This window comes from Ovis aries, chromosome 1, assembly GCF_016772045.2.
Source record: "Ovis aries strain OAR_USU_Benz2616 breed Rambouillet chromosome 1, ARS-UI_Ramb_v3.0, whole genome shotgun sequence".
NCBI classification, from domain to species: Eukaryota; Metazoa; Chordata; class Mammalia; order Artiodactyla; family Bovidae; genus Ovis; species Ovis aries.
This window is the reverse complement of record NC_056054.1, coordinates 272,377,248-272,854,349: the sequence shown is the minus strand read 5'-3', so window position 1 is coordinate 272,854,349 and position 477,102 is coordinate 272,377,248. Positions and strand designations below refer to the sequence as shown.

General features: G+C 44.1%; 2 protein-coding genes across 3 annotated transcripts; one reads left to right on the top strand and one right to left on the bottom strand.

The window, feature by feature from the left end:
- Positions 1–42,028: 42,028 nt before the first annotated feature.
- Positions 42,029–221,266, top strand: COL6A6 (collagen type VI alpha 6 chain). 2 transcript variants are annotated; one of them, XM_042238535.2, is made up of 37 exons: positions 42,029–42,233; positions 89,190–89,290; positions 92,745–92,842; positions 95,375–95,962; positions 97,261–97,881; positions 98,984–99,544; positions 100,689–101,246; positions 104,202–104,777; positions 108,117–108,686; positions 117,563–117,906; positions 117,991–118,069; positions 123,262–123,416; positions 126,821–126,913; positions 128,255–128,308; positions 130,611–130,682; positions 130,768–130,794; positions 131,118–131,162; positions 131,253–131,306; positions 132,086–132,148; positions 143,037–143,102; positions 144,311–144,364; positions 150,926–150,961; positions 152,885–152,947; positions 154,529–154,591; positions 174,184–174,246; positions 178,550–178,612; positions 179,467–179,517; positions 181,463–181,498; positions 182,200–182,262; positions 186,679–186,741; positions 187,863–187,898; positions 188,016–188,052; positions 194,489–194,982; positions 201,619–201,715; positions 204,659–205,330; positions 208,684–208,780; positions 219,505–221,266. In XM_042238535.2, the coding sequence occupies exons 3-37, from the start codon at positions 92,776–92,778 to the stop codon at positions 219,719–219,721; spliced, it is 6,798 nt and encodes a 2,265-aa protein (XP_042094469.1). In that variant the 5' UTR covers positions 42,029–42,233; positions 89,190–89,290; positions 92,745–92,775; the 3' UTR covers positions 219,722–221,266. The 2 variants fall into 2 exon arrangements, with proteins under 2 accessions (XP_042094469.1, XP_060252512.1); XM_060396529.1 differs by having other exon boundaries at positions 42,029–42,362.
- Positions 221,267–222,518: 1,252 nt separating this feature from the next.
- On the bottom strand, positions 222,519–295,970 carry PIK3R4 (phosphoinositide-3-kinase regulatory subunit 4). The gene is given in 21 exon segments (XM_027961833.2): positions 222,519–223,090; positions 223,797–223,905; positions 224,200–224,288; positions 224,883–224,983; positions 228,348–228,479; positions 230,063–230,274; positions 232,651–232,815; positions 248,542–248,707; positions 254,355–254,565; positions 255,304–255,491; positions 257,379–257,580; positions 265,454–265,657; positions 267,893–268,038; positions 270,796–270,969; positions 278,530–278,751; positions 281,162–281,296; positions 286,908–287,490; positions 288,640–288,773; positions 293,759–293,935; positions 293,938–294,539; positions 295,496–295,970. Coding segments are annotated over 20 exon segments (4,074 nt in total). The 5' UTR covers positions 294,491–294,539; positions 295,496–295,970; the 3' UTR covers positions 222,519–222,919.
- Positions 295,971–477,102: the final 181,132 nt, after the last annotated feature.

The following is a 477,102-nucleotide window of genomic DNA, read 5'->3' as shown; positions in this document are numbered from 1 at the left end:
ATTCATGCCGATATATGGCAAAAATCATCACGATAGTTTAAATAAATGTCCTCCAATTAAAATTAATTAATTCGAACTTGAAAAAAATGTGAGGCCAACTATGGTGAACCTTATCAAGGTTCCCTAAAAAACTAAAAATAGAGCTATCATATAATCCAGCTATTCCACTCTGAGACATATATCTGGAGAAAACCGTAATTCGAGAGGATACATGACCCCAGGGTCCATTCCAGCACTATTTACAATAGCCAGGACATGGAAGCAATCTAAATGTCCATCAACAGATAAATAAATAAAGGAGCTGTGGTACATGTATAAAATGGAATACTACTCCCTTGCACGTAGAATCTTAAAAAAATGATACACATGAACTTATATACAAAACAGAAACAGACCCATAGACATGGAAAACAAAGGCATGGTTACCAAAGGGGAAAGGGAGTGGAAGGGATAAGGAATCAAATACAAATACGTTCACTGCAGCACGGTGTGTTTTAGTGAAGACGTGAACCAACCAAAATGTCCTAAATGTGGGATATGCATAGAATGAATACAATACAGCCATTAAGTTGATAAGCTAGAGCTGCATTTATGGACAAATCTTGGCAAGAGGTGCAGAAGGATACATTATGACATCATTCATGCGGCTGCTGCTGCTGCTGCATCGCTTCAGTCGTGTCCGACTCTGTGTGACCCCATAGACGGCAGCCCCCCAGGCTCCCCTGTCCCTGGGACTCTCCAGGCTAGAACACTGGAGGGGGTTCATCCTAAAACCTGAGAAGCAATATCATGCATTGTTTATGAGTACCCACAAATGGAGATAGAGCATATGTGGAGATGATAAACACTAAATTCAAGATAGCAGTTATCTTTCAGTGTGGAGGGGTAAAGCTAAGGTCCTACCATGATTATAATGCTTTATTTCTTTACCTGGGTGGTGGAGAGTGAGTTTTCCTTGTATAATTTTTTGTATATTTTTGGATGCCTGACATATTTCATGATGTAAAAAGTGTAAGCCAAGTCATGGAAATAAATGTAAAATTCAAGTAAAGCCTTATGCTATACCTAGAATCATGTTAAGATTGTGAGGAAATAATACATATATATACAAATATATATATATATATATATATATATATATATATATATATATCAGTTCAGTTCAGTTGCTCAGTCATGTCCGACTCTGCGACCCCATGGACTGCAGCACACCAGGCCTCCTTGTCCATCACTAACTCCTGGAGCTTACTCAAATTCATGTCCATTGAGTCAGTGATGCCATCCAACCATCTCATCCTCTGTCGTCTGCTTCAATCTTTCTCAGCATCCAATGAGTTAGTTCTTTGCATCAGGTGGCCAAAGTACTGGAGTTTCAGCTTCAGCATCAGTCCTTCCAATGAATATTCAGGACTGATTTCTTTTGGGATGGACTAGCTGGATCTCCTTTCAGTCCAAGGAACTTTCAAGAGTCTTCTCCAATACCAGAGTTCAAAAGAATCAGTTCTTCAGTGCTCAGCTTACTTTATAACCCAACTCTCACATCCATATTCTCTCTATATATATGTATATATAGAATATATACATATATTCATATATGTGTATGTACTTATATACGTATATATGTGTATGTGTGTATACACAGATACATATATGTATATATGTATATCTATATATGCATGCTGCTGCTGCTGCTAAGTCGCTTCAGTCATGTCCGACTCTGTGCGACCCCAGAGATGGCAGCCCACCAGGCTCCCCTGTCCCTGGGATTCTCCAGGCAAGAACATTGGAGTGGGTTGCCATTTCCCTCTCCAATGCATGAAAGTGAAAAGTGAAAGTGAAGTCACTCAGTCGTGTCCGACTCCTAGCGACCCCATGGACTGCAGCCCACCAGGCTCCTCTGCCCATGGGATTTGCCAGGCAACAGTACTGGAGTGGGGTGCCATATGCATATATATTATATATAGAATATATACTTATATATATTCCAGAAACCTTGACTTAATGAAAACTCCTCAGGGCAAGGATCATTTTAATATAAAACATAAAACACCTTTAACACCAAGCATCAGGGAAACTTTTGTCCTTCATTGGTATATAACAAAATTTGAATCAATGTATAAAATTAGTTTCAATTTTGATGTGAATTTTGTATCTGAGTGGTCACAATTTGATGTATACAAGAGGTAAAAATGGTGAAATTAAGTGACATTGACTGGAGGAACAATTGCACTGTAAATATAGGGAACTTTTAAATAGGTGTATTGTGTATTTTGAACATTCAAGCCAAAAGTAGAATACTGGAATTTGTGCTGTTGAGAACCAACAACAGAGAATGATCACAGGATGATAAAAATACATGAATACAGGGTAAGGCTACTAAGCAGAGCCAGTAATTGCTTTGGAAATCAAAGAAGGAATAAAAAACACTTGGGATTTGAATAACTGGGAGAAACTTCAAAGAAGAAATAGAATTCACATCAGGTCTCTCCCTCCATTTCCTTTAAGAAAACAGTACAAACTCCTTCCATGTCTTAAACGATTCTGCAAAGTCTGCCATTTTTCAGCCTAATCTCTCTCCCCTGCAAGGAACCTCTTCCTCTCCCTATCTCTCATTCATCCTCTGGTTGGGTCTCACCTGCTTGAAACACCTTCCATAAATTCTTGAAGCTAAGCAGGGTAACCACCCTCCCCTCTGAAGTCCCACTATATATTCTCCCATTCCTGGATTGTTCCCTCTGGGTCCTCATCAGTTCAGTTCAGTTAATCTCAGTCGCTCAGTCATGTCCGACTCTTTGCGACCCCATGGACTGCAGCACGCCAGACCTCCCTGTTCATCACCAACTCCCGGAGTTTACCCAAACTCATGTCCATTGAGTCAATGATGCCATCCAATCATCTTATCCTCTGTCTTCCCCTTCTCCTCCTGCCCTCAATCCTTCCCAGCATCAGGGTCTTTTAAAATGAGTCAGCTCTTCACATCAGGTGGCCAAAGTATTGGAATTTCAGCTTCAACATCAGTCATTCCAATGAATACTCAGGACTGAGCTCCTTTAGGATGGACTGGTTGGATCTCCTTGCAGTCCAAGGGACTCTGGGAAGCTTATAGTGGTATACTGGCTTGCCCATCCACTTCTCTATGTCCCCAAGGGGCACTGAAGTGAGCATCCCTGTTAGTTCATCACTGTATCCCCAACATCCCAGATGGTCCCTGGCACTTAAAAGGCACCCAATAAAGACTGAATGAATGAGCAAACTCATCTTGAAAGAGAAATGTAGTTTAGTTTGATGGGGAAGTTGGAACTGGCATGAGAAATGACAAGGAAAAGCTGAGAAAACGGAAGAGAAATATGTATGCTCATGCACTGGAGTGGGGAGATTGGGAGTGTGTGAGCGGAGCTTGGAAGGGACCCAGAGTGGCTGGGTTGGAAATTTAGGGACTACTGGAAGCTGAGGCCACAGCAAGTATTGTTAGTTGCTGAAAAGTTTTATTTTTTAAGCTTAAAAGAACCTTAACAAACTTAAAAAAAAAAAATCTTGAACCACTTCCCAGTAGCCAACCTGTTTGAATTCAGAGTGTTCTATAAACAAAATTGCATGCTCTCAGAAAGGAACCAAACACATGCATCAAGCACACATTTCCCCAGGGATTCTGTGAAGAAAAGACCCCTAACTGAGTCTTGACATGGATGATACATTGCAGAACAGCTGGTCAGAATAACAGATGACTAATAATCCTGTGATACTTCTGGAAGACTTCATGTGACATTTAAAATCTGATTCCTAACTCTTTTATCTGAGTGTGAGCAGTGGGGGTGAGAATTTGAATAGTCATAGTTGAAAATTTGTGCAGCCTCTATGGGACTCCCTCAGCTAGAAACTCTTTCCATCTCTGACCCAGAACTCTGGAATGTCCTTCTGACTAAATTTCTCCTTCAGCCCCTCTTTGACCATACTTGCACCTCTCCTTTCATGATATGCTAGGATCTTAACAGAAACTCAGTAATTATTTTTCTTTGCTCAGAAAGGGGTGAATGAATAAGCCCTGTCTTGCTGAGCCTGGCTAATTTTCTACTTGGCTCCCTCTATTTTCCCTGGCTTTCACTTCCCAAGCTGAATTTGGATTCTGTATTAAGAAGAAGTCTGATAAGAGCTAGAAGTTGTCCTCTACACAAATGCTGCTGAGAGGAAGCTCTCATCCCCTGTGATGAGGATAGCTGTGTGGGAGCCTGGTTCACAAGACAACTCTTTGAAGTCTCTTCTGAAGCATGCTGCTGCTGCTGCTGCTGCTGCTGCTAAGTCGCTCAGTCGTGTCCGACCCTGTGCGACCCCATAGACAGCAGGCCACCAGGCTCTGCCATCCCTGAGATTCTCCAGGCAAGAACACTGGAGAGAAAAAAAAAAAAGGTTGCCATTTCCTTCTCCAATGCATGAAAGTGAAAAGTGAAAGTGAAGTCGCTCAGTTGTGTCTGACTCCCAGCGACCCCATGGACTATACCCTCTGTCCATGGGATTTCCCAAGAGAGAGCACTGGAGTGGGGTGCCATTTCCTTCTCCCTTCTGAAGCATATCTAAATAGAAAGCCCAGAGATAAGTCCACGCACCTGTGGACACCTTAACTTTGACAAAGGAGGCAAGACTATAAATGGAGAAAAGACAGTCTCTTTAACAAATGGTGCTGGGAAAACTGGTCAACCATCTGTAAAAGAATGAAACTAGAACACTTTCTAACAGCATACACAAAGATAAACTCAAAATGGGTTAAAGATCTAAATGTAAGACCAGAAATTGTAAAACTCCTAGAGGAAAACATAGGCAAAACTCTCTCTGACATAAATCACAGCAGGATCCTCTGTGACCCACTTCCCAGAGTAATGGAAATAAAAGCAAAAATAAACAAATAGAACCTAATTAAGCTTTTGCACAACAAAGGAAACTATAAGCAAGGTGAAAAGACAGCCTTCAGAATGGGAGAAAATAATAGCAAACAAAGCAACTGACAAAGAATTAATCTCAAAAATATACAAGCAGCTCATGCAGCTCAATCCCAGAAAAACGAATAACCCAATCAAAAAATGGGCCATGGGACTAAACAGACATTTCTCCAAGGAAGATATACAGATGGCTAACAAACACAGGAAAAGATGCTCAACAGCACTCATTATCAGAGAAATGCAAATCAAAACCACAATAAGGTACCATCTCATGCTGTTCAGAATGGCTGCTATCAAAAAGTCTACAAACAATAAATGCTGGAGAAGGTATGAAGAAAAGGCAACCTTCTTACACCGTTGGAGGGAATGCAAACTAGTACCACCACTATGGAGAACAGTGTGGAGATTCCTTAAAAAGTGGAAATAGAACTGCAACAGGACCCAACAATCCCACTGCTGGGCATACACACCAAGGAAACCAGAATTGAAAGAGACATGTGTACCCCAATGTTCATCTCAGCACTGTTTACAATAACCAGGACATGGAAGCAACCTAAAAGTCCATCAGCAGATGAATGGATAAGAAAGCTGTGGTACATATATACAATGGAGTATTACTCAGCTATTAAAAAGAACGGTGGATGAAACTGGAGCCTATTATACAGAGTGAAATAAGTCAGAGAAGAGAGCACCAATGCTGTATCAGTTCAGTTCAGTTCAGTTCAGTTGCTCAGTCGTGTCCGACTCTTTGCGACCCCATGAATCGCAGCACACCAGGCCTCCCTGTCCATCACCAACTCCCAGAGCTCACTCAGACTCGTGTCCTATGAGTCAGTGATGCCATCCAGCCATCTCATCCTTGGTCATCCCCTTCTCCTCCTGCCCCCAATCCCTCCCAGCATCAGAGTCTTTTCCAATGAGTCAACTCTTCGCATGAGGTGCCCAAAGTACTGGAACTTCATCTTCAGCATCATTCCCTTCAAAGAAATCCAAAGGTTAATCTCCTTTAGAATGGACTGGTTGGATCTCCTTGCAGTCCAAGGGACTCTCAAGAGTCTTCTCCAACACCACAGTTCAAATGCATCAATTCTTTGGTGCTCAGCTTTCTTCACAGTCCAACTCTCACATCCATACATGACCACAGGAAAAACCATGGCCTTGACTAGACGGATCTTAGTCAGCAAAGTAATGTCTCTGCTTTTGAATATGGTATCTAGGTTGGTCATAACTTTTCTTCCAAGGGTAGGCATCTTTTAATTTCATGGCTGCAATCACCATCTGCAATGATTTTGGAGCCCAGAAAAATAAAGTCTGACACTGTTTCCACTGTTTCCCCATCTATTTGCCATGAAGTGATGGGACCAGATGCCATGATCTTCGTTTTCTGAATGTTGAGCTTGAAGCCAACTTTTTCACTCTCCACTTTTGCTTTCATCAAGAGGCCTTTTAGCTCCTCTTCACTTTCTGCCATAAGGGTGGTGTCATCTGCATATCTGAGGTGATTGATATTTCTCCTGGCAGTCTTGATTCCAGCTTGTGCTTCTTCCAGCCCAGCGTTTCTCATGAGGTACTCTGCATAGAAGTTAAATAAGCAGGGTGACAATATACAGCCTTGACATACTCCTTTTCCTATTTGGAACCAGTCTGTTGTTCCATGTCCAGTTCTAACTGTTGCTTCCTGACCCACATATAGGTTTCTCAAGAGGCAGGTCAGGTGGTCTGGTATTCCCATCTCTTTCAGAATTTTCCACAGTTTATTGTGATCCACACAGTCAAAGGCTTTGGCATAGTCAATAAAGCAGAAATAGACGTTTTTCTGGAACTCTCTTGCTTTTTCGATGATCCAGCAGATGTTGACAATTTGATCTCTGGTTCCTCTGCCTTTTCTAAAACCAGCTTGAACATCTGGAGGTTCAAGGTTCATGTATTGTTGAAGCCTGGCTTGGAGAATTTTGAGCATTACTTTACTAGCATGTGAGATGAGTGCAATTGTGCAGTAGTTTGATCATTCTTTGGCATTGCCTTTCTTTGGGATTGGAATGAAAACTGACCTTTTCCAGTCATGTGGCCACAGCTGAGTTTTCTAAATTTGCCTGCATATTGAGTGCAGCACCTTCACAGCATCATCTTTCAGGATTTGAAATAGCTCCACTGGAATTCCATCACCTCCACTAGCTTTGTTCGTAGTGATGCTTTCTAAGGCCCACTTGACTTCACATTCCAAGATGTCTGGCTCTAGATGAGTGATCACATCATCATGATTATCTGGGTTGTAAAGATCTTTTTGTACAGTTCTTCTGTGTATTCTTGCCACCTCTTCTTAATATCTTCTGCTTCTGTTAGGTCCATACCATTTCTGTCCTTTATCAAGCCCATCTTTGCATGAAATGTTCCCTTGGTATCTCTAATTTTCTTGAAGAGATCTCTAGTCTTTCCCATTCTGTTGTTTTCCTCTATTTCTTTGCATTGATCACTGAAGAAGGCTTTCTTATCTCTTCTTGCTACTCTACATTCAGATGCTTGTATCTTTCTTCTTCTCCTTTGCTTTTCGCTTCTCTTCTTTTCACAGCTATTTGTAAGGCCTCCCCAGACAGCTATTTTTCTTTTTTGCATTTCTTTTCCATGGGGATGGTCTTGATCCCTGTCTCCTGTACAATGTCATGAACCTCATTCCATAGTTCATCAGGCACTCTGTCTATCAGATCTAGGCCCTTAAACTTATTTCTCACTTCCACTGTATAATCATAAGGGATTTGATTTAGGTTATACATGAATGGTCTAGTGGTTTTCTCTACTTTCTTCAATTTAAGTCTGAATTTGGCAATAAGGAGTTCATGATCTGAGCCACAGTCAGCTCCTGGTCTTGTTTTTGTTGACTGTATAGAGCTTCTCCATCTTTGGCTGCAAAGAATATAATCAATCTGATTTTGGTGTTGACCATCTGGTGATGTCCATGTGTAGAGTCTTCTCTTGTGTTGTTGGAAGAGCAACCCCACATCCAAGGAGCGGTGGCTGTGTGGGCACTGGAGGGCCTAGAGGAGCTATTCCACGTTCAAGGTTAGGAGGTGTGGCAGTGAGGAGATACACCTATTCCAAGGTAAGGAGCAGCAGCTGAGCTTTGCTGGATCAGCCGTGAAGAGATACCCCACGCCCAAGATAAGAGAAACCCGAGTAAGACGGTAGATGTTACAAGAGGCAGACACATTGAAACCAGAATCATAGAAAACTAGTCAATCTAATCACACTAGGGCCACAGCCTTATCTAACTCAATGAAACTAAGCCATGCCCTGTGGGGCCACCCAAGATGGGCAGGCATGGTGGAGAGGGCTGGCATGGTGGAGAGGTATGACACAATGTGGTCCGTTGGAGAAGGGAATGGCAAACCACTTCAGTATTCTTGCCTTGAGAACCCAATGAACAGTATGAAAAGGCAAAATGATAGGCTACTCAAAGAAAAACTCCCCAGGTCAGTAGGGGCCCAATATGCTACTGGAGATCAGTGGAGAAATAACTCCAGAAAGAATGAAGGGATGGAGCCAAAGCAAAAACAATACCCAGTTGTGGATGTGACTGGTGATAGAAGCAAGATCTGATGCTGTAAACAGCAGTATTGCATAGGAACCTGGAATGTCAGGTCCATGAATTAAGGCAAATTGGAAGTGGTCAAACAAGAGATGGCAAGAGTGAACATTGACATTCTAGGAATCAGCGAACTAAAATGGACTGGAATGGGTGAATTTAATTCAGATGACCATTATATCTACTACTGTGGGCAGGAATCCCTCAGAAGAAATGGAGTAGCCATCATGGTCAACAAAAGAGTCCAAAATGCAATACTTGGATGCAATCTCAAAAACGACAGAATGATCTCTGTTCGTTTCCAAGGCAAACCATTCAATATCATGGTAATCCAAGTCTATGCCCCAACCAGCAATGCTGAAGAAGCTGAAGTTGAATGGTTCTTTGAAGACTCTTGCCTGGAAAATCCCACAGATGGAGGAGCCAGGAAGGCTGCAGTCCATGGGGTTGTGAAGAGTCGGACATGACTGAGCAACTTCACTTTCACTTTTCACTTTTATACATTGGAGAAGGAGATGGCAACCCACTCCAGTGTTCTTGCCTGGAGAACCCAGGGATGGGGGAGCCTGGTGGGCTGCCATCTCTGGGGTCTAACAGAGTCGGATACGACTGAAGCAACTTAGCAGCAGCAGCAGCATGAAGACCTACAAGATCTTTTAGAGCTAACACCCCAAAAAGATGTCCTTTTCATTATAGGGGACTGGAATGCAAAAGTAGGAAGTCAAAAAATACCTGGAGTAACAGGCAAATTTGGCCTTGGAATATGGAATGAAGCAGGGCAAAGACTAATAGAGTTTTGCCAAGAAAATGCACTGGTCAAAAACACCCTCTTCCAACAACACAAGAGAAGACTCTACACATGGACATCATCAGATGGTCAACACCAAAATCAGATTGATTATATTCTTTGCAGCTAAAGATGGAGAAGCTCTATACAGTCAACAAAAACAAGACCAGGAGCTGACTGTGGCTCAGATCATGAACTCCTTATTGCCAAATTCAGACTTAAATTGAAGAAAGTAGGGAAAACCACTAGACCATTCATGTATGACCTAAATCAAATCCCTTATGATTATACAGTGGAAGTGAGAGATAAGTTTAAGGGCCTAGATCTGATAGACAGAGTGCCTGATGAACTATGGAATGAGGTTCATGACATTGTACAGGAGACAGGGATCAAGACCATCCCCATGGAAAAGAAATGCAAAAAAGAAAAATAGCTGTCTGGGGAGGTCTTACAAATAGCTGTGAAAAGAAGAGAGGTGAAAAGCAAAGGAGAAAAGGAAAGATACAAGCATCTGAATGTAGAGTTCCAAAGAATAGCAAGAAGAGATAAGAAAGCCTTCTTCAGTGATCAATGCAAAGAAATAGAGGAAAACAACAGAATGGGAAAGACTAGAGATCTCTTCAAGAAAATTAGAGATACCAAGGGAACATTTCATGCCAAGATGGGCTTGATAAAGGACAGAAATGGTATGGACCTAACAGAAGCAGAAGATATTAAGAAGAGGTGGCAAGAATACACAGAAGAACTGTACAAAAAAGATCTTTACAACCCAGATAATCATGATGATGTGATCACTCATCTAGAGCCAGACATCTTGGAAAGTGAAGTGAAGTGGGCCTTAGAAAGCATCACTACGAACAAAGCTAGTGGAGGTGTTGGAATTCCAGTTGAGGTCCTTCAAATCCTGAAAGATGATGCTGTGAAAGTGCTGCACTCAATATGCAGGCAAATTTAGAAAACTCAGCAGTGGCCGCAGGACTGGAAAAGGTCAGTTTTCATTCCAATCCCAGAGAAAGGCAATGCCAAAGAATGATCAAACTACTGCACAATTGCACTCATCTCACATGCTAGTAAAGTAATGCTCAAAATTCTCCAAGCCAGGTTTCAGCAATACATGAACTGTGAACTCCCTGATGTTCAAGCTGGTTTTAGAAAAGGCAGAGGAACCAGAGATCAAATTGTCAACATCTGCTGGATCATCGAAAAAGCAAGAGAGTTCCAGAAAAACGTCTATTTCTGCTTTATTGACTATGCCAAAGCCTTTGACTGTGTGGATCACAATAAACTGTGGAAAATTCTGAAAGAGATGGGAATACCAGACCACCTGACCTGCCTCTTGAGAAACCTATATGTGGGTCAGGAAGCAACAGTTAGAACTGGACATGGAACAACAGACTGGTTCCAAATAGGAAAAGGAGTATGTCAAGGCTGTATATTGTCACCCTGCTTATTTAACTTCTATGCAGAGTACCTCATGAGAAACGCTGGGCTGGAAGAAGCACAAGCTGGAATCAAGACTGCCAGGAGAAATATCAATCACCTCAGATATGCAGATGACACCACCCTTATGGCAGAAAGTGAAGAGGAGCTAAAAGGCCTCTTGATGAAAGCAAAAGTGGAGAGTGAAAAAGTTGGCTTCAAGCTCAACATTCAGAAAACGAAGATCATGGCATCTGGTCCCATCACTTCATGGCAAATAGATGGGGAAACAGTGGAAACAGTGTCAGACTTTATTTTTCTGGGCTCCAAAATCATTGCAGATGGTGATTGCAGCCATGAAATTAAAAGATGCCTACCCTTGGAAGAAAAGTTATGACCAACCTAGATAGCATATTCAAAAGCAGAGACATTACTTTGCTGACTAAGATCCATCTAGTCAAGGCTATGGTTTTTCCTGTGGTCATGTATGGATGTGGGAGTTGGACTGTGAAGAAGGCTGAGTGCCGAAGAATTGATGCTTTTGAACTGTGGTGTTGGAGAAGACTCTTGAGAGTCCCTTGGACTGCAAGGAGATCCAACCAGTCCATTCTGAAGGAGATCAACCCTGGGATTTCTTTGGAAGGAATGATGCTAAAGCTGAAGCTCCAGTACTTTGGGCACCTCATGCGAAGAGTTGACTCATTGGAAAAGACTCTGATGCTGGGAGGGATTGGGGGCAGGAGGAGAAGGGGACGACTGAGGATGAGATTGCTGGATGGCATCATGGACTCGATGGACGTGAGTCTGAGTGAACTCCGGGAGATGGTGATGGACAGGGAGGCCTGGCGTACTGCGATTCATGTGGTTCCAAATAGTCGGACATGACTGAGCGACTGAACTGAGCTAGCAAATACCAATACAGTATATTAACACATATATATGGAATTTAGAAAGATGGTAGCAAGGACTCTATATTTGAGACAGCAAAAGAGACACAGATGTGAAGAACAGACTTTTGGACTCTGTGTGAAAAAGTGATGGCGGGATGATTTGAGAGAATAGCATTGAAACTTGTATATTACCAAGTGTGAAATAGATGACCAGTCCACTCAAAGCCGGCACACTGGGACAACCCTGAGAAATGGGATGGAGAGGGAGGTGGTTTAGGATTGAGGACACATGTACACCCATGGCTGATTCATGTCAGTGTATGGTGAAAACCACCACGATATTGTAAAGCAATTAGCCTTCAATTAAAATAAATAAATAAAATTTAAAAAGAAGCGTATCTAAGACTCTAGGTTGATGGATATTGTGAGAACAGATTAATAAACAGCCTGTCATCTCTTTTTAATATGACACACTTAGATTCACAATGTTGGGTCAGTATCAGGGGCACAGCACAGTTACTCAGTTTATACATATACATATATTCTTTTTCATAATGTTTTCCCATATTTGCCTCTGTGTGCTCAATTGTGCCCATATAGGTTATTATAGAATATTGAGCATAGTTCCCTGTACAATACAGTAGGCCCCTGTTGTTTATATATTTTATATATAGCAGTGTGTATCTGTTAATTCTAGACTCCTAGTTTATCCCTCCCCCCAGGATTTCTTTTATCATCTCAGTAACTTAGCACTTCTTCAAGGTAAAAGAATTGTTCCTAGTATGACATAAATTGATCTACAAGTATGCTGTGTTTCATGGTGTTGGAGGGCCACAGTCCAGGTGGTTGATAGCCTGTGAACCAGCCTCATCAGCATCACCTGGGAGCTTGTTAGAAATGCAGAATTTCTGGGCATCAACCTGAGGCAACTGGATCAGAATCTACACTTTGAACAACATCTTCAGATGATTCCTGGGCATATCTATGTTTAAGTGCTGGCCTAGAATTCACTTGCTCGAAGTTCTGCCAGTGAGTAGGTGCATTTTGCTAATTTTCATTTCAGCTTGGCATCAATATTGGTGATCAACCATGTAGCACGCATTTTGCTACAATTAGGGGATATAAAAGTAAATAAGGGCTTCCCTTATTTATGGTGGCTCAGTGGTACAGAATCTGCCTGTGATGCGGAGACACAGGTTTGATCCTTGGATTGGGAAGATCCTCTGGAGGAGTGCATGGCAATCCACTCCAGTATATTCTTGCCTGGAGAACTTCATGAACAGAGGTACAGTCCATGGGATCGCAAAAAGTTGAACTTGACTGAGCAACTAACAAGGGTAAATAAAGGTGACCTATACCTTGAACTAATGATTTAGCCAGGGAGATTGAGTCAAAAAGAGTGATCACTTTGATTTCATGTAGTTGTGCTAAGAGGAAGTGAGCAGAGAGCATGGCAGAAATATGTAGGCCTCCTTACCCCAGCCTAGAGAAAGCTTCATAAAAAATAGGTTCATTGATCTGGAAGGAAAAAAAAAACAATGGCCAGGCAAAAATAAAGTAAGTAATCCAACCATAAAATAAATTGTCTTTCCCAGCTCTTTGTCCTTAAAATAATAGGTTTTTGTCTAAATCATGAACTTTATTGTGTTCCTGGGGAAGGAGGATTGACTATATGAGCTCAGTGTTGCCAGCTGGGCTTAGTGGTGATGGAGATGAGGATGGAGAGGTGAATACAGGCCAGCCATAGAGAACCACGTGGACCACATTCAGCTTCTGTTCTGGGGGCACCAGAGGAAGGAGGTGGCTGAACTTTTATCATGACTGGTCTTGGCTGCTGAGGGAAGAGGGAATTGAAGGGGAGAAGAACTAGGCACAGCATAATCAGGTAGTTATCCAGGCAAGAGGGGACCGTGCTGCTCAGGTTGGGGGTGAGTGGACATGGAAGGGAAATATCTAAAAGGTAAGACGAGCAGGACATGATGATTGTCTGACTGTGACAGAGAATGAGGGAGAGAGAGCTGGGTATCAAGAACAGCAGTTCTCAGACTTGACTGTACAGAAGAATCCCCTGGAAAGCTCCACCCCCTCCCAGAGTTTTTGATTCAGTGAGTCTGGGGTGAGGCCTGAGAATTGCATTTCTAACAAGTTCCCAGCTCAGGCTGACACTCTTTGTCCCAGACACACACTTTGAGAACAACTGGTCAAGTGTAGCCCAGTGATTATTGCCTTTGATTGCTCCTAGGGAACCCCTCAGAGCTTTTTAAACTGCTGATGCCTAAACTTTACGCCCAGGGTTGGTACAGGGTGCAGTGTAGACACTGGGCATTCTTAGCACCAGGTGATTTCGAAAAGCTGGTTTAAAGCTCAACATTCAAAAAACTAAGATCATGGCATCCTGCCCCATCACTTCATGGCAAACAGATGGACAAACAGTGGAAACAGTGAAAGACTTTATTTTCTTGGGCTCCAAAATCACTGCAGATGGTGACTGCAGCCATGAAATTAAGACGCTTGCTCCTTGGAAGAAAAGCTATGACCAGGCTAATATTAAAATATTAGTCGCTCAGTCGTGTCCAGCTCTCTGCGACCCCATGGACTGTACCCCCCTGCCAGGCTCCTCTGTCCATGGGATTCTCCAGGCAAAAACACTGGAGTGGGTAGCCATTTCTTCTCCAATGACCAACCTAGACAGCTATTAAAAAGCAGAGACATTACTTTGCTGATGAAGATCTGTCTAGTCAAAGCTATGATTTTTCTAGCAGTCATGTATGGATGTGAGAGTTGGACCATAAAGATGGCTGAGCACCAAAGAATCGATGCTTTTGAACTGTGGTGTTGGAGAAGACTCTTGAGAGTCCCTTGGACTGCAAGGAGATCAAACCAGTTCATCCTAAAGGAAACTAATCCTGAATATTCATTGGAAAGACATTCTGAAGCTGAAGCTCAAATACTTTGGCCACCTGATGTGAAGAGCCTGCTCATTAGAAAAGACCCTGATTCTGGGAAAGATTGAGGGCAGGAGAAGGGAACAATAGAGGACCAGATGGTTAGATGGCATCACTGACTCAATGGACATGAGTTTGAGCAAGTTCCAGGAAATGATGAAGGACAGGGAAGCCTGGTGTGCTGCAGTTCATGGGGTCACAAAGAGTTAGATATGACTGAGAGACTGAACAAAAACAAAAGTGATTTGATCGTGCAGCTGAATGCCAGCTAAGTACCATTTATCATATTTGGAACACGGGCACGGGAGTAATTTTGGTATTTATTAAAATTATTTCCTAATATTTTCATTTTCTTGATTAGTTAAGTAACACAGCAAAAAGTTACTGCCTTTCCTGGATCTTTGTCCTTAGAAAAGGTTTTTTGTTTAAACCATATATCCCATTGTGTTCACAGAGAAGGGGGACTGACCATATGAAATTTTATTGAAATGCTTCATAGTATGTGTCCTCACATGTGTAGAAATATCCATTTGGAAGATCAATATGATGTTTGGTGATTACTATCTAAAAGATTTTTTAAATAAATTTATTTATTTTAATTGGAGGTTGATTACTTTACAATATTGTATTGGTTTTGCCATACATCAATATGAATCCACCACAGGTATACACGTGTTCCCCATCCTGAACCTCCCTCCCCCCTCCCTCCTTGTACCACCCCTCTGGATCATCCCAGTGCACCAGCCCCAAGCATCCAGTATCATGCATCAAAGCTGGACTGGCTTATTCATTTCATATATGATATTATACATGTTTCAGTGCCATTCTCCCAAATCATCCCACCCTCGCCCTCTCCCACAGAGTCCAAAAGACTGTTCTATACATCTGTGTCTCTTTTGCTGTCTCGCATACAGGGTTATCGTTACCATCTTTCTAAATTCCATATATATGCGTTACTATACTGTATCGGTGTTTTTCTTTCACTCTGTATAATAGGCTCCAGTTTCATCCACTTCATTAGAACTGATTCAAATGTATTCTTTTTAATGGCTGAGTAATACTCCATTGTGTATACGTACCACAGCTTTCTTAGCCAATCATCTGCTGATGGACATCTAGGTTGCTTCCATGTCCTGGCTATTATAAACAGTGCTGCGATGAACATTGGGGTACACGTGCCTCTTGAATAAACAAAATAGATACTATTTCCAACCTAAGACAAGAGGAAGAAGGAAAAAAAAATCACAAATTTGTTGAGTTCTTACTGTATACCAGATGCTATAATTGGTGATTTATATACATTATTTCATTTAATGCTGACACACACAAAAAAGGAAAAGTAAGCCATCGTTATCTCCATTGTAAAAGTGAGGAATCCAGGACTCAGAAAGAAAATGTCACACAGTTCAAGGTAAAGAGGGATATAGATCTGGGTTTTCCTGCTTTCCCAAAGACGGTATTCTTCTTATGCATTTTCATGAGAAGAGAAATTGGCTGTAAAGTAAGGAAAACAATACTCGCCATGAGACATCAGGTGCTTGAATTCTAGCCCTAACTCTACCCCTCACTAGCTGTGCCACCGTTAGTGAATTGCTACATCCTTTGGCCTTGATTTCCTCATCAGCAGAGTGAGAATAAAGACTGTACCTAGCTCCACTGATAAATAAATGAGTAAAGATGTCACACACACACACACACACACACACACACACACACACACACACACACACACACTGGAATATTACTCAGCCATAAAAAAGAATACAGTAAAGCCATTTCCAGCAACATGATGAACCTACACAGCTCTGGACAGCTCTGCAACCTGGACTCACTCTGAACAGCTATTTTTGTTGGGTGTAAAATTCTGTGTTCACAGTTCCTGAAGTAAATCTGACAGAAAAAGACAAATACATGATACCACTGTTTGTGAAATCTAAAAGGAAAAAAAAAACTATACAAATGAACTTATTTATAAAACATAAATAAACTTACAGTATAAATTTATGGTTGCCAAAGGGGAGAGATATATTAGGAGTGTGGGATTAATGGAATATAAGTAAAACAGCAAAAGCCTATTATACAACCCAAAGAACTATACTCAAAATCTTGTAGCATCTGGAAAATAATCTGAAAAAGCATATGTATATATGAATTGTTGTTGTTAAGTCACCAAGCCATGTCTGACTCTTGCAACGTCATGGACTGTAGCCCACCAGGCTCTTCTGTCCATGGAATTTTCCAGGCAAGAGTACTGGAGTGAGTTGCCATTTCCTTCTCCAGGGGATCTTCCTGACCCAGGGATTGAACCCAAATCTCCTGCATGGCAGGCAGATTTCCTTACCACTTATCCACCTGGGAAGCCTACACACACACACACACACACACACACACACACACACACACACACACACACACACACACATATTTATAACTGATCACTTTGCTGTACACTTGAAACAAATACAACATTGTAAATTAACTATACCTCAATAAAAGTAAAACTTCTAAGTAGCAGTGACATGCAAAACATGCTTAAATTTTTAAAAATCACACTTTCAAAAAAAAAAAAGTGCCCAGTTCATTGGACTAAGTGAAATTATTTTTAGCACAATGCCTGGCATATGGAAAATAGTAACGTTACCTCTTATTCTCTTCCTCCACTTTATCATTGTTACTAGCAAAATAGTGATACTGAACCCATATTCCCTAAAGTTCCCTCGTTTTATATAAATGTCATGATTAAGGATTTGCTGGTTCTTTGGTATCTACAGCTTCTTTCTGAAGCCCTTCAACCAGTGACCTCATCTTAAGAATTGGTCTTTGTTAAAATCAGCCAAACTCTCCTGTTACCCTCCTGCAGCATCTGTGTCCCCAGGATGTCCTGGGTGTTCCATTCATAGCTGTGAAAAAGTTGGGTCAGTGTTATGGTGGCCCTCACCGCAGAGGCTACACTGTGCTGAGTTGGCTGTGTTCAGCTCCCTCTACAGCACCTGTGTGAGCTCCCTCACGCCAGACCAGCAGGATTTCTGACCAGTGGACGTAAATGCAGTAGTAAATGGACCACATTTCACAGCTTGGATGCTGAAGACCCTGTTCTGTTATCTGATATCCTGTAGGCTTGAAGATGGTCCAGGATGAAATCTGGAATCATGAAACATGTAAGACTTGTTCTACCACTTACTGGTTAGGTGATGCTGGGTTTGTGGCTTAATTTCTTAGGACGCCCAGTTTTCTAATCTCTGAGACTGGTTTTGTGAGATGTGGTGTGTGTAACAGTGCATTAGTGTTAAGCTTTGTAGCAGCTGCTCAGAAGCAGTTAGGAGCCATCCTAAAGACTCCATTTGGGAAGCTGGTGATAAATTTCAGGGTAGACCAGGGGACAGGGTTGTATAGAAATTTGGAGAGTGCTAATCATGGCTTTCTAAGCCTTTTACTGCAGACGTGGCTTGCCATCACTGTAACAATTCAGTCACTCTTCAGATAGCATAGTGCAACAGCGGTTTTCACTTCGCCATTCCCACTGGCTACATTCCTAAGAATTCTCCTGTGCACAATGTGGGATAGAACCTCAGACACCTTCACACGCATCACTGTTCCACAGGAATGGGCTGACTGCACGGTGAGGCAGTCGATGGCATTCCTTCTCACGTATGCCTCCTAGTAGCCAGGAGGCTTGTTTACCCTCCTGCGAGCATGGGAGAGAATGTCTGCAGGGCTCATGCCAATGTTTGCAAACTGCCAAGTCGGGAGACTTCTTCCAACTGCCTGCAAAAACGTTCTAACCTTGATATCTGGATCCCTTGTTTCATCACTTATCCCTGCAGTTGGAGTAGCTTTTAATTGAACAGGGTTTTACCACACAACACAGTTTTACCGCAATGCCGATAAGGAAAGGACACAACTAACAAAGGATCATATTTGCTTGGTTTTGAGCAGAAACCATCTGGAGCTGATCTCCCAGCAATACTGTGGCTGTTTTTGAGAAGAGTTTCTGAAAGTGGGGTCCAGGGACCACTCTCATCAGAATTTCATAGGTCATGTTAAAATGGAGAGTTCCAGGCTCCCCTAGTTCTACTAACTTGTCATCTCTGGGTGTAAACACATAAGCTGCATTTTGATACTCTTCTAAGGTGAGTCCTATGTTGTATTATACTTTCCTCTTTTAATTTGAGTTGCTAAAAAATATTGCTGCTAAGTAGCTCCACTTGCATCCAACTCCTTGCAGCCTTACGGACTGTAGCCCTCAAGGCTCCTCTGTCCAAGGCATTTTCCAGGCAAGAATACTAGCTGGGCTTGCCATTTTCTTCTCCGGGGGATCTTCCTGATAAAAATACTACTAGCTCTATATTTAAAAAATCAAACAACACTCTGTGGGAGAAGGCAAGGGTGGGATGATTTGAGAGAATAGCATTGAAACATGTATATTATCATATGTGAAACAGATCGCCAGTCCAGGTTCGATGCATGAGATGAGGTGCTCAGGACTGGTGCACTGGGATGACCCTGAGGGATGGGATGGGGAGGGAGGTGGGAGGGGGGTTCAGGATGGGGAACACATGTACACCCATGGCTGATTCATGTCAATGTATGGCAAAAACCATCACAATATTGTAATTAGCCTGCAATTAAAATTAAAAAAAAAAAAAAACTTAAAGATTCAATGTGCTAATACTGCAATTGTGTGTCATATTGATTTTAGACTTCCTATAATGATTGGTGAATATTTAGCAATTTATCCAACATAATCATCCATCCTTACCACTTTCATATGGTCCCTTAAGTTTTCATTAAATAAGAAGTTACAATTGTTAGTTTATAACTTTATCGCTGATCGTGTTCACAGTGCCAACTGTCTCGCTGTGTCTCATTTCGTGCACTGTGTGCTGAACCCACGGTAGGCAAGACACACGCTAACAGGCTGGAAGGAAATATGGGGAGCCACAGGACCTGCAGACACATTATTCTCTTCTGGCTGGCACGGCAGCTGTAGCAGGAGACGTACCGTAGCACAGCCTAACTGCACACAGCCTGTGGCCAAGCGAGTATACTGTGACGGGCAGGCGCAGTGCCATCAGCTGTGTCAGCTGTTACATAATCCTCATTTACAAAACGCGGGGTGAGAGGCTGACCACAGCATCTTGGCTGATTTGCTGTCTCCCCACAATGACTACGTAAAGGCCACTTAGTACTGAACCAAGAAGGAACTATGAATATCTTTCTTTTTCAGCTTCTGTTCTATCTTAGACTTTCAACTCTATCAAACAACTGCTAATTTAATTTGATAAATACTCAGATATATCAAATACTTCGCATTTTCTTTCTATTGCCCCAGGACGTGTCACCCCTAGAGTACCCCATTCTTCTGCTATGTGTAGACTCTTAATTCTGCTTTCTTTGTAGATTTCCTTTTATCTGGTTCCATACCTTCTACTTTCTTAATCTACTTACTTTTGAAAAAAGCACAACTTCTATTAACTTCCCTAAAAACCAGTGCACTGGAGATAGAATTTTTCAGTCCTTGCTGCTGCTGCTAAGTCGCTTCAGTCGTGTCCGACTCTGTGTGACCCCACAGACGGCAGCCCAACAGTCTCCCCCGTCCCTGGGATTCTCCAGGCAAGATCACTGGAGTGAGTTGTCATTTCCTTCTCCAATGCACAAAAGTGAAAAGTGAAAGTGAAGTAGCTCAATCGTGTCCAACCCTCAGTGACCCCATAGACTGCAGCCTTCCAGGCTCCTCCATCCATGGAATTTTCCAGGCAAGAGTACTGGAGTGGGGTGCCATTGCCTTCTCTGTTTCAGTCCTTACATGACCACAAATGTCTTTATTCTTACTTCATACTTGGGTTGATGGTGTACATGGGGTTGAAAAGTGTCTTAAATTCATGTTCACCTGGAATCTCAAAATGTGACTTTATTTGGAAAGAGGGTCTTTACAGATGTAATTAGTTAAGATGAGGTCATACTTAGAGTGGGCCCTAAACCTAAAGAGTGATCTCCTTATAAGAATGCTGTGGGAAGACACAGAAGCACACACAGAGGAAAGAAGTTCATGTGAAGGCAAAGGCAGAGATTGGGGTGATGCGTCAGTAAGCCAAGGAATACTCAGAGTTGCTGACAGCAAACGAGGCCAGGAAAGAAACACGGAACAGGCTTCTTTCTCAGAGCCTCCAGAAGGAATCAACCTGCCAACACCTTGATTTTGGGCTTCTGGTCTCCATAACTGCGAGAGAATAAGGTTTTGTTATTTTAAGGTACCCAGTTTGTAGTACTTCGTTGTGGAAGTACTAGGACACTAATCCATGCTTTTTCTGGGTATAAAGTTTTTTGTTGAGCATAGTCCTTAACACAATTTGCCTCCCAATTATGACAGCACTGCTCCGTGACGCTGTAGCTTCCAGTATTGGTGAGGAATTGAGTGCTGCTTTAGTTCCCATTTCTTTGTATGTGACGTGTTCTCTGACCATAAGCTTTTAGGAAGTTTCTTTATCTTTGATGTCCTAAAATTCATAAAAATCTTTCTTAGGTATTTCTTTTTTTAATTAATTGAGGTGAGTTCGTGAAGAAATTGGAAATCTGGCAAGTCAAATACTTCACTTCTGGAGAGTTTTCTTGTGTGACTTCTTTACAAGTTTTGTCTTCTCTATGTGTTGAAGATTAAAATCTCCCAGATTGACTCCAAATTTCTCATCCCATTTCCTACTCTATTTATCTTGGAGGTTTCCTTGGCTTTATGTGTCTATATGCCAAGAAATACTTGGCATTGCTCTACTTTCTTAGACAGTGTTCTATGTTCTACTTTCTTAGAGATTTCATTTGGCCTATGTTCTCTATTTCCTCGATGTTGCTTTATCTGATTATTTGGGTCTTTGTCATATTGGGAACTTTCCTCAGATGCCCAGTGATCTTTGGCTGTCTGTTTGTATTTAAGAGTGCAGCAGCAACTCAGTTCAGTTCAATTCAGTTGCTCAGTCTGTCTGACTCTTTGCGACCCCATGGACTGCAGCACACCAAGCTTCCCTGTCCATCACCAACTCCTGGAGTTTACTCAAACTCATGTCCATCAAATTGTTGATGCCATCCAATCATCTAGTACTCTGTTGTCCCCTTCTCTTCCCGCCTTCAATCTTTCTCAGCATCAGGGTCTTTTCCAGTGAGTCAGTTCTTCGCATCAAGTGGCCAAATTATTGGAACTTCAGCTTTAGCATCAGTCCTTCCAATGAATACTCAGGATGATTTCCTTTAGGATTAACTGGCTGGATCTCCTTGCAGTCCAAGGGACTCTCAAGAGTCTTTTCTAACACGACAGTTTAAAAACATCAATTCTTCTGAGCTCAGCTTTCTTTACAGTCCAACTCTCACATCCATATATGACTACTGGAAAAATCATAGCTTTGACTAGATGGACCTTTGTCAGCAAAGTAGCAACTAGATGATTGGAAACTCACTGTAAGGGAGGGTTATCAACCAATTCTGGAGAGAAGAAGCAAACTAAGGTCCCAATGACTTTGCATGCAAAGTTCTAGTCATTCTCCCTGTGGCCTCACACCTCGTCTTTTGCTGCACTTGCTGCTTTAAATCCTGAGCTTTTCTAAATTTCTGAGGGAAAAATCAGATGGCTTCTTCTAAGTCTCTAGCTCCCAAACACTCAGGGTTTTCCGTTTCCCCCACACTGCTAAGAGACTCATTGCTCTCTTTGAAAGATTGCTCTCTTTCAAAAATTTGCATTAGTTCTCACTTGGGCTGAATGTCCTCTAATTCTCTTTGCCCTTGTTCATTAATTCTCCTCTCTCCCCCTCCTCTGTCATTTAAAGTGTTTACAAGAAGGGATGTGTGTAGTGTCTTTCACGCTGAACCAGAACTTTTCTTTATATGCTATTGGACAATACACAGCAAGTATTTCTACTATAATGCTGTATTTAGTGAGAAACCTCTAGTTAAATTAGAACACTGTCATTGTAATTAGAGAGATATAAGTTGACTTCAATTCTGATATTTATTGTACACTTAAATTTCCTGAAACTCAGATTCCTTGTCTTTGAGAGAGATGGACAATCCCACCTATGGGTAGTCAGTATTAGTTCACTGTGTTCATGATTTCCATTTTAGAGATTACTTAGAGTCAATAGGAGCACAAGTAGGAAGAAATTCACAAAGAGTTTAGGCTAATTCCTGCAATCTCTGCAGACACTCAGCATTCCCTACCCCTAGTGTGGAATAAAATAATAATGATGGTGAGTGATAACTTATCTTAACAAAATCAACTGGACTCAGAAAATCTCATGATGGAGAACTATCCTCAGAAATAGCTCACAAGCTGTTACAGTACAAAGGAAAGGACGAAAAATGCCAGAGAAAATTGCAATCTCTCTTTTCTTTTGGTCCAAATGTGACAAGAATGGGGCTGATTGAAAAATTATTCTCTTATGTGGTTTCCAGAGACAGTTTATCTTTTTCAAAATCTAACTATAAAATCCCTCAGGATTTAGAAAACATTAACTCAGAGCCAAAATTCAGAAAGATAGTAACAAATTATTCATGGCTCAAGAAAAGACTTTAATAACAAAATGTGTTGAGTAGCTGTATTTGAAATATTAATAAATGTTCACAAATTCCCACATGTACAACCAGACTGAATGATCTCCTCAAATTTTAGGAACTTCCTGAAGATATATTATTTCTGTAGAAATCTAGAGATTCTTCCTCCTGAAAAGAAGAAAATTTGTGCAGTGAATGTCTTGAAGGGCATATTAAAAATATTTTCATTATTCCTTGCTGCTGAAGATCACCTTATTTTTCCTCTTTGAACTAACATTTTGCTAATTATAAAAATAATGTATTCATTATAGAAAATTTCAAAAACACATCACACTAAAATCTGCCATTACAGATAAAGATGATCTCAACTTGGATGCTGATTTTCATCAAAAAGTAGTTAATATATTTTTAAATTTCATAAAATTCAAAGTTAAAAAAGTCAGGAATTGAATCAGGGATGGATGACTAGATGGACACAGAGACATTTTAGGGCAGAAAAAAATTATGTATGATAACATATGATTGATACATATTATATACTTCTCCAAACCTATGGAATGTACAACCTCAAGAATGAACCATAATGCAAATTATGGATTTTAGGTGATTATGATGTGTCAATGTAAGTTAATTGCTAAAACAAATCCCTAGTCTAGTTCAGTTCAGTTCAGTTCAGTTCAGTCACTCAGTCATGTCCGACTCTTTATGACCCCGTGAATCACAGCACGCCAGGCCTCCCTGTCCATCACCATCTCCCGGAGTTCACTCAGACTCACGTTCATCAAGTCTGTGATGCCACCCAGCCATCTCATCCTGGGTCGTCCCTTTCTCCTCCTGCCCCCAATCCCTCCCAGCATCAGAGTCTTTTCCAATGAGTCAACTCTTCGCATGAGGTGGCCAAAGTACTGGAGCTTCAGCTTTAGCATCATTCCTTCCAAAGAAATCCCAAGGGCTGATCTCCTTTAGAATGGACTGGTTGGATCTCCTTGCAGTCCAAGGGACTCTCAAGAGTCTTCTCCAACACCACAACTCAAAAGCATCAATTCTTTGGCGCTCTGCCTTCTTCACAGTCCAACTCTCACATCCATACATGACCGCAGGAAAAACCATAGCCTTGACTAGACGGACCTTAGTCGGCAAAGTAATGTCTCTGCTTTTGAATATACTCTCTAGGTTGGTCATAACTTTTCTTCCAAGGAGTAAGTGTCTTTTAATTTCATGGCTGCAGTCACCATCTGCAGTGATTTTGGAGCCCAAGAAAATAAAGTCTGACACTGTGTCTACTGTTTCCCCATCTATTTCCCATGAAGTGATGGGACCAGATGCCATGATCTTCATTTCCTGAATGTTGAGCTTTAAGCCAACTTTTTCACTCTCCTCTTTCACTTTCATCAAGAGGCTCTTTAGTTCTTCTTCACTTTGTGCCATAAGGGTGGTGTCATCTGCATATCTGAGGTGATTGATATTTCTCCCGGCAATCTTGATTTCAGCTTGTGTTTCTTCCAGTCCAGAGTTTCTCATGATGTACTCTGCATAGAAGTTAAAGAAGCAGGGTGACAATAGACAGCCTTGACATACTCCTTTTCCTATCTGGAACCAGTCTGTTGTTCCAGGTCCAGTTCTAACTGTTGCTTCCTGACCTGCATACAGATTTCTCAAGAGGCAGGTCAGGTGGTCTGTATTCCCATCTCTTTCAGAATTTTCCACAGTTTATTGTGATCCACACAGTCAAAGGCTTCGTCATGGTCAATCAAGCAGAAATAGATGTTTTTCTGGAACTCTCTTGCTTTTCCATGACCCAGCAGATGTTGGAAATTTGATCTTTGGTTCCTCTGCCTTTTCTAAAACCAGCTTGAACATCAGGGAGTTCATGATTCACGTATTGCTGAAGCCTGGCTTGGAGAATTCTGAGAATTACTTTACTAGCATGTGAGATGAGTGCAATTGTGCAGTAGTTTGAGCATTCTTTGACATTGCTTTTCTTTGGAATTGAAAAGAAAACTGACCTTTTCCAGTCCTGTTGCCACTGCTGAGTTTTCCAAACTTACTGGCATATTGAGTGCAGCACTTTCACAGCATCATCTTTCAGGATTTGAAGGAGCTCAACTGGAATTCCATCACCTCCACTACCTTTGTTTGTCGTGATACTTTCTAATGCCCACTTGACTTCACATTCCAAGATGTCTGGCTCTAGATTAGTGATCACATCATCATGATTATCTGGGCTGTGAAGATCTTTTTTGTACAGTTCTTCCGTGTATTCTTGCCACTTCTTCTTAATATCTTCTGCTTCTGTTAGGTCCATTTCTGTCCTTTATCGAGCTCATCTTTGCATGAAATGTTCCCTTGGTATCTCTAATTTTCTTGAAGAGATCTCTAGTCTTTCCCATTCTGTTGTTTTCCTCTATTTCTTTGCATTGATCACTGAAGAAGGCTTTCTTGTCTCATCTTGCTATTCTTTGGAACTCTGCATTCAGATGCTTATATCTTTCCTTTTCTCCTTTGCTTTTCACCTCTCTTCTTTTCACAGCTATTTGTAAGGCCTCCCTAGACAGCCATTTTGCTTTTTCACATTTCTTTTCTGTGCAGAAAAGTCTAGTTAGGGTTGCTGATATTGGGCAAGGCTATGCATGTATGGGACAGGGCAAATGGGAAATCTCTGTATCTTCCTGCTAATTATACCATGAACTTAAAACTACTCTAAAAGGTAGTCTTAATTTTTTAAAGGAAGATAGAAATACCAAAGGTATTTCAAACACATAAAAGATTTCCAATACTTGAATATTAAAAAAAATTTAAATCTAAGGTAATTTAAGTTAAATCAAATAAAAATTTTAGTTCTCATTCTGACTAACCAAATACCAAAAGTTTCACAGCCACATGCAGTTGGTGGTGACTGTAATGGGCAGCACAGATATGGAAGGGGAGGCCCATAGACATGCAGATATAGGGTAAGGATAGGGATGGGGATATGTTGCAGATGAGCATTTCCCCACATCAGTATCATGTCAGCTCTTCCTAACTTGATCTATAGGTTCAACACAGCCTCAGTGAAAATCCCAGCAAGTTATTTTATGGATATTAACAAACTGATTCTAAAGTTTATATGGAGAAACAAAAGTTGCAAAATAACCAACACAGGATTGAATGAGAAAAGCAAAGTCAGATGACTGACACTATCCAACTTAAGACTATACTCACTACAGCAAACATTATTCTCAACTGTGAAGACCTGAAAGCATTTCCTCTAATATCAGGAACTAGTCAATGGTACCTACTCTTGCCACTGTTATTCAATAGAGTTTTGGAGATTCTAGCCACAGCAATGAGAGAAGAGAAAGAAAAGGAATCCAGATTAGAAAATAAGTAAAACTCACTATTTGTAGATGACCTACTCTATACATAGAAAACCCTAAAGATGTAACCAGAACATTACTAGAGCTAATCAACAGATTCAGCAAAGTCACAGGATGTAAAATTAATACACAGAAATCTCTTGTATTCCTCAACACTAACAATGAAAAATCAGAAAGAAATTAAGGAAGCAATCTCATTCACCATTGCAACAAAAAGAATAAAATACCTAAGAATAAACCTACCTAAAAGGACATAAGACATGTACGCAGAAAACTAGAGGACACTGATGAAAGAAACCAAAGATAACACATTCAGATGGAGAGATATGCCATGTTCTTGGACTGGAAGAATCAATATCATGAAAATGACAATACTACCCAATGCAATCTATAGATTCAGTGAAATCTCTATCAAATTGCCAACAGCATTTTTCACATAAGTAGAATAAAAGATTTTATAATTTGTACGGACACACAGAAGACCCTGAATAGCCAATGCAATCTTGAGAAAGAAAACAGAACTGGAGGAATAAATCTTCCTGACTTCAGACTATCCTACAAAACCACAGTCATCAAGATAATATGGTACTGGCAGAAATATAGACCAATGGAACAAGATAGAAACCCCAGAGATAAACCCACACACCTATGGGTACCTTATACTTGACAAAAGAAGCAAGAATATACAGTGTAGAAAAGACAGCCTCTTCAAAAAATGGTTCTGGGAAAACTGGACAGCTACATGTTAAAGAATGAAACTAGAACACTTCCTAACACTATACACATAAAGAAACTAAAAATGGATTAAAGACTTAAATGAAAGGTGAGAAAACTGTTAAGTTCTTAGAGGAAAACACAGGCAATACAGTCTTTACCATAAATTGCAGCAAGATCCTCTATTGCCGGGAGCCAGCATGGCGAATCCTGCCCGTGGCAAAGGTCATGAGGAAAGGGGCCTGACAAAACGCAAAGGCGAGATCAGGCCTCGAGGAAACCCCCCTGGGCTTTCTCGAGCATCTGCCCTCAAAACCAGAGTCTGCCTGCCTTACTGCATTATGCTTTCCACCTATTCTGACATTACAGGGGGGCTATCCCTGACTGTCTTTCTCCGGAAAAGGTTAACTTAGAGCTCCAGTTAATAATCTCCTGCATATAAAAGGAGTGTCTCAGCTCAGACCTCTCTGACGCTCTCTAGCTTGCCTGACAGGCTTACCTGGACTTTTATGACTACACGTGTGATTGTTTACAGCCTCCCAACTGTGAGAGGCATGGGAAGCCTAAAACATAGAGCCTTTCAAAGAGTTAAAAGCTGTTAGAATAGTGCTGGTGTAAGATTTCACTGTTGAGCCAATGCTTGCTGCCAAGTTCCCATATCCCTTATCCACTGTGCACCTGGGAGTGCATTTGTTAACATAGTTAGAATGTAAGAAAAACAAATTAGCCTTGAAACTAACCACATCAGACCTTTGAGCTAATTGGTTCTTTCTTTGTTGTAACTCGCTGCACCTTTGCTTTGTGAAAATGTAGCTCTGTTTGATAATTTCTGAGGCTCTAGTGTAGATTAGAAATATAAAGAAAAAACACTTCAAGGGAAAATAAGTTTTCTGGTTGAGCAGCCTTCATCGAAAGAGGGTCATAAAATGTTTCACAGCCCTCCAAGGCCAAAAGATAATGTACACATCATTTGTGGGAAAGGTATACAAGTCCTTTTTGAAAATAAAAGTAACGGGCCTCACTCGAAGAAGCTTGGTTACCTCGTGTCTTTTTTTTTTTCCTCTCTCTCTCTTACTCTCTTTTTCAGGCTGATCTCTTGGAGCATAGAGGCTCCCTGTGTTCACTTATCTGCCCGGGTTTCTAAGACCTGAATGGTAAGATGTTCTGTGTCTTCACTCCCTCAGGAGACTGGGAAGGCACCTGTGGCCTCCGTGAACAGGGCAAACTCCTTGTCTCGGAGTTTTATTGGCTTTCTATGTAAACCAAGGAATATAGCCTCTTTCTCTCCTCTATTTTCTTATCTACAACATTCTTTCCTTATATCTCTCTAAATCAATCGCCAACTCCATCCCCACTCTGAATTACCCTGGATCCACCGGGGCTGGACCCTGGCACTCTATGACCCACCTCCTAAAGTAATGGGAATAAAAACAAAAATAAACAAATGGGACCTAATTAAACTTAAAACCTATTGCACAGCAAAGGAAACTATAAACAAGATTAAAAGACCACCCTCAGAATGGGATAAAATAATTGCAAGTGGATAACTGGCAGATAATTAATCTGCAAAATATATAAGCAACTCATACAGTTCAACATCAGGAAGACAAACAATCTGATCAAAAAGTGAGCAGACCTAAACAGACATTTCTCCAAAGAAGACACACAGATGGCCAATAAACATATGTACCCCAACGTTCATTACACAGTTATTTACAATAGCCAGTACATGGAAGCAGTCTAGATGTTCATCGACAAATGAATGGATAAAAAAAAGATGTGGTACATATGTACAACAACCTCAGATACGCAGGTGATGTCATTCGAATGGCAGAAAGCAAAGAGGAACTAAAGAGCCTCTTGATAAAGGTGAAAGAGGAGAGTGAAAAAGATGGCTTAAAGCTCAACATTCAAAAAACTAAGATTATGGCATCCAGTCCCATCACTTCATGGCTAAATTAGATGGGGGAAAAATGGAAACAGTGACAGATTTTATTTTCTTGGGCTCCAAAGTCACTGTGAATGGTGACTGCAGTCATGAAATTTAAAGATGCTTGCTCCTTTAAGCATGGTGAAAGAAAGCTATGACATAACTGGACAGCGTATTAAAAGGCAAAGACATCACTTTGTGGACAGAGGTCCATAGTCAGGGCTATAGTTTTTCCGGTAGTCATGTATGGATATGAGAATTGGACCATAAAGAAGGCTGACCACTGAAGAATTGATGCTTTTGAATTGTGGTGCTGAAAAAGACCCTTGAAAGTCCTTTGGACTGCAAGATCAACCCAGTCAATCCTAAAGGAAATCAACCCTGAATATTCATTGAAAGGACTGCTGCTGAAGGTCCAGTACTTTGGCCACTTTGATAGGAAGTGCTGACCTACTAGAAAAGACCCTGATGCTAGGAAAGGTTGAAGGCAAAAGGAGAAGAGGGCAGCAGAGGATGATAGTTAGATAGCATCACCAACTCAGTAAATAATGAATCTGAGCAAACTCTGGGAAATAGCGATGGACAGGGAAGTCTGGTATGCTACAGTCCATGTGATAGCAAAGAGTTGGACATGACTTAGTGATTGAACAACAACACCAATATATATATACACACATACACACCACAATTTTAAAATGTTTTATTGCTAAACCATGCTAATCATCATCTGAGACTAGTAATCATAATCTTTTTGCTGGTGGAGCATCTTTGTCCCAGTGTTGACAAGTGCTGACTGATCAGGGTGGTGGTAGCAATTTCTTAAAATAAGCCAGTAAAGAAGTTTGCCATATCAATTGACTCATCTTTTCACGAACAATTTGCCTGTTGCATGCAGTGATGTCTGATACCATTTTACCTTCAGTAGAACTTCTTTCAAAATTGAATCAGTGTTCTCAAACTCTTCTGTTGCTTTTTCAACTAAGGTTACTATTTTAACCCTTTGTTGTCACTGCAACAAGCTTCAGTGCATCTTCACCAGGATAGATTGCATCTTAAGAAATCGCTCTCTTTGCTCATCCGTAAGAATCAGTTTCTCATCCATTCAAGTTTTATCATGAGATGGCAGCAATGAAGTCACATCTTCAGGCTCCACTTTTAATTCTAGCTCTCTTGCTAGTTCCACCACATATGCAGTTAGTTAGCTGAATTCTTGAAACTCCTCAAGGTCATACATGAAGTTTGAAATTCAAGCTCCTGTTAATGTTGATGGTTTTAGTTCTTCTGAATCATGATGGAATCTAGAATGGTGAGTCCTTTTCAGGTTATCCATTTACTTTGCACAGATTCATTAAAAAAAAATCACTATCTATGGCAGCTTCAGCCTTACAAAATGTACTTCTTAAAGAATAAGACTTAAAAGTCAAAATTACTCCTCGGTCTATGGGCTGCAGAATGGATGTTGTGTTCTTAGGCATAAAAGCAACATGAATCTTGCTGCACATCTCTGCCAGAGCTCTTGGGTGACAAGATGCATTATCAAGGAACAGCCATACTTTAAAAGGATACTTTCCTTCTGAGCAGCAGGTCTCAGGGATAAAACTTTTCAGTAAACCATGTTGTAAATATATGTGCTGTCATCCAAGCTTTGTTCTTCCATTCATAGAACACAGCCAGAGTCGATTTAGCATAATTCATAGGGCTCCAGGGATTTTAGGAATGGTAAATGAGTACTGGCTTCAACTTCAAATCACCAGATGCACGTATATTAGCATATGTGGAATAGGTTGCCAGTCCAGGTTCAATGCATGAGACAAGGTGCTCAGAGCTGGTGTACTGGGACAACCTTGAGGGATGGGATGGGGAGGGAGGTGGGAGGGAAGCTCAGGATGAGAGACACACGTGTACCCATGGCTGATTCATGTCAATGTATGGCAAAAACCACTACAATATTGTCAAGTAGTTTACCTCCAATTAAAATAAATAAATTAATTTACAGAAAAGAAAAATAAATCACCAGATGCATTAGCCCTTGACGAGAGAGTCTGCTTGTCCTTTGAAACTTGAACCTGGGTGTTGGCTTCTCCTCTGTAGCTATGAAAGTCATAGGTGGCATCTTCTTTCAATACAAAGCTGCTTTGTATACACTAAAAATCTGTTGTTTAGTATAGCTAGCTTTATTAATGATCTTATTTAGATTTTCTAGACAATGTGCATCAGCTTCTCCATCAGCACTCCTGCTCCACTTTGCACTTCTATATATGAAGACAGCTTCTGTCTTTAAATCCCATGAAGCAATCTCTGATATCTTCAAAATTTTCTTCTCCAGTTTCCTTATTTCTCTCAACTTTCAGAGAGTTGAAGAGAGTTAGGGCCTTGCTCTGGATTAAGCTTTGGCTTAGGGAATGTGGTGGCTGGTTTGATCTGCTATTCAGACCACTCAGACTTTCTCCATATCAGCAATAAAGCTATTTTACTTTCTTGCCATTGGTGTCTTCACTGGAGCAGCACTTCTCATTTATTTCAAGAACTTTTCCTTTGCATTCACAACTTGATTCACTGTTTGCCACGAGGGACATAGACTTCAGCCAATTTTCAGCTTTCATCATGCCTTTCTCAGTGAGTTTTATCTTTTCCAGTTTTTTATTTAAAGTGAGAGATGTGTGACTCTTCCTTTCACTTGAACATTTAGAAGTCATTACAGGATTATTAATAAGCCTAAATTCAATATGATTGTGTCTCAGAGAATTGGGGGAGAGGAAGAGATGAAGGAACAGTCAGTTGGTGGAGCAGTCAGAACACACACAACACAAAAGATCAGCATGTCAGAGAGGAAGATGCTGGGCTCATTTCCCCCCATAAATACATCAAAACTGCAGCTATGTAGAGAGAGACTTTCCCTGAAAGTGGTCTGGACACAGCAGGTTGGCTTCCCTACAACTAAGGCTGTGAAGAAGAATCCACCTGGAGTCTTATAGGAAGTGAGAAAAGGCAATCTGGTCAGTACCTGCTTTACTAGCAGAGGACACAGAAGAGGAGGGGATATCACAGGCTTAGGGATCCTCCTTGGGGGGTGAGAGGTATAAGACACATATTAGACACCCCAGACCTGGAATCTGACATCAGAAACACAAGCTCCCTTGGCTGGTCTGAAAATCAGTGGGCCTAGCTGGAGAAGAGAAGCAGAAAATATGAAGAAAAGGTGGCAAGAATACATGGAAAAACTGTTCAAAAAAGATCTTAATGATCCAGATAACCACGATGGTGTGATTACTCACCTAGAGCCAGATATCCTGGAATGTGAAGTCAAGAGGGCCTTAGGAAGCATCACTACGAACAAAGTTAGTGGAGGTGATGGAATTCCAGCTGAGCTATTTCAGATTCTAAAAGATGATGCTGTGAAAGTGCTGCACTTGATATGCCAGCAAATTTAGAAAGCTCAGCAGTGGCTACAGGACTGGAAAAGATCAGTTTTCATTCCAATCCCAAAGAAGGGCAATGGCAAAGAATGTTAAACCTACCACACTCACAATTGCACTCATCTCACACGCTAGCAAAGTAATGCTCAAAATTCTCCAAGGGAGGCTTCAACAGTATGTGAACCAAGAACTTCCAGATGTTCAAGCTGTATTTAGAAAAGGCAGAGGAACCAGAGATCAAATTGTCAACATCCATCAGATCACTGACAAAGCAAGAGAGTTCCAGTAAAACATCTACTTCTGCTTTATGGATTGGGCCAAAGACTTTGACTCTGTGAATCACAGGAAACTGTGGAAAATTCTTAAAGAGATGGGAATACCAGAGCACCTAAGGTGGTCTGTATGCAGATCAGGAAGCAACAGAGCCAGACATGGAAAAACAGGCTGATTCCAAATTGGGATAGGAGTCCATCAAGGCTGTATATTGTCACCCTGCCTATTAAACTTACATGCAGAGTACATCACGTGAAATGCCAGGTTAAATGAACCACAAGCTTGAATCAAAATTGCCAGGAGAAAAATCAATAACCTCAAATATGCAGATGACATCACCCTTATTGTGGGAAAAGAAGAGGAACTAAAGAGCCTCTTGATGAAAGTGAAAGAGGAGAGTGTAAAAGCTGGCTTAAAACTCAACATTCAAAAAACTAAGATCATGGCATCTGGTCCCATCACTCCATAGCAAATAGATAGGGAAGCAATGGAAACAGTGAGAGACTTTATTTTCCTGGGTTCCAAAATCACTGCAGATGGTGACCGCAGCCATGAAATTAAAAGATGCTTGCTCCTTGGAAGAAAAGTCATGACCCACCTAGTCAGCGTATTAAAAAGCAGAGACATTACTTTGCTGACAAAGTTCTGTCTAGTCAAAGCTATGGTTTTTCCAGTAGTCATGTATGGATGTGAGAGTTGGACTATAAAGAAGGCTTGAGTGCTGAAGATTGATGCTTTTGAACTGTGGTGGTGGAGAAGACTCTTGAGAGTCCCTTGGACTGCAAAGAGATCCAACCAGTCCATTCTGAAGGAGATCAGTCCTGAATATTCATGGGAAGGAATGATGCTAAAGCTGCAGTACTTTGGCCACGTAATTTGAAGAACTGACTCACTGGAAACAACCCTGATGCTGGGAAAGATTGAAGGCAGGAGGAGAAGGGGCCGACAGAGGACGAGATGGTTGGATGGCATCACCTACTCCATGGACATGAGTTTGAGTAAACTCTGGGAGTTGATGATGGGCAGGGAAGCCTGGTGTGTTGCAGTCCATGGGGTTGCAAAAAGTCAGACCTGCCTAAGCACCTGAACTGAACTGTTAGTACCATATGCCATGATCATAATTTCTTGAATGTTGAGTTTTAATCCAGCTTTTCACTCTCCTCTTTCACCCTCATCAAGAGGTTCTTTAGTTCCTCTTCACTTTCTGCCATTTGAGTGGTATCATCTGCACATATGAGGTTGTTAGCATCTTCCCCCACCCCACAATCTTGATTCCAGCTTGTGATTCATCCAACCTGGTATTTTGCGTGATGTACTCTGCATAAAAGTTAAATAAACATGGTGATAATATGCAACCTTGAGGTACTCCTCTCCCAATTTTGAGCCAGTCCATTGTTTCATGTCTGAGCCTAACTGTTGTTTCTTGATCTGCATATAGCTTTCTCAGGAGGCAGGTAAGGTGGTCTGGTATTCCCATCTCTTTAAGAACTTTCCAGTTTGTTGTGATCCACACAGTGAAAGGCTTTCTCCTAGTCAATCCTTTATGATCCAACAAATGTTAGCAGTCTGAGCTCTTGTTCCTCTGGTTTTTCTAAAACCAGTTTGTGCACTGGAAGCATTTTGCTCACCTACTGCTGAAGTCTAGCATGAAGGATTTGGGGCATAGCCTTGCTAGCATGCAGGAATCTTGTTTGTTTTGATCCCTTGTATATCCTTAGTTTATAGAATGATGCCTCCCACTCAGTACGTGCTCAGTGGATCTTTCTGCAGTGAGTGATGAATGACTGAACAGCCCGTATATCACCTCATACACTCCTGCGGCTTCAACTACCAACTTTATGATGAACTCAAATCTCGTTTCCAATCGAGGTCTCCCTTGTAGGATCCAGACCTATGTGTTTCCATCTGGCCACTGAATATTACCTCTTGAACAGCTCCCAGACATCTCAAACTCAAAAATACAAAAAAAAAAAAAAAAGAAGAAGAAAGAAAGAAAGAAATATTTCCTTCCTCCCTCCCCTGTTCAAGCCCCCTCTCCCTCCTGGGTTCACTATCTCAGTAAACGGCCTCACATTTAAAGTCAGAAACCTGGGAATTACTCCAGAGTCATCATGCACTCACCCACATCCTGACATTTACCTGCTCTAGCTTCTCCATCTTCACTTCATACCAGGCCCCTATATTGTCCAGCCATCAGCTTTCATGCTTTCATGGACATCGATCCCTCAAACCTCCTAATTCAACCCCGGGTTCAACTTTTATCCCAAGTGTCATCTCCCTCCAGGATTCCTCTTGTGGTACGCAGAGCATACAGACCACTATCATGTTAATAATTGGCCTAGTTACTCCTCTACAATACAAGGCTCTGAGGTCCTAAATGTGGAGACCATAGCTAAGCACATCCCAGTACCTAAGGCTGTATCTACCACATACTAGGTATTTAAAATGTGTTTATCAAATAGATCTCAGTAAAACAAGTAAGATGCCTGCATTCCATATATTAGCTTAATGTATGATGAAAAATACAGATTATCATTATAAGAATGATTCCAGTCTTTCAGTGTGCCTGACCCATGGAAGTATTCAATACATATTTTATTGAATCAATGAGTAAATAAATGAAGAGGAAGCATCCTTGTCTATGGCAAGGAAACACAAAAGCAACATGAGACCAAGCAATAGTGACCAATTCTAGGACACCAGACTTCATAAATGTGTGGAAGGAGGGCAGAAGGGCAATACAGAGCCAGAAAGAAGAATAGAAATAGACATAAGGGGCCCTGAGTTTGGGTTCTGATCTACAGGCAGTGAGGAGCCCTTTAAGATATTAAGTCAGAGAAATGCAAATCAAAACCACAATGAGGTACCATTTTACGCCAGTAAGAATGGCTGCGATCCAAAAGTCTACAAGCAATAACTTCTGGAGAGGGTGTGGAGAAAAGCGAACCCTCTTACACTGTTGGAGGGAATGCAAACTAGTACAGCCACTATGGAGAACAGTGTGGAGATTCCTTAAAAAACTGGAAATAGAACTGCCATACAACCCAGCAATCCCACTGCTGGGCATACACACCAAGGAAACCAGAATTGAAAGAGACACGTGTACCCCAATGTTCATCGCAGCACTGTTTATAATAGCCAGGACATGGAAGTAACCTAGATGTCCATCAGTAGATGAATGTTGAAGAAAACTGTGGTACATATACACAATGGAGTATTACTCAGCCATTAAAAAGAATACATTTGAATCCATTCTAATGAGGTGGATGAAACTGGAGCCTATTATACAGAGTGAAGTAAGCCAGAAAGAAAAACACCAATACAGCATACTAACACGTATATATGGAATTTAGAAAGATGGTAACAATAACCCTGTATGTGAGACAGCAAAAGAGACACAGATGTATAGAACAGTCTTTTGAACTCTGTGGGAGAGGACGAGGGTGGGATGATTTGGGAGAATGGCATTGAAATATGTATATTACCATATGTGAAACAGATTGCCAGTCCAGGTTTAATACATGAGGCAGGGTGCTCAGGGCTGGTGCACTGGGATGACCCAGAGGGATGGGATAGGGAGGGAGATGGGATGGGGAGGGAGGTGTGGGAGGGGTTCAGGATGGGACACATGTGTACACCTGTGGCAGATTCATGTTGATGTATGGCAAAACCAATACAATACTGTAAAGTAATTAGCCTCTAATTAAAATAAATTTATATTTTAAAAAATTTTTTAAGATATTAAGTCAGCAGAGTGATTGAGCAGATGTGTGGTTTAGAAAGATCCCTCTGTCAGAAGAATGAAAGATAAATTGGCATGAATCAGGTGGGGTGGAGTGGGTAAGGAGATGGCCTGACTTTGGAAGGTCCAATAGCAGATAACTTTAGTAGCTTGAGGGTTTAAGCTGTGAGAGTCTACCTGGATTGAGTCCTGGATTTATGAGAGAAGTAAACCTGGATATTCCCAAGCTGGTGAAAAAGACATTGATTTTCTCCCAAAGGCTGAACTATGAATGTACAAGGCTCCCAGAATCCCATCACTGTTATGGTAGACCACCTAAAAGTATGGATTAGGTTAAGAGCCATCCATGTTTTCAAAGGGATTTGATTTAGGTCATACTTGAAAGCTCTAGCAGTTTTCCCTACTTTCTTCAATTTGAGTCTGAATTTGGCAATAAGGAGTTCATGATCTGAGCCACAGTCAGCTCCTGGTCTGGTTTTTGTTGACTGCATAGAGCTTCTCCATCTTTGGCTGCAAAGAATATAATCAATCTGATTTCGGTGTTGACCATCTGGCGATGTCCATGTGTAGAGTGTAGAGTCTTCTCTTGTGTTGTTGGAAGAGTATGTTTGCTATGACCAGTGCATTTTCTTGGCAAAACTCTATTAGCCTTTGCCCTGCTTCATTCCGCATTCCAAGGCCAAATTTGCCTGTTACTCCAGGTGTTTCTTGACTTCCTACTTTTGCATTCCAGTCCCCTATAATGAAAAGGACATCTTTTTTGGGTGTTAGTTTTAAAGGTCTTGTAGGTCTTCATAAAACCATTCAACTTCAGCTTCTTCAGCATTACTGGTTGGGGCATAGACTTAGATAACTGTGATATTGAATGGTTTCCTTGGAGACGAACAGAGATCATTCAGTCGTTTTTGAGATTGCATCCAAGTACTGCATTTCGGACTCTTTTGTTGACCATGATGGCTACTCCATTTCTTCTGAGGGATTCCTGCCTGCAGTAGTAGATATAATGGTCATCTGAGTTAAATTCACCCATTCCAGTCCATTGTAGTTCGCTGATTCCTAGAATGTCGACGTTCACCCTTGCCATCTCTTGTTTGACCACTTCCAATTTGCCTTGATTCATGGACCTGATATTCCAGGTTCCTATGCAATGTTGCTCTTTACAGCATCGGATCTTGCTTCTATCACCAGTCACATCCACAACTGGGTATTGTTTTTGCTTTGGCTCCATCCCTTCATTCTTTCTGGAGTTATTTCTCCACTTATCTCCAGTAGCATATTGGGCACCTAATGACCTGGAGAGTTCCTCTTTTGAAGAAATAGAGGAAAACAACAGAATGGGAAAGGCTTGAGATCTATTCAAGAAAATTAGAGATACCAAGGGAACATTTCATGCAAAGATGGGCTCAATAAAGGACAGAAATGGTATGGACCTAACAGAAGCAGAAGATATTAAGAAGAGGTGGCAAGAATACACGGAAGAACTGTACAAAAAAGATCTTCACGACCCAGATAATCATGATGATGTGATCACTAATCTAGAGCCAGACATCTTGGAAAGTGAAGTTAGGTGGGCCTTAGAAAGCATCACTACAAACAAAGCTAGTGGAGGTGATGGAATTCCAGTTGAGCTGTTTCAAATCCTGAAAAACGATGCTGTGAAAGTGCTACACTCAACAAGTCAGCAAATTTGGAAAACTCAGCAGTGGCCACAGGACTGGAAAAGGTCAGTTTTCATTCCAATCCCAAAGAAAGGCAATGCCAAAGAATGCTCAAGCTACCGCACAATTGCACTCATCTCACATGCTAGTAAAGTAATGCTCAGAATTCTCCAAGCCAGGCTTCAGCAATACGTGAACCGTGAACTCCCTGATGTTCAAGCTGGTTTTACAAAAGGCAGAGGAACCAGAGATCAAATTGTCAACATCCGCTAGATCCTGGAAAAAGCAAGAGAGTTCCAGAAAAACATCTATTTCTGCTTTATTGACTATGTCAAAGCCTTTGACTGTGTGGATCACAATAAACTGCAGAAAATTCTGAAAGAGATGGGAATACCAGACCACCTGAACTGCCTCTTGAGAAATCTGTATGCAGGTCAGGAAGCAACAGTTAGAACTGGACATGGAACAACAGACTGGTTTCAAGTAGGAAAAGGAATACGTCAAGGCTGTATATTGTCACCCTGCTTATTTAACTTCTATGCAGAGTACATCATGAGAAACGCTGGACTGGAAGAAACACAAGCTGGAGTCAAGATTGGCGGGAGAAATATCAAACACCTCAGATATGCAGATGACACCACCCTTATGGCAGAAAGTGAAGAGGAGCTAAAAAGCCTTTTGATGAAAGTGAAAGAGGAGAGCAAAAATGTTGGCTTCAAGCTCAACATTCAGAAAACGAAGATCATGGCATCCGGTCCCATCACTTCATGGAAAATAGATGGGGAAACAGTAGAAACAGTGTCAGGATTTATTTTGGGGGGCTCCAAAATCACTGCAGATGGTGATTGCAGCCATGAAATTAAAAGACGCTTACTCCTTGGAAGAAAAGTTATGACCAACCTAGAGAGTATATTCAAAAGCAGAGACATTAGTTTGCTGACTAACATCCATCTAGTCAAGGCTATGGTTTTTCCTGTGGTCATATAAGGATGTGAGAGTTGGACTGTGAAGAAGGCTGAGTGCCAAAGAATTGATGCTTTTAAACTGTGGTGTTGGAGAAGACTCTTGAGAGTCCCTTGGACTGCAAGGAGATCAAACCAGTCCATTCTGAAGGAGATCAGCCCTGGGATTTCTTTGGAAGGAATGATGCTAAAGCTGAAGCTCCAGTACTTTGGCCACCTCACGCAAAGAGTTGACTCATTGGAAAAGACTCTGATGCTGGGAGGGATTGGGGGCAGGAGGAGAAGGGGACGACCCAGGACGAGATGGCTGGATGACATCACGGACTCGATGGATGTGAGTCTGAGTGAACTCCGGAGATGGTGATGGACAGGGAGGCCTGGCGTGCTGCGATTCATGGGGTCACAAATAGTCAGACACAACTGAGCGACTGAACTGAACTGAACTGAATGTTTTCTAATGAAATTCATGTCCAGTTTGATGAGGCTGTCATAGGGGCCAAAAACCCATTCGAGCACATATGCTACCCATACTTCACGGAAGTTACAGATGTTCCTCAAAAAGCTCTGGAAATACAGCAAACAGAACTGGCCAATTGCTCAGAAATTAAGCGTTGCACAATGGGAAAACTGGGGTCATTTTAGGCAACCACCTGCATTTACAAGATCCTTCTTCCTTCTCTGCATTTTTGCTTTAGTTTAAGTGTAAAGAAGCATTATTCTTTGAGTGTTGGTAAAAGTTTGTTCCAGTTGTAAAATTGCTTTGTACATCAAAAGATCCATAAAACAGAGTGTTTTGAGAGATCCCAAAACAATATGTTGAGGGGACTTGACTTGTTGTCAAGGCAATGCTATTGAGTCTTCACATTACTGATCTGACATGATCATTGGTTCTGACTAGATCATAAGTCAGAGGTTTCTGAACTGCAGAAGCCATTCTATCAGATCGGTATTTCCTATAGTGCTATAATAAAATGGGCATGATTTGTATGTGTGGTACACTTGTACAACTTTGGTGAGTTGGCTATTGGCTAGAAACCCTGCTAGCAGGAATTACATCTGCCTCTTTCAATAATGATCCTCAAATGAGGAATGTCTACTTGAATTTTGAAGTGTATTTTAATAATATTAATGCTCTAGGAGAATATGAAAAGTTGAATTAATTTTAGTCACTTTAGGTAAAAACAACAATGACTTGAATGTTCCAATGTTTATGTGTGTGTGTGTGTGTTCCAATGTTATCTCAGTCTCCTTTGCGCCAAAGCCATGGACCCGCAGAAGAGTCTCCATTCTGTAGTCACCTATCCTGGCTCTGCCAAGCCTTTGAACCAGAACATGAACATTCAGTGAGGGGCATGAGTAAGTGCCTTTATTTACATTTCATGGGGGAACAAACTAAAATTAATGACTTGGCCAATATTACAGTTGGTGATAGTCTGAGTCTTGAAGTTATACTCCAGACTCTAGAGGAATCCTTGTTCTATGGGAACCATCTCTGCTTTGAACTCATCAACTTGTCAAGCTGACACGCCATGCTACACAAGCACCCCCTAGGCTGGACGGCCTGTGTTCAATTCCAATTCTACCACTTCCAAATTTGTCTTTCTTTAGATTTAAATTTTTTATTTACTTAGTATAATATTAAATAGTCAAGTTTTAAAAACAGTCTTAGTTACCATGTAGAGGGACAGTGGAAACAGAACTCTGTCTTCCTGGTCTTTGCTGCTGTTGTTTCATTTGTCTGGGACTCTCTTTTCCCTGCTGTATCACTGATCCTGCTCACAATGCCAGTTCTCTCATTGCATCTCACTGTGCGCACTGTTCATTGAACCCATGGTAGGCAAGGTGCGAGCTAAGAGGCTGGAAGAAAAAGCAAGGAGCCCTAGAAACTGCAGATGCATTTATTCTCTCCTGGCTGGGGCAGCAGCCAGTAGCTGCAGATATAATACAACATAACCACACACAACCCTCCAGGGCTTTTCCAGGCGAAGGTTATATATACTTACAGAACAGAAGTAGCCTGTGGCCAAGCAAGTACCTTCTGAGGTGCATGCACAGTGCTATATGTGACCTCAGCTGTTGCATAATCATTACTCACAAAACGTGGGGCAAGAGCAGAGAGGCCAATGGGCAAAGAGAGCCTGACCAGGATATCTAAGCTAATCTCTTTGCCTACACCTGCTTTCATGCCTATCTCACTCTTTAGATTTCAGTTTGAGCTTCATTTCCTTTGGGAAGAGTCTTTTGGCCCTGCAAGACTTGAATTAGGACCCCTTCTTCTGTGTTCTCCTGGCCTCACTTACCCCACCAGCAATTACCACCCCGGTTCCTGTTTCCGCTTGTCCCCCAGTGAGACTGAGAGCGGAGAGCCCGACTTGGTTTTGCATCCCAAGCACCTAATAGTAGCAATTACTAGAAGCTCAGATATTTGTACAATGAATGCATGGATAGACGAATGAATGGACAGTCAGTGGATGAGAGAGTCAGAAACACCCTGCTTTGGACCCTAAATTCCAAGTGGGGACCTCCGAGGGCGCTTGACCTCCATCATGGGGTACGCGGGGTCTAGCCTCCGTTCACAGGCAAGTTGGAGCAGTTCCCACGGCTCTACGCATCTGGCAGGCCCAAAGAAGGCGCGCACCTCCAACACCCCAACTTCTCCGACCTCAGCTTCCTCCCGGGTCTGCAGCCGAGGGTAGAAGTTCCACGTAGGGAAGGGGTCGGCTGGGCAGTAACAGCCCCAGGAACCCCTTAACGGCTTCCATCCCCTCCCTGCCTGCGGCTGCGTCCCCTTCCTTGGGGACGCGCGCTGGGCCGGGGCCGCCGGGGCGGGGAAGGGTCGGCTCGGGGCGGGGAGAAGCGTTTATATAGCAGCGAAGAGGGGTTGGGAGCTAACGCCCGCCTGTGGGACACCGGGAGGCCAGAGGCTGCCCGCGCCGCCGCCTCCCTGCCAGGGTCTCCCGGGTCACCGCGGGTCTACCCGGCGGGGGGCACTGGGCACTGCGCTCCCGCGGGTGCCTTGCGCTCTGCTCCGCGCGCTGCGAGGCGATCTGCCCAGACTCGGGAAGGGCCGGGGACCGCGAGGACGTTTCCCCTAGGTAAGTGCTGGAGCCGCCGATAGCTGGACCGACCAGAGTCAAAACTAGGTTGGCAAGTGGTCAGTGGTTGCTAGGAAGGGACGCACCGGATGGAGGGGGCTACGTGAGGACCCCGGTAAAGGAACGAAGGTAAGAAGCTCAAACTCGCCTCTTCTGTTTCCACCTTCCCCAGGCAGCGTTCGCTGCCCTTATTGCGACTTTCTCTCGCATCCTCCCCTTGGAGAGCGCACAGCACACTCGGGTCGCTCTCTGCACCCGGCTCCCTGTCCCCCACCGCACGACTGCCCCGCTAACAGTGTCCCCACGCCCAGCACAGGGTCTGGAGTGTGGCAGGCACCCGGGACGGCACGGGGAGTTGATGAATGAGTTATAACCAGCCGGGGTCAAGAAAAGTCCCTTCCAAGCCCGTCCAGAGCCAGCCTGTACATTTGCTCCTGCAATCACCCACATTCATTAAAGTTGGTTGAAGTTTTATTGTTGACTGAAGGGAGGAGAGAAGACGGGGAAAAAATCCGCCCTTTTATGAATACCCAGTAACATTCTACAATGAGTGGAACCCCAGCTAAATGGCTCAGCGTCAGCTGTGCAAATGATGTCAACGGGGTGGGGGGGTGGGTAGGGGCAGGCAGGCGGGAAGAGGAAAAATATTGGCCCTAGGAAGTGATTTATTTTCTTCTGTGTCCTTTTGTGATAAAGATTTCTCATTTCTCTTTTTAGAAGTCTACTCTATGGAGATATTAGAGGTGGTCTTTGTCAGTTGGAGGAAAGGTTTCCATAGAGGACTAGGGTGGTAATGCTGATTAGCAATAGCTGAGGTGTCTGTAAAAATCATGAAGCTTAAGACAGGAAGGCTATTACAAGTCTTTCATTAAGAATTTGTGCAGTTACCAAATCTGCAGTCACACTGCCTTTTTAAAAGAAAGATCTATTTGATGAGTACTCTTTTAAAACTTTCCAGTATGGCATTGTGTAATACATAGGTGGCCTTAAAAGTTTTCCTTTATAAAGGAAGTTATCAGCTTTCTCCCTGCTCCACATTTTATTCCAAAATATTAGACGTGCAAAGGAAACCTGAAAGGGAAGCTTATCTTCTACTCAAAAGGCTGGGTTAGAAAACTGTCCAAAAGGACGCTGTGCCATGTGAAATCAAATTTTATGGTGTACATAAAAGACTTTATGGGAAGCACTCCTTGAAGAATCATCTTTAACTTTTTCTGTAGCAAGAAAAGCCATCTACTTTTACTAAATTTCTTGTGAAACAATTCTCAGAAAAGACCGTTGTTAAATACACTTGCAACTTGCACTTTTCACATCCGTTCAGATAGTCCAAATTGCAAGAAAAGTGGATATTTGGAATGTTTACCAAGAATGAATTTTTTTTTGGTCTATTTACATGGACAGTGCCAAGAGCAACTAATTAAGACACTAAACAAAAGTCAGATTATAAGCACTGCAGATAAAAGTTGGTACATTATGCATCTATATACATGGTATTCTATGTAGTCCTGCTAATACAATAGTATTAAAAATGACTGAAAATATCTTCCTTGATAGTAAATATCTACTGTCCCTGGAATTTCCCAAGAATATACCATTGCCAAGTATACAATCTACAAATAAATAAAAGTGATCCCAACTAATGAGAGTGTATTTGTAACCAAAAATCACTCATTCTTACAGTCCCAAGAAATAAGTATGAAGATCAGATTTTTCTATGCTTATTTTATAAATGTCATGAATATGAGACTTCTTCAGGGTAATCAAAAGTTGGACAAAACCTTTTTTTCTCCTGTCCTGACCTTTTTGTTGTTTCTTTTTTTTTTTAATTTTTATTTTTACTTTACTTTACAATAGTGTATTGGTTTTGCCATACATCAACATGAATCCACCACGGGTGTACATGGGTTCCCAAACATGAACCCCCCCTCCACCTTCCTCCCCATAACATCTCTCTGGGTCATCCCTGTGCACCAGCCCCAGCATGCTGTATCCTGCATCAGACATAGACTGGCGATTCGATCCTTACATGATAGTATACATGTTTCAATGCCATTCTCCCAAATCATCCCACCCTCTCCCTCTCCCTCTCCCTCTGAGTCCAAAAGTTTGCTATACACATCTGTGTCTTTTTTGCCATCTTGCATACAGGGTCATCATTGCCATCTTTCTAAATTCCATATATATGTGTTAGTATACTGTATTGGTGTTTTTCTTTCTGGCTTACTTCACTCTGTATAATCAGCTCCAGTTTCATCCATCTCATCAGAACTGATTCAAATATATTCTTTTTAACTGCTGAGTAATACTCCATTGTGTATATGGACCACAGCTTTCCTATCCATTCATCTGCTGATGGACATCTAGGTTGTTTCCATGTCCTGGCTATTATAAACAGTGCTGCGATGAACATTGGGGTACATGTGTCTCTTTCAATTCTGGTTTCCTTGGTGTGTATGCCCAGCAGTGGGATTGCTGGGTCATAAGGTAGTTCTATTTGCAATTCTTGTCTTTGCTATTTAAAGTAGGAAGTGGATTAGCTTTGCTCTGAAAAGAATCTAGATTCAAATACAGAAGAGCTTGAAGTGAAGTGAAGTGAAAGTCGTTCAGTCGTGCGTCTAACTCTTTGTGACCCCATGGACTATACAGTCCATGGAATTTTCCAGGCCAAAATACTGGAGTGGGTAGCCTTTCCCTTCTCCAGGGAATCTTCCCAACCAGGGATGGAACCCAGGTCTCCTGCATTGCAGGTGGATTCTTTACCAGCTGAGCCACCAGGGAAGTCCATAGAAGAGCTTGGACAGCTGCTTAATCTCTCTGAGTCTTTTCTCACTTGTCACAGGGAGCATGATACCTATGTACCTCACAGGGATGTGTGAGGAAAGAAAAAAAGATCCTTATAAAATGCCAGGCACACATGATCAATAAACGAGGGTGATGGTGATGGTAGTGGTAATTCTTAAGGGTCAAGGCCCCTAGGAGTGTTCCCAATAATTCATTTATCATTGAGCCCAGTTTTAGTCCATATTTTGATCTCCCTGAAATACCTTGTTGCCATGGAGTGTAAGATGATTGTAACATGATTCATAGCCATGCATAACTCACCCAACGCTGCAATCTCCCTTTTCCACCTGGAAATGTTCCCGTTGGTGGAGATCATTTAAGGAAAGACCAGTCACTCGGGCATGCTGCCATCCCGAAAGAGCTGTTTGGGAGTTGGGGCTGTTCTGATTCTTTCTGTGTCTCTTTGCCTCTTCTGCTTTACAAGTTAGAGGAAATTTTCTAGAAAAGTCCAGTGGTGCCTGCAGGTCGAAGACTTTGAAAAATGCACCCACTGTTTTAGTGTCTTTGTGGTAACAAAATATCTTTCTACTTTCAGCAGAAAGGCATTAGGTTTACATTTTCAGAATTTTAAATTGAAGGCCTATAAAGCAACCTTCAGTTCTTCAAGGGAGAGGAAAATTTAGAAAGTGTACAGGATGCTTTACAGAACAGTCAAGGCCAAACTTTTTCAATCAAGAAATAGTAGTTAGAAAGATTTGGTCCCGCTCCTTTTCCAGATTCCTCGCTCTCCTTCCAAACTTGTCTTTTCTCAGGGTGACCCCAGGGTGCTGACAGGGAAATTTGGATGAAGACACCATGAATAAAAATGGATACTGTTTGGCTAACATAAGCAATGCACAGAAGCAAAGGTCTCCTGTGGCCCTTATAACCCTTATGTTTCCCACGGTACCTGGCACTTAGTCGGTACTCAAGAAATATTTGATAGATAAATGACTAATTTTAAGTCACTTTGCAATTTTAGTGAAAGAGTCTGGCTGAAGTACCCTTTTCATGTAAGTCTGGAGCAGTTGCACTTAGAAAAACCAGACATAAGAAGCGGGATCACCTCTTGCTTATGTCTTTTGCTAAAGAAGAAAGCTTCTAAATCTTACCTTTATGAGTCATTTGACTGACTGAGATAACCCTAAAAGCTAACACTTTTTATGACTCCAAATAGCAAACCTCAGGAAATTTGCTGATTTAATTTTGCCATGACAAGAAAATTTCCCCCAAATGCTAAAAAGGTGGAGAGGAGGCAAGAAAAAGAAAGCATCCAAACCAACTCTGTCTCAAGCCTTATCATTCCCCTCAAGTCACAAAGAGATAATAAATATACATTTAACCATTCTTTTAGCCATTTATAGTTAAGGATGAGGTATTGATTTGACTGAAACATGTTTTTGCAATGCTTTAAGTACTGTATCCTAAACTTTAGAAGGGAAAGATTTTGCCAGAGTTAGTTGGCAAAGGCATTTGTGTTGGCTTGAAAACCCATAAGCTAATCACTTATTGAGTCTTTTAAAAACAACTTGATGAATGTCTGGCAAGATATTATGACTGAAATTCTCCATTGCATGAGTCCAAATACAATAGAACTTTGAAGATTCTGGGCGAGTCAGAGTCATATTTGGCGATTTTTGTTTGGTGGGAAAAAAAAAAAATACCACAGTGTATCAAATGGCCCATGTACCCCACCTCACCATTAGTCAGTAGGTGTGGATAACACTATGATCAATCCCATTTATGCATGCAAGTCTCTGGGCAGATGGCGTTTTGTGCTGTAGTAGATTCCCCTAATGCCCAGGCTTTCCTCTTCTCCGCTGGCGGGCAGAGGATGTCAGAACCTTGTGCATGCCCCTTCTGCATTTGATGTTTCACTTCAGGCTTCTTTTTTTTTTTTTTTTTAATTTTTACTTTATTTTACTTTACAATACTGTATTGGTTTTGCCAGACATTGACGTGAATCCACCACGGGTGTCAAACCCCTGTGGAGGCCTTGAGGGTTTTCTCTGGCCTTGGGAGCATGGTTGACTCATGCAGAGCAGGCTAGAGGGGCCTGGAAGGTTAATACTCTGGGAGCAACCCCTTATGCAGTACCTGATGAAAGCTGGTGAATAAGTATCCTCAGGCTTCTCACACCTTGGGGGAGGCCACTCTTGGGGTCTGATCTTTATGTTCTTCCCGAGGTACCCAAGGGGATGAGCTCCAGCTGCCTAGAACACTAACCCATTCACAGTTCTACCTGGCTCCCTGTCTCACCTCCCTGCCCCTCTACTAGTGATTGAAGGGATCCTCTCCTCAATAAGCTTATTGCACAAATTCTTGTCTAGACTCTGCCTTGAGGGAACCCAACCTACCATGTGCTTGTTCATGTTTTCAGAAAAGGCAGTGTTTTAGCCCTAAGTATCCTGTAGATTGTATCCTAGCCAAAAAGCGAATTGTATTGCCCTTCATCCTGCTTGTGATGCTAGTTGCCTTGCTGCATCTCACCAGGTACCCATGGTAGGCAAGATGCGAGCTGAGAGGCTGGAAGAAAATGCCAGGAGCCGTGGGAACTGCAGATGCGTTTATTTTCTTCTGGCTGGTGCGGCACCACAGCAGCGTAGGTGACACAGCATCACCACGCACAAGCTGTGTCCAAGCGAGTACCTTGTGGCATGCGTGAAGTGGAGTGAAAGTCGCTCAGTCGTGTCCGACTCTGCAACCCCGTGGACTGCAGCCCGCCAGGTTCCTCTGTCCATGGAATTCTCCAGGGGATATTCCCAACCCAGGGATCAAACTGGGTCTCCTGCATTGCAGGCGGATTCTTTATTCACAGGTAAAGAATCTGCCTGTGACATGTAGGCATGGTGCTATAAATGATCTCAGCTGTTACACAGTCATTATTTATAAGGCATGGGATGAGAGCCTGAACATGCCATCTCGGCTAATTTTCTCTATCCCCACACGATGCACCTTCAGGGTCTCTTGTCCCACAGATTATGTAGGTTCTGCCCTCTGTAGCATCCCCCTAGCACACAATGCCGCCAGTTGAGCACACATTCCGCAAAAGCAGTAAACAGTTATATCCCCAACACAGCAAAACTCAATGCCAGGCATCACAAGGAACGCATGTTGCCCTCATGGGCTTAGAAGAGCCACCCACTGCATGCGGAGCGCCTTTGTCTGCCGCGGCCAAGTCCAGTCCACTGGCTGTCCTTGGGAGAGTGCAGGAAGGCCTCTGCAGAGGCAGTTGCACTCCTGCGGAATTTTATTACTATGGAACCACATGTGCCAGGCCCACCCCTTCAAGTGGGGATTTTTCTTTTTACGGCATTCACAGCTCATCCATATGATCAGTTTTCTAAATCTGAGGACACAGCCTTCAGAGTTCATTGTCTCCCTCATAGGACACAGCCTTCATGGTACACTGTTCTACAGAGGATACAGCCTTTGCAGTACATTGTTCTACATAGGGCACAGCCTTCATTCACAGTACACTGTCTACATAGCACGCAGCCTTCACGGTACACTGTTCTACATTGGACATAGCCTTTACGGTGTACTGTTCTACATAGGATACAGCCTTCAAGGTACACCATTCTACATAGGGCACAGCCTTCATTCACAGTACGCTGTCTACATAGCACGCAGCCTTCCCGGTACACTGTTCTACATAGACACAGCCTTCTCAGTACATTGCTCTCAATCTCCACCATAGGACACAGCCTCTACAGTACAATGTTCTGCAAAAGACATAGCCTTTATAGTATACCTTCGCACAAATCTGTCCATATTTTCATCTGCATAACCCAGATGGGGCCGCCACCAGCCTGGGCCCCCTTTGGGGTCTTCACACTTTTCAAATGGCATCTCGCATGCTGTTCCTTCTCAGTAAGGACCCACAAAATGCCCACGGGTGCTGGGCCTACCGCTGTGTCCCAGAGGCACAAAAGCCAAGCGGCCGCGGCTCCCCTTGCTTTCGCCAAAATTGCTTACCCCAGTCAACCAACTCCGCCCGAGTATATGGTCGACATGTCATGAACTCAGTCACACTGGGGGCCCCTTGGGGATGCCCCCCTTGAACCACTGGCTGCTCACGCTTCACTTCGTGCTGTGTGACAGTCCTCACTGTCAAGTGGGGGTCGGCAGTCTCACAGTGCTCCCTGTCATCACCCCTCATTACCCCGTAGTCCAAGGCACTGGGTTCCTCAGGGCCACACGCCTCTTGCTCTGGCATGCATGTGCAACGCTCTAGCCTTCCTCCTGTCTCTGCAACGTGCGCACTTGTGCAGCGTCACGGGGCTCACTGTCCATATTCACCGTCAAGGCAATCAGGAACGCCCACCCCCTGGTGCCAGTGGCAGTATGTGCCGCTCTGTCCAGCAAATGGGAATTTGCCCCCTGTAACGCCTTCTCAAGGTTTTCTGGTGACCAGTCCACCACCTCCCAGTCTTCCACCAGGGCCCACACCAAGAGGACCCTGGCCACCGGGTACCACATGCTGTATGGCGGCCACTGGCTTCCACCATCCAGCACAGTCTCAGACTCTTCTACTTCCTGCATGTCTTGCTGACTGTGCCCATTGTATCGCTGACCCTGCTCAATGTGCCAATTGTTCTCCCTGTTCCTCACGGTGTGTGCTATTCGCTAAACGCATGGTAGGCAAGGTGCAAGCCAAGAGGCTGGAAGGAAATGCGAGGAGGACCTGCAGACACGTTTGTTCTCCTCTGGCTGGTAGAGCAGCCATAGCAGCAGCCATCACAAAGCATATCGCCACACACAACCCGTGACCAAGCAGGTACCTCGTGATGCTCATGTGCAGCCCTACAAAGGCTCTCAGCCATTACATGGCCATCGTTTGCAAAAATGTGGGGCCAGAGGCCCTGAACACATCATCTTGGCTAATCTTCCCTCTCCCCACATGAATCAAGAATGGAATTCGTGCTTTCCACAGGATTTTGAACAGAATTTTGTCCCCAGCTAGTGCTATTTCAATTGTGTCTGGGTCAGTTGGCTTGTTGGTTGTGACCTGATCCTAAATTCCCATGAGCTGTCTGAGAACAGTGTCAGGAGCCCATGGAGGGAGATATCAGCAAGGGCTCAGTGTGACCCCGTCTTTAGAGAAATAACATCTTCCAGGGGTTATGAGAAGTGGCTCAAACCCATGCCTCACAGAATGGGACCAGTGTCTCAATATTTCTGGTGGATGTTCCTACCCGCTCGCAGCTTTGATCACCATTTCTTCCCTGTGGTAGTGTTCTCTAATAGGAGATATGGAGACAGGTAGAAGTGGATATTGATAGGAATGGGCTCACGTGATTATGGCGGCTGAAAAGTCCTGTGATCTGCCATTTACAAGCTGAGGCCCAGGAAAGTCAGTGGTGTCATCAGTCTGAGTCTGAAGGCCTGAGAATCAAGAGCTCTGGTATCCAGCAGCAGAAGTAAATGGACTTTCTAGCTCAAGAAGGAGAGCAGATTCACCCTTCCTCTGACTTTGTGTTCTAATCAGGCCATCAATGGATTGGATGATGCCCGCTTGCCTTGGTGAAGGTTATCTTCTTTATTCATTCTGTCAATTCAAGTACTAATCTCTACAGGAAACACCCTCACAGGCAAACCAGAAGTAGTGTTTCACCATCTCTTGCACACATAGTCGCTTCAGTTGTGTCCAGCTTTTTGCAACCCTATGGACAGTAGCCAAGCTCCTCTACCCGTGGGATTCTCCAGGCAAGACTACTGGAGTGAGTTGCCATGCCCTCCTCCAGGTGATTTTCCTGACCCAGGGATTGAACCCGCGTCACTTATGTCTCCTGCATTGGCGGGTGTACTCTTAACCACTAGGGGCAACTGGGAAGCCCTTACCATCTCTTAGCTCAGTCAAACTGACACATGAAACTTGCCATCACATTTCTCAGTTACTTACTAATCCACCTCCAACCCCAAGCCAGACCTCTCCATGGAACTCAGACCCAGACATCGAACTGTCCGAACATCTTCTACCAAAACAGCCTAAAAGCCCCGTTCTTCCTCAGTCCTATCTAATCAGTCTCTACATCCTACCATTTGTTTCCTACTGATTTCTGCAAACCCCTCTCCGTCCTCCCTGTCATCTCTGCTCTTGGTCCCCAAACACCATTCTCTTTTTCACCCAGACCACAATTGCCTCCTTGACCACCTTCCTGCTCTGATCTTTCTCCTCTTCTAGCATTTTCCATATTTCAGCTTCAAGTGAGTTCCTTAAAACTGCCCGCTCTTACTTTTTTTCTGCCTAAAATCCTCCATTGCCTTTGGATTAAATTCAAAATCCTTGTCATGGTTGAAAATCCCCCACTATCCAACCTTTATTCACCTCTTCCTGCCTCCTGCCTATTTCTTTGCCACCACGGCCAATCCCTCAGGAGACATTGCTCTCTCTCACCTCATGCCATTAACATTTGGAATTTCCTCTACTTAGAACAGTACTCTCTGGACTTACTCTGGCTTACTCCTTCTCTCCCTTTAGGCTCAGCTAACATGCCCATTCCTTGGGAAAGTGTTACTGAGTCTTGCCTACTAGGTACCCTTCCCTGAGTCCCTACTGGACCCTGAGTTCCCACCATTCCCACTGAACTGTGATTGCTGTGTTCACCAGGTTATCTTCAGTACTAACCACTTCTTAGATAATAAATATCCACTGTAGAATAAATGAACTGAAATCGGGGCTTCCTTACTAGCTGATGACCAAGAGCAAGTCACAGAAACTCTCTGAATTTTCATTTTCACATCTAAAGTATCAGGATTGGGAACACGTGTACAGCCGTGGCGGATCCATGTTGATGTATGGCAAAACCAATACAGTATTGTTAAGTAACATAAAGTAAAAAAAAAAAAAATGATAAATAAATAAAATAAAATTTAAAACAAAAAAAAATAATAAAAGGCAAATAAATAAACAAAGTATAAATCCTATCCAAACACAGAGGTTGAGAGGATTTTGTTAGTTGGTACTGAACAGAAGACTTTTCTTGTAGATTCATCCAGATAAGCATTATGCTTGACCTGAGCCTGTGATATTATGAGATGGTAAAGTCCATGTTCCAGGATGCCTAAGTTTAAAGGGCACTCTGATAGACAGGCTTTGGGTGGGAGCCAGAAGGAAGAAAGTACCATGTAGCTAAAATTATCCTGCTTTCAAACCCTAGGTAGAGTGCGTGCTTGGAAATGAAAGTGATAAAATAACATATAAGGTGCCTAATTCCCTCACACACAGTTTCTTCCAAATAATCTTTCTCCTCCAGCTTCAACATCTGCATTTCCTGGGTTAATGCCACGAATCCAGTTTCTAAACTGAGGAGCTTTTCCCAAGAGTTTTGCCTTAAAAAAAATTATTCTCCACTGCAATTCCTCCTCAGTTTCCCCCTTCTCCAGGACTGCTGTCATTGTTCTTGAAACACACCATTAAACCTCTCATTCTTGGGCTTCCAGGAACTTCTGAAAATCCTTACAAACCCAGTTGCACATTTGTAGATGTAACTCAGTGGAGGCAAGCACTAAATTAATTAACAGATTTGCACTGGGCAATGATTAAGGCAAAAACCTTCTCCGTTTAGTAATGGGAAACTGGTTAAATACATAATTTGGGTAAAAATTAGGATAATAAAGCACCTTCGAGAGCTATGTAGCTGCACATGTTCAAGACTTTTATCTTTAATTTTAATTATTTAAAACTTTCTTGATATAGAGTTGATTTATAATGCTGTGTTAGTTTCAGGTATACAGCAAAGTGATTCAGTCATACATACATACAGATAGATTTTTTAGGTCTTTTCCATTATAAATTAGTTAGTTCCCTGTGCGATACAGTAGGTCCTTGCTGTTCATTTATTTAATTTAGTAGTTTGTGTATATTAACCCCAACTCTTACTTTATCCCTCCCCTCCTTTCCCCTTTGTTAACCATACGTTTACTCTCTACATCTGTGAACTTACTTTTGTTTCACAGATATGTTCATTTGTGTTGTGTTTTAAATTCCACATATCAAGTGATAGCATATGATAACTATCTCTCTTCCTGACTTACTCCACTTAGTATCATTATCTCCAGGTTCATCCATGTTGCTACAAATGACATTATTTCATTCTTTTTATTGCTGAATAATATTCCATTGTGTATATGTGTGTGTGTGTGTGAAAGTGAAAGTTGTTCAGTTGTGTCTGACTCTTTGCAACCCGATGGACTGTCCATGGAATTCTCCAGGCCAGAATACTGGAGTGGGTAGCCTTTCCCTTCTCCAGAGGTTCTCCAGGGGATCTTCCTGACCCAGGAATTGAACCAGGGTCTCCAGCATTGCAGGTAGATTCTTTACCAATTGCGCTATCAGGGACATCTATCACATCTTCATCCATTTGCCTGTCAACAGACACTTAGGTTTCTTCCATGTCTTGGTTATTGTAAATTGTGCTGCAAAGACATTGGGGAGCATGTATCTTTTCAAATTATAGTTTTCTCCAGATATACACCCAGGAGTTGGATTACAGGACAGAAACTGTCATTGAAATTGACTTTGGTTAATATTTTCAAAATTCCATTGTCAGTTTGTTGTTTGACTTTTCATTAGATTACAGGATCCCACTCCTGGGATACATTTGGAGAAAACTATCATTTGAAAACTATAAATATTATAGTAGCTTTGTATGTAGTTTTTTAAGAAAGACTTTTAAGTATTATTTGGTAAGTTACTGCTTTGGCACACCTACCTAAGTCTATGGCAATCCAGTTTTTTAATATAAATTTGTTTATTTTAATTGGAGGCTAATTACTTTATAATATTGTATTGGTTTTGCCATACATTGACATGAATCCGTCACGTATGTACATGTGTTCCCCATCCTGAACCGCCCCCCACCTCCCTCCCCATCCCATCCCTCTGGGTCATCCCAGTGCACCAGCCCTGAGCACCCTGCCTCATGCATTGAACCTGGACTGGCAATTCGTTTCTTATATGATATTATACATATAATGCCGTTCTCTCAAATCATACAACTATGGAGTCACAGTCTCTTCTTGTTCCTTGGATGGCTGCTGATTGAGACAACAGGACATCCATGCCTAATTGCAACTTTCTTCATGAAGAAATGGAAAGAACTAATGGAACAAGAAATAAATAAAAGAAGAAAAGAGATACATAAAACCCTCAGGCTTTTTTCTCCCTCAGGGGAGAAAAAAAATCATCTATCTAAAGTATTTTGCATCTAAGGATTACATAAATATGGATTTATGAAGTGAGTCTCAAATGTAGACAGTGCTGTCAACCATTAATTTACCCATTTTTCTTAGTATAGTGATTGTTAATTACAAATGGCTGAAGTGAAGTGAAGTAAGTCGCTCAGTCATGTCCGACTCTTTGCAACCCCATGGATTATACAGTCCATGGAATTCTCCAGGCAAGAATACTAGAGTGGGTAGCAAGAGTACATTGGGAAGAGTACAAGTTTGGGAACGCATGTACACCCGTGGTGGATTCATGTCAATGTATGGCAAAACCAATACAGTATTGTAAAGTAAAATAAAGTAAAAATAAAAATTAAAAGAAAAAAAAAAAGAGTACATTGCTCTCTCAGGGGACTGGAAGATCCATAAGGACGAAGACTAAATCTGGCTTTACACCCCTGCCCACCTGCTGCCTACACAGGGCCTCATGTTTAAAAATGAATGAATAAATAAGTATGTTGAAGTGAAGTGAAGTGGCTCAGTCATGTCCGACTCTTTCCGAACCCATGGACTGTAGCTTACCAGGCTCCTCCATCCATGGACTTTTCTAGGCAAGAATACTGGAATGGGTTTCCATTTCCTTCTCCAGGGGATCTTCCCTACCCAGGGATCAAACCCGGGTCTCCCACATTGCAGGCAGACAGACACTCTACCGTCTGAGCCACCAGGGAAGCCAAATAAGTATATTAAAACGACCCAGTTTACAGATGAGGGAAATAAATCTCTGAGAGCTGAAGCTAAAAGATCGGTCTAAAAGGTCTCTCAGGCTGGACTAGGACCCACTTTTTCACCTTCTTCATACAAGCTACTTTCCCTTGTGCAGCAGAGCCCCTTCCAAACTCTGTATTCTTTCACTTGAGGGAGGAAGAGATTACCAAATGTACTTCAAATATTCCTCATGGGAGATTCCACACAAATGCAGCAGCATTGTTCTAATAACTCTAGTGAGGCTCTATTGAGGCAACTTGAGTCTATGACATTCTTTCTTTCTTTGAGCTTGTTTTCTTCTCCAGGAAAAAATAACTGAGCTTATCTCACTATTTTTTGTTTTTTTTTTCCTATTGAATTTCATTGTATTTTATTGGAGTATAGTTGATTTACAGTGTTGCATTAGTTTCAAATGTACAGCAAAGTGACTCAGTTCGGCTTCCTTTTCAGATTATTTTCCCTTAAAGGTTATTACAAAAGATCGAGTACAGTTCCCTGAGCTGTACGGTAGGTCTTTGTTGTTTATTTTATATACAGTCATGTGTATATGTTAATTCCAACCTCCTAATTTATCCCCGTTTCATAACTATACGTTTGTTTTCTATGTCTGTGGGTCTGTTTCTGTTTGGGAAATAAGACTTTCTTTTTGTCTCATTATCGGTGAGTGTTATGCCTCAGACCAGAAGGAGGTCAGCCTAAGCCATCTGACTTGAGCTGTTTTTAAAAAAAAAAAAAAAAATGCTACAGCTTCAGACAAGAGCAACTGGCGTGCTTAATCTTCATACAAGAAGTTAGCCATTCAAAACTGTTCACTCCCTAAGGGCATTTTGGAAAAAAAGTCAGTTGAGGCAAGCTGTGATTAAGAGCGAAAAAAAGAACAGAATGCAATTAAGAGTTTCTTTGGTTCAGTTGGAAGGGAAAAGCTGCCTGAAATGTAACTTTCTCAAGCAGTGATCACATCCTTGGACCTCTGCCTTTCTAATCAAATTCCTGAGATTACAGAAATGTACATATGTACATGTATACGTACATATATATATATTTCATTTAATGAACAGCTGGTAAAATTGGATCCTTCCTCTCTGCTTTGTGGGGCTTTACCAAAGCACTTCAATGTTGCCATGCGATTGAATACTAATATTTAACCCTGGAATACAAAGAGAAGAGATTAGATCTAATGTAGCTGTGCCTCACCCAGGAGCTTCTACACGGCACCCTTCCTGATCTGCACAGTTCTGTTATTTTCCATGTTGACTGGGAAAACACACACATGACCTAAAAACTCTGAATTGAGTTTTATTCAGTATCTGACTGAGGACTATAGCCTGCAAGATAGCTTTTTAGTAGCTCTGAGGAACTGCTTAGAAGATATGAGGCTTAGGAGATACAGGCCAATGTAGTGTGATTTTGGTTAAAGAATACATGCAACTCAAAATACACCTCAATAGAAGGTCACTGCTAATTACAAGGAACAGATTTTTCAGCTAAAGATTTTTCAGTTAGTGCTTTTGTAGGTATGGGAAGATGTAAGGATGTGGGTTCATAAAAATTCCTCCTGAAATATATCTAATTTTCTAAAGTCTTGTTTGGCCTGTTTCCCCAAAGCACAGAATATCTGTTCCTATTCTTCGTCCTTGAACTTCTTTCAGAGTCTTCTATAGATTAGCAACTACGGTGGCTAATGACTTAATCTTGTAGAACCAGATGGTGAGTGACATTCCTTTGGTTTACATCCGCCAGGTCACCTCCAACATTGCCCACATTCCTCTTTCTATTGCCACTTCTTGGAAGAACCACCCAGAGTGATTTGTACCTTTCTGAGTTCTTTCTCATGCCTTGATTCCTAGCCTCCAGCCCTGTGAAGCTTCCATTCTAGCAGGGGGACAGACATGAATGAGATAAACACTCAAATGAAGGTTTAAACACAGATTTGTGATGTGTTGTGAAGAAAAGTGATAACGTGCCATGGGAGAAAAGTCACAAAGGAGATCTAATTTATGAGGACAGGAGAGGACCTCCCCAAGGAAAGAGGACTGCAACAAAGACCTGGAGGATGAGGACTGAGCAGGCAGAAAAGTGGCCAGACAGATTTTCCTGGTGGTCCACTGGCTGAGACTCTGCCCACCAAAGGAGGGGACACAGGTTCAGCCCCTGCTCCAGGAAGATCCCACGTGCTGCAGGGCAACTGAGCAATGAGCTGCAATTACTGAGCCCATGCTCTGCAACAGGAGAAGCCGCCACAGTGAGAAGCCTGCTCGCTGCAATCAGAGTAGCCCCCGCTCGCCGCTACTAGGGAAAGCCTGAGTGCCACAACGAAGACCCAGCACAGCCAAAAATTAAATAAATAAATGTTTAAGTGGTCAGAGAAACTACAGTGAGGTATCACCTCACACCAGTCAGAATGGCCAGCATCAAAAAACCTACAAACAATAAATGCTGCAAAGAGTATGAAGAAAAGGGAACCCTTTTGCACTGTTGCTCCAACTCTTTTGCGACCCAGTAGACTGTAGCCCATCAAGCTCCTCTGTCCATGGGATTTCCCAGGTAAGAATACTGGAGTGGGTTTCCATTTCCTTCTCTAGAGGATCTTCTTGATCCAGGGATCCAACCTGCATCTCCTGCTTGGCAGGTAGACTTTTTACCACTGAGTCAGCAGGGAACCCTCTTGCATTTTTGGTGGGAATATAAATTGATACAGTGTCTATGGAGAAGTCAGGACAATTGCTTCTTGGAGGGAAAGCTATGACAAACTTAGACAGTACGTTGAAAAGCAGAGACATTACTCTGCTGACAAACGTCCGTATAGTTAAGGCTATGGTTGTCCCAGTGGTCATGTACGGTTGTGAGAGCTAGACAGTAAAGAAGGCAGAATGCCAAAGAACTGATGCCTTCAAGCTATGGTGCTGAAAATTCCTGAAAGTCCCTTGGACAACAAACCAGTCAATCTTAAGGGAAATCAATATTTCCTTTATTATATTATATTCCCTGAATATTCATTGGAAGGATTGGTGCTGAATCTGAAGCTCCAGTATTTTGGTCATCTGACTGGGACTCACTGGAGTCCAGTCCCTAATGCTGGGAAAAATTGAGGGCAGAAGGAGAAGAGGGCATTAGCGGATGAGATGGCTGGATGGCATCACCGACGCAATGGACCTGAACTTGGACAAACTTCGGGAGATGCTGAGGGACAGGAGACCTGGCCTGCTGCAGTCCATGGGGTCACAGAGTCAGACACGACCGGGAGGCTGGACAACAGCAACAATTGTGGGAAACAGTCTGGAGACTCCTTAAAAAACCAGGAATGAAACCACCATATGACCCAACAATCCCACTACTGGGCACATACCCTGAGAAAACCATAATTGAAAAAGACACGTACCCCCCAGTGGCAGCACTATTTACAAATGGCCAGGCAGCAACCTCGACGTCAGTCAACAGATGAATGGATAAAGAAGTTGTGGTCATATATGTACAATGGAATATTGCTCCTCCATTTGAGTCAGTTGTAGTGAGGTGGACGAACATAGAGCTTAATATAAAGAGTGAAGTAAGTCAGAAAGGCAAAAACAAACATTATATAATAATGCATATATATGGACTCTAGAAGAATGTTACTGATGAGTCTTTTCGCAGAGCGGAAGTAGAGACACGGACACAGAGAACAGCCTTGTGGAAACACTAGGGGAAGGAAAAGGCGGGATGAATGGAGAGACGAGCATGGAACGGACAGACTACCATATGTAAACTAGATAGCTAGCGGGAAGTCGTTATATGACACAAGGGGCTCTACCTGGTACTCTGCGACAAGCTAGATGGGTGGGATGGGGTGGGGGGCATAGGCAGGAAGTTCAAGAGGGAAAGGACATATGTATACTATGGCTGATTCGTGTTATTGGACAGCAGAAACCAACACGACATTGTAAAGCAATTATCCTCCATTAAATACGCGCACACACACACACACACACACACACACGGAGATGCTCAAAAACAAAAGGTGACCAGAGAGAATGGCAGTGGTCAGAGGGCACTGGGCAGGGCTTCTCAAACCTTGCTGCACATACACATTGCCTGGAGACCTTGTTACACTGCAGGCTGATTCACTACAGCTGGGGATTCTGCGTTTCCAGCAGCCTTCGAGGGTATTCTGCAGGGATTGAGCTGAGAACCACACTCTGAGTAGCAGAGGTGTGTGGTAAAGGTTGGTGAAGTTCTTCTGTAGAGAGTCAGACAGTAAACATGTTAGACTTTGTGAATCCTATGATCTCTGCTTCAACTACTCCCCAATGTCATTGTGATGAGCAGTAACTAGCATTCAGATCAGCAGACGATGGGTAAAGCAGATTATCCTCCATTATGTGGGGACCTCATCTAAGCACTTAAAGGCTCTAAGATAGGACAGAACAATCTTGTAAGATGTTTAGAAGTATCCCCACCCACTGCCCACTAGATGCTAAACACACAGACCCCTCCTCCAGTAGTAAAAATCAAAAATTCTCTCTAGACATGATTAAATGCCCTCAGGGACAAAAAATCTCCTCCAGTTGGAAAACACTGGTATAAATAACTTTGATATGCAGGCACCATCGCTCCAATTAAACCAGTGTTGCCCTGCCGCCCATGTAGGTCCCTTTGAAACAAGTTTATCACTTTCCACAAAATCAGGCTCAAAACCCACTTCCAGCAAAGGTGACCCTCCCTCCTCCAGACACCACTTCTGGCTATCTTTCCCTTATGCACATTGTACTCCATCACACTGTTTTCCAGTGGGTCTTTTTGTAGTCTCACACGTGTGTATACATTGTCCTCTTGCACTGAACCAGGGGCAGCCTTGATAAGAGGAGTAGATAATTGAACTCAAGCCCAAATGCTGCAGTTTGCCACCTTGGGTCTTGGGAGAATCACTCATTCTTCCTGAGTTTCAGTATTAATACAATAAAATAGGAAGAGTTGAGTCTCTTTCACAGAGTTGTCATAAACTTTTGAACTATGAAAACACAGTATCTCAGTCGTGTCCAACTTTTTGTGATCCCAAGGACTGCAGAACACCAGGCATTCCTGTCCTTCACCATCTCCTGAGCTTGGTCAAATTTATGTCCGTTGAATGGTGATGCCATCCAACCATCTCATCCTGTTATCCCCTTCTTCTCCTGCTCTCAATCTTTCCCAGCATCAGAGTCTTTTCTAATGAATCAGCTCTATGCATCAGGTGGCCAAAGTATTGGAGTTTCAGCTTCAACATCAGTCCTTCCAATGGATATTCAGGGTTGATTTCCTTTAAGATGGACTGGTTGGATCTCCTTGCAGTCTAAGGGGCTCTCAAGAGTCTTCTCCAACACCACAGTTCAAAAGCATCAATTCTTCAGTGCTCAGCCTTCTTTATGGTCCAACTCTCACATCCATACATGACTGCTGGAAAAACCGTAGCTTTGACTAGAAGGATCTTTGTTGGCAAAGTGATGTCTCTGCTTTTTAATACTCTGTTTAGGTTTGCTATAGCTTTTCTTCCAAGGAGCAAGTGTCTTTTCATTACATGGCTGCAGTCACCATCTGCAGTGATTTTGGAGCCTAAGAAAATAAAGTCTGTCTCTGTTTCCATTGTTTTCCCATCTATTTGCCACGAAGTGATGGGAATGAATGCCATGATCTTAGCTTTTTGAATGTTGACTTTAAAGCCAGCTTTTTCACTCCTCTTTCACTTTCGCCAAGAGGCTCTTTAGTTCCTCTTCACTCTCTGCCATGAGGGTGGTATCATCTGCATATCTGAGGTTATTGATGTTTCTCCCAGCAATCTTGATTCCAGCTTGTGCTTCATTCAGTCCAGCATTTCGCATGATGTACCTGCATATAAGTTAAATAAGCAGGGTGACTATATACAGCCTTGACGTACTCCTTTCCCTATTTGGAACCAGTTTCTTGTTCTGTGTCCAGTTCTAACTGTTGCTTCTTGACCTGCATACAGGTTTTGCAGGAGACAGGTAAGGTGCTCTGGTATTCCCATGTCACGAAGAATTTTCCACAGTTTGTTGTGACTCACACAGTCAAAAGCTCTGACATAATCAATGAAGCAGAAGTAGATGTTTTTCTGCAATTCTACTTTTTCTATGATCCAACAGATGTTGGCAATTTATCTCTTATTCTTCTGCCATTTCTAGATCCAGCTTGAACATCTGGAAGTTCTCGTTTAATGTACCATTGAAGCCTAGCTTGGAGAATTTTGAGCATTATGTTGCTAGCATATGACATGAGCACAATTTTGCAATACTTTGAACATTCTTTGGCATTGCCCTTTTTGGGGATTGGAATGAAAACTGACCTTTTCCAATTCTGTAGCCACTGTTGAATTTTCCAAATTTGCTGGCATATTGAGTGCAACACTTTAACAGCATCATCTTTTAGGATTTGAAATAGCTCAGCTGGAATTTCTTCACCTCCACTAGCTTTATTCGTAATGATGCTTCCTAAGGCCTGATTGACTTTGCACCCCAAGATGTCTGGCTGTAGGTGAGTGATCACATCACTGTGGTTATCTGGGTCATTAAGGGTTTTTTTTGTATAGTTCTTCTGTGTATTCTTGCCACCTCTTCTTAATATCTTCTACTTCTGTTATGTCCATACTATTTCTGACCTTTATTGTACTCATCTTGGCATAAAATATTCCCTTGGTATCTTTAATTTTCTTGAAGAGACCGCTAACTTTCCCATTCTATTGTTTTCCTTTATCTCTTTGCACTGTTCACTTAAGAAGCCTTTCTTATCTCTCCTTGCTGTTCTTCAGAACATAAGATTTTTCCCTCTAAAAGCAGAACCATTGTTTTCACATTTTTGGTGAAAGAATAACCAGTACAGTGAGTGAAATATTACCTTGAAAAATATTAAACAAACAATAAATACATGAATTTGCATGTCCTAGTTTGCATTTTGTTTTAATTTATTTTCTTCTCCGATACCTTTTAAAGTAATGTAGACAGAGTCCTTTCTGTGTCCTTTTGATATTAATATATAAATTACTTATTGGAACAGTTGCCCAGGCAATGTAATTTACCTCATTATTGACTTCAAGTCCCGGAAATGATGGTGCTCATTTATAATTCTACCTATCCCCGTTGTCCATGCCTTTATTTCCTTACTGAGCACCCATGAGTGGGTGAGTGAGTACTAAGTGACTTCAGTCGTGTCTGACTCTCTGAGACTCTGTGGACTGTAGCCCACCAGGCTCCTCTGTCCACGGGATTCTCCAGGCAAGAATACTGTAGTGGGTTGCCATTCTCTCCTCCAAGGGGGATCTTCCCAACCTAGGGATCGAACCCACCTCTCTTATGTCTCCTGCACAGGCAGGCAAGTTCTTTACAACTAGCACCACCTGGGAAACCCTGAGGGCACCCATGCTTGAGACCAAATTGCCCTTCAGAATTGGCTGAGGCAGCCTTCTTCCAGAAAAATCACCTCTTCAATCCTCAGCCCTCTCTCCTGCCAAGGCATCCAGATGATGCTTTTCTGATTTCCCACAGCCCTCAGGACTGACCACCTGCATCATAGCACAGATATGGCTCTCTGCCTCCCGTCAGACTGCGAGTACCCATGGGGAGGGCTGTGCTTGCTGGATTGGGTGTTCCCAGGGGCTGGCGCACTGTCTGGCTAAAGCAAGTGTCTGTGCTCATGAGTATGGTGATGACTCACTAGGCTTCGATCCCACTCGCCCACTGCCTCCATTTTCACAAGGCATGGCACCAGAGATTCAGCACCTCAGAAAAGCTAAGCCTACATCTTTCTCCCGTGCCAGTTATATAACATTGCAAAACAAATCATTCCAAAACACTGTTATCTAAAAAATGGCAGTTTATCTCTTGTGGTTTTGTGGGCTCTCCTGGGGAGTTCTTGCTGAGGGGCTTGATTCAATGGCAGTTGGGACTGGAGGTATCAGAAAGCTTTTTAGTCACACATGTCTGACAAATGGGTTGAGGTGGCTCAATCATCTGAGGGCTGGCCAATTGTCTCTCCTTTGTCACTTAACTCTTGTATGAGTCTAGCTTCCTCATAACTTGGTGGCTTCAGAATCAGTTCAATTCAGTCACTCATGTATGTCTGACTCTTTGCGACCCCATGAACAGCAGCACGCCAAGCCTCCCTGTCCATCACCAACTCCTGGAGTTCTCCCAAACCTATGTCCATTGAGTTGGTGATGCCATCCAACCATCTCATCCTTTGTCATCCCCTTCTCCTCCTGCCCTCAATCTTTCCCAGCGTCAGGGTCTCTTCAAATGAGTCAGTTCTTCGCATCAGGTGGCCAAACTATTGGAGCTTCAGCTTCAACATCAGTCCATCCAATGAACACCCAGGACTTATCTCCTTTAGGATGGACTGGTTGGACCTCCTTGCAGTCAAAGGGGCTCTCAAGAGTCTCTCTAAAATCACAGCTCAAAGCATCAATTCTTTGGCACTCAGCTTTCTTTATAGTCCAACTCTCACATCCATAAATGACCACTGGAAAAACTATAGCCTTGATGAGACGGACCTTTGTTGACAAAGTGATGTCTCTGCTTTTTAATATGCTGTCTAGGTTGGTCATAACTTTCCTTCCAAGGAGTAAGCATCTTTTAATTTCATGGCTGCAGTCACTATCCACATGATTTTGGAGCCCAGAAAAATAAAGTCAGCCACTGTTTCCACTGTTTCCCATCTATTTCCCATGAAGTGATGGGGCCAGATGCCATGATCTTCATTTTCTGAATGTTGAGCTTGAAACCAACTTTTTCACTCTCCTCTTTCACTTTCTACAGGAGGCCCTTTAGTTCTTCTTCACTTTCTGCCATAAGGGTGGTATCATCTGCATATCTAAGGTTATTGATATTTCTCCTGGCAATCTTGATTCCGCCTGTGCTTCTTCCAGCCCAGCATTTCTCATGATGTACTCTGCATATAAGTTAAATAAGCAGGGTGACAATATACAGCCTTGGTGTATTCCTTTTCCTATTTGGAACCAATCTGTTGTTCCATGTCCAGTTCTAACTGTTGCTTCCTGACCTGCATACAGGTTTCTCAAGAGGCCTGTCAGGTGCTCTGGTATTCCCATCTCTTTCAGAATTTTCCACAGTTTATTGTGATCCACACAGTCAAAGGCTTTGGCATAGTCAATAAAGCAGAAATGGATGTTTTTCTGGAACTCTCTCGCTTTTTCCATGATCCAGGAGATGTTGGCAGTTTGATCTCTGGTTCCTCTGCCTTTGGACTTTTTACATGGTGATTGGTGGCTGCTTCTCCAAGAACCCCATGAACAAGGATGGAAGCTGCAGGCTTCTTAGACATGGTGTTGAAAGTCTCAAGCTATCACTTCGGCCGCATTCTACTGATCAAATAAGTCATAAGGATAACCAGGGTTCAAGGAGAGGGAAATCAGATCTCCCTCTCAATGGGAGCGGCAGCAAAGAATTCCACCACTTTCCTAATGAGTGTAGTTTCTTGTCCCTGGCAATTTCTTTCATTTTTTTCCTTCTCAGTAATTTTTTAAGGGAATGTATAGTGGAATGAAATAGAAATTCATTTATTCTCTACCTGGGATACCAAGTTTCCTTACCAGCCTGGCTTTCATAAGACATGAATAGTCCCTTTTCACGAGCCCCTGTTTCCTTCTTAACTCTTACATTCTATTGCTGAGAATTCTTTTTTCCTTTCTTCTTAATGATTAAAAAAATACAAAAGCAATGTAATAAATATTCCTGACCCTAGTTTAACACTAACATTGTGCAATGGTTGTTTCAGCTGGAGTGGTGTGGAGTCAGGGAGCAGGGAGAATAGATAAGAAGGAGATGGGCTCAAAGGATTTATAAGACTCGGATGCTACAGTGCCTTAATGGACATAAGGAACTTTGAGTAGATGTATGATATCATCTTATTTTCTAGTTTAAAATAAATCACTCTAGAAGAATTTGTAGTTGGGTAAGACTGGAAGAGAGAAACCAATTAGGAGGCTTTTGCTATAACCCAGGTGAAATGATGGCATCTTAGATTAGGTTAGAAGTAAAAATGGCGTTGAGACATTGCTGGATCTGAGATCTACTTTTTAAAATAAAAACACACTGGTTTCTGGGTGTGAAAAAAGAAATCAGCAATAACTTCCATAGTTCTAGCTGGGCAACCTTGTAGAGGTCATGCATTTTATAGACAGCAGATGCAGTTAACACGCATCATTTAACAGTTAATTGTTCTTTAATTATTGTATTTGATACAGGGCAATAGTCAAATTGTAGGTCTTTGTCCCTCAACACAGGCAAGCACTGTGTTCACACTTGATAGATGAGTTGACTCCACTTCTATCAGTTAATAGCTGTGTGACTTTTGGCAACTTGACTCAAGCTTTTCTGTAAAACAAGTATAGTATTTATTGATACTCATTCAGTTACTGAGAGAGTTAAGTGTTGCCCTTAGAAAAATTCGTGGCATATAATAAATGCTCAGTAGATATTAACTGTTCTTATTCATTCTGTGAATCCTCCCTCCAACCAGCGATCCGATTGTCCCTGATTGTCCCCTAAGTTACTCTTTGCTGTATTTGCTCAATGTAAGGTCAGAATAGGTTCCCTGGTGGCTCAGAGGTTAAAGCATCTGCCCCCAATGCGGGAGACCCGGGTTTGATCCCTGGGTCGGGAAGATCCCCTGGAGAAGGAAATGGTAACCCACTCCAGTATTCTTGCCTGGAGAATCCCATGGACGAAAAAGCCTGGTAGGCTACAGTCCATGTGTTCGCAAAGAGTCGGACACGACTGAGCGACTTCACTTTCACTTTCAAGGTCAGAATACTGTTCATACTGTTCATGGGGTTCTCAAGGCAAGAATACTGAAGTGGTTTGCCATTCCCTTCTCCAGCGGACCACATTTTGTCAGACCTCTCCACCATGATCTGCCCATCTTGGGTGGCCCCAAATGGCATGGCTTAGTTTCATGGATTTAGACAAGGCTGTGGTCTGTGTGATTAGATTGACTAGTTTTCTGTGATTATGGTTTGTGTGTCTGCTTTCTGATGCCTCTCGCAACACCTACCGTCTTACTTGGGTTTCTCCTACCTTGGATGAGGGGTGTCTCTTCACAACCGCCCCTCCTGACCTTGAACGTGGAGTAGTATGAAAAGGCAAAATGATAGGATACTGAAAGAGAGACTCCCCAAGTCATAGGTGCCTAATTTTACTGGAGATCAGTGGAGAAATAACTCCAGAAAGAATGAAGAGATGGAGCCAAATCAAAAACAATACCCAGTTGTGGATGTGACTGGTGATAGAAGCAAGATCCAATGCTGTAAAGAGTAATATTGCATAGGAACCTGGAATGTCAGGTCCATGAATCAAGGCAAATTGTAAGTGGTCAAACAGGAGGTGGTAAGAGTAAATGTCTTCTAGGAATCGACAAACTAAAACGGACTGGAATGGGTGAATTTAACTCAGATGACCATTATATCTACTACTGCAGACAGGAATCCCTTAGAAGAAATGGAGTGGCCATCATAGTCAACAAAAGAGTCCAAAATGCAGTACTTGGATGCAATCTCAAAAACGACAGAATGATCTCTGTTCATCTCCAAGGCAAACCATTCAATATCACAGTAATCCAAGTCTATGCCCCAACCCCAATGCTGAAGAAGCTGAAGTTGAATGGTTCTATAAAGACCTACATGACCTTTTAGAATTAACACCCCAAAAAGATGTCCCTTTCATTATAGGGGACTGGAATGCAAAAGTAGGAAGTCAAGAAACACCTGGAGTAACAGGCAAATTTGGCCTTGGAATGCGGAATGAAGCAGGGCAAAGACTAATAGAGTTTTGCCAAGAGAATGCACTGGTCATAGCAAACACACTCTTCCAACAATACAAGAGAAGACTCTACACATGGACATCACCAGATGGTCAACACTGAAATCAGATTGATTATATTCTTTGCAGCCAAAGATGGAGAAGCTCTATATAGTCAGCAAAAACAAGACCAGGAGCTGACTGTGGCTCAGATCATGAACTTCTTATTGCCAAATTCAGACTCAAATTAAAGAAAGTAGGGAAAACCACTAGACCATTCAGGTACGACCTAAATCAAATTCCTTATAATTATACAGTGGAAGGGAGAAATAGATTTAAGGGACTAGATCTGATAGATACAGTGCCTAATGAACTATGGACGGAGTTTCATGACATTGTACAAGGGACAGGGGTCAAGACCATCCCCATGGAAAAGAAATGCAAAAAAGCAAAATGGCTGCCTGGGGAGGCCTTACAAATAGCTGTGAAAAGAAGAGAAGTGAAAAGCAAAGGAGAAAAGGAAAGATATAAGCATCTGAATGCAGAGTTCCAAAGAATAGCAAGGAGAGATAAGAAAGCCTTCCTCAGCAAACAATGCAAGGAAATAGAGGAAAACAACAGAATGGGAAAGACTAGGGATCTCTTCAAGAAAATCAGTGATACCAAGGGAACATTTCATGCAAAGATGGGCTCAATAAAGGACAGAAATGGTATGGGCCTAACAGAAGCAGAAGATATTAAGAAGAGGTGGCAAGAATACACAGAAGAACTGTTCAAAAAAGATCTTCATGACCCAGATAATCACAATGGTGTGATCACTCACCTAGAGCCAGACATCCTGGAATGTGAAGTCAAGTGGGCCTTAGAAAGCATCACTACAAACAAAGCTAGTGGAAGTTATGGAATTCCAGTTGAGTTATTTCAAATCCTGAAAGATGATGCTGTGAAAGTGCTGCACTCAATACGCTAGCAAATGTGGAAAACTCAGCAGTGGCCACAGGACTGGAAAACGTCAGTTTTCATTCCAATGCCAAAGAAAGGCAATGCAAAAGAATGCTCAAACTACCTCACAATTGCACTCATCTCACACACTAGTAAAGTAATGCTCAAAATTCCCCAAGTCAGGCTTCAGTAATACGTGAACTGTGAACTTCCGAATGTTCAAGCTGGTTTTAGAAAAGGCAGAGGAACCAGAGGTCAAATTGCCAACATCCACTGGATCCTGGAAAAAGCAAGAGAGTTCCAGAAAATCATCTGTTTCTGCTTTATTGACTATGCCAAAGCCTTGACTGTGTGGATCACAATAAACTGCAGAAAATTCTGAAAGAGATGGGAATACCAGACCGCCTGACCTGCCTCTTGAGGAACCTATATGCAGGTCAGGAAGCAACTGGACATGGAACTGGACATGGAACAACAGACTGGTCCCAAATAGGAAAAGAAGTACGTCAAGGCTGTATATTGTCACTCTGCTTATTAACTCATGAGAAACACTGGGCTGGAAGAAGCACAAGCTGGAATCAAGATTGCCAGGAGAAATATCAATCACCTCAGATATGCAGATGACACCACCCTTATGGCAGAAAGTGAAGAGGAACTAAAAAGCCTGTTGATGAAAGTGAAAGAGGAGAGTGAAAAAGTTGGCTTACAGCTTAACATTCAGAAAACGAAGGTCATGGCATGTGGTCCCATCACTTCATGGGAAATAGATGGGGAAACAGCGGAAATGGTGTCATACTTTATTTTGGGGGGCTGCAAAATCACTGCAGATGGTGATTGCAGCCGTGAAATTTTCCTTACTCCTTGGAAGGAAAGTTATACCAACCTAGACAGCATGTTAAAAAACAGAGACATTGCTTTGCCAACAAATGTCTGTCTAGCCAAGGCTATGGTTTTTCCTGTGGTCATGTATGGATGTGAGAGTTGGACTGTGAAGAAAGTTGAGCACTGAAGAATTGATGCTTTTGAACTGTGGTGTTGGAGAAGACTCTTGAGAGTCCCTTGGACTGCAAGGAGATCCAACCAGTCCATTTGAAAGGAGATTAGTCCTGGGTGTTCTTTGGAAGGACTGATGCTAAAGCTGAAACTCCAATACTTTGGCCACCTCATGCAAAGTGTTGACTCATTGGAAAATACCCTGATGCTGGGATGGATTGGGGGCAGGAAGAATAGGGGATGACAGAGGATGAGATGGCTGGACGTCATCACCGACTCGATGGACGTGAGTTTGAGTGAACTCCGGGAGTTGGTGATGGACAGGGAGGCCTAGCATGCTGGTGTCACAAAGAGTCAGACATGGCAGAGCAACTGAACTGAACTGAAGGCCAGAATATTTTTCAAACACTTTGCAGTTATTGTTCAGTCTCTAAGTCATGTCTGACTCTTTGTGATCCTGGGAACCATAGCATGCCAGGCTTCCCTATCCTTCACTATCTCCTGCAGTTTGCTCAAACTCATGTCTATTAAGTCAGTGATGCTATCTAACCACCTCATCTTCTGCCATACCCTCTCCTCTTGCCCTCAGTCTTTCCTAGCATCAAGGTCTTTTCCAATGAGTCAGCTCTGCATCAGATGACCGATGTATTGGAGCTTCAGCTTCAGCATCCATCCTTCCAGTGAATAGTCAAGGTTGATTTCCTTTAGGATTGACGGATCGTATCTTTTTGCTGTCCAGTGGATTCTCAAGAGTCTTCTCCAGCACTCCAATTCAAAAGCATTAGTTCTTTGGCACTCAGCCTTCTTTGTGGTCCAACTCTCACATCCATATATAACTACTGGAGCTGGTAGAGAAAATTCATGCCAACTTAAGCATGTTACCGTGTCTGAATCTCTTTGGTTATCTCTTGATTTTCTTAACCTCCAACTTAGGAGGTCAACAATTAAAGAGGATCAGTTAAGCCTAATTCCTACTTCCTGCCATCCTAAGCCATGTATGCTTTTAATTTAGCTGCAACAAATAAAAAATACTTTATCAATGACCCAATATATTTCATTACTTCTCTGGTCCTTCAGGGTATTGCTGGACAGCTCTCCAACTAGCTGATGTCATTGTTGGCTTTTGTGAATTGTGTCAATATGGCTGCCCTTCTGTAGATTCAGCCAAATAGAGAAAAAGAGAAACCTGGAGATAAAGAGCCTTTATCCAGAGTTAATGGGATCAACTGCAAAGAGCAGGAATTCACAGTTGACATTCATTGAGAAAGAAGATAATTTAAAGAAATAATTTTCAGTAAAAAATAATTACAGCCAGATGACCGGGTACATTCTAACATACAAGATAAAATTCCTCCTTCCTCAGAACTCGATAGCATGCAAAGCTTTGCCCCAAGGGAAGCTCTGTGATGTAGTGAAAAAAGTCCTGGACTCAGAATTCGGGGACTGGCTGGGATCTGGGCAAAGTTTAGCTTCTTTAACCCTCAGATATTTCCTCTGTAAAGTGGGAATAATAATTCCTGTCAGCCTCACAAGGCTGCTGTCAGGATTCAGGGAGGCAATGGCTGTGACAGGTCTTGGAAAGGTGCAGAATATATAATTCCTCAGCAAAGCTTACACCTATAAAAGCCTGTACAAGTATTGAGTCAAAATGTGTTGGGGCGGGGGGGAAGGAGAGGAAGTAAATACTTAGCCCTTCTAAGTCATTCTTGCTGGTGTTTAGTTGTTAATCGTATCTGACTCTTTTGCAACCCCATGGACTGTAGCCTGTCAGCCTCCTAGATCCATGGGATTTCCCAGGCAAGAATACTGGAGTGGGTTGCCCTTTCCTCCTCCAGGGATAAAACGTGCATCTCCTGTGTCTCCTGCCTGGGCAGGTGGATTATTTTTTACCATTGAACGGCCAGAGAAACCCAGGTTATTCCTTAGCCAGTGTGTTTTCTAGGTTGCTTTACTTACAAGCTGTCCCACTGTGAAGATGGCAATTACAAGAATGAAAATAATGCTGATAGCTAAAATGTATTTAATGTCAAAGGCACAGCAATGCAACACCAACTCCTTTACAACAGTTCCTTGAAGTGGCTGTGGCTACAAGCACCATTTTATAGTTGAGAAATGGGCTCCTGCAGTTAGTGGGTCACATGAGTAGGATTTTAATCGTGCAGTCTGATGACAGAGTCTGTGGGTCTCACTACGAGGCGACACAGCCCAGAGCTGAGTTGTAGTGTACCTGGACTGCAACGTCAGTGTTTGTGTTGCCGAGTCGTCTTCAGCGTAGTGAATCCCTCTGGGCCTCAGGAATTTTGTTCTCACTCCCTTGTGCCCTGGTCATACCCTCTCCTGTTCCTCCTATTTTCTGCTACTCGACTAACACAGATGTTGGGGTCTATGTTGGTTTGGGTGAAACTTGCTGCTGTAGAAAATACACCTCAAAAATGTACACTGGAAAGCCAACGCTACTGCTAAGTCGCTTCAGTCGTGTCCGACTCTGTGCGACCCCGTAGACGGCAGCCCAACAGGCTCCCCCGTTCCTGGGATTCTCCAGGCGAGAACACTGGAGTGGGTTGCCATTTCCTTCTCCAATGCATGAAAGTGAAAAGTGAAAGTGAAGTCGCTCAGTCCTGTCCAACTTGTAGCAACCCCATGGACTGCAGCCTACCAGGCTCCTCTGTCCATGGGATTTTCTAGGCAAGTGTACTGCAGTGGCTTGCCATTGTCTTCTCCGCACAATAAGTTACTCTATTATTGATGGGTCAGAAGTGGGTTAATACACATGAATACACACGTTCATGGGGAACCCCTCTCTACAGTCATTCCAACCCCAGATGGAAGTAGCTCCCCTCTTCAACATTTGGCTTTGAGATTGTCTCTGTTCAAGCAGACTAGAAGGGGAAAGGCAGGGAGGGCCACCCTGCAAGAGGCATCGAGCTAATTGAAAGCAGGTGATGTCACTTCTGCTCACATTCCACTGGCCAGGACTCCATGGTTCACCTCTGGAAGTGGGTCTGGGACATGCAGACCCCAGCTGGCAGCCACAGCTCCGTGACATCTCTACAAAGTGGAGGAAAGCAGTGCAGATTTTTGGTGAACACCTAGAGGGGTCTGCTACCAGACTCATGATGCTAGGTGGTTTATCAGGGTGAAAATTTGTTGATTTGAGTTCCTTTATTTGGATCCCATAAGATGCCATGGCGAGTTATGTATTTGGGAAAAGTTTTTTTGATCAAAAGATGTTCATGTTTCCTTGCTTCCTATGCCACTAAAATGAAACTTTTCACAGATGACCATCACAGGGGAAGAAATTTCTCCCTGTAACAGTTCCATATCTGCCCACAGCAGATCACTAGGCTCTTGGCTGGACTGCCTTATTTTCTCTCTCTCTCTTTCCTCTATCTGTATTTAATTTTAAAAATTGGTTACTCTTTTATAAACATCTATTGACTCTCAGGTACACATATAGGATTAATTCTAAACATTAGTTCATTATACACATTCATCCATAAGTCCTTTCTGTTTATTTGCTGCTGTGTATTAATATAACAAACCCATGAAACTCTACCCATGTGAAAACTGGAATATTAACAATAACATATATCTGTAATAAGTTCCCTGTCAATTCCTTTCCCCTGCCTCCCACATCCTGTGCATCCTAGGTCATGTGTTTATTATTCTTTTGCTTTTTTGCCCAGTAGATTTTATTTTTAAAAGTAGTTTTAGATTCACAACAAAACTGAACAGAGGTACAAAAAAGGCACAGAAGTTTCTCATGTACCCTAACCCCGCAATATGGACATACATACCACATCAACAACCCCCACCAGAGTGGTACATTGGTTACAACTGATAAATCTACATTTACACATTCTAAAGGAGATCAGCCCTGGGTGTTCTTTGGAAGGACTGATGCTAAAGCTGAAACTCCAGTACTTTGGCCACCTCATGCGAAGAGTTGACTCATTGGAAAAGACTCTGATGTTGGGAGGGATTGGGGGCAGGAGGAGAAGGGGACGACAGAGGATGAGATGGCTGGATGGCATCACCAACTCAATGGACGTGAGTTTGGGTGAATTCCGGGAGTTGATGATGGACAGGGAGGCCTGGCATGCTGCGATTCATGGGGTCTCAAAGAGTCAGACATGACTGAGCGACTGAACTGAACGGAACACATTATTACCACCCAGAGTCTGTATATTACCGTTCACTCTCAGTGCTGCACGTTTTATAGTGAAGTCGCTCAGTCATGTCTGATTGTTCTATGTTTAAGATTTTGAGGTTTAAGTTTCTGTGTGTAAGGTTTTGAGAGATCTCAATACTGTTTTTCATAATGACTGCACCAATTTATATCACCACCAACAGTGTACAAATGTTCCCTTTCTCGACATCAGCAATTTCTTATATCTTGTCTTTTTGATAACAGCCATTCTAACAGGTGTGAGCTGATCTCATTGTGGTTTTGATTTGCATTTCCCTGATGATTAATAATACTGACCATCTTTTCACTTGTGAGTATGTCTTCTTTGGAAAAATGTCTATTCAGATCTTATGACCATCTCTAAATAGAGTTGTTTGGTTTTTTGGTATTGCCTGAGTTCTTTATGGGCTTCCCTAGTGAGTTCTTTATATATTTTGGATATTAACCCCTTATCAGATATATGATTTGCAAATATTTTCTACCATTGAACAGGTTGCCTTTTCATTTTATTGATGATTCCTGAACACCTCACCTCACATATGTATGCAAGAGCTTTCCCAGGAGTAGAGTTGTCAGGGCACAGGGCTTGAGAATGTTCGCTTTTATAAGATAATGCCAAACTGTTTTCCAAAGTGGTTGTACCAATTTGCACTTGCACCAAAAATGTATGAGGTCTCGATCTATTTATTTTGTGAGACTTTAAAATTTTTGCTGATTATAAGATGACATCTCCATGTGACCCTGATTCACGTTTCCCTGAGCATTAATAAATTTGAATATTTCTTCATATGGTTAGAGCCTATACGTTTTTCAGGCAGGTCTATGCTTTCAGTTTATGTTTTTTGCCCAATTCATAGAAATTCTAGGAGTATTATATATTTTTGATACCAATTATTTTTTTCCCCAAACTTTAAACTATTTATTTTGTATTGGGGATATAGTTGATTAACAATGCTGTGGTAGTTTTAGGTGAACAGCAAGAAGATTCAGCCACACATATACATGTATCCGTTCTTCCCCAGACCCCCCTCCCATCCAGGCTGCCACATAACACTGAGCAGAGTTCCTTGTGCTATACTGTAAGTCCTTGTTGGTTGTCCATTTTAAATATTGCCATATGTATATGATCTTCCCAAAGTCCCTAAGTATCCTTGCCCTCTGGAAACTGTAAGTTTGTTTTCTATGTGTCTCTTTCTTTTTGCAAATAAATTCTTTTGTGTCATTGCTTTTTTAAATTTCACCTGTAAGGAATGTCATATGATATTTCTCCTTCTCTATCTGACTTCAGTTAGTATGGCACTCTCTAGGTCTATCCATGTTGCTGCAAATGGAATTATTTCACTCTTTTTAATGGTTAAGTAACATTCCACTGTACATATGTACCAGATCTTCCTTATCCATTCCTCTGTCTCTGGACATTTAGGTTGCTTCCATGTCTTGGCTATTGTAAGCAGTGCTGCAATGAACACTGGGGTGCATGTATTCTTTTGGATCATGTTTTTCTCCAGATATATGCCCAAGAGTTGGACTGCAGGCTCATACAGTAGCTCTATTTTTATTTTTCTAAGGAACTTCTATATTGTTCTCCAGAGTACCGATTTACATTCCCACCAGGTGTTAGGAGGGCTCCCTTCTCTCCACATTCTCTCTAGCATTTCTTGTTTGTGGATTTTTTATGATAGCCATTCTGACCAGTGTGAGGTGATATCTCACTGTAGTTTTGATTTGCATATCTCTAATAACTAGAGATATTGAACATCTTTTTATGTGCCTATTGACCGTCTGCATGTCCTCTTTGGAGAAACTTCTATTCCGGTCTTCTGCCCATTTTAAAGTGGGTTATTTGTTTTGATGCTGTTAAGCATCATAAGCTGTTTGTAAATTTTGGAGACTAATCCCTTATCGGTCACTTTATTTGCAAACATTTTCTCCCTATCTGAGGGTTGTTTTTTGCTTTGTTTATATTTTCCTTTGCCAAGAAAAACCTTTTGAGTTTAAGCAGTTCCCATTTATTTTTGTTTTTCCCCCCCATTATTCTAGGAGATGGATCAAAAAAAAAAATGTGGCTGTGATTTGTGTCATAAAGTGTTCTACCTATGTTTTCCTCTAGGAGTTTTATAGTGTCCAGTCTCACATGTAGGTCTTTGATCCATTTTGAGCTTATTATTGTGTATGGAGTTAAAGAATAATCTAAGTTCATTTTTTCACATGTGGCTGTCCAGTTTACTCAACACTGTTTGTTGAAGAGACTGTCTTTCCAACATTGTGTAGTCTTGCTTCTTTGTCATTGATTAATTGACCATGGGTGCATGGGCTTAATTCTGAGTTTTCTATCCTGTTCCATTCATCTATATTTCTATTTTTATGCCAGTACCATACTGTTTCGATGACTGAAGCTTTGTAGTATACTCTGAAGTCAAGAAGCCTGATTTATCCAGCTCCATTTTTCTTTTTTAAGATTTCTTTGGCTATTTGGGATCCTTTGTGTCTCCATACAAATTTTGAAATTTTTTTCATTAGTTCTGTGAAAAATGCCATTGGCAATTTGATATAAATTGCATCAAATCTGTAGGTTGTCTTCAGTAGTATAATCATTTTGACAATATTGATTCATCCAATCCATAAACATAGTACATATTTCCTTCTGTTTATGTCTAATAAAATAGAAAAGCTGGAAGAAATGGACAAATTCTTAGAAAGGTACAGTCTCCTTAGACAGAGGCAGAAAAAAATAGAAAATATTAACAGACCAGTCACAAGCACTGAAATTGAAACTGTGATTAAAATCGTCCTAGCAAACAAAAGTTCAGGACTTTACAGCTTCACACATTTAGAGAAGAGCTAACACTGATCCTTCTTAAACTGTTCTAAAAAGTTGCAGAGGAAGGAAAACTTCCAAACTCATTTAATGAGGCCACCATAACCCTGATACCAAAACCAGACAAAGACAGCACAAAAAAGAAAATTATAGATCAATATCACTGATGAACATAGATGCAGAAATCCTCAGCAAAATACTGGGCAATCTGAGTCCATATTAAAAAGATTTTACACCATGATCAAGTGGAATCATTCCAGGAATGCAAGGATTTTTCAACATCTGCAAATCAATCAATGTGATACACCACATCAACAAATTGAAAAATAAAAAACATGCAATCATCTCAATAGATGCAGAAAAAGCTTTTGACAAAATTCAGCACCTATTTACAATAAAAACTCTTCAGAAAGTGGGCATAGAGGTTACATAACTCAACATTATAAAGGCCATATATGATAAATCTAGAATTAGAATCATACTCAATAGTGAAAAGCTGAAAGCATTCTTTCTAAAATCAAGAATAAGACAAAGATGTTCACTCTCACCACTTTTATTCAACATGGCTTTGGAAGTCATAGATACAGCAATCAGAGAAGAAAAAGAAGTCAAGAGAATCCAAACTGGAAAAGAAGTTAAACTGTCTCTGTATGCAGATGACATGATACTATACATAGAAGATCCTAAGGATGGTACCAGAAAACTACTTGAACTCACCAGTGGACTTGGTACAGTTGCAGGTTACAAAATTAATTCATAGTAACCTGTTGCATTTCTGTACACTAATGTTGAAAGATCAGAAAAAGAAATTCAAGAAGCAATTCCATTTACCATCACATCAAAAACTGAAATAAAATACTTAGGAATAAACCTGCCTAAGGAGACAAAAGACTTGTACTCCAAAAACTATAAGATGCTGGTGAAAGAAATCAAAGAAGACATAAACAGATCAAAGGATACAAATTCTTTATCAGTATTGTGAATATCTTTTCCCAATATGTACACATTTCAAATGCTAGCAAGGTTATGCTTAAAATCCTTCAAGGTAGGCTTCAATAGCATATGAACCGAGAACTTCCATATGTACAAGGTGGATTTAGAAAGGGCAGAGGAACCAGAGATCAAATTGCCGACATCAGTTGAATCATAGAAAAAGCAAGGGAATTCCAGAAAAACATCTACTTCTGCCTCATTGACTATGCTAAAGTCTTTGACCATGTGGGTCACAAAAATAGGAACACCAAACCACCTTACCTACCTCCTGAGAAACTTGTATGCAGGTCAAAAGCAGCAGTTAAAACCAGACATGGAACAATGGACTGGTTCAAAATCTGGGAAGGAGTACATCAAGGCTATATATTGTCACCCTGCTTATTTAACTTACATGCAGAGTACATCATGCAAAATGCCAAGCTGGATGAATCACAAGCTGGAATCAAGATTTCTGGGAGAAAAAATCAACAACCTCAGATATGCAGATGATACCACCCTTATGGCAGAAAGTGAAGAGGAACTAAAGAGCTTCTTAATGAAAGTAAAAGAGTAGAGTGAAAAAGCTGGCTTAAAACTCAACATTTAAAAAACTAAGACCATGGCATATGTTCCCATCACTTCATGGCAAGTAGATGGGGAAACAGTGACAGATTTTATTTACTTGGGCTCCAAAATCACTGCAGACAGTGACTGCAGCCATGAAATTAAAAGATGCTAGCTCCTTGGAAGAAAAGCTATGACAAACCTAGACAGTTAAAAAGTAGAAACAACACTAATCAAAGCTATGGTTTTTCCAGTAGTCATGTATGGATATGAGAGTTGGACGATAAAGAAGGCTGAGCACCAAAGAATTGATGCTTTTGAACTGTGGTGTTGGAGAAGACTCTTGAGAGTCCCTTGGACAGCAAGGAGACCAAATCAGTCAATCCTATAGGAAATCAACCCTGAATACTCATTGGAAGGACTGATGCTGAAGCTGAAGCTCCAGTACTTTGGCCACCTGGTGTGAAGAACTGATGGAAAAGACCATCTTTCCAACTGATTGGAAAAGACCCTGATGCTGGGAAAGATTGAAGGCAGGAGGAAAAAGGGATGACAGAGGATGAGACAGAGAATGGCATCACAGATTCAATGGACATGAGTTTGAGCAAACTCACAGTGAAGGACAAGGAAGCCTGGTGTGCTGCCATTAATGGGGTCACAAAGAGTTGGATATGACATAGTGCCTGAACAATCACAAAGCAAGTTTGAAAATGTATCCACTTAAATTTGCCAGGAGACAGCGTGAGGAACTCCGCCCATGGCAAAGGTCATGAGGAAGGAGGCTCGGCATAACGCAAAGGCGGGATCGAGCCTCAGGAGACCCCCTGTTCACAAGCATCTACCCCCAAAACCAGAGTCTGCCTACTTTACTGTTTTATGCTCTCACCTACACCTCTGACTTTACAGGGGGCTGACCCCCACCACCTCTTTCAGAGAAGGAGTTAACTTACAGCTCCAAGTTAATAAAAATTCCTGGGTGTGACAAGAGTGTTTTAACTTACAAACTCCTCTGAAGGTTCTCTAGCCTGCCTGAGCAGGTTCATCCGGCCACATGTGATTGTTTACAGCCTCCCAACTGTGAGAGGCACGAGATGCTTTAAAACTTTCTAAATACAGACTCTTTTGAGAAGTTAGAAAATTATTAATACAGTATAGTGGGTTGATTAGAAATTATATTGGTGAAGGGTTTTTCATTTGTTGAGCCAATATTTGCTGCTAAATCCCCATATTCCTTGCCCTTATAATGAATATAACTAGCATATGGGAGAAATAAGTATTAACCATTGATATTAATCATGTTAAACCTTAGGCTAAGTAAATTCATTTTCTTGATTATAACCCCCTGCACCCTCACCCTACAGGAATGCAACTTTATCTGGTACCTTTGGAGGGTGGCACCTAGTTTAAGAAAAAATCACCGCTGGAAAAAAGAAGTTTTCTGGTTGACTGACCATTATCAGAAAGGGCCATAAATGAAGCAGGCCTCATGGCCAGAAGATGATGTAAAACCCCTAAAACCTTTGTATACTTTTATATGAAGCACCTGATTTTGACAAGGGTCATGTCTGCTGACCCCACGTGACTCTGTATTCATCCCTATGTATAACAAAAAGTATATAAGCAAACCTGAAAATAAAGAAAATGGATCAGTTTCTGGAAAGACTGATTCCCCCGTGTCGTTCTTTCTTTCCCCTTCTGGCTGAATTCCCATCTGGAGCGTGGATGCTCACCATGTCTACTTACTTGCCCTGGCTTCTAAGACCCACGTGAAAGGGAGCCCAAGGCGGGACACCCTCTGCTATTCAAGTGGGCGCCGGTGGCCTACGTAGATGGTGCAAATTCCTTGTCTTGGAGTTTTATTGGTATTCCACATAAACCAAGTTATTCAGCATTTTTCTCCATTAATTTTTCTACTACACTATTCTTCTCTAATCTCTCTTTAAATTTCTAATTAAATAGCTTTTTCCTAGGACGCCAACTCTGTCTCCCCTTCGAATTACCCTGGATCCACTGGGGCTGGACCCTGGCATAAATTAATACAAAATACTAGTTTTTACCTAATATTTTAAAGTTTTGCTTTTAACATTTAAGAACTTTATCCCTCTGTAGTTGACTTTTGTATACAGTGTGAAAGACAGATCTAGTTTCACTTCTTTCCATGTAAATAACCACTTCCCGCCCACCCCACTGGTTTACCAAGGCTATTATGCATGTCATCTCTGGACTGTCTATTCCATTCCCTTGGTATATTGTTGTTCAGTAAAATTGTATAAACTTTGCTTTCAACCTTTTCAGTTCAGTTCAGTTCAGTCGCTCAGTTGTGTCCGACTCTTTGCAAGCCCATGAATCGCAGCACACCAGGCCTCCTCCCCGTCCATCACCAACTCCCAGAGTTCACTCAGACTCATGTCCATCGAGTCAGTGATGCCATCCAGCCATCTCATCCTGGGTCGTCCCCTTCTCCTCCTGCCCCCAATCCCTCCCAGCATCAGAGTCTTTTCCAATGAGTCAACTCTTGGCATGAGGTGGCCAAAGTACTGGAGTTTCAGCCTCAGCATCATTCCTTCCAAAGAAATCCCAGGGCTGATCTCCTTTAGAAAGGACTGGTTGGATCTCCTTACAGTCCAAGGGACTCTCAAGAGTCTTCTCCAACACCACAGTTCAAAAGCATCAATTCCTCGGCACTCAGCTTTCTTCACAGTCCAACTCTCACATCCATACATGACCACTGGAAAAACCATAGCCTTGGCTAGACGGACCTTTACATATTACATATTTTAATGTTTTCTGGGGAGGAGGGTGTTTGACGTTGATGCTATGTTAACATGACTATTTTAAAAGAATTATTAAGTTTTCTGGTTCCTTATTGTATATACATGAAAATGCAATTGACTTTTATATCTCGATGTTATGTGAAGACATCTTGAATACTTGTTATTTTTAATAACTTGTCTAGAGATGTAGACAGTCATATCACTTGTAAACAGTGACAATTTTATTCATTCTTATTCTTTTTTTCATCCTTCAGGCTTTAATTTCACCAGAACCTTAGAGTAAAGGAGGACCACTTTATGCTTCTTCATTTTAGAGAGAGTATTTCTAATATTTTCCCATTAGGTTGGTTATCTGTTGCAGATTTTAAATATATATCCTTTATCCAGTTAAGTTTCCTTCTACTCCTAGTTTACTGAGTTTTTGTAAAATTATGAATTAAGTGGTTTTCCTTTCATATTTACAGTTTATCTCCTTTAGTATGTTGATGTGGTAATTAGGTATTTTCTAATTTTTTAGACTATATTTGGTCTTTTAAAAACTTTTTAATATACTTTTCCTCAATATTGTATGTTTATACAGGACTTCCCTGGTGGCTCAGATGGTACAATTATAAATGTACTTTCATTTGCAGTTATTACAAAATATTGGCTATATTCCCTTTGAGCCTGTCTTACATTTGTGCCTCCTATTTCCCCCAGCATGTTGCACCCCCTCCAAGTGGTAACCAGTGGTTTGTTCTTGGAGTCTGCATCTTTTTTGTTATACTCACTAGTTTGTTGCATTTCTTAGATTTTACACACAAATGATATCCTACAGTATTTGTCTTTCTCTGTCTGACTTACATTACTTAGTCTAATGCCCCGCAAGTCCATTCATGTTACTGCGAATGGCAATATCTCAATCTTTTTATGGCTGAATGGCACCCCACTCCAGTACTCTTGCCTGGAAAATCCCATGAGCAGAGGAGCCTGGTAGGCTGTAGTCCATGGGATCGCTGGGTGTCCGACATGACTGAGCGACTTCACTTTCACTTTCCACTTTCATGCATTGGAGAAGGAAATGGCAACCCACTGTGGTGTTCTTGCCTGGAGAATCCCGGGGACTGGGGAGCCTGGTGGGCTGCTGTCTATGGGGTCTCACACAGAGTTGGACACGACTGAAGCGACTTACCAGCAGCAGCAGCAGCATTCCATTGTATATATGTATATATATATATGTGCATCCTCTTTATCTGTTCATCTGTTGATGGGCATTTCGATTGCTTCCATGTCTTGGCTTGTAAATAATGCTGCTGTGAACACTGGGGTGCATGTATCTTTTTGAATTAGTGTTTTGTTGTTTTGAATATATATCCAAGAATGGAATTGCTGGGTTATATGATAGTTTCATCTTTATTGTTTGGGAAACTTCCATAGTATTTTCAACAGTGGCTGAATCAATTTATATTCCTACCAACAGTGTACAAATGTTCCCTTTTCTCCACATCCTCACCAACATTTGTTATTTGTGTTCTCTTTGATGATGGCCTTTCTAAACAAGTGTGAAGCTCTAATCTTGTTGTAGTTTTGATTTGCATTCGCTGATGACTAGCAGCATTGTACGTCTTTTCATGTGTTTGTTAGCCATCTTCATTTCTTATTTGGAAAAATATATTTTCTTTTTTTTAAATTTTAAAATCTTTAATTCTTACGTGCTATATTTTCTAATTTTAAAAATCCTTGCATACCGGACATAAACCCAACTTGATAATGGTGTATTGTCTTTTTTATACACTAAAGGAGTTGAATTGCTAGTGTCTTACTTAGGATTTTTTGTATTTATACTAATGAATAAAATGGATTTTTAATTTTCCTTTCTCTTACAGTACTTAACTGGTTTGCATATTGAGATTTTACTGGTTCCATGTAACTGAAAGGATGAATATTCATCTTTTTCTAACCTCTGAAATAATTTATAAAAGTTTCAGATGATCTGTTTCTTAAAAGTTTGGTGGAACTTACCAATAAATCCATCTGGGCCTGGGATTTTCTTCCTGTGAATATTTTAAAATACTGTTTCAATTTTTTACAAGTCTTTGCCTTATTTATTACAGTTATGTCTTCTTTTTCATTTATACAATTACCAATTTATGCCTTCTCTCTTTATTTTCATTTTGATCAGTCTATTGTGAGGTTGATGTTTTCAAAGCCTAATTTTCTTTATATATTTTTAATTGAATTTTAAAACTTAAAATTAATCAGTAAATTAAAATCAATTAATTTCAATTAATTTTCTTTTACTTTTCAATTAATTTCAACTTAATTTTCTTTACAAATTCAGTTTATATTTTAAATTGAATTTTAAACATGATAATTAATTGCTTAATTAATTACAATTAAAAACTATACAGGCAATCCTTGAAAGTATTTTATGTTTGTTTTATAATTTGCTGATTTCTGCTCTAAGTTTTAGCACTTTAGTCTTTCTGGAGGACTTCTGGATTTATTCTGTAACTTTTCTAAGTCGGGCACTTCATTCCTAGTGGATCTGCCTCCTTGAAATTTGAGTCCCTTCGAGTTTATGTCCTGGGATCTAGGAGGATTCCAGCATCTTTAGACCTGGAAAGGATCAGTAGTCAAGGCAGGCTCCTCCTCTGGCTGGAGTGAGCCCCTCACACACAGAACCTACAGGGGTTCTGGGGCAGCTTCCTCCTCAGGATTGTTTCAGAAGGTGGGCTCAGTATTTCCATGTGTTCTTAGCTTAATTATCTGTGGGTTTTTTTCCCCCTGCCAGTACTATCTATTATATCACAGAATGGTTCCCTGTGTGGAGCTGCTAGAATTTAGAGAGAATGTAGCTCTTGTGCCTCAGATGAGAAGCGTACAGAAGTGAAGTGTATCTGAAGTCACACAACAAAGACTGCATGGACCCAGGCCATGAGACTGTATAGCCAGAGCTCTTTCTGATGAGCCGAGCACCCCTCATCAGAGAAGAGTGTGCATTTTATAGTGTTGAGGGCATCTGCATGACCTTGTTCAAGTATGACCTCCGTGCATAGCCTCTTTCTGTGTTTCTAGAAAATGCACTTGGGGGAAGTGTGACATGAACAGTAAAACCGTGAAACTGAGTTGGCCCGCAAGCACTCACTTGTCTGCTCTGTTTTGCTCACCATCGTTGATTCAATGTTTATTTGTTGCTGCTGTCTGCCAAGGGTTTATCCCACAGCATTTCAACATGAACTTAACTCTCACTTTGAATATTTTTCTTTTAGTTTTTGACTTATAAGAAGGGAGGAAGGGAAACAGTGAGGAGATGGGGCATTTACTAAGCAAACAATCATTTGTCTTGAGCTTTATGACACAGACTCAGCGTTGCTTCTTATAATACAGAAGCCGACAGTATTCTTGTTTCCGAAGAAAAGTAAAATTGGTACTTAAAAACGATGTTTCCTGTATGCTCATTTAAAAGGAAAGAAATGGCATTTATCTTTATTCTGCTCAAGTCTGTTTTGTATCCCTTACTGACTTTTAACATTGTTTCAAAGACATATCTTATTAAACAGATTATGAATTGGCTCATGGGGCAGAGATCTCCCTGAAGCCCCTGGTTCTTAGTAGCCTCAGGAGAAGTGTTGCACAAGTTCTAAATATTCTGGGTGTGGAGCCAAAGATTGGATAACTGTATTGCTTTTGCAGCTGTAGTTTAAATTAGTAACATTCTACCTTCTCAACAGAAAGTTTACAGAGACCCAGATTTTTTCACTCTATTTTTATAAAATGAGTTATTATTAATATACATTATGTTAGTTTAAGGCATACCACATAGTGATTTTTTAACTTTTATACATTAGGAATGATCATCACTGCAAGACCAGTTACCATCTGTCACCAGATAAAATAGTTATAATGTTATTGACTATTGTGTATACATTATGCCCTGTGACATTTATTTTATAGCTAGAAGTTTACATCTCTTACTCTCCTTCCTCGATTGCATCTGTTCCCCAACTCCAGCTTCCCTCTGGCAGTAACGAGTTTGCTCTCTGTACTATGAGTCTGTTTCCATTTTGTTTGTTCATGTATGCTTTAGATGCCACATAAAAGTGAAATCAGACAGTATTTGTTTTTCTCCATCTTAATCTAAACACAGAATAATGGATAAACAAGACGCACATATACAATGAAATGTTACTCAGCCATAAAAAAGAGTGGAATCTTGCCATTTGCAACTACACGGCTGGACCTTGAGGGTATTAGGCTCAAGGTTTTGAGATCCAAAAATTTTAAGGTTTCTCTTAAAGTATTTAACTTTGGAAAAGGTGTACTAGCCCAGTTTGCCCAAATCAGAATGAATAGAGTACTAAAAATTCTAATTAAAGAGATTTTCACTTTTGAGAGTGTTTGTAAAATAAGTGATCAATCAGACTATTGCTATATTAACATGGGGTGCACCATGAATTTAAGCTTTATGTTATTACTCTAAATACTGTCTCTTTCATTCTCCCCTCATTTTTTGAGTATTTACAATTTTGATTTTAAATAATTAGATATGTTAAAAATTTAAGGATGCAAATCCTGACCATGTCTGGTAAAAGAACAACATACAGATTACAGGCAGACCATCATGTGGTAAAATGAACCCATGCTAACCCTGCATTAACTCAGGGATTTAGTCTGCCTGCTCTCCCTACTGGCCCTTTGTGTGCCTGTCACACTCCCGAAGTAGTGCACATAAACCTCAAGAGCCCCTTCCGCTGGTCTCCACCTTGTATATATAGCCTTACAGGACACTAGATTTGGCATTCCACTTAAAGGTTCAAAAAATTGTTTGACAAGATTCTATCTGAAAGAACTCAACTTTCCAGGAGATGGCAAGATGGAACATTGACATCTTAGGAATCAGTGAACTAAAGTGGACAGGAATGGGCGAGTTTAATTCATATGGCCATCATGTTGACTACTGTGGGCAAGTGTCCCTTAGAAGAAATGTAGTAGCCCTCATAGTCAACAAAAAGACCGAAATGCAGTACTTCAGTGCAATCTCAAAAATAGCAGAATGATCTCAATTCATTTCCAAGGCAAACCACCCAGCGTCACAGTAATCCAAGTCTGTGCCTTAACCACTGATGTGGAAGAAGCTGAAGTTGAATGGTTCTATGAAGAGCTACCTTCTAGAACTAACACCAAAGAGAGAGAGATGTCGTTTTCATAGTAGGGGATTATAATGAAAAAATAGGAAGTCAACAAGTTAGGCCTTGGAGTACATAATGAAGCAGGGCAAAGGCTAACAGAGTTTTGCCAAGAGAATGTACTGGTCATAGCAAACACCCTCTTCCAACAATACAAGGACAGTCTACACATGGACATCACCAGATGGTCAATACCAAAATCAGATTGATCATATTCTTTGCAGTTGAAGATGGAGAAGCTCTATACATTGCAAAAACAAGACCTGGAGCTGAGGGTGGCTCAGATCATAAGCTCCTTTTTACAAAATCTGGCCTTAATTTGAAGAAAGGAAGGAAAAACCATTAGGCCATTCAGGTATGACCTAAATCAAATCCTTAGGATTATACAGTGGAGGAGACAAATAGATTCAAGGGATTAGATATGATAGACAAGAGTGCCTGAAGGACTAGGGACGGAGGTTCGTAACATTGTACAGGAGGTGGTAACCAAAACCATCCCCAAGAAAAAGAAATGCAAGAAAACAAAGTAGCTGTCTGATGAGGCCTTACGAAAACTAAAAAAGGAGAGAAGCAAAAGGCAAAGGAGGAAGGGAAAGAAAGATAAACCCACTGAATGCAGAGTTGCAGAGGATATCAAGGCGAGATAAGAGAGCTCTCTTAAGAGAATAGTGCAAAGAAATAGAGGAAAACAATAGAATAGGAAAGACTATAGATCTCTTCAAGAAAATTAGAGATACCAAGAAAACATTTCATGCAAAGATGGACACAATAAAGGACAGGACCGAGAAGGACCTAACAGAAGCAGAAGATATTAAGAAGAGGTGGCAAGAATACACAGAAAAACTATGCAAAAAAAGGTCTTAATGACCTGGATAACCATGTTGGTGTGATCACTCATCTAGAGCCAGATATCCTGGAATGTGAAGTCAAGTGGGCCTTAGGAAGCATCACTACGAACAAAGCTGCTGGAGGTGCTAGAATTCCAGCTGAGCTATTTCAAATCCTTAAAGATGATGCTGTTAAAGTGTTGCACTCAATATGCCAGCAAATTTGGAAAACTCAGCAATGGCCACAGGACTGGAAAAGGTCAGTTTTCATTCCAATCCCAAAGAAAGGCAATGCCAAAGTATGTTCAAACTACCATTCAGATGTGCTCATTTCATATGCTAGCAAGCTAATGCTCAAAATACTCCAAGCTAGGCTTCAACAGTACAAGAACTCAGAACTTCCAGATGTATAAACTGAATTTTAAAAAGGCAGAGGAACAAGAGATCAAATTGCCAACATCTGTCGATGTTGTAGAGAAAGCACTAGAGTTCCAGAAAAAACATACTGCTTCATTGACTATGCTAAAGTCTTTGACTGTGTGGATCACAACAAACTGTGGAAAATTCTTAAAGAAATGGGAATATCAGTCTTCTGAGAAACCTGTATGCAGGTCAAGAAGCAACAGTTAGAATCAGATATGGAACAATCAATGGACTTGTTCCAAATTGGGAAAGGAGTACATCAAGGCTATAAATTATAATCCTGTTTATTTAACTTACATGCAGAGTACATCATGTGAAATGCCAGGCTGGTTGAATCAAACTAGTCAATCCTAAAGGAAATCTACCCTGACTATTCATTTGGGAAGACTACTGCTGAAGCTGAAGTTGCAATATTTTGGCCACTTGATGTGAAGAGTTGACTCATTGGAAAAGACTCTGATGCTGGGAGATTGAAGGCAGGAGGAGAAGGGGCTGACAGAGGATGAGATGGTTGGATGGCATCACTGAGTCAATGGACATGAGTTTGAGCAAACTCTGGGAGACAGTGAAGGACAGGGAAGCCTGGTGCGCTATAGGCCATGGGGTCGCAAAGAGTCAGACACAACTTAGTGCCTGAATGACATCAACAGTATTGACCACCTGCATGGAGAAACCTCCAGATGCTGCCTGCTGTTTGTGTCCTCACCTAACCCTCATTTTTCTATCCAGGTTTTAACTTGCATTCAGTGCTATTTTCTTCCATCTTTGTTATTTATCCTATTGAGCAACCTAACGCTTCTTCTCTTATCTCTCATAACTCCTAAAGACAGCACTCATTTATAGAGTTCATAATGTAAACAGATGAGAAGTGAACAACATAAAGCTCTGATTTGAAAAGCAAAAATAAAAAGGCATGAAATCAAATACCAGTATCCCTTAATACTTAGGGAGAAAAAAGACATAGAACCAAAAACTTGGAGACACTTTTTGTGTTAATAATATTTTTTGGTATTGTATATAGAATGAATAAGCAACAAGGCCCTACTGTATAGCATTATGGTTCAATAAACCATAATGGAAAAAGGATAAGAATATATATATATATAACTGAATCATTTTGGTATATGACAGAAATTGACACAATATTGTAAATCAGCTATCCTTCAATAAAATAAATTTTAGGAAAACAATACTAGTTTAGAATGCAGAGGAACTGAGTGCTACTGTGCAGATTTTGAATCAGAGTGATTTGGGTTTTAGTCTTAACTAAGGCAATGGCACCCCACTCCAGTGTTCTTGCCTGGCAAATCCCATGGATGGCGGAGCCTGGTGGGCTGCAGTCCATGGGGTCGCTAGGAGTCAGACATGACTGAGCGCCTTCACTTTCACCTTTTCACTTTTATGCACTGGAGAAGGAGCTGAGTGCTACTGTCCAGATTTTGAATCAGAGTGATTTGGGTTTTAATCTTAACTAAGGCAATGGCAACCCACTCCAGTGTTCTTGCCTGGAGAATCCCAGGGACAGGGGAGCCTGGTGGGCTGCCATTTTTGGCGTTTCACAGAGTCGGACATGACTAAAGAGACTTAACAGCAGCAGCAGCAAGGCCCATTTTATCCATGTCATCTTTATGAATCTGCTTCCTTATCTGCAAAATAGGGACAATAAGATGACCTGCTTATTGGTTTGCTATCAACATCAAACAGGAGAACGCATGTAAAGCTGCTGGGACAGGGAATGGCACATGGTCAAGGCCGACCAGAGGATTTGTACAAAGAGTATGACTTAATTTTCACTTTGGGCAATCCACGTTTGGGCTAAACTTTCTCTTAATGAGAGGATGGACTGAATATAACCTCTTAAGGGCCCCTTCCAGCTTTCTGATTTCCTCTGAAACAGAATGGATAAACTGACTCACAGCCTGAAAAGTTTATATCGTCCAAAGTTCCTATGAAGGAAAGAACAGAATCCCAAATTCCAGAATGTCAGAGGGACGATGGAGTAGGTGAGGAAATGGTGATGGAATTTTTTGTGGCAAAGGTCCATTTTCTGAAAGGGTGAAATATTACACAACAGGAGACTGCCTGACAAAGGAATGAGATAGCCACATGTATCAAACACATGTTTGGGTAAGAATTGAGCAGGAAAGAGAAGTGCTAGTTTATTATCCTGGATCAATTCATTTTTCATTCAGTGGATGAATGAGTGAAAGAATGAGCCCAACCTGCTTAATGATCAGATTTATTGTCAATATCTTCAATAGCCTATTTTATCCCATGAAATGAACACTCAAGGTGGCTGAAAATGTTTTAGGCCAAATTAGAATCAGAAAGCCCTTGATTCATATGGTTATAAGTAGTTGGAAGCAACATGGTACGAACTGTGTCGTTCTGAGGAGCAAGCCATCACGTGGGATATGGAGGATCACTACGTATTTCTTTATGTCTTCTCTCAAATCTAAGGATAAAGGGAAATGGTTACTTGCTAATTATGTAGGAAAAGGAGTAAATAGAATTTTGACCACATCTATAAATACTTCTCAAAAATGAAATATACCTACATGTTCATAATGGAAAAATTACAAGTCAGGTCTTAGACTGTGTCCTAACTGTGAACTCTAAATTGCCTGTGCAATGAGTGGACAGAGGGTGAGACTGGAGAAAATAATTACTAGGAACACATAATATTGGTGGAACTAGAATGCATCTGGCTACTTCCATTGACTATCCAAAATCTCATGTTTCTACAGGGTCTGGGGGCCAGAAGAAACTTTTTTATGGTTCTGTAAGAGGGGCTAATCCACATTCAAGGTCAGGAGGGGCGGCCGTGAAGAGATACCCCTCGTCCAAGGTAAGAGAAACCTAAGTAAGATGGTAGGTGTTGTGAGAGAGCAGACACACTGAAACCATAATCACAGAAAATTAGCCAATCTGATCACACAGACCACAGCCTTGTCTAATTCAATGTAACTAAGCCATGCCATGTGGGGCCACCCAAGACGGGAGGGTCATGGTGGAGAGATCTGATACAATGTGGTCCACTGGAGAAGGGAATGGCAAACCACTTCAGTATTCTTGCCTTGAGAACCCCATGAACAGTATGAAAAGGCAAAATGATAGGATACCGAAAGAGGAACTCCCCAGGTCAGTAAGTGCCCAATATGCTACTGGAGATCAGTGGAGAAATAACTCCAGAAGAAATGAAGGGATGGAGCCGAAGCAAAAACAATACTCAGCTGTGGATGTGACTGGTGATAGAAGCAAGGTCTGATGCTGTAAAGAGCAATATTGCATAGGAACCTGGAATGTCAGGTCCATGAATCAAGGCAAATTGGAAGTGGTCAAATAAGAGATGGCAAGAGTGAATGTTGACATTCTGGGAATCAGCGAACTAAAATGGACTGGAATGGGTGAATTTAACTCAGATGACCATTATATCTACTACTGTGGGCAGGAATCTCTCAGAAGAAATGGAGTAGCCATCATGGTCAATAAGAGTCCAAAATGCAGTACTTGGATGCAATCTCAAAAATGACAGAATGATCTCTGTTCATTTCCAAGGCAAACCATTCAATATCATGGTGATCCAAGCCTATCCCCCAACCAGTAATGCTGAAGAAGCTGAAGTTGAACAGTTCTGTGAAGACCTACAAGACCTTTTAGAACTAACACCCAAAAAGATGTCCTTTTCATTATAGGGGACTAGAATGCAAAAGTAGGAAATCAAGAAACACCTGGGGTAACAGGCAAATTTGGCCTTGGGGTACGGAATGAAGCAGGACAAAGGCTAATAGAGTTTTGCCAAGAGAATGCACTTGTCATAGCAAACACCCTTTTCCAACAACACAAGAGAAGACTCTACACATGGACATCGCCAGATGGTCAACACTGAAATCAGATTGATTATATTCTTTGCAGCCAAAGATGGAGAAGCTCTATACAGTCAGCAAAAACAAGACCAGGAGCTGGCTGTGGCTCAGATCATGAACTCCTTATTGCCAAATTCAGACTTAAACTGAAAAAAGTAGGGAAAACCACTAGACCATTCAGGTATGACCTAAATCAAATTCCTTATAATTATACAGTAGAAGTGAGAAATAGATTTAAGGGACTAGATCTGATAGACAAGAATGCCTGATGAACTATGGATGGAGGTTCATGACATTGTACAAGGGACGGGGATCAAGACCATCCCCATGGAAAAGAAATGCAAGAAAACAAAATGGCCTCTGAGGAGGCCTTACAAATAGCTATGAAAAGAAGAGAAGTGAAAAGCAAAGGAGAAAAGGAAAGATATAAGAGTCTGAATGCAGAGTTCCAAAGAATAGCAAGAAGCAATAAGAAAGCCTTCCTCAGCTATCAGTGCAAAGAAATAGAGGAAAAGAACAGAATGAGAAAGACTAGCGATCTCTTCAAGAAAATTAGAGATACCAAGGGAACATTTCATGCAAAGATGGGCTCAATAAAGGACAGAAATGGTATGGACCTAACAGAAGCAGAAGATATTAAGAAGAGGTGGCAAGAATATGCAGAAGAACTGTACAAAAGAGATCTTCATGACCCAGATAATCATGATGATGTGATCACTAATCTAGAGCCAGACATCTTGGAAAGTGAAGTCAAGCGGGCCTTAGAAGCATCACTACAAACAAAGCTAGTGGAGGTGATGGAATCCCAGTTCAGCTATTTCAAATCCTAACAAATGATGCTGTGAACGTGCTGCACTCAATATGCCAGCAAATTTGGAAAACTCAGCAGTGGCCACAGGACCGGAAAATGTCAGTTTTCATTCCAATCCCAAAGAAAGGCAATGCCTCAAACTACCACACAATTGCACTCATCTCACACGCTAGTAAAGTAATGCTCAAAATTCTCCAAGCCAGGCTTCAGCAACATGTGAACCGTGAACTTCCAGATGTTCAAGCTGGTTTTAGAAAAGACAGAGGAACCAGAGATCAAATTGCCAACATCCGCTGGATCATGGAAAAAGCAAGAGAGTTCCAAAATAACATCTATTTCTGCTTCATTGACTACACGAAAGCCTTTGACTGTGTGGATCACAATAAACTGTGGAAAATTCTGAAAGATATGGGAATACCAGACCACCTGACCTTCCTCTTGAGAAACCTATATGCAGGTATGCAGGTCAGGAAGCAACAGTTAGAATGGGACATGGAACAACAGACTGGTTCCAAATAGGAAAAGAAGTACGACAAGGCTGTATATTGTCACCCTGCTTATGTAACTTATATGCAGAGTACATCATGAGAAATGCCGGGTTGGAAGAAGCACAAGCTGGAATCAAGATTGCTGGGAGAAATATCAATACCTCAGATATGCAGATGACACCACCCTTATGGCAGAAAGAGAAGAGGAACTAATAAGCCTCTTGTTGAAAGTGAAAGAGGAGAGTGAAAAAGTTGGCTTAAAGCTCAACATTCAGAAAACGAAGATCATGGCATCTGGTCCCATCAGTTCATGGGAAATAGATGGACAAACAGTGGAAACAGTGTCAGACTTTAGTTTTTGGGCTCCAAAATCACTGCTGATGGTGATTGCAGCCATGAAATTAAAAGATGCTTACTCCTTGAAAGGAAAGTTATGGCCAACCTAGATAGTATATTCAAAAGCAGAGACATTACTTTGCCAACAAAGATCCATCTAGTCAAGGCTATGGTTTTTCCAGTGGTCATGTATGGATGTGAGAGTTGAACTGTGAAGAAGGCAGAGCACCAAAGAATTGATGCTTTTGAACTGGGGTGTTGGAGAAGACTCTTGAGAGTCCCTTGGACTGCAAGGAGATCCAACCAGTCCATTTGAAAGGAGATCAGTCCTGGGTGTTCTTTGGAAGGACTGATGCTAAAGCTGAAACTCCAATACTTTGGCCATCTCATGGGAAGAGTTGACTCATTGGAAAAGACCCTGATGCTGGGAGGGATTGGGGGCAGGAGGAGAAGGGGACGACATAGGATGAGATGGCTGGATGGCATCACTGACTTAATGGCCATGAGTTTGAGTAAACTTCGGGAGATGGTGATGAACAGGGAGGCCTGGCATGCTGCGATTCATGGGGTCACAAAGAGTCAGACATGACTGAGTGATTGAAATGAAATGAAATGAAATGTTGTAAATGTTGGTGGTTCATTTTTCCCCAAAGCACAGATCAAATAGTCAGGGAACCTCAGAAACTCCCTGTCTTCTGTTGCACCGAATTTATTATGTAATTTTGTGTGCTCATATGTGTGTGAGTCTTGATTTCTAAGTAATATACACAATTTTAGATGTTTATGTTTTTGCCTTTTCAGATTTCCAGTTGGCGATTCTTCAGGTTAAAATATGAAAATGCTGCTTATTTTGTTCCTTATAATAATTTGTTCCCATGTTTCTGTCAACCAACATTCTGGTAAGGAAAATAATGAAAGGAATTCGTTTCTTTAATTCTCATTATGGAAAATAGATAATATGTGAGTCTGACTTGCTTAAAATTTAAGAATTTTGTCTTGTTTTGACTGTGATAATAGTGGGCGGGGTGGGGAGTGGCAGCTCAGTTTCTTTGATGTCACCCCATGTTCTTTGGAAAATCATTTGTTTCTGAGGTTCATTCCCTTTTCATGATAGAAAGATATGAGAGCTGTTTTCTTGTCCTCAGTTTCAACTTCTTCTAGGTCTTCTGGGAGGTTGCATTTTCATGCAACCTTCTCTTTTCACATTAAGTTCAGGCCTGGAAAATTTGAAATGTCTCTTCCTAGTTTGTTTGTTCCAAAATATTTGTCTTGGTCAAACATCCAGATTTGGCTCCAGTTTAAATTTTCTGTCTGCTTATTGTAAAGCAGGTGCTTTTACCCTGAAAAGGGAACTCCAGAGCTGTCCACTGTCTGTCAGCAGTCTATGTCCAATGGCGTTGAAGTCAAAATACTGGTCAAGCCTTCATGGCCCTTCAGTTCAGTTCAGTTCAGTTCAGTCGCTCAGTTGTGTCCGACTCTTTTTGAGACCCCATGAATCGCAGCACGCCAGGGCTCCCCGTCCATCACCAACTCCCGGAGTTCACTCAGACTCATGTCCATCGAGTCGGTGATGCCATCCAGCCATCTCATCCTCTGTCGTCCCCTTCTCCTCCTGCCCCCAATCCCTCCCAGCATCAAAGTCTTTTCCAATGAGTCCTACCTCCTAAATAATCAGTCACTTCCTGTCCAGGGCCACCTAGATTGGTTTTACCGTTTTGTTTTTTGTTTTTTTTTTTTTCAAGGACTCTGACCTTGGTAGCAAGTTTTCTGGAGAGATAAATTCTTCTTTGCCCTGAAAACATATTCCTTTGTGTCTCACTGGGCCTGATATTAAGCTTTTCAAAGAGAGGCGATGCTTTTTCTCCAGTTGTTCTATGGTTCAGATACAGTGATGGGCCTGTCCTGTGCCAGTGGCTACATTTTTTTTCTCCACACAAGATGTGGGGATTTGTCTATGAATAGAAAGGTCACTTTTGGTCCCAAGTTGAGCCACCCTGGGCAGTCCTCACCTGACAGTTCTTGGAGGGGCCCCAGCCTTCTCTCGTTGGTTCCCCCTCACTTAGTATTTTCCCAGAGATGCTGCTGGATATATGATCATCAAAGGAATCTCAAACTGGCTGAAATCAGGTTGCTTAGAAGAAAAGAAAGGACGGTGGAATCCACTATGTCCTGATTAGACTGCTCGAAAGAGAAGAAAGTAACATGCAGGGGTACTAAGGCTGTTTTCCTAGCAGCTGTTGACAGGAAAAGACTGAAGTTCCTTTAATTTGATCAGAATTTATATAGTAACTATTTCAGATAATCAGAATATCAGAGTAAAGAGAGACCTTAGGTGTTTTCTAGTCGAATCTACCCATTTTAATTATGAGGAAACTGAGGCCCAAGTATGTCAAATGGCTTGACAGAGCTGGGAGAATTAGCTGATAACAAAGTTAGGACTCACACTGCCTGTTCAGTTACACTGTGTTTTCTTAAACATACAACATTGAGACACACACAGGTATGTCCCCTCCCTTCCCTGGACAAGAAATGGATCTTATAGTACAGTCATGAGAGCTCTGAATTAAAGCCAGCAGACAAACCGCCAGCAAATTATATTTTGTGCTTGAACCAAATGCTTCTCTACCACATACAAATATAATTTCACATACCTAACATTCAATCTGGCATTGAATGAAACCTTAAAAGCTCAGCAAAGCATTGCATTCCTACGTAAAAATTACATTATCAATAGAAACGTAAACTATAATCTCTTTGCTAGCTTAAGGTATACTGGTTTCTGTCACATTTTTCATATGTAAGAATAAATTTACCAATTATAATGCCCACTCATGACTCATCAAAAGATATCATAAATAATTTTAAGATAGATAAATACAGCTCATATTTATGATTTTTAGGATTTTTAAAAACTCATCAATTTGACACTTTGAATGTAAAACTAATATGTTTATAAGTTTAATATGTTTATAAGTTAATTAGGTCTTGTATTGTTTAAAAAGAAGTCAAAATGAAAGGCTATTTTTCAGATTTCTCCCTTCAACAAATTTGATTCATTCTCAATGAAACTGTTTATCTTGTTTCTATAAACTGAGGTCAAATTCTGAAAGAAGAAAAGGACACAAAGGGAAATTATCCACTAAACATGTAAAAACCCATATTTTACTTCTTTATATTTAGCTATTTCTACTTAATTCCTTGCAAAAGTGATGCTTAATTTCATGATCAGTTCAAATGAGAAGGTGTATAAAATAATTAGCCTAAGAAACAAATACTTTTCTTGAGAGAATATGTATTATTTTTCAGTGCATTGGAAAGATATTACAAATACAAGTAAAAGAGGGAAGTAAGTTTTTCCCATACGGTTGGCATTAAACTTGGTAGTAAGTGTTTGAAGTTTGGTCTCATTGTGTCTGTCTGTGGGTTTGTAGGTCCGGAGTATGCTGATGTGGTGTTTCTGGTGGACAGCTCCGACCACCTGGGAATTAAGTCCTTCCCGTTTGTGAAGGCCTTCATCAACAAGATGATCAGCAGCCTCCCCATAGAGGCTGACAAGTACCATGTGGGCCTGGCCCAGTACAGCGATGGGCTCCACAGAGAGTTCCAGCTCAGCACCTTCAAGAGCAGAGGCCCCATGCTGAACCACCTCAAGAAGAACTTCGGGTTCCTGGGGGGCTCCCTGCGGATTGGGAAGGCTCTCCAGGAGGTGCACAGGGCCTACTTCTCAAGCGGGAGGGACAGGAAACAGTTTCCCCCGATCCTGGTGGTCCTGGCTTCCGCCGAGTCCGAAGATGCTGTGGAAGAGGCCGCCGCAGCGCTCCGCAAAGATGGGGTGAGGATCATCTCGGTGGGGATGCAGGGGGCATCTGAGAAGACCCTGAAGGCCATGGCCACGGGCCAGTTCCACTACAGCCTCCGGACGGTCAGGGACCTCAGCACGTTCTCCCAAAACATGACGCAGATTCTCAAGGCTGCAGCTCAGTACAAGGACGGGGCAGTCAATGACGTCCTTGTGGAAGGTGGGTCAGGGTACATGTGTAGGGATGGTGATGAGAAAATACTTTCAGAAAATCAGCATGAGGAAAGGATGCAGACTCTGTGAGCATCTCTTTCCGCAAAAGCTGACCTGCATTTTCAGGTGTTAATTTCTGCATGCCCCACGATTGTGGCCTTTTTAATCCAATAAACTTGGGAAGCCTTGGTTTTCCATGTCTCACTTATCTCATTGCCTGTTGTTTATAGGCTGCCTCCTCCCTGCCACCCAGCTGTCTGAGCTTTCTCCTTGGGCTTCAGCTGCTATGTAGTTTCATTTAAAAGGACAATTTGCTCCTAAAAAAATCCTTAATTCCTAAAGCCATAAAAAATCCTTAATTCCTAAAGCCATATAAAGTCACCACAGACTGTTACAGCTTGAAACAACTTCTGGGAGTCCAAAACCTCTGTTCCACAGAGAGGAAGCTGCAGGCGCTCTTGGAAGCGATATGACCTGGCCCTGGGCCAGACTGTGGTCTGGGATTAGAGCTACACCTGTGTGGGATCAGCCCCGCACTTGCGCCTTCCAGCAGCTCTGTTCTAAATTAGCTTTTCCATGCTCTGCTCCAGCTCCAACCTGCTCTCTTGGTCTGTCCCCTTGTACTATTCTATTAGCAAGGATGGCCAAGCATTTATGAACATCTCTCATGACAGGGACAGGGGAGAGCTAGTAAAAACAACAGCAAAAAAAATTTGCTCTAAGTGTACAAGTCCAGACAAGTGACATAATAAACTCACATTATGTCTGGTTGTCAGAGTGAAGTGACATATACTGACAATAGAGAATGCTTTCTTGTAGTAATCTAGGAAAATATGGGATCTTATTACGAGCATTTTCCCCAGATAAAATATTAGAATATTAACTGCTATTACATTTCCATCCCTTAAGAATGTTTGGACTGTAACTGCTGATGTTAGTGGTGGATTTTAACATGTTAGCCGCAGCTTCTGTTAACTGAGTGACTGTTTGTGTGCCAGACCCCATGCTAAACTTGACATGATCTCATTTAATCCCTACAACAACTCTATGAGATCAATATTCTTGTTGCCTGTATTTTACAGATGTAGAAACTGGAGCCTGGAGGTGAGCTTAAGGTCCAGTTTTTGTGCCCAGAAAACTTTGATCTCAGCTTCATCATCAGTTTGGATACCTCCTTCCTTCTTGTGCAAAATTGCTTGGTTATTCTATGTGAATTCTATTTATAATTGCTCATAATTCTACGTGTCTTTAGTGCTGAGCAGAGATGCTGAATTAAAACTCTGCCTGTTTGTTCCTTGCCGGCAGTTTGCCAAGGCCCTTCCGTGGCTGACGTTGTGTTTCTGCTGGATATGTCCACCAACAGCAGCTGGGAGGACTTTGACTATCTTAAAGAATTCCTGGAAGAAAGCATATCTGCTCTGGACATCAAAGAGCATTGCATGAGGGTTGGCCTCGTGGCCTATAGCAACGAGACGAAGGTGGTTAGCACGCTGAGCAGGGGCGGAAACAAGTTGGAGGTTCTGCAGGACATCCAGAGCCTTGCTCCCCTGGCTGGCAAGGCCTACACTGGAGCCGCCTTGAGGAAGATCAGGAAAGAAGTCTTCAGCGCGCAGCACGGCAGTCGGAAGAACCAGGGGGTGCCGCAGATCGCCGTGCTCGTGACCCACAGCCCGTCCCAGGACAACGTGACCAAGGCTGCTGTGAACCTCCGGCGCCAGGGGGTGACTGTCTTCACCATTGGCGTAGAGGGGGCCAACAACACCCAGCTGGAGAAGATCGCGTCTCACCCTGCTGAGCAGTACGTGTCCCAGCTGAAGTCCTTCTCTGACCTGGCTGCCCACAACCAGACGTTTCTGAAGAAGCTGCGGAATCAGATCACACACACGGTCTCTGTCATTTCCGAGAGGACCGAGACCCTCAAAGCCGGTAAAGCCTCCTGTGGAGAGCAGGATTAGCCTCATCCTTTTGCCTTTTTTCCTGTCTTGCAGGCATTCTGTCTGCACAAGGACTTGGTGGGTGTGATGCAGGGAGAGAGAGCTGAGTTCCTGGTTTTTTAATTTAACCCAATAATTTAATTTAATTTAACCAATAATAGGAAATGTAAATTGGGAGAGAATAAAAGCTATTGAGGTGCTGGAATGGGAAGAAGGGATTTTTTTAAAATTTCCTCTTTCGTGCAGCTTTTCTTCTATTCTTCATTATTTCTTGACACCCCAGAACACCTTCCTTAGCTATTTCTCCCCCTGCCCTGCTTCATTTCTTGCCTTTGCCTCTCGTGTTTCTCTGCTCTTTCCTTAGTTTCTTTTTGTGTGTGGACTTTTCTCTCCCTTCTCTCTTTCCCTCAGCCTCAAATTCCAATTTAGAGAATATACAGGAAGCATGATCTGGACTGAGGACAGGCTAATGAATTTACTGGGAAGTACCATTCTAGTATCAGCGAGTTTAGAAGGAGACAGAGAGCAAGGTGCTTGTATAGTTCCTGCATAGACATGTATGCTACATAAATTCTGTGTGCATACACAGAGTGTACATATGTCTGCATCCTTCAACATGTATTTATAGCACATTGACCACAAAAGTGTCATTGCCCGGTGTAAACTAGGCCCCTGACACTACCCCTGTTGTGCTAATTGAGCAGCTGTGGACGAGCAAGTGACTCCTAGGTCCACCATGTCCAGTTAAATAGCTTCTTTAGTTAACAGAACTCCACCTGACCTTTTGCTAAGCAGTTGCTCCCAGGTAAGAGAAGCGACTAATAGAAAGCGTCTTCAAGTTTTCTTTCTGATCTTTTCCTATATTCAAATGGACTCCGATTCTCGATGCAAATCGTCTTAAACTGTCACACACAACTGACCCACCCGATGCTAAGATTCCCCTGAGTCACGGCACCAGAACAGATCTTTCACGCCAAGAAGCTGTTTCCGTGTTTTCTGTCTGATGAGGCCGCCGCTGGCCCTCCCTCTCTCCTGCCTCCGGGTGTCTGTCCCACTTGCCCAGATGCCACACTCAGTTTTGGGTTGCATTTTAGGTTGTGTGGACACGGAGGAAGCAGACATCTACCTGCTCATCGATGGCTCCGGGAGCACCCAGGCCACAGACTTCCAGGAGATGAAGACCTTCCTGTCAGAGGTCGCAGGGATGTTCAACATCGCTCCCCAGAAGGTGCGGGTTGGGGCTGTCCAGTACGCCGACCGCTGGGACTTGGAATTTGAGATCAGTAAATACACGAACAAGCACGACGTGGGAAAGGCCATCGAGAACGTCAGGCAGATGGGCGGGAACAGGAACACGGGCGCCGCCTTGAACTTCACCCTGGGGCTGCTGCAGAAGGCAAAGCGGCAGCGGGGAGGCAGGGTGCCCTCCCACCTCGTTGTGCTGACCAGCGGTGCGTCCCGGGACAGCGTCTTGGGGCCTGCAAGCAGACTGAGAGAGGAGCTCGTCCACGTCTACGCCATCGGGGTCAGGGAGGCTAACCAGACTCAGCTGCATGAAATCGCCGGCGAGGAGAAGCGGGTCTACTACCTGCATGACTTTGATGCCTTGAAAGACATAAGAAACCAGGTTGTTCAAGAAATCTGTGCTGAAGAAGGTAGGACCTCTTACCTCTGGACCTCAGCTCCCAAACTGCCTCCCTGCAGTGTTTTCTTAAATGTTCTGTTGTTGTTGAAGGAGAGTTGATTTCCAATGTTCTGTTGACTTCTGCTCTACGGTGCCACATATATAAACATTCTTTTTCATATTGTTTCCCATTTGTGGTATAGTTCCCTGTGCTATGCAGTAGGACCTTGTCGTTTCTCCCTTCTATACGGTCGGCTTCTGCACCCTTCAGTATCTGACACTGCAGGTGTGGAGAAAGGGCATAAATATCCCAGCTGAAATTTCTTCACTGTGTGGAGCTGTTTATTCTCCAGAACAAGATGGAGGACCTATTAGAGTGTTGCTCTAACTATTATCTGATGCATAAAAAGAGTGTTTTATGTTTATTTAAATTGCTTTTTCACGAAGCTTGTATAAAAATCTTCTAGAGCTAGGTAAGTAATTTTCAACCAGGGGTGACTTCCCCCCCCCAGGGGATAGTTAGCAATGTCTAAAGACATGGTTGCTGGTCATAACTAGGGGGAGTGCTAGTTAATTGGCTTCTAAGAAGTATTATTTAGTATATCGCCACAAATTCTGATGAGGATAGATCTATCATTAGACCATTGCATGTAATGTGATCGAATGATTTCTGACTTTAAGGAGTATTTGGGGTTTATTTAATCACTTTTTAATAAAACTTGTATGAAATCTTCTAGAGTTAGGTCAGTAGTTTTCAACCAGGGGTGATTTTGTCCCTTAGGGGATGGTTAGAAATGTCTAGAGACATTTACCTTTGGTGGTCATCACTGGGGGGATGCTAACGGCATCTAACAGGTAGAGTACAGCGATCCTGCTGAACATCCTTCAGCATCCTACAGTGCCTGGATTGCCTTCCACAGTACAAACTCTCCAACCACAATGTTAGTTGTGCTGAGGTTAAGAAGCCCTGGGCTATATGTTAAAGCAGATTTCTAAATAATAAAGAGAATAGGCTCCCCTTCATCATCTTCAACGCTTTATTTACCTGCTAACAAGCCTTAGCAAGCACATGCTTAACATCGTATAGAACTGTTTGTGTTTTTTATTTTCCTGTTCACTCTTCATCTTTTCACATGAAGCCAACTTGAATAGCCCATCTCCTTTGTCCCATGCAGCCTGCAAAGAGATGAAGGCCGACATCATGTTCCTGGTGGACAGTTCTGGCAGTATAGGACTAGAGAACTTCATCAAAATGAAAACATTTATGAAAAACCTGGTGAGCAAATCTCAGATCAGAGCAGATCGAGTGCAAATCGGTGTGGTCCAGTTCAGTGACGTCAATAAGGAAGAGTTTCAGCTCAACAGATACACATCCCAGGGGGAGATTTCAGATGCCATAGACCGAATGGCTCACATTGGAGAAACCACCTTGACGGGTAGCGCCCTGACGTTTGTGTCTCAGTACTTCAGCCCTGCCAAGGGAGCCCGGCCCAATGTCAGGAAATTCCTCATCCTCATCACGGATGGCGAGGCTCAGGACATAGTCAAGGACCCAGCGGTGGCACTTCGGGAAGAAGGCATCATCATCTACTCTGTAGGGGTGTTTGGCTCCAACGTCACCCAGCTGGAGGAGATCAGCGGGAGGCCAGAGATGGTTTTTTATGTTGAGAATTTTGACATTCTGCAGCACATTGAGGATGACCTTGTTTTTGGAATATGCAGCCCCCGTGAAGGTAAGCATGGGCATATTCACCAGGGGGATCATTGAAACACCACACATCCATGTGGGTCCTTGCTTCTTGAACTAAGCAATCTACTATTTGAACACTATAAACCGGTTTTGCTCAATTGAACTATTTATCCCAGTGGCTTTTGGCTCACATATAGAAATGCAAGTTTCCTCAACAGAACTGTTAAAATCAGACAGTAAGGAGCAATTCAGATCTACCTAGGTTCTTTCCCATTTGTAGACAAAGCAGAAGGGGGATGAATCCTCCATTTAAGGAAAATAGTACCATACAGGATTTTAGGTCTGGTTCCCTAGAAGTAGAATCTGAATCAGGAGTTCTTATGGAAGCAATTTATTTACTTATGGCTTAAAAAAAATTATTGAAGTCTAGTTGATTTACAATGTCCTGCAGCAAAGTGATTCAGTTACACCTACATACAGTGCGTGTGTTCTTTTTCATATTCTTTTCCCTTCTAGGTTATTATGAAATATTGAGTATAGCTCCCTGTGCTATATAATAGATCCTTGTTGGTTGTCTATTTTATGTATAGTATTAATCCCAGCCTCATAACTTGTCCCTTCCCCCACTTTCCCCTTTAGTAACTATAAGTTCGTTTTCTATGTCTGTGAGTTTATTTTGTGAATAAGTCTATTTGTATCTTTTTTTAAGATTCTGTAAATAAGTGATAGGTAATATTTGTCTCTTTCTGTCTGACTTAATTTAGTATGATAATCTCTAGGTCCATCCATGTTGCTGGAAATGACATTATTTCATTCTTTTTATGACTGACTAATATTCAGTTGTGTGAGTATATATATATACACACACATATATATGTATATATATACACCATATCTTTATCCATTCATCTGTTGATAACACTTAGGTTATTTCATGTCTTGGCTAGTATAAGTGCTGCTATGAACACTGAGGTGCATGCATCTTTTGAATTATATGGTTTTCTCTGGATTTATGCCCAGGAGTGGAATTGCTGGATCATATGGCAGTTCTATTTTTTTTTTTTTTAAGGAACCTCCATGCAGTTCTCCATGGTGTCTGCCCCAATTTACATTCCCACCAACCATGTAGGAGGGTTCCCTTTTCTCTGCACCCTCTCCAGGACTTATTACTTGTAGAATTTTTGATTTATTGAAGTGTCTTCAGAAGAGAAGTAGGGAAAGCAGGACAGGGCATGGGTAGGAGTTAAGCAAGGAGGTTTTCTCAGCCAGAGTCTGGCTTCAGCCTGATCTAGCAGTGAGCACAGGCGCATGAATTACAGTACAGAGTCGGTTCCACCTTGAGGCAGGGTCCCAGCCTTATATAATCTGAGTTTAGGGGCAACATGTGGTCTGTTGAAGACAGGTAGTAGAGGGACGTAACCCCTGGATAAGGTGGCTCCCCTTTGACCTAACATCCACTATTTATGTTTGTTCATTTTACAATTTCTTAAAACTTTTAAAATACTTATATGAAATGAGATAATTTTTGTAAAAACATGTTGATATTTATAAAATCTTATAAAGGAGGGATAAGATATAGGAACTTGAGCAATGGATGCTTCAAAGGAAATAAATGGGTAGTCATCATTGTGTTCCCAGGGTACTGCAGAATAAAAGTAATAAAGGTTCAGCAGAAATAAGGGACCCATGGGGCCTGACAACAGAGGCATTCTGAAAAACTTCTATGAAGGAGATGAATCTTAATGGAATTTTGAAGGAAAAAAAGGGACACCATTTTGTTGTTCAAATAACAGTTCTGGCCAAACTGCACTCAAAGTATTGGTGACTGAGATCTATATTTTGTGGCTAGAGGGGTACACCTGGATTGTGCATCCTGGTAACTCCAACCAAAACAAATACGACCTCTTTGAAGGGTGCTTTGACTGAACAGGCTACCCTGCAGCCTCCCGGGTAATCCAAGCAGGCTCCACTGAGCAGCTGAAGGCCCAGGGGACATTTCTGTTTGTGTGGAACCAGGCTTTCTGGGTGATGTAGTCGTGGCTCTATACATGTGTCCTCTAGTTGGGTGGGTAAGTGTATTGGCTTAAGGGTGTGCAACAGCCCTACCACAAAGAAGGGAATGTGGTGAGCCTTGGGGAAGAGTTAGGGAAACCTTTTCACAATTCCATTTCTCCAAAATGGATGAGGTAGCAGTTGAAACATACCTTCCTCGGGCCTGTAGACAGATGGTGCTACATAAGGACTAAATCATTCACCATCCTACAGTCCACTTCTCTAGAATGAATGAGTTGGGGTTTGGAACTCTGCACCTTGAGAATACAATGTGATACACACATGGATTACTTTACTTTTCCATGGCATTGACCCCACATTTAAAAAGTTAATGAGAGGTCATGCTAGGATCACTTGGTTGGGCCAAGTGTGAAATGGGCTCATTTCTATAACAAAGCCCAGCCATGAATACAGATTATGTTTTAAGAAAGTCAAAAAAGGAGAAAATACAACCTTGGAAAGTTAGCAATGAAGAAAATATAGTGTTGCCAAATTTATTTTCATCTGGTCATTTCCCCCAAGGTTTATCTTAAGAATAAAACCTCATGATCCCTGTGGCTTTAAAAAAAAACAGATAAATTTGTATAAATGAAAGCACATGTTGAAGGTACCATTTATACAGGAAAACTTCCCCAGAATTATGAATTGGGTTTCTTTGGTCCAAAAGCACTTGTCATGTTTATCTCTGAGGCCCTGTGACTATCACCCCACCCACATCCCACCCACTGCAGCAGGCTTCATGTCACATCTGCCTTGTCCTAAAAGACACGCAAATGAGTATGTGTATCGTGTCTGTTATCCAGAGAGCGGACATTCAGATGCACAGCTTGATCCCAAGGAGGGGACACCCTGGCATTTAAAATGCGGGGGGACAGGGTCAGGGGTGTGAGTCCCCCATGACGGGCAAGGCTAAGCTCATCAGTTTTCCTTTGCCTTCCTCTCTCAGAATGCAAGCGCATTGAAGTTTTAGACGTCGTGTTTGTAATTGACAGCTCTGGCAGCATTGACCATGATGAATACAACATCATGAAGGACTTTATGATCGACTTGGTGAAAAAGGCTGATGTGGGCAAGAATCACGTCCGGTTTGGGGCTCTGAAGTACGCGGATGACCCAGAGGTGCTATTTTATCTGGATAACCTTGACACCAAATGGGAGGTGATCTCGGTGCTCCAGAACGACCAGCCCATGGGGGGCAACACTTACACCGCTGAGGCCCTGGGCTTCTCAGACCACATGTTCACCGAATCCCGGGGCAGCCGTCTGCACAAAGGGGTCCCCCAGGTCCTCATCGTGATCACCGATGGGGAATCCCACGATGCCGATAAGCTCAATGCTACAGCCAAGGCCTTGAGGGACAAGGGCATCCTTGTCCTAGCCGTGGGCATCGCCGGTGCCAACCCTGTGGAGCTGCTGGCCATGGCAGGATCGAGTGACAAGTACTTCTTCGTGGAAACTTTTGGAGGTCTGAAGGGGATATTTTCAGATGTGTCTGCCAGCGTATGTAACACTTCAAAAGTAGGTAAGATTCATCCATTACATTTTCTTAATTATCAGATAATACTTAATTATCAGTATTATTCATCCATTACATTTTCTTAATTATTAATTAATTTCTTAATTAAGAAATTAATATAATTTCTTAATTATTATTCATTCATTACATTTTCTTAATTATATTTCTTAATTATTTAATTATCAAAATTATCATTTTCTTAATTATTTCCAAATAAGCAGGAAACCAAATGGGGCACTGAAGGTTCTGTAGAATTTCCCACCTTGTGGAATCTTCAACCTTCTACAGCATTCCTATTCACCTCTACCTAAATTCTTCCAGTGATGGAAAATTCGCCATTTTTTTTTTTTTTCTGTTGATGAAGAGGGGCTATACTTCCTTTTCTAATTAAAATTTTTTTTTAATTTTTATTGACACCAGAAACATTTTTCATTGGGGTATAGCCGATGAACAATGGGGTGGTAGTTTCAGGTGAACAGTGAAGGGACTCAGCCCTTCGTACACATGTCTCCATTCTCCCCCAAACCCCCTCCCACCCAGGCTGGCACAGAACACTGAGCAGAGCTCCATGTGCTGCACAGTAGGTCCCGCTATATTTCAAATGAATAACCAACAAAATTCACCATGTTTTGAACAGGCGATATTTATTGGAACACAAATGGGTTTTTGCATGCCACTTTCACCCACAGAAAGTTCTTCTTTCTGTTCTTTACACAAGAAATCAAGTCCCTCTCTTGCTCAGAACCACTGGTTGAAGGCCTGTCTCCTCCAGTCCAGAAGTTCCCTGTGCCTTCACATGCTTCTGTTATGGCACAGGCTCGTTTGAAACACGGAACCCAGTGCTAAACACCCAATTTTAGCCTCAGATGTTTCCAGAGCAGAGAGCATGCAGGACTTCTTCTGCCCTAGATGCCATGTTTCTGTTCTGGCAGCTCGAAATTGTGTTGCCACATCCATGCATGGGTGTATTCATTCACTCATTTGTTCAGCTGCCAATTTACAATTTCATATCAAAGGGAGATTATGGCCTTCTAAAACTCCTTAGTATTTTTATTAGGATGTGTTTTACTAAAAATACCAAGTATCTTTGTTAGGAGAGTTAATATTAATCTAGGATTTCAATATCTTGGTGCAGTTCCTTTTAAAAATTATTTGTTTCCTGTTTTTCATATGCTGTGCCTCCTGAGACTACAGCTACTATCTTTTTCGTTCACAAAACTAACAAAATCCATCTGGATCTCAACAAAAGCTGGGATGAGTCTCTTACCTTCTATTGGACAATGTCTTAAATTCAGACTGACCTTTTCAAGTCCACTGTAGAAGTCGAAACTGAATTTTTTATACTGAATGTTCTCCCTTGGGCACAAAGAAAGTTTATTTCCTTTATTTGAATCTGAAACAAAGGAATTTAATGAACTAATCAGTTCCTGAAGGATCTATTCACCCGATAGTTTATCTCTACCTTGCTTATCTCAGCTACAGAAATCTCAAGATATCTTTCATCTTTTTTGAGACTAAAATGAGAATTAATAAAGTTAGGTCAGTGAGGAGCTCTATGGGGAATTCAAGGAAATTTTAATGCTTTCCAGAAGGCTGAAGAACACATATGAGCATGTGCCAAGCATAACTCATTCACTGGCAATGGCCTTTCACATTCTTTTTGTTAATTTGCTGTGATAAGACAAGGGCAACATCTCCAAACCATAGTGCATTGTTCAAAATCATTTCTCTCAAGTGGACATTTTTGCCTGTATGCACCAGAAAGTGGGCTGGTTAAGAGGCAAAGAGACTAGATATAGGCTGGAAGTCTTGAGTCTTAAAACTCAATTTGCCAGAAACGAGAAAAGGGCTTATTGACTCAACTGGCCAGCAAGGCCAAGTCAATAATAAAGACCATCTGTCTGTCTGTTCGCATCCCTGGGTGGGTGTGTCATTAATTTTTCTTGTTATGCTACTACTGGCAATGGGCTTTCTGGAAGTTAAGCCTAGATTGCAGGTGAGAGCTCATTTTCTGTCACAGCACCTCCAGTTCTCCGGCATCTCAGAAAAGAAAATGGTGTGAAGCCAAACAGAAAAGAGAAGCCCCAAAGGATGTGGGACTATCCTCACACTGACTTTGTGACACGGTTGTGTGTCTCTGATTTTTCTCCAGTTAATGGGTCCACAGGGTGGCATAAGCTAAAACACCACCTTCAAAAATAGCATTTCCCTATCAGTTCGGTTCAGCCGCTGAGTCATGTCCAACTCTTTGCGACCCCATGGACTGCAGCACACCAGGCTTCCCAGTCCATCACCAACTCCCAGAGTCTACTCAAACTCATGTCCATCAAGTTGGGGCTGCCATCGAACTCTCTCATCCTCTGTCGTCCCCTTCTCCTCCTGCCCTCAATCTTTCCCAACATCAGGGTCTTTTCAAATGAGTTAGCTCTTGGCATCAGGTGGCCAAAATATTGGAGTTTCATCCATAACATCAGTCCTTCCAATGAATATTCAGGACTGATTTCATTTAGGATTGACTGGTCTGACCATCTTTCAGTTCAAGGGACTCTCAAGAGTCTTCTCTAGCACCACAGTTCAAAAGCATCAATTCTTCAGTGCTCAGCTTTCTTTATGGTCCAACTCTCACATCCATACATGACTACTGGAAAAACCACAGCCTTAACTAGATGGACCTTTGTCAACAAAGTAGTGTTTCTGCTTTTTAATATGCTGTCTAGGTTGGTCATGACTTTACTTCCAAGGAGCAAGCGTCTTTTAATTTCATGGCTGCAGTCACCATCTGCAGGGATTTTGGAGCCCAAGAAAATAAAGCCTGTCACATTTTCCATTGTTTCCCCATCTATTTACCATGAAGTGATAGGAGCAGATGCTGTGATCTTCGTATTTTGAGTGTTGAGTTTTAAGTCAACTCTTTCACTCTCCTTTTCCACTTTCATCAAAAGGCTGTTTAGTTCCTCTTTGCTTTCTGTTATGAGTGTGGTGTCATCTGCATGTCTGAAGTTATGATATTTCTCCTGGCAATCTTGATTCCAGCTTGTGCTTCAACCATTTTTTCTTCTTGAGGATGGTTTTGACCATGGCCACCTGTACAGTGGTACAAACCTCCATCCATGGTTCTTCAGGCACTCTGTGTATCAGATGTAATCTAATCTAATCATAAGGGATTTGATTAGGTCATACCTGAATGGTCTAGTGGTTTTCCCTATTTTCTTCAGTTTAAGTTGAATTTTGCAATAACGCGTTCATGATCTGAGCCACAGTCAGCTTCCAGTCTTGTTCATTTGACTTCCCCTGCTCAGTTAGAGAAATAATAACGATCTGATTTTGTTGCTGCGTTCTTTGCAGACTGTGAAATTGAAAAAGTCGATCTCGTGTTCCTCATGGATGGTTCAAACAGCATTCATCCGGATGACTTTAGGAAGATGAAGGAATTCTTGGCATCTGTCATTCAAGACTTTGATATCAGTAACAACAGAGTGCGTATAGGAGCTGCCCAGTTCAGCCACACTTACCGGCCAGAGTTCCCCCTGGGAATGTTCATCAGCAAAAAGGAGATCTCATTTCAGATTGAAAACATCAAGCAGATCTTTGGATACACCCACATTGGCGCTGCCCTGCGGCAGGTGGGGCACTACTTCCGGCCGGACATGGGCAGCCGGATCCACACAGGTACCCCCCAGGTGCTGCTGGTACTCACGGATGGCCAGTCCCAAGACGAGGTGGCTCAGGCCGCCGAAGAGCTGAGACACAAAGGCATTGACATTTACTCCGTGGGCATCGGGGATGTGGATGACCAGCAGCTCGTTCAGATCACCGGGACCGCCGATAAGAAGCTGACAGTTCACAACTTTGACGAACTGAAGAAGGTCAAGAAGAGGATTGTTCGTAACATCTGTACCTCCGGGGGTGACAGCAGTGAGTATCCAACAGGTCCCTATGGTCTATGCCTTCTCTGGGGCTGTGGGGAGAATGCAGATTCATGCCTGTTGATTTCAAATGGAACCTTTCACAGTTATCAAGTGTTTTCTGTCCCTTGTAGATTGAGACACAGGATATGAGACTCTTGTCAGTTTTCCTCTCCTGGGAGCATATGCCCTCTTTGTGATGGGAATGCCTCACCTTCTGAAGGTGTGAGGACAAGGCCTGTTTACACTCTGGTTGGTTTCAGAGGCTGAAGAATGTGTTCCCCCCAAACAAGCTATTTGACAGATTTGGGTTTCCTGGCAGTGGGGCTGCCAACTGCTGCCACAGGTAGCGAGGGAATATCTTAGAGTTTAGAGCCTTAATGTGAAACTTCAATGCAGAAGTTGGTAAATATTTTCTTAAAAATTAGCACATTTTGACATTTTTTTCTAACAGATGGAAGAAAAGGTCTTGAAGGAGAAATAACTTTTTCTATTGTTATAAAAGTCCCCACTGGGTTGGCTGTGGTTCTGTATGACTACCTATGGTAAAGAGTAAGCCTAGATTTCCACCAGGAAGAGGAAAGCTACACGGTTGTTAAGAGGCAGCTCTGGAGATGAGTGGTTAGTGGACTATAAATGCCCGTTTAATAGCCACTTTTTCTTGCACAAGTGGCTTAACTTTCCTAAGTTTAATTTTCTCATCTGTAAAAATGAACCACAAAGCATCTAGTTCAAAAGATCATTGTGAAGATGAAATGAGGAAACACATATTTAACATGACTTTGAATAAACATGACACCTGGGACGTCATCATCAAGTCACTTCACTTTTGTCTACCATCGACCCATTTGATTTATTCATGGGGTCAGCTCTTACCTTGCCCCCAGTCACTTTAAAGAAGTAAGTGGACCGCTTCTTGGTGATGAATATGTCCATCCTTGGATAACTCTTCAGACTTTACACTCAGTCAAGTTCACTGTGCTTTCCCTGCTGCAGGCCAGTCACCATGACCATTTTAGCTGGTTGGCATTTTAGCGCTCATCCCCCACCTCCCACCTTGCCCCCTCCTCCCAGGCCTTGCCATCTCCTTACTGATCGTGGTGTCCAACCTCTCCAGCATGGACTGGACAAGGGAGATGGGCCAGAGGATCAGGAAAGTTCTTCACTTGATGGCACTTTTCAGAACTCCATTTTCTCAGCAACGCTTGTCTAAACTGGGCCCACTCATGACTGCTTCAAAGACTTCCCCTTCTGCACATTCATCAGGTGCATCTGTCCCTGGAGGAAAGTGGGCATCTCTCAATTCCAGCTGTTCCCTTATGCCTTCCTCAGCTTCGGGGCACCCAGGGATGCCTCCCGCTTTATCTTGGAGAAGGCAATGGCAACCCACTCCAGTACTCTTGCCTGGAAAATCCCATGGGCGGAGGAGCCTGGTAGGCTGCAGTCCATGGGGTCATGATGAGTCGGACATGACTGAATGACCTCACTTTCACTTTTCCCTTTCATGCATTGGAGAAAGAACTGGCAACCCACTCCAGTATTCTTGCCTGGAGAATCCCAGGGACAGAGGAGCCTGGTGGACTGCCATCTATGGGGTTGCACGGAGTTGGACATGACTGAAGAGACTTAGCAGCAGCAGCCCACTTTATCTGCTGCTATCTCTTTGCCCCTCCAGGCAGCCTTCTTGGATGGGAGACCAGAGAAGCTGAACACAGCTCTTTCTTATGTGCAGCTGTATCAACTCCATGGGAAACAGTTATGGGTCAGTTTCCCCAAGTGCCGGGGTCCAGCCCCGGTGGGTCCAGGGTTATTCAAAGGTGGGGATGGAGTCGGCGTCCTTGGAAATAACTTATTTAATTACAGATAGCGAGGGATTAGAAAATTAGAGAAAAAGAGGCTGAATAACTTGGTTCACATGGAATACCAATCACCACCTACGTAGGCCGCAGGCGTCTTCCCGTTCTCCTGAAGGAGAGGAGGAACTGAGGCACCGAGGCACCCTGGTCCGATCTTAGAAGCCCAGGCAAAATTAGTAGGCTTGGTGGGTACCCATGCACCAGATGGGAATTTGGCCAGAAAATAGTAGGAGAGAAAAAGAGGCTGAATAACTTGGTTTACGTGGGATACCAATAAAGTTCCAAGAGAAGGAATTTGCACCATCTACGTTGGGCCACCGGAACCACTTGAATATCGGAAGGTGCCCGTCATTGGGCTCCTTCTCACGTGGGCTTGAAAGCCGGGACAAGTAAGTAGACATGGCGAGCACCCATGCTCCAGATGGGAATTCAGCCAGAAAGATGGGGAGCAAGAAAGAACAACATGGGGGAATCAGTCTTACCGGAAACTGATCCGATTTCTTTATTTGGGGGTTTGCTTATATACCTTTTGTAATGCATAGGGATGAATACAGAGTCACGCAGGGGTCAGCAGTCCTGACCTTTATCAAAATCAGGTGCCTTACATAAAAAAAGATCTTAGGGGTTTTACATCATCTTCTGGCCATGAGGCCTGCTGACATTTTACGACCCTTTCTTTCTGATAACCAAAAAACTTATTTTTTCCAAGAGTGTTTTTTCTTAAACCAGGCACCACCCTCCAAATAAAGTTGCATTCCTATAGGGTGAGGGTATAGTGAGTTACAATCAAGAAAGGAATTTATTTAACCCAAGGTTAACATGATTAATCTTAAAGGTTAATACTTATTTCTCCTATATGCTTAAAAGTTAATACTTATTTCTCCTATATGCTAGTTATATTCATTATAAGGGCAGGGAATATGGAGATTTAGCAGCAAACATCAGCCCAACAAATGAAAATCCTTTCACCAATGCTCCCCTTAAGATCTATTTAGTCTTAAGATAATGATAAGATAGTGATACATTTTTACATAGCAAGGACACAGTGATTTATAACAAAGTACAGTGATCTATTACAAAAGAGAAAATTCATTAACTCAAAAAGTCTAGTACTGTTAACCTTAAAAACTACTATATTTCCTTTTCTATATTCCAAATACATTGATTAATATACTCCCAGGATATGGAGGCCTGGCAGCAATCATTGATTCAACAATAACAAAAGCCCTATGCTAATTAAGACTCTCAAAATACTCCAAAACTCTCTGTGCTGTTTATGGTTAAGAGGTAGTAAACAATCATGTGCATAGTGGCAGGAGTATGGATAATCCTATCACACAAGCTAGTCTGTCAGCAGAGAAGTTTGACCTGAGACACCCCTGTCCCACCCAGGGCAGGGAATTAGCAGCAATTATTGGCACAACAAATGAAAAACCCTTCATCAGTATACTTCCTAACCAACCCACTATACTAATAATTTCCAACTTCCCAAAGGAATTTGCCTTTAGTAAGTCTAAAACATCTCATGCCTCTCAGGTTGGGAGGCTTGTAAACAATCACATGTGGCCGGATGAACCTATACAGGAGGGCTAGATAACCTTCAGAGGAGTTTGTAAGCTGAAACACTCTTGTCACGCCCAGGAATTTTTATTGACTTGGAGCTGCACGTTTACTCCTTCTCTGAGGGAACCGATGGGGAACAGCCCCCCATAAAGTCAGAGGTGTAGGCAAGAGCATGAAACACTATAGTAGACAGACTCTGGTTTTGGGGGTAGATGCTCTGGAACGGGGTTTCCTGAGGCTTGATCACGCCTTTGCGTATGCCAAGCCTCCTTCTTCATGACCTTTGCCATGGGCAGAGTTCCTCACACTGGCTCCCGGCACCCAGGAAACCCTGGAAGTTCCAGCCCCCCTGAGTTGGTGTTCCAGTGTGGGTGCCTCTCCTTTGCAGAAAGCAGCATGACATCATATCTTACTGTTCATAATTTCTTGGCTGTATCATCTCCAGGTTGCCTCTCAAAGTGCCTCTCTCTTCAATTAAAGAGAACATTATGTCCTCGTGTGTGTGTGTGTGTGTGTGTGTGTGTGTGTGTGTGTGTGTGTACTTGTGGGCAGAGACTCATGGCACACCAACTGTCCCCTCTGTAAATCTTCTGGGCTCTAAGCATAAATCTTCCATAAGGCCCAGTGTGTGAGCCAAAGTGTAAGAGTCCTGCCGTCGGTCAGGATTGTCTATGTAGATTGCACTCCACTTTCTTCCCACACTTTGTAATGTGCCTGGTGACTTCAGCCAAACCTTCCACATGAATTTCCTGTTTCACATGAAATACCCATTTCCATGTATTCATATTAGGCTGAAAATTATCTTGGAACTATTTAATCTGTCCTTGATAGGGTGAAAGAAAGCCAAGCAGAAAGTCAAAACAGAAGTCATGAATGTATAAATAAATAAGAAAAGTACACTTTAAAGATAATTCAAGTGATTACTGTAACAAACAAGCATGTGTGAGGCCTTTGTGGCTAAGCTGTGGTCTGAGCACTAATGAGGCTGGAATGATACAGCTGATAAAGCCTGTACAAACATAGTGGAGGATACCAGCTCCTCTTGAGCAATAAACTCCCAAATCAAGGGATATCAGACAGTAGCTTGATGTGTCTCAAAAGAAACCAGATTCAGTTTGCCTGAACATCCAGTTTGCTTCTTATTAAAACATGCACCACTTTGGAGCGGTCACTAGCCTTTCTTAGTTTTCTCATTTGTGCAGTTAAATCACTTCTGTTTCTCTGATTGTACTTAGGATTTAGTTTATGGGAAAGGATGGTTAGCTGCATGGAGATATGAGGGAAACATCAGTATTTCTTGTGCCTCTATGGAGGGTCAAGCATTTTCAAATATTATAAATGCATTATCTCATTAAACTCCCAAACTCTCTGTGGTTTGTATTTTCATTCCCATTTACAAATGAGGAAAAGGGAGCTCTAAAGAATATTGGAAGCCTGCCCCAGAGTTTACTGGAGGCTATAAACTAAGCAACTTTAAAATCTGCATCTGTCTGATTCCAACCTATTTGTGGGTTGCTAAATTTTTTTATACAGTGGCTATCTAGGTTTTCTTGACATAGTTGCTGTCTAGGTTATCTGGTGTTCATGTTATAAGTATTGTGCTTCAACTATGAATCGCTGGAACTTGTTAAGACATCACAAAAGCTTTATATCTCAAAAGCTTCTGCTATGTAAAGAAGCCACTCACTGCTAGGCTGTCCCTTCCAGCAGCATAATATAGCACTTGAAACCTGCATGACCTAGCATCACTGGCCACCCAGGAGGTGGTGAAAATAAGGTCGTTCAGTGTAGGGACTCCAGACAGGCCTGGATCTGATTCCTACATGCGAGGTCCACAATGATAACTGTGAGACCTCGGGCAAGCCTCTCTAAGCCACAGCATCTTGTTCTGCAAAATGAGTATTAGAAGCATTTCTGTTTGTTCTGTGTGTCATAGGGACACATGAGGAATGCATGAGAACAAGCGTGAGTAAATATTCAGTGAGTCTTAGTAACTCTCACAGCGTATTGCCAAAGGTATCTTGAAGTGATTTTATAAGTCCTGGTGCATGGAGTGATAGAGCAGTTTAGTTCACAAAAGGACAGTTGGCCAAGAGTTCCTTGGTTCAGCAACTTTAATCGTTTAGCAGTTCAGAGCTATATTTCAATTTACTGCTTCAATATACACCAAATTCCCCTAAGCAACTAAACTGAGCCGTTTCCTTATCTTCATCCATGCTAGTCTCCTGATTTTTCTTGGAGTCTGCCTGTTCTAACCACCCAGAGGAGGCCCCCAGCAGTTTTCAGGATATGGACGTGCTGCCTTTTTTGGCATGGAGCCATGACCAGGTAGCAAAAGAATCGAGAGTACCTCTCGTCTTTCACATCATCAAGGAAGATGAGTCCAAAAGGACATTCAACCGAAGGCCAGTCTGATAAGGACGAAGTAGACACACGTTCAGGAACTGACTCAAGGAATATGGGAAATATTAAAAAAAAAAAGATTGATGGTCATTTCCAACTTTTCTTGACGAGGATCTCTTTATGTCCCTGTCTTAATGGGGTTCTCTAGAAAGCAGAGCTTGAAGCACAGTTTATGTGGCAGTACTCCAGTGCGAGTACAGTCCCAGGGAAGCAAGAATGAGTGATACAAGAAAAAAGAAAGTAAATATGAGATGTGTGTTACCAAGCTTGCTATAGCTTCTGAGAAGGCATCAGTGGTATGCTGGTCCTGCAGAAGGTCACATGGGAAGTCCCAGAAACACTGCACAGACCAGTCAATCAGAGGAAGAAGAGCCACTTATCTGCTGGTTCCTTCCCACCTTCTGCCTTTCACTGCTCACAGTTCACCCCATGGAGAACTGTGCTCCCACACCACAGAACTGTGTTATCCAGCTCTTTGGAAAGTCAGACATGGGAGCAGCAGTGTGTTGAATCTGTGGCTGAAGTGGTGGAAGGGGCCAGAGCTGCCGTGAGTTCAGTTGGGTTGGACATGGGTTGGACCAGAGTCATTGAAGACCTACTGCAGGGAGAGGATGGAAGCTGTGTGAAACCCTGCCCAGAACACACTGTGTGGGAGAGCCAGCAGTGGTGCTGCCGAGGCTCTCCAGGGGACAGGCGTCCAGCTCCTGGGTGTGTGTGTGGACAGCGGATCTCGGACGTATACAAACTAGGTCTTTACCTAACTGTGGGCATCCCTAGTGGCTCAGCTGGTAAAGAATCTGCCTGCAATGCAGGAGACCTGGGTTCGATCCCTGGGTTGGGAAGATCCCCTGGAGAAGGGAAAGGCTACCCACTCCAGTATTCTGGCCTGGAGAGTTCCATGGACTGTATAGCCCATGGGGTCGCAAAGAGTCGGACAGGACTGAGCAGCTTTCACTTTCACTTCACTTACCTAATTATATTTTCTAGATCTTTCTATTTCTTTTTTCATCTAAGATATCCCCTTCTTTTAAATCTCCAGCAAAATTTTTCTCTTATCCCAGCTAATAACCACCAACAGCCCAACTTTGCACTTAAAATAAGTGTTTTCTCCAGAATCTGTCTTCTAATCTTATTAATATACCCTACTATCTTGACCGTATTTCTTTCTTTTTAAAAAAAATGTTATTGAAGTATAGTTAATTTACAATGTTGTGTTAATTTCTGTTGTACATCAAAGTGATTCAATTGTACATATATATTATTTTTCATATTATTCTTCATTATGGTTTATGATAAAAGATTGAATATAATTCCCTCTGCTACACAGTAGGGCCTTGTTGCTTTTCTATTTATGTATATGGTAGTTTGTATCTACTAACCCAATTTGTCTCTCCACCATCCCCATCCCTCTTTGGCAATCATAAGTTTTTTCTCTACGTCTGTGAGTCTGTTTCTTAAATAAGTTCATTTGTTGGACAGTGTTTCTTAATACTAAAACTCTGCCATCATTAACTCCAATTAAGGACTTTCTTTATAAGTCAGATAATTAAAATTAGCTTTGGAGTTTGGCAGGGAACCAGGAGACTGTTACTGTCTTGCCCAATCCTTTCTTTTCCCTGTTCTTTTGTGCTTTTATCTTGAAATATATAATCTTCTTACTTTTATAAACAAGAAAATTAATGCTCAGAGAGGTAAAGAGATTTGGCAGAAGTGGTTTAGTAGTAACACAGTAGTGACCTGTACGGTACTGAAACTAAAGTCTGCCTCCCCACTCCGGGCTTCCTTACCGCTAGTTGTCAGATTCTCAGAGCACTAGTTTATTTGTTTTTACCACCCTTGGTAGCCAGTCCTAACCCGCTTTTGATCCCCACTCCTGCTATTCTTGGAAAAGACTCTGATGCTGGGAGGGATTGGAGGCAGGAGGAGAAGGGGACGGCAGAGGATGAGATGGTTGGATGGCATCACTGATTCAATGGATGTGAGTCTGAGTGAACTCTGGGAGTTTGGTGATGGACAGGGAGGCCTGGCATACTGCAGTTCATGGGGTCGCAAAGAGTCAGACACTACTGAGCAACTGAACTGAACTGAACTGAACCTGCTATTCTACTACCATCCTTCATTATTTCTCCTTGGAAATCCATTTTTAGCCTTCTTCCTAGCCCACTTCCGAAACCATCTCTGCCTCCTCTTGCTAGCTCTGAAGGGCTCTTGATTTGAGGGCAGACATCTCTGTAGAGTCTGCAAGGCCATTCCATGAGAGCCCACTTGACTTATATGACCCACTCTCTCTGACTGTATTTAGACATATGACTGCCACCTCTGGACTGTTCCCCAAATTCCATTTCTCTGATCACATAATCATGGACTCATTCATCAATCTGAATTAGTTAAATAAACACCAGGAACTTAGTTACTAGAGTTTGTAATTTTAGTAATCTAGGTAAAAAGTTAAAATACTCCATTTTTAAAGAGGATAGTTCCTAGGAACACTCAGTGATGACATTTTGGCATCTTTGTGTTTTCACAAGAGAGTGTTTTCCTTGAAGATAGTAATGTGTTCTAGTAATTCAGTGGTTTTCTGTTCAGGGATTAAATCATCAAAATCATTCCAGTAGGAGTTTTTCTTTTTTTAATTTATTTTTCTAAACAACTTTCTGTTTTCAAATGTTTTTCCCTTGTAATTATAATTTAATATTTGTTGAATGACCTCAGTTGACACGTAGCATGAAATGAATTTTCTCTTTTGGACTATTAACGTTTCCACAACATGTTTCAGCTATTTAAGTGACTCTTCATAGCTTCTTCAGTGGACACAATGGAATCTTTCAGAACTTTGTTATAGAATCATCTAGATTTTATAGATGCTGGGGGAAAAAAAAACCCACTTTAACAGGTTGTGAAAGAGGGATTCTGAGCCTTTCCATTATTCACATTTTTCCTTGTTTTCCAACTTTATAACTGGGATGGAAACAAGAATTCCAAGTCTCATGATTCAACCGTGACACATAAGTCAAATAAAGTTCCTTATTGGTCTGATACAATATGCTTTTCTCTTGAATCCTAGATTGCTTTGTGGATGTTGTGGTGGGATTTGACATCTCAACTCAGCAGAATGGGCAGACTTTGCTCGAAGGCCAGTCCTGGATGGAAACCTATCTTCAAGACATCTTGCGCGTCATCAGCTCCCTCAATGGGGTAAGCTGTGAGGTGGGCACGGAGACTCAGGTTAGTGTGGCTTTTCAAGTGACCAATGCTGCAGAAAAATATTCCCCCAAGTTTGAGATCTACAGTGAAAATATCCTGAACAGCTTGAAGGATTTAACAGTTAAAGGACCATCTCTTCTCAACGCAAACCACTTGAGTTCTCTGTGGGATGCTTTTCAGAATAAGTCAGCTGCTCGGGGAAAGGTAACTTAGTTTTATTTTATTTATTGGTTTTTAGTTGCAATGACTTCCTTTTTACTCATTTTTCTTTTTTGAATACTCTCCTAGGTGGCCCTCTTATTTTCAGATGGATTGGATGATGATATTGAAAAGCTTGAACAAAAATCTGATGAACTTAGAAAAGAAGGTACCACTTATGGGGGGGAGGGGCTGGGAAAGGAGTGTTGGCGAACTTTGTAATCTCAAAACCGAGTCCTGGCTCTTACATTTGCAGACTCGCAGACAGCACTGAATTTGCAGCCTCTCCACTCTGAACGTACTTGGGAAGGCAAGCAAGCTCTCACAACATTTCAGCATCTACTTTTTTCCTCCTGCCCATATGAAATAGCACTGAATGCAGTGTCTTATCCTTTCTCTCGTATTACTCTATTTCTTCTTCCTTAGCTTTCCTGGAGTATGTTCCTGCCTCCCTTGACCCAAGCTATCTAACATTTCTATGTCTTAAGTGCCAGCAGAAGTGAGCCATGTATACTTCTGCTTGACTAAAGAATGGGAGGGTTGGACAATTTTCTTCTAACGCTCTTAAAGTTTTCAGAGTTCCAAGCATTGGTGGACAAGTTTACTCATGTCTTGGGAGTTCATAATCAGTTCCTGCTCTCAGATGACAAATGGGCCAACTATGGTGTTAATGAGTTTTTCAAGCTCTGGCACCAGGCTTTTGGCTTTAGGAACCAATGCTCTTTCTGATTTATTGTCCATTTGTACTAAAATATGGATCAGTGGTAGGAAAATGTATTCACATGTTTTGGTTTGACTAAGAATAGAAACAGATTTTTGTAAGTGGATGTTACTGGTACCCCACCCAGACCCCCTTACAGACGGGCTCCCTCATCGTCCAGCTGCTATGAGTATTGGCTGCTCACATGTTACCCGCAGGTTCCCTCTCTCTCTGAGGAACTGCCCTTCACCAGCCTTGCCTGGAAGGTTACTCCCTGTCCCCGTCTTTGGGCAGCAGGTGGAGTGCAGAGCCTTGGATGCCAATTGTATGGTGTAACTCAGACTCCAGAGTTCCCCACGGAATCAGGCTGAAGCTAGACTTTCGCTGAAACACTGTCTTGCTTAGTGCCTTCCCCAGCCTGACCCTGCTTACCTTTGTTCCCTTCGTTAGAGAGGGCTTCCTCAATAAATCATGAGCATCTAAATGGCTATCTCAGGCTCTGCTTTGAGGGCATCTGACCTGTCTCTCTGGTTAACTACTAGCGGTGGATTGAAAGTGAAAGTGTTAATCACTCAGTTGTGTCTGACTCTTTGCAACCCCATGGACTATAGCCCGCCAGGCTCCTCTGTCCGCGGGATTCTCCAGGCAAGAATACTGGAGTGCATTGCCATTACCTTCTCCAGGGGATCTTCCCGACTCGGGGACTGAACCTGTGTCTCTCATGTCTCCTGCATTGCAGGCAGGTTCTTTACCACTGAGCCACCATTAGATTTTGTCTTTTCACTGGTTCTTATTCCTCCATCTTAAACAGATTGCAAAATTCACTGAAGTCACAGCTGAAGGGTAAGGGTTTTATTTTTATTGTATTTACTAAAGCTGTTTCTCTTTATTCTACCGTCTTGGCCTTTATTCTTGATCTGAAGAGGAAATATCAATGAAGACTGAGAATAGGACCCTCAGGTGGATAGGAAGGCCTTTTTCAATTTCAGCTTTTCTTTTGTTGGGGAAGATGTACCTTTGCAGACATGATCAGAGTTTTCTCCAGAAAGTTTCTCTTGGAACACCCCAGATTTCTAAGACCAATCTTCTTTCTTCCAACTCCTGAGGAAAACTGGTAAATGAGTTTTGACTTCAGAAGCTAGATTTTGAATATCCTCAGAAATTTAGAATTTTTTTTCCAGTATTCAAAATCAATTGTATTTCTAAATGCTGACAGTGAAAAAGTGGAAAACAAAATTTAAAAAGCCATTTGCAACAGGAAGTGCCAAGTTATATATTTAACAAAATATAGTTGTCTGTTTGCTGAAAATTACTAAAACAATGATAAAGAAGACTGAATATGGTTAAATGTCAATCTCTCCAAACAGATCTATAGATTCAGTTAAGTCACAATCAAAATCAAAGCAAGATATTTGTTAGTGTACAAAAAAAAAAAAGGTTCAAAATATATGTAGACATGTAAAGGACCCAAAATAGCCCAAACAACTTTGAAAAAGAGGTAGAGGTTGGAGGGCTCATACCAGCTACAGCCTTTCAGTGGGAAAGATAAAAGGGTGTGGGCCACAATGTTCTTTGAAAGGTGTTGAATGTCTCCCAGTTGGAACAGAGAGCACCTCTGGCTGTGATCTCCCACATTTCACATAGATGCTGAGTTGATGCTGAGCCCTTGATCTGTTAAGGCTCAAGAGAGCCTCTCTAACCTGAGACCCGGACTCTGTACATGTAAACTGAGCCATCACCATGGAACAAGAGGAGACCAGGAGAAAAGGATCCTCAGGGATGGATATCGCTTTATAACCAATCCATGGAGACTGGGGTTTGAATCCGTTTTTTCACTTAAAAAAAATCCATACTCTAGAATCTATTCAGTGATTCTTTATTCTCCCAATTTTTGAAAGCTTCTTTTTCTTAATTCATTTTTTAAGAATTGAAAACACTTTGTTTAAGATCATATGAACCAGATGAGTCCAGAAAGATCAGGATTGAAGTCCTCTGTGCTGAGAAAAGTAAAAGTGAAAGTGAATGAAAGTGAAGTCGCTCAGTCGTGTCCAACTCTTTGCAACACCATGGACTATAACCTACTGGGCTCCTCTGTTCATGGGATTTTCCAGGCAAGAGTACTGGAGTAGGTTGCCACTTCTTTCTCCAAGGGATCTTCCCTACCCAGGGATCAAACCCAGGTCTCCAGCATTGCAGGCAGATGCTTTACCATTTGAGCCACCAGGGAAACCTGAGTTACAAATTATAGTTACATGCATATTTCCTGCAAATCAACAACCCCATGGTTCTCATAACTCTTAAACTTCTACCTTTCTTGGAACTTACAAGAAATATCAGATGTGAGATCTTTTCCCCTTAGAGGTAGACCCACTGGCATGCCTCCTTTGGATCATTAGACACCAGTTGATGAACCTGGCGCTCTTTGTGGCCTCTCCCAGCCCGGATCCCGCTTCTCCCCATCATTCTCACCCTTGGAAGTGACCTGTCTTTGTTTGCTTGAGACAAACCAGAGACTGTCAGCACTCAAACCAGGAAAGTTCCAGCAAACTAGGACAAGTTAGGCACCCTATCCGTTGGTATTTCTTCCTTTATTTCATGTCAGCAACCACATTGTTTGCTGCCTGCAGAACTTGAGCCTCTCCACTGTATCCCTGAAACGTTCTCTTCACTCTCCTTTCCCTCTCAAAGTCATATGGAACCTTCCATAAGAAAGCACTCTTGACTCTGCCACGTCCTTGGATATTCTTTATCTATTCTGATCCATTGGTTTTCAAGTCCCATCCAAAGAATTCTTCACCTATCCCATATACTAATATGCCAAATAGTTATGTTTTCATAAACTAAATTTATCCAACTTTAGGACTGGCCTTTATTATTATGTCTTTAGTACATTTTTGTTATTAAAATGTCCTTTGAGTGTAAGCTTTGGAGTCAGGCTGTCTGGTGAAAACCTTTGCCCATCTGTAAAATAGAGCTGTAATCATACTTACCTGTAATGTTGTATTTATATCTTAAAAATAAGGCAATGCACGTAAAGCACTTAGCCAACGTCTAGGCACATAGTAATTACCAATAAATGAGAGCACAGTTGTTGCATGCTTACCTCCACCCTAATGATTGCCCAGCTTATTACTATCGCCATTTAATGTCCTTACTTTATAAAATAAGTCAACTCTTTCTTAGTCTCTAAAAGTTTTCTTTGAAATGTGTTACTCTATAAACTTCCAGAGTCTATGAGTCACAGCTCTGGTTGGTTATATGACATTTACTCCTAATTGCCTTACAAGAGATCTTTAACTGTCTCTTGTACATGTAATTCCAACCGGATTGTCATTTAGAGTTATGCCTCTCAAGCTTTAATGTGCATGTGAATCACCTGGAGATTTTATTAAAATATAGATTCTGATTCTGCGGTTCTGAATGGGGCCTGGAATTCTGCCTTTCTGATAAGCTTCCAGATGAAGACCCCACTGCTGCTCAAAGGACCTCCCTTTCAAGTGGCAAAAATTTAGAATACTTACTTTCTTGACTTTCTGTGCTTTAGTGTGCTCTGTGGATTCCTTATTGCTGTTATTAAATATAGTTGATTTACAATGTGTTGGTTTGTGGTATAGTGTAAAGTGATTCAGATATATACAGATGCAATCCTTTTCAAATTCTTTCCCACTATGGTCTGTTACAGAGTATTGGATACAGTTCCTTGTGCTGTATAGTAGGACTTTGCTGTCTATTTTATGTATAGTAGTTTTTGTCTGCTAATCCCAAAGTCCTAATTTATCCCTCCCACCTCCTCTCCCCTTTGGTAACCATAAATTTGTTTTCTACGTTTGTGAAGACTCAAGCATGGCGTCTGTTTCTGTTTTGTGAATAAGCTGATTTGTGTTGAATTTTAGATTCCACACATAAGTGACACCATATGGTATTTGTCTTTCCCTTTCTGACTTCTCTTAGTACAGCAATCTCTAGGTCCATTCATGTAGCTGCAAATGGCCTTATTTCATTCTTATTTTTATGACTGAGTAATATATATACGATATGTATCCCACCTTTATCCATTCATCTCTTGATGGATATGTAGTTTGCTCCCATGTCTTGGCTATGGTGAAGAGTGCTGCTATGAACATGGGGGTGCATATATCTTTTCGAATTATAGTTTTGTCTGGATATATTCCCAGGAATGGGGTTGCTGGGTCATGTGATAGCTCTGTTTATAGTTTTTGAAGAACCCCTGTAATGTTTCTACAGTGGCTGCACCCATTTACTTTCCAACCACCAGTGCAGGAGGCTTCCCTTTTCTCTGTGGAGTCTTTTCAACTCACTATAGTTCATGGGGTCGCAAACAGTCGGAGACGACTGAGCGACTTCACATCACATCATCACATTTTACTTTAAGTCATCAGAAACCTCAAGGATCTGTTATAATTTGTTGTATAAATTATTCTCCAATCTAATTAGTTTTGAAAAATGGAAATTCTTCTGTTCGCTAGTGATGACTTTGTCACTTGTCAGTCTTACAGTGTGTGGTTGGGGAGCAGGAATGAGGGTAAGATGAGTGTTCCTCTTGCAACTGGCTTCCTGGAATAGCAACTTTCATACATATGCGAAGGGGTTAAAGGAGCCCTACTCTGCTTAATGGGAGAATTGTTGACTGTGTTGGCTAGGCCTGAATGCCCTCATCACTATTGCTCTGGACGGACCCACCAGTTCCGGCGACCTGGCTGATCTTCTGTACATTGAATTTGGGAAAGGATTTGAGTACAGGACACAGCTTACTCTTGGGATGCAGGATCTTGGGAGCCAATTGTCAAAGCACCTGGTGAGTTACTCAGAAAAGGCTCATGAGTTTAAATTTTCTATTTGTTTTGTATATAGGGTTCATATTTAGGCTTATTAAGGTGAACTAATTTTGCTCATTTGGGAGTAGAACCAGACTTTTCTGATTTTGTGAAAAGCCAAAATGAGGGAGTGTTTTGAATGAAACATCATATCATAGAGCAATGTCAAAGCATGTTTCTTTTTGTTATTGTTCTCTATTTATTTATCAAAGTGTAGTTTATTTACATGGTATTAATTTCAGGTTACAACAAAGTGATTCAGTTATACATATATATATATGGATATATATATATACACACATATTCTTTTTCAGATTCTTTTCCCTTATAGGTTATTACAAACTATTGGCTCTAGTTCCCTGTGCTACACAGTAGGTCCTTGTTGATTATCTATTTTATATATAGTAGTATGTTTATGTTAATGCCAAACTCCTTATTATCCTTCCCCCTCAACTCTCCCCTTTGGTAACCATAAGTTTGTTGTCTATGTCTGAAAGCATGTTTAATTGATATGCTTGGCCAAGAGAAAACGAAGAAGGAAGAAGAAACTTAATAGCACCTATAATCCTGCCCAAATTGCAGTCAATAAATACGCCACCACAGGGTGTCTGAGCTGTAAGAGTGACTTGGCTGATCCTCCAGTCAGCCGATTTTCACATTCCTTGCAGATACTAGATGCCAAAATTCACCACACTGAATATGATTCTGCTGTTTAAGATATGTGTTCTTTCTGCAAATGGCCTGTGAATAGAGCTGATTCCATAGAGTTCAGTTGAAAAAATAACATCTGTTCCAATCTTGGAAGAAAAATGAGTGATGTGATGATGGACCTCCCATGTTGTACTTTATGATGAAAAGATGTTTAAATGTTGTCTTGACTGATGGAAATTTTTGCCTTATGATCTATTTTTAGAACCTAATCCCTAAATAAGATGCATCACTATCCTTTTTCTTGTAGAAACATACAAGAATTCAAACTAGCTTGGTGAAGGTTTTCAAGTTATCTGTGACTACTTTCACCTTTAATGAGAGAGTGAAAATTTGCAATTTGCTTATAATTTTTAAAATCTGTAATCAGTATATCAAGACACTTCCCAATAAGGTGCTGGCTCCTGATACTTTCCTCTTTATAATTAAATTTATTTATTTTTGGTGGTGGTTTAGTGGCTAAGTCGTGTCCAGCTCTTGAGACACCAGGGACAGTATGTAGCCTGCCAGGTTCCTCTGTCCTTGGGATTCTCCAGGCAAGAATACTGGAGTATGTTGCCATTTCCTTCTCCACGGGATCTTCCCAACCCAGGGATCAAACCCAGTCTCCCACATTGCAGGTGGATTCTTTGCCATTTGAGCCACCAGGGAAGCTCTATTTATTTTTAATTGAAGGATAACTGCTTTACACTCCTGTGTTGGTTTCTGCCAAAGGTCAATGTAAATCAGCTATGGGCATATCTAGTCCTCTCCCTCTTAAACCTCCCTCCCCACCCCGCCCTTCTAGGTTGTTACAGAGCCCTGATTTGAGTTCCCCGAGTCATAGAGCAAATGCCCATTGGCTATCTAGCTTGCATATGATAATGTATATGTCTCCATGTTAACTCTCTCCATATATCCCACTGTCTCCTTTCTTGCCTTCCGCCCATGTCCGTGAGTCTGCTCTGTATATCTGTGTCTTTATTGCTGCTCTGCAAATAGGTTCATCGGTATCATCTTTCTAGATTCTGTATGTATATGTTAATAAATGATATTAGTTTTTCTCTTTCTGACTTAGTTCACTCTGTATAATAGGCTCTAGGTTTATCCACCTCACTAGAACTGACTCAAATGTATTCCTTTTTATGACTGAGTAATATTCCATTGTATATACGTACCACAGCTTCTTTATCCATTCTCCTGCTACCTTCTGACAATAGATCTTGCATATAGATATTTGAACAGTGTGTTCAGTGTAGTAATTATGTAAAAATAATTGCTTAGAGAATATAGACGTTTTCTTGTAACTTAATGTGGAAGTTTTGCTGTAATTCCTTTCTACATGGGAAAATGGTGTCTATTTTACAAAATTTTTTCTGTCTCTGAAATTTGTAATTTAAAACTGGTAATTCATAGAGGGAGGAAGTTATTCTTCAGACAAGGTTATCAATTTTTAGATGTCACATAAATGCAATACTGTATAAGAAATGTTTAGTTTTAGAAATAGCCCATTTTAACGTTAATAGTAAAATATGCTGTAGGATATTAGTGATCCAAAGAAAGTTGATTTCATCTGATATTAAATCACAGAATCCATTGTGTCGTCATTGTTGTTTGGTTTAATACATTTCAAGTTTTATTGGGTTTTCTGAGGTTTACGGGGGAAAAACAGAATTTTCTAGTATCAGAAAAGAAACAGTACATAAAAAGAAACAATTTAGAGGAGAAATTGTGAAATGGTTATAATAAAATATTTTCATTTTTCATCACACTAGGATTTTGATGGGAAACTTCTCAACACAAAGATTGATTCTACCCCACTGAGGCAAATCACAGTATTTATCACAGACAGAGTTTCCTTAAAATAAATATTATGGGTTAATTGTTCTCCAGGCAAAAATACTGGAGTGGGTTGTCATTCCCTTCTTCAGGGGACCTTCCTGACCCAGGAAGTGAACCAGAGGGGATCTTCCTGACCCAGGAAGTGAACCTGGGTCGCCTGCATTGCAGGCGGATTCTTTACCAACTGACTCACCAGAGGAGCCCCCAAATGTGATGGACTAGGTCAGTTTTTCAGGGGATGACTAACTAGGTCCAGGATGAAATTTACTCAGATTTTTAAAATATATAACATGCTTCTTGGCCAGAGTAAAAAATGTAACCAGAGTATAAAATCTCTTCATATGCCCACCCTCTACAGCAATTGCTTCTGAATGTTGAACACATAATTGGTGTCTTTGACATCCTGTCTTACACAAACTGTTCTAGAAGCGTGGACCATTGAACTCCATGCCAAGCAATGTGACAATGGACAGAGTCTAAATTCTCCAGCATACAAATATTTCACAAAGCAGGAAAAGGAAAAATGACAGCATGTATTCTTTTTATTGAACAAACAGTTAGGGGCAGAATTATATGGGGTAATTAACAATACCATGGTCAATGTGGGCACAGGAGATCCCATTAATAAATTAGTGTGCACTGAGTTGGCTGTGGCAAAACTGATGCTTTTTTGAGAACACAAAAGCATCTTTGAGTTTATTCTGAACTCCTCGTATGGTGGAGAACGCAGACCACAGAAGGAAGGATGAAAGGTGAAGCCTGTCTCCCTCACCCTCTCTAGGGCACCTCGAGCTTGGGTGTGAGTGTGGCTGGGCAGTGATTCCACCAAGTGTAACGTATCCCTACCCTCCTCAAGGTCAATGTTGCGGAGAGGACGTGCTGCTGTCTATTCTGCAAGTGCATCGGAGGAGATGGCACAAGGGGAGACCCTGGACCAGCAGGGAAAACGGTGATTTTAGTTGCAATAGTGGCTCATTTTATTTGAATATAGTATGTTTTCCAGAAACGAGTTTAGGTAGAAATAAGGGCTCCCAGGTACAGCCTTTGAGGTAACCATTTATCACACTGCTTCTATGTCAAGTTACATAGGCTTCTTGGTTTTCTAAATTGGAGTCTTTTTTTAAAAAAAAAACCTTTTTATACAAGCATCAAGAGAAACGCTGCTGATGGGACGTCCCTGGCAGTCCAGTGGTTATGAGTCCATGCTTCCACTGAGGGAGTGTAGTTTCGACCTACGTGCCAGGCGGAACAGCCAAAAGAAAAAAAAGAGAGAGAGAGAGAGAAACTGCCTAGATTGTTGATTATCCAGTGTCCTGGCAGTGATGACAAGATGCAGAAAAACCAACTGGGATCCCTTATGTTGAATAATGAAAGCCTCCTAAATAAGGAGTCATTTTAATTTCCATTTTTTAATGGCTGCAGAGTCATTTAAATCAGATAGGGAATAAGTTGTATAGTCTGCTGAAAAGCTAGATCAGATCACCCTGTCACAGCAAGAGATGCCAAGATGTTTCATTCAGCTCTACCCAGACCAAAATACTGCCAGAAATATATAAGTAAAAACAGACCAAGTCTAAAAACAGTTAACTAGCAACAGATTCATGTATTTCCTAACCCAAAGAAGTTAATGTACCCTTATGTGAAAATATGATTTGGGCTTTGAAGAAATGTTCAAATATGCATAAACATACTATAGATGTGTTTAACAGTTTCAGTACTACTCATTTACACATGTGTTTGATTTTGGATAATTTATGGATAGCACTGTAACTCCCAAATCACCATGGCTGTCTCTCTGAAGAAAGTTTTTGCACTAATTATTTCCTGAATGCTTTGATTTCATGTACAGAGAATGGTAGAATTGTTTTAAACAGGTATCAGGAAAAATGGAAAGAAATATGTGTGGTCTATTTTACATGTAGCATAAATCTTCAAAAAGAATTTTTAATGAAAAGAGGAGAATTCTAGCCTGGGACAAATATAGCTGTATTCATTGAATGTTTGTCTAGGAAAAAAAACTCCAGCTCTATAAACCCCAGCTCTAAACCCCAGAGAGAGCTATAGAAAATATGTTTCTCACACACCCACCCTTGAGTTATCTGGATACTTGTCTCAAAATTCCATTTATTTTTATGCATGTAAATGCAGCTTAGGTTCAGAGGGGGGCGCTGTATTTTGCAAACTCATACTATTCTACATAAAGTAAAACTGTGAAGTTGAATTCTTGCTTGATTACCTCTGAGTTTTGGTCTATGGAGTGCTAATGTATTCTTCCTTTCCTTATTCCCAGGGACTTCCAGGTTTTAAAGGCAGTGAAGGCTACCTGGGAGAGGAGGGCACTGCTGTAAGTCAAGGTGTAACCAGCTCCATTTATTCCTAAGAACATATCTACACTATGAAAGCATTTGTATCAATTCAGAAGGAAGCGAGAAAAGTCAGGTTCTAAGGATTCATTCGCAAAGTCTGAGGTTTTTCCAGGTCACCAGTGTTTTATTAACCTACTGTCCCCTCTTGGACTATCCACCAACACTGTATAATCAACTCAGTGAAAAACTTCTCTTTTTCACTGGGAGAGTCAAATCACTGCCATTTCCCCCTTCCACTCTGCACGAGTAAACCCACTCGCCACACTGTTTATCTAGGACCTTGCCCTTTCTTGTATCTATTCATCCATTTACTTTCCTTCCTTCTTTCCCTCCTTCCTTCCATCCATCCATTTAATAAGTGGATATCAAGCATCTCACAGTTTATCACATTATTTATCAAAGACCTCATCGTAAATACACTCATCATTCATTTAACAGGTACATCTTAAGGTATCTCTCCATGTGCCAGGCACAGTGCTAGACCACAGAAATAAAAATAAAGAAAAAAAAAAAAAGATTTCTTCTATCTCAGGCAAATTCCAGACTGGTGGAAAGACAAATGAGAAGCAGTAGGTCTAGTTGTTACACACGAGAACTCTGCTCGAGGTATATGAGGTGCAATGTGATAGGGTGGGGAAGTGCAAATGCTGGACCGCCTCCGGTGACAGCCTGAGAGGAAGGCTGCAGATAGGGGGTAATGCTTGGGTGGCATCTGAGGACAGATAGAGCTTTCTCCAGGCTAAGGGGGGAAGAATATTCTACCACAGGGAGAACAGTGTGATCAAGGGTGTGTAACTGAGTCAGAGAATTGTGTGTTCACAGAATAACATATGGTCAACATGGCCAGAATCCAGGACACAGTGAGAGGAGATTAAGTTGCAAGACCCGGAGTTCTGGGAGTCTCGAGTACTCTGAGAAAGACTTGGAGGTGTCTTCTAGTTGATGGGCATCACTTAATGATGTTTAGTTGGTTAGTTCAGTCGCTCAGTCGTGTCCAACTCTGCAACCCCATGGACTGCAGCACACCAGGCTTCCCTATCCATCACCAACTCCCAGAGTCTACCCAAACCCATGTCCATTGAGTCAGTGATGCCTTCCAACCATCTCATCCTCTGTAGTCCCCTTCTCCTCCCGCCTTCAATCTTTACCAGCATCAGGGTCTTTTCAAATGAGTCAGTTCTTCACATCAGGTGGCCAAAGCAGGGAATTTCAGCTTCAACATCAGTCCTTCCAATGAATATTCAGGACTGATTTCCTTTAGGATGGACTGGTTGGATCTCCTTGCAGACCAAGGGAGTCTCAAGAGTCTTCTCCAACACCACAGCTCAAAAGCATCAATTTTTTGTCACTCAGCTTTCTTTATAGTCCAACTCTCACATCCATACATGACAACTAGAAAAACCATAGCCTTGACTAGATGGACCTTTGTTGGCAAAGTAACATCTCTACTTTTTAATATGCTGTCTAGGTTGGTCATAGCTTTTCTTCCAAGGAGCAAGCATCTTTTAATTTCATGGCTGCAGTCACCATCTGCAGTGATTTTGGAGCCCCCAGAAATAAAGTCTGTCACTGTTTCCACTGTCTCCATGATGTTCAAGCACAGGATTAAAAACGGCTAGGGCATGGGTTTAGAAAGCGTGCTCAGGCAACATCATGGAGGATGGCAAGGTAGGGATTGCAAGTAGAAGTCTTGCAGCAGCAGGTACAGGACAAAACTTAGGGCAGCGTGAATAGATATGTTAAGGAGGTTGAATGGATGTACCTTGGTGACCACTTGGGGAGAGAGTGGCTGAGGATGACATCTTTGTTTCAGCTCTCAAGACTGCACCGGCTGGTGGGATTACCAAGACAAGGATCACAGGAGTGGTTTTAGGTTAAAGATAGAAAGAGAGAAAGGGAAGGAATTTGGTCAAGAAATCTGCCCCTTGCTTAGGTCATACCTAGAGCATCATGCTCCGATGTCTCGTCAATTCTTCACTGTCTATTCCCAGAATGTCTTCTGAAATCTTGAGAATGCATTTCAGCTGCCAGTTGCTGTATGTCTGTTTTACTTAGATACTACCCCACCCTGGAGAGTATCCAGGTGGGATCCAACACAGAGGGTTGTCATCAGAGGAGCTCTGATTTGCTTCCACTGTCAGTTTTGATAAGCATGAATTCTGGGTTATAAACCCATGAGCAGTTGCGCTTTTTTTTTATCCAACACGAAGGTTGTCAGATTTCCAGGACAGATTCCAGATGACAATAGGAAAGCTCGTCTGAGTCTGTGTTCTTCCTTAGGGAGAAAGAGGAGCCGGTGGACCTGTGGGGGAACAAGGTACTAAAGGATGCTATGGTGTCAAAGGCCCTAAGGTAAGGGTTGCACGAAGCACTGTGAAGGCTTCCCAATGTTAGTTCCTTTTCCCACACTAACCCCTGCTGTCCTTTCTATTTCCAGGGAACCAGGGGACTAAATGGACAGGAGGTATGGTGTCAAACATCATTTATCTGCCCATCTGTTACCTAGAATTATTTTTGAGGCGATTGACCAGTAGATTGTACAAATGAGGCTTTGTTGACCTTCCTTTTTATTGCTAATCATTTCATTTTGTTTACTAATGCCTTTTGTTGCAAACAATGTTTGTTTTTAGTTGACAATTTCTATGACTCAGTAATGTTCAATATGACCCAGGGCCAGCCTAGCAAAGACCGTGTATAAAGAACACAAAATCTGACTTTTTATTTGGTGTCTGGCTTCTTTCCACGTAAATGCAGTACTCTGTTTTCTGATCACATCTGTCTTTTCAGGGAGAAGCTGGGGAAAGTGGAATTGATGGCTTAAATGGAGAACAGGTAGAGCCTTCTTTTTGTATCATGAAAACCCTCTGAGCTAGTTTTCATTAAGAAAATGAGAATTTGAGTTTATTGTTCTCTGTGTTTTAGGGTGACAGTGGTCTTCCTGGAGCAAAAGGAGAGAAAGGCAATGAAGGAGCCCAGGTAGGCATTCAATAAAGGGACAACGTAGAAACGGTACTGGGAATTCAAGGCGTGACTAAACAGTAAGACAGTTACACCAGGTATAGCTGTCAGCTAGGATCATGAAAGTGTTTTAGGATAACCAGAAGACCTCAGCTGCACGCAACAAGAAATATTAATTTCTGATGTGTCTGGGAAGTTCAGCTGATCTAGGCAGTGCATGGCTGACCTTGGCTCATGTGTCTGTAGGTTGGCTGGGGGCTTTGTTTCACTTGTCTCTTATTATCCTTCTGGGAGTAGAGAGCTCCCAGCCTTTTATGGCCGTGGCTGAAGCTCAAGGGAGCAAATAGAAACACACAAGCTCTCTCGAGGCCCCTTGGGGCCTAGGCTTGGAACTCTCACGGCGACACTGTAGATCTTACAACTAAATCTTATTCTGTTGACCAGAATGAGCCACGACCAAACTCAGGGGTAGGGAGTCAAATATGGATAATCTCTCTGAATCTCAGTCGCCTCATCAAAAGAAGGATAAAACCAATACCTGGTGCACACAGTAGTTACAAAATAATGGACAAGATAATGAATCTGTCTGGAACACAGAATTTACCACTGTGGCGAATAATTGTGGCCACTGTTAAATTACTCACATGGTGCCTGAAACTATTGGTTGTTCCTCTGCTTTACAAAATAACTTTGGTAAGAAAACACTTGATAATTTAAATCGGGGAGAAGATAAGCTCCTTGTTTTTATTAACGTCACTTAAAATTCTTGTCCTTCTTCTCCTTTGTGTTGACTTTAGGGGATACCGGGAGAAAGAGGAATTTCTGGAGACCGTGGAGCAAAGGGCTTGCGTGGAGACCCAGTAAGTGTGCTGGACCGAGGGGCTGCAAACTAACGTCACATCAGGGCTAGTTTCCCATCAGCACTTCTGGTGGGGAGAGGGAGCACTACCTTAAAGCATTACCGTGGCAGTTCTGAGTTGAAATCGTCATGGGCACAACTGTTTAGAGTTTTAAAAACAAGGCCTTGTGCCTGATACTCTTCATATACAAGATGAGTATGGATAGTGAGACAGTCTTGCCACTGTTTGCGTATGTACTTTTTGAGAAAACATTTCCAGAACTTCTTGTGCTTCAGAGCTATGAAGGCATTCCACTTCATTCCATTATTTTCCTCAGTTCAGTTCAGTTCAGTCGCTCAGTCATTTCCAACTCCTTGCGACCCCATGAATCGCAGCACGCCTCCCTGTTCATCACCATCTCCCGGAGTTCACTCAGACTCACATCCATTGAGTCCGTGATGCCATCCAGCCATCTCATCCTGGGTCTCCCCTTCTCCTCCTGCCCCCAATCCCTCCCAGCATCAGAGTCTTTTCCAATGAGTCAACTCTTCACATGAGGTGGCCAAAGTACTAGAGCTTCAGCTTTAGCATCATTCCTTCCAAAGAAATCCCAGGGTTGATCTCCTTCAGAGTGGACTGGTTGGATCTCCATGCAGTCCAAGGGACTCTCAAGAGTCTTCTCCAACACCACAGTTCAAAAGCATCAATTCTTTGGCACTCAGCCTTCTTCAGAGTCCAACTCTCACATCCATATGTGACCACAGGAAAAACCATAGCGTTGACTAGATGGACCTTAGTCAGCAAAGTAATGTCTCTGCTTTTGAATATACTATCTAGGTTGGTCATAACTTTTCTTCCAAGGAGTAAGTGTCTTTTAATTTCATGGCTGCAGTCACCATCTGCAGTGATTTTGGAACCCAAAGAAATTAAGTCTGACACTGTTTCCACTGTTTCCCCATCTATTTCCCATGAAGTGATGGGACCGGATGCCATGATCTTTGTTTTCTGAATGTTGAGCTTTAAGCCAACTTTTTCACTTTCCTCTTTCACTTTCATCAAGAGGCTGTTTAGCTCCTCTTTACTTTCTGCCATAAGGGTGGTGTCATCTGCATATCTGAGGTTATTGATATTTCTCCTGGCAATCTTGATTCCAGCTTGTGCTTCTTCCAGCCCAGCGTTTCTCATGATGTACTCTGCATATAAGTTAAATAAGCAGAGTGACAATATACAGCCTTGACGTACTCCTTTTCCTATTTGGAACCAGTCTGTTGTTCCATGTCCAGTTCTAACTGTTGCTTCCTGACCTGCATACAGATTTCTCAAGAGGCAGGTTAGGTGGTCTGGTATTCCCATCTCTTTCAGAATTTTCCACAGTTTATTGTGATCCACACAGTCAAAGGCTTTGGCATAGTCAATCAAGCAGAAATAGATGTTTCTCTGGAAGTCTCTTGCTTTTTCCATGATCCAGAAGATGTTGGCAATTTGATCTCTGGTTCCTCTGCCTTTTCTAAAACCAGCTTGAACATCAGGGAGTTCACGGTTCACGTATTGCTGAAGCCTGGCTTGGAGAATTTTGAGCGTTACTTTACTAGTGTGTGAGATGAATGCAATTGTGCGGTAGCTTGAGCATTCTTTTGCACTGCGTTTCTTTTGAATTGGAATGAAAACTGACCTTTTCCAGTCCTGTGGCCACAGCTGAGTTTTCCAAACTTGCTGGCATATTGAGTGCAGCACTTTCATAGCATCATCTTTCAGGATTTGAAACAGTTCAACTGGAATTTCATTACCTCCACTAGCTTTGTTCATAGTGATGCTTCCTAAGGCCCACTTGACTTCACATTCCAAGATGTCTGGCTCTAGATTAGTGATCACATCATCATGATTATCTGGGTCATGAAGATCTTTTTTGTACAGTTCTTCCGTGAATTCTTGCCACCTCTTCTTAATATCTTCTGCTTCTGTTAGGTCCATACCCTTTCTGTCCTTTACCAAGCCCATCTTTGCATGAAATGTTCCCTTGGTATCTCTAATTTTCTTGAAGAGATCTCTAGTCTTTCCCATTCTGTTGTTTTCCTCTATTTCTTTGCATTGATCACTGAAGAAGGCTTTCTTATCTCTTCTTGCTATTCTTTGAAACTCTGCATTCAGATGCTTTTATCTTTCCTTTCTCCTTTGCTTTTCACCTCTCTTCTTTTCACAGCTATTTGTAAGGCCTCCCCAGACAGCCATTTTGATTTTTTGCATTTCTTTTCCATGGGGATGGTCTTGATCCCTGTCTCCTGTACAATGTCATGAACCTCCATCCATAGTTCATCAGGTACTCTATCTATCAGTTCTAGGCCCTTAAATCTATTTCTCACTTCCACTGTATAATCATAAGGGATTTGATTTAGGTCATACCTGAATGGTCTACCGGTTTTCTCTACTTTCTTCAATTTCAGTCTGAATTTGGTAATAAGGAGTTCATGATCTGAGCCACAGTCAGCTCCTGGTCTTGTTTTTGTTGACTGTATAGAGCTTCTCCATCTTTGGCTGCAAAGAATATAATCAATCTGATTTCGGTGTTGACCATCTGGCGATGTCCATGTGTAGAGTCTTCTCTTGTGTTGTTGGAAAAGGGTGTTTGCTATGACCAGTGCATTTTCTTGGCAAAACTCTATTAGTCTTTGCCCTGCTTCATTCCGCATTCCAAGGCCAAATTTGCCTGTTACTCCAGGTGTTTCTTGACTTCCTACTTTTGCATTCCAGTCCCCTATAATGAAAAGGACATCTTTTTTGGGTGTTAGTTCTAAAAGGTCTTGTAGGTCTTCATAGAACCGTTCAACTTCAGCTTCTTCAGCGTTACTGGTTGGGGCATAGACTTGGATAACTGTGATAATGAATGGTTTGCCTTGGAGATGAACAGAGATCATTCTGTCGTTTTTGAGATTGCATCCAAGTACTGCATTTCAGACTCTTTTGTTGACCATGATGGCTACTCCATTTCTTCTGAGGGATTCCTGCCCGCAGTAGTAGATATAATGGTCATCTGAATTAAATTCACCCATTCCAGTCCATTTTAGTTCGCTGATTCCTAGAATGTCAACGTTCACCCTTACCATCTCTTGTTTGACCACTTCCAATTTGCCTTGATTCATGGACCTGACATTCCAGGTTCCTATGCAATATTGCTCTTTACAGCATCGGATCTTGCTTCTATCACCAGTTACATCCATAACTGGGTATTGTTTTTGCTTTGGCTCCATCCCTTCATTCTTTCTGGAGTTATTTCTCCGCTGATCTCCAGTAGCATATTGGGCACCTAATGACCTGGGGGGTTCCTCTTTCGGTATCCTATCATTTTGCCTTTTCATACTGTTCATGGGGTTCTCAAGGCAAGAATGCTGCAGGGCACCTCAAAATATGGACAGGGTGAAAGAATTGGAGCCGTCTCTTTTTTCTCTTCTCCAAGAGTCTTTCTCCACTGAGAATATTTGCTTAATTTCCTTGAGTCCAAGTCAGCTAAAAGCACATTAGCCAAAATATATTACCCACAAATACCTGCTTTAATGGGGATGCAACCCTGTTGAGCAGGCATAACCCACACCAAATCAAACAGGACGCGTGCCAGCCTAGGGGATATGCCAAGTCCACTGGACATCAGTAGTCTAGGACTTTGATCACCCACATGTCAATCTTCAAAACCTTAATGAATTAGGATTTTGTAGGTTTTTTTAAACATTCATTAAAACTTTAAAAGTTGAGATAAAATTGTGTGTACAATGTAATATCTATATAACGTTGCATAAGTTTAAGATGTACGACAGGTTGGTTTGATATATTTACATATTAGGATGACCACCTTAGTGTTAGCTAAGTCCTTTAACAGATACATAATTATCACTTTTTTGTGTGTGGTAAGAATATTTAACACCTGGTCCTTTAGCAACTTTGGAGTGTATAGTACAGTATCACAGCCTATCATCACCATGCTATTCATTAGATCTCTTGAATTTACTGTTAAGCTGTAACAGGCATCAGAAAGTACACATATTATGAGTGCAGAGCTTGATGACTATGAATACCCTGTGCACTCACCACTCAGGTAAAGAAACAGAACATCAGACAAGAGGAGAATAATGCCCAACCCCCCTCAGGTGTACTTCAGTCACAACCGGCCCTCCCTAAGGTAATCACACTGTCTCAGGACCATGAATTAGTTTTACCCATTACTGAACTTTTCACTGGTATTATACAGGAGGCACTTTTCATTCCCAGCTTCTTATATACTTGTGAGATGAATCAGCGTGGTGAATATCAGCAGTTCATTCAATCCTACTCAGCTGAGTTAGGTTCAGTTCAGTCACTCAGTCGTGTCTGACTCTTTGCCCCAGGGACTGCAGTACACCACACTTCCCTGTCCACCACCAACTCCCGGAGCTTGCTCAAACTCACGTCCATCGAGTCAGTGATGCCATCCAGCCGCCTCATCCTCTGTCGCCCCCTTCTCCTCCTGCCTTCAGTCTTTCCCAGCAACAGGGTCTTTTCTAATGAGTCAGTTCTTTGCATCAGGAGGCCAAAGTATTGGAATTTCAGCTTCAGCATCAGTCCTTCCAATGAATATTCAGGACTGATTTCCTTTAGGATGGACTGGTTTGATCTTGCTGTCCAAGGGAGTCTCAAGAGTCTTCTTCAACACCACAGTTCAAAAGCATCAATTCTTTGGCACTCAGCTTTCTTTATAGTCCAACTCTCACATCCATACATGACTACTGGAAAAACCATAGCTTTGACTAGATGGACCTTTGTTGGCAAAGTAACGTCTCTGCTTTTTAACATGCTGTCTAGGTGGATCATAGCTTTTCTCCCAAGGAGCAAGTGTCTTTTAAAATTTCATGCTTGCAGTCACCATCTGCAGTGATTTTGGAGCCCGAGAAAATAAAGTCTGTCACTGTTTCCATTGTTTCCACATCTATTTGCCATGAAGTGATGGGACCGAATGCCAGAATCTTAGTTTTTTGAATGAATTAATGTTTTACTGTGTGAATATTCCTTGATCTGTTTCTCCATTCTGTTATTGATAGATATTTCAGTTGTTCCAGATTTTGCTTTTATAAATATTACTGATATATACATTCTTGAATGTGTCTTTCATACACATTTCTACTGGGTCTATACTTTGGGAGTAGACTGGATGATATTTACTTACATCTTTACAGCCAAACAGTTTTCCAAAAAGTTTGCACTGATTTATACTCCCACTATCAATGTACCAAAGCAGTGTACCACAACCATCAGAAACCCTAAAATGTATAAAACTAACAATACTAAGTGCTGATAAGGGTGTGGGGCAACTGGGAATGTCACAGGACTTCGTCTTTAATAACTCCTCCTCCAGTACACAGTGGTTGTTCAGAGAAAGAATTTTGTACAATACATACTGACAAATATCAATGTTATGTATGCATTGCAGATAACTCTATTTATTTTTTTTATTTTTTTTTAAAATTTATTTATTTTTAGTTTTTTATTTTTTAAATTTTAATATCTAAGCAGAGGAATTTGCACTTGAAGATAACATTGACATATGATGATACTCTGATAACGCAAGAGTTTCAAACCACTTCAAAGTGTCTAATTAGAAATAAAAATCTATCCACAAATAAGGGTAATGAAGAAATAGTAGTTCAAATGCAAAGACGTTCCAGTCATCGGTATACGATGGCCAAAAATTTACTTGGCGTGTTGCTATAAAATCATAATTCAATTTAATCAGAATCCCCCCTAATTGTCTGCATGATTGTGTAACACTTTTAAAAGAATCTGAATAATGTAAAAATACTTTTATTTCAAGAGAAATGTTCTATGACTTTGAGATGGCTGAAAATTCAACCCATGGGAGCTTCCCTGTGGTGTATTGTCACTATACTGACTTCCAATGGTTTTTCAATAAATAATAACTCTTCCCAGACACTTGGGAATGTACACCTCAAATTGATGAAAGCTCTCTCTACTTCTTCCGTGTATTTTTTGATGGGTTTACCATATGGGGAAATAGGGGGAGAGCAAGATTGAGAGAATAAATAGGACACAAGTATAATCTACATGCAAATGGCACAAATTCCTGAAAATATACGCTTTATTCAGAGAGAGTTTTTGATCACATAAAAGCTCATTTGCTTGAAATTTACCATTTTGACATACTTTCTTAATTTATTTTATTGAAATATAGTTGATTTACAATGTTGTGCTAATTTCTGCTATATAGAAAAATGATTATGAGATATATATATATATATTCTTGAAGCTCCAGTACTTTGGCCACCTCATGCAGAGAGTTGACTCATTGGAAAAGACTCTGATGCTGGGAGGGATTGGGGGCAGGAGGAGAAGGGGATGATAGAGGATGAGATGGCTGGATGGCATCATGGACTCGATGGACGTGAGCCTGAGTGAACTCCGGGAGATGGTGATGGACAGGGAGGCCTGGCGTGCTGCGGTTCATGGGGTCTCAAGGAGTCAGACACGACTGAGTGACTGAACTGAACTGAACTGATTCTTTTCCATTGTGGTTTATCACAGGACATTGAATATAGTCCTGTGATAAGCCATTGAATATAGTCCAGGATTTCCCTGGTGGCTCAGATGGTAAAGTGTCTGCCTACAATGCAGGAGACCCAGGTTCGATCTCTGGGTCAGGAAGATCCTCTGGAGAAGGAAATGGCACCCCACTCCAGTACTCTTGCCTGGAAAATCCCATGGGCAGAGGAGCCTGGTAGGCTACAGACCATGGGGTCGCAAAGAGTCAGACACAACTGAGTGACTTCACTTCGCTTGTTGAATATAGTTCCCTGTACTTGTTGCTTACGCATTCTGGACATAATAGTTTGCATTAGGTAGTCTCAAACTTCTAATCCTTCCCTCCCCGACTCCTACCCTGGGCAAGCACAAGCTTTTTCCCTACGCCTGTGCCTCTGTTTCTGTTTCAAGGTAAGTTCATTTGCGTCATATTGTAGACTCCACATATAAGTGATATCCTATGATATTTATCTTTCTCTGTCTGACTTACTTCACTTAGTATGATAATCACTAGGTCCATCATGTTGCTGCAAATGGCATTTCTTTCTTTCTTTTTATGGCTGAGTAGTATTCCGTTGTGTATATCTATTATCTTCCCTATCCGTTCATCTCTTGATAGGCATTTAGGTTGCTTCTATGTCTTAGCTATTATAAATACTGCTACAGTGAACACTGGCAACATGTAACTGTTTTTATAGTTTTCTCCTGATATACACCCAGGAGTGGGATTGCTAATCATACGGCAATTGTTTAGTTTTTTGAGGAGCCTCCACACAGTTCTCCATAATGACTGCACCAATGTGCACTCCTACCAACAGTGTTGGAGAGTTCCATTTTCTCCACAGCCTCATTGGTATTTGTTACTTGTGGACTTTTTAACGATGGCCGTTTTGACCTGTGTAAGGTAGTAGTACCTCAGTATAGTTTTGATTTACATTTTTCTATTAGCGATGTTGAGCGTCTTTTCACGCACCTGTTGGCCATCTGTATTTATTCTTCGGAGAAATGTCTGTTTAGATCCTCTGCCCATTTTTTGATTGGGTTGTTTGTTTCTTTATTATTGAGTTGTATGAACTGTTTATAGATTTTGGAAATTAAGGCCTCACTGGTCGCATCCCTTGCAAATGTTTTCTCCCAGTCTGTATGTTTTCTTTCCATTTTGTCAGTGGTTTCCTTTGCTGTGCAAAAGCTTATATGTTTGATTAGGTCCCATTTGTTTATTTTTTGTTTTATTTCTATTGTCTTGGTAGATTGATCTAAATATACTTGTAGGATAAAATTTCTTGTAATTTGAGGGAAGGCTGACGTAGAACATTTGTCTGAGTGACACTTTAGTAAGGTTCATCATTCTAAAACATATCATTATTAGAAGCCCATGTTTAATCATCAGTTCAGTTCAGTTGCTCAGTCGTGTCCAGCTCTTTACAACCCCATGGATTGTAGCACAGCAGGCCTCCCTGTCCATCATCAACTCCTGGAGTTCAATCATAAATTTGTATTAAATGATACCATTTTGTCTAATTTCATAAAAATTTAAAGAGTGGGCCAGATCATATTCAGCCTGACCACACAGCTGGTCTGCATGGAAAGTAGTTCTGTTCTGTAGAATGTGCTGGCATATGATTGTTTATGTCATCTCTTCAATCAAATAGTGCAGAGTTGGACTATAGTAAGCAGTGTATATACCCAGTAGAAGAAAATTTGGGACTTTACCTTCCTTTTTCTTCCTTGCTGTTCTAATGAACATACAACTCTTTAATTTTGTAATTCATCAGATAAATATTAAACAAGAATAAAACAGAAGAGGTAAGGAAATAACCTTTGGCTTTGGTATGTGGGGAAGAGAAATAATTATTCATGTAAATTTTAGTGCTATCAGTTGTAAAATAAATTCTAAGCCCATGTTTTGTTTTGTTTTTTTTCCACTCTGTCAGCCTTAAGCCCTGTGAGTATAGAAACTGCATGTTTAAAAAGGTTCCAAAGTATCTGGAATGATGCTATGGTCCTGTTGGTGATCTCAAATTACTTACTGGTTGATGAAGGTCATCTATCAGCCAAGTCTGCTATCAGCCAAGCAGCCAGGCAGCTGGCTCTCAGCAGGAGTGGGTAGTTGCCCTCCCCTCTTCATTTACTGATGAATTGGCTGGTTCAATTGATCATCCGGGCATCATGGCTGCTGTTTGTGGTCTGAACCACCCAAGAGAGAAAGCTTTCAGTTTGGCCTGCCTAGGATAACATCCCATAATGTGGGCCTGTTTTCAGTGCTCCTGCTAGAACATCTGTATAAATATTGAGAAAAACTCAAGATTCCAAGACTTTCTGAAAACCAGAAAAGTAGGAATAAACCAATGGTGTTAGAAGGTATTCAGGGACCCAGGAGGAGAAAGAGAGTGTGTGGCACATAAAGCCCTCAACGCTGTTCAGAGTCCTCGCATTCTTGGGGCGGAGCCCATCACAAACCTTTGCCTTTGATATTACTCAGCCATTAAAAAAAAAAAAAAGCCATTTGCAACAACATGATTGGAGAAGGCAATGGCACCCCACTCCAGTACTCTTGCCTGGAGGATCCCATGGGCGGGGGAGCCTGGTGGGCTGCAGTCCATGGGGTCGCTGGGAGTCGGACGTGACTGAGTGACTTCACTTTCACTTTTCACTTTCATGCATTGGAGAAGGAGATGGCAACCCACTCCAGTGTTCTTGCCTGGAGAATCCCAGGGACGGGGAAGCCTGGTGGGCTGCCATCTCTGGGGTCGCACAGAGTCGGACACGACTGAAGCGACTTAGCAGCAGCAGCAACAATATGGATGGACCTAGAGTTTATCATATTAAGTGAGGTAAGCCAGAGAGAGAAAGATAAATATCATATGATACACTTATATGGGTGATCTAAAAAAAATGATACAAATGAACTTATTTACAACTGACCCACAACCATCGAAAACAAATGTATAGTTACCAAAGGCGAAGGCAGAGTAGGGATAAATTAGGAGTTTGGGATTAACATACACACACTATGTACTGTTCACTTGCTAAGTCATGTCCGACTCTTTGTGACCCCATGGACAGCAACACGCCAGGCTTCCCTGTTCTTCACTATCTCGCAGAGTTTGCTTAAACTCGTGTCCACTAAGTCGGTGATGCCATCCAACCATCTCATCCTCTGTTGCCCTCTTTTCCTTCTGCCTTCAATCTTTCCCAGCATCAGGGTCTTTTCCAGTGAGTCAGCCCTTTGCATCAGGTGGCCAAAGTATTGGAGCTTCAGCATCAGTCCTTCCAATGAATATTCAGAATTGATTTCCTTTAGGATTGACTGGTTTGATCTCCTTGCTGTCCAATGGTCTCTCCAAAGTCTTCTCCAGCAGTACAGTTTGAAAGTATCAATCTTCAGCACTCACATATACACACTGCTGCTGCTGCTAAGTCGCATCAGTCGTGTCTGACTCTGTGCGACCCCATAGATGGAAGCCCACTAGGCTTCTCTGTCCCTGGGATTCTCCAGGCAAGAACACCAGAGTGGGTTGCCATTTCCTTTTCCAATGCATGAAAGTGAAAAGTGAAAATGAAGTCGCCCAGTCATGTCTGACTCTCAGCGACCCCATGGACTGCAGCCTACGAGGCTCCTCCATCCATGGGATTTCCCAGGCAAGAGTACTGGAGTGGGGTGCCATTGCCTTCTCTGGATATACACACTACTATATATAAAATAGATAAACAACAGGGACCTGCTGTATAGCACAGAGAACTCTACTCAATATCTTGTAATAATCTATAAGGGAAAAAAATCTGAAAAAGAATATACATATATATATGTATATATAACTAAATCACTCTGCTGTACACCTGAAACTAACACACTGTCGGAAATCAACTAGGCTTCAATAAAAACAAACAAATGACAAAAAAAAAAAAACAAAAAAAAAACTTTGCCTTCCGCAAGGGCAGGGGATGGGGGGTAAAATCTACCAACCCTCAAATATAAACTTGCCGAGGCCCCAAGAAAGAAGACCAGAAGCTAAGAGAAAGAGGGTAGTAGCAAGAAGGAAACACCTCCAGACTCAGGATAGGAGTTGCCCTCAATGCAACTCATGTTGCCCTGCCTCCTCGGCTGTGTATTCCATCACGAGCTCTCATCTGGGCCCTACACACTTGCCTTAGGTCTCCATGTTCTCCTGCTAATGCAGAGCTTGGGAGGAAAGGAAGATATTTATAAGCCATTTATAATTTAGCCTACTTCTGCTTTCAAATGGGTTAACCTTCTCTTGTCACTTTTTTGGGGGGTGACCAGGTATGTTACAACCATATTACATTTTTAAGGAGAAATGTTCAAAGCCTATTATTTTCTATTTTTCAGGGAGTTCCTGGATTTGACAACAGCATAGAGGGACCCAAGGGCTTGAAAGGAGAACTTGGAAGACAGGTAACTGTGGGCTTTTGGAAGTAAGTTTGTAAATATGTGACAATGGTGGGCTCGGGGTTTTAGTGATAGAATATGAAGTATGTATAAAGAATTTGGGATCAGAGTGAATATACCTGATACAGAAAATCTATTTTTAGAAGCAGAAAGATTCATTTATCCCTTCTTATTTGCTATGCTGGAACTTAAGACACATTCTCTCTTCTGAATCTGATGCAAAGATCTAACCTCTGATTTAAAATGTAGGGCTAGCTGGTAGAAAGCACTAGCAAAAGAACGCCTGGCCTTCCCAGGATCCAGAGGACACGTGTCCTAAAAAGATATCATATTATACTTGGTACCTAAAAGAAGCAGAGAGAGAATAAGATCTGGTAGATATCTACAGGCCACACTCTCAAGGCACGTCTCTTGAGATTAGTCTTATGGGATAGCATACATCTAAATCTGACCACGTACGCTTGTTTTTCAGAACTTTAGGAAAACAATTGTCTGGAAAATGTGTGTCACTGGATTCATGGTGGGGAAGTTCTTTGGTGATTCCACCTGTGAGAAAGCCCTTTGGGAAAAGGCTTAGCCTCCATTTCAGGCTCTGTTCCTTAGCCGCCCTGTGGCCTCATCTACTTTCTACAAGCCTCTGCTTTCTCATCTTCAAAACTGGACAAGTAGCCTGCTTTGGAAAGGGATGTGGGAATTCAGTGACAGAGCCTGCCACATCATAAACTTCCAGAGAACGTTACCTGTCATTTTTTATTAAGTGGCCAGTGTGTGTCTTGTATTAGACTCTATCTCCCCTTCTCCTACCTTGGGAGGATGTGTATTGGGAGAGTTTATTCAGATGAGGGTGCTAATTAGGCTGTTACACAGGTTAGCCAGACAGAACAGGAAGTTCCAAGAGAGAAATTCACACAGGTTGTAGGCATCCCATCACACGGATGATTCTATGGCAACACAGCGGGGACAGTTCGGTTGAAATACTCTTAACTAACAGCCCAAACACAAGTTAGATGGTGGTGATGAGCAGATGGAGCCACATCCTGCACGCAGAGAGGTGTGATCTGTGGCTGGTGGGTTAGGGCCTCATCTCTCAGGGAGGATAAGTCTAACCTGTGTGTCCCCATCCACCCTCCTGGGAGCGCAACGAACCAGCATTGAGGAGCACACATGTCCGAGCCGTGTCGTTACTGTCAAACCTCTGTCTGTTCCTTTGACAGGGAAGAAGAGGCTGGCCAGGGCCCCCTGGAACTCCCGGCTCCAGAAGGAAGACAGTAAGGACCCACATAGACAAAGTGGCCCGCTCTGGAGGAGCCTGAGCTGGGGTGATGCAATGGCTGGTGGTGGGGCGGTTCCCCGGGACTTACTACCCTGGGGACAACTGACTCAGGGCAGAGCTGGCAAAGGACGCAGGAAGGGCCCTGAAGCCAAGGCCAGACAGTGCTGGCTGTAGGGGAGATTACCACATCGGAGGAAAGCGCTGCCCAAGGAGAACGCAAGAGTAGCCAACTAGGGGAAGAGTAGTCAAAGTCTGGCCTGCTCACTAGCCCACGGAGGTTTGAAGTCCAAGGCTCCATTCCTCTGCCAAGTTTTATGACTGCTTAGAAAAGTCAGTCCTGATGCGAGTCCTCTGGTCTCCTTTCCGTTTTCTCTGACTCGCAAAGAGGAATGTGTTCCAAGATATAAAAATATTTTCTTGGATGAACTGTAATATATGGTTCTGTGAACTTCTCCTCAGAAAACAGAATGCATAATGAATGCAATATATTAAACTAGTTTTTATTTGTGCTAAATTTTTAAATGTTATAAATACATATTTTACTGAGATATACTTGATAGACAATATTAGTTTCAGATGTACAACATAATGATTCCATGTATGTATATATTACAAGATGATCACCACTCAGCTAGTAAGTCTAGTTAACATCCATCACCACACATAGTTATGATTCTTTTTTTTTCTTGTGATGAAAACTTTTTAAGATCTACTCGGTTGTTGGGTAGTTGCTTTGTTGTGTCCCATTCTTTTATGATCCCATGGACTGTAGCCCACCAGACTCCTCTGTCCATGGGATTTCCCAGGCAAGAATACTGAAGGAAAAAAAAAATACTGAAGAGGGTTACCATTTCCCTCTCCAGGGGATATTCCTAACCCAGGGATTAAACCCGTGTCTCCTGCACCGACAGGCAGATTCTTTACCACTTAGCCACCAGGGAAGCCCTTCTACTCTCTTAGCAACTTTTAAATATATAATATAATATTATTGGGCTTCCCTAGTGGCTCAGCAATAAAGAGTCTGCCTGCCAATGCAGGAGACACAGTTTCAATTCCTGCATCTGGAAGATCCCCTGGAGAAGGAAACAGCAACTCACTCCAGTATCCTTGCCTGCGAAATCCCATAGAGAGAGGAGCCTGGTGGGCTATAGTCCATGGGGTTGCAAAAGTATCGGACACAACTCAGCAACTACACAACGACATACTATCGTTGACGACAGTTATCATGTGAAGTGAAGTGAAAGTCGTTCAATCATGTCCAATCTTTGTGACCCCATGGACTAACCCGTGGAATTTTCCAGGCCAGAATACTGCAGTGGGTAGCCTTTCCCTTCTCCAGGGGATCTTCTCAACCAGGGGTTGAACCCAGGTCTCCCACATTGCAGGCAGATTCTTTACCAGCTCAGCCACCAGGGAAGCCCAAGAATACTGGAGTGGGTAGCCTATCCCTTCTCCAGGGGATCTTCCTGACTCAGGAATAGAACTGGGGTCTCCTGCATTGCAGACAAATTCTTTACCAGCTAAGCTATCGTGCTATACATTAAATCCCATGACATTTATTTTCTAATTGGAAGTTTATGCCTTTTGATTTCCTCTACCCATTACACACCATCCCCCCCCTCCAACTCCTCATTTCTGTTCTCTGTATCTATGAGTTTAGCTGGTTGGTTTATTCATTTTGTTAAGATTCCACATATAAGTGAGATCATAGGGTATTGGTCTTTTTCTGATTTATTTCACTTAGTGTCATTTCTTCAGGACTCCCCTGTAGCTCAGATGGTAAAGAATCCTCCTGCAATGCAGGAGACCTGGGTTTGATCCCTGGGTTGGGAAGATCCCCTGGAGAAGGGAATGGCTATGCACTCCAGCATTCTTGCCTGGAGAATCCCATGGAGAGAAGAGCCTGGTGGGCTACAGTCCACGGGGTTGCAAAGAGTCAGTCACGACTGAGCAAGTAACACTAATGCCTTCAAGGTCCATCCATGTTGTCACAAGTGGCAAGATTTCCTTCTTTTTCATGACTGAATAATATTCCACTGTGTGTGTGTGTGTGTGTGTGTGTGTGTGTGTGTGAGTGTGTGTGTGTGTGTGTGTGTGTGTGTGTGTGTGTGTGTATAACACACGTGGTGGGTATATCTTTTTGAGTTTGTGTTTTTGTTTCCTTTTGATAAATACCCAGAAGTGGGATTTCTGGATGATATGATATTTCTATATTTAAGTTTTTTGAGGATACTCTGTACTGCTAAAGAGATTATATATAATATATGCCTATAAAAACATATCTGAGTGCAAAATTAGGTCACTTGCTTATGAAACCTTTTGGGATCTTTGTTGTTATTTTTTTCAATAAGTACTTTTTAAAAGAGTTTCTATGCTTGACTTCTTGGAAAAGAATTGACATTATAAAATAAAATCTTTATCCATTAAGAAAATATAACTTTAATAAAATATACTTAAATGCCTGCATTGGGTTCTGAACCCAGTGTCTCTTCTTATGGTGCAACGTTTTCTTTCCATTCTTTATTTAGTTATCCAGCCTTTTCCAACTTCCTTCATCCCGCCCTACTCACTACACATAGTGATAGATGTTAACTAGATTTATTAGCTGAATGATGGTCTTCTTGCAATATATACATGTATGGAATCATTATGTTGTACATCTGAAACTAATACAATTTTAACGTTTTAAATTTGAGGACAAATAAAACCTAGTTTAACACATTGCATTATTATGCATTGTATTTTCTGAGCAGAAGCTCATAAAACCAGCTACTATATTCCAACAGGAAAATATTTTTATATGTTGGAACATACTTTTCTTTGTAGGACAGAGAAAAATAAGAACAGGGATTATGTTTAAAACGTGCAGAATTTAATTGTTGGGAAAGCCCTTTCTAATGCATCTAAAGTTTTTAAAAAGTACATTTGCTATTTATTTGACTTTCTAAAAGGGTGGAGCCAGTTTACATACCCCAGGAAAGTATTTTGAACTTAAAGAATATCATCCAAAAAATCCTGGCATGGGAGATGAACTTTTCTTACTTTATAGAGGCGATAATCTCTCTGGAGGATAAGGCAATATCACCACCTATTAGCTAAACCACACAACTCCTGAAAAATATGTCCCCTTCTTGAGTTATGGATTCAGCAGCATCATTCAGGAGTAAAAGCAGAATTCCACCTCAAGATGGTAAAGTCAAGGGATTTTTTTATACTACTGCACTTCTATGCAACTCACCAAAAACAATTAAAAAAAACTTAAAATGAATTAACAAAAAATGACCACAACTTCAAGCCACACATGATGACAAATACTGGCCAACTATTTTATTTTTTAGAGGCTTTACTTTATTTTGTGGAAATATAGTCGATTGTGGTATTAATTTCTGCTGTACAGCAAAGTGATTCAGTTATATGTCTATGTATATATATGTGTATTTCTTCTCATATTCCTTTCCATTATGTTTTCTTACAGGATATTGAACATAGTTCCCTGTGCTATAAAATAGGATCTTGTTTTCTACCCATTCTATATATAATAGTTTGCATCTGCTAATCCCAAACTCCCAGCCCATCCCTCCCCCCAAGTGCCCTCCCCCTTGGCAATCACGAGTCTGTTCTCTATGTCTGTGAGTCTGTTTCATAGATAGATTCATTTGTCTCCAAGTTTAGGTTCCCACATAAATGATATCATATGGTATTTGCCTTTCTCTTTCTGACTTACCTCACTTAGTGTGATAATCTCTGGTCCGTGCATGTTGCTGCAAATGGCATTGTTTAATTCTTTTCTACGGCTAATATTCCACTGTATGTATGAACCACATCTTCTTCTGTGCATCTGTCAACAGACATTCAGGTCCCTTCCATGTCCTGGCTATTATCAGTAGTGCTACGATGAACATTGGGGTACATGTGCTTTTGAATTTGTAGTTTTGTCTAAATATATGCCCAGGAATGGGATTGCTGGATCATCTGGCAACTCGATTTTTAGTTTTTTGAGGAACCTCCGCGTTGTTCTCCATAGTAGCTGCATCAATTTACATTCTCACTAACAGTGTAGGAGGGTTTCCTATTCTCCACAGCCTTTCTCCACAGCATTTGTTATTTGTAGACTTTTCAATCAGGGCCATTCTGACTGGTGTGAAGTGGTTGTTGTTGAGTCACTCAGTCGTGTCTGACTCTGCAGCCACATGGACTGCAGCACGCCAGGCTTCCCTGTCCCTCACCATCTCCCAGAGCTTACTCAAACTCATGTCCATTGAGTCAGTGATGCCATCCAACCATCTCATCCTCTGTCGTCCCCGTCTCCTCCGCCTTCATTCTTTCCCAGCATCAGGGACTTTTCCAATGAGTCAGTTCTTCGCATCAGGTGGCCAAAGCTTCAGCATCAGTCCTTCTAATGAATATTCAGGATTGATTTCCGTCAAGGTTGACTGGTTTGATCTCCTTGCAGTCCAAGGGACTCTGAAGAGTCTTCTCAACACCATAGTTCAGAAGCATCAATTCTTTGGCATTTAGCCTTCTTTGTGGTCCAACTCTCACATCCATACATGACTACTGGAAAAACCATAGCTTTGACTATGTGGACCTTTGTCAACAAAGTAATGTCTCTACTTTTTAATACACTGCCTTGTGGTCATAACTTTTCTTCCAAGGAACAATCATCTTTTAATCTCATGGCTGCAGTCACCATCTGCAGTGATTCTGGAGCCCAAGAAAATAGAGTCTGTCATTGTTTTCATTGTTTCCCCATCTATTTGCCAAGAAGTGATGTGACCGGATGCCATGATCTTAGCTTTTTGAATGTTGAGTTTTAAGCCAGCTTTTTCACTCTCCCCTTTCACCTTCCTCAAGACACTCTTTAGTTCCTCTTCACTTTCTGCCATAAGGGTGGTGTCATCTGCGTATCTCAGGTTATTGATATTTCTCCCAGCATTCTTGATTCCCGCTTGTGCTTCATCCAGCCCAGCATTTCACATGATGTACTCTGCATGTAAGTTAAATAAGCAGGGTGACAATATGCAGCCTTGACATATTCCTTCTCCGATTTGGAACCAGTGCATTGTTCCATGTCCAGTCCTTAGTGTTGCTTCTTGACCTGCATACAGATTTCTCAAGAGGCAGGTAAGATGCTCTGGTATGTCCATCCACACAGTCAAAAACTTCAGCGCAGTCAGTGAAGCAAAAGTAGACGTTTTTCTGGAACTCCCTTGCTTTTTCTATGATCCAGCAATGTGAAGTGTACCTCCTTATCATTTCGATTTGCATTTCTGTAGTAATTAGTGCCTGTTGGCCATCTGTTTTTCTTCTTTGGAGAAATGTCTATTAGGTCATTTTTCAATTGGGAGAAACCCATATTTCTGTCTTCCCCTTTCTTATGGCGTCTGATATAGTCTGCCTTGTAAATATTTGTAGTATTTATCTCCTCCCCACTAACCCAAGTGGTGAGGACCTTCTGAGGTCAAGAACTCTATGTCACCTTTATGATCCTATGGTTCCCATCCTATATACTTTGTGGATAGTAGATGTTGGATAGATATTTTTCTAAATGAAACTGCTGTGAATTGAACCAGAAAAGATAAAACCCTTGTGTGAAAGGAGTAGAGAAAACTGCTCTTCATCCCTCTGATACGGACATTTCGACAGTCATCATTTGGTGTTAAAGAAATAAGCCTCTAATCATATCCCAGACACATAGTCTCTTTCCTAAATAACAAGAGATTTTCACTGAAACATAATTAGAAGAATTTAAAAATTTCAAGACCAGCCTCACGTAGAAATTTGACTTGACTATCTCAAATAAGTTTCCATTACAACAATGTCTGATATGTATTGAATTTTACAAATCCTGGATATCAGTCATGCTATAATCTGAGTTAGACAATAAAATGTCTTTGTCTCTTGAAATATTGATCTAGAAATACTCAGATTTTCACATTATATTTGACAGTAGCAGGAAAAATCCATGTAGTCTAGCCATTTTTTTTATCAAGTATTTTGTTAACATACTAAATTGAGTAATCTTGAGTGCTTAAGTTGATCTTTCATTTTTGACAGGTAAGCATATCTGACTTCTTGAAGGGAATGAGGGATAAAATTAGCTCTGCTATCATTCACTTCTGAAGTCAATCTATAATAATATTGATGAATTATCCTAGTGTTTCCTCTGGCTTCCTGCCTTTTGGCCATTGCTACACTTAGTTTCTGGCTTACTTGGTAGCACTCTGGAAAAGTGAAAAATACAGTTTGAGTCAGCCAATTTTGGTGCTTATGCTAAGTTCTAGTAGTAATTTAGTAGAGGATGCATTACTGACCAAATCTGTTCCAACAAGTATGTATAGATTTACATTGCCTATGGTTTTATTCATCTATTGCCCTAGGATAGAAATTCAGAGTTGGCAATATTTTGCTTCCATGGTGCAGTCAGTAATTTAAAGCAATATGTGGTGACTTTTTGTTTTAGTGTCAATGCCCCAAGGGGTCTGTTATTAATTTAAGTTAAACTTTAAAAATAATTTTTCAGGGTTAATGATATCTTCTTTTTTCCCTATTGTAGGCAGCTCATGGCCAGAGGGGACATACAGGCCCACAGGTACAGAGTCCTTTTTTTATTTTTATTTATTTATTTTTTTTTTCTAAGCTTCCAATGATAAACAATGTGTGTCCAGTCAAGGAGCCTGAATAAAGCCTTTGGAAAGTCTAAATTTATTCTGCTTTTTGATAATATTGGTTGTGGAATCAAATTTGGGAAAACGTTTAGGCTATAACTTAAAGAACTCAAATCTTTAGAGACATTAAATATGATTTTAAAAATTTAAATTGATTGAAATTGATTTTAAAAATTAAATTTAAATTGATTTAAAAAAACTCTAAATATTAAAGATAAGAAACAATACTTGGCCCAAATAGTATTAAATTTAACTTTGTTTGGATTTCAAATACAAACTCTAGTAATTCCAGTTGTTTTCAGAAAAATAACCTACAAGTTTATGCCTAGCTGTACTGTGATTATAAGACATTCCAGATAGACAAAGACCAAGAATTTACTATCCATAGATGCTACACACACACACACACCTTTCTTTCAAATTTTTGTTCAGTTAACTCTGAAACCGTATTCATAATTTGCATAAATGCCTTTTTAACCAAGAGAGTACAATAAAACCTTAATACAAATTGGATAATCCGAATGTTTTGTTCAAAAGTTGACCATGCCAGCTGTCATATCACATCCCCTTTGTACATGCTGGTGATACATTATACATGAACTTACAATATTTATAAAAGAGCAGTGATTTAGAGTTTTACAAAATTGAAGAAGCACACATCCTCAGACTGAAAATATAATAAGGATAAATAATAAATCCATTCACAATCACATCATCGTAAAACTCCAGCATGTGAAGGAAACATCGCAAACACTACCAGAGAGAAAAAACATTTTTACCCATGAAAGGAATAACCAATTAGAATTGCAGCAGGCTTCTGCTCAACAATAACACTTGCCAAAAACAACAAAGTAGGATTTTGCAAGTGCAGAAGAAAAATAACCTACAATTTTATACCTAGCTATACTATGAGTGATTATAAAACATTTCCAGGTAGACAAAGACTAAGAATTTACTATCCACAGATGCTACACACACACACATACACACATACTTTTCAAGGTTAGATTGCGACAAAATGGATAGCAAATCCAAAAAAAAACAAATAGCATGAAGTGAATCAGATAAGATTGGGGAAAGAAAGTGTTGAGAAATTTCCTCTTTATTATTTCTAGGAAAAGGCACCAGTGAGGGACGATTAATCTCATTTAAGTGTGTAACAACTGAGACATAAATGAAGGCTATCCAGTTGTCTAAATTAAATATTTTAATCTTATTTGAAATTCTTATCTGTGACACAGTTCAAAGGCAATGTGAAGGGAATGCTCAACTTTTGATCCCTAGCTATTTAAGTATTTAAATATAAATATAATATAGTATTTGAATATAAATAATAATGTAAGATAGATGCATGGAGATCTTTTAAGAAAATGTGAAGTAAATTGTGAGTTTTTTTAGTTCAACACCCAAGTTTGGTACAGTATATAACCAGTGTTACAGGCAAGTTCGGTACAGTATATAACCAGTGTTACAGGCAAGTTTGGTACAGTATATAACCGGTGTTACAGGCAAGTTTGGTACAGTATATAACCAGTGTTACAGGCAAGTTTGGTACAGTATATAACCAGTGTTACAGGCAAAGAAGGGAGTGTGTGTTTGTGTGTGCATATATGCACACACGCATGAGGTGTTTGAGGAATGAAAGTAACTACACCAACATATTAAGCTGCGGTTATCTCCCCTTGATGAGATTATAGAAGATTTTTGTTTCCCTTCTTGTATTTACATTTAGTTTTCAAAGATCCTGCATTGCCATTATGATTGAAAAGGTATTTAGAAACTTGCACATAAAGAAGACAAAGTTTCTCAGAAAATAATGTTAACAGTTTGATTCTCCCTCCCCACAGGGGAAACCAGGCATCCCAGGTCCAGATGGACTTGCAGGGTCACTGGGGCTTAAGGGCCCTCAGGTATGTAACAAGACTAATCAGCCTACGAGAACAGAAGGAAGAATCTGAACCCTTATAGAATACAACCTCCTTGCAAAAGTACAGATGTTTCAAGTTTTCAGAGTAATGAAGTAAGGAAGCAATACAGTCTTGACTTGTATAGCGTTTGTACATGTTGCTGATATATATGAACTTACAATATTTATAAAGAGTTTTTCCCGGTCAGGAGGTGAAAAGGAAATGAACTCTGGGCAGCAGTCTCTGTACAATGGTCCAGGCTGACTAGTGAATCCTAGGGAGACCTTGAGCCAAAGAAAATGCTGGGCCTCAAAACTGGGAATTTTGGTCAATTTAGCTATGTATCTGGATGCCTGTAATGTAGAAAAGTTGGCTCTACCCAGCAAAGAATAGAACTGAGGTCTTCAGTGGGGGTGATGTATAGTCATCTTTCTAGCTCACTTCTCTAGGGAGCTGCCTCAAGCACTTTTTCCTTTGCAAAGAACAAGCCATGGTTGGCTCTTAACACTGGTTACATGAGGGGTAAGGAAACATGCCAGAAAGAGCAAAATGTTGCCTAAAGCAATCATGAGAAGGGAAGGGAAGTCCTCAGAAATGCTGAACAAAGGTCAGGAATAAGAAAGTTAAAATATTTTTTTTCTCTCTAAACTTTTACTTTTGAAATCTTGAGAAGTAAATTTAATCTTTGGCAAATACAGGACAGCAATGATCCTGCAGCTTTTCAAGGTTGTAATCTATGTAGCTAAAAAAATTTAAAAAGGAAGTAACTTTTATATGTTGTCAGCTTACTGCATGGAAGTTGGGCAATATATCCTTAAACATCAGAGGAGAAAGTTAATCCACATTTCACAGCAGTAAACAGTCTACCCCTTAGACCTCTTATTGCTTTCTAGCTTTTGTTTGTCTTACTTGGCAACTTAGAAATGTTCACTTTTCTTACCTTCAAGTGAGAAATATTTGCCACTGGGATTGAAGGGAATCATTTCAATAGATTGGCTGGCTTTATTTCATGCTAAACAAGTAACACTACATCTCCTCATCCATTTTAGAGGCAGTTGCTTTTTTATGACATAATTTAAAATGGGATGCAAAAGCCAAACACGGTATGAAGATTTCTCTGCATAACATATGGAATCCAAAATTAATAGAAAACATAATACTCCAGATGTACAATTATCTAAATCTTGTCTTACAGTGTGCTAAGTCTTATTTATGACAAATCTTTAGTGTGGTTATTAAATAGAAAATCCACTTAAATATTCCAGTTTCAGATTTACATAAGTAAAAATTACTTCTAAAGTAACAGATACATGAATTTTGGTACAAAGATCCTTCAGAATAATTATAAGGCAATACTGGAAAATTGAGCTGTTCAGTGTTTCTTCACTTTGACTGAAAATGCCAAGCCATTTAGACACTAGATTGGATCCTTATGCCTTGGAGACCGATCAAGACAGAACCAAAGGCATGAACGGAGTTTTCTTTTCAATTTCTGTCCACATTACTGACTTAGCATTTCCATTTTTAATACTTAAGTTAATGTTCTCTTTTTGGGAGAAAATAATGCTAATTCTCTATATGTAGGGCCCAAGAGGAGAAGCCGGAATGAAAGGAGAAAAAGGGAATCTGGGAAGTAAAGGCCCCCAGGTATGTAATGAGAGACAGTGACTGCACCTGGCTCTGATGTGGGCTTGCGTGTGGATGTCCTTGTGGTTGCCTCTCCTCAGATGGAGTTATCTACTGCCTGTGAACCAGCAAAGTGTATGAGGTTTGACCTTGGCACTCAATATGGTGGCCACATCATGTTCTGGTCACTGCCTTGCAGAGAGGGTGTCATTACGTCAGACACAGAGGCGAAAGATAACAGCTCAGCCATTACTGTGACCTTAAGAATTCCTTCTTTATGTAAATCAGGTCACATGACTCACTAATCCCAGTTCTCAGGGGCTTACCCTTGCACTCAGAATACAAGCTACTTCAGTGGTCCTCAGCTAACCACACATAAGAATCTCCTGGGAGATTCTCCTGTAAAACACCCTCTCCAGACCACTTAAATCCAAATTCTCCTCGGGTGGTTCTAACATATACACCCAGTATTGGAAGTGACTGTCCAACATCAACACTTCTTCACCTTCAAGACAGTGAACAAACATAAAGAACTTAAATTGCAGATTCTGGTTGAGCAGGTGTGAGATGGGGCTTGAGATGCTACATTTCCAATAAGCTCCTAGGTGATGCCAATGCTGCTGGTCCCTAGACCACACTTTGAGTAGTAAGTCTCCTACCTGCTATCATAGACTATATTTTCTTAGCTTAGCCATTTCTGAAATGGGCAAATTTAATCCATTTTATCCCACTGTGGGCAAGAATCCCTTAGAAGAAATGGAGTAGCCATCATAGTCAACAATGGAGTCTGAAATGCAGTTCAGTTCAGTTCAGTTCAGTTCAATCGCTCAGTCGTGTCCGACTCTTTGCAACCCCATGAATCGCAGCATGCCAGGCCTCCCTGTCCATCACCAACTCTCAGAGTTCACTCAGACTCGCATCCATCGAGTCAGTGATGCCATCCAGCCATCTCATCCTCTGTCATCCCCTTCTCCTCCTGCCCCCAATCCCTCCCAACATCAAAGTCTTTTCCAATGAGTCAACTCTTCACATGAGGTGGCCAAAGTACTGGAGTTTCAGCTTCAGCATCATTCCTTCCAAAGAAATCCCAGGGCTGATCTCCTTCAGAATGCAGTGCTTGAATGCAATCTCAAAAATGACAGAATGATCTCTGTTCCTTTCCAAAGCAAAACATTCAACATCACAGTGATCCAAGTCTATTTCCCAACCACCAATGCCCAAGAAGCTGAAGCTGAATGGTTGTGTGGAGATCTGCAAGACCTTCCAGAACTAACCTCCCAAAAGATGTTCTTTTCATCACAGAGGGCTGGAATGCAAAAGTAGGAAGTCAAGAGATACCTGGAGTAACAGGCAAGCTTGGCCTTGGAGTACAGAATGAAGCAGAGCAAAGACTAACAGAGTTTTGCCAAGAAAATGCACCGGTCATAGCAAACACCCTCTTCCAACAACACAAGAGACAACTCTACACATCAACATCACCAAATGCTAAGTACCAAAATCAGACGAATTATATTCTTTCCAGCCAAAGATGGAGAAGCTCTATACAGTCAGCAAAAACAAGACCAGGAACTGACTGTGGCTCAGATCATGAATTCCATGTTGCAAATTCACACTTAAATTGAAGGAAGTAGGGAAAACCACTAGTCCATTCAGTATGACCTAAGTCAAACCCCTTAGGATTATACAGTGGAAGTGATGAGTAGATTCAAGGGATTAGATCTGATAGCCAGTGTGCCTGAAGAACTATGGAAGGAGGTTCATAACATAGTTTAGGAGGCAGTGATCAAAACCATCCCCAAGAAGAAGAAATGCAAAAAGTCAAAATGGTTGTCTGAGGAGGGCTTACAAATAGCTGAGAAAAGAAGACAAGCAAAAGGCAAAGGCGAAAAGGAAAGATACATCTATTTGAATGCAGAGTTCCAAAGAATAGCAAGGAGAGATAAGAAAGCCTTCCTGTGATCAATGCAAAGAAATAGAGGAAAACAACAGAATGGGAAAGACTAGAGATGGCTTCAAGAAAATTAGAGATACCAAGGGAACATTTCATGCAAAGATGGGCTCAATAAAGGACAGAAACAGAATGGACCTAACAGAAGCAAAAGATATTAAGAAGAGGTGGCAAGAACACACAAGAAAATTATACAAAAAAGATCTTCGTGACCCAGATAACCATGATGGTGTGATCACTCACCTAAAGCCAGACATCCTGCAATGTGAAGTCAAGTGGGCCTTAGAAAGCATCACTACAGACAAAGCTAGTGGAGGTGATGGAATTCCAGTTGAGCTGTTTCAAATCCTGAAAGATGATGCTGTTAAAGTGCTGCACTCAATATGCCAGCAAATTTGGAAAACTCAGCAGTGGCCACAGGACTGGAAAAGGTCAGTTTTCATTCCAATCCCAAAGAAAGACATTGTCAAAGAATGTTCAAACTACCACACAATTGTGCTGATCTCACATACTAGCAAAGTAATCTTCAAAATTCTCCAAGTGAGACTTCAACAGTGTGTGAACCGAGAATTTCCAGATGTTCAAGCTGGATTTAGAAAAGGCAGCAGAACCAGAGATCAAATTGCTAGCATCCATTGGATCATAGATAAAGCAAGAGAGTTCCAGAAAAACATCTACTTCTGCTTCATTGACTACATTAATGCCTTTGACTGTGTGTATCACAAAAAACTGGAAAATTCTTCAAGAGATGGGAATACCAGACCACCTTACCTGCCTCCTGAGAAATCTGTAGGTCAAGAAGCAACAGTTAGAACCAGACATGGAAATATAGACTGGTTCCAAGTTGGGGAAGGAGTACATCAAGGCTATATATTGTCACTCTGCTTATTTAACTTATATACAGAATACATCATGTGAAATTCTGGGCTGGATGAAGCACAAGCTGGAATCAAGATTGCCAGAAGAAATATCAATAACCTCAGATATGCAGATGACACCACCCTTATGGCAGAAAGTGAAAAGGAAGTAAAGAGCGACTTGATGAACATGAAAGAGGAGAGTGAAAAAGTTGACTTAAAATTCAGCATTCAGAAAACTGAGATCATGGCATCCGGTTCCATCACTTCATGGCAGATAAATGGGGAAACAATGGAAACAGTGACAGACTTTATTTTCTTGGGCTCCAAAATCACTGCAGATGGTGACTGCAGCCATGAAATTAAAAGACACTTACTCCTTGGAAGAAAAGTTATGACCAACCTAGATAGCATATTAAAAAGCAGAGACATTACTTTGCTGACAAAGGTCCATATAGTCAAAACTATGGTTTTTCCAGTATTCATGTATGGATGTGAGAGTTGGACTATAAAGAAGGCTGAGCATAGAAGAATTGATGCTTTTGAACTGTGGTGTTGGAGAAGACTCTTGAGAGTCCCTTGGGCTGCAAGGAGATCCAACCAGTCCATCCTAAAGGAAATCAACCCTGAATATTCATTGGAAGCACTGAAGCTGAAGCTGAAACTCCAACACCTTGGCCACCTGATGGGAAGAACTGATTCATTGGAAAAGACCCTGATTCTGGGAAAGACTGAAGCCAGGAGGAGAAGGGGATGACAGAGGATGAGATGTTTGGCTGGCATCACCGACTTGATGGACATGAGTTTGAGCAAGCTTCAGGAGTTGGTGATGGACAGGGAAGCCTGGCGTGCTGCAGTCCATGGGGCTGCAAAAAGCTGGACATGACTGAGCGACTGAACTGAACCGGACTAGCTCTTTGTCTTTCCTTCTAAACTGTAAGCTCCGGGAGAGCTAGGACTTTGTCCCAGAGCCCAGGATAACAGTGCTGCCACACAACAGAATCAATGCATATTTGTATAATGAATCAATTATTAAATGAATGAATGATTCTCAGTGGGGACTTGTGCTCAGGGCTCACATGAGGATAAAGCAAATCCATTACTTCGTGTCCATTAGTTAAACTGGGCAGTGGCCCAACATTTAAGCGGATATGTTCATCTTCAAAAATTTTAAGAACCTCTTTGCATGAATGTGTATCTAATGACACAATATTTAAAAGCATATTAATTACTGTTCATAATGATATTGTTCCTAATTTTGATGAATGTGCCCCTTCAAAAAGCATGGAAACCTTAAAATTACATGTAGAACGAAACTAATGAAAAGTAACTGCTTTGCATTCACATCCTTGAATCTAAAAAAGCTTGCTGGCACCACAAATTGGGATTTTAAAATAACAGTACGTGCCAAAGGAAATATATATGTGTGACAATTATATCATCTGTTTGCGTGAAATATTGAGATGTAGATTGGTTGAAATCCAGAGCTTGATAATTCCCTTGCTCTAGAATCCAGAATTTTATCCAAGTGGCTATTACTCAAATAAGGTATTTCTTTTTTTTTAAATTTTTTTTATTTTTTTAATTTTAAAATCTTTAATTCTTACATGCGTTCCCAAACATGACCCCCCCTCCCACCTCCCTCCCCACAACATCTCTCTGGGTCATCCCCATGCACCAGCCCCAAGCATGCTGCACCCTACGTCAGACATGGACTGGCGATTCAATTCTTACATGATAGTATACATGTTAGAATTCCCATTCTCCCAAATCATCCCACCCTCTCCCTCTCCCTCTGAGTCCAAAAGTCCATTATACACATCTGTGTCTTTTTTCCTGTCTTGCATACAGGGTCGTCATTGCCATCTTCCTAAATTCCATATATATGTGTTAGTATACTGTATTGGTGTTTTTCTTTCTGGCTTACTTCACTCTGTATAATTGGCTCCAGTTTCATCCATCTCATCAGAACTGATTCAAATGAATTCTTTTTTACGGCTGAGTAATACTCCATTGTGTATATGGACCACAGCTTTCTTATCCATTCATCTGCTGATGGACATCTAGGTTGTTTCCATGTCCTGGCTATTATAAACAGTGCTGCGATGAACATTGGGGTACATGTGTCTCTTTCAATTCTGGTTTCCTCGGTGTGTATGCCCAGCAGTGGGATTGCTGGGTCATAAGGTAGTTCTATTTGCAATTTTTCAAGGAATCTCCACACTGTTCTCCATAGTGGCTGTACTAGTTTGCATTCCCACCAACAGTGTAGGAGGGTTCCCTTTTCTCCACACCCTCTCCAGCATTTATTGCTTGCAGATTTTTGGATCGCAGCCATTCTGACTGGTGTGAAGTGGTACCTCATTGTGGTTTTGATTTGCATTTCTCTAATAATGAGTGATGTTGAGCATCTTTTCATGTGTTTGTTAGCCATCCGTATGTCTTCTTTGGAGAAATGTCTATTTAGTTCTTTGGCCCATTTTTTGATTGGGTCGTTTATTTTTCTGGAGTTGAGCTGCATAAGTTGCTTGTATATTTTTGAGATTAGTTGTTTGTCAGTTGCTTCATTTGCTATTATTTTCTCCCATTCAGAAGGCTGTCTTTCCACCTTGCTTATAGTTTCCTTTGTTGTGCAGAAGCTTTTAATTTTAATTAGATCCCATTTGTTTATTCCTGCTTTTATTTCCAGAATTCTGGGAGGTGGATCATAGAGGATCCTGCTGTGATTTATTTCTGAGAGTGTTTTGCCTATATTCTCCTCTAGGAGTTTTAGAGTTTCTGATCTTACATTTAGATCTTTAATCCATTTTGAGTTTATTTTTGTGTACGGTGTTAGAAAGTGATCTAGTTTCATTCTTTTCCAAGTGGTTGACCAGTTTTCCCAGCACCACTTGTTAAAGAGATTGTCTTTACTCCATTGTATATTCTTGCCTCCTTTGTCAAAGATAAGGTGTCCATATGTGTGTGGATTTATCTCTGGGCTTTCTATTTTGTTCCATTGATCTATATGTCTGTCTTTGTGCCAGTACCATACTGTCTTGATGACTGTGGCTTTGTAGTAGAGCCTGAAGTCAGGCAAGTTGATTCCTCCCGTTCCATTCTTCTTTCTCAAGATTGCTTTGGCTATTCGAGGTTTTTGTATTTCCATACAAATCTTGAAATTATTTGTTCTAGTTCTGTGAAAAATGTGGCTGGTAGCTTGACAGGGATTGCATTGAATTTGTAAATTGCTTTGGGTAGTATACTCATTTTCACTATATTGATTCTTCCGATCCATGAACATGGTATATTTCTCCATCTATTAGTGTCCTCTTTGATTTCTTTCATCAGTGTTTTATAGTTTTCTATATATAAGTCTTTAGTTTCTTTAGGTAGATATATTCCTAAGTATTTTATTCTTTTCGTTGCAATGGTAAATGGAATTGTTTCCTTAATTTCTTTTTCTACTTTCTCATTATTCGTGTATAGGAATGCAAGGGATTTCTGTGTGTTGATTTTATATCCTGCAACTTTACTATATTCATTGATGATCTCTAGTAATTTTCTGGTGGAGTCTTTAGGGTTTTCCATGTAGAGGATCATGTCATCTGCAAACAGTGAGAGTTTTACTTCTTCTTTTCCAATTTGGATTTCTTTTATTTCTTTTTCTGCTCTGATTGCTGTGGCCAAAACTTCCAGAACTATGTTGAATAGTAGTGGTGAAAGTGGACACCCTTGTCTTGTTCCTGACTTTAGGGGAAATGCTTTCAATTTTTCACCATTGAGGATAATGTTTGCTGTGGGTTTGTCATAGATAGCTTTTATTATGTTGAGGTATGTTCCTTCTATTCCTGCTTTCTGGAGAGTTTTTATCATAAATGGATGTTGAATTTTGTCAAAGGCCTTCTCTGCATCTATTGAGATAATCATATGGTTTTTATTTTTCAATTTGTTAATGTGGTGAATTACATTGATTGATTTGCGGATATTGAAGAATCCTTGCATCCCTGGGATAAAGCCCACTTGGTCATGGTGTATGATCTTTTTAATGTGTTGTTGGATTCTGATTGCTAGAATTTGGTTGAGGATTTTTGCATCTATGTTCATCAGTGATATTGGCCTGTAGTTTTCTTTTTCTGTGACATCTTTGTCAGGTTTTGGTATTAGGGTGATGGTGGCCTCATAGAATGAGTTTGGAAGTTTACCTTCCTCTGCAATTTCTGGAAGAGTTTGAGGAGGATAGGTGTTAGCTCTTCTCGAAATTTTTGGTAGAATTCAGCTGTGAAGCCGTCTGGACCTGGGCTTTTGTTTGCTGGAAGATTTCTGATTACAGTTTCAATTTCCGTGCTTGTGATGGGTCTGTTAAGATTTTCTATTTCTTCCTGGTTCAGTTTTGGAAAGTTGTACTTTTCTAAGAATTTGTCCATTTCTTCCACGTTGTCCATTTTATTGGCATACAACTGCTGGTAGTAGTCTCTTATGATCCTTTGTATTTCTGTGTTGTCTGTTGTGATCTCTCCATTTTCGTTTCTAATTTTATTGATTTGATTTTTCTCTCTTTGTTTCTTGATGAGTCTGGCTAATGGTTTGTCAATTTTATTTATCCTTTCAAAGAACCAGCTTTTGGCTTTGTTGATTTTTGCTATGGTCTCTTTTGTTTCTTTTGCATTTATTTCTGCCCTAATTTTTAAGATTTCTTTCCTTCTACTAACTCTGGGGTTCTCCAACTCTTCCTTTTCTAGTTGCTTTAGTTGTAGAGTTAGGTTGTTTATTTGACTTTTTTCTTGTTTCTTGAGATATGCCTGTATTGCTATGAACTTTCCTCTTAGCACTGCTTTTATAGTGTCCCACAGGTTTTGGGTTGTTGTGTTTTCATTTTCATTAGTTTCTATGCATATTTTGATTTCTTTTCTGATTTCTTCTGTGATTTGTTGGTTATTCAGAAGTGTGTTGTTCAACCTCCATATGTTGGAATTTTTAATAGTTTTTCTCCTGTAATTGAGATCTAATCTTAATGCATTATGGTCAGAAAAGATGCTTGGAATGATTTCGATTTTTTGAATTTATCAAGTTTAGATTTATGGCCCAGGATGTGATCTATCCTGGAGAAGGTTCCATGAGCACTTGAAAAAAAGGTGAAATTCATTGTTTTGGGGTGAAATGTCCTGTAGATATCAATTAGGTCTAACTGATCTAATGTATCGTTTAAAGTTTGTGTTTCTTTGTTAATTTTCTGTTTAGTTGATCTGTCCATAGGTGTGAGTGGGGTATTAAAGTCTCCCACTATTATTGTGTTATTGTTGATTTCCCCTTTCATACTTGTTAGCATTTGTCTTACATATTGCGGTGCTCCTATATTGGGTGCATATATATTTATAATTGTTATATCTTCTTCTTGGATTGTTCCTTTGATCATTATGTAGTGGCCTTCTTTGTCTCTTTTCACAGCCTTTGTTTTAAAGTCTATTTTATTGGATATGAGTATTGCCACTCCTGCTTTCTTTTGGTCTCTATTTGCGTGGTATATCTTTTTCCAGCCCTTCACTTTCAGTCTGTATGTGTCCCTTGTTTTGAGGTGGGTCTCTTGTCAGCAGCATATAGAGGGGTCTTGTTTTTTTATCCATTCGGCCAGTCTTTGCCTTTTGGTTGGGGCGTTCAACCCATTTACGTTTAAGGTGATTATTGATAAGTATGATCCCGTTACCATTTACTTTGTTGTTTTGGGTTCGGGTTTATACACCCTTTTCGTGTTTCCTTTCTAGAGAATATCCTTTAGAATTTGTTGGAGAGCTGGTTTGGTGGTGCTGAATTCTCTCAGCTTTTGCTTGTCTGTAAAGCTTTTGATTTCTCCTTCGTATTTGAATGAGATCCTTGCTGGGTACAGTAATCTGGGCTGTAGGTTATTGTCTTTCATCACTTTAAGTATGTCTTGCCATTCCCTCCTGGCCTGAAGAGTTTCTATTGAAAGATCAGCTGTTATCCTTATGGGAATCCCCTTGTGTGTTATTTGTTGTTTTTCCCTTGCTGCTTTTAATATTTGTTCTTTGTGTTTGATCTTTGTTAATTTGATTAATATGTGTCTTGGGGTGTTTCGCCTTGGGTTAATCCTGTTTGGAACTCTCTGTGTTTCTTGGACTTGGGTGATTATTTCCTTCCCCATTTTAGGGAAGTTTTCAACTATTATCTCCTCAAGGATTTTCTCATGATCTTTCTTTCTGTCTTCTTCTTCTGGGACTCCTATAATTCGAATGTTGGAGCGTTTCATAGTGTCCTGGAGGTCTCTGAGATTGTCCTCATTTCTTTTAATTCGTTTTTCTTGTTTCCTCTCTGATTCATTTATTTCTACCATTCTATCTTCTATTTCACTAATCCTATCTTCTGCCTCCGTTATTCTACTATTTGTTGCCTCCAGAGTGTTTCTGATCTCATTTATTGCATTATTCATTATATTTTGACTCTTTTTTATTTCTTCTAGGTCCTTGTTAAACCTTTCTTGCATCTTCTCAATCTTTGTCTCTAGCCTATTTATCTGTGATTCCATTTTGATTTCAAGATTTTGGATCATTTTCACTATCAATATTCGGAATTCCTTCTCCGGTAGATTCCCTACTTCTTCCTCTTTTGTTTGGTTTGGTGGGCAACTCTCCTGTTCCTTTACCTGCTGTGTATTCCTCTGTCTCTTCATCTTGGTTATATTGCTGCGTTTGGGGTGGCCTTTTTATATTCTGGTAATTTGTGGAGTTCTCTTTATTATGGAGCTTCCTCACTTTGGGTGGGGTTCTATCAGTGGCTTGTCAAGGTTTCCTGGTTAGGGAGGCTTGTGTTGGAGTTTTGGTGGGTGGAGCTGGGTTTCTTCTCCCTGGAGTGCAGTGGAGTGACCCGTAATGGGTTACAAGACATCAAAGGTTTTGGGATAATTTTGAGCTGCCTGTATATTGAAGCTCAGGGGATTGTTTCTGTGTTGCTGGAGAATTTGCATGGTATGTCTTGTTTTGGAACTTGTTGGCCCTTGGGTGGAGCTTGGTTTCAGTGTAGGTATGAAGGCATTAGATGGGCTCCTATTGCTTAATGTTCCCTGAATTCAAAAGTTCTCTAATGTTTTCAGGCTTTGGATTTAAGCCTCCTGCTTCTGGTTTTCAGTTTTATTTTTACAGTAGCCTCTAGACTTCTCCATCTATACAGCACCGATGATAAAACATCTAGGTTAAAGATGAAAAGTTTCTCCACATTGAGGGACACTTAGAGAGGTTCACTGGGTTATAAGGAGAAGAGAAGATGGAGGAGGTAGTTAGAGGTAACTGGAATGAGATGCGGTGAGATCAAAAGAGAAGAGAGCAAACTAGCCAGTAGTCACTTCCTTATGTGCGCTCTATAGTCTGGACCGCTCAGGGGGTATTTACAGAGTTATACGGGAAGAGGAGAGGGAGGAAGTGGACAGAGGTGACCAGGAGGATCAGAGAGAGGAATGAGTAGGAGAGAGACAAATCCTGCCAGTAACCTGTTCCTTAGGTGTTCCCCACCATCTGGAACACACAGAGATTCACAGAGTTGGATAGAGGAGAGATGGGGGGGGAAAAGAGACAGAGGCCACCTGGTGGAGAAAAAGGAGAGTCCAGAGGGGGAGAGAGTGGTCAAGCCAGTAATCTCGCTCTCAGGTAAACTGGGGTAGTGAAGTTTGGGTTTTTAAATGTACAAAATTGGCAATAAGCACCTAAGAGCAAAGATTAAAAATCTAGAGTAGAGGTTGGATTTTCAAAGATACAATATTAAAGCGAAGCAGAAGGAAAAAGGAAGAAAGAAAAAAAAAAAGAAAGAAAAAGAATTATTAAAAAACAAACAAACAAACAGACAAACAATCAAAAAAAAAAATCAACAACCATCCAAAGACTATATATGGTGTTTGCCTTAAAAAAAAAAGGTCTTTAAAAAAAATAGTAATAATAGGTTATAGAAATAAAAATTAGAGGAGAAATAGAAGACTTAACAATTAAAAAAAGTTAGAAAAAAAAAGAAAAAAAAAAGGAATGCTTTTAAAAATATTAAAAATATATATATATAGCCCTTTCTGGTGTTATGGGCCATGTGGGATCACTTCCAAGGTGGTTCCCTCTGATTAACTTCTTCTGTTTGCTGGTTTTTTAGGCTCACTAGTTCAGTCGTGCTGTGGGGAGGGGGGATGCTGCAAACAAATAACACTGTCGTGTGTACACAGTATCTCTGCCCCGCTTGACCTGTCCTTTCTCGCTGCGCACAAACCGCTCCGGCTCTACGATGCTCAGCCGGGAACCGTCTGGGGCCGGCCCTAGGCTGCGTGCACTTCCCCGGTCCAAGCCGCTCAGGTTCGGCGCTCAGGCAGCCCTCAGAGGCACAGATTCGGCTGGAACTGCGCCTTGTGCCCTTCCCAGGTCCGAGTAGCTCAGGAGTTTGGCGAGCGCGGTCGCCGCGGCTTGTCACCTTTTCCGCCGCTGCCGCTCAGCTCTCTGGGTGGACCGCTGGCACACCCCGTGAGGCAGACTGTGACTGTCCAGCACCCCCAGAAGTCTTAGCAAAGGAGCCTGCTTGCAGTTAGGTACGTAAAGTCTCTCCGGGTCTGCAATCGCCCCTTTCCAGACCTTACGGCTCTGGCTGCCTGTCCCCGGCGGGCGATGGTCTGCAGCCTGCTTTTTCCGTTCCGTCCTTTGTTCTGTGCTCGGTCCTGGCGGTGTCTTATGTTCGAGCTTTTCGCGTGGTAGCTATCCCACAGTCTGGTTTGCTAGCCCAAGTTAGATCGTTCTGGTTGCGCATGGGGCGTTCCTGCCCGATTCTTACAAAGCTCTGCAGCCCGCGCCTTCCGCGCGTCCCTGCCCTGCCCCCACTTCCCAGTGGCGGATGCAGGCGTCTGTGCTGCTTTTCCGCTGGGGGAGTTACTGGTGGGCTTGTAATCTGTTGGTTTTAATTATTTATCTATTTTTCCTTCCTGTTATGTTGCCCTCTGTGTTTCCAAGGCTCGCCACAGACTCGGCAGGGAGGGTGTTTCCTGGTGTTTGGAAAGCTCTCTTCTTAAAATTCCCTTCCCAGGACGGGCTTCCCTTCCCGGGACGGAGCTCCCTCCCCACCTCCCTTGTCTCCCCTTTTGTCTATTATATTTTATCCTACCTGTCTTTGAAGACAAAGGTCTGCCTTTCTGGTTGCCTGATGTCCTCTGCCAGCCTACAGAATTTGTCTTGTGAAGTTTGCTCAGCTTTGAAATGTTCCTTTGAGGAATTTGTGAGGGAGAAAGTGGTCTTCCCGTCCTATTCCTCCGCCGTCTTTCCCTCCCTCCCCAAATAAGGTATTTCATTTGCCGTGTAGCATACTTCTACTGGGTGCCCCTTAATCTCACCTTGGCAGGTTTGGTCATATCATAAATCATCCAGCCTCTTGGCATTGCCAGTTAGTCAAAAGGCACCACCTCCCTCTAGCTGAGCTCTTCTGTTTATCTGCCTGGAAAGTATGGTTCCTTTCTTTCTTTGCTTTTCTTAAAACACCCTTGTCAACATGGTGAAAATACCATTTCAAAATGTATAGAATTTTCTATGCTTAGGATGTGATGAACTGGATCTCAAAATTATTGCTTTCAGAGGGAAACCATAGGAGACAAACAATCCAAGAACAAGAGAAAGTTATTCTTTATTGGCTTTATAAATCCACCGACACAGGCTTCACAATGTTTCACAGCACAAGGACCAGTGTTTCAAATGGAAGTAGATGAGTGTTTCCTAACTGCAGTCTTTTGAAGTTTTTCTTAGGATGTACAGTTAGAAAAAGGGATGTGATTTTTGTTGATGGTGTCCTGCAGACTTAATTGATGCACTGTTGAAGCATTCTGCATAAATCAAACGTGCTAATGCAGACAGGAATATGTGATAAAAGAAATACAGTCCATAGCATAACGAAAAAGAAGAAAGAACTTGGAAAGAAAGGCATATTCTTTTGTACCTTCCTTTGTTCCCTTCTTGTTTGGTTTACTTTAAGCCCTTTGCTAATGTAACCAATGCCTAGAAAAGAAATGGAAAATAGATGCAAAATACTAATTCCAGTTAGAACTGGCACTATTCCTTGAATACTTAGACTTATTAGCGAGATAATCACTAGCATCATGTGAAATATCAAGGAAGGTTGAGGTTATCCAGTGCCAATTTGGAATACAAAACATAATTTCTACTGTAGCTTTTACAAAGCCTAGCATAGTAGTCAAGGTCACAGAGTCCGGAGCCAAGCTGCCTGGGTTAGATTGCCAGATTCGTACCTTCTTAGCTGTGTGGCCTTGGGTAATTTATTTAACCTCTCTGTGCCTCAACTTTCCCAGATGCAAAATGAGAATAGTAATAATATCTATTATAATTATATACTGATAATCGTTATAATACCACATTGGATTATTGTGAAAGTTAAATGGTTTAATATATATAGGAATTTAGAATGATGCCTGCATTACAATAAGCATCATATAAACATTTATTACTACCATATTGTATCAACATTACCTAACAGGTACATTCTATACCCAAGGCACGCTAATGCCCATCCAAGGAAGGCCATAATAGTAGTATCTCTATGGCAATACATAATCTGTCTCACAATGGTTAAATTTCATCAGTCTGTGTAATCTAGGTCGGATCATCGACCATTTCGTTCACTCACTTGACGAACAAGCACTGATACACTCTTCCCGTGGGTCAGGCCCGATAGTGAAATAAAGGCTGAGATAGACACAGACCCTAGCCCCAGATGCTCCCAATCTCATAGAGGAAACTCGTGCAAACACATCATTGAGAGGTGATATGCTGAACATTAAAATAGAATTATACCCAGGGGATAGAGCAGTGGGAGAGAAGGTGGAGTTTAAGGAGGAGGACAATGGCTTAGCTTTTATAGGATAAGGAGGTGTTTTCCAGGTGAGTAAGGGAGAAACAGGCATGGGAAAGGAACCGTGTTGTACAAAGAGAGATCAAGGTGAATCTGGGAAGCCATAAATAGTTCGATGTGGATGGAGTGTGGGGTATACCAAGAAGGATCAGAATACCAAGAGTGTAGGGTATACCAAGAAAGATCGGCAGTTGAGCGCAGGGGCCGTCTCCTAGACTAGAACTGTCCAGGTCAGCACCTTCTTAGGTGTCTCAGCGCGTGTTCTTGCATTAACCCTCCCCTTGCTGCTCTCTTGATTTTCATTTTCTCAGACTTAGCTCATATCTGGCTCTTCCAGAAGCTGAGAATTTTACCTCCTTGAGGTATTCCATCCCGGCCTGATATCTGCTGGTTGTGAGTGTAGAAAGAATTTTACCCCCATAAAAATAGTGAGACGGATTTCTTTTCAGTGTGGAAAGGACCCACGTCTTCTGCCCCTGCCCTGTCATAGCCTATCCAAAGTCAACATGTTCTTGGCAGTGTCCCAGCCATTTATCCCAAACTCCTAGTGCAACCCTTTCTGACAAGATGCTACCTAAGACATTAAAAAAAGAAAAAACAACATTTAAGCTCTAAGCATCTCCTTTCTATCCTCACTTAAGCAGTTGTGATTGCCAAGGACTCTGTGTCAGAGTTGGAGGTTAGATCTCTCTAACCTGTTAGATCGCCCATGCTGGAGGTTAGATCTGCCCCAGCCTCCTGCATCAAGTTTGGAGATTCACATTTTTAAAACTCCAATCTCAGATGGTACATGTACGGTCAGAGTTGTGAAATCCTATCTGAAACATGGGCCTCAGAGTGGCTGGGAGTTCAGTCTCTACAGACAGAATTGAGTTCAGTTCCCATCTCATCCTCTTATTAACTGAGTGATTTGGGGTTAAATGCTTTGAGAATCTGTTTTTAACTGGCAAAATGGTGTTAGAAACATGTATCTCATTGTACTGTTATAAGGATTGAATACGTCCATATATAAATATCCTGAAGGGAATGGCTACCCACTCCAGTATTCTTGCCTAGAGAATTCCATGGACAGAAGAGCCTGGAGGGGTACAGTCCATGGAGCCGCAAAGAATATATACATCTCAGTACAATGCCTTGCCCAAAATAAATGCTCAATAAAAGTCCAACATTACAACAAAGCCGATGGAGATCTGACCTCTAACCAATGTCCTTTCCTTTTCAGTTCAGTTTAGTTCGCTCAGTCATGTCCAACTCTTTGCGACCCCGTGGACTTCAACACACCAAACTTCGCTGTCCATCACCAACTCTCAGAGCTTGCTCCAACTCATGTCCAGTAGGGCTGATGCTCTGGGCGCCTCTTTATTCTCCACAGCTGCTCTTCATCTCAGATCAAGTCAGTTTTTTGACTCGATATCTTGGGAGTCACAGGGAATTTTCCTTCTCTCCTTTAGAAACATGTCCCTTTTACAATCAGCAGTATTTGAGTGGGTGATATATCTGGGTAGCAATCCACTGAAGCTTGAGCGCCACTCAAGCAGTCACAGACCCCAGTTTGTGTGATCCGGCCCAGGAAATAGAATCAGGTTTTCTGATGTTCTGATTACAAATCTGTCCATTTCTACCCATCCAAGAAATCTTTTACTTTGGATGACTTTCAAACAGGATAATCTCCCATTGTGCTTGTGTGTGCTTGTAGGGACTATACATGAGTAGCTCTGAGAAGTCTGCTTTGTCTCAAAGAGCTCTTTATGTCTAGGGGAAACACAAAAAAATGAGCTCTTAAATAAGACTTCCAATATATCCCTCTTGCCAAGGAAAAATAAAAACTCTACTTTAGAAGTATGTTTCATGTACATGTGAAATACATACAAATTTCACATGGAAAACCAACAAGTTAAACACACTATTTCATCCCTCTTGGGGACCATTCTTGGATAAGTGGATGGATAGATAGAGGCATGGATGGGTGGACCGATTGGTTCTACATACAATACTAAGTTCCAGAAATGCAAAGTCAATAAGACATGTCCCTTCCTTCAAGGAGTGTCCAGGCTGGCATCTAGTGGATGAGTGAAATAAATGAACAGCTACATACAGAGCAGAGGAATCTGTGGGACAATTATGAGATCCAATTCATCCAGGGGATTCAGATCTTCCTGAAAAAGTAATGCTGAAAGTAAGATTTTTCAGGAAAGGGAGATTGTACCTCTCTCTAGACAGAAAATGGAACAGCTAAAGTAGCAACTTGCCCAAGTGTGGAGCCGTAAGACAACAGGAAGAAGTTGAGAACTTCACGTGGTTTGAGGAGCATGACCCTAGAGTGACTGATGAAAGCACAGGCGTGCAATAGCCACATTTGGAGGAATTTCACGTGTCAATAAAGACCTTCAGCATTACTGTGAAACCTGCTTAGAATTCAGAATTTCAGACAAAGCGAGAGCGTCGTCAGCCTGACATTTTAAGTCAAAAGGGAGAAAGAGAGGAGAATGGATTAAAGCAAGGCCAGGCTACATTTAGGGAAGCTGGGAATTGGGGCGAGCATTCAAGAAGAACCTGAAAGTAGGTGATAGCCTTGGGAACGGAAGCGAGATGGGCAGAGAGGAAATGGAATCTGTAGCACTTGTGGCTGAATGGCTTTGAAAGATGGTCTGGGGGGAGGCGTCTAGGATGGTACTTAGGTTTCTGACCTGGGTTTCAAGGGAAGTCAGGGTGGCACCGTCCCTTATGAAAAGGACTGAGCGTGACTGGTGGTGAATATAACTATCTCTGGTGATCAATTTTTATGAAATACCCAATTGTTTAGTTGCTGAGTTGTTCCCAACTCTTTGCAACCCCATGGACTGCAGCCCGCCAGGGAACACCCATCCATGGGATTTTCCAGGCAAGAATACTGGATTGCCATTTCCTTCTTCAGAAATACCCAATAGGCGTCTTGCTAGATGGATCTGCTGGCCAGCTGAGTGGTTTGGACCAGAATCATATATTTAGGATCATTTTTGTGGAAGTGGTATGTGAATCTATGGGGCTGTCACTCAGGAATAGCAGATGAAGTAAAAAAAATAAGGTCAGAGGAGCCCTGGGTACATGGAGGTTTATGAGGCCAATAGAAAGGAAGTCTTCAGTGGTTACTGAGAAGGAACCAGAGAGGAGACAGGAAAACCATGGTAACTGGGTGTTACAAAAGTTAATGTTAAAGCTTCAAAGAACACAGTATTAAATTCAAGTAAGATAACATTATAAAGTCAGCTGGATTGAACACACAGGTCATGGGAACTCCATGCAGCGATGGAAGTAAAAGTTAGGAGGGAAAGGAAAAAGAGCCACGGAGGGTGAGGAAACTGAGACTCTCCCTGTTTGGGGTTGTAGGAAAATTATTACTGTCTTCCCTAGAAACGAATTTGTTGTCCAGCAGTCTTTCCTATTAGGAAATTTTTTATGTCCATCTTATCAAATCTTTAATTTTTTTAAAAGATGAAAAGTTAATGTTAGTTTTTTCATCTTGAACAAAATTAACTTAGTATGCTTATTATACAGATTTGGTTTATTTTTAAATTATAGTAGCCATGGCCAAAAAAAAATGGGAAAATGACTTCAATTCACTGGTGTTTGGATTATTTACAAGTAAATAGTAACTGTAAACAGTTTAACCAAAAGAGATTTCTGTTGCCATATGTTTGGAAATCCCCAAGGAAAAGTTCAATCCCAAGTGTCAATAACATAGGAAGGCAGTTGGGCTGCTCTGAGTTGGAGTCTTTGAATGTTTTGCTCTAAAGCTCTTCCGACAAAGTGGGCTTTTCTCCACACCCTCTCCAGCCTTTATTGTTTGAGGACTTTTTGATGGCAGTCATTCTGACCGGCATGAGGTGATACCCCATTATGGTTTTGATTTGCATTTCTCTAATAATGAGTGATGTTGAACATCTTTTCGTGTGTGTGCTAGCCATCTGTACATCTTCTTTGGAGAATGTCTGTTCAGTTCTTTGGCCCACTCTGATTGGGTTGTTCATTTTTCTGGTATTGAGCTGCATGAGCTGCTTGTATATTTTGGAGATTAGTCCTTTGTCGGTTGCTGCACTTGCCATCACTTTCTCTCATTCTGAAGGCTGCGTTTTCACCTTAACAACTAGATGTTGTTCACCTAGTTTCCTTCATTGTGCAAAAGTTTCTAAGTTTAACTAGATCCTATTTGTTTTTTTTTTCCATTACACTGGGAGGTGGATCGTAAAGGATCTTGCTGTAATTTATGTCAGAGAGTGTTGTGCCTATGTTTTCCTCTAAGAGTTTTATAGTTTCTGGTCTTACATTTAGATATTTAATCCATTTGGAGTTTATTTTTTGTATAAGATGTTAGAAAGTGTTCTAGCTTCATCCTTTTACACATGGTTGACCAGTTTTCCCACCACCATTTGTTAAAGAGATTTTCTTTTTCTCCATTATATATTTCTCTTACACTGTTGGTGGGAATGCAAACTAGTACAGCCACTATGGAGAACAGTGTGGAGCTTCCTTAAAAAACTGGAAAGAGAAATGCCATATGACCCAACAATTCCTCTGCTGGGCATATAGACTGAGGAAACCAGAATTGAAAGAGAAACGTGTACCCCAATGCTCATTGTTTACGATAGCTAGGACATGGAAGCAACCTAGACGTCCATCAGCAGACGAATGGGTAAGCAAGTTGTGGTACATATACACAATGGAGTATCACTCACCGATAAAAAAGAACACATTTGAGTCAGTTCTAATGAGGTGGATGAAACTGGAGCCTATTATACAGAGTGAGGTAATTCAGAAAGAGAAAACCCAATACAGTATATTAATGCCTATATATGGAATTTAGAGCGACAGTAATGATGATCCTATATGCAAGGCAGCAAAAGAGACACAGATGCAAAGAAGAGACTTTTGGACTCAGTGGGAGAAGGCGAGGGTGGGATGCTTTGAGAGAATAGCACTGGAGCATGTATATTACCATATGTGAAACAGATGAGCAGGGCAAATTCAATGCATGAAGCAGGGCACCCAAAGCCGGTGCACTGGGACAACCCTGAGGGATGGGGTGGGGAGGGAGGGGGGAGGGGGGTTCAGGACGGGGCACACGTGCACCCACGGGTGATTCACGCCGATGCATGGCAAAACCTACCGCAATATTGTAATTATCCTCCAAGTAAAATAAATTAATTTTAAAAAAGGAAAGCATGCATGCTTTCTAGAATACTGGAGAGACTTCTATCACATCAAATAGATTCTCCATATTGACACATAATATGCTTACTTGTTTGTCTTGCTATCATGTTTGTCAATAAAATCTTAAAACTTTATTTATGTAGATCTTCTATCTTTCTTGTTAAATTTATCCTGAGTATTTTGCAGTTTTTTTTCTCTTATTGGTAAATGGAAATTTATTTAGGCTTACTCTTCTGATTTATCTAAGAGAAAAAAATGTCAGAACGTTTATCTTGTACCACCTGAACATGTCTTATGAGTGTTAATTATTTTTAGTAAAGTTTCTTGAGTTTTCTATCATACTAATCATATTCTTTGCAAACAAAGATAAGTTTACCTTATACTTTTTCAAAACCAGGAACGAGGAAGAATACAGTTCTAGGCAAATGTCATCTGAAATGCCTACTTCAAATGTTAGACATTTTGACAACATCTGCTCTAACAGCAAAACACTGAGAACCCAAAATCTCTCTGGAAGAGAAGACTCCCGGGAATCACAGTCATTTAGGCAACATCTGGTCTGAATCACTTTATTAATTTTCTTTTATTTACTAGTCTTCATTTGACAGTTGTGGTACTTTTTTCCAGAGCGGGAGTCAATAAAGCTGTAACTCTTTCTCCGTCTGTGGTTCATTTTCCTCCTAGAAGAGATACCGAGAGTTTCAAGGAAAGTTGATTTATCTTCTGCTATATTTGCAATCCTTCTTTCATTTCAGGGGCTTCCAGGACCAGCAGGAGAGGCAGGGAGTCAAGGCCGTTTGGGAAGCCAAGGAAATAAAGTAGGTCACATTCTTTATACCCATGAAAGCTGAGGTTTTCTTCTCAAGGGAAATGTGTCTGGTTATATTAGCCAAAGCCCTTTCAACACAGAAGAGACCATATCTCATTGCCCCTATAACCCTGGCTTGATTCTTAGAGAGCCAGCAACATCTAAGGACGTGGGTGTGGACCCAGATGAGGTCAGGGAATCCAGCTCAGCCGCAGCTCATGAGGGGCTCCACCCAATCTGAGAATCTCGGGGAAGGGGGACTCTTCTGGGACAGCCCTTCCTCCTTTCTCCACCTCCACCCCGTCCTTCTCGTCTTTCCTTTCTATCCTCCATTCATACGAACATTCGCTGAGTACCTTTGAAGACAAAATCACTATGCTGGCCCTCAGCTGGCCTGACGTCAGCTCCACAAAGGCAGAGGTCTTTGTTTTGCTCACTGATGCATCCCTAGAGCTCTGAATAGTACCTGGCATGTCATAAGTGCTTCAAAAATATCGGTTTAATGAAAGAATTTCTGGGTTGTGAGGTGATAAGTTTGACATAGAATCAACCCCACAAAACTGAGAGAATGTTCAAGACAAGAATCTATGATGGGGCTTCTCTGGTGGTTCAGAGGTAAAGAATCCACCTGCCAATGCGGGAAACACGGGTTCCACCCCTGACCCAGGGAAAGCCTACACACCACGGAGCAACCAAGCCCGAGCACCGTGACTACTGAGCCTGCGCTCTAGAGCCGCAGTACTGAGCCCCCGCGCCCTGGGCCCGTGCTCCGCAGGAAGAGGAGCCGCTGCAGTGAGAAGCCTGTGCGCTATAGCCAAGAAGACCCAGCGCAGCCAAAAGTAGAGAAGACAGAATTGTAAGAGCAAGAACCTATCACGTAGGGATAGGGGGCTGAACTAGACGTTTAAACACAGTGTTCATAGAAGTATTTCCAGACTGGAAAAGGAGGCATCATAAGGATGCAGGTTTTGAGCAGACTTTGGAAGATAAGTAGTGTTTGGCAAGGAGTGAGAAAGGGCAGGGGAAATTGACTGACGAAATATTGAAGAAATAAATGTTGGAGAAGTAAATATTGAAGAAATAACATTTCTTCAACAAATATTGAAGAACTAAATAAAGGAAAACACAGGACTGGAAAAACGCCACGAGCAAGTGTTTGGGGGTGAAAATTATCCTGCTAGGGGATCACAGAGGGCAGGAACATCTTGTGGTTACTGACTTGACGAGGCAGCCAGGACCGTGTTGTTTACAGGTTGTGATCAGCACGTGTGAACACAGTCAGGTTTGGAAGCTTCTAAATAAGCAACTCAGTGTGGGAATATTTTGAAGACAGAGAGATTGCAAGCTAGGAGGAGTGCTGGCCCCTCACAGGCTCCAAGACAAGCGTGAGTGGGTGACCTAACAGGGTGGGGCCAGGAAGGACTCACAAGGGGCCTATGGAGCTCTCCCAGGAGCTGGCTGAGACACAGAGGAGAGGGCTGGACGACTCTGGGCCCCTAACTTGAGTGGGAACCCCATCCCAGAAGTGGGAAAGGCAGAGTGGGCAAAAGGGTGAGGGAAACCCCTTGGTCTGTGAGTGGAGCAGAGTCTAAGACTGATTGAAGATGCAGGTTTCAGAATCATTGGAATTTTAAAAAGGCTCTTGGTGATGACTCTGTAAGAAGGGTAAGAGGAGGCAGAAAAGGAATCATTGGAAAGGAGGGGAAAGAAGCACATTGGATGCTGAGAAGGAGAGTCTTGGAGAAGCTGAGAGCCTCAGCTGGCATCAAGTAGGGAAGGAGGAAAGGACTAGAGAAGCCACCACTTCTGGCGGCCAAGATGCACCCAAGAATAGATTCCAAAATGCAGCAGTTGGCCAGCTGCACAGGGCTAAACAGTGTGTATGGGATGGAGACCTCAGTAAGGCAGACATGATGGAGCCAGCAGCTGAGGGTCCCAAAGACAGCCGCTCGCAGGATGAAATGAGATCCATCGGTGACAGCAATGATCAGCTCCGAAAGGGATTGCTAGCGACGTGGCATAGCAGTTACGGTCTGGAAAGGAAAGTTTGGGACAGATACAATGGTGCGTTCTCACCCTGGTGAGGGCTGCAGGGGACGTGGTGTCTCTGGAAGAACTCAGGTTGTCCTACAGTGAGGATGCATGTGCGCAGACATCATGCGCGTATAGAGAAGGTTTGCGTGCGAAATGAAGGCACTCCTAGGGTGCGACAGAAGAGACCAAGACAGAGGTGGACAGAGACGGAGTGGCCTAGAGTGGATGTAGGTAGGAGTGTAGGGATGTGCAAGGAGGTAGATAGCAGCAGGGTAGTTGTGCCAAAGGATATCACTGTTAGTAAGAGAGATTTCTGAAAGGGAGGGGCAAGAATTTGGGAGGCAATTGCCCTCAGTGCCAACCCAAACCCTTTGGGAACCTCAAGATGGATCGAGTTCTCCAAGTCTGAGATGAGCCCCAGACACTTACTCCTGTCTTATCCCATTAAGCTCAGGTTCCCAGGGGAGCAACCAACCCGGCAGTTTATCCCAGGCTCGGTGTCTGGCTGTAGCCAGTAACAAAGTGATCTTGAACAAGCCTTATGGCTTCCTTTATCTCCCTATCTTCAAGCAGATGGCCTCACTTCAGCGTGAGTGAGAATCAGCAGAGAAGCTTATTTATAAAGGCATATCCCTGGGCTCCACCACCAGAGACCGACACCAGTGGAACCCAGGAATTTCCTTTGGCATGTGGACACTAGGTATATGGGAGGCAGGTGGCTTCCAGAGTGCACTTTGGGGGCCACTGCCCTGGAAGAAAGTCTGCAAGGCAGGAGGTCTTCTGCCACCCTTCCATGGAGCCCAGGTCTCTGCGCTCCTCCAGGGATCAGTGTTGGTGGACATTTGGCCATTTGGCCCCCTCACATGTACTGTGTGGTCTTTCTAATCTTAACAATGAGTTAACCACTCCTTCAGTGTGGGCTGCGCACACTTCCACTCTCTTGGAAAAGGAAAGGACAATAACGAGACAGTGGAGAAACTTAGCCAAGCTTTCCTCAGCCAGATGGCCAACGTCAATAGTGTTAACCATGTTGATAGGATAGACTGTTGATATGAGAAGAAGGACCCTTCACTTTCTCTCACTATGGGTCTTTTCCCCCCAAACTCATAAAACATAGCATAATCATGACAAAAACATCAAACTCCAATTGAGGGACATTCTGCAAAATACGTGATCAGTACTCCTCAAAACTGTCAAGATCATCAGAAACCAGAAAATCAGATAAACCGTCCCCATCTAGAGGAACCTGCAGAGACATGGGATCCTGGGACTGGAAAAGGAGATTTGGTGGTAAAAACTAAGGGAATATGAATAAAGTATGGACTTGGGGCTTCCCTAGTAGCTCAGTTGGTAAAGAATCTGCCTGCAAGGCAGGAGACCCAGGTTCAGTCCCTGGGTCAGGAAGATCCCCTGGAGAAGGGAATGGCAACCCACTCCAGACTTCTTGACTGGAGAATCCCATGGACAGAGGAGCCTGGCGGGCTACAGTCCATGGAATGGCAGAGTCAGACATGACTGTGCAATGAAATTTCCTTTCCTTTTAGTTAATAAGAATGATTTAATAGCCATGGGTTTGTTGTGATAAATATTCCCTTGAATGTAACTAATGTGAAGTTAACAATAGGGGAGGCTAGATGTGGTATGTATAGGAACTCTTTATACTGCCTTCACAACATTTCTGTAAATTTAAAATTGAGATTTTAAAAGCTTTTTTTTTTTTTTTAACAAAAAGGAGTTAAGCTTCTTTTGTAAACCTATGTTAACTTTCCCAAGTAGCTGTATGTCCTCAGTATGAGGCTGAGACTGATTCATAACCCACAGTCGACGTGCTACTAGTCAGAAGTCAGAAACTCTTGCCAGTCATGTCGTGCTATCTTGGTTATCTTGATTAAAACTCGATTAATAAGTCAGTTGTTTCTGCAGCATCCAGACCATTTGTATGGCTCCTCACAGAGAACAGCTTTGTTAATTTTTAAAACCATCCAAAGCCTCCTGTTTGACTCATGGTAAGACATTTCCAAGGGTGCGGCTCATGGCCCCAAGATGCTAAGATGGCAACTTGTACCAAACAATATCTCACACTTGCCAGGGCTTCATTTATCAATGGAAGAGACTTAACTCACCACCAGCAGCGCCTCTTGAATTGCTTACAAACTCAGTCCCAGCCACAAACCCATGGTCATGGATGCAATTGAAAATTCTTATCTTAGTTCCATCATTTCTAATGTCCTTTACAAAAGCAACCTAATAAAGACACATGTCATTTTTCTGTTTGACAGGGAGAACCTGGCGATCTGGGGATGAAGGGAGCCATTGGCCTTCGGGGTCCTCGGGGCTTGCCGGTTTGCATTTCATTCTTACTTTTGATCTGGCTCTTGAACTCTTTTTAGCTCAATAGGTATCTCTTGATGTGAGAAGAAGGGCCCTTCACTTTCTCTCACTATGAGTCTCTAAAGGCTTTAGAGTGGTTCTCTAAAGTCTTTAGAGAGGTTCTCTAAGGAGTGTGATGACGATAACAGCCCAATGTAGCTGTAGAACTTTCTAGAAATTGAGATTTCATCTTTGTCTTGGCCAGCTTTTCCGAAGTGACAACTTCCCAGGTACCAAGCATCCTGGGCAAGGGTGCTCTTAAAGCCAAGTGACAAAAGGGACAAAGCCTGTGGTTGACATTCTCCAATCTGCTTCCATTCTTTTGTCTCATCCAAACCCCTTCATGGGAAACCCAGTCCGCCCTTCCACCCATGCTAGGAGCTTCTCACTAAGGCCTGTGCAAGGATCCAGCAGCAGCCAATACCCAGACACTTAGGAGATCTTTCTTTTATCCAGCAAACTGAAATGCTTCAGATATAAGGTATATCTCTATATAAATACAAATGTTATCCAGGAGAGATGACACTCCTACCTTCTTTCATTAAGATTATTATACACCTGAAATTTTCTCATTTCATTCTCAGGACACGATGAGCAGGTGTAATTATTATTTTTCCCTTTTGATGAGACAAGTGAGACTAAGTGACTGCATTGCTATTGAGAGTTCCGTTTAGTACTACTGTGTCAGTGGTCTGTCCCCGAGGGAGAATCCTGCTGCTTAATTTTTCCTAAGCAAAACAAAAAACTGGCTGTCTAGTTCTCTTGTGAAGAAGCTTGTCTCCATCTGCAGCTGGGGATGTTTGTAAATATTTGCTTCTTCTTACAGGGTGATGATGGCAACCCAGGTTACGGGAGTGTTGGAAGTAAAGGAGCAAAGGTAAGACACGTTGACTGAAAGTGGTCACTTTCAATTTTGTTGTTGCTTTTTTTGGCCACATTTAAGAGAAAAAAAGGAGTGAATAAGGTAGTCTTAGATCTTTGGAGACAGATTTTGATCATTTATTTGATGATATCTTATGGAGAATACGGTAGGAAAATTCTGATAGTTTAAGGGGCATGCAACAATTGAAACTCGAAATTAATTTTCAGTTCTTTGCAGAGATGCGCATTCAGGGGCTGACTGGTTCCAGCCTGAACACTTCATCTAATCTAGAGCCTGAGGGAGACTATAGACATATTCCAAAATATGTCCTCTGAATATGTTTACTCTAACCATTTGTAAGGAGTTCTACAGGGCCTTTCCAAATGCAATGGGCCAAGCAGTAATTTTAAAATTAAAGCTCATAACTTTATATCAGAATTATAACTTAACATTGTCACTGAATACTTGAGTGCTGGAAGTAAGACAGATAACTTTACCAAAAGCAGTGATTGCTATATACCAACAATAACCACTTAGAAATCATAGTAACATCCATAAAAACATAATATAGTTTAAAATATCCTTTCTACAAAAATATTCAAGACCTATTACAAAAATTACTGGGACATAAAGTTTCAATAATTGGAGACATACCAAATACTTGTTGAAAAGTCTAAAATATTATAAGGATCCATGTAATTTCAAGTGAAATCCCAATGAGAAGGATGTAAGAGGCTGTCTAGAAGGATAAACAAACCCCCCAAAGCTAAAAATTTCTTTTTAAAAAACCCTAATGAATGAAGGATTTCCAGTGAAATTTTTATTGAAAGTAGCCTTAGTATTTGGTAAAGGTGGAACTATTAAGTAGCTAATCTTGCCTGGAGAATCCCAGGGGTGGGGGAGCCTGGGGGGCTGCCGTCTCTGGGGTCGCACAGAGTCGGACGCAACTGAAGCGACTCAGCAGCAGCAGCAGCAGCAGCAGCAGCAGCAGCAGCATCAGCCCTGGAATAGTGAAAGTGCTGGTTGCTCAGTTGTGACTAAGCTCAGCTGCAACCCCATGAACTGTGACCCTCCAGGCTCCTCTGTCCATGGAATTCTCCAGGCAAGAATACTGGAGTGAGTAGCCATTCCCTTCACTAGGGGATCTTCCTGATCCAGAGATCGAACCTGAGTCTCCTGCATTGCACGCAGATTCTTTACCATCTGAGCCACTAGCAAAGCCACTGAAATATTAGCCACTCTTTAAAATGAATGTGAATGTTTTTGTACATAATAGATAGAACTTAGGTAACAATGTCAAGTAAAAATCAAAAGGTAATTTAAAAAAAACATGTATCCTAACTGCGCTAAAATGCATTTTAAAAAGATTAAATAAAATATGGCAAAATATTTATAGTAATGGTTCTGGGAAGTGAAATTTGGGTGAATTTTCTTCTTTCTGTCTTTTTATTATTTTAAATATATTTGAGGAGATATTACTTTTAATGATCAGAAAACAAACATTATCTTAAATAAAATATTTTTTTCATCAAGTTAGGATTATCCTACATTTCAACTGTAGCCTGTGGCCAAAGTAAGGCAAACAGAGTACCAGAAAACAAATGATCAAATTTAGTCTGCAGGCGTCCCCAATTTTTCCCTCAAAGCTGAAATCCAGTTTAAGAAGACTGTTTCAGAAATACACGGTCAGATCACCAGCTCTCCTGCTGAATGTCTACATTTGAAGGAGAGCGAAGGTGTGTGTTTTACCCATTGATCTTAGGTTGTCAGGATGCTTTGGTGAGACCAGTCAATAGTTTAATTTAGAGACTGGAGTCAGTGTCTCAGACCATGCAGTGCAGTTTATTTTGGCCCTTTATTGGTTCAGAGGCATTTAAAATAAATAAGGCAGCAGGCAAAATTAAAGACAATATAAACCTACGCCAGTGATATGTGCATGTATTAATTTTCTCAATTTTAGGGGCAAGAAGGATTCCCTGGAGAAATCGGACCTAAGGTACTGTGTACTTCATGCTAACTAGAGATCAGAGATGCTCCTGGGTTTGTGAAATGTGTTATAGGACAACAGAAGAAAAATTAATTATAAATGAATAAAAAGAAACCTTTTCAGAGCAAGGGGAAAAGAAAGAAGCAGGCTTTTAAAAATAATCTTTTATTTCTCGCTTTTTAATTCACAAGGAAGAAAGCATCCATATTTTTCTCCTCACATGTCCTCCTCCCCCTCTACCATATGTATTTTCTTCTTTGCCCAAAGGGAAGTAAAATGTGAGAAAAACCAAAATTACCTGATCTCACTTGCCTCCGTTCTCCTAACGTGTTTTTAAGTCACCTTCAGGTAATAAGCTTAGCCATGCCGTCCACTTCATTAAGGCTTCCACTCCGACTGGAAACACTGACTGAGCTCAGTAAATGCCAGCTCCTGTGATAGGATCAGGAGACAAAGTAAAAAGCACAGTCTGTATCTCCAAGGAGGCTGTGTTCCATCTGGAGAGACAGAGAAATAAAACAGTGAGGCTCCAGGGGGGTGTGCTGAGAATCAGAAAATGGGGTTATCAGGGCAAAGACACTTCACAGAAGGCTATGAAAGATAAAAATATATGTGAAAAAGTCTTCATATTGGAACAGTATAAAAACACACTGAGATATACCTCTTTGGTTTTACTAGCCATTTTGTTTTATTTTTCTGAACTTATTTAGGGTGAGGTCGGAGACCCTGGTGGCCCAGGACAAACTGGACCCAAGGGCGCTAGAGGCAAGACGGTGAGTTTCGTTGGTCGTAAAAGCCTTACAACCTCAACTACCATGGGAAGTCCTTTCTCAGCCTCTTAGAGTCGTTTGAGTTGTCACTTGGTCCCAAAAGCTTGTAAAACGTGTAGTTTTGTTCAGGCAAACTTGGGGCAGGAAAATGGATATTTGGCTCCTTCTTTGCCAGCAATAAGGCAATGAATTATTGGCTCTCAGTGACCAGGTTCACCTGATCTGACCGATAAGGTACCATTCTTAAAACTGGAAATAAGTTGTGCATTTTTTTTTTCTTAAGGAATCCTTGTGGTCCAAAACAGTGTTTGCACCACCAAATATGATCCATTTAACCCTAGCCCCTCGGCAGACCTCATGTAACATACTGCCCACTGGCGTCTTGTCTCCCTTGTTAAGATCTTGTCTAACTACTCTAAGGAGGTGATCCTCTCCCAGTTTAGCTCAGGAAAGTGCCTCTTGAGCTCTCTGAGAAAGTTTTCATTTATCATGTAAGACGGGGCCTAAAGCTTTGGACCGCTCAGAATAACCACCCGTCTCCCGTACCCTCAGAAGCATCTGCAACTCGAGCTTGCCTCGGGTTCTCGTGGGCTAACAGTGGCTTTTGCCTTTGCTGACTCTATTTACCATACGTTGCAAAAGTGAGATGGTCGCTTTATAAAAGACACAATCTTATGACAGTCATCTCCTGAGACTTTATCTCTTTTCATCAGAACAACTCCGATCAGGTAAATAGATCTTGATACCATGTCAATTTCTGGATAAGAAAAACACAAAGTCTGATGAAAAAAAAAAGCTGTTACTTGAGGCAGCTTTTCAGTTTTGTCACCATAGTTTGACCCTGATCTGTTTTCTCCTACAAAGTACAGCAAAACCTGTATGCGAAGAGACTATTCATGAGGGCTTTAGGGGTAGGAAGTAAAGAAACTTCTTTCCCTCCATCCTGCTTTTCCCAAGAGGCCTGTTTCCTGGCTGGAATTCTTTTCCTTATGTATGTTTTTGGTTGACTGTCCCTTAACATTTTTGCTCTCAAAAGAAACAAAAAAAAAGACTGATAAAAGAAGGATAATTGGAAAAGACCTTCAAGTTAATCTAGATGTCATCTGCATTGAAATACATCTGCATCTTTTCCCTCGACGTGTTAATGAGGTAGTTTCCCCTTGAACACTGGAGGCGCGCAAATACGGCCAGCAGTTTCTTGGGTTCTCTTACTGCCCAGCGACATGTTCATCACTAAAAAAAAAAAAAAAAAAAGCTGATGAGGAATATATAATCTTTTTCTCTTGGCCTTTGGTTACTTCATTTTTTTCCCCACATTAGACAATTTATCACTATCTTCAACTTGTTTATTTCACCTGCCAAGCTGCCTTTTTGTACAGCTTGTATTTTTGAGTTTAAAGTTTAGACACGGAAAAACTTCCAAGTTTTCGTTGGAGGGTTTTGGTAATAAAGCTCTGAGTATCTCTTTAGTTCTCTCGGAATGATTACATTCCTAGTTTAAGTTTTCTAAATCTTTACCTTTTTTCACCCCAACTGAAGCATTTGCTTTTTTGAATCTGCCATAACTTTTAACCTGCCTTGTTTGGAGGATAAAGGTATGTTTGTATTTATACTTTTTATCAACTTCACACGTGCACAGCCTTCAAGGCAGGGTTCCTTAGTCACAGCACCACCGACATTTTCGGCTGGATAATCGTTGTGGGGGTTGTTCCTTGCATTGCAGGATGTTTAGCAGGGCCCCTGGCCTCGACCCTCGAGAGTCAGCATTACCCACCCCCGTCCCCTCTCAATCATGGCAGCCAAAAGTATCTCCAGACATTGTTAAATGTCCCCACAGGAGTCAGAGCTGAGGGACACAGACTTCCCCCCAGTTAAGGACCACGGGTTTAGAGAGTCAACTAATTTCACAAGGCTTAGTATGAAAAACTGGCACTTATCTGCCATGTAGCTCCTATTTCTCTAAAAGCTGTCTTGTTGCTCTATTTTCTGGGAGATTTCTTTGACTTTATCTTACAACGCTTCTCTCACAGTTTAATTTTCAAGCACTCATTTTTTGTTGTTGTTGTTGCCTGAATATTCTTTTTTAAACTACCCTATTTTTGTTTCATGGTTGAAACATCCCATCTCTCTGAGGATATGAATTAGTACTTTTGAAGTCTCCTTTGCCCAACATAGCCTGTTCCCGGCAGTGTTTTTTCCTGCCCTACTCTCTGTGGCTCACGTGTCTCTCTATTGAAGAGCTGAGGATGCAAAATCTACCTGGAAGCCCCAAGGAAATGAATGGGGCTCGTCAACTACAAGTTTCCCTGAAGAGTGATCTGACTGAGTTGCTACTTAGCAAACATCTGAGATTAGCATCTTGGGGTCTTTCTTCTCTGTCTAGTCAGATTCCCCTGAAAAGATTCTTTCAATCTTCCACCTAAGGGTGAAGGTCTGGCTGCCAGCTTTCTGGGAGCCCCAGCTTTCTTGGGGTCTCACATCTATTCCACAGCTTCACTTGATTGCCTTGTTTTCTGGACCGTACCACCAACCTTCAATTCTGCCTGGGTTTCCTGGTGTGTAGCCATCTCAGTTTTACCTTTGTCATTAAGGAGAAAGAAGGGACATTCGATTCAACTATTGAGAACGGGGAGGAAGCTCAGAGATTCCCCGACCAAGCTGCCTTATTTGCCCTCTCTCCTTCACCCCCACTTCTAGAGGTACTTTCTGAGAACGCATCATAGAACACTCAGCCCCTTAGCTTTCCCTGCTGCTAGCCTAGGCTTCAGCTTTTTCAGCTCTAAGTCATTTAATGCTTCTCAGTTTGAAAGCTATTGTCTCATTTCTCATTCTCCCCGTGTTTGTTATTTTTTGTCTTAAAAAAAAAAAAAGTTTGTTTAGTATTATTTTGGTAAAACACTGGAGGGAACAAAAGTAAACGCTTATGTCCAATATACCTTTTTTTCCCCTGGAGATTAATCTATATCTTCTAAATAAAATAGTAAGGTTGCATTTTGTTTTGCTTTTTCACTCAACCCAGCATGCTGTGCAGATCATTGGAAGACACAAAGGCCATTTAGTGATTATTTGCTATTTCATAGGCAATGCTTTTACAGATTAAGTTGATTTTAAACAACCTTGTTTTTCACTCTCATAAAGCTTGTACATCTCATGACATTATGAATGAACAAAGAAATACTGTCCTAATTTTTAAACTAAATTCTAGCTTTCTTTATGATAAATTATACTGTTGAATGCACACACAGAAAGTAAGTAGTCAACAACTGTTGTTTTTATTTGCTGCTGCTATTCCCCATTTTACTACAAATATTTCCAGCCAGGTGTTCTATGCTATCTGGTGGTTCTTTCAAGGGGTTTTATATCTAAATTTTTGCTTTTCTGAGTTTTTTTGGTTGCTGTTGTTTTCACGTGTTTGTTAGTTTAGTCACCTACTAAATTTGAGATAAAAATTCATTTAGATAAAAGTTTCTCCCTTGACCCAGCAAGTCTAGTTCTAGCAATCTTTCTTAAGGAAATAATCAGAATTGCATATATGACTTTATAGTGGCATGCTTATTGCAACAACAGCAAACTTAAATGCCAACAGTAAGGGACTGATTAAATAAATCATAGTATAGTCATTAAATAGAATACTATGGCAGCCGTGATGGAGAAGGCAATGGCAAGCCACTCCAGTGTTCTTGCCTGGAGAATCCCAGGGACAGAGGAGCCTGGTGGGCTGCCCTCCACGGGGTTGCACAGTCAGACACGACTGAAGCGACTTAGCAGCAGCAGCAGCATGGCAGCCGTGAAGGGCGATTTTTGTGAAAGAATGTTTAGTTATATGAAAACGTCCAGAAATACATGTTTAGTATAAAAGGCAGCAATAGAAAAGTATATAAATATATTAAGATGGGATGGAAAATACCAGATATGAACTCTAATGTAAACTGTGAACTTTGGGCGATTATGATGTCAATGTAGGTTCATCCATTGTAACAAATGTACCACTCCGGTGGGGGATGCTAGTAATGGGGGCATCTAGGAGTGTGAAGGATCAGGATATATAGAGGAAATGTCTGTAACTTCTTAATTTGTTTTCTGAACCTAAAATTGCTTTTAAAAAATACTCTTCAGAATTAAAAATAAAGACCATGATTTTAATCTAAATATATATATATATATATATATATATATATATAAAGATATATATAGATTAACACCAAAAGGATAAATAAGTAAAAGACTAGAATAAGAAACAACAAAATGTCAGCGAGTATTATCTGGGGGAGAAAAAGTTTCTGAGGATGTTTTTCCTTCTGTGTACTTTTTGGGAATCTGTTTTCTAAAGTCAAAGTGTATTGCTTTTGAAATGTTAAACCTCCACATAGCACACAAACATATATGTATAATTTTAAGGTAAATAAATTCTGCTTTAAGGTATCTGCTGGGCTTCCCGGAGAACCAGGATCCCCTGGGGAGCTGGGACCTCCTGGACGCAAGGTAAATAAAAAACCCGTCAATCACATCAACTCCTTTTCCAGATAATAAGTCAGTGCCTGAAGTCTTCATTGTCCAAATGTGTATGCTTTCTGTGTTTGCAGCTTGGCAATGATTTCCACCACATTTCCACCTTCAATGTCCTCAGGGAGACGAGAGAAAAAAATGCTAATTAAATAGCAGTTGCCATTTCTCGGGTGGTGGGGGAAACCGAGGAAGGAAGCAAAAAGAGATTTCTTATTTCATCTAGAATGAGGTTTCTCAATGATCAGTGAATTTTATATATCTGACCAATCCTTGCCTTTTTTCTCACAGTCAGTGACAGTGAATGAAAGAAAGGGAGAGGAAATTAACAAATAGTGAATAAGTTACCAACAGCGCATTCACATGGAACTTATTTTCTTGAGTTTGGGTGGGGCGCAGTCACATTTTTCCCTGTCTCTTTGAGCTCAGCCAGACTCTTCCTGTTCCAACTTGAGACTGAACAGATGAAATACAAGATAATTCCACTTTGTTCTTTCTATCCCCTGCCCAGATAGACAGATATGTACATATATATGTGTATATATATGATCATATACATATATATGGCCATATACATATATATATACAAATATATATATATATATATTCATTTTGGGGAGACAGTGCGGATTACCTTTCCAGGCATTTGGCCTGTCTAGTCTGTCTGTCATCCAGCCGATGATCTGCTCAGCGGCTGCCCAGTGGCCAAGGCAAAACGTTTGGGGAACTTGATGCCTTTGCGTTAAGGCACCGGCACAGGAGATGGCTCAGCCTTACCTAGTTCTAGCCCCAGGATCTGCTCCAAACTCTGGGGCCAGTGCCTCATTGCCAGCTCCATCTTCATCTTCTGGACGACCCTTATCGTCCAGAGACACAGCAGAGGACAGTGGCCCCTGGACGTTCACTTCGTACAGTTTCCTCCCCTTAGAATGTTATCATTAATCTGGTGATGAGTATCCTATGGGGAGTTTTTTCCTCCCTCTTAGTGAGAAATAAAAAGGTTAAGAAGCTATCTTTTTCTTAGAGTAATGTTGATGCATTTTCTGGCTCCTGCGATGTGCTTCCAAAACCCTGAAACCACACTCTTTCTGTTTCCCCAGGGTGTGAAAGGGGCCAAGGGATTGGCTTCATTCTCTGTACGTATCTGCTGACTCCAACAGAGCCTGAGCATCCCGTGACATTTACTTATTTCTCAACTTGCAGGACCTGGAGTCTGTTGGTTAATCCATTCTGTTTTATTTTTTGAACTACAGACATGTGAGCTCATCCAGTACGTGCGGGACCATAGTCGTAAGTACCACGATTAAGATGATCACCTGGGGTGTCAGCATTCGTAGAAGAAAAGCGGCAAATTCTGCACTCAAAATTGAGACTGATTACCAGACAGTTTCTTAAAATTAGCAATGTCACTGTGTGTATTTGGAGGCGGCATAGACTGATGTCTATTAACTCCCTCTCCGGCGGCCAGCATGCCTACTGAAACGCGTCCCAACACTAAGGAAGGGTATAGCTAGTGCTTTTGATCAGGGAAAAATGAAGATATGAGCTCAGACCTCTCCTGATGGTGAAATCAACCAGTGAGGAGTCACATTAAACTTTATAAAATTATTAACCCCTGACAACAGCTAAGGATCAAACTCAGCTGCTGTGAAAGAGCCAGCCGTGGCAAGGAGGTATCCTGGCAGGTGGGAACTCTGACGTTTGTTTATCATTCCCTGAGAAGGCGTGCTTGACTACCTTGAATCAGACTCATTTGCTTCTAAAATTACCCAGTCTGCCTGTATTTTCTTTACTTTCAAAGTTTTAGCAGCGAGAAATGGGTTTTGATTTGGCAAAGGCACTTTTGAATTTGCTTTGAGACCCTTAGAGCAGCCTCTTCTATCAGAACACGTGTTAGCAGCATCAAAGGAATGCCATGGACAAGATGAGACTTGGTTGCTTAATGTTCACCTACAAATGACTTCCTAGATAAACATTAGGACTGAAAAAAATGTCACAGTTCCCTCAAGGTACCTGGGGGGAGAAAACAGACAAATTAAGATCCCATTTCTGGAGAGAGTATGGGTCTCAAAGACAGACTTTCCAAAGCTTTGAATGCAGTGCTGATCTTAACTCTGCCTTGTAGCGGAATGGAACCATCCATTCTGGGCATCACATCTATGCATTGGCTCATGAAGATTGCTTGCTTTGAGGCTGGATTAACAGAGTGGGCTTTCTGACGTTGGAGCCATGTGACCTATATTGACTCAGGGGTAGACCCAAGTGTGATGAGATCTGAGCTTTCAAAATGTGAGCGATTTAATACAGAATTATGAATCCAAAACGAGGTACAAAACTGCTTCAGAAGTATCATTTAGAACAAGAAGGGAAATGACAGCCAATGACTTCTGCCTGTTATAAAAGTATGTGGTCGTGTGAACACATGGCTGGGCCCTTCTCAAGGCCTTGCCGGGGGCCCCTTGGATGAGAGGTTGGCAACAGCACTGCCCAGAACTTTCTGCAATGATGGGAAGTGTCCACTGCACTGTCAAACATGCAGCCACTAGCCACAGGGGAATTTGAGCCTTGATGGATGGTTAGTGCAAGTGAAAAGCTAACTAATTATCTCATTTAATTTAAATTAATTCAAATGTCGATAGTCAGGTGAGACTAGCGGCTTTCTTATTGGACAGTGTGGCCCTAAAGTTTAAGCTTCATTTGTGTGTGTTAGTCACTCAGTCCCACCCGACTCTTTTTTGACCCCCACGGACTGTAGCCCCCCAGGCTCCTCTGTCCATGGGATTCTCCAGGCAAGAACATTGGAGTGGGTAGCCATTCCCTTCTCAAGGGATCTTCCCGACCCAGGGATCAAACCTGGGTCTCCTGCCTTGCAGGCGGATTCTTTACCAACTGACCCACCAGGGAAACCCACATCAGAGAGTAATTTGGGAACACCTATTGAAGTTGAAGATGTATGATAGTCTGTGTCCCAGAAATTCTGTTTTCAACACAAATCCCTAGAGAAAGCTTCATTTACTTATGAGTAAATCTATCGAGGGTGTTTACATATACATATGTGTACCTATATGTAATCAATAGCTACAGATACCTACATGGGGAAATTTAGAGTGAAAAGGGGTTAAGACCTTTTAACTTTCCAAATCCGGTGCCTCTCTCTGCAATGTGCTGTCCCCTCCCAGGCAGAGAACCTTTTCGTCTGACAGCTGGCTGCCTGCTGCTGACTTATGGCTCTCCAGAGCCTCCAGCCCTGTTTCTTTGTGGAAGGACCTGTGCTTTGACCAAGATGCTTGATCTGTCTGCATATCTTCAAACACTATTTGTGGCCTTGATTTGTTAAGTCGTCTACAAAAAGCTCATAAAGTAGAGTCTCAGTTGCCATGATTTCTTACACAATACAGAACGCTGTTCTCCTACCAAATAATAACCCAACTTCTTTTGTTCTTCTTCCCCAGCTGGCAGACAGGGTGAGTAATTTTATTTATAGCATATTATAATCAAGCTCCAAAATGTCGCACATCTGGAAAGATGAGTTAGAACATTGTGTTGCCTGCCAAATTATAAAAAGTTTATCTAAGCCCTCTTGGTAGTACAGCCGTAGCCCCGCCTCCAATAAATCACTAACGTTTAAGCTGAGTCTCACAACTCTTTGTCAACCAAGTGTTTGATCTTTTAATTATTAACATTTTAATGACTACCAGCCCCGTTTACCTTACCAATAGACTTTTTGTAATAGTATTTTTCCCTCCCTCCCTTTTCTCTATTTATGTCTGTAGTCTAGTTTTTAAGGATTAAGGGCAAAGGGCAAAAGTGCACGGAATAAAGTTGGGATGATAGGATAGCAAGTAAGCTACATGTGTAGCTCAGATAGTGCTAAAGCCTATGGAGATCATGGCTGATGTTAATTATCAAATTGGCTTAATATCTTTCTGGGCCAGTTTTCAGGAATATTATAAAAACTGGATACATGATGTTTCTGTTATAACCCAGAGGGCGACAGCCCTCCATACCTTTATATCTTTATCCTTTTTATATAAATGCTTCAGTCTGTGCCCTCTGGTTGCTTGTTCACTCATTCAACAAATATTCATTGGAAGCCCATTAGGTTGCAGTCTCTGTCCCAGACAGTGCTGACTAAGAGGGACATAATTCCTGTCTTTGGAAGCTTCCATTCTTGTGGAGGATCCAGATAAGTGAACAAGCAAAAGAATTACAGAATCCTTTAGTTACTATGAAAGAGATAAAGAATGGAATATTCTGTCACAGAATAACATTAGAGGAGGGGAGAAATGCCTTTGAAGGGCGGGTTCGTCAATGAGGCAATGATACTGAAGTTTGGATGAAGAATGAAAAAGAAGCTGGCTTTGCAAGATCCAGGCAGGGAATCCTGCTAGCGCAAAGGCCACAACTCAAGAGAGACCCATGTGTTTTCTAGTTCCTGGTGGAAGCCCACGGCCACTGAGAGAAGATGACAAGGGGGACATGGCATGTGAGGAAGTGGAGAAGGAAGCAGGGACCCCACTGGGCTTTGTAGGTTACATTTAGGAGGCCAGGTTTTATTCAAAATGGAATGGGAGGGCATTAAAAGTATTGAAGGTGTAAACGTGAACTGATGAACAACTTTTTAAAGTTTATTTTGGCCGCCGTGGGAGAGTGCATTGTAGGGAAAGTGAAAGTCGCTCAGTTGTGTCCGACTCTTTACCACCCCATGGCCTATACAGTCCATGGAATTCTCCAGACCAAAATACTGGAGTGGGTAGCCTTTCCTTCTCCAGGGGATCTTCCCAATCCAGGGATCGAACCCAGATCTCCCACACTGCAGGCAGATTCTGTACCAGCTGAGCCACAAGGGAAGCCCAAGAACACTGGAGTAGGTAGCCTATTCCCTCTCCAGGGGATCTTCCAGACCCAGGAATTGAACCAGGGTCTCCTGCGTTGCAGGCAGATTCTTGACCAACTGAGCCACCAGAGAAACCTTGTAGGGAGGGGTTGTGTAAAAGCCAGAGGACTCGCGTTAGAGGGAGGGGCCGTGTGGGGCTCTTCTAGGCCAGCGTGGCAGTGGCCTGGACAGGCCTCCGTTGCTGGGCGGTGGTCCCCTGGCGGGGACTGGGTTCGCCTCCCTCCGTCCTCACTGTCACTTGCTCTGGGCTGTGCAGTGACCATCAGCACGTCGGTCCTCCATGTGGGGCCTCACGTCTGAATGGGTCCTCCCCAGGGCCTCCACAGTCCAGCCCAGCGTTCCTCAGGATCCTTGGGGTCCTGGCAGCACGCTGGTGAGCCTTGAGGGATTTTTCTTGAAGAACTTGAAATTTTTGTTATCATCAGCCAGTGTGCTCGTATCTTTTTTCCCCTTTATGGAGCTGAGGCCGCAATGTTGTTATTGCTGCTGATACTCCCATGTGAGACAGCCCCCCAAACAAAATACGAGTGGAAACTTTGTCGTGTTTGGTCACAATTTTACTCGGTTTTTATTGTAAAATTGACGTGACCTTGATTTTTTGAAATTTCTGAAATTTTTAAGTTTCTGCTCAGCCCACTAAATTAGACTCAGAAGCTAGTAGATTCTGCCCTTCTCCGTTGATACACACAATTCGGGGGTTGAACATTTATTCTTACTAGTCCTTTTGCCTATGAAGGTCCTAGCATCTAGGACCAGAAGGAGATGATAGCCTAAGGTGATGGGGCTTCCCTTGTAGCTCAGTTGGTAAAGAATCTGCCTGCAATGCAGGAGACCTGGGTTCAATCCCTGGGTTGGGAAGATCCCCTGGAGAAGGAAATGGCAACCCCCTCCAGTATTCTTGCCTGGAAAATCCCATGGACAGTGGAGCTGGCAGGCTACAGCCCATGGGGTCACAGAGTCGGACACGACTTAGAGACTAAACCACCACCAAGGTGATGAGGTCCAGGTGGACCAGCTGAGAAGGTGACCCCCTCCTGGGCCCGCTTGGCCAGCCCCTGTGGGTCAGAGTCCTGAGCTCTCCTGGGAGGAGCTGACTTGCTAGCCTCTGACTTGCCCCCCTCCAAGGGAAGGACATCCCCCAACTGTCCTCTTTACCAACATGCTTCTCAGCACCAGGCATCTCATCCATCCTGAAAGTTCTGTTCTTCCTGTCCCTGTCGCAAAGAACTGTCCCTCATTTGCTTTTTCATTCAACGTTTATGAGACCCCAGATAGATGGCAGGGACTAGTAATCTGGCAGATCAAGAGAGACCGTCTCTGTCTCCAGACTTCATGAAGTGGCGGGAGAGGCAAACGTTCTTCAGATAATTAGATATAAATCTCTGACTGTGATAAGTGCAGGATACTGGGATTAGAATGACTGAATTACAATCAGCGAATAAATCTTGATACATTCGAATGTAACAGCCTTAAAGTTTCTCTAAGTAAGAAGGCATACTTATTGGTTAAGTTTGTTTTTCTAACATAAATAAAAATTCATCAGTTAACACTCTCCTCTTTCTTTTAAGTAATGTAGCTCTTCTCTCTCACAATGGCTAAGTCAGTAACAGTAATAGTAATGGCAGGCATTAATTGAGCGCCTGGTGTGTGCCAGGCACTATAATCCTAAGTACTGTCTTTAGCTGTGCTGATTCCCTTAATCGCCTAGACAGTGGGCGCTGGGAGGACTGTCATTTTATAGATGAGCAAACTGAGGCACAGAGAGGGTGAGTCCAAATCTGAAATTATCAACAGAACTTTCAACATTCATCCCTTTTTAACCTCTCTTAAATTTCCTCATTAAGTAAAAAAAAAAAAAAAAAAAAAAAGTTTTTGTTTATTTAACAAAGTTCCAGCGACAAACACATTATACCATTGAGCCAGTCTCCATAGGTAAAATGGCATATCTGTGAGCTCTTTATTATTTAGGTGTTTTAGTAATGAATGTACAAATTTCATTAAAACTCGAATTATAGATTTCTTATTATACTTTATTTGTTTTTAATTAAAGTTTCAGTTCAGTTCAGTTCAGTCACTCAGTCATGTCCGACTCTGCAACCCCATGGACTGCAGCATGCCAGGCCTCCTTGTTCATCATCAGCTCCCAGAGTTTACCCAAACTCATGCTCATTGAGTTGGGGATGCCATCCAACCATCTCATCCTCTGTCGTCCCCTTCTCCTCCCGCCCTCAATCTTTCCCAGCACCAGGGCCTTTTCCAATGAGCCAGGCGCATCAGGCGGCCAAAGTATATTTGATTACAATGTTGTATGAGTGTCTGCTGTGCGTAAAGGTGATTCAGTTATAGACATACATACATGTGTATGTATATATATATTCTTTTTCAGATTCTTTCCCGTTGTGGTCGATTACAGGATATTGAATATAGTTCCCTGTACTATACAGTAGGACCTTGTTGTTTATCTACTGTATATATAATATTGTGTATCTGCTAATCCCAAACTCCTAATTTATCCCCAACCCCTTTCCCCTTTGGTAGGCATAGGTTTGCTTTCTATGTCAGTGAGTCAGTTTCTGTCTCATAAATGAGTTCATCTTTTGCTTTATTTAAGAGAGCAAAGTCAGTTTTTAGAATATAATCTTAATTATTCAAGATTTAAATATTTAAGTATGTGTTTTACTACTTGAGTTATTAACATTTAATGATTTAGTTGTTTCCATATTTTAATGTTTAACATTTAAAATTACTTAGCCTTCTATGTACGCATCATATTTTTTTTCCATTTTAAGTGCGTGGTCTCATGGTAAGGCGCCTGTTCTGGCCTTTTAGGAGTGCCTCAGTGCCCCGTGTACCCCACGGAGCTGGTGTTCGCGCTGGACCAGTCCCGGAGCGTCACAGAGCCGGAGTTTGTGCGGATGAAGGCGATGCTGTCCTCCCTGCTGAGCGGCCTGCGGGTCCGGGAGGACCACTGCCCCGCAGGCGCGCGCGTGGCCGTGCTGGCCTATGACTCCCACGCTAGGCTCCTCATCCGCTTCTCCGACACCTACAGGAAGGACCGACTCCTCCGAGAGATCGAGGCCCTCCCTTACGAGCGCTCCACGGCCAGCAGGGACATCGGCAAGGCCATGAGGTTTGTCTCCAGGCACGTCTTCAAGAGGATGCTCCCGGGGTCCCACTCCAGGAGAATCGCCACCTTCTTCAGTGGCGGCCCGTCCGTGGACCCCCAGACCATCACCACTGCTGGCCTGGAGTTCAGCGCCCTGGACATCATCCCGGTGGTGATTGCCTTCAATCAGGTGCCTGCCGTCCGGCGATCATTTGCGGTAAGAAGGACCACCTGCCTCAGAAGTCTTCCCTGTCTTTCTTTCTGCCCGTGTTCAGGGGCACTTACAGGAAAGCATGGAGCTGCGCGAAGTGTTTGTTACTATGTGCCAGGAGCATGCCAAGCCCTTGATACGCACCTTCCTGTTTAGTTCACAAAAGCAGTGTGTGTGAGATGGGAACCACTGTTATTCCCACTGTGTAGATGAGAACACTGAGTCTGCAGAGTGAGTGAGTGAAAGTCGCTCAGTTGTGTCCGACTCTTTGCGACCCCATTGACTATACAGTCCATGGAATTCTCCGGGCCAGACACTGGAGTGGGTAGCCTTTCCCTTCTCCAGGGGATCTTTGCAACCCAGGAATCGAACCCAGGTCTCCCACGTTGCAGGCAGATTCTTTACCGGCTGAGCAATGGGGGGAGCCCAAGAATACTGGAGTGGATAGCCTATCGCTTCTCCAGCGGGTCTTCCCGACCCAGGATTTGAACCGGGGTCTCCTGAATTGCGGGCGGGCTCTTTACCTGCTGAGCAACTGGGGAAGCCCAGGAATACTGGAGTGGGTAGCTTATCGCTTCTCCAGCGGATCTTCCTGACCCAGGGTTTGAACCGGGGTCTCCTGCATTGCGGGCGGGCTCTTTACCCGCTGAGCAACTGGGGAAGCCCGAGTCTGCAGAAGCGGGCCCGTACGCCCAGGTTCACACAGCTGCCTCGTGGCGGAGTCAGGGCTTGGATCCAGGCCTCTATTCTCCAAGACTCCCTGAGTTGGCTCTGGTGTATAGATACCAAGTTGGATGGCCAATAGACATTCAAGAATGTCACCGCGGTGGCCAGCGTGCTGGTCTCTGCTGTGTGATGGGACCCCACGGACTGAGTTTATAATGTTACTGATCGTATAAATATCCTCCCTTTATGAAGGAAGAGTCATTCCTGTTACAGCCTCTTAGGCTGAAGTTTAAAAATCTTACCGTGTGATATTTCTATTGACACTTTATTTAGTTTTCATTCCTGAGCGCCCAGCAGCCTGTGGGATCTTACTTCCCTGACCAGGGATTGAACCCTCATCCTCAGCAGTGACAAAGTCCTGAGCTCTGCAACACCAGGAAATTCGCTGTGTAGCATTTCTAGATAAGCCACCCGGTATCACAGCGATGTCCAAAACTCCCTGTGAGTGGAGCCGCTACGGCAGAGGTTCCTTAGAAAAAAAAACCACACCCACTGGACCCCGCACAGTGTCCTTCTGGTCATCGGTGTCCACCTGGCAAGCTGGTTTGTTCTCCATTCATGGGAGAGCCGCGAGGAGAGACTGCAGTGCAGCCGCAAAGAGTGTTGGGAAATACAACCTGAGCCAGGAAGACACGTGTTTGAAAATTATTTCATGGAGAGAAAGGGAAGTGAGAAGCAGCTGAGCCCCTGCCTTCAGGTGTGTGGAGAGTTATTACTGCAGAGAACTAACCAGCCGACTCCAAGAGAGCAAGCTCTCCCATCAGAGAATCTGGAAGCCACAGCAGTGGCAAACCCCGGTTTAGACTCGAGTAGGAACTTTCTGAAGGTGAGATTGGTGGATGTTGTCACCAGCCGGGTGACTAAATGTAAGTGGGCAAGACGCCGCCTTTCTCTGAGGCCTTTTCTAGGGGTGGTCACTCACCTGGCAAGGGTGACCTCCATCTGTCCTGGAGAATCAGGATTAAGAGGCCTTTTAGAGACCCTCTCCAGCTCCCTAATATTTTCCGTGAAAGTGCTAAGCTAAGCAGATCGGAACTGAAATATAGTACTCCTCCATAAAATGGAGAAAGCGGTGCTTGTTTCCAGAAGTTGTTGCAAAGATAAAATGATGTCGCTCCATGCACCAGTGCCTGGGATAGAGCAACAACTCAGGAATGGTAGTTTTACTTAGGACTGTTATCAGTTTCTTGATAGTGAACTGAACTCCATTTAATAATATTAAAGTCTGCATTGTTAAGGAGCTGAAACTGCTGTTAGCATCCTTGAACAAACTCAGAATTACAAAAAGAAACAGGTTGGTGTATGAGACTCCCAAAATAAAATGCTTGCACATTAGAAGCTGGAACCAGCCTACGCTAATGAAGTTGCTGTGAGAGGTAGTGGCTCAAAAGCTCTGTGAGTGGATACACAAAAGAAAAGTGAAAGTGAAAGTCACTCAGTCCTGCCTGACTCTTTGCAACCCCATGGACTATATATGTATAGTCCATGGAATTCTCCAGGCCAGAATACTGGAGTGGGTAGCCTTTCCCTTCTCCAGGGGATCTTCCCAACCCAGGGATGGAACCCAGGTCTGCCGCATTGCAGGTGGGTTCTTTACCAGCTGAGCCACCAGGGAAGCCCAAGAATACTGGAGTGGGTGGCCTATCCCTTCTCCAGGGGATCTTCCCGACCCAGGAACTGAACTGGGGTCTCCTGCATTGCAGGCGGATTCTTTGCCAACTGAGTTGTGAAGAAAGCCCAGAGTCCTCCTAATTCCCTGTCTTTCTTGGGAGCCCCCATTGTCCTTTGACTTTATTTAGTCACAGAAAAGGCAACTGAATATCCTGACTCAAATAATCAATGGTACCTGTGATACAAATTTAAACAGACACAATTCCACCCTCCCACTCAAAGGTATGTATGTCACATACAACTTAAGCAAGATGTATTTTGTTGAGTTTTTCTTTTAAGCTTTGGAGGACTGACAATCCCACTTAGAGTTTCTACCCAAATCACCTAGAGACTCCTTGCTCCTTTGTTGAAGGAGTTTATCTCAAAAGAACACCAGTGGAGGTTCAAATTCTTGACAATCACCCTCATAAACCAGAGCAGTATTGGCTTCAACATCCCTTGGGTAGAAAAAGAGTTAAGACATTCAGACAGAAGTCAGGCTTGGTTCCAAGGTTCATTCATCCTACATATGTTGAGTGAGCAACTGAAATATACCAGGTGCCATCCAAGACCCTGGGGACACAAGAGTAAGTAGAAAACCAAAAGACCTCACCCACTAGAGGATGGAGCTATGCAGGGTTGTCCAGATGGCTCAGAACAAATGGATGGGAACCGAATACTGGACATCACACAAGAGAGATGATGTTACTACTTTCCCCGCAGCTTCTTTTTGAATTTATTTTTAATTGGAGAATAATTACACCATTGTGATGCTTTCCACCATATAGCCACATGAATCAGCCATAAATATGTCATTTGTTAGCATTTTAGGAGCAGAGCTCAAAATTTAAATGACATGATACATTTTTATTTGGAGGCCATATTACAAAGCCATCATCTGTTTCATAACCATTGTGACTCTTCTACATCTCCATTTGAGAGTTCAGTAGAGTCCAACTGAAATTCAAAACCGATGTAGACGTGTATGGCAGGTCTCAGACACAGCTGCTCTGACAACACGGGCTCATTTCCCTGTGTTTCTGAGTGAACAGATTGTGTGATCCCCATCTTGGACATTTTTCACGATAGTGTGAAGCTGAGTGATGAGCCATTCATTCTTCTGGAACGCAAGGCTATTTTGATTGAAAAAACTTTAACCTCAGCTTTGTTTTGTCCCAAAGGTTTTTTCTTATAATTTGTTGGGCAATTACCTCTTAATTCTGGTGAACTTTTATTCGCTGCTAAGCTAAGTCACTTCGGTCGTGTCTGACTCTGCGTGACCCCATAGACGGCAGCCCACTAGGCTCCCCCGTCCCTGGTATTCTCCAGGCAAGAACACTGGAGTGGGTTGCCATTTCCTTCCCCAATGCATGAAAGTGAAAAGTGAAAGCGAAGTCGCTCAGTCGTGTCCAACCCTCAGCGACTCTGTGGACTGCAGCCTTCCAGGTTCCTCCATCCATGGGATTTTCCAGGCAAGAACACTGGAGTGGGGTGCCATTGCCTTCTCCGCTGCATGTGAAGAATTCTAGTGTAGAATGGGCCTCCCTTTACAATATACTTACAAGGAATGTATCCTTTTTGGCTAGCCTTATTTTCTTTCCTTTACTCTGCTGTTTAGCATTTCCAGTGAAAGAAACATTAGATGTAATAGCTGACATCACAGATTTTTCTAGTGATGAGACAGAGGTGAAATTGGGGGGGGGGGTTGTGGGAAGTGGGGAACTTCAGCACTCTGAGCACCCAGGCTTTTTATTTTCTAAAGAATTTCCTTTGTTGATAGAGAATTGTCTAAAGAAAGAAGAGTACTCAGAGTATTAATTGCATCTTCTCGAATGCACACATTTTTGGAGCCCCATGATGTTGAGAAAGGAAAGAGCAAGGTATCACCCAGAACCATAGACTAAAGATCACGTTCCCACCTATGGACCACCCAAGCTGGTGCAGCTTTGAATCCACAGGATACTGAGCAATCGAAAAAATGAACCTCATGCAGGGCACCCAGCCTGGCGCTCTGTGATAACCTAGGGTGGGGTGTTCAAGAGGGACGTGATTTATGTAGGAAATAGCTCAGCTGGAAATTCCATGACCTCCAGTTGAGCTGTTTCCTAGAGGAAATCCTAAAGGAAATCAGTCCTAAATATTCATTGGAAGGACTGATGCTGAAACTGAAGCTCCAATACTTTGGCCACCTGATGCAAAGAACTGACTCATTGGGAAAGACCCTGATGCTGGGAAAGATTGAAGGCAGGAGGAGAAGGGGACGACAGAGGATGAGATGGTTGGAAGGCATCACTGACTCGATGGTGATGAGTTTGAGCAAGCTCCAGGAGTTGGTGATGGACAGGGAGGCCTGGCATGCTGCAGTCCATGGGGTCACAAAGAGTCAGACATGACTGAGCGGCTGAACTGAACTGATACATGCATGATCATGGCTGAGTTGTGTTGTTGTATGGCAGAAATGAACACAACATTTTAAAACAATTTCCCCCCAATTAAAAATGAAAAGTGAACCGTAGGATACCTTTATTTAAAATCCCTGACTCAGCTTGGGTAATACGCTAACAGTAGCTGCTCAATGCTGTGTGGTAGGATGAGTGATCTCTAAGACCACATCTGCCGAACTTTATTGACTAGGCGATTACTTGGGGGAGGGGGAGGGGAGAGCACAGACCCCCTGGGGTCCCCCATGTTTAAAAAAAACATGTACTAGCATCGGTGAGTAGAAAGTATGGCTTTAGGTTGACACCACCATGTTGCCCCAGGATTGAACGTGAAGCCTAAGGTATCATCTAGCTGCCACGTTTTATACACACAGAACGCACACTCGAGCACCAAGGGCGGCAGTCGCTGGGTGACATGGTGACAGCTGTGTTCTAAGGTAGGTTTGAACCCTTGATACAGAACCGCAGTCATCCAGGTAGCTCAGGCAGAGAGTGGAAGGCAGGTCTTATGTGGGGAAAGTGAAGTTTAAGCTGGAAGCGTCTTTGTTCCACCCTCTCCTGGGCTCACTCTCCTCATCGCTGAAACGGTGGAACTGGCTTCTGAGATTCCTTCTGGCTCAAGCGTTCTGTGACTTGCTTCCCTGCACCCTGACAGTTGGCAGGAAGAGGTGACTTTGCCCCTGTCACGTGGTCTGATACACATTCTCTGGATGTGGTTTCCTTGTCCTTGATCACAGCACAGACGAGGTCATGAAACGATTCCCCCCAGATACCTATTAAAAGCCACTAGTAATTAAAAGCCATTAATGAGTTGCTAATAATTAATAAAGACTAATTGTGTCTGCTGGTGAGTTAGGCACGAGTCAAGACCCTGTGCACACAGGCCCCTGTTGACAGAGCATCCCCATTTGGTCCCCACTGCCCACCCCTTTTCTGCCGCCCGACCATCACAGGCTCTTCTTTAAATTGGAGAGTAGTTGACTTAGAGTCTTGTGTCAGTTACTGCCATACAGCAAAGTGAATCAATTACACATTCACATATAACCCCTCTCTTTTAGGATCTTTTACCACACAGGCCATTACAGAGTATTGGATAGCGTCCCCTGTGCTATACGGTCAGTCTGTTCAGTCACTCAGTCATGTCCAACTCTTTGTGACCCCCATGAATTGCAGCACGCCAGGCCTCCCTGTCCATCACCAACTCCCGGAGTCCACCCAAACCCATGACCATTGTGTCAGTGATGCCATCCAACCATCTCATCCTCTGTCGTCCCCTTCTCCTGCCCTCAATCTTTCCCAGCATCAGGGTCTTTTCACATGAGTCAGTTCTTTGCATCAGGTGGCCAAAGTACTGGAGTTTCAGCTTCAGCGTCAGTCCTTCCAGTGAATAGCCAAGACTGACCTCCTTTTGGATGGACTGTTGGGTCTCCTTGCAGTCCAAGGACTCTCAAGAGTCTCCTCCAACACCATAGTTCAAAAGCATCAATTCTTGGGCGCAAAGGTAGACTTCAGTGGTATCTACCTGAAACCAGTAACATGCTTTTCAGTTATGAACTCATTTTGTGTGCACACTTGCCATTTTAAAGAGTAACGTGACCGTTCTGTTTCTCAGATGAGGAAACAGAGGCATAGCTGCTTGTCCTCCAGCTAAAGGGAGAGTCACTGATTTAAACCCAGGCCAGTGTTCTTAGCTGCACTGGCGTTCTGCCTCCCCAGGGCCCCTCTGAGAGGAAGGGGGCGCTTTTGCTCTCTGTAGCCCTCTGAACCATCCTGGGAGGTTCCGCAGCCCCACCCATGAAGCTCTTCTCGCTTTGGCTTCTTGCAGATTGACGACACAGGCAGATTCCAAGTCATCATTATCCCATCCGGAGCTGACTCTGCACCAGCACTCGAGGAACTCCAGCGGTGTACTTTCTGCTACGGTGAGACCCCCGGGGAGTGCGTAACTTGCTCAGTCATTCAGCAGCACAGTGAGTCACTATCGAAAGGAGGGGCTGGCAGCGACGTGAGTGGTCTTGGGAGGGTCTCCCCGAGGCTCACCCTGCCACACAGCCTCGTCCACAGATGGAGCCTCTCAGCTCATGCACCTTCTGGGAAACAGGAATCATCTTTAGAAACCTCAGCCTGTCTCATGGCCAACTTCCTTGTGTGGTGAAATACATTTATGAGCTTTCTAAACCTCAGATGTCCACAGTCCCAAAGAAATGCTTTACGGTGGCAGTGGAAGTCAGCAGAAATGGATTTCTCACTGGAAAGAGGCTTTCTCAAAGCCCCAAATGTTAGGGATCTGAAAGATTTGTGATGCCGATTTGCCTGTGACTGCTTTACACACAGTATGTAGTTCTAGCTAGAGAACTGGCCAAAACCTGCATTTGAGTGTCCTAATAATTTGAACATGCTAATAATTACAAGAGTGGGAGCCGCTGAGGTTTCTGGTGGGTGTGATAGCTAACAGCTATCAGACATTCACTATTAGCCATGCACTGTTCTGATTGCTTTATGTGAAAGTGATGGGGGTGATGACAGTTTTTAATGCTCAGGCTACTGGCTTTAATGCATTCCAAGTGCACTGCAGTACAAGTCACTCAGTCGTGTCCGACTCTTTGTGACCCCATGGACTTCACAGTCCATGGAATTCTCCAGGCCGTAATACTGGAGTGGGTAGCCTTTCCCTTCTCCAGGGGATCTTCCCACCCCAGGGATCAAACCCAGGTCTCCCGCATTGCAGGTGGATTCTTTACCAGCTGAACCACAAAGAATGCATTCCAGACACCCTTCTAATGGTTTCATTTGATCGTTATAATGGCCCTAGAATTTTTGGATGATTATTAGATCCATTTTACAGATGAGGTGAAATAATTTTCTCACAGCCAAATCAAAATCAAAAAAAGCTGGTTTTAAGACACCTGCAGGTTATGAGAAACGCAGATTGCATTATGCGTTCCCTGGGACTCTGTACTTGGTTAAATCCTCTCCTCCACGTATGTCAATGAGATGGTCTTTCTGGCCATATGAGTGACTCTGAGAGAGAAGCAGGATTCTCTCTTAACAACCCTCTCTTCCTGCTGTCTTGCCCTCGGCTGCCCTCTGATCAGTCATCTCCTCTAGTCCTGAGGAGCTCACCACACTGCGGGCAGATTCTTCCCCCTCGAGTTCTCAGCTGCGGGTTCAGACTCCTCACTGACACGTGCGCCTGTGTGATTTGTGGTCAGAAGTAATCCGCGTGTGTCTGGAGATAGATCTGGGCTCCATTTCTTGGCTTAAGCCTTGTTTTGTCTCTGAGGCACATAAGGGAAGGTATTTTGGCTGTTGTTTCCCACAATTAAGAAACCCCACAAAACTGAGCAAATGGGCAGGCTGCTGTCCCTGGTTTTAAATGTGTATTTATTTGTTTGGCTCTGCTGGGTCTCAGTTGCAACACACGGATCTTTAGTTGTGACATGCGAACTCTTCGCTGCAGCATGTGGGGCATAGTCCCCTGACCAGGGGCTGAACCTGGGCCCCCCTGCGTTGGGAGCTCGTAAGTCTTAGCCACTGGACCATCAGGGGCGTTCCCAGAGTTTATATCTTTATTGAGTCCGTGAGCAAGACTGGAATTCTGAAGTTTGCTCCGTCCATTAAGGATCTGCACCCTGGTTATTAACCTTTCATCTAATCGCTTTTATTCATGGCTGGGCCCTTGTCTAAGTACTGGCTGTCCACATGCGTGGCTTGTCATTTCTCTTTGGTTTTTAAAGAGAAAAGTCTCTTTAATGCTCATCCTTAACCATCAGCTGTTATTGAAAATGTAGGACTGCACAGTGTTGGCTCTATAAGAGCTCTCTAGCTGCATCTAACCCGACCATCTCATTCTATGGAACTGGGGCCCCATGGAGGCTTGGACAGGAGCACACAGCATGTTTGTTACTGTGGACAGCCAGACCAGAGCCCAAATATCCTGACTTTCAGGCCAAGGGGCCTCCCCACCCTGCTGTACCATGTGGCCTTGCCTCAAACAGTACAACACTGACTTCATATGCAGATACTTCTAGAAATGCTGGTGTGTCCTTTGGCAAAATGATTTTATTCTCCTGCCCTCAGGCTCTTTGGTAAGATTAGAAGATTAGATGACGTCTAAGGTCCTTTAATTTCCAAGTTTTTCTGGTTCCTCTGAGTATTGTGGTCAGATTCAGTAAAATGCACTCTCTGTTTTATCACTACACCTTCTTTTAAAAAATGAGATATGCACACACTAAAATGACCTCATATTTTATGAAAGCCCATTAACATGTAGTATTTATATTTATTTATTTAATAAATACATACTGAACTTTCAACTGATAGGTATAAAATATAAGTGGTGGCTCTGTCCTTAATGTCTCTACAAAAAAAAAAAAAAAGACATTGAGTTATAAACCTGTAATTAAATTGAAATAAAAGATGCATTGCTTCTTTGCACTCTTGCATTTTAAGCAGATTTCTTTTCATAATAAGGTAGTGTGTGTAGAATGACAGGGGCCCTTGGTTTAACCTGTATATTATCAATTAGAGAGGTCATTACTTTTTATGTCATGATACAGTAAACACACATACAAGTGTGAGATCAACTGTCCAGGTCAATCTTTATAAACTTAAAATGCAGCCAAGATGAAACTTGCGTCAGTGAATGGAACTCAAAACATGGGCTGAGTATAAACTCTGTACTTTGGGGATCAGGGTGCAAACCACATACTAGGAAATCTTCTGTTGCTGACCTCAAAGTCATCTAGTTACTATATTAACATCAAAGATCATGCAGCCTCCAAATGTCAAAATGTTTGAGATGCTATCTTCCCTTTTTCTGTCTGTTTCTGTTTAGTAACCCTAAATGACTTTTTGGTCCACAGATGTATGCAAGCCGGATGCTTCTTGCGATCAAGCCAGACCACCCCCTGTGCAATCTTACGTGGATGCTGCTTTCCTTCTGGACAGCTCCCGGCATGTGGGAAGCACGGAATTTGAAGACATTCGAGGATTCTTGGGAGCACTGCTAGATCACTTCGAAGTCACCCCAGAGCCTGAGACCTCTGTCACCGGAGACCGGGTGGCCCTGTTAAGCCTCAGTCCCCCTCACTTCCTACCCAACACTCAGAGGAGCCCTGTTAGAAGTGAATTCAACCTGACCACCTACAGGAGTAAACGCCTCATGAAGAGACACGTGGAAGAATCCGTTCAGCAGCTAAATGGAGATGCTTTTATTGGTCACGCCCTACAGTGGGCTCTGGACAATGTCTTCTCAAGGACACCTAATCTGAGAAGAAATAAAGTCATTTTTGTGATATCTGCTGGGGAAACCAGTCACTTGGACAGGGAAACCTTAAAGAAAGAATCCTTGAGGGCCAAGTGTCAAGGTTATACCCTGTTCGTGTTTTCCCTGGGGCCTTCTTGGAATGACCAGGAACTGGAAGATCTAGCCAGCTACCCTTTGGATCACCACTTGGTCCAGCTTGGCCGCATTCATAAACCTGACCACAGATACGGTGTGAAGTTTGTGAAGGCTTTTATAAGCTCAGTCAGGCGTAAGTCATAAAATCATATTCTTTCTTGCACATTTCAGCATATTTGGTATTCCCCAAAGAAGGGCTGATGAACTGACATGGATTCTTGGAAGCCTCTGTCTTCAAGGGCGCTGCAGGGTCAGAAAGGGAAATAGGGAATGAAGGATGGTGGAGGGAGGAAGCCTGTGATTTCTAAGCACTGAGTTCTCTGGCTCCTCTTTTTTATGCCTCTGGTTCCTATGGAGAAGCAGTCATAACAAACAGCTACTCACACATCTGTCTGCAGGGAGCAGCATAGTCCGGGAGTGTGAAGTCACAGCCGGGATACTAGTTACAACGTAGAAACCCTTGCCATGTAACATTATCACGCTGCCCTTTGATGGCAAGTTTGACCAGTTAACACTCCGAGAGAGAGCGAGAGAAAAATTCAACAATCCTTGGCTTTGCTTTTACAAGTTCTAAAGGCAGAGTTCGAAGTTTTAGGAGGCACCACTTTACATGTCAGAATGAAAGATGCATCCTTGCAAAACTTTCTTAGCTTTGTCAATGATTCTTTATGATGCCAGTAATTAGTGTAACTGTTGCCCATAAAAAAAGAAACGTGGGTTATATTTCTTGGCAGGAGCTTGTCTCGAAAGTACGCAATTCATTTTGAATGCAGCAGGATGGATTCAGAGAAGCCTGACATGGTCCTGATATGGCTATGGAGGTCAAAAAGCACTGTCAGACTCCTGATCATTTTACTTTTGGAGTTCAGATAAGGGAAAGTGAACACGCAGGCTAGAGGACACCCAGTGCTGCATCCTACGTTTCAAACTTGTCACTGACATTCACCGTGAGACCAGCTAAGGCTGCAAAGACCCTGACTGGTCAGGGCCAGTGAGGTCTGAGGGGCCTGAGGGAATGGTCGGTGGGGCTGATGTCATGTCCTCGAGCTCTCTGCGACTCTAGGTGTGAGTCTAGGACCAATGTCCCAGCATCTCCTGGGAGCCTGTGAAAAATGCGGACTCTCCCACCCCACCCCAGACGTTTTGTTCCAGAATCTGCATTTTATCAAGATTCCCAGTGATTCCTATATACATTATATGGTTTGAGAAACACTGATGCACGAGCCATATGCTCCTAGAGTAAAATTTCTGTGGATGGGTCCTGGAAAAGAAACCAGAAAGAAGAGCTGGGAAATGAGGGGGAAAAAATAAGTGAAGGCCAGGGGTCATTTGGAAAGAAGAGCTCATGAGGGATTTGTAAGGGTAAAACAAAAAAAGCATTTTGAAACTCAGCCCCTGAAAAGCCACGCCTCTGTATATTAGCACTCCCCCAGCCCCCTTCCTTCTCTCTGCAAACGTGTTCTGTGCTTTCTATGCGGCAACTTGCTTGTGGCTTGCAATGGTTCCAGACCCTGAATTACAAGTGTCTACGGATCCCCAAAAAACCCATTTTCATGGAAAAGCAGAACAGAAAACACCTTGAACGACTGAGAAATTTGTCAAGAAACACTCCTGATAAGGCAAAAAGTTGAAAGGAGGTTAAGGTGGAATTTACTTCCCTGGCCCCACAAAATTCCTAGTGGTGTTTCACGGTAACTAGTCAAACTGGATGATTAGATAAACGACACCCTCACCACCACCCAGGGAAAGGGGAGGAGATGCTTTAAGAAGAATTACTCGGGGTGGGTGAGAAATATATAAAGTGCTTGTGAAGAACTATAGTCATGACCCCACTTTTCTGAAAGTATCTAGAAATGTCCAACATTTAAACTATAGCTTTCAAAGTACTAAAAGTTGAGAAGACTTTGACGTTCAGTTCAGCCGGTCAGTCGTGTCCGACTCTTAGTGACCCGATGGACTGCAGCAGGCCAGGCCTCCCTGTCCATCATCAACTCCCGGAGCTTGCTCAGACTCATGTCCATTGAGTCGGTGATCCCATCCAACCATCTCATCCTCTATCGTCTCCTTCTCCTCCTGCCCTCAATCTTTCCCCAGAATCAGGGTCTTTTCCAATGAGTCAGTTCTTAGCATTAGATGGCCAAAGTATGACTTCAACATAATCATCTTCAATCCCACATCCTCCATTCAGAGCAGGCCCCCAGACCCACACACACCTCTTCAATATTAACACGTATGTAGGGGCCTCTCAGGTGGCTCAGGGGTAAAGAATCTGCCTGCCAGTGCAGGAGATGCAGAATATGTGGGTTCGCTCCCTGGGTTGGCAAGATCCCCCGGAGGCAGAAATGGCAACCCACTCCAGTATTCTTGCCTGAAAACTCCCATGGACAGAGGACAGGCTCCAGTTCACGGGATCACAAAGAGTCAGACATGACTGACCAAATAGGCACACGGCACATTAGGTACCTACTTTGAGCCACTGACTGTTGAGGGATGGGGTATCAAGCAGGGACCCACAATCCTGTTTGTTTGGGACCAAACCAGATCTGGTCCCAGCCCTCCCAGGCATGCGCATCCAGCTCCCTCTCTAAGTAACTCCTGTTTATCACGCTACTGTGACAGAATTGGATACCAGACACAGTTCACCTCAGAATAGACATATTTTCTAAGGAAAACTACTACTGACCAAAACTATTGCTGATACTTGGAGTGAAGACAGATAACTAAACATCAGATGCACGTAGAGGAAGCAGCCCAGGCTTGGCCGTCCAGTCTAGAAGCACACAGCCCAGTCTGCAACAGCAGCTCAGGAGATGGTGCTGGGTCACAGCCCAGGACCAGCTTGCAACTTAGGGTGACCCAGGATCACCAGGAAGAGGTTTAATCATGTTTAACATACAATTAAATCAAAGGCATCAAGGAAATAAATCGTGCATTTTTAAAAGTTTCTCATCAAAAAAGGCTTTTTCGTGTTTTAAATGGTATTGGAAGAAGCATGCTTTAATATTATGAAAAAATAATATATTTCAGATGAAATGAATCATGATGAATTAAACCCCAAATGGACCATGGTTACTGTTGTTGTTAATGATACAGAGGACATAAAGGGAATATTCTTTTCCCTTTGCAATTTGGGATTTCAAAGGAGCAAATAAAAAATAACTATTCTGATTAGTTCAGGTCAGTTAGAGGCCAGACTCTTAGGATGGGCTCATGATTTCTCCTCTAATGTTTAATGGACTTCGGGAGCTAAGAGCATCTTATTGAAAAGTAAGTTGAATTCTCTACTTACACATTTGGCAGTCGTGAATTTTCTCAGCCTAGTTTTAGAGAGTCCAGTGAGAAATTGGCTTCATCTCATGTGGCCACATGTGTCTTTCTTTCATGGATGTGGAGTACAGTGATGTGACGCTTTGCACGCAAAGCAGATTGCTGTCATGTTAATTGCTGTGAATAAGAGTCTCCTCACAGATTTCTTTTTCTTCCTAGGTGCAATCAACAAATATCCACCAATAAATATCAAAGCAAAGTGCAACAGACTCAGCTCTACGGAGCCACAGCAGCCCCCACTCCAGTTTGTGCGAAGGTATTCACCTGCTTGGTATTTACTTGAACAATGAATGTGCCACGCTCTTCCCCCTCCTTTTCTCCTTCTTCCTCTATGCTATTTGGACAAAATATATCACTATGTGATAATAAGATAGAAGTTGAGGGAACAAGAGATAATAAAAAATGCCAGGTCGATCTGAAAACAGAGTTTTTTAAAATAGAAAATCTAATTGTTGAACTAAAACAACCAATGGGACACCCCAGTGGCAATGAGCACACTGAATAACCAGATCTTGGTTTCTAAGTATCATTCCCATTGAAAGGAATCAGGGTTTCTTCCAGAAACAACTAATCCTAGGTTGCAACAGGGAAAGTACAAGGTGAGCCTGGAACATTCATTATGCCTGAAAGCAAGAAAGTAGCAAAAAAAGTTAAAAAGATAAATAACAGTCATGTCGAAAGGGCAAATAAGTTGTCTTGAAAGGGTTTACCACTGGCAGGATTTTGGACTATTTGGACATCAGAAAGAATAATGATGATCATGGGTTACAGCACTGAATTTTAAAAATCTGCAGCTCTATGTAGAGACCCAAAAAGAGAGGAGGGGAGGAAATGTTCTTTTCTTACACAAGTATGCTAGCTAATCAATGCAGAAGTGGTAGAATGAGAAAACCACGAGTTTGTAATCCCTGCTGTGATAACTGAGTCAGGCAAGAACCAAGGAATGCTAAACCCAGCCCCAGAGAAGCCTTCCCACACTTACTAATCACAGACAAGGAAGGTACCCTTTCCTGCTGAGGTCTGGCCACACCCACTGTAACCAGGATCTGAAACTATGTATCTCCTGAGGGGAGGCAGGGGAGACACAATATCAAATGTGGGATTCTGGCTGGAGAGCTTTAACCCAAGTCAAATAATCAGGAAACCGTGGGACAATTCCAGAATGTGGACCGTCCTTCAAAATAGCCGACCTGTGTTCTTTCTAGGTGTCAGCGTCATGAACAGCAGAGGGATGTGGGGTAATGTCCTAGAATGGGAGAGACTGCAGACAAAATGGCCAAGTGGGGTGGTTGGATCCTAGAGCAGGAAAAAAAAGAAAAAAAAAAAACACGCCTATATTAATGACATTTGGAGAAATGGCAACCCATTCCAGTATTCTTGCCAGGAAAAACCTGTGGACAGAGAAGCCTGTCGGGCTACAGTCCATGGGGTCACTTAAGAGTTGGACACAACTGAGTGGCTGAGCACACACAACAACATTTAGGGGATAACTGGGGAACTTTAGTATGAAAATATATTGGGTGATTTAATTCATGTGAATTTACTTATGCATGGTGATAATTATGTTTGTATAAGAGAATGTCTTTGTTCTTGAGAGAGGTATGTTGGAAAGTATTTAAGAGTAACATGCATGATGGCTACAACCTACTTTTCGATGGTTTCATAAAAAGAAGCAAAGTGTGTGTGTATGCATATATAAGCATATATGCATATATATATATATATATGTACGTATGTGTGTAAGGAGTATGACAAGGCTGTATATTGTCACCCTGCTTATTTAACTTCTGCACAGAGTACATCATGCAAAATACCAGACGATGATCACAAGCTAGAATCAAGATTGCTGGGAAAATTATCAACAACCTCAGACAGAAAGTTAATAGTGTTTTTCATGGCAGAAAGTGAAGAGGAACTAAAAGCCTCTTGATAAAAGTGAAAGAGGAGAGTGAAAAAATTGGCTTAAAGCTCAACATTCAGAAAACTAAGATCATGGCATCTGGTCCCATCACTTCATGGCAAACAGATGGGGAAACAGTGTAAGACTTTATTTTTTTGGGCCCCAAAGTCACTGCAGATGGTGATTGCAGCCATGAAATTAAAAGACGCTTACTCCTTGGAAGAAAAGTTATGACCAACCTAGACAGCATATTCAAAAGCAGAGACATTACTTTGCTGACTAAGGTCCGTCTAGTCAAGGCTATGGTTTTTCCAGTGGTCATGTATGGATGTGAGAGTTGGACTGTGAAGAAGGCTGAGCGCTGAAGAATTGATGCTTTTGAACTATGGTGTTGGAGAAGACTCTTGAGAGTCCCTTGGACTGCAAGGAGATCCAACCAGTCCATCCTAAGGGAGATCAGTCCTGGGTGTTCATTGAAAGGACTGATGCTGAAGCTGAAACTCCAGTACTTTGGCCACCTCATGCGAAGTGTTGACTCATTGGAAAAGACCCTGATGCTAGGAGAGATTGGGGGCAGAAGGAGAAGGGGACGACAGAGGATGAGATGGCTGGATGGCATCGCCGACTCAATGGACATGAGTTTGAGTGAACTCCAGGCGTTGGTGATGGGTAGGGAGGCCTGGTGTGCTGCAATTCATGGGGTCACAAAGAGTCGGACACAACTGAGCGACTGAACTGAACTGAACTGATGTTTGTTCCAGTAGTTGTGTGCAGATGTGAGAGTTGGACCATAAAGAAGGCTGAGCACCAAAGAATCAATGCTTTTAAACTATGGTGCTGAAAAGATTGTTGAGAGTCCCGTGGACAGCAGGGAGATCAGTCAATCCTAAAGGAAATCAACCCTGAATATTCTTTGGAAGGTCTGTTGCTGAAGCTCCAATACTTTGGCCACTTGATGTGAAAGCTGACTCATTGGAAAAGACTCTGATGCTGGGAAAGATTGAGGGCAGGAGGAGAAGGGGGCGATAGAGGATGAGACTGTTAGATAGCATCACCAAATCGATGGTCATGACTGTGAGCAAACTCTAGGAGATAGTGGAGGACATGGTATAGTCCATGGGGTCACAAAGAGTCAGACACAACTTAGCAAGTGAATAACAACCAAATGTGTATGTGTGTACACACACAAGGTCACAAGGTGATAATAGGTAGGAAAACCATTTAGATGAAAGATATATTGGTATTTACCCATGGTTCTCTATTCTTTACAACATTCTACAAATTTGACCATTTTCAAAATAAAAAGATAACTTATAAAATTCAATGGCTGGATTAAACAGAGCAATAGACACGTCTGAAGAGAAACATAAAGAACTGGAAAATAAAGCTAAAGAAATTGTTCAAAATGCAGCAGGTGAAATCATCACAGCGAGAAGCCTCCAGTGACGAGCAGCCCCTGCTTGCCGCAGCCAGGGAAAGCCTACTCAACAAAGACCCAGCATAGCCAAAAAAAGAAAATCATATAAAAAAGAACTTATGACAGACATGAATTAAAAGATTTTTTTAAAAGATGCAAGGTATAACAGGCAGGATAAATAGAAAAAGAAATATCAGTTAGAATGGTGCAGGGGAATGTAGAACTCCAGGAAGAAGAAAAGTTAAAAGCAGCCAGAAAGAGCAGACTCACAGAGAAACTAGAAGTAGGCTGACAGCTGAATAATCAGTAGCAGCGGTGGAAGCCACAAAACAATTGAGAAGCTTCTACATAATGGAAGGAAATTTTTGCCAGCTTAGAAAAACTGCCTTTCTGTATTTTTAACAGAAAGAAAACAAGTTGTACTATGACTGTAAATGTGTGTTGCTAAATATTTATTGTTTATCAACAGACATGACAAAAGATACTGAACAATGCAATTATCTTTCAGTTATTAAAAAATGAAGCCTTGAGCTTCAGTGCAGTGAGGGAAAATGGAATGAAAACAAACAATATAATATTTTTAAAATAAAAACGCAAGAAAGGAAAAAACAGAAGTAGTAAGCACAAAGTAAGACAGCAGAATCCAATCCATTTCTACATGTCAGCAATCATAATAAAAATATACGGACTAAGCATGCCAGTTGCAGTTAGTAGATTTAAGAAAACAAAATAAAATCCAGCTATACCCGTTTTTAAGATAAGGACAAGCTACAAGATAAGGGCATGGGAAATTTGAAAGTAAACTTATGGAGAAAAGTATAGTAGGCAAATATTTTAAAAAGAAAACTGGAATAGCCTTATATCCAATAAAATATACTTAATTTTTAAAATTGAAGTATAGTTGATTTACAATGCAGTGTTAGTTTCTAAGTGAAGTAAGTCAGATAAAATATACTTCGAAACAAAACCATTTTGTATGGATAGAGCACATGATCACTACATGATGATAAAGTTTAATTCGTGATGAAGATATAACAAGTCTAAATTTATATGAGGGGTTTTCCCTGGTGGTCCAGACGGTAAAGAGTCTGCCTGCAATGCAAGAGGACCTGGGTTCAATCCCTGTGTCTGGGAGATCCCCTGGAGAAGGAAATGGCAACCCACTCCAGTATTCATGCCTGGAAAATCCCACGGATGGAGGAGCCTGGCAGGCTACAGTCCATGGGGTCACATGTGAGACACAACTAAGTGATTATAACACTTTCATCAAGTAATACTGAAATATACAAAGTGGAAATTGAAAAAGGAGTAGTTGCCATGAAAATATCATCAGAGTTGGAGATTTTAGTACATCAGTTTGAATAGTTAGGTCAAGCAGACAAAAATTAAAGTGATTTAATCATAAGTAACAAGCTTGAATAGACTCATATAGAATTCTGCACAGAAAAATGAGACATTCTTCTGAACAAATGGAATGTTAATGACTCTCCATCAAGGTAGAGAGTGTACAGATGTCTACTGTGCAGTTTTATTTATAAAGCAACTATCAACAAATCTCTAAGAACTGGCTTCATACAGTCCAAATTGATTGCAATCAAATTAGAAATTCATACATGCAATATTTTCACAGTCCATATGTTTTTAAATTAAAATCACATTTCTAAATAACTAATGAAAAAATTCATAATAAAACTTAGAAATATTGTTAGAACTACATAATAATCAAAAATACTACATGCCAAAATTTGTGGGATGCTTGCTTCAGAATTCATACCTCAGCAAAGTTCATAGTTTTAGTTCTTGTGTTAGGGAAATGTCTTTACATACAATGTTATATTAGTTTCACTGTACCACACAGTGATTCAACATTTATGTACATTACTAGACGATCACCATGGTAAGTCTAGCTATTCTCCGTCACCACTTACAATTATAACAATATTACTGACTATATCCCGTATTCTGTATGTTGCATCCCCATGACTTCTCTTTTATTTTATAACTAGAGGGGTTTGTGCCTCTTAATCCCCTTCACCTGTTTGGCCCATCTTCCCACACACCCTCCTGTCTAGCAAGGATTCATCAACTTCGTGTTGATGAATCTGTTTCTGGGTTTTTTGTTCATTTGCTTTGCTTTTTAGCTTCCACATGTAAGTGAAATCATATGGTCTTTGCCTTTCTCTGTCTGACATATTACGCTTAGCATAATACTCTCTAGGTCCACCCACATTACAAATGGCAAGATTCCTCTTTTTTCATGGCTGAGTAATATTCCATTGTGTATAAATTCCACATCTTTATCCATTCATCTGTCGATGGACACTTAGGTTGCTTCCGTATCTTAGGTATCGTAAATAGTGCTTCAGTGAGCAAACATACATCTTTTCAAATTAGTGTTTTCATCTTCTTCAGGAAAATACCCAAAAGTACAATTGCTGGATCCCGTGAGGGTTCTATTTTTAATTTTTTGAGGAACCTCCATATACTTTTCCATGGTATGTTAGGGAATCTTTTAAACTCTAAAAGCTAATGAGCCAGACATTGCTCTTAAGATGTAATAGAAAATATATACTAAAAAAATTTAATGACAAGATTCCACTATATAGCACAAAGAACTATATTCAGTGAAAGTTGCTCAGTCGTGTCTGACTCTTTGCGACCCCATGGACTATATAGTCCATGGAATTCTCTAGGCCAGAATACTGGAGTGGGTATCCTTTCCCTTCTCTAGGGATCTTCCCAACCCAGGGACCGAACCCAGGTCTCCCACATTGCAGGTGGATTCTTTACCAGTGAGCCACAGGGAAGCCCATTCAATACCCTATGATATTCATAATGGAAAGGAATATTATTTAAATATTATGTTGAATATTTAAAAAAGAATGTGTATACATATATATGTGTGTGTGCAACTAAATCACTTTGCTCTATGCCAGAAATTAACACAACATTGTAAATCAACTATATTTCAATTAAAAACTTTTAAAATACTTCAGTAAAAAAACCACTTCAATGAAAAAACAGAAACTAACACAACATTGTAAATTAACTATACTTCAATTTTTTTAAAGAGTTAAAATGTAATTAAAAACAATTTAAAAACATTTTTTAAGTGTTATAGGATAAAAACAGAAATACTCAAAGAATGGAATGAGAGTAGAACATACTTTTAAAAATATCTTAATTTAAAAAACTGTCAGCAACAAAGGCAAAAGTTAGTTATTTTAAAACAATAATGTATATATATAGATCATATCATTTGCATATATGAATATTACTTTTTTTAAAATTAGAAATAATTGAAATCAAGCAGTTAGAGAGTGTCTCTTTTGTTTCAGTGTAAACCACACTGTACTAACACACACATCCCCCACGTACAGCTGAAGTCAGAGTGCCCCAGGGTGAGGCTGAGACAGGCGCCTCAGCATGTGGCTTCTCGATGTGCAGAGGGCGTGTCCCTGTGCGGTGATGGGCCAGAGAGCCCTCCTGATCCAGCTCCAGAAGCTGCCAGAAGCCTCTGCCTGGAGGCGCCTCACCTTGCTGGGAGGCAGGGGAACTGTCCAGCAGCAAACGCTTCTGAAGTAGGTTCAGTAAGCCGGCACGGCCAGTCTGGGAGGGGCAGGGCTCCCCCTGCTGCGGCGTCTGTCAGTGCGTCTGTCAGTGCGGAAAGGGCCCTCGAGTTTGCATGTGCACCAGGCTTCATATATTACAGATAACTGCAAGGCACACGCGGGAGCCAGCCTATCAAAATTAAAGACGTTCTTGGAAAACCCTCCCACCCTGCATTTCCTCCCGCTTCTGCACTTTGCCCTAAGATATACTCAGTTCAGTTCAGCCACTCAGTCATGTCCAACTCTCTGCAACCCCATGGACTGCGGCACGCCAGGCCTCCCTGTCCATCACCAACTCCCGGAGCTTGCTCAGACTCATGTCCATTGAGTCGGTGATGCCATCCAACCATCTCATCCTCTGTCATCCCCTGCTCGGATTCTCCTGCATACCTGGAAGGGTGAGATGTCAGGAAATGCTGGGGTGTATGGAGGAGACGAATCCACACTGCCGTCAGTGATTCTCTGACAGCGTATTCAACCAAGACTCCTGGGTGTTTCCTAAGTCATCAAAGGCCGTAATAAAAGGTAACAAGCCTCGTGGCTGCTTCCGAAACTTCCTGCCTGAGCCTTTCATGAACTGGGCACACGCTACTGCGAGAGACAAGAATGCCTGGCAGCAAGAGGCCTGGCCACCAGGATGACTTCCTTCATCCTCAGAATGACTTACATGAGAAGTAGGTCATTCCACTGTCAGATTCTGAGAAATACAGACAGAAGCTGGTTCTTCTCCAAAGGTTGTGGGGTGGGGTGGGGGGGGCGGGGGGAGACATTGAACCAAATCACAAGCAACCAAGGAAACATGCCCATGAGGGAGAGATTGCAAGGCAGCCTCTACATAAGCACCTACATCCACTCAGACAATAAAAGACCGGAAGCCATCTGCCTATTCATCTAGGCAGACAAGCACTCCTGCCAGACTTGGAAGCGATGGCAGGCCAGAGCCGGAACAATTGAACTGTCGAAATGGGCACGGTTACCAGTGCCATGTCAATACACATCTGTTGTAATTCTAATTTCCAACATGTGTTTTCTAGATGCACAAAATGTGTAAGATGAAAAGAATTCTTGAAATAAGAGCCATCTCGTCTGCATTTTCCACGCCACTGCATCCAGTCAACTAATAAATGCAGCTGGACTGATTCCTGGTTATCTGCATAGCTGACGGAATCTGTGGTCACAGGGGAATGAAATCTGCAATTAGCCCCACCCATTTTTCTTTCCCAAGTTTTCCTGGAGCTGGGCACAACTGCAGAATGAATGGACAGTATTTCATTCTTGATTCTTCCTCTTGACTATATGCTGTTGAAATTACCCATCAACAAAGAAGTATCTGGACAACATAGAAATGAGAGAAAGAAAATCAGAAAGTCTCTATGATTCCTGGAATAATAAAATGATTCTTATCAAGTGCTTAGCCAATTACAAACTGCACGTATGATACAGTGGAAAAGATGGAAGATTCAGAGATACAGCATTTATTATGTTCAACCCTATTAAGAATAAAAATATTTGAGGGGGGAAAGTGGCATCACAATGCTATAGAAGGAATTTAACTTTTTCTTAACAAAGAGGGAGGAGGAAGACAGAGACAACTAAATTTGCTGTAAAAAGGAGAGAGCAGGAGGCTGGAGGGGAGAAAGCGGTACAGGCAAGGTAAACTCAGCTGTGGACAGTGTGTCCCAGGCCTGAGAGAATGTCCCCTCACTATCGCGGGGCCATGGTTTGTGCATATAGACAGTCACCACTTTGGAGGATTTGAGTTCATAACATTTAGTCTGGAAGTTAACGAGAAAATGGGGCTTCTCTGATAAGTTGGTAAAGAATCCGCCTGCAGTGCAGGAGACCCTGGTTCGATTCCTGGGTCAGGAAGATCCCCTGGAGAAGGGATAGGCCACCCACTCCAGTATTCTTGGGCTTCCCTGGTGGCTCAGCCGGTAAAGAATCCGCCTGCAATGCAGGAGACCTGGGTTCGATCCCGGTGTTGGGAAGATATGAAGGCTACCCACTCCAGTGTCTGGCCTGGAAAATGCCATGGACCTTATAGTCGGTCCATGGGGTTGCAAAGAGTGGGACGCGACTGTCACTTTCACTTTTCACTTTAATGAGAAAATACAGAGAAAAGCACAACAGGGGAAGGTGTGCGGAAATGGCATTTGCCCTGGGATTGTGCCAGGGCTGCCATTCTTGGTGACTGAAGGAGCTTGTTAATCAACACAGCACATTCGTGAGAGCAGGACAGAAGCCCAGACACGCTGTGCACGAGGTGCGGCGGCCTCGGGGCCTGTGTTACAGGGCTTCTCTGTTGGTCTGATGTCTCCCTTACCCCCAGCACTCACTACAGATGAAAGAAGAAAACGTGAGTGTGTGTGAGAGAGAAAGGGGACAGCAAGATAACTTTCACTTCTTTTTTCGTCCTTTACTTACTCATTTTCTAAATCACGATGCTTTTGTGAGAGAGATCGGATTGACAGCTGGACAAAGCAGAAAAATCCAAACGCAGAGGAAGGGCCCGTGGTGACTGTGGTGAGACTATCCTCCTGGTCCCAATGTTTTGCGGTTCTTATATACGACTCTTCCGCAGTCAAAACACAGCTAGCCTCTCTCATGCCACCAGGCCCCTCTCATTTTTAATTTAACAGTTTTCATGAAGAGTTCATAGCTTCCTACCTTCTGCCCCTGGCAACCTGACCTCCTGCGGCCCTGCAGCCGTGTATCCAGGTCTTCTGACAGCATGACGTTCATCCTTTCACTTTCTTATTCCAAGTATCGTGAGAGTCCTCCGTAATTTCCTGGGTAAAAAGCTAGTTTCACGGAAGTAACACAGGACTCTTCCTCTCAGAAGAATCTGGTTGTAGCCTCAGCTCTGCCTCCCATGAGCTCCATACTCATGTCTGAGCAGCTGACACCTTGAGCCTTTGTCACTCAGCATTGGTGGTTTGCATTCTGACTTTCTACCTGAAGAAACAAGGATCCCTCTAGCTAAGTGGGCTGCTCAGCTAATACCTAGAGGACCTAGAATAAAAGTGTTTCAGAGCCCACGGCTCTTTCCACGCCTACCTGTAAGGTAAGGTCTGAAACAGCTCCCTCTCCCCGCTGTCCACTTCCGTTGCCACCAGCTTTCAACTAAAAAAAACTAAAAATTCACTTCCCCTTCACACTACCCACATTTCAAGTGTTCAGCTGCATGTGGGGCAGCGGCTGCCCAGCAAGTGCAGCCCACGGGACCTCTCCACCAGCAGAGAGCTCAACGGGACAGGCTAGGACTTGTGGTCAGCAGCACTCGGCGTCTGACTTGCCTGACTCACCGGCCTGGCATTCAAGGCCTCTCCGAGTCTGACCCTAGCTCCATGTTTTTGTTGGGTTACTCTTGACTCCCAACCAAACACTGGGTGCCTGCCAGACTGGGCACGAGGTCTGTATCCCCCACTGTACCTAACACAGTGCTGTCGTTAGAGCGTGAACCTTTGGAGGGATGGATGATGGAGGGGTGGGAGGGAAACAGGAGGAAAGAAGGGGGAAGGAAGAGGAATTCACCCATGCTTTCACTGGATCAATACTGACAGCTAACGTGTGCTAAGCACTCCTCTGGTTTCCTGGGGTAACTATAGTGACCAGATATGGCTTCACGACACTTTCCATCTGGGGTGGTGGGAGGGTGGGGAAATCATAAAGAAGTTTGCAAGTAAAAATTCAGATGGTGGTTAAGTGTTAGGAAAAAAGTCCGAGCATATAGTGCTGAGTGTCTGGGATGGGGACAACTATACATATGGTGGTCTCTAACGAGGCACCAATCGAACCACAATCCGAGTGAACAGGAGCCGAAAGTTCTGGGTAGAACCTGCTCCATGAAAAAGAAACGTTGCTGTTAAAGTTATACTTTTGGGCACTTTGACAAGGTGTCTTATTCCCCCCCCACTGAACCATCTTTAACGCACTTACCCTGAAGGATAAAGTGGAGGACGGGTCCACGGCCATCTAGGAAGACAGGTTAATGCCCCAGCTGCTGTGGTAACAGTTATCTCCTATGTTGTCTCTCTCCCTTCACTCTGTAGCTTTGTTCCTGGGCCACACAGAGCTACCCTCAAAGAAGATGCACTGCAGAAGGCGAAGTTCTTCCAATACAAAAATTACTTCTCAAGAATAGCAAGAGGCGGCAGAGATGGTACTGTTCAAAATTTCACCAGAAACATATTCCATGCCTTTGGAAATGGGAAAAGGGTGATGAGAGCAGCCCCCAAACACGATAAAGGAAGCGCTCAGGGAGTGTAACCTCAGGGAGCATGGTGAGGCTCTGGGCTCAAACAACTCCATTCAGTCACGACGTCGGGCAACGTTACTTGTGTTTCTCCCTGCAGCTGGGGCCCAGTCTGAGCATGCCACAGGTGGTGGGTCACAGTGCAACTTGACCCCTTGCACTCACTGGTAGTAAGCTATATCTTGTGCATTTATTTGACCATTCCTGATAATTCTAGCACTCAGAGACTGGTATGTTCAAGAACTGTTATCAAAAGACAGAAGAATAAGAGTGAAGTCCCATGGAGATACAATTTGAAGATAAATGTTATATTGGGTATACGTGTGTGTGCGCGGGCCAGCGCTCATGCTTTTAAAATTGCAGGTCTGCATCTTGTCCACCTTTTGCAGGCTGAGCCCTTGCTTCTCAGCTTAGGACTGATTAATCCTCATCTATTTAGCCAAAGGTTGATGTTTTGGAAGATCTCAGCATCAACCCTAGAAACCAATGCTATTTGTATGCCTAACTTTGAAAATCTGACTTTCCACAACGATTCCATTTCAACCCACCTCTGTCTGCCGGGACTGACTGGATCTCGGATGGGCTTGTGCTGGAAGCTTTCTTCCACCTTGTGTAGTTGTTGGCTTGGACAGAAAGAGAGGTGAACTTCCCCAGCTCCAAATCCTGTTTAAACTCGCTGAAAATCAACTCATGTTTGCTCAGAACATAAATTAAGTAGTGTTTTGATAGTACTTTTCTTCTTTCCCATTAGCATCATCATTCTTATTTTTTTAACTAACCTACGTATGCTTAGGCAAGAACAGTGAAGACAGAGCGCGTTGTGGGTGAAGCTCTGCATTACCTGCCAGGCAGCTCCTTTGTTAATCGTGAGCAGCACCAAAGAGGACAGGCAGAGACCTAAGCAGGGCTTACCTGAGCACTGAGTTTGGAAAAGACAAAGGGGTTCTTGTCCTCATCTACAAATTCTTATGGGCTGGGGTGGGTGAAGCACACGGCTACCGACACCAAGACCGGCAGGGATCCCGACTCTCCTCCCTACACCTCTGCTCATAAAACCTGGGGCAGAGCATCTGCAGTGTTGGCTCCAGATCACGTCTGCCATCCTTCCCCAGGCAACTCCATAGAAACGGCTCCCAATGTCTCCGAAGAGCAAGGAGTTAAACCGTTGTATCCACACTCAGGTAACAGAGAAGAATACAGCACATTGGCCTTCTTTGTGTATCCTAAATGGTGCTTAGGGGTTCAGGAAAAATTCAAGTACTGGAAACTGATGAGCGATATGTAAGAGGTATTTGAATAAAAGGGATTTTCCTGGTTAGCTTTGGATTAAGCAAAACTTTCTTTTCTTGTTGTTTATTGCTGGAAATACTATTAAAATATTATTTGTCTAGCCTCTCTGTATTGGTAAGTACACCAAACAAGTATCCTGTTGGTGATTTTATTTTAGCATTTTGTGGCATATTTTCATTTTTCTGTGATTTATCTCTTTCTCTTAAAAGGGCAAGTACCACAAACTATAAATTAAATAAAACCCTATTTAAACCAAGAATCACAAAAAATAAGCAGTGATGTTCTTGATATAGAAAATCAAATTAACTGACTATAAAGGACAATTTCTTCTATTATCTCTGCACTGAATATGAGTCACGTGTTAAAAAACAAACCTATGGACATCCAAAAGAGATGCAAACTTACTGTGGCAGCAGACGGTAACGCTCAGAAACGATTTAACCAAATGGCCTTTTTTAAAGCGGTGGAGGGTGGAGTGTTCTTTAAGTGGGGAGAGTGAGCGGGGGAAGACCGGGAGAAACGGGCGGTGGCCCCATCTCTCCCCTTGGGATCTCCAAGTCTGTCCCTCTGTGGCTTAGCTGACGGCTCCAGGCTTGAGGCCCCTTTTCAGCCTAAGCTGATGTCTCAAAACCTTCCCCCAACCTCTTCAGACTCTAAACCTGACTTAGTAGCTGGAAACTCTGCCCATGTGGTCTCAGCAGAGCTGAGGGGAAACAGGCTCTGCAACGTGACAGCGCCCACATGAAGCTGCATGTTTTGGATATTCGCTGGCGCCCGGCCCAGTCCTGGCCTGACGGGGCTGCCCGACCGCTTCACTGCTCACGTGTAAACACCAAGAGCACTGAACCCCGTGCCCACAACTGTCACGTGCCATACTAAGTTAGGTCGTAATTACACAAAGTTAAAGTTTTAGCTTGTTTCGTAAACAAGCATCTTCCCTGGACACAGGTTATCTGTTCAACTTCTTGGTTTTACAGACTCATGCTAACTAATTTCAAATCAAAATATTTGTGAGCACCATAAACCCTTTGGCAAGTGGATGGACAGTGACATGTGGATGGAGAAGTTCCTGTGCTAACAATGATCGATAAATCTGAAGGGTTCATTTTAGCGGGGAAGACCACATTTTGGTCTCCTGAAAATATAAATTTTGGCATGTTTTTGACAGCTTAATCTTTTTACTTTTCTCTCTTCGTGCATTTAATAAATAATGCACACTGGATAAAAGCAAGTTGATGGGACAAGTTTCAGAATTTATAGTGGAAACTATAAAAAAACAGTCATGATGACCAAGAAGAGACACATTTCTCTGGAGCTGACGCACAGGAGACCAAGTCTCCAGGGTTAAACATCTAAGAAGGCCAGCTCTCAAACACAAGCGAGGAAAGGTGGGCTGGAGCAGGACGCACGCCACAGGCCTGGCAGTGCCACTGGGCGCCTGTGCCACCAGTCCACACACCGCTGAAGGTAATTCTGCCATGTTTACCGTTAAAAACACCAACAAAAGCAGACAAAACCCCCTTAAGAGGCTTGAATACAGTTTATTGGCTGGTTTGAATAGCATTTTTAATAGCAAAAGAAAAATGCGTTAACTTTGTAATAGCTTACAACCAACTTTCAACTGTCGTTTTTTAATACAAAGTAAACTGAGATCGTGTAAGTCATTTTAAATTCCTTATCTCTGTGATATATACAATAAGAAAAGCGCCAGATACTGCTGTCTGGCTAATTCCAGCTGAGACACACACAAGGATGCCAGCAAGTTCCTTAGCCACCTTGCATGGGATCTGTTTAATCACTAAATAGACATGATTCCAAAAACTAAGCAAAGGAATCTGCACTCACTCTGTTCTCTAAAAGCACTTTTTCTCGAGTCACAGGGTATTGCTGTGATTTCGCAAATTACATGCATCTCCCAGGCTTCACTTCCACACCTTAACAATGCCGTCCCTAGAGGCGGTCACGATGAAGCCCTGTGTGGTCTGGAAGGTGGCGATGTCCGTGATGATGTCGTGGTGGCCCACGGGCAGGGACTCCGGGCCCCTCCGCGGGCCGTCATCACTCGGCCCCACTTTCTGCTTGTTCTGAATCTCCTGTGTGGTGGTTAAAAGCAAGGAGAAGGCCAGTCAGGGGCAGGAGCACATCCTGCCGCCTGTCCGCACCCCTGCTTCTAAGGAGCGCTGCTCTTTGTTTAGGCTGACCCTGGTTCGAAGCAGTCACACTTTCACAGAGGCACCGCTGGGGAGTCCAAAGTGAGGGTCTAGGTGTCCAGTCCCTGGACTCCACGAGCACCACTTACAGACATGGAAACTTATAGACAGGCGGGTAACCTGTGCATGTTACCCCTGTCAGCGTCAAAGAACAAAGGGGAAGAACCAAGAGGCAGCGACGACCCGGGCCTGGACACACGTCTGTGTCAGACGCTCCAGCCCTCCCGAAGCTCGCTGCCACTTGTGAGTCCCCGCACTGCCACTTACGAGCCAGCCGGCCTGAGACGAGTGACTCAGCCTGGACGTGCTTGACTTTCCCATTTGTGGGAGGAAGACAATAAAGGCACCAAGCTCTATGAAAGGCCCGGCCAGTGTTCACAGCGCTCTTACTCTGACTGATGTGATCACACATGCACTTTGTTTATCCTACCTTAGTGAACTCGATTCTAAAAATACCGAAAAGTCAAGAGAAAATAAAATTTCTAAATTCAAAGAAATACTGCCACTCTCAGCCAAAGCCATTCCTGATATTCATGTCCGCCGTTTTTGTTCCTACAAGAGGTGGCGGGAAAGCAAGGACCACTGATACCTGGACGACTTCGGTGCCTTCAATGACCTTCCTGTAGTAGGACACGGACGGGGAGCCCGTGCTCCCCGCGACCACGTAGGACCTCTCTGGGTAGGCCAGGTCCCAAAACCTGCGGAGGAGAGACGGGGTCATTAGGTGGCAGCAGACAGGGACGACTGATCACTGACTGACACCCGTCAATGCTGGCGTGTCCTCTTCTGTGTTTGGAATACAGCTTTTCTAGAAGAGCCTAAAATCAGTTCCAAGTGAAGTATTAACAGCTGTCCCTGCAGGATGTGGATGACCGCAGGCATCACACCACTGCTGGTGTCTGTAACAAACCACCTGTGGTAACCACAGTATTCATACACATTTAACTACCCTTCTCCTTTCAAGTGCTGAATATGAAGTGTCTTTACTGTACCTTATTTTCATGTCTGAGCCCGCCGTTAGCAGGATGGGGTTGCCATCTGCAGGACTACAGTAGAGCCCGTGGACACTGTGAGAAGAAGGCTTAAAGGAAGTAAAGAAACAGAGGGTCAAATGTCGCCCACAAAGGATGCAGCCATTTCTAGAGATAAGTCAGCTGTCAGCAGTTAACTGAAGAGACCAGAGACAGATCACTTATGTCCTAAATCTTTCTTTGGGAATTTAAAATACATTTGTTCTGTATCACCCTGAATGAAGAAGCAAAGCCTCCTCAGCTTCTTAAAACTCTCCGTTTGGAATGAGAAGGATCCCAACTAAAGGAAAGAAAAAACTTTCCTACCCTCTACCCCAACAAAGCAGCTTTAAAAAGTTATGTATGACAGGGTCACGTTCCATTTTTCTAACGATCTAAGCTTTAACCTTTCCTTTTCTAATTAACCCAGATTCTACTGGGGTTCCAAGGAAACATCACAAACCTTATGGAGCTGGCAACCAGAACACCCACAGAAGCAGACACCGGTAAACTTGGGGAACTGGAAAGCAGAGGGCAGCAATACCCGCTTAATACTTACTTAGTAAAAACCCAAGCTTAAAGCACAACCCCAAAGCCCAGCAAGGATCACGGCTGGCAAAGACGCCTGACCGAGCTGGGGACGTGGGAGATGACACTGGCCTTACCTGTAACTCGGACAGGGGGGGCGCACTGCTGGCCCAGAGGGTAAACCTTCGGTCGCCCGTCTCCATGTCCCACATGGACACCTCGTTGTTGCCCTGGACAGCTGAGGGAGACAGGCCAGCGTTACTTGGACGAGGGCTCCGCTAGGCGAGTCCACGTCCTGGCAGAGGAAGTTAACCTGCACACGTTTCCATTTGCTCCCCATCCTGTAGGAGATGCTCACGGACACTTTAAGTCATGCTGTGACCCTGCCTCCACACTAAAGTGTGAAAAAGAAATGTTTCTGCTAACCTACTGGTCAGTACTTTACTGCTGTCGAGCTGAGTGCAGAGGAATGTCGGGTGGAAAGCAGAGCACAAACAGATTCTGCCCTCAAGAAACCTGCAGTCTAGCAGGAGAAAGAAAAATACAAAGCATTGAGACAACGAGCACAGAAGAGAGAACGCAGAAGTCCACGTACACTCGAGAAGGAAAGGCCACATCCGGAGGGCGAGGTGGATGTCGCTTCGGGGAGTGTGTCACTGGGACAGATATGGGGGACACGCGGATCACGGGGGGCAGACAGGATGGAAGGAGCGAAGCACACACCCACGTCCGAGTGTCGCGGTCTGACTGGGGCACGTCTGTGATGGGGAGAGCACAAGGAAGGGCAGAGGGGGACGCTGGGGAACGGTTCCTGCATGCCTAAGAGGGGCTTTCTCAAAAGTACTTTTCAGCAGTGTTTTGAGGAGTGACAATACCCCAGCCTTCACTTCCTCATTAATGTTTACTGAACCCACTAGGTTTACTGTGAGCCAGTCTCTGTCCTAGGTCCTGAGGAAGAGAGGACAAATAATGCAAAAAGAAAAAGAAAAGAAAATTCCTTTTCACAGAACTCACACCCTAGTGGTGACAATAATCCCACCAAAACGCAGAGGCTGTAAGCAGGAATCTGCCCTAGCTCAAGGAAAAGTTCAGAAAGCCCCTGTGGCCGGAACCGTTTCCTTGCACCTTTGGAAACAGGCCCTCTGACAGTACGCCCTCCTCAAATGACCCTACTCTGGGCGTGCCATCTGATTCCTGCTGGAACCCTGACTGGCCGAGAGGGTTGTGAGGAAGCAGAAATAGGCCCCATAGAGCCTCCAGGCTGCGGGGATGAGCTGGGCTATTTCGTGGAAGGCACTGGCAGGTATGGAGCAGAAGAAAGAACAGGCTAGGAGGAGGGATTCGTTAATAGGAACAAGACATGCTGTCATCTGGGTGAGGGGACAGTGGTGGGAACAGTGAAAGGGGGGCAATTCTGGACACATTTTAAGACAGGACACGGGGAACTGGCTGATGAACTGGAAGTGGGAAGTGGGATAAGAAAGAGAAAAAAAAAAAAAAACCAAGGACAATGTCAGGGTTCCTCGGGAGCTTCAAGCTGAAATGGCTGCCATTTCCTGGGATGATACTGCAGGCGGAGCGAGCCTGTCCCGGGGGGAGGCGGTGGTGGGTGGACAGGAGACCAAGGGTCTGGCTTGGGCAGGTCAAGTTTCAGCTGGCTGTCAGACATCTTGGGGAAGATTTTATTTTCTAATTATTAGACTTTTATTATTAAAAATGATGTTGAGATTTAACAGGAATGATATAATCTTAGGTGATAATGTTGAACAATCTTTGTTGACTAAGTTGTTACCCTTCAAAAAATAATGAGCCAAGCTGAACTTACAAAATGAGCAGATATCCAGATAAGTTCACTAACCGCTTTCCTTTGCATCAGTTTCCATGTCTTTAAAAACCTATGCCCTTCTCAATACACAGGGAGGCTGAGGTTCTGAACCAAATCTTCACAGATCAGTATTACAGAGTAATTTTCTCTTTGTGAATGAGAAAGCACTTCTGCTCTTAATTGGAGGATAACTACACCACAATACTGTGACGGCCTCTGCCAAACAGCGTATGTGTCCCCCGTCCCGAGCGGCAGCCCCCTCCCTCCCCACCCCATCCCTCTGGGTTGTCCCAGAGCGCCGGCTCTGCTGCTTCGCTCATGCCTAGAAACTTGCGCTGCCGTCCGTTTCACATGCACTGATGTACATGTTTCAAAGCCATTCTCCCGAATCATCCCCCCGAATCATCCCCCCTCGCCTTCTCCCAGAGTCCAGAGGTCTGTCCTCTGCTGCCCTGCATGTGGGATGCTCATCACCGTGTTTCTAATTCCATATCCATGGGTTAATAGACAGTACTTGCCTTTGTCTTTCTCACTTACTTCACTCTGTATACTAGGCTCCAGGTTCACCCACCTCATTAGAACTGACAAATGTGTTCCTTTTTATATGAGTAGTATTCCATTGTGTGTACCACAGCTTTTAGGGAAGATTTTAAATAGGCAGATATAAAAACATGAATAAGTTTGGTACTGCTTCGCCTGGGGCTGGATGTGCTCACATAGGGAGCCAGCGCAGAAATACCAAGACTGAGCCCTTGGGCGGGCCAGAGATTAAATGTAGGAAGAGAAGAAAAAATAGCAAATCAATCGACGAAAGAACCAAGAGAGTGACGTCCTCAATATCAGACGAGGAAAGTGTTTCAGAGAGAGGAAGTGATCAACCAAGCAAGCGCCAACTCCTGTAAGACGCAGGATGCGTCACGGCCATGGGAGGCGGCAGCGTGAGTCACCGTGACAGCGGGCGTGCAAGAGACAGACGCATGGAGAGGAGGGGGCGGGGGCCTGGAGGGGTCTCGGGAGAGGAGGGGGTGGGGAGCCTGGAGGGGGCTCGGGAGAGGAGGGGGTGGGGAGCCTGGAGGGGTCTCGGGAGAGGAGGGGGTGGGGAGCCTGGAGGGGGTGCAGGGAGAGGAGGGGCGGGGGGGGTCTGGAGGGGGCGCGGGGAGAAGAGGGGGCGGGGGCGGGGGTGGTGGGGCCTGGAGACAGGAGAACACGAGGAAACACAGCAGTCAGAGCCACAGTCTGTCAGGCGCTCACTGTGTACAAGGCCATATGCATCACAGGTGTTATCTCACATTCTTACAACTCTGCTAGACAAGTTTTTTAACCACATTTTACAGTTGAGAAAAATGAGTTTCAAAGAGTTGCCCAAGTGTCCTGCCTAAGAATCTATACAAGGAAACCTGAACACCCCATAAGAGAAGGAGAGGGAGGCTTGCAAGAAAGGCAACAGAAATCGCAGCTGAGAGGGAGACCTCAGGTTCCAGCTCAGATTTCCAGGAAGATGACGGCAACTTTAGCAAAAAACAGGGAACACAGGAGAAAGAAGACAATGGGAAGGCAAAGGTGGTGGACAGGAAGGGATGGCGGTGGCGTGACTAATGGGACTCCGTGAAACACAATAAATGAGAAATGACAATGAGATATCCGTGGCAGGAACTTCCACAGAATCAGAACTGACCACAAAAGCCAGCATTTGGCTCACAAGGTAAAAACTCTTAAGGTCATGAACCTGGGCAGCAGGGTCCTCTGCCCCAGCCCCACCAGCCCGCCTGCCTCCTACCTGCGATCACCCAGGACTGGTAGAGCGGGTGCATGGAGAGGCGCCGGACGCGAGCCCGCGACGGGTGGCAGTGGCTGGAGATGGGCAGCTGGAAGCGCATGTCCCAGCAGGCCATGGTGCCGCTGCTCGTGCCTGTGAGGGGAGAGGCGCAGGCGTGACCACAGGAGGCTCGGTTTCAGTGCCGATTCCCGCCAACGGTACGTTCAATCTGGCTGGCCACTTAGGAAAGAGCTACTTTGCTTCCGGGAAGCTGCCCGTCCCACCCCTCGGTTCCAAACAGCACCTCAGCCCAAAGGTACAGAGTACTAGCACAGTGCTACCACAAACCTAGCAAGTGTGAGGCAAGAATGAACAGCTCATTAATGACTGACACTTACTAACTGCCAAAGGCACCCGTGAAAAAAACCCAGAAGGCCTAGAGAAGACATAAAGCGAATCTGATAAAGTAAAACATTCAGACTGCCCTACGTGAGCAGAGGTAGTTCACCGGCGCGGTAATCTCAGTCAGCCCTCAAGCAGCAGCAGCCCTGCGGCAGTCCTCAGAGCTCAATCTCTGCCATGTGCCCTTTTCTCTGGAACCTTCTGGAGACAGGCATGGCTGTCTGAGCACAGCAGACACTGGGTGACTGCCTGCATGTGTGCCCATGACATCTGAAACCCCACAGAGAGAATGCCAGCCATCCCAAAGAATAACATGCACTCTAATGCCAAGGCTGGTCTCCAGGTCCAGTGGAGACCGGGGTGGGAAAAGACCAAAGGGGCATCGGGCCCCTCTGTCTCCTGGCCCCTCTGCAGGCCCCTCAGAGCTGGTGGGGCTGCGTGAGAGCCACCGGGGTAACTCGCTAACCTGTGGCGTGTGTGACAGCTACTTTTCCAAGCCTGGCACAACATCTTCCTGTGCCAGGGCAGCTTAGTCTCGCAGAAGGCAAAAGATAATGCACTTCACACAAACCATATAAAATAAAGGGCTGATAATTAATGTCACAAATGCAAGACAGGGAATCTATTGAACAGAAACTAACATGCAAGCGTAGCAGAGTCCAATTCTTCTGAAAGAGTGTGCCAAGTGACAATGAATAAGCTCCAGTACCTTCTAAAGGGGCAGGTCCAAAGCCTGGCCGGGCGGTGGGGGGTGGGGGCGGGGGACGGTTAGTGAAACTGAAACAGGAGAGAAGCAAGGGCACAGGTGCTCTTCAGCAAGGACAGGCACTGGGAAGGGGTCACAAGGCCAGCGGCCACTGTGGCTCTCCTCCTGCTCGGGACGCTTTCACCTCATTAAGTCCTCAAAGCCACCCTTGGAGGGAATGGGCCCATCTGAAGGAGAGGACAGTATGACCAGAAGGGTGAAGCAGCTTGCCTGTGGCTACCGGGATTTAAAAGCAAGCGTGCTCAAATTCAAACGCTCTCATCCCATAAACCCAGCCTGTTGCTTCCCTGGCAGAGTAAGAAAACGCTGGCAAATCTGACCACTGTAGGGGCTCGTTTAAAAACAAAGAGAGAGAGTAAATTGTTACATGCGCTGAATACTGACCTCACTCTTTCAAATTTGTTTAATGAAAAAATTGAAATGCAAGTATTATAATAATGGGGGGGGGGGGCGGGTAAAGGACATGGGGGAAAATCAGCAATGAAGACAAAGGAAAAGAGCTTTCTTAAGAGGCACGCTTGACGGCAGCATCCAGACCCAGTCAAGGACCTGAAAGGCAGCTCCCTACCGATGCAGAGCCAGCACTGGTGGATGTCCACAGCAAAGGAGGTGATGAGGCCTGCCTTGAGATCGTGCCTCAGCGTCCAGGCATTGCTGGAGGAGCGGAGGTCCCAGCCCACCAGAGCGCCGTTCACGGTGGCATAGGCCAGCACAGACTGCGCCCCGGAGCTGAAGTGATGCAGGTCCACCACGCAGCCGTCCTCCTTCTGGTCTAGGACTCTAGGAGACACACGTCAAGAGGCAAAGGCTCGTCCATCACGGAAGACACAGCACCCGCCTCCACTGCAGATCAGTCTACCTTCTAACCATGGTCAAGAAGTAAAAACTCTGTGGCCCATCTAAGACAAGGATAGCTGAGCATTTTTTAAAAAAATTACTTCAGAACTACAGAAGAGCTGCGAATGTAGCGCACAGACTTCCATGTATCCTTCACTCACCTTCCCCTCATGCTGACTTCTTTTATTAGAAAGAAGGATTTAAGATTCACTGCTGTTACTGCATGAATCAATCATTCGCTCCCTTTTATTACTGATAATAAAGTGAAGTAAATAAAATTAGTGATTCCTTTGTAAGTACTATTCCATTCTTTGATATACCTGTTTGTTTGTTTTTTTCCAAGCTGAGATATTTTTAAACTAAAAATAATGCCATAAACATGCTGGCCAGCTTTCTTGGTCAGTGCGTATCAGGCCTCTGCACACTGCTGTTTCGGCTTTGTCGAGGGTCAGCAGCACTGTCTGTGAGAGCTGGGCAGCGAATCTGTCAGGATCCACAGCCACATGTGTTTCTGCTGCATGTTCTTTTCTTTTTTAAAACAACCCTTTGAAAATGCAAAAATCATTCTTAATATGGGCCATACTGCTGGCTGTAGCTGGCTAACTCCTGTCTTAGGCAAAAAATTATATTTATAAACATTCTAACACTGACAATATCCCCTAAAGTGATGATGAAAAGTCCAGATGCCAAATAAACAGTGGAAAGGATCCACAGATCCTAAGTATTCAGAGCCAAGGGAACACAGGCAGACTGAATGCGCGGCCCGTGCGGGGTTTCCTGGGAGTGCCTGCCGCCAGGCAAAGCTGAGCCTCCTGGAGCAACCTGCTGATCCAGAGAGTCGGTGTTGCTCGGTTGCGTCTGACTCTTTATAGACTCCTTGGACTATACAGCCCATGGGATTCTCCAGGCCAGAACACTGGAGTGGGTAGCCTCTCCTTCTCCAGGGAATCTTCCCAACCCAGGTTTCCCACATGGCGGACGGATTCTTTACCAGCTGAGCCACAAGGGAAGCCAAGAATACTGGAGCAGGTAACCTATCCATTCTCCAGTGGATCTTCCTGACCCAGGAATCGAACTGGGGTCTCCTGCATTGCAGGCAGATTCTTTATCAGCTGAGTTAAGACTAACATTCGCAATGAAAAGTGCTGTCAGCCTAGAGGCTCTCCTGCACGAAACGTATACTCTGCTGTGGGGTCCTCACGCCATGCACTCTGCCAAGAGCTCTCTGGTGATTTACGCCATGCAGAGGCTGCTTTGTAGCCACTCTCTGCTGAAAGGACTTCTTAGTTCAAGGTTATTATAACGGGTCCTGGACAGAAGCTGCGCAAGTCTCTTTCGTGAACGTGTTAAAAAAAAAATAACATCTCTTAATTGGTAAAAGCAAAACAAAGAATAAACAAAATGATACAAACAAATAATAAAGTCCCAGGTGACCCAATCATCACCCCCTTCTTCCTGCCCAATGGAGGTGAGCTATAATCCACTGAAACTGTGATGAGGCGTCTGGTGGCTCTGCTTCCTCCCTGAGGGGCCCCACTGTGCCTGCCCCGCCCTACGCCTACACACCGGGTGGCACGCCCTGCAGGCCATCTCCCCAATCCACCCGTAAGCTGGTCCCCAGTCCTCATCACAGGGCATGCGGTCATACTGCACCAGAGTCATCTGTTCACTGGTCTGTCTCTTCCACCAGACTCGTTTCTCAGAGAGTATAACAAACACATCTTACTCATTTCTGCAATTTCCCTTGTGCAGCACACACTAGTCAGCTGAAAAACTGTTCTGTTTGACCTTTAAATATCTTACCTTGCATGGGTTTAATCTATAAGCAACCACAATCTGTAAGAAGTGGAAGAAATTCTTAGATAAAGCCAGCCAGGATCTTCTTTTTAAAACGATAAACAAACAATCTGACTGAACATTCTGCTCCATTCCCAGCAACTTCAGAGGCTTTACTGCCAAGTGACAAAATGCTGACAACACTTTTGAGCTTCCTTTAATGAAGAACACTCACATTTTCGAAACCAGCAGCCAGAGCTGAGACAGAAGATGTAACTGATAATTAGGTTATTCAGATTCCAGACTGGGATGAGCCACATGTTCAAAGCTGCCCTTCTGACCTTTGGACAAACTGGCAGAAATAGTTTCCTCAAACTGTGTGTGATAGATTTGAGTTGGAAACTCAATTTTATTCATTTCATGTGCTTAAAAACAGAAGTACATTGTCACAGGCCCTCAGCTGATCCAAACTGTATTACAGGAGGGTTCCATTATCCCAGGACACCAAATGCAGTTTAAAAAACACAAATGACAGACAGATACCTGCTCTGCAGAGGATGAATCTTGGGAGACTTGGGCAGCTTAGAGGCCTCAATCGCAAGAAGCTGGACGGCACCGTTATCGGACGCTATGGCTAAGTAGTGGGAACCCTGGCAGAATGTGAGCGTCTTGACACGGCCCCCAATTCGGCTATACGTGAGGATAGACCTGCAAAAGAAAATCAGAACTGCGTTTCTGAAGAGCCACAGAGCATCATTACTGCTGACATTAAGCAGGCACATTACTATTGACAAATAAACAATGATACCCTGAGGCCTGTTTCCCTCCCTGATTGTCTAACAAAAATAACTCCCCTCAGAAGCACTGGTATAAAACCACCTTTCCTTCTGATACTTCCAAGTGGCCATCTTCACACGCTTCTCTCTGATCACGGGAAGACTGTCCACCCTCCTTTCCAGCTGGACTTCCCACACTGTGGCCTGACCCAGCTTGCCTCCTTTCTGCAAGTCCTGAAGCCCTCCTCTTACCCCTACAGCTATTCTATAATCCCGCAGACGCAGCTGCCACAGCAGGACGGCACTGGCTTTGGAATCATAGGGCCGAGTTCCACTAACTGACCACCAGTGTGATTTGAGTCAAGCCGCTTAACCTGCACTGCATCTCAGTTTACCCATTTACAGCCCAACATGCCTAAGCAGGACACAGCATAGCTCAATTAACATGCAAATCATGAAACATTTATTAACACACAGTTTTACTATAATATTCAGTCTCTCCCACACACACATTGACCTCTCAAGCTGTTTGTCCCCCTCCTTTAAATTTACCACCAAACTTCCTGAATATGACAAGCAGTGCCTGCCTGCCTCCACTACAGAGTTCCTCCTTTATCACCCTCCACAAGCGTCACACACTCAGCCTTCCAAGGGCCCACTCCTTAAAGGTCACAAGCCCCAAAACACCAAATTTATTCACCTCTATCTTCTAAAATTTATTATACAAGTTAATACATCTTAAATATACAAAAACTATTTTTTCTTAAAAAGAAGTAAAAACATAATTCTAACACCCAGAGAGAAACACTTTTGTTGTCTAGTTGCTAAGCTGCATCTGTAGCCCAGCAGGCCCCTCTGCCCATGGGGTTTCCCAGACAAGAATTCTGGAGTAGACTGCCATTTCGTTCTCTACCAGGGTCCTGCCCCGGTGGATCCAGGGTAATTCGAAGGGGAGATGGAGTAGGCAAGGAAAAACTTACTTATTTAGAAATATAAAAAGAGATTAGGAAGAAATAGTATAGTAGGAAAATTAGTAGAGAAAAGAGGCTGAATAACTTGGTTTACGTGGAGAACTAATAAAACCTCAGGACAAGAGGTTTGCACCATCTACGTTAGGCCACCGGCGCCCGTTTGAATAGCAGAGGGTACTCCGCCTTGGGCTCCCTCTCATGGGTCTTAGAAGCCGGGGCAAGTAAGTAGACATGGCAAGCCTCCACGCCCCAGATGGGAATTCAGCCTGAAAACAGAGTAAGAAAAGAAGACAGGGGGGGAACCAGTCTTTCCAGTGACTTGCCCATCCTCTATTGTCCAGAAAGGCCTTTTATACTTTTGATTCTACATAGAGAGCAATGGATAATACAAAATTATGCAGTGTTAACAGCCCTGACTCATCGAGACCAGGCTTTCTCTCTGCATACCTAGTTGTATACACAAGTCTTAGGTGATTAACATCATCTTCTGGCCAGAAGGAAAATTAGCATTTTACAGCCCTTTTCTGATAAGGGTAATAGTGCTGTTCTTCCCAAAGTCTGGTGCCACTCTCAGAAAGCACTAAATAAAAGTTACATTCTTACATAGCAAGGACACAATAATTTATAACAAGAAAGTGGAGTACAGTGGTTTATAACAAAGAGAAAATTAATTAACTCAAAAGTCTAGTGTTGCTAACATCAAAACTACTATATTCCTATTTCTGGATCCTGATTACATTGACTAATATCCTCCTAGGTGCCTAAAAGATAAAGGATATGGAGGCCTGGCAGCAAACATTAACTCAACAAACTCTTCACCAAACTAATTCTTAACTCTATAAGGCTCTATATCTTTAAGATGCTTTAAGCTTCGTGCCTCTCATGGTTGGGGGCTGTAAACCAATCCGCAAGTTGTAAAAGTCCAGGCAGACCGGTCAGATAAGTTAGAAAGCCATCAAAGGGGTTTAAACCGAGACATTCTTTTTATATGCAGGAGACTGTTAACTGGAGCTCTGAGTTAACTTTTTCCAGAGAAAGATGGTAATGTCAGAAGAGTATAGTATAGCAGACAGTAAACAGACAGATTTTGGTTTCGGGGTAGAGGCTCAGACAGAGGACCCCTTGAGACCTGACTCGCCTTGCTCATCAGGCCTCTCCGATGACCTTGTCATGGGTGGGATCTCCCGTGCTGGCTCCTGGCATCTCCAGGAGATCTTCCCGACCCAGGGACTGGACCCAGGGATTGAACCCCAGTCTCCTGAATTGTTAGGCGGATTCTTTAGCACTGAGGTATCTGGGAAACCCACAGAGGAACACTACAGACATTATTATAGAGCTTCCCAAAGAGTTTTCTATGCATATTACAATATATTTATATTTGATTTATAAATAAACATGGAACATTTTACATATTAATTAATCATGCCTCTCTAGTTCACTTTTTAATAGCAGCCTTGATGAAATACAATTTATATGTCATCAAGGATAACATTTTAAAGTGTACAACTCAGTGACCTGAAGCATGCATGGGCATTTTATCCCTTCTATGGCTAAATAATATTCCACTATATGGATATACTATATTTGCTTATCCATTCAATAGCTGATAGACATTATGGTTTCCACTTTTTGGCTATTATGAATAATGCTACTGTGAACACTCATTTATAGATTTTCATGTGAACAAATGTTTTCAACTCTCCTGGTTTATACCTAGGAGTAAAACCGCAGGGTGACAGGTAATCCTATGATTAGCATTTGAGAAACTGTCAACCCTTTTTCCAAACGTGCTGCAACATTCTACACTCATACCAGCAAAGTACAAAGGTGCTAATTTCTCCACATCGTCTCCAGCACTTGTTCTTGTCTTCTTGATTACAGTCATTCTAGTGGATGTCATGTGTATCCCACTGTGGTTTTGATCTGTATTCCCCTAAAGATGCAGAGTACCTTTTTTCCATGCCTCCCGGTTGCCCTTTCATGTTCTTGGGGGACTGGCTCCAGGACCCCCAGCAGATTCCAGAATCAGTCAATGCACTAGTTCCTCTAGGCCCTCTGTATCCAAGGGGTGTATATCAACAGAAAATATTCTATCCCTGGTTGACTGAATCCACAGAACCCACAGGTATGAAGGGCCAACTCTATCGGAATCCTCTGCTTTTTAATTACTTGTTTTCTCACTGTTGAGTTAAAACATTTCTTTATATATTCAGAGTATTTAAACATATGATTTAAAATTATTTATCTCATTCTGTGGGTTGTCCTTTCACTTTCCTTTGAAGCACAAATGTTTATAATTTTGATGAAATCACATCTATTTTTTGTCACTGGGTTTTTTGGTGGCATATTTCAGAAGAGAAACTTGCTCAGTTGAATCTGACTCTTAGAGACCCCATGGACTATACAGTCCATGGAATTCTCCAGGCCAGAATACTGGAATGGGTAGCCTTTTCTGTCTCCAAGGGATCTTCCTAACCCAGGGATCAAACCCATGTCTCCCTCATTACAGCCAGCTGAGCCAGCAGGGAAGCCCAAGAATACTGGAGTGGGTAGCCTATCCCTTCTCTAGCAGATCTTCCCGACCCAGGAATCGAACTAGGGTCCCCTGCATTGCATCTGAGCTGCCTAAATCCAAGGTCATGAAGAATAACATGCCTATGTTTTCTTCTACAAGTTTTACGGTTTAGCTCTTACATTCAGGTCTATGATCCATTTTGAAAAATTCTCTGCAAACCATTCTTTAGCATGCAATTGCCCAGTAATCTCTACACCATCTGTTCAGGCTATTCTTCCCCACACTCAGCTGTCCTGGCACCTGTGTCGGAAAGCAGCGACCATAAACGTGCCTCTGCATGTCAGTTCTAGCCCACTGACTAATGCATTTATCCCTATGCCAGTAACACAGTGTCTTGACTGCTGTAGCTTTGTGGCCAATCTGGAAGTGTGATTTCTCCAACTCAGTTCTTTCCTTAAGACTGTCTTGCTATTTAAGTCCTTCGCATTTCTTCATGAATTTTAGGATCAGAATGTCAATTTCTGTAGAAAGGAGTAGATGGAAATTTCATAGGGAAAACCTGAGGATCACTTTGGGGATGTCAGCTATATTAACAAAGAGCAAAAGTTTTCCACTGAATGAACATGGGATGTGTTTCTACTTAGGTCTTCTATAAATATTTTAAAATATTTCTTTCAGTGATGTTTGTAGCTTTCAGTATTCAAGTCTTGTATTTTTCTGTTGAATTGATTCTTCGGTACTTCATTGTTTCTGATGCTCTTGTTTCTGTAGTTCATCTTTGGATTGTTCACTGTTGGTGGTGGTGGTTTAGCAGCTAAGTTGTGTCAGACTCTCGGGATTCTGTGGACTGTAGCCCGCCAGACTCCTCTGTCCATAAGATTCTCCAGGCAAGAATACTGGAGTAGGTAGCCATTTCCTTCTCCAGGGGATTTTTCCGACCCAGGAAATGAAACCCAGATCTCCTACATTACATTGCAGGCAGGTGATTTACCATCTGAGCTATTGGGAAGCCCACAGCTCATTGTTAGCATGCAGAAATCCAATTGACTTTTATAATATATAAACACTGTATGATCTTATGTTCTACAACTTTTTGTTGAAATCATTTGATAGTTCTAATAGGTTTTCTTTTTTATTGCTTCAGTTCAGTTCAGTTACTCAGTCATGTCCAACTCTTTGCCACCCCATGAATCACAGCATGCCAGGCCTCCCTGTCCATCACCATCTCCCGGAGTTCACTCAGACTCACGTCCATCGAGTCAGTGATGCCATCCAGCCACCTCATCCTCTGTCATCCCCTTCTCCTCCTGCCCCCAATCCCTCCCAGCATCAGGGTCTTTTCCAATGAGTCAACTCTTCTCATGAGGTGGCCAAAGTATTGGAGTTTCAGCTTCAGCATCATTCCTTCCAAAGAAATCCCAGGGTTGATCTCCTTCAGAGTGGACTGGTTGGATCTCCTTGCAGTCCAAGGGACTCTCAAGAGTCTCCTCCAACACCACAGTTCAAAAGCATCCATTCTTCAGCGCTCAGCCTTCTTCACAGTCCAACTCTCACATCCATACATGACCACAGGAAAACCATAGCCTTGACTAGACGGACCTTAGTCAGCAAAGTAATGTCTCTGCTTTTGAATATACTATCTGGGTTGATCATAACTTTTCTTCCAAGGAGTAAGCATCTTTTAATTTCATGGCGGCAGTCATCATCTGCAGTGATTTGGGAGCCCCAAAAAATAGTCTGACACTGTGTCCACTGTTTCCCCATCTATTTCCCATGAAGTGATGGGACCGGATGCCATGATCTTTGTTTTCTGAATGTTGAGCTTTAAGCCAACTTTTTCACTCTCCTCTTTCACTTTCATCAAGAGGCTTTTTAGTTACTCCTCACTTTCTGCCATAAGGGTGGTGTCATCTGCATATCTGAGGTGATTGATATTTCTCCCAGCAATCTTGATTCCAGCTTGTGCTTCTTCCAGACCAGCGTTTCTTCTGCACAGAAGTTAAATAAGCAGGGTGACAATATACAGCCTTGACGTACTCCTTTTCCTATTTGGAACCAGTCTGTTGTTCCATGTCCAGTTCTAACTGTTGCTTCCTGACCTGCATACAGGTTTCTCAAGAGGCAGGTCAGGTGGTCTGGTATTCCCATCTCTTTCAGAATCTTCCACAGTTTATTGTGATCCACACAGTCAAAGGCTTTGGCATAGTCAATGAAGCAGAAATAGATGTTATTTTGGAACTCTCTTGCTTTTCCATGATCCAGCGGATGTTGGCAATTTGGTCTCTGGTTCCTCTGCCTTTTCTAAAACCAGCCTGAACATCAGGAAGTTCACGGTTCACGTATTGATGAAGCCTGACTTGGACAATTTTGAGCATTACTTTACTAGCGTGTGAGATGAGTGCAATTGTGCAGTAGTTTGAGCATTTTTTGGCATTGCCTTTCTTTGGGATTGGAATGAAAACTGTCCTTTTCGCGTCCTGTGGCCACTGCTGAGTTTTCCAAATTTGCTGGCATACTGAGTGCAGCACTTTCACAGCATCGTCTTTCAGGATCTGAAACAGCTCAACTGGAATTTGATCATCCCCACTAGCTTTGTTCGTAGTGATGCTTCCTAAGGCCCACTTGACTTCACATTCCAGGATGTCTGGCTCTAGGTGAGTGATCACACCATCGTGATTATCTGGGTCCTGAAGATCTTTTTTGTACAGTCCTTCTGCATATCCTTGCCACCTCTTCTTAATATCTCCTGCTTCTGTTAGGTCCAGACCATTTCTGTCCTTTATTGAGCCCATCTTTGCATGAAATGTTCCCTTGGAATCTCTAATTTTCTTATAGAAATCTCTGGTCTTTCCCATTCTGTTGTTTCCCTCTATTCCTTTGCATTGATTGCTGAGGAAGGCTTTCTTATCTCTCCTTGCTATTCTTTGGAACTCTGCACTCACATGCTTATATCTTTCCTTTTCTCCTTTGCTTTTCGTGGCCCAGACAGTAAAGTCTCTGTCTGCAATGCAGGAGACCCGGGTTTGATCCCTGGGTTGGGAAGATACCCTGGAGAAGGGAATGGCAGCCCAGGCCAGTATTCTTGCCTGGAAAATCCCATGGACCGCAGAGCCTGGCAGGCTACCATCCATGGGGTTGCAAAGAGTCGGACATGACTGAGTGACTTCATTTTCACTTTTCTCTTCTTTTCACAGCTATTTGTAAGGCCTCTCAGACATCCATTTTGCTGTCTAGATTTTATCAAATTCTTTCTAAGAATCTTTTGAGATCATCTGTGGTCTTCATCCTTTATTCTATTAATGTGATATATTCACTGACTGATTGTTTCAAATGTTGAAAACGGTTTGCATTCTTGGGATAAACTGTACTTGGTCATGGTATATTATCCTTTTAACATGCTAAATTCAGTTTACTAGTATTTTGTTGAGGATTTTAATGCTCATATTACCTATGCGTCTTGGTCTGCTGTTTCCTGGTGATATATTTTGCCTGGTTGTAGTATCAGGGTAACATTGCCCTTACAGAATGAGTCAGGAAATGTTTCCTCATCTATTTTTTTGAAAAAGGTTTTGAAGGATGGGCGTTAATTCATTAAGTATTTGGTAGCATTCACAATGAACCCATCTCGGCCTGGGCTCTTCTTTGTGGGAAGTTCTTCTTTTAATTACTAATTTAATCTTACTGTTATAGGTCTGAATATTCAGGTTTTCTATTTCTTCTTGATTACCTCTGATAGGTTGTATCTCTCTAGGAATCTGATCTGTCCATTTCATCTAGATTATTTCATTTGTCAGCATACAATTGTTCACAGTATTCCTCTGTGCTCCGTAGTGATGTACTCAGCAGTAACGTCCCCTCTCTCCTTCCTAGTTTTAACTTTAGTAATTCTCCCTTTTTAAACTGGTTATTGTAGAAAAGGTTTGCCAATTCTGACCTTCCCAAAGAACCAACTTCTGCTTTTGCTGGTTTTTCTCCTTTACTTTCTATTCCCTATTTCATGCGTTTCTTCTTTGGTCTTTTATGATTTCCTTCCTTCTACTTGATTTGGGTTTACTTTGCTCTTCTTTTTCTAGATTTAAGGTTAAAGCTAAGTTACTGATTCATGATTTTTCTTCTTTTTAAATACAGCTGCATGCAGCTATGAACTTCTCCTTGAATACTCCTTTAACTGCACCCTTAAGTTTTGGTTTGTTGTATCTTCATTTTCAATCATCTTAAAGTATTTCTCTAATTTCTCTTTGAACCACTGGTCATTTTGCATGCACTGCTTAACCTCTACAAACCTGTGAATCCCCCAAATCTAGTTTCATTTCACCGTGGTTAAAGAACATGTGTGTTGATGCAGCTTAGTGCCTTTACATTTACTGAAGCTTGGTGTCTGTCCTAGACAATCTGCTGCAGTTGGGTAGAGTGTTCTATAGATGTTGGACCTGGTAGGTCTGCAGTGTGCTCAACTCTTATTACAGGAAGAGCATTAAAGTCTCCAACTATTACTGTTCAACTGTCTTCCCCTCCAATGTTGTCCATTCTTCCTCCATGCAGGGGCTCTGCTGTTAGCAGCCTGCTTGTAATTGCTATGTTTTCCCCATGGGCTGACCCTGTTATCATTATAAAGTATCCTTGTCTATCTGTAGAATTGATTTTTGTGTTAAAATGTTGTCTGAGGTAAGCTTAGCCACTCCAGCTCCTTTAGAAACTGTCTGCATGGTGTACCATTTTCAGCCCCTTTACTCTCACACTGCATCTCTTGAATTTAAACTATTATCTCTCGTGGGCAACAGTCATATCATATTTTGTCTTACTTCCTGCCAATTCTGCTTTCTGACTACATTTAATGGGATTAGCAATAAGGTAGGGCTTACGTTTGACATTTTGCTGTTCATTTTCTCTATGTCTTACATGGGTTGGTTTGTTTTTTTTTTTTTTTTGTCGGGGGCAGGGGGGGGTGTTGTTCTAGTCCACCACTGCTGCCTTGTGTTATAAACATATTTTCTAGCACATGATTTTAATCCCTAATTTCCTTTGTCACACATTTTTGAGTCTCACTAAATGTTTTAAGGGTTTCTTTTTTCCCTGGAAAATACAATCAACATCTAAAAACAATCAGATGAGCACCAACTTTGCTCCAAAATATCTGCACCCCCCCTCGTCTGTGCTATTATTGTCATACAAATTACACCTTTATGCATTATAAGCCTGTCAACGCAGTTTTATAAGTATTTCTTTACATAGTCTTCTTTTAAAGGAGATAGCCGGTAAAAAAGAGTTACAGAAAAAAACTTAATTTGTGCCATCTTATGTTCACTCCTGTGTCTACTGATACCTTTACTCAATGCTCTTTATTTCCTCATGTGGTTCAAGTTAGTCTCATGTCCTTTCCTGTTGGCACGATAGACTCCTTTCAGTATTTCCTTCAGGGAAAATCTGCTGGCAATAAATTCCCTGTTTTTATTTACCTTGGAATATCTTAATTTCTCCTTTGTTTCTGAAAGACAATTCTGCTGGATATAGAATTACTGACCATCAGCCTTTTTCTTCTAAGACTCTGAATATATCACCTCAGTGACTTCCAGGCTCCAGCATTTCTGATTAAATGTCAGCTATTAACCTTACTGAAGGTCCCTTGTACAAGATGAGTCTCCTTTCTCTTTTGCTTCAAGATTTTCTGTCAACAATTTGCTTATCGTGTCTCTCGCATGGCTCTCTTTGACCTCTGTCCTGTTTGGAGTTAGCTGAGCTGCTCAAGTGTGCAGCTTAATGTTTCTCACCAAATCTGGGGCGGGGGTGGGTTCAAGCCGCACTTCTTCCAGCATCTTCCTGCTCCTTTCTCTCTCCTCGCCTTCCGGGACTATCGTGTATGCTGGTGCCCCTGACGGCAGTCCACAAGCCTCGGAGGCTCTGTTCGGTGTTCTTTATTCTCTTTTAGTTTTCATACCTCTGAATGGATGTCAACTGATCTATTTTCAAGACCCTGGTTTTTCCTCTCGCCAGTTGAAATCCACTGTTCAGCCCTGAACTCTTCATTTCTGTTATTATACTTCTGAATGCCAGGATTTCTGTTTGTCATTTCTATCCCTTTATTGACATTGTCTATCTGTTGAGACATTTTTCTCATAATTTCCTTTTAATCCTTCAGACAAGATTTCTTCTAATTCTTTGAACATATTTTTAATCACTAATTTAGAGTCATTGTCTAGAAAGTCCAATTTCTGGGATTAGTGAGGTACTTTTCTACTGCCTGCATTTCTTCCTGTATGTAGGACATATTTCCCTATTTCTTTGCCTGACTTTTAACTTTTGTCCAAAACTAGACATTTTAACTGGTATGTATTGACTTCAGAAATAAGACACCAATGTCACTGCTTATTTAGTGACTTGCCTAGAGACCAGTTCTACAAAGTCTTTATTTCTCATGTGCGGCCACTGAACTCTCTCTTTAGTTAAATTAGTTATCCGCTAATGACATTTCCTGGGGTCATTAAAGAATCCGCCTGCCAATGCAGGAGAAATGGGTTTGGTCTCTGGGTTGGGAAGATGCCCTGGAGAAGGAAATGGCAACCCACTCCAATATTCTTGCTTGGGAAATTCCATGGACAGAGGAGCCTGGCAGGCTACAGTCCATCGGGTTGCAAAAGTCAGACATGACTTACTGACTAAACAACAATGACATTCCCTTGCATCTCATGAACTGATGCAGGTCCAGCCTTTGTGAGGCTCTCTGTGCTAGCTGTGGCACACCTTCAACAAAGCAGTTTACAGCTCGGCCTCATCCTTCATCTCCTGCTCACACAGAGGCTCAAGATCGGCCACAGGTGAGAACCTGCAGCCTCCGGAGTTTCCTTGGGCTTACACACAACCCTGCAAGTGCATGCAGTCTTACAGATAACCATGCATACATCCAAACTTCAAAAAATCCTACTGATACCGCACACTTGCTTTAAAGTTTCTCGTCAGCCTCTTCTTAGCTACATACAACTGGGACTGCCACCTCAGGCAGATGCAATGTTAAACAAATCCCAAATAATTGCAACAAATGTTCGATGGGTAGTCTTTCCTCAAAGAACAAAGTAACAGGTCAAATAAAGTCAGGACAGGCCCTGATCATGGAGGTTTACAGCAAGCTGGTCAAACAGTGATAATTCTCTGGAAATGGGGCTTTGGAGGAGTTCCAAAGCCATTATGACCCCTCCAGTGGCTACTGCTGCTGCTAAGCTGCTAAGTCGCTTCAGTCGTGTCTGACTCTGTGCAACCCCATAGACGGCAGCCCACCAGGCTCCCCCGTCCCTGGCTACTAAGCTGTTGGTTTTCATGGTTACTGTAGTTGTGGGACTGTAAGTTTTCCAAGCCACTGTACAGCATGGAAGTAGTAGGGGGTGAAATCAGGGCTCACATACATGGCTCACTGTTCTGAGAGTCAGCCATTATTCTCAAACAACAATTTTCAGATTGATGAAGGACTTGAATTTCTAGAATTCTGAAAAAGTTGATTTTGACAGTTTTTGCCAGCGTTCTCATTGTTTTTAAGGAGGAAAAGATTTTTGAAAATTCATATTCTGTCATTCTAAAGACAGAAATCCTACATAAGTTCTTAAACCGACTCCTCAAACCTGTATTTTCACATGCTGTATCAATATATTCTATATCAAAAAAATGTATTTCTACAGCAATCACTTTATTTCCACAATAATCACTTATTTATCCAGTTTCATTCCTACTGCTGAATCTTTAGTTTGCTCCCAGTTTTTTACAGTTAAAAATTAAAAAGAAAGCAAGAAAAGACAACCCTTAGAATGGGAGAAAACAATAAGCAAATGAAACAACAAAGGATTAATTTCCAAAATATACAAGCCACTCATGGAGAAGGCAATGGCGCCCCACTCCAGTACTCCTGGCTGGAAAATCCCATGGATGGAGGAGCCTGGTGGGCTGCAGTCCATGGGGTCGCTAAGAATCCAACAGGACTGAGCGACTTCCCTTCCACTTTTCACTTTCATGCACTGGAAAAGGAAATGGCAACCCACTCCAGTGTTCTTGCCTGGAGAATCCCAGGGACGGGGGAGCATGGTGGGCTGCTGTCTATGGGGTCGCACAGAGTCGGACACGACTGAAGCGACTTAGCAGCAGCAGCAGCATGCAACTCAATACTATAAAAACAAACAACCCAATCAAAAAGTGGGGAAAAGACCTAAACAAACATTTCTCCAAAGAAGACAAACAGATGGCCAATAAACACATAAAAAGATGATCAGCACTGCTCATTATTAGAGAAACGCAAATGAAAACTACAGTGAGACACCACTTCACATGGGTCACAATGGCCATCATTAAAAAATCTACAAACAGTAGATGCTGGAAAGGGTGTGGAGGAAAGGGGCCCTCTTGCTTTGTTGGTGGGAATGTGAACTGATACAGCCACTATGGAGAACAATATGCAGATTCCTTAAAATACCAGGAATAAAACTACTGTAGGACCCGACAAGCCAACTACTGGACATATACCCTGAGAAAATCATAACTGAGAAAGACACGTGTACCCGAATGTTCACTGCAGCACTATGTACAACAGCTGGGACATGGAAGCAACCTAGATGTCCACCAACAGATGAATGGATAAAGCTAGCTTTGGTATATATATACTCAATGGAATATCACTCAGCCATAAAAAGGAACCCATTTGAGTCAGTTCTAATGAGGTGGATGAACACAGAGCCTATTATTCAGAGTGAAGTAATACGTAAGAAAGAAAACCAAGTATCATATACTGACACATATCTGGAATCTGGAGAGATGTACTGATGAGCCTATGTGCGTGGCAGCAGTGGAGATGGAGATTAGAGACGTGTGGACACAGCGGGGGAGGGGTGGGTGGGACGAATAGAGAGAGTAACATGGAAACACATGCACGACCATGTGTAAACAGAGAGCCAGAGGGAGTCTGCTGTCTGATGGGGATTCTGCGAGTCCCAGACTGGGGCTCTGTGACAACCTATAGGAGTGGGACGGGGTGAGGGGTGAGAGGGAGATTCAAGAGGGAGCCATATATGTACCTATGGCTGATTCATGTGGATGTTTGGCAGAAATCAAAACAATACTGTAATGCACTTATCCTGTGATTAAAAATCAATAAAAATGTTAGAGCTGCTGATAAATCTCTTTCTTAAATGCTCTCTTGTGTTGCAGTATGACAGAACTTAAATGGTTTCTTCTCTCTTCTTTTCTGACTGCTCTATTCCTGTCCCCAAAATTCAATTCTGTAAAGTTCAGGCCTCAGGTTAACCCTTTACTTCAGGGCAGCCATATCACTCAAAAACTTCAACTTCTAATACTATCTCGGACTCTAAACTATGTAATCCTAACACTGATAACTTTCTTGCACAACTCTTCACTGGAATAACACTCTACTTAGATGTTTCACCATCAAATTTGGCAAGTACCAAATACATCAGTGTTTCCTAAAATCAAGAAGCTAAATGAGCCAAAAATGGGGGAGCACAAATAGCATATATGGAAAATACAGTTTAGAATACTACAAAGGATTAAATTTTTAAAATCTATGTAAAAGTTAAAAAAAAAAAAAAAAAAAAAACAGCAATTTTTCAAGAATTAGTCCCCAAGGGAAAAACTAAAAGTTTAACTGAAATAAGAAAGAAGCAAATGCCAGAGCTAAGATCCAGATGGCCTAAATCACCGATGCAATTCAAGGAGAAAGTAAGAGCTGCAACGGGGTGGTCAGCCAACACACTGCGTGGGGGGAATGCCCAGGCACTCAGAATGTACTAGTGAGATTGCCTAAGAAAACACAGCACCGCTATGAAGGCCTCCTTCTCCTCCATCAGCTCACAAAGGCATGTGATGAGGGCAACACTCCCTATTCCCTCGCCCTCTTTCTCTCCCTGCACCTGGAATGAAGCCTCTCCAAGCTAAGGCCTACAGTCTGCTCTTACAGACAAGAGAGCAGCTGTGTCCAGAGGACACCCATTCTCCTAAACATCATACAAACGTTCCAAAGACTACAGTTACTGTCAGCTGAACTGCCACATATTCTGGTAGACCACTGCCTAAAATATGACACTGGGACAAAGGCATGGCTCTGTGATAAAAAATCATCTGGAATTAACAAGAGAGGTTTTTGCAAAGCTAATGGATGATTCCAAGTTTTTACTTGAGAGGTTTACTCCAATCAATTAAACTTATCCTCCTAATAAAAGCAATAATGAATACAACTAATGATGATAATAACAAAGAACCATTTGGAAAATAGTTATCAGAGGAGGTTGTTAAAACATTAATCAAAATGCTAATAATGGTGGGGGGAAATCAAAAGAATGGCTGTAGGCAGGGAGGAGGCAGGCATTTTATGCAAAGGAACATGATGGAACATTCTAGTTATGTTCTGTATCTTGAGAGTGGTTTTTAAGTTGCACAAGTATGTGTATTTGCTGGATCTTTTGAAATGGTTAAGATCTGTGTGCTTCTCGGCATACAAACTTTATGCCCAAGAAGAAAAGGAGAACTATAAACAAATATTAGCAATATACATGCTGAAATTTTTAGGAGAAATGTTCTGATATCTGTGACTCACTCTGAAATACATTTTAAAAAGATGAATTGATAGGAAGATGGATAATTATACGACACACCAAATAAAGTAAAACTATTAACTATTTAGAGTCTTGCTGCAAGCATGTGTGTTCACTGGAAAACCTCTTGCAAGGTTTGAAAATTTCATTTAAATATTGACAAAAAAAATTGCCTCATGGAGCCAAGATTCTTTTACTGGTTTTCAATTTACGTTCTGACCAACACAGTGCCAAGAGTGAATGAACATGAAAAATAACTAAGTGTGCTGCAAAAATTAGAGCTCTTTAAAAAAAATTAACAGAACAAAATCATATCAGGTGGGTAAGGAGTAAACTTATTAATTATTTTAGTTTATCAAAGATATTTTGTTGACCATTTTGTGGTTACTGGGCAAATGGTCAGTGGTCAATGATTAGACATCAATGACTCAATGGTCATAAACTTGAGCAAACACCAGGAGAGTGGGGACAGAAGAGCCTGGTGTGGTGCAGTCCGTGGGGTTGCAAAGAGCTGGACACTACTTAAACTGTCAGAGCATGGTCAATGAACTGATAATGAGAAAAGCACCAAAGGTTCCCCACATCTTTTCATGTACACAGATTCAATTTTGATTTCTAATAGCTTTCTTTTTGGATCCAGACCAAATTAGACACACAATAAACATGAATATCAAGTAGGGACACAACTATAAAGTTGTACAAATCTAAAATACTCCCCCACTTATCACAACGTCATCATGCATATTTGAAGTCTTCAAGATTTCAAGTAATAATTACGTCTCTTGACTGGGCACTCTTATCGTTTCCTACTTTCCCTGTTGCTCACACTCCATCTAACCCATTCAGCAAATCTTGTTGACTCCAGCATTAAAACATACCCAGAATCTGATCATTTCCCACTACATCCCCCATCTCGCTCAGTTACAGAAAAAGCCTCCTAATCCTTCTACCCTGCACCTCCTCAGTCTATTCTCAACACAAAAGCCAGAGTAATTCTGTTGAAGTTTGACTCAGATCATGTCTCTCCACCATGCAGGATCGTCCAAAGGCCCCCACACCTCACTCAGAGTCTAAGCCCCTCATGACAGCCTGCAAGGCCCTGTGAACTCGGGCCCTCTGACTTCCTTATCCCTCACACAGACCTTCCTGTTCGTCCACGAACATGCCAAACATTCTTCTGTCTTAGGACCTCTGAGGCCCATGTTTCCTCTGCCGCGAAGGCTCTTTCCTAGCATATCCATGTGGCATTTTCTCTCATGGGGCTTCCTTAAATGATACCTTCTCCGTGAAGGAGTCTCTAGCCAATTTCTTTAAACTCCAGTCTACCTCACCTACTCACCCTCCATCCCTCCTTTTTGCTATCATTTTTTCCCATAACATTTCTTACCATCCAAAAATACAGCCTGTTTACTTACACAGTTTATTGTCTGTCACCTCCCACTGACGTAAAGTCTCCCAGAACATGTATTTGTGTCTATTTATCACTACTGTTTTCCTGGTACCTAAAACAGTACCCGTCACAGAGTGAGCACTCAGTGAATACAGTGACTGGGTGGGTGGGTGGGTGGACGCTCCGCCGAGGTGCAGGTTACCTGGTGGTGGTGGTCTTCCCCTCCATCTTCTGACTGTTCCAGATTTTCACTGTGCCATCGTTTGAACAGGTGGCAAACAGTGAATGTTCATCAGAGACTCTAATCCGATTCACAGCAGACTTATGTTCGTGAAGATGTGCCACGAGTAGCCCCTTAGGCCGCCACCCTGAGGAAAACCAAGAGTGTGTCTTAAGTTTCAGTTTACAAATACAATCTTCCTTTTACGTCCAGCTACAACCATCAACAGCCAACAGGAGAACAGTTCATAAGCATCTGGGAGGGCACACTAGTCCCCTGCTACCAGGAAAAACCCTGACTACTTGCTCAACAGCAAGAGGTAATGACTACCTTGATGTAGAGAAATGGGGCACTAGGGAGAGAGCCCACTTCAAAAGCCTCAAAGACCCAGATCTACCACACCACAGTGTGACCTTGGGGTACTTATTTAAACTCTGTGGGTTTCAATTTCCACAAACGTAAAATGAGGGGGAAATTACTCAACCCACACAATGACTGTATGGGTAAATGAGACATAAAGAGTCTAACACTGCCCCAGGTCCACAGTTAAACCCAAATGTAGACTTCTTCTCTACCTGCAATCATATATTCTATGACATCAAAGATTGGTATAAACAGGATTATAAATTAGGCTCAGAATATTCAAGGACTTTCTAGTACCTTATGACATCTATACACTCTGTTTATATATAATCTTTTCATGAGTAATTAACGTCCTCTAATAAATAACAAAAGTCCCTGAGGCCAGAGACTATGTTTTATCCATCCTGTATCATTCACAATATCCAGCATAGGTCTTTGCATATAACAATCTTCAATGTTTGATTTTTAAAAACCCTTTATATTTAGGCATAACGTTTAATAATATTTAATATTAATCAATTTTTTAAAAAAACCTAGAGGGTGGGATGGGGTGGAAGGTGGGAGGGAGGTTCAGAAGAGACAGGACATACACATATTGTTCATGTGCTCAATCATGTTCAACTCTGTGACATCATGGACTGCAGCACGCCAGGCCTCCCTGTCCATCACCATCTCCCAGAGCTTGCAAAAACTCACGTCCATCAAGTCAGTAATACCATCCAACCATCTCATCCTCTGTTGTCCCCTTCTCCTCCTGCCTTCAATCTTTCCCAGCATCAAGGTCTTTTCTAATGAGTCAGCTCTTTGCATCAGGTGGCCAAAGTATTGGAGTTTCAGCTTTAGCATCAGCATCAGTTCTTCCAATAAATATTCAGGATTGGACTCCTTTAGGATGGACTGGTTGGATCTCCTTGCAGTCCAAGGGACTCTCAAGAGTCTTCTCCAACACCACAGCTCAAAAGCATCAATTTTTCAGCGCTCAGCCTTCTTTATGGTCCCACTCTCACATCCATACATGACCACTGGAAAAACCAAAGCTTTACTAGATGGACCTCTGTTGGCAAGGTAATATCCCTACTTTTTAATACACTATCTGCATTTAGCATAGCTTTCCTTTTAAGTAGCAAGCATCTTTTAATTTCATGGCTGCAGTCACCATCTGCAGTGATTTTGGAACCCAAGAAAATAAAGTATATCATTGTTTCCCCATCTGTTTGCCATGGAGTGATGGGACCGGATTCCATGATGTTAGTTTTCTGAATGCTGAGTTTTAAGACAGCTCTTCACTCACCTCTTTCACCTACCTCAAGCAGCTCTTTAGTTTCTCTTTGCTTTCTGCCATAACAGTGGTATCATCTGCTTATCTGAGGTTATTGATATTTCTCCTGGCAACTGTGATTTCAGCTTCTGCTTCATCCAGTCTGGCATTTCGTATGATGTACTCTGCATATAAGCTAAATAGGCAGGGTGACAATAGACAGGCTTAACATATTCCTTTCCCAATTTGGAACTGGTCTGTTGTTTCACATCTGGTTCTATTACTCCTTGACCTGCACACAGATTTCTCAGAAGGCAGGTAAGGTCATCTGGTATTCTGATCTCTTTAAGAATTTTCCAGTTTGTTGTGATCCACATAGTCAAAGGCTTTAGCATAGTCAATGAAGCAAAAGTAGATGTTTTCTGGAACTCTTGCTTTTTCGATGATCCAACGGATGTTGGTAATATGACCTCTGGTTCCTCTGCCTTTTCTAAATCAAATTTGAACATCTGGAAGTTCTCAGTTCACATACTGTTGAAGCCTAGCTTGGAGGATTTTGAGCATTACTTTGCTCAAAGTATGTGAGATGAGTGCAATTGCGCAGTAGTTTGAACATTCTTTGGCAATGCTTTTCTTTGGGATTGGAATGAAAACTGACCTTTTCCAGTCCTGTGGCCACTGCTGAGTTTTCCAAACTTGCTGGCATATTGAGTGCAGCACTTTTACAGCATCATCTTTCAGGATCTGAAACATCTCACCTGGAATTCCACCATCTCTGTTAGCTTTGTTCATAGTGATGCTTTGTAAGGCCCACTTGACTTCACATTCCAAAATCTCTGGCTCTAGGTGAGTGATCACACCATCGTGGTCATCTGGGTCATTAAGATCTTTTCTGTATAGTTCTTCTGTGTATTCTTGCCACCTCTTAATATCTTCTGCTTCCGCTAGGTTCATACTGTTTCAGTCCTTATATCTGCCCACCTTTGCATGAAATGTTCCCTTGGTATCTCTAAATTTCTTGAAGAGAGCTCTCATCTTTCCCAGTCTATGGTTTTCCTGTATTTCTTTGCATTGATCACTGAGGAAGGCTTTCCTACCTTTCCGTGCTATTTGCTGGAACTCTGCATTTAGGTGGACATATCTTTCCTTTGCTCCTTTGCCTTTTGCTTCTCTTTGTTTCTCAGCTATTTGTAAGGCCTCCCCAGACAGGCATTTTGTTTTTTTGCCTTTCTTTTTTTGGGGATAGTTTTCTTCACTGCCTCCTGTACAATGTCACAAACCTCTGTTCACAGTTCTTAAGGCACTCTGTCTATCAGATCTAATCCCTTGAATCAATTGGTCACTTCCACTGTATAACCATAAGGGGTTTGATTTAGGTCATTCATGAATGCCCTAGGGTTTTCCCTATTTTATTCAATTTAAGTTGAATTTGGCAATTAAGGAGTTCATGATCTGAGCCACGGTCAGCTCCTGGTCATTTCTGTTGACTGTACAGAGCTTCTCCATCATCAGCTGTGAAGAACATAATCACTCTGGTTTTGGTATTGACCATCCGGTGATATCCATGTGCAGAGTCAGCTCTTGTGTTGTTGCAAGTGGCTGTTTGCTATGACCAAGGCGTTCTCTTGGCAAAACTGTTAAGTCTTTGCCCTGCTTCATTTTGTACTCCAAGGCCAAAACTGCCTGTTACTCCAGGTATCTCTTGACTTCCTACTTTTGCATTTCAGTCCCCTATAATGAAAAGGATATCTTTTTTGGGTGTTAGTTCTAGAAGGTCTTGTAGATCTTCATAGAACCATTGAACCTCAGCTTCTTTGGCGTTAGTGTTGGGGGCAGACTTGAATTTTTTTTTTTTTTTTTCCAGACTTGGATTATCATGATATTGAATGGTTTGCTGTGGAAAACGAATAGAGACCATTCTGTCGTTTTTGAGACTGCACTCAAGTACTGCATTTAGGATTCTTCTGTTGACCATGATGGCCACTCCATTTCTTCTAAGGGATTCTTGCTCACAGTAGTAGATATAAAGGTCATCTGAGTTAAATTCACCCATTCCAGTCCATCTTAGTTCACTGATTCCTAGAATATCGATGTTTACTCTTGCCATCTCCTGTTTGACCACTTGCAATTTACCCTGATTCATGGACCTAACATTCCAGGTTCCTATGCAATGTTGTTCTTTACAGCACCAGACTTTAGTTTCACCACCAGTCATATCCACAACTGGGAGCTGTTTCTGCTTTGGCGTAGCCTCTTAATTCCTTCTGGAGTTATTTCTCCGCTCTTCTACAGTAGCATATTGGGTACCTACCAACCTGGGGAGTTCATATTTCAGTGTCAATTCTTTCTGCACCTAGAATTCAATACAGTAATGTAAAGCAAACATCCTCCAGTTAAAAATAAATAATTTTTTTAAAAAGCTATACTGAAGGATCTATGCCTGCTAAGTAACAACGTCATCTTAAAATCAACTGATTTCTTTTACCAAGTAACAAACCTGAAACCAAGACCATTGCCAAACCTGTCACATTCAACAGAAAAATACCATTCCCCCTGCATCTCTAGCTCACATGTGTGGAAAGAACAGTTGAATGTGATTTCCAGGGAGGATATGCTAGATTTGAGAATACTCAAAAACACTCTGCCATGAAGTCTAGATAATAGACCAGGCTAGGTTGAACATTTCCCCCAAGAGAAAATCAATTTCACAAAACTACTCAAGTGTGGAAAGAAAAAACATCAAAAATCCAACAGTCATGGCACATTTCATGAACCACAAAATCTGATACCTTTTCTAGGATTACTGAATAAAATGTATACCTTCACTTAAGCAAAAAATGCCACTTACAAAGACAGATTCTAAAGTAAAATACACAGTGTGTGATCGACAGTTTTTGTTTTTAAAGCCGGGCTGATAAACCATATTGAACTGTACTATAGAAACAAACATTCCAGGGTATTTATTTTCTTAAAAGGAAAAAAAAAAATTATGTGACTAAAAAGACCACTTAATAATATTTCTGAAATCTTTAAATCATTGGTCTCCACTGGCATTTTTCCTGCACTCACAATGGAAGTCTGTGGGAACTCATGTGGTTTTTGAATCTCTACCCAATACTTTGGACACCTGATGCAAAGAACTAACTCATCTGAAAAGACCCTGATGCTGGGAAAGATTGAAGGCAGGAGGAAAAGGGGATGACAGAGGATGAGATGGTTGGATGGCATCACCAACTCAATGGACATGAGTTTGAGCAAGCTCCAGGAGTAGGTGATGGACAGGGAGGCCTGGCGTGCTGTGGTCCATGGCGTCGCAAAGAGTCGGAAACGACTGAGTGACTGAACTGAACCCATAAGCATATATTTCATCTCAGTTTTCAAGATACATTTTTATCATTAAAATCTTTACAGAAACTCATTTAAAATGTTTTAGATGAGCTCCATCACATAACACTGGGCATGTCTGTTAACACAGCTGAGCCACAGTTTCCATCTGAAATATTTCTTAAGTTTCTTTAAATTTTATCAGAATACAGAAGTGTTTTTCCAAAAACCTTAATCTTGATGATTGCTGAGTGATGGTTACAGGTGATCTTGGTTTATTTTTAAAAGCACTCATTATTTTCAAAATGTTTCTACATGTTTTTTAAAGAAAATTCATAGTTATTAAACCCTTCAAAAGTTGAAAGCCAGAGTTTACTCGAGGAAGTCTGACATTTAGTGGGAAAGTGGCATGACACTAAGCAGGCAGGTAAAACCCAGCACTACCAATGGGGAACATGGGCCACCGGCAAGTGAGAACAGTAGATGACAGGCCTACAGGCACTGCCAGAGCCGAGAAGACCCGAACTCCACAGGCACTGAGCTGGGATTTCTCACTTCTCTTCCTGTGGGCTTTCTTTTATATATATATGTATATTTAGGTTGCACCGGGTCTCAGGTGCAGTATGCAGGATCTAGTTCCAGGACCAGGGAGCAAACCTGGCTCCCCTGCACTGGAAGCATGGGGTCTCAGCCCCTGGACCACCTGGGAAGAACATTAGGGATCGTGGGCTTTCAAAGTGACAGCTTTGTGATCACTTCCTCTGCCAGTAACTGTCACCAGTTTCTTCTACTTTATTCCAGGCCCAGGCACCCGGGCTGGAATACCACTGCCCGTCAATGGCACACGCACCAGGTGGTGGGGGTTTACTCTCCCACTCGGCGTTTTCCATCATCTGCTTAGCTATCCTCTCGGCATTGCACTGCTCCCGTTTCTGCTGTATGAGCTGCTGAAGCTCAGTTTTACACGTTGTGATCCGGATCTGGTAAGTGGACGGTAAAATTGTACTACTTAAAACCTGTATTGTTGGTTTTCTATTTTGGACATTTGTCACTTCTGGAACCTGCAAAACCAAAAGAATAAGTATCTGTGTCATAAGTAAAGTCTGTTTGATAATTAAAATGTACCCATGTTCTCTCTATTCATGACACCAGACTTTTGTCCTTATTAATGTACCAATTTTTAAATCCATCTAAATACAGGGACATATTTTCTCAGTGAAAATCTAATTAAAATAAAGTTTAACCACTAATTCCAAATCTCCATATTATAAAAATTTATCAGTTTAGCAATAACATTAAACAAAAATACTCATTAATTTAACTGAAAAAAGAAAGAGAATCTTAATTTATCAGTTGATTCAATTAAAATAGAATTGCCCAGGGAAGAATTAACGCAAATTTAAAAACTTACTTCAAATATATCCAAATCATGACATTTCTCACACAGAGTAAACTTGGGACTTTTCTTCCCAGAAGTATTTTTGCTATCTTGTTATAGATATAACTATGCTATATTAAATGAAGAATAAAAGAAGATTTGAAAGGTTCACTGCAGCCTAGGAGTAGAATCCTAGTTCATAATGACGTCTTCACCCCAGTTTCAGATCACCTTATTTGGTGCTTTCAATACTAGACTTCCCTTTGACTATGAAGATAAACCTCTCTTGCAAAGAAAACGTCCTTCCTAAAAGACAAGTCACTGTACTGATTTTTCCAGTACAGTACACAGCCTTTAAACATCCAAAACAATAGAATGAGATCCACAGACAAAAAGCGCGCTACTGCCGGGATGACAATACCTGTGGAGAAGTTGACAAAGGGACACAGATAGCAGCGGAGGACTCCGAACGAGGCGGCTTCCCAGCCGGCGTCACCTCCTGATCACTCCCTTTAGGCAGGGCCTGCTGCATGCTCGGTGGCTCCAGAGAGCCAAACATGCTTTTCCACTCTTCATTGACATTTGAGTCTTGTTTCACATGCTTTCTAGCTATGAAAAGAGATCAGAATAATCTGAAGGAGCCTCTATGACAAACCCGTGCTTGTATTACTCTCTGCGTGTGTGGGGCGGAGGAAGGGGGACAGCACGGACTCTTGAGCTATTTGTTCTTCATGAGGGCCGATTTATTCATACTCACAGAGAAACATGTTAGTTCTCATTCCATCCCTAGGGCAGATGGACAGATGCACTTTCAGTAGTGTTAGGGATTAGACCTAACTGCTGCCTAGTTGTCCAAGGCTGGCTCAGTTTCAAGGAACCACCTCATCTGAAGAACCAACAAAAATATAACTTTTTCAAATGTCCTGACTACACTGATAAATACGACCTCTCTCTATCCAGAGTCAGTTACATGGGGTGAAGAAAAGAAATGAAAAGTCATCTGCATTCTTATGCATATTCCTTCACAGGTCTGTCAGCGTTTCTGTGAGGAATTTCCAAACTGAAAACGTAAGTCAAATAGTAAAAAAATAATAATAATATTAATAATATGTTCCACTTATAAGCTCAAAAGTAGTGAATTTAGTGAGAATGCCCATTCCCTGCCGCTTGCTGACACAAGCATCATCAGCCTTCACTAGTCACAAAGGCAGAGAATGGCATCTCGTTTCTATTTGCATTCATTTCACTGTTTACCTTTTAAATGTGAATTTCTATTCTATCACTTGTATGTTCAAATCCTTCACTATTTTTCTTTCGGGAGCTTGTGGTTTTCCTTATCAACTATATAAATGCTTTACATTTTATGGCTATAAATCAGGGGTCCCCACCCCCAAGTCGTGGCCGGTTAGGAACCAGGCTGCATAGCAAAAGGTGAATAGCCAGTGAAACAGAAACCAACCTCATCTCTCACCTGTGGAAAAAGTGTCAGTCACTTGGTGCCAAAAAGGTTGGGGATCACTGCTATAAACTGTTAATAGTTAAGTTGCAAATACTTTATTCCAAGTTCAACAGTTAGAGATCTTTTCTTTTTTGAAAGTAATTCATCAGCTGCACTCAAAATCTGATACTAGAATGTTGTTGTTATGGACTGTAGCTCACCAGGCTCCTCTGTCCATGGGATTTTTCAGGCAAGAACACTGAAGTGGGTTGCCATTTCCTTCTCCAGGGGATCTTCCCAACCCAGGGATCAAACCTGTGTCTCCCGCATAGCAGCTGGATTCTTTACCACCCAGCCAGAGAAAGCCTGATGCTGGAATATAAGGATTTTAAAAGGCATGTACTTGGAAGTGAGTATATCTCCAAAAAAGGTGCAAGGGAAGAATGCATGAGATTTTAAAACCCTTACACAATCAATGTCAATGTCACAAGAGCCAACAGGTTTAAATCTCAAGACTGAAAATCATGAAAATTCCATGTACAGAGGAGCCTGGTGGGCTACATACAGTCCATGGGATCACAGAGTCAGGCATGACGGGACGACTAACACTTTCATTTTCAAATCATGAATGCATCTCTCCTTTGCAAGACTATTCAATTCACTGGCCATTACCCACTAATAACAAGCTAGGAAACTTCACCCTCATTCTACATAGACTATTGACCTTGGGTTGGTGCTTAAAGGATTAAAAAATAGAATGTTGCCTTCAATCATATACTTCCACAGAGGCAGCTAGGCTTTGGAGTCAGACTTTGGATTGAATTCTGACTCCACACATACAAATCCACGAATTTGGAAAGTTACTTAATTTCTTAACTGTACGTCCACTTCACCTTTCCTCTTCCAAGTCTTCTTGCTATTAAATATAAATGGAGTCATTCACTCACTGTATTTGAAAGTTCTATATGTGAGAAATGTGACTTCTTAGTTCCACTACTAAAAACTTATGCAACAACTAATAATAACAAGCTAACACGCACACACAGAAATGTACTAACCTCGCTTGTCATCTGGTTCCTGTTTGGTTTTAACAAGATCAACTTGTCTCCCAGTTATACCTAAGGCTGCCAAATCAATTACACCTTTCTGACTACTGTCATGGAGATGACTCTGATCCACTATATTGGCCTTTGCTTTGTTAGATTTCATCATGAAGTCTTTCAGGGCCAAAAGCTTGTCTTCCTCTTCCTCTGTCATTCCCTAAAAACAAATAAAACCATATGTCCTACGTTATTTTGCAAGTCATAAGAGGCCTCAAAATGACTAACAACTTAGGGTCAAACCACTCATTTTAAAATTTAAGAGTCAGAACAGTAAAATGAAGCAAGCAAAGGCAAGAGAAAAAGAAATGATCAATACAGAACATTACTCTGATCTCCGAGGACACTCGCCCTCTATTGGGCATTTTCTACTTTGTATCATGATTTATATCTTCACATTCTTTCTAAAAGGTAACATTCAAATATAATTCACCTTTGAAATCTCCAAAGAACTTAATACAGTGCCTGGTAGATCTTTAATATATAACTTTGAATAAGCAAACCTTTAGTATCTAAACAAAAATTCTGCAAGTACAGTATGAAGCCGAAGAAAGCGTGTGTACTGGGACTTTGTCCCTAGATGTGCTGGAACATGTGGTGGGACACTGCTGTGAAGGCACTCTGTGATACATAAAGCACTCTGAGCATTCTGAACACACGCCTCATGGACTGACAGGCAAATGGAAGCAACACACTTGCATTCTTCAGGTAACAGGAAGACTAGAGCCAGGCCGCTTCGGTTCAAATTCCAGCCGCACTACTTACAATCTGTATGGCCGTGAGCAAGACACCCACTGTCTCTGGACCTCTATTTACCTATGAGGATAATTACCAGCACCCATCTTTTAAGACTATTATAAAATTTCAGTAAGTTAATCCACATAAGACAAACCACTTCAAAATGACAGCTAATGAATACTAATTAATTTAAATAATGAATTCGAAGTACAAAGTAAACATTCTGGTACTTGGGGCAGTTCTGCATTTTCTTGACTTTCCAACCTCCACGAACTCCTGTAGAATGTTTTGATTATGCAAATGAAAAAATTATAAAATGGCAATTCCCTAAGGCCTCAATCTAAAATCCCTCTAAAACTGGAGCTTAAAGTAATAGTCACAATCCACTGGCACAAGAGGAAAATCAACTCGAGAAAGCCAAAAAGCTAAGAAATAGTGAAATAAAATAACATGAAAGTATAATACTTGTACAACATCCTTGACAAATCTTTTCCAATATTAACCTGAAATTCATTTATTGACATTTCTCCTAAAATCTGCTTAGACAATGACACAGTTAATAGTTCTACTCTTTTATTAGCCTACGTTTCAGCTCACAGGAAAGGATAGCTCTGCTTCAGTTCACACAAAGGAAGGCCAGAAAGAAGGCTGAGTGGAGAGACTCCCCAACCATGGAGTTCTAAACATAGTCTGCTGAGCAAAAGCAGCCAGTCACAAAAGTTACATACTGTGTCATCCCATCTACACGAAATGCCCAAGACAGGCACACTCCCAGAAACACCGAGCCGACTGAGTGGCTGCTGGGGGAGCAGCAAAGTGGGAGTGACTGTGTTCTTGCTGGAGAATCCCAGGGATGGGGGAACCTGGTGGGCTGCCATCCATGGGGTCGCACAGAGTCAGACATGACTGAATTGACTTAGCAGCAGCAGCAGCTAATGGAAAAGGACGCTCTCTGCAGGCTGATGGAAATGTTCCGGGGAGTCCCTGGTGGCTCAGACGGTAAAGTGTCAGCCTGCAATGCGGGAGACCTGTGTTCGATCCCTGGGTCAGGAAGACTCCCTGGAGAAGGGAATGGCTACCCACTCCAGTATTCTTGCCTGGAGATTCCCAGGGACGGGGGAGACTGGCAGGCTACATACTGTCTGTGTGGTCCCAAAGAGTCAGACACGACTAAGCAACTTCACATATTATAGAAAATGTTATAGAATTAGACAGTGGTGATGATTTCACAACTTTGTGAATACACTAAAAACCACTGATGTGTATGCTTTAAACACTAAATGTCTCTGAACTATATCTCAATCAAAAAAATGTTAGGAATGCATTATCAAAAAAACAAAGAAAAAACCCTGACAAGGACAATCAGCTCAGCTCAGTTGCTCAGTCATGTCCGACTCTTTGCAAACCCATGAATATCAGGCTTCCCTGTCCATCACAAACTCCCGAAGCCTACTCAAACTCATCTCCATCGCATCAGTGATGCCATCCAACCTTCTCATCCTCTGTCGTCCCCATCTCTCATCTTCCATCTTTCCCAGCATCGGGGTCTTTTCCAATGAGTCAGTTCTTCACATCAGGTGGCCAAACTATTGGAATTTCAGCCTCAGCATCAGTCCTTCCAATGAATATTCAGTACTGACTTCCTTAAGATGGACTGGTTGGATCTCCTTGCAGTCCAAGGGACTCTCAAGAGTCTTCTCCAACACCACAGTTCAAAAGCACCAATTCTTCAGCACTCAGCTTTCCTTATAGTCCCAACTCTCACATCAACACATAACTACTAGAAAAACCATAGCTTTGACAAGACAGACTTTTGTTGGCAAAGTAATGTCTCTGCTTTTTAACAGGCTGTCTAGGTTGGGCATAGCTTTTCTTCCAAGGAGCAAGCGTCCTTTAATTTCATGGCTGCAGTCACCATCTGCAGTGATTCTGGAGCCCAAGAAAATACAGTCTCTCACTGTTTCCATTGCTTCCCCTTCTATTTGCCATGAAGTGATGGGACTGGATGCCATGATCTTAGTTTTCTGAATGTTAAGCTTTAAGCCAGCTTTTTCACTCACCTCTTTCACTTTCATCAAGAGGCTCTTTAGTTCTTCTTCACTTTCTGCCATAAGGGTGGTCTCATCTGCATATCTGAAGTTATTGATATTTCTCCTGGCAATCTTGATTCTAGCTTGTGCTTCATCCAGCCTAGCATTTCTCATGATGTACTCTGCATAGAAGTTAAATAAGCAGGATGACAGTACACAGCCTTGACATACTTCTTTCCCCATTTGGAACCAGTCTGTTGTTCCATGTCCAGTTCTAACTGCTGCTTCCTGACCTGAATACAGATTTCTCAGGAGACATGGAAGGTGGTCTGATATTCCCATCTCTTTCAGAATTTTCCACAGTTTGTTGTGATCCACACAGTCCAAGGCTTTGGCATAATCAATAAAGCAGAAGTAGATGTTTTTCTGGGATTCTCTTGCTTTTTCAATGACCCATCAGAGGTTGGTAATTTGATCCCTGGTTCTTCTGCTTTTTCTAAATCCAACTTGAACATCTGTAAGTTCACAGTTCATGTACTATTAAAGCATGACTTGGATAATTTCGAGCATTATTTTGCTAGTGTGTGAGCTGAGTGCATTTGTGCGGTAATTTGAGCATTCTTTGGCAATGCCTTTCTTTGGGACTGGAATGAAAACTGACCCTTTTCAGTCCTGAGGCCCCTGCTGAGTTTTCCAAATCTGCTGGCATATTGAGTGCATTTGTTTGTAGTGATGCATCCTAAGGCCCACTTAACATTGCACTCCAGGACGTATGGCTGCAGGTTAGTGATCTCACCATCGTGACTATCTGGGTCTGAAGATCTTTTTTGTATTATTCTTCTGTATATTCTTACCACCTCTTCTTAATATCATCTGCTTCTGTTAGATCCACACTGTTTCTGTCCTTTATTGAGTCCATCTTTGCATGAACGGTTCCCTTGGTATCTCTAATTTTCTTGAAGAGATCTCGTCTTTCACATTCTATCGTTTACAGCAAAAGTGTAGTCCCTTAATATCCGTCAGACTTCTGCTTCCAGCCATGATGTATAACAGGGACAAGATTTACCCTCCCACTTAAAACAACTCTGAAACCAGACAAAAAATATGAGATGACACTTTTCAGACACTGGAAAACAGGAAGCACAGGGCTCTGATTCCCCCAGATAAAGGTGAGTCCGATGACTGTCCCAGCTTACTGTTTGGAGAGTTTCCAGACCATGGCATGAGGAGGGTGATGGTCGGGGGGACTCAGAGTTCATCAGAGCCATGTTCAAGAGACCAATCAGAGTTCCAGGAAGCCAAATGGCCAAGCGTGGGGCAGAGCCCTGAAAAAGAGAGAACCCCTGCCAAGCCAGAGCTGTGGTCAGGGCGCCGCCAGTCTCCCACCGAGCGCTGAGCTACGTGCGTATGAACCAACACCTGGGACCAGGAAAAGGCAACAGAAAGCAGCAAGCCAAACAACCCCAGAGCTGACAAGGCCGGGGATCACTCACTCTGCTCCTACCAGCCGGAAGTGGGAGACCTCTTACCACACAGAGCATCACGTCCTCACGAGTCCCTAGGAATCGAGCTAAGCTGGCCACTGACCACAGGCTGATCTGGATCTCCCCTAACAAAGCTCAAAACCAAGGCTTAACACCATCAAACCAACTCCAAATAACTTTCACTGTAGAACAAATCCAACACTATACAGTCATCCTCAGGGCCCCCAATGAAATCCAGATGCTTGATCCCCTCAATAAAATGGCAGCACAGTATTTGCAAGGAACCTACAAACGCCTTCCTATATACTTTAAATTACCTCTAGATTACTTATAATACCTAAAACAATGTCAATATTATGTAAACAAGTTGTAAATACAATGTAAATAATATGTAAATAGTTACCAGTATGAGGCAAATTCAAGTTTTGCTCTTTGGAACTTTCTGGAATTTTTTTTTAAAATATTTTTGACCCACGGTGGTTGAATTCATGGATGTGGAATGTGTGGATACAGAGGGCCAATTGTGTAGTGTAAAGGGATTCAGCACCCAACAGTATAAAACTCACAATCAAGAGAGAAAGAAAAATGGATGGCCAGGAGTCAGAGATTAGACGAAAACTTACATTTTATTGTATATCTTCTTATATAGCTTTTCAATTTTACACCATGCATCTATACTATCAAGTCAAAATCTTTTTAGTTAAAAATATGTGAAGGTTTAAAATGTTAATTAAAGTATCTGTTCTAGCATCTGATTAAATGAATATTAAAAAAACAGGGAGCTCTTATAGATGAGATCAATCTAAATAATCCTGACATGTGTTACCTCCAGATGGGAAATCCTATTGTAAATCTGGAGTACAGGCAGATTTCAACTCCCACAGAGGTAACGTTCCAGAAGTGTTCAGTTTAGTTCAGTCGCTCAGTCATGTCTGACTTTTTGCAACCCCATGAATCGCAGCACATCAGGCCTCACTGTCCATCACCAACTCCCGGAGTTCACTCAGACTCACATCATTTGATTCATCTGCCATCCAGCCATCTCATCCTCTGTTGTCCCCTTCTCCTCCTGCTCCCAATCCCTCCCAGCATCAGAGTCTCTTCCAATGAGTCAACTCTTCACATGAGGTGGCCAAAGTACTGGAGCTTCAGCTTCAGCATCATTCCTTTGAAAGAAATCCCAGGGCTGATCTCCTTCAGAATGGACTGGTTGGATCTCCTTGCAGTCCAAGGGACTCTCAAGAGTCTTCTCCAACACCACAGTTCAAAAGCATCAATTCTTCGGTGCTCAGCCTTCTTCACAGTCCAACTCTTACTTTAAGTCTATTATCTGGTACTCTGAATATATCAGGGAAGCAACACTAGGCTGCTCTGGAGAGGCCTCTGTTAGTCACACCGTATCTCAAGTGTCCCCATGTGGTCCTACAGAAAAGAGCCCTGAAGAATCCCAAGCAAAAAAAAAAAAAATTCTGCAGGAGGGTAAATTCCGCAGAGGCTAATTTCTCCCCTCTGTATTCCTGACATTAGGACAAGCACTCAGTTCCCACCTCCAAAGCCTCCTCTGGCTCCAGGCCTCTTCCAGGAATCCCAACAAACTCAGAAGCACAGGGACCAAAAAGACAGACTCACAAAGGGCTGGAAGAGATGAGCTGCCCAGGGGCCTCTTCCTAAATCCACATAAAACCCCAGCAAACCTCTCAGCTTTAGTTCCTTATCCTCTGGGCACTCTGAGAGGCAAGATGGCACTTTGCAGGGGTGGGGCTGGGGTTGGGGGAGGCATGTAGAGTGAAGACAGGTTTAGGTTCCGACATTAGCTTTGAAATGTAATTCACTAACTCTGCGTGCATGGGAGCTTAACTACCCTCACTGAGCCTCAGTTTCCTTATCTAACAAAATGATGCCAATATCTACTCATCAAACCTATTTCAAGGACAGGCACACAACACAGAAAGTAGACTCACTGTGTGTTCTCAAACCGGGGAAGCTGGTGCTGTGCTGCACAGCCAAGAGCCTCAGAGACTCTAGCCTGCTGTCCCTTCCAGCAGCAGCACCTAGCCCTTGAAGCAGAGCATCCCTGCCCCTGAGAAGTCTCCTGAGACCATCCGTGACTAGTCCCCTAAGATTATTCACAGAAACGGCATACGACAGGGGATTCCGTGTTCCCCGTTTCCACTCACAGAAAGGAGATGAGTCAAGCACTGAGGCTCAGGAGCACAAGTCAGCGAGAGTGCAGCGCTTCCATCGGGACCCCAGGGGTGCGGGCTGGCGCCGGGGAGCAGCAGGGCACCGGGGCTGGGAAGAGGAGCAGCAGGACGCAGAAGGGCTATGGACGCCGCCCCTCCCCTCGCCCTCCCTTTACCCGGGGCAGCGGGAAACTGACACCCACGGCACGGGGACAAGCAACAATCAGGAGCTAAGGCGGCTCCACAAAATAACTAACGACTTACACAGAAGAGAAGACTTCCGTATAGAAGATTTCAACTTAATATACAGGATTTGCATGGAAGAGAGGGATACAAAAGAATCACACTATTCATGCTCCAAGAAACATCTAAACTGGGGTGGTTTTTATTGCATGAGGAAATCTTTTTGATAGGATAAGAATTACTTGCTCAGGAGAAAGAATTAGAAAATGTGATTCCATACCCAATTGAATACATCTAATGTACAAGCCAAGGTTAAAAGAAAACTCCAAGAAACAAGCTCTCTGGCTATTCAAGTCATATCGAACTGAAGTTCTCTCAAACACAGGAAACAGAACCACTGGTTTGCAAGGGACTTTCAGAGGCAGCTCAAGTCTCCAGATGAATTTAGACCTCAAAGAACCAAGGTGGTTATTCACCAGCATCCCACAGAAGCCTATTGCAGCGTTCAATCACCCAAACCAACATGTGGGCATCAGACAGCACCAGTCAGTGACAGGCATCCATGTGAGAAAGGATTTATCTCCCGAAGCAGACCGATTCTCTCCCCACAGCAGAGGTGTTTTCTCCTCTTCGTTTCTCTTAGACAAGACAGTGACCAATACTCATGCTCTTAACCATCATGTCCCACAGACTTAAAAGTCACTCATTCATGGTGACCCCAAGCATTCACTTTAAGGCCCACGAACATCTTTTCAGGAACCGTACCCTTTCTTTCTAACCAGTTACACTCCTACTTCGTCTTCCCTAGGATCCACACGTCCCCTCTAGAACAGGATGCTGAGTCTAGATGTGAATAATGCCAAGCATAACAACAAGGATTCCTACTTCTAATGCGATTTGTTACCAAGGGTTCAAACCCACAGATTTCCAAGACACAGCAGTAAACTGCGGGTTTATTCAATCTAAGGCACATGATAAGTCCCAGCATTTTAGCTGCTTGCGTGCAGTGAAGACTCTCTAAATTTGAGCTGAATTAAACCAAGAGTTTTCTTTACTGCATTTGTGTTCTGTAATTTTTTTTTCTAACTGAACTTCTTTATATTTTTAACGAAATATGAAATACAATCAAGAATATACTTAAATCTAAGGTTGTATCTACTTTTTCCCTCATTTACATAGCCAGTAACCACAAGCAAACTTACTAGGTCTCCCATGATTCCTTATTTAACTCAACCCGGTGCCTTATCATCATCACAGCATGCCTTAGATCCCAAAGCAAATGCCTATCTGCCAGATTTATTGACTCATTTGCTATGCTACAACTTAATCAAAAATATGCTTACACACCAGATGTATGCCTCCATGTTTTTATAACATCTGCATTTAAATGTAAGATTCCGGAAAAGTGATACTACCTGTGACAGCAACTTCTTCAGCAGCTGTGCTATGGCAGGATCCTCAGGTGGAGGGCAGTCAGGAAGAGACCCGTTTCGCTTCTTCTGACGCATGTGAAGATGTCTGAACAAGCTAGTGATATCTTTTGACCTCAAAGCATAATCAAATATAGACCGACTTACTGGCTCTTTTAAAACACTGAGTAGAACAAGTTTTCTTTCAATCTATATTAGAAAAATAAAAAGAATTAGCCAAAGATATAACATACAGTACAGCTGTTTTCAAATTCAATAAATATAACCTGTGTAAAGTTAACATAGGCGTTCATTTTCTAAGAAAACGGGAGATATCAACATCTGCAACTTTTGCTTAGAAGAAAAAAGAACACCAGTGACCTTTAGAGAGTGAAGGTATTTCTTCATTCATTGTTAGCCTCTGAGTACACATTTGTGTCTGTCATACTTGAATTCTACCAATGTCCAGACTAGAAAAGTTTAGACCCCAAGTTTTCTAGATCTCAAAATGTCAGATGACTTTCCAGATCTACGAAGTATCTGAAGTTCGCAGGTCTAACAGCCAAAAGGTACTAATCCAGAGAAGATGCCCAACAGCCACAAGGCCACCCTCAGTCAGCAGGTTTTCCCAATAGCTTCAACCACTTCTAAAAAACATTACTCTCTCCATAGAGTTCTTAAAATCTCTTCTTTTTTCATCCCCAAGAATATTCTCCTTGTCAATGTGTTTATAATAAAAGGTGTTAAACAGTAACCAAGAGGAATTTTATAGATAGATTTAACTACCTGGTGATTTGGCCAATAAAAACCAGCCTACAAAGGTTATGTTTTGTCTAATCCAAACTGCAGAAAAGTAAGAACTGTGAAGCATATAGATAAGCAGTCTCTCAACTCCTAAACCTGGCCTTTCAAAATATACAACAATGATAAAAGCAAACGAATAACACGTTTGATAAAAGTAACACGAATAACAATTTCTGAGAAACAAGGAGAATGGTGCAGATTTCTAACAAACCACATAAATATCAGGTTTACTTCAGTGAAACACAACTAAAAGTTATTACAAATGAACGCAATTTTTCAATCCCAGAAACACTTCTTTCTTTCATTAATAGTTTAAGAGCCAAACTTGCTTGCTTGTTCAGTCCCTTCAGTCGTGTCTGACTCTCTGCAACCCCATGGACCACGGCCCGCCAGGCTCCCCTGTCCATGGGATTCTCCAGGCAAGCATACTGGAGTGAATGGCCATTTCCTTCTCCAGCAATAAAGTATGAAGTGAATGAAGTGAAGTTGCTCAGTCGTGTCTGACTCTTTGTGACCCCATGGACTGTGGCTTACCAGGCTCCTCTGTCCATGGGATTTTCCAGGCAAGAGTACTGGAGTGGGCTGCCACTGCCTTCTCCAAAGAGCCAAACTTCTATGGCTCAAAACAGAATTAGCAGTCAAAGCGGTAGGAATCTCTAGACCTGGCGTCTAAGAAAGCCTTAACAAACTTCAGAAAAGGAGGTCATATTTTTAGCAATATTATCCATCTTTCACAGATAGATAAATTGTTCTCAGGATGAAATTTTTAATTTACAAACTCTAAGAAAGAAAGATGATTCCCCACACTGGATTAATGTATTATGAAAAGTAAAGACTGAAGGGAGTCATAGCCACTTATTGGCAAAGGATATCCAAGGTCATTTTCCCAACCACAGGGAAAGCACACTGGGCTTATAAAAGTAGGAGAAAGCTAGGGAGGAATACAAACTTGCAAAAGAAAAATGAGTATTTTAGGATGCTTTAGCAACTAGAATCACCTCTCAAAAGTCCATTCAATTTAAATATCTATCAATATTTTGATAGCTGGCTGTCCAGCAAAATGAAGGGTATATACACTGACAAGCTGGAAAAATAATTGCCTTGTATAAACCAAAGACTCAAAGTTTATTAACAAGAGCTACACTGCTTGGGAAGGGGTGGGGGAGGGGCGGGGAGCAACAGGGGTCAGTTGTCTTTAGATTAAAATAAAAGAAAAAAAGAAACCAGAACCAGTGAGTGCTCTAAAAACCAATTTTGGAAAAAGCCTGATTCCAATTTATTATCAATGTGGACTTGGGCTGAAATCAGCTATACACTTACAACAAAAGCAGGCCCATCAATATATATTCCTGCTACACTTCCCTTAATAGAAGATGCTTCAGACACTGCACAAGAGGAGAAAGGGTGAGCCACTGAGTGCTGCGTTACACTCAACATGCTGGACAGCATAGCGGCTCCCTGGACTCCTCTCACCTTCCAGAGCGTTTGTTCATTAACATTAACTACCTTGAAAGAAATGGGAGAAGTCTGTAGTCCAATTTAAATCTTTAAAAGCTGAAATAAAAACAGGACTCTCCAAACCTCTTTCTTAAAGGGGCACAGTTGGAAGGGAGGATTGACTCCAAGCTGGAACATGCATACCTGTATTATTGGTTGAGTAATATATGGATCAAGGTAAGGCATCAGTTTGCAGTAAACATCAGCTGTGCTTAGTTGGTGAGCTACCACGGTGATAAATCCCACAGCACCATAGCGTATCCATAGGTTGGGATGACATAGAAAGGGGGCTAAGAGGGGGAAAAAAAGGCATGGATTCAACCACGTTCATAAAGAGTTCTACACTATCAAGATACCATGTTCATAAAGAGTTTCCCACTATTAACATCAACAAATGTTTCCCTTACAACACTACTGATACAGGGATTATACCAAATGTTGCTATCAGGTTGCCTCTGACTGTCCTGGGACATAAACTGAGCCAGGCGAACACTCTGATGTCATACTATTCCCGCCCATAACTATGAACAATACCATAAGGGGGCAAAAACAGGTCCCTCTTTCCTTGGGATTCAAACTGTTATGTTTTCAGTCAGGGCTGACGATGGGGGACACATCCTCACTCACGAGACTGACTTAAAAACCACAGGACAGAGACTCTAGTCCCAGCAGCACACGGCAGACTGTGACTCCATGTCATCCACCTGACGGAGGTCCAGGGATGCACAGCCACCACACAGGGCAAGGAACGGCGAAGGCGTTTCTCCGCCAAGTCGCGGCTTGGATGAAGGGAATGATCTCACCTGACTGACACTCATTTACATGCAAAGATCTGATCCTATCAAATACGAATACTCATGAATTCATTCACAAGGCAATATGAATTGAGACTGAAAGGCAGAAAACATATGCTGCCCACTGTTAAAGAGTTAAGATGGAAGATTAAACCACAAAATTGAGTGAGTATCTTTTCAGATCTTTTAACTATTTTCTGTATGACACTTAACATCAATGATTTCAACTAACTGAAGATTTAGGATAAAATTCAAACAGCTAAACTAACTGGATTTAGAATAAAATTCAAACTTCTGAAAGCAAAACAACAACAAAAAGCAAAAACCTATTAGTCTGAGCATATGAAGACATCATCATTTAAAAAACACTGACGTCATAGGAGATTCAGGCTAACAGGGAACTAAGACTTCTGCCACCACAGTGCCGATCCTACGGTGGAGTGAGACGCTCCCTTTTTCTTTCCCCTATACAATCAGCACAACACCGAAAACTCAACAAAGGTGCCTCTGCCCAACACAACGAGGTGCAGAATTCCACTTACCTAGACGCCTAGAGGTGGGGGGACCGGAGCAAACAGGGAAGGTGGGCCCAGGGAATACACAGTGGAGACTGCAGTCTGCCCTCCACCCACGGCAGCTGAGCCACGGCCCCAGAGGCTCTGGCCTCCCGTGTAGCAGCACCGACAGCCTCCGGTGACTGGGCGGCAGCGGCAGTGGGCCAGGACCCAGTCGCCCCAGTCACAGAGGCGCCCACAACTCCAGCCCCCACACCACCCGCCACAGCAGCAAAGCCCTCACAGCTTGCAACACGAGGCCCGACAGAGGCGGGCCCGCGTCCCCAGCTCTTGTCCACCCTCCCCTCGTCCTGTGAGAGCAGCGCCGGGGGCTCGGGAGACCCTGCACGTGACCAAGGGCCCACTGCCCTGGTGCCTGGGCAACGATGCTAGCAACAGCGGCAGCGCAAGGCACACCACCACCAGCGGCTTGGGGAGCAGCCGGGAGACAGCCCTAACCCAGGCAGCAGAGGGTGGGCGCCTCAGGCTCCTCAAGACAACCAGAGGCAGCACACACAAATGAACTTTAAAAGTTAGGCTATAGTGCCACCTAACGGACAACAGAGAAAGACTGCTAACTTCCAGCCTGCTGAACCAGAATCAAGAAGCCTTCACTATTTCCAAGGCACAGGAAGAGAAACACCCTCATCAAGCACCTTGAAGAACAGCAGGAAGATTGTGCCACAAAAAGGAAAGGAAAATTCTCCAGAAACTAAAGCCACTGAGTACAGGGATCTGACAGAGAATTCCAGACAGCTGTCATGAGGACACTCAAAGAGCCACAGGAAAACTCAGAGGCAGTCCAGTGAGCTCAGGAATGAAATTAATGAACAGAAGGGACACTTAACTAAAGAGACTAAAATGCAAAAAAGAAAGCTTGCGCTCATCACTCTGTCAGCGAACAAGGACACTTCTTAGAAAGCAGAATGGCACCGGCACCCGAGAAGGACCACCCCCTTCAGTGACCATCCCACCCAAAGGGTCAGAAGGCATCTTCTGAAGTCTTCCGGAGCCCCACGTGGGGCTCAGCTCTTGTGACTGCGAGGAGCCCACCGAGGTGGTGAGGTGCGGGCAGGCTTCCCCGCAGGAAAACATAGGCTAACTATTATAAAGGTCAAGGAATTAATCCTTTCATTGGTTAATAAAATTACTAACAGTAGTAATGGCGATACTACAAGTGTTTAACCGGCGATCTGTGTAATGACAGAAGTCATAGACAGTCTCGCACATACAGTCTCTAATAATCAAGTGTCCAAAAACATAAGCTAACTCTTCAGAGCAGTTAAAGACTTTACCTACACTGTCTTAAAAAAAAAAATCTCCATCTTTCAAGGATCACGAAGACTTAACTACAGATTAAAACAAAGATGTACTTCCCAGCCTGGGCTGGAGAACCAATGCTCCTGTGAGTGGCCTGCGTGTCACTCACATACAACACGCATGTAGGCATAAGCATGCATGAGGGTGTGCACGCTTGTGCACACACACACAAAAGAGACGAAAGAGCTGAAAATCCGACTCTAGATGGTCTAGAAATTTCACAATGCTATCAATCAGTTGCAGTCATTCCCTTTCCCAGGGGATCTTCCCAACCCAGTGATGGGACTCAGGCCTCCTGCACTGCAGGCAGACTCTTTATCATGTGAGCCCCCAGGGAAGCCCAGGTTTCCCATCCTAATTTTAAGAAGCAAAAACTTACCAATATCACTGGCAAACTCGTAGACATGGGGTTTTTGCAGCAGCCCTAATTGACACATACAGGTAAGGGCATTAAGAGCTTTCACAATAACAAATTCCTCAGCATCACTAAGACCTTGTTGCAGCAGGGGTTTGAGAATTGAGGAGCTCTGCCAGCCAACATAGGCAGCGACACCTGAAAAAGAGAAGCAACCATTATTTTTTTAATACCTGAAAGTACAAATGTCATCAGTCAAAGTGTTAGTTGCCCAGTCGTGTCCTCAACTCTTTGTGACCCCATGGACTGTAGCCTGTCAGGCTCCCCTATCCAGGGAATTCTCCAGGCAAGAATACTGGAGTGGGTTACCATTCCCTTCTCCAGGGGATCTTCCCGACCAGGGACCGAACCTGGGTCTCCTGCACTGCAGGCAGATTCTTTACCACTGAGCCACCAGGGAATAAAACGAATCAAAAGCCAAATATATTAAGCAATAACCCATGGAGAGACACTGCATTTCCTACTCAGCACAATAAATAAAAAAGACCCACACCAATGCCAATCATCAAGAATTCTGTGACACCAAGGGGAAAAAGATCCTGTAAGCTTACAGAAGGGAAAACACAGATCCCCTAAAAAGGAAGTAGAATCAGACGGGCATCTGACAATCATCTCAGCACCCATGCAGGCCAGAACACGACAGGGCAAGATCGTCGAGATTATGGAAGGAACTGCAAACCCAGACTGTCCATAAAATGAGGATACAAAAGTGAGTCAGCGTGAGACATGCAAGAACTACACGTGGTTACCTCCCATGCAAACATTCTAAGAGAGTTTCTTGAGGATGTTTGCCAACAAAATGAGGAAAATGTAGAAACATAAAATGGTAAATATAAAGCAAGAATTCAAGGGGGGAAAAGGATAAAACCTAGTAGACCTAGAAATCAACCAGCCCAAATTAAAACTAGAAGTCAATCAACTTCAAAAATGTTATTAAGAAGAAAAATGGAAGAGATTACAAGCAATAGGTAAAACTAGTAAGAAAGAAGCTAGATATTATAGACAGAGTGAAGGAGGTATACTTTCTCTCTAAAAGGAAAACAAAAAACTCAAACCTCAGGATGAAAAAACAAAACTGTTCAAGAAAGTCAGTGTGTAAAAATGAAATAAATTACAATGTACTATGTATTTAGTTGTTTGCAGAGGATAGAAAAAAAAATCCATTGACCTTGACGCTACAGACAGTCTCATCAAGTGATAACAGTCATGGCATCAGAACTGTAGTGAAGCAATTTAAGCACAGCCCACTACTTGGTGCTAAAGTCAATAAAATTGACACACTCACGTAAATTATTTTGAATTTTCAGAATTAGTCTATACAAGCAGAAGAGACTTCATTATGATTACAGAACAGAATTTCAACATTACCAACCATAAAAATGCAATTGTTAGTTGAATTATCAACCAACAGAAGAAGCAGAAAGAAAGAAAAAGGTAAAAAAGGAATGAAGGAAGTGAAGGAGGAAGGAGGGAAACACAAAATTCTTTGCAGTCCAAATCAGAAGGCCAATTAAGAAACAACTGAATTAAAGTTACAAAAACAACAATCTAAAAACAACCACTGCAAACACAGTGATCAACACCTCAAAACAGAGGACAAGGGGGATCAGATTATGATATGAGTGAGGTAACTCTTCATCTGGCACAGAAAAAAGTCAAGAGATAAAGTATAAAATTGATACTCCTAGAAAGAACAATATGAAAATTCTATATAAGGTAGCAATAGTCTCCTGAAGACATCAAACCAAAACCACACACCAGAGTGCGTGCCTCTGCAAAGTGCAACTACTACCTTTCATACATCACTTCTTATAGTTTGAGTAATTTGCAAAAGCATATTTCCCTTATAATTGAGAAAGACTGTTAGAATTTTTTTCTGTAGTTAATGAAAAAACACTAACGTTCCAGTGAATTCTATTTAGAAACTTTACAAAATAAAATGTATAAAAACTAAAATAGCTCAGAATATTTTGGAAAAGACTGACATTTGAGGAGCTTATTCTACCAGATACTAACATTGCTTATAAATATATAATAATTAAAATATAACTATAAAGAGTATAATATTGAGTAGAGAAGTGAAAACAAAAATCAGTGGAATAGGATACCTAGAAAAGGGACCCTAAACAATACATGCATGCAACAGACGTTAATAGAAGCTTCACAAATAAATGGAAAATAAATGAAATGTTTAGTAAGTGGTGTTGGGAAAACTAGTTACATTCTGAGAAAAATTTAGATTTCACCTCACACCACAGCCCCAAATAAAGATTAATTAAGCAGTTCATGCTGTGCTGTGCTTAGTCACTCACTTGTATCCGACTCTCTGCAACCCCTTGGACTGCAGCCCGCCAGACTCCTCTGTCCATGGGATTCTCCAGGTAAGAATACTAGAGTGGGTCGCCATGCCCTCCTCCAGGGGATCTTCCCAACCCAGAGATCGAATCCAGGCCTCCTACATTGCAGGCCGGATTCTTACGTCTATGTAAAAAAACTAAAGCTTTAATACAAAAAAACAACATGCACCCAGCGTATAATTAACCTAATTCTGAAATGGAAAAAGATTTAAGTGCAAAAGTAAAAAAAAAAAAAATCAAGAAGGAAAAGATCAAGTAAGTTGACAAGACTAAAATTATTTTAAACAACATAAAAAATAATAGTCAAGTTACTTGAGAAAAGGTTATTTGCCATAGAAGTGATAAAATGTTGTTTTTAATGTAGATATAAAAGGCTCAAAAGATTATCAGAAAAGCATAACACCATCATAAAATGAGGGCCAAAATAATAAATTAAAAATTCATAGTAAGAAATATGAACGAGTAATCAACATGAGGAATTTTTTTCACCTTCAATGATAAGCAAATAAACATACATCAAAACAAGTCATCACTTAAGCTACCAACAAAGACTGACTGAATCAGCCTACTCCACACTGGAAGGCTGTGCAGTACTACTCAACAATGCCCACCAGCGTAGACAGTGATACTATCTCTCTGAAAAGCTTACAAAATGTGTCAAGTCAAAATGTGTCAAGTTCTAAAAATATACTCATATTATTTAACTCAGTAATTAAAATTTCTGCCTCCCAACCTGGGAAAGTAATCAGAAGAAAATATTCATGTAAATGGTTAGATGTATAATTGAAGGCAGGAGGAGAAGGGGACGACAGAGGATGAGATGGTTGGATGATGTCACCGACTCAACGGACACGAGTTTGAGTGAACTCCGGGATTTGGTGATGGACAGGGAGGCCTGGTGTGCTGCCATCCATGGGGTTGTAAGAGTTGGACAAGACTGAGCAACTAAACTGAACAGATGGGTATAATATATGTTGACCAAAGTAAAAACAATCTAAATATTCAAAAGAACAGTTCATTAAATTTTGTTAAAACTATAATAAAATATTTCTACTTATTATGGTTTTAAAGAATTTTTAACAACATGAGATACTGTTCAGAATATATACATTACTAGATAAAGGTTTAAAAAACAACAAGACTGAGAAGTAATATAATACATTCAGAGCACTTAGGTGCTAGGCATTATTACATATGTTAATTCATTTTATCTTCAAAACAACTAGTGGGTTAGTGAATAAAAGTATCCTCATTTTACAGACAAGGAAACAGAGGCACACAGAAGATTAGCTGATTTCCCCAGAGCCACAATCAGTAGGTGACAAAGCCAGAGCTTGAACCTAGCAATCTGGTGTCCAGAGTGGCTGCTCTTAAACTCTTGATGCAAGTGTTCAAGAGCAACCAAATCTAAGCAAGATCCTTCTATGACCCACCTCCTCGAGTAACGGAAACAAAAACAAACACAAACATGCGGGACCTAAATAAAGCTTTTGCACAGCAAAGGAAGCTATAAGCAAGATGAAAAGACAATGCTCAGAATGGGAGAAAATAACAGCAGATGAAACAACTGACAAAGGATTAACTTCCAGAACATATAAGGAGCTCACACAAGTCAATACCAGAAAAACAAACACCCCAATCACAAAGTGGGAAAAGATCTAAACAGGCAGTTCTGCAAAGAAGCCATACGGATGGCCAGCAAACACACGAGCAGACGCTCAGCATCACGGATTATCACCCCTGGAGGCTCAGACGGTGAGGAGTCTGCCTGCAAGGCGGGAGACCCAGGTGTGATCCCTGGACTGGAAAATCCCCTGGAGGAGGGACTGGGAACCCACTCCAGTATTCTTGCCTAGAGAATTCCACAGACTTAGGGGTCTGGCGGGCTACAGTCCATAGAGTCACAAAGAGCCAGACACAACTAAGTGATTATTAAAGAAATTCAAATCAAAACTACAATGAGCTATCACCCCACACCGGTCAGAATGGCCATCGCCAAGAAGTCTACAAACAATAAATGCTGCAGAGGGTGTGGAGCAAAGGGAACGCTCTTGCACTGTTGGTGGGAATGTAAACGGATACAGCCACCACGGAAGACGGCATCAAGATTTCTTTAAAAAACTAGGGAAAAAACCACCATAGGATGAGGGAATCTCACTCCTGGGCGTATACCCTGAGGAAACACAACTGAAAAAAGACACATGTACCCCAGTGTTCACTGAAGCACTATTTACAACAGCTAGAACAACCTAGATGTCCATCAACAGATGAAAGGATAAAGCAGCTGTGGGTGGGTGGGTGTGTGTGGGGGTGTGTGTGGGGGTGGGTGTGTGTGGGGGTGGGTGTGTGTGTGTGGGGGTGGGTGGGTGTGTATGGGTGTGGGTGTGTGTGGGTGTGTGTGGGTGGGTGTGTGGGTGGGTGTGTGTGTGTGGGTGGGTGGGTGTGGGTGGGTGTGTGATGGGTGTGTGTGTGGGTATGGGTGGGTGGGTAGGTGCGTCTGTGAGTGAGATAATGGAATATTACTCAGCCATAAAAAGGAATGCAATTGAGTCAGTTGTAATAAGGTAGATGAACCTAGAGCCTATGATAGAGTGAAGTAAGTCAGAAAGAGAAAGATAAATGTAATTTACTAATGCATGCATATGGAATCTAGAAAGATGGTACCAATGAGTTTATTTGTAGGGCAGTGATGGAGAAACAGACATAGAGAACAGATTTATGGGGTGGGGGGTGGGGGGAGAGGGTGAGATGCATGGAGAGAATAACATGGAAACTTTCATTACCATATGTAAACAGGGAGCCAATGGGAATTCGCTGTATGACGCAGGGGAACTCAAACAGGGGCTCTGTGTTAACCTAGAGGGGTGGGTGGGGAGGGAGACGGGAGTGAGGTTCAAGAGGGAGGGGACATATGTACACCTATGGCTGATTCATGTTGATGTTCAACAGAAAACAACAAATTCTGTAAAGCAATTACCCTTCAATTAAAAAATAAAACAACACTGCTGCTCTTAGCCAGTACATAACAGTGCCTCACAGCATATATGGCAAAACGGGATGATGGGTGGAAAGAGGAGGCAAGGATGACCCAGAGGAAGGGAAAAAACAAAACATTAACGGAGGCTGTACATGGGCTAGAGAACCGGAAGAAAGTGGTTTTCTTTAAGGTTTTTCGATCTTCCAATTTTTCTACATCTGTGCTAAGTCATGTCAGACTCTTTGCAACCCTGTGGATTGTAGGCCGCCAGGCTCTTCTGTCCATGGGGATTCTCCAGGCATGAATACTGGAGTGGGCTGCCAGGCCCTCCTCCAGGGGATCGTGACTCAGGGATCAAACCCACATCTCTTACGTCTCCTGCATTGGCAGGCAGCTTCTTTGCAACTAGTACCATCTGGGAAGTCCAATTTTTCTATAGCAAGTATGTATTAACTTTTATACACAAAAAATAAATGCAAATTACTTTAAAAGTGAAAAAAGAACATAAAGGCCATGTTTCAATATACACATGGGGGTTTCCCTGGTGGTCCAGAGGTTAAAACTCCACCTTGCAGTAAGTACAAGGGACACAGGTTCCACCCCTGGTAGGGGAAGATCCCACATGCTCTGCAGCAAACAAGCCCGTGCACCACAACTACTGAGCTCAAGCCCTAAAGCCTGCAAGTCGCAACTCCTGAGCCTGCACATTGCAACTGCTGAAGCCACGCGCCCGGAGCTTGCATTCCACGACAGAAGCAGCCACGGCAATGAGAGGCCCACAATCCACAACAAGAGTAGTCCTCGCTCGCCGCAACTAGAGAAGCCCAAGTGCAACAACAAAGACCGTGCAAAAAGTAAGAAGCCAAAAAATCAATCAATCTTGTCTCTAAAAAAATCCACGTGAACTGACCAGTAGATGAAGTTTCATGAACTATCTTTTCCAAAGAAAAGAAATAACAACAAGATTACTTAAAAGGAGAAAGCAAGACAGACAGAGGGAGGTGAGAAGCAAAGATACTGTGTCTAGCAGCTGAGTTAGCTGGAATCCAAGACAGAAGGCTGAGATGAATCAATAAACTAATGCAGAAGTTAAAAACAAACTAGAAAGGTCTGAAAAGAGGAGGTACAGCCATCTCCAGTGATAATGAAGCAAGAACAGTAATTTCAAGACTTCTCAAAAGCAGGAAGTATCCTTTTCTCTACATCATTATACAGTAATATTTGCAGAAACAGGAATACTATTGCTAGATGAGTTTCCTTCCTATTTTTATTTTTTTAGGAAAAATATCCAACAGCAAACCTTTTATCAGTTACTATCCCAGATTACTGAAAATCAAAATCTATAAACTCCACAGCTTCTGCTACATGAGAAAGTCTGGATACCTGTAAAGCTGAGCAGTGTGCAGAACAGTTTTTAAGCTTTTTGAGTTAACAGACAAGTTTTACAATCATGTGTAAAATGATATATAAAGGGTTAGCAGGTAATTGTAACAATGTAGCTTTAGCACATAATATTTCATAAATAACCAAATCTAAAATTGAAAAGGTCAGTATAAGCAGTTGGAAAATGATCAGTTATTACTCCAAAATGAAAAATATTAAATCTTAGTGTAAAACATGACTTAATCTACGCAAAGTAAGTTCATTTCTTTCTAATTCTCAATCTAAACACAACAGGACTCATACGTAGATAAAATACAAGATTATTTCTCTTCTTTAAATAAATCTGAAAATTAAGAATTGCAACATTTTGAAAAAATAGTGGGAAAAAAGTCGACTGATTTCTCACAAAGTTTTGGTTTTACAAGAAGCGGAGCCTGTAAGCTTCCTTTTTAATTAGACTGATTTTCAATCATAATTATACTGTTATTTCCTGATTGTAAAAGTGATGCATGTTTACTATAGAAAATTTGACAAACATGGAAAAATGAAAAAAAGAACCCAATTACCTGTAATCCCAGCCCCAAAAACCATCACTGTTCACATCTTAAGTCTATTCAGCCTTTTTAATAAAGATATCATTTGTTATTATTACCTATACTCAACTGAGTTCAGTCACTTTAGTAATACTTCATGGTACTTTCCCAGGTCATTAAATATTCTTTCAGAACAGACTTTTTAATGACCACACGGAATCCCTTTGTATGTGCGTCTCAATCTCTTGATCAGCTAAGATATTCCCAGCACCAAAAGCATGAGGACAGACAGAAATACCAGGAATTCATTTCCTTATTAACGAAATTTGGTAGTACTGCATGGAAATTACCTGTTTGAGAAGATAATTCAAATCTTAAAGATCAATTTAAAAACAAACATTCTAAAAAAATAAAATAAAATACAAAATAAAAACAAACAAAAACGTACCAACTATACTATCAAAAAAAGCTCCACGCAGATGCCAATCATTTTTATCATTCAGGAAAGTGATCATGTGGGACAGCAAAACGTCATTGGCTTTCTGGCGTCCAAAGAACACGCACAGCCTTGTTATCCCGTTTTCCATTAAGGTCTGTTTCACGATATTTTCAGGGTCACTCAGCAAAGTGACAACTTTCTGCTGGACCATTTCATGTAAGGCTTGGAGCTCTAAAAAAAGAAAACAAAGAAAAATGTGACCAACTTTCTTTCCTCCAAACATACAGACCCAGTCTTTCTCACTCCTTGGAGGAAACAGAATGATTACAGAAGCCACCACTGAAAACCTGCAATCACTAAGTTTTTCCACTACGCAATGTGTTGAAGGCTAGCTGGGAAAATGAAACATGGATTGAAAAACACTGTAATAGCAGATGGTACAAGCATGGCCACTACCTCACTATTTACGAGCTCCATTTATGAGGCTCAGAGGAAAAACGATGGGGAAGCACCAGAGAGATACTGTCCAATAAGACTGACCTAAGGATATGAAGCTGCTTAAGAGTGGTCAGGATATAATCTGATGGCACAGGTGTTGGTTAGCTACAGTTCAGAAAGCCAGAAAACACACTGCAAGTCTGGACAAAACTTCACATGATCTGGCCACCATCACCTTCTCTGATCCTATCTCCTACCCACCCTTCCTCATTTATTTACTCAGTTGGCTGTCTCCCCCTTACTAAAACAGCCTCAGGAGAGCAGGGACCTTTTCTGTCTCACTTACCACCACATCCCTGAATGCTCGCAGCAAGCACACAAACTGCCTGGTGCAAAGCTTATGTTTACCCGTTATCGACTGACAGAACGAATGAAGGCAAAGCCCACTTCTGGGGCACCACTGGCAAGGGAAAAGGTGGTCTGAAAGACACTATTCTATATTCATGTTAAGGAAAACTTTAGATTAACTCCCCCAAAGTTTTATTGCCTAACTTCATCAGTTAAAACATCCAAGGACTTTGCTGGTGGTCCAGGGGTTAAGAATCACCTTGCAATGCAGGGGACGTGGGTGTGAACCCTAATCAGGGAACTAAGATCCTACATGCCCTGGAGCAACCAAGCCCCTGCACCACCATCAAACATCCCAATGACACAGTGAAAATTCCGAACGCCCCAACTAAGGCCCAATGAAGCCAGATAAATATATTAAAAACAAATTAACAGTCCAATTATATGCTTATAGGATGTACAACAGTATTATTTTCCAAGTAATTTGAAGAATTTCCTTTCTGATACATTCTAAGTTTAAAATTCTTCCGGTGTCCTCAATTCCAAATATTTGTTGCATAAAATGATACATTTAAAAAGTAAATGAGACACTACAACTGTCTTCAGTGCAGCTCAGTTCAGTCGCTCAGTCGTATCCGACTCTATGCGACCCCATGAATCGCAGCACGCCAGGCCTCCCTGTCCATCACCATCTTCCGAGTTCACTCAGACCCATGTCCATCGAGTCAGTGATGCCATCCAGCCATCTCATCCTCTGTCGTCCCCTTCTCCTCCTGCCCCCAATCCCTCCCAGCATCAGAGTCTTTTCCAATGAGTCAACTCTTCGCATGAGGTGGCCAAAGTACTGGAATTTCAGCTTCAGCATCATTCCTTCCAAAGAACACCCAGGGCTGATCTCCTTCAGAATGGACTGGTTGGATCTCCTTGCAGTCCAAGGGACGCTCAAGAGTCTTCTCCAACACCACACTTCAAAAGCATCAATTCTTTGGCGTTCAGCTTTCTTTATAGTCCAACTCTCACATCCATACACGACTACTGGAAAAACCATAGCCTTGACTAGACAGACCTTTGTTGACAAAGTAATGTCTCTGTTTTTTAATATGCTGTCTAGGGTGGTTATAACTTTCCTTCCAAGGAGTAGGTGTCTTTTAATTTCATGGCTGCAGTCACCATCTGCAGTGATTTTGGAGTCCAAAAAAATAAAGTCTGCCACTGTTTCCACTGTTTCCCCATCTGAAAAGTAGATTTCTCTAGTTTTTCTGAACTAGAAATATCTTAGAAAACATCTTAGTATATTATTTCACTTACAAATATTCAACACAATAAACATTAACTAAAAGCCTGTTAAAAAGCCGTCTGGATGTAGAGAAACCTGAGCCAGGGATAGACCTTACAGAGTTCACCGTTACACTGTTCTTTTATGATAAAAGGTATGGGTTTTGATACAAGAATCATAGGTAGTATGAAATAAACAGTTTATGACTGAGTATATGTCAGAATATACTCACATAAGTAGGAAAGGTTTAGATTCCTTAGCTATGGTGTTGTCAATGTTTTTCCTTTTATCCTATAATTTTATAATTTGGCTAGCTTTGCTGTTGACACAAGTCAATTCTGGCTGAAAAACTACTGAGCTTAGAATCTGTGGTAACAGGTTGGTCATTTTCGGGTGAGATAACAGTGCATAAGAAAGAGTTGAAGAGAACAGTCAAACACAGGACTCCTTCCCTCCGTACATCTGGTGTTCTTTCATTTTACACTAGAATTATAAAAGAGACTCTGCTGCAGGTTCACATTCTAAATAACAGCAATTCACTCTAAATAACAGAGAGCTTGGAAGAGGAGGCCACACCACCTGTGTCATAGTTTCCGCTGGGATGTGTCACTTCGTCTATTTCTTCACTATTTGGGTCATTTTCCACGTTGAGATTTTTCAGCTGTACTAATTCCAGGAATCTCAAAGCTGTTTCTGCCAGCAGAGCTATGTTTTCTATAAAAGGGAGAAAATTTATAAAAATTATAACCATAAATTTGTACAATGCTTATAACTTGTCTTCCCTAAATCTTAATACATATAAATAATAATCATAAAACTAAAGAAAAGCAAGACTTTCCAATTTAGCACTTAACCTAATCTGACTTTTAGTGACTAATCTCATCATCTACAACTAGACCCAAACTACCTGTTTTAATCATGAAACATAAACTTCTTTTAAAAATACAGAACTGTACAACATGGTAACTACAGTGAACACTGCTGTATGGCATATATGAAAGTTCTGGAGTAAATCCTAAGAGTTCTCATTATAAGGAAACAGCAGTTTTTCATTGCTTTGTATTTTATCTTTGTAAGATGATGGGTGCTAACTAAACTTACTATAGTACTCACTTCACAATATATGTAAATCCAAGCCATTATGCTCTACATCTTAAAACTATACAGTGAGGTATGTCAATGACATCTCAATAAAACTGGAAAAAATACCAAATAACCAAAATACAGCACTCAAATGATTTGACGCAAAAAAAAAAAAAAAAAAAGCTTAATTCTTCCACAAAGACCTATCTTTTCAACAGCATCATACTGAGTAAGAGACACGCAGCAGGCTACCAGAGAAACACATTTCACATTGAATTAAAAAGCTGACCTTTAGGATCACCCCGGTCCTGGCTCACACCTTCACCTTGGCACTCACCAGATGACTGGTCAGCCAACCTGAGTCTCAGCTTCCTCAGTAACCGAGTCAGGACCACCTCAGAGGACCACTACCCACACGTATCACCCCTTAAGGGCCTGCTTTACAGTGATCCGCGGGTTCCTGCTGAACCAGCGTGACGCTGTCTGCCGTGCTGCGGCAGCGGTCCGCCTCCTCTCTCTCTGATCATCTAAGACTATTCCCCACTCCTGGCTGCTGTGGAAACACCTGCTCCTTAGCGCTGCTGCCACACCTGCTGCTAACTCTGTCTGCTCTGGGCTTACACGTTCCTCCTCCTCCCATTCTTGCATATTCCTGCCTCTGCCCTTCCCCTCTCACTCCCATGCTTAATATGTGACCATACCCTTGAAGACACACTCTTTCTCTTCTCAGCAGCCAGTGGCACTGAACAGGAACTACCTTATTCTATTCATTCTAAGACTCACTTTTTCTTCACTTTGTAACATCTCTGAAATAGTGATGCATCCCACCATAACTGACGTTTTTTCGGCTGCCAAATACAGTGTTTCCCTTCATCGTGGAGTCCTACCCCGTACGCTTGCTAGGTTCAACACTTTTTTGAATAGAACAAAAATGTACCTCTGGCAAGCAAGGTATTGATACCTTGCAGCGCCTACTCACCCTAAATTAGACAGGAGAATTCTATACCATTCTCTGATGATTCCTGATGAATAATCCCATGTTAATGGAAATATCTTTATTAGGAAAAGCCTCTGCTTTTCCTGGGCACTTCTCAAGTCTGGAAAGATCTATTACTTATCTCCCCATTTATGCTCATAAACCACAACACACTTGTCAGTTCACTTGACACAAGATACAAATCTATACCACCATCTCGAGTTTAAAAACACCACAACAAAAGAAAATTTTAATTGATTTTTAAACATTTATCATTATTGACACGTGTGGTTTAATTACACTTAGCCATACAAGTTCAAAGAGACTTCTGACTCTATGTAAAAACACAGCCTTCTCAGGCTTACGCCATGGCTCACCATGGCCAGGTGGCACGGGGCACTGCAAGGTCCTGGCACTGACCCTGGGTCACCACGGCCTCTCACCCTGAGACCCAGCAGACAGATAAAAGCACGGTGCCTCAAAATCCAGGTCCACAGCCGCAGCTCTGAGAACTGAGAAAGAACCAGTCCTGGTACACTCTGGTGGTATACCTCAGCCTCTCCCATCCCCAACTCCTCAGCTGGGAAATGAAGACACTCTAATACCTACCGCTCAAGACTGGTGTGTCGGCTTCAACAGCCAGACAGACCTTAAACTCCAGAACCACTGGAGCCTGTTCTACAGAGTGAAATAAGTCAGGGAGAGAAAGACAAACATCGTATATTAACACACATATATACGGAATTTAGACAGATGGCACCAGTGATCCTACATGCAGGGTAGGAAAGGAGACACAGACATAAAGAACAGACTTCTGACCAGCGGGAGAAGGCGAAGGTGGGATGATCTGAGAGAACACCACAGAAACACATACATTACCAAACACAAAACAGATGACAAGGCCAAGTCCAATGCCTGAAGCAGGGTACCCAAAGCCGCTGCCCTGGGACAACCCAGAGGGATAGGGTGCGGAGGGAGGCGGGAGGGGGGTTCAGGATGGGCATACACACGTATCAGTTCAGTTCAGTCGCTCACTCATGTCCGACTCTTTGTGACCCCAAGAATCGCAGCATGCCAGGCCTCACTGTCCAACACCAACTCCCGGAGTTCACTCAGACTTGCGTCCATCGAGTCCATGATGCCATCCAGCCATCTCATCCTCAGTCATCCCCTTCTCCTCCCGCCCCCAGTCCCTCCCAGCATCACAGTCTTTTCCAATGAGTCAGCTCTTTGCATGAGGTAGCCAAAGTACTGGAGCTTCAGCTTCAGCATCATTCCTTCCAAAGAAATCCCAGGGTTGATCTCCTTCAGAATGGACTGGTTGGATCTCCTTGCAGTCCAAGGGACTCTCAAGAGTCTTCTCCAACACCACAGTTCAGAAGCATCAATTCTTCGGTGCTCAGCTTTCTTCACAGTCCAAGTCTCACATCCATACATGACTACTGGAAAAACCAAAGCCTTGACTAGACGGACCTTAGTCGGCAAAGTAATATCTCTGCTTTTGAATATACTATCCAGGTTGGTCATAACTTTTCTTCCAAGGAGTAAGCGTCTTTTAATTTCATGACTGCAGTCACCATCTGCAGGGATTCTGGAGCCCAAAAAAATAAAGTCTGACACTGTTTCCCCATCTATTTCCCATGGAGTGATGGGACCGGATGCCATGATCTTCATCTTCGGAATGTGGAGTTTAAACCAATGTTTTCACTCTCCTCTTTTGCTTTCATCAACAGGCTTTTTAGTGCCTCTTCATTTTCTGCCATAACGGTCATCTGCATATCTGAGGTTATTGATATTTCTCCCGGCAATCTTGATTCCAGCTTGTGTTTCTCCCAGTCCAGTGTTTCTCATGATGTACTCTGCATAGAAGTTAAATACGTAGGGTGACAATATACAGCCTTGACGGACTCCTTTTCCTATATGGAACCAGTCTGTTGTTCCATGTCCACTTCTAACAGTTGCTTCCTGACCTGCATACAGATTTCTCAAGAGGCAGGTTAGGTGGTATTCCCATCTCTTTCAGAATTTTCCACGGTTTATTGTGATCCACACAGTCAAAGGCTTTGGCATAGTCAATCAAGCAGAAAGAGATGTTTTTCTGGAACTCTCTTCCTTTTCCATGATCCAGCGGATGTTGGCAATTTGATCTCTGGTTCCTCTGCCTTTTCTAAAACCAGCTTGAACTGCAGGAAGTTCACAGTTCACGTAATGCTGAGGCCTGGCTTGGAGAATTTTGAGCATTACTTTACTTTACTAGCGTGTGAGATGAGTGCAATTGTGCGGTAGTACCTGCGGCTGATTCATGCTGATGTGTGGCAGAGGCCGTCACAATAATGTAAAGGAAGTATTCTTCAGGTAAATTAATTAATTTTAAAAAATAAAGAATTCAGAACCAACTTCAGAATCTCTATATATTATACATTTAACCCTTCCAACCAGAAGCAGTACATGCCCTTACTAAAAGCAGATTTTTCAATAAACAGTCGCTACTGTTTTTATGCTATGACTGCTAGTAAATGAATGTAAATATGATATATTAATATAATACCTACACATCAGAATCTTACCTATTCACTACAACTGAGAAAGACTAAGACACACTGGGCAAAAATAGCTCATAATAGTCTAAAAAACACAACCTGATTTTAAAAACCATAGCCTTTTCTTTCATTTAATTTGATTCACTGCAATTAAGTTGATGCTTGAACAGCTGAATTTTTCAATATTATATTGAAATATTAACATTCAGTTAAGTTTAGTCGCTCAGTTGTGTCCAACTCTTTACGACAACATGAATTGCAGCACGCCAGGCCTCCTTGTCCATCACCAACTTCCAGAGTTCACTCAGACTCACGTCCATCGAGTCCATGATGCCATCCAGCCATCTTATCCTCTGTCGTCCCCTTCTCCTCCTGTCCCCAATCCCTTCCAGCATCAGAGTCTCTTCCAATGAGTCAACTCTTCACATGAGGTGGCCAAAGTACTGGAGTTTCAACTTTAGCATCATTCCTTCGAAAGAAATCCCAGGGCTGATCTCCTTCAGAATGGACTAGTTGGATCTCCTTGCAGTCCAAGGGACTCTCAAGAGTTTTCTTCAACACCACAGTTCAAAAGCATCAATTCTTCGGCGCTCAGCCTTCTTCACAGTCTGACTCTCACATCCATATATGACTACTGGAAAAACCATAGCCTTGACTAGATGGACCTTAGGCGGAAATTAATGGCTCTACTTTTGAATATGCTATCTAGGTTGGTCATAACTTTTCTTCCAAGGAGTAAGCATCTTTTAATTTCATGGCTGCAGTCACCATCTGCAGTATTTTTGGAGCCCAAGAAAAAAAAGTCTACCACTGTTTCCCCATCTATTTCCCATGAAGTGATGGGACCAGATGGCATGAGCTTTGTTTTCTGAATGTTGAGTTTAAGCCAACTTTTTCGCTCTCCTCTTTCACTTTCATCAGGAGCCTTTTGAGTTCCTCTTCACTTTCTGCCATAAGGGTGGTGTCATCTGCATATCTGAGGTGTTTGATATTTCTCCCGGCAATCTTGATTCCAGCTTGTTCTTCTTCCAACCCAGCGTTTCTCATGATGTACTCTGCATAGAAGTTAAATAAGCAGGGTGACAAAATACAGCCTTAACGTACTCCTTTTCCTATTTGGAACCAGTCTGTTGTTCCATGTCCAGTTCTAACTGTTGCTTCCTGGCCTGCATACAGATTTCTCAAGAGGCAGATTAGGTGGTCTGGTATTCCCATCTCTTTCAGAATTTTCCACAGTTTCTTGTGATCCACACAGTCAAAGGCTTTGGGATAGTCAATAAAGCAGAAATACATGTTTTTCTGGAACTCTCTTCCTTTTTCCATGATCCAGCGGATGTTGGCAATTTGATCTCTGGTTCCTCTGCCTTTTCTAAAACCAGCTTGAACATCAGGGAGTTCACGGTTCACGTACTGCTGAAGTCTGGCTTGGAGAATTTTGAGCATTACTTTACTAGCATGTGAGATGACTACTCCCAGTACAATCATAAAATTCTGTGCTATATATTTTTACTTAATAATTCTGATCACTTCAAATAATCAGAGTACACACAAAGCTTGAGCTTCATGAACAGATCAGCTATAAAGTATACCAAAATGTACACAAATAATTCAAGGACCAAAGTTCACGGTTATCTTTGGAATTTCCAAAATATCAGAGAAACAAGAGGTATTACGGTCACTAATTTCAGGATGTCAGTGGTCATTTACTGGGATAATAAGCTCTTACCAGCATAGGCTAGCCTGACGATTGTGGCGTCATCCTGGGCCAAGTGGGCTATGCCTGGCAGGATGTACTCTGGGTAAATGTTGACATCGTTGCGAGGAACCTCCTTCACCAGAGCAAGAACTTTAGTCAATGTCCTCAAGGCTTCGGCCCTTACTCTGGGAACAGAGTCATTGCTGAAATGCAAAAGATAAGGTGTAATACGATCCAAAAGAATTTCTACACTTAATCTTGGGGCCAAATGGAGAATAAGTTCCAAAGCGGCAAGCTTGGAGTCGCAGTATTTCAGGGTCTGCAGGCAGGACGTTATAACTGACACCAAGATAACCAGCCCATTCTCCTTGGGCTCTCCATCCACTTTCTCCAGCAGATCGTGTCCACAGAGATTGTGAATGATGTTGTCCAAATCCTTCCTTATAACCAGAATACGCTCATCTGCAGAAAGAAATGTTTCTTTGGCAAACTGGGCCATATAAGGCTGAAGAAAAGTATAGAATATTTCAGGGAAGGCATTGCCACGTTGCTGCTTTAAGTAATCTTCTGCCTCTAAACGTTTATCTGGTTCACGGTGAATCATCTGAGTTACCTACACCAAGGGGAAAATGGGAGTAAAACACAGATTTGAGAAAAGCAAATTAAATCAGACCAAAGCTACAACACCAACTTACATGTGATTTAAAGGGATTCTGAGGTCATACTGACTCTTTCCAGTCTTCACCTTTCAAACTACTTTTAGAACCTCACTACTGAGTAAAATGTGACTCTCCCATCACCCTATAAAGCAAGAGGAAATCACGTAGTAATGCACTCTAGATGGTCCAGACACATAAAGAGGATTAAGTCTTTAAAAGCACTCAAATTCATTCCTTCTACAGCTAAGAAAAGGTAGGCCCAAATTCATAAAGTTACTTAGCCAACATGATAATGGGCGCCACCCTGAGAACAGACAGGTATGCCAGCTCCTAAAGCCAGTCTACTGTTCACCGGATGTGAGCTAAACTGGCTTCCTCTGGAGCATCTTACTTTTCCATATTTGACATTTTTAAAAGAAATCAAAATGCAGGGTTCCCTACCTTACTAAAGAATATTTTAAATATACCATAACCTTTCAATGGCTCACAGTCATCATCAGATGCATCAGTTACTGTAGTAAATGCGGTAAAAAAAAAAATCCCCTCAAACAGCAGTGTGGATATATACGGCTGACATGACCTCCCAGAATTCCTCACATCTGATCTGCTATACTAACGGGTCATTCAACAGCCCCACTGCCAGAACTGCCCTCAGAGTCAAGGAACGTCTACAAAGCTGGCTGCTTCTATATGAAATGCCCCTATACTGCTGTACTACACTCAAGCTGACTCTCCTGTCTCCTCATTTTACATATTTATCCTCTTTATTACTTACCAGCAAGCTCTATCTTGGACAACCTCTCTAATGCCCAAGCACCTCCTTATTTCCTTCCAAATCTGTCCAAAGCAGAGTTAGGATTCTAATGGAAAGGGATGTGTGTGTATGTGTGTGTGTATTTGTTATATAAAGTCAAATGAGCTCTGTGTCTAAGAAGGGGGGAAAATTATACATTTCTGCCTAACAAACTAAAAACGATAGGAGGCTTCTATTAGTCTATGGGGCTTTAGTGCTTGTCCCAAATTCAAAACCTTCCAGAGAACTAATACCGAAGGGAGAATATAATTCTATTTAAAACATTATGGTAAATATTTGCAGCAGTTACCAATTCTCTGATACTGCGATCTTCAATTTTACTCAGCACCTGCTCAGGGAAAAACTGCCCATTTCTATAGGCCAAAAGTTGAGAGAGATCAAACAGAGGCACGCCTTCTGTAAAAAGCTCAGCAATCACACAACCTGGAAAACAGCAGGAAATAATTCCATTAAAACTGAAAGGCAATAGATTCTTAATACAAATCAAAATTCAGAGAATTCATGAAACTCAAGATACATAACTTCTTTAATGGAACATACAACTACAATCAAGCAAGGCAGGAAAATGTCTACCAGTGAATCATCAGTTTACAAAAGAATGAAGTCAAAAGGCCTACTTAATTTTTCTCCTTAAAAAAATTAAATCAAATCAAATTACTTCCTTGTTCTCTAGTTTAAAACAAATGTACTACACATGCATTATATATACACATATATTAAGAGATACAAGGATAGAAAGTCATAATAGAGTTTTTATTATGAATTTACAGACATTAAGTTCATAAGAAACTACTGAGAAGTCATATCTGACAACTCGCTCACTAACCATTAAACAAAGAGTTATCAGGTGCCTTCCACACACTAGACTTTAACAGTGCACGAAACAGATAAAATCTCTGCCCTCAGGAAGCTCTTATTCTAGAAGAGAGAAAGTAAACCAGCAAACAAACACAATTATAAAATGGTTAGTGCTAAGAAGTGTGGTTGTAAGATTAAAGGGGAAAAGAGATACCCTTCATAGCGCACTTAAATAATCTTCAAACAAGAAATAAAGTATCTACATTCCCAAAAAGACAGAGCAGTTTCACCGAATCATTATCTGACACACATTTAACAAGTTTTAAGAAGATTTTTCAACAACCTGAGCCACAGCTTTGCATGTGCCGGTCCCTCTGCCTGGGGTGTGACTCCATCGAGAATCTTCATGGTTTACACCTAAACCTCTTTCAGGTCTTGAATCAAATGTCATTTTAGCAGTCTGGCATTTCGTGACTGCCCAGTTGAAAACTGCAAGCGCCCCAACACAACTACCCCACCCTCAACACATAGCAAAATCCTCTCCTGACAGCACCAAACACCACATTTTATATTTTATGCATGTATTTCTTTACTGTCCATATACCCACTAGAATGTAAACTCCATAGGGATTTTTGTCTATTTTGTTCACTAAAAAATCTCTAGCAACTAAGACAGTTCCTGATATATAATAAAAACTCAATAAATTTCTTAATTTCTATTCATATAGTATCAAGTTTTATAATTTAAAAAAAAAACTAAAAATGGCTATTAAGAACACCAAAGCAAAAAGAAAACAGAAGAACTGAACAATACCATCAACTAGATCTAACGGATATCAAAGGAACACTCACTCCTTCTAACAGAATACAAAATTCTTCTCAAGTACACGTGGCACACTCTCAGATGAAACCATATGCTGGACCATAAAACAAGCTTCAAGAGTTTTAAAGGACTGAAATCATAGAAATTATGTCCTTCAAACACAATGGAATGAAATAAATCAGTATCAGAAATCTGAAAAATTCACAAATATGTAGAATGAAACAATGTATTCATAAATAACCAATGATCTAGAAAACTTACGAAATACTTTGAGATGCATGAAAATGAAAGCAATACACAAAAACGTATGGTACGCAACCAAGGCAGCATTTGGAGAAGATGTAAACGATAAACACCTAACTTGCAAAAGAGCTCAAAACAATAACTTAATCTTAACCTTGAGAAACAAACTAAAACCAAAGGAAAAAGAAGGAAAGGAAAACCAGAAATTGGAGAGAAAATTTATGCAATAAGGTATAAAATACACTAGAGAATGTTACCAAAACCAAAAGCTTGTGCACTGAAAATCTCAACACAACTGACAAACTTTTACTGAGATGACTCAAACTACTAAAATCAGGTAGGAAAAAGGGACATGACTACCAACCTCACAGAAATAAAAAGAATTTTAAGGGAATAATTTAAACAAATGTTTGCCTGCCAAAAATTAAGACAAACTAAATTAAATGGACAGATTCCTAAAAAGATAAAGATGACCAAAGGTGACTTCAAAGAAAATCTGAATAGACCTTAAAGAGTGATGGGATTAGTAATTAAAAATCTCCCACAAAGAGAAACCTAAGCCAGCTAAACAAGTGAATTTTGCCAAACATTAAAATAATTAACAGCCATCCTTAACAAGTCCTAACAAAACACAGAGGAGGAGAAACACTTTCCAAGTTATTCTATGAGGCCAATCTTACCCTAGTAGCAAACTAGACAAAAGGATCATAATTAAAGAAAACTAAACATTAATATCCCTGATATAAAAATCCTACAAAGAATATTACCTGCAGGTAATATTACCTACCTACCTACAAACTGCAGGTACGAACTGAAGAGTCCATAGTAGTAGTAGTGAATTTGCTCAATCGTGTCTGACTCTTTGCAACCCCATGGACTGTAGCCCACCAGGCTCCTCCGCCCATGGGATTTTCCAGGCAAGAGTACTGGAGTAGGGTGCCTATGGACTCTCCAGAAGAGTCCATACCAACAATAATAAACAAGTTAGGGGAAAGAGAGGATACTTGAGCACATAGAATGCTGAAGGCCTATGGTGGAAGGTGCTGGAATCGGAAGATCATCATTTTGCAACCATCACAGTAAAGATCAAAGAAGACAAGAATGACTAACAGATGCCAAATCAAAGAGGAAATCGTGACGACTGGCAGGATACTAGCACGGTGTTAAAAGTTTCTTCCCACAGGTCGCTTTACTAATTGCAAGGGATTAAAAACAAAAACAACAAGTAACTACAGAAAGGAGAAAGTGGGCAAGCATTTGACCACATGATCAAAATAAACATCACCATTACATACCATTTGCTCCAGATAACATAGTATGAGAACATCATCACCTACACAGAGGGCCTGAGAATGAATAACGTGAATCTAATCACAAGCCTTCTTACATGAACAGTGCAAAGAAACAGAGGAAAACAATAGAATGGGAAAGACTAGAGACCTCTCAAGAAAACTGGAGATACCAAGGAAATATGTCATGCAAGGACAGGTACAGTAGGAACCTAACAGAAGCAGAAGAGATTAAGAAGAGGCGGCAAGAATACACAGAAGAACTGTACAAAGAAGGTCTTAATGACCCAGAGAACTATGACGGTGTGATCACTCATCTAGAGTCAGATATCCTCAACTGTGAAGTCACGTGGACCTTAGGAAGCATTACTATGAACAAAGCTAGCGGAGGTGACGGAATTCCAGCTGAGCTATTTCAAGTCCTAGGAGATGATACTGTGAAAGTGCTGCACTCAATATGCCAGCAAAGTTGGAAAACTCAGCAGTGATCACAGGACTGGAAAAGGTTAGTTTTCATTCCAAAGAAGAGCATTGCCAAAGAATGTTTAAACTACCGAACCACTGCACTCATTTCACATGCCAGCAAGGTAACGCTCAAAATCCCTCAACTTATGCTTTAGCAGTACGTGAACCAAGAATTTCCAGATGTACAAGCTAGATTCAGAAAAGGCAGAGGAACCAGAGATCAAATTACCAACATCCACTGGATCACAGAGAAAGCAAGGAAATTCCCAAAAAGCATCTGTCTCACTGACTACACAAAAGCCTTTGACTGTGTGGATCCCAACGAACTGTGGAAAAATTCTTCAAGAGATACCAGATCATCTTACCTGTGTCCTGAGAAACCTGTATGCAGATCAAGAAAAAACAGTTAGAATCAGACATGAAACATCGGACTGGTTCAAAATTGGGAAAGGAGTACATCAAGGTTGTATACTGTCACCATGCATATTTAATTTCTATGCAAAGTACATCTTGCGAAGTGCTGGGCTGAATGAACCACAGGGTGGAATCAAGATAGCCGGAGAAATATCAACAACCTCAGATATGCAGATGATACAACTCTAATAGCAGAAAGTGAAGAGGAACTAAAGGGCCTCTTCACGAGGGTGAAAGAGAGTGAAAAACCGTCTTAAAACTCAACACTCAAAAGCTAAGATCACGGCATCCAATCCCAACACTTCATGGCAAACAGGTGGGGAAAAAGTGGAACCAGTGACAGATTTCCTTGGGTCCCAAAATCACTGTGGACAATGACTGCAGCCATGAAATTCAAAGATGCTTGCTCCTTGGAAGAAAAGCTACAACAAACCTAGACAATGCATAAAAAAGCAACTACTACTTTGCCCACAAAGGTGTGTATAGTCAAAGCTATGGTTTTTCCAGTAGTCATGTGTGGATGTGAGAGCTGGACCATAAAGGCTGGGTGCCAAACAACTGATGCTTTTGAACTGTGGTGCTGTCCCTTGCACAGTAAGGAGATCAAACCAGTCAGTCCTAAAGGAAAAATCAACCCTGAATATTCACTTGAAGGACTGATGCTGAGGCTGAAGCTCCAATACTTTGGCTACCTGATGGGAAGAGCCAAATCACTGCTAAAGACCCTGTTTCTAGCAAAGATTGGAGGAAACAGAAGAGGGCAGCAGAGGATGAGATGGTTGGATGGCATCACCGACTCAATGGACATGAGTTTGGGTAAACTCTGGGAGCTGGGGAAGGACAGGGAAGCCTGGGGTGCTGCACTCCATGGGGTCGCAAAGAGTCGACCACAACTCAGCATCTGAGCCATAATCACCTTTCAGGTCTCAGCGTAAATATCATCCTTCCAATCAAGATTCCTTTCCTGATTCTGCTTCTCTACCCATCACCACCAAAGACTCATTTAAGTACCCATATGTTCCTGTAACAGTACCCTAAGCATACCACCACCACAGCAAAAAGCAGTGCACCGAAATCTCACCAATATCAATCTCTTCATTTAAAGGGCAAGCACCTTGAAAAGAGAAATGTAACTATTCATCTCTCTCACTTAAGACAGTGCCTGACCCATACAGAAGAATACAGATGTTCCGTAAACATCTGAATAAGCGGATCACTCTTTGCATATTCTAGCTACTTAAAACACATCCAATGAAATAATGCATCTGTCTGAAGAGTAGGTGGATTTACCAAGAAGTTAATTTCTGTATTCAACAGTTAAAATAAATGCACATTCATTCCCACCTTAGCAAAGCTGACCAACTCAATTCAAATACCTGCTGAAAAGATATCCATTGCTCGCTTCAATTCTCCTCTTGTTCTCTGATTGCTGTTTAAGTCTACAAGTGGAGTTGAAGGATCTCTCATATATTCTAACTCTGTGGCAAACAATCCACCATCGACAAAACGTTCAGGAGCAATGTAACAAGTTCTCCTCCGTGAAGTGTCAAAAAATAGTTGAAATCTGCCGGGTTGTCCTCTGGAAGGTAAGTGGGCTTGAAACTGGCAAAATCCGTTAGAAGAACCCAGTTCCAACTGGTGACCATCACGTTCTCTGTCTTGATGTCCCCATGACGGACGCCGGACTTGTGCGCTTGGTCCACAGCTGTGAGGATCTGGAAAGCGATCCAGCGCTTCTCAATGTTATTTAAGAACGGACGGGTGCTGATGCGGTCGTAGAGGTTGTCTCGCACGTACTGCCTGAAGAGCATGGCTGCCTTCTCAGATGCTTTTTCGGCAGCTTTCTGGAAAGGCAGACAGTTCTGGGCAGAATGAAGCCTGATTTTCAGTTCCTCCAGCTCTTGTTTATAGCTGGTGAGAGGCAACGTGGGATCCTGAATTGCAAAGACCTTCACAACCACCAGGCCTTCTCGGTGCTTCGCTCGAGCAACTTTAAAGAACCGAGTACTCCCCAGACTCTTATCATATTCAAAGTCATGGATGTCTGAGAAATAACTCTCCACAGAAAGGATCTGGGAGGGAGCAATGCCAGCGAGCTGGTTTCCCATGATGGCAGCAAGCACCCGAGACAGCAGCTTAGGATACAACACGTACTTTCTGAAAAAAAGAAAAAAAAAAAAAAAGGTAGCAATGAAACATCATTTTTTATGTGGCATCCTGCTACAAGGTAGATGTATCATATTTCTCTCCCACCCCACAGGACTGTACTTAACAACTTCTTGGCAGCCTCTAAATTTCAGACATATTTATCTTACAAGATCTTATTATTTTGTCGTCCTTTCCGGGATATTACAGGAAAACAGGCCCCATCAATATTAAGTTGAAATGTCACAATGTGTATTTTCTGATACTGATACTTGAAAAACTTAACCAATCTTTATTACGTCTTCAGTATTGCCCTTGGGGCTGAAAGAGGCACCAAAGTGCTATGTGACACAGTTATTTGTCCAAGAAGAATCTGTAGTCTTGAATAGGAAACCCAAGCACACAGTAAATCTAACTAAGATCGCCAAATACAAACAGGTTAGGCTTGGCTTCCCTGGTGGCTCAGATGGTCAAGAATCTACCTGCAATCCAGGAGACCTGTGTTCAGTCAGTCCCTGGGTCGGGAAGATCCCCTGGGGAAGGAAATAGCAACACATTCCAGTACTCTTACTTGGAAAATCCCATGGACAGAGGAGCCTGGTAGGAGACACAGTCCACGGGATCGCAGAGTCGCATACCACTGAGTGACTAAAACAAACCCCAAACTATCACCATATCGTGGACCCGTCCAGCCTTAACTCCAGCGTGCCTTCCCACTCAGCTAACTGAAGGCAGAAGAGCTGCTTGGTTGACAACAACACGGAAGAACCCCTGGCAGAGATGCTAAGGGAAAGTAAATCAAAATACCCTATTTGCCAAAACACAGCCCAATGTTCTCCTAGTTCAGATCTTGCAGGAACTCAAAATACCCTCCTTGCCAATCACAGCCCAAGGTTCTCAAAGCTCAGATCTTGCAGGAAAGCAAAGCACACAAGCACGCACGGCTGTGCACACACGCAAACCTTTACCCCGGGGCAGTGGGAAGTGTCACAAGCCGACGGCTCGCTGCCTCACGAGGAGCTCAGGGCGGGGCCCTTCGGGGTCTGGGCGGCGAAGGGAGCCAGCAGTCCGGCGAAGCCCCTCAGAGGGAGGAGGGGGAGCCGCGGAAGGCGTCCGGGACCCCGGGGGCCCGCGCGGGACACGTGAGGAGCTCTCGGGGCCGCGGCTAACGAGAGCCCAGCGGCTGACGAGAGCCCAGCGCCCGAGGAGCTGGCCCGCCAGCCCCGTCGCCTCAGAGGGCACGCGTTCCCGGGCCTCGCCGTCCTCTCAGGCGGGCCTGAACCGTCAGGGTCCTCCGACTCCCCTAGGGCCTCAGCACCAGCGGGAGACGGAGCCCGGAGGACTGGCCGGCTTCCGGGGCCCGAGGAAACGCCGCTCCTCCCGCGACGGCCGGACGACGCCTTGCGGGCCGAGCTCCCGGGAGAAGCCGCCGGCTAGGACTCCACTTCCTGTGGCGGAGAGGAAGTGACGTCGCAGCGAGGCTGGAGTAGGAGGAGCGCGGGGGCGGGCCTGGTTGCTAGGAAACCAGGTAGGGGCGTGGCCTCGCGGCAGGAGCCTGAAGAAAGTAAACCGGCCGGCGTCCCTGGTGGCTCCGCTGCTAAAGAGGCCCGCTGCGGTGCGGGAATGGCAACCCACTCCAGTGTTCTTGCCTGGAGAATCCCAGGGACAGGGGGAGCCTGGTGGGCTGCCATCTATGGGGTTGCACAGAGTCGGACACGACTGAAGCGACTTAGCGGCAGCAGCAGCAGCGGTGCGGGAGACCTGGGTTCCATCCTTGGGTTGGGAAGGTCCCCTGGAAAAGGGAACAGTTACCCACTCCAGGATTCTTGCCTGGAGAATCCCATGGACAGAGGAGCCTGGTGGGCTGTGGGTAATCCCAGGATTTTGACCTGGAAAATTCCGTGGACTGTATAGTCCATGGGGTCGCAAAGAGTTAGACACCACTGAGCCACTAAGCACACTTGTTATGCCACAGTTTGGGGATTTATTTATTAAAACACACTGGTATTTAACTGATATAACTTCTTAGATTATTACCCAAATTATAACGGAGAAGCAGTTGCCCTTGTTGTTGTACTATTTGTATTTTTACATTTATGTGTTTGGTAGGTTGGGCTTTCCTGGTGGCCCAGTGGTAAAGAATCCACCTGCCAATGCAGGAGATGCGGGTTCCATCCCTGGGTCAGGGAGATTCCCCTGGAGAAGGAAACGCAAGCCCACTCCAGTGTTCTTGCCTGGGAAATTTCTCAGGCAGAGGAGCCTCCTGGGCTGCAGTCTATGGGACTGCAAAAGAGTCAGACAGGACTAAGTGACTAAAATAGCAAACAGCAACAATAATTTGATCGGTTAGTCTTCACCTGTTGACTTCCAGACCTCATATATATACATACTGTTTTCCTTGTAATTATTTTTGTGGAAATGGTTATCATTACCATCCTGGTCATATTATTAGATAACAAACATTTGTATGCCTACTACCTGCTGGTCCTTGAAAATGGGGATATATCTATGTATAAAACCGGGGCTCTGTTTTCTAGCATGGGATAATCTGCAGTTAGGTGAGAGCAGTTATGCTCCTTGTGCTTTGAGACCATCAAAGGGACAAATGGCTAATTGAACCCAATCGTGGTGTTGAGGGTCCTTAAAGTGTATTTTGATGAGATTTTATTTACCCATGTTGTTCTTATAATATTGTTTTCTCACATTCTTGGTGGACAAGAGCCATACATAGCCTGCATAAAATATCCTTTTAGAGGAGCAAAAACTACAAGTATATTTTTGGCAAATTGGTGTTCAGTTCAGTTCAGTCGCTCAGTCGTGTCCGACTCTTTTCAACCCCATGAATCGCAGCACACCAGGCGTCCCTGTCCATCACCAACTCCCAGAGTTCACTCAGACTCACGTCCATCAAGTCCATCGCGTCCATCGAGATCAGCCCTGGGTGTTCTTTGGAAGGACTGATGCTAAAGCTGAAACTCCAATACTTTGGCCACCTCATGCGAAGAGTTGACTCATTGGAAAAGACCCTGATGCTGGGAGGGATTGGGGGCAGGAGGAGAAGGGGCTGACAGAGGATGAGATGGCTGGATGGCATCACCAACTCAGTGGATATGAGTTTGAGTGAACTCCGGGAATTTGATGGACAGGGAGGCCTGGCGTGCTGCAATTCACGGGGTCGCAAAGAGTGGCACAGGACTGAGCGACTGAACTGAACTGAAGTTGAATTTTTAAGAGCTTTCTAGAGATATAATTTACAGACTATAAATTTCACCTAATTAAAATACGCAAATCAGTGGGGTTTTTGTATATTTACAGAGTTGTGCAATCATCCCTATAATCTAACTTTAGAACACCCCCAAAATGAAACTGTGTTATTCTAGCAGTCACTCCCCATTCTGCCCATTGCTCCTCCCCTTCCCAGCCCTAAGCAACGCTAATCTGCTAATACTTTCTTTCTTGCCTATTCTGGACATTTCCTATAAATGGTATACAGCATGTGGGTCTTTGTGACTGACTTCTTTTACTTCACAGGTTTCTGAGAATTATACCTGTTGGAGTTGTATTTCATTTCCTTTTACTGCTCAATATTCTACTGTATGAATATATCACATGAATTGATAAACATCTGGGTTGTTTCTACTTTTCTGGTTCTTACAAATAATGCTGCTATGAAATTTGTGCATAAGGCTTTTTGAGGTCATATGTTATCACTTCTCTTGAGTAAACACCTAGGAGTGTGGAGTCACACAGTAACTCTATGTTGAAAGAATTTCAGTTCCGTCATTCAGTCATATCCAACTCTTTTTGACCGCATGGACCACAGCACGCCAGGCCTCCCTGTCCATCACAAACTCCTGGAGTTTACTCAAACTTGAGTGGTGATGCCATCCAACCATCTCATCCTCTGTAGTCCCCTTCTCCTCCTGCCCTCAATCTTTCCCAGCATCAGGGTCTTTTCAAATGAGTCAGCTCTTCACATCAGGTGGCCAAAATATTGACGTTTCAGCTTCAACATCAGTCCTTCCAATGAACACCCAGGACTGATCTCCTTTAGGATGGACTGGCTGGATCTCTTTGCAGTCCAAGGGATTCTCAAAACCCTTCTCCAATACCACAGTTCAAAAGCGTCAATTCTTCTCCGCTCAGCTTTCTTCACAGTCCAACTCTCCCATGCATATGTGACCACTGGAAAAACCATAGCCTTGACTAGACGGACCTTTGTTGGCAAAGTAATGTCTCTGCTTTTGAATGCTGTCTAGGTGGGTCATAACTTTCCTTCCAAGGAGTAAGTGTCTTTTAAATTTTAAGTTCTTTTAATTTCATGCCTGTAGTCACCATCTGCAGTGATTTAAGAGCCCCCCAAAATGAAGTTTGTCACTGTTTCCACTGTTTCCCCAACTATCTGCCATGAAGTGATGGGACCAGACGCCATGATCTCAGTTTTCTGAATGTTGAGCTTTAAGCCAACTTGTTCACTCTCCACTTTCACTTTCATCAAGAGGCCCTTTAGTTCTTCTTCACTTTCTGCCATAAGGGTGGTGTCATCTGCATCTCTGAGGTTATTGGTATTTCTCCTAGCAATCTTATTTCCAGCTTGTGCTTCATCCAGTCCGGTATTTCCATGATGTATTCTGTATATAAGTTAAATAAACAGGATGACAATATACAGCCTTGACACATTCCTTTCCTAATTTGGAACCAGTCCGTTGTTCCATGCCCAATTCTAACTGTTGCTTCTTGACCTGCATACAGATTTCTCAGGAGGCAGGAAAGGTGGTATCCCATCTCTTGTAAAATTTTCCACAGTTTGTTATGATCCACACAGTCAAAGGCTTTTGCATAGTTAATAAAGCAGAAGTAGATGTTTTTTCTGGAACTCTCTTGCTTTCTCTATGATCCAATGGATGTTGACAATTTGATCTCTGGTTCCTCTGACTTTTCTAAATGCAGCTTGAGCTGGAATTCTCAGTTCATGTACCGTTGAAACCTCAATGGCGAATTTTGAGCATTATTTTACCAGCACGTGCAGATGACACCACCCTTATGGCAGAAAGTGAAAAGGAACTAAAGAGCCTTTTGATGAAAGTGAAAGTGGAGAGTGAAAAAGTTGGCTAAAGCTCAACATTCAGAAAACGAAGATCATGGCATGTGGTCCCATCACTTCATGGGAAATAGATAGGGAAACAGTGAAAAGAGTGTCAGACTTTCTTTTTTTGAGCTCCAAAGTCACTGCAGATGGTGATTGCAGTCATGAAATTAAAAGACGCTTACTCCTTGGAAGAAAAGTTATGACCAACCTAGATAGCATATTGAAAAGAAGAGACATTACTTTGCCAACATAGGTCTGTCTAGTCAAGGCTATGGTTTTCCAGTGGTCATGGATGGATGTGAATGTTGGACTGTGAAGAAAACTGAGCCCCGAAGAATTGATGCTTTTGACCTGTGGTGCTGCAGAAGACTCTTGAGAGTCCTTTAGACTGCAAAGAGATCCAACCAGTCCATTGTAAAGGAGAGTGGTCCTGGGTGTTCTTTGGAAGGAGTGATGCTAAAGCTGAAACTCCAACACTTTGGCCATCTCATGCAAAGTGTTGACTCATTGGAAATGACTCTGATGCAGGAGAAGAAAGGGACGACAGCGGATGAGATGGCTGGATGGCATCACCGCTTCGATGGTCATGAGTTTGGGTGGACTCCGGGAGTTGGTGATGGACAGGGAGGCCTGGAGTGCTGCAATTCATGGGGTCGCAAAGAGTCGGACACGACTGAGCAACTGAACTGAATAAATAAGCCAGGAAATACTAAGCAGAATTTGTAGTTATTAAGTTCATATGACCAAAGTTATACTTCAGCCAAAGGACTGCATGACCCTTTAATTAAAAATTATAATCTCCTCTGAATGCTTGATGGCTCAATCAAACAAACCATAAGAACCATTAAACGACATCTAAGAAGTTTTGAATTCATCCTTGTGTTTCTGAGTAGATAGAGCAGTTGCTTTCAATTTTAAGTAAGGGAAGTATTTCTGAACTCAAGCAATAACAGAGCAATAAGGCAAAGCACCATTGGAAACTAAAATCATGGGCAACGATCTTGTGTTCATTGCTGGAAAGGTGCATCCTGTTATTTCTTCCTTTTCAGCATAGCAACTTCCTTTTGGATTCCTCTCAGGAAATACCTTCAAGTTCTTTAAGGAAGATTTTCTGTGGAAAGAGATTCACATGTGAAAAGTGATGACAAGAATGACGCTTTCAGCCAGGAATTGCAGTTTAATTGGCTAATACAATGACAAGCGTCCTGAAGGTGAAATGGAATGCCACTTTTGGTATTCCCATCGCACTATTTCTTGTTCTCAAAGCTTCCTAACTGTAACTGCTGAGAGCTTTGCAAGGGTTCATGCAAGGATTGATGGCTCCATCTTTAAACCCTAAGGATAGAGTTGGAGAGCCACGAGCATTCTGAGCCACCTCCCCACAAAGGCTGTCGGGAAGAGATCAACTGGGATGAAGTTTTGTACTGACCTGGATAAAGGGACATTGGTCACCCAAGTGGTGTGCTGCGAAGGGAACAGACTCCACGCTGGGTCCAGGGGCTCCTTTCTCCGCAGCGACACTGAGCGGTCGGGCGTATCTGTGTTCACGCGTTAGCCACCCGCTTTCACATTGCACACTCAACAGTGACTCTCATCCTGCAAACAGCTGAAGGCCCCTGGCTCCTCCGCGGGAGATAATGCTCCTGAGAAGAGCGTTGCTGTTCAGTGAGCACTCACTGGGTCCCAGCCTCCAAACAGGGCAAGCGAAGAAGATGCAGCTTTGAGGGATGAGGAGACCCGGCAAGAACGAGATAGAAGGGAGAGTGGTGCATGTGTGCGTGCATGTGTGATGGGCGAGGGGGCAGTGTGAGCCCACAGGAGCACCATGGCCCTCAGAGGGGATGGGGACACATCGCACTCTCCTTCCCTCATTGTACTTGCATGCGTATATGTATGTACTTCTCATAATATTTAAATATATATATGTATATATATTTCTTATAAAATGTGTATTTATGTATATATATTTCTTATAAAATATATATTTATATATGTATATTAATTTATGTGGGCATCCCTGATAACTCTGTTGGTAAACAATCCTTCTGCAGTGCAGGAGATCCCGTTGGATTCCTGGGTGGGAAAGATCAGTTGCAAAAGGAATAGGCTACCGACTCCAGTGTTCCTGGGATTCCTTAGTGGCTCAGCTGGTAAAGAATTTGCCTGCAATGTGGGAGACCAGGTTCGACCTCTGGCTTGGGAAGATTCCTTGGAGAAGGGAAAGGCTACCCAGTCCAGTATTCTGGACTGCAGAATCCTGCAGAATTCTGTGGACTGGATATAGTCCATGGGGTCACAAAGAGTCAGACATGACTGAGTGTCTTTCGAGGGCTTCCCTCATAGCTCAGTTGTTAAAGAATCTGCCCGTAATGCAAGAGACCACGGTTATATTCTTGGTTCAGGAAGATGTGCTGGAGAAGGGAAAGGCTACCCACTCCCGTGTTCTGGCCTGGAGAATTCCATGGACTGTATAGCCCATAGGGTCACAGAGTGGGACACGCCTGAGCGACTTTCACAGGCACATGCTTGTTCATAACTGTGGGGCTTCCCTGGTAGCTCAGCTGGTAAAGACTCTGCACACAGAGGGAGACCTGGGTTTGATCCCTGAGTTGGAAAGATTCCCCTGGAGGAGGGCATGGCAACCCACTCCAGTATTCGTGCCTGGAGACCCCCTTGGACAGAGGAGCCTGGTGGGCTACAGTGTATGGGGTTGCAGAGAGTCGGACATGACTGAATGACTAAGCAGAGCACAGCACTGATGGCTGTACCAGGCCCTGACTGCTGTGTAGGCTTTCCTCGTGGCCAGGACCAGGAGCTACTCTCTGGCTGTGGTATGCAGCCTTCTCACTGCAGGGCTTCTCTTACAGATCACGGGCTCTGGGCGCACGGGCTTCAGTAGACGTGGCTCCCAGGCTCAGCTGCCCCGCAGCGTGCAGGAACTTCCCAGACCAGGGATCGAACCTGGGTTCGCTGTGTTGGCAGGTGGATTCTCTACCTCTGAGCCACCAGAGAAGTCCATCCTCCACTGTACTTTCCAGAGGGCTTTTCCTCCCAGTGCCGTCCTTCTCTCATACCAGGCACTCCTGACCTCCTGTCTGGGTTTCTTGGGAAGTACAAGGCCATCAGCTCATCAAACAACAGCATGAAACAGAACTCTTGTAGCAGAAGACTCTCCCAGGAGACGCTTTGCTCTCTCCTATAGGTCGTATTTTGCCAGCTCCCCTCAACCAAGTGTTCATCAGATATATGTTCGTCTTCTGCACCCCCAAACTGCTCATCAGCTGAAGTTCTCCCATCTACTCACATAGACCCTAGGAGAGTCACCCTCAGACATCAGTGACGTGCTGAGCATCAGGCTGCAGTGAGTAGAGACAAAAGGACTTTGTCATCTGACAAAGGAGCTGGACAAGTCAGGGAACAACGGAGATCTGAGGACCTGCCTGGGAGGCTCACCGAGACTGTGGACCGCCAAGTGAAGGAGACTTAAGTGGGCTATGGCCCCAGGAAAGGCCATCTGAAGGCAGGAAGCCCTGAGCTGAGACAGTCAAGGTGTGTTTCTTATGTGGAGGCAGGAAGCATAAAATAATAGTCTCAGTGTACAGAAGATGATGAGGAAAGGCTCAGAGGCAGGACATTGACGGGTGAATTCAGGGGTTGATCCAGTTCAGTAATGAGAACAGCATGAAACTATGAAGGGTGTTAAGATGGAGCTGTGGCATCCACAGGGGCCAGGTCTTAAAGAGTCCCCAAAGACATGCGAGGAAGCTTGGATTTGGTCTGAAACTGAGTCCCTAATAGACTTGTCAGCGGATTCAGGAGGCATAAGAGATACGGTTTTGATTGCCTGGAGGAGGGCAGGCAACGAATTCCAGGACACTTGCCTGGAGAATCCTGCCGGGGTTCAGCCCCAGTGGATCCAGGGAATTCGAGGTGGAGACGGCGTTGGCGAGGAAAGACTTATTTATTTATTAATATAAGATCAGATTAGGAAGAAATAGTGTAGTAGGAAAATTAAGTGAGGAGAAGAGGCTGATTAACTTGGGTACGTGGAAAACCAATAGAGTTCCAGACAAGGAGCTTGCACCATCCACGTTAGGCCGCCGGTGCCCGTTTGAATATCAGAGAGTGCCCTGCCTTGGGCTCTCTCTCCTAAGGATCTTAAAAGCCAGAACAAGTAAGTAGACATAGTGAGCCTCCACGCCCCCGATGGGAATTCAGCCTCAATTTAGAGTAAAGAGGAGACATTGAGGGAACCAGTCCAGCGACTGGCTCTCCTTCTATTGTTCTTCAAGGCCTTTTATACTTTTGATTATACATAGAGATCAATGGGGAATACAAAATTATGTAGCCTTAGCAGCCCAGACTCTTTCTGTATATCTTTTTGTATACAAAAGGTCTCAGGTGATTTACATTATCTTCTGGCCAAGAGGCTTGTTAACACTTTTGGCTCTCTTCCTTAATGAATGTTCATTTCGTTTCCCCTAAGTGTTTTTCTTTAATCTGCATCTCCTTAAAGCACTAAAGTTACATGTCTATAGAACAAAGGCACAGTGGGTTATAACAAAGAAGGTACTTAACTCAAAGATCTAATGTTGCTAATACCAGGTCTACTACTTGTTTTCTATATACCAACTATATCTAAAAACAAAGGATATGAAAGTTTGGCAGCAAGTATTGGCTCAACAAATGAAACCTTTAATCAGTCCTATTCTAAAGATTTTGACTCCTAGGAAGCCCCTATATTCCTAGGATGTTTTAAGCTTCCTGTGCCTCCTAAGGTCAGGAGGCCTAAAAAAATCACATGCGCAGCTGTAGGAGTCCTGCAGGCAGGCTAGAAAGCCATCAGAGGGGTTTTTGGATTGAAACACTCTTTCAAATGCAGAAGACTAAAGCCCTGAATTGCCTTTTCCTAGAGAATGTCAGAAGAGTGGAAAAGCAGGCAGATTCTTATTTTTTGGGGTACATGCTCAGGAAATGCCGGGGGGAAAACCTGAGATCGGACTCAACCCTGCCCATCAGATCTCTGCCGCATGACCTTGTCACGGGTGGAATTCCTCACAATGGCTTGCGGGAGAATCCCATGGACAGAGAAGCCCGATGGGCCACAAAGAGTCGAATGTGACTGAAGTGATGTGCCAGGCAGGCTCGCAATTGACTCATCAAATTTTCTTTCTCTCAGGTTGATGGCTCCGTGCATGATCCCCAGTGATAAAGATGCAGAATCGTGTCTTCTAAGAGCTGAAGCTCTCAGGATCATACCATGTGCACGCTTTCAGGAGGTTACTCTGGTGGCATGGTGTCGGGAGGTTAGATGTTGTAGGGATTTGGGAATGAGGCTGTGAGCAGAGAGGTTCTTGCAATGGTCTAAGTGGATAGTGATTGTGTCCTAATCTAAACTGCGATGAGTTCGGATGGGGAGAAGGGCATGGGGAGAGTGGCAGAGAGCAAAGAAAAAGATGGGAGAGACAAAGGAGGGCCTGTTTGGAGAGGCAGGAGATAGACAAGGGCCTGTTTGGAGAGATCGTATCCTGAATGAGTGGGGCTGCCTTCCAGAGGGAAGAGAAGAGGAAGGCTTAAAACTGTGTGTGTGTCTGTGTTGTGTTTTGTTTTGTTTCGTTTTGTTTTGCATGAGAGAATGGCTCAGGATGTGTCCTAGGAAGCTTCTGGAAACTTCTAGCTGGGGTATTTGTCAGTTGAGTATTTTGTAGGTTGAGAGGAGAAAGCAAACCACATGGTCAATATACTGAGGGCTTCCTAGGAGGCGCTAGTGGTAAAGGCCCCGGCTGACAATGCAGGAGACAGAGGAGACGAGGGTTCGGTGCCTGGGTGGCAACCCACTCCAGTGTTCTTGCCTGGTGACTCTCTATGGACAGACGAGCCTGGCGGGCTGCAGTTCCTGGCGTGTCATAGAGTGAGACACAAGTGAAGTGACTTAGCACAAATATACATAACTGGGGGCTTACCCTCAGAGCAAACAAACGGACCTAGCATAATATACATTCCTTCACCTTGCAAATGAGGGTCAAAGTGTGTTTGTTTTGTTGTTGAGGTTCAGTGGCTAAGTGGTGCCTGACTCTTTGTGACCCCATAGACTGCAGCATGCCAGGCTCATCTGTCCTTCATTATCTCCTGGAGTTTGCTCCAACTCATGTCCATTGAGTCAATGATGCCATCCAACCATCTCATCTTCTGCCATCCCCTTCTCCTCCTGCCTTCAATCTTTCCCATCACCAGGATCTTTTCCAACGAGCCAGCTCTTCACAGCAAGTGGTCAAAGTATTGGAGCTTCAGCATCAGTCCTTCTTAAGAGTATTCAGGGTTGATTTCCTTAAGGAGTGACTGGTTTGATCTCCCTGCTGTCCAAGGGACTCTCAAGAGTCTTCTCGAGAACCACAGTTTGAAAGCACCAATTCTCCTTACACATAAGATGTGTGTGCATTTCATGTGTCTACTAGCCACACAGATAAGAGTGCTGTCAAATATCCCACTCAGGGGACAAATGAACTTGTGTCTGTGCTCTGAATCTATTGATTTATCTCCAGGTTAAGGGGTGCTCTACCTTGCAAAGCTGTGTCTGTGCCTGGCCTGAGTGGGTCCTCTATGGCTGGCCTCCCTTGAGGGACCTTATATCTGTGGTTCCTCAGTCACTCAGCTGTGTCTGACTCTTTGCAACCTCATGGACTATAGCCCTCCAGGCTCCTCTCTCCATGGGATACTGCAGGCAACAATACTGGAGTGGGATCCCATTTCTTTCTCCAGGGGATACTCCAGCCCCAGGGATCTAAGCTGCATCTCCTGCATTCTTGCCTTGCAAGCAGACTCTTCACCACTGTGGCTGCCTGGGAAGCCCTGTGGTTCCTCGAGCTCCTCTGAAATGTGCGCTGTTGTTGTAAGGACAGCATGTCCCCGTGGTGGAAGCAGCAGTAAACAGGGCAAGTGGGAACAGAGTGTGTGGGCAAGTTAGACAGGTGTTCAGCTTCCCATTCCGGCCCTGTCCTCCTAGGTTCGAGTTTCTGGGCTCCGGGGAGCTCATTGCACAAGCTCACCTGCTCACTTGGACCAGGCTGTTCCGTGTCCTTGCGTTTCTGTCAGTGCTGAGCCTTGTGCCAGAAATGCCCCTTCCCCTTTCACTGCCCCCACGCACGCCCGCTCCATAACCACCTAAAGTTCCTTGCTGTTCCATGTCCTGACCCACTATACACATCATGGGGCGGTGGGGCAGTGCAGGGACTCAGGCTGACCCAAGACCTGGTGAGTTGGAATCTGCTTTATGACACTATCTACAAGTGACTCATCCGCCCCTACATGCGTGCCTGCTCAGTCGCCTCAGTCCTTTCTGTCTCTTTGCCACCCTACAAACCCTAGCCCACCAGGCTCCTCTGTCCATGGACTCTCTAGGAAGAATACTGGAGTGGGTTACTGTGCCCTTCCCCAGGGGATCCTCCCAACCCAGGAACTAAACCTGCCTCTCCTTTTATCTCTGGCATCTCAGGCAGATTCTTTGCCCGCTGAGTCAGCTGGGAAGCCCCCCATGTCCCTGACTGTGTGAAAAGCACTGGAGATAATCCCTGCTCATCCTTCAGTCATCAGCTCAGGGCCACCTCTTCCAGAGAGCCCTCCCAGATCTCCCACCCCAGCCCCTCTCCAGCCTGCTTGAGAGCCTAGTGGGGTTCCAACAGTGAGTATCGGCTATCTTCATGAGCCACCTCTAGGCTGTCCCTTCCAGGGCCATGGTCTGCAGGACGGAACCTGGTCTTCACCTCCAGCCCCTCCTGTTCCTGCTCTTGGAGCCCCTATTGTGGGGGCACCTGGGAGGGGAGACCGCCTGGTCCCGAGGACCCTCAGGCATGGCCGAGAGCATGTGGACTGTCAGGGGCCTGCCTACAGCGCAGTCCAATCCTCAGAGAGGCAGGCTTTCACGCCATGTAACATGGCGACACTTGGCTGAATTTGCTCAGGTTTCCAATCAAGAGTTTTGTAAGAGTTACTTGAAGCAGAGCTAAGATACAGAGAAGGATTAGAAAAGCACTGTGTTGTTTCTTATTCCTCTTAACTGATGGACTCCCGGCAGGCACCCAGACACAGTGCCCTCTGTCCTCCTTCACCTCTGTCTCACCCACTCTAGAGCCAGCCCGCTGGGCTCGTGAGGACCCCCGAACAGCCTCTGCCCCCAATTCCATCCCCTCCATGTCACAGCTTCCGCCCTCCCCACGTCCACTGAGATCTGCCCAGACCTCACGTGGCTCTGTGTCCTCAGCCTGCACCCTCTCCCCCAACCCGCTCCCTCCCCTGGGGTCAGCACTCTTCATTGCAGAGCCCTCTGTGCAATGGGTCTGCTCCCTGCCTGCTTCACCTCTGCCCTGTCACCTTGCCCTGTGTCTATGCCCCGGAACCTGGTTCCCAGCACTTATAAATCCCCTTCTCTGCCTGGAGCATTCTGCCCCTTGACTTCCCAGGGGAACTCCTCCTGCCTCTTTGATTGCAGCATCCATGTCAGCTTCCTGGCTTCAGCCTGTCTCCCTGGTTACCCACCACCCTATCTGGATTATCTGCAGGGCAAATATCACCACCCTCTGTCTCTGTTTCTTTAGGAGCGGAAGTCTTCTCTCACTACAGTGTAACCCATGGGGCTCAAGAGCCTCAGCTCCTTTTTTTTTCATCTCTGCATCCCAAGTACAAGAACGAAGATAAACATCATAGAAACTCCACAGATATTGACTAAAAAAAAAAAGGGTGCAGATGAGCAAAACAACTTTTGTCCAAATAAGAGGCACACTCTGTGCTCCAGGGATTCTGGTGGGATAGATCTTTAGATAGTTGGATGTTTTTAGGAACAGAATTTATGTTCTCAATCCTTGCATCTCCTCATACCTATGAAGCACTAAATCCCTTAGTGGTGACATCAGACCCTCATGACTCAGAAAGAGCCTTTTGTAAAACGAGTGCTTCATAGTATTGAACTCCCCCTTCTCCAAACCCTTATATATTGACTTTCCCCCACCGCCACTTTGGAGCAGTCACAGAGCTGTCTGAGATGCTGCCTCCCGGCAGCACAGACCTCCTTTTGCCCCAAATAATCTTCACTCACAATTCTCAAAAAAAAAAAGTCAAATGTGCTGGCAGTTCTCTCAGGCCCTTTTCTGGGCTGTGTTATATTCCCCAGGGCTGCCTTCTGCCTGCCCTAGCAGGCCCTTTGTGTGGCGCCTTTGGCCTCTGCATTAAATGGAAGAACAGGACGGAAGGTGCTGGAAGTCCTTTCTGGTCCCCTGAGAACCCTGCACTGAACTCAGATGACACCACTGGCCCCTGTTTCCTCCAGGCCCAGGGTGGGGAGCAGCCTCCCTCTGGCTGGCACCTGGGGGTCCCATCCTCGGCCCTTCCCCCATCCCTGCCGCAGCCAGGTAAAGAGATTCCTTCCAGTCCCTCCACCTGCTCCACGTGGATGAAGTGCTGCTGCTGCTGCTAAGTCGCTCCAGTCGTCTCCGACTCTGTGCGGACCCCATAGACGGCAGCCCACCGGATTATACAGGAAGACCTTGTTACAAATCTGAAGTCTTCCAATCTATATATTTAGGATCCATCTTAAGAATTTCTTACTAAACTATGAATGGAGGAAGGAGTACAGTGACAAATATATGTAGTCTGAATGTGGTGGTGTTTTGTTTCACTTTTTTTTTAAAACCAACTGAAGTTAGCTAAGGCAAAAATTCAGTTACCTCTGCAGATTGTTAAAAATAGCCATAGTATACAGAAATGGTCTGGTATTGTATTCAACTTTCCCATCCATGTCAAACTTAAGGGATGTTTGACGTCATCATGGGCATTGAAGGTAAAGCAAATAAAATACTTATATACTGAAAGGTCCAGGGGAGATATTATGATTGATGAGAATTATATTACTGACTGTATATTTAAATACTACTACCATGAAGTTATAATGCTATACGAATCAGAGTAATTCTGGCATCCATTGAAAAATCATAACAACTAAATCAACGCACAGATCAAAATTACTTCAACAGAAATACAAGCAAATGAAAACTTGAAAAAATTCTTAGAAACTATAATGCTTTATCTACTTGAAGAAAACAATCGATTAAGTTACAGTGGCTAAAATTAAAGAGAAAAACAGAGATGAACTTTCAACAGGGAAAGCAGAGGCTGATGTTGTCTCCAAATTTAAAAAGGGAAAACCCAGGCTGATGTTGTGAGAGCTCCCAGGACAAATCACAAGTCTCCACACTGAGGAAGCGTCCCTGCGGTGTGAAAATTCACAGCTCGACAGTGAGATCCAGCTGCTGAGGCGGAAACTCCAGAGCCTGCCTGATCTCCATGACAGCCACGTGATGCAAATTCACAGAAGGCTGTTCAAGAAGGAAGCGCGCTGCTTGCAGTCCAAGAAGAAACTGCTCAGCGTGTGCGGAGAGCTGAACTCCGTGTGTCAGATCCGCAACCTCTGCAAGAAGAGAGCTGGAGACCTGAGCGAAGAATTGGGGACAACCGCTGCCTGCCATCGCCAGGAGGCGCGCCTCTGCGTCCTCAGGGCTGGACCCTCCCCCTCGCCGGGGGGGCCTGGTGACCCAGGGACTCCCCTGAGCCCTGCGGGCCCCTGGGGGCTGTGGCTGGAGCAGCAGGAACATGAAGGCCCCTCGGGGAGAGCTGGGAGTTGAGCTCGACCTGGGCCAGCAGCTGCCTGAGGCGGGCGTTCTCTCGGGTCAGCTCGCTGAGCGCTCTCTCCATCCGCTCCACGGCCACCCAGCTTTCCTGAGCTCTTTCCTCGCAGAGGCGCACCTCCTGGCGATGGCAGGCAGCGGTTGTCCCCAATTCTTCGCTCAGGTCTCCAGCTCTCTTCTTGCAGAGGTTGCGGATCTGACACACGGAGTTCAGCTCTCCGCACACGCTGAGCAGTTTCTTCTTGGACTGCAAGCAGCGCGCTTCCTTCTTGAACAGCCTTCTGTGAATTTGCATCACGTGGCTTTCATGGAGATCAGGCAGGCTTTGGAGTTTCCGCCTCAGCAGCTGGATCTCAGTGTCAAGCTGTGAATTTTCACACCGCAGGGACGCTTCCTCAGCATGGAGACTTGTGATTCGTCCTGGGAGCTGTTTCTTGGGATCCTGGATGTCTGGGTTCCCTTCATCCCCCCAGTCTCTGAGGAGCTCAGGCAAGGGGAAGATGGTCAACAGGTTTTCTCTGGATCTTCGTCGGTTCACCCTGTCTTCCAGGACCGGCTCCTTGAAGGCCATGGACGGCTCTGGGCCTCCTCTCAGGTCCTCCTTTTCCTGGGCTCGCTGCTTTGCTCTCTCGATTTCTTGGTCAGATGGTTCTGGACTTTCTGGAAAATCAACATTGCTGTTCAAATCACTCATTTCTTTCTTCTGAGGTCGTTCTCCACCATCCTCTGATGCTTGGAAGGTGTGTTTTGCATCAGTAACTTGGGAAAAGGAAGAAGACTGGCCGTTCCATGCATTCTCCAGGAAGTCTACCATGTCCTGAAACAAAGACCCGCTCAGGTTTGCGTTCATGGCCGACAAGCACAAGGTTAGTAACGTGAGAGGACTGGCCTCCACTCGAGGCGGCTTGAGGGCTTCGTCAGCCTGAGCCCGTGGTCCAACGTTCTCACTACATTTTCTGCAGATTTCCTCATGGGCAGAAGACTTTTTCCTTAGCGACTTCACAGTTCTGAAATGGTGCCATCTCTTTACTGTGAGAACCAGCAGCATAGCACATACCAGGATCTCCCAGGGAAACTCAGGGAGACCTGAGTTGTGTGTCCACCTCTCACAAACCACCAGCAGAGTGCCCCACAAATGCCCCAGCATCAGCTGGAAGGTGGATCCCAGGGCAGGCAGCAGGCCCCCCATGTCTGCCAGGGCCCCACTGCTCTGTCTCTGAGAGCCAGTGTCCCGGGGGCCTCAACTGGCCACTCAGAGCCCTGCCAAGTGTTCCGTCTCCAAGGGAAACAGGTGCCTGACAATCAGGACTGATCAGCTAGGCTGGGGGAGGGGAGGCCAGCCAGGTTCTAGGAAATAGTTCTCCCTAAGTGCTCTGAGATAGTGAGTGAGCTCATCCCCTCCACAGGCCCTGAGGGAGGTGAAAGGGGCTGATCTCAGCTAGGAACTGGGCCCTCTAGGCGCACCTGCTCTATAGCAAACCTAGGGGGTCAGAGCAGGGCCAGGCTACGCCCCTGTTTGTGCACAAGGGCACACAGGGGCAGAGTGGTGGGGCCTCTTGCCTGGGTGAGGCCTGACCTCTGGACTTAAAGTTTCCTCCTGCTGCAGAGAAACCTGGGCCTGTCCCCAGAGTCCAGAGGCTGCCCTCCTCTGAGGCTCCCCCTCCCCTTGTGTGTGCTCACCACGCTAGCAGAGCCCAGGACTGAAGGGCATTGCCACCAGGCACTAGCTGTGAGACTAGTACTCTGGCGCCAGCAGCTCAGGAGGAATCAACCTGAATGTCAGCATCTTCCATGTGCATAGGTTCCATGGAGCCAGCACGTTCTTACTGTGTCCCTGGTACAAGGGGACTCTGCTCCCAGGTGGTGTGGTGACCTGGGCTGATTTCCTAGTGTGGTCCTGCCATTTGCAGCCCATGCTTCCCATTTTCCCGGCCCCTCTGTGGATCTGTAACCCACAGAGTCCTCTTAGAAGTGGGAAGGGTGTAGTGGCTCAGTTTGCCCTGTTTGAATCCCCTTCACCATGTCTGTCTCTCCTAGTATCTCTCTGGCATGCCCACGCTCAGAGCCTCCTAATCAGGGTCTGAGACTCTGCCTAGCGTCTCATCCTCACTTCCTTTACTGGACAGGGAAGCAAGGGAACTGGCATCTGAGACCCTTGCAAAGGTCCTGACAGTTCCAGGGCTCCAGAGCCCCTGGTGCATCGAGTGGGGTGTGGGCAGCAAACCCTCCTGAGGGAAGTCAGGCCCTTTTCAGGGCAGCAAGACCCAAGCCTGCAAGTTCACATGGTCGATCTTGAAAAAGGATCCAATGTGGGCTGAAGCAATGACTGTGATCTCCAGAGTCCCCAGCTAGCCCTAAAATGTGTGACATGGAGTTAAAACTATTGGCCCATAAAGAGGTCTGGGACTCTTTATGGACTGAAGCATCTGACTCAGTGGAGAAGACCTGCACTGAACTGAACTGATACAAAAATTGAGTTATCTACTTGTCACCTCAGTTCAGTTCAGTCGCTCAGTCGTCTTCGACCCCTTTCGACCCCATGGACTGCAGCACACCCTGCCTCCCTGTCCCTCACCTACTCCTGGAGTTTCCTCAACTCATGTCCATCTAGTCGGTGATACATTCCAACCATCTCATCCTCGGTCATCCCCTTCTCTTCCTGCCCTCAATCTTTCCCAGCACCAGGGTCTTTCCAATGAGTCAGTTCTTCCCACCAGGTGGCCAAAGTATTGGAGTTTCAGCTTCAACATCAGTCCTTCCAATGAACACCTAGGATGATTTCCTTTAGGATGCACTGGTTGGATCTCCTTGCACTCCAAGGGACTCTCAAGAGTCTTGTCCAACACCACAGTTCAAAAGCATCAATTCTTCAGCCTTCTTTATAGTCCAACTCTCACAACCATACATGACTACTGGAAAAGCCTAGCTTTGATTAGATGGACCTTTGTTGGCAAAGTAATGTCTCTGCTTTTTAATATGCTATCTAGTTTGGTCATTGCTTTTCTCCCAAGGAGTAAGTGTCTTTTAATTTCATGGCTGCAGTCACCATCTGCAGTGATTTTGGAGCACCCCAAAAGAAAGTCACTGTTTCCACACTTTCCCCATCTATGAATTGATGGGACTGGATGGCATAATCTTCCTTTTCTGAATGTGGAGTGTTAAGCTAGCTTTGCCACTCTCCTCTTTCACTTTCATGAAGAGGCTCTTTAGTTTTTCTTTGCTTTCTGCCATAAGGGTGGTGTCATCTGCATATCTGAGGTTATTGATATTTCTCCTGGCAGTCTTGATTCCAGCTTGTGCTTCCTCCAGCCCAGCATTTCCCACCATATTCTCTGCATATAAGTTAAATAAGCTAGGTGAGAATATACGGCCTTGATATACTCCTTTCCCCATTTGGAACCAATCTGCTGTTCCATGTCTGGTTCTAATTCAGAGGAAATCAAACAGAATATGATTCTTAGCCCTCAGTAGGAGGTGAAATTTCCCACTCATCTTAAGGCACCTTATTTACTTCCCATGACCCTTACTCTAGATGTCTGAGAATATGGACCCCTCTTCAATCAGTCTTTCCAGTGGGATCACTTGATGAAACCATTGGGTCCTTCAAAGTCCATCCATATGGGCACCATGATGGATGTTGTCTGATGCCACTCAACCTCCTGATAGGGAAGGAGGCGTGCTCTCCCGGCTCCAGGACATTGCTGGAACACATTTGGCAGGAAGATATTAAGCAGCAGAGATGAGGCTTAGGAACCTGATATTCAGCTGTGTGCTTACTGTTGTCCAAACATTAGGAAACCACACCCGGAGTCAGTGGCCTTAGATATGTGCTCAAGGGCTCGTACTGAATTCTCCCCTTGAAACACTGTTAGGTTGACTGAAAAGACACGTTCCCAGGAAGTCAAGTCTGTTTAGTCTGCTGCCAGGGAATGCCAGCCTTCTTTCTCATCCAGGCTGTGTGTTCCTGTGTGTGTGCACGCACGTGCTCCTGTGCACACACATTGCTGGAAGAAGGCAGCCCTGGGTACAACCTCATTTTACCTGGAAGCGATGCTTAGCTCTTGTTCTTCTGGACCATACACATCTTGGAAACAATCCAAACCTGGGTGATAATTAGAAAATAACTAGACCTGAGCTCTCCTATGTCTTACCTCGGGGGTGAGAGGCCTGAGTTGGGCAGGGTGTCCCCACGCATCAGCTTGTGAACTATCACTGCGTTCTGGCACTGCCCGAGTACATGGTCCAAGTCAAAAACGTCTTCTAGAAAGCCAGGCAGCAAGTTTGGGTTTGGGAATGGGGAGTGTGCACTGAACATCACGGAGAAGTCCGAGGCGTTGGCACATCCTTCTGAGGTGATGATGACATGAGAGAGGGCTGACAGGTATCCCGAGCTTTATATCTGGTCTGTCAAATGTGCCCTTGTCTTGCAGCAGGATGTCCAGCCCGTGGCCACCTTCGATTATGAAACATCATCCAAACCGTCCATCTTGGGAAAATCACCATTTAGGTTGAGATAGCTCCTTTCATTGAATATTTAATGCTCATTAAGCTTGAAATGTTTCCTTATATCTGTATATTTCATACGAAATAGGTCTGAACTATTTCCTTATATCCATTAGATGGGCAAAATTTAAAACATGTAAGAGGCATGTTGGAAAATAGTCCTAATTCTTTCTGCTGAGTCTACAGATTGTTCCACGTGTGCTGGAGAGCAGTGTTGCAATAGCCGGTGAGGTCCCAGGTCAGTGGACGGTAGGGTTGTTCTCCTCACTGGTTTATACAATATAGAAACTTTCTCTACGCCCACGGAGACCAAGTCAACTGTGTTCACTGCAGCGAGCTTTGCAATAACGCGGAACTGGAAACAACCCGCGCCTCTGTCAGTGGTATACTGCATACAAACATCGTGCTCAGGCCACACAATGAAATAAATCCATCAAAGTGAAATTCGGTCTGCGCATATCAGCATGGGCAAGATAGAATGAAGTATGATGCAGTGAATGAAATATAATGCACCATCAAATGAAAGACTGGCTGAGTGTACACAAAACCCACTTCCCTTCCCTGACAGCCATCTTTGTAGCTGAATGAGGCCGTGTTTCTGAGCTATGGCCCAAGGGATGTGGGCAGAAGGGATGAGGTCAGCCCTAGGCCTTCCCCTAGAAGCCAGCCTCTAATTTGACCTTTCTAGCCCTCAGTTTTCCCATCTGTAAAATAGGGATAATTGTAATAGTAGCTTCCCAAAGTGGTTGTTTAGAGGGCTTCCCTGTGGCTCAGCTGGGAAAGAATCCACCTGCAATGTGGGAGACCTGGGTTTGATCCCTGGCTTGGAAAGATCCCCTGGGGAACGGAAAGGCTACCCATTCCAGTCTTCTGGCCTGGAGAATTCCATGCACTGTATAGTCCATGGAGTTTCAAAGAGCTGGACACGACTGAGTGTCTTTCACTTCACTTCACGAGTTAGTTGGTACACAGGAACTGCTTAGCATAGTATATAATATTTCAATAAGTATAATAACAATTGTTATTGTGGCTATTATTTTTAGCATAACTGATGATTGGACTTCACCGTTTTTGACATTACAATGGCATAAAGACAATGTGCATTCAGTAAAATCATACTTCAAATTTTGAATTTTGATCTTTTCCAGGGCTAACAATATATGGTACAGAAGTCTGCTATGATTCTGGGCAGGCTCCCAGTCAGCCACACAATCACACAGGGAAACAACAAAGAACAGTCACACGGACATCCATTCTCTACCCAGACAGCCATTCTGGTTTTCATTTTCGGTCCAGTATTCAAGGTCCTGAAAGCCTGAGGGCAGGAGGACAAGGGGCAGCAGAGGATGAGATGTTGGAGGGCATCACCAACTCGATGGACACGAGTCTGAGCAAACTCCGGGACAGAGGACAGAGGAGCCTGGCGGGCTGCAGTCCACGGGGTCACAGAGAGTCGGACAGGACTGAACGCCCGAACGGCAACAAGGCGCAGCTAAGGGATTCGTGGGTTAAGTGTCATTAAACAACTCTTTGATTGACAATATCTTCAATTGGGCATGTAACCCATTGTAAGGAAAGATTTGTATTTATTCCTGTTATTCATTTATGTACTATGACTGCTGTTTCTACTACTACTTTTTATGGAAGGAAAGGATTGTGAATAACACGTAATGAGCACCAACTCGAACTGAGAATATTACCTCCGTGATTCCACTCAGAGCAATCCTTTGGGGAAAATGCCATTAGTATTTTGCTTTTACAGATAAGAATATCGACTTGCAGAGCAGCTTACTAACTGGTAAGAAATAGAACTAATATATGAACACAGTCGTTGTTTGACGGAATACAGATCACCTTGTTAACTAACTGTGGGTCTGAAGGATTCCACATGAGCATAAGTTGAGCTAAAAGTTTGTGTATGGCTTTTATTTACTAACTGATAGCACGTGGCATTGTTCTCTTACCGTAGCTGTTACTATGAATATTTGTCAAAGAAAACCACTGATAATATTGCAAAGGGAAAACAGAATAGTAGCAAGAAAAAAAGATGGACTTTAAAAGTGCCTAGACTGGTAAGAGGAAGATACCATTCAGCTCTTGCGGTTGCTTCAACTGTGAAAGAAAAAGCCCTAAAATAAGAAAGCTGCTTTGACCAGCAGCTTGGGGCACTTGTCAAATTGTTGTCAGAGAAGAAAGCAGAGTCTAAATTCTAGACGTGCCCCACAGTAGAGGTCGCAAAACCCATCGAGTTTCTTTCGAAGCACTTGGCTTATTGAGAGAAACAATTTTTTCCCATTAATTTTTAAACTTATGGGGATTTTGAGGAAAAAACAAAACACAACTTCGAATTCATGAATGTGCCTCTTATATAAACAAGTCTTTGTTTGTAGCAGCGTACTGAGCATATTCAATCAAAACAGGAGACGTCAGGGTACAGTGTAATCACGTCTGACAAAGAGCTCAAAAATTGAGGCCGTTCGAGTATAAAGAGATTTTCAAGAGTCAAGGGAAAAATTTGAAATCTAATAAAGATACAGTGAGGCTAAAGCTGAAACTCCAATACTTTGGTCACCTGATGTGAAAACCAACTCATTTAGAAAAGACTCTGGTGCTGATAAAGACTGAAGGCAAAAGGAGAGGCGGGGTCACGCACGGGTGAGACATATATTTCTGTTCAGGTCTACGTGGCGGTGGTGGTTTAGTCGCTAAGTCGTGTCTGACTCTTGTGACCCCATGGACTCTAGCCCGCCAGGCTTTTCTGTCCATGGGATTCTCCAGGCAAGAAGACTGGAGTGGATTGCCATTTCCTTCTCCAGGGGATCTTCCCGATTCAGGAATCCAGGGTCTTCTGCCTGGCAGGCAGATTCTTTACCGACTGAGCTATGAGGGAAGCCCATTCAAGTCTACATATTTCCTCTTAAATACTGTTACATTTGTGGGGGTGATATTCATTTATTTCTAACAATCATTTCATTTTGATCTGTTCTAGGACCTATGTTTATTAGAAATGTGTTTTTAAACTTACAGAAAGTTTTAAGACTCAGGCTTTAAATTAACTTTAAATTGTTATTTTCTGTTTTTTAGAATTCTATGCCAAAAGAACATAGCTCCATGATATAACTATTTTGATATTTAAATATTTGTTTGATGGCTGATGAAGTGGTAATTTTTGTGTGCTCCCTGCGTATATAAAAACAATTTATTTATGCCCTCTAATGATGACATAGGAGCTTCATAAATACTAACTAGATCAAGGTTGCCAATTTTCTCACCTAAAATCCTACATAGCTACTACGTTTCCTACTTGGTCAGTTTTTCTGAGATAGATGTGCTAACATTTTTAATGCTTCCTGTAGATTTCACATTCTTTCTTGATAATTTTCTTCATTGTATTTCCTGTCTCTTTAGGCTACAAAGTTAGATATGTACACTATCAGAATTTGTATATATTGAATTATTAGTCTTTCATGATATGGGGACCCTTTTATTTCTAATGTTTTTCTTGTTGTTGTTTGTTTTGTTTTTACATGAAAGACTATTTTTTCTGACCCTAATAGTAATGATATCCATTTTTTTCTGTCTTTGTTTACTTTTTAAAAACTGAAACAACATATAGCTGGATTTTTAAAAGTCTGACTTGAAAAATCCCAATCTTTTAATTAGGAAACACAGGCCATTGTAAGTAGTCACTAAGAAAATTTGTACTGTGTTATTTTCAGTTTTAGATGAAAACAGATGAGATGGTTAGATAGTGTCCCTGATTCAATGGAGATGAATCTGAGCAAACTTCCTGAGGCAGAAGGGGACAGAGGGGCCCGGCGTGCTGCAGCCCATGGGGTTGCAAGGCATCGGACGAGACGGAGTGACTAAAGAACCACAGCAACGTGGGCGATATTTTTTTGCTTCTTTTCTTCTCCTCTTCTGATTTTTCTTCTAGAAATTACTTTTTAATTTCCTTTCCCAGTCTTTTGTACGTTGTATTTTGCACTTCTTTTGGTCTTTCACTGGCATCTTTTAAATATTGAGCATACACACTGGAGTCGAATGTGAATGAGCACCTCAGCCATTTTCTTGAAGTCCAATCACTCTCCCTCGCCTTTGAGGCTACAGTTCTTATGAGTTTAATCAAACCTCATTTATATGTTTTCTATTCAGCTGCAACTTTTTAACAGATCTCTTTGAAATGCCATGCAGCACTTTAAATATCTGTGGCATGACACTTGTAAGATTATGCAGGCCACCAACAATGCTGGCCACGTATCCTGACTTGAAGGTCATGTTTACAACCTGACCTATTCAATCTGATCTCAAAGAAAATGCTTCTTAGCATCAATGGAAAGAACTAAAACGTTAAAATATGGAACATACCCTCTTTAAAGATATTTCTAAAACAATAAAATGAATATCTGAGATGTCCCTCCTGTTGTTCTCAATGATGAACTGTGTATTTGTGTTTCTGAAGTTGTCCGTCAATGCCCAGAAGAATGATACTGCAGGGCTGGCAGCAGCAACTGCAGTTCCACCAGCCCCCAGCAGGTGGCACAAATGCCCTCAGCCTCCAGGAAAAGGTCTAAATGCTCCTGCAGAACCAAGAAGCAGCAGAGAGGCGAAGAACTTTTATCATCTCAAGGAGAGTTTGGTCGGAGGGCTGGAGTTGGGTGAAGTCCGAGGCAGTCAGGAAACCAACACAACTCCATTTAATTTCATTCAACTTCCTCAAAAGGCGCGGGTGGGGGTGGGGGGTGGGGGCGTTTGGGTGGGGGTGGGGTGGTGGTGTGCGGGGGGGGGGGGGGGGGGGGGGGAGTGGTTTTCCCAACAGCAGAGCAGGAGGAAGAGAAAAGTACTCAAAGAGGGGGAAAAGTCTGAACTTTATGGAATATTTTCACGGGGTGGTCCTTTCTTTGATGTTTTGTAAAACACCATTTCTTCCAAATCATCCCACCCTCTCCCTCTCCCTCTGAGTCCAAAAGTCCGTTATACACATCTGTGTCTCTTTCCCCGTTTTTGGGAGAATGACATTCTAACATGTATACTATCATGTGAATTGAATCGCCAGTCTATGTCTGACGCAGGATGCAGCATGCTTGGGGCTGGTGCATGGGGATGACCCAGAGAGATGTTATGGGGAGGGAGGTGGGAGGGGGGTTCATGTTTGGGAATGCATGTAAGAATTAAAGATTTTAAAATTTAAAAAATAAAAAAAAAAAACAAAAAAACACCATTTCTTAAAACATGAACCCACCCTACTTCCCCTGCCCCCAAATACAAAACAAACCAAAACTAACCCAGGCTCAGCTGGGTTTGCCCTGGGATGGACTTTCCCCTTCAGAAAAAGATCCCCGTGTCTCTGTGAACTGGCAAATCCAACGCTGATGGGAAGGGTCCTGCCCTTAGATCGCCCGGTGCACAGACTTGTCTGGTTCCTGTCAGTTCCAGGGACGTGGGAGAAATGCAAAGACCAGGAAATCTTTGGAGCAGAGCAGTCTCTAGAATCCCCAGCCTTGGCGCCTTTTTTTAGAGGAGCAGGAGGTCTCATGACACCTCCCAGTCCGCCCGTGGCGACAGGAGACTCACGGGTGAGCGTGCAGCCCCAGGGAGCGCACTCGCCTACCTACCTGGCGGGGGGGGGGGGGGGGGGGGGGGGGGGGGGGGGGGTCACCTTCTCATCCTCCTCCTCTGGGACTTCCCAGAGGAGCAAAACACGGGCCAATCCGAGGAGTACGTGTTAAGGCAAAGAAGGATCCAGAACCGTTTCTCGCATCAGCTCGGTGGCGAGAGCCCTTCCCATCTCCTTCACATGCGGCCAAGGTCGCCTGGGCTTTGCAGCTGGAGGCTCAGTGCCACGCCTGGGGCAAAACTCCAGGATGAAAAAGCCGCAAGAAGAGGGAAGAGGGGATGCGAAATATCCAGATCGGGGTGTGAGTGTCAAGGGAAGGGCGGAGAGATGACTGTGACGGTGTGTGATGCTGGGAATGGCATGGATTGGAAAACAAAAGTAAGCACTGAGGGAAGCAAGAAAGCACCGTGAAACCCACACGGGCTGAAAATACCCAGTTGTGGTTGGGGCTGGTCTGGGGCAAGGAGGAAAGGCAAAAGTCCACCTGAGGGCGGCCTACAGATGCTGGGAGAAGACCCAGGCCTACAGCCAGCAAGCAAATGGAGGCCTCAGTCCTACCAACACAAGGAACTTAATTCTGCCAACGAGTGATCTTGGAAGAGGACCCTGAGGCGCAGATGATATTCCAGCTCTGGCTGATTGGTTGATTTCAGCCTAATAAGACTTGAACAGATGACCCAATGCACTGTGCCTGGACTCCTGACCCATGGTCATGAGAAATAATACACCTTTTGTATTTTAAAATACCAAGTCTGTAGTGATTTGGCTTATAGCCATAGAAAGCCAATACACATTCACTTTATTTTGTTGCTAAGTTAGATATTACTCTACTGTCTTATTTTCTGCATTCCTGATGCTCTGGCCTCTGGGGACATGTGGGTTGGAGAGGGACGTCCCCCCCTAGGACTGGCTAATTCTTAAAGCCAACAACTTGCCGGGGCAGAGATGCAGGAGCACAAATGACGAGTCGTTGGACCACAGAACTTTTAGGCCATTCAAAGTATCCTGCATGATGCTGTGATGGTGGATCCTGATCATTACACGTTTGTCAAAACTGTGTAGAATGTACAGCACCAGTTCTCCCTCTTGGTGCTGTACGTTCCCTCTTGGTGCTGTACATAATGGAAACTATAGGCTTTGGGTGATTATGTCAATGTAGTTTCATCAGTCACACCAAAACTTGCGTGGGGAATGTTGATAATAGGGGAGGTTATGGACGTGTAGCTTCCCTGGTGACTCAGACAGGTAAAGAATCTGCTTGCATTGGGGGAGGCCTAGGTTCGATGCCTAGGTTGGGAAGTTCCCCTGGAGAAGGGAAAGGCTACCCACTCCAATATTCTGGCCTGGAGAGTTCCATGGACAGAGGAGCCTGGCGGGCTACAGTCCATGGAGTTGCAAAGAGCTGGACACAATTGAGCATCAAACAGTTTCACTTTATGTAAGTGTGAGGACAAGAGATACATGGTCGTGTCTATATTTCCCTTCAATTTTTCCAAGAAACTTAAACTGATCCAAGAAATAAAGAAATAATCATAATAATTAGAGTAAAACAAATTGGGATGGTCATTTTGGGTGTATTTCCTTCTATATATGCAGTACTCTGATCTTCTCAAACTTCCAAAGTGTAAACGTTAACTGTGGATGATGAAGGTTGCCCCTAGTTGGATTCCATCAGAAATTTGAGGGAACATTTTTGCAGGTGTTAAAAAAAAATCTTTCACAAAAGAGAACCAGCACATCGTGACTTGTTTTCCTTCTTATAGATTTTCTGTATAAACTGAGAAATACGACAGAAAAGATTTTGCTGGACAAAACTGAACAGTAGGCAGAATTCCATGTAAAATGCCCGGCTCCTGCCGGCAGGCCAAATATTCCAATGGAAAAATTCACAAATGTAACAAAGTGCTGCTTCACATGATTCATTTTCAATGCCTTTGAGAGGATTTCATACTAGAACCGTCGTCCAGAAGGCTTTTGTGCGCTTAGTCACACAGTCGTGCCTGACTCTTTGCCAACCCATGGACTGGAGCCTGCCAGGCTCCTCTGTCCATGGGATTCTCCAGGCAAGAGTACTGCAGTGGGTTGTCATGCCCTCCTCCAGGGGATTTTCCCAACCCAGGGTTCGAACCCAAGTCTTATGCATTGCAGGTGGATTCTTTACTGTTGAGCTACCAGGGAAGTCATTCATTGTCTAATTTTATACCCCAGGCTTCAAGACCAATTTTCCCTACTTTCCTAAACTCCAGGAGCTTACCAAGGGTCTTTTGCTTTGTTTTGAATGAAAGAAAAATGAATTTCCTTCTTTTCTTAGTCATCATTTAGATGGTTTCTCTCGGGAAACAAATGTCTCAGCAGGTGAGCTAGCATTGCACTCTTTTTCAGCTGTAAAGTAGAAGTGATTACTTAAAAGTTGAGGTGCTGTTCCTGCTGCTAAGTCGCTTCAGTCCTGTCTGATTCTGTGCGACCCCAGAGATGGCAGCCTCCTAGGCTCCTCTGTCTCTGGGATTCTTCAGACCAGAATACTGCAGTGTGTTGCCATTTCCTTCTCCAATGCAGGAAAGTGAAAAGTGAAAGTGAAGTTGCTCAGTCGTGCCCGACTCTCAGCGACCCCATGGACTGCAGCCTACCAGGCTCCTCCGGCCATGAGATTTTCCAGGCAAGAGTACTGGAGTGGGTTTCCATTGCCTTCTCCGACAAAGTTGAGGGAGATATACATATTTTTTTACTTGTAACTTGTGGTTCCCTTACGAGTCCTATCCATTTGATTAATGGTTCCAACCACATTGACATTTCTTAGGTTTATCCATGCAGGATATTTTCTCTAAGAGGACGACTTTAAAGGCTACTCTTATGTTTGAGTGTGAAAAATGTTTTCTGAATGTTTTTCAGATAATGCTGTCACAGAAACAAACACGCTGTTATAGATTCAAGTAAACACACCCCCCAAGCACACATAACTGCATCCTGTGGCCTTTCCCTTCCGTTGATACTATACGTGTTGTGTGTGTCTGTATGTGTGGCCTTCAAATCTACTAAGTGATCAGTGGGTTTATATTATGGCAAAAGCAACACTGTAGAATTAGACACATCTTGTGACTGAAGCCAACATGGCAACATAATTGATTTCATGATTGTGACCGGTTACTTGACTTTATTTGAGCACCCGTTTTTCTTTTGAATGGGAATAATAACTCTTATAGAGTTACTACTGAGGACGGGAGGAGAAGGGGGTGACAGAGGTTGAGACGGATGGATGGCACCACCTACTCAATAGACATGAGTTTGAACAAACTCCGGGAGAGGGTGAAGGACTGGGAAGCCTGGTGGGCTGCTGTCCATGGGGTTGCAAAGAGTCAGACATGACTTACTGACTGAAGAGCAACAACAAGGAACAACACAGTTACTGAGATGAATAAACAAGCCTCACCCTGCCTGAAATGCCTTTTCCCCTGGCCATCCCACAGTGGTTTTTTCCTGTCATTATGCCCGTGATTGAGAAAGCCTGGCTGTGACTCCTTAGCCCAAAATGGCCACCCAAGGACTTTGTTATATCTTGATTCATAGCATATGTTACCATGTTTTACTGATATTAATTTAACAATACCTGACTCCTTCTAATGAAGATTAGGCCGAGAGTGCCAGGCTGCGACCATGCAGGAGTAGGGGAGAGGAGTTACCCCATGTCGGAGCTCAGGGGCGGCGGCCAGAAGCAGCTACCCCACCCCCAAGGTCAGGGGCAGCGGCCGAGAGGAGCAATTCCACATCCAAAGAGCGGTGGCTGCACAGGCGCAGGAGGGCCGAGAGGAGCTACTCCACGTTCAAGGTCAGGAGGGGCTACTGTGAGGAGATATCACTTGTCCAAGGTAAGGAACAGCAGCTGCGCTTTGCTTTAGCAACCCTGAAGAGATTCCCCACATCCAAGGTAAGAGAAACCCAAGTAAGACGATAGGTATTGCAAGAAGCATCAGAGAGCAGACACGCAAAGCATAATCACAGAAAACTGGTCAATCTAATCACACAGACCACAGCCTTGTCTAACTCAATGAAACTAAGCCATGCTGTGTGGGGCCACCCAGGACGGGCGGGTCATGGTGGAGCGGTCTCACAGAATGTGGTCCACTAGAGAAGGGAATGGCAAACCACTTCAGAATTCTTGCCCTGAGAACCCCATGAACAGTATGAAAAGGCAAAATGAGAGGATACCAAAGAGAACTCCCCAGGTGGGTAGGTGCCCAATATGCTACTGGAGATTAATGGAGAAATAACTCCAGAAAGAACGAAGGGATGGAGCCAAAGCAAAAACAATACCCAGTGGTGGATGTGACTGGTGATAGAAGCAAGGTCTGATGCTATAAGGAGCAATATTGCATAGGAACCTGGAATGTTAGGTCCATGAATCAAGGCAAATTGGAAGTAGTCAAACAGGAGATGGCAAGAGTGAACGTTGACATTCTAGGAATCAGCAAACTAAGATGTATTGGAATAGGTGAATTTAACTCAGATGACCATTATATCTACTACTGTGGGCAGGAATCCCTTAGAAGAAATGGAGTAGCCATCATAGTCTACAAAAGAGTCTGAAATGCAGTACTTGGATGCAATCTCAAAAATGACAGAATGATCTCTGTTCATTTTCAAGGCAAGCCATTCAATATCACAGGAATCCAAGTCTAGGCCCCAACCAGTAATGCTGAAGAAGCTGAAGTGGAATGGTTCTATGAAGACCTACAAGACCTTTGAAACCTAACACCCAAAAAAGATGTCCTTTTCATCATAGGGGACTGGAATGCGAAAGTAGGAAGTCAAGAAACGCTTTAGGTCACAGGCAAATTAGGCCTTGGAATACAGAATGAAGCAGGGCAAAGGCTAATAGAGTTTTGCCAAGAGAACGCACTGGTCATACCAAACACCCTCTTCCAAAAACACAAGAGAACACTCTACACATGGACTCACAGATGGTCAACACCGAAATCCGATTGATTATATTCTTTGCAGCCAAAGATAGAGAAGCTCTTTGCAGTCGGCAAAAACAAGACCGGGAGCTGATGGTGGCTCAGATCATGGACAACTCATTGCCAAATTCTGACTTAAATTGAAGAAAGTAGGGAAAACCACTAGACCATGCAGGTATGACCTAAATCAAATCCCTTATGATTATACAGTGGAAGTGAGAAATAGATTTAAGGGACTAGATCTGATAGATAGAGTGCTTGATGAACTATGGACGGAGGTTCATGACACTGTACAGGAGACAGGGATAAGACCATCCCTGTGGAAAAGAAATGCAAAAAAGCAAAATGGCTGTCTGGGGAGGCCTTACAAATAGCTGTGAAAAGAAGAGAAGTGAAAAGCAAAGGAGAGAGTAGGCGGTCCTAAGATGGCGGAGGAATAGGACGGGAAGACCACTTTCTCCCTCACAAATTCCTCAAAAGAACATTTCAACGCCGAGCAAACTCCACAAAACAACTTCTGTAGGCTGGCAGAGGACATCAGGCAACCAGAAAAGCAGACCATTGTCTTCAAAAACAGATTTTTAATCTTTGCTCTTAGGTTTTGTTGTCAATTTTGTACATTTAAAAACCCAAACTTCACTACCCAAGTTTACCTGAGAGCGAGATTACTGGCTTGACCACTCTCTCCTCCTCTGGACTCTCCTTTTTCTCCACCAGGTGGCCTCTGTCTCTTTTCTCCCCATCTCTTCTCTATCCAACTCTGTGAATCTCTGTGTGTTCCAGACGGTGGAGAACACCTAAGGAACTGGTTACTGGCAGGATTTGTCTCTCTCCTTCTCATTCCTATCTCTTATCCTCCTGGCCACCTCTGTCTACTTCCTCCCTCTCCTCTTCCCCATATAACTCTGTAAATACCTCTGAGCGGTCCAGACTATAGAGCGCACATAAGGAAGTGACTACTGGCTAGCTTGCTCTTTCTCCTTTTGATCTCACCGCATCTCATTCCAGTTACCTCTAACTACCCCCTCCATCTTCTCTTCTCCTTGTAACTCAGTGAACCTCTCTGAGTGTCCCTCAATGTGGAGAAACTTTTATCTTTAACCTAGATGTTTTATCATCAGTGCTGTATAGATGGAGAAGTCTAGAGGCTACTGTAAAAATAAAACTGAAAACCAGTAGCAGGAGTCTTCAATCCAAAGCCTGAAAACATCAGAGAACTCTTGAATTCAGGGAACATTAAGCAATAGGAGCTCATCAAATGCCTTCATACCTACACCCAAACCAAGCTCCACCCAAGGGCCAACAAGTTCCGCAACAAGACATACCACTCAGATTCTCCAGCAACACAGGAACACTCCCCTGAGCTTCAGTATACAGGCAGCTCAAAATTATCCCCAAACCTTTGATGTCTCATAACCCATTACTGGTCACTCCACTGCACTCCAGAGAGAAGAAACCCAGCTCCACCCACCAAAACTCCAACACAAGCCTCCCTAACCAGGAAACCTTGACAAGCCATTGATAGAACCCCACCCACAGTGAGGAAGCTCCATAATAAAGAGAACTCCACAAATTACCAGAATATAAAAAGGCCACCCCAAACGCAGCAATATAACCAAGATGAAGAGACAGAGGAATACTCAGCAGGTAAAGGAACAGGAGAGTTGCCCACCAAACCAAACAAAAGAGGAAGAAGTAGGGAATCTACCTGAGAAGGAATTCCGAATATTGATAGTGAAAATGATCCAAAATCTTGAAATCAAAATGGAATCACAGATAAATAGCCTAGAGACAAAGATTGAGAAGATGCAAGAAAGGTTTAACAAGGACCTAGAAGAAATAAAAAAGAGTCAAAATATAATGAATAACGCAATAAATGAGATCAGAAACACTCTGGAGGCAACAAATAGTAGAATAATGGAGGCAGAAGATAGGATTAGTGAAATAGAAGATAGAATGGTAGAAATAAATGAATCAGAGAGGAAACAAGAAAAACGAATTAAAAGAAACGAGGACAATCTCAGAGACCTCCAGGACACTATGAAACGCTCCAACATTCGAATTATAGGAGTCCCAGAAGAAGAAGACAGAAAGAAAGATCATGAGAAAATCCTTGAGGAGATAACAGTTGAAAACTTCCCTAAAATGGGGAAGGAAATAATCACCCAAGTCCAAGAAACACAGAGAGTTCCAAATAGGATAAACCCAAGGTGAAACACCCCAAGACACATATTAATCAAATTAACAAAGATCAAACACAAAGAACAAATATTAAAAGCAGCAAGGGAAAACAACAAATAACACACAAGGGGATTCCCATAAGGATAACAGCTGATCTTTCAATAGAAACTCTTCAGGCCAGGAGGGAATGGCAAGACATACTTAAAGTGATGAAAGACAATAACCTACAGCCCAGATTACTGTACCCAGCAAGGATCTCATTCAAATACGAAGGAGAAATCAAAAGCTTTACAGACAAGCAAAAGCTGAGAGAATTCAGCACCACCAAACCAGCTCTCCAACAAATTCTAAAGGATATCCTCTAGACAGGAAACACGAAAAGGGTGTATAAACCCGAACCCAAAACAATAAAGTAAATGGTAACGGGATCATACTTATCAATAATTACCTTAAACGTAAATGGGTTGAACGCCCCAACCAAAAGGCAAAGACTGGCCGAATGGATACAAAAACAAGACCCCTCTATATGCTGCTGACAAGAGACCCACCTCAAAACAAGGGACACATACAGACTGAAAGTGAAGGGCTGGAAAAGATATACCACACAAATAGAGACCAAAAGAAAGCAGGAGTGGCAATACTCATATCCGATAAAATAGACTTTAAAACAAAGGCTGTGAAAAGAGACAAAGAAGGCCACTACATAATGATCAAAGGATCAATCCAAGAAGAAGATATAACAATTATAAATATATATGCACCCAATATAGGAGCACTGCAATATGTAAGACAAATGCTAACAAGTATGAAAGGGGAAATCAACAATAACACAATAATAGTGGGAGACTTTAATACCCCACTCACACCTATGGACAGATCAACTAAACAGAAAATTAACAAAGAAATGCAAACTTTTAATGATACATTAGATCAGTTAGACCTAATTGATATCTATAGGACATTTCACCCCAAAACAATGAATTTCACCTTTTTCAAGTGCTCATGGAACCTTCTCCAGGATAGATCACATCCTGGGCCATACATCTAAACTTGATAAATTCAAAAAATCGAAATCATTCCAAGCATCTTTTCTGACCATAATGCATTAAGAATAGATCTCAATTACAGGAGAAAAACTATTAAAAATTCCAACATATGGAGGTTGAACAACACACTTCTGAATAACCAACAACTCACAGAAGAAATCAAAAAGAAATCAAAATATGCATAGAAACGAATGAAAATGAAAACACAACAACCCAAAACCTGTGGGACACTATAAAAGCAGTGCTAAGAGGAAAGTTCATAGCAATACAGGCATACCTCAAGAAACAAGAAAAAGTCAAATAAATAACCTAATTCTACACCTAAAGCAACTAGAAAAGGAAGAATTGGAGAACCCCAGAGTTAGTAGAAGGAAAGAAATCTTAAAAATTAGGGCAGAAATAAATGCAAAAGAAACAAAAGAGACCATAGCAAAAATCAACAAAGCCAAACGCTGGTTCTTTGAAAGGATAAATAAAATTGACAAACCATTAGCCAGACTCATCAAGAAGCAAAGAGAGAAAAATCAAATCAATAAAATTAGAAATGAAAATGGAGAGATCACAACAGACAACACAGAAATACAAAGGATCATAAGAGACTACTATCAGCAGTTGTATGCCAATAAAATGGACAACGTGGAAGAAATGGACAAATTCTTAGAAAAGTACAATTTTCCAAAACTGAACCAGGAAGAAATAGAAAATCTTAACAGACCCATCACAAGCACGGAAATTGAAGCTGTAATCAGAAATCTTTCAGCAAACAAAAGCCCAGGTCCAGACGGCTTCACAGCTGAATTCTACCAAAAATTTCGAGAAGAGCTAACACCTATCCTCCTCAAACTCTTCCAGAAAATTGCAGAGGAAGGTAAACTTCCAAACTCATTCTATGAGGCCACCATCACCCTAATACCAAAACCTGACAAAGATGTCACAAAAAAAGAAAACTACAGGCCAATATCACTGATGAACATAGATGCAAAAATCCTCAACCAAATTCTAGCAATCAGAATCCAACAACACATTAAAAAGATCATACACCATGACCAAGTGGGCTTTATCCCAGGGATGCAAGGATTCTTCAATATCTGCAAATCAATCAATGTAATTCACCACATTAACAAATTGAAAAATAAAAACCATATGATTATCTCAATAGATGCAGAGAAGGAAGGCCTTTGACAAAATTCAACATCCATTTATGATAAAAACTCTCCAGAAAGCAGGAATAGAAGGAACATACCTCAACATAATAAAAGCTATATATGACAAACCCACAGCAAACATTATCCTCAATGGTGAAAAATTGAAAGCATTTCCCCTAAAGTCAGGAACAAGACAAGGGTGTCCACTTTCACCGCTACTACTCAACATAGTTCTGGAAGTTTTGGCCACAGCAATCAGAGCAGAAAAAGAAATAAAAGGAATCCAAATTGGAAAAGAAGAAGTAAAACTCTCACTGTTTGCAGATGACATGATCCTCTACATGGAAAACCCTAAAGACTCCACCAGAAAATTACTAGAGTTATCAATAAATATAGTAAAGTTGCAGGATATAAAATCAACACACAGAAATCCCTTGCATTCCTATACACTAATAATGAGAAAGTAGAAAAAGAAATTGAGGAAACAATTCCATTCACCATTGCAACGAAAAGAATAAAATACTTAGGAATATATCTACCTAAAGAAACTAAAGACCTATATATAGAAAACTATAAAACACTGATGAAAGAAATCAAAGAGGACACTAATAGATGGAGAAATATACCATGTTCATGGATCGGAAGAATCAATATAGTGAAAATGAGTATACTACCCAAAGCAATTTACAAATTCAGTGCAATCCCTATCAAGCTACCAGCCATATTTTTCACAGAACTAGAACAAATAATTTCAAGATTTGTATGGAAATACAAAAAACCTCGAATTGGCAAAGCAATCTTGAGAAATAAGAATGGAACTGGAGGAATCAACTTGCCTGACTTCAGGCTCTACTACAAAGCCACAGTCATCAAGACAGTATGGTACTGGCACAAAGACAGACATATAGATCAATGGAACAAAATAGAAAACCCAGAGATAAATCCACACACATATGGACACCTTATCTTTGACAAAGGAGGCAAGAATATACAATGGAGTAAAGACAATCTCTTTAACAAGTGGTGCTGGGAAAACTGGTCAACCACTTGTAAAAGAATGAAACTAGATCACTTTCTAACACTGCACACAAAAATAAACTCAAAATGGATTAAAGATCTAAATGTAAGACCAGAAACTATAAAACTCCTAGAGGAGAACATAGGCAAAACACTCTCAGACATAAATCACAGCAGGATCCTCTAGGATCCATCTCCCAGAATTCTGGAAATAAAAGCAAAAATAAACAAATGGGATCTAATTAAAATTAAAAGCTTCTGCACAACAAAGGAAAATATAAGCAAGGTGAAAAGACAGCCTTCGGAATGGGAGAAAATAATAGCAAATGAAGCAACTGACAAACAACTAATCTCAAAAATATACAAGCAACTTCTGCAGCTCAATTCCAGCAAAATAAACGACCCAATCAAAAAATGGGCCAAAGAACTAAATAGACATTTCTCCAAAGAAGACATACGGATGGCTAACAAACACATGAAAAGATGCTCAACATCACTCATTATTAGAGAAATGCAAATCAAAACCACAATGAGGTACCACTTCACACCAGTCAGAATGGCTGCGATCCAAAAATCTGCAAGCAGTAAATGCTGGAGAGGGTGTGGAGAAAAGGGAACCCTCCTACACTGTTGGTGGGAATGCAAACAGCATAGTACAGCCACTATGGAGAACAATGTGGAGATTCCTTAAAAAATTGCAAATAGAACTACCTTATGACCCAGCAATCCCACTTCTGGGCATACACACCGAGGAAACCAGAATGGAAAGAGACACATGTACCCCAATGTTCACCGCAGCACTGTTTATAATAGCCAGGACATGGAAACAACCTAGATGTCCATCAGCAGATGAATGGATAAGAAAGCTGTGGTACATATACACAATGGAGTATTACTCAGCCGTTGAAAAGAATTCATTTGAATCAATTCTGATGAGATGGATGAAACTGGAGCCAATTATACAGAGTGAAGTAAGCCAGAAAGAAAAACACCAATACAGTATACTAACACATATATATGGAATTTAGAAAGATGGCAATGACGACCCTGTATGCAAGACAGGGAAAAAGACACAGATGTGTATAACGGACTTTTGGACTCAGAGGGAGAGGGAGAGGGTGGGATGATTTGGGAGAATGGCATTCTAACATGTATACTATCATGTAAGAATTGAATCGCCAGTCTATGTCTGACGCAGGATGCAGCATGCTTGGGGCTGGTGCATGGGGATGACCCAGAGAGGTGTTATGGGGAGGGAGGTGGGAGGGGGGTTCATGTTTGGGAACGCATGTAAGAATTAAAGATTTTAAAATTAAAAAAATAAAAAACTAAAAAAAAAAAAAAGCAAAGGAGAAAAGGAAAGATATAAGCATCTGAATGCAGAGTTCCAAAGAAGAGCAAGAAGCGATAAGAAAGCCTTCCTCAGCGATCAGTGCAAAGAAATAGAGGAAAACAACAAAATGGGAAAGACTGGAGATCTCTTCAAGAAAATTAGAGATACCAAGGGAACATTTCATGCAAAGATGGGCTCGATAAAGGACAGAAATTTTATGGAACAAAGAGAGATCAGCCCTGGGATTTCTTTGGAAGAAATGATGCTAAAGCTGAAACTCCAGTACTTTGGTCACCTCACGCGAAGAGCTGACTCATTGGAAAAGACTCTGATGCTGGGAGGGATTGGGGGCAGGAGGAGAAGGTGGTGACCGAGGATGAGATGGCAGCATGGCATCACGGACTCAATGGAGGTGAGTCTGATTGAACTCCGGGCATTGGTGATGGACAGGGAGGCCTGGCGTGCTGCAATTCATGGGGTCACAAAGAGTCGGACACGACTGAGTGAATGAATTGAACTGAACTGAACTAAACTAACAGAAGTAGAAGATATTAAGAAGAGGTGGCAAGAATACACAGAAGAACTATACAAAAGAGGTCTTCACAACCCAGGTAATCACAATGGTGTGATCACTCACCTAGAGCCAGACATCTTGGAATGTGAAGTCAAGTGGGCCTCAGGAAGCATCACTATGAAGAAAGCTAGTGGAGGTGTTGGAATTCCAGTTGAGCTCTTTCAAATCCTGAAAGATGATGCTGTGAAAGTGCTGCACTCAATATGCCAGCAAATTGGGAAAACTCAGCAGTGGCCACAGGACTGGAAAAGGTCAGTTTTCATTCCAATCCCAAAGAAAGGCAATGCCCCAAAATGCTCAAACTACTGCACAATTGCACTCATCTCACACTCTAGTAAAGTAATGCTCAAAATTGTCCAAGCCAGGCTTCAGCAATATGTGAACTGTGCCGTCCAGATGTTCCAACTGGTTTTAGATAAGGCAGAGGAACCAGAGATCAAATTGCCAATATCCGCTGGATCATGGAAAAAGGAAGAGAGTTTCAGAAAAAATATCTATTTCTGCTTGATTGATTATGCCAAAGCCTTTGACTGTGTGGATCACAATAAACTGTGGAAAACTCTGAAAGAGATGGGAATAGCAGACCACCTGACCTGCCTCTTGAGAAGTCTGTATGCAGGTCAGGAAGCAACAGTTAGAACTGGATATGGAACAACAGACTGGTTCCAAATAGGAAAAGGAGTCCGTCAAGGCTGTATATTGTCACCCTGCTTATTTAACTTCCATGCAGGGTACATCATGAGAAACGCTGGGCTGGAAGAAGCACAAGCTGGAGTCAAGATTGCCGGGAGAAATATCAATCACCTCAGATATGCAGATGACAGCACCCTATTGGCAGAAATTGAAGACGAACTAAAAGCCTCTTGATGAAAGTGAAAAGGAGAGTGAAAAAGTTGGCTTAAAGCTCAGTATTCAGAAAACCAAGATCATGGCATCTGGCCCCATCACTTCATGGGAAATAGATGGAGAAACAGTGGAAACAGTGTCAGACTTTATTTTCTGGGACTCCAACAGCACTGCAGATGGTGATTGCAGCCATGTAATTAAAAGACGCTTACTCCTTGGAAGGAAAGTTATATATTTATTATATATAACCTAGATAGCATACTCAAAGGCAGAGACATTACTTTGCCAACAAAGATCCGTCTAGTCAAGGCTATGGTTTTTCCAGTGGTCATGTATGGATGTGAGGGTTGGACTGTGAAGAAAGCTGAGCACTGAAGAACTGATGCTTTTGAACTGTGGTGTTGGAGAAAACTCTTAAGAGTCCCTTGGACTGCAAGGAGATCCAACCAGTCCGTTGGAAAGGAGATCGGTCCTGGGTGTTCTTTGAAAGGGCTGATGCTAAAGCTGAAACTCCAATATTTTGGCCACCTCATGCAAAGAGTTGACTCATTGGAAAAGACTGATGCTGGGAGGGATTAGAGGCAGGAGGATGTAGGGAACAAGGTATAAAGAAGGTTGAGAAGTGCTTGCAAACGAGACTCTCAACCAGGGCTGAACATTCTTGCAAACGAGATGTTCAGCTAAGAATCCTGTTTGTTCCCATGGGAAAAGAACATTGCTTGCACACAAGGATGTTTCTGATTCCTCAAAAGGAACAGACCTTGGGACAAAACAGATTCTAAGTTGATAAGGAAGTTCCCCAAAACAAAGTCTTAGCTGCAGCAAATAAGTCAAGGTAAAGGTTATCTCGCCCTGCGCCTGCGCACTGTATAGTCTCTGAATCGTAGTGCTTGGCAGCTTGCCCTGTAGGTTGTTGTGCAAGGGATATAAAATAAAGCAGCTGTAAGAAGCAAGTGTTAAAATATAAAGATTTAAACCACTCTGCAGTGTTGGTGTTTCATTCCATCTCCAGCAGGAGGACAAGTGGACGACAGAGGATGAGATGGCTGGATGGCATCACCGACTCGATGGACATGAGTTTGGGTGGACTCCAGAAGCTGGTTTTGGACAGGGAGGCCTGGCGTGCTGCAATTCATGTGGTCGCAAAGCGTCGGAAACGACTGAGCCACTGAACTGAACTGAACTGAGTAAATAAGCCAGGAAATAATAATCAGCATTTGTAGTTATTAAGTTCATATGACCAAAGTTATACTTCAACCAAAGGACTGCATGTCCCTTTAGTTAAAAATTATAGTCTCCTCTGAATGCTTGATGGCTCAATCAAACAAACCATAAGAACCATTAAACGACATCTAAGAAGTTTTGAATTCATCCTTGTGTTTCTGAGTAGATAGAGCAGTTGCTTTCAATTTTAAGTAAGGTAAGTATTTCTGATCTCAAGCAATAACAGATTAATAAAGCAAAGCACCATTGGAAACTAAAATCATGGGCAACGATCTTGTGTTCATTGCTGGAAAGGTGCATCCTGTTATTTCTTCCTTTTCAGCAGAGCAACTTTCTTTTGGATTCCTCTCAGGAAATACCTTCAAGTTCTTTAAGGAAGATTTTCTGTGGAAAGAGATTCACATGTGAAAAGTGATGATAAGAATGCCGCTTTCAGCCAGGAATTGCAGTTTAAAGTGACAAGCGTCCTGAAGGCGAAATGGAATGCCACATTTGGCATTTCCATCGCACTATTTCTTGTTCTCAGAGCTTCCTAACTGTGTAACCGCGGAGAGCTTTGCCAAGGGTTCATGCGAGGATTGATGGCTCCATCTTTAAACCCTAAGGATAGAGTTGGAGAGCCGCGAGCATTCTGAGCCGCCTCCCCTCAAAGGCTGTCGGAAAGAGATCAATTGGGATGAAGTTTTGTACTGACCTGAATAAAGGGACACTTTGTCACCCAAGTGGCGTGCTGCAAAGGGAACAGACTCCCCACGCTGGGTCCGGGGGCTCCTTTCTCCGCAGTGACACTGCGCAGTCAGGCGTACTGTGTGCACGTGTTAGTCACCTACTTTCACATTGCACACTCACCAGTGAATCTCATCCTGCAAGCAGTGAAGGTCCCTGGCTCCTCCGCGGGAGATAATGCTCCTGAGAAGAGCGTGGCTGTTCAGTGAGCGCTCACTGGGTCCCAGCCTCCAAGCAGGGCAAGCGAAGAAGATGCAGCTTTGAGGGATGAAGAGACAGGGCAAGAACGAGCTAGAAGGGAGAGTGGTGCATGTGTGGGTGCGTGTGTGACGGTCGACAGGGCAGTGTGAGCCCACAGGAGCACCATGGCCCTCAGAGGGGATGGGTACACATCGCACTTTCCTTCCCCCATCGTTCTTACATGCGTATATGTATGTACTCTCAGAATATATATATATTTATCTATGTGTATATATTTCTTAAAAAATATGTATTTATCTATGTATATTAATTTATGTGGCTTCCCTGATAGCTCAGTTGGTAAACAATCCTTCTGCAGTGCGGAGACCCCGTGGGATTCCTGGGTTGGGAAGATCCGCTGCAAAAGGGAAAGGCTACCCACTCCAGTGTTCTGGCCTGGAGAATTCCATGGACTGTATAGCCCATGGGGTCACAAAGAGTGGGACAGGCCTGAGCAACTTTCACATGGCACATGCTTGTTCATGACTGCGGGGCTTCCCTGGTAGCTCAGCTGGTAAAGAATCTGCACAGTGGGAGACTTGGGTTCAATCCCTGAGTTGGAAAGATTCCCCTGGCGGAGGGCATGGCAACCCACTCCAGTATTTGTGCCTGGAGACCCCCTTGGACAGAGGAGCCTGGTGGGCTACAGTGTATGGGGTGGCAGAGAGTCGGACACGACTGAACGACTAAGCAGAGCACAGCACTGTTGGCTGTACAGGGCCCTGACTGCTGTGCGGGCTTTTCTCGTGGCCGGGACCAGGCGCTCCTCTCTGGCTGTGGTGTGCAGCCTTCTCACTGCAGGGCTTCTCTTGCAGGGCGCGGGCTCTGGGAGCACGGGCTTCAGTAGACGTGGCTCCCAGGCTCAGCTGCCCCGCAGCGTGCAGGAACTTCCCGGACCAGGGATCGAACCCGGGTCCCCTGTGTTAGCAGGCGGATTCTTTACCTCTGAGCCATCAGAGAAGCCCATCCTCCACAGTACTTTCCAGAGGGCTTTTCCTCCTAGTGCCATCCTTCTCTCATACCAGGCACTCCTGACCTCCTGTCTGGGTTTCTTGGGAAGTAGAAGGCCATCAGCTCATCAAACAACAGCATGAAACAGAACTCTTGTAGTGGGAGACTCTCCCAGGAGACCCTTTGCTCTCTCCTATAGGTTGTATTTTGCCAGCTCCCCCCAACCAAGTGTTCATCAGACATATGTTCGCCTTCTGCACCCCCAAACTGCTCATCAGACATACACGATCGTGTCTGCACTTTCCCCAGCTCATTCCCCAGCTGAAGTTCTCCCATCTACTCACATAGACCCTATGAGAGTCACCCTCAGACATCAGTGACGTGCTGAGCCTCAGGCTGCAGTGAGTAGAGACAAAAGGGCTTTGTCATCTGACAAAGGAGCTGGACAAGTCAGGGAACAACGGAGATCTGAGGACCTGCCTGGGAGGCTCACAGAGAGTGTGGACCGCCAGGTGAAGGAGACTTAAGTGGGCTATGGCCCCAGGAAAGGCCATGTGAAGGCAGGAAGCCCTGAGCTGAGACAGTCAAGGTGTGTTTCGTGTGTGGAGGCAGGAAGCATAAAAAAGTAGTCTCAGTGTACAGAAGCTGATGAGGAAAGGCTCAGAGGCAGGACACTGACGGATGAATTCAGGGGTTGATCCAGTTCAGTAATGAGAACAGCATGAAACTATGAAGGGTGTTAAGATGGAGCTGTGGCATCCACAGGGGCCAGGTCTTAAAGAGTCCCCAAAGACATGCGAGGAAGCTTGGATTTGGACTGAAACAGACATGTCAGCATATTCAGGAGGCATAAGAGATACGGTTTTGATTGCCTGCAGGATGGCATGGCAACGCATTCCAGGACTCTTGCCTGGAGAATCCTGCCGGGGTCCAGCCCCAGTGGATCCAGGGAATTCGAAGCGGAGACAGTGTTGGCGAGGAAAGACTTATTTATTTATTAATATAAGATTAGATTAGGAAGAAATAGTGTAGTAGGAAAATTAAGTGGAGAGAAGAGGCTGATTAACTTGAGTTACGTGGAAACCAATAAAGTTCCAGACAAGGAGCTTGCACCATCTATGTTAGGCCGCCGGTGCCCGTTTGAATATTGGAGAGTGCCCCGCCTTGGGCTCTCTCTCCTAAGGATCTTAAAAGCCAGAACAAGTAAGTAGACATAGTGAGCCTCCACGCCCCCGATGAGAATTCAGCCTCAATTTATTTATTTATTTATTTTAAAAACCCGAGGCAGCGCCGGGCTTGGTTGGGCCGCGGACACGGCCGCCACGGGTTTGTTATTGTGGACTCCGGCCCTTCCTGCGCCTAGCCTCAATTTAGAGTAAAGAGGAGACACGGAGGGAACCAGTCCAGCGACTGGCTCTCCTTCTATTGTTCTTCAAGGCCTTTTATACTTTTGATTATACATAGAGATCAATGGGTAATACAAAATTATGTAGCCTTAGCCGCCCAGACTCTTTCTGTATATCTTTTTGTATACAAAAGTTCTCAGGTGATTTACATTATCTTCTGGCCAAGAGGCTTGTTAACACTTTTTGGCTGTCTTCCTTAGTGAATGTTAATTTCATTTGCCCTAAGTGTTTTTCTTTAATCTGCATCTCCTTAAAGCGCTAAAGTTACATCTCTATAGAACAAAGGCACAGTGGGTTATAACAAAGAAGGTACTTAACTCAAAGATCTAATGTTGCTAATACCAGGTCTACTACTTGTTTTTCTATATACCAACTATATCTAAAAACAAAGGATATGAAAATTTGGCAGCAAGTATTGGCTCAACAAATGAATCCTGTAATCAGTCCTATTCTAAAGATTTTGACTCCTAGGAAGCCCCTACATTCCTAGGATGTTTTAAGCTTCCTGTGCCTCCTGTGGTCAGGAGGCCTCAAACAATCACATGTGCAGCTGTAGGAGTTCTGCAGGCAGGGTAGAAAGCCATCAGAGGGGTTTTTGGATTGAAACACTCTTTCAAATGCAGAAGACTAAAGCCCTGAATTGACTTTTTCCAGAGAATGTCAGAAGAGTGGAAAAGCAGGCAGATTCTTATTTTTTGGGATACATGCTCAGGAAATGCCAGGGGAAAACCTGAAATCAGACTCGACCCTGCCCATCAGATCTCTGCCGCATGACCTTGTCACGGGTGGAATTCCTCACACTGGCTTACGGGAGAATCCCATGGACAGAGAAGCCCGATGGGCCACAAAGAGTCGAATGTGACTGACGTGATGTGCCAGGCAGGCTCGCAATTGACTCATCAAATTTTCTTTCTCTCGGGTTGATGGCTCCGTGCATGATCCCCAGTGATAAAGATGGAGAATCGAGTCTTCTGAGAGCAGAAGCTCTCAGGATCATACCATGTGCACGCTTTCAGGAGGTTACTCTGGTGGCATGGTGTCGGGAGGTGAGATGTTGTAGGGAGTTGGGAATGAGGCTGTGAGCAGAGAGGTTCTTGCAATGGTCTAAGTGGACAGTGATTGTGTCCTAATCTAAACTGCGATGAGTTCGGATGGGGAGAAGCGCATGGGGAGAGTGGCAGAGATTAGAGAAAAAGATGGGAGAGATAAAGGAGGGCCTGTTTGGAGAGGCAGGAGATAGACAAGGGGCTGTTTGCAGAGAACTTATCCTGAATGAGTGGAGCTGTCTTCCAGAGGGAAGAGAAGAGGAAGGCTTAAAACTTGTGTGTCTGTGTTTTTTTGTTTTTGTTTTTGTTTTTGTTTTTGCATGAGAGAATGGCTCAGGATGTGTCCTAGGAAGCTTCTGGAAACTTCTAGCTGGGGTAGTTGTCAGTTGAGTATTTTATAGGTTGAAAGGAGAAAGCAAACCACATGGTCAATATACTGAGGGCTTCCTAGGATGCACTAGTGGTGAAGGACCTGGCTGACAATACAGGAGACATAGGAGACGAGGATTCGATGCCTGGGTGGCAACTCACTCCAGTATCCTTGCCTGGTGACTCTCTATGGACAGAGGAGCCTGGCAGGCTGCAGTTCCTGGCATGTCATAGAGTGAGACACGGGTGAAGTGACTTAGCACAAATATACATAACTGGGGGCTTACCCTCAGCGCAAACAGATGGACCTAGCATAATATACATTCCTTCACCTTGCAAAAGAGGGTCAAAATGTGTTTGTTTTGTTGTTGAGGTTCAGTGGCTAAGTGGTGCCTGACTCTTTGTGACCCATAGACTGCAGCATGCCAGGCTCATCTGTCCTTCATTATCTCCTGGAGTTTGCTCCAACTCATGTCCATTGAGTCAATGATGCCATCCAATCATCTCATCCTCTGCCATCCCCTTCTCCTCCTGCCTTCAATCTTTCCCATCATCAGGGTCTTTTCCAACGAGCCTGCTCTTCACAGCAAGTGGTCAAAGTATTGGAGCTTCAGCATCAGTCCTTCCTAAGAGTATTCAGGGTTCATTTCCTTTCGGATTGACTGGTTTGATCTCCCTGCTGTCCAAGGGACTCTCACGAGTCTTCTCCAGAACCACAGTTTGAAAGCACCAATTCTCCTTACACATAAGATGTGTGTGCATTTCATGTGTCTACTAGCCACACAGATAATAGAGCTGTCAAATATCCCACTCAGGGGACAGATGAGCTTGTGTCTGTGCTCTGAATCTATTGATTTATCTCCAGGTTAAGGGGTGTTCTAACTTGCAAAGCTGTGTCTGTGCCTGGCCTGAGTGGGTCCTCTATGGCTGGCCTCCCTTGAGGGACCTTAAGTCTGTGGTTCCTCAGTCACTCAGCTGTGTCTGACTCTTTGCAACCTCATGGACTATAGCCCTCCAGGCTCCTCTCTCCATGGGATTCTGCAGGCAAAATACTGGAGTGGGATGCCATTTCTTTCTCTAGGGGATATTCCAGCCCCAGGGATCTAAGCCGCATCTCTTGTGTTCCTGCCTTGCAAGCAGATGCTTCACCACTGTGGCTCCCTGGGAAGCCCTGTGGTTCCTCGAGCTCCTCTGAAACGTGCACTGTTGCTGTAAGGACAGCATGTCCCCGTGGCGGAAGGCAGCAGTAAACAGGGCAAGTGGGAACAGAGTGCGTGCACAAGTTAGACAGGAGTTCAGCTTCTGATTCCGGCCCTGTCCTCCTAGGTTCGAGTTTCTGGGCCCCGGGAAGCTCATTGCACAAGCTCGCCTGCTCACTTTGACCAGGCTGTTCCGTGTCCTTGCCTTTCTGCCAGTGCTGAGCCTTCTGCCAGAAATGCCCCTTCCCCTTTCACTGGCCCCACGCACGCACGCTCCATAACCACCTAAAGTTCCTTGCTGTTCCATGTCCTGACCCACTATACACATCATGGGGCGGTGGGGCAGTGCAGGGACTCAGGCTGACCCAAGACCTGGTGAGTTGGAATCTGCTTTATGACACTATCTACAAGTGACTCATACGCCCCTGCATGTGTGCCTGCTCAGTCACTTCAGTCCTCTCTGTCTCTTTGCCACCCTGTGGCCCTACCCCACCAGGCTCCTCTGTCCTAGGACTCTCTAGGAGGAATACTGGAGTGGGTTGCTGTGCCCTTGCCCCGGGGATCTTCCCAACCCAGGAACTGAACCTGCCTCTCCTTTTATCTCTGGCATCGCAGTCAGATTCTTTACCCACTGAGTCAGCTGGGAAGCCCCCCATGTCCCTGACTGTGTGAAAAGCACTGGAGATAATCCCTGCTCATCCTTCAGTCATCAGCTCAGGGCCACCTCTTCCAGAGAGCCCTCCCAGATCTCCCACCCCACCCCCTCTCCAGCCTGCTTGAGAGCCTGGTGGGGCGCCAACAGTGAGTATCCGCTATCTTCATGAGCCACTTCTAGGCTGTCCCTTCCAGGGCCATGCTCTGCTGGAGCAAACCTGGTCTTCACCTCCAGCCCCTCCTGTTCCTGTCCTTGGAGACCCTGTTGTGGGGGCACCTGGGAGGGGAGACCACCTGGTCCCGAGGACCCTAGGGCATGGCCGAGAGCCCATGGAGTGTCCAGGGGCCTGCCTACAGCACACTCCAGTCCTCAGAGAGGCAGGCTTTCACGCCGTGTAACACGGCGACACTTGGCTGAATTTGCTCAGGTTTTCTATCAAGAGTTTTGTAAGAGTTACTTGAAGCAGAGCCCAGATACAGAGAAGGATTAGAAAAGCTCTGTGTTGTTTCTTATCCTCTTAACTGACGGACTCCCGGCAGGCGCCCGGACACAGTGCCCTCTGTCCTCCTCCACCTCTGCCTCAGCCACACTACAGCCAGCCAGCCGAGCTGCTGAGGACCCCGTACGGCCTCTCCCCCTGAATCCGAACCCTCCGCGTCGCACCGTCCGCCCTCCCCATGTCCACCGAGATCTGTGCAGACCTCACCTGGCACGGTGTCCTCAGCGTGCACCCTCTCCCCCAGGCCCGCCCCCTCCCCTGGGGTCAGCACTCTGCATTGCAGAGCCCTCTGTGCATCGGGTCTGCTCCCTGCAGCTTCACCTCTGCCCTGTCACCTTGCCCCGAGTCCACGCACCGGAACCCGGTTCCCAGGCCTTTATAAATCCCCTTCTCTGCCTGGAGCATTCTGCCCCTTGACTTCCCCAGGGGAACTCCTCCTGACTCTTTGATTGCAGCATCCATGTCAGCTTCCTGGCGTCAGCCTGTCTCCCTGGTTACCCACCACCCTATCTGGATTATCTGCAGAGCAAATATCACCACCCTCCGTCTCTGTTTCTTTAGGAGCGGAACTCTTCTCTCACTGCAATGTAACCCATGGGGCTCGAGAATCTCGGCTCCTTTTTTTTCATCTCTGCATCCCAAATACCCCAACGATGATAAACATCATAGAAACTCCACAGATGTTGACTAAAGAAAACGGTGCAGCTGAGCAAAACAAACTTTTGTCCAAATAAGAGGCACACTCTGTGCTCCAGGGATTCTGGCGGAATAGATCTTTAGATAGTTGGATGTTTTTAGGAACAGAATTTATGATCTCAATCCTTGCATCTCCTCATATCTATGAAGCACTAAATCCCTTATTGGTGACATCAGACCCTCATGACTCAGAAAGAGCCTTTTGTAAAACGAATGCTTCATTGTATTGAACTCCCCCTTCTCCAAATCCTTATATTTTGACTTTCCCCCACTGCCACTTTGGAGCTGTCACAGAGCTGTCTGAGATGCTGCCTCCCGGTAGCATCAGACCTCCTTTTGCCCCAAAGAAACCTTCACTCACAACTCTCAAAAAAAAAGTGAAATGTGCTGGCAGTTCTATCGGGCCCTTTCCTGGGCTGTGCTATATTCCCCAGGGCTGCCTTCTGCCTGCCCTAGCAGGCCCTTTGTGTGGCGCCTTTGGCCTCTGCATTAAATGGAAGAACAGGACGGAAGGTGCTGGAAGTCCTTTCTGGTCCCCTGAGAACCCTGCACTGAACTCAGATGACACCACTGGCCCCAGTTTCCTCCAGGCCCAGGGTGGGGAGCAGCCTCCCTATGCCCGGCACCTGGGGGTCCCATCCTCGCCCCTTCCCCCATCCCTGCCGCAGCCAGGTAAAGAGATTCCTTCCAGTCCCTCCACCTGCTCCATGTGGATGAAGTGCTGCTGCTGCTGCTAAGTCGCTCCAGTCATCTCCGACTCTGTGCGGACCCCATAGACGGCAGCCCACCAGATTATACAGGAAGACTTTGTTACAAATCTTAAGTCTTCCAATCTATGTATTTAGGATCCATCTTAAGAATTTCTTACTAAACTATGAATGGAGGAAGGAGTACAGTGACAAATATATGTAGTCTGAATGTGGTGTTTTGTTTCAGTTTTTTTTTTTTTAAACCAACTGAAGTTAGCTAAGGCAAAAATTCAGTTACCTCTGCAGATTGTTAAAAATAGCCATAGTATACAGAAATGGTCTGGTATTGTATTCAACTTTCCCATCCATGTCAAACTTAAGGGATGTTTGACGTCATCATGGGCATTTAAGGTAAAGCAAATAAAATACTTATATACTGACAGGTCCAGGGGAGATATTATGGTTTGATGAGAATTATATTACTGACTGTATATTTAAATACTACTACCATGATGTTATAATGCTATACGAATAAGAGTAATTCTGGCATCCATTGAAAAATCATAACAACTAAATCAACACACAGATCAAAATTACTTCAACAGAAATACAAGTAAATGAAAACTTGAAAAAATTCTTAGAAACTATAATGCTTTATCTACTTGAAGAAAACAATCGATTAAGTTACAGTGGCTAAAATTAAAAAGAAAAACAAAGATTAACTTTCAACAGGGAAAGCAGAGGCTGATGTTGTCTCCAAATTTAAAAAGGGAAAACCCAGGCTGATGATGTGAGAGCTCCCAGGACAAATCACAAGTCTCCATGCTGAGGAAGCGTCCCTGCGGTGTGAAAATTCACAGCTCGACAGTGAGATCCAGCTGCTGAGGCGGAAACTCCAAAGCCTGCCTGATCTCCATGAAAGCCACGTGATGCAAATTCACAGAAGACTGTTCATGAAGGAAGCGCGCTGCTTGGAGTTCCAGAAGAAACTCTCAGCGTGTGCGGAGAGCTGAACTCCGTGTGTCAGATCCGCAACCTCTGCAAGAAGAGAGCTGGAGACCTGAGCGAAGAATTGGGGACAACCGCTGCCTGCCATCGCCAGGAGGCGCGCCTCTGCGTCCTCAGGGCTGGACCCTCCCCCTCGCCGGGGGGGCCTCGTGACCCAGGGGCTCCCCTGAGCCCTGCGGGCCCCTGGGGGCTGTTGGTGGAGCAGCAGGAACATGAAGGCCCCTACAGGGAGAGCTGGGAGTTGAGCTCGACCTGGGCCAGCAGCTGCCTGAGGCGGGCGTTCTCTCGGGTCAGCTCGCTGAGCACTCTCTCCATCTGCTCGGCGGCCACCCAGCTTTCCTGAGCTCTTTCCTCGCAGAGGCGCACCTCCTGGCGATGGCAGGCAGCGGTTGTCCCCAATTCTTCGCTCAGGTCTCCAGCTCTCTTCTTGCAGAGGTTGCGGATCTGACACACGGAGTTCAGCTCTCCGCAGACGCTGAGCAGTTTCTTCTTGGATTGCAAGCAGCACGCTTCCTTCTTGAACAGCCTTCTGTGAATTTGCATCACGTGGCTCTCATGGAGATCAGGCAGGCTTTGGAGTTTCCGCCTCAGCAGCTGGATCTCACTGTCGAGCTGTGAATTTTCACACTGCAGGGACGCTTCCTCAGCATGGAGACTTGTGATTCGTCCTGGGAGCTCTTTCTTGGGATCCTGGATGTCTGCGTTCCCTTCATGCCCCCAGTCTCTGAGGAGCTCAGGCAAGGGGAAGATGGTCAACAGGTTTTCTCTGGATCTTCGTCGGTTCACCCTGTCTTCCAGGACCGGCTCCTTGCAGGCCATGGACGGCTCCGGGCCTCCTCCCAGGTCCTCCTTTTCCTGGACTCGCTGCTTTGCTCTCTCGATTTCTTGGTCAGATGGTTCTGGACTTTCTGGAAAATCAACATTGCTGTTCAAATCACTCATTTCTTTCTTCTGAGGTCGTTCTCCACCATCCTCTGATGCTTGCAAGGTGTGTTTTGCATCAGTAACTTGGGAAAGGGAAGAAGACTGGCCGTTCCATGCATTCTCCAGGAAGTCTACCATGTCCTGAAACAAAGACCTGCTCAGGTTTGCGTTCATGGCCGACAAGCACAAGGTTAGCAACGTGGGAAGACTGGCCTCCACCTGAGGCGGCTCGAGGGCTTCGTCAGCCTGAGCCCGTGGTCCAACGTTCTCACTACATTTTCCGCAGATTTCCTCATGGGCAGAAGACTTTTTCCTTAGCGACTTCACAGTTCTGAAATGGTGCCATCTCTTTCCTGTGAGAACCAGCAGCATAGCACATACCAGGATCTCCCAGGGAAACTCAGGGAGACCTGAGTCGTGTGTCCAGTTCTCACAAACCACCAGCAGAGTGCCCCACAAATGCCCCAGCATCAGCTGGAAGGCGGATCCCAGGGCAGGCAGCAGGCCCCCCATGTCTGCCAGGGCCCCACTGCTCTGTGTCTGAGAGCCAGTGTCCCGGGGGCCTCAACTGGCCACTCAGAGCCCTGCTAAGTGTTCCATCTCCAAGGGAAACAGGTGCCTGACAATCAGGGCTGATCAGCTAGGCTGGGGGAGGGGAGGCCAGCCAGGTTCTAGGAAATAGTTCTCCCTAAGTGCTCTGAGATAGTGAGTGAGCTCATCCCCTCCACAGGCCCTGAGGGAGGTGAAAAGGGCTGATCTCAGCTTGGAACTGGGCCCTCTAGGTGCACCTGCCCTATAGCAAACCTAGGGGGTCAGAGCAGGGCCAGGCTATGCCCCTGTTTCTGCACAAGGGCACACAGGGGCAGAGTGGTGGGGCCTCTTGCCTGGGTGAGTCCTGACCTCTGGACTTAAAGGTTCCTCCTGCTGCAGAGAAACCTGGGCCTGTCCCCAAAGTCCAGAGGCTGCACTCCTCTGAGGCTCCCCCTCCCCTTGTGTGTGCTCACCATGCTGGCAGAGCCCAGGACTGGAGGGCATTGCCACCAGGCGCTAGCTGTGAGACTAGTACTCCGGCACCAGCAGCTCAGGAGGAATCAACCTGAATGTCAGCATCTTGCATGTGCATAGGTTCCATGGAGCCAGCACATTCTTACTGTGTCCCTGGTACAAGGGGACTCTGCTCCCAGGTGGTGTGGGGACCTGGGCTGTTTTCCTAGCGTGGTCCTGCCATTTGCAGCCCATGCTTCCCATTTTCCCAGCCCCTGAGTGGATCTGTAACCCACAGAGTCCTCTTAGAAGTGGGAAGGGTGTAGAGGCTCAGTTTGTCCTGTTTGAATCCCCTTCACCATGTCTGTCTCTCCTAGTATCTCTCTGGCATGCCCACGCTCAGAGCCTCCTGATCAGGCTCTCAGACTCTGCCTAGCGTCTCACCCTCACTTCCTTTACTGGACGTGGCAGCAAGGGAACTGGCACCTGAGACCCTTGCAAAGGTCCTGACAGTTCCAGGGCTCCAGAGCCCCTGGTGCATCGAGTGGGGTGTGGGCAGCAAACCCTCCTGAGGGAAGTCAGGCCCTTTTCAGGGCAGCGAGACCCAAGCCTGCAAGGTCACATGGTCGATCTTGAAAAAGGATCCAATGTGGGCTGAAGCAATGACCGTGATCTCCAGAGTCCCCAGCTAGCCCTAAAATGTGTGACATGGAGTTAAAAGTATTGGCCCATAAAGAGGTCTGGGACTCTTTATGGACTGAAGCATCTGACTCAGTGGAGGAGACCCTGAAGCTGGAAAGATTGAGGGCAGGTGGAAAAGGGGGCAACAGGGGATGCGATGGTGGATGGCATCACCGACTCAATGGAGTTTGAGCAAGCTCCAGGAGATGGTGAAGGACCGGGAAGCCTGATGTGCTCTAGTCCATGGGGTCGCAAATAGTCTGACACAACTGAGCTACAGAACAACGAAAAAGAAGAAAAAAGACAGTAGAGATAGAATATTGCGGAAAAGGTTCTGGGTTGGTTGTGCTTCTCCAGCCCCTCTTGTGGGGTGGCATTTAATGAAGCGGGAGGAGCATTTCCCCTCCCCTCCCACCCCTGAGACCTCCCTGCCTCCTTCCCTCTCCTGCCTCTCTTTGCTGCTTTCTTCTGCTCTTTTCCTCCCTTGCCTCTCCTGTTTGTCTGTCCTCTTATCTCCGCCTTCTTTTGTGCTTTTAAAAAGCCAGTATATATAAAAATTTTATGTTGTTCATACAAGTAGATAGGATTTGTAACTCTGAACTGACACGTGCCGTGTGTCCAGGTTGGGACTGGTCACCCAGGCAGTGAGCTGCTCCTTCCTGCTTCCTCTGCTCATCATGCTCAGACGGAAGCCTCAGGTCTCTGAGGAGCCTGGAGCTCTTGTGGGTCAGCACTCAGAGCCCAGTCTTCATTTCCTTCCTGAGTTTTCACTTCTTCAGCTCCCAGGGTTCCCTTCCCATGCAGAGTGATGCCAACCTTTCCACTGAGATGTCACCGTTGAGTTGCCCCACCCTGGTGTATTTGTAGTTGTCTCTGTGTAGTGATGTGTGTGTGTGTTTGCCCTCAAGGGAAAATATTCTGACTGCCAAATATTAGCAGCATTTCAATAAAACGATATTTGAAGCAAAACAACTGGAGGAAAAATGCCACCTGCCATGTGAGTATTTCTTGAAGCCATCAAGCTGTCAGTCATTGAATCCACCCTGGACTTGTGCACCCTGAGGGCACTTAGCATGGAAAAAAGCCAGATACCAGCCCCAGAAAGTTAAATTGCCCATCAGAGTGGCGATTTCAATGAACCCAGACCCCTGCATCTTCCCATACAGGAAAAATCACTAAATTTGAAACCATGCAGGGCCCTAGGAGGCTCCTGGCCTTTCTGTGCCCCTCCTGTCTTTCATGACAGGAAATGGCCTTCATTCAGCCTCCATGACCTTCCCTGAGTTCCAATTCCCTGAGTCCCAGTTAAGAGACTCAAACAGTTGTTAATTATGGAAGGGAGGGGATTGGGAGACCAGGAAGAATCAGTCAAGAGTAGCCTTGGGGCGACATCCTGGTTCCCCACCAATGGACACACACAGCATTATCTTTGAGCTATGTTGCAGTTACTGAAAGCCCCCCCAGGTGGGAAAAGCTAACAGTTGACAGTGGTTGGCTGTCCACAAGCAAGTAGACCCCAGACTAGCTGAACTGAAGGTTGACAACAGGGACTCTTACTTACCAGCAATGCATCAGAACAATGTCCGTGAGTTGATCACACCCTGGGTTTTCCAGTTGCTAAGTCATGTCCAATTGTGCAACTCTATGGACTGCAGAACACAAGGCTTCCCTGTTCTTCATTGTCTCCCATAGTTTGCTCAAATTCATGTCCATTGAGTCGGTGATGCCATCCAACCATCTCATCCTTGGTCACCCCCTTCCCCTCCTGCCCTCAGTCCCCATCAGGATTTTTTCTAATGAATTGGCTTTAACCTCAGGTGGCTGAACTATTGGAACTTCAGCTTCAGCCTCAGTCCTTCCAATGAATATTCAGGGTTAACTTCCTTTAGAATTGACTGGTTTGATCCCCTTGCAGTCCAAGGGACTGTTAAGAGTCTTGTGCCCCACAGTAGGAAAGCATCCATTCCTCAGTGCTCAACCTCCTGTAAGCCCAACTCTCACATCCACCCTCTTGGACTATAAAACTTGTCACTCACTTCTCCAGGCTGGGACACTTGTTTTGAGAGAATTAACCCACTGTGTCCCCTTTTGCCTGGCAAAGCAATTGAACTATTCTGTTCTATTTCACCCAAAACTCTTATCTCTGAGATTCGATTTGGTACTGGTGTACAGAGAAGCTCGCTTTTGCCCTCAAATTCTTTACCTTGAGACAGTTCTTTAATGAGCATTTACCTTTTGATGTTCCAGCTATCTGGTCTTTAGTGCAAAGCCCCTCTCTATGTATCCTAGCTTCTCCCTGACCTCCTCAGAGCAGTCCCACAGGCTTAAGTTCTCAGAAAACCCACCAAATAAAACATAATTCTCACCTTTTAAGCTGTGAACTTTTTTCAGTTGACACTACAAAGCATTTTTGAAAAGATAAACCAACTGTGAAATCTCAACTCCCCTACATTAATCAATGGATTTAGAGCCAAGCTAATAGAAACACTTAAAAATTTGTATGTTGTATTGTTAAGGGTTTGCAGGCACTGCTTTTAAAAAATCTAATGAAAATTCCTCCCTACAAATATTAAATTATTTGTACAGATTTCTGATATCAAGACCTAGCATACAAAAGGGTCTATATTGTTCCAAATGTCAAAATTTGAGGATGGCATAAATCATAGTGGACATTTCATTTAAACCAAAATACAATACATATACTAATTCTGAAAGGTCCTCTGATGGAGAGGTAATGCATTCATGAGAACTAGATTAACTATCTTGCATTTTTAAAATAGTAACTTAAAATCATATGCCAAATTCCAATAAGAGTCATTATGCTATGGGATAAATAGCAGTAGCTAAAGTAAAAAGAAATATGTCCAAATTACTATAAGACAGAAGCACATAGAGAGGCTGTGTCCAGGTTGTGGGTGTCCAGACCTGGCTGCTGTGAGCTGAGTCCACCCTGCAGGTAACCCCAGGTTTCTGAGCCCTCAGGATGGGGTCCTTCTCCTGCCTGGGGGGCTTCATGACCCGGGGGCTCCCCTGGCAGCTCCGGGCCTCGGTGGGCTCTGGGTGGCGCAGCAGGAGCACAAGAGCCCCTTGGGAAAGGCTGGAAGTTGGATTCGACCTTGGCCAGCATTTGCCTATTGCGGTCCTGCTCTTGTCTTAGCTCCTTGAGCTTTCTCTGCACGGCTACAGCCAGCACTCGGCTTTCTTGAGCTCTTTGCTCATAGAAGCGCATCTCCTGCTGATGGCAGGAAGCGATTCTCTCCAATTCTTTGCCCATGTCTTCAGCTATCTTCTTGGAAACGTTGTGAATCTGACACAGGGAGTTCATGGCTCTACACACACTGGTTTTTCCTTCATTTCTAAGCAGTAATGTAGAAGCTAACGTAGTACAAATCCTCTTGATTAGTGATGCAAGTTTCAGTTCAGTTCAGTCGCTCAGTCGTGTCTGAGTCTTTGCGACCCATGAATTGCCGCACGCCAGGCCACCGTGTTCCTCACCAGCTCCCGGAGTTCACTCAGACTCACGTCCATCGAGTCCACGAGGCCATCCAGCCATCTCATCCTCGGTCGTTCCCTTCTCCTCCTGCCCCCAATCCCTCCCAGCATCAGAGTCTTTTCCAATGAGTCAACTCTTCTCATGAGGTGGCCAAAGTACTGGAGTTTCAGCTTTAGCATCATTCCTTCCAAAGAAATCCCAGGACTGATCTCCTTCAGAATGGACTGGTTGGATCTCCTTGCAGTCCAAGGGACTCTCAAGAGTCTTTTCCAACACCACAGTTCAAAAGCATCAATTCTTCAGTGCTCAGCTTTCTTCACAATCCAACTCTCACATCCACACATGACCACTGGAAAAACCATAGCCTTGACTAGACGGATCTTAGTCGGCAAAGTAACGTCTCTGCTTTTGAATATACTCTCTAGGTTGGTCATAACTTTTCTTCCAAGGAGTAAGCATTTTTTAATTTCATGGCTGCAGTCACTATCTGCAGTGATTTTGGAGCTGCCCCAAAGAAAGTCTGACACTGTTTCCACTGTTTCCCCATCTATTTCCCATGAAGTGAGGGCACCACATGCTATGATCATCATTTTCTGAATGTTGAGCTTTAAGCCAACGTTTTCACTTTCCTCTTTCACTTTCATCAAGAGGCTTTTTAGCTCCTCTTCACTTTCTGCCATAAGGGTGGTGTCATCTGCATATCTGAGGTTGATATTTCTCCCGGCAATCTTGATTCCAGTTTGTGTTTCTGCCAGTCCAGCGTGTCTCATGATGTACTCTGCATAGACGTTAAATAGGCAGGGTGACAATATACAACCTTGACATACTCCTTTTCCTATCTGGAACCAGTCTGTTGTTCCATGTCCAGTTCTAACTGTTGCTTCCTGACTTGCATACAGATTTCTCAAGCGGCAGGGTAGGTGGTCTGGTATTCCCATCTCTCAGAATTTTCCACAGTTTATTGTGATCCACACAGTCAATGGCTTTGGCATAGTCCATAAAGCAGAAACAGACATTTTTCTGGAACTCTCTTGCTTTTTCCATGATCCAGGAATCATAATGGGACAAGACAACATCATATGTCTTCAGATGTGATGCACTGACAAGAAGGTGATGATATTTCTTTAGTGATCCTGCAAAAATGCATTACTGGAATCAAATCATGAAGAAATATCACACAAACCCCGATATGAGGAACATTCTAATTACTGGCACATGTGCTTCCAAAAAGGGCTTGTGGTGCAGATGGTAAAGAAAGCACCTGCAGTGCAGGAGACCTGGGGTCAGCCCCTGGGTTGGAAAGATCCCCTGGAGAAGGGAGTGGAAACCCACCTCCGGATTCTTACCTGGAGAATCCCATGGACAGAGGGGCCTGGTGGGCTGTGGTCCACAGGGTCACGAAGAATCAGATCCACCTGAGTGGCTAAGCAAGCACATGCTGCAGAACAGGAGAGGTCATGAGAGACGGGAAAGGATTGAGGCGTTGTTTCAGAGGCATTTAAATCTGGAGGCACTGCTGAAGAGATCCCGGGAACAGGACCCATTAATGTGCTGACCCTAGATTAGAACCTGGGCCGGAGGGGAAGAAATAGAGATGAGAGTATTTGCTGCTGCTGCTGCTGCTAAGTCGCTCCAGTCGTGTCCGACTCTGTGCGACCCCATAGACAGAATCCCACAAGGCTCCTCTGTCCCTGGGATTCTCCAGGCAAGAACACTGGAGTGGGTTGCCACTTCCTTCTCCAATGCATGAAAGTGAAAAGTGAAAGTGAAGTTGCTCAGTAGGGTCCGACTCTTAGCGACCCCATGGACTGCAGTCTGCCAGGCTCCTCCATCCATGGGATTGTCCAGGCAAGAGTACTGGAGTGGGGTCCATCGCATCCTCTGGAGAGTATTTGAAAAATTGACAAAATTCTAATACAGATGATGGATTAGATAAATGTTATGTCAATGTCAAATTCTAATTTTGGTCACTGTATTACAGTCAGGAAATAGTAAACAGGGTTTTCATGACTTTAGTTTTTGTCAAAAGTTCTTAGAGTTACCAATAATCTCTCAACTGTATCCATTTCATGCCATTTATATTCAAGCAATGGTTCTTGCTATTTAGATCTTTCCTTATATTCTAGGTGGGAGTCTTTCCACAGTAAGAAAAATAGCGTATAAAACCATAATAATACTGTGCTGCTGCTGCTGCTGCTGCTAAGTCGCTCCAGTCGTGTCCGACTCTGTGCGACCCCATAGAAGGCAGCCCACCAGGCTCCCCCATCCCTGGGATTCTCCAGGCAAGAATACCTTAGTGAGTTGCCATTTCCTTCTCCAATGCATGAAAGTGAAAAGTGAAAGTGAAGTCGCTCAGTCGTGTCCGACTCTTCGCGACCCCATGGACTGCAGCCCACCAGGCTCCTCCATCCATGGGATTTTCCAGGCAAGCGTGTTGGAGTGGGACGCTACTGCCTTCTCTATGGAGGTCTAAATCATCTTTGAGCCTCTTAGTGTCTGAAAGGTTCCTCCAAAGACATATCACAGATTCTGGAACATGTATTACTGCCAGGAACGCGCAGGCAAGCTTCTCCAGTCAAATTTGTCTTCAAATTCTCCCTTCAGCCTTCTTTCCTACCATTATAATGTCTGAACCGGTTCAGTGGTGGAATAGCTTCTGGCTCCCAGGTTCCCTCTGGCTTCTTTGAAAAGCTGTTTCTAAATTCCCACAACTAGTGGATTAAAAGAACTAACATGGCTTCTTTTATAGTGCTGTGGATCAGAATTATGGAGTCAAGGTGTCAGCACGGAGTCCTTTCGTTCCCCGGCTTGTAGCAGCATCATGCTGGCCTCTGCCTCCATCCCCTGTGACTTTCTCTCTGTGTGTCTCTGTCTTCTCTCCTCTCCATCAGTCTCTGGATTTAGGGTCAGCACTAACCCAGCACAGTCTCATCTCCATCCTAAATTATATCTACTAAGACCCGGTTTCCAAAAAGGGCACATTCTGATTTGGTTCCAGTTTGACATGAACTTTTCTGGGGACACTGTTCAACCCACGGGCTTCCCTGCTGGCTCTGCAGGGAAGAATCCACCTGCCGATGCAGGAGATATCCGCAGGTTCAGTCCCCACGTTGGCAAGATCCCCTGGAGAAGGAAATGGCTATCCACTCTAGTATTCTTGCCTGGAGAATCCCATGGACACAGACCCTGACAGGTTATAGTCTATGGGATTGTCAAAGAGACAGACACGACTTAGCATCTAAACCACACCAAATTCAGCTGGTATACCAATACCAATAGCTGGTACTGGTGCCTCAGTTCCCATGCAGTTTGTGCATAGCTTGAAAACCTCAGCTTGGCCTTGTCTCTTCCTAATTCTAGATTTTATCTTTGCATACGACACTCTCCTTCCACCCACCTTCCAGAGTTCCCTGCAACTCTCTTTCGCCTTCCTTTGTCTTTATTCTGCAATCCCACTGAGACTGTATGCCCCTCCCCAAAGCACCCCTGGCTCCCCAAATCCAGGCCTATTAAGCATGTGTCCCACATGTGAATTCCTCACCAGAAGCTGAACAACGGGATGTGCTCCAGGCTGGGATGGGGCTGTGCCCTCACAGATACGGGCTGCCCACTGCCTGGTTCTCTGGTCCACGTGGGGGACCATGGCTTGTCGAGTATCTCAGCACCACTGAACTGTTCCCTGGCAAACCTCATTCTAGTTATTTTGGCTCTAAGATAAAGAAAATTTAATAACTTGAATACATGATCTACTGAGAAAGTCCAGACTGTATATTTTGAGTCTTGATCATTTAGGACTACATACCCAGAGGAACCAAATGAATGGTTGCCTTCACTTTCAAGTTGTGTAGAAACCCTGGCTGCCTTTTCCACTATTCAGTTCAGTCCAGTTCAGTCGTGTCCAACTCTTTGTGACCCCATGGACTGCAGCACGCCAGGCTTCCCTGTCCATCACCAATTGCCAGAGTCTGCTCAAACTCATGTCCACTGAGTCAGTGATGCCATCCAACCATCTCATCCTATGTTGTCCCCTTCTCCTCCTGCCTTCAATCTTTTCCAGCATCAGGGTCTTTTCCAATGAGTCAGCTCTTTGCATCAGGTGGCCAAAGTACTGGAGTTTCAGCTTCAGCATCATCCTTCCAATGAATATTCAGGAATGATTTTCTTTAGGATGGACTGGTTGGATCTCTTTGCAGTCCGAGGGACTCTCAAGAGTCTTCTCCAACACCACAGTTCAAAAGCATCAATTCTTCAGTGCTCAGCTTTCTTTATAGTCCAACTCTCACATCCATACGTGACCCCTGGAAAAACCATAGCTTTGACTAGAAGGACCTTTGTTGGGCCATCGGAACAAGACCCAGATTCCCCCACAGTCAGTCTCTTTCATCAGAGAGCTTCCATAAGCCTCTTATCCTTATCCCTCAGAGGGCAGACAGAATGAAAACCACAATTGCAGAAAACTAATCAAACTGATCACATGGATCACAGCCTCGTCCAACTCAGTGAAACCAGGAGCCACCATGTAGGGCCACCCAAGATGGTCAGGTCATAGTGGAGAGTTCTGAAAAACGTGGTCCCCTGGAGAAGGCAATGGCAAACCACTTCAGCATTCTTGCCTTGAGAACCCCACGAACAGGATAAAAAAGCCTTTGCCAGTTCACCTATGCAAAGGCCAGGCTCTATAAATATGATAGCGATGGTCATAATAACTCTGGAATATTCCCTGGAGGAGGAAATGTCTACCCACTCCAGTATGCTTGCCTGAAAAATCCCATGGACAGAGGAGTCTGGCTGGCTACAGTCCATAGGGTCACAAAGAGATGGACACAGCTGAAGTGACTTAGCACACACATATGCCTGATCCAGGCTTGGTCTCAAGAGAACTCTGCAACATGAGGTAGGGACTGGGCCATGCTTGGGTACAGAGGAGAAAATGATCTCGTGGCTTCGCTTCTTAGATTGGCCCTGTGGAGACACAGTTTGCTCCTGGGTAGGACTCACTCATTCATGCTCTTGTTTAATGCTTTGAACTTTGAAAGGTCAAGGACCAACCATCAGAAGTTAATCTTTGCATGGATGAAAACCTATCAGTCTTGGAAATTAGCTCATGCCTTGCCTCTTTAGACTTCTCTAGGGTTCCTTTTATTTCAATTTAGGTAAGTTTAAACAAAAAAGTATCACAGTATGTGGAAAAACGCTCAGGCTTCAAAACAACCCTTTGGCGCTAGTGGGAAAGAATCAAAGGACAATTGTAGGAGAATCGAGAGATGTGAGTTCCATGCCTGGGTCAGGAAGATCCCTGGAGAAGGAAATGTCAACCCACTCCAGTATCCTTGCCTGGAAAATTCCCTACACAGAGGAGCCTGGTGGGCTACAGTCCATGGGGTCACAAAGAGTCGGACATGACTGAGAGACTAACACTTCAGAACCACCCTAAGTTGAATTCCACTTCTGCCACCTACAGACTTGACTTTGGCCTTCTCCCTTAGCGTCTGAGTGTTGGTTCGTGCACCTGTGATGTCAATGACATATGCACCCTGCATGAACCCCCCCTCCCAGAACAGATATGGATGAAACCTGCAGGCAGCTGGCTTCCTCTTCACTCTTGGGAGACTCTGGTCTTGGAACAAGACTGGTTTCCAGACGACAAAGGCAAGGCTGACATTACAGTAACCTTTAGCCAGTGTGCAGACACTCAGATCTGACCACTTCAGGGTGGGTGGGTGTCGGGTGGTAGGAATCAGTGCCTGGGTAGAGGAGGGTGGTCTGTCCTCTAATTATTCCAGTGCATCCAGGGCTTGCCTCCTGGAAACTCATCTCCCTTTTCATGCTTGGATTCATCCCCACCCAATGAGAAGATAATCGCCTCCCCCATCATGCTGTCATAGAGAATTGTTATAAAACAATTCTCTTAAGTGAATTTTGAGAGAGAAAATGTTAAGCTGGAACTCCGAAAGCATTACAAGCATCAATGAGGAAGTCTTTTCTCAGTTAGCAAGATCCCTACCTAGGAGGGATTAAATAGCTCTTACCAAAGTGTGCATTCTATAATTTCATCACACACTGTGAGCCATCATCTTAGCATCAGGCCTTGAACCAACATCTGAAATACCTTCTCCCTTAATCCCCATCATCCAAGAATAAACAGTCTTAATGAAAGAAAGTCTCAAGAGGAGGTGAAAAGAATTTGTATTCCCAGGTGATTTTAACTGTCTTTCCTAGAGTAGGGAGCTGTGCCAGCTGGTGCCCTCCTTACAACACTTCAGGCAAATATGACCACAGCCCTGCTTCTAGAAGTTCCCTGGGCGCCGAGAGTCACGGCCTGGCACCTGGTGGGATGAGCAGCCACAGGGATGTTTCGAGTTCCACTTTGCTAGCTGCTCTTTACTCCGTGGGTGAGCTCACATTTTAAATCTTAAGAGAGACATGCCCTTGAACTCTGCAATCCTGTCCCGCGATGTTGCAAGCTTAAAAGGGAGCAAACATTTTCTTATTTCAAAACCCAAAAGCAAATATTTCTGAGACTGTGTGAAAAAAGCTCCTTGGAATTAGCATCAATTACACACTCTATGTGGAGAAGGAAATGGCAACCCACTCCAGTGTCCTTGCCTCGAAAATTCCATGGATGGAGGAGCCTAGCAGGCTGCAGTCCACAGGGTCACAAAGAGTCAGACACAGCTGAGCAACTTCACTTCACTTCTTCACTCGCTGTATGATGAAAGGGCCACATGTACACGACTGCTCTCGAGGAGTGTTTGCTGGGAAGAGTGCAGGCAGAATTCGAGAGCCAGATGGCTAGTAGGAACATAAAGACAGATCTGAAGGTGGGAAATGGTGTCCTTTGCCATAGGAGTGGTTGGATCTTGAAAAACTCTATGGTTTTACCAGGAGCTTGTAACATGATCTAGAAAATAGTTTCACAAAGGTCATTAAGTAAAGTAAATAGGAAACTGCATCTAAAATTTGGCAGTGAATTATATATTTTTTCCTATGTTAGCAATTTGCTTGTTCTTTGTGGAACATGTGAAAAACAAAAATCTGGTATGTAGAAGAAATCAAAAATCACACACGCGTCGCATCAAAGCTAAGTATTTTCTAAGGTGTGTGTGTATATATATATATTTTTTGTTTTTCCACAAAATTGTATTTAGGCTCTATTTGTATTTGCCCTATGCTTTTACACTTAACGAAATCATATTTTCTATTGTAATATCTGAGTGGTTGTCTCCCTTCGATACCTAGAGCAAACATAATATTTCTTTGAATGTAGAGCTATTTCAAAACATTTATGTGAATTTTCCATTGTACTGTAAAACATCCATTCAATACAAAAGATGTATTAAATAAATAAAATGTAAAATTAATATTCTTGCAGTTGAGTCGCTGAGTTGTATCTGATTCTTTGAGCCCCGGTGGACTGTAGCCTGCTAGGCGCCTCTGTCTGGGGAATTTCCCAGCAAGCATATTGGCGTGGGCTGCCGTCTCCTGCTCCAGGGGGTCTTCCCCACCCGAGGGCGGGGCTGCACCTCCTGCAGCAGCAGATCCTTCACCACTGAGCCGCCAGGGAAGCCAAAGGGAAGTGAGAACCCAATTTATCAGAGAGATACGCGTGTAAAGACACAACAGCACAATAACTGCCACATCTCTACAGAAGTGAAAGACGCTGTCTTCCTGTACTTCTTGAGATTTTAGTTTTACGTCACTTAAACACTTCTACTTACCACAAGTCTAAGAAGTTTTGTTCAGTTTTTGATAGCATTTTAAAATATTCTATGTCCCTGGAAAAGATTCCGTGGTAATTTTTCATTAACACAACTTCCCTGACGAGACACACACATGCACACACCACCAATTTGGAACTCCAGGGTCATAATTTCCATGCTGGAGGAGGTGAATTTCCTGAAGAAAAATGAATCTCCAATCCAACTCTAGAGTTGATTTGAGGTGCTCCTTTACTAGATGAAAGTTTATCAATTTACAGGAAAACATAAAAATCAATAGGGCATTGTTTTTTCATTGACAGTTTTTCTCCACTACATTTCATATGTGGTTTGGGCATCCCTGGGTCGGGAATATCCCCAGAGAAGGAAATGGCAACCCACTCCGGTACCCTTGCCTGGAAAATCCCACAGATGGAGGCTACAGTCCACGGGGTTGCAAAGAGTTGGACACAACTGAGCAACTTCACTTTGGGCATTTGGCCTGTCACCATTTGGTGAGTCACCATATGGCAGATGACGAGACACAGAGTCATTCAGAAACAGGCACTCATGCTGGACACAGCAGGTGCTGTCCGCAGTCGCCCACGGTTGTTCCTTTATACCACACGTAATAACGTCACTTGAGGTATGTGTGTGGAATTTCTAAATGGAATGAAATCCATCAACACGCCGTGACTCGCATCACTGCGTGTCCTGGCTCCCCACTGTGCCACCTGATCTAGACGGACACTCACCATCATAGGAAACCACCCCGATCACCCAGGCATCAGAAAGCCCTATGGATAGAAAGATGGAGCCATGCCTCTGTAACCCAGTAACTTACCATTTCCGGGAGGGGTGAGCACAGCCTAGGCAAGGATCTTCTGGGCAGGTGTCTCCCTGTTCCCTCTCACCAAGGCCCAGCCTTCCTGGTGAGAGTTTCGTTCATTTGGCTCTAGCCTACAGAGGTTGCATTGCTTCCCCAGATTCAGATGTCACAGAGATAAAGCCATGCACTTTAATCGGTCACTTGTAACAGTTTCCCAAAGAAGGCCAGTCACGTTGCCTGGATAGGGTGTGTTGGAGGCAAAGGGAGGAAGATTAATTGGAGATTTCGAAGTCCCACCCCCAGAGATTCTGATTCTCTAGCTCTGTGTTGAGAGCCTGCAGAAGAATCCCATGAACATTAGAATTTGAGATCCAATCAGGTATATCCTGAAACGAATGCAGTTATGGATCCTTTCTTGATCAAAGAGGAAATGCTTAATGATATCTGGGGCCATCTTAAACATCTCTGGATGGTAATTCAGTCATCATCACTAAGCTGTACAAAGCGGAATCTGGACAGGGCACTGAACCAGTCCTGTTTTTTTCTGGAGTGGTCATTTATTAACTGCTTTTTCTAAGAGAGTATAATAATTAGGTACATTGTATAAATACACCGTGAAAAGAGAAAGGTATCAGGGCCTTTCGGTTCACCTCTGAAGTGCTTTACCCGGCACTGATCAAAGCCTTCCACCCACCCTGAATTTCTGTCCCTCGTTCAGGCAGAGCCCCGGCAGAGAGGTCCGGCACCAGCTGCCTTTAAATAGACTCTAAGGGCACCCGCCAGTGCAGAGCCCAGTGATGGAAGAAGCCATTTGCCCCCTTTATTAGTTATCTGGGGCTGCTGCAGCAGAGAGCACGAAATGGCTGACTTAAACAACAGAAAATACTGTGTCAACAGCTCTGGATATTACAAGTGTCAGCAGCGTTTAGGTCTTTCTGAACTTAGAGATAGATTATATCCTGTATCTCTGGAGGGATATTTTTACCTTGCCTCTACGTCTTGTCCAGAAAAAGGCTAAAATTCAAAAACTGAATGACCAAAGATTCACTTTTCCCGGAGAACTATCAAGATGATTAGATAGCATCACCAGCTCATGGTCATGTGCATGAGTAAACACGAGAAAATGCTGGGTGATAGGCACGGACAGGGAAGCCTGGTCTGCTGCAGTCCTCTGCCCCTCCTCCTCCCCTCCTCCCGCTCCTCTTCCCCTCTTCCCCCTCCTCCTCCCCTCCTCCCCCTCAACCTCCCACCTCCCCTTCCTCTCCCTCCTCCCCCTCCTCTTCCCCTCTTCCCTTTTCTCCTCCCTTCCTCCCCCTCGGCCTCACCCCTCCCCTTCCTCCGCCTCCTCCCCCTTCTCCTCCCCTCCTCGCCCTCCTCCTTCCCTCCTCACTCTCCTCCTCCCCTCCCCTCCCTCCTCCTCCCATTCTCCCCCTCCTCCTCCTGTAATCACACCCAGTGTGTCTGGCTCCAAAGCCACTATGCCAAGGTCACAGCCAGGACAGTAAGTCACACTGCCCTTACCCACAAATGGGCGGCCAGAAATACCGGGGAAGTGGGGATTAGCACTCAAAACCTCCTCTCCACCCACAGATTCAAATATCTTTTATTTCCTTTCCAGAACTCACTTTACACAAACGTGTAAAATAGGGTTGTTTCTGAGCACACTGGCCTTCCCAGGTGGCGCAGCGGTAAAGAATCCACCTGCCAGTGCAGGAGACACAAGACAAGGGTTGGATCCCTGGGTCAGGAAGAGCCCCTGGAGGAGGAAACGGCAACACACTCCAGCACTGCTGCCTGGGAGTTCCCATGGACAGAGGATCCTGGCGGCTACAGTTCAAGGAGTCAGAGAGAGTTGGACACAACTGAGTATTCTGTCATAACCTTCATGGAAATTTTCCTTCCTTTTACAGAATCCCTTGTATCAGTTCATTTGACCGATCTTTACCTTTTCTCCTGAAAGTAAAATTCAGGAACATAGACATGTAGTCAGGATTTACCTGTGACAGATGAAGTCCGAAATAAGATGTGCTCAGGCTCTCAGTCGTGACCGACCCTTTGCAATCCTATGGACTGTAGCCCTCCAGGATCAGGAAATGCCTGTAGCATTTTCCAGACAAGAATACTGGAGTGAGAGGCCATTTCCTCCTTCACAGGATGTGCCTGACACAGGGATCGAACCTGAATCTCCTACCTTGGCAGCTGAGTCTTTTACTGCTGAGCCACCTGGCAAGTCCTGAATAGGAGGGTAATCAGCTAAAGCCCTGGGCTATGGCTCCTCTCCACCTCCCAGTGGTGGTGAGTGGATACAGAAGTGGGAGTGCGTGATGGTGCCCCCTGGTGGCTGCGTCCTGTCTGGGACTCCTACAAAGGGGCAGCGCTGCTAGATTCAGGATTTGGAGTTTTCCACAGGGCAGGTCCGCAGGCACAGCACCGGAGATGATGGGGCATCTCCCCTCCTCCATAAGCTCAGATATGCAGATGACACCACCGCTATGGCAGAAAGCGAAGAAGAACTAAAGAGCCTCTTGATCAAAGTGAAAGAGGAGAGTGAAAACGTTGGCTTAAAGCTCACCATTCAGTAAACTAAGATCATGGCATCTGGTCCCATCACTTCATGGAAAATAGATGGGGAAACAGTGGAAATGGTGAGACTTTATTTTCAGCGGGCTCCAAAATTACAGCAGATGGTGGCTGCAGCCATGAGATTAAAAGACCCTTGCTCCTTGGAAGAAAAGTTATGACCAACATAGTCAGCATGTTAAAAAGCAGAGACATTACTTTGCCAACAAAGGTCCATCTACTCAAGGCTATGGATCTTCCAGAGGTCATGTATGGATGTGAGAGTTGGACTGTGAAGAAGGCTGAGTGACAAAGAATTGATGCTTTTGCACTTTGGTGTTGGAGAAGACTCTTGAGAGTCCCTTGGACTGCAAGGAGATTCAACCAGTCCATCCTAAAGGAGATCAGTTCTGAATATTCATTGGAAGAACTGACGCAGACGCTGAAACTCCAATCCCCTGGCCACCTGATGGGAAGAACAGACTCACTTGAAAAGACCCTGATGCTGGGAAAGATTGAAGGCAGGAGAAGGGGATGGCAGAGAATGAGATGGTTAGATGGCACCACCGACTCAATGGACATGAGTCTGAGTAAACTCTGGGAGTTAGGGACGGACAAGGAGGCCTGGCATGCTGCAGTCCATGGAGTTGCAAAGAGTCAGAGATGCCTGAGCAGCAGAACTGTACTGAACTGAACACTTCCTTGAGGAAGGGAAGTGAGGAGGGACAGTGACCACAGCTCTAGAAATTCAGCCTCCCCATGTTCCAGCCTCCAACAATGAGCTTGTCTTGGTAGGACTGACCCGATCCTGGCTAGGGCCAGGGGTTCGGTTCAGTCTGGGAATAGCTACGACAAACCTAGACAGTGTATTCAAAAGCAGAGACATCACTTTGCCGATAAAGGTCCAGCCAGTCAAAGCTATGGTTCTTCCAGGAGTCATATACAGATGTGAGAGTTGGACCATAAAGAAGGCTGAGTGCTGACGAACTGAGATTTTCAGATTGTGGTGCTGCAGAAGGCTCTTGAGAGTCCCTTGAACAGTAAGGAGATCAAGCCAGTCAATCCTAAAGGAAATCAACTCTGAATATTCATTGAAGGACTGATTCTGACACTCAAACTCCAATACTTTGGCCAGCTGGTGCGAAGAGCTGACTCACTGGAAAAGACTCTGGTGCTGTGAAAGATAGAAGGCCAAAGGAGAAGGGGGCAACAGAGGATGAGATGGTTAGAGAGAATCACGGACTCAATGGACAAGAACTTGAGCAAGCCCTGGGAGATAGTGGAGGACAGTGGAGCCTGGCTTGCCACAGTCCTTGGGGTCGCAAAGAGTTGGACACAACTTAATGACTGAACAACAACAAAATCCAAGCTTTCTCCACTCCACACAAGTAGAACTTGGACTAGATGATCCCTGGCCTTGAGGGGGCAGTGGGCATCCTGTGGACTGTAGGATGCTAGCAGTATCCCTGGCCTCCACCAAATCCCAGGAGTGTCTTCCTAATCGTGACACCCAGAAAGTGTCGCAGACATTGCCAAATGTACTCTGGGGGGCCACATTACCCCTGATTGAGAACTACAGATTCAGTCTGATCTAACTCCAGAATCAAAATAAATAAACAAACAAACAAATAAACGTTTGGAACTGAACTCAGCCCTCCTAGATCTCTGGACTGGGTCCAGCATTGACCTAATTTTCCCCAATTATTTGAGATTAGTCATGAAAGAGCCTCTCAGATGGGTTCAAGGATGGAGCCAGGGAGGCTTTGCCACTTGGAAAGGACCATTCAAATTCTTCAAATAAGTGAAACACAGCTTTTCTCTGGCTCATTCAATATTCTTCATAGGAGATTTCAGAAACAGCCTAAAATACCAGTTCATGCTTTGAATGCAGCAGTCACCGTGGGGCCCTGGAGTTGTGGAAGCAACGCTGAGGAAGATTAAAGCTCTCAATATTCTGCACACTAAATGAGAGTGTGCACAGAATACCTCCCCTCTCTCCCATCTTTCCTTTCCTACCACCTTAAAACCATTCCCCACAACAGTCTGCATATCTAAAGCATTGTTGCTATTCAGTTGCTAAGTCATGTCCAGCTCTTTGTGACCCCATGGACTTCAGCATGCCAGACTCCTCCATCCTTCATTCTCTCTCAGAGATTGCGCGAATCCATGTCCATGGAATCAGTGATGCTGTTTAACCATCTTGTTTTCTGATGCCCTCTTTCCCTTTTGCCTTCATCTTTCCTAGCATCAGGGTCTTTTCCAACGAGTTGGTTCTTTGCATCCGGTGCCAAAGTATTCGAACTTTAGCTTCAGCATTAATCTTCCTACGTGTTCAGGGTTGATTTCCTTCAGGATTGACTGCTTTGATCTCCTTGCAGTCAAAGGGACTCTCAGGTGTCTTTTCCAGCCCCCCAAGTCAAAAAGCATCAGTTCTTCAGCACTCAGCCTTCTTTATGGTCCAACTCTCACACCCATCCATGACTACCGGAAAAACCATTGCTTTGACTATAGGGATCTTGTTGGCAAAGTGATGTCTCTGCTTTTTCCCATGCTGTCTAGGTTTGTCATAGCTGCCCTTCCAAACAGCAAGCATCTTTTCATTTCATGACTGCACTCACCATCCACAGTGATTTTGGAGCCAAAGAAAATAACATCAGGGATGACTGACCATCAAAGGCCAGCATGTGAGTCACTTGCAGAGTTTGAAAGTTCCTATTTGGGAACCCAAGAGAGAGGGGAAGGGCCCCCTTACTCAGACCCTCAGTATCTTCTCGCTCACCTTCCACCCTGTAAAGTCTGCTCCTTTAACAACACCTGTTCAGCTGAATTGCACTGCTTAACAGGAAACCACAAACAGGTCCCTTAAGCCATAAACATTTATTTTGCAGACTTCTGGAGGCCGGAAAGTCCACGATCAACGTGCTGGCACACTTGGTGTCTGCTGAAGGTCGCCTTCCTCATTCTCTTCTCACTGTCTTCACACGGCTGAGACTCACGGCGTGTGAGTCTCTCTCGTCTTCTCATGGGACATGCACTCCTTTCACAAGGACGGCTCTCTCGTGATGAACTCTCAGTCTCCACCTCCAGATGCCATCTCACTGGACATCTAGCCTCCAACCTGTGGATTTTGGGGGACACAAGACACTCAGTCCATAGCAGCACACAACTCCCTTCATGGGAGGACATTTCAGCCCTTGCCAGATGTTGATGCTACTTTGCACCTAAGCCTCTCCAGCGCTTTGGGATATTTGCACTGAGCTGTTCCTAGTGCCAGATCCAAGGATGAGTCATGGGAGGCAGGCAACCTTTCAGAATGATCATCCTACCCCTCTGCTGGGAGACCATGTACTACTTGATGTTCGTTTCCAATAGACCAATCCCTGACAAAAACGAAAAGCATTCCAAATGGAAAGAAAAGCTTTCTGGTTGTTCCTCTTCATCTTCTCTCCAAAGGATACTTTGTGTACACAGAATTCTAAGATGACCTACAGTACCCACATCCTTGCATAATTCCCTCTTTTGAGTGTGAGCCCAGCCTGTGGATATGAACGCTATCATTCTGTGACTGTGTTAGCACTGATGGTAACGGGGATTTTTGCAGATGAGTTCAGGTCCCTGAAGAACAGGGTTAATGAAAAAGCTATTGGCTTTTGTATACCTGATCTAATCAGGTGAGTTCTTGTGGTCTGAGTCAAAAGTCAGAGAAAGGCATGTCACTGCTGTTCTAGAAGAAGTAGGCTGGCATGTTTGACCTACCTGTTGAGTGGTCCACCTGAGGGCGGCCTATAGATACTGGGAGAAGATCCAGGCCTATAGCCAGCAAGAAAACGGGAGCCTCAGTCCTACCACCACAAGGAACTTAATTCTGCCAACAAGGAGTGAACTTGGAAGAGGACCCTGAGGCTCAGATGATATTCCAGCTCTGGCTGGTTGGTTGATTTCAGCCTAATAAGACTTGAACAGATGACCCAGTGCTCTGTGCCTGGACTCCTGACCCATGGCCATGAGAAATAACACACCTTTTGTATTTTAAATTACCAAGTCTGTAGTGATTTGGCTTATAGCCATAGAAAGCCAATACACTTTCACTTTATTTTGTTGCTAAGTTAGATATTACTCTATTGTCTTATTTTCTGCATTCCTGATGCTCTGGCCTCTGTGGACATGTGGGTTGGAGAGGGATTGTCCCCCCAGGACTGGCTAATTCTTAAAGCCAACAACTTGCCGGGGCAGAGATGCAGGAGCACAAATGACGAGTCGTTGGACCACAGAGAACTTTTAGGCCAATCAAAGTATCCTGCATGATGCTGTGATGGTGGATTCCGATCATTACACGTTTGTCAAAACTGTATAGAATGTGCAGCACCAATTCTCCCTCTTGGTGCTGTACGTTCCCTCCTGGTGCTGCACATAATGGAAACTATAGGCTTTGGGTGATTATAATATGTCAATGTAGTTTCATCAGTTACACCAAACTAGCGTGGGGCATGTTGATAATGGAGGAGGTTATGGACGTGTAGCTTCCCTGGTGACCCAGACAGGTAAAGAATCTGCTTGCAGTGGGGGAGGCCTGGGTTCGATGCCTAGGTTGGGAAGATCCCCTGGAGAAGCAAAAGGCTACCCACTCCAGTATTCTGGCCTGGAGAGTTCCATGGACAGAGGAGCCTGGTGGGCTACAGTCCATGGAGTTGCAAAGAGCTGGACACAATTGAGCACCAAACACTTCCACTTTATGTAAGTGTGAGGACAAGAGATACATGGTCGTGTCTATATTTCCCTTCAATTTTTCCATGAGACTTAAAATGTTCCACGAAATAAAGAAATAATCATAATAATTAGAGTAAAACAAGTTGGGATGGTCATTTTGGGTGTATTTCCTTCTATATATGCAGTACTCTGATATTCTCAAACTTCCAAAGTGTAAACGTTAAAAGTGGATGATAAAGGTTGCCCCTAATTGGATTCCATCAGAAATTTGAGGGAACATTTCTGCAGGTGTAAAAAAATCTTTCACAAAAGAGAACCAGCACATCGTGACTTGTTTCCCTTCTGATCGATTTTCTGCATAAACTGAGAAATAGGACAGAAAAGGTTTTGCTGTTCAAAACTGAACAGTAGGCAGAATTCCATGTAAAATGGCCGGCTCCTGCCGGCAGGCCAAATATTCCAATGGAAACATTCACAAATGTAACAAAGTGCTGCTTCACATGATTCGTTGTCAATGCCTTTGAGAGGATTTCATCCTAGAACCGTCGTCCAGAAGGCTTTTGTGTGCTTAGTCACATAGTCGTGTCTGACTCTTTGCCAGCCCGGGGACTGGAGCCCACCTGGCTCCTCTGCCCATGGGATTCTCCAGGCAAGACTACTGCAGTGGGTTGTCATGCCCTCCTCCAGGGGATCTTCGCAACCCAGGGATCAAACCCGGGTCTTATGAATTGCAGGCGGATTCTTTACTGTTGAACTACCAGGGACGTCCTTCATTGTCTAATAGTATACCCCATGCTTCAAGACCAATTTTCCCTACTTTCCTAAACTCCAGGAGCTTACCAAGGGTCTTTTGCTTTGTTTTGAATGAAAGAAAAATGAATTTCCTTCTTTTCTTAGTCATCATTTAGATGGTTTCTCTCAGGAAACAAATGTCTAAGCAAGTGAGCTAGCATTGCACTCTTTTTCAGCTGTAAAGTAGAAGTTGTTACTTAAAAGTTGAGGTGCTGCTCCTGCTGCTAAGTCGCTTCAGTCATGTCTGATTCTGTGCGACCCCATAGATGGCAGCCCACTAGGGCCCTCTGTCTCTGGGATTCTTCAGACAAGAATCCTGCAGTGGGTTGCCATTTCCTTCTCCAATGCATGAAAGTGAAAAGTGAAAGTGAAGTTGCTCAGTCATGCCCAACTCTTTGCGACCCCTTGGACTGCAGCCTACCAGGCTCCTCCAGCCATGGGATTTTCCAGGCAAGAGTACTGGAGTGGGTTTCCATTGCCTTCTCCAACAAAGTCGAGGGAGATATACATATTTTTTTACTTGTAACTTGTGGTTCCCTTACGAGTCCTATTCAGTTGATTAATGGTTCCAACCATGTTAACATTTCTTAGGTTTATCCATGCAGGTTATTTTCTCTAAGAGGAGGACTTTAAAGGCTACTCTTCTGTTTGGGTGTGAAAAATGTTTTCTGAATGTTTTTCAGATAATGCTGTCACAGAAACAAACACGCTGTTTTGGATTCAAGTGAACACACCCCCCAAGCACACACAACTGGATCCCTGTGGCCTCTCCCCTTCTGTTGACACTCCATGCATGTCGTGTGTGTCTGTATGTGTGGCCCTCAAATCTACTAAATGAGCAGTGGGTTTATATTATGGCAAAAGCAACGCTGTAGAATTAGACACATCTTGTGACTGAAGCCAACATGGCAACATAATTGATTTCATGATTGTTACTGGTTACTTGACTTTATTTGAGCACCTGTTTTTCTTTTGAATGGGAATAATAACTCTTATAGAGTTACTATGAGGACGGGAGAAGAAGGGGGTGACAGAAGATAAGACAGATGGATGGCACCACCTACTCAATAGACATGAGTTTGAACAAACTCCGAGAGAGGGTGAAGGACAGGGAAGCGTGGTGGGCTGCTGTCCATGGGGTTGCAAAGAGTCAGACATGACTTACTGACTGAAGAGCAACAACAAGGAACAACACAGTTACTGAGATGAATAAAAAAGCCTCACCCTGCCTGGAATGCCTTTTCCCCTGGGCATCCCACAGTGGTTTTTTCCTGTCATTATGCCCCAGGACTGGAAAAGGTCAGTTTTCATTCAAATCCCAAAGAAAGGCAATGCCATAAAATGCTCAAACTACCACACAATTGCACTCATCTCACACGCTAGTAAAGTAATGCTCAACATTGTCCAAGCCATCTTCAGCAATACGTGAACCGTGTCGTCCAGGTGTTCAAGTTGGTTTTAGAAAAGCCGGAGGAACCAGAAATCAAATTGCCAATATCTGCTGGATCATGGAAAAAGGAAGAGAGTTTCAGAAAAATATCTATTTGTGCTTGATTGACTATTCCAAAGCCTTTCACTGTGTGGATCACAGTAAACTGTGGAAAATTCTGAAAGATATGGTATAGCAGACCACCTGACCTGCCTCTTGAAAAACCTGTATGCAGGTCAGGAAGCAACAGTTAGAACTGGACATGGAACAACAGACTGGTTCCAAATAGGAAAAGGAGTCCATCAAAGCTGTCTATTGTCACCCTGCTTATTTAACTTCTATGCAGAGTACATCATGAGAAATGCTGGGCTGGAAGAAGCACAAGCTGCAATCAAGATTGCCGGGAGAAATATCAATCACCTCAGATATGCAGATGACAACACCCTATTGGCAGAAACTGAAGACGAACTAAAAAGCCTCTTGATGAAAGTGAAAAAGGAGAGTGAAAAAGTTGGCTTAAAGCTCAGTATTCAGAAAACCAAGATCATGGCATCTGGCCCCATCGCTTCATGGGAAATAGATGGGGAAACAGTGGAAACAGTGTCAAACTTTATTTTTTGGGACTCCAAAATCACTGCAGATGGTGATTGCAGCCATGTAATTAAAAGATGCTTACTCCTTGGAAGGAAAGTTATAAGTTTATTATATATAAGCCAAATAGCATATTCAAAGGCAGAGACATTACTTTGCCCACAAAGGTCCGTCTAGTCAGGGCTATAGTTTTGCCAGTGGTCATGTATGGATGTGAGAGTTGGACTGTGAAGAAAGCTGAGCACTGAAGAACTGATGCTTTTGAACTGTGGTGTTGGAGAAGACTCTTAAGAGTCCCTTGGACTGCAAGGACATCCAACCAGTCCGTTGGAAAGGAGATCCGTCCTGGGTGTTCTTTGAAAGGGCTGATGCTAAAGCTGAAACTCCAATACTTTGGCCACCTCATGCAAAGAGTTGACTCATTGGAAAAGACTAATGCTGGGAGGGATTAGAGGCAGAAGGAGAAGGGGACGACAGAGGATGAGATGGCTGGATGGCATCACCGACTCGATGGACATGAGTTTGGGTGGACTCCGGGAGTTGGTTTTGGACAGGGAGGCCTGGCGTGCTGCAATTCATGGGGTCGCAAAGCGTTGGACATGACTGAGCGACTCAACTGAACTGAACTGAGTAAATAAGCCAGGAAATAATAATCAGCATTTGTAGTTATTAAGTTCATATGACCAAAGTTATACTTCAACCAAAGGACTGCATGACCCTTTAGTTAAAAATTATAATCACCTCTGAATGCTTGATGGCTCAGTCAAAGGAACCATAAGAACCATTAAACTATACCTAAGAAGTGTTGAATTCATCCTTGTGTTTCTGAGTAGATAGAGAGTTGCCTTCAATTTTAAGTAAGGTAAGCATTTCTGACCTCAAGCAATAACAGAGCAATAAGGCAAAGCACCATTGGAAACTAAAACCATGGGCAACGGTCTTGTGTTCATTGCTGGAAAGGTGCATCCTGTTATTTCTTCCTTTTCAGCAGAGCAACTTCCTTTTGGATTCCTCTCAGGATATACCTTCAAGTTCTTTAAGGAAGATTTTCTGTGGAAAGAGATTCACATGTGAAAAGTGATGACAAGAATGACGCTTTCAGCCAGAAATTGCAGTTTAATTGGCTAATACAGTGACAAGCGTCCTGAAGGCGAAATGGAATGCCACTTTCGGTATTTCCATCCCGCTATTTCTCGTTCTCAAAGCTTCCTAACTGTGTAACCGCTGAAAGCTTTCCAAGGGTTCATGCGAGGATTGATGGCTCCATCTTTAAACCCTAAGGATAGAGTTGGAGAGCTGCGAGCATTCTGAGCCGCCTCCCCCCAAAGGCTGTTGGAAGAGATCAACTGGGATGAAGTTTTGTACTGACCTGAATAAAGGGCGTGCTGCGAAGGGAACAGACTCTCCAGGCTGGGTCCAGGGGCTCCTTTCTCCGCAGCGACACTGAGCGGTCGGGCGTATCTGTGTGCACGCGTTAGCCACCCGCTTTCACATTGCACACTCACCAGTGAATCTCATCCTGCAAGCAGTGCAGGTCCCTGGCTCCTCCGCGGGAGATAATGCTCCTGAAAATAGCGTCCCTGTTCAGTGAGCGCTCACTGGGTCCCAGCCTGCAAGCAGGGCAAGCGAAGAAGTTGCAGCTTTGAGGGATGAAGAGACCAGGCAAGAACGAGCTAGAAGGGAGAGTGGTGCATGTGTGGGTGAGTGTGTGATGGGCGATGGGGCAGTGTGAGCCCACAGGAGCACCATGGCCCTCAGAGGGGATGGGGACACATTCCACTCTCCTTCCCCCATCGTACTTACATGCGTATATGTATGTACTTCTCATAATATATATGTGTATTTATCTATGTATGTATATTTCTTATAAAATGTGTATTTATCTATGTATATATATTTCTTATAAAATATATATATATATATTAATTTATGTGGGCATCCCTGATAACTCTGTTGGTAAACAATCCTTCTGCAGTGCAGGACATCCCATTGGATTCCTGAGTGGGAAAGATACATTGCAAAAGGGATAGGCTACCGACTCCAGTGTTCCTGGGCTTCCCTAGAGGCTCAGCTGGTAAAGAATTTGCCGGCAATGTGGGAGACCTGGGTTCGATCTCTGGCGTGGGAAGATTCCTTGGAGAAGGGAAAGGCTACCCAGTCCGGTGTTCTGGCCTGGAGAATCCCATGGACTGTATAGCCCATGGAGTCACAAAGAGTGGGACAGGCCTGAGCGACTTTCAAAGGCACATGCTTGTTCATGACTGCAGGGCTTCCCTGGTAGCTCAGCTGGTAAAGAATCTGCACACAGTGGGAGACCTGGGTTTGATCCCTGAGTTGGAAAGATTCCCCTGCAGGAGGGCATGGCAACCCACTCCAGTATTCGTGCCTGGAGAGCCCCTTGGACAGAGGAGCCTGGTGGGCTACAGTGTATGGGGTTGCAGAGAGGCGGACACGACTGGATGACTAAGCAGAGCACAGCACTGACGGCTGTACGGGGCCCTGACTGCTGTACAGGCTTTCCTCATGGCCGGGACCAGGGGCTACTCTCTGGCTGTGGTGTGCAGCCTTCTCACTGCGGGGCTTCTCTTGCAGAGCGCGGGCTCTGGGAGCATGGGCTTCAATAAACGTGGCTCCGAGGCTCAGCTGCCCCGCAGCGTGCAGGAACTTCCCAGACCAGGCATCGAACCCGGGTCCCCTGTGTGGGCAGGCGGATTCTTTACCTCTGAGCCACCAGAGAAGCCCATCCTCCACAGTACTTTCCAGAGGGCTTTTCCTCCTAGTGCCATCCTTCTCTCATACCAGGCACTCCTGACCTCCTGTCTGGGTTTCTTGGGAAGTAGAAGGCCATCAGCTCATCAAACAACAGCATGAAACAGAACTCTTGTAGCAGGAGACTCTCCCAGGAGACCCTTTGCTCTCTCCTATAGGTCATATTTTGCCAGCTCCCCCCCACCAAGTGTTCATCAGACGTATGTTCGCCTTCTGCACCCCCAAACTGCTCATCAGACATACACGATCATGTCTGCACTTTCCCCAGCTCATTCCCCAGCTGAAGTTCTCTCATCTACTCACATAGACCCTAGGAGAGTCATCCTCAGACATCAGTGACGTGCTGAGCATCAGGCTACAGTGGGTAGAGACAAAAGGACTTTGTCATCTGACAAAGGAGCTGGACAACTCAGGGAACAACGGAGATCTGAGGACCTGCCTGGGAGGCTCACCGAGACTGTGGACCACAGGGTGAAGGAGACTTAAGTGGGCTATGGCCCCAGGAAAGGCCATCTGAAGGCAGCAAGCCCTGAGCTGAGACAGTCAAGGTGTGTTTCGTGTGTGGAGGCAAGAAGCATAAAATAATAGTCTCAGTGTACAGAAGCTGATGAGGAAAGGCTCAGAGGCAGGACACTGACGGGTGAATTCAGGGGTTGATCCAGTTCAGTAATGAGAGCAGCATGAAACTATGAAGGGTGTTAAGATGGAGCTGTGGCATCCACAGAGGCCAGGTCTTAAAAGAGTCCCCAAAGACATGCGAGGAAGCTTGGATTTGGACTGAAACAGAGCCCCTAATAGACATGTCAGCGGATTCGGGAGGCATAAGAGATACGGTTTTGATTGCCTGGAGGAGGGCATGGCAACGCATTCCAGGACTCTTGCCTGGAGAATGCTGCTGGGGTCCAGCCCCGGTGGATCCAGGAAATTCGAATCGGAGACAGTGTTGGCGAGGAAAGATTTATTTATTTATTAATATAAGATTAGATTAGGAAGAAATAGTGTAGTAGGAAAATTATGTGAAGAGAAGAGGCTGATTAACTTGAGTTACGTGGAAAACCAATAAAGTTCCAGACAAGGAGCTTGCACCATCTACTTTAGGCCGCCGGTGCCCGTTTGAATATCGGAGAGTGCCCCGCCTTGGGCTCTCTCTCCTAAGGATTTAAAAGCCCGAACAAGTAAGTAGACATAGTGAGCCTCCACACCCCCGATGAGGATTCAGCCTCAATTTATTTATTTATTTATTTATTTAAAAAACCCAAGGCAGCGCCGGCCCCGTTAGGGCCGCGGACACGGCCGCCATGGGTTTGTTATTGTGGACTCCGGCCCTTCCTGCGCCTCAGCCTCAACTCAGAGTAAAGAGGGGGCATGGGGGGAACCAGTCCAGCGACTGGCTCTCCTTCTATTGTCCTTCAAGGCCTTTTATACTTTTGATTATACATAGAGATCAATGGGTAATACAAAATTATGTAGCCTTAGCAGCCCAGACTCTTTCTGTATATCTTTTTGTATACAAAAGGTCTCAGGTGATTTACATTTTCTTCTGGCCAAGAGGCTTGTTAACACTTTTGGCTCTCTTCCTTAATGAATGTTAATTTCGCTTCCCCTAAGTGTTTTTGTTTAAAGTTACATCTCTATAGAACAAAGGCACAGTGGGTTATAACAAAGAAGGTACTTAACTCAAAGATCTAATGTTGCTAATACCAGGTCTACTACTTGTTTTTCTATATACCAACTATGTCTAAAAATAAAGGATATGAAGCAAGTATGGCAGCAAGTATTGGCTCAACAAATGAAAGCTTTAATCAGTACTTTTCTAAAGATTTTGACTCTTCGCAAGCCCCTATATTCCTAGGATGTTTTAAGCTTCCTGTGCCTCCTGCGGTCAGGAAGCCTCAAACAATCACATGTGCAGCTGTAGGAGTCCTGCAGACAGGCTAGAAAGCCATCACAGGGGTTTTTGGATTGAAACACTCTTTCAAATGCAGAAGACTAAAGCCCTGAATTGCCTTTTTCCAGAGAATGTCAGAAGAGTGGAAAAGCAGGCAGATTCTTATTTTGGGGGGTACATGCTCAGGAAATGCCAGGGGGAAAACCTGAGATCGGACTCGGCCCTGCCCATCAGATCTTTACCGCATGGCCTTGTCACGGGTGGAATTCCTCACGCTGGCTTCCGGCAGAATCCCATGGACAGAGAAGCCCGATGGGCCACAGTCGGATGTGACTGACGTGATGTGCCAGGCAGGCTCGCAATTGACTCATCAAATTTTCTTTCTCTCAGGTTGATGGCTCCGTGCATGATCCCCAGTGACAAAGATGGAGAATCGTGTCTTCTGAGAGCTGAAGCTCTCAGGATCCTACTGTGTGCACGCTCTCAGAAGGTTACTCTGGGGGCATGGTGTCAGGAGGTTAGACGTTGCGGGGATTTGGGAATGAGGCCATCAGCAGAGAGGTTCTTGCAATGGTCTAAGTGGACAGTGATTGTGTCCTAATCTAAAATGCGAAGAGTTGGGATGGGGAGAAGGGCATGGGGAGAGTGGCAGAGAGCAAAGAAAAAGACGGGAGAGACAAAGGAGGGTCTGTTTGGAGAGGCAGGAAATAGACAAGGGCCTGTTTGGCGTGATCCTATCCTGAATGAGTGGGGCTGCTTTCCAGAGGGAAGAGAAGAGGAAGGCTTGAAAAGGTGTGTGTGTCTGTGTTTTTTTTTTTTTGTTTTTGCATGAGAGAATGGCTCAGGGAGTGTCCTAGGAAGCTTCTGGAAACTTCTAGCTGGGGTAGTTGTCAGTTGAGTATTTTGTAGGTTGAAAGGAGAAAGCATTGAGATGCATTGAAAACAACCTCATGGTCAACACACTGAGGGCTTCCTAGGAGGCTCCAGAGGTAAAGGCCCTGGCTGACAATGCAGGAGACATAGGAGACGAGGGTTCGGTGCCTGGGTGGCAGCCCACTCCAGTATTCTTGCCTGGTGACTCTCTATGGACAGAGGAGCCTGGCGGGCTGCAGTTTCTGGGGTGTCATAGATTCAGACACAACTGAAGAGACTTTGCACAAAAATACATAACTGGGGGCTTACCCTCAGAGCAAACAAACGGACCTAGCATAATATACATTCCTTCACCTTGCAAAAGAGAGTCAAAGTGTGCTTGTTCTGTTGTTGAGGTTCAGTGGCTAAGTGGTGCCTGACTCTTTGTGACCCCATAGACTGCAGCATGCCAGGCTCATCTCTCCTTCATTATCTCCTGGAGTTTCCTCAAACTCATGTCCATTGAGTCAAAGATGCCATCCAACCATCTCATCCTCTGCCATCCCCTTCTCCTCCTGCCTTCAATCTTTCCCATCATCAGGGTCTTTTCCAACAAGCCAGCTCTTCACAGCGAGTGGCCATAGTATAGGAGCTTCAGCATCAGTCCTTCCTAACAGTATTCAGGGTTGGTTTCTTTTAGGATTGACTGGTTTGATCTCCTTGCTGTGCAAAGGACTCTCAAGAGTCTTCTCGAGAACCACAGTTCGAAAGCACCAATTCTCCTTACACATAAGATGTGTGTGCATTTCATGTGTCTACTAGCCACACAGATAATAGACCTGTCGACCATCCCACTCACGGGACAGATGAGCTCGTGTCTGAGCTCTGAAGCCATTGATTTATCTCCAGGTTAAGGGGTGTTCTAACTTGCAAAGCTGTGTCTGTGCCTGGCCTGAGTGGGTCCTCTATGGCTGGCCTTCCTTGGGGGACCTTATGTCTGTGGTTCCTCAGTCACTCAGCTGTGTCTGACTCTTTGCAACCTCATGGACTATAGCCCTCCAGGCTCCTCTCTCCATGGGATTCTGCAGGCAAGAATACTGGAGTGGGATGCCATTTCTTTCTCCAGGGGATACTCCAGCCCCAGGGATCTAAGCCGCATCTTTGCATTCCTGCCTTGCAAGCAGACTCTTCACCACTGTGTCTGCCTGGGAAGCCCTGTGGTTCCTCGAGCTCCTCTGAAACGTGCCCTGTTGCTGTAAGGACAGCATGTCCCCGTGGCGGAAGCAGCAGTAAACAGGGCAAGTGGAAACAGAGTGTGTGCGCAAGTTAGACAGGAGTTCAGCTTCCCATTCCGGGCCTGTCCTCCTAGGTTCGAGTTTCTGGGCCCCAGGAAGCTCATTGCACAAGCTCGCCTGCTCACTTTGACCAGGCTGTTCCGTGTCCTTGCCTTTCTGCCAGTGCTGAGCCTTGTGCCAGAAATGCCCCTTCCCCTTTCACTGGCCCCACGATCGCCCGCTCCATAACCACCTAAAGTTCCTTGCTGTTCCATGTCCTGACCCACTATACACATCGTGGGGCGGTGGGGCAGCGCAGGGACTCAGGCTGACCCAAGACCTGGTGAGTTGGAATCTGCTTTGGGACACTATCTACAAGTGACTCATACCCCCCTGCATGCGTGCCTGCTCAGTCACTTCAGTCCTCTGTCTCTTTGCCACCCAGTGGCCCTAGCCCACCAGGCTCCTCTGTCCATGGACTCTCTAGGAAGAAGACTGGAGTGGGTTGCGGGGCCCTTCTCCAGGGGATCTTCCCAACCCAGGAACTGAACCTGCATCTCCTTTTATCTGCGGCATTGCAGGCAGATCTTTACCCACTGAGTCAGCTGGGAATCCCCGCATGTCCCTGACTATGTGAAAAGCACTGGAGATAATCCCTGCTCATCCTTCAGTCATCTGCTCAGGGCCACCTCTTCCAGAGAGCCCTCCCAGAATTCCCACCCCACCCCCTCTCCAGCCTGCTTGAGAGGCTGGTGGGGCGCCAACAGTAAGTATCCACTCTCTTCATGAGCCACCTCTAGGCTGTCTCTTCCAGGGCCATGCTCTGCAGGAGTGAACCTGGTCTTCACCTCCAGCCCCTCCTGTTCCTGTCCTTGGAGCCCCTGTTGGAGCACCTGGGAGGGGAGACTGCCTGGTCCCGAGGACCCTCGGGCAGGGCCGAAAGCACGTGGAGTGTCCAGGGGCCTGCCTACAGCACACTCCAGTCCTCAGAGAGGCAGGCTTTCACGCCGTGTAACACGGCGACACTTGGCTGAATTTGCTCAGGTTTCCAATCAAGAGTTTTGTAAGAGTACTTGAAGCAGAGCCAAGATACAGAGGATTAGAAAAGCTCTGTGTTGTTTCTTATTCCTCTTAACTGACAGACTCCCGGCAGGCGCCCAGACACAGTGCCCTCTGTCCTCCTTCACCTCTGTCTCAGCCACTCTAGAGCCAGCCCGCTGGGCTCGTGAGAACCCCCGTACAGCCTCTGCCCCCAATTCCATCCCCTCCATGTCACAGCTTCCGCCCTCTTCACATCCACTGAGATGTGCACAGACCTCACTCGGCTCTGTGTCCTCAGCCTGCACCCTCTCCCCCGGGCCTGCCCCCTCCCCTGGGGTCAGCACTCTGCATTGCAGACCCCTCTGTGCAACAGGTCTGCTCCCTGCCCGCTTCACCTCTGCCCTGTCACCTTGCCCCGAGTCCACGCCCCAGAACCTGGTTCCCAGGCCTTTATAAATCCCCTTCTCTGCCTGGAGCATTCTGCCCCTTGACTTCCCCAGGGGAACTCCTCCTGCCTCTTTGATTGCAGCATCCATGGCAGCTTCCTGGCTTCAGCCTGTCTCCCTGGTTACCCACCACCCTATCTGGATTATCTGCAGAGCAAATATCTCCACCCTTTGTCTCTCTGTCTTTAGGAGGGGAACTCTTCTCTCACTACAATGTAACCTATGAGGCTGGAGAGCCTCGGCTCCTTTTTTTTCATCTCTGCATCCCAAATACACGAACGATGATAAACATAATAGAAACTCCACACATATTGACTCAAGAAAAGGGTGCAGCTGAGCAAAACAACTTTTGTCCAAATAAGAGGCACACTCTGTGCTCCAGGGATTCTGGCGGGATAGATCTTTAGATGGTTGGATGTTTTTAGGAACAGAATTTATGATCTCAGTCCTTGCATCTCCTCATACCTATGGAGCACTAAATCCCTTAGTGGTGACATCAGACCCTCATGACTCAGAAAGAGCCTTTTGTACAACGAGTGCTTCATAGTATTGAACTCCCCTTTCTCCAAAATCTTATATATTGACTTTCCCCACTGCCACTTTGGAGCAGTCACAGAGCTGTCTGAGATGCTGCCTCCCGGCAGCACAGACCTCCTTTTGCCCCAAATAAATCTTCACTCACAATTCTCAAAAAAAAAAAGTCAAATGTGCTGGCAGTTCTATCAGGCCCTTTTCTGGGCTGTGCTATATTCCCCAGGGCTGCCTTTTGCCTGCCCTAGCAGGCCCTTTGTGTGGCGCCTTTGGCCTCTGCATTAAATGGAAGAACAGGACGGAAGGTGCTGGAAGTCCTTTCTGGTCCCCTGAGAACCCTGCACTGAACTCAGATGACACCACTGGCCCCTGTTTCCTCCAGGCCCAGGGTGGGGAGCAGCCTCCCTATGGCCGGCACCTGGGGGTCCCATCCTCGGCCCTTCCCTCATCCCTGCCGCAGCCAGGTAAAGAGATTCCTTCCAGTCCCTCCATCTGCTCCATGTGGATGAAGTGCTCCTGCTGCTGCTAAGTCGCTCCAGTCGTCTCCGACTCTGTGCCGACCCCATAGACGGCAGCCCACCAGATTATACAGGAAGACCTTGTTACAAATCTTAAGTCTTCCAATCTATATATTTAGGATCCATCTTAAGATTTTCTTACTAAACTATGAATGGAGGAAGGAGTACACTGGCAAATATATGTAGTTTGAATGTGGTGGTGTTTTGTTTCAGTTTTTTTTTAAACCAACTGAAGTTAGCTAAGGCAAAAATTCAGTTACCTCTGCAGATTGTTAAAAATAGCCATAGTATGCAGAAATGGTCTGGTATTGTATTCAACTTTCCCATCCATGTCAAACTTAAGGGATGTTTGACGTCATCATGGGCATTTAAGGTAAAGCAAATAAAATACTTATATACTGAAAGGTCCAGGGGAGATATTATGGTTGATGAGAATTATATTACTGACTGTATATTTAAATACTACTTACCATGAAGTTATAATGCTATACGAATAAGAGTAATTCTGGCATCCATTGAAAAATCATAACAACTAAATCAACGCACAGATCAAAATTACTTCAACAGAAATACAAGTAAATGAAAACTTGAAACAATTCTTAGAAACTATAATGCTTTATCTACTTGAAGAAAACAATCGATTAAGTTACAGTGGCTAAAATTAAAGAGAAAAACAGAGATGAACTTTCAACAGGGAAAGCAGAGGCTGATGTTGTCTCCAAACTTAAAAAGGGAAAACCCAGGCTGATGTTGTGAGAGCTCCCAGGACAAATCACAAGTCTCCACACTGAGGAAGCGTCCCTGCGGTGTGAAAATTCACAGCTCCACAGTGAGATCCAGCTGCTGAGGCGGAAACTCCAGAGCCTGCCTGATCTCCATGAAAGCCACGTGATGCAAATTCACAGAAGACTGTTCAAGAAGGAAGCGCGCTGCTTGGAGTCCGAGAAGAAACCGCTCAGCGTCTGCGGAGAGCTGAACTCCGTGTGTCAGATCCGCAACCTCTGCAAGAAGAGAGCTGGAGACCTGAGCGAAGAATTGGGGACAACCGCTGCCTGCCATCGCCAGGAGGCGCGCCTCTGCGACCTCAGGGCTGGACCCTCCCCCTCGCCGGGGGTGCCTAGTGACCCAGGGGCTCCCCTGAGCCCTGCGGGCCCCTGGGGGCTGTGGCTGGAGCAGCAGGAGCATGAAGGCCCCTCGGGGAGAGCTGGGAGTTGAACTCGACCTGGGCCAGCAGCTGCCTGAGGCGGGCATTCTCTCGGGTCAGCTCGCTGAGCGCTCTCTCCATCCGCTCCACGGCCACCCAGCTTTCCTGAGCTCTTTCCTCGCAGAGGCGCACCTCCTGGCGATGGCAGGCAGCGGTTGTCTTCAATTCTTCGCTCAGGTCTCCAGCTCTCTTCTTGCAGAGGTTGCGGATCTGACACGCGGAGTTCAGCTCTCCGCAGACGCTGAGCAGTTTCTTCTTGGATTGCAAGCAGCGCGCTTCCTTCTTGAACAGCCTTCTGTGAATTTGCATCACGTGGCTGTCATGGAGATCAGGCAGGCTTTGGAGTTTCCGCCTCAGCAGCTGAATCTCACTGTCGAGCTGTGAATTTTCACACCGCAGGGACGCTTCCTCAGCATGGAGACTTGTGATTCTGCCTGGGAGCTCTTTCTTGGGATCCTGGATGTCTGGGTTCCCTTCATGCCCCCAGTCTCTGAGGAGCTCAGGCAAGGGGAAGATGGTCAACAGGTTTTCTCTGGATCTTCGTCGGTTCACCCTGTCTTCCAGGACCGGCTCCTTGCAGGCCATGGACGGCTCCGGGCCTCCTCCCAGGTCCTCCTTTTCCTGGACTCGCTGCTTTGCTCTCTCGATTTCTTGGTCAGATGGTTCTGGACTTTCTGGAAAATCAACAATGCTGTTCAAATCACTCATTTCTTTCTTCTGAGGTCGTTCTCCACCATCCTCTGATGCTTGGAAGGTGTGTTTTGCATCAGTAACTTGGGAAAGGGAAGAAGACTGGCCGTTCCATGCATTCTCCAGGAAGTCTACCATGTCCTGAAACAAAGACCCGCTCAGGTTTGCGTTCATGGCCGACAAGCACAAGGTTAGCATCGTGGGAGGACTGGCCTCCACCCGAGGTGGCTTGAGGGCTTCGTCAGCCTGAGCCCGTGGTCCAACGTTCTCACTACATTTTCCGCAGATTTCCTCATGGGCAGAAGACTTTTTCCTTAGCGACTTCACAGTTCTGAAATGGTGCCATCTCTTTACTGTGAGAACCAGCAGCATAGCACATACCAGGATCTCCCAGGGAAACTCAGGGAGACCTGAGTCGTGTGTCCAGTTCTCACAAACCACCAGCAGAGTGCCCCACAAATGCCCCAGCATCAGCTGGAAGGCGGATCCCAGGGCAGGCAGCAGGCCCCCCATGTCTGCCAGGGCCCCACTGCTCTGTCTCTGAGAGCCAGTGTCCCAGGGGCCTCAACTGGCCACTCAGAGCCCTGCCAAGTGTTCCGTCTCCAAGGGAAACAGGTGCCTGACAATCAGGACTGATCAGCTAGGCTGGGGGAGGGGAGGCCAGCCAGGTTCTAGGAAATAGTTCTCCCTAAGTGCTCTGAGATAGTGAGTGAGCTCATCCCCTCCACAGGCCCTGAGGGAGGTGAAAAGGGCTGATCTCAGCTTGGAGCTGGGCCCTCTAGGTGCACCTGCCCTATAGCAAACCTAGGGGGTCAGAGCAGGGGCAGGCTACGCCCCTGTTTGTCCACAAGGGCACACAGGGGCAGAGTGGTGGGGCCTCTTGCCTGGGTGAGGCCTGACCTCTGGACTTAAAGTTTCCTCCTGCTGCAGAGAAACCTGGGCCTGTCCCCAGAGTCCAGAGACTGCACTCCTCTGAGGCTCCCCCTCCCCTTGTGTGTGCTCACCACGCTGGCAGAGCCCAGGACTGGAGGGCATTGCCACCAGGCACTAGCTGTGAGACTAGTACTCCGGCGCCAGCAGCTCAGGAGGAATCAACCTGAATCTCAGCATCTTACATGTGCATAGGTTCCATGGAGCCAGCACGTTCTTACTGTGTCCCTGGTACAAGGGGACTCTGCTCCCAGGTGGTGTGGTGACCTGGGCTGATTTCCTAGTGTGGTCCTGCCATTTGCAGCCCGTGCTTCACATTTTCCAGGCCCCTGAGTGGATCTGTAACCCACAGAGTCCTCTTAGAAGTGGGAAGGGTGTAGTGGCTCAGTTTGCCCTGTTTGAATCCCCTTCACCATGTCTGTCTCTCCTAGTATCTCTCTGGCATGCCCACGCTCAGAGCCTCCTAATCAGGGTCTGAGACTCTGCCTAGCGTCTCATCCTCACTTCCTTTACTGGACAGGGAAGCAAGGGAACTGGCATCTGAGACCCTTGCAAAGGTCCTGACAGTTCCAGGGCTCAAGAGCCCCTGGTGCAGCAACTTGGGTGTGGGCAGCAAACCCTCCTGAGGGAAGTCAGACCCTCTTCAGGGCAGCAAGACCCAAGCCTGCAAGGTCACATGGTCGATCTTGAAAAAGGATCCAATGTGGGCTGAAGCAATGACCGTGATCTCCAGAGTCCCCAGCTAGCCCTAAAATGTGTGACATGGAGTTAAAACTATTGGCCCATAAAGAGGTCTGGGACTCTTTATGGACTAAAGCATCTAACTCAGTGGAGAAGACCCTGAAGCTGGGAAAGATTGAGGGCAGGTGGAAAAGGGCGCAACAGGGGATGTGATGGTTAGATGGCATCACCGACTCAATGGACATGAGTTGAGCAGGCTCCACGAGATGGTGAAGGACCGGGAAGCCTGATGTGCTGTAGTCCATGGGGTCGCAAAGAGTCGGGCACGACTGAGCACCTGCACTGAACTGAACTGATAGAAAAATTGAGTTATCTACTTGTCACCTCAGTTCAGTTCAGTCGCTCAGTCGTCTTCGACCCCTTGCGACCCCATGGACTGCAGCACACCCTGCCTCCCTGTCCCTCACCTACTCCTGGAGTTTCCTCAACTCATGTCCATCTAGTCGGTGATGCCATCCAACCATCTCATCCTCTGTCATCCCCTTCTCTTCCTGCCCTCAATCTTTCCCAGCACCAGGGTCTTTCCAATGAGTCAGTTCTTCCCACCAGGTGGCCAAAGTATTGGAGTTTCAGCTTCAACATCAGTCCTTCCAATGAACACCTAGGATGATTTCCTTTAGGATGCACTGGTTGGATCTCCTTGCACTCCAAGGGACTCTCAAGAGTCTTGTCCAACACCACAGTTCAAAAGCATCAATTCTTCAGCCTTCTTTATAGTCCAACTCTCACAACCATACATGACTACTGGAAAAGCCTAGCTTTGATTAGATGGACCTTTGTTGGCAAAGTACTGTCTCTGCTTTTTAATATGCTATCTAGTTTGCTCATTGCTTTTCTCCCAAGGAGTCAGCGTCTTTTAATTTCATGGCTGCAGTCACCATCTGCAGTGATTTTGGAGCGCCCCAGAAGAAAGTCACTGTTTCCACTGTTTCCCCATCTATGAATTGATGGGACTGGATGGCATAATCTTCCTTTTCTGAATGTTGAGTGTTAAGCCAGCTTTGCCACTCTCCTCTTTCACTTTCCTCAAGAGGCTCTTTAGTTTTTCTTTGCTTTCTGCCATAAGGGTGGTGTCATCTGCATATCTGAGGTTATTGATATTTCTCTCGGCAGTCTTGATTCCAGCTTGTGCTTCCTCCAGCCCAGCATTTCCCACGATGTTCTCTGCATATAAGTTAAATAAGCTGGGTGAGAATATACGGCCTTGATATACTCCTTTCCCCATTTGGAACCAATCTGCTGTTCCATGTCTGGTTCTAACTCAGAGGCAATCAAACAGAATATGATTCTTAGCCCTCAGTAGGAGGTGAAATTTCCCACTCATTTTAAGGCACCGTATTTACTTCCCATGACCCTTACTCTAGATGTCTGAGAATAGGGACCCCTCTTCAATCAGTCTTTCCAGTGGGATCACGTGATGAAACCATTGTGTCCTTCAAAGTCCATCCATATGGGCACCATGATGGATGTTGTCCTATGCCGCTCAACCTCCTGATAGGGAAGGAGGGGTGCTCTCCCGGCTCCAGGACATTGCTGGAACACATTTGACAGGAAGATATTAAGCAACAGAGATGAGGCTTAGGAACCTGATATTCAGCTGTGTGCTTACTGTTGTCCAAACATTAGGAAACCATACCCGTAGTCAGTGGCCTTAGATATGTGCTCAAGGGCACGTACTGAAAAATGATGCTCTTCACCTGAGAGCTTTCTCCACTTGAAACACTGTTAGGTTGACTGAAAAGACGTGATCCCAGGAAGTCACGTACGTTTAGTCTGCTGCCAGGGAATGCCAGCCTTCTTTCTCATCCAGGCTGTGTGTTCCTGTGTGTGTGCACGCGTGTGCCTCTGTGCACACACATTGCTGGAAGAAGGCAGCCCTGGGTACAACCTCATTTTACCTGGAAGCGATGCTTAGCTCTTGTTCTTCTGGACCATACGCATCTTGGAAACAGTCCAAACCTGGGTGATAATTAGAAAATAACTAGCCCAGAGCTCTCCCGTGTCTTACCTCGGGGGTGAGTGGCCTGAGTTGAGCAGGGAGTCCCCACGCATCAGCTTGTGAACTATCACTGCGTCCTGGCACTGCCCGAGTACATGGTCCAAGTCAAAAACATCTTCTAGAAAGCCAGGCAGCAAGTTTGGGTTTGGAATGGGGAGCCTGCACTGAACATCACGGAGAAGTCCGAGGCGTTGGCACATCCTTCTGAGGTGATGATGACATGAGAGAGGGCTGACAGGTATCCCGAGCTTTATATCTGGTCTGTCAAAATGTGCCCTTATCTTGCAGCAGGATGTCCAGCCCGTGGCCACCTTCGATTATGAAACATCACCCAAAACGTCCATCTTGGGAAAATCACCATTTAGGTGGAGATGGCTCCTTTCATTGTATCTTTAATACTCATTAAGCTTGAAACGTTTCCTTATACCTGTATATTTCATACGAAATAGGTCTGAACTATTTCCTTATATCCATTAGATGGGCAAAATTTAAAACTTGTAAGAAGCACGTTGGAAAATAGTCCTAATTCTTTCTGCTGAGTCTACAGATTGTTCCACGTGTGCTGGAGAGCAGTGTTGCAATAGCTGGTGAGGTCCCAGGTCAGTGGACGGTAGGGTTGTTCTCCTTACTGGTTTATACAATATAGAAACTTTCTCTACGCCCACGGAGACCGAGTCAACTGTGTTCACTGCAGCGAGCTTTGCAATAACGCGGAACTGGAAACAACCCGCGCATCTGTCAGTGGTATACTGCATACAAACATCGTGCTCAGGCCACCCAATGAAATAAATACATCAGAGTGAAATTCGGTCTGCGCATATCAGCATGGGCAAGATAGAATGAAGTTAATGCAGTAATGAAATATAATGTACCATCAAATGGAAAGAGCAAGTTGCAGAATTCTACTTTAGTGGAGACTGGCTGAGTGTACGCAAAACCCACTTCCCTTCCCTGACAGCCATCTTTGTAGCTGAATGAGGCCGTGTTTCTGAGCTATGGCCCAAGGGATGTGGGCAGAAGGGATGAGTTCTGCTCTAGGCCTGCCCCTAGAAGTCAACCTCTAATTTAATCCCTCTAGCTCTCAGTTTCCCCATCTGTAAAATGGGGATAATAGTAATAGTACCTTCCCAAAGTGGTTGTTTGGAGGGCTTCCCTGTGACTCAGCTGGGAAAGAATCCACCTGCAATGCGGCAGACCTGGGTTTGATCCCTGGCTTGGGAAGATCCCCTGGAGAAGGGAAAGGCTACCCACTCCAGTCTTCTGGCCTGGAGAATTCCATGAACTGTATAGTCCATGGAGTTTCAAAGAGTTGGACACGACCGAGCGCCTTTCACTTCACTTCACTTCACGAGTTAGTTGGTACACAGGAACTGCTTAGCATAGCATATAATATTTCAATAAGTATAATAACAATTGTTATTGTGGCTATTATTTTTAGCATAACTGATGATTGGACTTCACCGTTTTTGACATTACAATGGCATAAAGACAATGTGCATTCAGTAAAATCATACTTCAAATTTTGAATTTTGATCTTTTCCAGGGCTAACAATATATGGTACAGAAGTCTGCTATGATTCTGGGCAGGCTCCCAGTCAGCCACACAATCACACAGGGAAACAACAAAGAACAGTCACACGGACATCCATTCTCTACCCAGACAGCCATTCTGGTTTTCATTTTCAGTCCAGTATTCAAGGTCCTGAAAGACTGAGGGCAGGAGGACAAGGGGCAGCAGAGGATGAGATGTTGGAGGGCATCACCAACTCAATGGACATGAGTCTGAGCAAACTCCGGGAGACAGAGGACAGAGGAGCCTGGCGGGCTGCAGTCCACGGGGTCACAGAGAGTCGGACAGGACTGAACGCCCGAACGGCAACAAGGCGCAGCTAAGGGATTCGTGGGTTAAGTGTCATTAAACAACTCTTTGATTGACAATATCTTCAATTGGGCATGTAACCCATTGTAAGGAAAGATTTGTATTTATTCCTGTTATTCATTTATGTACTATGACTGCTGTTTCTACTACTACTTTTTATGGAAGGAAAGGATTGTGAATAACACGTAATGAGCACCAACTCGAACTGAGAATATTACCTCCGTGATTCCACTCAGAGCAATCCTTTGGGGAAAATGCCATTAGTATTTTGCTTTTACAGATAAGAATATCGACTTGCAGAGCAGCTCACTAACTGGTAAGAAATAGAACTAATCTATGAACACAGTCATTGTTTGACGGAATACAGATCACCTCGTTAACTAACTGTGTGTCTGAAGGATTCCACATGAGCATAAGTTGAGCTAAAAGTTTGTGTATGGCTTTTATTTACTAACTGATAGCACGTGGCATTGTTCTCTTACCGTAGCTCTTACTATGAATATTTGTCAAAGAAAACCACTGATAATATTGCAAAGGGAAAACAGAATAGTAGCAAGAAAAAAGATGGACTTTAAAAGTGCCTAGACTGGTAAGAGGAAGATCCCATTCAGCTCTTGCGGTTGCTTCAACTGTGAAAGAAAAAGCCCTAAAATAAGAAAGATGCTTTGACAAGCAGCTTGGGGCACTTGTCAAATTGTTGTCAGAGAAGAAAGCAGAGTCTAAATTCTAGACGTGCCCCACAGTAGAGGTCACAAAACCCATTGAGTTTCTTTCGAAGCACTTGGCTTATTGAGATAAACAATTTTTTCCCATTAATTTTTAAACTTATGGGGATTTTGAGGAAAAAACAAAACACAACTTCGAATTCATGAATGTGCCTCTTATATAAACAAGTCTTTGTTTGTAACAACGTACTGAGCATATTCAATCAAAACAGGAGACGTCAGGGTACAGTGTAATCACGTCTGACAAAGAGCTCAAAAATTGAGGCCGTTCGAGTATAAAGAGATTTTCAAGAGTCAAGGGAAAAATTTGAAATCTAATAAAGATACAGTGAGGCTAAAGCTGAAACTCCAATACTTTGGTCACCTGATGTGAAAACCAACTCATTTAGAAAAGACTCTGGTGCTGATAAAGACTGAAGGCAAAAGGAGAGGCGGGGTCACGCACGGGTGAGACATATATTTCTGTTCAGGTCTACGTGGCGGTGGTGGTTTAGTCGCTAAGTCGTGTCTGACTCTTGTGACCCCATGGACTCTAGCCCGCCAGGGTTTTCTGTCCATGGGATTCTCCAGGCAAGAAGACTGGAGTGGATTGCCATTTCCTTCTCCAGGGGATCTTCCCGATTCAGGAATCCAGGGTCTTCTGCCTAGCAGGCAGATTCTTTACCGACTGAGCTATGAGGGAAGCCCATTCAAGTCTACATATTTCCTCTTAAATACTGTTACATTTGTGGGGGTGATATTCATTTATTTCTAACAATCATTTCATTTTGATCTGTTCTAGGACCTATGTTTATTAGAAATGTGTTTTTAAACTTACAGAAAGTTTTAAGACTCAGGCTTTAAATTAACTTTAAATTGTTATTTTCTGTTTTTTAGAATTCTATGCCAAAAGAACATAGCTCCATGATATAACTATTTTGATATTTAAATATTTGTTTGATGGCTGATGAAGTGGTAATTTTTGTGTGCTCCCTGCGTATATAAAAACAATTTATTTATGCCCTCTAATGATGACATAGGAGCTTCATAAATACTAACTAGATCAAGGTTGCCAGTTTTCTCACCTAAAATCCTACAAGCCTAATACTTTTCCTACTTGGTCAGTTTTCTGAGATAGATGTGCCAACATTTCTAATGCTTCCTGTAGATTTTACATTCTTTCTTGATAATTTTCTTCATTGTATTTCCTGTCTCTTTAGGCTACAAAGTTAGATAGATACACTATCAGGATTTGTATATATTGAATTATTAGTCTTTCATGATATGGGGACCCTTTTATTTCAAATGTTTTTTGTTGTTGTTGTTTGTTTTGTTTTTACATGAAAGACCATTTTTTCTGACCCTAATAGTAATGCTATCCGTTTTTTTCTGTCTTTGTTTACTTTTTAAAAACTTGAACAACATATAGCTGGATTTTTAAAAGTCTGACTTGAAAAATCCTAATCTTTTAATTAGGAAACACAGCCTATTGTAGGTAGTCACTAAGAAAATTTGTACCATGTTATTTTCAGTTTTAGATGAAAATAGATGAGATGGTTAGATAGTGTCCCTGATTCAATGGACATGAATCTGAGCAAACTTCCCGAGGCAGAAGGGGACAGAGGGGCCCGGCGTGCTGCAGCCCATGGGGTTGCAAAGCATCGGACGTGATGGAGTGACTAAAGAACCACAGCAACGTAGGTGACACTATTTTGCTTCTTTTCTTCTCCTCTGCTGATTTTTCTTCTAGAAATTACTTTTTAATTCCCTTTCCCAGTCTTTTGTACGTTGTGTATTGCACTTCTTTTAGTCTTTCACTGGCGTCTTTTAAATACTGAGCATACACACTGGAGTCGAATAGGAATGAGCACCTCAGCCATTTCTTGAAGTCCAATCACTCTCCCTCGCCTTTGAGGCTACAGATCTTATGAGTTTAATCAAACCTCATTTATATGTTTTCTATTCAGCTGCAACTTTTTAAAAGATCTCTTTGAAATGCTATGCAGCACTTTTAAATATCTGTGGCATGACACTTGTAAGATTATGCAGGCCACCAACACTGCAGGCCAGGTATCCTGACTTGAAGGTCATGTTTACAACCTGACCTATTCAATCTGATCTCAAAGAAAATGCTTCTTAGAATCAATGGAAAGAACTAAAAAGTTAAAATATGGAACATACCCTCTTTAAAGATATTTCTAAAACAATAAAATGAATATCTGAGATGTCCCTCCTGTTGTTCTCAATGATGAACTGTGTATTTGTGTTTCTGAAGATGTCCGTCAATGCCCAGAATGATACTGCAGGGCTGGCAGCAGCAAATGCAGTTCCACCAGCCCCCAGCAGGTGGAACAAATGCCCTCAGCCTCCAGGGAAAGGTAAATGCTCCTGCAGAACCAAGAAGCAGCAGAGAGGAGAATGTTTATCATCTCAAGGAGAGTTTGGTCGGAGGGCTGGAGTTGGGTGAAGTCTGAGGCAGTCAGGAAACCAACACAACTCCATTTAATTTCATTCAACTTCCTCAAAAGGGCGGGGAGGGGTGGGGGGAGTGGTTATCCCAACAGCAGAGCAAAAGGAAAAGTACTCAAAGAGGGGGAAGAGTCTGAACTTTATGGAATATTTCCACGGGTGGTCCTTTCTTTGATGGTAAAGCACCATTTCTTTTCCCCTTGGTTGATTAAAAAATGAACCCACCCTACTTCCCCCGCCCCCAAATGCAAAACAAACCAAAAGTAACCCAGGCTCAACTGGGTTTGCCCCGGGATGGACTTTCCACTTCAGAAAAAGATCCCAGTGTCTCTGTGAACTGGCAGCTCCACCGCTGATGGGAAGGGTCCTGCTCTTAGATCACCCGGTGCAAGGCTTGTCTGGTTCCTGTCAGTTCCAGGGACGTGGGAGAAATCCAAAGACCAGGAAATCTTTGGAGCAGAGCAGTCTCTAGAATCCCCAGCCTTGGCGCCTTAATTTAGAGGAGCAGGAGGTCTTGTGACACCTCCCAGTCCGCCAGGGGGCACAGGAGACGCACGGGTGAGCGTGCAGCCCCAGGGAGCGCACGCGCCTACCTACCTGGGGGTGGGGGGCGCCTTCAAATCCTCCTCCTCTGGGACTTCCCAGAGGAGCAAAACGGGCCAATCTGAGGAGTACGTGTTAAGGCGAAGAAGGATCCAGAACCGTTTCTCGCATCAGCTCGGTGGCGAGAGCCCTTCCCATCTCCTTCACATGCGGCCAAGGTCGCCTGGGCTTTGCAGCTGGAGGCTCAGTGCCTGGCCTGGGGCAAAACTCCAGGATGAAAAAGCCGCAAGAAGAGGGAAGAGGGTGATGCGAAATATCCAGATCGGGGTGTGAGTGTCAAGGGAAGGGCGGAGAGATGACTGTGATGGTGTGTGATGCTGGGAATGGCATAGATTGGGAAGCAAAAGTAAACACTGAGGGAAGCAAGAAAGCACCGTGAAACCCACATGGGCTGAAAATACCCAGTTGTGGTTGGGGCTGGTCTGGGGCAAGGAGGAAAGGCAAGAATGGGACCCTCAGACCACCTCCCACCCGCCCCAGCCGATGGCCCTTTGTACATATTTTGAAGGGCAAGGCAGGGTGTTTCATTGGCGTGCAAGCTCCGACCTGGAAATACTACTTTGTGGTGGGGAAAGCTGGTTAACGTGAGACTTCCCATTTTCAAGGTTAGAAATGAGGGTTTGACAGTGACTATTACTATTCAGTGATAACAGTGTGTGCCTGAGCACGCACGTGTGAAACCCAAATGTCTTCCCGTTAATGGAGTGGGAGCTTTCCGCGTTGTTTCTTGCTTGTGTGTGCTCTTGCTGCTGAGACTCTGGGAAGCAGCCCTTTATCAGTGACTGCGTCCACAGCCTCTTGCCGCATCTGTCACATTCTCCTCATTGTTTCCTCTGCAGCCACAGTGCCGCTTCTGAGTTCTCCTGGGGTTTCGACACAGTCCATTTTTCTCATCGGTTCCTTTTGAGGTTTTGTGTTTCACGGAGGTAGAATAAACCTCGGGCCTTCTCGCCTCACTTGAAAATCAGCTTCAGTGTGTTTCAATCACTGGAGTTTTTACTGAACTCCTTGAATACAGACTGAGAAGTTCGATGGCCCATTTACCAGAACATGTAAATTCGAGAGAAATATTTTATTTAAACCCCCATAAAATCGTGCTTTTTTGTTACTTTGTATAAGCATTAATAGTGTTCGTTGAATTACCAATCCAGTATTGGTAAAAGATGAAGATATGTTTTACCTTTCTAAATATTTGCTTATTTAGAGGGACTCTCTATTAAATGTGTGGCAAGCAAATTTTGTATTTTTTGGACAGTCACTAAAGCTACAGTACCAAGTATGGCAGTTAAATAGAAACATAGTCAGTCCTTAATCCGTGGAAAGTTATAATTCCACCTAGACCGTTTTCCTAACTGGGTTCCCTTTGAGCTCCAGGATATGAGCTGAAAGTGACAAAAATAATCTGTCCTTTAGTTTTACCGTGAGTGATAAGGAGCGAGTGTTTAAGCTTCGAGAAATATAAATTATTGGTAAGCCAATTAATTACTGCTATTAAGCACTGTATACAGTGGTCCTCACCAGGCGCTTTTTTCCCCCTCTCCCCAAGGGATTCGTGCCAGTGTCTAGAGACAGTCTTAGTGGCTGTAACCAGGGGAAAGGGTGTTACTATCTGAGGAGCAGAGGCCAAAGACTCAGCTAAACACCCAACAACCCACAGAACGGGGGACCCATCCTCCCACAGCAAACACCTGGGCCCCAAATAGCCAAAGTGGCCACATTCATAACTGTTACTATAGTACATGATTTTGCTAAAGACACCAAACCTCATGCTGCACGACTCATGAACCTGGGGAATCTCTAACACCCTTGCTGCTCAGTCGCTGAGCCGTGTCTGATGCTTGGCAACCCCGTGGGCGGCAGCACACTACCCTCCTCTGTCGTCCGTCATCTCCCGGGGTTCACTCAAATTCATGTCCGTTTAGTCAGTGACGCTGTCTAACCAGCTCATCCTCTGTCGTCCCCTTCTCCTCCCACCTTCAGTCTTTCCCGGGATCAGGGTCCTTTCCAGTGAGTCTGCTCTTCACATCAGTGCCCCAAACTATTGGAGCCTCAGCTTCAGCATCAGTCCTTCCAATGAATATTCAGGGTTGATTTCCTTCAGGATCGACTGGTTTGATTTCCTTGCTGTTCAAGGGACTCTCAAGAGTCTTCTCCAGCACCACAGTTCAAAGCATCCATTCTTCGGTGCTCAGCCTTCATTATGGTCCAACTCTCACGTCTGTACATGACGACTGGAAAAAATATAGCTTTGACTCTACGGAGCTTTGTTGGCAAAGTGACGTCTCTGCTTTTAAACATGCTAAGTTTGTTATAGCTTTCCTTCCAAGGAGGATACATCTTTTAATTTCATGGCTGCACTGAGATATAATTCACATACCAAACCATTTACACATTTGGAGTATACTATTCAATGGTTTTTGCTTTTCATGGAACTGTGTAGACACAGTTCAATTTTACATTTTTATCACCTCCAAAGAAACACATTAGACTTTAGTCATAATGTCCCCACCCTCCCCCTGCCTTCCCCAAGCCCGTGGCAAACACGAATCCCCTGTGCTAGCAAATACTGACCTGTGTCTGTGGAGATCTTCCTCTTCTGAATATTTCATAGAAATGGAATCAGACGATATGGGGGCTTCCCTGGCGGCTCAGCTGGGAAAGAATCCGCCTGCAATGCGGGAGACCTGGGTTTGATCCCTGGGTTGGGAAGATCCCCTGGAGAAGCGGAAGGCTACCCACTCCAGTCTTCTGGCCTGGAGAATTCCATGGACTCTTTAGTCCACGGGTTCACAGAGAGTCAGTTGGACACAACTGGGTGACTTTCACATGTATGTGCCTGTCTTTGCTCACTTAGCACAGCGTTTTCAGAGTTCATCCATGTCGTGGCGTGTTTCAGCACTTCATTCCTTTTCATTAATGAATAATATGGTTTGTAAGTAAACTCTCTCATTTATGCTCTCATCAGTTGAAGGGCGTTTGGGTTGCTTCCGTTTCAGGCTTATTTTGAATAGTGCTGCTAAGTACAGCCATGGATAAGTTTTCTGTGTCAATGTGCATTTTCCTTTAGGAATACCAGGAATGTATCTACACCAGGGATAGAATTACTAGGTCAGATAACGCCGCACGTCACATTGTCATTTTACGTCACCACCACTAATGTCAGAACATTTCAAATTCCCACACCCTCACCTTTTCTTGTTGTCTGTCCTTCAGTCTTATTACCCGAGTGGGTGTGAAGCAGTTCCTCACTGCAGTTTCAATTTGCATTTCCCAATGAGGAATGATGTGGAGCATCCTTCCATGTACTTATTAACCCATTCTTTGGAGAAATGTCTATTCAGATCAATCATCCATTTTTAATTCAGTTGCTTCTATTTTTATGATTAAACATTAAAACTTCTTTATATAGACATAAGTTCTTTGTCTGATATACGATCTGCAAATATTCTCTGTCATCCTGTGGGTTGTCTTTTGGCTTCCTTGATGGTGTCATTTGCAGCATAACATATTTTAATTTTGTTAAGTTTCCAGTTTAATTTTCTGTCACTTGCGTTTTTTAAATTTCATATGTAAGGCTTTGGCTGACTCTAGGTGACAAAGGCTTCCTTCCAGGTTTTCTCTCAAGAGTTTTGTAGTTTTAGCTCTTCCATTTAGGTCTACGATCTATTCTGAGTTAATTTCTGAGTGTAAGGAAAGCATCCAACTTCATTCTTTTGCACGTGGGTGTGCAGTTGTTACGCCCCGTTCATTGGAAAGACTTTATGTCCCCCTGAATTGTCTTGCTGCCCTTGTCCTAGTTCCTCAAATGCTTTCTCAGTAGTCACTATGAGCTCTCCTTTAACGTCTGGTAAATGCACTAGTGAAGCTCCCTGGGCCAGGGCTTCTCTGTGGGCTAAGTTTAAAATTAGTCATTCAATCTCTTTATTTTTATAGGCCTATTCAAATTTGTTAGGCGGAAAATATGTTAATATTTTTTTCTGATAGATTGACCCTTTGAGCGTGACAAAATGTCCTGCTATTTCCAGTATCCATGTATCTAGCCTTAAAGTACATTTTTTCCTGATATTAGCAGCACTCTTATGATGGCTATTTACCTGGCATATCTTTTTACATTTTTAATTTTTCAACTTATTTTTATCTTTCAATCTAAAGTTTATGACGCATGGACAGCGTATAGTTGAATCATGTTTTTTTTTTTTTAATCCAATCTAACAATTTCCGCTTTCACAGAAGCAACCTAAATGTCCACTGGCAGAGGAATGGACAAAGATGGAGTGGTCCATATATACAATGGAATATCACTCGGGCATTAAAAAGAATGAACTAAGGCCATTTGCAGCAACACGGACGGACCCAGAGAGTGTCACACTGGTTAAGTCAGTCAGACAGAGAAGCAGAGCTTTTGAATGGCATCCCTTCTATGTGGACTAGAAAAAGCAATGATCCAAATGAAGTCACAAAACAGACTTTCTGACTTAGCAAACTTACGGCTGTCAGGCGGAAGGACAGTTAGGGAGTTTGGGACTGTCATGTACCCAGTGCTATGTTCAGAACAGATAAACAACGAGGACCTACTGTGGAGCTCAGGACACTCTGCTCAGTGTTTGATGGGAGCCTGGATGGGACAGGGGTTTGGGGGAGAATGGATACATGTATATGGATGACTGAGTATCTTCAATTTTCACCTGAAACTATCACCGTGTTGTTTGTTAAGCATCTATACCCCAATAAAAGATAAGAAGTTTAAAGTCCGAAAAATAAAATAGAGTTCTCTCCTTAACGATGTCTGCTTTTTGATCCGACTGTTTAATCTATTCATAATTAGCGCTGTTCCTGACATGGTTGGATTCGTGTCTTCCATTCTACTTTTGCTTTCTATGTAGCTTACGTCACATTTCATTCCTCTGTTCTTTTTCTACTTTCTTTTGCATTGAATAAACATCTTCAGTGTAATACTTTAATTCTCTAATAATTTTTGATTGTATTTCTGAGTTACTTTCTTAGTGACTTAAATAAATTATTTTCTAAGGTTTATGGGCACTGAACCAGTCCTGTTCTTTTCTGGAGTGGTCCCTAACTGCTTTTTCTAAGAGAGTATAATAATTAGGTACTTTGTCTAAATACACCGTGAAAAGAGAAACGTATCGGGGCCTTTCTGTTCACCTCTGAAGTGGTTTACACGGCACTGATCAAAGCCTTCCACCCACCCTGAATTTCTGTCTCTCGTTCAGGCAGGAGCCCGGGCAGAGAGGTCCGGTACCAGCTGCCTTTAAATAGACTCTGAGGGCACCTGCCAGTGCAGAGCCCAGTGGTGGAAGAAGCCATTTGGCCCCTTTATTAGACACCTGGGGCTGCTGTAGCAGAGACCAGGAAGTGGCTGACTTAACGGAAAATACTGTCTCAACAGCTCTGGGTGTTAAAGACTCAACGGGGTTAGATCTTTCAGAACTTAGAGACAAATTATATCCTGTATCTCTGGAGGGATATTTTGACCTTGCCTCTACGTCTTGTCCAGAAAAAGGTTAACATTCAAAAACTGAATGTCCAAAGATTCACTTTTCCCGGAGAACTATCAAGATGATTAGATAGCATCACCAGCTCATGGTCATGTGCGTGAGTAAACACGAGAAAACGCTGGGTGATAGGCAAGGACAGGGAAGCCTGGTCTGCTGCAGTCCTCTGCCCCTCCTCCCCCTCCTCCTCCTGTAATCACACCCAGTGTGTCTGGCTCCAAAGCCACTATGCCAAGGTCACAGCCAGGACAGTAAGTCACACTGCCCTTACCCACAAATGGGTGGCCAGAAATCCCGGGGACGTGGGGATTAGCACTCGAAACCTCCTCTCCTCCCCCAGATTCAAATATCTTTTATTTCCTTTCCAGAACTCACTTAACACAAACGTGTAAAATAGCGTTGTTTCTGAGCACGCTGGCCTTCCCAGGTGGCGCAGCGGTAAAGAATCCACCTGCCAGTGCAGGAGACACAAGACAAGGGTTGGATCCCTGGGTCAGGAAGAGCCCCTGGAGGAGGAAACGGCAACACACTCCAGCACTGCTGCCTGGGAGTTCCCATGGACAGAGGATCCTGCCGGCTACAGTTGAAGGAGTCAGAGAGAGTTGGACACAACTGAGTCACTGAACATGCAGGCCCATGAGGACATTCGATGTAAGTTGAGGTCTTCCATGCTGACTTGCTTCTGTCATACCCTGCAAGGATATTTTCTTTCCTTTTACAGAATCCCTTGCATCAGTTCATTTGACTGATCTTTACCTTTTCTCCTGAGAGTAAAATTCAGGAACACAGACATGTAGTCAGGATTTACCTATGACAGATGAAGTCCAAAATAGGATGTGCTCAGGCACTCAGCCAAGTCCGACGGTTTGCAATCCTATGGACTGTAGCCCTCCAGGATCCACTGCCCACAGCGCGTTCCAGGCAAGAATACTGGAGTGAGAGGCCATTTCCTCCTTCACAGGATGTGCCCAACACAGGTATCAAACCTGAATCTCCTACCTTGGCAGCTGACTTTTTTACTGCTGAGCCACCTGGCAAGTCCTGAATAGGAGGGTAATCAGCTAAAGCCCTGGGCTATGGCTCCTCTCCACCTCCCGCTGGCAGTGAGGGGATACAGAAGTGGGAGTGCGGGATGGTGCCCCCTGGTGTCTGTGTCCTGTCTGAACTCCTTCAGAAAGGGCTGGGCCTCTAGATTCAGGATCTGGAGTTTTCCACGGGCATGTCTGCAGGCACAGCACCGGAGATGATGGGACATCTCCCCTCCTCCATAAGCTCAGGTATGCAGATGACACCACCCTTAAGGCAGAAAGGGAAGAACTAAAGAGCCTCCTGATCAAAGTGAAAGCGGAGAGTGCAAATGTTGGCTTAAAGCTCAACATTCAGTAAACTAAGATCATGACATCTGGTTCCATCATTTCATGACAAATAGATGGGGAAACAGTGGAAACAGTTTCGGGGGCTCCAAAATCACAACAGATGGTGACTGCAGCTACCATCTGAAAAAGCTACTGGCTTTGGATCCCTGATCTAATCAGGTGAATTGTTGTGGTCTGAGACAAAAGTCAGAGAAAGACATGGTACTGCTGTTCTAGAAGAAGTAGGCTGGCATGTTTGACCTACCTGTTGAGTAGTCCACCTGAGGGCGGCCTATAGATGCTGGGAGAATTTTCCAGGCCTACAGCCAGCAAGCAAATGAGGCCTCAGTCCTACCTCCGCAATAAACTTAATTCTGCCAACAAGGAGTGAACTTGGAAGAAGACCCTGAGGCACAGATGATATTCCAGCTCTGGCTATTGGCTGATTTCAGCCTAATAAGACTTGAACAGATGACCCAACACACTGTGCCTGGACTCCTGACCCATGGCCATGAGAAATAATATACCTTTGCTATTTTAAATTACCAAGTCTGTAGTAATTTGGCTTATAGCAATAGAAAGCCAATACACTTTCAGTTTATTTTGTTGCTAAGTGAGATATTACTCTATTGTGTTATTTTCTGCATTCCTGATGCTCTGGCCTCTGGGGACATGTGGGTTGGAGAGGGATTGTTCCCCTAGGACTGGCTAATTCTTAAAGCCAACAACTTGCCGGGGCAGAGATGGAGGAGCAAAAATGATGAGTCGTTGGACCACAGAGAACTTATAGGGCGATCACAGTATCCTGCATGATGCTGTGATGGTGGATCCCGATCATTAAACGTTTGTCAAAACTGTATGGAATGTACAGCACCAATTCTCCCTCTTGGTGCTGTACGTTCCCTCTTGGTGCTGTACATAATGGAAACTATAGGCTTTGGGTGATTATAATATGTCAATGTAGTTTCATCAGTTACACCAAACTAGCGTGGGGCATGTTGATAATGGGGGAGGTTATGGCCGTGTAGCTTCCCTGGTGAACAGACAGGTAAAGAATCTGCTTGCAGTGGGGGAGGCCTAGGTTCGATGCCTAGGTTGGGAAGGTCCCCTGGAGAAGGGAAAGGCTACCCACTCCAGTATTCTGGCCTGGAGAGTTCCATGGACAGAGGAGCCTGGCAGGCTACAGTCCATGGAGTTGCAAAGAGCTGGACACAATTGAGCAACAAACACTTTCACTTGATGTAAGTGTGAGGACAAGAGATACATGGTCGTGTCTATATTTCCCTTCAATTTTTCCAGGAAACTTAAACTGATCCAAAAATAATGAAATAATAATAATTAGAGTAAAACCAATTGGGATGGTCATTTTGGGTGTATTTCCTTCTATATAAGCAGTACTCTGATCTTCTCAAACTTCCAAAGTGTAAACGTTAACTGTGGATGATGAAGGTTGCCCCTAGTTGGATTCCATCAGAAATTTGAGGGAACATTTTTGCAGGTGTTAAAAAAAATCTTTCACAAAAGAGAACCAGCACATCGTGACTTGTTTTCCTTCTTATAGATTTTCTGCATAAACTGAGAAATAGGACAGAAAAGGTTTTGCTGTTCAAAACTGAACAGTAGGCAGAATTCCATGTAAAATGCCCGGCTCCTGCCGGCAGGCCAAATATTCCAATGGAAAAATTCACAAATGTAACAAAGTGCTGCTTCACATGATTCATTTTCAATGCCTTTGAGAGGACTTCATCCTAGAACCATCGTCCAGAAGGCTTTTGTGTGCTTAGTCACACAGTCGTGCCTGACTCTTCGCCAACCCATGGACTGGCGCCCGCCAGGCTCCTCTGTCCATGGGATTCTCCAGGCAAGAGTACTGCAGTGGGTTGTCATGCCCTCCTCCAGGGGATCTTCCCAACCCAGGGTTCGAACCCAAGTCTTATGCATTGCAGGTGGATTCTTTACTGTTGAGCTACCAGGGAAGTCATTCATTGTCTAATTTTATACCCCATGCTTCAAGACCAATTTTCCCTACTTTCCTAAACTCCAGGAGCTTACCAAGGGTCTTTTGCTTTGTTTTGAATGAAAGAAAAATGAATTTCCTTCTTTTCTTATTCATCATTTAGATGGTTTCTCTAGGGAAACAAATGTCTAAGCAGGTGAGCTAGCATTGCACTCTTTTTCAGCTGTAAAGTAGAAGTGATTACTTAAAAGTTGAGGTGCTGTTCCTGCAGCTAAGTCGCTTCAGTCCTGTCTGATTCTGTGCGACCCCAGAGATGGCAGCCTCCTAGGCTCCTCTGTCTCTGGGATTCTTCAGACCAGAATACTGCAGTGTGTTGCCATTTCCTTCTCCAATGCAGGAAAGTGAAAAGTGAAAGTGAAGTTGCTCAGTCGTGCCCGACTCTCAGCGACCCCATGGACTGCAGCCTACCAGGCTCCTCCGGCCATGAGATTTTCCAGGCAAGAGTACTGGAGTGGGTTTCCATTGCCTTCTCCGACAAAGTTGAGGGAGATATACATATTTTTTTACTTGTAACTTGTGGTTCCCTTACGAGTCCTATCCATTTGATTAATGGTTCCAACCACATTGACATTTCTTAGGTTTATCCATGCAGGATATTTTCTCTAAGAGGACGACTTTAAAGGCTACTCTTATGTTTGAGTGTGAAAAATGTTTTCTGAATGTTTTTCAGATAATGCTGTCACAGAAACAAACTCGCTGTTATAGATTCAAGTAAACACACCCCCCAAGCACACATAACTGCATCCTGTGGCCTCTTCCCTTCCGTTGACACTCTATACGTGTTGTGTGTGTCTGTATGTGTGGCCCTCAAGTCCACTAAATGAGCAGTGACTTTATATTATGGCCAAAGCAACACTGTAGAATTAGACACATCTTGTGATTGAAGGCAACATGGCAACATAATTGATTTCCTGATTGTGACTGGTTACTTGACTTTATTTGAGCACCCATTTTTATTTTGAATGGGAATAATAACTCTTATAGAGTTACTACGGAGGACGGGAGGAGAAGGGGGTGACAGAGGATGAGATGGATGGATGGCACCACCTACTCAATAGACTTGAGTTTGAACAAACTCCGGGAGAGCGTGAAAGACTGGGAAACCTGGTGGGCTGCTGTCCATGGGGTTGCAAAGAGTCAGACATGACTTACTGACTGAAGAGCCACAACAAGGAACAACACAGTTACTGAGATGAATAAACAAGCCTCACCCTGCCTGAAATGCCTTTTCGCCTGGCCATCCCACAGTGGTTTTTTCCTGTCATTATGCCCCTGATTGAGAAAGCCTGGCTGTGACTCCTTAGCCCAAAATGGTCACCCAAGGACTTTGTTATATCTTGATTCATAGCATATGTTACTATGTTGTACTGATATTGATTTCACATATACCTTAACTGCTAGACCATTCAGGTGTGACCTAAATCTAATCCTTCATGATTATACAGTGGAAGTGAGAAATAGATTTAAGGGCCGAGATCTGATAGATAGAGTGCCTGATGAACTATGGAAAGAGGTTCGTGACATTGTACAGGAGACAGGGATCAAGACCATCCCCATGGAAAAGAAATGCAAAAAAGCAAAATGGCTGTCTGGGGAGGACTTACAAATAGCTGTGAAAAGAAGAGAGGCAAAAAGCAAAGGAAAAAAAGAAAGATATAAGCATCTGAATGCAGAGTTCCAAAGAATAGCAAGAAGAGATAAGAAAGCCTTCCTCAGCAATCAATGCAAAGAAATAGAGGAAAACAACAGAATGGGAAAGACTAGAGATCTCTTCAAGAAAATTAGAGATACCAAGGGAACATTTCATGCAAAGATGGGCTCCATAAAGGACAGAAAGGGTATGGACCTAACAGAAACAGAAGATATTAAGAAGAGGTGGCAAGAATACACGGAAGAACTGTACATAAAAGATCTTCATGACCCAGATAATCATGAAGATGTGACCACTAATCTAGAGCCAGACATCTTGGAAAGTGAAGTCAAGTGGGCCTTAGAAAGCATCAGTACGAACAAAGGTAGTGGAGGTGATGGAATTCCAGTTGAGCTGTTTCAAATCCTGAAAGATGATGCTGTGAAAGTGCTGCACTCAATATGCCAGCAAATTGGGAAAACTCAGCAGTGGCCACAGGACTGGAAAAGGTCAGTTTTCATTCCAATTCCAAAGAAAGGCAATGCTAAAGATTGCTCAAACTACCGCACTATTGCACTCATCTCACATGGTAGTAAAGTAACGCTCAAAATTCTCCAAGCCAGACTTCAGCAATACATGAACTGTGAACTCCCTGATATTCAAGCTGGTTTTAGAAAAGCCAGAGGAACCAGAGATCAAATTGCCAACATCCGCTGGATCATGGAAAAAGCAAGAGAGTTCCAGAAACACATCTATTTCTGCTTGATTGACTATGCCAAAGCCTTTGACTGTGTGGATCAGAATACACTGTGGAAAATTCTGAAATAGATGGGAGTACCAGACCACCTAACCTGCCTCTTGAGAGATCTGTATGCAGGTCAGAAAGGAACAGTTAGAACTGGACATGGAACAACAGACTGGTTCCAAATAGGAAAAGGAGTACGTCAAGGCTGTATATTGTCACCCTGCCTATTTAACTTCTATGCAGAGTACATCATGAGAAATGCTCGACTGGAAGAAACACAAGCTGGAATCAAGATTGCCGGGAGAAATATCAATCACCTCAGATATGCAGATGACACCACCCTTACGGCAGAAAGTGAAGAGGAACTCAAAAGCCTCTTGATGAAAGTGAAAGAGGAAAATGAAAAAGTTGGTTTCAAGCTCAACATTTAGGAAACAAAGATCATGACATCCGGTCCCATCACTTCATGGGAAATAGATGGGGAAACAGTGGAAACAGTGGCAGACTTTATTTTCTTGGGCTCCAAAATCACTGCAGATGGTGACTATAGCCATGAAATTAAAAGACGCTTACTCCTTGGAAGAAAAGTCATGACCAACCTAAAGAGTGTATTCAAAAGCAGAGACATTACTTTGCTGAGTAAGGTCCGTCTAGTCAAGGCTATAATTTTCCCTCTGGTCATGTATGGATCTGAGAGGTGGACTGTGAACAAGGCTGAGTGCCAAAGAATTGATGCTTTTGAACTGTGGTGTTGGAGAAGACTCTTGAGAGTCCCTTGGACTGCAACGAGATCCAACCAGTCCATTCTGAAGGAGATCAACCCTGGGATTTCTTTGGAAGGAATGATGTTAAAGCTGAAACTCCAGTACTTTGGCCACCTCATGAGAAGAGTTGACTCATTGGAAAAGACTCTGATGCTGGGAGGGATTGGGGGCAGGAGGAGAAGGGGAAGACCAAGGATGAGATGGCTGGATGGCATCACGGACTCGATGGACGTGAGTCTGAGTGAACTCTGGGAGATGGTGATGAACAGGGAGGCCTGGCCTGCTGCGATTCATGGGGTCGCAAAGAGTTGGACACAACTGAGTGACTGAACTGAACTGAACTGACTCCTTCTAACTAAGATCATGGCATCTGACTCATTGGAAAAGATCCTGAGGCTGGGAAAGATTGAGGGCAGGAGGAGAAGGGGACAACAGAGGATGAGGTGGTTGGATGGCATCACCAACTCCATGGACATGAGTTTGTGCACATTCAGGGAGACAGTGAAGGGCAGAGGAGCCTGGCGTGCTGCAGTCCATGGAGTCACAAAGAGTCAGACATGTACAATAATGACCGCGTATAGTGTGAGGAGCTCCCCAGGTGTCCCAGAGGGAAAGAATCCGCCTGCCAATGCAGGAGCTGCAGGAGCTGTCAGCTCAGTCCCTGGGGCGGAAAGATCTGGCTGGAGGAGGGAATGGCAACCCATTGCAGCATTATTGCCTAGAAAATTCTATGCACAGGGGAGCCTGTCATGCTACAGGCCATGGGGTCAAAAGAGAGCTGGATACAAATAGTGGCTGAATAATAGCAACAGACGGTATGAGGCAGAGAAGGATATGTGTTCATCCAATATGGACTATTAGGCTTGTCATCACTCCTCTCACATAAATGACATCATCCAGCAGGAACTTTCTGTTTTCACATGAGTAGAACTTACAGATTGTTGGTAGGAACTCATTCAAATACTGCTACATCTTCTTAGGTGAAAGAACCATTTATATTGTCATTAAGAAATAAGCGCCCCGGCTGCAACTGACGGCGTGGCGGAAGCGCGCTGGCTGCGAGGGACCGCGCAGAAGCATTGCTGAGAGGAGCTACCCCTCGGCCAAGGTCAGGGGCCGCGGCCTGGAGGAGCTGCCCCGCGCCCGGAGGTCAGGGCGGCGGCCGGAAGTGCCAGGCTGTGACGGCGCAGGAGCGGGGAGAGGAGCTAACGGTCGTCCGAGGTCACGGGCGGCGGCCGGGAGGAGCTACCCCACGCCCGAGTTCAGTAGCGAGGCCTGGAGGAGCTACCCCCTTGTCCCAGGTCAGGGGCGGCAGCCGGGAAAGCTACCCCGTGCCCCAGAGGTCAGGGGCAGCAGCGGAGAGTGCCAGGCTGTGACGGGCCAGGATCGGCGACAGGAGCTGCCCCAGGCCTGAGGTCAGGGGAGGAGTCCGGGAGAAGCGACCGCATGCCCCGGAGATCAGGTGTGGCAGCCGAAAGTACCAGGCTGTGATGGTGCAGGAGCGGGGGAGAGGAGCTACCCCAAGCCCGAGGTCAGGGGTGGAGGCCGGGAGAATCAGCCATATGCCCCAGAGATCAGGGGTGGCAGCCGAAAGTGCGAGGCTGTGACGGTTCAGGAGCAGAGGAGAGGAGATACCCCACATCCAAGTTGAGGGGCGGCGGCCAGGAGGAGGTTCCCCATGTCTGAGTTCATCGGCGGCGGCCTGGAGGAGGTACCCCACACCCGAGTTCAGGGGCGGCGGCTGAGAAAAGCTACCCCACGGCCACGGAGCCATGGTTGCGCAGGCGCAGGAGGGCCCAGAGGAGCTACTCCACGTTCAAGGTCAGGAGGCTGCTGTGAGGAGATCCCTCTTGTCCAAGATAAGGAGCAGCAGCTGTGCTTTGCTGTAGCAGCGCTGAAGAGATACCCCATGTCTAAGGTAAGAGAAACCCAAATAAGACCGTAGGTGTTGCAAGAGGCATCAGAGGGCACACACACAAACCATAATCACAGAACACTAGTCAATCTAATCACACGGACCACAGCCTTGTGTAAATCAGTGAAACTAAGCCATGCTGTGTGAGGCCACCCAAGACAGGTGGGTCATGGTAGAGAGGTCTGACAGAATGTGGTCCACTGGAGAAGGGATTCCTGGGTTGGGAAGATACCCTGGAGAAGGGAAAGGCTACCCAGTCCAGTATTCTGGCCTGGAGAATTCTATGGACTGATTACAGTCCATGGGGTCACAAAGAGTCAGACATGACTGAGTGACTTTCGAGGGCTTCCCTCATAGCTCAGTTGATAAAGAATCTGCCCGCAATGCAAGAGACAACGGTTCGATTCTTGGTTCGGGAAGATGTGCTGGAGAATGGAAAGGCTACCCACTCCCGTGTTCTGGCCTGGAGAATTCCATGGACTGTATAGCCCATGGGGTCACAAAGAGTGGGACAGGCCTGAGCGACTTTGACAGGCACATGCTTGTTCATGACTGCGGGGCTTCCCTGGTAGCTCAGCTGGTAAAGAATCTACACAGTGGGAGACCTGGGTTCGATCCCTGAGTTGGAAAGATTCCCCTGGTGGAGGGCATGGCAACCCACTCCAGTATTCGTGCCAGGAGACCCCCTTGGACAGAGGAGCCTGATGGGCTACAGTGTGTGGGGTTGCAGAGAGTCGGACACGACTGAACGACTAAGCAGAGCACAGCACTGATGGCTGTACCGGGCCCTGACTGCTGTGCGGGCTTTCCTCGTGGCCGGGACCAGGCGCTCCTCTCTGGCTGTGGTGTGCAGGCTTCTCACTGCGGGGCTTCTCTTGCAGGGCGTGGGCTCTGGGAGCACCGGCTTCAGTAGACGTGGCTCCCAGGCTCAGCTGCCCCGCAGCGTGCAGGAACTTCCCAGACCAGGCATCGAACCCGGGTCCCCTGTGTCGGCAGGTGGATTCTTTACCTCTGAGTCACCAGAGAAGCCCATCCTCCACAGTACTTTCCAGAGGGCTTTTCCTCCCAGTGCCGTCCTTCTCTCATACCAGGCACTCCTGACCTCCTGTCTGGGTCTCTTGGGAATGAGAAGGCCATCAGCTCTTCAAATCATAGAATGGAACAGAACTCTTGTAGCGGGAGACTCTCTCAGGAGACCCTTTGCTCTCTCATATAGGTCATATTTTGCCAGCTCCCCCCTACCAAGTGTTCCTCAGACATATGTTCGCCTTCTGCACCCCCAAACTGCTCATCAGACATACACGATCGTGTCTGCACTTTCCCCAGCTCATTCCCCAGCTGAAGTTCTCCCATCTACTCACATAGACCCTAGGAGACTCACCCTCAGACATCAGTGACGTGCTGAGCCTCAGGCTGCAGTGAGTAGGGACAAAAAGACTTTGTCATCTGACAAAGGAGCTGGACAAGTCAGGGAACAACGGAGATCTGAGGACCTGCCTGGGAGGCTCACCGAGACTGTGGACCGCCGGGTGAAGGAGACTTAAGTGGGCTATGGCCCCAGGAAAGGCCATGTGAAGGCAGGAAGCCCTGAGCTGAGACACTCAAGGTGTGTTTCGTGTGTGGAGGCAAGAAGCAAAAAATTATAATCTAGGTGTACAGTAGCTGATGAGGAAAGGCTCAGAGGCAGGACATTGATGGGCGAATTCAGGGGTTGATCCAGTTCAGTAATGAGAACAGCATGAAACTATGAAGGGTGTTAAGATGGAGCTGTGGCATCCACAGGGCCAGGTCTTAAAGAGTCCCCAAAGACATGCGAGGAAGCTTGGATTTGGACTAAAACGGAGTCCCTAATAGACTTGTCAGCCAATTCAGGAGGCATAAGAGATACGACTTTTATTGCCTGGAGGAGGTCATGGCAATGCATTCCAGGACTCTTGCCTGGAGAATCCCATGGACAGAGAAGCCCGATGGGCCACAGAGAGTCGGATGTGACTGAAGTGATGTGCCAGGCAGGCTCGCAATTGACTCATCAAATTTTCTTTCTCTCAGGTTGATGGCTCCGTGCATGATCCCCAGTGATAAAGATGCAGAATCGTGTCTTCTGAGAGCAGACGCTCTCAGGATCATACTGTGTGCGCGCTTTCAGAAGGCTACTCTGGGGGCATGGTGTCAGGAGGTTAGACGTTGCGGGGATTTGGAAATGAGGCTGTGAGCAGAGAGGTTCTTCCAATGGTCTAAGTGGAGAGTGATTGTGTCCTAATCTAAACTGCGATGAGTAGGGATGGGGAGAAGGGGATGGGGAGAGTGGCAGAGAGCAAAGAAAAAGATGGGAGAGACAAAGGAGAGCCTGTTTGGAGAGGCAGGAGATAGACAAGGGCCTGTTAGCAGAGATCTTATCCTGAATGAGTGGGGCTGCATTCTAGAGGGAAGAGAAGAGGAAGGCTTAAAACTGTGTGTGTGCCTGTGTGTGTGTGTGTGTGTTTGTTTTCTTTTTTTTTTTTGCCTGGGAGAATGGCTCAGGGAGTGTCCTAGGAAGGTTCTGGAAACATCTAGCTGGTGTAGTCGTCAGTTGAGAATTTTGTAGGTTGACATTAGAAAGCATTGAGATGCTTTGAAAACAACCACATGGTCAATATAGTGAGGGCTTCCTAGGAGGCTCCAGTGGTAAAGGCCCTGTCTGACAACGCAGGAGACATAGGAGACGAGGGTTCGGTGCCTGGGTGGCAACCCACTCCAGTAGTCTTGCCTGGTGACTCTCTATGGACAGAGGAGCCTGGCGGGCTACAGTTCCTGGGTGTCATAGAGTCAGACACAAGTGAAGTGACTTTGCACAAATATATATAACTGGGGGCTTACCCCCAGAGCAAACAAACGGACCTAGCATAATATACATTCCTTCACCTTGCAAAAGAGGGTCAAAGTGTGTTTGTTTTGTTGTTGAGGTTCAGTGGCTAAGTGGTGCCTGACTCTTTGTGACCCCATAGACTGCAGCATGCCAGGCTCATCTCTCCTTCATTATCTCCTGGAGTGTGCTCAAACTCATGTCCATTGAGTCAATGATGCCATCCAACCATCTCATCCTCTGCCATCCCCTTCTCCTCCTGCCTTCAATCTTTCCCATCATCAGGGTCTTTTCCAACGAGCCTGCTCTTCACAGCAAGTGGTCAAAGTATTGAAGCTTCAGCATCAGTCCTTCCTAACAGTATTCAGGGTTCATTTCCTTTAGGATTGACTGATTTGATCTCCTTGCTGTCCAAGGGACTCTCACGAGTCTTCTCGAGAACCACAGTTTGAAAGCACCAATTCTCCTTGCATATAAGATGTGTGTGCATTTCATGTGTCTACTAGCCACACAGATAACAGAGCTGTCGAACATCCCACTCAGGGGACAGATGAGCTTGTGTCTGTGCTCTGAAGCCATTGATTTATCCCCAGGCTAAAGGCTGTTCTGAATTGCAAAGCTGTGTCTGTGCCTGGTCAGAGCGGGTCCTCTATGGCTGGCCTCCCTTGGGAGACTTTATGTCTGTGGTTCCTCAGTCACTCAGCTGTGTCTGACTCTTTGCAACCTCATGGACTATAGCCCTCCAGGCTCCTCTCTCCATGGGATTCTGCAGGCAAGAATACTGGAGTGGGATGCCATTTCTTTCTCCAGGGGATACTCCAGCCCCAGGGATCTAAGCCGCATCTCCTGCGTTCCTGCCTTGCAAGCAGACTCTTCACCACTGTGGCTCCCTGGGAAGCCCTGTGGTTCCTCGAGCTCCTCTGAAACGTGCCCTGTTGTTGTAAGGACAGCATGTCCCCGTGGCGGAAGCAGCTTTAAACAGGGCAAGTGGGAACAGAGTGTGTGCACAAATTGGACAGGAGTTCAGCTTCCCATTCGGCCCTGTCCTCCTAGGTTCGAGTTTCTAGGCTCTGGGGAGCTCAATGCACAAGCTCGCCTGCTCACTTGGACCAGGCTGTTCCGTGTCCTTGTGTTTCTGCTAGTGCTGAGCCTTGTGCCAGAAATGCCCCTTCCCCTTTCACTGCCCCCATGCACGCCCGCTCCATAACCACCTAAAGTTCCTTGCTGTTCCATGTCCTGACCCACTATACACATCATGGGGCGGTGGGGCAGTGCAGGGACTCAGGCTGACCCAAGAGCTGGTGAGTTGGAATCTGCTTTGGGACACTATCTGCAAGTGACTCACACGCCCCTGCATGCGTGCCTGCTCAGTCACCTCAGTCCTGCCTGTCTCTTTGCCACCCTACAAACCCTAGCCCACCAGGCTCCTCTGTCCATGGAGTCTCTAGGAGGAATACTGGAGTGGGTTGCCGTGCCCTTCCCCAGGGGATCTTCCCAACCCAGGAACTGAACCTGCCTCTCCTTTTATCTCTGGCATTGCAATCAGATTCTTTACCCTCTAAGTCAGCTGGGAAGCCCTCCATGTCCCTGAAAGTGTGAAAAGCACTGGAGATAATCCCTGCTCATCCTTCAGTCATCAGCTCAGGGCCACCTCTTCCAGAGAGCCCTCCCAGACCTCCCACCCCACCCCCTCTCCAGCCTGCTTGAGAGCCTGGTGGGGCACCAACTGTGAGTGTCCTCTATCTTCATGAGCCCCTTCCAGGCTGTCTCTTCCAGGGCCTGCTCTGCAGGACTGAACCTGGTCTTCACCTCCAGCCCCTCCCGTTCCTGCCCTTGGAGCCTCCGTTATGGGTGCACCTAGGAGGGGAGACCGCCTGGTCCCGAGAACCCTCGGGCAGGGCCGAGAGCACGTGGAGTGCCCAGGGGCCTGCCTACAGCACACGCCAGTCCTCAGAGAGGCAGGCTTTCACGCCGTGTAACGCGGCGACACTTGGCTGAATTTGCTCTGGTTTCCTATCAAGAGTTTTGTAAGAGTTGCTTGAAGCAGAGCCAAGATACAGAGGATTAGAAAAGCTCTGTGTTGTTTCTTATTCCTCTTAACTGACAGACTCCCGGCAGGCGCCCAGACACAGTGCCCTCTGTCCTCCTTCACCTCTGTCTCAGATACTCTAGAGCCAGCCCGCTGGGCTCGTGAGAACCCCCGTACAGACTCTGCCCCTAATTCCATCCCCCCCATGTCACAGCTTCCGCCCTCCCCACGTCCACTGAGATGTGTGCAGACCTCACGTGGCTCTGTGTCCTCAGCCTGCACCCTCTCCCCCAGGCCCGCCCCCTCCCCTGGGGTCAGCACTCTGCATTGCAGAGCCCTCTGTGCAACGGGTCTGCTCCCTGCCCGCTTCACCTCTGCCCTGTCACCTTGCCCCGTGTTCATGCCCCGGAACCCGGTTCTCAGGCCTTTATTAATCCCCGTCCCTGCCTGGAGCATTCTGCCCTTTGACTTCCCCAGGGGAACTCCTCCTGTCTCTTTGATTGCAGCATCCACGTCAACTTCCTGGCATCAGCCTGTCTCCCTGGTTACCCACCACCCTATCTGGATTATCTGCAGAGCAAATCTCTCCACCCTTTGTCTCTCTTTCTTTAGGAGCGGAACTCTTCTCTCACTACAATGTAACCCATGGGGCTGGAAAGCCTCGGCTCCTTTTTTTCTCATCTCTGCATCCAAAATACCCGAACGATGATAAACATCATAGAAACTCCACAGATATTGACTCAAGAAAAGGGTGCAGATGAGCAAAACAAGCTTTTCTTCAAATAAGAGGCACACTCTGTGCTCCAGGGAATCTGGCGGGAGAGATCTTTAGATAGTTGGATGTTTTTAGAAATAGAATTTATGACCTCAATCCTTGCATCTCCTCATATCTATAGAAGCACTAAATCCCTTAGTGGTGACATCAGGCCCTGATGACTCACAAAAAGCCTTTTGTAAAACGAGTGCTTCATTGTATTGAACTCCCCCTTCTCCAAAACCTTATATATTGACTTTCCCCCACTGCCACTTTGGAGCAGTCACAGAGCTGTCTGAGATGCTGCTTCCCGGCAGTATCAGACCTCCTTTTGCCCCAAATAAACCTTCACTCACAACTCTCAAAAAAAAAAGTCAAATGTACTGGCAGTTCTATCAGGCCCTTTTCTGGGCTGTGTTATATTCCCCAGGGCTGCCTTCTGCCTGCCCTAGCAGGCCCTTTGTGTGGTGCCTTTGGCCTCTGCAGTAAATGGAAGAACAGGACAGAAGGTGCTGGAAGTCATTTCTGGTCCCATGACAATCCTGCACTGAACTCAGATGACACCAGTGGCCCCCATTCCCTCCAGGCCCAGGGTGGGGAGCAGCCTCCCTACGGCCGGCAATGGGGGTCCCTTCTTCGGCCCTTCCCCCATGCCTGCCGAAGCCAAGTAAAGACCTCCCTTCCAGTCCCTCCACCTGGTCCATTTGGATGAAGCGCTGATGCTGCTGCTAAGTCGCTTCAGTCGTGTCCAACTCTGTGTGACCCCATAGTCAGCAGCCCAGCAGGCTCCCGCGACCATGGGATCGTCCAGGCAAGAACACTGGAGCGGGCTGCCATCGCCTTCTCCAGTGCAGGAAAGTGAAAAGTGAAAGTCAAGTCGCTCAGTCGTCTCTGACTCTCACTAGTCGGAGCCTTTTGGAGCAGCGGGTAATCTCATTTCTGTGCATCCGGTTTAGCAATATTTTCTCTATACACAAATTAAATAAACACACATTTTCTTTTCACTATTTATTTTAAAACATTTAAACATTTTTGTAACTCTATTTTTACATTTTCAGTTATTCACCAAACAACCAAATAGGCCCAGTATCTATCTGTACCTTGTATGTGTGTTTGCCATGAAGAGAAAGTTTTTAATTTTGACTTTGTAAACCTTGGAATGTTGAAAAACAGAATCTTGAACAATACAATTAAAGTTAAGAAAAAGTTATTATACAGAAAGACATTGTTACACAATCTTAAGTCTTCCAATCTATGTATTTAGGATCCATCTTAAGAATTTCTTACCAAACTATGAATGTAGGAAGGAGTACACTGACAAATATATATAGTTTGAATGTGGTGGTGTTTTGCTTCAGATTTTTTAAAACCAAATGAAATTTGCTAAGGCAAAAATTAAGTTACCTCTGCAGATTGTTAAAAATAGCCATAGTATACAGAAATGGTCTGGTACTGTATTCAACTTTTCCATCCATGTCAAACTTAAGGGATGTTTGACGTCATCATGGGCATTTAAGGTAAAGCAAATAAAATACTTATATACTGAAAGGTCCAGGGGACATATTATGGATTGATGAGAATTATATTATTGAGTGTATATTTAAATACTACTACCATAGAGTGATAACGCTATACTAATAAGAGTAAATCTGGCATCAATTGAAAAATAGTAACAACTCATAAAAAAAGCACAGATCAAAATTACTTCAACAGAAATACAAGTAAATGAAAAGTAGCAAAAAAATCTTACAAACTATAATGCTTTATCTACTTGAGAAAAACAGTGGATTAAGTTACAGTAGCTAAAATTAAAGAGAAAAACAGAAATAACTTTAAACAGGGAAAACAGAGGCTGATGTTCTGTCCTATTTTAAACAGGGAAAACGCATGCTGATGTTGTGTCCTGGTCGTGAGTGTGGGGACCAGGCTGCTATGAGCTGAGTCGCTCCTGCAGGTGACGTCGGGCCCCTGCGTCCTCAGGGCTGGTCCCTCCCCCTCGCTGGGGTGGGCCTCACGACCCAGGGGCTCCCCTGACCCCTGAGGGCCCCTGTGGGCTGTGGGTGGAGCAGCAGGAACATGAAGGCCCCTCGGGGAGAGCTGGGAGTTGAACTCGACCTGGGCCAGCAGCTGCCTGAGGCGCGTGTTCTCTCGGGTCAGCTCGCTGAGCGCTCTCTCCATCCACAGGACTGCCACCCAGCTTTCCTGAGCTCTTTCCTCGCAGAGGCGCGCCTCCTGGCGATGGTAGGCAGCGGTTGTCTGCAATTCTTTGCTCAGGTCTCCAGCTCTCTTCTTGGAGAGGTTGCGGATCTGACACACAGAGTTCAGCTCTCTGCACATGATGAGCAGTTTCTTCTTGGACTCCAAGCAGCGCGCTTCCTTCTTCAACAGTCTTCTGTGAAGTTGCATCCCATGGCTGTCGTGTAAATCAGGCAGGCTTTGCTGGATCTCACTGTCGAGCTGTGAATTTTCACACCGCAGGGCCGCTTCCTCAGTATGGAGACTTGTTATTCATCCTGGGAGGTCTTCCCTCCTTCGCTGATCTCCCCTTGGGTGTCTGGCTGTCGCTTGCGGCTCCTCTTCGGTTCGTGCCTTGGAAACACTGCAGTCGGCATCGTCAGGGACGCCCTTCAGGTCACCCTCCGAATCCTGGACCGGGGAATGGCCGTGTGCTGGTTCCATCTCTGTCTGGACGTCTGGGTTCCCTTCATCCCCACAGTCTCCCAGGAGCTCAGGGAGGGGAAGGTGGTCGGCTGGTGTTCTATGGATCTTAGTCCAGGGCTGATCAGCTAGGCTGGGGGAGGGGAGGCCAGCCAGGTTCTAGGAAACAGTTCTCCCTAAGTGCTCTGAAATAGAGAGGGAGCTAATCCCCTACAGAAGCCCTGGGGGAGGTGGAAACTGCTGATCTCAGCTTGGAGCAGGCCCTCTAGGTGCACCTGGCCCTACAGCAAACCTAGGGGGTCAGAGCAGGGCCAGGCTACGGCCCTTTTTGTACACAAGGGCACACAGGGGCAGAGTGGTGGGGCCTCTTCCTGGCTGAGGTCTGATCTGTGGACTCCTGCAACTGAGAACACCTGGGCCTGTCCCCAAAATCCAGGTGCCCGCCCTCCTCTGAGGCTCCCTCTTCCCTTGTGTGTGCTGACCAGGCAGGCAGAGCCCAGGACTGGAGGGCATTGCTGGCCTCCTGTTAGGCTCCCCCTCCCCTTGTGTGTGCTCACCACACAGGCAGAGCCCAGGGCTGGAGGATATCATGGCCCTCCTCTGAGGCTCTCCCTCCCCTTGTGTGTGCTCACCTGCAGGCAGAGCCCAGGACTGGAGGGTATTGTCGCCCTCTTCTGAGGCTCCACCTCTGCTTGTATGTGCTCACCACACTGGCAGAGCCCAGGACTGGAGGGCATTGCCACCAGGCGCTAGCTGTGAGACTAGTACCCCAGCACCAGCAGCTCAGGAGGAATCAACCTGAATGTCAGGGTCTTACAGTCACATAGGTTCTGTGGAGCCAGCATGTTCTTACTGTGTCCCTGGTACAAGAAGACTCTGCTCCCAGGTGGTGTGGTGACCTGGGCTGATTTCCTAGCGTGGTCCTGCCATTTGCAGCCCATGCTTCCCATTTTCCTGGCCCCTGAGTGGATCTGTAACCCACAGAGTCCTCTTAGAAGTGGGAAGGGTGTAGTGGCTCAGTCTGCCCTGTTTGAATCCCCTTAACCAAGTCTGTCCCTCCTAGTATCTCTCTGGGCTGCTCACGCTGAGAGCCTCCTGATCAGGCTCTCAGACTCTGCCTAGCGTCTCACCCTCAGTTCCTTTACTGGACAGAGAAGCAAGGGAACTGGCATCTGAGACCCTTGCAAAAGTCCTGACAGTTCCAGGGCTCAAGAGCCCCTGGTGCATCGAGTGGGGTGTGGGCAGCAAACCCTCCTGAGGGAAGTCAGGCCCTTTTCAGGGCAGCGAGACCCAAGCCTGCAAGGTCACATGGTCGATCTTGAAAAAGGATCCAATGTGGGCTGAAGCAATGACCGTGATCTCCAGAGTCCCCAGCTAGCCCTAAAATGTGTGACATGGAGTTAAAAGTATTGGCCCATAAAGAGGTCTGGGACTCTTTATGGACTGAAGCATCTGACTCAGTGGAGAAGACCCTGAAGCTGGGAAAGATTGAGGGCAGGTGGAAAAGGGGGCAACAGGGCATGAGATGGTGGATGGCATCACCGACTCAATGGACATGAGTTTGAGCAAGCTCCAGGAGATGGTGAAGGACCAGGAAGCCTGATGTGCTGTAGTCCATGGGGTCGCAAAGAGTCTGACACAACTGAGCTACTGAACAACGAAAATGAAGGGAAAAGACAGCAGAGCTAGAGTATTGCAGAAAAGGTTCTGGGTTGGTTGTGCTTCTCCAGCCCCTCTTGTGGGGTGGCATTTAAAGAAGCGGGAGGAGCATTTCCCCTCCCCTCCCACCCCTGAGACCTTCCTGCCTCCTTCCCTCTCCTGCCTCTCTTTGCGGCTTTCATCCTCTCTTTTCCTCCCTTGCCTCTCCTGTTTGTCCATCCTCTTATTTCCTCCTTTTGTGCTTTTAAAAAGCCAGTATATATAAAAATTTTATGTTGTTCATACAAGTAGATAGGATTTGTAACTCTGAACTGACAAGTGCCGTGTGTCCATGTTGGGACTGGTCACCCAGGCGGTGAGCTGCTCCTTCCTGCTTCCTCTGCTCATCATGCTCAGACGGAAGCCTCAGGTCTCTGAGGAGCCTGGAGCTCTTGTGGGTCAGCACTCAGAGCCCAGGCTCCGTTTCTTTCCTACTTTTCACTTCTCCAGCTCCCAGGGTTCCCTTCCCATTCGGAGTGATGCCAACCTTTCCACTGAGGTGTCTCCGTTGAGTTGCCCCACCCCGGTGTATGTGTAGTTGTCTGTGTGTAGTGGTGTGTGTGTGTGTTTGCCCTCAAGGGAAAATATTCTGACTGCCAAATACTAGCAGCATTTCAATAAAACAATATTTGAAGCAAAACACCTGGATGAAAAATGCCACCTGCCATGTGAGTATTTCTTGAAGCCATCAAGCTGTCAGTCATTGAATCCACCCTGGACTTGTGCACCCTGAGGGCACTTAGCATGGAAAAAAGTCAGATACCAGCCCTAGAAAGTTAAATTGTGCATCAGAGTGGCAATTTCAATGAACCCAGACCCCTGCATCTCCCCGTACACAGAAAATCACTAAATTTGATACCACGCAGGGCCCTAGGGGGCTCCTGGCCTTTCTGTGCCCCTCCTTTCTTTGATGACAGGAAATGGCCTTCATTCAGCCTCCATGATCTTCCCTGAATTCCAATTCCCTGAGTCCCAGTTAACAGATTCAAAGAGTTGTTAATTATGGAAGGGAGGGGATTGGGAGACCAGGAAGAATCAGTCAAGTGTAGCCTTGGGGCAACATCCTGGTTCCCCCACCAGTGGACACACACAGCATTATCTTTGAGCTATGTTGCAGTTACTGAAAGCCCCTCCAGGTGGGAGAAGTTAACAGTTGACAGTGGTAGGCTGTCCACAAGCAAGTAGACCCCAGACTAGTTGAACTGAAGGTTGGCAATGGGGACTCTTACTTACCAGCAATGCATCAGAACAATGTCCATGAGTTGATCACACCCTGGGTTTTCCAGTTGCTAAGTCATGTCCAATTGTGCAACTCTATGGACTGCAGAACACAAGGCTTCCCTGTTCTTCCTTGTCTCCCAGAGTTTGCTCAAATTCATGTCCATTGAGTCGGTCATGCCATCCAACCATCTCATCCTTGGTCACCCCCTTCTCTTGCCCTCAGTCCCCATCAGAATTTTTTCTAATGAATTGGCTTTAACCTCAGGTGGCTGAACTATTGGAACTTCAGCTTCAGCATCAGTCCTTCCAATGAATATTCAGAGTTGACTTCCTTTAGGATTGACTGGTCTGATCTCCTTGATGTCCAAGGGACTGTAAGAGCCTTCTGCACCACAGTTGGAAAGCATCCATTCCTCAGTGCTCAACCTCCTGTAAGGCCCAACTCTCACATCCACCCTCTTTGACTATAAAACTTGTCACTCTCTTCTCCAAGTTGGGACATTTGGTTTTGAGAGAATTAACCCACGGTGTCCCCTTTTGCCTGGCAAAGCAATTGAACTGTTCTGTTCTATTTCACCCAAAACTCTTATCTCTGAGATTCGATTTGGTACTGGTGTACAGAGAAGCTGACTTTTGGCCTCAAATTCTTTACCTTGACACATTTCTTTAATGAGCATTTAACTTTTGATGTTCCAGCTATCTGGTCTTTAGTGCAAAGCCTCTCTCTATGTATCCTAGCTTCTCCCTTAACCTCCTCAGAGCAGTCCCTCAGGGTTAAGTTCTCAGAAAACCCACCAAATAAAACATAATTCTCACCTTTTAAGCTGTGAACTTTTTTCAGTTGACACTACAAAGCATTTTTGAAAAGATAAACCAACTGTGAAATCTCAACTCCCCTACATTAATCAATGGATTTAGAGCCAAGCTAATAGAAACACTTAAAAATTTGTATGTTGTATTGTTAAGGGTTTGCAGCACTGCTTTTAAAAAATCTAATGAAAATTCCTCCCTACAAATATTAAATTATTTGTACAGATTTCTGATATCAGGACCTAGCATACCAAAGGGTCTATATTGTTCCAAATGTCAAAATTTGAGGATGGCATAAATCATAGTGGACGTTTCATTTAAACCAAAATACAATACATATACTAATTCTGAAAGGTCCTCTGATGGAGAGGTAATGCATTCATGAGAACTAGATTAACTATCTTGCATTTTTAAAATAGTAACTTAAAATCATATACCAAATTCCAATAAGAGTCATTATGCTACGGGATAAATAGCAGTAGCTAAAGTAAAAAGAAATATGTCCAAATTACTATAAGACAGAAGCACATAGAGATGCTGTGTCCAGTTTGTGGGTGTCCAGACCTGGCTGCTGTGAGCTGAGTCCAACCTGCAGGTAACCCGAGGTTTCTGAGCCCTCAGGATGGGGGCCTTCTCCTGCCTGGGGGGCTTCATGACCCGGGGGCTCCCCTGGCAGCTCCGGGCCTCGGTGGGCTCTGGGTGGCACAGCAGGAGCACAAGAGCCCCTTGGGAAAGCCACCACTCGGCTTCCTTGAGCTCTTTTCTCATAGAAGCGCATCTCCTGCTGTTGGTAGGAAGAGCTTCTCTCCAATTCTTTGCCCATGTCTTCAGATATCTTCTTGGAATCGTTGTGAATCTGACATAGGGAGTTCATGGCTCTACACACACTGGTTTTTTCTCTTTTCTAAGCAGTAATGTAGAAGCTAACGTAGTACAAATCCTCTTGATTAGTGATGAAAGTTTCAGTTCAGTTCAGTCGCTCAGTCGTGTCTGAGTCAGCGACCTCATGAATTGCCGCACGCCAGGCCTCCATGTTCATCACCATCTCCCAGAGTTCACTCAGACTCACGTCCATCGAGTCTGTGATGCCATCCGGCCATCTCATCCTCGGTCGTTCCCTTCTCCTCCTGCCCCCAATCCCTCCCAGCATCAGAGTCTTTTCCAATGAGTCAACTCTTCTCATGTGGGGGCCACAGTACTGGAGTTTCAGCTTCAGCATCATTCCTTCCAAAGAAATCCCAGGGCTGATCTCCTTCAGAATGGACTGGTTGGATCTCCTTGCAGTCCAAGGGACTCTCAAGAGTCATGTCCAACACCACAGTTCAACAGCATCAATTCTTCAGTGCTCAGCCTTCTTCTCAGTCCAACTCTCGCACCCATACATGACCACAGCAAAAACCATAGCCTTGACTAGACAGATCTTAGTTGGCAAAGTAATGTCTCTGCTTTTGAATATTCTCTCTAGGTTGGTCATAACTTTTCTTCCAAGGAGTAAGCATCTTTTAATTTCATGGCTGCAGTCACTATCTGCAGTGATTTTGGAGCCCCCCAAAAGAAAGTCTGACACTGTTTCCACTGTTTCCCCTTTTATTTCCCATGAAGTGATGGGACCGGATGCCATGATCTTCGTTTTCTGAATGTTGAGCTTTAAGCCAACGTTTTCACTTTCCTCTTTCACTTTCATCAAGAGGCTTTTAGCTCCTCTTCACTTTCTGCCATAAGGGTGGTGTCATCTGCATATCTGAGGTGATTGATATTTCTCCCGGCAATCCTGATTCCAGTTTGTGTTTCTTCCAGCCCAGCATTTCTCATGATGTACTCTGCATAGAAGTTAAATAGGCAGGGTGACAATATACAGCCTTGACGTACTCCTTTTCCTGTTTGGAACCAGTCTGTTGTTCCATGTCCAGTTCTAACTGTTGCTTCCTGACCTGCATACCGATTTCTCAAGAGCCAGTCAGGTGGTCTAGTATTCCATCTCTTTCAGGATTTTCCACAGTGTATTGTGATCCACACAGTCAAAGGCTTTGGCATAGTCCATAAAGCAGAAATACACGTTTTTTGGAACTCTCTTGCTTTTTCCATGATCCAGGAATCATAATGGGGCAAGACAACATCATGTGTCTTCAGATGTGATGCACTGAAAAGAAGGTGATGATATTTCTTTAGTGATCCTGCAAAAATGCATAACTGGAATCAAATCATGAAGAAATATCACACAAACCCCGATATGAGGAACATTCTAATTACTGGCACATGTGCTTCCAAAAAGGGCTTGTGTGCAGATGGTAAAGAAAGCACCTGCAGTGCAGGAGACCTGGGGTCAGCCCCTGGGTTGGAAAGATCCCCTGGAGAAGGGAGTGGAAACCCACCTCAGTATTCTTACCTGGAGAATCCCATGGACAGAGGGGCCTGGTGGGCTGTGGTCCACAGGGTCATGAAGAATCAGATCCAACTGAGTGGCTAAGCAAGCACATGCTGCAGATCAGGAGAGGTCATGAGAGACGGGAAAGGACTGAGGCGTTGTTTCAGAGGCATTTAAAGCTGGAGGCACTGCTAAAGGGATCCCGGGAATAGGACCCATTAATGGGCTGACCCTAGATTAGAACCTGGGCCGGAGGGGAAGAGATAGAGATGAGAGTATTTGCTGCTGCTGCTGCTGCTGCTAAGTCGCTCCAGTCATGTCTGATTCAGTGGGACCCCATAGACGGCAGCCCACCAGGTCCCCCGTCTCTGGGATTCTCCAGGCAAGAAAGCTGGAGTGGGTTGCCATTTCCTTCTCCAATGCATGAAAGTGAAAATTGAAAGGGAAGTCGCTCAGTTGTGTCCAACTCTTCGTGCCCCATAGACTGCAGCCCACCAGGCTCCTCCGTCCATGGGATTTTCCAGGCAAGAGTGTTGGATTGGGACGCCACTGCCTTCTCTATGGAGGTCTAAATCATCTTTGAGCCTCTTAGTGTCTGACAGGTTCCTCCAAAGACATATCACAGAGTCTGGAACATGTATTACTGCCTGGAACGCGCAGGCAAGCTTCTCCAGTCAAATTTGTCTTCAAATTCTCCCTTCAGCCTTCTTTCCTACCATTATAATGTCTGAACTGGTTTAGAGATTGAATAGATTCTGGTTCCCAGGTTCCCTCTGGCTTCTTTGAAAAGTTGTTTCTACATTCCCACCGCTAGTGGCTTAAAACAACCAACATGGCTGCCTTTATAATGCTGTGGATCAGGATTATGAACTCAAGGTGTCAGCACGCAGTCCCTGCATTCCCCGGCTTGTAGCAGCACCACGCTGGCCTCTACTCCACTCCCTGTGACTTTCTCTCTGTGTGTCTCTGTCTTGTCTCCTCTCCATCAGTCTCTGGATTTAGGGTCAGCACTAACCCAGCTCTCTCTCCATCCTAACTTATATCTGCCTAGACCCTGTTTCCAATAAGGGCGCATTCTGATTTGGTTCCAGTTTGACATGAACTTTTTTGGGGACACTGTTCAACCCACGGGCTTCCCTGGTGGCTCTGCAGGGAAGAATCCACCTGCCGATGCAGGAGATATCTGCAGGTTCAACCCCAAGTCGGGAAGATCCCCTGGAGAAGGAAATGGCTATCCACTCTAGTATTCTTGCCTGGAGAATCCCATGGACACAGAGCCTGACAGGTTATAGTCTAAGGGATTGCCAAAGAGACAGACACGACTTAGCATCTAAACCACACCAAATTCAGCTGGTGTACCAATACCAATAGCTGGTACTGGTGCCTCAGTTCCCATGCAGTTTGTGCATAGCTTGAAAACCTCAGCTTGGCCTTATCTCTTCCTAATTCTAGATTTTATCTTTGCATACGACACTCTCCTTCCACCCACCTTCCAGAGTTCCCTGCAACTCTCTTTCGCTTTCCTTTGTCTTTATTCTGCAATCCCACTGAGACTGTTGTGCCTCCCCAAAGTACCCCTTGGCTCTCCGAATCCAGGCCTATTAAGCATGTGTCCCACATGTGAATTCCGCACAGGAAGCTGAACAATGGGATGTGCACCAGGCTCTGTTTGTCAGGACATCTGCCTGGGATGCGGCTGTGCCCTCACAGACACAGGCTGCCCACTGCCTGGTTCTCTGGTCCACGTGGGGGACCTTGGCTTCTCGAGTATCTCAGCACTGCGGAATTGTTTCCTGGCAAACCTCATTCTTGTTATTTAGGCTCTAAGATAAAGAAAAGTTAATTACTTGCATATGTGATCTACTGAGAAAGTCCAGACTTGTATATTTTGAGTCTTGACCATTTAGGACTACATACCAGAGGAACCAAATGAATGATCGCCTTCACTTTCAAGTTGTGTAGAAACCCTGGCTGCCTTTTCCACTCTTCAGTTCAGTTCAGTTCAGTCGTGTCCAACTCTTTGCGACCCCATGGACTGCAGCACGCCAGGCTTCCCTGTCCATCACCAATTGCCAGAGTCTGCTCAAACTCATGTCCACTGAGTCAGAGATGCCATCCAACCATCTCATCCTATGTCATCCCCTTCTCCTCCTGCCTTCAATCTTTTCCAGCATCAGGGTCTTTTCCAATGAGTCAGCTCTTTGCATCAGGTGGCCAAAGTACTGGAGTTTCAGCTTCAGTATCAGTCCTTCCAATGAACATTCAGGACTGATTTCCTTTAGGATGGACTGGTTGGATCTCTTTGCCATTCAAGGGACTCTCAAGAGTCTTCCCCAACACCACAGTTCAAGAGCATCAATTCTTCAGTGCTCAGCTTTCTTTACAGTCCAACTCTCACATCCATACATGACCACTGGAAAAACCATAGCTTTGACTAGAAGGACCCTTGTTGGGCCATTGGAACAAGACCCAGATTCCCCCACAGTCAGTCTCTTTCATCAGAAAGCTTCCATAAGCCTCTTATCCTTCAGAGGGCAGACAGCATGAAAACCACAATTGCAGAAAACTAATCAAACTGATCACACGGATCACAGTGTCGTCCAACTCAATGAAACCAGGAGCCACCATGTAGGACCAACCAAGATGGTCAGGTCATAGTGGAGAGTTCTGAAAATCCTTGTCCAGTGGAGAAGGTAATGGCAAACCACTTCAGCATTCTTGCCTTGAGAACCCCACGAACAGGATGAAAAAGCCGTTTCCAGTGAACCTATGCAAAGGCCAGGCTCTATAAAAATGATAGCGATGGTCATAATAACTCTGGAATATTCCTTGGAGAAGGAAATGCCTACCCACTCCAGTATGCTTGCCTGAAGAATCCCATGGACAGAGGAGTCTGGCTGGCCACAGTCCATAGGGTCACAAAGAGATGGACACAGCTGAAGTGACTTAGCACACACATATGCCTGATCCAGGCTTGGTCTCAAGAGAACTCTGCAACATGAGGTAGGGACTGGGCCATGCTTGGGTACAGAGGAGAAAATGATATCGTGGCTTCACTTCTTAGATTGGCCCTGTGGAGACATAGTTTGCTCCTGGGTAGGACTCACTCATTCATGCTCTTGTTTAATGCTTTGAACTTTGAAAGGTCAAGGACGAACCATCAGAAGTTAATCTTTGCATGAGTGAAAACCTATCAGTTTTGGAAATTAGCTCAGGCCTTACCTCTTTAGACTTCTCTAGGCTTCCTTTCATTTCTATCTGAAAGGTAAGTTTAAACAAAAAAGTATCACAGTATGTGGAAAAACGCTCAGGCTTCAAAACAACCCTTTGGCGCTAGTGGGAAAGAATCACCGGCCAATTGTAGGAGAATCGAGAGATGTGAGTTCCATCCCTGGGTCAGGAAGATCCCTGGAGAAGGAAATGTCAACCCACTCCAGTATCCTTGCCTGGAAAATTCCCTACACAGTGGAGCCTGGTGGGCTCCAGTCCATGGGGTCACAAAGAGTCGGACATGACTGAGAGACTAACACTTCAGAACCACCCTAAGTTGAATTCCACTTCTGCCACCTACAGACTTGACTTTGGCCTTCTCCCTTAGCGTCTGAGTGTTGGTTTGTGCACCTGTGATGTCAATGACATAGGCACCCTGCGTGAACCCCCCCTCCCAGAACAGATATGGATGAAACCTGCAGGCAGCTGGCTTCCTCTTCACTCTTGGGAGACTCTGGTCTTGGAACAAGACTGGTTTCCAGACGACAAAGGCAAGGCTGACATTACAGTAACCTTTTCCAGTGTGCAGACACTCAGATCTGACCACTTCAGGGTGGGTGGGTGTCAGGTGGTAGGAATCAGTGCCTGGGTAGAGGAGGATGGTCTGTCCTCTAATTGTTCCAGTGCATCCGGGCCTTGCCTCCTGGAAACTCATCTCCCTTTTCATGCTTGGATTCATCCCCACCCAATGAGAAGATAATCGTCTCCCTCATCATACTTTTACAGAGAATTGTTATAAAACAATGGTCCTAAGTGAATTTTGAGAGAGAAAATGTTAAGCTGGAACTCCGAAAGCATTACAAACATCAATGAGGGAGTCTGTTCTCAGTTAGCAAGAGCCCTACCTAGGAGGGATTAAATAGCTCTTACCAAAGTGTGCATTCTATAATTTCATCACACACTGTGAGCCATCATCTCAGCATCAGGCCTTGAACCAACATCTGAAATACCTTCTCCCTTAATCCCCATCATCCAAGAATAAACAGTCTTAATGAAAGAAAGTCTCAAGAGGAGGTGAAAGGAATTTGTTTTCCCAGGTGATTTTAACTGTCTTTCCTAGAGTAGGGAGCTGTGCCAGCTGGTGCCCTCCTTACAACACCTCAGGCAAATATGACCACAGCCCTGCTTCTAGAAGTTCCCTGGGCGCTGAGAGTCACGGCCTGGCACCTGGCGCGATGAGCCGCCACCGGGATGTTTCGAGTTCCACTTTGCTAGCTGCCCTTTACTCCGTGGGTGAGCTCACATTTTAAATCTTGCCAAGAGAGACATGCCCTTGAACTCTGCAATCCTGTCCCGCGATGTTGCAAGCTTAAAAGGGAGCAAACATTTTCTTATTTCAAAACCCAAAAGCAAATATTTCTGAGACTGTGTGAAAGAAGCTCCTTGGAATTAGCATCAATTACTCACTGTATGTGGAGAAGGAAATGGCAACCCACTCCAGTGTCCTTGCCTCGAAAATTCCATGGATGGAGGAGCCTGGCAGGCTGCAGTCCACAGGGTCACAGAGTCAGACACAACTGAGCAACTTCACTTCACTTCTTCACTCACTGTATGATGAAAGAGCCGCATGTGCACGACTGCTCTCGAGGAGTGTTTGCTGGGAAGAGTGCAGACAGAATTCGAGAGCCAGATGGCTAGTAGGAACATAAAGACAGATCTGAACGTGGGAAGTGGTGTTCCTTTGCCATAGGAGTTGTTGGATCTTGAAAAACTCTATGGTTTTACCAGGAGCTTGTAACATGATCTAGAAAACAGTTTTACAAAGGGAATTAAGTAAAGTAAATAGGAAACTGCATCTAAAATTTGGCTGTGAATTATATATTTTTTCCTGACTATGTTAGCAATATACATGTTCTTTGTGGAACATGTGAAAAACAAAAATATGGTATGTAGAAGAAATCGAAAATCACACACACGTTGCATCAAAGCTAACTATTTTCTAAGGTGTGTGTATACATATATATGTATTTTGTTTTTCCACAAAATTGTATTTAGGCTCTATTTGTATTTGTCCTATGCTTTTACACTGAATGTAGTCATATTTTCTATTGTAATATCTGAGTGGTTGTCTCCCTTCCATACCTAGAGCAAACATAATATTTCTTTGAAATGTAGAGCTATTTCAAAACATTAATGTGAATTTTCCAGTTTACTGTAAAACATCCATTCAATACAAAAGATGTATTAAATAAATAAATGTAAAATTAATATTGTTGCAGTTGAGTCGCTGAGTTGTATCTGATTCTTTGAGCCCCCGTGGACTGTAGCGTGCTAGGCTCCTCTGTCTGTGGAATTTCCCAGCAAGCATATTGGCGTGGGCTGCCGTCTCCTGCTCCAGGGGGTCTTCCCCACCCGAGGGCGGGAGCTGCACCTCCTGCAGCAGCAGATCCTTCACCACTGAGCCGCCGGGGAAGCCAAAGGGAAGTGAGAACCCAATTTATCAGAGAGATACGTGTGTAAAGACACAACAGCACCATAATTGCCACATCTCTACAGAAGTGAAAGACGCTGTCTTCCTGTACTTCTTGAGATTTTAGTTTTACGTCACTTAAACACAAGTCTACTTACCACAAGTCTAAGAAGTTTTGCTCAGTTTTTGATAACATCTTTAAAATATTCTATGTCCCTGGAAAAGATTCCGTGGTAATTTTTCATACACACAACCTCCCTGACGAGACACACACACACACACACAACCAGTCTGGGAACTCCAGGGTCATAAATCCCACGCTGGAGGAGGTGACTTTCCTGAGAAAAATGAGTCTCCAATCCAACTCTAGAGGTGGTGTGAGGCGCTCCTTTACTAGATGAAACCTTATCAATTTACAGGAAAGCATAAAAATCAATAGGTCATGTTTTTTCATTGACAGTTTTTCTCCACTACATTTCATATGTGGTTTGGGCATCCCTGAGTCGGGAAGGTCCCCAGAGAAGGAAATGGCAACCCACTCTGATAGTCTTGCCTGGAAAATCCCACAGATGGAGGCTACAGTCCACGGGGTCGCAAAGAGTTGGACATAACTGAGCAACTTCGCTTTGGGCATTTGGCCTGTGAGGTGAGTCACCATATGGCAGATGACGAGACAGAGAATCATTCAGAAACAGGCACTCATGCTGGACACAGCAGGTGCTGTCCGCAGTCTCTCACGGTTGTTCCTTTATACTACACGTAATAACGTCACTTGCTAGGTATGTGTGTGGAATTTCTAAATGGAATGAAATCCATCAAAGCGCCGTGACTTACATCACTGCGTGTCCTGGCTCCCCACTGTGCCACCTGATCTAGACGGACACTCACCATCATAGGAAACCACCTGATCACCCAGGCATCAGAAAGCCCTATGGACAGAAAGATGGAGCCATGCCTCTGTAACCCAGTAACTTACGATTTCCGGGAGGGGTGAGCACAGCCTAGGCAAGGATCTTCTGGGCAGGTGTCTCCCTGTTCCCGCTCACCAAGGCCCAGCCTTCCCCGGTGAGAGCTTCCTTCATTTGCCTCTAGCCTACAGAGGTTGCATTGCTTCCCCAGATTCAGATGTCACAGAGATAAAGCCATGCACGTTAATTGGTCAGTTGTAACAGAGTTTCCCAAAGAAGGCCGGTCACGTTGCCTGGATAGGGTGTGTTGGAGGCAAAGGGGGGAGGATTAGTTGGAGATTTCGAAGTCCCACCCCCAGAGATTCTGATTCTCTAGCTCTGTGTTGAGAGCCTGCAGAAGAATCCCATGAAGATTAGAATTTGAGATCCAATCAGGTATATCCTGAAAAGAATGCAGTTATGAATCCTTTCTTGATCAAAGAGGAAATGCTTAATGATATCTGGGGCCATCTTAAACATCTCTGGATGGTAATTCAGTCATCATCACTAAGCTATACAAAGTGGAATCTGGACAGGGCACTGAACCAGTCCTGTTTTTTTCTGGAGTGGTCATTTATTAACTGCTTTTTCTAAGAGAGTATAATAATTAGGAACATTGTATAAATACACCATGAAAAGAGAAAAGTATCAGGGCCTTTCTGTTCACCTCTGAAGTGGTTTACACGGCACTGATCAAAGCCTTCCACCCACCCTGAATTTCTGTGTCTCATTCAGGCAGGAGCCCCAGCAGAGAGGTCTGGCACCAGCTGCCTTTCAATAGACTCTGAGGGCACCCGCCAGAGCAGAGCCCAGTGGTGGAAGAAGCCATTTGCCCCCTTTATTAGTTATCTGGGGCTGCTGCAGCAGAGAGCACAAAGTGGCTGACTTAAACAATGGAAAATACTGTCTCAACAGCTCTGGATGTTACAAGTGTCAGCAGGGTTAGGTCTGTCCGAACTTAGAGATAGATTATATCCTGTATCTCTGGAGGGATATTTTGACCTTGCCTCTACGTCTTGTCCAGAAAAAGGTTAAAATTCAAAAACTGAATGATCAAAGATTCATTTTTCCCGGAGAACTATCAAGATGATTAGATAGCATCACCAGCTCATGGTCATGTGCGTGAGTAAACACGAGAAAACGCTGGGTGATAGGCAAGGACAGGGAAGCCTGGTCTGCTGCAGTCCTCTGCCCCTCCTCCTCCCCTCCCTCCTCCTCTCCCCTCCCTCCTCCCATCCTCCCCTCAGCCTCACACCTCCCCTTCCTCTCCCTCCCCCCCCTCCTCTCCCCTCTTCCTCTTCTTCCTCCCCTCCTCTCCCTCGGCCTCACCCCTCCCCTTCCTCCCCGTCCTCCTCCTCCCCCTCCTCCCCTTCTCCTCCCCCTCCTCCCCTCCCTCCCTTCTCACTCTCCTCCTCCCCTCCTCACTCTCTTCCTCACCCCTTCCTCCCCTCCTCCCCTCCTCTCCTCCTCCTCCCATTCTCCCCCTCCTCCTCCTGTAATCACACCCAGTGTGTCTGGCTCAAGGGCCACTATGCCAAGGTCACAGCCAGGACAGTAAGTCACACTACCCTTACCCACAAATGGGTGGCCAGAAATCCCGGGGACGTGGGGATTAGCACTCGAAACCTCCTCTCCTCCCCCAGATTCAAATATCTTTTCTTTTCTTTCCAGAACTCACTTAACACAAACGTGTAAAATAGGGTTGTTTCTGAGCACACTGGCCTTCCCAGGTGGTGCAGCGGTAAAGAATCCACCTGCCAGTGCAGGAGACACAAGACAAGGGTTGGATCCCTGGGTCAGGAAGAGCCCCTGGAGGAGGAAACGGCAACACACTCCAGCACTGCTGCCTGGGAGTTCCCATGGACAGAGGATCCTGGCAGATACAGTTCAAGGAGTCTCAGAGAGTTGGACACAACTGAGTCACTGAACATGCAGGCCCATGAGGACATTCGATTTAAGTTGAGGTCTTCCATGCTGACTTGCTTCTGTCATACCCTGCAAGGATATTTTCTTTCCTTTTACAGAATCCCTTGTATCAGTTCATTTGACTGATCTTTACCTTTTCTCCTGAAAGTAAAATTCAGGAACACAGACATGTAGTCAGGATTTACCTATGACAGATGAAGTCCAACATAAGATGTGCTCAGGCACTCAGCCGAGACCGACACTTTGCAATCCTATGGACTGTAGCCCTCCAGGATCGTCTGCCCACGGCATGTTCCAGGCAAGAATACTGGAGTGAGAGGTCATTTCCTCCTTCACAGGATATGCCCGACACAGGGATCAAACCTGAATCTCCTACCTTGGCAGTTGACTTTTTTACCGCTGAGCAACCTGGCAAGTCCTGAATAGGAGGGTAATCAGCTAAAGCCCTGGGCTATGGCTCCTTTCCACCTCCCGCTGGCGGTGAGTGGATACAGAAGTGGGAGTGCGTGATGGTGCCCCCTGGTGGCTGCGTCCTGTCTGGAGCTCCTACAGAGGGCGCTGCGCTTCTAGATTCAGGATCCTGAGTTTTCCACAGGGCATGTCCGCAGGCACAGCACCGGAGATGATGGAACATCTCCCCTCCTCCATAAGCTCAGATATGCAGAGGACACCACCCTTATGGCAGAAAGCAAAGAAGAACTAAAGAGCCTCTTGATCAAAGTGAAAGAGGAGAGTGAGAACATTGGCTTAAAGCTCACCATTCCGTAAACTAAGATCATGGCATCTGGTCCCATCACTTCATGACAAATAGATGTGGAAACAGTGGAAATGGTGAGAGACTTTATTTTCAGCGGGCTCCAAAATCACAGCAGATGGTGACTGCAGCCATGAGATTAAAAGACCCTTGCTCCTTGGAAGAAAAGTTATGACCAACAGAGACAGCACATTAAACAGCAGAGACATTACTTTGCCAACCAAGGTCCGTCTAGTCAAAGCTATGGATTTTCCAGTGGTCATGTATGCATGTGAGAGTTAGACTGTGAAGAGAGCTGAGCGCCGAAGAATTGATGCTTTTGAACTGTAGTGTTGGAGAAGACTCTTGAGTCCCTTGGACTGCAAGGAGATTCAACCAGTCCATCCTAAAGGAGATCAGTTCTGAATATTCATTGGAAGAACTGACGCAGATGCTGAAACTCCAATACCTTGGCCACCTGATGGGAAGAACTGACTCACTTGAAAAGACCCTGATGCTGGGAAAGATTGAAGGCAGGAAAAGGGGACGGCAGAGGATGAGATGGTTGGATGGCACCACTGACTCAATGGACATGAGTTTGAGTAAACTCTGGGAGTTAGGGATGGACAAGGAGGCCTGGCATGCTGCAGTCCATGGAGTTGCAAAGAGTCGGAGATGACTCAGCAGCAGAACTGTACTGAACTGAACACTTCCTTGAGGAAGGGAAGTGAGGAGGGACAGTGACCACAGCTCTAGAAATTCAGCCTCCCCATGTCCCAGCCTCCGACAATGAGCTTGTCTTGGTAGGACTGACCCAATCCTGGCTAGGGCCAGGGGTTCGATTCAGTCTGGGAATAGCTACCACAAACCTAGACAGTGTATTCAACAGCAGAGACATCACTTTGCCGATAAAGGTCCATCCAGTCAAAGCTATGGTTCTTCCAGGAGTCATATACAGATGTAAGAGTTGGACCATAAAGAAGGCTGAGTGCTGACGAACTGAGATTTTCAGATTGTGGTGCTGCAGAAGGCTCTTGAGAGTCCATTGGACAGCAAGGAGTTCAAGCCAGTCAATCCTAAAGGAAATCAACTCTGAATATTCATTGGAAGGACTGATTCTGACGCTAAAACTCCAATACTTTGGCCAGCTGGTGCGAAGAGCTGACTCACTGGAAAAGACTCTGATGCTAGGCAAGATAGAAGGCAAAAGGAGGAGGGGGCAACAGAGGATGAGATGGTTAGATAGCATCACGGACTCAATGGACAGGAACTTGAGCAAGCCCTGGGAGATAGTGGACAGTGGAGCCTAGCTTGTCCCAGTCCTTGGGGTCGCAAAGAGTTGGACACAACTTAATGACTGAACAACAACAAAATCAAAGCTTTCTCCATTCCACACAATTAGAATTTGGACGAGATGATCCCTGGCCTTGAAGGGGCAGTGGGCATCCTGTGGACTGTAGGATGCTAGCAGTATCCCTGGCCCCCACCAAATCCCAGGAGTGTCTTCCTAACCGTGACACCCAGAAAGTGTCGACAGACATTGCCAAATGTACTCTTGGGGGCCACGTTACCCCTGATTGAGAACTACAGATTCAGTCTGAACTAACTCCAGAACCAAAACAAACAAACAAACAAACGTTTGGAACTGAACTCAGCCCTCCTAGATCTCTGGACTGGATCCAGCATTGACCTAATTTCCCCAGTTATTTGAGGTTATCATGAAAGAGCCTCTCAGATGGGTACAAGGATGGAGCCAGGGAGACTTTACCACTTGGAAAGGCCCATTCAAATTCTTCAAATAAGTGAAACACAGCTTTTCTCTGGCTCATTCAATATTCTTCATAGGAGATTTCAGAAACAGCCTAAAATACCAGTTCATGCTTTGAATGCAGCAGACACCGTGGGGCCCTGGAGTTGTGGAAGCAACGCTGAGGAAGATTAAAGCTCTAAATATTCTGCACACTAAATGAGAGTGTGCACAGAATACCTCCCCTCTCTCCCATCTTTCCTTTCCTACCACCTTAAAACCATTCCCCACAACAGTCTGCATATCTAAAGCATTGTTGCTATTCAGTTGCTAAGTCATGTCCAGCTCTTTGTGACCCCATGGACTTCAGCATGCCAGACTCCTCCATCCTTCATTCTCCCTCAGAGATTGCTCGAATCCATGTCCATGGAATCAGTGATGCTGTTTAACCCTCTTACTTTCTGATGCCCTCTTTCCCTTTTGTCTTCATCTTTCCTAGCATCAGGGTCTTTTCCAACGAGTTGGTTCTTTGCATCAGGTGCCAAAGTATTGGAACTTTAGCTTCAGCATTAATCTTCCTACGTGTTCAGGGTTGATTTCCTTCAGGATTGACTGGTTTGATCTCCTTGCAGTCAAAGGGACTCTCAGGCGTCTTTTCCAGCCCTCCAAGTTAAAAAGCATCCGTTCTTCAGTGCTCAGCCTTCTTTATGGTCCAACTCTCACACCCATCCATGACTACTGGAAAAACCATCGCTTTGACTATAGGGATCTTGTTGGCAAAGTGATGTCTCTGCTTCTTACCATACTGTTCATGTTTGTCATAGCTGCCCTTCCAAAGAGCAAGCATCTTTTCATTTCATGACTGCACTCACCATCCACAGTGATTTTGGAGCCAAAGAAAATAACATCTGGGATGTCTGACCATCAAAGGCCAGCATTTGAGTCACTTGCAGAGTTTGAAAGTTCCTATTTGGGAACCCAAGAGAGAGGGGAAGGGCCCCCTTACTCAGACCCTCAGTATCTTCTCGCTCACCTTCCACCCTGTAAAGTCTGCTCCATTAACAACACCTGTCTTAGCCGAATTGCACTGCTTAACAGGATACCACAAACCAGGTGCCTTAAGCCATACACATTTATTTTGCAGACTTCCGGAGGCTGGAAAGTCCATGATCAACATGCCGGCACCCTTGGTGTCTGCTGAAGGCCGCCTTCCTCTTTCTCCTCTCACTGTCTTCACACGGCTGAGACTCAGACGCCCTCTCTCGTCTTCTCATGGGACATGCATTCCTTTCACAAGGACGGCTCTCTCGTGATGAACTCTCAGTCTCCACCTCCAGATGCCATCTCACTGGACATCTGGCCGCCAACCTGTGGATTTTGGGGGACACAAGACACTCAGTCCATAGCAGCACACAGCTCCCTTCATGGGAGGACGTTTCAGCTCCTGCCAGATGTTGATGCTACTTTGCACTGAAGCCTCTCTAGCGCTTTGGGATATTTGCACTGAGTTGTTCCTAGTGCCAGATCCAAGGATGAGTCATGGGAGGCAGGCCACCTTTCAGAATGATCATCCTACCCCTCTGCTGGGAGACCATGCACTACTTGATGTTCGTTTCCAATTGACAAATCCCTGTCAAAAACGAAAAGCATTCCAAGTGGAAAGACAAGCTTTCTGGTGGTTCCTCTTCATCTTCTCTCCCAAGGATACTTTTGTGTACACAGAATTCTAAGATGACCTACAGTGACCCACATCCTGGCATAATTCTGTCTTTTGAGTGTGAGCCCAGCCTGTGGATATGAACGCTATCATTCTGTGACTGTGTTAGCACTGATGGTAAAGGGGATTTTTGCAGATGAGTTCAGGTCCCTGAAGAACAGGGTTTAAAAAAGCTATTGGCTTTGGTATACCTGATCGAATCAGGTGAGTTCTTATGCTCTGAGACAGAAGTCAGAGAAAGGCATGGTACTGCTGTTCTAGAAGACATAGGCAGGCATGTTTGACCTACCTGTTGAGTAGTCCACCTGAGGGCAGCCTATAGATGCTGGGAGAAGACCCAGGCCTATAGCCAGCAAGAAAACGGGAGCCTCAGTCCTACCACCGCAAGGAACTTAATTCTGCCAACAACGAGTGAACTTGGAAGAGGACCCTGAGGCTCAGATGATACTCCAGCTCTGGCTGATTGGTTGATTTCAGCCTAATAAGACTTGAACAGATGACCCAATGCTCTGTGCCTGGACTCCTGACCCATGGCCATGAGAAATAATATACCTTTTGTATTTTTTTTTAAATTTTAAAATCTTTAATTCTTACATGCGTATTTTAAATTACCAAGTCTGTAGTGATTTGGCTTATAGCCATAGAAAGCCAATACACATTCACTTTATTTTGTTGCTAAGTTAGATATTACTCTATTGTCTTATTTTCTCCATTCCTGATGCTCTGGCCTCTGGGGACATGTGGGTTGGAGAGGGGTTGTCCCCCGAGAACTGGCTAATTCTTAAAGCCAACAACTTGCCGGGGCAGAGATGCAGGAGCACAAATGATGAGTCGTTGGACCACAGAGAACTTATAGGGCAATCAAAGTGTCCTGCATGATGCTGTGATGGTGGATCCCGATCATCACACGTTTGTCAAAACTGTATAGAATGTACAGCACCAAGAGGGAGAATACGTTCACTCTTGGTGCTGTACTTAATGTAAACTATAGGCTTTGGGTGATTATAATATGTCAATGTAGTTTCATCAGTTACACCAAAACTTGCGTGGGGAATGTTGACAATGGGGGAGGTTATGGATGTGTAGTTTCCCTGGTGACTCAGACAGGTAAAGAATCTGCTTGCAGTGGGGGAAGCCTGGGTTCGATGTCTAGGTTGGGAAGATCCCCTGGAGAAACAAAAGGCTACCCACTCCAGTATTCTGGCCTGGAGAGGTCCATGGACAGAGGAGCCTGGTGGGCTACAGTCCATGGAGTTGCAAAGAGCTGGACACAATTGAGCAACCAACACTTTCACTTTATGTAAGTGTGAGGACAGGAGATACATGGTCGTGTCTATATTTCCCTTCAATATTTCCATGAAACTTAATTGATCCAAGAAATAAAGAAATAAAAATAATAATTAGAGTAAAACAAATTGGGATGGTTATTTTGGGTGTATTTCCTTCTATATAGGCACTACTCTGATCTTCTCAAACTTCCAAAGTGTATACGTTAAAAGTGGATGATGAAGGTTGCCCCTAATTGGATTCCATCAGAAATTTGAGGGAACATTTCTGCAGGTGTAAAAGAATCTTTCACAAAAGAGAACCAGCACATCGTGACTTGTTTCCCTTCTGATCGATTTTCTGCATAAACTGAGAAATAGGACAGAAAAGTTTTGCTGGACAAAACTGAACAGTAGGCAGAATTCCATGTAAAATGCCCGGCTCCTGCCGGCAGGCCAAATATTCCAATGGAAACATTCACAAATGTAACAAAGTGCTGCTTCACACAATTCGTTGTCAATGCCTTTGAGAGGATTTCATCCTAGAACCGTCGTCCAGAAGGCTTTTGTGTGCTTAGTCACACAGTCGTGTCTGACTCTTTGCCAACCCATGGACTGTGGCCCGCCAGGCTCCTCTGTCCATGGGATTCTCCAGGCAAGAGTACTGGAGTGGGTTGTCATGCCCTCCTCCAGGGAATCTTCCCAACCCAGGGATCAAACCCAGGTCTTATGCATTGCAGGCAGATTTTTTACTGTCTGAACTACCAGGGACGTCCTTCATTGTCTAATAGTATACCCCATGCTTCAACACCAATTTTCCCTACTTTCCTAAACTCCAGGAGCTTACCAAGGGTCTTTTGCTTTGTTTTGAATGAAAGAAAAATGAAGTTCCTTCTTTTCTTATTCATCATTTAGATGGTTTCTCTCGGGAAACAGATGTGTAAGCAAGTGAGCTAGCATTGCACTCTTTTTCAGCTGTAAAGTAGAAGTGATTACTTAAAAGTTGAGGTGTTGTTCCTGCTGCTAAGTTGCTTCAGTCGTGTCCGACTCTGTGTGACCCCATAGACGGCAGCCCACTAGGGCCCTCTGTCTCTGGGATTCTTCAGACAAAAATACTGCAGTAGGTTGCCATTTCCTTCTCCAATGCATGAAAGTGAAAAGTGAAAGTGAAGTTGCTCAGTCATGCCCAACTCTCAGCAACCCCATGGACTGCAGCCCACCAGGCTCCTCCAGCCATGAGATTTTCCAGGCAAGAGTACTGGAGCCGGTTTCCATTGCCGTCTCCGACAAAGTCGAGGGAGACATACATATTTTTTTTCTTGTAATTTGTGGTTCCCTTACGAGTCCTATTCATTTGATTAATGGTTCCAACCACATTGACATTTCTTAGCTTTATCCATGCAGGATATTTTCTCTAAGAGGACGACTTTAGAGGCTACTCTTATGTTTGGGTGTGAAAAATGTTTTCTGAATGTTTTTCAGAAAATGCTGTCGCAGAAACAAACACACTGCTATAGATTCAAGTGAACACACCCCCTAAGCACACACAACTGCATCCCAGTGGCCTCTCCCCTTCTGTTGACACTCCATACATGTAGTGTGTGTCTGTATGTGTGGCCCTCAAATCTACTAAATGATCAGTGGGTTTATATTTGGCAAAAGCAACACTGTAGAATTAGACACATCTTGTGATTGAAGGCAACATGGCAACATAATTGATTTCATGATTGTGACCGGTTACTTGACTTTATTTGAGCACCCGTTTTTCTTTTGAATGGGAATAATAACTCTTATAGACTTACTACTGAGGACGGGAGGAGAAGGGGTGACAGAGGATGAGACGGATGGATGGCACCACCTACTCAATAGACATGAGTTTGAACAAACTCTGGGAGAGGGTGAAGGACTGGGAAGCCTGGTGGGCTGCTGTCCATGGAGTTGCAAAGAGTCAGACATGACTTACTGACTGAACAGCAACAACAAGGAACAACACAGTTACTGAGATGAATAAACAAGCCTCACCCTGCCTGAAATACCTTTTCGCCTGGCCATCCCACAGTGGTTTTTTCCTGTCATTATGCCCCTGATTGAGAAAGCCTGGCTGTGACTCCTGAGCCCAAAATGGCCAGCCAAGGACTTTGTTATATCTTGATTCATAGCATATGTTACCATGTTTTACTGATATTAATTTAACAATACCTGATTCCTTCTAATGAAGATTAGGCCGAGAGTGCCAGGCTGCGACCACGCAGGAGTCGGGGAGAGGAGCTACCCCATGTCGGACTTCAGGGGCGGCGGCCAGAAGGAGCTACACCACGCCCAAGGTCAGGGGCAGCGGCCGAGAGGAGCAACCCCATGTCCAAAGAGCGGTGGCTGTGTAGGCGCAGGAGGACCGAGAGGAGCTACTCCACATTCAAGGTCAGGAGGGGCTGCTGTGAGGAGATATCACTCATCCAAGGTAAGGAGCAGCAGCTGAATTTTGCTGTAGCAACCCTGAAGAGATACCCCACGTCCAAGGTAAGAGAAACCCAAGTAAGATGGTAGGTATTGCAAGAGGCATCAGAGAGCAGACACGCAAAGCATAATCACAGAAAACTAGTCAATCTAATCACACAGACCACAGCCTTGTCTAACTCAATGAAACTAAGCCATGCTGTGTGGGGCCACCCAGGATGGGCGGGTCATGGTGGAGCGGTCTGACAGAATGTGGTCCACTGGAGAAGGGAATGGCAAACCACTTCAGAATTCTTGCCCTGAGAACCCCATGAACAGTATGAAAAGGCAAAATGAGAGGATACCAAAAGAGGAACTCCCCAGGTGGGTAGGTGCCCAATGTGCTACTGGGGATCAGTGGAGAAGTAACTCCGGAAAGAACAAAGGGATGGAGCCAAAGCAAAAACAATACCCAGTAGTGGATGTGACTGGTGATAGAAGCAAGGTCTGATGCTATAAGGAGCAATATTGCATAGGAACCTGGAATGTTAGTTCCATGAATCAAGGCAAATTGGAAGTGGTCAAACAGGAGATGGCAAGAGTGAACGTCGACATCCTAGGAATCAGCAAACTAAGATGGACTGGAACGGGTGAATTTAACTCAGATGACCATTATATCTACTACTGTGGGCAGGAAGCCCTTAGAAGAAATGGAGTAGCCATCATAGTCAACAAAAGAGTCTGAAATGCAGTACTTGGATGCAATCTCAAAAATGACAGAATGATCTCTGTTCATTTTCAAGGCAAGCCATTCAATATCACAGGAATCCAAGTCTATGCCCCAACCAGTAATGCTGAAGAAACTGAAGTGGAATGGTCCTATGAAGATCCAGAAGACCTTTGAAACCTAACACCCAAAAGAGATGTCCTTTTCATCATAGGGGAATGGAATGCGAAAGTAGGAAGTCAAGAAATGCTTTAGGTCACAGGCAAATTTGGCCTTGGAATACAGAATGAAGCAGGGCAAAGGCTAATAGAGTTTTGCCAAGAGAACGCACTGGTCATAGCAAACACCCTCTTCCAAAAACACAAGAGAACACTCTACACATGGACTCACAGATGGTCAACACCAAAATCCGATTGATTATATTGTTTGCAGCCAAAGATAGAGAAGCTCTGTACAGTCGGCAAAAACAAGACCGGGAGCTGACGGTGGCTCAGATCATGGACAACTCATTGCCAAATTCAGACTTAAATTGAAGAAAGTAGGGAAAACCACTAGACCATGCAGGTATGACCTAAATCAAATCCCTTATGATTATACAGTGGAAGTGAGAAATAGATTTAAGGGACTAGATCTGATAGATAGAGTGCTTGATGAACTATGGACGGAGGTTCATGACATTGTACAGGAGACAGGGATAAGACCATCCCCGTGGAAAAGAAATGCAAAAAGCAAAATGGCTGTCTGGGGAGGCCTTACAAACAGCTGTGAAAAGAAGAGAAGGTGAAAAGCAAAGGAGAAAAGGAAAGACATAAGCATCTGAATGCAGAGTTCCAAAGAAGAGCAAGAAGCGATAAGAAAGCCTTCCTCAGCAATCAATGCAAAGAAATAGAGGAAAACAACAGAATGGGAAAGACTAGAGATCTCTTCAAGAAAATTAGAGATACCAAGGGAACATTTCATGCAAAGATGTGCTCGATAAAGGACAGAAATGGTATGGACTTAAGAGTGATCAGCCCAGGGATTTCTTTGGAAGAAATGATGCTAAAGCTGAAACTCCAGTACTTTGGTCACCTCATGCGAAGAGCTGACTCATTGGAAAAGACTCTGATGCTGGGAGGGATTGGGGGCAGGAGGAGAAGGGGGTGACCAAGGATGAGATGGCAGGATGGCATCACGGACTCGATGGATGTGAGTCTGATTGAACTCCGGGCATTGGTGATGGACAGGGAGGCCTGGCGTGCTGCGATTCATGGGGTGACAAAGAGTCGGACAGGACTGAGTGAATGAATTGAACTGAACTGAACTAAACTAACAGAAGCAGAAGATATTAAGAAGAGGTGGCAAGAATACACAGAAGAATTGTACAGAAAAGGTCTTCACAACCCAGGTAATCACAATGGTGTGATCACTCACCTGGAGCCAGGCATCCTGGAATGTGAAGTCAAGTGGGCCTCAGGAAGCATCACTATGAAGAAAGCTAGTGGAGGTGTTGGAATTCCAGTTGAGCTGTTTCAAATCCTGAAAGATGATGCTGTGAAAGTGCTGCACTCAGTATGCCAGCAAATTGGGAGAACTCAGCTGTGGCCACAGGACTGGAAAAGGTCAGTGTTCATTCCAATCCCAAAGAAAGGCAATGCCCAAAAATGCTCAAACTACTGCACAATTGCACTCATCTCACACTCTAGTAAAGTAATGCTCAAAATTGTCCAAGCCAGGCTTCAGCAATATGTGAACCGCGCCGTCCAGATGTTCCAACTGGTTTTAGAAAAGACAGAGGAACCAGAGATCAAATTGCCAATATCCGCTGGATCATGGAAAAAGGAAGAAAGTTTCAGAAAAATATCTATTTCTGCTTGATTGATTATGCCAAAGCCTTTGACTGTGTGGATCACAATAAACTGTGGAAAACTCTGAAAGAGATGGGAAAAGCAGACCACCTGACCTGCCTCTTGAAACACCTGTATGCAGGTCAGGAAGCAACAGTTAGAACTGGACATGGAACAACAGACTGGTTCCAAATAGGAAAAGGAGGCCGTCAAGGCTGTATATTGTCACCCTGCTCATTTAACTTCTATGCAGAGTACATCATGAGAAACGCTGGGCTGGAAGAAGCACAAGCTGCAATCAAGATTGCCGGGAGAAATATCAATCACCTCAGATATGCAGATGACAGCACCCTATTGGCAGAAATTGAAGACGAACTAAAAAGCCTCTTGATGAAAGTGAAAAGGAGAGTGAAAAAGTTGGCTTAAAGCTCAGTATTCAGAAAACCAAGATCATGTCATCTGGCCCCATCACTTCATGGGAAATAGATGGAGAAACAGTGGAAACAGTGTCAGACTTTATTTTCTGGGACTCCAACATCACTGCAGATGCTGATTGCAGCCATGTAATTAAAAGACGTTTACTCCTTGGAAGGAAAGTTATATATTTATTATATATAACCTAGATAGCATACTCAAAGGCAGAGACATTACATTGCCTACAAAGGTCCGTCTAGTCAAGGCTATGGTTTTCCAGTGGTCATGTATGGATGTGAGGGTTGGACTGTGAAGAAAGCTGAGCACTGAAGAACTGATGCTTTTGAACTGTGGTGTTGGAGAAGACTCTTAAGAGTCCCTTGGACTGCAAGGAGATCCAACCAGTCCGTTGGAAAGGAGATCGGTCCTGGGTGTTCTTTGAAAGGGCTGATGCTAAAGCTGAAACTCCAATACTTTGGCCACGTCATGCAAAGAGTTGACTCATTGGAAACGACTGATGCTGGGAGGGATTAGAGGCAGGAGGAAAAGGGGACGACAGGGGATGAGATGGCTGGATGGCATCACCGACTCGATGGACATGAGTTTGGATGGACTCCAGGGGCTGGTTTTGGACAGGGAGGCCTTGTGTGCCGCAATTCATGGGGTCACAAAGCGTCGGACATGACTGAGTGACTGAACTGAAATGAACTGAGTAAATAAGCCAGGAAATAATAATCAGCATTTGTAGTTATTAAGTTCATATGACCAAAGTTATACTTCAACCAGAGGACTGCATGACCCTTTAGTTAAAAATTATAATCTCCTCTGAATGCTTGATGGCTCAATCAAACAAACCATAAGAACCATTAAACGACATCTAAGAAGTTTTGAATTCATCCTTGTGTTTCTGAGTAGATAGAGCAGTTGCTTTCAATTTTAAGTAAGGTAAGCATTTCTGACCTCAAGCAATAACAGAGCAATAAGGCAAAGCACCATTGGAAACTAAAATCATGGGCAACGATCTTGTGTTCATTGCTGGAAAGGTGCATGCTGTTATTTCTTCCTTTTCAGCAGAGCAACTTCCTTTTGGATTCCTCTCAGGAAATACCTTCAAGTTCTTTAAGGAAGATTTTCTGTGGAAAGAGATTCACATGTGAAAAGTGATGACAAGAATGCCGCTTTCAGCCAGGAATTGCAGTTTAATTGGCTAATACAATGACAAGCGTCCTGAAGGCGAAATGGAATGCCACTTTCGGTATTTCCATCGGGCTATTTCTTGTTCTCAAAGCTTCCTAACTGTGTAACCGCTGAAAGCTTTGCCAAGGGTTCATGCGAGGATTGATGGCTCCATCTTTAAACCCTAAGGATAGAGTTGGAGAGCCGCGAGCCTTCTGAGCCGCCTCCCCCCAAAGGCTGTTGGGAAGAGATCAACTGGGATGAAGTTTTGTACTGACCTGAATAAAGGGACATTGGTCACCCAAGTGGTGTGCTGCGAAGGGAACAGTTTCCACGCTGGGTCCGGGGGCTCCTTTCTCCGCAGCAACACTGAGCGGTCGGACGTATCTGTGTGCACGTGTTAGCCACCCGCTTTCACATTGCACACTCACCAGTGAATCTCATCCTGCAAGCAGTGAAGGCCCCTGGCTCCTCCGCGGGAGATATTGCTCCTGAGAAGAGCGTTGCTGTTCAGTGAGCGCTCACTGGGTCCCGGCCTCTAAGCAGGGCAAGCGAAGAAGATGCAGCTTTGAGGGATGAAGAGACCCGGCAAGAATGAGCTAGAAGGGAGAGTGGTGCATGTGTGGGTGAGTGTGTGATGGGCGATGCGGCAGTGTGAGCCCACAGGAGCACCATGGACCTCAGAAGGGATGGGGACACATCGCACTCTCCTTCCCTCATCGTGCTTACATGCGTATATGTATGTACTTCTCATGATATATATATACTTCTCTATGTATATATATTTCTTATAATATGTGTCTTTATATATGTATATATATCATAAAGTGTTTATTTATATATGTATATATTTCTTATAAAATATATATTTATATATGTATATTAATTTATGTGGGCATCCGAGATAGCTCAGTTGGTAAACAATCCTTCTGCAGTGCAGGAGATCCCCTTGGATTCCTGGGTGGGAAAGATCCGTTGCAAAAGGGATAGGCTACTGACTCCGGTGTTCCTGGGCTTCCCTGTGGCTCAGCTGGTAAAGAATTTGCCTGCAATGTGGGAGACCCGGGTTCGATCTCTGGCATGGGAAGACTCCTTGAGAAGGGAAAGGCTCCCCAGTCCAGTATTCTGGCCTGCAGAATTCTATGGACTGAATATAGTCCATGGGGTCACATGACTGAGTGTCTTTCGAGGGCTTCCCTCATAGCTCAGTTGATAAAGAATCTTCCCGCAATGCAAGACACCACAGTTCGATTCTTGGTTCGGGAAGATGTGCTGGAGAAGGGAAAGGCTACCCACTCTGGTGTTCTGGCCTGGAGAATTCCATGGACGGTATAGCCCATGGGGTCACAAAGAGTGGGACAGGCCTGAGCGACTTTCACAGGCACATGCTTGTTCATGACTGCGGGGCTTCCCTGGGAGCTCAGCTGGTAAAGAATCTGCACACAGTGGGAGACCTGGGTTTGATCCCTGAGTTGGAAAGATTCCCCTGGAGGAGGGCATGGCAACCCACTCCAGTATTCATGCCTGGAGACCCCCTTGGACAGAGGAGCCTGGTGGGCTACAGTGTATGGGGTGGCAGAGATTCGGACACTACTGAACGATTAAGCAGAGCACAGCACTGATGGCTGTACCGGGCCCTGACTGCTGTGCGGGCTTTTCTCGTGGCTGGGACCAGGCGCTACTCTCTGGCTGTGGTGTGCAGCCTTCTCACTGCGGGGCTTCTCTTGCAGGGCGCGGGCTCTGGGAGTACGGGCTTCAGTAGACGTGGCTCCCAGGCTCAGCTGCCCCGCAGAGCGCAGGAACTTCCCGGACCAGGGATTGAACCCGGGTCCCCTGTGTGGGCAGGTGGATTCTTTACCTCTGAGCCACCAGAGAAGCCCATCCTCCACCGTACTTTCCAGAGGGCTTTTCCTCCCACTGCCGTCCTTCTCTCATACCAGGCACTCCTGACCTCCTGTCTGGGTTTCTTGGGAATGAGAAGGCCATCAGCTCATCAAACAACAGCATGAAACAGAACTCTGGTAGCAGGAGACTCTCCTAGGAGACCCTTTGCTCTCTCCTATAGGTCGTATTTTGCCAGCTCCCCACCACCAAGTGTTCCTCAGACATATGTTCGCCTTCTGCACCCCCAAACTGCTCATCAGACATACACGATCATGTCTGCACTTTCCCCAGCTCATTCCCCAGCTGAAGTTCTCCCACCTACTCACATACACCCTAGGAGAGTCACCCTCAGACATCAGTGACGTGCTGAGCATCAGGCTACAGTGGGTAGAGACAAAAGGACTTTGTCATCTGACAAAGGAGCTGGACAAGTCCGGGAACAACGGAGATCTGAGGACCTGCCTGGGAGGCTCACCAAGACTGTGGACCACCAGGTGAAGGAGACTTAAGTGGGCTATGGCCCCAGGAAAGGCCATCTGAAGGCAGGAAGCCCTGAGATCAGAGAGTCAACGTGTGTTTCGTGTGTGGAGGCAAGAAGCATAAAATAATAGTCTCAGTGTACAGAAGCTGATGAGGAAAGGCTCAGAGGCAGGACACTGACGGGTGAATCCAGGGGTTGATCCAGTTCAGTAATGAGAACAGCATGAAACTATGAAGGGTGTTAAGATGGAGCTGTGGCATCCACAGGGGCCAGGTCTTAAAGAGTCCCAAAAGACATAGGAGGAAGCTTGGATTTGGACTGAAACAGAGTCCCTAATAGACTTGTCAGCGGATTCAGGAGGCAGAAGAGATAGGGCTTTGATTGCTTGGAGGAGGGCATAGCAACGCATTCCAGGACTCTTGCCTGGAGAATCCTGCCGTGGTCCAGCCCCGGTGGAGCCAGGGAATTCGAAGCAGAGACAGCGTTGGCAAGGAAAGACTTATTTATTTATTAACAAAAGATTAGATTAGGAAGAAATAGTGTAGTAGGAAAATTAAGTGGAGAGAAGAGGCTGATTAACTTGAGTTACGTGGAAAACCAATAAAGTTCCAGACAAGGAGCTTGCACCATCTACGTTAGGCCGCCGGTGCCCCTTTGAATATCGGAGAGTGCCCCGCCTTGGGCTCTCTCTCCTAAGGATCTTAAAAGCCAGAACAAGTAAGTAGACATAGTGAGCCTCCACGCCCCCAATGGGAATTCAGCCTCAATATAGAGTAAAGAGGAGACACGGGGGGAACCACTCCAGCGACTGGCTCTCCTTCTATTGTCCTGCAAGGCCTTTTATACTTTTGATTTTACATAGAGATCAGTGGGGAATACAAAATTATGTAGCCTTAGCAGCCCTGACTCTTTCTGTATATCTTTTTGTATACAAAAGGTCTCAGGTGATTTACATTATCTTCTGGCCAAGAGGCTTGTTAACACTTTTTGGCTCTCTTCCTTAATGAATGTTCATTTCATTTCCCCTAAGTGTTTTTCTTTAATCTGCATCTCCTTAAAGCACTAAAGTTACATCTCTATAGAACAAAGGCACAGTGGGTTATAACAAAGAAGGTACTTAACTCAAAGATCTAATGTTGCTAATACCAGGTCTACTACCTGTTTTTCTATATACCAACTATATCTAAAAATAAAGGATATGAAGCAAGTATGGCAGCAAGTACTGGCTCAACAAATGAAACCTTTAATCAGTCCTTTTCTAAAGATTTTGACTCCTCGGAAGCCCCTATATTCCTAGGATGTTTTAAGCTTCCTGTGCCTCCTAAGGTCAGGAGGCCTCAAACAAAGACATGCGCAGCTGTAGGAGTCCTGCAGGCAGGCTAGAAAGCCATCAGAGGGGTTTTTGGATTGAAACACTCTTTCAAATGCAGAAGACTAGAGCCCTGAATTGCCTTTTTCCAGAGAATGTCAGAAGAGTGGAAAAGCAGGCAGATTCTTATTTTGGGGGGGTACATGCTCAGGAAATGCCGGGGGGAAAACCAGAGATCGGACTCGACCCTGCCCATCAGATCTTTGCCGCATGGCCTTGTCACGGGTGGAATTCCTCACGCTGGCTTCCGGCAGAATCCCATGGACAGAGACCCCGATGGGTCACAAAGAGTCGAATGTGACTGACGTGATGTGCCAGGCAGGCTCACAATTGACTCATCAAATTTTCTTTCTCTCAGGTTGATGGCTCCGTGCATGATCCCCAGAAATAAAGATGGAGAATCGTGTCTTCTGAGAGCTGAAGCTCTCAGGATCCTACTGTGTGCATGCTTTCAGAAGGTTACTCTGGGGGCATGGTGTCAGGAGGTTAGACGTTGCGGGGGTTTGGGAATGAGGCCATCAGCAGAGAGGTTCTTGCAATGGTCTAAGTGGAGAGTGATTGTGTCCTAATCTAAACTGCGATGAGTTGGGATGGGGAGAAGGGCATGGGGAGAGTGGCAGAGAGCAAAGAAAAAGACGGGAGAGACAAAGGAGAGCCTGTTTGGAGAGGCAGGAGATAGACAAGGGCCTGTTTGGAATGATCCTATCCTGAATGAGTGGGGCTGCATTCCAGAGGGAAGAGAAGAGGAAGGCCTAAAACTGTGCGTGTGACTCTGTGTTTTCTTTTTTGTTTTTGCATAAGAGAATGGCTCAGGGAGTGTCCTAGGAAGCTTCTGGAAACTTCTAGCTGGGGTAGTTGTCAGTTGAGAATTTTGTAGGTTGAAAGGAGAAAGCATTGAGATGCATTGAAAACAACCACATGGTCAATATCCTGAGGGCTTCCTAGGAGGCTCCAGTGGTAAAAGCCCTGGCTGACAATGCAGGAGACATAGGAGATGAGGGTTCCGTGCCTGGGTGGCAACCCACTCCAGTATTCTTGCCTGGTGACTCTCTATGGACAGAGGAGCCTGGCGGGCTGCAGTTCCTGGGGTGTCATAGAGTCAGACACAAGTGAAGTGACTTTGCACAACTATACATAACTGGGGGCTTACCCTCAGAGCAAACAAACGGACCTAGCATAATATACATTCCTTCACCTTGCAAAAGAGAGTCAAAGTGTGTTTGTTTTGTTGTTGAGGTTCAGTGGCTAAGTGGTGCCTGACTCTTTCCATAGACTGCAGCATGCCAGGCTCATCTCTCCTTCATTATCTCCTGGAGTTTGCTGGAACTCATGTCCATTGAGTCAATGATGCCCTCCAACCATCTCATCCTCTGCCATCCCCTTCTCTTCCTGCCTTCAATCTTTCCCATCATCAGGGTCTTTTCCAACGACCCAGCTCTTCACAGCAAGTGGTCATAGTATAGGAGCTTCAGCATCAGTCCTTCCTAACAGTATTCAGGGTTGGTTTCTTTTAGGATTGACTGGTTTGATCTCCTTGCTGTCCAAGGGACTGTCAAGAGTCTTCTCGAGAACCACAGTTTGAAAGCACCAATTCTCCTTGCACATATGATGTGTGTGCATTTCATGTGCCTACTAGCCACACAGATAATAGAGCTGTCGAACATCCCACTCAGGGGACAGATGAGCTTGTGTCTGAGCTCTGAAGCCATTGATTTATCTCCATGCTAACGGGTGTTCTAAATTGCAAAGCTGTGTCTGTGCCTGGTCAGAGCGGGTCCTCTATGGCGGGCCTTCCTTGGGGGACCTTATGTCTGTGGTTCCTCAGTCACTCAGCTGTGTCTGACTCTTTGCAACCTCATGGACTATAGCCCTCCAGGCTCCTCTCTCCATGGGATTCTGCAGGCAAGAATACTGGAGTGGGATGCCATGTCTTTCTCCAGGGGATATTCCAGCCCCAGGGATCTAAGCCGCATCTCTTGCATTCCTGCCTTGCAAGCAGATACTTCACCACTGTGGCTCCCTGGGAAGCCCTGTGGTTCCTCGAGCTCCTCTGAAACGTGCCCTGTTGTTGTAAGGACAGCATGTCCCCGTGGCGGAAGGCAGCAGTAAACAGGGCAAGTGGGAACAGAGTGTGTGCGCAAGTTAGACAGGAGTTCAGCTTCCCATCCCGGCCCTGTCCTCCTAGGTTCGAGTTTCTGGGTTCCGGGGAGCTCAATGCATAAGCTCGCCTGCTCACTTTGACCAGGCTGTTCCGTGTCCTTGCGTTTCTGCCAGTGCTGAGCCTTGTGCCAGAAATGCCCCTTCCCCTTTCACTGCCCCCATGCACGCCCACTCCATAACCACCTAAAGTTCCTTGCTGTTCCATGTCCTGACCCACTATACACATCATGGGGCGGTGGGGCAGCGCAGGGACTCAGGCTGACCCAAGACCTGGTGAGTTGGAATCTGCTTTGGGACACTATCTGCAAGTGACTCATACCCCACTGCATGCGTGCCTGCTCAGTCACTTCAGTCCTCTCTGTCTCTTTGCCACCCTGTGGCCCTAGCCCACCAGGCTACTCTGTCCATGGACTCTCTAGGAGGAATACTGGAGTGGGTTACCGTGCCCTTCTCCAGGGGATCTTCCCAACCCAGGAACTGAACCTGCCTCTTCTTTTATCTCTGGCATCGCAGGCAGATTCTTTACCCACTGAGTCAGCTGGGAAGCCCCCCATGTCCCTGACTGTGTGAAAAGCACTGGAGATAATCCCTGCTCATCCTTCAGTCATCAGCTCAGGGCCACCTCCTCCAGAGAGCCCTCCCAGATCTCCCACCCCACCCCCTCTCCAGCCTGCTTGAGAGCCTGGTGGGGCACCAACAGTGAGTGTCCGCTATCTTCATGAGCCACTTCCAGGCTGTCTCTTCCAGGGCCATGCTCTGCAGGAGTGAACCTGGTCTTCACCTCCAGCCCCTCCTGTTCCTGCCCTTGGAGCCCTCGTTGTGGGGGCACCTGGGAGGGGAGACCGCCTGGTCCCGAGGAACCTCGGGCATGGCCGAGAGCACGTGGAGTGCCCAGGGGCCTGCCTACAGCACAGTCCAGTCCTCAGAGATGCAGGCTTTCACGCCGTGTAACACGGCGACACTTGGCTGAATTTGCTCAGGTTTCCAATCAAGAGTTTTGTAAGAGTTACTTGAAGCAGAGACAAGATACACAGAAGGATTAGAAAAGCTCTGTGTTGTTTCTTATTCCTCTCAACTGACAGACTCCCGGCAGGCGCCCAGACACAGTGCCCTCTGTCCTCCTCCACCTCTGCCTCAGCCACACTACAGCCAGCCCGCCGAGCTGCTGAGGACCCCTACAGCCTCTCCCCCTGAATCCGAACCCTCCGCGTTGCACCGTCCACCCTCCCCACGTCCACCGAGATCTGTGCAGACCTTACCTGGCACTGTGTCCTCAGCCTGCACCCTCTCCCCCAGGCCTGCCCCCTCCCCCGGGGTCAGCACTCTGCATTGCAGAGCCCTCTGTGCAATTGGTCTGCTCCCTGCAGCTTCACCTCTGCCCTGTCACCTTGCCCCGAGTCCACGCACCGGAACCCAGTTCCCAGGCCTTTATAAATCCCCTTCTCTGCCTGGAGCATTCTGCCCCTTGACTTCCCCAGGGGAACTCCTCCTGCCTCTTTGATTGCAGCATCCATGTCAGCTTCCTGGCGTCAGCCTGTCTCTCTGGTTACCCACCACCCTATCTGGATTATCTGCAGAGCAAATATCACCAGCCTCTGTCTCTGTTTCTTTAGGAGCGGAAGTCTTCTCTCACTGCAATGTAACCCATGGGGCTCGAGAGTCTCGGCTCCTTTTTTTTCATCTCTGCATCCCAAATACCCCAACGATGATAAATATCATAGAAACTTTACAGACACTGAGTCAAGAAATGGTGCAGATGAGCAAAACAAACTTTTGTCCAAATAAGAGGCACACTCTGTGCTCCAGGGATTCTGGCGGGACAGATCTTTTGATAGTTGGATGTTTTTAGGAACACAATTTATGATCTCAATCCTTGCATCTCCTCATACCTATGAAGCACTAAATCCCTTATTGGTGACATCAGACCCTCATGACTCAGAAAGAGCCTTTTGTAAAACAACTGCTTCATAGTATTGAACTCCCCCTTCTCCAAACCCTTATATATTGACTTTCCCCCACTGCCACTTTGGAGCTGTCACAGAGCTGTCTGAGATGCTGCCTCCCGGCAGCACAGACCTCCTTTTGCCCCAGATAATCTTCACTCACAATTCTCAAAAAAAAAAAAAAGTCAACTGTGCTGGCAGTTGTCTCAGGCCCTTTTCTGGGCTGTGTTATATTCCCCAGGGCTGCCTTCTGCCTGCCCTAGCAGGCCCTTTGTGTGGCGCCTTTGGCCTCCACATTAAATGGAAGAACAGGACGGAAGGTGCTGGAAGTCCTTTCTGGTCCCCTGAGAACCCTGCACTGAACTCAGATGACACCACTGGCCCCTGTTTCCTCCAGGCCCAGGGTGGGGAGCAGCCTCCCTATGCCCGGCACCTTGGGGTCCCATCCTCGGCCCTTCCCCCATCCCTGCCGCAGCCAGGTAAAGAGATTCCTTCCAGTCCCTCCACCCGCTCCATGTGGATGAAGTGCTGCTGCTGCTGCTAAGTCGCTCCAGTCGTCTCCGACTCTGTGCCGACCCCATAGACGGCAGCCCACCAGATTATACAGGAAGACCTTGTTACAAATCTTAAGTCTTCCAATCTATATATTTAGGATCCATCTTAAGAATTTCTTACTAAACTATGAATGGAGGAAGGAGTACACTGACAAATATATGTAGTTTGAATGTGGTGGTGTTTTGTTTCAGTTTTTTTTTCAAACCAACTGAAGTTAGCTAAGGCAAAAATTCAGTTACCTCTGCAGATTGTTAAAAATAGCCATAGTATACAGAAATGGTCTGGTATTGTATTCAGCTTTCCCATCCATGTCAAACTTAAGGGATGTTTGACGTCATCATGGGCATTTAAGGTAAAGCAAATAAAATACTTATATACTGAAAGGTCCAGGGGAGATATTATGGTTGATGAGAATTATATTACTGACTGTATATTTAAATACTACTACCATGAAGTTATAATGCTATACGAATCAGAGTAATTCTGGCATCCATTGAAAAATCATAACAACTAAATCAACGCACAGATCAAAATTACTTCAACAGAAATACAAGTAAATGAAAACTTGAAAAAATTCTTAGAAACTATAATGCTTTATCTACTTGAAGAAAACAATCGATTAAGTTACAGTGGCTAAAATTAAAGAGAAAAACAGAGATTAACTTTCAACAGGGAAAGGAGAGGCTGATGTCTCCAAATTTAAAAAGGGAAAACCCAGGCTGATGTTGTGAGAGCTCCCAGGACAAATCACAAGTCTCCACGCTGAGGAAGCGTCCCTGCGGTGTGAAAATTCACAGCTCGACAGTGAGATCCAGCTGCTGAGGCGGAAACTCCAGAGCCTGCCTGATCTCCATGAAAGCCACGTGAAGCAAATTCACAGAAGACTGTTCAAGAAGGAAGCCCGCTGCTTGCAATCCAAGAAGAAACTGCTCAGCGTCTGCGGAGAGCTGAACTCCGTGTGTCAGATCCGCAACCTCTGCAAGAAGAGAGCTGGAGACCTGAGCGAAGAATTGAAGACAACCGCTGCCTGCCATCGCCAGGAGGCGCGCCTCTGCGACCTCAGGGCTGGACCCTCCCCCTCGCCGGGGGGGGCCTCGTGACCCAGGGGCTCCCCTGAGCCCTGCGGGCCCCTGGGGGCTGTGGGTGGAGCAGCAGGAACATGAAGGCCCCTCGGGGAGAGCTGGGAGTTGAACTCGACCTGGGCCAGCAGCTGCCTGAGGCGGGCGTTCTCTCGGGTCAGCTCGCTGAGCGCTCTCTCCATCTGCTCCGCGGCCACCCAGCTTTCCTGAGCTCTTTCCTCGCAGAGGCGCGCCTCCTGGCGATGGCAGGCAGCGGTTGTCTTCAATTCTTCGCTCAGGTCTCCAGCTCTCTTCTTGCAGAGGTTGCGGATCTGACACATGGAGTTCAGCTCTCCGCAGACGCTGAGCAGTTTCTTCTTGGACTGCAAGCAGCGCGCTTCCTTCTTGAACAGCCTTCTGTGAATTTGCATCACGTGGCTTTCATGGAGATCAGGCAGGCTTTGGAGTTTCCGCCTCAGCAGCTGGATCTCACTGTCGAGCTGTGAATTTTCACACCGCAGGGACGCTTCCTCAGCGTGGAGACTTGTGATTCGTCCTGGGAGCTCTTCCTTGGGATCCTGGATGTCTGGGTTCCCTTCATCCCCCCAGTCTCTGAGGAGCTCAGGCAAGGGGAAGATGGTCAACAAGTTTTCTCTGGATCTTCGTCGGTTCACCCTGTCTTCCAGGACCGGCTCCTTGCAGGCCATGGACGGCTCCGGGCCTTCTCCCAGGTCCTCCTTTTCCTGCACTCGCTGCTTTGCTCTCTCGATTTCTTGGTCAGATGGTTCTGGACTTTCTGGAAAATCAACATTGCTGTTCAAATCACTCATTTCTTTCTTCTGAGGTTGTTCTCCACCATCCTCTGATGCTTGGAAGGTGTGTTTTCCATCAGTAACTTGGGAAAGGGAAGAAGACTGGCCGTTCCATGCATTCTCCAGGAAGTCTACCGTGTCCTGAAACAAAGACCCGCTCAGGTTTGCGTTCATGGCCAACAAGCACAAGGTTAGCAACGTGGGTGGACTGGCCTCCACCCGAGGTGGCTTGAGGGCTTCGTCAGCCTGAGCCCGTGGTCCAACGTTCTCACTACATTTTCCGCAGATTTCCTCATGGGCAGAAGACTTTTTCCTTAGCGACTTCACAGTTCTGAAATGGTGCCATCTCTTTCCTGTGAGAACCAGCAGCATAGCACATACCAGGATCTCCCAGGGAAACTCAGGGAGACCTGAGTCGTGTGTCCAGTTCTCACAAACCACCAACAGAGTGCTCCACAAATGCCCCAGCATCAGCTGGAAGGTGGATCCCAGGGCAGGCAGCAGGCCCCCCATGTCTGTCAGGGCCCCACTGCTCTGTCTCTGAGAGCCAGTGTCCCGGGGGCCTCAACTGGCCACTCAGAGCCCTGCCAAGTGTTCCGTCTCCAAGGGAAACAGGTGCCTGACAATCAGGGCTGATCAGCTAGGCTGGGGGAGGGGAGGCAAGCCAGGTTCTAGGAAATAGTTCTCCCTAAGTGCTCTGAGATAGTGAGTGAGCTCATCCCCTCCACAGGCCCTGAGGGAGATGAAAAGGGCTGATCTCAGCTTGGAACTGGGCCCTCTAGATGCACCTGCCCTATAGCAAACCTAGGGGGTCAGAGCAGGGCCAGGCCACGCCCCTGTTTCTGCACAAGGGCACACAGGGGCAGAGTGGTGGGGCCTCTTGCCTGGGTGAGGCCTAACCTCTGGACTTAAAGGTTCCTCCTGCTGCAGAGAAACCTGGGCCTGTCCTCAAAGTCCAGAAGCTGCCTTCCTCTGAGGCTCCCCTCCCCTTGTGTGTGCTCACCACGCTGGCAGAGCCCAGGACTGGAGGGCATTGCCACCAGGCGCTAGCTGTGAGACTAGTACTCCGGCGCCAGCAGCTCAGAAGGAATCAACCTGAATGTCAGCATCTTACATGTGCCTAGGTTCCATGGAGCCAGCACGTTCTTACTGTGTCCCTGGTACAAGGGGACTCTGCTCCCAGGTGGCGTGGTGACCTGGGCTGATTTCCTAGTGTGGTCCTGCCATTAGCAGCCCATGCTTCCAATTTTCCCGGCCCCTGAGTGGATCTGTAACCCACAGAGTCCTCTTAGAAGTGGGAAGGGTGTAGAGGCTCAGTTTGCCCTGTTTGAATCCCACTTAAGCGTGTCTGTCTCTCCTAGTATCTCTCTGGCATGCCCACACTCAGAGCCTCCTAATCAGGGTCTCAGACTCTGCCTAGCATCTCATCCTCACTTCCTTTACTGGACAGGGAAGCAAGGGAACTGGCATCTGAGACCCTTGCCAAGGTCCTGACAGTTCCAGGGCTCAAGAGCCCCTGGTGCATCGAGTGGAGTGTGGGCAGCAAACCCTCCTGAGGGAAGTCAGGCCCTTTTCAGGGCAGCAAGACCCAAGCCTGCAAGGTCACATGGTCAATCTTTAAAAAGGATCCAATGTGGGCTGAAGCAATGACCGTGATCTCCAGAGTCCCCAGCTAGCCCTAAAATGTGTGACATGGAGTTAAAACTATTGGCCCATAAAGAGGTCTGGGACTCTTTATGGACTGAAGCATCTGACTCAGTGGAGAAGACCCTGAAGCTGGGAAAGATTGAGGGCAGGTGGAAAAGGGGGCAACAGGGGATGCGATGGTTGGATGGCATCACCGACTCAATGGACATGAGTTTGAGCACACTCCAGGAGATGGTGAAGGACCGGGAAGCCTGATGTGCTGTAGTCCATGGGGTCGCAAAGAGTCGGACACGACTGAGCACCTGCAATGAACTGAACTGATACAAAACTTGAGTTTTCTACTTGTCACCTCAGTTCAGTTCAGTTGCTCAGTCATCTCGACCCCTTGCGACCCCATGGACTGCAGCACACCCTGCCTCCCTGTCCATCTCCTACTCCTGGAGTTTCCTCAACTCATGTCCATCCCCTTCTCTTCCTGCCCTCAATCTTTCCCAGCATCAGGGTCTTTTCAATGAGTCAGTTCTTCCCAACAGGTGGCCAAAGTATTGGAGTTTCAGCTTCAACATCAGTCCTTCCAATGAACACCTAGGATGATTTCCTTTAGGATGCACTGGTTGGATCTCCTTGCACTCCAAGGGACTCTCAAGAGTCTTGTCAAACACCACAGTTCAAAAGCATCAATTCTTCAGCCTTCTTTATAGTCCAACTCTCACAACCATACATGACTACTGGAAAAGCCTAGCTTTGATTAGATGGACCATTGTTGGCAAGTAATGTCTCTGCTTTTTAATATGCTATCTAGTTTGGTCATTGCTTTTCTCCCAAGGAGTAAGCGTCTTTTAATTTCATGGCTGCAGTCACCATCTGCAGTGATTTTGGAGCGGCCCAAAAGAAAGTCACTGTTTCCACTGTTTCCCCATCTATGAATTGATGGGACTGGATGGCATAATCTTCCTTTTCTGAATGTTGAGTGTTAAGCCAGCTTTGCCACTCTCCTCTTTCACTTTCATGAAGAGGCTCTTTAGTTTTTCTTTGCTTTTTGCCATAAGGGTGGTGTCATCTGCATATCTGAGGTTATTGATATTTCTCTAGGCAGTCTTGATTCCAGCTTGTGCTTCCTCCAGCCCAGCATTCCCATGATGTTCTCTGCATATAAGCTAAATAAGCTGGGTGACAGTATACAGCCTTCATATACTCCTTTCCCCATTTGAAACCAATCTGCTATTCCATGTCTGGTTCTAACTCAGAGGCAACCAAACAGAATATGATTCTTAGCCCTCAGTAGGAGGTAAAATATCCCACTCATCTTAAGGCACCTTATTTACTTCCCATGACCCTTACTCTAGATGTCTGAGAATATGGACCCCTCTTCAATCAGTCTTTCCAGTGGGATCACTTGATGAAACCATTGGGTCCTTCAAAGTCCATCCGTATGGGCACCATGATGGATGTTGTCTGATGCTGCTCAACCTCCTGAGAGGGAAGGAGGGGAGCTCTCCCGGCTCCAGGACATTGCTGGAACACATTTGGCAGGAAGATGTTAAGCAGCAGAGATGAGGGTTAGGAACCTGATATTCAGCTGTGTGCTTACTGTTGCCCAAACATTAGGAAACCACACCCGGAGTCAGTGGCATTAGATATGTGCTCAAGGGCATGTACTGAAATGTGATGCTCTTCAACTGAGGCTTTCTCCACTTGAAACTCTCTTAGATTGACTGAAACGATGCGTTCCCAGGAAGTCAAGTCCGTTTAGTCTGCTGCCAGGGAATGCCAGCCTTCTTTCTCATCCAGGCTCTGTGTTTCTCTGTGTGTGCATGCACGTGCTCCTGTGCACACACATTGCTGGAAGAAGGCAGCCCTGGGTACAACCTCATTTTACCTGGAAGCGATGCTTAGCTCTTGTTCTTCTGGACCATACACATCTTGGAAACAATCCAACCTGGGTGATAATTAGAAAATAACTAGCCCTGAGCTCTCCTGTGTCTTACCTCGGGGGTGAGAGGACTGAGTAGGGCAGGATGTCCCCACGCATCAGCTTGTGAACTATCACTGCGTCCTGGCACTGCCCGAGTACATGGTCCAAGTCAAAAACGTCTTCTAGAAAGCCAGGCAGCAAGTTTGGGTTTGGGAATGGGGAGTCTGCACTAAACATCACGGAAAAGTCCAAGGCGTTGGCACATCTTTCTGAGGTGATGATGACATGAGAGAGGGCTGACAGGTATCCCGAGCTTTATCTCTGGTCTGTCAAAATGTGCCCTTGTCTTGCAGCAGGATGTCCAGCCCGTGGCCACCTTCGATTATGAAACATCACCCAAACCGTCCTTCTTGGGAAAATCACCATTTAGGTTGAGATGGCTCCTTTCATTGAATATTTAATGCTCATTAAGCTTGAAATGTTTCCTTATATCTGTATATTTCATACGAAATAGGTCTGAACTATTTCCTTATATCCATTAGATGGGCAAAATTTAAAACATGTAAGAGGCATGTTGGAAAATAGTCCTAATTCTTTCTGCTGAGTCTACAGATTGTTCCACGGGTGCTGGAGAGCAGTGTTGCAATAGCCGGTGAGGTCCCAGGTCAGTGGACGGTAGGGTTGTTCTCCTTACTGGTTTATATAATATAGAAACTTTCTCTATGCCCACGGAGACCGAGTCAACTGTGTTCACTGCAGCAAGCTTTGCAATAACGCGGAACTGGAAACAACCCGCGCCTCTGTCAGTGCTGTACTGCATACAAACATCGTGCTCAGGCCACACAATGAAATAAATCCATCAAAGTGAAATTCGGTCTGCACATATCAGCATGGGCAAGATAGAATGAAGTATAATGCAGTGAATGAAATATAATGCACCATCTAATGAAAAGAGCAAGTTGCAGAATTCTACTTTAGTGGAGACTGGCTGAGTGTACACAAAACCCACTTCCCTTCCCTGACAGCCATCTTTGTAGCTGAATGAGGCCGTGTTTCTGAGCTATGGCCCAAGGGATGTGGGCCGAAGGGATGAGTTCGGCCCTAGGCCTGCCCCTAGAAACCAGCCTCTAATTTGACCTCTCTAGCCCTCAGTTTCCCCATCTGTAAAATGGGGATAATTGGAATAGTGCCTTCCCAAAGTGGTTGTTTAGAGGGCTTCCCTGTGGCTCAGCTGGGAAAGAATCCACCTGCAATGCGGCAGACCTGGGTTTGATCCCGGGCTTGGGAAGATCCCCTGGAGAAGGGAAAGGCTACCCATTCCAGTCTTCTGGCCTGGAGAATTCCATGCACTGTATAGTCCATGGAGTTTCAAAGAGTTGGACACGACCGAGCGACTTTCACTTCACTTCACTTCACGAGTTAGTTGGTACACAGGAACTGCTTAGCATAGTATATAATATTTCAATAAGTATAATAACAATTGTTATTGTGGCTATTATTTTTAGCATTACCGATGATTGGACTTCACCGTTTTTGACATTACAATGGCATAAAGACAATGTGCATTGAGTAAAATCATACTTCAAATTTTTAATTTTGATCTTTTCCAGGGCTAACAATATATGGTACAGAAGTCTGCTACGATTTGGGGCAGGCTCCCAGTCAGCCACACAATCACACAGGGAAACAGCAAAGAGCAGTCACACGGACATCCATTCTCTACCCAGACAGCCATTCCGGTTTTCATTTTCAGTCCAGTATTCAAGGTCCTGAAAGCCTGAGGGCAGGAGGACAAGGGGCAGCAGAGGATGAGATGTTGGAGGGCATCACCAACTCAATGGACACGAGTCTGAGCAAACTCCGGGAGACAGAGGACAGAGGAGCCTGGCGGGCTGCAGTCCACGGGGTCACAAGGAGTCGGACAGGACTGAACGCCCGAACGGCAACAAGGCGCAGCTAAGGGATTCGTGGGTTAAGTGTCATTAAACAACTCTTTGATTGACAATATCTTCAATTTGGCAATGTTACCCATTGTAAGGAAAGATTTGTATTTATTCCTGTTATTCATTTATGTACTATGACTGCTGTTTCTACTACTACTTTTTATGGAAGGAAAGGATTGTGAATAACACGTAATGAGCACCAACTCAAACTGAGAATATTACCTCCGTGATTCCACTCAGAGCAATCCTCTGGGGAAAATGCCATTTGTATTTTGCTTTTACAGATAAGAATATCGACTTGCAGAGCAGCTCACTAACTGGTAAGAAATAGAACTAATATATGAACACAGTCATTGTTTGACGGAATACAGATCACCTCGTTAACTAACTGTGGGTCTGAAGGATTCCACATGAGCATAAGTTGAGCTAAAAGTTTGTGTATGGCTTTTATTTACTAACTGATAGCACGTGGCATTGTTCTCTTACCGTAGCTCTTACTATGAATATTTGTCAAAGAAAACCACTGATAATATTGCAAAGGGAAAACAGAATAGTAGCAAGAAAAAAAGACGGACTGTAAAAGTGCCTAGACTGGTAAGAGGAAGATCCCATTCAGCTCTTGCGGTTGCTTCAACTGTGAAAGGAAAAGCCCTAAAATAAGAAAGATGCTTTGACAAGCAGCTTGGGGCACTTGTCAAATTGTTGTCAGAGAAGAAAGCAGAGTCTAAATTCTAGACGTGCCCCACGGTAGAGGTCACTAAACCCATCGAGTTTCTTTCCAAGCACTTGGCTTATTGAGAGAAACAATTTTTTCCCATTAATTTTTTTTTTTGTTTTTTTTTTTTTGTTTTTTTTTTTTTTTTAGTTTTTTATTTTTTAAATTTTAAAATCTTTAATTCTTACATGCATTCCCAAACATGAACCCCCTCCCACCTCCTCCCCATAACATCTTTCTGGGTCATCCCCGCTATATAGAAGCATTGCATGTCAAACATAGACTGGCGATTCAATTCATGAGTATACATGAGAATGTCATTCAAATCATCCCTCCCTCTCCCTCTCCCTCTGAGTCAAAAGTCATACATCTGTGTCTCTTTCCCTGTCTTGCATACAGTCGTCATTGATCTTAAATTCCATATATATGATACTGCACTTCACTATAATCGGCTCCAGTTTCATCCATCTCATCAGAACTGATTCAAATGAAACTTATGGGGATTTTGAGGAAAAAACAAAACACAACTTTGAATTCATGAATGTGCCTCTTATATAAACAAGTCTTTGTTTGTAGAAGTGTACTGAGCATATTCAATCAAAACAGGAGACTTCAGGGTACAGGGTAATCACGTTTGACAAAGAGCTCAAAAATTGAGGCCATTCGAGTATAAAGAGATTTTCAAGAGTCAAGGGAAAAATTTGAAATCTAATGAAGATACAGTGAGGCTAAAGCTGAAACTCCAATACTTTGGTCACCTGATGTGAAAACCAGCTCATTTAGAAAAGACTCTGGTGCTGATAAAGACTGAAGGCAAAAGGAGAAGCGGGGTCGCGCACGGTGAGACATATATTTCTGTTCAGGTCTACGTGGCAGTGGTGGTTTAGTCGCTAAGTCGTGTCCGACTCTTGTGACCCCATGGACTCTAGCCCGCCAGGCTTTTCTGTCCTTGGGATTCTCCAGGCAAGAACGCTGGAGTGGATTGCCGTTTCCTTCTCCAGGGGATCTTCCCGATTCAGGAATCTGGGGTCTTCTGCCTGGCAGGCAGATTCTTTACCGACTGAGCTATGAGGGAAGCCCATTCACGTCTACATATTTCCTCTTAAATACTGTTACATTTGTGGGATTGGTAGTTTTCTTTTCATTTATTTCGAACAATCATTTCATGTTGATCTGTTCTAGGACCTATGTTTATTAGAAATGTGTTTTTAAACTTACAGAAAGTTTTAAGACTCATGCTTTAACTTAACTTTAAATTGTTATTTTCTGTTTTTTAGAATTCTATGCCAAAAGAACATAGCTCCATGATATAACTATTTTAATATTTAAATATTTGTTTGATGGCTGATGAAGTGGTAATTTTTGTGTGCTCCCTGGGTATATAAAAACAATTTATTTATGCCCTCTAATGATGACATAGGAGCTTCATAAATACTAACTAGATCAAGGTTGCCAGTTTTCTCACCTAAAATCCTACAAGCCTAATACTTTTCCTACTTGGTCAGTCTTTCTGAGATAGATGTGCTAACATTTTTAATGCTTCCTGTAGATTTTACATTCTTTCTTGATAATTTTCTTCATTGTATTTCCTGTCTCTTTAGGCTACAAAGTTAGATAGATACACTATCAGAATTTGTATATATTGAATTATTAGTCTTTCATGATATGGGGACCCTTTTATTTCTAATGTTTTTTGGTGTTGTTGTTTGTTTTTACATGAAAGATTATTTTTTCCAACACTAATAGTAATGATATCCATTTTCTTCTGTCTTTGTTTACTTTTTAAAAACTTAAACAACATATAGCTAGATTTTCAAAAGTCTGACTTGAAAAATCCCAATCTTTTAATTAGGAAACACAGGCCATTGTAAGTAGTCACTAAGAAAATTTGTGCCGTGTTATTTTCAGTTATAGATGAAAATAGATGAGATGGTTAGATAGTGTCCCTGATTCAATGGAGATGAATCTGAGCAAACTTCCGGAGGCAGAAGGGGACAGAGCGGCCCGGTGTGCTGCAGCCCATGGGGTTGCAAAGCATCGGACGCGACGGAGTGACTAAAGAACCACAGCAACGTGGGTGATATATTTTTGCTTCTTTTCTTCTCCTCTTCTGATTTTTCTTCTAGAAATTACTTTTTAATTCCCTTTTCCCAGTCTTTTGTACGTTGTATATTGCACTTCTTTTGGTCTTTCACTGGCATCTTTTAAATATTGAGCATACATACTGGAGTCGAATATGAATGAGCACCTCAGCCATTTTCTTGAAGTCCAATCACTCTCCCTCGCCTTTGAGGCGATAGTTCTTATGAGTTTAATCAAACCTCATTTATATGTTTTCTATTCAGCTGCAACTTTTTAAAAGATCTCTTTGAAATGCTAGGCAGCACTTTTAAATATCTGTGGCATGACACTTGTAAGATTATGCAGGCCACCAACACTGCAGGCCAGGTATCCTGACTTGAAGGTCATGTTTACAACCTGACCTATTCAATCTGATCTCAAAGAAAATGCTTCTTAGAATCAACGGAAAGAACTAAAACATTAAAATATGGAACATACCCTCTTTAAAGATATTTCTAAAACAATGAAATTAATATCTGAGATGTCCTTCCTGTTGTTCTCAATGATGAACTGTGTATTTGTGTTTCTGAAGATGTCCGTCAATGCCCAGAAGAATGATACTGCAGGGCTGGCAGCAGCAAATGCAGTTCCACCAGCTCCCAGCAGGTGGCACAAATGCCCTCAGCCTCCAGGGAAAGGTCTAAATGCTCCTGCAGAACCAAGAAGCAGCAGAGAAGAGAAGAACGTTCATCATCTCAAGGAGAGTTTGGTCGGAGGGCTGGAGTTGGGTGAAGTCTGAGGCAGTCAGGAAACCAACACAACTCCATTTAAGGTCATTCAACTTCCTCAAAAGGGCGGGGAGGGGGGGGGGAGTGGTTATCCCAAGAGCAGAGCAAAAGGAAAAGTACTCAAAGACGGGGGAATGTCTGAATTTTATGGAATATTTTCCCGGGGTGGTCGTTTCTTTGACGGTAAAGCACCATTTCTTTCCCCCTTGGTTGATTAAAAAATGAACCCACCCTACTTCCGCCGCCCCCAAATACAAAACAAACCAAAACTAACCCAGGCTCAGCTGGTTTTGCCCCAGGATGGACTTTCCTCTTCAGAAAAAGATCCCAGTGTCTCTGTGAACTGGCAGCTCCAACGCTGATGGGAAGGGTCCTGCCCTTAGATCACCCGGTGCAAGGCTTGTCTGGTTCCTGTCAGTTCCAGGGACGTGGGAGAAATCCAAAGACCAGGAAATCTTTGGAGCAGAGCAGTCTCTAGAATCCCCAGCCTTGGCGCCTTAATTTAGAGGAGCAGGAGGTCTCGTGACACCTCCCAGTCCGCCCATGGCGACAGGAGACGCATGGGTGAGCGTGCAGCCCCAGGGAGCGCACGCGCCTACCTACCTGGGGGCGGGGGGCGCCTTCAAATCCTCCTCCTCTGGGACTTCCCAGAGGAGCAAAACGGGCCAATCCGAGGAGTACGTGTTAAGGCAAAGAAGGATCCAGAACCGTTTCTCGCATCAGCTCGGTGGCGAGAGCCCTTCCCATCTCCTTCACATGCGGCCAAGGTTGCCTGGGCTTTGCAGCTGGAGGCTCAGTGCCCGGCCTGGGGCAAAACTCCAGGATGAAAAAGCCACAAGAAGAGGGAAGAAGGTGATGTGAAATATCCAGATCGGGGTGTGAGTGTCAAGGGAAGGGCAGAGAGATGACTGTGACGGTGTGTGATGCTGGGAATGGCATAGATTGGAAAACAAAAGTAAGCACTGAGGGAAGCAAGAAAGCACCGTGAAACCCACACGGGCTGAAAATACCCAGTTGTGGTTGGGGCTGGTCTGGGGCAAGGAGGAAAGGCAAGAATGGGACCCTCAGACCACCTCCCACCCGCCCCAGCCGATGGCCCTTTGTACATATTTTGAAGAGCAAGGCAGGGTGTTTCATTGGCGTGCAAGCTCCGACCTGGAAATACTACTTTGTGGTGGGGGAAGCTGGTTAACGTGAGACTTCCCATTTTCATGGTTAGAAATAGGGTTTGACAGTGAGTATTACTATTCAGTGATAACAATGTGTGCGTGAGCATGCAAGTGTGAAACCCAAATGTCTTCCCGTTAATGGAGTGGGAGCTTTCCGCGTTGATTCTTGCTTGTGTGTGCTCTTGCTGCTGAGACTCTGGGAAGCAGCCCTTTATCAGTGACTGCGTCCACAGCCTCTTGCCGCATCTGTCACAGTCTCCTCATTGTTTCCTCTGCAGCCACAGTGCCGCTTCTGAGTTCTCCTGGGGTTTCGACACAGTCCATTTTTCTCATCGGTTCCTTTTGAGCTTTTGTGTTTCACGGAGGTAGAATAAACCTCTGGCCTTCTCGCCTCACTTGAAAATCAGCTTCAGTGTGTTTCAATCACTGGAGTTTTTACTGAACTCCTTGAATACAGACTGAGAAGCTCGATGGCCCATTTACCAGAACATGTAAATTCGAGAGAAATATTTCATTTAAACCCCCATAAAATCCTGCTTTTTTGTTACTTTGTATAAGCATTAATAGTGTTCGTTGAATTACCAATCCAATATTGGTAAAAGATGAAGATATGTTTTACCTTTCTAAATATTTGCTTATTTAGAGGGACTCTCTATTAAATGCGTGGCAAGCACATTTTGTATTTTTGGACAGTCACTAAAGCTACTGTACCAAGTATGGCAGTTAAATAGAAACACAGTCAGTCCTTAATCCGTGGAAAGTTATAATTCCACCTAGACCGTTTTCCTAACTGGGTTCCCTTTGAGCTCCAGGATATGAGCTGAAATTGACAAAAATAATCTGTCCTTTAGTTTTACCGTGAGTGATAAGGAGCGAGTGTTTAAGCTTCGAGAAATATAAATTATTTGTAAGGCAATTAATTACTGCTATTAAGCACTGTATACAGTGGTCCTCACCAGGCGCTTTTTTCCCCCTCTCCCCAAGGGATTCGTGCCAGTGTCTAGAGACAGTCTTAGTGGTTGTAACCAGGGGAAAGGGTGTTACTATCTGAGGAGCAGAAGCCAAAGACTCAGCTAAACACCCAACAACCCACAGAACGGGAGACCCGTCCTCCCACAGCAAACACCTGGGCCCCAAATAGCAAAAGTGGTCACATTCATAACTGTTACTATAGTACATGATTTTGCTAAAGACACCAAACCTCACGCTGCACGACTCGTGAGCCTGGTGAATCTCTAACACCCTTGCTGCTCAGTCGCTGAGCCGTGTCAGATGCTTGGCAACCCCGTGGGCGGCAGCACACCACCCTCCTCTGTCCTCCGTCACCTCCCCGGGTTCACTCAAATTCATGTCCATTTAGTCAGTGACGCTGTCTAACCAGCTCATCCCCTGTCGTCCCCTTCTCCTCCCACCTTCAGTCTTTCCCGGGATCAGGGTCCTTTCCAGTGAGTCTGCTCTTCACATCAGTGCCCCAAACTATTGGAGCCTCAGCTTCAGCATCAGTCCTTCCAGTGAATAGTCAGGGTTGATTTCCTTAAGGATCGACTGGTTTGATTTCCTTGCTGTTCAAGGGACTCTCAAGAGTCTTCTCCAGCACCACAGTTCAAAGCATCCATTCTTCGGTGCTCAGCCTTCATTATGGTCCAACTCTCACGTCTGTACATGAAGACTGGAAAAAATATAGCTTTGACTCTACGGAGCTTTGTTGGCAAAGTGACGTCTCTGCTTTTAAACATGCTAAGGTTGTTATAGCTTTCCTTCCAAGGAGGATACATCTTTTAATTTCATGGCTGCACTGAGATATAATTCACATACCAAACCATTTACACATTTGGAGTAAACTATTCAATGGTTTTTGCTTTTCATGGAACTGTGTAGTCACAGTTCAATGTTACATTTTTATCACCCCCAAAGAAACACATTAGACTTTAGTCGTAATGTCCCCACCCTCCCCCTGCCTTCCCCAAGCCCTTGGCAAACACGAATCCCCTGTGCTGGCAAATACTGACCTGTGTCTGTGGAGATCTTCCTCTTCTGAATATTTCATAGAAATGGAATCAGACCATATGGGGGCTTCCCTGGCGGCTCAGCTGGGAAAGAATCCGCCTGCAATGCGGGAGACCTGGGTTTGATCCCTGGGTTGGGAAGATCCCCTGGAGAAGCCGAAGGCTACCCACTCCAGTCTTCTGGCCGGGAGAATTCCATGGACTCTTTAGTCCATGGGTTCACAGAGAGTCAGTTGGACATGACTGAGTGACTTTCACATGTATGTGCCTGTCTTTGCTCACTTAGCACAGCGTTTCCAAAGTTCATCCATGTCGTGGCATGTTTCAGCACTTCATTCCTTTTCATTGATGAATAATATGGTTTGTAAATAAAGTCTCTCATTTATGCTCTCATCAGGTGAAGGGCGTTTGGGTTGCTTCCGTTTCAGGCTTATTTTGAATAGTGCTGCTAAGTACAGTCATGGATACGTTTTTGTGTCAATGTGCATTTTCCTTTAGGAATACGAGGAATGTATCTACACCAGGGATAGAATTACTAGGTCAGATAACGCCACACATCACATTGTCATTTTACGTCACCACCACTAATGTCAGAACATTTCAAATTCTCCACACCCTCAGCTTTTCTTGTTGTCTGTCTTGGATTCTTATTACCCGAGTGGGTGTGAAGCAGTTCCTCACTGCAGTTTTAATTTGCATTTCCCAATGAGGAATGATGTTGAGCATCCTTCCATGTACTTAGTAACCCATTCTTTGGAGAAATGTCTATTCAGGTCAATCATCCATTTTTAATTCAGTTGCTTCTATTTTTATTATTAAAAATTAATGTTCTTTATATAGACATAAGTTCTTTGTCTGATATATGATCTGCAAATATTTTCTGTCATCCTGTGGGTTGTCTTCTGGCTTCCTTGATGGTGTCATTTGCAGCATATTTTAATTGTATTAAGTTCCAGTTTAATTTTCTGTCACTTGCGTTTTTTTTTTAATTTCGTATGTAAGACTTTGGCTAACTCTAGGTGACAAAGGCTTCCTTCCAGGTTTTCTCTCAAGAGTTTTGTATTTTAGCTCTTCCATTTAGGTCTACGACCTATTCTGAGTTAATTTCTGAGTGTAAGGAAAGCATCCAACTTCATTCTTCTGCACGTGGGTGTGCAGTTGTTACGCCCCCGTTCATTGGAAAGACTTTTATGTCCCCCCTGAATTGTCTTGCTGCCCTTCTGTCCTATTTTTCTCAAATACTTTCTCAGTAGTCACTATGAGTTCTCTTTTAATGTTTGGTAAATGCACTAGTGAAGCTCCCTGGGCCAGGGCTTCTCTGGGGGCTAAGGTTTAAAATTAGTCATGCAATCTCTTTATTTTTTATAGGCCTATTCAGATTTGTTTGGCAGAAAATATGTTAATATTTTTTCTGATAGATTGACCCTTAGATCGTGACAAAATGTCCTGCTATTTCCAGTATCCATTTATTTAGCCTTAAAGTACATTTTTTCCTGATATTAGCAGCACTCTTATGATGGCTATTTACCAGGCATATCTTTTTACATTTTTAATTTTTCAACTTATTTTTATCTTTCAATCTAAAGTTTATGACGTATGAACAGCGTATAGTTGAATCATGGTTTTTTTTTTTTAATCCAATCTAACAATTTCTGCTTTCACAGAAGCAGCCTAAATGTCCACTGGCAGAGGAATGGACAAAGATGGAGTGGTCCATATATACAATGGAATATCACTCGGGCATTAAAAAGAATGAACTAAGGCCATTTGCATCTCCCCTCCTCCATAAGCTCAGATATGCAGATGACACCACCCTTAAGGCAGAAAGCAAAGAAGAACTAAAGAGCCTCTTGATCAAAGTGAAAGAGGAGACTGTAAATGTTGGCTTAAAGCTCAACATTCAGTAAACTAAGATCAAGGCATCTGGTTCCACCATTTCATGACAAATAGATGGGGAAACAGTGGAAACAGTGAGAGAATTTATTTTCGGGGGCTCCAAAATCACAACAGATGGTGACTGCAGCCACCATCTGAAAAAGCTATTGGCTTTGGTATACCTGATCTAATCAGGTGAGTTCTTGTGGTCTGAGACAAAAGTCAGAGAAAGGCATGGTACTGCTGTTCTAGAAGAAGTAGGCTGGCATGTTTGACCTACCTGTTGAGTGGTCCACCTGAGGGCAGCCTATAGATGCTGGGAGAAGACCCAGGCCTACAGCCAGCAAGAAAATGGAGGCCTCAGTCCTACCCCCGCAAGGAACTTAATTCTGCCAACAACGAGTGAACTTGGAAGAGGACCCTGAGGCGCAGATGATACTCCAGCTCTGGCTGATTGATTGATTTCAGCCTAATAAGACTTGAACAGATGACCCAACGCACTGTGCCTGGACTCCTGACCCATGGCCATGAGAAAAAATATACCTTTGCTATTTTAAATTACCAAGTCTGTAGTAATTTGGCTTATAGCCATAGAAAGCCAATACACTTTCACTTTATTTTGTTGCTAAGTTAGATATTACTCTATTGTCTTATTTTCTGCATTCCTGATGCTCTGGCCTCTGGGGACATGTGGGTTGGAGAGGGATTGTCCATCCTAGGACTGGCTAATTCTTAAAGCCAACAACTTGCCGGGGCAGAGATGGAGGAGCACAAATGATGAGTCGTTGGACCACAGAGAAGTTTTAGGGCAATCAAAGTATCCTGCATGATGCTGTGATGGTGGATCCCGATCATTACACGATTGTCAAAACTGTGTAGAATGTACAGCTCCAGTTCTCCCTCTTGGTGCTGTACGTTCCCTCCTGGTGCTGTACATAATGGAAACTATAGGCTTCGGGTGATTATAATATGTCAATGTAGTTTCATCAGTTACACCAAAACTAGCGTGGGGAATGTTGATAATAGGGGAGGTTATGGACGTGTAGCTTCCCTGGTGACTCAGACAGGTAAAGAATCTGCTTGCAATGGGGGAGGCCTAGGTTCGATGCCTAGGTTGGGAAGGTCCCCTGGAGAAGGGAAAGGCTACCCACTCCAGTATTCTGGCCTGGAGAGTTCCATGGACAGAGGAGCCTGGCAGGCTACAGTCCATGGAGTTGCAAAGAGCTGGACACAATTGAGCAACAAACACTTTCACTTGATGTTAAGTGTGAGGACAAGAGATACATGGTCGAGTCTATATTTCCCTTGAATTTTTCCAAGAAACTTAAACTGATCCAAGAAATAATGAAATAATAATAATACTTAGAGTAAAACAAATTGGGATGGTCATTTTGGGTGTATTTCCTTCTATATATGCAGTACTCTGATCTTCTCAAACTTCCAAAGTGTAAATGTTAACTGTGGATGATGAAGGTGGCCCCTAGTTGGATTCCATCAGAAATTTGAGGGAACATTTTTGCAGGTGTTAAAAAAAATCTTTCACAAAAGAGAACCAGCACATCGTGACTTGTTTTCCTTCTTATAGATTTTCTGCATAAACTGACAAATAGGACAGAAAAGGTTTTGCTGGACAAAACGGAACAGTAGGCAAAATTCCATGTAAAATGTCCGGCTCCTGCCGGCAGGCCAAATATTCCAATGGAAAAATTCACAAATGTAACAAAGTGCTGCTTCCATGATTCGTTGTCAATGCCTTTGAGAGGATTTCATCCTAGAACCATCGTCCAGAAGGCTTTTGTGTACTTAGTCACACAGTCGCATCTGACTCTTTGCCAACGCATGGACTGTAGCCCGCCAGGCTCCTCTGTCCATGGGTTTCTCCAGGCAACAGTACTGCAGTGGGTTGTCATGCCCTCCTCCAGGGGATCTTCTCAACCCAGGGTTTGAACCCAAGTCTTATGCATTGCAGGTGGATTCTTTACTTTTGAGCTACCAGGGAAGTCATTAATTGTCTAATTTTATACCCCATGCTTCAAGACCAATTTTCCCTACTTTCCTAAACTCCAGGAGCTTACCAAGGGTCTTTTGCTTTCTTTTGAATGAAAGAAAAATGAATTTCCTTCTTTTCTTATTCATCATTTAGATGGTTTCTCTCGGGAAACAAATGTCTAAGCAGGTGAGCTAGCATTGCACTCTTTTTCAGCTGTAAAGTAGAAGTGATTACTTAAAAGTTGAGGTGCTGTTCCTGCTGCTAAGTCGCTTCAGTCCAGTCTGATTCTGTGCGACCCCATAGACGGCAGCCTCCTAGGCTCCTCTGTCTCTGGGATTCTTCAGACAAGAATCCTGCAGTGGGTTGCCATTTCCTTCTCCAATGCATGAAAGTGAAAAGTGAAAGTTAAGTTGCTCAGTCGTGCCCGACTCTCAGAGACCCCATGGACTGCAGCCTACCAGGCTCCTCCGGCCATGAGATTTTCCAGGCAAGAGTACTGGAGTGGGTTTCCATTGCCTTCTCCAACAAAGTCCAGGGAGATATACATATTTTTTTACTTGTAACTTGTGGTTCCCTTACGAGTCCTACTCATTTGATTAATGGTTCCAACTACATTGACATTTCTTAGGTTTATCCATGCAGGATATTTTCTCTAAGAGGACGACTTTAAAGGCTACTCTTATGTTTGAGTGTGAAAAATGTTTTCTGAATGTTTTTCAGATAATGCTGTCACAGAAACAAACACGCTGTTATAGATTCAACTAAACACAGCCCCCAAGCACACACAACTGCATCCCTGTGGCCTCTTCCCTTCCGTTGACATTCTATATGTGTTGTGTGTGTCTGTATGTGTGGCCCTCAAATCTACTAAATGAGCAGTGACTTTATATTATGGCAAAAGCAACACTGTAGAATTAGACACATCTTGTGATTGAAGGCAACATGGCAACATAATTGATTTCATGATTGTGACCGGTCACTTGACTTTATTTGAGCACCCGTTTTTCTTCTGAATGGGAATAATAACTCTTATAGAGTTACTACTGAGGACGGGAGGAGAAGGGGGTGACAGAGGTTGAGACGGATGGATGGCACCACCTACTCAATAGACTTGAGTTTGAACAAACTCCGGGAGAGGGTGAAGGACTGGGAAGCCTGGTGGGCTGCTGTCCATGGGGTTGCAAAGAGTCAGACATGACTTACTGACTGAACAGCAACAAGGAACAACACAGTTACTAAGATGAATAAACAAGCCTCACCCTGCCTGAAATGCCTTTTCGCCTGGCCATCCCACAGTGGTTTTTTCCTGTCATTATGCCCCTGATTGAGAAAGACTGGCTGTGACTCCTTAGCCCAAAATGGTCACCCAAGGACTTTGTTATATCTTGATTCATAGCATATGTTACCATGTTTTACTGATATTGATTTCACATATACCTTAACTGCTAGACCATTCAGGTATGACCTAAATCTAATCCTTTATGATTATACAGTGGAAATGAGAAATAGATTTAAGGGCCGAGATCTGATAGATAGAGTGCCTGATGAACTATGGAAAGAGGTTCATGACATTGTACAGGAGACAGGGATCAAGACCATCCCCATGGAAAAGAAATGCACAAAAGCAAAATGGCTGTCTGGGTAGGCCTTACAAATAGCTGTGAAAAGAAGAGAGGCAAAAAGCAAAGGAAAAAAAGAAAGATATAAGCATCTGAATGCAGAGTTCCAAAGAATAGCAAGAAGAGATAAGAAAGCCTTCCTCAGCAATCAATGCAAAGAAATAGAGGAAAACAACAGAATGGGAAGGACTAGAGATCTCTTCAAGAAAATTAGAGATACCAAGGGAACATTTCATGCAAAGATGGGCTCGATAAAGGACAGAAAGGGTATGGACCTAACAGAAGCAGAAGATATTAAGAAGAGGTGGCAAGAATACACGGAAGAACTGTACAAAAAAGATCTTCATGACCCAGATAATCATGAAGATGTGACCACTAATCTAGAGCCAGACATCTTGGAAAGCGAAGTCAAGCGGGCCTTAGAAAGCATCACTAGGAACAAAGGTAGTGGAGGTGATGGAATTCCAGTTGAGCTGTTTCAAATCCTGAAAGATGATGCTGTGAAAGTGCTGCACTCAATATGCCAGCAAATTGGGAAAACTCAGCAGTGGCCACAGGACTGGAAAAGGTCAGTTTTCATTCCAATTCCAAAGAAAGGCAATGCTAAAGATTGCTCAAACTACCGCACAATTGCACTCATCTCACACGCTAGTAAAGCAACGCTCAAAATTCTCCAAGCCAGACTTCAGCAATACGTGAACCGTGAACTCCCTGATATTCAAGCTGGTTTTAGAAAAGCCAGAGGAACCAGAGATCAAATTGCCAACATCCGCTGGATCATGGAAAAAGCAAGAGAGTTCCAGAAACACATCTATTTCTGCTTGATTGACTATGCCAAAGCCTTTGACTGTGTGGATCACAATACACTGTGGAAAATTCTGAAATAGATGGGAGTACCAGACCACCTAACCTGCCTCTTGAGAGATCTGTATGCAGGTCAGAAAGGAACAGTTAGAACTGGACATGGAACAACAGACTGGTTCCAAATAGGAAAAGGGGTCCATCAAGGCTGTATATTGTCACCCTGCTTATTTTACTTCTATGCAGAGTACATCATGAGAAATGCTCGACTGGAAGAAACACAAGCTGGAATCAAGATTGCCGGGAGAAATATCAATCACCTCAGATATGCAGATGACACCACCCTTATGGCAGAAAGTGAAGAGGAACTCAAAAGCCTCCTGAGGAAAGTGAAAGGGGAGAATGAAAAAGTTGGCTTAAAGCTCGACATTTAGGAAACAAAGATCATGACATCCGGTCGCATCACTTCATGGGAAATAGATGGGGAAACAGTGGAAACAGTGGCAGACTTTATTTTCTTGGGCTCCAAAATCACTGCAGATGGTGACTACAGCCATGAAATTAAAAGACGCTTACTCCTTGGAAGAAAAGTCATGACCAACCTAAAGAGTGTATTCAAAAGCAGAGACATTACTTTGCCGAGTAAGGTCTGTCTAGTCAAGGCTATAGTTTTTCCTGTGGTCATGTATGGATCTGAGAGTTGGACTGTGAACAAGGCTGAGTGCCAAAGAATTGATGCTTTTGAACTGTGGTGTTGGAGAAGACTCTTGAGAGTCCCTTGGACTGCAAGGAGATCCAACCAGTCCATTCTGAAGGAGATCAACCCTGGGATTTCTTTGGAAGGAATGATGTTAAAGCTGAAACTCCAGTACTTTGGCCACCCCATGAGAAGAGTTGACTCATTGGAAAAGACTCTGATGCTGGAAGGGATAGGGGGGAGGAGGAGAAGGGGAAGACCAAGGATGAGATGGCTGGATGGCATCACGGACTCTATGGACATGAGTCTGAGTGAAGTCCGGGAGATGGTGATGAACAGGGAGGCTGGCCTGATGCGATTCATGGGGTTGCAAAGAGTCAGACATGACTGAGCGACTGAAGTGAACTGAACTGACTCCTTCTAACTAAGATCATGGCATCTGACTCATTGGAAAAGATCCTGAGGCTGGGAAAGATTGAGGGCAGGAGGAGAAGGGGACAATAGAGGATGAGGTGGTTGGATGGCATCACCAACTCCATGGACATGAGTGTGTGCACATTCCGGGAGACAGTGAAGGGCAGAGGAGCCTGGCGGGCTGCAGTCCATGGAGTCACAAAGAGTCAGACATGTACAAGAACGACCATGTATAGTGTGAGGAGCTCCCCAGGTGTCCCAGTGGGAAAGAATCCGCCTGCCAATGCAGGAGCTGCAGGAACTGTCAGCTCAGTCCCTGGGGCGGAAAGATCTGGCTGGAGGAGGGAATGGCAACCCATTGCAGCATTATTGCCTAGAAAATTCTATGCACAGGGGAGCCTGTCATGCTACAGGCCATGGGGTCAAAAGAGAGCTGGACACAGCTTAGTGGCTGAATAATAGCAACAGGCGGTATGAGGCAGAGAAGGATATGTGTTCATCCATTATCGACTATTGGGCTTGTCATCACTCCTCTCACATAAATGACATCATCCAGCAGGAACTTTCTGCTTTCACATGAGTAGAACTTACAGATTGTTGGTAGGAACTCATTCAAATACTGCGACATCTTCTTAGGTGAAAGAACCATTTATATTGTCATTAAGAAATAAGCGCCCCGGCTGCAACTGACGGCGTGGCGGAAGCACGCTGGCTGCGAGGGACCGCGCAGAAGCGTTGCTGAGAGGAGCTACCCCTCGGCCAAGGTCAGGGGCCGCGGCCTGGAGGAGCTGCCCCGCGCCCGGAGGTCAGGGCGGCGGCCGGAAGGGCCAGGCTGTGACGGCGCAGGAGCGGGGAGAGGAGCTAACGGTCGTCCGAGGTCACGGGCGGCGGCCGGGAGGAGCTACCCCACGCCCGAGTTCAGTGGCGCGGCCTGGAGGAGCTACCCCCTTGTCCCAGGTCAGGGGCGGCAACCGGGAAAGCTACCCCATGCCCCGGAGGTCAGGGGCAGCGGCCGGAAGTGCCAGGCTGTGACGGGCCAGGATCGGCGACAGGAGCTGCCCCAGGCCTGAGGTCAGGGGAGGAGTCCGGGAGAAGCGACCGCATGCCCCGGAGATCAGGTGTGGCAGCCGAAAGTGCCAGGCTGTGATGGTGCAGGAGCGGGGGAGAGGAGCTACCCCAAGCCCGAGGTCAGGGGTGGAGTCCGGGAGAATCAGCCATATGCCCCAGAGATCAGGGGTGGCAGCCGAAAGTGCCAGGCTGTGACGGTTCAGGAGCAGAGGAGAGGAGATACCCCACATCCAAGTTGAGGGGCTGCGGCCAGGAGGAGGTTCCCCATGTCCGAGTTCAGGGGCAGCGGCCGGGAGGAGGTACCCCACACCAGAGTTCATGGGCGGCGGCCGGGAGGAGGTACCCCACGCTTGAGTTCAGGGGCGGCGGCTGAGAAAAGCTACCCCACGTCCAGGGAGCTGTGGTTGCACAGGCGCAGGAGGGCCCAGAGGAGCTACTCCAGGTTCAAGGTCAGGAGGCTGCTGTGAGGAGATCCCTCTTGTCCAAGATAAGGAGCAGCAGCTGTGCTTTGCTGTAGCAGCGCTGAAGAGATACCCCATGTCTAAGGTAAGAGAAACCCAAATAAGACCGTAGGTGTTGCAAGAGGCATCAGAGGGCACACACACAAACCATAATCACAGAACACTAGTCAATCTAATCACACGGACCACAGCCTTGTGTAAATCAGTGAAACTAAGCCATGCTGTGTGAGGCACCCAAGACAGGTGGGTCATGGTAGAGAGGTCTGACAGAATGTGGTCCACTGGAGAAGGGATTCCTGGGTTGGGAAGATACCCTGGAAAAGGGAAAGGCTACCCAGTCCAGTATTCTGGCCTGGAGAATTCTATGGACTGGATATAGTCCATGGGGTCACAAAGAGTCAGACATGACTAAGTGACTTTCGAGGGCTTCCCTCATAGCTCAGTTGATAAAGAATCTGCCTGCAATGCAAGAGACCACGTTTCGATTCTTGGTTCAGGAAGATGTGCTGGAGAAGGGAAAGGCTACCCACTCCCGTGTTCTGGCCTGGAGCATTCCATGGACTGTATAGCCCATGGGGTCACAAAGAGTGGGACAGGCCTGAGCAACTTTCACAGGCACATGCTTGTTCATGACTGCGGGGCTTCCCTGTTAGCTCAGCTGGTAAAGAATCTGCACACAGTGGGAGACCTGGGTTCGATCCCTGACTTGGAAAGATTCCCCTGGAGGAGGGCATGGCAACCCACTCCAGTATTCGTGCCTGGAGACCCCCTTGGACAGAGGAGCCTGGTGGGCTACAGTGTGTGGGGTTGCAGAGAGTCGGACACTACTGAACGATTAAGCAGAGCACAGCACTGATGGCTGTACCGGGCCCTGACTGCTGTGCGGGCTTTCCTCGTGGCCGGGACCAGGCGCTACTCTCTGGCTGTGGTGTGCAGCCTTCTCACTGCGGGGCTTCTCTTGCAGGGCGTGGGCTCTGGGAGCACGGGCTTCAGTAGACGTGGCTCTGAGGCTCAGCTGCCCTGCAGCATGCAGGAACTTCCCAGACCAGGCATCGAACCCGGGTCCCCTGTGTGGGCAGGTGGATTCTTTACCTCTGAGTCACCAGAGAAGCCCATCCTCCACAGTACTTTCCAGAGGGCTTTTCCTTCCAGTGCCGTCCTTCTCTCATACTAGGCACTCCTGACCTCCTGTCTGGGTCTCTTGGGAATGAGAAGGCCATCAGCTCATCAAATCATAGAATGGAACAGAACTCTTGTAGCGGGAGACTCTCCCAGGAGACCCTTTGCTCTCTCCTATAGGTCATATTTTGCCAGCTCCCCCCTACCAAGTGTTCCTCAGACATATGTTCGCCTTCTGCACCCCCAAACTGCTCATCAGACATACACGATCGTGTCTGCACTTTCCCCAGCTCATTCCCCAGCTGAAGTTCTCCCATCTACTCACATAGACCCTAGGAGAGTCACCCTCAGACATCAGTGACGTGCTGAGCCTCAGGCTGCAGTGAGTAGAGACAAAAGGACTTTGTCATCTGACAAAGGAGCTGGACAACTCAGGGAACAACGGAGATCTGAGGACCTGCCTGGGAGGCTCACCGAGACTGTAGACCGCCTGATGAAGGAGACTTAAGTGGGCTATGGCCCCAGGAAAGGCCATCTGAAGGCAGGAAGCCCTGAGCTGAGACACTCAAGGTGTGTTTCGTGTGTGGAGGCAAGAAGCAAAAAATTATAATCTAGGTGTACAGTAGCTGATGAGGAAAGGCTCCGAGGCAGGACACTGACGGGCGAATTCAGGGGTTGATCCAGTTCAGTAATGAGAACAGCATGAAACTATGAAGGGTGTTAAGATGGAGCTGTGGCATCCACAGGGCCAGGTCTTAAAGAGTCCCCAAAGACATGCGAGGAAGCTTGGATTTGGACTAAAACGGAGTCCCTAATAGACTTGTCAGCCAATTCAGGAGGCATAAGAGATACGACTTTTATTGCCTGGAGGAGGTCATGGCAATGCATTCCAGGACTCTTGCCTGGAGAATCCCATGGACAGAGAAGCCCGATGGGCCACAGAGAGTCGGATGTGACTGAAGTGATGTGCCAGGCAGGCTTGCAATTGACTCATCAAATTTTCTTTCTCTCAGGTTGATGGCTCCGTGCATGATCCCCAGTGATAAAGATGCAGAATCGTGTCTTCTGAGAGCAGAAGCTCTCAGGATCGTACTGTGTGCGCGCTTTCAGAAGGCTACTCTGGGGGCATGGTGTCAGGAGGTTAGACGTTGCGGGGATTTGGGAATGAGGCTGTGAGCAGAGAGGTTCTTCCAATGGTCTAAGTGGAGAGTGATTGTGTCCTAATCTAAACTGCGATGAGTAGGGATGGGGAGAAGGGCATGGGGAGAGTGGCAGAGAGCAAAGAAAAAGATGGGAGAGACAAAGGAGAGCCTGTTTGGAGAGGCAGGAGATAGACAAGGGCCTGCTAGCAGAGATCTTATCCTGAATGAGTGGGGCTGCATTCTAGAGGGAAGAGAAGAGGAAGGCTTAAAACTGTGTGTGTGCCTGTGTGTATTTGTTTTTGTTTTTTGCCTGGGAGAATGGATCAGGGAGTGTCCTAGGAAGCTTCTGGAAACATCTAGCTGGTGTAGTCGTCAGTTGAGAATTTTGTAGGTTGACATTAGAAAGCATTGAGATGCTTTGAAACCAACCACATGGTCAACATAGTGAGGGCTTCCTAGGAGGCTCCAGTGGTAAAGGCCCTGTCTGACAACGTAGGAGACCTAGGAGACGAGGGTTCAGTGCCTGGGTGGCAGCCCACTCCCGTATCCTTGCCTGGTGACTCTCTATGGACAGAGGAGCCTGGCGGGCTGCAGTTCCTGGGGTGTCATAGAGTCAGACAGAAGTGAAGTGACTTAGCCCAAATATACATAACTGGGGGCTTACCCTCAGAGCAAACAAACGGACCTAGCATAATATACATTGCATTTACCTTGCAAAAGAGAGTCAAAATGTGTTGTTTTGTTGTTGAGGTTCAGTGGCTAAGTTGTGCCTGACTCTTTGTGACCCCATAGACTGCAGCATGCCAGGCTCATCTGTCCTTCATTATCTCCTGGAGTTTCCTCAAACTCATGTCCATTGAGTCAATGATGCCATCCAACCGTCTCATCCTCTGCCATCCCCTTCTCCTCTGCCTTCAATCTTTCCCATCATCAGGGTCTTTTCCAATGAGCCTGCTCTTCACAGCAAGTGGTCAAAGTAGTGGAGCTTCAGCATCAGTCCTTCCTAGGAGTATTCAGGGTCGGTTTCTTTTAGGATTGACTGATTTGATCTCCTTGCTGTGCAAGGGACTCTCAAGAGTCTTCTCCAGAACCACAGTTCGAAAGCACCAATTCTCCTTGCACATAAGATGTGTGTGCATTTCATGTGTCTACTAGCCACACAGATAATAGAGCTGCCGAACATCCCACTCAGGGGACAGATGAGCTTGTGTCTGTGCTCTGAAGCCATTGATTTATCTCCAGGCTAAAGGCTGTTCTAACTTGCAAAGCTGTGTCTGTGCCTGGTCAGAGCAGGTCCTCTATGGCTGGCCTCCCTTGGGAGACCTTATGTCTGTGGTTCCTCAGTCACTCAGCTGTGTGTGACTCTTTGCAACCTCATGGACTATAGCCCTCTAGGCTCCTCTATCCATGGGATTCTGCAGGCACGAATACTGGAGTGGGATGCCATTTCTTTCTCCATGGGACACTCCAGCCCCAGGGATCTAAGCCGCATCTCTTGCGTTCCTGCCTTGCAAGCAGACTCTTCACCACTGTGGCTCCCTGGGAAGCCCTGTGGTTCCTCGAGCTCCTCTGAAACGTGCCCTGTTGCTGTAAGGACAGCATGTCCCCGTGGCGGAAGCAGCAGTAAACAGGGCAAGTGGGAACAGAGTGTGTGCATAAGTTAGACAGGAGTTCAGCTTCCCATTCCGGGCCTGTCCTCCTAGGTTCGAGTTTCTAGGCTCTGGGGAGCTCAATGCACAAGCTCGCCTGCTCACTTTGACCAGGCTGTTCCGTGTCCTTGCGTTTCTGCCAGTGCTGAGCCTTGTGCCAGAAATGCCCCTTCCCCTTTCACTGGCCCCACGCACGCCCGCTCCATAACCACCTTAATTTCCTTGCTGTTCCCTGTCCTGACCCACTATACACATCATGGGGCGGTGGGGCAGTGCAGGGACTCAGGCTGACCCAAGACCTTGTGAGTTGGAATCTGCTTTGGGACACTATCTGCAAGTGACTCACATGCCCCTTCATGCGTGCCTGCTCAGTCACCTCAGTCCTGTCTGTCTCTTTGCCACTCTATGAACCCTAGCCCATCAGGCTCTCGGTCCATGGAGTCTCTAGGAGGAATACTGGAGTGGGTTGCCGTGCCCTTTTCCAGGGGATCTTCCCAACCCAGGAACTGAACCTGCCTCTCCTTTAATCCCCGGCATTGCAGGCAGATTCTTTACCCACTGAGTCAGCTGAGAAGCCCACCTTGTCCCTGAAAGTGTGAAAAGCACTGGAGATAATCCGTGCTCATCCTTCAGTCATCAGCTCAGGGCCAGCTCTTCCAGAGAGCTCTCCCAGATCTCCCACCCCACCCCCTCTCCAGCCTGCTTGAGAGCCTGGTGGGGTACCAACAATGAGTGTCTGCTATCTTCATGAGCCACTTCCAGGCTGTCTCTTCCAGGGCCATGCTCAGCAAGAGTGAACCTGGTGTTCACCTCCAGCCCCTCCTGTTTCTGCCCTTGGAGCCTCTGTTGTGGGGGCACCTGGGAGGGGAGACCGCCTGGTCCTCAGACCCCTCGGGCAGGGCCAAGAGCACGTGGAGTCCCAGGGGCCTGCCTGCAGCACACTCCAGTCCTCAGAGAGGCAGGCTTTCACATGGCGACACTTGGCTGAATTTGCTCAGGTTTCCTATCAAGAGTTTTTTAAGAGTTATTTGAAGCAGAGCCAAGATACACAGAAGGATTAGAAAAGCTCTGTGTTGTTTCTTATTCCTCTTAACTGACAGATTCCCGGCAGGCGCCCATACGCAGTGCCCTCTGTCCTCCTCCATCTCTGCCTCAGCCACTTTAGAGCCAGCCTGCTGGGCTCGTGAGAACCTTGTACGGCCTCTCCCCCAGATTCCAACCCTCCGGGTCACATTTTCCGCCTTCCCCACCTTCACCGAGATCTGCGTAGACCTCACATGGCACTGTGTCCTCAGCCTGCACCCTCTTCCCCAGGCCCGCCCCCTCCCCTGGGGTCAGCACTCTGCATTGCAGAGCCCTCTGTGCCAGGGGTCTGCTCCCTGCCCGCTTCACCTCTGCCCTGTCACCTTGCCCCGTGTCCCCGCCCCGGAACCCGGTTCCCAGGCCTTTATAAATCTCCTTCCCTGCCTGGAGCATTCTGCCCCTTGACTTCCCCAGGGGAACTCCTGCCTCTTTGATTGCAGCATCCATGTCAGCTTCCTGGCATCAGCCTGTCTCCCTGGTTACCCACCACCCTATCTGGATTATCTGCAGAGCAAATATCACCACCCTCTGTCTCTGTTTCTTTAGGAGCGGAACTCTTCTCTCACTGCAATGTAACCCATGGGGCTGGAAAGCCTCGGCTCCTTTTTTTTTTCATCTCTGCATCCGAAATACCCGAACGATGATAAACATCATAGAAACTCCGCAGATATTGACTCAAGAAAAGGGTGCAGATGAGCAAAACAAGCTTTTCTTCAAATAAGAGGCACACTCTGTGCTCCAGGGAATCTGGCGGGAGAGATCTTTAGATAGTTGGATGTTTTTAGAAATAGAATTTATGACCTCAATCCTTGCATCTCCTCATATCTATAGAAGCACTAAATCCCTTAGTGGTGACATCAGACCCTGATGACTCAGAAAGAGCCTTTTGTAAAACGAGTGCTTCATTGTACTGAACTCCCCCTTCTCCAAACCCTTATATATTGACTTTCCCCACTGCCACTTTGGAGCAGTCCCAGAGCTATCTGAGATGCTGCCTCTGGGCAGCATCAGACCTCCTTTTGCCCCAAATAAAACTTCAGTCACAACTCTTAAAAAAGAATATCAAATGTGCTGGCAGTTCTCTCAGGCCCTTTTCTGGGCTGTGTTATATTCCCCAGGGCTGCCTTCTGCCTGCACTAGCAGGCCCTTTGTGTGGTGCCTTTGGCCTCTGCAGTAAATGGAAGAACAGGACAGAAGGTGCTGGAAGTCATTTCTGGTTCCATGACAATCCTGCACTGAACTCAGATGATACCACTGGCCCCCGTTCCCTCCAGGCCCAGGGTGGGGAGCAGCCTCCCTACAGCGGGCAATGGGGGTCCCTTCTTTGGCCCTTCCCCCATCCCTGCCACCACCAAGTAAAGACCTTCCTTCCAGTCCCTCCACCTGGTCCATTTGGATGAAGTGCTGATGCTGCTGCTAAGTTGCTTCAGTCTTGTCCGACTCTGTGTGACCCCATAGTCAGCAGCCCAGCAGGCTCCCCCGACCATGGGATCGTCCAGGCAAGAACACTGGAGCGGGCTGCCATCGCCTTCTCCAGTGCAGGAAAGTGAAAAGTGAAAGTCAAGTCGCTCAGTCGTCTCTGACTCTCACTAGTCGGAGCCTTTTGGAGCAGCGGGTATCCTTATTTCTATGCAGACGATTTAGCAATATTTTCTCTATACACAAATTAAATAAACACACATTTTCTTTTCACTATTTATTTTAAAACATTTAAACATTTTTGTAACTCTATTTTTACATTTTCAGTTATTCACCAAACAACCAAATAGGGCCAGTATCTATCTGTACCTTGTATGTGTGTTTGCCCTGAGGAGAAAGTTTTTAATTTTGACTTCGTAAACCTTGGAATGTTGAAAAACAGTATCTTGAACAATACAATTAAAGTTAAGAAAAATTTATTATACAAAAAGATATTGTTACAAAATCTTAAGTCTTCCAATCTATATATTTAGGATCCATCTCAAGAATTTATTACTAAACTATGAATGTAGGAAAGAGTACACTGACAAATATGTAGTTTGAATGTGGTCTTGTTTTGTTTCAGATTTTTTTAAACCAACTGAAGTTTGCTAAGGCAAAAATTCAGTTACCTCTGCAGATTGTTAAAAATAGCCATGGTATACAGAAATGGTTTGGTATTGTATTCAACTTTTCCATCCACGTCAAACTTAAGGGATGTTTGACGTCATCATGGGCATTTAAGGGAAAGCAAGTAAAATACTTAAATACTAAAAGGTCCAGGGGAGATATTATGGATTGATGAGAATTATATTACTGACTGTATATTTAAATACTACTACCATACAGTTATAATGCTATACTAATAAGAGTAATTC

Coding starts and splice junctions, on each gene's coding strand:
- COL6A6 (XM_042238535.2), top strand. CDS start 92,776: ATGAAAATGCTGCTTATTTTGTTCCTTATAATAATTTGTTCCCATGTT. Junction 118,070..123,261: donor TGATGAACTTAGAAAAGAAG/GTACCACTTATG, acceptor TGTGTTGGCTAG/GCCTGAATGCCCTCATCACT. Junction 131,307..132,085: donor AAGGCAATGAAGGAGCCCAG/GTAGGCATTCAA, acceptor TGTTGACTTTAG/GGGATACCGGGAGAAAGAGG.